The sequence below is a fragment of the Lonchura striata genome, chromosome Z (assembly GCF_050655825.1).
Source record: "Lonchura striata isolate lonStrDom1 chromosome Z, ASM5065582v1, whole genome shotgun sequence".
Classification (NCBI taxonomy): Eukaryota; Metazoa; Chordata; class Aves; order Passeriformes; family Estrildidae; genus Lonchura; species Lonchura striata.
Window position 1 is genome coordinate 49,565,278 of NC_140740.1, and position 495,938 is coordinate 50,061,215.

General features: G+C 36.9%; 6 protein-coding genes and 1 long non-coding RNA gene across 40 annotated transcripts; 3 read left to right on the forward strand and 4 right to left on the reverse strand.

The window, feature by feature from the left end:
- Positions 1–10,362: 10,362 nt before the first annotated feature.
- On the reverse strand, positions 10,363–39,014 carry LMBRD2 (LMBR1 domain containing 2). 3 transcript variants are annotated; one of them, XM_021551808.4, is made up of 18 exons: positions 38,848–39,014; positions 33,982–34,203; positions 33,678–33,757; positions 31,496–31,594; positions 30,460–30,627; positions 29,405–29,615; positions 27,877–27,951; positions 27,409–27,522; positions 26,653–26,836; positions 26,142–26,323; positions 25,232–25,365; positions 24,929–25,034; positions 24,120–24,217; positions 22,267–22,370; positions 20,141–20,187; positions 18,946–19,048; positions 17,547–17,676; positions 10,363–15,092 (listed from the first exon to the last, which is right to left on the reverse strand). In XM_021551808.4, the coding sequence occupies exons 2-18, from the start codon at positions 34,153–34,155 to the stop codon at positions 15,032–15,034; spliced, it is 2,070 nt and encodes a 689-aa protein (XP_021407483.1). In that variant the 5' UTR covers positions 34,156–34,203; positions 38,848–39,014; the 3' UTR covers positions 10,363–15,031. The 3 variants fall into 3 exon arrangements, with proteins under 3 accessions (XP_021407483.1, XP_021407495.1, XP_021407474.1); XM_021551820.3 differs by lacking the exon at positions 38,848–39,014 and adding an exon at positions 38,251–38,404 and having other exon boundaries at positions 31,496–31,591; XM_021551799.3 differs by lacking the exon at positions 38,848–39,014 and adding an exon at positions 38,251–38,404.
- Positions 38,515–50,620, forward strand: SKP2 (S-phase kinase associated protein 2). The gene is made up of 10 exons (XM_021551852.3): positions 38,515–38,570; positions 39,209–39,474; positions 40,985–41,096; positions 41,376–41,519; positions 41,990–42,124; positions 43,565–43,663; positions 45,056–45,183; positions 46,769–46,820; positions 47,463–47,570; positions 48,662–50,620. The coding sequence occupies exons 1-10, from the start codon at positions 38,563–38,565 to the stop codon at positions 48,873–48,875; spliced, it is 1,266 nt and encodes a 421-aa protein (XP_021407527.2). The 5' UTR covers positions 38,515–38,562; the 3' UTR covers positions 48,876–50,620.
- Positions 50,621–50,817: 197 nt separating this feature from the next.
- NADK2 (NAD kinase 2, mitochondrial) lies at positions 50,818–83,281 on the reverse strand. 4 transcript variants are annotated; one of them, XM_021551832.4, is made up of 12 exons: positions 82,884–83,278; positions 67,898–67,986; positions 67,493–67,581; positions 65,865–65,946; positions 64,469–64,552; positions 61,320–61,456; positions 60,460–60,538; positions 58,170–58,313; positions 56,029–56,084; positions 55,893–55,946; positions 55,331–55,454; positions 50,818–53,564 (listed from the first exon to the last, which is right to left on the reverse strand). In XM_021551832.4, exons 1-12 carry the CDS (start codon positions 83,232–83,234, stop codon positions 53,426–53,428), a joined length of 1,428 nt encoding a protein of 475 aa, XP_021407507.1. In that variant the 5' UTR covers positions 83,235–83,278; the 3' UTR covers positions 50,818–53,425. The 4 variants fall into 4 exon arrangements, with proteins under 4 accessions (XP_021407507.1, XP_021407516.3, XP_085424027.1 ...); XM_021551841.4 differs by having other exon boundaries at positions 58,170–58,265; positions 82,884–83,275; XM_085567901.1 differs by lacking the exon at positions 82,884–83,278 and adding an exon at positions 82,646–82,783.
- A 4,721-nt stretch (positions 83,282–88,002) lies between these two features.
- Positions 88,003–120,858, reverse strand: RANBP3L (RAN binding protein 3 like). 2 transcript variants are annotated; one of them, XM_021551780.4, is made up of 15 exons: positions 120,404–120,858; positions 111,275–111,333; positions 110,978–111,014; positions 110,332–110,409; positions 109,237–109,311; positions 107,336–107,410; positions 106,563–106,687; positions 105,913–106,013; positions 101,656–101,773; positions 100,123–100,222; positions 98,289–98,419; positions 97,157–97,277; positions 96,491–96,633; positions 94,950–95,142; positions 88,003–90,484 (listed from the first exon to the last, which is right to left on the reverse strand). In XM_021551780.4, the coding sequence occupies exons 1-15, from the start codon at positions 120,645–120,647 to the stop codon at positions 90,441–90,443; spliced, it is 1,644 nt and encodes a 547-aa protein (XP_021407455.2). In that variant the 5' UTR covers positions 120,648–120,858; the 3' UTR covers positions 88,003–90,440. The 2 variants fall into 2 exon arrangements, with proteins under 2 accessions (XP_021407455.2, XP_021407462.2); XM_021551787.3 differs by having other exon boundaries at positions 88,003–93,991; positions 120,404–120,857.
- An 89,745-nt stretch (positions 120,859–210,603) lies between these two features.
- Positions 210,604–274,878, forward strand: SLC1A3 (solute carrier family 1 member 3). Its single transcript, XM_021551769.4, has 10 exons — positions 210,604–210,754; positions 212,415–212,688; positions 229,498–229,635; positions 255,175–255,379; positions 257,070–257,112; positions 265,074–265,369; positions 267,391–267,624; positions 269,438–269,632; positions 270,951–271,085; positions 272,313–274,878. Exons 2-10 carry the CDS (start codon positions 212,508–212,510, stop codon positions 272,515–272,517), a joined length of 1,632 nt encoding a protein of 543 aa, XP_021407444.2. The 5' UTR covers positions 210,604–210,754; positions 212,415–212,507; the 3' UTR covers positions 272,518–274,878.
- Positions 272,804–338,980, reverse strand: LOC146763811 (uncharacterized). Of its 16 annotated transcripts, none has more exons than XR_014951226.1 (4): positions 326,755–338,980; positions 319,118–319,158; positions 306,740–306,870; positions 272,804–303,266 (listed from the first exon to the last, which is right to left on the reverse strand). It is a non-coding gene; the product is annotated as an uncharacterized LOC146763811 (long non-coding RNA). The 16 variants fall into 16 exon arrangements; XR_014951228.1 differs by lacking the exons at positions 272,804–303,266; positions 306,740–306,870 and having other exon boundaries at positions 310,881–319,158; positions 326,755–328,597; positions 331,396–331,457; positions 336,443–338,980; XR_014951227.1 differs by lacking the exons at positions 272,804–303,266; positions 306,740–306,870 and having other exon boundaries at positions 310,881–319,158; positions 326,755–328,609; positions 331,396–331,457; positions 336,443–338,980.
- On the forward strand, positions 328,701–486,250 carry NIPBL (NIPBL cohesin loading factor). Of its 13 annotated transcripts, none has more exons than XM_085566483.1 (48): positions 328,701–328,715; positions 338,169–338,276; positions 387,979–388,122; positions 390,489–390,654; positions 391,762–391,892; positions 401,126–401,225; positions 402,794–402,945; positions 403,982–404,142; positions 406,934–407,027; positions 416,592–417,224; positions 429,450–430,970; positions 444,138–444,320; positions 448,650–448,847; positions 449,032–449,103; positions 449,191–449,280; positions 450,430–450,533; positions 451,711–451,797; positions 453,722–453,953; positions 454,609–454,760; positions 455,466–455,546; positions 456,071–456,171; positions 457,182–457,320; positions 457,486–457,568; positions 458,603–458,735; positions 459,626–459,769; positions 463,306–463,395; positions 463,632–463,846; positions 463,947–464,049; positions 464,922–465,020; positions 465,112–465,258; positions 466,871–467,005; positions 468,376–468,474; positions 469,973–470,026; positions 471,164–471,272; positions 471,848–471,984; positions 473,550–473,690; positions 474,000–474,093; positions 474,204–474,358; positions 474,630–474,720; positions 477,858–478,031; positions 478,552–478,742; positions 479,495–479,602; positions 480,897–481,097; positions 481,490–481,636; positions 483,198–483,493; positions 483,771–483,945; positions 484,511–484,696; positions 485,262–486,250. In XM_085566483.1, exons 3-48 carry the CDS (start codon positions 388,059–388,061, stop codon positions 485,625–485,627), a joined length of 8,334 nt encoding a protein of 2,777 aa, XP_085422609.1. In that variant the 5' UTR covers positions 328,701–328,715; positions 338,169–338,276; positions 387,979–388,058; the 3' UTR covers positions 485,628–486,250. The 13 variants fall into 13 exon arrangements, with proteins under 13 accessions (XP_085422609.1, XP_085422612.1, XP_077646393.1 ...); XM_077790267.2 differs by lacking the exon at positions 328,701–328,715 and adding an exon at positions 328,784–328,929; XM_085566484.1 differs by lacking the exon at positions 328,701–328,715 and adding an exon at positions 328,795–328,831.
- The last annotated feature ends 9,688 nt before the right edge of the window (positions 486,251–495,938 follow it).

A 495,938-nucleotide genomic window follows, 5' to 3' on the forward strand; every position in this document is an offset into this window, starting at 1 on the left:
AGGGGAGCCCAGCTAGCTTATCAAGGGAAGCCAATTTGTATAACCTTTTTCAGATTTCAGCAAAGCTTTTGATACTGTCTCTCACAGGATCTGTCTGGACAAAATGTCCAGCCCACAGCTGGATAAACACATCCTGTGATGTGCAAGCAACTGGCTTGTGGGTGGGGCACAAAGGATTACAGTGACTGGGGTAACATCAGGCTGGTGACTTGTCACTAGTGGGGTTCCACAGGGCTCCATCCTCTGCCATGTGTTCTTCAACATCTTTATGATTTGGAAACAGGACTAGAACGGATGCTAAGCAAGTTCACAGAGACACAAGACTGGGAGGAGCTGTTGACTCCCTTCAGGGCAGAGAGGCCCTGGACAAATGAGAGCACTGGCCAGTCACCAACTGCATGAAGCTCAACAAGGGGAAGTGCTGGACTCTGCACCTGGGCCAGGACAGCCCTGGATGAAAACACAGACTGGGGAAGGTGATGCTGGAAAGCACTGCCGTGGAAAGGGCCCTGGGGCTCCTGGTCAATGGTGACCTGAGCACAAGCCAGCAGTGCCCTGGCAGCCAAGAGAGACAACCCTGCCCTGGGAGCATCAGGCACAGCATCAGCAGCCAGGAAGACAGGGGATTGTCCTGCTCTGCTCTGCACTGGGGCAGCCTCACCTCGAGTGCTGGGGGCAGTTTTGGGTGCCACAGTGTAAAACATTGAAGTGTTAGAGTGTCCAAAGGAGGGCAATGAGGATGGTGAAGGGTCTGGATGAGAAGCCATGCAAGGAGTGGCTGAGATCTTTTGGGCTGTTCAGTCTGGAGACTAAGAAGAGACCTCACTGTGGTTGCAACTCCCTCTTGAGGGGAAGAGGGGCAGGCACAGATCTCTGCTCTGTGGTGACAGTGACAGGATCCAAGGGAATGGCCTGAAGTTATGTCAGGGGAGGTTTAGGCTGGATATCAGGAAAAAATGTTTTTACCCAGAGGGTGGTTGGGCACTGGAACAGCTCTCCAGGGCATTGCTTACAGCACCAGCCTGACAGAGGTCAAGAAGTGTTTGGACAATTCTCTCAGGCCCATGGTGTGACTCTTGGGATGTCCTGTACAGGGCCAGGAGCTGGACTTGATGATCCTGATAGATCCCTTCCAACTCATTGTGTTCTGTTCTATGATTGGATGACTTTAAGACCTAGGTAAGCATAATCCTAAAAAAAAGGACAAAAGTAAGTGTGTTGTAATTGTATTATTAATATGACTATTGGCACTTTTAACCATATTGCAATTTTAACTGCCTTGTTATTCTTTATTTTTCTCTCTTTTTGCCCATAAACAAGACCTTGAACATGACACAACAGAGGAGAGAGGAATATGAGGGCCTCTTCCAACTCAGCTCCTAGCAGGGGGCCAAAAGGCACTCTGTAGCATTTCTCCTGCTCTTTCTGAGGTAGGTGACACATTTTGCCAGCTGTGAACTGCTTTAATGGGAAGTTAAACTGTTATTAGTGTGTCATTATTTTCACACCCACAGAGCTGAGGTCTGTCTCAGCAGTGAGATTGCTTTGCCCCTCCCTGTTATGGTTTCCCTTGAAATGGGATGGTGGTTTTCTTCTTAGCTGGGAAGTTAGGAGGTGATAACTCTCTCTATGGGCTGCAGGGCAGTGATGTCTTTATGTAGGCCCCTTGCTTAACCCTGTTTAGCAGATAAACAAGAATGATTTTAAATAGACATGATAATATGTCTTGGTGATGCCCAGAAGATTTTGACTGGTTATTTGGATCATCCACCACACACTCTCTTGTTCAGCCTGTGAGGGAACATGCCCTATCTGTGACTTACTCTTTCTTGCACACCAGCCAGAAAGCTTCTGTTTGACCTGTAGTTTAGCAAGTACTAGGAACAACAAAATACATGTTAAATTCCCCAAAAGCACCCAAGGCTTTCTTTTATAAACCCAGTGCTCTTGTCTAGTAGCAGGTTGGGTGGAAGCTACTAGGAGCAGGAGAGCATTGTTCCCAGGCTATCATTCATGGCCCCATCTTGTACAGTGCCATAGAAATCTGCATGGCTTGTGTGGGAAGGGACCAAGGAAAATCCAGCAGTGGCACAGCGGCACATTCTACAGGGACATGCTGCAGGGGGCATCAAACAGGGAAATGCAGAGAAGTAGGCACACTCCATGCTGCAGAAACGGTAGCAGTATTCCCCAAATATTTCAAACTCCATTTGTACAATTACAGCATGTTACAGATCCTGCTGTGGTTCAAGATCTTTTCCACTACTCAAGTCATAACTTTAGTCCCTAATAAAGTTCCTGGTGATTTTAGAAGTAGCATCTAACCTGTATGTTTAGGCCTGAGCCAAAGAAATTAAGTGCCTGATATCTGTATTGCTCCCTAAAGTTAGTCACCCAGTCCCTAGCCCTTCTTCCTGTGTCTTGTTGTGCATTTCCATTACAGACACTGATGTTGATTGGGATCCTGCCACAGTACAAATCACTAGCAGCTACCAGGACACAATTATTGTAGGATACTGCCACAAGTCAGCATTTAAGTGTTTGCAAACTACTTTCTCTGTCTGAAGGCTTATTTTTTAAAAAACAAATTAGTTCATATTGTCTCAAATGGATTCATGCTAATGAAAAACTTAATTCAGACATGTGAACAAGAAACCAGACTACAACTACTGCCATGTTTCTGATACACCATTCCTGCATTTGAGGCCAGCTAATGCTATCAAGAATTTGCTAACATTATCAACCCAGAAATTGCATAAGCTGGTATGTTTGTTATCTGCAGGGGCAAGTCACTATCTTCTGATGGATGAAACCTCACAGGTTTCTGTACAGTCATACTACCCAGATGCCACCAAAGATGGCTGTTTCGGTGATGCCAAGAACTAAAAAAAAAAATAAACTAAAACACCCACCGAAAACAAAAAAAAACCCAGCTTACAAAAAGTAGCAAAACATTTCTTAGGATAGAGTATTACAAGACAAATGTTCATTCTAATTATACTATAAATATTATGTAAGCTCTAAGAGTGGCACATTCAGTCCACCACCAGTTATCTCTGCCAAGGACAGAGGCAGCAGTGTTGTGCTCCAGTCCATGACATTCAGCTTCCCGGAGTGTAAAAGGATCTCCAAGCAGAAACTCCAATGTGGGAGTCCAGGTTTTCTGCTGACATGGCTCCCTGCTTGCAGTGACCTTTCACAGCCCTGTCCTGCAATCATCAAAAAGGCATTCAGAATCAAGAAAGAAGGTGGCTTTGGCTACTTTCAGCAGTGCTTTGGCACAATAGTCAAATAATACTCCTAACTTCACTGTCACACTAGTCCCTCGTTGCCCATAAAGAACCAGACCCCATCTAAAGAAAAACAGAGGGCTCTGGACGTTTGGAAAATTTGGAGCTCCAATCATATCTTGGAGGATTTGTCATTACATGACACAAAACTGCTTGTTTCTTAGTTAGGGACAAAGGGTAAAGTGGGAGGATGAGAACCCAGCAGCTTGCCCCCAGGCAGTGGGTCTTTCTGAGAGGTTTGGTGCCTGATCTCTTCTACAGATATTGTCCCAAATGTGATTCAAATCAGAACAAACTGTGGACTTTCTTCCTCCTTTTACCCCAAAGTGATGGGAAATATTGGAACTATCATGTGTGGCATTCACATTCTCAGGACAGAGAGACATAATTCGGTCTCTCAGGAGAAGCACAGAGAGAAGACAAAGCAATCTTTATCTCTGTCCCTTTGTTTTCTCCATGTGGAATTTGGTAGGGAGATTGTTTACGTGAAGTGGTTGCTTGATTAGATTCTGGTGAAGGTTGGGTTCAATGACCAGCTGGATCCTGCTGTGTCTCAGACTCTCAGCGGGCAGTCATGAGTTAGGTAGTTGTTAGGTAAGTAAGAAGTATGTTTGTAGAATAAGATAGGCTCTCTTTAAATAGGATATTAATGTAATATAGTATATTTGTAATAAAGCGATCCTTCAGCCTTCTGATCCAGAGCCAGACATCATTTCTTCCCTGAGTTGGGGTCTCCTTTTTTGCAATAATCATGGGAGTTAAAATGGGAGTAGCTGAGTCCCTGGCAAGGTACTAACTACTCTGATGGCCAGCACTGCACTACTCTATATAAAAAAGGGTTTGCCAGCAGCACTGACAACCTGACAGGTTTGCAGAGGGCAGGTACACTGTCTTTGTCATTACTGTGTCCAGTTCTTTAAGTAGCTTGGGTTACCTGCAAAGCCTATCTCCATTCCTTACAGTTCCAGACAGTGGCTTTTTAAATAACAGGCCTCAAATAATGAAGTAAGGCTGCACAAGTCATTAAGTGGAAGTTATCTCTTCCTTCCTCATGCACATCCAATTCTTTACCATGTTATTCCTAGTCAAAGCTAATGCAGCCAAATAAAACAGATTTTAGAGAAACACATTCAGGGACTTAAGTCTCACAGTTTCAAGTCCAGATATATCCCTGGTGGATCTTGTACTTTGAATAAAATACAAAATATTTCTAGGTATGAAATCCAGGTCAGTGTAGCTTTTTATCTATCATCAACATTTCAGTTTACACCTGCTACCCAAACTGAGGCATGTGGAAAGAAAAGGAAGCACAAAAAGCAATACATCTCTTCCTTAGGTAGTGTAACATTTTCTCTCAAGGTTTTTGATTTTTACTTGGCACATCCCTGGTCATCAGCATGAAAAATCTTCTGTAGGTTGAATGGATAAGGCATCAGGGAACACACTGGACCAACCCTTGGAGGGTACAGGGCTGTTGTCGCAAAGTTTACAAAGCACTTCATTCACTGAATGTCTAGCCTAGGGAATTTCCTAGAAAAGTTTCCTGGAAAGTGATAATGTGTTAAGGCTCCTGACATTTTGTGTGAAATTGTGAAGTGTCACAGCTCGAAACCAAACTCACTGAACTCCTTCTGCCCATGCCAAGAGTTCAGCCCTTCACTGTTGCAAGGGAGGGGAGGGAGGTCCTCTTGAACAATTCAGCTCTAGACTTGCCCCATTCTTGTGGAGACTGCTCCACAAGGGGTTCTTCAATTGATCAGGAAGATTAAAGGATCACTACACTGAGCTCAAGAGTCTAGTGACTCTTTTAGAATATTCAACAAGTTTCTCATTGAGCACCTGATGTGGACAGCTAGCTAGCTTTACACATAGACAGATATTTAAATAGATCTTAATGATTGGCACAATCTGTTGTGTAGAGTTTTTAAAGGCTGTCCATGGTTTTCTGGAAGGCAGGACTTTGCCTCATGTGAATACCAAGGTTATTTCAAATACAGTGATACTTACCTTTACTGGGGTCTGTTGGAAAGCAGCCCACATTTCCTATTGCAAGGAAAGCAGCAAGCAGTCCAGAAGAGTGTGTGGTGGTGTGGGATGGGAAGTGGCAGCACTTGGGTGGGACAATCACACATGCAGCTGACAAAGAAGCTGCTGATACAAGATATGTGCTCCTGCTCTAAGCAGACATGCTCTGAAAGACATTTAATCTTACAAGTATGCATTGAAGTGATAATAGGAATAAAGGATATTTTCTATTTTTCAAGGATATTTTTTATTCTTTTCAAAAGTAATGAGGAGTTAGCTAACTTCATTAACTTCTAAACTATTAAAATTTAAAGAATTCACAATTTATAGATCTGACAAGGAAGTAGCAATTAAATTGTACAAAAGCAATAGAACCCAAGTAAAGAGTCTTGCTCTTCTTCCATTACAGACAGAAGTTCAGCACTTACCTGAGTTTTATGAACCAACTGGCATACCACTATTATGCACAAAGACCTCAGTTTCTTGAAAGAGAATTTTGGCATAACATGGATGATGTTTTTAAATCCTTCCTGTTCGGCTGTAGCAAATTAAGGTGTGTACTATAGCAGAGTGCCCTACTGTAAGCAAGACACAAGCTGGGATCTACACTCCTGTGTCTTGTGTCTCACTAGTTCATCCCTACTTAGCTGGATACTTCTCAAGCCATGTTAAGAAAAGGTTTTTTGCATCTTTCTAGGATCACTTTCTGTCACCAGAAAATCAAGAACAGAGCAAATTGGAAAATGTTGCCAAAGAAATAAAAATCAAATCCAACAGAAACTTGACTCTGCATAGGTTAAGAGTTGCTATGGTGCTCTTCCTGATTTTGTGGCAGAAGCCAAGGTGGAAGATAGCATAGTAAGAGTTCTTGATTTTAAAGTAACAGAGAAATGAAAAGTATCTCAAGTGTAAGCATCCAAGGAAACAACTTTTGAATCTTGTACTATGCCATTGGAACGCAAGGACTGTGCAGACTGTGATATTTTATTGTTCTCTGCAAGTGCTAAAAGATTTCCAAGCAAAAAACAAAAGCTCAGATCTCTTCATTGTGACATTGGGCCTGCTATTCTCAGTCTTGTTCCTGAGCGTATTTCTCTAGAGGGATACTGGTTTAGTATTTATCAGCATATCTACTCCAAAGTAAATGAAGTGTCATCTTGTCTTGTGGTAGATAAAATTGCCTCACTTAACATTACAGCTTGGATCCCTCTGAAGGATCAACAAGCTATGGGTTCCAATGGATAGAATCTATAGCTAATCTAATGACTGGTTTAATATCTGTTCTTTGTTCAAATATATTAATGAGCTCAGTCAAGCCTATTAACAGTTCCCAGAGAAAGGACCACCTAAGACATAGTTTGCTACTGCTGCTAACAAAGGCCTTCATTTCAATAAGAGTAGAATCAAGCTTGTTAATTCTTAGAGCTCATTAGTAATTATGGCTCCTGGCAATTCCTAGAGCTCATTAGTGTTATTGTTCCCAGTAAATCTTGATTGAATATCTGATTATATTTCAACAGCCTTTCAACAGGAAAAAAGTTCATCCCATTTTCTGGAAGTGTTTTAAAGGTTTTTATTTACTTCTAGCTCTAAATAAATTTCAAATCATTCAGAACCAACAAAAGGGGCACACTTACCTTAACTCATGCTGTCATCCCCTCTAGTAGAGGGCTTCCACCTCTGTGGGTACCTGGGAGAGACTCTGCCATTTGCTGCCCTGAGCCTGCAGATGCCAGGCTAATTGCTTGGCTACTGCTTTACACTACATGAGTGTTCTTTCTTTAACTACAGTCTTTGCAATATTTATTGCTCAGAGAAAACAAGCTTCTGGTGATCTATGAAGCCCTTCTAGGCATTGCTTCAGAAGGCATGGCTCCCAGTGTCTATGTCTTCCCACCCCACCACTGAATTGTCTGAGAGGCAAACCCACAAGTATTTTATTTTGGTGCCCTCAATTGCATGATTGCTCATGCCCTCTACCAGATCACCTCATCAATTTCCCTGTCAGGAAATCCCTAACTTCAAGCCATGAACAGTGCTTGGGTTTAATACCAGAAATGAAGGGCAAAAGCTACAAGGCGGTGGCACAGTACTAAGCCCAACTCAGGCTTTTGTCACTCCTCTGCAGTCAAAGCTACATATTCTTAGGCCTTAGGGGCCAGCCATCATCACGTTGTTATCAGATTTCCTACTGAAAATACATGGTAAGGCTGTGAGCAGCAAAAGGTGATAAACTCACTCCAGGAGCCAGCAGAACTCATATGTCCCTTCCCACCACTGCTCAAACACACCCCACACTTCACTTTGCCTCTCAACACACTTCCTTTGTCCTGTCTCTCTCTGCCCTAGGTTGGCTTAGCCTCATTCCTTTCCACACACAAGCCGTTTCTGAAGGGAGTGTTGCTATGTCACACTGTTAAGCTATAAATTAAGATGTAAGGTAAGCTAAAGCACTGTTAGTGTTGTTAAACTTCAGGCCGCATTCCTTGTCATCCTTGTTTACACTGTTTTACACACACACACACAGACACACACGCAAACACCCACCCACCCCCCCCCCCCAAGGTAGTTTTCAATTCATTTCTGTTTTGATTGCCTGGATTTTGTTTGGTTTTGTTGTTGCTTTTTTTCCCTTGTGCCTCAGTTGTCCTTTGTAAGTAGAGTGACTCTTACCAATGCTTACTAAAAAACATTCATTGTGCTTTTTAGTTTATATTAAATCTGACTTTTGCTTATACCTTTGTTGGGAGAGTTTTTGGGCGATCTCAAGCACTCGTTCAGGACAGATTTGAAACCAGCAAAATCTTCTAAAATAAAAAACATAAGTACAAATGCTTGTGGAAGGAGCAGCCTCTGGGGAAAACTATGACCAGAGAATACACAAGGAAAATTCCCACCAGCATCTGGTCTTTGTGAAGTTTACTTAGAATAGATGACCTTTCCTAAACTCTGAAAATTATTTTTTTGATTGTTGATTATTTAACTATTATGCATTCACTTGGATTTCAAAGGCTTAGCAGGCTTCAACAGACATGCCTAAGCACTGGCTCAGTTACAGCACAACATCTTGCTGGGCAACTCAAAACACACACATTTCTGCAGGAGGATCCTGGGAGCTTTTCATGTGTTTGTGTGCAGCCCACATAAATCATTCCACAATAAATCACTACCTGACCTCTGCTCATGAGCTGAATCTGTCTTTTGCAGTCCAGGTCATGCTGCCCATGAAGGGAAATTGTCTTCTCCCTCAGCTGACCAACCTTGGGCCCTGAACAACTTTGGCTTTTGATAAAGCTCTCTAAAAATCCCAAAGGCAATAGCATGTAATGAACCAATGTAGAACAAGATTCGAAAGATGGGATTTTTATGGAGAGAAAGGGTAAAGATCTTTATCACAGCATACAGAGCAGAGACTAGAATGAACAAGCACCACGGCACTCTGCAGGTGGAGCTGCAGAGGGAAAGGTAGAGTTAATTCAGAAGCCTGGTAATTTCACAGTCAGGCACATGGTATTTCAGAAAATGTAAAATCCACTGAACACTCAATGTAGTTTCATTAGCAACTGCTAACAACTAAACACTAGATTTTATATTGGTCTCTGAGCAAATAAACGTCTAACAAGAAATAACTGAAAGTTAGTATTGAATAAGGACAATTCCCATCAACTGAATTGCACAGATAGTAGATTGGTAGATTTAAGAGTAGTAACTGTTCTGGTTTGAAAGCAAAGCCAGTGAGAGACTCCAAGTCAGAAATACAATTTATTGGGAAAAGGGGAAAAGGACAAAAATACATGCAATAATACAAAGGGAAAGGCTACTGACAAAGTCAGAATACAACCTGGCCAGCGCGCTGGTAGCAGTCCGAATTGGAGTAGCTGCAGTCCTCTTGGGATGGCAGATGTAGTTGCTGTGTCTTCTCGGAGAACTTGTGAAAAGGCTCTCCTCTGTCTAGAAATCCCCAGTTTTATCCAGGTGGGAATGCCTAGCTCCTCCCCTTGGGCAGAGCATCTCAGAATAGGTTATTAGGAGTCACAAGGTGTGTCCTTAATCACCTCCTCCTCCTGGACAGTGTTATCTCTGAGTCATGTGGCCAGGCATTGATGGGGCCATTAACAGCAGATAAGGAAAACTGCCCCAAGGCAACTCCTACTCAGATGGGAATTGGAAAACGGGTTTTTTTGGTTTTTTTTTTTTTTTTTTTTAAATCTTGGACAGTAACTTATCACACTAAATCTGGAGGAAGAGTATGGATGCTTAGTCATTGGAGAATGATTCACTTCCCTATTCAAACCACCTCTAATACAAAGATCACTCACAGAATCACAGAATAGTTTGGGTTGGAAGAATGTCAAGGTCATCTAGTTCCAACCTCACTGCAAAGAATGTGAACACCTTCAGCTAGATCAGGGTGCTCAGAGCACCCTCCAGCCTGATATTGAAAGCTACAAGAGATGAGACATACACCACCTCTCAGGGCAACTTGTGGCATTGTCTCACCACTCTCATGTAAAATACTTCCTTATATTTTACTTCAATCCACCCTCTTTCAGTTTAAAACCATTATCCCTTGTGGGCTCTATCTCAGCTGTAAACCCTCCAGCAGTATTGAAAGCTGCAGTGAGATCTCCCTGAAGCCTCCTCCTCTCCAGGCTGAACAAACTCAACACAGCCTTTCAAAACAGGGGACACACTCCAGATCCCTGACCATTTTTGCATCTCTCCTCTGGACTTGCTCCAACCGGTCCACAGCCTTCTTATACTGGAGACCACAGAGCTGGATTCAGCAGTGGTGGGTCTCACCAGAGCAGAGCACAAGGGCAGAATCACCTCCCTCAACTTACAGAGATAGGAAAATATTTAAATTAAAAAAAAAAAAAGCTCTTCTTCCTTTAATTTTTTTTTTTTCCTGTAGGGAAGATAAAAGCAATACACATGTAAGCAATAACTTCCACCTGGAAAAAAAGAAATAGGTCAAGTTTCTCTAAAAGACTACTTTCAAAAACACTTCAGAGAAGTATCAATATCTAAAATACACCAGGGTAAATGTATTGCAGAAATTATTTATTTCATGCCAATTTAAGTATTTGACTATATATATTATAACACACATTTCAAAAATATAATCCAGTACAACAGTAATTCAGAACACTACAGAAAAAATGTTTAACTCCATGAATTTCAAAACAAGGTATTTATGCATACATACTTGTATCATAAGGCAAAATAAGATAGTCTATCCATAAGCAGCACTCCTACAGCCTATCTTGATATACACTGGAGAATGGAGGTCAACTACTAAAACCATACTTACAAATGAATTCCCTTATCTTCCAGATAACTCAGAAGCACAATGTATTTCTATAGGAAATAATTAATTTCTACAGTGACAGCTAAGGTATCACTCTGAAACTACTAGTTCTCAGGAATATGTCATATATAACAACATTATCCTGAGGAAATAACTGAATCTGCATACTAAAACAACACACATACACACAAAAGCATGCTGAGAACTTTGTTCCAATGCATTCTAAGAGAAACAAAGAATAAACCCGATGTGGCTTACCATATGACCCAAACAGAGGGTACCAAATATAATGCAATAAAATCAACAACAGTAATTAATGTATTTAAAAGGGATCTATCTACGTGCCTTTTTTTCTTTTTGCTAGGAATGCTGAATTTCTGTTACTATAATCAAATGGTGTAGGAGTGTCTCAGCTTCAGATTAGACTACTTAATTAGAGGCACAGCTAGTATTAGGTGACTGCCATGAAGCAGTACATATTCCTGCAGAGCCCATCAGGGATAGGAAATGTAAAATTTTCAGAAAGTTTACAAGATTCACAACTAAGCTGCTCTGAAAAAAGTAACATTTTTTTTTTTTTAATTTCAAAGAAAAATTAAAAACTTAGGACATTATATATCCCCTTAGTAGTGTATTGTTAATAATGAAGATGCACCTAGTATGTCTGTAATGAACCAGTCAGATTTTTTAAAAGAAGCTTAATAAAGTTTTCCTTCATAAAGTGTTCTCTATTTGGTATTATGAATGCCCCTCAGATTTCAAGTAATTAAAGCAATAATAAAAACTGAAACTAAATGTAGTATTTTTCACATATTTACAGTAATCCAGAAAATTAGTAAAATACAAATTACCATAATTATAGAAAATCATAGTAATAATTTTTAATACTTCGTATGTAAAAATAATTTTCCATGTTATATTTTAAAACAGCATGAATAAATATTGAAAGGACAGTAGCTTTCCACCATCCCTGTTAATACTTTTAATGACTACTTTACAAATGCTTGATTGCAAAATAAAGTCAAGATTGCATACCATGATTTTTCAGTAGTGTAATTTATAGAAGCATAAAGTTTCTTTTTTTCTTAAGACTTCATTGTAGTTAAATAAAAAGCTACGTCTTCCTTTGCCCAAAGCAGACTATCACTATGAGCACAGATTAGAATTTACATACCTTTTACCTTCCCTCATAAAAACACTGCCTCACTTCACAGCTGAGATGCACCCCTCCTTAGATGAGTATGTATACTGGGAAGTATGTAGTAAGAAAAAGAGAACTATAAATCTAGTAGGAGTAATAAGTTTGAGTACAGAACTCCAACACTGATTAGGCACTGTTTTCACACTGCTTTTTGGAGCTCGTTGTGACTTGCACACATTATTTTTCACTCATTTAAATATTTGACAGGAAGACATTCAAACATTTGTACTTGGGTGGGATTTTTGGTGTTTTGGGGCTTTTTTCAGTGTTCACTGATGGAGAGAAAACTGCAGAAATGATGCCAAGATGTGTACACTAACTGCTCAGTAATTCAGGAAGTGAAATAATAAAGAAATATATAATTGACATTCTTTAGCAGCAAATAAATATGACTCTATATATACACTGACAGAAAAATACATTAACGCTCAGTTCCCAAAAGCATCATTTGCAAGGGAATTGTTTTTGAAATCACCTAATCTGGAGCATCAGAAGTGATGCAGGAATACTGTTGGTCTAGAGTACAGTCACTGCTTAAACATATCAAAGCTAGTTTTAACTTCATCTAGCTGTAGGGCTGTTGGGTTGGGAGCTGTAGCAGGAAAGAACCCCTCAAGAATTGTCACAATCTGGCTGAGAAGCACCATGGAATCCCAGAACAGTTTGGGTTGGAAGGGATCTGTAAAGGCCACCTAGTCTAAGCCTTCTTCAACCAGCCAGCACATCTTCAACTACATCTGGGAGCTCAGAGCCATGTCCAGCCTGGGCCTGAATGTTTCCAGGGACAGGGCATCCACAGCTCTCTGAAGTGGGGTAAATCCTTAGGGACACAGCCCCCAGCCAAGTTCTGCATTATTTGTACTAGCAGTAACCAAACTTGTTTGAAACTAGCTCAAGTGAACAGCAAATATTATTCTTCTATAGTTATACACCATATTTCTTTATTGAAAGTATTCCATATTCAGTCATATGAACCCATAATGAGTTTTCAAAACATACTTTAACTTAGCCAGTAAATTGCATGTAATTAGAGCCTGGATAACTCCTGGTCAGCAATACACACTACAGAGGAAACCTGACTTCACTTACCAACTCTTTGTTTATCCGAACAACATCCAGGGAGGATGTGACACCAGGCATTGCCAAGCGCAATACAGAGAATTCTTTAGAGCTTTTCAGAGCTCCAAAAGCAGCTACTGGTTCTCCCTTACTCCACTGCAACATCAAAAATGCTCAGCTCAGAATGTCTATGTTAAATCTGAAATTCCACTGCCATTAATTTATACAGTCAACTCTTCAAATTACTGTATTCCAGTGAAATCTGCACTAGGGACTAGTTCCCTGTTATATATAAAATCCTGACCACATTTCCCCTGAAAATTCTGTTTGCAGCCATTTCACTGAAAGGGGAAAAAACAGGTCCCAAGAAGGGTCAATCCCACTGGCTGGTCACAAGGGACTAGGTAAGGTTATTTCACAGATTTTCAGAAAACAGATGCTCCTTCTAATAGCTTTTCTACTGGCCCTGAATTAGATCCCTTTGAAGTGACATCTCAAAAGTTAAAGAGTTTGAATTTTATTTCTGCCAAAGATTTTTATAAACCACTGATACAAATTTTTAAAACAAAAATACGGAGTCTAAGAACATTTATGTGGTTAGGTGCCCAAGAACATATACACCTTTCATGTAAGGATGAATTTAAGATAGCAGTACTAAGTAGTTCAAACATAAATTAAATAGGTGCTACTGTAGAATTCCTGAAGAAATATCTGAATAAAGAGACTCATCTTCTCAACTTCCAGTACCTGATAAGATTCAAGCCTAAGACATGGAAAAAGCTTTTATGAACACAAATTACTCAAACTAAAAAGTGACCTCATATGAGTAGTCTGGAAATTGCATGAGCTTGAATGCCTGTGGGCATGGCTGACATTCACTGTATTCACCTAAGAATAAAACTGACAATTATTTGATGTCTGCCAATTTATTAATATAATTATTTCTATACAAATAAAGATTTTTTTTCTCCTTCATCATAACAATTCAGTGTTTCAAAACAGGCAGATCAATGTATTACAAATCCCACTACTATCACAACACGTGTACTAAAATCACAGGAGGTAGAGTTAGATCCCCATTAACAATTACTTGAAAAAACACAGACTATTCAAAAAATTACTAGAATGTCATTCCTGAAAATTTACTTTTCAGAATAACTCATTCCTAGCTGCTTTAAGGGATGTGTTTTTCAAGCATGATAAAGAATGTATACTAAAAACATGTTCTCTTTTAATTTTCAATGTAACTTTGCAATAAGCACATAAGAAAGCTCCCAAGTGGTAAAGATTTCAGACAAACTGGATAAAAGCAGCATTTTAAATTATTCAAATTATGAAAATTATAATTAATTTGACCACATATTTTACCTTATGATTATATTTGAAAATTCATACAACTAACTATGGTTTAAAAATATGCCTACACTAATGAAATTAAAGTGAAGCTTTTTTTACACTGTTAATAATTGGCATTTTTGAATGGCAAAGTATTACTCTTTTTGCAACAACCTACTGCAAAATACAGGCACCTTAAAAAACTGATACATAATGCAACCAGAGTATTTAGGATATTAAAAGTGTTTAGCATTACCTAGTCATGCTATGTATTTCCCTTCTTTTAAAGAAATACTCTACAGTTTGAAGCCGTGCCTGAGGTGCATGCAAATTACCATGTTTCAGTATATAACTCCATCTTCATAGTAAGTTTCTTTTACAGTTATAAAAACGCTAGAGTGCCATGATTTTGAATAATTAAATCTGTAAAGATCTTAAGCAGACATTGTATCTTCAACAATGTATTCTTGCTATTGCACATATGCTCATATGACAGTGACACTCAGGTCCATATTAAATTTCAACTATTTATATATGCTAAAATCATATGCCCACGTATAATGTTGGAAAACAAAAAATACAGCCTTTTTTGACGAACACACATCATTCCAAAATTTATACCAAAAGGTATAAAACTTCACCACCTCACAAGTGGTGAAGTTATCATAAATGTGCATGTCCAAAAGAGTTGTTCCTTCATGTTTTTTTTTAAAAGAGTCTTTGATGGTTCAGTGATCTATCGCAAATACAATTTTCCACGCAATGAGTAGAAGCTATATTTCCACTGAATTTTCTTTAGCTTTGATGAGCTTAGACATCATCAAATATTTTGCTTCGAGACATAGACAGGTATCTTCCACCAGGCTGGTACCTGCAGAATCAATTTTAAAAAAGTGTCACAGGAAAGAGAAAAATAAAAGACCCATTAAATCATCTAACTCTCATTGCAATCTTACTGCTTAACTCTGATGAATGATGAACTCTATGTTATACTGAATTAGTTTCCATGACAATTTGAAAAACAGTCATTAAATTAAACTTCATGTGACCAAGAAAAACAGTTATATGAATACTGGGAGTCTTAACTGTGTTTCCTAAAACAAAGGAAAAGAGTTGGATGTTTTGCTTGAACAGGACCTTTTTTAAAACTCCCAACCACACCAACAACTAAACAAACAAAAACCTGAAACACAATAAACCCAAACAAACAATGATACCCATAAAGTAGCTGCAGGTGCTTAACAGTACATTTCATGGGGTATTCTTAGAAGAAATACAGTATCAAAGACAATGCCTGCCTCAAACAAATGCCTGCATGCTTATTGGTAAAAGAGAAACTTCACAAATTGTTGATCAAATATATTTTAGAAACACTTTAAAAGCACAAGAGCCAACACAGGCCCAATGAAGCTCCTCGCTGTAGTATTTAGCAAAATCTGAATGAACACAAAGCCAGAACCTGGTGTCCTAACTGCCCTTATAGTCCAAAAATGTTCTATGTACTGCAGGAGCTCTAGTTTTGAAAACCAATGTTACATAATAGCTTATGTATTAATTTCCTCTAAATTAACAGAAATTCCACATGCAATTACTCTTGATTTATTACCTTCATAAAATGAAATGAAGGTTAACTAGGTGAAACTCAACTAAGCTTTGAAGCTCCTAATTTTCTTTTTAAAGACAAAGTTTAGAATGTTCTGCTTTGCAAAGCATGTACCGATTCCCAAAGACTTCTGACACCATGTTTGAAAAGTATTTGCTCCAGAATAATTACATTTGCATGTAATTGTCTACTGCTGTTTTTAGTAAACAATCCCTTTGACACTGCATGGAAGCTAACTGCTGACAGAAATTCTAGGGTAGTTCCTCTTTAAACTCTTGTGTTTAAAAACCCTCAAGTGCTCAAATGTGGTGACATGAGACTAAACTAGTTGTCTGTATCAACCTGTGAAACCCAGCAATGCCATTCCACAGCATTCTTTGCATGTTTCTGAGCTGGCATTTGTTTACTGATATTATAGATAGAAGTCCACTGAAACAATGACTATCTGTGACTCTTTTTGATTGGGTAAAATAGTTTTAGCTGAAAAACAACACATTTTAAATTATTTGTCATTTCTACAATATAAACACCCCCCCCAAAAAAATAGCACTCATACAATCTATTGCTTGTTTCTTAAATATAAGCAGAGCTTAGCAGTTACATAAGGTACTCCGTGAAGGAGGAAATTCAGTGTTCTAGTCACAACCACAGAGTAACAAAATTCTCTACTACAGACAGAGCTGCACAGTGCAGCCTGGTACTCTCTCTTCTATAGTAGTTTCAAGATCTGATACTCAGCTGTATTCCTGCAGCAGATCCTGTAACAATCGATTTTCTTTCCTGCAGCCTTTTCATAATGGATTTTATACTGGGAAATCCAAGTGAGCTTTCTCCAGCTGAGCTTTGTAGGAAATCAGGGAAGACCTTACACTGTACATCTGACTGTTGAGGCATACATCTAGACCTGGTAGCTCAGTATGCAGCTGCAGGCTGTACCCTGATGTCAGGAAATGGGAGGCCCTGGCAAAGTGACATGAACAACTAACAAAGGGCACAGGGACTTATGGCCCAGCCAGTGGACTGGACACTTGGAGACCATGCAGGAGCCAAGAGCTTAGCTGGAAGAGCCTGGATTACAGTGCACATGGGCTCTGAGGGTGTAAAAGCTCACGGATTCTTTTGTTTGGTGTTCCTCCCTAGAGGCACCAATTTGAGCTGTTATGCTGTCACTGCACCACAATTAAAGGAATCAGATACCTGGTACTCTTTTATGGAAATCTGCAGTCAAGCTGGAAAGGGAAAATTTTCTGTCTGTGACAGTGGGGTGAATAGGGAGGGAAAGGGGGACTTGGTCCCCCTGGTCCTTGGGTCACTGGAACTGCCTGTGGTGAAGGGGCTTCAGTCCCAGCAGTGAAAGTCTGGGGTGTCACAATTGTGATCACCAGACTTCACCACGAATGGTTACACTGGGATGTTCCCTTAATATGCACGTAATTTGCTAGTTTTATATGCAGCATTTTTCAAATTATTCCATATATAACGGTATATCCAGCTCAAATCTTACTCTGACATTTCTAAAAAACCTGGAATACCTTCTGGTTTTAATAAGTTTTTAAATTATTTCCTTATTATAGGGGAAAAGGAGGAAAGGAAAAAAATTGATGAAATTATAAACTTCATTTACAACACTCTTATTATGAAACATTTGATACAGCTGTTATAGGTAAGAAAACAGAAGACAGCAGAAACTTTTTACTGGAAATTACAGACATTATCCCTCACCTTCCCGAGTCCGATTCAAGGGGGTCATCATTAACAGAGTCTGCATTAAAATCCAAAGGTTCTGCATCCTGGAGGAGTTCTATTCTATCTCTTTCAGTCCTACCATTTGAACGAGTATACTTTGATAGTGCTGAAAAAGTAAAAGGAGTGAAAGACACTTATTTGCTTTGTGAACTTTCTGGAAGGTATGGAGACATCAAATTTAAAAAAAAACATTAAGAATAACAAAGCAGTCTCATCTAAAGCAAAAGTGCAATGATTTAGAGTAGATCTAATATTAAACCAAACTTACTGAAACTTGTAGTATTTTAATTTTGTATCTCCACAGAAATGAAACTACAACTTTTGCCCCTCCAATAGGTTGAGATCTACCTTGCAAAGAATCAAGGAAAATAAGAAACTACTGGCAAGCATTACTTTTAAATCATCCATTCATCCTCCCAGCTTCATGCTTTACCTAAGCTGTTCAGACTGGCTTTTTGCTCACTTTTGTTATTTTTTAAAAAATCAATGTCATGAGTTGTTCTGCAGTTCACTCTGTGACCTTCACTAGGTCAGTATCTATATCTTGTTTTAGAGCTGAAATGCTACACAATCACATGATGAATATTAGAATGCAATTTCAGTTAGTCTGGGTTATCAACTTTGTACAGAGGAGAAGGAAATCTACCAGCTGTAGGAATGTGCCCCGTGTTGACAGTAGCTGAACTATCAAGGGTATAATGCTTATCTCTAAGAGTTTATAAGACCTAGCTCACTTAGACAAAGCATTAACCAGTGTTTTCTTAAAAGCATATTCAAAGCTTCCCTCCTCCCCTTTTTCCTCCTTTTTCTTCAGTTTCATTTTACTTGTTGTTAGCTTACAAGAGCACAAAAAATACAGAAAAAAACACATTCTGACAAACTTTTTGGAAGTTTAAAGCATCCAAAAAAAAAGTATTTTGCTAATAGACATTATTAAATTAAGATATATACACTTATGAGATGTTATTTGTTGGTCATTTGAATTGCTCCATTATTCCAGTCTGAGATAGCGCACTTGCAAGCAGAAGAGGTAAATTTTAAGATTTACAACACCCAACTTTAAGATGTATCATGAAGTTTCTTTGTTGACAACTGCTACTCTAATGGCAATCCTTATATATCCCATAAAACCAAGTAATTGGTCTGAATAATAGTAAGAATCTCAGATCCCAACTAGTTGGAGATGGAAAGTAATACAATATTCTTTTGAGTGCCTTAAAAGGCAAGGCAACACCAAGCCACAGAAGGCAACATTATCAGCACAGTGTCTAAGACAAAAAGAAGAATATTTGAAACTACTTTCACAGCCAGTGTTGTGAAGAAAATGTACTGAAACGAAACAAAATGAACTTCCCCTCCAACCCACAAAGCTTACGTCTATTGGCGTTGGTCTCTGAGAAGCTGGATTCTTTCTGGTCTGTGTGGACAGCTCTGCTTCTGGTGGAATCATCTCTATTTCCATATCGCTCCTTCCATTCCTGGAAAAAAGACCACCAAGAAAAATGTAAGCTGGGAGGAAAAAGTAACACAGTAACTGTTCAGTATTTAAATACAGGAAGAACTTTTGATTAATTTTAAACGCAAAATGTGTTCCTTCGCTAAACCAGTTACCATAATTGTTCTTAAGAAAAATACTTTTATAAAAGAAATAGCATCTCAAATCTGCTCTTAAAGTTCAGCCAACTGCTCTAAGTTATGACAGGAACTGCTGCTTTTATTGATCACTACTTCCATCTAGTGGCAAAATGGAAAAATAACGAGATGCACATAGCACAGAAAAATTTGTAGCTTAGTGTCATACATTTGGTACTTTGCTTTCCGAAAAGTTCAAGTTTTAAAACTACAAGAGGGAAACAATCAAAAGAAAGGTCTATGCAGTACTGGCTGTCATCTAGGATTAAATGATACCTGATCTTGGAAAACCAAGAGGTTTTAGTCCCAGTACTGTCTTCCATGCATCCTTTCTCTCATCTATCTTTTATTGTGACTTTCCATACTAGATTTTGTTATAAACTAGTGAAAAACAAATCTTTCAATGCAATATGCACAGAACACATGACTTTGATCATACATTCTGTTTGTTATTCAGTGGAAATTATTAATTCTGTCTTAAATGTAACTCCCTCCTCTGGCAAAAAATAAAATAGAACCTGTGCCTATGACTTTCCAGTGAGCACACAAAACAATAAATTTGGGAGGAGTCCACGTTTCAGTAGGACAACTCTGAAACTGTAGTTATTTCAAGTAGAGCAGTATAAGAGACTGGTAATATGCCATTTAAGTTTATTTTGTATCCTAGCAATCAGGACCCTTTTCAATGCTTGTTGTACCTATTGGTATACACCACAGCATACTGAGTCACAACAGTGTCCAAGCAGGGTCATTAAAATTGTCCTCTACCCTCCTATAAATAACCCCCAATCAAGACTATTCAGCAAGATTAAACTGATTCCATCAATTATATGTGACTCTTTTTTTATGAAATAAATAATTCTGAATTAAATATCCATAATAAATCCTATTCAAGATTGCATTATAATGTTATTATTAGCCAAAAAAAAATCTCATACCCTCCTTCTGTTTTCACCTTCTTCCTGCCTCTGTCGTTTTCTTTTCTCTAAAAATAATAAAAACACTTTGTCTGAGCTCCATATAAGAAAATCATTAATATTTTTTAAAATAAGCAGTGAAAATCTATAATTAACTAACAAAGATTCTTATTGAAATACATGACTTTTAAAAGGAAAGAAAAACAAAACAAAAAGCTGCTTGTCTATCATTATGGAGTTTCCCATCAAAATTATTTTGTCATGATGGTATCTTGGATCACAGCATAACGTTTGGATACCAGCTGGCAAAGCAAAAAAAAAAAAAAAAAAAATCAAACACTTAGAAATAACTGGGAAAGTGTGATGTTCAGAAAAAGAAATTAAGAAAAAAACTTCAGCATTTTTGAATCAAGATCTTCATGAAGTTCGGCGACGTCCAAACTGTGACCCAATTACGTTGTGTCCTATCTGTTATAAAGCTGGAAGTGTAACATTACAGTATCAATGTCATCACAACCCCTTAATTAAGGGAATGAAACTTTGATCTTTCTCCAAAAGAAACCCAAATACTACTACTCTAAGTAAACACAGGTTTTGTTTTTCATCAACTATGGGAATAAAAGTATTCCATAATATAACACTATATCCAGAAATTTTAATTTCTATACATTTACTCAAAAATTACAATGGCTTTTCGCAACTTTTAAGAAATACTTTCAGTAAAAATTAATGTAAAATAAAAAGCAGATCATTCCAGTTCTACATAAAAAACATGCTTTCTCTAATTAAACACAGCTCTTATGCAGCTCAATCAACACACACAAAAAAGCTTAGTTTGTTGATGATAGAGACAATATAAATGTTAACAATCCTTTATGACAGATTACACAAGCACCTGCTAAGGTATTATATGTTCAGTAACACACTGTAAAATATTTAGAAATATCTAAAATTCAGATACTGGATGAATAAAACTGGTACTTCATTTAAGATATCAATGAAGTCCATCAGTGGAATTTAGATAGGGACCACAGCACTCTAAGTTTATTGCAGGTTGTGCTGTGGCATTCCTCAGTACAGCTTTCAAAATACTGACAGACAGTATGTTTTTTTTTTCTGCAACATTTCAGACAAATGCAATCCAAAAACATACTATATAATGAGGAAGATTGAGGTACTTAATGTGTTCTTTGCTTCAGTCTTTAAGACTAAGACCAGTTGTTGTCCGAGTACCAGGTTCCCTGAGCTGGAAGGCAGGGATGGGGAAAAGAATAAAGTCCCTAAAATCCAAGGGAATATGATCAGTGACCTGCCTCATGCCATGGACAGACACAGGTCTCTGGGCCAGATGGGGTTGACCCAAAAGGACAGAGGGAGCTGATCGAAACGTTCACCAAACCACTTTCCTTTAAATTTTCAACTGGGTCACAACAACTCCATGCAATGCTAAAGGCCTGGGGCAGAGCAGTTGGAAAGCAGCCTGTTGGAAAAGGACTTGGGAGTGAGAGCTGGCTGACAGTGGCTGAGCATAAGACAAGGTGTGGCCAAGAAAGCCAATGGCACCTGGTTTGTATCAGCAATTGTGTGGCCAGCAGGACCAGGGCAGTGACTGGCCCTCTGTGCTGGGTACTGGAAAGGCCACATCTCAAATCCTGTGTCCAGTTCTGGGCCCTTCAATTCAAGGAGTATATTGAGGTGCTGGAGTGAGTCCAGAGAAGGGTGTGGAGCACAAGTGTGATAAGGAACAGCTGAAGGAGGTGAGGGTGTTTAGCCTGGAAAAGAGCTAAACACTTAACAACTCCCTGACAAGAGGATGTAGTGAGGTAGGGGTTGGCCTCCCAAGTAACAAACAACAAGACAAGAGGAAATGGCCTGAAGTTGTGCTAGGGAAGTTTGGATATTAGGAAAAAAAATATTTACTGGAAGGGTTGTCAGACATTGAAATAAACTACTCAGGGAAGTCTGGAGTCACCATCCCTGGAGATATTTAAAAGATGTGTAGGTGTGGCATTTGCGGACATGGTTCAGTGGTGAATTTATCAGTACTGGATTAAGGCTTGCACTCTATCTTAGATGTCTTTTCCAGCCTTGATGATTCTATGGCAGTATGATTTTACAGGGAGACTATGACAGAAGACCTAATTTACCTCTTCTAATTAGCTCTTTTCCTTCATCAATCAAATCAGAGGTCATTTCGCTATCACCCATGAACTGCTGGAATCCCAAAAGATTCAAACAACGAGTTCCTAAACTGGTAAAAGAAGAAGCAATTTCCTTTGTTAATTTACAATTAGTAGTTTAGATACATTACACAGCAAAGTGCAAAACAAACTATTCAGAACTGTATGAACAATCCAAATAAAAAGGAAAAACAAATAAAAAAAGATTGACTATTACACCAGATGAGAAATCAGAAAATTCAGAACTCAGAACAATAACTGGTGACCCAAAACAGTAGGGCAACCCAGAGCAGTAACACAATAAATACAATTGGAAGTGATAGAATAACCCCATTCAAACAGAGATTAAAATGCATACATTCTGAGAGTAGTGCAAATGACACTTGCTTTAAATGCATCTAACATTGTTTGAAATGTTCTCAGATGTAATAGAATTTGTACCTATAATATGTCATTAACTCTTTGCCAGAAGACAATTACTATTTTCTCTGTTTTTGAAACACTAACAACATAGTTAAACCTCAGGATTTAACTCAGGAGAATGTGTACTGCATACTTTTAAGCTCTAGGAATGCTGGCTGCCCTTCTGGATAGCCACTGGCAGCAGTCAGACAGGAAGCTTGCTCCACCATTTTAAGCCAGTCTGGGAACTACATCATATGAAATCACTTTCATCTTTTCAGCTTTACATCAGAGAACACAACTGCTGTTTTTGTACTGCTTTCCTTCCTCCATACTGGAGTATTGATATATTTTTCCCTTATACTACCTTAAAACTCCTGGATTAAGCACAGGATTAAAACTGCTGAATTAAGCACAGCTTCCCTCAACAGATTTTAATTCAACCTTTGTTTTTGCATGTATCTTTCTTAGCACAGGTCATTAAAGCAACCCTCTCTCCTTTAATTTCTATTCTTCCTTTCCACTTTGGCATTCAAGGCCCAGCATGATCATCACGGACAAAAGGTCAAACTTCTCTTTTTTGTCATTTGTTTTCCTGTTGTTTGTTTAGTTTTGTTTGACTTGGTTTTTTGTGTGATTTTTAAGCTGCACCACCACTTTTGTCACTTAACTTTAAGGTAAGCAGGGAGAACTCACAGCTAGATACTTTTTACTTACTATCTATAGATCCGCATACAGTATTAATGAATATCCAAGGCATTTCACTATATTGTACTTGACTAAAAACAAGAGATTGCTTCAGACTGAATGGTAATGCAAAATTGAAGATATTAACATAAATGCATTTCAGCAACATCCAACTAAAAGTATTGCATCCCTTACGGTGTTCAAAAGCAGACATTTCAAAATGATAAAGCAAGAATGTAACAATGTTTTCTGCAATTACCCTTCTATGGCTTAGGGAAACAAGATCAAATTACTTAAACCACTATGCATTACCGGAAGTCTGGTAGTACATCAGAAATTCGATATGAGTTTGTTAGAAAGTTCAATACCTAAACTTGCTGATAGTGGTCCTTAATTTATTAAAAAACTTTGCTGAAAACAGCATTCTCATGATAATTTTAATCAAAAGCACAATCTAAATGCCCCTAGGCTCCAAAGTTTGAACAAATCATCCCTTAAAATCTAGGAATGAAGTTTAAATTAACTCAGTTAGGAGTCAATATAATCCGTATTTTTAAAATGTACACATTTCACTTATATAAATAGCAATCTATGGATTTAAGATCTGCATTTTTATTAGAATGACACAACTCAGCTCCTGGAAAAGCAGTACTGAATCTCTTCCTGAATTGGATGAAACTAGTTTTATTAATGTTAAGAAGCATAGAGGATCTATCTTGCAAATCACTCACCTGAAGTACGTAGCAATGCAAAGAATGACAACAAGCATTGGGTAGTATATGTAGAATCCATCTGCAATGAAGGACAGCACTCTCATGGATCCCATTATCTAGGAAAAAAAAATCCACAAGAACAAGCTCGAATTAGCTACATTCTACATAAATCCATGAAGATCGTGCTTTCTCACATAAATACACAATCCTTTACAGTAACTGAAACAATGGCAATATTATCAGAGACCTGTGAGAATTAGCAGATGTAAAGGACCCCTCCAGCACTCTGAGGTTTCTGAAATGCTTAATTTTGTAGTCTCACCCACTCTAGAACAAGGGAAAATCTGGTGGAATTTTTTCATCTGCTGTGAAAAGAGTCTCTAGACAACATAAGAATCTACTTACTAACAATAAAGACATGAGATATAACTTGCCACAGTAACCAGGTCTTCAATAAAATCACACTGGTTTTCAGTAGGAAGTGAGGATTGCTCCCAAGATATAGGGAGCATCATCTATAGGGATGCCCTACATGGTAAAGCCACTGAAAGCTAAAACTAACAGGAAATTATATTAAGAAATGAAAACACCCTGAACTCTAAAGCATAATACTTTACTTTCTTAAGATAAAGAAAGGGAAAAAAAAAAGCTGTTGATGACTTCTAGAAATCATTACCAAACTCCTTGACTATAACCAAATATTTTTCAACCTGTTGGAAGGATTGAAAAGATTTGAATATCTGAATCTTACTATAAGATGTATTTAAAAATACTTTGTCTATTGTCCAAACCATATTAAAAGCTCAAACCCATATTTTCTTACTTACGGATGTATAAGCAGTTGGCTGAGTATTTTTGTGAGAGATTGTTGCATCCATATGGGTCAAGCCCAGAAAGTTCAAACACAATGGTGGAGTTAGACGGCAGAATAGCCTGCACAAATGCAAGAGGCAACAGCATTTAAGAGAGTTTCTTACATAACCTACAAAGTCGTAACTGGATCTATCATAGAACAACAATGTACAGCTCATTAGGAATTATACAAAATAAAGAACATAAATCGAAGTTTCATGGACATTTTCAATTCAGTATTTGATAGAACACCTATAAAACATATACCAAATACTCACATGCCACTGAAAAGGAGACTGTATGCATCTGTCTGATGATGTGAAGCTAAGTAATAATAGTTAAATACACGGATCCTGAATACAGTAGAGTAAACACAGATACTTAAGAAAAAGATGGTAAGAAAACAGGCCATCTAGAGAAAAAAAAAAAATGTTGTTAAGTTGCTTAAATGTAGAACTCTATTAAAGGTTTTAATGTGTTCAGCAGATAGCCTGTTACATGCAGAGACCATCTCCAGCCTTTATTTTTCATTCTGAGATGTGAGAACACCACCAGGTCTAAGAAGAGTTTGGGAGTTTTTCAGAACAATTTAAAGTGGAAATTACAATATTGTGCATATAAGCTAACACAGTTGACCCTAGAAACATTCTACTACTTCTTGTTAATGCAAATAAAATTGCAGTAATTGCCTCAACAATTACCATGACTGATCTGGCATTTATTTCCACAAAAAAGCCATAAACCCAAGCATTTTCAAATCAACCTTTGCTAAGTATATAAGGGAATTCTTCAGCTCAGTATCTTTACTGATAAGTTTGTGCACACATATGCTAGCCACACCTTTTGACTGGATTCCTGTTCATTTGCAAATTCCTAAGTTTAGAAACTAAGGTCACGCACATGGCTGTTTAGGCAGAAAGTCTAATTAACACCTATGTTCCAACCTAGTGTTTCAGAAATTACTCTACACATGATATTCAGGCCAGCTGGGTCATGCCTTCACTGTATTTGAGAGTTTTAGCAAGGGGCAAAAGGCAGATTTCCTCCACACAAAGTTTGGTACCATATATTTAGAGACCTTCTGAAAGTTGACAGATTAGAGATTTCTTTTAAAATCTATTTTATCTACTGCTGTTATCATAACCATTGACCTGAAAATATTTTTTCAAGTGATTATCTCCAACTTACCTCTATGTATATATAATTATATGTCTTTTCTGCCAGCTGTATGAAAACAGCAAATAGTGACAGAACTGGTTTTGTGCTGAAGAATGTGCACTCTGACCACACAACAATTACAGAGAACATGGCCAACACAACTGCAAGCACTCTGTAAAACCATGGTCGGAGAAGGCATTCCCAGTACCACTCTGGAAAAAAAAAAACACACATAGACATATCCGGAACAGGTTAATGAAAATTACACAACCAGAAACAGAACTCCCTCACAAAAGGCTTCAAAGTTTGCTGTTGCTTTACTGCAACACGTAACTGCTACCGAATTTGTAAATAAAATTGAAACTTATGGCCAAGAGTATAAATTAGTATCTAATAGCTCTCCCATACATAAATACATTAATATTGTATTTATTGCTTCCCTTTGCTGCAGCTGAACTTTTCACATAAAACAATTGGTTCTTGTTACAGAATGGTATGAGTTATGCCTTAACATTCCTAAAACCTGCATCACAGCACTTACCAACCGTTGGCGTGTAGAAATACTGAACAATTTTATTTTCTGGTTCCTGGGAATGAAAAGTATGAACAAACTGTCGAGTTGCACTGCTTTCATTTTTTGCCACATCTTCCAGGTAAAATGCTTGCTCTAAAAGAATTTGCCACTGGACCTGTGTACGACGATGTCTCTGCACTGAATAGATTACCTACAATAAATTGCAAGAAATTAGAGTTACAAGGTACTTGTTTCAAAAAATGGCAGAAAATCCTTGAAAAATCCCCTGAAAACGTGTGCATTGCAGAACTGCAAAGACTGTATCTTCAAACAAGCAGGTACCTAAATTTCTAAAATACATAAATCATGGAAGTACTACATAAACAATTACTGAGTTTTGCAGGTCTTTCACCACAGTCCATCTGTAGCAATTAAATCCTACTTTTCCCAAACTACCACTTTATTTTTGCATCTCAGGAAATATCAAGCTTTTAGTAAAGTTCTTTTTCAGAATGCACTGTCAGTCAACCATTACAAGGCTCACTCACAGAGAGCTATAACACTATCAAGATACAACACAAGAAGAACACTTTTTACATATCCAAAACTCTGATCACTTGGGATATTAAACGTTTGTGCTTTTTCTCACCAAGAAAAATTTCTGCTAAGTAGCTTTAACCCACTGTACTAAACAGTCCAGATGAAGTGCATTCAAAATCTTTGAACAGCATTTACTCTCACTACAGTAGCATAAGTAAGGCATTCTCCCATCTATTAATATACCTGTTTGTGAAGTTTGGCCAAACTTTTTTCACTGGGATAACTGTTCTGTCTTTCATCAAAATCTTCATAATCATCCATGTTCCTACCCATTCTTTCCTGGTACTCAGTAGGGCACTGGAAGGAAAAGGGAAAATTAACTGAGAGACAAAAGAGTAGCAATCATCTTTTGCTAATTATTTGTAAAAGTTTGGGGCATTTCATGCAACTGAAAGCTCACTCTAAGCATACATTTTTCTCTCTTTCTACAAAGGCCATTTTGACTCTATATCAACATACATCTGATAATTATGTATGTCATAAGAACGCATTGCACAAAGAATTTGAACTCAGTCTCAACAGAAACTCAGAAGATGTCAACTAGAGATTTTATATTAATAGCAAAAGAAAGTAATGTGCAAGTATTCTGTATGTGCAGGAAGCACCTCCTCCCAACTGAATAATTATGGTTGAAGATGAGCAATTGGTTACCTTTTTCAGTATTGTATCAACACATTTCCGCAAGGGGTGGTTATATTTGATGCTCTCACTTACTTTGCGGACTTCCTGTTCAGAGAAAAAATAACAGAGCAGTTTAATTATGCTATATTAAAAATGTCAATTAAAAAAAATTTTCATTAACTATAAATTTTTACTGGTCAATTAGAATAGCAGCCCTCCCAACAGACAGCCATCAAAGCTTAAAAAAATACATCTTCCTAAAAGTTTGACTAAATATAGTTCCATATAAGGTACCTCATAAAAGGTAAGTGAAGTATTTGTAAAGAACACATATTTTTTTAAAAAATAACAGCAGTGTACAAATATACAACTACATAAATGCGTGGAGGATTGGTTTCTACACATGAAAGCTGAAGTTTAAGTTGCAGATAAAAATGAGATAAAGAGTAAGTCCCACTGACTGACTCAGGGCACTGACCACCACTTTTGGAAGCCTGTCAGTGTGAGACCACCCACCACCCCTGTGGTATGCAACTGCTTCCTAATGTCCAGTTTGGACCTCTCTGGACAGAGCTCTGAACCACCCCCATGCATCCTGTCACTGGCTAATAGGGAAAAGAGATCAGCATCTCCCTCTCCAGGCATCTGAACAATGCTCCTAGTAATTTGCTTCAACTTTGGTCAGCTCTGAAGTGTTCAGACAGCTGCATCAGATGACTGCTGTTGGTCCCCTTCACTGGAAATAATCTGTTTTAAGTGCTATCCTGGTAAAAAAGGGTTGTCATTGCTCATTATCTAGTAAGTTTTGAAGTTATGTCCCACTTAGATGTTTTTAACTGTTTTAGCAGCTGCTTCAAAATGCTGTTAGAGATGAATAAGGATTCTATTACTGTTATGTGATTAAGGGTCTATTTGTGTTATGAGTCAGTACAAATGATGCGTAACATAAATTTCCACCCTATGCTACAACGGTTCACACATATTATTACAAGCCACGGTATCCCAGTAGAAGAACCAGGAGTAGCTAATCTAAAGGGCTAGATTTCCATTCTTGATTACATTAGAGCCTATTGCTCACTGATATTTAACAATATAGTCTCAAAAGAAACAATTATCTTTATATTCTCTTCTCAAAAAGCATGTAATTGTGGCCCCACAATTTGGAAACTCTTCTCAAGATTCCAGAAATACACTGTGAGCAGAGCATAAAATAAGTACACAATTTTAACGCTAATGAAACATCTGTACACTGATTATTCAAGCTCACTCAGAATATTATTTGTTAGTGACCAGTACTACTCCAAAAGTGTCAATAAAAGAACAGACTCATCAAATAATGGTTATCAAGTTGCTATGATTTTTAAGTTTATCACAGCAAGGACTGTTTCTGTTTTGACTTTTGTATAGGATTGAGTGTTACCAAGTAGCACACTATGATGATTTTCTTAGTTTGAAGGTATTTTACAGTAAGCTCATTCTACAAGTGTCCAACACCAATGATTAAGACACAACTAACAGCAGCCTTCACTTTTTTACACAGGGAAAGCTAGTTCCTTACCTCCATAATATCCTCTAAATTCTCCTCTGCATCTGCTTTTTCAGTCATCAGTTTGGCAGCTTTGAAGTAAGTCTTCATGAGTAGATAACCCCTCTTGGCCCCATTCCAGTGAGAACGAGGAATTTCCACCAAACCATAACCCAAAAGCAACACAAGAAGGAACAGACCCCATGTGTTTGCAGCAGCTATTCCAATAGTCTGAAGCTGATTCCTAAGGAAACAAAACAGTATAAAAAAAACCCAAACAAACAACATCCTCCTATTCTGCCTGCAAGAAACCAGCCTTGAAGTACCAATATGTACCAATATGGCTTTCAAGTTTACAGGAACAAACTCTGGTATCACCTAGATTTTTGCCTGGAGCCAATCTGCTGCTTGGCTGTACTTAAAGCTGCCACAATTTTCCTGTATGTCCTGTTCTTCCCACTATAGGTGGCAGATAAGAATTTGTCTGTTTGTTCACAAAGAAACTGTTCTCCTAAAGGAATATGTTCCCTTAGGAAACAACATGAACTTATCAAACCTACTGACAGTGAGGTCAAAATAGCAGAATGACAGTCACTGTAAGAAACAGTCTTTTGTATTCAGAATATTGTGTTCAGAAATTTGTATTCAGATTTCTATTCCATCTGGTATGGAAGACTATAAGCAATTTATAGATGTCAATTATTTTAACTTTCCTTTTCACCTTTAAAGTCTACAGTATTTAGATGCACAACACAGGAAATACTGGTTTTTTTGAAATATGTTTTTCTGAAAACATTGGAAATTTCTGCACTAACTTTGCAAATGTGTTTGTATGGAGAAAAAAGCACCATTGTAAATACAAGAGGATTCCTCTGCTGTACATACCAAAATCAGAAAAATAACGCCCAAATTTCTATAAATATTCAAAAAGGCCCTTTCATAAATAAAGTTAACATAATTTTCCAACAGACTAGCAAAATATTTTAACTGAAACTATTTTTTCCAGAAAGTCACATTTCATCCACAGTAGAAATTATCCATGACAAGCGTGTAAGAACTCATGGAAATGTTTACAACATTATTCTCACCATTGTAAATTGAAGTTTGGGTTTACAGCTACATATATTAGAAATGCTCCAAAAATCAGCAAGTAAGTGCCATAATAGATGGCATTCTCAATCAAAGCAGTTTTGATCTTTCCAGTGATGGAGAACCCTCCTGATCTAGCATATGACTGCATGAAAGGTAGCAGAATCCTAGGAGAAAAGGAAATAAACCAAAATCACATCAGCCAATAAAAAAAAAAACCAAAACCAAAAACCACCAACAACAAACAAACAAACAAAATAACCCACCAACCCCCCCCCAAACAAATCTCACAAACACCCAAACCACCAACCTCCCCAAAAAAAGAACTTTAGCAGTGTCAGGTTACTGAGGCAGCAGTGTTAAAGTTTAAGACTCCCAAGCTTCTAAGAAATTAGCTACTTAGATGTTTTTATTCTAGATGTACCTGTCTGATGGCAAACCTTATACAAGCTGCAGATAAAAACAATACAGTTAGCTTTGCTATGAAAAATCTGTGATAAATAAGAATGAACTAACAACCCTGAAATCCTTGAAACTACAAAAATAATTATTTGATAACAGGTTGATCAGAAACCACACAAAGAACAGACAATCCAAAACCCTATAGACAGCTATAGCTGTAGCTATGTCTAAAGCTTAATGCAATATATCTGATCAAACCAACTAATTCACAATATTACTCAAAAATCACCCAAATTATTCATGGAATTATTTTGGTATGTGGTTGCCTAAAACCTATTTCTTTCAGACAATCTATCCATAAACCCCTACATGTGTAAATTGCTTAGTTTCAACTACAAAAGCGAACCAAGGATAAATGGCTGCCACCTGAAATTTGCTTCCACAGAAGCAAGAAAAAAAAGGATATGACTAAATTAGTAATTATTTATTCATACAGAAATTTCACTACTAGCAAATAATATACAATATAAAAGCTCTTTGCCATACTGTAGACATTTTTAAAGAATACTACAACTGTTAAGATAGTCCACTTAAAAACTCTATCATTGTCTTTGCCATATCCTTTTGCCTTACCATGTTAAAAACTGAGACGTCCAATATACAACACGCCAGAAAATTGGCATAATTCCATCAGGAATATAACTCCAGGGTTTGAAACATTTTTGTTTGCTGCTACAACGTAAAGAAGACTATTGTTAGTTGAAGAGCCCTGAGTATAAAAAGCAACTTCCATAAATTCCTATCTATAAAGGTCTTTGAAAAGAACACAGAAGTAGTACAATACTATTCAAGTACATAGTCAACAATCAATCGTCTCCCAAATAAATAAACTGAATAATCACTAGAAATATTTCTCATTTTCCTAACCACAAATAATGTATTTGGACAGGATATCTTTCTCAGAGAAAAAAACTCAGAAGCTCCAAGACTGAAGAGGACTAGTCAATAAAGCATTTTAAGGTTACAGGTTTTTGTTTTCAGTAGTAATAATTTCATGCACAGAAAGAACATTTGTTTAAACAGAGAAGCATTAAATTTTAGTTCGTGCAGGTTTTCAAAAAATATCTAGGCACATAATCATCTAGCGCACTTAGTCATACAAAGAACATATTAGTTGTTTCTTCTGCCACTCAGCTGGATTAAGTCAGTCACACATACATTTTGATTCAATAAGCCAATACTCTTCTGACAGGCAGTGTTCGCTACAGAAGACAGAAAAGTCATATGAGCCCTTTTAAGAAAAAAAAAAGGAAAGAACAAAGGAAAAGGTTTCCGTCTAAACTAAGGCAGTTTGTTTTTTTTCAACACACCTGTCTGGGTAATGAAGCAAGGGTGAGTCAAGGGACAATAAAGTCAACTTAGATGAGATTACCTAATGAGAAATAATTGATGTTTTCCAGGGTCGAACTAGTTAAGCCTGAGTTGTAAGTTTTGATATGGCCTAAATACTTTCAAAACTATCAGCTTAAGATAAAATGAAAGGCAGTATGACTAAATAACCTATGAGAGCTGCCAAAACCTTTAAAACAGGCTGAGAGAGCAGAGGTTGCTCAGTCTGGAGAAGGGAAGGTGCAAGGAGACCTTATAGCCCCTTCCAGTACCTAAAGGGGATTTATAAAAGGGAAAGAAATCGACTTTTTATATGTGACAGGACAAGGGGCAATGGTTTTCAACCAACAGAGGGCAGGTTTAAATAAGAGATTAGGAAGAAATTCTTTACTGTGATGGTGGTGAGGCACTGGCACAGGTTGCCCAGAAAAGCTGTGGATGCCTCAACCCTGACAGTGTTCCAGGCCAGGTTGGATGGAGCAACCTGGCCTAGCGGAAGATGTTCCTGGCTCTGGAAGCCGATTGGAACTGGATGATCTTTAAGGTCTCTTCCAACCCAAACCATTCTGTGAGTCTAAGGAAAAAAGTTTGTCTGAAGCTATAGATAAATTAAAAGGTTACTGAATAGTTTTCTAATTGTGTATATAATTAAATAGATTTAACATCCACTGGGTGGTCTTAAGTATAGGGCGCAATACTGTGTGACTACCACTTCACCATTCTTCTGGGCCCCTCTTTGGGGCAGCAAGACTGGCAAGACTGCACAGAAACTGGCTGATACATTAAAGGCTCTGATCATTTTACAGATAACTACACCGCACACATAAATAACACAGGGAAACAGCCAGTGTCGGCTAACGGATGAGAGCCATGGAATGAGCCCACGTTAGTCTACTTCTCCATGGTTAGGGATTACATTGTTCCTGCCAGCACACACCTAGCAGGCTACCGTGACTTTGGTGGAATACAGTACATTTCAGATAAATGTAACTACCATATGTAAATGTAATTTTAAGAAGCAATTAGATATGCCCCTGACATATAAGACAAGCAGCTGATTTCATTCATATGGTGTAAATTAAAGGTATAAAATTAGATTTTCAAGTTTAAAGTCTTTAAGATTGTAAAGGATAAGCATTCATCAAAGCCTCTCCTCATAACCAGGATTGCTCAAAAAGCTTAGTCCTATTGCTTTAAAAAAAAAAAAAAAAAAAAAAGGAAATCTAGTGACATAAAAAAAAATATCAGCAGATAAAGATCCACCTTTCATCACCTTTTCCCTCACTGTCCTGTGTATTTACAAACTTCAAATTTTGCATCACAGAGATAACACTTACTTATCAGTCTTAAAAACACAACAGGCTATAAATTAAAAAAAGAAAATTATAAAACACAGTCTAAAGATAAAAAAACATATAGTTCATACCTTGGAGCAAGAGTAATGTAAGAGCCATTACTTTCTGCAGGACTGGAGTTAACCGCAAGTTTGCATCGATTATAAATAGTCTAAAAGATAAATTTAAAATGTTTGGAATAGATTTGTTGTCTGATGAGACCAACAGAAAATAAAATTAATTATGAACACAAGGCATTGTCATGTTTAATTTATTAAGATACTACATGAAAGACTTCTTTGGTGTTTCTAAGAGATGGTTTCCTGCAATCACTAGTTTAGAGAAATACCATAAACATTTGATGCAATTAAGCAGGAAGTCCTGCATGTTTCTTACCGTACTGACATCAAGAGGCAGGATGAATACAATCAAGAAGCAGAGATACCAAGCCAATAATGTTGCTATAATCACCAGCCTGTGCTGTTTCTTGAAGTCTCCATACCGGTGAAGTAGGAATAAGGCCAGGAAAAAGACAAACACTATCTCGAGGCCCAGTGCTGCACCACTCATTGTTAAATACTGGCCCCAGCCACACCACTCTCACTTGGGAAAGCAGAGCTGCAAGACAAAATGATATTTAATACCATTAAAATCTCCAGAATATATTTACACAGAAGAGTTGCTCAATGGACACTTTAAAACATTAACTAACTTTTCATACTTCACATGACCAAGATTCTTATCAGAAAAAACCAAAGATTTTCAGCAAGATGCTCTGAAATCCTCTGAGGAAATCAAAACATATCATTCCAATGCTGTCATTTCCAGCAATGTATTAGGACAACTCTTGTTCATCATCTTGATATACAATAGATCCAGGAGGCAAATCTCTGTCCTTAAATAAACTACTAGCCCAACTTTAGGTCCAGGACAAATTTCAAGATTAAATTCTATTCTGCTCTTTTTTCCTCCTTTTAGAAGCAATCAACTAATTTTTACAAAGGGTTAAATGTTTACATTAAATGTTTCTGGATAGCTAATGAACAACTTTTTTAATGGAGTGTACCTTAAATACATATTTAAAGTCTGTACATAAGCTTTAATAGAGCATAAAAACACAGAAAAGAATGCGTTAGTCTACTTGTAATGCACCTCTTTTAGGTTTGAAATGTCAAGAATTTTGATTCACCTTCCTACTCCTCTCTTTATTCAGAGAAACAATGGTCTCAATTCATTTGGTATAGTTTACCATTATGTATTTTTGCTTTGCTTGTCCTTCTGTGTTTAATTACTCTCTTACCATCAGAACTAGTGTCAGAAAGTTCATACAGCTTTACACAGCAAAGCTATTACACAAAGGGACAGTGAGCTGCACAAATCCATTACAGAAAATGTCACTGACTTGTTACATTTTTATTTAAATTGCTTCAGACCTCTGTAATGAGCATCATTTTATCACAGCCATTTTATGCGTTATTTAAAAGGTTTATTACTGTGGCCAGTCTTTCTTGTCTCTCCAATGAGATTAACATTTCACTAATTTTATTTAAGTGAAATAGTTTTTGCTATGGCTTTGCTGTTAAGACTTCCAGTACTTCCACTTTTCTTGAGATTTAAAAGGAATGCTATTACTGAAATTCCTCTCTATTTACTTTTATATCTCTTTAGAACTTCGTAAAGTGAACAGTTTCTTTTACTGATTTCTCAGTGAATTGCTTAAGCAGATCTACAATGCTTGAGGGCACTACACAGTGAAAACTCTCTTATGTACACTAAAAAACCTCAGAAGTTTGTTAAGTCATTACTACCTTGATGGACACAGAGGAACAATTATTCTGTGACTTTTTTCTCCCCAGCGAGTTATCTTCCTGTTTCTAGTCAAAGATTCACACACTTTTACTTTCCTGCCTTTTGTCAAACATGTTTATAAAACTATCAACACTTCATTAAGACAAATCCCCTCCTTACTATCTGTCTGTACTCTACTTTAGTTAGATAATTTGTACATTAAAAACTCAGGATATCTCACCCATTTCTCAATCACTTATTCAAAGCAAGTCCTTGACTGTTCTTTTGCACCATTATTGCTTCCACATAGAAGTCTTTTCAATTTACAGTATAACAGCTAATTTCGCAGAAGCAAAAATAACAAAACAATTACAGCTTCTAAAAGTATCAGCTTCATTAAGACACTGCCATCTGGCATGCAGTTTTTCGTGCCCATTAGCACCACACCTTTTGCTACGTAAACAAAAAAAATTATACAGCATACACTTCATTAGTCACAAAGTTTTATTACAGTCACACCTAAAAAGCTTCTACCAAAACAAAAGGTAAAATGTTTTTGTGCAAGATGCGGCGCTCAGCTACTATCATGAGGGTACTTCCAGAAGTGTTATAAAAACGTACTGAATGTTCTAAAGTAAAGAGGGAATTGATTCCTACTGCAACTTAACTCACTTTCAAAGACAAAAGTGACTTTGCAGTTGTCAGTAAACTACATCTTTATGTTCTTCTCTGGTTCCCATTTTAATCTCAAAACACAAAAAAGAAAGGCTATTTTTTCAAAAGACCAAGACCAATAACAGAGTTGTTTTGAATTAATATATATACATTTTCAAAGTAACAGTTTAAAATTTTTAGATAGAAACAATTTAAAACCAGCTCTCCACACAGAACGATTAAATGGAAGAAAATCCACAAAGTGAGAAATGCAATACTTGAGAAGAGCTCTTCTGGTGAACTGAATGCAATCCAACAGTGCAGATGCAGATACGTCTAGGACCTGTGCTACTAGATCAGGCCTTAAAATACATTACTGCAGGCTATAAAGCCATGCCTTCCTGTGGAAAGCAGCATTTGCCACTGAACCTGGTTGCTAGCTCAAAGAAAGCTAAGCCTCTTACCTATCATCCTGTTTCATCACTTTATTTAGACAGCCATCTCACTATTGGCATACAGCTACGTAGTATCTGCTTGCTGGAATTCCAAAATTGCTAAAACAATGTTGTACTGAAACAACCACTTCAGAAGAGCTCTCTTGTACTGTGGAACCTTCAATGGCTTAGAGGATGCTTCTATTAAAGCAATGACAATGACAAAGTAACAAGAGCCCTCACCATGAATTGAGAAGTACTTATCAGCATACTCAGTTTCTGAAAAAGCAGGCAACTACAAATTAATACAAATAAAATTAAAAGCTGAAACACTGGCACAGGAAGTGTAACTTAAGCAATAAAACATAAGGACATGCTCCTGTGTTAGCTTAGGATTTTCCTGCTTCTTTTTAGACGGACAAAATCAGCAGTTTTTCATTCTACCCAACTACTAACACTGAATGCACCATAAAGGACTCAGTTCAGGCTTAATACACCCTAAATATGAGAGACTCCCTACTATCAACAGTATTAAATTACCCTGCCAACCTAAGAGCAACTGCATTCACGACATCTACATTACAAATGAACTCTGCCTGGTACAGAAAACTCAACCTACTAAATGAAACAGCAGAGAATGAAAACCCCCACACTTTTGAGCTTTAATATAGCACCAAATTTAACAAATCCACTCCAGTATTATATTCTTAAAGAAAGGCTAGAAAGAGTAAAGCATATCTGTTAAGGATTCTGCCAGTCTCCTAGCCTGATGGGAGACTGCGCTCACACAAAGCAGGTGTCAGTAAGGCAGTCAAATGACTACTGCCCCAACACTGCTTTCAGGCAGACTATTTCTTAATTTCCAGATTCTAAAAAACACTCGGGTTTTTTGTAAAACCCTCTTTCGATTTCCCATACATTAATAAAAGATTTACATGACTCACAAAGGAAAAAGGGGCTGCAAAAAAAGGTGAAATAAACTCAGCTTTTTTTTTTTTTACCCAAAAGTCCACCTCTTTTTCATCTGATTATCTGCTTAAACAATCTTTGAACAACTGTTCCGTGACTTAAGATAAAACCGGAAACGGTGAAAAAATACTTTTTGAAAGATTGTTTGGATCTTAATTTGAGTCACATCATTCTCTCTCTGTATGTGACTGAAAGCTGTGTGCTCTTTGCTACGGGCTCCATTACCACCCTCAATTTTATAGGCACGTCTCTCCATCGCTATGCAGCAAACAAAGGACAGCATCTGCAATCAAGTGGTTGACTAAGAGCAAGGCTGTAGGTGTGTTCAGAATTAGTTCTCCATCCCCAACAATTTCAAAACAAGGAGTTTAGCGTAAAAAACGCAGGAAGAGCTGTATTGCTGAAAGTCCCGCGGTGTGAAAAGACTGCGGGGTCTCTTCAAGGCATGGTGAGGCTCAGGACCAGGTGTTCCCAGAGAAAACCTCTCTCGCTGGAATGCGCCAGCGCTCCCCGGCGTCCCCGCCCGGCGGTGTGCGCACAGGCCTGTGCGGCACAGCACCGAGCTCCAGGGACACGGAACCAGCACAGCCCCGCCGTACGTGCCCGGGGGGCAACACCCGGCATGCGAGCCTGGAAACCAACGCACCGACCGCCCTCGCCCAGCCGTGCCCCGCGACCATCCTTCCCTCCGCGTCTTTGTCGCCGGGGACGTGCCCGGGGACTGCCGCTCCCCAACCCGGCTCCTGTCCCCGCTCCCGGCCGTGACTCGGCACTGCGGCCCCGCTCCGCCCGGCCCCGCATCCCGCCCGCTGCGTCTCACCACGGCCGAGCAGCCGCTCAGCGTCGCGTCCCCCGCGGGGCTCCACCGCCCACCATCCCGGCCGGCACCCGGCTCAGAGCGCGGCACACGGAGCGGCGGCCGCTCCCGGCTTCTTCCGCGTCGGAGCCGCCGCCATTCGCCGCCCGCTGCCGCCGGCCCGGCACGGCCCCGCCTCCGGGCGGGCACAGGGCTGCGAACTACAGCTCCCGGCAGCCTCTGCGCTCCTGCCCCCGCCGCGGCTTCCGGCCGGCGCCGGGATAGCGCGGTGCTGAAAGGCGCGGGGCGCGCGGCAGGCGCGGACCTCCGAGCGCCATGTACAGGTACGGGGGCGGCGGGACGCGCGCGTGCGAGTTCCGCTGCCGGGCTGCGTGGGAGCCCTCACGGACCCCTCGGGAGGCCTGGCTGCGCGGGGGTGCCTGGGGGGGCCGTGCGTGGGAGCGCCGGGAGCGGGTGCGGGACCCGGGGAGCGCGAAGGAGCTCCTGGGCATGGGAGCCGTGCCGGGATCGCTCGTACGCGTGCGGCCCCGCGGGCTGTCCCCGGCCAGCGGGGGGTCCTGCCCTCGGGATCCCGGCAGCCGCGGGGAGCGCTTCCCCCACCTGCTCGGGCATCCCGTCCCGGTGCCCGCGCTGCCGTCGCGGCTGCGGGAGGGTTTGGTGGCGCCGGGAGGCTGCCGCGTCCCGCCGCTCCATTGGCTCCGCTCCCCGGTGCCTCGCCCGCCCCATCCGGGAGCGAGGCGCGCTCAGTCCCAGGCGCGCTCTTCCTCAGTCTGCCAGATCGAGCGCACGCCTGCGCTGTGGCCTCCGCTCGTGCTTCCAGCGCCCGCAGATATCCCACACTTAATTGCCCTGCATATGGATGTGGAGTACGTGTGACTGAAATGCTTCAAGAATCCCCCTCCTGTGTTTAGTGTCAATCTGGCAGTACTCTCAGAGCCTCTGGGTTTTGCTGTGTCTGCAGAAAGCACCTCCAGGAGATCCCATCCTCTAGCACTAATGTTTCCACCACTTTGGAATGGGACCCCAGCAAGACCTCGGAGCTTCTCTCGGGTATGGGAGTGTCGGCCCTTAAGAAAGACAAGCTGGGCAATGAAAACACACCACAGGACCTGCTGGTGTCATCACCCTGTCTTCCTCCAAAAAGGCAGAAGGTGAAGGACAACGAAAAGGACTTTAAGGACTTTGTTATCGTGCGCCAGCCATGGCTGCTCCGACAGGCAGAGTCAGGTACTGTCACCCTAGTCCAGGTTTTGCTCACCCTTTGGTAGAGATAGAGAGTGAGCATCACAAGTCTGCCCTGCTTTATTGTTTAGTTCTTTTGCTCTTATCCAGCAGAATGTCACTTTCAGATATAGCGGCTTTCAGGCTTGGGGTGATAAATCCTCTTTTATGTGTGCCTTTAAATAGGGGTGGTGTGTCTGGCTCCAGAATTGTGGCCCATGAAAAACAGGGTTCTCTGCTGCCTAACCCCATGAGCACCTTTGTGTTTGTGCTGGGGGATGGTGTTGCATGTCCCTGTGCCTGTTTGCTCTTCTGTATGGGACATAGGTGGCACTTCAGCCCAGCAGGGCTGTGTTTGTGAAGCAGTGTTTTAAGGTCGCTCGAAAATCAGTAGCAAAAATAGGCTTAATATAAAAGCAGAAGTGTGACAAAGTTTGTTGGCAACATTCATTCTAGTTACCAGGTGCTTAAAGAGCACAGAGAAAAAGCAAGCTAAAATCAATCAGTCTAAAACCAAAGTCAATCCAAAAAATACCTGTTTGAAGGCAAGAGGAGAAGGGTAAAAAGAGTGCAGGCTGAGGTGTGCCAGCAGGGCTGTGTGCCAGCTCCTGATGGAAACAAGCAATATGAGGGACCATGCCAGAGGCATAGAACCATATGAGGGAAATCACATCAAAGGGTGGCAGCCTGCTGTGCTGGAAAGGGAAAGAGCAGGGCTCTTGGACTCTTGAAAGGGGTGTTAGAGAATACTAGGTTTCTTTCCTTGGTGTCTAAGTGCGGTTGTACTCTGGATGAGTATGGGATGCAAAATAAATAAGCAGCTCTCTCCAGGCATTATGCTGTCATACAGAAGGTGGAAATGCCTTCAGACAATCCTCTTTTTATATAAGACGCACTGCTGGGTTAAAGGCAGCTGTTACTGAGCTCCACCATTCTCAAATCTCCCATATGAATCATGACACATTCTGGAGCCCAGAGAGAAGCCCTGTGGTTTGAACCACATTGTTTTACATAATTCTTGGAGTGGTGATAGCATGTATGTTTTAGGAAGCAGTGTGTAGTACCTGATTTTGTCTGTGTATCATGCAGAAGCATAACTTACCTTCAGCTCCCTTCTGGGACCCTTGCATGCATAGGAAGAATGATCATTCACAGAGGGGAAAAAAACCCCAGAAAATCATACAAGCATTAGATTACAGAGGCAGTAACTAAGATGCTCTTGTTCCCAAAGTGAGTTATGTGAGTAGTGTCCATGGCTTTACTACGTATACAAAGTGAATATTACAGGAACCTTTCCATTTACCAGTCATGCCTAGGCAAAGATGGTAAAAATGTCATCCTACAATGATAAGCTGCAAGGGAGATGAATAGTGGGGCTGATGTCTGATGTAGGCTGATGTATGGCCTACAGAGAAACCGTAGAGGGGCTTTTAACAACCAAACCAAGCAAGGCATCTGACCAGAAGGTGAAAATGAACTAGCTTTAACTAGAATGTGTTTTGCTCTTTCCCTACAGGTATTTCTTTGGATGCACTTCCAGATGAATTGCTTCTGGCAATCTTTGCCTGTTTGCCCCTAAAGGATTTACTGAAAGTTTCTACTATTTGCAAGAGATGGCATCGACTTTCGTAAGTATTATTTCTCTTCGTTTAGCACTGAGGAAAATCTTTGTTTTCATATACCATTAAATGGTCTGGTTTTCATCTTATTTATACATATATAATTCAATTTAGGCCATATGTGGGTATGTATATCCAAAAGATGCCTCACATGTTTTAACATTATTGTAGTCTATTAAATAGCTTTCCCTTCTCTGTTTTTGACACCAAAAACTTTCTGTGGTTGTACTCATAGCTTTGACCTGTTACCCATTTGAATTCACTAATGAGTAAAATTCTATGCCCCAGATTTGATGAATCTCTCTGGCAGACTCTTGATTTGACTGGTGGGAATCTGCTGCCAGGACTGCTTGGTCACCTGTTGCCTGCAGGTGTTACTGCGTTCCGCTGCCCGAGATCTTGCATTGGGAATCCGTTGTTTAAAACAAGCAAGTAAGGCTTTTCCTGCATGTTCTGGATCCTGAAACTGTATCAAGTACTTAGTCTGTGTAGTTTTGGTTTTAAGGTATTAGCAACCATCAGCAGTGTTTGTGCTGTGTCTGGAATGTGGAAGAGTTGATCAGTGATTAGGCATGTGTTGAAACAGGAGGGTATGCATCCACCTGTCAGTTACTTAGAATCAAGGTGATGTGATTTTTTTTTTGAATATCAAGCATCATAATACCCTTTCAGTTAATATCTTGTAGAGCCCTGAATTCTCATAATCTCCAGCATTTTTACATGGTACACTCAAATCATTTAACTCCAGTAGGATAGACTTTAAGATGTTGCGAGGTATTACGTAGAAATATTTTCTGTAAGTTGTGTATGCTTTTAGTGTATGGGATATGTTTGTGATGTGGGGAATTTATGGAGCGGGTTTTAATGCAATTTTAGTAAGCTTTCTTCTTTTTTTTTGTTAGTCTTCTTAAAATTCAGCACCTGGATTTGTCAAACTGCACAGTGTCTGCTGCAGATCTCCACAGTATTCTTTGTCTATGTGAAAAGCTGCAGAACCTTAGCTTGGAGGGTCTAGTGCTTTCTGACAACATCATCAAGTAAGTGACCTGATTGGGAATACTCAGTGAAACCTTCTGTTTGGTGCCATCATTTTGTGCAGGCTAATGAAAGAATGCAGTGGAATGTTGTTCATTGTGGGTGTATTTGAAATGGCCAGTTTTAGGTGGCTATTTAGTTTGGCTTTTTTTCCTCTCAATTCCCCAGAGTAGTAGGAGGTTGGAGAAACTGCTCACCTCTCTATGGTTTATATATCCCTAAGTTAAACTTCATAGCAGAGCTACTTTAATTTTCGCATTTTTTTGCTCCCAAGAGAACTTCATATTTGGTGTGCAGGCTCTTTTCTATTCCAAGGGCTCTCAGTACCTCTCCCACCAGGTGCCCATTGTGCTTATGCACTGTTGCTCACTTTTTATGAAGCCCTGGAAGATTACAGATTGTGTCAAGAAGGTGAAATGTTTTTTTGGTTCAGCTGCAAAGACATTAATGGGTGTGTAGTCAACCTTCTGTTCGTCACACCAGGGGGTTGTGGAGGTGCCATGGACCAAAGGTCAGATGACAAAGACCCTGGCTTTCTGATTCCTTCCTCACTCCATAGAGGGGGAACTGGAGGAAAAATAGACCAATATAGTTTGGCTTTTTATACAATCAGTGGTAACAGTTAAAACTGTCAGTAAATTGGGTACTAATCAGGCAGTAATGATGGAATCCTATTGCCTTCTGAACAAATGTGCTATGCACATAAAGACAGTGTCTCCTTGTGGCAGTTCCAGTTGAAAGTAGTTTAGGAAGTCACTTGAACCCCTTTCCTAGACCAGGGTCTAAAATTAGCACTGTGCATGTGGATGAGGATGTTCTCCGGTTGGATCTTGAAAATCTCCAAAGATAAATTTGGCTGGATAACCTGCTAAATTCATTAGTGCTTAATTACTGGAATTTCTAGGTATGAATACAGTAAGTTGGGAGTAGGCATGTTACAGTGTTCCAGGTTTTGCTAACTGCATGCATGCTCTAGTCTTGCAAACAAATGCATTCAGGAGATGCTATTTGGACACGGATTTTGTGTTGGAATAACCTCCATTTTGCAGAGGGGTGACATGAGAAACAGGATCATTGTTTTGTCTTTTGTAGAGCTGTAACCATCTCTTGATAAGCTGTGTTGTATGTTTATTGTCATATTGCAGGAAAAGGTGAAAAGAAATAATTTCCTTGTAAACTTAGTTGTTGATAAATATGCAGACTTGTCAGCAGTGTTAAGTAAATAGACAAGTCTCCTTTTTAATTTTGTGCCTTGATGCTGCAAGTACATAGTTGAGAGCCTTAGTGACTAGGTAAGTCAGCTGATTAAAGATGCAGTACTTTATGTTTAATAAAAAATTCCCTGTCCAGGAAGTTAGATCTTAAAAACAGTCACATCCTAGCAAAGCAAGCAATGTTCCAACATTTAAATTTTATCAGCTTTCTCTTTCTTCTCTCTACAGAAGCATTGCTAGAAATCCCAATTTGATACGACTAAATCTTTGTGGGTGCTCAGGGTTTTCGGCAGAAGCCTTGGAGCTGATGTTGAGCAGCTGTTCTATGTAAGACAAAACCAGGTTTTGCTATTCCTGAAACAAATATTTTTTTCTTTGGGCATCCCAGTTATTCTTGTATCTAGTATTTTTTTAATGTGCCTGATTTTGGTTCTAAATGCCTAGCACTTGATTATTAACTGGATAGTTGGGTAATTTATTTCCATCAAGCTATTTGCTTCTTTAATAGCAAAGATGTACTGTAGTAGTTTTTCATGGGTTTTCTGAATCATCTTCTTGGGTGGGTAAACCCCATTTATATTCCTTTGATATCATGTAAATTTCATTTTCTTTATGAAAATAGTATGTGATTCTCACAAAGACAAAGAGTGTGTTTTGGAACTGCAAAGTGGAATTCCAGAGCTCCCTTTGGAATCAGAATGCAGCATGAGTAGCAGAGAACACTGTGCCTTTCCATGGTAGACTAATCCTTCAGTAACCTTCTAGTTTATGAAGGGCTGTGTTCAGATGGACAGCTCCAGTGATTAAACCATTTGCTGGCAGAACGTCACTGAACTTGGCCCCAGTGAACTCAGGATGTATATCCCAATCTTTCTGCTGACTTCCTGTGACCTGCAGGACAACTTGTGTAATCATTCCTTCTGCAAAAGCATGTTTTTTAATCAAATTGCAAGTTAAAGCCTTAATCTTTCTGTTGCTTGGTCTGATTACTCAGATCATAAGCTCTTTAGAGGATGGCAGTCTGTGCAGTGCACAGTGAATACCAGATGGCAAATCTGATCCTAGGAATGCTAGTGGCAATTTAACTGTTTTTTCATTTTATGTAGAGAGTGCCAGCTAAATGCTCTAATTGTACATTCACTCTGTCCCTTGGTTACAGCTACAACACCTGCACACAGAACAATACTTTGTCCCAGCCCCATGGTGACAGGCTATAAGTAGTCAAGCACGTAAAGAGAGTTGAACTCACAGTGTTTATATAAAGCTATTAATTATTTTATGCTAATTAGGATTAATTGGTCATCTGACCAGTGCTAATAATGGATGGTGGTTTTTCCTCTCAATATGGCCATCTGTTCAGTTGTAACAGATTCAGATCACAAACCCAATGAAAAGACAGTGTCTCCTTGTGGCAGTTCCAGCTGAAAGTAGTTTAGGAAGTCACTTGAACCCCTATCCTAGACCAGGGTCTAAAATTAGCACTGTGCATGTGGATGAGGATGTTCTCCGGTTGGATCTTGAAAATCTCCAAAGATAAATTTGGCTGGATAACCTGCTAAATTCATTAGTGCTTAATTACTGGAAGTTCTAGGTATGAATACAGTAAGTTGGGAGTAGGCATGTTACAAGTATTTGCTTTAAAAGTATCAACTGTAATGAAAAATACCAAACTTTAACTGTGTTTCAGCCATTCTTGTTAACAATTCTGTTTGTATGTAGGCTGGAGGAGCTGAACTTGTCCTGGTGTGAATTCACAGCCATTCATGTCAAAGCAGCAGTCAATCACATTACTTCTAAGATCACCCAGTTAAATTTAAGTGGCTACAGAGAGAATCTACAAATAGCAGGTAAACAGCAGCATGACAAATGTTTATCCCACTATGGGATGAAGCAGTAGACTTTACATTTTCTTCTGCTTGGCTTTCAGTCTTTGTATAGTAGAGTCATGTACTAACAGTAACTTTTGTGCTCTGTGTTGAAGTTCTTGCTGTCAGAGTCTCTTACTCATACTTTAGCTCAGGCATGAAGGGTGAGATGATTTTTCTTCTGCATTTAAAAACAGTCAAGTGAAAATTTATTTCTTCTTCAGCTGAAAGGAACAGCCTTTACTTGTGAAGTAAGTCCTGGAAGCAGTGATTTTGTGTGCTATTAATTATCTCTAGAACAGTATCTGGAGGCTTTTGTAAGGCTTTTGCTGTTGTGTCTGCTGAAAACGTCTTCTAAAAGAGAACAATCATAGTAAATCCTTGAGTTTCAGACTGACATCCAGATACAAGTTAATTTGGAAGGCGATCTTAGCCATCAACATTTAACCATTTACTTAATATTAGTTCTAGGAAGAAAAGTTTTATTAAATTGGAGGGTTACAGAAAATGCAGGTAAGTCGAGATTTGGGGGAGGATACATCAAAATGAAGAAGAGCATAGCTAAAGGATGAAAGTCCTTTTGTGGTAAAGAGAATTTAATTTTTGCAATGAGTGAATATGACAGTAGGGCATTGGATGACATGCAGGGGGTGACCTCTCATTTCTGTTTAGATATCACACAGACCCCTTCGTGCATTGCCTTTATGGGGAAATAGGCAAATCTTCTTACCTCAGCCCCAAACTTGTAAATAAACATGCTATATTGTCTTCTCCATGTCAGGAATTTGAACCTTGGGCCCTCTAATTGAACCATTAGAGACAATGTGCTGACCTCTCCTGTTTGTAAGACACTTTCACTGCATGACTTTACTCTGTTTCAGTGCAATTTAACAGGCATAAGACTTGAATAGTATATTAATCATCATAATTAAGGTATTGTTTTGTTTAGTTTCTGCACATGAATTCTGAAATACCAAAATTCTATTGCATGTTGTTGAGCACCTTGCAATGGCTTTTAGGTGATATCTGAACCAGTGGTGATTCAGTGCTACTTGCAGACAATGAAAAGAAAGTCAAAAATTTACAGTTTAAATCAGGAAAACCGTAACTTTTTGTCATAAGAACTTTTTATGGGCAAAAACGGAGATGCCTAAAGGATTTGGTGCTCTGAAAGGATATTTGATGCATGGAAAATTTTCATTACTTTTCCACTATATGTAAGTATTTCAAACAGCTCACCATTACTATATCTCCAGTAGACTTCACAAAAATATAATTTGAATTATTGTCTTCCTAAGTTGATGGTTGATGCAACTGACTTCTAGGGATAATTTGCTGAACTAAATGTATCGATTTTGCTGAGATTTAAAAATGTCCATGCAAGGTATCTTCATAGGCAGACTGTATGCTGTAAGTTTTAAGCATGTATCTTTTAATTTAAAAATTGTTCTTCAGTTGTGGGGTTCCAGTAGAAAACATAAAGGAACATGTGTGGACCTGAGCAGGCTGTGTAAAGCACATCCATCTTGTTCCTGAAAGAGGGACTGACTGTGTGGCCTCTTTTCAGATGTGAAAACACTGGTGGAGAGATGTCCTTTGCTTGTCCATTTAGATCTCAGGTAAGAAGACGTGTTCAGCCAGTCCTTAGATCCTTGTGGTTCAGGGGATTAGCACTGAGGCAAGATTGTGTAGGTAGCACTGCACATCCAGAAAATACTATTCAAGCTAAACCTACAAAAGATTTGCTATCTGGCATGACCTATTCTGGAGCAGATAAGTAACTGAAGAAGTCTTATTACCCCAGCATAAATGTCAGGTACCTACAGGATTTGTTAACTAACAAGAGATGGTAATTGATAGGTAGAATGGAAGGAAGTACTTAGAAGCCTACAGTTGATTAGCGTAGCATCAGAGAGAGGTTTAAGTAATCTCTAATAATAATTTGTTACTTGGCCATATAACTCTAAAAAAAAAAAAGGTATATTTTGGTTTTGACCTAGTCAGTTACAGTATTTTGAAACCTCTGGTGAACTTGCCTATTCATGGCATAAATTCTGCTGCAGAGTATATGTGTGAAGAGAAACTTCTGCTTCACTTGCCCCTTTACATGCACAGCACATACACAAGAGATGGGTTTCCTCCATATTCAGTGAAAACATACTTTGGTGGTAGAAAAAGTAGATATTCAGTTAATTCCTCTGGCTAAATTTTCAAAATTTACTGCTGCTGTATGCTTAAAACTTAATATGTTCTCTGTACAGTGACAGCATGATGTTAAAGCCCGAGTGCTTCCAGTATTTTAAACAACTTGTGTTCCTACAACACCTGTGCCTTAGCCGATGTTACCAGATATCATCTGCTGCTTTAGTGTAAGTAACCTCTAATTAGCTTTGGTTTGCTGTTCATGCAAAGGGTACATTAATTTCAATTTGCTTTACCTTACGTTTAGAATTGCATATACTGTTTAAAAAACCTTAATGGTATGAGGAATCGGGAATAAAACTAAGGTAACATAACCCAGCTGTTACAACCTGTACCCTTTGAGAATCTCGACTGCAACTGAAACTGAGATAATCTTTCAGTGATGTCAGTCGGTACTCATGCAACTGACTGCTCCATGCATGCCTCGTGTCTTCTATTAGTGGCATTATACCAGTGGTACACTGCTGGCATGGAAACCAGTGACCAGTATTGATGTCAGTACCAGACCTCTGAGTGTGCAGGAAGGTTTGGCAGAGTTGACAGTACTGGCTGGACTAATAAACTGTGTATTTTTGCTTTTGTGTGCATCTCTAACAGTTATTGCGATTCAAACTTGGCATAGAGTGACTTTTTCTTGAGGTCCCTCTGCCTTTTATTACTGTAGAAGATTTCAATCCAAATACTTTCGGAAAGATGTCAACACAAAGGAAATTGCCAACAAGAAGAGTTTGAGAGGAACAAGGCTATTGAAAATAAGAAGAACCTTTGCTGTGGCAGCACGTGCTTCAGCCTTTTGATTTTGTCCAGTACTTGCTTGTAAGATACAAAGTTCAGATGATGACTGGGAAAATGTAAAGCAATCAAGAAGCTGGGTCTGGCTATTCACCAAAATATTCTTACAACCTAGAAATTGATTGATGGTACTCAGGGGCTTGTATCCTCTGAGCCTGGAACTTCAGGATCCTTGTATCCTGGAACTTCATCTGGGCAGTTTACTTCACTTGTTCTAGATTTTTAAGTCCAAGGATATGAAAAGGGAAAGATCAGTTTGTTTTCAGCCTGTGAGAGAGACTAACAAAAAAGTAATTTACTCAGCCAGTTTCCTGAAGTATCAATGCTGAATACTTCTATTAAATATGTGCTCAAGTAAAATTCTAAAAATTTAGTAAAAATAGAGTTATGTAGCTTGGGTGCACGCTGAAAAACCCCCAAAAATGTTTTCAGTTTCATGGTTAATTTCCTATCTCTGTGTTTCTAGAGAGCTTGGTGAAATTCGAACACTGAAGACTCTTCAGGTATTTGGAATAGTGACTGATAGCTCCCTGCAGCTCCTCGAGGAAGCACTACCCGATATGAAGATCAATGGTTCACACTTTACCAGCATTGCAAGGCCAACTGTTGGCAATAAGAAGAGCCATGAGATCTGGGGCATCAAATGCAGATTGACACTGAGAAATCCTAGTTTCTTGTGATCTTGTAAAAGGTACTTCATGCCATGGACATACTGTGCGTTGAAGCTCCTTAGAAAAAAAACGTCCTGGAGCACCTTTTATCATAGTACTGTTACTATTTAACTTGGTCTTACATGCTAATGTTGTTTCATAATATTTTGAATTAGTTTTTTGTACTTAAAGCCTTTGGAAGTTTGATGACTTGTGAGCAATTACGGAATATTTCTTTCAGCCTTTCTTTTTTACAGGGGATCTTTGAAAAAAAATATTCTGAAACAAATCACCGTCAAGTGATTTGATAAGTACAGATGAGTTACTTACATTGATAAGTAATGTTAGCTTCTAGCAACTGTCTGCAGCTTCTGAACAGCTTGCAGAGGTGCCAGATAAGTTTGTAAGGTTTATTAAGGAGTTTGCAGCATTCAAAATGAATACATCTATATTAAATCCTGTCATCTATGTAACTGAAGAAAAGATACTGCAGGATGAATGAACCAAGCTTGAAAACAGTAAATTGGGGATATACTACATAGGAACAGCTCAATACTTTGCAAGTTAAGCAGCATAAAGGAGTTATAGTGAAGTTTTTATTTAGGAGGCCACACAGGAAATGTTTGTCTTTAGTAGCCTTCATTTTTGGCCAAATTCAGGTCTGAAAAGCCTGTTCAGAATTAGCATCTGTAAAAATAGATGCTGGTTGTCCATGATTTCATTTTGTGGTCCTAGGTTTTCTGAATACATATTACAGAAACTTTATGTAGATTCTGTGAGTCTGATCATAGATAAAACTTTCTCTGAGATCTTTCAACTGCAACTGATAAATTGGTGTAAGTTTTGCAGGAGGAGGGCTCAAGGAGTTCTAGATATGACCAAAAACCAGAACCTGGGACTACTGTGTAAGAATGCTAAAAGGGAGAGATGCTTTGGTGCTATCAAAAGACATAAATTTCTTTTTTATATTAGTTTGTTTGTAGTAGCACTTCACTTCTTGTATTTGTATCACTAACCACTATCATCTAGTGTTGATTTTTTTTTTTTTAAAGTCACAGGAGAAGCTGAGTAACTGTCCAAAAAGAAAAAAAAAATAAAAGGATAGGGACAGGTAATGACTTTAAATGAACCTTTCATTTTCATCTGTTACCAGGGTCCTTCCTTATGCATAAGCCGAGAATGTTCCAGCAGGTGTTTTAGCTGATAATTCCTAGGGCAAAACTTGGACCCTCTCTAGGATGTAAAAATGCTGCTGTTTTCCCATGAATGCAGTGAGCAGCTGAATTTATTAATGGATGTTTTTAAGAATAGACAACATACCACTGTAGGCCTTTGCATATATACAGCTTTTCCCATTGCAGTCTTGAGAAAAAGCATTCAGGAATGAATACCTGGCAGTGCAGGACAGATTACTTGCTGTGGAAAGATTGTATGAGCACTAGAATTTGATGTTTAACTTGACTTTCTAGAATATAGTAAATAAAGCATTATCTTTTTCATGTAAGTTGATTTGTTTTTTATTAAATTTTACCGTGTAAGTAACAGGTGTTAATAATGGGTTTGTATCCTTTACAAAGGAGCTAATGGGCAACACACCTTGTGAAAGTTGGATACAGAATGTTATACTGCCTCAGTTTGCTGCCTTAGAATTTTACCTTAAACTGCTTCAAGAAGAAGAAATAAATCTCTGCAGCACAGCTGTACATTCTTCTCCTTATGCACAATGTCAACTCCATGCAACTTCTTTTGCATTTAATAAAGATCTAAGAAACTGCTGCATTGTACAGAATGACTGATGAATAGGAGAGTGCTTTCCCTGGTTTGTCAGTAACTTTGTGTCATGGGTCAATACAAAATTTCTCCAAGCAGTGGTGCTTTAAAGGACAGAGTGTTACCAAAAATACTTTCAGCATTCATTAGACTATGCTTTAAAACACTTTTGAAGGTTGAAATCAGGCACAGGACAGCTTCATTTATCAATTAACCTTTTAATTTTTATTACATAATGTATAAACACCACTTGGAAAAAAGAAGTGAAGAATAACAGGTCTAGTTTAGCAGAACACATTGTAGACTAGCATTAAATGAAAATACCATGGACTTGACTCAGCAGGTGGAAGGGGTGCAAAAATCACTGCTAGTCCATGCAGATTAAATCAGTGTTAAACCAAGATTCAGTCCTGTTGTCTACCAAGTAAGTTGTCTGTACTGCAATCCTTTGTCATAAAGGATCCTTAAAAAGGGTCCTACAATTGTTTAATTAAAAAAAAAAAAAAAGTAGCTGCTTACTATCAATTACAGATTTCTGAATCATCCTAGTCAATTTTAAGCATTCACCAGTAAATGCTTCAACAGAACTTCAATTAAATACAGACAAAACCAGTAGAGGCCACTCACAAGTAGGTCAGGCTTCCATTTTGCAAAGTTAGGAATTTGAAAATTTACTAAAGTCTAATCTAGATTATACTTTGGGGCTGTAGGGCCTGAAAACATTAAGTCTTGACGTTCATAATAAGGAATGACAAGCATGTTTAAGAGGTGTACTTACTGATCTGACTAACCAGTCTCCATTAAACCTTTGCAGAACACAAATGTCTAAATAGGCAGTTGTTGGGATTTCTGCCATAGATTTGCTGTGCACATGTTCAATACCTAAATCTAGTCTAAAAGTGGTAAGAGTCCTAAGAAGGAATTAATTAGTGTTAACGGCATTGGTGAGCTTGGGGATTTTTTGAATCCTCACAGCATACTAACTAGTGTACATGGACAGAGGCACATTAATAAACAATCCCTAACTGGTTACAGATGGATTGAAAATAATCAAACATCATAGTCTGTGTGCACACAACTTTTAGAAAGATTAGTCTTTTGTGTCTTTAGCTTTAGACAAGCTTTGCACATTATTTTAGACAGTAAGTTATTCCAATAGTTCCTGAACTTACCACCTTTTGAAAGCTTATTTGGCTACTTTGCTTTTCCCCCCTGGGTCTACAGTCACAACAACCAGACAGTGTAAATAACTCTGCAGCACACTTAGAAGGTGAAATGTACACAGTGATAACTTATTCAGACATCTCCATTAATTTCACATTTTCCTAGAACTGAATGGTCTGGTCAAATCAATATCCTCTGGATTATGTTTTAAGTTGTATTCACTCTAAGTCTAGAAGGAAAAAACCCTTTCTCCATTTCCTCCGCCAATAAAGAGCAATTTACATTTTGCAAGTGGCAATAAATACCCTGATTGATTAGCCACACTAGAAAACACTTCCATTAGACCTGAGAACATCTGTTACAGAAGTCTCTTCATTCAAAAGTCATTAGAAAACTCACTCTCGGAAACCAATCTATAGTAAACAAAAGAAGAGTTCCTGCTGTAGGAATATTTGTTTTCCCAAATTCTGCCTCACCTATGCAGTTATAAGCATGGATTTTGAAAGGCAGTCACAGTTCACAGTTTCTCTAAAAGATTCAAAAGGTCACTTGCTCTCCTTTAATAAGAGCTTTTTTTTTTCTTTCTATTATCAACTTGATTACCTAACATGAGCAGAGACATGTGATATTAATTTCTTGTCATTTACATATCACTAGCATTCAGCATAGGATTGTAAATCTAAATTTTCTGGAGAAGGTAAAAACGTGCTGGGAAAACTGGAAGACATAGGTATTAGCTTGTGCTCCAACTCCTACTGCTCAGCATATCTCATTCTTCTTTAAATATAAGAAATTCAAAACCTGAAATTCCAAACATTCAACTTAATAAGGTGAAATATATGTCTTAATGATAACCACTTAACATACACTACTGCTCTGATCATCTGATTGCAAGTTAATCCATTCAGTGAAGGAATATATCCTATTAAAACATGATTTCTACAATTGGTATGTTCTTGATGAAGGGCTCAAGAAAACCTTTGGGTTTCAAGTCCCTATCTAGGTCAAACAGAAAAACTAAAAGCTACCTCATTCAAGATGTATTAAACCAGACTTAACACTCTTGATGTAAGTTTACAAAGTAGAAAAAATAATAGAAGAACAAAAAAAAATTGCCACAAGTTGTATGAAACTACAAAGTTGTACAATTTTTTAAAAGTATACAAAAGATTTGTATTTTCATTTCTTTTACATCAACATCATGGTTTACCAAAATCTATATATCCTTGCATCAAATTGCTAATTTGACAGTCAACTTTTCTACAAAAGTGTATGTATGAAGTACTTAGTTTTATCAGTCCCAGACTGTTACTAAAAAACTGTACATCTGAATATGTAATGCTACTCACTTAATACTTGAACCCATTTACCTCTGTTTACAAAGCTTTCATGTTTGCCTTACAGGTTAAAATGTCAATTTTCATTTAAGTTAGAGGTAACATTTCAGACATTTGCACTAGAAGCAAAAAAAGCTCAAATATCAGGCTAATGATTCCCCAACCCAAAGGAATGAAAAGCATTTCAAGCTTCCTCCAAATGCTCTTGCATCCAAAAAGGCCAACTTCCAATATAATGCAGCATTGTGATATCCCCATGGTTTCCCTCTATGGATTCATAAATGTTTCAGCAAAAGTCATCAAGGTCCTTCATTCTTCCAGAAGAACAGTGCACAGTGAATCCTCTGTGTCAATCAATATTGAAGCTATTGCCCCATCATTGAACTCAAAAGATGTTCCTCCATCTACAACCATACAAGCATCCCAACAACGGGAACGGACACAGACTCTGCAAAAACCAACAAGGACATTATCACAAAACAGCTTAAAAATTTAAGTATTTCACACAAGTACTTAACTGGTTCTGGGACATTCTTTTGCTTGGGTCAGTAAATACTTAACCTCCACTTAGCATGGTATTAAGCACTAGAACCCCACCAAGTTATCAGTGCTTTGTATGGACTTGGCAAAGAGTCCAAAGAGGACTGAAGGACTCAGTCAATGTTCCCAGAGTCTGAGCACAGCTTGTAATGTAACACTTGGTGTTGAAAGCTAAAGTTTAGCTGTAATTTTCAAAGAAAGCTACTGATGATCCCATTTACTTAAACTTCACAGAAAACTTCACAATTAATTTAAGATTCTAATATCTGGTCTTCATGTTATATGAAATACATATTTTCAAGTAGCAATGTTGAGGTTCAAATAATTCAATATTAATCTTTTGTTACATTCAGAGAGCAGAAAAGTAATTACAAACACAAAGCTGAAGGTCAGGATGCTTGCTAGACAACTTCAAGAACTGCAGCATATTACAATGTCAAGACATTATTATTACAGTCTGACATATTTAAGTTAATAAGTTTAAATCTAATCTTAGAAAATTTAATGCATCTCTTTTAGAACTGGACAAGACAGAATAAAGAATTTGGCTCAGAGCTCCTTTAGACATTTGTTTTGATATAAAAGGTTGAATTGAGAGTTAATTACAACTGAAATACTGTATTGCTTTCAGCAGTTTATATGTTATTGTTTGTATGTTCAGTTATTCTGATCATGAAACTAATGGCTCTATGTGTTTATATTTAATAGTGGCAAGCTCCACATATCATAAAATCATTTAGATTGGAAAAGACAAGTAAGATCATTGAGCTCAACCATTAAACAATCACTGCAAAGCCCACCACTATGTCCCTAAGTGCCATGCCTAAATGTCTTTTAAAACCTTCGGGGATGATGATTCCACCACTTCCACGGGCAGCGCATTCCACTGCTTTAAAATCCTTTCTATGATGATAATTTTCCTAATATTTAATCTAAACCCCCAGTGGCATAATTGCCCTAAGTTAAAATGATGAATTAGCAAATAATTCAGGTTGTAAATCCATTTAGTGCCACCTTCTGCTCAAAGCAAGGCCTTACTTTAAAGATGGGTTAGGTTGCTTAAGGCCTTTCCCAGGCAAGTTTTGAGTATCTCCAAGAACAGTGATAAGACAATCTACAGAGACAATCTGGTCAACTGCCTGACTACTCTCACTGATTTTTTTTTTTTAAATCAGAAATTTACACACTATAAAATCATGACTGTTGTATTATACTCTGCTCTGAAAAGAGTTTAGCTCAAGCCTCCTCTGTAACCATCCTTTGGTAGCTGAAGACAGCAACCAGATTCCCCCTTGGTCTTGTCTCCTCCAGGTTAAAGGAAAGTACTGTTCAGCCTTTCCTTTATAAATCACTTGTTCCAGCCCCCTTATCCTCCCAGTGGCCCTTTCCTGAATTCACTTCAGTCTGTCACTGTGTCTCATACTAAGGAAAATGGCACATATCCAAAGCTGGGCACAGTGAGATTCTTTTATTCTGTCAGATTGTGCAGGAATCAAACATTAAAAAGCCGTAACACAACTAGGAAACATTTTCATACTGCTGTTACAAGAACAATACTCAAGTCATTCAAAGCACAAACTGGATGTTGAAAGACTTCAAGGGAAAATCCTGGATTGCTGATACTTTGACAGATACAATGAACAAAGTAAGTCCACTACTGCAGCCAACACTTACTTTGACGAGAAGCCACGCTGACGGCTACTTGAAAAAACTCTGTTTACAATAGGCTCTCGAACACTGAAAAACATCTTTGGTTCCTCTGGACTGTAGAGCAGTGACTCATTGTAATCATTTGTTACTGTAAGCAGAGGAGTCAGCCATTAGTTTTTCCAGAGAATATGAGTTACTCTCAGAAACACACATTCCTCCAAGGATCATCAAGTCTTGACAGATGTTTAACCGTCTTTATATGCAAAAAAAAATTATTTTTAGGGAAGATTCCTTTCAGTTCTACTGCATGATGAACACTCAGTAGCTCTCTCCTGGTGATTAAATATTAACTGTTTCAAATTTAAGGAGAACTGAAATTTTCGTGAAGAAGATAATTTAGATATAAATCTAAATAAGTGCTTTCATTTCAAATAAGACATTGTTTGCCAACTGTGCCTAATTAATGTCTGTAAGAAAGATTACTACTGCAAGAATGCTAAAACACTGAAAGGCGAGTAGTACAGAATTACAAACAAAAGGAACTGGCCAAAGATACTTTAAAACAAATCTTGCCTTTTTCACTAACCTTTCTGTACCAGTTCCATATTCAATGGCATATTCAAACTTCCATGCTTTTTTGCTGTTGACCAGAGAGAAAGAGCCCCAGTTAGACATATGTATCTGTATAGAACTTGGCTAGTAATGCTGCATTGTCCACTCACCGATCTTAAGTATCTCTTCAATAGCTTGATGTGCAACCTTGTTAATATTATACGACCTAAACAGAGAAGAAGTCTTGTTTGCTAAGCAGTACAACTTAGGAAAAAAAACAAGCAAAACCAAAAAACCTTTCACACTGATGAAAAACTAAATTCAACATTTGAGAAGAAAAAAGAATGATACTAAGTGTGAGTTGATAATAGTTAATTTTTTTAAAAAAAGTCTTAAATCAACTCTTGATTTGGCATCTACCTTGTAAACCTTCAAAATTCAGTAAGTGAAGTCTTCAGGAAAGAAAAACTTGGGATGTAGTCTCCTTGTCAATAATCCCCCTGCCTTAAAACCCCAATAACTGCTGCATTAAGTCTGCATTAAAAAACTGAAGCCCTAGAGATTGTGTTCTTACCCTGTCTATCCAACCCTTGTTGATTTAGTCTCTTCGTTCTCATTTATGAACCCAAAACTTCTTTACAAATATTTTACTTCTTTATTTATACCCTAAGGTGTGGTCTGGAATTTCACAAGAACTGGTGTATACAGAAAATAAAGTCAGATCAGACACTTCTGCATTTGACGCATTTGGATGAACAAGTCAACATAGCCTCAGTCTGAACTAAGGCAAAACCCCCAAAAAAGTCTCCCTCCTCCACCCAGACTCCAAAGAGAGTAGGCGCTAACCATAGCCACTGTGCAGCAGTACCGTGAAGATTTCACATGCCCAGGTCTCAATACAGCTCAAAATCCTCAGTCCAGCACTTCTGTCATGGCAGTAAAACACCTCAGACTGCAGCACAGATCCACTATGCCCCTATCTGACCCCAGAGCTGCTGAGGGTGTGCCCAAGGCTCTCTCTCTCTTACTTACTGCCTACCTGCAAGCCTGAGCAGATGCTATCAAGATATCCTTTTAAACAAGTTTTGGCAGCTACAGAAAACACCTGGATATTTAAATGTCTCTCAGTCACAGGAAGTCTGAAATTCCAGGAAAGGCTCTAGAGAACAGGCTAAGGGGGATCACTCCACTGAGGCTTGGTCTCACCTTAGAGAAGTCCAGAAACACATACTGATTACCACAACAGAAAGGGGTAATCCTGGAACTTGGTCCCTGGTTCTGGGTTTTCTCAGCCCAGAGTGTGCAAGCAAAAGAAATGCATAAGAACAGCATTGAATTAAGACTGTACTTTCCCAAGGTACTGAACACTAGGAAAGTTCCCTAGCAGTCTGCCAATTTCATCCTTGGCAGCCTCCAGAACTAAGCTGTGCTGCCTCAATACAAAATTCTGAATTACAATGAAGCGTAAAACCCAGTAACCATGGTTACAGCATGAATACTTATTTTTGAATTTCATTAAAAGCCTCTGTTTTAGTTGATCTTAGCTATCCCATAAATCCAATGCCTATTATACAACTCCAAATTACGAGCACAAACACATCTCTCACATCTCAAAACTAAATTTATTAGACTTACATGCAATACCACAGCACATTTAAACTGAAGTTTAAATAATTTATCCCTCTGATTAAGCCAGCACAAGTTCTATGTAGGTATGGCCATCTTTTTTTAAGGGGAATATTTTGGCAAACAGATTGTCCCCGTCAATTAAATATGAAAGAAACAAGAGGCTTGAAAGAAGGATGGACAGTAGATGTGCCAGAGAACACTTAACACTGCTAAATACATGTTTTCCCATTCTTCTTAGAGCTTAGATTTTTTTGAGTTTACTGGGCTACATCACCTAAGCATTTTAATTTTAGGCAATAAGAGTAATTCATAGATCACCTCAGTATGCTCTCTGCAAGTCACAGGAGAATCTGTTTCCCTCACCACTCCTAACCACTCATCTTGACCTGTGGCAAGCCACATCTTTCACCAAAATTACATCTAAGCAAACTTCTGTCTCAGTGCCACAGCTCCTCATCCTTCTAAGGCTTCCCTCCATACCCACAAGTAACGAGTGCCTTGCTCATCTCATACACCTGGAACAGCTCTAAGCCATACTGACAGTGACCGTATTAGACTGACCTACCCATAGCCCAATAGAGCCTCAGTCTCATTTTCTCAAGGAGAAAATGCATAGGCCAAATAGGTTCATCTAATCTTATCTGAAATTGTATTTTCTGTCAAAGAAGCAACATGTACTCACCATGCTTTTGATCCTGTTCCAGTACACACATTAAGCCCTGAACTCTTCTGTTTCTCCCAAGGACCATCATCAACTGATATTTCATAATAGGAGGCCCTATGAAGCGAGAATTTAAAACTGGGTTTGCAGGACTTAAAGTTCTCCCTGAATAAGACAGAACACATAGCCTTATCAGGCACATAACAGTTTAGAGGAGCTACTTTCAAATCTGGATCACAATTTCACAGGCTTTGTACAATGTTTCCCATTTGACAGCTACTTCTGATTCAATATTTTATAGCAGTTTTTATAATAGACTAGAATTATTTGTAGCATGAACTTTAAGCACACTTTCTGCAGTCACTTCTCATGTTAAATTTATGTACAAAACAACTTCTGTGGTTCATATGCAGGGCTTGCTGGCATTACAAATAAAACTATAAACAATTACTTTCTTTGCATAACTGTTGCACAAAATTTGTGTTTATGCTATGATTGTGTCTCATTAAATTATGTCAAGTAACACTAACTATTTCAACATCAGTAAGTAATAGCATCATTGAACCTGAACTCTTGATCACTTCAGTAACTGAAAATCCAGTGATTCTTCATTAATAGCTTTACACAAGAACAGGCTTACATTTTATTCCAGCGCAAATTATTCCTAAAACTCAAAAGTACTAGGTCTTGATGTACAATCATCTTCTGCATGTTGCAGTTCATCTGTCAGGAGATTCCTAGGGTTAGGCCTAGAGACCAAAGTTTCTGTCTACAAGCTTCAGAATATCCAAGAGTATATTTATGAACTAAACTTGCTGATATTCATAGGGCCTAATTCAAACTGTGATACAGGCTTCAGATTAATAGATATCCTCTCAGAAATACCACATTTGCTGTTTTATGCATGACTGAGTTTCACTTTTCTTAGTAAACAGAATTTACTAAGCTATTATTTCAGTCTAGAAACACAGCTCTCAGTAACTAAGGGCACATTTTGAAAAGATGAGATTAGAGAACTGAAAGTAAATTAAGAACACAGGTGCACTGCTTGATTCAGTTTAATGTAATTTTTGCAAGCTGGGTATAATAGGTTTTCTGGGTTTTTTTTCTTCAATTTACTCGTTTTTACATCACTGACATGCAGAATAAGATGTGAAAAGAAGCTCCTAAAGTTATTTTGTCTAAATAAATAGCAGACTTGTGTATTTGAAACTAACAGAAGATTTGTCTTTATGACAATCAAGTCTTCAAGTCTAAAGTCCCAATAACACCATACGCATTTGTAGAGGTTGGTATCTAGAGGGACTGTGTTCCTCAGTGATTCTCAAATCCACTGGAACCAAGAGAATGTACTTTTGACGTGCATAGCATTAGAAAACAGCTTTGTGCTCCTCTATCACTGCACATTAAAGAAACTTTTTAGAATCTTAATATAATTAGGTTTGATTTAGTAGAAAGCAGGATTTGTATCTCTTTGAGATTAATTACTTCTGCCAGTCTCAGACTGAAGTCCAGTCAAAAAATAAAGCCCTCACAGAATATTTATACTATCTGCACCAACAATCAGTGTCTCAGGCATTGTACAAACACAAGCTGTTAACCTCTAAAGTGGCTTTCCTGTTATTTTTGTTTGGGTTATTTTAGTAAGATAAACAATGAAGTGAAACAGATAAAATACATGTAAAAGTTTAATGAAATCCTAACTAAGGGTCATGTCTTTTACCACAGCCCCAGTCATATTTCCCATGTCCTTCTTACTGTTTGGCTACCAAAAATGCATTGACCCTCAGGACAGAAAGGACAGTATCCTGAATAAGGCAGTACCATTGTTTGATACAAACACAGTTCTTAAACAAAGGAAATAACTATATTCTGTCAATAACAAGGCTTCTGCCAAAAGCAGGCTGATACCTTTTTTACATCTAATGACAGAAAGACAGAAAAGGGAGTTATGATAGAAGCTAATTCTGCTTGGTCATGCTAAAAGCTTATTAAAAAATATTTAAAAAGATATGCAGGAGAAGAGGCAGTTCAAGAACTGATATTTAAGTCATCAGTAAAAGGGAAAGAAAAAAGTCAGGAAAAATGAAAGAATAACCACAAAGAAGGCAGAAAACCAGAAATTAACATTACTGCCCTTACATCTCTGAAAATACACTTTGTAATCAGCAATAATACAATAAGTGTTAAATATTTTTAGAACAGAAGTGAAATTTGACAGTAAAATCTCATCACTGATTGTCCACTCCAATGGCATAAAATGAAATTAAGTCAATTGTGCCTTGCTGTAACAATAAACAATTAAACATACCTGGATGAAAGAGATTCCCCAATGAAGACTTCATTGAGTGCTCTCACTGGTAAAAGATGTGGGCCAGAAATATCAGACCCTGCAGATATCAAATATAAGTTTTGAGTCATGGATTTAAAACACAAGTTTTCAAAAACCATTCACAATTCACTGAAGACAGATTCTACTGCCTGGGCTTGTTTTCTAGACTGAATGCTCCATGTTCTTCAGACTCATTTTTTCACTGATTTACTCTGTGGCTAGTCACTGTCCTTCACTGGAGACAATGAATGTTTAAACCAAGGTCAGCAATGACGCTTATGTTCAGACACTTTTCCCTGAAAAGTTACAGGCAACTAGGCAGAATAAAATCTTCTGTCAGTCACTCTTCCAGCCAAGTTAAATTCACTGGCAGTGACTAAACAGACATTTCTGATGAAGTTCAGAGAATCAGACTTCATACCACAAGATAATTAAAGGGGATTAACAAATTGTTCATGTTGATAAGGACTTCTTAGTGAGCAAATGCAGTACTGGTCACAATTTAGGCACAGAACCATGCATCTTTCAACCCATCATAAAGAAAAGACTTAGAGGTGTTTTAAGAATTATCTACAGACAGACTTTCACATCTAATACCTTATTTTCTTGCTGGTAGTCCAAGACTAGCTTTTACAACTCTCAATTAACCTAATTTAAAAGTTAGCATGTGTACACAAACACATGCTCAAGTAGTCACAGTAACTCTAAGAGACAGCATTTTAAAGAAGATACAGTATTTTATAGCAGGTATTTCAAACACTAAAACTTTTACATATTTTTATCTTCTATTCCAAGTTATCATAGCAAAGTGATTATATTATTGTCAGATTTTAACCTACTTTGATCCTGGAATCTTTCATTTATGTGAGCCCGGCTGTGCTGCTCTTGGCTTAGCTGCTGTTCATGTAAATCCACTGGGGTTGTGTTAATCCCAGTTCCTTCAAGATACAGTCGGATTCTCTGCCGCCACTGCCACCTAAGAGAGGCAAAAAAAGTCAGTATGAAATATTCATTACAAAATTTTAGATAGGATCTGACAGCCTCCACTCTCAAAGCAGAACATCTTAAGATTAGGAACTAAATATATTCAAGTTTTATAGCTTCCACTATAACTGCTAAATTTAAGAAGATAGTAATACTTAATCATAGATCATTATATTTATCTACTTGCCACCTATTATTTTTTGCATTTGTAAAATAAGAAGACACTGGTCAAAAGTAGCCAACAAAGATTGTATGTAATAAACTCCTTTTGAGGCATGTAATTTTAATATGTGAATGAATGACTGACTGATACAATGCTTTTAAGAATAAAGAAGTCTCAAGAATTTCTACAGAAACACATGCTGTATTTTTGACATCTTTTGTTTGTATTTGATATGTCAAGAAAAGCAGCTCTATGCATCCCTTTATATGTAAGGCCCCAAGTATCCTCTCATTTTAACCTCTCCTGGCCTAGGAATTTGGGGTGCTTAAGAGGAATTCTTTTAAAACAAGAGAAGGCTATAAAAGCCATGTTACAACATTTTGATTTTTAAATTTTTCCTAGAGATATAAATTTGTTTTCCTCTTACAACCTAAGATATTTCATAAAACAAAATAGCAATAGTTTTGACTAAGAAAGCAAATCACAAGACAGTCTTACGAGCACATCTTTTCCCTGTTCATACTGTTGACACCCCAGTAACAGTAACCAATTTTTCCTAAAATTACAAGAGACTTATGCTTTATATGACTACTTTGCTAGTTTTTCCTCTAGTCATCTTTATGGAGACTTATTTACACATCCTATCTGCTGTATGATTTTAGGTAGTCATGCAGAAAGCATGCAGTGAGTATCACTATACTAGCCTCCTTACAATGCTCATGGCTAGAACATGTCACATCCCCCACAAAATTAAGAAAATGTACCCCTATTAATACCCCTATTCTGAGAACCTGCTACAGTACTGACCACCAAGATAAAAAAACGCACCTAGTCTGATATAGTTTGTCCTTTATAAATCAATAATGCTGGTTGTCTCATGGATTACAAGGTCCATGTTAATACAGATTGTTGCACTAACTGATAAGTCAGGAGTAAGGGGGAAAAGCTTATTGCCCTTGTCCAGTTTCTGGCAATGTACAATCCACTAGAACTCCAAAATACCAGATGTCCTTCCAGACAAGGATGCAGTTACCCAAAGACTCAGTAGGTTTGCTTAGGGCCAAACAAATCTAAGAACTTTCAAATGAATCATCTGATCATGTCCTTGCTTAAGAATAAAGATCCTGTTATTTCAGAAAAATAATTAAAGAAATCCTTTCTGTTTCGCTCTGGTGAGGTTTCAGCTCCATAATGGGCAGGAACAAACATATAGCTTTGTTTCCATCTAAACATCAAACTCGCCAAATGTCAAGGGAGGTTATCTGAATAAGCATGATGAGTTTTACTTTAGCAAGAATGATGGAGACTAAAAAGCTTCTGTTTTCTAAATCTTAGCATATGTGAATAGAAAATACCTATTCCTTTAGCAATAAATATTGAGACTCCTACAGTTATGATCCTGGCAACTGTATTAATTTAATTTCAGAACTATTCTATGGCACAAATACAGTTACACTTCCAAGTTAAAAATTTAATATGCTAGAAGTATAAACAAAACTCAATTGCTATATCTTTTCATGAGTGACTGGTTTCTGTTTGATAGTTTATCACAAAAATATTCTGTAAATTTATTATATTACAGAACAGTGTAGTTAAGTAGTTATTAAAAACTCTTCCATAGTCTGTCCTTTAAAATTCAGTTTGTTCCTTTTAAAATCAAGTGAGATTATTCTGTTTTAAGAATATCTAGTACTGAAAACATCAAGTTATATTCAGCATGAAGAAATGTTGGCCCTACACTAATTAGTCAGCAAAATTTAAGCCACTTTATCTCAACCACCAAAACCCCAGATGCAACACACTGACCATTTCCTAACTGTACATGTTTCATTAGCTTCTATTCTTATGGCCATCACTGTAAAACAGTGTTGAGTCCTTGTCCTAGGGTGACGTTATCCCCAGTTGTCTGTTCTGTTTACGGTGGATATTAAGTTCTGCACCTCTAAGACAGGTTCCAGGAGTGAAGGGGAGATAAGAAGTGTCCAGTTTGTCTGCACAGACTGCACTCGCTTCCCTGCATTCCTGCTCACAGACTGCAGTGTCTGCAGCACAGACAGACAGTGGGACAGAGCTCTCCTTTGCTTTTAGTTCATTTTTAGCTGGCTGAGGCAGAGAAGTTCCCCAGACTGTGACTCTCTTTTTTCTTGTAACTGCTCAGCCCTGCTCTGGACTGAAAACCCAGAAGAGCACCGGGAGCTCAGCCTGTGGCCCACCAGGGCCGGGACACGGCATTCCAGCCCAGGAGGGACGGGTGAGAGACTGAGCCAGCCCAGCTACAGCCCATGACAGGACTCCCTCTGAATCTGCCATCTCTTCAGAGCAGTGAGAGGTTCCATTGTTTAACAGTGTTCATTTTTTCATGTTTCTGAGTACTTTGCTTGTTAAATAAACAGTTTCTTCCACTTTTCTTGAAAGAGAATTTTCCTCCTGAACCAGCTGGGGGAGGGGCAGCTTGAGTTTGCTTTCTAGAGTGTTTTCACTTCAAAAGTTTCCTCCAAAATTTGCTCTAAACAAGGACAGTCCTAAAATACATAAACAAATATACCCCTTATAAGAATTCAGCTCCTCATTTATGAATTTACTAAGTCAGAAGGGAAAATCAATTAGTGCAGGTCATCCCACAAGTTTTCTTCTGGAACTGGCAGTCACTTTTGTCATTTACATTCCTGTCTCACTTTTCACCCAAAAATTCATTTTTCAGCATTATAAACATCTACACAGAATTCAAAATTTGAGCCATTAACATTTTACTAGGCTTCAGCTGCTTCTTAGGAATTGCACATGATTAGGGGTTTCCCAATCCCTCTATGTTTTTGAAAACCAAAGATCAGTGAATCCTACCTGAACTCACCACGATAAAGCTTCTGTAGTGCCTCAGGAAATGAGTGTGTGTACCTCACAGGCAAGCACAGGTGACCTTCTGATCTGGTAGCAAAAAAATGACAATGAAAATTACAGTATTACTGTTCCGATTTGGTACCTTTGGAAAACAAAACAAAACAAATCTCCCTATGTGTTACACCTAGCAAAGCTACACTTCTTAGACCTTTAGGAATCTCTACTATTCTTCCACAGTACCACATCAGTAACAACACACTGCTCTCAACTCCTGGAGTCTGTTTGTCTGAGACAGGCTATTTCTCCCACATTTTCCCTAAAAACTGTCTGTTCAGCTAATAATCCTGCAGGAGTGTGTAACCACTAATATAGCTCCTGTCAGCATTCTAGGCAAGCAATTTAAGGTTCATAAACCTGGCAGGTGAGGGGAAAAAACTTTCTCCACTTACACACAAGTTAGCAACAGCTAAGCAACATGCCTAAGATCAAAAGAATCTCTTCTCAAAACTTGAACACTAAACACTGCTCCCTTTCATGAGTAATATGTGAGAATTCAAAGGCACTTGTTATTCGAACCCTACTAGCCAGGCTTGACAATGTAGAATAGCTACTCAGATCATCTGAAAAGTTTTAGAAGAGAAGATATGAAAGGAATTAAACTTCTTGACCACTACTTTATGTACTAAGAATAAATTAACCGTCAATATGGAAAAAGCAGAAATATCACAAGCAGAAATCTAAATCTGGACTTCTCAGCAAGCAGAGCCTTGGTGAATTCTGTGTATCACTTGCCATCCATTTGAAGGTAATACCAACCAAGCAATCCTAACACATTGCATCTACTGACCTGTACGATTGATGTGGGCAGGTGGGTGCAGCTTGTGCAGAATTTATACTGGGACAGCTAAGTGCCAACAATTGGTTCAGGAGTTTTCTGAGTTATTTCATGGTTTACATTAAAAAACAACAGCAAACTTCTTCATCTGAGGCTCTACTGGATCCACCTTCTTCACAAAAAATTAAGGTTTAGTGTGTTCAGGCACTACACTTAGCTGCTTTTACCAAGTCCTTCTTCCTAAGTTCTGTACTGTTATCTCTAGCCTCGAACTTCTGGTTAGTAATACAAGTTAACTAGCTACAAGGGCTGCTACACTGGTGTGTGAGAACATCTGTGCCACTGTAACAAAGGCATGATCATCCAATACTACTCTCATATGAGACAGGATAACTCCTGTGCAAACTTCTCTAAAAGAACAAGAGATCCCCTTCGTACATTACAACCCACTAAAACAGACATTTATGCTGCCAAATGCTACAGGTATGCCTCATGTACCATGAAAACAGATGGATAGTGGGCCTAATATTAAATAGAGCACTGCTTTACCAAATACATTTTTACCTTTCAGGATCAGTATTTATTCCGATGACTGGTTTAAATTTATCAAAGACCTTACTGGCTGCTAACAACATTGTACCATCACCTACAAAGGAAACAGATCAAAAGTTAGTTTCACTTCACATTCTAGTACCCCAAACAGAATGTACTCCAGCATTAGTATTATGTGCATTTGTATCAACAACAAATAAGGCAAGCTGGAGAAAAATACAGTGGGACAAAACTACTGACACCTTATCCAATAAGAGTAGTGACAACTGAATTTGAGATGGCAAACACAAGTGGAAAAAGTACAACTTATCTGACAGCTATACATGCCCAGGCAATTGAACGTGGCAGAAGCAAGCTTTAAAAGAGATTTATGGGAATTTCTGTACATTTATCAGCAGGCAAGAGAAATTTTTTAGCAAAAGCAAATTTAGAAAGTATTGCTAAACAAAGCCACAAGAGACATGAAACAAAACCAAATGTTACTGTGAGTCACATAAAAACAATGACTTTAGCTTCACCCCAGTTGTCCTCCTAAAAGGCAATTTAAAGGTCTTATTTGGCCCCAAATAGGCACACTTGAAAAAGAAGTTCTGGGTAAGTAGAAAGCTCAGAAGTAGAAATCTTTAAATGTACTTGTTTCCCCAGATATTGGTATTTTTTCCTGTCTGATAGACAGAAAAAACCCTGTAGCCTCATTCAGTCTTTGCAAGAAGACATAAGCTCTGAACAGCACAAAAACATAAAGCTCTGAAGACCTCAGATGATGAATTACTTCCCAGCTGCTTGCCTCAACCATTTTCCCAAATTTTGCCAAAGACAAACTGGCACTTTGGGGAAATTCTTTGAAATCCACAAGAGTATGACAGGATGCTCCAGGAATAAACCTTTCTACCCATTCTTCATGGTGATCATGGTGATCTTCATGGTGATTGCCTAAGGGCAAACTGGACTAGCAAGAAGAGAGAAAGCTGTGGTCAAGCCTATTTGCCACAGATGAGTGAACACTATGTCAGAGCCCAGCCACACAATGCTGTATTTGCAGCATATCCCAAAAGTAACACTGAATGAACTGCTGCAATCCAATATTAAAGATAAACAATCAGGTTAATTGCTCTGTTGGTTCATCTGGAAAACACTGATCAGTGGCACAAGATGCTCAGAAGCTGCAGACTTTTTACCTGTACCATCCAACTTGATACGCCAGTCACTGGATTAAGTGTGAAAGCAAGAAAGACAGTTTGAGCAAGGGGACCATGAGGTAGTATGTTAATCTACACCTCACATCCCAAAAAAAACAATGACTAAGTTTTAGGGCTACATAAAATTACATTACATCAAGATTTTTATCCTCATTAGTTGAAAACTAGAGTAAACTCCACAGTTTATATTGTTTCACACATGAAAAACTTTTTGAGTGGCCATGCATTGGGATTCACTTCCATGGGCTACTATTTTACATAGTAGAGGTAGACAAGATGGTCATAACCATTGTTTTTTGTCAGATTTTCTGAAAATTAGATTAGAAATTTGTTTTCAGAATGTGCATTATTTCCAGCTGCTTCAAACACTGCCAAGTATTTCTGAGAAACAGACCCATTAAAACATACTGAAACAAATACTTTCCTTCCATAAAGTCATACCTCCTGCTGATATAACAGCATCTGCCCACCGAACTGTCTCTTCATTATACTCTCGACGCTTAACAAGACGAACTTCTATCCTTTCGTTCCTGTAAAGTTCAGAAGAAGTCTGAATGCCATTCTGTATTGTTCCTTGTCACAGCCTTCCAAAAAGCTGTCATGCAACTAAGGAATAATTACAGTCATATTTGGCTTAAAAGTATTTGACACATAAATCTTGTACTACTTTCTTGTTTATTTTCAATATGATAACAGAACATGTTTCAGGAATGACTGTTCATATGCACCCCTTTCTTTTCAGTACTCCCATTTATTAGCATTTGTAATATGAGGCTTCCTTTTGTTTCATACAATCCATGGATATTTGCAGTATGTCTGAAATCCTCAACATCCATACATTCTTACCGTAAGCTGTCCACAACATGCTCCACATTTTTTGTATGAATGCGATGCCGCTCCAGCAGACCAGCATAATTAGATCCCTTCAAGGCAAGCTGTAAGACACAAATGGTATTTGTAGAAGTCAAGTAAGAAGTAAGAAGTTAAATGCTCTTGAGCAACGCAAATAGAAGCTATGAAAAAGCATGTTATTTTCTCGCAGCAAAGATACTGTCTTATAAGCCTTCCATTAATTACATTTCTATATACACAGCAGTTGGGTTAGTTGGGTTATATCGACTAGTTCATTAAATGAGTCAAATGGCCACAGCAGTCAAGAATCACAGACTACACAAATACGCAAACAAGCATACTACATTGACTTCCATGCAACTTCAGACACTTTGCTCCTCCTGAATCTGCCAACTGATTTAAAGTCTACACGAATCCGTACAGTTACACTGTCATGTGCTGAAATACCCAGTTAGCTCAAAATTGTGCTGTAGAGAAGACAGACAACAAAAAAAGCAACAGGAATGACATTTAAAGCCTGAAACACCTCCAGCATTACCCTTGAAATTGTGTTTGAGCTAAAATGGAAGACTGCCAAGTGCTGACAAAGATGACATTTTCTCTGCACCAAAAAAAGCTTAAGGACAATCTACCTAATACGTTTGATACTGTTCCCTGGATTTTACACCACATTTGCCAAACAAGTTGATAACAATAACAAGACCAACTGTGTAAGTGCATTCTAGTCTCATCCTTCCCGGAAACTGGAAAATTTGAATACTTAATTAATCTCAACATACTCTTCAGACCAAAGAAACATTTTGCAGTTTATATAGATATAGTCATAAGCAGGCAGGTGAGATTACTGACTTGTTGCAGATTAGTTTTGCAACAAGTTTTTGTGCGAGTAATTCAGTCACCATTCGTTCTTTATCTTATTTAGCAAGGGGGGCCCTCATCTGGGGCCGGCACTGCCAAATATGCGTGCGCATGAAGATAAAGAAGGTGAAAGAAAATGGGTGCAAAGGATGTTAAGCAAAAGGAGTCTATAAATACATTAATGGCGAAAGTGATCCTGCTTTGAGCAGCAGACTCCTGATCCTACTTCTAGCCTGAATTAATCTATAATTATACTGTCACTGCTTCCTTTTCCCTAAACCGTTGAAACCAATTTATCAGCAGAGAAACAGAATTTCTCCTTGAGTTTGTCCAGAGGAATTAATCTGTGCCAGAAGCTCTAAACAGGCACTTCCAGCAATTTATTCAAGTGCCTTTATTCAAAGTTTTATACCATTCCAATAGAAAGTTGTGCCAGACAGCCTTGTCTAATCCCATTTTCATAGACTTCTCAACTCCAGAGAGAAGGGGAGAGGACTCTCAGAGTACGACAACTGAATTCAACCACAATCCAACACCCAGGAAATTAAATCTTTATTCATGTGACACCCATTCATGTCAAGAAATCCAACCATAAGCTAAGCATGTAAGACAGACTCAGCACCAAAGTAGTTACAGACAAGAATGTAATTGGCTGCTCTGGAATTGCATTGCTGTTCCACTCAGTGTATTTACAATTAACTTGCAGGAACAAAATCTTCAGGTGGTCATAGAGCTGGGATCAGGAAACCACTTCCAACAGAGACTCACAGGCTGCCTGGATGTATCAACAGCACTAAAGGAAGACAGTGGGAATGGATGCCTGACAGCCATGCATGATCACACCCAGACACAGGTACGTGGATGATCAGAAAACATCCAGAAAAATACTGTAGGTTTTTTCAAAGCTTGCTCACATTAGTTTACTGGGATACAGGGTGTTATGTCCCATTAATTGCCTCACACACTTAAATTCTTTGATTCTATTCCGGAGCTACAATGCCTGTGCACTCCAGATATCTCTTGGTCTTGCAGAATCCATAGTGTTCCACTGAGAACTTGATCAATACCCTGGTGGGTTCTGGGGAGCAAAAGATTACACAGGGCTATGCTAGTTACAGCACAGCCCATTGCCAGGTCTGCTGTCAGCCTCCCATCATCCACCTGGAGGGGAAAGAAAAAGGTAGAAAGGAAAAAAGGAGGTATTTGCCTCCCACAAATATCTGTAGCATAGGTCTAATTTGCTAGAAGAATTTTCAATTGCACATTTGAAGCACAAATTCATCTTACCTTACCACAAGAACAAATCCACAATCAAACAAGTTCCAAAAAACACCATTGCTAAAATCAAGGTTCCTCTAGAAGTATCTGCAGTGAATGAAACAGAATGAAACAAGCACCTGACAAGTAGACTGCTGTGGCAGCACACTTTTTTCAGGCTGCTGTTAGTTCCACACAAAACAGAAACCACAAACTCCTATCTTGCAATTTTACATACCTCATTTATTTGAATAATTTGTCAGCATGCTATCTTTCAACTTGATGGAAGAGAGCTTTAATCTCATAACAATAATGATATACTAATTCTCTGTGTGATCGTTTGCAGGTTTTTGAGCCATCAACATCAGGGGTAAGCCAACACCCAGCACTTCCCTGGCATCACCAGGAAAGAGAGGAATGGGAAGTGCCACTGCTATGGAACAGAGTCTGTTCTGTAATTTACATTTGCCATAACTGAGTTAAATTATTTCATCAACAACTTCAGAAAACAGAAGAGGTTGCTCAGCAAATAAACTATCAGTATTCTGACAATTGCACGAACCATTTCAGCAGCACTGTGGTATAGGCACTGAATATACAACTGTCTTATTTGAATTTACCTCTAGAAAAAGTAAGCACACATTATTAAGCAAGAAAAACTAAAAGTTAGGGCCTTTAGTTTAAATGGCTGTGCTACACTTATGGAGTTAATTGTCCTGATTTACAAAAGGCTCCAGAGATTACAACATTCTGTTCATCTCCAGCCTCATCTCTCTGTGTTCAGAGATAACTTGGAAGTTCATTAATCTAAAAGCTTACAAAGGGGAAGCCCAATTGAGCCTGACCACAGTCAAGTATATCCAACAGCAACACTAATCAGCAGGCTGCTCTCACTCAACTACTCTGAAGAACCAGAGAAGTGCTGACAGTCCTTGTAGTCAGAAGAACAGAGTCACACAGTGGCTGAGCTAGAATGGACCTCTGGTCCAATCTCAAGCCCAAGCAGGGCCACCTGAATCCACCTGTCCAGATCCAGGTGGCTTTAGAAGATCTTCACAGATGGAGCCTCTACCACTGGGCAAACTGTGCCAGTGTCCAGTCACCCCCACAGTGAAAAGCTCCCAGTGTTCAGATGTACCTGTATTTCACTGCCTCTGCTCCTGCCTCATATCCAGCACCCGAGTGCCACACTAAAACTACGACAAATGCTGCTGCTTGGAAAGAGGTTTGCACTTAGGGCAAAGTGTAAGACCGAACTGAGACCAGCACCTGCTTTTTACTTCAAAAGTGATGAAGACAAAGATCAGGCAGTCCAGTTGCTGTGTGCATGATCACCTCCCTAAAGAGCCTTGAAGACACTTGGGATGTACAGACAGCACAAGGACAGTCTGACTCCTGAGCCCAGTCATCAGACAGGCTCCAAAATCTATGCCAGGCTTGGGTTCTGTCAACTGACTCCTCAAAAAGGCACAGAGGTATTAAATTCTGCATGAAGACAACTTTCAAGCTTTTCTTCCTTTGGAGGAAGCTCTGATTTACAATTAGGCCTGTTAATCTGAACCTAATACTACACAAAATAAAATGCATTAATATATATACAAGAGCTATTCTAGCAAAAAAACTGCATTAGCATTTGAAAACAAAGACAAATTGGACAAAAATACATTCAGGCACAACTTCAGTAGTAGTTCTAAACCTCACAGCAGAAATGCAATGAGAAATAGGTTTCCAGAAGAGCTTGTAATGGAAAACATACTCAGGGGAACAGAACATTTCCTATGAATGGAGCTATTTTTCCTTAGACTGAAGGAGAAAAGGTCTAAATCAAATATCTAAGAATAGCTCTTCTTGAATATCCTGGCCTGATCCTTCCTTAAGGAAATTATGTTTTCTCACTAAGTTCCTCTAATAGTCACTTATTCAAGGGACTTTTGTTTGCCTTCCTTCTGTAGGCTCAGCCTGCAACCTCTGGCAAGTCCCAACTCATTTGGTTTAAACTGTACGTCTGCTGTCCTCTGCATATTTGCCCTGCAGGAAAAATGCTGCACAACAAAGACATGGCTTCTAGACACAAATACAGAAGCCAAAGCAAAGCCAAGTAATATCAGAATACTCATTGTTGTCTACATATGTGTATTATGACTCTTGATTTAGAAAATGGGAAAAGAAAAGCCATAGCTGAGTCCTACTGGCATTGCTCATTAAGCATTAAGATAAAAGAGTATGGTCTCTCAATACAGTAACATGGATATAGTCTGGAGTGAAATTGTCAACTAACCACCTTCTGCATCTCATCCTAGCAGAATCACAGAGTGATCTGAGTAGGAAGGGACCTTAAAGATCATCTTAAAGAGCTGAGTAGTTCCAGCCACCCTGTTCTAGACAGGGACACCTTTTACTAGACCAGGTTCCTTAGAGCTCCATCCAATCTGAACTTGGACATTTTGAGGGATTGTGCATTCACAAGTTCCCTGGGCAATCTGTGCCTAAGCCTCACCACCTCCACAATAAAGAAGGTCTTCCTAACAGCTAAGCTGTATCTTCCCTCTTTCAGGTTAAATTTATTTCCTTCATCTTATCAATACACTCACTGACAAAAGGTTTCTCTTCAGCTTTCCTGTGGAGTCCCTTCAGGTACTAGAAGGTGCTATAAGCACTCCTCGGAGCTTTCTCTTCTCAAGGCTGAACAGCTGAAACTGTCTTGTCCTCACAGGAGAGGTGCTCCAGCCCCATGATCATCTTTGTGGTCCTCCCCGGACTTGTCTAGTAAAATTAAATGGAACTTTTTCAGATTAACTTTGGCCTTATATGAATGCATATATATTCTCACTACTAGGCTTATGCCTAACCTTTATAGCACTAACCTTCATGCAGTCTTAAACTGCACGAGGGTGAAGCTAATACCAATCACTTCTTTTACAACTATTGGTCATTGAGGAGTTAAACTAAATGTCTGACTAGAAAGAAGGAAAAAAAAAAGGAAAAAAAAAAAGAAAAAAAAAAAAAAACTAACAACAACCACAAAAAGCATAGATCTAGAAACAATTACTCTTTCAAATTTCCACAATGAACTTGCCCACACATGCACCCCAGCTGGAAAACAAGAACAGATCACTGCTTTACAATATACCTAATTTCTACAGAAAGAACCACTAAACAATACAAATGGATTTAGAGGTCAACAGCTGAATAGAAAAAATTTGAATTTTAAAACTCAAGACAAAAATATGATGAGCACTAACATAACAGTCTGTTTCTAAGCAGAGTACGGCATTTTAAGTCCTGTATTTTCAGAAATTGTCTCTTGAGATTTAACCACGTCCCAAGTATAACCAAAGTTAGTGTTCAGTTTTGTTCTGCTTAAAAGAAACAAGATTTTGACAGACTTATAGAAAAAATATTTTTATCAATACATTAAGGTTAGAACTAGAACAGCTCTGAATATAGGATATGTATCAAGCCATACACTTCTCTTAGTGCTCCTGACTAAATGTGACCTCCATTAAAACTTCCTTAATTATCAACATCAAAGATTTTCAATCTACAGGCAAGTAATTATCCTATGTTATAGTGCTAACTAGTTAAAATAAAGCTTGGTTTGTCATGCTAAAACCAAATGCAGTTTTACTCACATGTCAGGCACACACTAAACTTCGGGATTTCTTAGGAGCTCTAATGAAATATTAAGCTTCTCTATTTCAAAATGTAAAAACAATCCACCTACAAGTACATGGGATTAAAGCATGGTTCAGCTTCCGAATCTTAAGATAATAAAATGCCAACAATAAAATACATAAACATTGAGCAGCAAGCCTTAGCAGAACTTGCCCAACAGGAATCTGTACCTTGGAGACACATTTCATGTGTCTTAGGAGAAATGGGTCTCCTAGGCAGGCACAGCAAGCTTGAACCACAACGCTGAATGGTTAGTGTTTTTTACCAGCCATCAGCTGGAACTGATGGGGGAGCTGAATTTGGTGATTGTACACAAATGATACCAAGGTTTGGACATAACACTAACTTTCACAAGTAAGCACAGGATAGCACACCTACCCTTGATTTATAGCAGAAAGTAAGTACCATTTCTGAACTTCAACTGCTGTGTTCACACCCATGACAGCACATTTGCTGACAACACCAAGACATGGTGCAGCTGATACTCTGGAGGGTGGAGGTGTCACCCATGGGACCCTGACAGGCTTGAGGGGTGGGTCTGTATAAACCTCATAAAATTCAACAAGGCCAAATGCAATTGCACTCAGGTGGGGGCAATACCAATACTGGCTGTGGGATGATGGAATTGAGACCAGCCATAGAGAAGGTCTAGAAGGTGTTGGTGAATGAACAGCTTGATATGGCTCAGCAATGTGAGCTCACAGCCCAGAAACACACCCCAGGCCCTGTGGGCAGCAGGGGAGGGAGAGGATTCTGTCCCTCTGCTCTGCTGAGACCCAGTTGGAGCCTTGCATCCAGCTCTGGGCTCCCAGCACAGGAAGGGCATGGACTTGTTGGAGTGAGTACAGAGGAGAGACACAAAAATGATCAGAGGGCTGGAGAACCTCTCCTGTGAAGACAGGCTGAGAGAGATCTTTAATATTCCTCCTTTCACGTAAGTTGCTTGACTTCTTAAAAGGGGAAATGTGGTCTAATTGTTCTTGCACTAGAAATAGTAAACACATGATCACATTTCATTGCTTGGCTATAGCTAAAGACTCAAGACAGTAAGACAACCATATTTAGGAAAAAAAACCTAGTAAAATTTAAGTATTTATTGAAAAATTCCAGACTTGCTGAATTTGAAAAGTCACTGACAATCTGGTATGTTGACCCTGACTGGCTGGATGCCAGATGCCCACCAAAGCTGCTCTTATCACACCCTTTCACAATGAGATAGGAAAGAGAAAATATAAGGAAAGGGTCACAAGCTGAGATAAAGACAGATTACTCAGCAGTTACCATCAAGACTAAACAGACTCAGCTTTTGGAAATGAACCAAATTTATTATGAATCAAAATCTCATCAGGATAATGAGAAGTAAAAGAAATCTTAATAACATCTTCCCTCCATTTATCCCTGCTCTCCCTCCTTTCCCCTCAGCGGAACAGGGACATGAGCATGGGGGATACAGTCAAGTTCATCTCAAGTTGTTTCAGACACTGTTCAACTAGAGGAGCTCTTTTCCCTGCTCCAGCCCGGGCGCTCTCCCATGGGAGATAATTTTTCAAAAACTTCTCCAGCGTAAGTCTTTTCCATGGGCTGCAGCTCTCCACAACTGCTCCAGTGGTCCCCTCCACAGGGTGCAGTCCTTCAGGCACAGGCTGCTCCACTGCTCCTTGTCCTGCCAAGGAACCTGCTCCAGTGTGGGCTCCTCTCCACAGGCTACAGGTCCTGCCTGGAGGGCTTCCCATGGGATCACAGCCCCCTCAGGCAACCACCTGCTCTGGTGTGGTTCCTCCAGGGCTGCAGGTGGATCTCTGCTCCCCCTGCACCTCCCTGTGCTGCAGGGGCACAGCTGCCTCAGCATGGGCTGCACCAGGGGCTGCAGGGGAATCTCTGCTCTGGCTCCTGGAGCAGCTGCTGCCCCTCCTCCTTCACTGACCCTGTGTCTGCAGGGCTGTTCCTCTCCTCTCTGAGAGCAATTACATTTGTACAGTATTTTTCCTCTCTTAAATATGCTACCAACTGAGATGACACTACCACCTCTAAATGGCTTGACCTGTGCCAGTGACTTTCCATCTTGGATCCAGCTGGCATCAGCTGTCATGCACAGAGGAAGCTTCTGGCAGCTTCTTACAGAAGCCACAGCTATAGTCCTCCCCACTACCAAAACCTGGCCACACAAACCCAATACACTCAACCTTTTGATAACAACAGGGCCAGTTTCAGTAGAATTACGCTTGCAGTAGAGTTTGTGATTAGAGTGTACAGTAATACAGTGGATTAACCCATTTTGGGATACCCAGCTCCTTTAAGGGCCTGAAGTCTAGCTCATTCAGACTTGCACAAGTGCTCTGAAACCCTATCTAAAGTAAACCTTACAACCAGTCTCAGTCAGCAGCTGCAGGTTCTGAGTGAACTTAAGTTGCACTGGCTTCTGATAATTAATTAGCTAAAAAGTCCAATCCATAAATGCATAGTTTACAGGAAGGCTTTAATAATGAATATTTACTTTAACTAAAGCATCAAAGAAACCAATTAGGTTCCTGAAACAAACTCCTACTGTGGATCAGAGGTACCAAGGCTCAGGTTTAAATCTCCCATAAGGTCTTAAACATTAATCAAGTTTTCCAATAAAACTATTGCTCAGCTACAAGTCATAGCATTAAATCCAATTCCTCCTCCTTCACAGCCTGGATTATTACATATTATACAGGCTCTAGCCACTTCTTTTAAAAAAATGTGCTAAGTTAACCAATGAAGTAAGTCACTACTTACCACATAAGAAAGACAAGAAGGCATTATCTGAGCAGCATACTGACTGATTTACTAACTTGCTGTCAATTGACAGCTCAGTAGTTTTCCCAATATTGTTCTTTGCTATGTTTCTACCAGTTTAGGCTACTTGCTATGCTTCTACCAGTTTGCTGCATCACCCCTTATACTGCAGAAGTCCAGAGGACTACTTCAGCTAGGAATATTTTTTCTTTATATTTTCCTCACTCTCTTCTTCAGTAATTTAGACCCCCCACTTTCATTACAACATCACAGCAAGCATTCAAATGCTGCTGTAGACTCATGTATCTTCTGTAGAATAATAACGACTGAGAAATGTATATATTGTAGCATTTTGTATACCATTACTTCTGTAATAGCTGACTTAACTGCAACATTATGTTCCTGAAGTTTTACAGAAATGCTGCTTTAGGGCAAGAGTTTGATGCATACATGAAAAAAAGTTAAAATGCTATGAACTGTTTTCTAATTGTTCATTCACCACATTGAAGCATTATTGCCATTTTAACCACATCTGAAGAATACACACAGTGGTTTGCAATTCAAAGGCTAAGGCACAGCAAATTGTTGTTTCAACTATAAACAGTGGTAATTGCTTTCTTCACTAACAGATTTCTAGAAAACCTGTGCAATCCAGGCAATTCAATTACTCTCATTAATTCAGCACGAAACCTACATGATGCTGTAAATTACAACTAATGAAGTACTTAAAACCAGCATTAAAGTCACTTCCAAGAAGCAGCCTTCTTCAGCTATATAAAGCATAGTATGATTGGTGATATAGTCCCAGAAGTTTAATTTAGGTGAATTACACTGGAATGCCCTACTTTTATATGTGCTATATGTGCCTGAGCATACTTGAATGGTGTAGTGGAAAAACAAATCTTATGGGAAAAGTAATTACTATATTGCATTTATTTCCATCATTTTCCCGACCCCTCTTAGAATAACAAAACAGGAGAAAAAATATAATAAAGCAGATGCCAGTACAGTGACTTAACACTAATCCAAATACATCAAATTTCAAAGGTAAAGATAAACAAATGCACACCATGTTTGTGTAACTTGAAAAGTGTTTATACCCATCTCAGTTTCCAGTGGATTAGCTCAAATTTTTTTTTTTTTTTTTTTTTTTTTTTTTAAAGTGTCTTTATATAAGCCTAGTGGACTATAACCTGTGTCTTGAATTCTCTATGCTTCAAGTCACTAAACTGAGTCAGTACTTCTCCCTCTTTTCAGGATAAGGTAGAAAATAGTAGGGTCCCAACAGCTTTAAAACACTTTACAAGCTCTGTAAAAGAACAGACACTGAAAAAATTCACATTACAAGGTGAGAAGAGATGGGTAGTCTGAATTCAACAGAACAATGAAAAACTTCAGAGTATCACCTCATTCATTAAGGAAGTTCTATTTAGAGATACTACCTTCAAATATACCCTGTACATCTGGATCCACAAGAGGACGCAGGGTTAAATGCCCTCATACTTACTGATTTTCAGAAAAGCAACTTTTTTTTAGTTATCTGCTAAATTAACATATTTTATTTTAAAATTAGAATTTAGTTGAACTTTGAAGTTTGCATATTGCTTTTTCATTCTGCTGCCTTCTTTGCATTTGCAGAAATCCCAGTATTCTGAAAATATTTGAGTAGCACTTTCTAGATAAGTGTTTGAGAGGATCATAGGCATCAGTACTGAAGCACAGTCCTCTAAACCAGAAATCTAAGAACAAAATACCTGGATATTTTCCAAAAATACCATCTTCAGGTGATGGTATAAGAGATACAAGCCTGTAACACTAGTACCTAGGAAAAGTAATTCAGAAGTGATACTAAACTACTAAATGCAAAAAATAGCAAAGAATTTTTCTGTAATTAGAACCAAAAATCCATCACCTATCAAGTTAAAGGTAAAACAGTACATTTACCACAAAAGGAATTTTCGAAGAGACATGAAAACTTTACTGCAGAGGCTAGCAACAACTGGTGCTGTACACATCCAAAACAGGAGCAGGAGGGTGGGAGAATGCACTACATACACCCCCCACACAGCTCTACGGGGCTGTTTCAGCACACAACACAGGAGCCCGAGCTGAAGCTCATGTACCTGCTGGGCAACACTCCTTCCTTCCTTCCTTCCTGGCCAGCCCTCCTCAGGACATTGCTGCTGCCCTATGCATCACCTGTGCAAGTTCACATTGGCCTCATTCAGGGGAGGCAATACCCTGACAACAGGTTACCTCTTCACTACCCAGACACTAGTTTTCTATAAAGCTGTACGAACTTCACATCACTGAGATTACCACCCCTAGCAATTAGTTGCAGTGGTCCAAAAGAGCCAAAACTCGTTCCAAACCTCCAACTTATTCTCCCTACCTTCCCCAAATAAAGACACATAAACCAGCCACAACAGAATATCAACTCTAGTCCACACTGAACAACTTCCTTCCAAGTAAGACCATGACAAACATACATTTCACAGTTCTAATTATCTCTGAAAATGTCATCTCATACGAAAAGTTATTTGGACAGGTAAATTGTTCATCTTCCCTAAAGACCTTAGAGCTGTGAGAAGTCAGCAATTTACCAAATCTGCACTATCAAACAAAACAAAAACCAGAAGTCAGGAAACAAGTTCTATCTATTACTGGGGCATTATATTCTCTTAGTTTACATAAGGACAACAGCAGTGGTTTCCTCTGCATGGATTTACGGAGAATGAAATAAACAGAACATGAAATAGCCCTCAATATTAGTTGACTTGATCATTCATTTTCGTAACTAGTCATATTTAGGTGCTAATCCCAGTAAAGTAAGTCACCAAAAATACAAATTGTGATTACTTCTGGTAAGCAAACTGTTTGTAGGGACTTGGGAGAAAGATTAGTATAACTTTAGGTTGGTAATTGCAAGTTTTAGAAATCCAACAGCCCCTTAAATTTCATAAAGCAAAGAGTGTTTAATAGATCTGTGAAAGTAGCCCTTGCCCTCCATGTCTCCACCATTAGTTTTGCCCTTCTGATGTCTGGACTGCTTCTTTACCTCTCCTATCTCTGTCTGCACAGAGAAAGAATTCTGGAATTGTGACCCTGCAGCTTTGACTTTGCAATATTTCATAGTGTTTGTATAATACAACTCATTTGGTGTCCCAAAGTAAGGCCACTGAAAGGTTTAAACTACAGGTGCCCAGGGCCTTTATGGCTTATTAAAAATGTCAGCCAGTTACCCCCATTACTAGTATTTGCTTACTGGAGGATATCACAGATAATAACTACGATATATAATATATCTATAATAACTATATATATAATAACAATATAATAAATATATACTAAGATCCATATCATATTTTAGTACACATTGGTGTATGCCAATGACTGATTTTCAGCCTCCTTAAACATGGGACAAATCTCACCTCATTAGAACGTGTGTGTGCCCAAAGGCACCACTATTTCTGCATTAAGTTACTTAACTGCATATTCAGCCTTAACACATAAGAGATACACCAATTGAAACACCTATATTCAGGACTGCTCTCCCGTCTTGGTGATCAGGCAGAACTGATTAAGCCCACAATTTTCATTAACTGTGCTATACTGATATCTGAGGTTTCCATGTACAGAAATCAGTTATCCTCTAGAAAAGTGCAAACGTCTCTTTTGCGCACAACAGGCAGGCAACAAGCCCAGGTATGGTTGCTCAAATAGAAACTTCCAACACTGCCTTAAACTGAATTTCTGCATTTCAGACAGCCAGTGTCCGGCCATCTGAAGGTCCATGACAGAAGATGACAGCATCATGCTCTTCCTTTGGTGCTGGCTTCCTTACACCACGAGCCTCCTCCAGGATCACTCAAGCCTGAGCCCCTACAATGCAACCCCCACCACCAACAGGTCTGGGTCAGCCAGCAGCTCTGAGCATCAAAGGAGCCAAACCTCTCCTATGTTCTTTTTGTTTACTCTTTTCCTGCATCCCAACCTGAGGCCTTCACATGAACTCAACTCCTACCCTGCCTTCTGTGTGGGCCTTTAACACAACTGAGCTGCAAACCCAAGGACAGTGTGCCTGGGCTCATTTCTGAGACCAGCTGCCTTGGAGCAGCTTCCGAAGCCTCCCCAGAAGAAACAGAGACACAGGGAGCATGGACTGCAGCTAACACCAGGGAGAAAAATGCATCATGTTCCCAAGCTGCCCACAATGGCACTGTGGGGGAAGGACATTTCACAGAAATCACTCTGCTACAAAGTGATCTCCCCAACAGTGAGGATAAGATTCTTCTGAATCTTCACATAATATATTCAGTGAGGCTGCCATTAGCTCAGTCTGAGGAAAAAAAATCTGACACCAGAGTCACAGCAGAATGCAAATACTGAAATTTTTACAGATTAGCTAAAAAATTTAAGAAATGGGCAGCAAAGAGAATTCCTTTACTCTCTTATTTCCTGTTTCAAAAACAAAATTCTGCAAGACCTTTTCAATATGTTCTTGCAAAATCTTTGTATTCCTGCCCATACAGCAAGAGCTTGACTCCATATTGCTACACACACAGGCAAGTTGGGCTTTGTCTACCTGGCGACACTAAGTTTTATCGCTGCAATTCCTCACAAGGCAGTATTTTAATGGGAAAGGTAGATGTTAAAAAAGCACCAGTCCTAGAAAAGTCCTAGAATTGTCACAAATACCAAGAATTATTGTCTACCTGTAAGTTTCTCCAAAAGGACAAACTCTAAGGTGTTTCTACAACAATTATAATCACCCACTGAGTTCATAGTTACTTCTCTAAAAAAGCACATTCACAGGTTACCAATCATTCAAAATATGCATTCTCATGAGAAAAGAAACTGCAGCTAACACTACATTCAGTCATGAGCACCTTAAAGGATGTGCAATGCTGCTCACTGATTCAGTGTCCCAGTCCTGCCTGTACAGAGGCAGCTAAGGAAAAATAACCTAACAAACCCAGTCTGCTTTTCCTGGGCTTAGCTGCACACTGAGGACAACCTCTATACTCAACAAGAAGAAATAACTTCTCAGAAATAGCTAAATGAAAAGAAAAAGTCTTACAGTTGAGCTGTGAGAGACCCTTTTTTTCCCTAACCACGGTATGAAAGGAAGTACTGGGACACCTCAGCAACGGGAAGCTACATGAGAATCAACACAGACTGACATTCAACTTGTTGAACTATGACTACACAGCTATACAAAACATGTAAAAAATATGTGGACAGGAATTCCATAGGAGGTAGATGACCAACTAAAGCACACAGACATTGCTGTAGATATTGTACATTTTACCCCAATTCTTTACAAAGCAAGGCTATGCAGTCATTCGTCCTTGCTACATAAGTTAAGCACATCTACCAATTTAATCCAAACACTGCAAACTAACAGAGCTCTAAAACAGTAAGTTTTAAGCGACCAAAGACTTGCCAGACACAAACGAATGTGTGGATAAATTAATAATATGAGCTCATGACATGGACTTCAGACTGCTGGCAGCCAAAGTAACTCCTGCAGGTACCACCTTTCAGCCCACCGGTGGCAGATGAACACTGGAAGGCAGCCACCAGGTAAAGGGAGTACTGGGTGAGGTCACTGAGCCTGATGGGGATGAAGACAAGACACTGGGTGCACGTATCAACTCTCAGAGACACTTGCTTTCCTTAGTATACCTTCAGTAATGGACCTTTACATTAAAGGTTCCTTAGAGACTAAAGAAAAAGGCTTTTCTAAAAACTGTAACAAGAAGGGTGGATCTGAGAGAGATCTGGCTGTGTGAATGGAGGAAAATACGTAAGGATGGAGTAAAGATGTGAGGCAAGAAAACGGAAGAAATGCGCATCAGTCCACGCTACGACACAGAGGGGATTTTTTGCAACACTGCCCTTTCCTCAGCATGCACTTCTCTAATCTTTATACTACATACAGTAAGAAAAGGACTGCAGTTTACTGAGGGCCGCTGGAATCCCTCCAAGGGTAAAACCCAAGCTCAGATCTCTCGGCAGCCTGCAAGCGATGAATGCCCAGCGGCGCCACTCGTGCCCCTCTCCAGGCCGCGCCACTCGGCGGCTGCATCGGGACCGGGGGCCGGGGAGAGGCGGCGGGAGGGCAGAGCCGCCGGCAGCGGGGGCAGCGCTCGGCCTGAGCCCAGGGACAGCGGCCGCGACCCCACTCACCTCCACGGCCGCCAGCTCCGCCCGACCAAGGCCCGGGGAAGCACCAGGGACACTCGGACACAGCGGCCCGGCGGCGCCCTCGGAGCCGGGTATCACCCCGGGAGCCGCTCCGATGTCGGGCATCCCCCCTGTCATCCCTCGCCGGAACCGGGCATCACCCTGGGTACCCCCCACCCCTGCTGCAGCCCCGCGGCAGCGCCCTCGGTGGCCGGGACCGCCGGCGCCTCCCGCCGCTCACCAGCTGCTTCAGGTCCTCCTCGGAGAGCCCGGCGTAGCGGTACCGCTGCTGCTCGAACTCGTACCGCGTCGTCTTCACCACCACCGCCACCCGCGACGGCCGGAACCCGCCCCCCGCCGCCCCCGAGGCGCACGGCGCGGCCCCCGCCGCCCCTCGCCCGGCCGCCGCCGCCGCCGCGAAGGGGCTCAGCCCGCCGAGCGCGAGTAGGCGCCGGTGGGCGCCGCCGAGCAGCGGCAGCCACGGCGTGGCGGAGGAAGCCGCCGTCCGCTGGTGGACCAGGGCGGAGCACCGAGCTGCCGTCCGGCCGGCGAGGCGGATGCGGCCGCAGGGGAAGCCCCAAGAGGAGAACATCTCCCGGGCTCTGCGCCGCTCCCCGGGGCGGGCGCGGCGCTGCCGGCGGCGGCGGCTGCGGCCGCTCTGCGGCGGCGCCCGGCACACATGGCCCGGCCGCGCCCGCCGCCCCGCCCTCCCCGCGCGCAGACGCCAGCCCCGCCAATCGCGAGCTGCGCCGCCGGGTACCCGCCCCTTCTGGAGGCGGGGCCTGAAGCTCTCTCCGGCGCGTGCGCCTTCCCCGGCCAACCGGGGCACAGCGCGCGGCGCGCGCGCCCCGCCCCACGTGCCGGCGAAAGCCTCCTGCGCATGCGCAGATGAGGCCGCGTCGCCACCACACATCCCCCCCACCTCCCGCTCCCCGCTCCCCGCCCGCCCCTTGCTTGGCCCCGCCCCGGTTCTGGCGGCGCGCGCGACGGGGCGCGAGGCACGTAGGTGGCGCGCGGCGGGGGCGGGAGAGCGACCCCGCCGTGAGGGGGCTGACCGAGTGGTGACAGTGTCCCCAGTGCTCCCCGCTGCTCCCGGGGCACAGCAGCCGCGCCCCGCTGCTTCCCCTGCCCCAGGATGTTCATGGCACCCGCCCCCGCAGTGCCACCAGTGCCCCACAGGTAGTCTTCAGTGCCCCGGGAGGCAGCGATAGTGTTAAAGAGATAAAGGGGGAGAAATTGGTCTTAGATTGCGTGTGGAAACCTCACGTGTTGCTGCTCCCTGACCTCGGTCTTTGTGATAGCTTTACAGCACCGCAGAAAGGCGAATACGACCTGCTAATAGTGCATTACCGAAACTCCAGGTAGCTTTCGGGAGCGGGCGGGAGTTCCCAGGCTAGGCAGCGTTCTGAGGCTAAGCAGTGTTCCCGAGCAGCGGGACGGCGCGCTCTCGACACTGAGACGCCGCCCCGCTGGAGCCGGGCGGGACGCGCTGCGCGGCCGGCCTGCTGCCCGGGGCGCTGGAAATAACCTCTCGGAAAACAATTCAGAAAGCTGGGAAAACACACCACATGCTGTTTTAGAAGGGCTAAATACTGCATCTGGTGTGGAGGACTGGTGAGATACACCAGTAAAAAAAGCTCTTTGTGTTATCCATGATTGTTCTGGTCCTTCTGACGTTTGCCAGTGTCAGGAAGGGCAGAAAGGACCTGGCCGCACCGTTACGAGACAGCGTCTGGCAGGTTAAAAAAAAAATTAAATTATTGATCCTGAGTTACTTTTTAATATTATAAGCAAGATGTCCAGAAATTCTGTGGCGGTTTTAATAATTATCAATAACTGCATACGCAGGCATCGACTGCCACAGACGGTCCTTCTGCACTGAAGGTTTCACTTAGACACGCATTTCTCATTACTCACCTTGTTCCTCATCCTCCCCTGGGGGAAGGGATTGAAGCAGCAACTCCTGCCTGTCAATGCAGCACTTCTCTACAGTGCTTTGCCAAGAATCTTAGGAAATAGCATAGCTGCAGCCATTCTGCTCTTCACACAAAACAAAGGCTCTCTCCAGTCTTTGCTGGTGGGTAGGAGGATTTTTTTTTGTCTACTGATCAGTTTAGCTTTGAAGGTAAATATCACAAAACAGATTACCAGGAAACCAATTAAACATAACTAATTCCCTTGCTAACCAGAAAATGCCTCCTTCTGTATAACCATTAACTTCTAGGTTGTACAAAGCAGTAGGTAATACAGCAACCTAGAGATCTAAAAGATTTAAGAGATTTCGAAAATTTATGACTCTGTTTTGAATGGTATCTATTTTATAACTTAATTGACCATTTGGTTGCTCCTCTAAGATTTTGTGCTTTGTGTATTGTCTATTGAATTGTTTTGATTTTTGAAAATCAAATCATCTTCAACCATTAAGTTTGAATATGGAAAAATATTTTATTCTGAAATCATAATTATCATGTTAGGGTCTTTTGAATTAATTCCCACAGCAAGCTTATAAGCATAAAATATTAAATATGTATTTAAAAATGTAAATTCAAATCAGTAGATTATTAAAGTTCTGGAAACAATGCTGAAGCATGGGCTATGAAATGATTAATCCATACCTCCCAGAATAAAGTCTCTGATAGGCAAGCTCTTTGTCAGATACACAGATTGTCTGATACCCCATTGTCTTTGTAGAAAAGGATTTAAACTTTCTATAACATAAAATACAGTTTGTTGAATATTTCTTACAGTTTGCATGTTACTTTATAAATGAACCTACTTAAAAATGTTCATTAAACACTAACCCCTCCCTCACTACAGCAAGAAGACACATTTATCTGTCAAATGACCCTTTACCTATTTTGAGATATATGTCAGTTTGTGATCTATGACATGACTTCATGCCCCATTTTCAATGACTTTAAAACAATATACCCAGTAGATTAAGGGACAGATTTGTTCATGCAAAATTAAACAAATAAATACAGGCATTTAAACCTGGTATCCTTGTAGAACACAACTATGGACTAGGAGTGAATTCCCACTGTAATAACTTTTTGAACAACTGGCTGACCAAAACCAACTTTGATTTGGGCATAAAGTACTTAAAAATTCTTCAGGGAAACAGATGCCTCAATACTGCCTGAAGTTAGAAAAATGCTTCAGAGAAATGCCCATTTTAGACACCAAGGAGTGTAAATGTAAATTTCAAGACACATCCATAGAAAACCAGGCATCCTTAGCTCTATATGCTTCAAATTATATTGTGAACTTTAAAAGTATCTATGTAATACACAAAATACTCTGTGAACAAAGTAACGGGAAAAATTTCTACATAAACAATAAATTGTTCCCTAAACTATTTCATTAGCTGCAAAACTGGCAATGCGCACCTGTGCCACCTGTTTTATGTAACATAATCTCCGTATGTAGCCTATTTCCACCCAAAAGAATGTATATGTTGCTTGTAGTGAAGTTACAATCTGGGACAACTGTTCATTTCTATTCCTTCATGGAGTCTCTGAATAATGCCTTCTTGTGATAGTTTAATTAATAACTGATATATCATTAACTTATCCCATTATTTGCACTGTGTAGATTTATTCTATGTGACCCTCAGTGCTACTGGTAACGGAAAATGATTGTGGTTTTTTTGTCTAAAATGGTGCTGCTATCAGTGTTAGGTGCATTCACAGGGGAGGAGGTAAACACACCATCACTATAATATTTCATAAATCCAAGTCCTGGGATTTTGAGACCAGCTGACTGCAGCTGTTAATTCTGATAATCCAGAGGAAAACTCCAGACTAACGCTTAGAGATCGTCACTCATGCAACACATCAGAGTCTTACCAAGCAAGTAGATGAACGTATAAGCAAGTGTAGTCTGATAGAATTTCTGATCCCACATCCTATCCATGTGATTGCACTGTGCTTGCAACATATATACCCTCATCACTAATTGCATAGTTGAGTCATGTAATTTTGTCTGGTAATTTGTTTCAGAAATACCAAATTACAATATCAAGGAAGAAGCTTAAGGAAAAGCATGTAAGTGACAGCTATTCTTATCAATACAAATTACTGATTTTTTTTTTTTACACAAAACCAATGAGAGGAGCAAGCTTGCTTGTCCACATTTCCATTAGAACATATTTTAATTATCAGAGATTTACTTTTCTACTTTTCTTCCCACTCTTTGCTTATGGAAAGCAAACTACACCATCCCTCAAGTGGTCTAATACAATTGACTTCAACATTTCAGAAGCAATTTGAATAAGCTCAAAAAGCTGCAGACATATTATTTTGTACTAATAACTTCAGTGTTTGTGAAACACAAACTGTTCTGATTTAAAGTTCACTTTTTACACAGAGAACTGCTGTAGAATGGGCTGTGCATGCTTTTTCTAAGTTTTCCTGCCAGTATGGCCATATGGTAAGGCCTCTAAAACCCATGTAAGGGAAATTAGGGTGCTCTTTCCCTCCCTGTCCATGTCATAATGGCTGTCACTAGCAGTGAAAGCAAATGTGCTAGAAGTTTTTCCTGTATTTATTTATTCAGTAGAGATATTACCTAACTCTTTAACTTTATACAGTCTGCCAAAACTATTTCAGAGGTTGCTAAAGAGCACGACATAAAAACCTGAGGGACAAGATTTTTGAAGAGATACAAATGCCTCCAGAATGTAAAGTAGGACATTCAGTCTGTCCCATCCAAGTAGATTCTACTAGAAGTTCCTAATCTTAGTAGAATATATTATTATTATTAGGAACTGTTAGTTTTCCCTCCTTGGGAAAATTACTACTGTATGAATATATAAGATCTTCCAGCTCTACATCCTTTATGTATATTAAAGTGTCACTGGGGTTTCTCAGAAAGATAGAAATTTATCTGGAAAAAAAAAAATCATGTTTAGTTTCATGTGGGTTTGGGTCATGTCTCTACACCTCTCTTCAGGCTAAAGGGACCCATCCTTCCATGCTCTGTTTCTCCTCCCTCCCAGAAAGTGCTGCAGCTTGTACAGAAGCAGAAAAACACCACTCAGGCCCACTAGCATCACAGAAAAATACCAAGCTTACCCTGAAACTTTTTCCTCAAAGGATGCCTTTCTCTGATTTCTGTCACTCAGCAACTGCCAATCTTCATGAAGAATTTAAATAGTCTTAGAGCATTCTAGCTCCTGTGCAATTCTTTGAAACTGAACAGTGGACTCAGTGTGGATCTGACAGGTGGATGGCATGCACAACTGCTTACATATTGTTTCCTTAGAAAAGCAGGCTTGAGATTCTGCAGCATGGAACTCTAACTCATGGAAACTATAACTGGGACACAAAATAAGACTCCTAGTTACACAGAAATTTAACTGGTAATAAAACTGTTTATTGCTGAGGCACAGAAATTGCTGTCCAGGTGTCATAAAATGACAAACTACATTTTTAAAACCAAGTTAATACATTATATAATGGTGTACTTTCAGGCTTGAGGAACAGTGAATTTTAGTGGAGTGAGACTGAAGAGAACACATAATTAGGTTCTTAAGAGCAAAAAATCTTTTCCTCTATTACCAAAGTATCCAATGTCTTTAAAATAAACATCTCTTTTCCTTCTCACCTTTTAGGAGATGAAGCTTGATGTTTTGAGTGTGTGTGTTTATATGTATACTTGTATACATGTAAGGATCTTGGGAGAGCTTTTATTTATCAACCTTGATAAACATCAACCTTGGTATCAACCAGATCAAAAGAGCTTTTATTTATAAACCTTGTTCTGTATGCTGTGGGAGCAAAATACAAAGTTTAAGTCCTGTCTCTGAAAAAGTTCTGTTGTCTCTGCCCTGTAAACCTCCCTCATTTACCAAGAATTTTACAGCTGTAGTAGAATTAAGAGGGGTGTTGTGTCACTAAGGTGCTTAAATCCTGTTTAAAGAAACAGAAAGCTTTGATTATCAGGACAGACTTTGAAATCAAACGCTGCATTCAGTGCATAGCCAGCTGAACTCCAGGACAAACATATCACCATGACCTGTTGCTAAATACATAGGGCTGCTGTGTTTTACAACTGCCCGAGTTTTTATAACATGGAGCTTTGTCCCTGAGGATGAGCTGCAGCAATGAAATATGAAGGTCAGTGATGTGATGTGGTCAGGAGTGAGGCTGGTAACAAAGGACACAATGTACAGCTCATTATGGAAACAATATTTTTGTTATTGGCAGACTGGAGTAAAAGAGAATCCCCATGCTTCACTGTTTGACACAGGTGCTCTGTTGGGAAGCACTCCCTTTTTTCTGAAGGCAAAAAATGATTTCCACTTAAATTTACTGTCATCCAGATGCTAAATCAATGTCAGTTCTAATTTTGGTGGGCCATTACATTCAGTGTAATCCAGACAACATTTCAGCTTCATCAGGATACTAATCTTGGCAGTGCACTGACAATTCAGGAAGAAACTAGTATTGTTGGAACTTCATACCATGTTCAGATGGGAAAACTAAATTGTAACTTGACTGATAAGGTGTGTTGCAGCTTTTTAAATTGAGAAATCATTACAATTACCTTAATTAAAAGGACTTGAGATATTTTAGAGCATTGTTTCAGCTCTGAAGATGACAAATATGCAGGATATCAGGGAAGTGGCAGTGGAGAGATTGCAGACAAATTCTATTTTTGACAGAATGAAAATATGAAACATAAGTGGCATGTGTTACTGTGCATGACCCTGCATGTCTCGATTCACAGGTGAATTGGAGTTTTTTTCTCACAAAAATGTTTAGGTAGAAGGCATTTGTTTGTGGAATGAATTTTCCAGTGCAACTGTGTCTTGGCCACTGTTGGGATTATTGTGCACATGAGCATGTGTAAGATACTCAAATGAATGATGCTGTTAGGGATAGCAACACCTATGGCAGAAGTAATCTCAGATAATCTCACACATTTAAAATGTAGATATCCTGTTGTACTGTGCATGCATTTACTTGTGTATATCAAATGAACAACTAATATACACAAGTGCAGGTGTTTGTTTTGTTCAGCTAGAAAGGTGTTAATGAGCAGGCAGATACACTGTAAATTTTAAAGCTCATATAGCCCTTAGAATGGGTTTTTACTTCTTCATGATGAATTCTTTTGGTGCATACAGCTGAAAGATGCAGATCATGGTTCTTCTCCCTTAAACAAAATTCTGCAGCAAGTATACCACTCCAGATATTTTCAAAATAAGCATTAAATAAAAGCCCTTGTATAAAAGCTAGTTTTCCATAGACCTTAGTCATGCTAAACTACTACGCCATGTTTTGCTTGCATGCATTTACAAATAGGATGCTGAAAGTTATCACACAATTTTAAATAAATGTTTTCAGTGAAGCAAAATTTAAAGCTTTCCAAATGTATCTTTTAAATAATAGATTAAAAGTAACAAATATCTGTTCACATATATTATTAGTTAATGCTTATGTGGTAGTATCCATCAATATGATGAATAAGTACTTATTCCCTATAAAATTCCTTACTCTGATAATGTATCTAAATATATTTAGTTCTAAAATTGAAAGTCTTTGTAACAGTTCTTGTCTATAGGAAGCCACGGTGTTATTCTTAGCTCAATAGCAGGCTGCCTGGAATCCTCAATAGCGCATCTGAAATTCTTTCTCAATGAATTAAATTTAAGCTGTCTCTAAAATTAATTTCTACTTAAAAGTAATAAAGTAATATTCATTTGATTTCCTCCCTCCAGGAGTTGAAGAGTCAGCTTAGACATTTTGGGAAGATGAGTTCCCAACTGAGCTGTTGTAATCTCTGGCAGATATCATGAGCAGACAACAGACCGCCTGCGATTCCATCTAGAATGATCTGAAAAAGAATTTATTGAAAAAATCTTGCTTATTTGAGCATATTCATGTTTTGAAACAATCCGGAATTTCATAATACCAAAGCAGTAGGTTAAAGTTTGGATATGATCAGTTCCTGATTTTGGTAAATAGGTAACTAGATAACAGAAGATTATTCACAAATATTTGAACATGTGAATTGTGAATGAAGTCTATGACCCTCCAAGTCAATAAAGACAAGCGCAAAAAACACTAAGGAATCTGATGTCTAGGTAGGCCAGTGTACCCAGGATACAAAGTATCTCACTCTATGGAGGGTACACTGCTTTAAGACTTCATTACAGATGCTCAGACAACTGTGAGAAATCCAACATATCTTCAAACAGCTCATTGGTTATGAGAAAGTTGTTTTGGTGCATAATCTCTGTGACTTTGACTCATCTGCAGAAAGTAGGTAGAACTGACTAATAATATCAGACACATAATACCACTACCACAGTATTTGCTTAAAAATTGCTGCTACGATCTGGCCATCCCTAAATACGTACCAAGAGTTTAAAATCTCTTACAAGTGAAATGAAAGCTTGTGTTTGTCAGAATATTAAGTGTGGTCTTCCCCCTTCTCTTTCCTGATACAGGAGCATTTAAAACCAATCATAGAGTGTCTTTTTTTTCTCTACTTTAGATATTACTGGTGGCTGCTGGAAAGAATACAGAAACTCCAACAAAGAAGTTAATTCTTAACTTTTCTTTCTTCCTCAGTTTTAATCACTATCAGGTATGTGTGTGTTAGCTTCATAGTTTGGAATCCTTAACAATTGATAAGAACTTAAAGTAAGTTGACAAGAAATTCCAAATAAAGCAATTTTTCAGAGTTACTGTGGTGTTGCTGAAGAGTAGGTCCTTTAAGAACTTTAAAAGTACTTTACTTCAAAATAGAAATAAAGCTCTTGTAACATTTTAAATCTTGGTAAACTCTAGCATAAGAGAGTCCTAATAAAACTGAGATGGGAAGTATATGTATAGTGGACCAGAAAATGTCCCTAAAATAAAACATTCTTCAGTTCTGCAAATGCATGTACTTTTGCATTTCTATATTATGATACTGTCTGGTTCTCAGACCAACACACTTCTAATGTTTGGAGACTACTGACTCTCAATACCAGTAGTCTTGAAAATCCACACAATGCTTTGTGGATCCATATGGGATACACTCTTATGTCTTTGCACACTGATTTTTCTCATAAGGTCTGTGGCTGGATATGGAGAGACTTCTTGGGACTTACCTAGTCCTAAACTGCAGAATCTTTGAATTCATTCTAATAGCTTCTAAGATTAAGAAAGATTAAGAGCTTCTAAAATTACAGAAGGACACCTCAATCCAAAAAGATGATCTTTCAGTCAGGATGAAGTTATAAGATTTCAGATTGGTGAGCTGGAGTATAAGAAGAAATGCATAAAACTTTTCTTTGCCTAGTGACAGTGCCATCTTTGTACCACACAGGTACTTTACTTGTTTGACTTGGTCAGACAAGAAGTTTGCTCTTTAGTCTAAATTCACTTCCTCAGCTACTTTGTAGTCAGAGGGAAATGCTAAATACTTTCCAAAGTCTTACTGATCCCATCCCATCTCAAAATCTATTTAAAGATTAATTGTTCTTTTTCTTTCCGCTTAGATTTACAGAGCATTTTGTTGGTAAAAATATTCAGGCTGTAACTGGTAAAATATAATCTGATAAAAATGTCAGGCATAGCTAATTTCTCTTTATGGACTTTATGAAATTAATATCTCTACTTGAAAGTAAAGCAATTCAACTGGGAAGTTTAAAAATATTGGAATAAATGTCTATACTGACTCATAAAATCACACAAAAATCTCTACTACTTTATACACTGTCTGTATATAGCATTAACATACTCTAGATCAAGAATTTTCTGTAAAGAATGCTTACAACAAAGTCTTGCAAATATACAGAATCACTTAAAAGTCCATAATTCACTTACTATGTATATCATATTTGCTTTCTTCTTCAGTCTTAAGCACTAAAAACAATTCTTGTAAAGATACTATAAAGATAATAAAGATCTAATTTTTTATGTCTTTTACAGTGTCATGAAATACATCATCTAGGCAACTGTGTGAGTTCATTTTAATAAGTAGGAAATTGCTATATTAAGAAAAGAAAACCACTGCAGGGGGGGGACGAGAAAAAAATAGAATGGAATGACATAAAATGGAGGCAGTTTTTGTAAATTCTTTATCTCTTGTAAAGAAACAGTCCCTGAGGACTTAGGCTTCTTAACATTTATATATTCTTAAGGAGCAGTAATCTTCAAAACTGAGTTACATAAATAAAAATAAGATGACTTATTCACATACACCCTTCAATAAAAATGAAAGAAGGAAATTTTAAAAATTAGAACTAATGCTCTTAAAAAACCAGGCTCTGTTCTCTTGTATCTAAATGGACATATCTATGCTGATATTTAAAACTGACCTCTTCCTGTTCAAAACCCATAAGGCCTATTATTCTTCCATTTTGGTAAAAGGGAGCTCCAGGGACAGTCATGAGTGAGATTGAATGTCTGAAAGTGGAGAGTGACTTGGATACCTGAAGGTGGAGAGTGACTTGGACTTCAGTAACTGAAATGCATGCAAATTAACACATTGTGGCTCTGAGAAGAGATTAAGATAAGCAGAAGAGCTAGAAGCCATTAAAAAAGGGCTTGAAAGGGATTGTTAAAACTCTTGTTACAAACTGGAATAAATGAGGCACAGATGGTTACCCTGAAAGGACAAGGGAAAACAACACCTCACACATTTCAGAGTCTGTTTGCTGGCTGCCATCTGAATATTTTTATCAGAAGTCTCTGCAAACCAAAATAAATATTTAACTTGTGTATCTGTGTTCCTACACTGCTTTGAAAACCCCTTTCCCCTCTTTTTTATTTTTTTCTTTTTTTTTTTTTTTTTTTTCTGAAAGAATAAAGAGTTCTTATTAGGAATTTTGGGAAGGAATCAAGCTCCATCCAAAATTTCCAAGTTATCAGAAACTCTGTTCAGTTTTGGGTCACCTCACTATAAGAAGGATGTAAAGATATTGCAGTCTATCAGGAGGATAACGAAGATGGTGAAGGGCGTTAAGGGGAAGCTGTATGAAATGCAGCTGAGGTCACTTGGCTTGTTGTCCCTGGAGAAGGAGGTCTTCAACTTCCTCATGAGGGGAAGAGGAGGAGCACAAACAGATCTCTTCTCTGTGGTGACCAGTGGCAACACCCAAGGGAATGGCCTGGAGCTGTGTCAGTGGAGGTTTAGGTTTGGTATCAGGAAAAGGTTCTTCCCCAGAGGGTGGCTGAGCACTGAACAGCTCCCCAGGGCAGTGATCACAGCACCACCCTGGCAGAGTTCAAGAAGCATTTGGAAAATGCTCTCAGGGACAGGGTGTGACTCTTGGGGTGTGCTGTCAGTGCCAGGAGTTGGATTCGATGATCCTTTAGGGTACCTTCCAATTCAGCATATTCTAAGATTCTATGATAAAAGGAAAGAAAAGATTGTTTCCTTAGGGAAACAGTACTTACAGCTGTTACTGATCATTTCTTGATTCTTGATGAATAGTTGTTGGAAGGAATGTTTATAAGGACAGTATGTTACCTAGTTGCAGAGGGAAACTAATCCTGTAAGCAACAACTCAAAGTTGCCTGATGTAGTCCCTCTGTTGAAAAACCACTCCTAATTGGAAGCTTCTGTATATGCTATAGCAGTTTGACACAAGCAGTGAATTTGCTCCACAAATATGATTTCTCTTTTGGTAGGTAAGTCTAACAGCTCTTTCTGCCTTGCTGTCTGCAAATGTGACTGCAGCCCTGTTGTGAGTTACATTAAAAGAAGCATTAAGGCATTAATGTCTTATTTTAGTGGCATTTTTCTCTCTGAGAAATCCACATTTTTGTTATGATGAAGAACGCTGGCAGAACTGGTGTGTAAATATTGTCCTGCAGATTTCCTAGTCGTTACAGCTGATCAAGGAACATGTTTTAAATTAAGTTAACCATGACACTATAAATATATTAGTAAACACATTGTGCTCCAGGCTTTTAGCAACAAGCTAGTCACTGATGTGAATGGACTCATACTTCATTTACTCAAGGTAAAAGCAGTATCTCAACATCTCCAGTCATTTCTACTGAAATATACTGATAAAGCATTTAGATTATTATTGATAATATAATTTTTTTTAAACTTCAAGCATTTTTCAAGTATATTCCATGCCTAGAAATATGTGTAGATACTTGAGCTGGCAAAATCTTACATTTTAACAGTAATAAGTCAGAATACTAACAGGAATTACCCTATTTCTACCTGAAAAAGGGATATCTGTATCAGATAAAAGTTATAGTCATCATTAAAAAAAAAAAAAGTCCCATTTTCATTACTTTAAGCAAATACCCTGAAAGGATTACACATTTCCAGCAAAACCTCCACTTACCAGATCCAGTGCTGCTCACTTGAGTTAGTTCTTCATCATCTTCATCATCACTATCACAGTTTAATGGCTGAAAAGCTGTTTCTGACTCTGTGTCTACTTGATGCGCATCTGGCTCTTGCTCAGCAAAGCTTCGCAAGGCCACAAGGCGATGATGTATTGCTGCATACAGGTGTTCAGTGTCTTTTGAGCTTGCCTGCAGAACATAAAATGTATAGTCAAAAACAACAGATAAAAATCCATTTAAAAAATAATGAAAGAGTTGTATTTTGTCTCTTCTAATCAAAACAGTCAACTTAAGATTCACAATTAATAATTAACATCCAAATACTAATGCCAATACAAATAATGTTAAGTTTATCTATGTGGTCTGAGCTTTATATGCAGCTGTTGATTGTTTTCTGTATAGTTACAAGATACATGAGCTATGGAATTACTTTCCCTGAAGAACAACTCAGTTTTTATAGATTATTTGATATTGCAGATGATTCCTGAGCTTGTTTCTAGAAGTAGGAAATCCCTGACATGTCAATATATACAGTCACCAGGTGGATACTGTAGGGATGGGTACTAGCCTCTTCAGTGACTGTAGAAGCAGCTTCCTACAACCCTTGCCACACCCATATAGCTCTCATATATTGTGACCTCATACATGTCTATTTTTACTGCTTAGTAGTGCCAAGACCATTTTACAGAATGCAAATTACATGCCCTATGAAAACAGTGCAGCACCTGGAAATCAGGACATTTCTAATTCTCACAAGCAGACCAGCAGTCCAGCACATCCATAGTTAAGCCATTCCCTGTTAGGAAGTGATAGATTTACAGTACTTGCATATACAGTGCATGGTGCTTTGCTTGTGTATGATATGTGACACTTCCTGGAACTATTTGTCTTTCCCAGCAAGCTGAATCCTTCCTAGAAAGATCTACTAGGGAAACTGTAAACATCCTTAAACTCATGTGGATGTTCTCACTTTCAAACTTAGGATGTAAGTGCTTTATATTTGAAAATAGGTCCAGCACATTTCCATCTCCAATTTAGCCCTTGCTGGAGAAAATCTCAGGGTTCTCAAGACTATTGTCTTACACAGGGCGATATTGAAACTCTGTATTTTTCTCAACTGAGAAATGGAGGTCCTACACTGGATGGATTTATTTCAGGTGCTGTGTTGAGAATCATGGCAGAAAGCTGCTGCCTTTTACCAGTGTAACTTACAAAATTTTAACTACCTGTGAAGAAATTGTCAGTGTATTCCTTCCATTAAAATAGAGACATTTCTGAATGTTACTGGAATGATACCCATTCCATTGGTGGTATGTGAACCAGAGTCTGAAAATGTCTGTCTTAAGGCTAGATCATATCATCACATCTGTTTTTTTGAAATATCATTCTAACACATTCCATAATAAAAGCCATGTAACATCCAAGCTGAGAATAGTCTGATAGAGCATGAAGGCCATTTGCTAAAACCAACCCTCATCAACCCTTCTGACTTCTAGATGAAGTGGGGTTTTGGGTGGAGCTGTCGTCTCCTACTCACCTGAGTTAAAAATACTTGAATAGAATGGTCCTCTTGATCTGTTGCAGTGAAGCACAGGCTCTTTCTGTTTGCTCTTTTTATAACCATTTGTTCCCAGAGTTGGGTGTTGAGAATCAGTCTCAAGCTACCTTGATTTCGCATAACTAAAATAAGACGGTTAATAAGATATGCTGCAGTTGTTTTCTCCAGCACTTGTATACAAGTAATATTTTCATCAATTATTCTTTCTAATTTGGTATAAAACCCTGATATAGTGAGATTTTTTTTTAAATATCCAAATATTTTCATTTCTTTCAGTATGTCTGGCACACAAAGGAAATAATCTGCTGAAACTGTGCAATACAGTACAAAAAAGTAACAGCACAGTAACAACATTCCAAAAGAGTCTTGAAACAGAGCTGCTGAAAAAGCAGAACCAATAAAGAGCAAACTCTTAGACTGGTGACTGAGCTAGTACAGCAGACACACTGCATTAGAGAAGTACACAGAATCTAACAATACATGTGAGCCTGGTTCCTCAGTCTGTAACACTGAGAACTTTAGCACAAAAAACGATTCTCAGCAATGTGACTTAAATATAACAATCTTTTCAGATTTAAATGTTCTGAAATAAACTCTGGCCATTTGGTGTTTTCTGTATGGTATATCTCATTATTTAACTCATACTTAGCCTTGATTGCAACATTCCATGCTTATTGCTAGAAGTGTCATTAAGCCTCAGGGATCCTCTGCCTCTTTCAGTCCAACTTAAAGAAAGCTTATTAAATACAAAGAGCTTGCAGTTAATCTGAAAGAGAAATACATGATGAAAAGTGCCAGCTAATGCTAGTTTTATTGGCTCTAAAATAACAACTTCATGGTTGTAAAACTTTTGATATGGCTTTTAATACATCCATGTATTACATTGCATGTGCACAAAGGTACACAGCTATTATCTATACATAAATATATAGATATATCACCTTTATTACTTAAAATGAAAGGGCTCTTAGATCTGTGAGCTCTTTTCTCATCATAGAAAACATTCAGCATGAGTCCCAGTTTAATTTTGCAAATATTTCATCTTCATTAACAGTTTGTCTGTTGAGGAAGTTGCTGAGGCCCTTCAGTTTTGCTGCTACTGTGTTTTTAGGTGTAGCAGCAGTCTGTGATATCCACCGCCATATCTAAATTTGTTCCAAAAGTTGTACAACCTTATTTTCTCACTCATTACAAATGTTATGCAGCAGAATACCAGTACTGCTACTAGAAGAGTACAGCTCTAAAAACAGTAAAACTTCTGTGGTCTGCCAAGACAGAAGAATTAATCAAAAATAAAATAATGGTAAGATTTTTTAAAATCACAATTGCTATTTTCTGAGAAAATAATATTTTGAAGACAAAGAATAAAAATATACACCCTGCCAGGTTGGAAAGATAATTGCTATTTTATCTGAACTATAAAATCACTTTAACAACACATTGCTTTTTTCCCCCAAAATTTTTTTTCACAAACCCCATCTTCACTCAAATCACTTCCAGTTCCAAGGTTGTGGTTACAGCTAGTATACTAGGCAGATGCTTATAAAATACCACTGAAATAGTCATTTACTAAAAAGGACTACAAAATGAGCAAATATAATATGAAAAAGAATGCTCCAGCTTAAAAAAAAATGGGTTAGCTGAGACATAGCTTTAAAAAAAGCAAAAATTTAAAATAGAAATTGAAGTTGTTTTTAGATTGCTGCATCTGCAATAGATCTAGATGTTCTTTTTAACAACTAAACTACTCACCATCAAGGTTTTATGAAATACACACCTGCAATACATTTTGTTCTGCTTCTTCTCCAGTTATAACTTCAACTTTATCTAACAGAATTTTCTCCACTGGCTTGGAAACACAAGCAGCTGCTGATTCAATTAGTGTTGCATTCCTCAACAAAGGTCTTTCTGTAGAGAAAAAAAAAAAAAAAAAGACATTCTATCTATACAGGGAATATTTTGTGAATATTTTTAGGATAACAAAACTAGTACAGGTCACACAGGATGTGACCTCAGTAATTGTTTAGTGTTATTAATAAGTTTTTGGCCAAAGCAACAAACATTAGAGGAAAAGACAGGAATACAAAACACCTCACCAAAAAGGCTCATACAGAATTGAACAGGGCTGTTTATAGTTGCAGAAGTTTGTCCCAAGGGACAAACAGAAACAATCAGAAACAAGGCCTAAATATTTAGAAACTAATTTTCAAATTGAACTCATCTGATATATTGTTATGCCAAGTATCCCAATATTCAGAATAATAATACATATACAATGAATATTTAACAGGAACACAGAGGAAAAGACTTGAAAGGAACAATGTTGTTACAAAGCTCTGTATCTTTGCATAATCTATACACATGTTCTGAGGGCTTTATATTTAGAATTTTTTACTTGTAAGAATGCTTACACAAATCATAGGATCTAATAAATCTTTTAGTAAAGAGGAGTGCAGAATTTGTCAAGAAGGATCACAACAGGGGCTGTTGGGGACTCCCTCACAGCCTAGGTTTACCTGGCTTGCTTAGTAGAAAATCTCACACCAGAGTCACAAACAAGCCCTGAAATCTGTCTGTATAGAACTTTCAGTCCCACAATTATGATCCAAAATAACAAAGATATGAGAATTTGAAAAATACAAGCAGCAGACAGCCTAAAATTTTAATTCAACAATGTGGTCCATAAGGCATTCATAAAGGTTCCTGCACTTTTTTCCAAACAATAAGTAATCACAGAATTACAAGGTTGGAAGAGACCTTCAAGATCATTGAGTTCAACCCCTTCACTAGCACCACAACTAAACCATCGCACCAAGTGACACATAAGTCTTTTTTTAAACACATCCAGGGATGGTGACTCCACCACCTCCCTGGGAAAACTGTTCCAGGACTTTATCACTCTTTCAGTAAAAAAGTTTTTTCCTAATATGCAACCTATCTCTCCCTTGATACAGCTTAAGACCGAGTCCTCTGGTTCTGTCAGTGGCTGCCTGGAGAAAGAGACCAACCCCCACCTGACTACAGCTACCCTTTAGGGAGTTGTAGTGTCACATCCGAGTCTCCTTTTCTCCAGGCTAAACACCCCCAGCTCCCTTGGCCCTCCCTCTCACGGCCTGTGTTCCCAGTCCCTCCCCAGCCTCGCTGCCTCCTCTGGATGCACTCAAGTATGTCAACGTCCTTCCCAAACTGAGGGGCCAGAACTGACACAGCACTCAAAGTGTGGCCTCACTAGTGCCAAGTACAGTACATTCTGTTCTGTGGCACCATCAACCAACCCAAGAGAACAGTTGTCCTGGAACAAGCCATCTTCCCACTTCAGCCTCTTCTGAGGCAAAGAGGGCATTAAGCATAATAATAATCTGTAATAATCTGTACTCTGTAATATTTCTTGAGTAATTCAGATCATGCTTTCTGAAGTTCCAGTTCACATGTCATAAAACAAACTCTACCTGCTTTCTGAATATAGATTTTGGCACATACTCTAAGCATACTCATGACTGGATATCTTGAGAACAGATGAAAATTACTGACCACCACTCATTTGACATCCTCTAAAATACAGTGAGATATAATAATAAAGCTAACAGTGCTTGTTTCCTGAGTATGCTTACTTGCTTGTGGCCTGACATGAGAAGATCCTGTGGACATGAATGTTATTTCTCCTTTGAGTAAATCAACTTCATTACACAGCTTGGGATGCCTCTCAGGACTCTGGAAAAACACCGGGGAAATAAGAATTCCTATTTTTAAAACTGGCTATGTTACTTTATATCAAACAGAACATTCAATCATTTAATGCATGCTAGGCTGAAGATTAGCAATTTTAATAGCTTCAGAGTAAAACTAGCCCAGATGATACAATTTCAGTCTGAAGAGGAAGTAATATTATTATCATAGAATCAGTATGTCTTTCTTCCTCTGAGAAGAATGACTTCTTTGTGTGGATCCTGGACTAGTATTTAAATCCACTGAAGAATTCAGATGTTAAGGTACTGGTTTATTTCCAATTCAAGCTTATAGTAGTTTTAAACTACTCAGAATAAGAAGAGTCTCAGAAGAGTAGTTTAAAACTCTCAGACACCACAAACTTAAGCCTCAGAGGGCTTAAAAATTTCTATCACCTTCAGTTTTGCAGATGAATTTTCTTAGGCATGTCTGAATAAATGCTTGTGGCTTCTGACAATGCTCAGTGCTGCAACTCCTACCTTATAAATAAATCTTGGCCAGAAGGCATAGCCCAAACCTATGGTTGCCAAGCTTTTTACCTAGCAGATAACCATACAGTTTTCATCCTACTTCAATTAAAATCTGAATTTCAATTCTATTTTCAATGGTGCAGATCTCAGCTCAGGAACCACTTTTTTGTCCTAGAGTCCTTCAGAACTTAAGCTGCCTCACAAGCATGCACAATATGCTTTAACATGGACACTCTCTAGGGTGTCCAATTTTTCCCTTGCAGTTATTTATCACAGAATTGCAGGATGGTTTGGGTTGAAGGAGACCTTAAAAATCATCTGGTTCCAACTTCTCTGCAATGCAATGGGACACCTTTAATTAGACTAGGTTGCTCAGAGCCCCATCCAGCTCGGCCTCGGATGGTCACCCTGGATGACCTCCAGGGATGGGGCATCCACAGTGCATTTCCAGCCAAATGTTTTACTGTAGTCTCACCACCCTCAACAAGAAGAATTTCTTCCTAATATTGAACCTATACCTACTGTCCATCAGTTTGAAGCCATTTTCCCTTGTCCTGTCACTCTGTGCTCCTGTGAACAGTCTCTCTTCAGCTTTCTTGTAGGCTTCCCTTCAGACAGACAACCTCTTTACCATTACAAGGGAAGTTAATTAGAGCAGTAGGAACCATATTCTTTTATCTTAGATTGTGGGTGTTCCACTTCACATGGAATAGAAAAAAAAAGCCTCTTTTTCAAGTCAAAAACCAGAAGTGCATATTGGCAAGCATTAGTAATTAAAGAATGTATATAGGGTGGTGAAGATAAGAATGCCTGTGCCTCCAGCAGCAAATCCTTACATATTTTATCCTCAAGAGACATTGGAATAATATTTACTGAGATCTTTAAAAGAAGAAGGACCTAAAAAGAACTAATATCTGAAAAAGTAATTGTACTCTTAAGTACACTGACCTTGATAAAAAGTCTCCCGGCATGTGCAGATCCAACCAAAACTCTTTCAACCATGTTTTCCCCGAACACAAAATCAGAATTGCTGTTTTGTAGACTTCTTTCTTTGAGCAACTGACTTCTGTGGGAACAAAATAACTTAAGAATGTGATTTAGAGCTATTTAAATCACTTTAAAGATTCACCAGACCTAACATTAAAGAAAAACAAAAAGGTAATCATGTAAGTAATCAGACAAATTCTTTAAGAGAATCTGAGAATATTCTCTATGGAACATTTCACAAAAGGAGCAGAGTATCACACTGCATTTCATTAAGATTACTGAGGATATTCCTTAGACCAAAGAAAAAGCAGTAAAACAGCATGCCATTTCTCCTCAGAGAAGTGTCTTACTCCAGAAATTTTAATGAGTTACTTTTGTTTCCCTGTTTCCTTTTGCTCCTCCAAAGGACTACCAACAATTAACAGCTATCCTTTCAAGTTCTCCAGTGCTCTGCTGAATAATGTACACCCTGGTGCCTTACAGGCATTCCTTCATCATCCTCCTAAAATCTTGAAATGCAGGAAGGCAGTGCATTCACATACACACATAGACACTAAAAAAAATGTATAGATGTGATAGCAGATGGCTTAAGATGAGTTAAAATAGGAGAGAAAAGTGTTTCCATTTTTCAATTACCTGTTCTATAGATATACTTAAAAAAAGAAGATAACTCAATACTTGCAATCCTTTGGTACTGGCCAACTAAATTTTAGAGATTTCATTGAAGAATATTCTATCCAAGTAGATTTGTGATTTGACCTGCTAATTACATAGCCACTTTAACAGGTTTCATTTTTTTTAGTAAAAGTCACTAGAAAAGTCCTTGTAAACTCCTTTATGTGGAAGTTGTTCCTGCTGCTGGTTTGGTTTTGGGGTTTTTTTGGGGGTTTGTTTTTCTGGGTTTTGGGCTTGTTTGTTTGTTTTATAAAGGGGTTACATGTTATTTATGCTTTCTTTAGAGCTTAATCCTGCACATCTTGCTGGCATAGGCAAAACTATGAAAGTTCTTTTCACTTTCTGTTCCAGAAGGGTGACTTAGAAGGAAGACAGCCTGACACTGTATCACAAACTGCATTTTTCAGCACCACTAACTTCCATTTCACAGTATTTATCACTCTTGGGAGGGCTTAACATAACATATGTCATGTACATGATATTCCTGTAAATTAGCTGAGTTTGTTGGCAGAACTTTGACAATTTCCTCTAAAATAGTTTCTCTGTTCAAAACTACAGTGTGCTTGAAATCTCTTCAAGGATGAAGGGCTAACTGAGTACTGCCTCTCTCAATCTTTCTTAATGACAAAAATATTCCTTAGCATTCGCATGCCTGATGTGTTGCTAAGATTAGAACCAAAACAGAAAATACTTATCTTTTCAGCCTTTAAAGCTTCTAAGCATGTTTTGGGCCATGAACAAGAAATCTGAAGTGTTTTAATGAGTTTTTTCATCCTTACACTCATTAATAAAATTCACTGGAATGTGACCAATACTGAAATTTCAACTGCTACTTCTAGACTGTTCCCTTAGCAGCTTAAGGACAGCACCCCAAAAAAGCTAAAAAAACAAGAATTAGAAACTTATTTCTAAGAAAAAATATGGGAAATTGTTTTGATTATATTCAGAATTTTTTTATTATATTCAGAAATTAAGAAAAATTAATCAGTGCAATCAGTTCTCTTTTTAAGAGAAAGTTAACTGGAAGTGCCAGCCTTAAAATGTTATTAAAACCTAAATAGTCTTATGTTGCTGTATGGCAAGAACAAAGTGTTCTTGTCAGGTATGCATTGTCAGGGATGCAAAGTGTTCTTGCCCCAGGGATGGCATTGTCATGGAGATACAAAACACAGTCACTGATATCAGGGAATGATCACTAACAAGGAACAATGGGAGTAGAAATATGGATAAAGGACTCAAATGGGATTATGAGAGGGGAATAGATTCAGGTACTGGACTTCTCAGAGTCTGAGTAGCCCCCAGTTCCAGGGCTGGCCTCAAACCCTTTCAGTTTTCTAAGCAAATCCTAGTACAATGTTGAGTTGATTGGAAGCCTTTGTATTCCCACTGTTAGATTTCTGTCACTTATGATACAAGCTCTGCAAGCTTTTAATCAGAATCAACAAACTGGATTTTTTTTCCTTTTTAGTTCATTATTATAATCAGCTGAGAAAATGAAAATTAGCGGTTGCATGAAACATGGACAGCTGCAGCAACTGCAGAGGTATTTTCACTCACCTCTCCACAGAATCATATAATGTATAGAGGAAGATGTGGAAGAGCAGCAAAAGTGAGAGAGATGTCTGCAGGCAAAACAATCTCTGCAGTTTATTTTACAGCTAAATGTCAACAGTTATGCCTGGAAATTAAAAGCAAACCTAAAAAGCTGTTTTCTTAGCAATGAGGAGGTCTGGCTGCAATGTTCACTTATTGTTCAGCATGTATACAGAGTTTAATAAAATAATTTGTTTATTATTGATGAGAAAACAGATATGCCAGAAAGATTTTACCTAAGTATTTTACAGCATCAGTCACTTAATATGGATCAGAAGAACAGTACTTATATCCTCCTGCAATCTCAGAAGAGCAGTAGGCACCTGGTAGTATTTAAATTAGTTTTCAACTGCCAAAGGAACCAACATTTACTATGATTATAATAGAACTAGTATTGTGATATACAGAATTCATGAGGCACAAACACCCCAAGCACAGTGTTTGTGGAAAAAAAAGACAAGGGAAAGTAATACCCTAAGTACCTTTAAGTAACTTGTTGGCACTGAATCCCTGTGTTGCATTTCTCTACTTCACAGGAGAAAGTCACTCACCAATCTTTTCCTAGATACTGTGCGGCTGACAGAAGCTAAATAAATTTAAAGTACCAACAGCAGCTGATTTAGCTTTTCTAATGCATGCATTACCATCAGATTCTCTAAAAACCCAGTATGCTCTGTGGCTACATGTTGTCCTCAGAGGGCATCACAACGGCATTAAATGAAATAGAAAAGATTGGTTCTTCCAAAATCACAGCAAGCATCTGCCCTGTAATGGTGTTATTTTTTGTTGATAAGGATTAAGAATCTAAGTTGTTTGTGCATCTAGAAATCCCCTGTCTCCTCAGAGCCCTGGCACTGTGCATCACAATCTTTATCTGTGGTCCATCTAGCTCTGTAGAATACTGGCATAGACTCCTTTGCAATTTACATATTCTGTGCCCTCCTTGTGTAGGAGGGGGAATTAAGCAACATTAGAAATCTATTATCTGTGGCCCTAGCAATTTTGAAAAGTCACTCTCTCATCAAAAGTGATACCAAGTCTATTCCTGATGCTCACAACTTCCAGGTAAATAACCCTCATCAACATCAGCAAGCAGTATTAATACCACAAGACAACCACAGACCTAGAGTTCTGATGAGTCAGTCCCCAGAGAGAGGTAATAGCCTACTTTTGCACCAGTATTACTTCTGCTCACTGCTGGCCTTGAACCCTTTCTGTTTCCCAAGCAAAACCTTCTGTGAAGTTGAACTAGAAGCCAGTCTTTTCCCAGCATTGTATTTCTGTCACTTATGACACAAGTTTTCCAAGCTTTTAGTTAGAATCTGATTAATCTCCAAGAACAGGGCTCTTTCCATCACATACTGTGTCAAAAGGATGGGGAAACATCTTAGTCCAAGGATGTCAGCTTCCTCACAGAAACTCTCAAGTCTGTGCTGCACAAAAACGCTAGCGTATCACAGTCACCACAGATAGCTGCTCATGCCAGAAATTCTACTTTGTGAATGAAAGTAGAGCATCAACTGCAGCATTCACCTGGTTTTCAAAATCAATCCTGTACTTTTTTCTTTATGCTTCTTGTGTCCAATATACTGAAATATATTGGTAATTCCTCAAAGGAATGAAATTTCCTGAGTTTCTATGCACTTTTTTATGAGCTGCAGCAGACATGGAATCAGAAGGGAGATGGCAAACCCCATATAGCTTCTGGCTTGGTTGCTAGTGAGAAACCACCTGTCCCACAGAGACTAATTGTAGTTAGGAGTCCATTTTTTTATGGCTTATGAAGTTCATGTCAGTATACACAAATTTTGGCACCACACACGAACAGCACTGAGCCCTGTTAGGGTGCAGATAGCATGGGCTTAGTACCATGTTAGACATAGCTGATGAAAGGGTATGCCATCAGCCAAGTGACAAGATGCTATAGAAATATAGTGAACAAAATCTTACTGTGTTTTTTGAGAGCTGGGAAGACTTATTGTAATAGATGATCCCACTGGTTTGGAATTTACTGAATTCTCAGTGGATGAATAAGAGCTGTCTTCAGATAGCTAAAAATAATAAAATCAAATGGATTAATTAATTAGATTAATTAATTAATATGCTATTAACAGATCTGCTAGAATCCAGAGTCACTAAGGTATAAAGATACACAGATAGAGATATGGATAATACATATGGTAGTTGGCAGAGCTTCTTCCAGCTGTCTACTAAAACAGTGCCCTCAATTAAAATACTAAAATCTCACTTCCTAAATAAACCAAATTCAAAACACCAAAAGCTGATTTCCCCACAGAACCCTGATATCAGAGAGGTAAGACAGCCTGCAGAGAAGAGATAATTTTTCAAATACAGTCAGCATGAGTTTAACATTTCACCTCATGTCAGTGATGCAGCAATTCCACTGAAACTTACATGGGAACTTTCTTAAAATAATGCATTTTAATACATGATTAAGTAATTGCATGATTAATTAATTAATTAATTGTTAAAAAAAAGCACCAGTTTGTTTGGTGCTTGGTTTTGATTGTTTTGGGTGTTTTTGTTTGGTATTTTTTTTTCCTTAATTTGAGCTCCAGTAAAATTATTTTTCTTTTTACCTGAACACATGCTTCTTTCTTAGTCATTAGTGATACTACAGGAATTTCAGGACAGGTCAGGGCTTGTGGGGGCTGTAAAGTGGCAGGTCTAATGACATTCCACAAATGACTTGGTGACAAGGATCCTTGCAAAATACAAAGACAAAATATTTAAACATATACTTTTTCTTCACATCTAATTCATAACCTATATGTATTGCCTCTTAACTGAAACTTTGAACACATGTAAAAATAATATTTATTGTTGTTTACTTGCTTCATATTCTGAAAAATTGTAATGGTTTCTAAAATACATAACTCTGCAGTGAAACCAATGTGTTATCCTATCAGGATAAAAAAAGCAATGTGTTATATGCATAAATATTCTATTTGTACTTACAAAATGTATTTGTATTTATATATTTAAGTATATCTTTATACTTATATTTATTACTTTGTTTTAGATATGTCTTATGGCATTTCAGATTTAATTCTGCATCCTCAGATGCCAAGAGTTCTTCATTGGTTTCTCCAGGAGCAGAGTATTCCATTAGAAATGTGAAATTTCACTACAGAAGATTATATTCATTTCACTCAGGAAATAAGTAGTCAGAGCAGATGGTCAGACCAGAGTTCATAGGACATTTACACTGTCAAACAAATAAGTTATGAACTGCATAAAGATACCAAGCCTATCATTCAGTATAGAGAAGAGCTGTTCTTTTTTTGTCTTCCATATTTCTAAAGGATGTCTTTGTAGGGCTACAGTGAATAAATATTACAATGATAGTTACCTTCTCTTGTACTTTTAATGATGTCAGGATTTCTTTGAAGAAGAGCTGTGGTCATGAATATGTTGTTCTTCTTTACTACAGAAAAGGAATTTAAAATTAAATAATAAGTAAACCCGAATTTTAACCATTAATTAGTATTTCTGTGTCCTCTCCCTCTTTTGGTAGAACCTGAGTGATATTGCAACATATCCATCTGAAAAAGATTGTCAAGATAACTGCAACTGTCTCAGTTTTTACAGGTGGACAGACTTTGGCACGAGAGAGCACCAGAGGTTTTCTGGCTGTGTCACAGTCTTTTGGATATTAATTAATGTTTTTAATGGAAAATCTTTCTTCATCTTTTAAAAATAGGTGTTCCTGTTTTGTAGAAACATTGAATGCTACCTGGTCAAATTTTAGGCATTTTTAAGATGATTAAGTGAGGCCCAAATAAATAGGAATAAATAAATAAATAAATAAACCCTGCCCTGCTCTGCTGAAAAGGCCTTCATAACCTACTAGAATGATGGCAATGCTCTATTGATGCTTTCACCGTTTTAATAAAGATATCAAACACCACTGAGATGATCATGGCAACCATGCTGTAAAAGCCTAGGAGGTAAGGGGGATAATTTTTATATTACTGATATCCAAAGCTGTGGAGCCAACCAAGGACTTCTGGTAGTAACTCACAGTTTGAAAGTGCAGGCTGTGGCTGCAGAAGGTGCCATACAGAGGTAGGGCAGTACTTTTCCAGGACAACCATAAGCACAGCACAGCAGGAATGAGGCCAAGAAGTGGACATGGACTGTAGGAGCATCAAGACCACCCAAGACTCCCAATGCCTCTGACTCATTTCCAGAAAGAATGAACTGCACATGGGAACTGATTTGCATAAAAAGAGAGAAACTAACCTCTAGGGTGGGGAAACCCTTCTATATAAAGGTACCCCTGTGAAGCCTGGGTGTGTGTCCCAGGATCCTATACCTGCCTTCAGCTGGACCGATGCTGATGCTGGAACCATCACCAGGGTGATCTCTTTTTCTCTCTTTCTTGCTTTTCCTCTTCTCCTCTTTAATCCTCTTTAATTCTCTCTCTTCCCTTTCACCTTAACCCTTTATCCAAAACCCACCTCCATGTGCTTAGAATAGGAGATCAGAACTTATACCAGTTATCATGTCAAGTGTGTAATCTACCAGTAAAACTTTTTCAGTTTTTGCGGAACCTCTGACTTACGTCATTCCTTTCCACCGTGACCACCCAAGATTTGTAAATCTTGGGTGCTGCCTTCCCCTTAACGGTGCAATTCCAAGCATGTACCACATCCTGTAGAATGGCACAACTGATACACTACATACAAGCACCACTTTTTCATTGCAAGAGTGTGTTTTGCTGCTATTAAAATGATGTGCACTCTTAACATTATTTAGAAATCCTCTACACCAGCGTCTGCCAAGCACCTGTCTTGGTAAGAGACGTAGACTAGGATTTGAGACCACTTCATCCTTCTTGTTAGTGCTAAGAGTAAGAATATTCCCTGGATCCTTGGTGAGGTGGAAAACATGCTCCTCGGACATAAAATTATATTCTTGTAGGAATAGTCACCATTATATTACAAGCAAAATATCATGTAATTACCATAATTTAATTTTTTTAAGTATAATTTGTATCACACTCCATAAATGCATGATTTTAAATTACTCAAAGATTCCACTCCTGCCTGAGAGGATTCCCCAACTACTAAAAAAACCCCTTATCTTCTGTTGAAATGCCAGTCCTCCTTCTAAAACAATCCTTTCTCCCATCTAAATACCAGACTAGTCCAACACACTTCAGCTTTGTCTTGCAGGAAAAGCATTTCTGCACACATCTTTATTTTAGTTAACACTTGCTTTTCTATGTAAATATTTATATTCATTTACCTGTCTGGGAGGGAGGAAAAGTAGGAAGGGTGTTGAATGAAGATGATCTCCCTCTTTGCTGTGTGAGAAATGTATCTAAAAGAATAAGAGATTAAATTATTACTTGTTTGGAGAATAAAAAAAGACCAGTTTTAGGGTTAGCCAGGCTGATGTCATGCTTTCACTGACAGTAGAATAAATCATTATCTGCTACCCGCCATCTTTCTGAAGCAGACTGTTAGGTTATGTCTATGCTGCTGACCCCAGGATGTCTCTCAGGCCAAGCAGCACAGCCTGGCTCAGGCACATGGCTAACCCTCTCTGTATCAGCTCTGTCCTGGAGACTGCCAGGTGGAAAGGTTCAAAACACAGCCAGACAGTGACCTATCACGTAAACAGTGCAGGCAATCAATACAGAAGACACTCCAGCTTCCTTCTGCACTCTGCTTTATTTTTTGGTATAGGCATACCCTAAAATTTCTCACATATCTATCCCAATTTAACTTTCAGAGTAAACCAAACTTAGCTGAAGTCCTCTTAGGTACATTCAGATGTGATTAAAAAAATAATACACCATACGTAATTAATGCCTCTCTGGTACCATCCATATGTTAAATGAAGATTGTAAAATACGGATCAGTCCTTCTGCACAGTAGCCTCAGTGATTTGTGTTCATTTCCACGGAGACAATACACAGACCTTTATGAGCCTTCCCCATCAGGTCATGGCTGGACTGTAGGAGGGGCCCTTCTGGAAACAGCTTTACATTTTAAAGGATTGCCCAGGGAACACTGATCTCTTCCAGAAGCCAGGGATATAATTTCTTTCCTGACTTCATCCCCCCTTGACTGTGTGAGCAATTCAGGAAAATTAGACGAAATTTATAGGTTTTTCACTACTTTATGTAATATTATCTAAGTATGGAAAAAATAATATATTTTTAATTAAAAACATGTTTATTAGAAACTACCATCAAGTATCAATGTTTAAGTTTACATGACTTGCAGCATGCCTACAATGTAGTAACATTTCTTAGATGGGGGAATTAATTCTTTTCTTTGCCAGATAAGAATATAGAACTCCTATCAAAACATGAATGGAGGCAAAATGTCATACCAGTGTTAGGCTGAGAGTCAGACTTCTGGAAAATCAAAGATGATGATCTTGCATGTTTTCTGGAACAGCTAATGAAATCTAGAGAAAAGAAAATATAATGTAATTACCAGGAGGCATCATCACCATGTTATGACACTGAATTAAAACTTGAACAAAATAAATTGCAGGAGGTACTTCAGCTTTAAGGCAGTACATAAGAGCAAGAGGGCTTTGGAATCTAAGTCAACACCTGTAACAACGCCCTGGGAAGTCTTCTTCTACTAAGTTCAGGGAACCTAAAGCCAGCACTTAGAATCATTTCACAGCCCATGGGCTCAGAAAACATTAAGTATGAGGAACTACATTATAACATAACCCGAGCAAAAAGAAAGAGGCAGTTAGTTCATACAGCTGATGAATACACTTGGTCAATTTTCAGGGTTTCTGGAGCTTGTCTTTCTGATAAATATGAGAGGTAAGATGGAAGAACTCTTGAGGGGAGACAGGGACATATATATTAGGACAGAACAGGTGGCTCTACAGCCCACAGAATCTTAGTCTGATAACTGGGATTTACCCCTGCTCACAGAAGAAGTCCAAACATTGTTTTTACAGGACCTAGGAATATGCCAGTTATATTATGCTGTTTCAGTGAGGTGGTCATTACCATTTTCAGCTTTGAAAACTGGGTCTTCTGCAGGCCGCTGGAAAAAAAAATAAGCATGGAAAGGTCAAGGAAATAGAACAATCATTTTCTAGACAGACACAAAGTACAACAGTCCAGCATATATGCATTAAGTCTTGTTTCTGTTTCCTATTCTTCCTTGTTCCATTTTCAGACTATTTATTACAAGTGCTAACCAGGGCTAAAATCTTATACTACTGCTAGGATAATTGTCTATAGAATCTCTATTTCTCAACAATTTTTATCAATAATGAAAAAGAGGAAAAAAAAGCTTTTTACCTTCAAAGAACGGTCCTTCTTTTCAAAAACAAATGTTGGCTGGGCAAGCACTGATTTCTCTGGAAAAGAGAAAAGATAGTTTTTAATAACAATTTCATAATAGAATTTATAAAGCAGAGTTTTGAAAATGCTGTGCAATAATAAATAGGAGTTTATCCCTTTGTTACAAAGTAAGAAACTAAAGAGATGTAGTAATGTATAGTACAGCACATTAGGAAAAAAAGCTATAATCCCTAAATTTGAGTGTGAGTTTTGCTTAACTAGATGTCATGGGATTTTGCCTTATATTTTTAATATTCCTCTTCTAAAAAAAATAAAAAGTGCTTTAACCTTTACAAGAAACATTTACCATCCTTTAAGAACAAGGGTGAACTGCATCTTTGCGTAGTAGAAAAGAGCAAGGATATGAAATGTAAAATATCCCAAAAGAAAGGAAAACAATAGATTGTGTTACATCTGGCCTTTCAGTTACATTCATACATTCTGCTCTTTAAGCTTCAGGTAGGTGGAAGTCTAGGGTCAGTTTTAATGTGTGTATGATAAATATGGAGCTCTAAGAAGCAAATTCTAGTCTCATCATACCTCTGCATCTCTTAGGCATAACTAGAAATATCTTGCATCTATGCTCTTTTTTCCTATGAAATATTTTTCTGCATACATTTGCCTCTCATCAGTTTTTATGTTGATTTAGGGTTCACTACTTCTACATCTCATACAACTTCTTCAGGCTGTTTACTTTATTAGGCTTGTGACCTTCACAGCCAGTGCAATTCTAATTGACTAAATTTGGTTGTCAGTGTAAAAGAAAAAGCTGTTTTCACCAGCACCACTGATTAATGACATATTTATTATATTAATTAAGGGCATGCTTAATGGGCAAAAAACCAGACACAAACTGATCTTTTTTTAAAGACCACCCCATACAGAATTCATCTCATTCTAGCCTGATACATCTGTCCTGTGCAATAAATAGAAACAATCAACTTCTGACTATGAGCATATTTTACCTGTGTACTTTAGACGACAAATGGAAAGCTAAATGCATATATTTGTCTCCATGGCTGATAAGTACAGAGTTCAGACTAGGGTGACTGCTGAGCTATTTGACTGGTCTCTGGCCAGAGAAATCTCACACTTGGCGACTTGTTAGCTGACATTTGACAGAATATTTATCACATACAGAACATTTTTGTAACTCTCTTTTACGCTGTTACTTCTTCAACAAAAACATCCAAGTGAAAATATGTGGATAGATTTTTTTATCTAGAACTGCACGCCCATCTGTGATCATACAACTAGAGCTGTGGTGTCAATTACTCAAAAGTTTAATAAAGAAAACATCAACCTATCGTGCAGGAGTTAAGATTACCGCACCAAAAATTTATTCAACTATCAAGGAAAAAGTAAACATTGTTAAAATAAATGCTTTATGTATGTAAGCAGGGGCAAGAGCATGAAACTTTACTCAAACCCAGTGATCTATAGACAGAAGAGTAATAAATAGCACAGTTTTGCTCTTGTTAAAGTTCATTTTATATTTACTTTGGCACTGTGTGTGTGTGCAAAGGACAGGATTTAACAAATTTAGTATGCTTTGCAATGAAAGCCTATTTCTTCCTTAATAGAAAAAGCAGAAAAAAGTTCACATTGTTCCACTGAAAGAAAGATAACTATCTGTTATCAAAAGTTGAAGAAAAATTCCATAATCTAGTTGCAGCTAGGGGGTCAATAGCATGACATGAAGCAATTCCACTTTTATTCACTAGAGGGGAGTGGCACACATGAACAATAGTATTCCATTTAAATATGATATTTTGAAGAGAATAGGCTTTTTTCTGTCCCCTTAAAACAAACAAAACTGGCATTTTTATTGAATGAAGGAAAAATGCAAAAAGGAAAGAGTAACTGTAGAAGTCTTCATATTCTTCTCAGTAATCCTCAAATTCAGAAACATGCACTATTTTTAAAGGTACATTTTCTCTTCCAAAGAATGGAATTAGCAAAGAGTGAACTGCTGGGAAGAAGGATTTGACTTTCTCTCATGGAGTTAACTTTTCCTGAATCTAAAAGTCTGTAGGGGATTTGAAGGAATTAAGAAAGCCCACTACATTTGAAACAACAAGAAGATTCCAATAATATTTTAAAATCCAAAAGTTCCTGACGAAAAAAAAAAAAAAAACGTGACTGCTTAATTACCAACAGGAACTTGTGAAGCTACAGCATAATGGTACCCTTAAAAGATAAATATCCGTATTTTAATATTGCAGTAAATATAAATATTATATCCCACCTATTGCTCTTGAGCCAAAGAGCTGCCTGTAGATTAAGTCAGAGGCTGCTGAGGCTGCCACAGTTATTTTTAGTTTTTACAGTTCTATAATGCTTCTACTGCAATCAAGAAAACCTCTTTGTAATTCCTGAAGCATACTCCACAAAGCTCATCAGGAAGATCTTCACTCCTCAATCAGGCTGTTCATAACAGGGCTTTAAAAATATATTTGTGTTAACTATATATGTATTCTAAGCATATATTTCCATTTACATTTTCAACTTTCCAGATATTCAGGCACAAAATATCTGTTGCTGATGTGCTGATCTGAAGCTGATCTCCACCGAAAAGACGCCCAGAACTTCTCTTGTGGATGTAACACAGAGCCATCAAGGAGTTACCACAGTCATGCTGATTTTAACACTGTAATTTTAACACTGGTCAGTACTTCTGCATTTCTCCCCTTCATTCCCTGCACGAAGTCTGCCTTTGGCAGGGTGGCTGTGCTGGCTGAAAGAGAAGGGCACCCAGCCATGCAATGCCACTCTCCCAGAACAGGCAGCAGCAGCCAACGCCAGGCACAGGCACATGCAGACAGGGGAATAGGAATGGCTGGGCTGAAGCCATTCTCCCTCATCACCACCAGAACTCAGACAGACGTGGGCTGGCTAGTGCCTGATTCAGACCGGGCCACTCCAGTCCTCAGCAGCTTGGCACTCGTGGATAAAAGAGGCTGTTGGAAAAGTTACCAGAAAATAATGCCAAATGAGCTGCCTCTGGCTGCAAGGACTGGAATAATCCATCAGACTCAGCCAAGAGTCCAGACACAGAACCTGTCTGCACATGAATAATCACTACAGATTGGACTCTCTTTCCCTTCCTGCAGTTCCCCTGAAGCTGTTGAATCAGAAATCTAATGTTTGCTGTATTCAAAGACCAAAATAGGCCCTTGCTGGAAGACGCATTAGAAATATTTCTTTGTCTGAGATCTCACCTGAATGTCCTGGCTCCAGCCTCCTGTCTGGCACAGAAGCAGTATCAAATGTGCTCATACCTGAGCTACCTGACGTGGAAGGTGCCCAGGTTACAGGATAGAGATTGCATTCCATTTGAAAGAGCATTTTGGGCAAAAGTACATGCTGGCTGATGCCTTAGGAGCACAAGCCAGAATAACATACAAGAAATAATATAAAATTGCTTTTATCGGATTTGCTTGTATCCTAAAAGCCAGCATTGTTCATGAGATGTAAGAGTCCCTCTGTCTTTGCTGTGACATTCCACTCTTCACTTCCATTGCTATTGCCTTTTCTAAAGCTATTGAGACTTCACAAAAGACATACATTAAAAAATAAGTAGGACCCTGATGATTTTGAAAATTTAACAGTTGTTATTACAATTGTTCCATCCCACCTTAAACATAGGTAAATTATCCTTAACCTTTGAGGGCTAAGGACACAGTGGAGAGAATACAATCACCTATCTGTTTCTAATTTTCAGGCAGTCCTATGCCTGAAATAATGCCAAAAGTGGTGACAGTACTGTTTTTCTATTCCTCTCAAAGAGATGCAAAAAAACCCTCAAATCTTTCAGAAGGTAAGATAGAACTTGTGATCTCAATAGAATTTTTTTTATTTCTGATGTTGAAACAATTAATTTTTACATTTTCAAGTTTCAAAAATTAATTCTGTTGCATCTTCATCATTAACAAACAGACCAGAAGTCTGAAAAGGCTTTAATTCATCTATCCATGGCAAAAACTTACACATATTTAAAGTAATGATGGACCAGTTGCTTGGCAAGGCAGAGCCCACCAGCAGCAGTGGCAGCACCTCTGGGATAATGAATTTAAGAAGGGCAGAAAAGTATTACACAAGGACAATTGCAGGTGTGAGAGGAGAGACAACAGGAGAGAGGAACAGCTCTGCAGATACCAAGGTCAGTGAAGGAGGAGAGAGAGAACATGAATGGTGAGGCAGCTGTGCCCCTGCAGCACAGGGAGGTGCAGGGGGAGCAGAGATCCACCTGCAGCTCCTGGAGGAACCACACCAGAGCAGGTGGATGTGCCTGAGGGGGCTGTGACCCCATGGGAAGCCCGTGCTGGAGCAGGGTCCTGGCAGGACCTGTGAGCTGTGCAGAGAGCAGCCCACACTGGAGCAGGTTCCTTGGCAGGACCTGTGACTCCACCAGAGCCCACACGGGATTAATTAATGTCATAGAAGTTCATGGACAATCTCCTATGGGAATGACCCTGTGCTAGAGCAAGGGAAGAGTGTGAGGAGTCCTCCCCATGAGGAGGAAGAAGTGGCAGAGACGTGATGGAGCAGACCATAAGTCATATTCCCCATGCACCTGCCCTGTGGGAGAAGGTAGAGAAAGAAGAGAGTGAAGTTAAGGCTCTGAAGGGTGGGAAGACTTTTTTTAAGACTTGGGTTTAGTTCTCACTACCATATCCTAATTCTAATTTGACTGGTATTAAACAAATGGATTTCCCCTCTTTTTCCTGTGATAGTAATTCCTGAGTGTTCTCTCCCTGCCTTTATCTCAACCCACGAGCCTTCCACAATTTTCTCTCCACAGCTGAGAAGGGAAGTGAAAGAGTGGTAGACAACTAGCATCAACATACTACAACAGTAAATAAATAAAACAAACAAAAAGGAAAAAAATGGCACAAACCAAAACCAAATAGAAACAGCCTTCTTAATCAGAAAAAAAAATTCTCAAATAGAATATGATATTTGAAAATTGTATAATGGCCAGATAATGTCACTGACTTACAAAATCTTTAACTGCATCCAACTTTTCCTTCACCATATCCTAGTAAGCACTGCACAATACACAAAGACTACATGAAAATTTATAATCAGCTTGTAATTTTAACCTATCAAATGATAAGGCTATGACATTGAATTATAAAGTTTATGTGCTCTGATATGCTATAGCATATTTTGGAAGCTTTGCATGTTATTGCTAAAATTTGCAAAAGCAGAAGCAGAGGCACGGTTTCAATGTCATAGCTTAGATTGCTGGTTCCCACAGAACTCTAACCAAACAAAGTTAATCAATAATAATAAATTCTTGCACATAAGACAGCCATTTTGATCGTGTCACATCTAAACTACCTCAATGAGAACATGTAAATTGGGAAGGTGTTGAAACGAAAAGTAGGTTTAATGTCAGTTCAGTTGCTACATCCTCAGAAGTAGTTTTATATCACTAAAATAGTAAGAAAAAACTTACACTGAAAAATTTGGACTCTGTCAGTAATGAATATGTGCTATGTACAGCTATTACTTAAAAAAACACTAAGACAAAATTTTGTGGCAATATACTTGAAGGAAAAGAAAGCAACAATGGAATAGCATTTAAGTGGGAGATACGGATTGAGAAATTTACATTGATAAAATTAATAAATTATTTTCACTATGCTAGATGATAGTCTGTACATTAATGACTTCAAGGAGCATCAGAGTTAAACTACATAATAATATGACCAATTTTTATTCAAAATGCTGCAAAAAACATAGAAAACTATCAATACTTTAGACAGCAAAAGTGCAACAGGCAGAAGAAAAATACATATTGTGAAAACAAGAAGCAAGGTAAATTAACAAAATATTTTGCTCTCTAAACTTGGGCTCATGTCTAAATATTGTTTCTGGCTTTTGATACAAAAGACATCTGTCAGTGATGGACCATTTTCATCTAATATTAGGTGGAAGTTAACAAAAGCCCTTTTGGCTTCTGTCAAGGAGAAATTAAGAACAGGATTTGCCAAACCTGCAACAGAACCATAGTTTCTGGTTTAAAAATACTTATGTAAGTTCAAAACATCAAACAGAGCCAGTTCACAGCCAAGAGAAAGCACCACAATGTTGCCAGCCAACATCTTATGTCCCTCAGTGGCCTCACTATATAAGCCAGGCTTTCCTCTGCCAAAACTTAAATAAAACAGATTACATGAGGCAAAATGGGGGTGTCCTAGAACAGCATTTCATGCAACCAACTCAATAAAAAGGATCAACTTAAAAGAAGTATGGGAAAGGACTTATGAAATTTCCCATTGCTGGCCCTGAGTAACAGGAGTGTTCCCAGAAGCCCTGGGCAGGTGAGTGTTCTGATGGAATTCACACACACACCTGCTCAGCACCTTTGACAAAACAAGTCACTGAGTAAAGCTCTATATTTGCACCTGGAAACCTACTTTCAACTTCTCATCTATTTGTCTTCATACTTTTGATTCTGCTTATAAAGTATATTTATTACTTTCTAAGTCAACTGTCTTAAAAAATAAGATCAGTTTTAATACCATGACTGGGGATTTTCCAAGCAAACTTACTTTTTTTTTTTTTTTGCTAGAGATATTTTAATACAATATTGATTACTTCAATGTGCATCTATATCTATTATATGTACATAATGGGTTTTATTTAAACTGAACACTCAAAACAAAATAAGAAAATAAAAGAATATCATAAATCATATGAAATTCTAATCAGAAGAGTTTCCCATACACACAGGTATCAGACATGCATGTTGCTATACAGCAACATGCAGCTTCAGTATCTTAGTCATAGTTCCAGACCTGTATTCTAATGGAATATTTTCTTTTAAAATAGTCTTCTGAATGTCAGTGAATCAATAAATTTGCAACAATTCTTCATGAATCCTAATTTTCCAAATATGTGAAATCTTTGACAAAGTTTTTTATTATTTGAAAAAAAAGGAACCACCCATTGTTGTGAATTTTATCTATAGAGAACTTAAGCATATATCACTGGTATTTGGCCACTGGCTGCACTTGGTGCAGGAGCAACTGTACTTCAGTGGCCCATGAAGAGACTGCTGGACACATCACTGTGCTCTGTTCAAACACCCTGTACTAAATGTAAGTGCACATTGCTTATCTTGGGTTCACAGCATCCTGTAAATATAATTTGGGGAACCAACAAATAACTTCATACTTGGATCAAGGAATGGAGTTTCTGTTTCATCGCACTAAAAAAGAATAAAGTTCATCTAATTGACAATTTGCAAAATAAAACTTCTGAAGGAATTTTTCCAAGGACAGCTTTACTACATTTTGGGGACTCCAATACTGTACACTCTTTGTTGTACAAATATGTTTATAACCCACAAAAATAATTTCCCTGTCAACAGTGGCACCAGTTACGTGAGCAAGGATTCTTCATGAGGGCACAGTCCTGCATAATCAGACTCTTAACATTTTAAGACATGTTCATCCTCTCCTAAGTCAGTCTTCCCAATGCTACAGATTCTAAGCACAGATAGGGATTAAGGTGGAAAGGGCTCTTCTATCAAAAAAGTTTCATCTAATACTTCTAGATCCCATTGTGGTTTATTGCATGCTATGTCAGAGATGAGATTTAAAATTTAAAATACTTCTCTTCAGACATGGAAACTCAGGTAACAGCCTGTGGAAGTATTTATAGATATAGCATCTGTTACACGCATCCACCTCTGTAGACTTCACTAGCAATTGTCTCTAGCAAAAAAAGAAATGTAAGTTTGCTTGGAAAATCCCTAGTCATAGTATTAAAAACTGATCTTATTTTTTAAGACAGTTGCCTTAGAAAGTGATAAATATGCTTCATAAGCAGAATCAAAATATGAAGACCTCACTTCTCATCTTATATGGGTATAACATAAACAGGCATTAAAATAGCAATAAAAATTACCCTATCTCAGCAAGACTGTAACATAATTTCTGAGAGAAATGTAACCCAGTTAGCTTTATTTCAAATATTAGAGTGAAGCAAGTATTTCTGAGAGTCTCATCACTGGAGTGTAATTTTAGCAGTGCTACTAGACTAGAAGTAACTGTGTCAGTAGACCAGCAGGACTGTGCCAAAAAGCGTACCCAAAAATTATTTTAGAAACACTGCAACATCCCACTGCTCAGAATTTTTAATCTATTATAAAAGCCAGTGAAATACCCAATGCAAGGACAATCAAGTGTTAGCCTTTTCAGGGCATTGTACAAAATTTAAATTTTATAAATCCCTATGAGATAACACAGAAGTAATCCTCGAGGGGTGTGTGCAGAAATAGAATTGTATGGGTAATAAGGTCATGATCCAACAACACTTACACATCCTTAAATTTCAGTGAGTAGATTGAACTCTGTGCTCAATACTAAGCACAAATTAAAAGGCTAGTCAACTGACAAATTAGCCCAGCCTCTCTAAAATGTATCATAGCATCAGGCTTAGCCCTTGAAAATCCTCTTGGTAACTTAGGTTCATTCATCAGCTGCTGCAGTAAAAAAAGTTTGATGGCATCATCTGCAAAAAGTCCTTAATATTAGCACTTATTTCTATTATGCATCCTCATCAGTTTTTAATGATATTGACAAATCAGTCTTAATTCATGACTCTCCTCACTACCTAAATAAGGAATTTTGCTCTCCACCTCCATCGTCAGGCATCAGTCTGAGGAGCTAGAGCAGGACAGTTTTGCTCTCACGTCATGGTATGAATGTCCAGGAAAACGAGTGCTGCTTCCAGGTACAGCCAGGAACGCAAGTGCTATTCCCACCCATTGTCAGGCCCGGCATTTAGGAAAGCTGCAGAAAGCTCAAATGGCGGGGGGAGTCAACACTGTCAGAAACATAGAGAGGCCAGCTGGTAGTGCCCTTTCCTCGAGTGAAATACGAACTGGAGATTACTGACAGATTACCAGTAAAAACAATGTAATAAAAAAGCACAGCCAGCCAAGCTCTTGTTTTGCATTACACACAGCACTGTTACCAACCAGGTACATCCTTTGTGTTTATCCCTTTCCCACAAAAGACCCGGGGGAACACAAGAGACATGCAAAAATCAATAGCTAACAAAACCCACCTGTAAAGCATTCCTCCTTGGGATCTGCCGCGCTGCCGCGGGAGCCTCGGCAGGGCCTGGGCATGGTCTGTGCTCGCAGGTGAGCGGCTTGGTGCAGAGCCCAGGGACCACCGCGCCAGCCTCTTCTTTTGGGGAGGTCGGGCGCCTTCGCACCCCGCCGGGCTCTGTCACAGCCAGCACAGCAGCATCGTGTGCCTGCACATAAAGCATTCCCTTTGCAAGCAGGAATTGGCTCGTTTCTCATTATGAGGTCAGCATAAGTAGCTTTTTATATACATCTCTCTACATATATGTAATCATATATGCTGTGTGCGCTGCAGCTGGCTCTGGAAACCTGCCACCCTCGGAAGAGGTCAGCGGGGCTCGGGACTGGCGGTCCGGGCGGGCGGCAAGGACCGAGCGGCGGCGGGGCCAGCCCGGGGCCGGCCCGGGGCTGGCTCCTGGCCGCGGGGCGGGCCAGGGGCGGGGACTCGCAAAGCCGGGCACGGGGGCGTGGGCAGGGAGAGAGGCGGGCCGGGGGCCGCGCCAGCGGCGCTTCGCTCGCGGCCGAGCTCCCGTGAGCGCTGTGCCTTTCTTGGCTTTTTTGTTTTCAAAGAGAAGATGAAATATCAAGCGACCTAGCCGGACACCGCGATTGTTCCCAGGCTGACGTGAACCAAGTGCAGCATCAGCACACAGAGGTGCTGCGGTCCCTCCTTCCAAACGCGCTGTGCTGTAAATTCTAAAGCCTCGCCTATGCGTGCTGCTGCTCTCTTAAATGGCAACAGCCCCAAATGTATTCAAGTGGGAGCGATTTCGGGCCATTATGTATTGCAAGCCTGGAGTCAAACTGCCTGTAATCATAACAGTTCAAGACAAAAAGGCAGCAATTCAATGTAAGTTCATCAGAATCACGTTTAATCTCGTGTCTTTACACAGCCAATATCAGATGTTCTACAGAAAAAAAATATTTAAGACGTCCAAGAGCACACCGATGCGCTGTGATTTTCCCTCATTAGAGTCTCAGTGTGTGTTGGCATAACTTCTAAAGTGTGTCAGTTAACCCCTCTGCAGTAGAATCAGAGAAACTTTTAGACTGGAAAAAATCTCTTAAGATAGAAGTCCAGCCTTAACCCAGCATTGCCAAGTACCTCATTAAACCATGTCCCGAAGTTTCACATCTAACATTTTTTTTAATAGCTCAGGGATGATGACTCTATCACTTCGTTTGGCAGCCTGTTCCAGTACCTGACCACCGTTTCGGTGAAGGAAGTTTTCCTAATACATGATCTAAATCTCTCCTGGAGCAACTTGAGGCCATTTCCTCTTGTCCCATTGCTTGTTGTCTGGAAGAAAAGGTCGAGCTCCACCTGGCTATAGCCTCCTTCTCTGAACATGCTCCAGCACCTCATTGTCCTGTAGTGAGAGTCCCAAAACTGAACATAGCACTTGGGGTGCAGAAACCTGAGCCTTAACTGTTAGAACTTGGTATTTTTGTGACTTCCAATTGTATGTGCAACCTCTGTATAAACCTTAGTAAGTCCATGACTTGTGGTGTGCACTTCATTGTCACGTTCCACAGCAGTCACAGTATTGCATGAAGTTTGTAATTTTTGTTTTGCCAGTTTTCAGTTTAAGTTGAATACTGCCTAGTTACTATTATGTCCAACAGTCCTTTTTTAGCTTCTGAATAACATTTCATTGTTTTATACTTTTGTCATGTATTCTAGTTATCTTCTGAGATGGACTGTTCAAAATTTTTCAGTCATTAATTATTTTGAATTCACAAACACCCTGCTCCAGATGCAGGTGGCCTATAGGCAGTTGCAGAAAAAAATAATGGCACAGAGCTATGTCTAGTTTGTCCAGTGAAACCAGCTGCACTGTCTGACAACAGATATAGATATTTGAAATTAATGCCTTTAACTCCCTGTAACTGTCTTTATAGAGTTAGGTTGGATCAACAGATATCCATAAGGACAACTGCTGGAGAAGGAGAAAGTATTCAGTGGAAACCACATTATCCTGCCCTGTTGTCAGCCTCAGCATCCATTGCTAGCCACTACTCAAGAAAGGATTCTGTGGTGCCACTCAGCATCACCATTCTTATATTATTTCTTAATACTATATTCATTTTCCTTGTCAAACTCCTTTAAATAGTAAAATCTTTAATACACTGGCAGCCAAGCAGGTGCAGTGTGAATCATCTGAAACTGGCAACTAAAAGTAAAAAGAAAGGTGAAATAATTCAGAAATTGTAAAGCACATGTATTTATTTTTTTGACATTTCAACTATGAATATGGAAATTAACTGGAGGTTAGCTTCTCCATAAGTAGTTTTTTCATCATATGAAATTAACTTTGTATTAAGAGAGAGAAAAGTAAAAAGCAGAGTAGTTATCTGGGTCTACTCTTGGCTAGGCCACAATATAAATTCCTTATTAGTTCAAGCTCAAAACGGTGCAATGTTCTTAGATAGGCAAAGTAACTATGAATCTTAGATCAAAGTAATTATAATTTAATTATTAGTCTAACACTTTTGTGAACACTCAATTAAAATAAACAAAACCAAGTGTTTGCAACTAGCATTCAGACAAAATCCTGAAACTGCCTGCATATATCCTGCTGTCATTGACATCTCTGGCACTCTTCTCTGCAGTCCTGTTTCTATCAACAGAACTTCCAAGGACAACACAGGTTCTGGGAATGCCAGCATGATGCAATCACATCACTCCTACTTATCCAAAGGTAACATTTGAGAATTCCTTATTTAACATGAATAAACTAAGCACAACACATTAATATTAATTTACAGATACATTAATCACTCAACCAAACCTTTATTCTCTACTTATTAAAATTTTAGGAGGGAGTATAATTCATATCAAACATGGTAACAGTGCTATTGAGGTTTAACCCCAGCAAGCAGTTCAAGCCCCAAGCAGCCACTCGTTCTGTCCTCCATTTCCCAGGATCAGGGAGAGAATTGGAAGGGTTGAAGCTAGAAAACCCATGGGTTCAGATAAACAGAATATAAGAGGGAAAGCAAAAGCAAAGGAAAACAAGGAATTAAATCACGGCTTCCCATGGGCAGGCAGGTATTTAGTCATCTCCAGAGGACCCAGGTCCTATCAAATGTAAAATGACTTGGGAAGACAAAAGCCATCAGTTCATATGTTCCCCTCTCCTTCTTCTTCCCTCCACTTTATATCCTGAGCATGATGTCAAATGGTCTGGAAATCCATTTCGTCTGTTTGGGTCACCTGTTCTGGCTTTTTCTCCTCCCAACCTCCCAGGCACTCCCAGCTTCCCTGACAGCATCACAGTTCAAAAGCAGAAAAGGCCTTGGCTCTGTGTAAGCTCTGCTCAACAATAACGAAAACATCTCTGTAGTATCAGCCCTGTGTTCAGAAGAAATTCAAAATATAGCCCTGTGTTCAGAAGAAATTCAAAATATAGCCCTGTACTAGCCACTGTGAAGAAAATTAGCTGCACCCCAGCTGAAACCAGGTGCATTCACCTCCTGCATCCAGAACATCGATAAGTACATGGAGCAGAACTGACCCTAGACTGGATCTCTGAGGAGCACACTCCTAAATGGTCACCAGTCAGTGTAGTCCCATTTGAGCCCTGCCATCCAATCTGTTCTTCACCCAGCACACTGTGAGCCTGCTCATTCCACTGCTAGACAACTTTCTCAGGAGCATGCTATGAAGGACAAAAATATCAAAAGCTGTACTAAAACCTAGGGAAACGTCCGCTCACTTCCCTTCACCCACTATTCCGGTGACCTTCTTGTAGAAAGATACTAGATTAGATGAACATAAATTTCCCTCCGTGAACTCATGTTGCCTGAGCCTGATGGTTATAAATGCCTTTCTTCACACTCTTTACGCCCTTTTTTTGATGGCATGGACGTCTAAGCAGACACAACATGTATTTGCCCCCAGCACATCCTCTGAATGTGCAGGGCAGGAGAGCAGGGCTGCTGTAACACATAGTCCTCCCAGAGTTGGGGCTGTTCCCAATGCATTTCTCCACTCTCCGCAGAACAACACACTCCCAAGTGCATGACTTTTAACATTGTATTTTTCCTTATTAAAACATTAATTATTTAAATAAGCCTGAGTCACAAAGCCAGCCACACAACCCACTCCTAAATCATTATGCCATACATAGACTGTTGATGTAAGTGTATAACAGCTGCAGGTTTCCATTCTCTATAAAACCCACACATATTCACTGGTGATTTCCCCAAAGACAGCTACTTTTTGAGCAACACCAGCCAATTTTTTACTCATTCTACATGAACTCTATATTGTAGAGTATACAAATTTTTAATCATGACTTGATGCAGTACTAAATCAAAAGACTAGTGAAACTTCATCTGAAAATAAGGGCAGTTTCATTAATCCAAACACACATGTAGAGAACAACTTTTACTACAGAGCCTAATTTTATTATTAAATTTGAAATATTTGGACTATTATTTTAAATTACTCATAGTATTTAGCAAGACAATAATACTTCATTTGATCCAATACTTTGGAGTTCATAATGACTGAGTATTCCACAGGTCATTCCGCAGTAAAAACCAAGCAAAATATTTCTAACATTTCTCAATTTCACACAGGAATCGAGAAAAGAATTGTCAACAAATGCTGTAAGAGATGTTAAAGCCTCCAGGAAAACACATTCCTGTTTTTTGTATCCAAATCCCTGTTTCCTTAAATTACACCTTTCTAATTTCAGGCAGTCAAGTAACACATCTAGATTAAGAGCCCCATTGCTCTGCTTCTACTCTGTACCTCAGAGAGGGCAGTTGCTGGGACCTGCCCCTGAGGCAGGGCAACCAGGTTCCTTGTTAACAGATACTTTTTTTTACTGGATGAAAGCAAAACAGTGCTAAATAACTTATATAACAATAAACAACTCCATTGAAACCATAACTGGAGAAAAAATGAAAAGGGGTATATAGCTGTTCTGGAGGATGTGATCACCCTAAGAGAGGAAAATTGGGTAGAGAAAACGAGGGAGAGGAGACGAGAGGGAGAGGGAGAGGGAGAGGGAGAGGGAGAGGGAGAGGGAGAGGGAGAGGGAGAGGGAGAGGGAGAGGGAGAAGGAGAGGGAGAGGGAGAGGGAGAGGGAGAGGGAGAGGGAGAGGGAGAGGGAGAGGGAGGTATAGAAAGGTTTCACCACACATGGTTCCAGCCATGTGTGGATGATTGTTGTCTGCAGTTGTGATATGGAGCCCTGGTCTGTTGCAGGTGAGGACCCACATATGTATCAGGAATTGGAGTTTTATAACCCTGGTTCTCCCTATAAATGCTCCAGAACCCCCACCAGGAGTCCTGGCCATGGACAGTCTGATTTCTGGAAGATCCTGGAAGTGTGGTGGCATTGAGAAGAGGCAGAGTGAGTATCTGTGTATCTGTCTGTGCCAGGACAAAGTTCCTGAATAAAATTCCAGAGTTGTGTGTTGGCACAGTGGTGGATTGCAGTATGAGAAGAAGACCAGCAGAGAAAAAACCTCTACCCTGCCTCTGCAGAATCTATTGCTTAACGATATATTGTCTCTTAATTCAAAACCAACTTTTTTAAGGCAAAACTCACCTGCAAGGTGCAACTGTTTTGCTAGAGTGATTTATTCCAGTGATCTGAGCTGCCTTTGGACAGACACTGTCTCTTTAGTGACTGCAGAAGGAGTGAGGAGTCTCAAGGATTCCCTTCAGATATCTTCCAAGTGAGAGAGATTAATAATTTCTTTATAGTCCACATGAGGCAACTGTCCTTCTGAACTCCATGGAATACCTTACAATAGCTTGTGCATAAAAATAAATACTTTAAAAGCCAAAAGTATTTATTAAGTATTTGTTAGAATCATACCTGCTTTTTGTATGCATTAAAATGCTTACAGCCACTTATTATAAAACAAAATAGACAGGCCTTCTTCTTACGCTTTTTAAAAAATTGGAATAATATCTTTGTGTTCAAATATAAGGTATAAAATATATTTTCTTGTTATTCTTTCTCTACCTTTCTCATCCATCTGATGTATTTCACAAGGTGTTATCAGCAACATGGCATTGCAAAATGTAAAACCTGACACCATGCTGCATTGTTGCTATGAAAATACTGCATGTTCTGCTGTGACTCAGTAAATTAACTCCATGCAACATCCTGACAACTTTCCAGTGATTCTGTAATAGATATGCCAGGACATCATTGATATCACTTAATGCCATGTACAAAAGTCTTGGTTTTAATTAATCTGCCTCCAGTAATTATTGAAAGAAAATTGAAGGAGGACTAGGACATAAAACCCCTGCTGTGCTCAGCCTGACAGGATCAGAGTATGCACTGTCTTGTTTGCTCTTCAAGAGGAGAGGACTGGAAAAGATTGTTTGTCTGCTCTATCAGCTGACCTCAAGTCATGTCAACAGCCACCTCAATGACTTCTCTAAGAGCTAGTCCAGAGATGGAACTGAAAGAATGAGAAGGAATGAAGAAGAGACATCTGAGAAAGCAAGATAATACTGATTAAAACAAAAGTTAAATGAATATGCCATTAGGTGTAGTGTGCACACACACCTTGAATGTTATAGTGAAAACCTGCTTTTACTTGGGAATAACTGGAGATTTTGCCTTGCTGTTAACAAGGACTGTATTCTCTTTTGGTGTCTGAGTTTTAATACACACTTTTTTCACTGAGTTTCCATTCTTTTCTCTGTTGGCATTGAACTCTCATTCCTCCTGGGATAGGAAATGGACTCATTTGCCGCGCTTCCTCGTCCCCAGGTGCCCGTGGATCTTCAACTCTAGCCCCGGCTAGCTCAATCCTGGGGCGAGTAACGGGCAGAGAGGCGCCTCCCGCTGCTCCCTTAACAGGGGTTTGGGAGGCGTCCTGTGGGTCCGGATTTAGTCGCTGGCGACCCTCGGCAATGATGGAAAAGCCAGAACCAGCTTGGGGCAAAAACCTTCTTTATTAATGGGCCAACGTGGCCAAACGTGGAGAAGTAACACCAACAAGCTGGAACCCCGAGTGGGGTTCGGAACAGACTTTTATAACATTTTGGAGGGGAATGGGAGTGGTGGATCGTGAGGGGGGAACCAATGGGAAGTGGGGAAGGGAGTGGCTCCAAGGTGGGGTGATTCTGCCCGGTCCAATGGGGAAGGGACATGGGAGTGGCCCCAGGCCCTCGTCCAATCACTCGGTGCCCTGAGGAGAAGTTTCTGGATAGAGGGGAAGCAACACCGAGTGACGGACAAGGCACCTGGGAGGGGACAGGGGAATACTGACAGGTGCTAGGAAGGCGGGAAGGGAGGACCAGGCGGGAAAACAGAACAAAAGGATGTACCAACTCAACAATAGGGGGGAAACAGGGACAAACCATTGGGGTAATACAGATATATAGAACCGTACATAAAATATGTAAAAACACACTACTACACTCATTACCATCAGACCTGTAATCAAATACAGAAGCACAATGAGCTACAAGACTTACATATAAATCTCATTTTTATGCTGTAATTTATACATGTATAATATTTCAAATATCTGTAAAGTTTTGATTGTACTGCAGAGCTGCATTTGAGTAGCAGAAAATTCACTGATTAACAGACTACTGATGTTTAATAATGCATATGATAAAGAATGTGTCTTAAATTGAAACCATTACACTCTGCAATAAGCTTGCATCTTCTTTAGCAGTGCAAAGTAACAAAGTTTAACATCTTTGTTAGCAGCATGAACATTGGTGTTGAGGGCACCCTCAGCAAGTTTTCTGAGGTCATCAAACTGTGTGTCACTGTCTTAGGATACAGTAACATTGAGTAAATGCTAAATGGCAAGAAAATTTAGTTTAGCATCACAAAAAATAATGCTAGTTAATAGATAGTGTTATAGATAAAGTTATGCTAATAACATAATTATGCCTTCAAAGTGCATATATTTTAAGGACAAGAATGAAGAGAAAAGAATTGCTATTGCTTCAGTCATCTGTCAGGACAAGATTAAATGGATGAATATGAGAGAAAAATTGTTTCCTATTTCACTATTTTGTAATGTCAGAGGAGCAATTTCCCCAAAAGATTCCCACCCATCAGATGGAAGACAATTACACTGTCCATATTTGTTGAATAAAAAATAGGCTCAATCCCTTTGTCCTGCTGCAAGGGTTTCCATTTGGCAACTCAGTTACCAAGAGACATCAGGAGATTGTTGTGCAGTAGACCAGGCACTTTTGATTATTACTTCAGACTTCAGACAAAACTAAATTTTTTATCCATTGGGTTATCTTTCAACCATTTGCAAATTAGATGATTGAATTGTAAGAATCAATTCAGTTCCTTGTGGTCCCATAGTACTATATTTTTATGTGTCTTTATTTGGTTCTTTGCAAGTACAAAGTGACTTCCTGGAGCACAGAGCAAGAATAAATGAAATTCTTTGCATGACAAGAGGTCATGAAATGTTCAGAATTACCCTTTTTAACAATAATCTTTATTAATCTGTAGATCAATGAGTAGCAGAAGCTGCTTCAGCTATTAGAACTCATTAGTGTTTTAGCACATGTAGAACAATCCCTCTCACTTCTTTTGCTTCTTGAGACATGCTGAGGAAATTCTTTAACTATTTTCTGAGTGCAAAAGTTGTATCACTATTTTTTCCCTGGTGGGGAAAGAAATTACAGTCTTCAACTCAATTTTCATTTACCTAAAAACTGGGAGATGAATAAAACCATAAAGCCCCTTTCTACTGCTGTGATTAATTCAAACTTGGATATGATCAAACCAAAAATATATAGTGCCCCTGGCCAAATCTGATGTTATATTACAAAACCTGGGTAAAAAACCCAAAGCCTTAATTATCCAATACAACTAAATGAAACAGTATTTCTCTAAGAGTGTTGGCAAAACAACATAAAATATCCCCACTTCAAAGGTGATAAAATAGTATTTTTTTAAAGCACAAGAATTGTCTGTCAGTAACACAGTACTTGAAATTAATTAGATAGCCATGGTCAACACGTTTCACAGAACTTTTTACTAGAACCTGAGACATCTAAAGGGCAGACTTCCACATGAAATTTGTGGAAGTCTGGGAAATACTTTTTATTTCAACAAGAGACTGTTCAAACCCTTAATATATCTTATTAAATTTACTAAGCTCTAATTCCTTTATGCAGGAAACCAGACAGATTTGTGTTAAGAAACATGAAATGTTATTTATGTCACTCTTTCACCTCACTTAAATAGAGATTAATTGTCCAGTCCTTTTTGTATAAAACACACACACACACAATGCAGTCACTGGTTTTATTTTTTATTACTTCCTATGTCATTAAATTACCTAGGCTTATCCTGTAGACTAGATGTCCTTATATAGAATTCATATTTTAATGGGTTTGGATTCTGAATCCTTTGAAGTTCATTTGACGCTGATACTTAAAGCAAACCTTGGGTTGTTAAAGCCTACATTAAGTGAAATTGTAAAAAAAGCCTGAACAAGCCTTGTGGAATTCAAGTATCATATTTCACACATCTCTGATAAACACTGAAATCGCCCTCATTTGCCTCCTGCTGAGGCTCAGTTCCAAGAGTTTGGTACTGCAGTTTGTACAGTAAGCAAATGGGCAGGCCCCAGTGGAAGAAAATGGAGTTTCAGCCACTGCCATACCACGCTGGCTGGCAGCAGGTACAAGAAGGCTGCCAGGGGGACTGCAGGACTGCCAGGCTTTAGCCCAGCTCCTCTACCTGTTTGTGAGTGATTTCTCAGTGTTTGGCACAAAGAAGAAAAAGGAGGTCAGTTCCCAGATCCTAAAGTGGCTGTTGGACCTTGCTGACACAGACATGGCAAGGCTGCATTTTGCCCTGAACTTCCTCTTAATAAACTAACTTGCTGGGCAGAGAAACTTCTTCAAGCTTCCTGAAAGCTACTGTGCTGATATAATCTCCTTATAAGTGAATAATTTGTTTTGGTTTTGTTTTCAGTGTCAATATCTTTATATTACATTGCTTTTGTGTGTGTGCGTACATTGTTGATCAAGTGACTAACTACTCACAGCTGCCAGATCATGGTATTTTAGAGTAAACAAGAACTAAAGGAGTAATTTCTGCATGAATAGGTTTTTATGTGATAACTGTGATACAGTATATTAAAATTACTATAATTAATATTGCTACTGTGGAAACTATTATCATACTATCAGTTGAGTTTTTCATCATTAGACAAACATATACAGGAAAAAAGATACACATGCTGTGTTTTTGTTATCCTTTATTCCAATAAAATCAGAGCGGCAAGCAGGCTAATATACAAAGTTAGCTGCAATCAAAAGCTGTTGCTCAACCTTAGAGTCAAAAGCCTGATTTGAGTCACTGGTACTATGGCAAATGTGGGGATTGACAGATTGGGCTTTTGTGTAAGAGCTCAGCAAGTGAAAAGAAAATCAAGGAGAAAGAGAATTACTTATGCTCTTTTAAGAGAAAACTAGACAAAGAAAATCAGGATGTAAACTCAGGTAGTTTTGTCTCTCCAAATCAAAGATGCTTTGTCAGTTACCTCTTTAATTACATGGAGATTATCATAACAAGAATAGTGGATATTGACAGATTTCAATATAATCCAGAAAAGCTTTCATTTTTTAATAGTGTTCACAGAGTTCCTTGCTATGACTGGATATAAATTGCCAGGGAATAAAAAGATAAAACCCACAGCTACTGAGGTTAAGTAAAAAAAAAGTTAAAATGCAACATTAAAAAATACATTATTGTGGGTTTTCCCTGAGGAAATATGGTGAGAGGTATCTCCCTTTGTGTTTTCCTATAAAATAAAATGTTTTTGTACTCTTAAAATAGAACTACTTACCTTTGTTTCTCCATAACTAGTTTTACATGCGTAAAACTAGTGAGAAATGAGAGCTAGCCAGTGTTATATACTACTGCACAACTCTATTAAACCATTCAACAAACCAATTTACTGCTCAACACATGTGCTGAGAATAACTACATCGGTGTGTAATAGCCGAGTGTTCCTGCACCAAGCCCCAGATCAGATAACAACTGCTTATCCTGAAACTGCCCAATAAAACTCCTAAAACTGAGCAAAAATGCTATTAACGGACAAAGAGAACTTGGAACACTGCTACAAGACAAATTTCAGTAAGACAGAAGTGTGTAAAAATAATATATATAGGAATAACAATTATATAGTCATAAATGAGTAAGGGATGAATTCTTAAGATCCAAGGCATAAACCACCAACGCATTTGCAAGAGGTAGGAAGAAATACCCAATTTAGGTATTACAGAATTGCACAATCCTCTGAAGTTCACTCAAGCTACTTTCATGGACAGAATGACAAACCATTTATCTCATATGTGGGCTAAAACAGCCTTAAAACAGGATCTGTCTTTTTTTAACGTCCTACATTAGATTTGTGTGAAACCTTTTGAGATGTGTTGGACTTTTTTTGATTTGGAAAGCTGTGTCACTTCCCTACATTATAAGAAATGTAATATATTAGTCACACAGTGTCTTTCTACAGGGAAACTGTTTCTGCTTCATATTGAAACATAAGTTTTCTGATTCTGTGACTTTGCTAATGCATATTTTGTGACTTCATTTATCAGGATACTTTTGCTAAGGACCTTAGCATATTCTGGTAAAAGAATAAAGCAACAAGGTAGATTGGGAAGAGATGGAGGAAGCCAAACAATGGAGGAAATCATCTGCATGAACTTTCCTCCTCAAATTGATTTGCACGTTAGGGTATGGGAAAAGGAAGAAGGTACTGAAATAAATAAAAAGATTTGGAGGAAAAGGAGAACCAACAATTCAAAACATAACAAGTTAATGAAAACTAGAGGCTTACAAGGAAGAGGATCCAGATCAAGGGCAAGGGATAGAAATCCTGTCACTAGGGACCACTTCTACTTTGTTTCACTGTAGAACAGCACCCCATAAGTAAAATCCCTGAATTAGTACTCAGTCAACTGGCAAAGCTTCCCCAGGAATAAAAGAAACTTTATGATTTCCAAAAGTTTATCTGGCAGTCTAGCCCTTTGAAAAGAGTATATAGAGAGCCCTAATAAGGACCCAGGCAGGTACTTTCTTCTCCTCCATAGTTCAAATAAATCATATTCTTTTACAATTTCTCTTCAGGTGTGTATCTTCTTCCCTTTTTGAGGCTACAACTCTGGTTCCTCTCTGGGACTAGGATATTAACTTGTTCTTGCCTGTGCCTTCTCTGACATTTTTCACCTCTCCTCTGAGGCAGAAGGAGACCTGTACTGTAGTCAGAACTCAAAGACTTACTGCTTCAAAGACAGTTAACTTGACCATCAATGTCACATTTGGACATGAGATTGCAAACTCAAGTTATATGAAGAGCTTGATCTATAGTGTTGCACCTGCTCTGAATATCTTTTCACAGATACATTATGGAAAAGCCACAGCTGTCAGTCTGAAAGACTGTTCATATCCGATGCCACACACACACTGCAGCAGTCAGGCATACAAGGCTGAGCCCATGAAAATATTAATTTGCAGCAGACTAAAGTTAGCAGTGTAATGAATTCTAAGAAAAACGGTGACTTGGTATGTTCCCAGCTGCCATGGTATTAGTCAAAAGCTGGCCAACCCCTGAAGGCAATCCAAGGGAATGCTGACCAAAGACAACTTGTGCAAAGTCACAGGTATTGAGGCAGAGCCAGCTCTGTGATGGACAGTACAGTGGCTCATAGTACTTACAGGCATGGAATCCTTCCAGCCACTTTCTTTAGGATATTAAGAACACTAATTATATTTACATTCCAATTAGTTGTAAGGCACTTGTGTTCCAGAAGTGTCTTTTTCACTCTTCTTTACGCATTGACTTTGTGTTTAGAATTAATGGAATAGGAAAAAGAAAAGGTAACTACTGTTGCTGTTTCAGGGATCTTCATTACCTTGTGACAGTCAGTGCAAAATTCAGCATCTTGGCTTTGTGAGGCTTTTGTGAGAGTCTCTACACGGAATGTTGGAGTATATTGCCAGTACATTTCAGTGAGATGGCAACAACAGCAAAGATCTACGATATAGGTGAAGTGGTCTTTTTACAAAAATGTGCTGGCTTAGATTTTGCCATCTATGGCATATCTATGTGGTGATCTATGGAACCTATACCTATAGCTATGTTTCTTTTTCATTATTGTTAATGTAAAAAAACCTTTCCATTGCTAGAGAAGCATTTAATTTCAAATGCACTTTCATTCAAAATTGTCTCCTTTCATGCTGTAATCTCATCAACCACTGTCTTCTTTCCATTGAAAATTAATTGCCTGTAAATAGAAGTTTTGTCCTAACACAAATAACTGAATAGTCAAGAACATAAGAAAATGTAAAAAGAAATTGCAACTTCCCAGACAATTAAGTAGCATAGCCTGTTTCTTTTTTCTGAATCATATGAGGCAGGGAATTGAAATTGCCAGTATTGTTAAATCTCACTGCCAAATAGAAAAGGGATTTTTCAAATACTCAGGTTTTTTTAAAGTGCATTCAGGATCCTTCTTCTTTTAGTTTTTTTTTTTTTCCTAGTCTCAGTTTTAAAGAAATTTGTATGCCTGTGTAGATCAAAAGGGGAAGAGTGATTGTGGAAAGGTAGTCTTGATTTATGGTGTAACGAGAGTGTATTGTAGCCTTCTAGAAGGCTTCATCCTTGTTTCTGAAAGGTCAGGAAAGATCTATTTTCATTTTGTGTAGTATTGTGCATTTTGTTTTATTTGTTTGTTGAATTAAAAATTTCAAACTGTATTCATATGGATGTTTTTAATGGTATACAGGAGCGCTCCATTTTGTCTGCAAAGAATTTCTTAGTTCCTCAGTAAAATATTTTAAAAATCAGAATTCAGTATTCTTGCAGTTTTAGTGAGAAAACTCACCATTGGTGACTAATAAATATTTCATGTTTGTAAATCTGCCTGGAAGAAGACTTTTCTTATTTCTATTGTATGAAAAAGACCTACTATTTCTCTTCTCCCTGCAGAAATCTTTAAGGGATTTAAACCCCTTTGACATGCATTAGGTGATGAGTACCAAACTTGGTTAGACTCCTCTGAAATCCTAGCCTTACATTCTGAAGATCTGACTGAAACTGCTCTTTGCAGAAATAATTAACCCTCTACTGCCCAGCCTTGGAATGTATACAGTGAGCTGATCAAAGGACATGATCTTCTGGCAAAAGTCCAGCAGATTTGTTTTGGGAATTTACCTCAGAGAAGACAAAAGATAAATTAAAACTGGGCAGAAACATCATAGATTTGCAAGGGATTTGTTTTCCTACACAACAGACTGTGAATGCAGTTAAAACAAAACAAAACAAACAGACAAAAAAAAAAAACAAACCCTAGAAAACCCAACAAAAACAACACAGAAAAGAAACAACAACAACAAAAAAAAACCAAAACCATACACAAACAAACAAAAAACCCCGACCCAAACAAACAAAAGAACCCAAGAAATATGAGGCTAAGTATTTAGAAATACACTTAAAAGTCTCAGAGATCCTGAGCTGAATGTGTTTTATATCTCTATCATATTTGTATAAGATCACTTCCAAGTATTGACTCAGATATTAGAATCTATTCAGATGATTTTCTGATTATTTATACAAATATATAAACATGAAATATTTATCTATATACATAAAGAAGCATGAAATATGAAAAGCTATACACATCCATGGTAAAGTAGGATTTATATTAATGACATTTATAATTTTGCATTATAATAAATGGCAATTACTTGTATTTGATAGACCAACCATATTTATGCCTACATTAGATAGCATGAAGGAATATTATTAGGAAGAGCAACTAAAAAGATAAAGAAGTAAGAAAAGCAAACATAAAGGGAATAAAAGTAATAAAGAGATGAGATAAGAAGCAGGCTGTGAGTAGAAGTGTAAAACCTCTTACATGTTTATTCAAACACCTCTAGGTGAAAGTATCCACTATCCTCCAGGCTAACCTGGGAATAGCCATGTCCATTGTGACAGTGGAGCTAGAGGAGGGATAATAAACTTGAGCAGGAGATGCTCTGTGAGAGCCCTTTGATGGTTCTGTTCATACTGCAAGCCAGGTCACTGGTGCTCTTTGGGGGCTTTCAGAGGTAACACTTCGCCTTGCATTCAGTAGTTTCACAGTCTGCGGTCTCATGACAGATGCCTCCCTTCACAGGTACTTACAAGATGGAGCAAAGCTCCATGGCAAGTCTTTCTTACCCATCTGTTTTCTTCTATTCATAAACAGTCACTTGCTATCTTGCATCTTCCCAAAGCACAACACAAAAGGATTGAGAATTATGTGCTCTGGGAGATGTTGGTGGTCCTGTGAGGAACTTGGTTGCTGTGTCTCTCCTAACCAAGTCAATTGAAATATGAAGACTTGAGAAAGACTGAAATGAATGACCAAAAACTTCTTTGTAGACCAAATTTGATGGCCCCATGGACCATGATTTCTGGGCAAGGGAGAAAGTCTAATGAAATCCCCCATCCAGTAGGATTTGGTTTTAAGTATGTATTTTTTCTTCTACAGAAACTGGTTACTGTTTTCCCCAAACTGGACTGCTTTCAGACACCCTTTTATCTTCTCTGGAGCCCAGCTTCAAGCAAAGCATTGGGAATATCCATCTTTGGTCCCCGTTTTACATGTTTTGGGAGTCTGCTTCTCAGTTTAGGCCCTGTTACAAGGAAAACAAAGATCTTTTGTCGTTTGTAACAGTAAGGCTTTTTGGGTCTCATCAATAAAGAGTGCAGCCTTACATACTAGAGATGTTTTCTCCTGAGTATGTCGGCTGTTGTGACAGACAGTATTGAGATAGGACAGAACATGGAAATCTGTTTTCTCAGAGAAGCCAGTCCTTCTGCTTCTTGCTGCATTGGTCTAGTGAATGGAGTGAAATTCTTTATATATGGTAAAGTAGATCACTTTTCAAGTGTACATATGAAGTCAGATCAAGATGGTTATTTAAGGGCCTTGATGAGATAGCGAAATGACTATTGAAATGAATGAAATTTATCACCCAAGAACATTGAAGGCCACGTGAACGTGTGTTGTGTGGATGACACTTAAGTAAATGGCAGAGCCTTATGCCTCTGGGACAGTCTATGGAAGTGATCTAATGCATTTGTTTCAATGTAGCCAAAGCCATCCAAATAATTTTGAAACACTTTAGAACAGCTTTAACCCTTGCTGGTTGATTTCTTGCCAGTATTTAACTTTTAAATGAAGATAAAAAATTCCAGTCATTCATGCTGTTTTGCTTGCCTGAAGTTAGTTAACATCTTCGGCTCCTCAACCAAGTGCTATTTCAAACCTACTGTAGTCAGAATGGTGCATTATTGCTGCAGAACCCCAGCAGGGCATATAGTGTATCTCTCAAACACCCATGGCTGTGGAGCCAACCAAAGTTGTGTGGTAACAGACAAGGATTGTTGGTAAAAACAAAGAATTGCTGGTAAGAGCATGCTGTGAGAAAGAGCAGGATGTGGTTGCAGAAGGGAACATGCATGGCAAGGACAGCACTTTTGGGGACAAATGTGCTTGATCTGGCTCTTGGAAATAAGCACAGCACAGCACAGCAGGATTGAGGCCGAGAAGTGGGCATGGGCTGTAGGGGGGATCAAGACCACCCAAGACCCCCAAAGCCTCCAACTAATTTCCAGAAAGGTCTGAAAGAATGAACGGCACCTGAGAACTGATTTGCATAGAAAGGGGCATCTCCAGGGCAGGGAAACTTTTCTATGTAAAGGTTTCCCTGTGAAGCCCAGGTGTGTGCCCCAGGATCCTGGACAATCCAGTAGCTCACCTGATGCTGGAACCAGGATCAGTGATCCTCTGGTGATCTCTCTTTCTCCCTTTTTCTTTCTTTCTACTCTGCTGTAGGAAAGACGCAAGGAGAGTAATATACTGCAGCTGCTTGAATCCCTGAAGTGCAGGTGAAGACAGCAGTTTAGTTGATCCTCTGCATGGACCAAGCCCCAAGTGGTGCCTCTGTCCCCTCATGTGTGCCTCTTCTGAGTGCTGCATCAGGGATACCCTGGCTGCTGAGGCAACAAAATTAAATTTACTCTTCACATTTCACCTGTGGTTTTGTGGTTGTTCCTGAGTCTTGCCTGTGCCAGCTCACACACTCAGGTTATAAATATTACCTATCCATTTAGGTTCTTCAGTAGCACCTATCACAGATATACCCAATCACCCTTCTCTTTCTCTCTCATGCTTCCTTTCTAAAGGAAGTCAATGTTATCTGTCAGTATTGCTCAAGATTAACTAAAAGGCTGAATATAAATTATCATTCTCAATCATAAATTCATCAAGAATATTGCACTTTTTTGACTAAAAAGATTTAAGTTCTGGAGTGCTTAATAATTGTGAATAATAATATATCTTAATCCTATCAGTGATTCCAGAGAACGCCAGTCATAAAGAAGGGCAAAGTTGTCCAATGTTTTTCTGTTTTATCCTGGGATACTGCTCATTTTTCAAACATGAATGTTTGAGTGACCAGAGACAAACTGATGTCAGATTACTTTCTTCTATTTCTTGCAAGTCTTGTTTGAATTCAGGATGATCCACTGTTTCACAATAAGATTATTGCATAACTCTAGTATATGATCTCCCCATGTATTTAAGTCAAAAGCATATATTTTGATAATGTTCTTTGACTACTGTTCTGTTGCAAATAATTGGGACTTGGCAGCCTCAGATGTCTTTTTAGCTTCTACTTGTTTAATGTACGGATTTGTGTCCTTCCACTGCCCAAAGTCCTGGCTATTTGTAACACCAGATTTTCCTTTAATAAATTATGTTCTCAAAGGAGCAAAGAAATAAGACACTTGATACACCTATATTGTGACACAATATACATTACTAGGAAAAATGGATTATTTATGCTGCCTCAGATACTGAAGAATCTACATTTCTGTGATAAAATAAAAGAAGGCACACATAAATTACGTTCAATGCTGACTCATTCAAAGTAAAAATTCCTTTGGCAGTTGTTCTTGTTTAAAAACATAAAAAAATCTAATCTGTTAACAAAAACTTCAAAATAAATATTGGTTTGTAATAGATAATGTGATTGTCTTATAGACAGTCTCTACTTAGAAGTGTGCAGGAAAACCTGACTGAGAATTGCTAAGCAGATCAAAGAAGCATTATGCAATTTATGTTAGTGGATGAGTGAATTACCTGTTTTCCTGACTATGGAGGTCAGAAGGAGCCAAGTATTACCTTATTCAAGCTTGTTGGTGAAGTGAGCATATATACATATATATCTATATATGTAAATCAATATAAATCTGGCAGATGTAACTGCAGCAACTTAATGAATTTGCAGTTGCAAATCAGGAATTTGATCTAGGTAATATTAGTCCTAAATAAATTATTACAATTTTGCTAACTCCACCTATTTTATCTGACCTGACCTATTTCATGCCTTTGTAATATAATTAGGGTTGTGTCACCTGCATGCCATGCTGAAGACTTCATGGTAGATTGTGTGGGTTTGGCAGTCCCATGGGAAATACTACCATCTTGAAACTATTCAATGTTGTGCTCTTTGTGGACTTCTTGTCATTTGGTTTCATTAAAAAAATTATATGTGCTTCAGCAAATGTTTAAGTGAAGTCTTCATCTCTCTTCAGACTAAGAGGCAGCACTGAGTGAAAATAGATTTTTATAATGCTATTTACAGTTACAAACAATGTTTCCATGGAATTTATTGCTAAGGAGAAATAAACTGAGAGGGAATGTATTATGCAAATGCAAAATAAATCACAACATACATTTGTGAAATACCAAAATGTGACTTAAAGTACCATCTTTGCTGATGTATCTCCTTTACATAATTTTACAGTAAAACTGCCATTTTAAGAAAGGGTAGAAAGTCTTTGTTAACTTCCTGGAATCAAAATGCTTACAGTATTATTAGAATAATATAGCCAGCCATGCTGTATAATGGCCATAAAAATTATTCTGGCACTTGCCAATATCTGCACCAAAATGTAAACATTTGCTTAAAATACAAAAGAGGCATAGAAATGTGTTCAGACTAAAAGCTGAAAGAAAATTTTTTAATCTATTATTAATTCTGTAACAATTTTATTATGTATACATGCTTCTCATGCGCAATGGTTCTTTTATTGTTCAACATGCCTTAAACATGCTTTCCATACCAACAGTGTTTATTAGTGAATAACAGGACTTCCAGGGGACATACACAGTTGAAATGCATGCCATTCCACTGTGAACGGCTAAACTGAGGAAACATTTCTAAAGCTTCTCTTTTTTCTGTATGACTTCTGTATGGCTTTTTTTTTTTTTTTATGTGGGCTCACTTTGTGGGTTTTGCCTGAGAAACATGGGAAATTTTTGCTTGATAGGCCTGCTGCATAATATGTAGCGGAAGAAAGTGAGAGGTGTGATGCTTCTCTTGTGCTCACCTGATTATACTATATAATTAACTAATTAAATGGCCCTAAATATCCATAAGGCTGTGTTGACTGGGAGGCTGGGAAGCTGGGAAGGAAATATTATATGATAAACCACTTACAAATGGTTTCTGTAAACGTTATCAGCAACAAAAGGGATACTGATAACTCTCTTTTGTTCTTTTTTTTTTTCCATAATGCACTTGTGTAACATGTAATGGGGACAGGTTCAGCTGAAAAGTTCAGTGCCAACTTAATGACTTTGATTTTCCAATAGCTTTATCATAACTACTCATGTGTATGCAAAACTTGAAATGCCACCAGGGGAAATCCAGTAGTTCTTTAGCTCTTCCATCATCTCGAGCATTGCAAACAGGTCCACAAATTTGTGCAGCTAAAAGGGGCCTTGGAAAGGTCAATCACAGACAATCACTATGTCTGTCTTTTTGAGGCGGATTAAAAGAGTGAGATCATCTTCTCATCTTAACTCATCTACCCTGGGTCCCAAATCAATGAAAAAAGACAGCTGACAGAGTTTATTTCCATCTTCACTTTGGCCCATTCCTCATACAGTGCTGGCTGAGCTGTTCATAGAACAGCTGTTTCAGGAACAGCCTGGCTTGATGTCAGTACAGTGCTCTACAACAAATTAAAATCAGTGGTGGGTTTACATCAGGTGTGCTGCAGACAGCAGCAGAGGGATTTGCCAGTTATGCTTAACAAACCCTTCCAGCAACCCAGTGTTTATCCAGGAAGCCCCCAGCTGGTATTTGAACATGGCAACTATGGTCTAGAGATCTCATATGAATGCAGAACTGAGTCAGTGATAGCTGGTTTTAATGCAGTGGGCCATGGACTGAGGCAGCTAAGAAACAAATAAAACAGTTTCATTCAGCAACAGACAAAATTCCTGCTACCAAGAAGGTGACTTCTGGTGGTTCAGCAGAGCAGTAGACTTGTAATTCCAGTCACTTGAGATCAGTTGCTGGATCTGAGTTTGGCTGTGACTGTGGTCAGAACCAGGGTTACCCTGTCTGTGTTGGTACTACCACGCTGTGTAGGAGTTACCCTCCTAGAAACTACCCCCCGAGCTTTTGGCACCATAAAATCACCCACCACAACTCTAACTAGAGAGCCATGGAGGATGTCTGGTGTCTTTATTGATGCAGACCTAGCAGTGCTCAGTGAAAAGAGTAACTCTTCCTCAGAAAAGCTGTATTAGCTGCTGGTGGGTTGTGCTGGTTTGAGCCATAGATCAGCTCACTGCAGCGTAAACAGCCAGCCTGAGTTGAAAGAAGAGCTGGGGCTTCTGAGTGAATAGATTTAAAGCAGGAAAAACACTCACATTATGAGTCAAATGAACTCTGTTATAAAAATAAACTGAGTGAGGCAAAATATCACTCAAGAGAAAACATATTGGAATTCTATACTGGAAGGAATGGAGACCTTAATATAAACATATTTTTCTGCAGGATCCCCTTTAGTTTGCTGTTACCATTATTTTAGTAGAACATAGACACTAACATACCATCAGCAGGAGGAAAGCAATACTTGGGAACAGGGCACAGGAAACTATATTCAAGAGCTATATTGATTATTCAAGTGTTTAGGCTACATTGTCACAGTAATGCACCTCAGATATCAGCCATGCCTTGACCTTACCCTGTGATGTTTGTCCAAAAATCTTTCTTTCTGCCTCAGATATTTCAAAGGGCCCAAATGCTCCATCAGAGAGGGGAATGAAAGGTGAACACACAATAACATCATCATTCTCCTGCTTGCACCAAACTTAAGAAACTTTGTTGAGGGTTACAGTGTAGTTGTGCTGTAGCAATGTGTTTTTAATGAGAAAAACAGCCTAATTTCTAATCTATTTAATGTATTTCTGATCCTTCTCCACACTTGAGCCCTGTAATTGGGGGTTGGAATACCTGGAAAACTGGTCCTGGTTACAGGCATGCATAATGACAAGTAAATGATTACATTTTCTCTATCCCCACCTCTGAGCTGGGGATTTTCCACTACAGTGTCTTTGCTAAGGGAAAGTTTTAGAATGGTAGCAGAGTCTCAAGCTGTCTGATTTTAGTGCTGATAGAATGGTACTTGATTTACTTAACTAAGGAAGCTGCTGGCAAAAAAAATTTTACAATTGGCAATTTACTTGTCTCCATGCATATTTTGCCTCCATATCAAGTTTCTAAATGTTTTCCAGACATGCGCAGAATAATCCACACATCTGCCATACAGGCAAATGTAAAGTTGATGAAAATATTTTATTTATAGAAGCTAATGCCAAAATGTAATTTGATATCTTACAAATATAAATTCTAATACTACTAATTAGAGCTATAGTCTCATTGGGGAATTAAAAGATTTTTCTCATTTACTGAGACTGTATTCGCTTCCTTAAAATTCAAGTTTAGAGCTTACAGCATCAGAAACCTTTCTCACACATAAATACTAAACAGTGGACATTGTATAGGTGTAAATATTTGAGATTTAATCCCCATCTCATGGTCAAATATGTAAGTTTACATAAAATGCCTTTCGAATGCAGATCACAAAATGAAAGATGGAAGCAGTCTGCATTACTAAGTTACTGAAGATGATTTGCCATATATTTACATTTTTACAAGCATTCCTATTTTTTTTTTCTAATGGACTATATATATTCTTATTCTGCATGCAACAGGTTTATACCACATGCCATTTTTCACAGGCTATACAGGGTTGTTTATTTTTTTTTTTTTTGAAAGTCAGTCATACAATTAATTTGGATGAATATATAGCAATATTAAATAATACCAAAATATTTCTATTCTAGCTTGACTTTTAATTTTTCATCTTAAATACATATAATAAATAACACTGGTAAGATATTATTCAGTGCAATAAAGATACCAGATTGTAATTGCCAGCAGACTGCCCATCCTAAAAATAATTTGTAAAATCCAAGTAAAAAAAAAGTAATTTAAATGAAGGCTTGGAAAACATAAGAAAAGAATGCTGATTTAGTTCTGGTTTAACAAATCACTCCTATGTAATAAAGCTTTTCAGTGCATATATATCTATATACATAGGATAAACTCAGGCTTAAGTCCCGTTTATTTCAACAGGACATAAGCATATGCTCAATCTCTTTGCTGAATTACAGCTCCAGTATAGCTGATGTGTAAAGCCAAAATATAGTATTATATACAGTAACTGACCTTATGATTTCAGTATTCCTCATCAGTTTAACTTCCAAAGGTCATCCTTAAAAGGGTTGAGGAGTCAATTTTCTGCTGACACTTGTGACTAAGTTGTAACAGGGTTGTTGTTAACAGCAATTTAAAGGATAATGAATTATGGAGAGAAGGTTAGTAATTCTAACTAATTAAGAAGCATAAAATGACAAACCATGAGATCACTCCTCCTGAGTGACTGGATAGAAATCTAATTTCTTTCTGTCAAATCCCCAATATTAATTGAGAATTTTCAATCAGAGTTTCTTTTGAATACTTCTTATATTCTGCCACAGTTACCAAGATAGACAGTTAATAGTTTGCAAGCTTTTTTGAGCCAGCTTTGTTTTTTAGTTTTCATACCTCACACATTCTGCATATTACTAGGAGAATTCTTCCACAAATTACTGAGGTCACATCTGTTTAACCATCTAAAAACTGAGCTTCTCATTTATTATAATAGCCAGCTAAATTCCCATATATAGAAAGTTCAAAAGTCATAATACACGTGCATACTTATTCTCTATATATTCTTTATGTGTAACTGTTAAGTGCATTTTTTTCCACTTTGATTCTTCAGAATTATGATTTTACTTCAAAACTTTTTAAAGGCTTTTTATTCCATTGCTTCAATTTACCTAAGTTCTTTCGGGGTGGGGGACATGAAAGTAAAAGATAAAGAAGCAAGGACACAGTATTACATACCCTTAAACAGGGAAGAATTTAAAATTGTGGAAAATTTAAAATAGAAATTTATGTAGGAAATTTAATTTTAAAAATTTTAAAAATTTTAAAAATTCAGCTTGCTCAAAATCTAATGCTACAATATGGTCAACTTGCTTATTTTGATCTTCTACAGCCTCTTCTATTTGACATTTAAAATACAGAAGTTGTATTTATTAGTTTGGCTATTTCCTTTCTGGTCTTTAATTAGATCCATTTTAAATGAAATTTTTTAAAAATTAATATGAATATTCTGGCTGCCACTGTGAAGTACTCACTCTTGAAGACAGTGTTTGCTGTGCAGGAGCATGCTGCCTGTTTGACTGTACCATTCCTTAAGATCACAAGTAATGGGTCAAAACCCATCTGAGAATCTCAGATCCTAGTGGATTCCAGTTTAAAGGGCTCTCTTCCACACTAGATGATGTTTCTGGAGCAACATGACTCCTGGTTCCTGTCCCTTATATGCATAACGTAGCCAATTGGACACATGTAATGCTTCTACAAGGCTTCAAATGCATTAACTGCATTCTACAACAGTTTTGAGAGATTCATTTTAATTCCATGCTATGTTTCATGCACATTTTTAGTATTTTGGTTTAGTATTCTTGACTCAGGTTGAAGTAATGCTATGTCTAATTGTTCAAGGCCAAAATGTACAAATCAAAACATAAAGAAAATCTATTATCAAAACCACTTTTCCAGTAATCAATATTAGTCCATATGAAAACACCTAACTGCCCAGACTTTGATTGTTAGTGAATTGTTTCCTTTATAAGCTCACTATCTTCAATCTTGCAATTGAAAGGTTGAATTGAATATAGGTTTGTCCACTTCCAATACACTGTTAGAACTTTCAACTTCAGCTCTGCCTGCTGTCAGAAATATGCACATTAGCTTTTCTTTTTGTACAGTGCGTTCTTTCCCCAAATTTCAAAACACCCTATCCAACGATAGCTGTGGAGTAATTTTGTCTACACAATTTAAAACAGCAGATCTATAGTCAGTTGTTATTGAAGATTTGACTAAAGGTCCCACTCTGACTGAAAGAACATTTAATCAGTTTGTTTGCTGCTTAGATTAAAGTCAGCTTCTTCATTCCCAGACCTGTGTGAGGAATACACAACTTAGCTGCTTGGAGAGATAACAGCTGTACTTAACATACACAAATGAGTAGAAGGTCAGCTTTGAGACTAAAACACAGCTTATTTCAGCTAAAGTTGGATGGAAAACAAACCATGCACCAACACCAGGAAAAGTGAAGGACTTAACACTCTAAATTGGAGGAAGAGTAGTTTTAGTAGACTGAAAGTGTGAAAAGGAGTGAAATAAGTGTAAATAAAATAAATGTAAATAAGTGAAACCCTCAGTCACTGAGGAGCAGGCAAGAGAGCAACAGTAGGGGCAACAAAAGATTTCAAGATGCAATTGTGGGCCCTAGAACTCCTGAACTATAGATGGAAGGAGCGAGAAGGTACAACTGAGCAGACACCCATGGGGAAATTAACCCAGAAGCAAAACAAACCTGGCAAACATCAATGACACATTTATTGAGATGGGGACATCCCTCAAGAGTGATAAACAGAGAAGCCTCAAAACAGCTTAGTATAAAAACCAATTCTTTGGTGCCTTTTTCCTTTAAAGCTCAGAAAAGAGAAAAGCAGGTAACATGTGGCCAATATTCACAAAACAAATTTTGCTTGTATCTAGTTTTAATAAACATGTTGAGAAGGGCCTTTTAAAATTCCTGTGCAAAAAGGAAGTTTTAGTTTATTGAACGTCATCATATCTATTTATAAATTATATTTATAATTCTGCCACTTTTGCAGCTTTTTGTCTAAGACTTTAAGTCTCTCAATATAAACATACCAATATGATACCATGAATTATATACAATTTTAATATATCCATTTAAATACAGTTACATCAATCTGTGGCATCTCACCTGTAAGAGGAAGGGGAGCATCAGTGCTAGTGGTAGAAAGGAAGAAAAGTCAGAGGTTCTACAAAAGCTTGCAAAGTTTTATTAGTAAATTACACACTGGGCATGGGCATTGGTATAAATCAGTCCCTGATCTTGTCCAAGCACACAGAGGTGGGTTTTGCCAAAAAGGGTGGGAAAGGGAAGAGAGAGAGAAAAATGGATTAAAGAGGGGACGAGAGACAGATGGGTTAAAGAGAGAAAGGACAGAATGGGAGAAGGAGAGACATTGTCAGTCCTGGCTCCAGAGCTGATCCAGCTGATGGGTGTCCTGTGACCCAGATTGGTGGGGTGCCATTTTACAGAGAAGTTTTTCCTATCCAAGTTTTTCCCACCCATTTTACATTTATCTCTTGGTTTTTCCCAAGAGATAAATTTGTCTCCTTCTATGCAAATCAGTTCTCAGGTGCTGTTCATTCTTTCAGACCTTTCTGGAAATGGGTCAGAGGCTTTGGGGAACTTGGGTGGTCTTGATCCCCTCTATGGTCCATATCCACTTCCTGCTGTGCTGGGTTGTGCTGCATATCTCCAGAAGCCAGGAAAGGACATTTGTCCCAAAAAAATGCTGCCCTTGGTGTGTATAGCCCCTTCTGCAGCCACATCCTCTTCTTTCTTACAGCTGCTTTTCAGTACACAGAGGGGGCCTATAGGAAAGATGGAGAGGGACTTTTTACATGGGCAAGCAGTGATACAAGAAGGGAGAATGGCCTTGAACGGAAATAGGACAAGTTTAACTTTGATATTAGGAAGAAGTTCTTGAGTGTGAGGATGGTGAGGCTCTGAATAGGGAAGTTGGGGAGGCCTCATCCCTGGGAGTGTTCAAGACCAGATGGATGGGGCTTTGAGCAATCTGGTATACTAGAAGGTGTTCCTGCCCATGGCATGGGCTTGGAAAAGGATAATCTTTAAAGTACCCTCCAAACCAAGCCATTCTATGATTCTATGACTATGCTCTCACTGAAACAAATTTTGTCTGTAACACCAGCTGGAGCTGGCAGAGTAGGTATTCTAGATTGTTTCTATTTCTGTCATTATAATGGTGATAATTATTATATTCGAGCATTCTGGACCACACAACTCTTTTAAGGTTCTGGTTTGCTAAGCCCTAAGAAGCCTGGCTCAATAAAATATGTTTTAGTATGTGTAGAAAGAAGCTGTATACAGTATGTGCCTCAACATTTCCACTTTATTCCATTTCTATCAGATGTAAATTTGTGTTTGAGAATGTAATAAAGCACATGACAAAGAGCCCTGTACTGCTCTAAGAACTGACAAAAAGCTTAAATTAATTTTGTTTGTGAGATTGCTGAATTTAGTGATCTTACAATGCTCCACACTCACTACAATGAATGAAACTCTGGACTGAAATCAGAAGATATAGTTCAATTTTACCTCTTCACCAGTTTAAAGCTCTTGTACTGAGTTAGAGGAAGCTGGTGTTCCTTTCTCTATCCCTTTTCAAAGTCAGATGAATGTACTTCTAGTGTGACTTAATGCTGTGATATTTTTCCCTACAGATCAAGCTAAGAGCTGATATGAGATGGAAGAATCTCCATAATTGTATTACAAGGGAATCACAGTTTTCAGAGGAAATCACAACAATATTTTCAGAACTGTGATTTTTCCTATATTAATATGATTCAGTAGGATTGATCTGTTTTTCATACAACTTGAATTTTGGCCTTACATCTGTGACAGGGAAAATGCAGCTCTAAGCTTTACAATAAACCCAGACCTAAGTATGAATAACTTTTGTACCATAATCAGATTTTTAGTGACAATCATCAGAAATATTTGCTTTTAGGTTTTTATCAAAACCATGATACTATTAGGTGAGTTTCCTCTTACATTTTTGTTTGAATTCTCAGTGTATGCAAACCTTATTCAAACTGCAGCCAGACCAAAATCAGAACCCTTGCCAGCAAAAACTGCTGAGTTTCACACAGCTTTAAATATTTTACAAGGTCTGAAGCTTTGTTTGCTGTCATTTGAAAGACCTGTTAAGATACTGCTCACAGTTTGCCTGACCTCAGCCAGTAATTTGGAAGATTTACTCTCAGGCATACCTGTAACTTTCCACTTCACACTTAGTCCAAACTACTTGGGAAGAACTGAGTGAGCAATATGTGAAAGGAGAGTCTCACTTTACACCAAAAATGACATTGCTTTTTCACAAGTCACTGGAAAATTAGAAATAGCGCTCTTGAATGCTCAAAAAATCAATGTCCTAAAAGAAAAAAAAAAAGTAACAAAATATGTGGGGCCGGGTGCCTATCACACTAGAGAGCATGAGATGAAGCTGTAAGAACCAGGTTATCATGTGCAGGCTAGAAAGCTGTGTTATCACAAGTCACTCAGTATGAGAAACAAACAAGTAAGGGTACAAAATGTAAATGCAAGTAATGGACTATTCCCACTCCTAGTGTGAACAGATTTCTAAGTATCACTAATGGAATAGCAGCAAGAGTAATTAGCAATTAAAGATTTGTAACTTCAAAGACAACTGCACCACTTAAGTGGCAAAGAGGTCTAATTTGAGCAGATTGTGAAGTCAAACAGAAGAAAACTGAAGTTACAAATATGCATATCTATAATTTTTTTGAAAATCTAATTTTATATTGCCAAAAATCAGCAAATCAGGTGCCCGGAACAAAAGTATAAATGGCAATAGAAAGCATTTTAAGGATAACATGAAAAATTTGGAAAAAAAATTCCTATTTTCTGATAAATGTGGCAGCAGCAATGATCTATACATCTGTATTTATATACAAAAAATATAAACTCAAATGGAAGGAGAAGGAAACTGTCAGCAAGAAAAATAAGCTACAATCTGGAAACTTTCGATAATTGATAAAGAAATCAACATTCCAACAGAGACATATATGGTCTGTAGGGATAGGAATAATAATGAGATTTTTCATACATTAGGAACATTTAATAGATTCTTAATATTATAAAAAGGCCACAGCTACACAGATACAGTAAAATGTTATTAAAAAGCAGTATTTGCTATGATTTCTGAACTGCATCTGCAGAAGAAAAAAACCACAGATTATTAATTTTTTACAGAGAGATAATTGCACAAATATCATGCAAAAACTAAGAAAGGATATCATACAAATGAAGCAGGGGAGAAATCTGCAGGTCAATGTAATTTGCATTTGAAGTTTTAACAAGCTTTAGAAAGTTCAGCATTATGTGAACCTTAACTGTTGATTTTCAGTAACTGTTGGAGCACTGTAAAAGTTCCAGGATACTGGAAAGAAAACTAATGCTTCGCATGCATTTAAAATGTGAAATGTAGACAGTTCAGCTAATTGCTAGTTTATCCACTTTAAACTGACTCTTATAAAATCTATCATAATATGTATTAATTAGTACAGACCTTTTAGATGGTACTGAAAGTGTTTGTCAATATAAACATCATGAAAATAAAGCCTGACAACACAAATTACTTTTTAATTACTTTTTTTTACTGTGATGCCAAGATCAGAGTATCCTTTCTCACCCTTGTGTATGAACCCTGAGAGTTATCTCAGCCAGTTAACTGGAAGACAGATAAAATTATCATTGCTAGAGCCTGTAGATGACACAATTTGGAAGACCAGTTACCAATGGGAGCAAGATTTGAGATTTAAATATTCAGTCGATTTCTTGTTCCTTTAAGTTGTTCTTGACATGGGAGAATAAGAAAATCCTTTCATGTTAGGAAAAAAAATAGGAAAGAAGAATTGTAAGGAATTGTGGGCAAGAAACTTTAATCTGATGAGATGGCAGGTGCAAAGTTTGCCCATATGGGAAGACCATGGTCAAATAGAGGGACTGGAACATGGCTTTCCTTGTCAGCATCATTAAGGGATCTTCAAGCAAATGATGTTGAAGTAGGTAATGAGGCTTGATATCAAGATACACAACCGAGGAAGTTAAGAAAAATGGGTGTTAAATAAGTAGAAGTAGCAACAAACAGCTTAAATACATGAGACAAGGCAGGAGAAATATAGATCTCCCAGTTTGCACAAAGATGAAAAAGCTGAAGTGAAGAAGGCTTACAAAGGGGTCACCTAAAACCGAGATCACATTTCAAGAAAAATCAGATCTTTTCAAGTGAAAAGCACTGGATTCATAACACTGGGCAGAGATATAATACTACCACAAGTGTTCAGATAAAATGAAGATGTCAGAGCAGTGGGCAGCTTTCAAATCTTTGCTAAGTTTTCAAACTTCAGATCTGAACAAAATTAACCCTGCTATCTAAGACTGCCAGGAAAAAGGGCTCATGTCTGGGGGCATTAAGGCCCTGCATAACCATCCTTGCCACTTTCTCCTTCCTCCCATACTGTTTTGTGTTTGTGCAGCACAGTGGAGGAAGGCAGCAAAAGAATCACAGCCAGAAGAAGATGCTATGAAAGCCTTTCAGGATGGTGTGGAGGTGTGTGTAGCTTGTCCAGGAATTGTCATAGAAGAATGGGGAAAAAACATAAAGGTGAAGGAATCTTGGAAAATGTTAACATGTCTCCATTGTATCTTGAAAACAAGCAGTCTTTCCTTTCTCCTTGTCTCATACACCCAAGCCATATATAATTTTTTCTTCATGCTCCAAGACATTGTTGTTTTTCTTACCATTTTCATTTCTAGATCTTTTGTTCTCTTATTTCACAAAATTTTGCCTTAGTAAACATTTTCCTGGAAATGCTTCCTACCCTTTTACTGGTTATTTCTCCTTGCCACTTCTTTGCCCCTCTCCTACATTCTTTTAATTCTATCTGCTTTAAATGCTAATCCTTTTAGAGTAAGAACATGTCCTTATTGAGTGGTTCACAAATGCAAATTTAGGCTTATGGTCATATATTTTGGGTGGCAATACTGAGTTGTACAGGTTAAAAACCTCAGCCCATCAAACAGCAAAGGAAATGTCTTCTGATCACAAAGCATCCTGCTAATCAGTATGCTCAGGATAAAATCAATTTGCTGTGAATAAAACAAAGAATTTGTTAGATATCAACAACTATGTACTATTAAAACAAAATTGCTGATATTTGACAAACACATAACTACCAATATAATCTGTTAGGCTTATCTATATGAAATTATTTCAATTTAAAACAAATATCTATGATTTTGGTAACATGTCTGCTTCTCATTCAAATTATTACATTCTCATATTTCTCACTAGAACTGTATAAATGCATTTTTTTTAATTAAACAAGAAATATTAGATTAGGTTAGGTTAGAAAAAAGGCAGATTGGTTATCTTTAGTGAAGTAAAGGTTATACATTTCAACTACCATAAAGAATTGCAAAACTTCAATGTGAGTAGGGTTAAAGGGTGGAAATGTGCTGTAACTTGCAGTGGAAATTTCCACTGCGTGCTTTATTGGCAGAGGTATGAGCCTTACCCATGGTAAGGGGGGCTGGGAGTGTGGTCTCTTCATAAACACTTTGGAATGCTGTGTCACGATATTTTCCCATCCAGTTTTCTGACCAGCTTTTGGTTTTGGCTCTCCTGAGTGTTTTGGGGTCACAATGCACACTGGTCCACTAAAATCTGTGGGACATTCTCCTGAGGAAAAACTGCAGGGTCATATCAGCCTCCTCTACTGTTTTCTCATACTGACACATTGCACTCACTGCAGTATTCTCCAATCTCTGTCACCCACTCAGTCAGTCACCATTTTTATTTTTGAATGTAACACTGTGTTTTCTAAAATTCTGTAAAGACAAGACATAATTATGGGTATGGGGGTAAGTGTAATGACAAAACCTGTTCTTCTGTCTGTAAAAGATCAGTTCCTGTGCTTCTAAACTAGTAGTTGGTTAGAGGATACAAGAGGGAAGTTAGGAATACTTGGAGAGAAGTTACCTGGAAAGTCCAAAGAAGCTCAGTACTGGAGCCCAAGGTGTTCAATTCATTGGTCAATGATTTGAAAAAGGCCTTGTATAGTGAAGTGGCAGAGTGTGGGGCATTGTTATTTTTAACAATTAAAGATTAAAGCTGGCTGCAAAGGAACTGCAAAAAAACCTCAGTATTTGTGCATTGAAAGGACAAACAAGATAGGAAAGGGTTAGCAGAATAAAAACAGTCACTATGTCAATGTACAAATATGTACTTCATTAAGTTTTTGACATAACTAATAAAACTTCAGTCTGGGTGAATAGTTATCTGTAAGTGGGAATCACAACCCTGTGAATTATGATGAAAGGAAAAAAGAAAAATAGATGGTTAAGCTTCCTTATAATCCATCTTGCTGATGAATCCTTATTTCTGATCACAGTTCTTTCTCAGTGCCAAATTGAATATGTTGGGAACTGAAAAGGTATAAATAAATTAATGACAAAGAGATATGGTTTTCACATGTAAAGAACCTGACCAAAGAGGGACTTTTCATCTTAAAAGAAAGAAATATATCAGAGGTGACTCAAAATCATTATTTGACTGAGAGTAAATAGAAAACAAAATCACAAAATCATAGAATGTTTTGTGTTGGAAAGGACCTTAGTGGATACCCTGGAAGTGTTCAAGGCCAGATTGGATGGAAATTTGAGCAATCTGATCTGGGGAAATATGACCCTGCCCATGTCAGTGTGGCTGGATCTAGATGATCTTCAAAGATCCCTTCCAGCCTAAACCATTCTATGATTCTATGATCTTGTGACTAGATGAAAATTTAGATCTCATGAGGAACCCCTATTACTTGGAATCATCCCCATCACTTGGAACAAATATTTAAGCATATACCTTTGAAAAACAAAACTACCTCCAAAAAATAATTAAAATATTTTGTCTATAGCAAGTGACAAGTAATCAGAAATATAGATTTCTTTGGGTTTGATCTGAAAATCTTGAGGATGGGTGTGTTTATGCCCAGCTAATGACTTGGTAGACAAAAGGGAGGAGTTTTCTGTAGGTCATACTGAGCTAATATATGACCTAATGAGCACAGACATCTTCAATTAGATCAGAGCCCTGTCCAACTTGGCTTGGAATGTTTCCAAGGATGCGGCATCCACCATGTTTTCAGGAAACCTATTCAGTGTCTCCCCACCCTCACTGTATAAAAATTCTTCCTTACATCTAGTCTCAATCTACTCTGTTTTAGGATAATGTCTTTACCCTAAAGATATTACCCTCTGTCCTATTGCAACAAACACTGCCAAGACATCTGTCCCCATCTTTCTCGTAGGCCCATTTAAAAACCTGAAAGGCCACAATAGGGTGAGTGTGCCTGTAGCCTTCTCCTGTTAAGGCTGCTCAACCGCAACTCTTTTAGCCTTTCCTCATAGGAGAGGTGCTCTGATAATCTTGTCTCTCTGCTCTGGGCTGACTCCATTGGGTCCCTGTCCCTCCCGTGCTGGGAGCCCAGGGCTGGATGCAGTTCTCCAGGTGGGTCTCAGCAGAGCAGAGCAGAGGGGCAGAATCCCCTCCCTCCCCTGCTGCCCACGGGGCTCTGGATGCAGCCCAGGACACGTTTGGCTCTCTGGGCTGTGAGTGCCATGGCCGGGCCATGTGCAGCCTCTCACCCACAGCACCCCCAAGCCCTTCTGGGCAGGGCTGCTCTGGGTCTGCTCATGCCCAGCCTGCGCTGGTGCCAGGGGTTGTCCCAGCCCGGGTGCAGCACCAGCACTTGGCCTTGTTAAATGTCGTGAGATTTCCATAGGCCCATTCCTCCAGCTTGTCCAGGTATCTCTGGATGGCATCCTGTCCTTCAGATGTATCAAACCACCTCAGCTTGGTGTCATCTGCAAACTTGCTGAGGGTGCACTCAATACTTCATCATTAAGGTAAATGTTAAATAACTCTGGCCCCAATACAGAGCGGGGCACTACTTGGCACAGATATCCTCTGAGCTATTCACCTCTGGATATGGCCATCCAACTAATTCCTTGTCCACTAAGAGTCCACCCATCAAATCCACATCTCTCCAATTCAGAGAGAAGGATGTTGTGGGCGATCATGTCAGAGGCTTTACAGAAGTCCAGACAAATGACATCCGTATCCTGCCCTTGCCTGCTGATGTGGTCATTCTATCACAGAAGGTCACTGAGCTGGTCAGGCAGGACTTATCCTTGGTGAAGCTCTGATGGTTGTCCCAAATCATCTCCTTGTCCTCCAAGTGCCTCAGCACAGTCTCCAGGAGAGTCTTGTTTGATGATCTTCCCAGGCACAAAGGTGAGGCTAGGTAATTTCCGGGGGCCCTCCTTTCTTCTCTTTTTAAAGATGGGTACACTTCCTCTTTCCCAGTCACCTGGAACTTTACCTGACTGCCATGACTTTTCAAAAACGGTGGAGAACACCATGGGAACTACATCAGTTGATACACTCAGGATTCTGGGATGTGTGTAGACTCAGGTCCTGTAGACTCACATGTGTTCAAATTCTTTAGGAGCCTTGAACCTGATCTTCTCTTATAGTGGGAGGGATTTTGCTCTCCCAGTTCCTGGATGGAGCTCCATCCAGCTGAGAGGTGTGGGAAGAGAGGTTGCCAGTGAAGACTTAGGAAGAATGTTGTTGATTGGCCTCAGCCTTCTCATCCACTGTTACCAATTTCCAGTTGTTTTCATCATTTTCTTTTACCTTTCCTTTGATTCTTTGTGTCTTTGGCAAAGTTCAGGTACAGTCAATTCCTGTCCATCCTGAGCCCATTCCTACACAACTGGGTAGTGTCCCCATACTCTTCCCAGGATACCCACCCCTGTTTCCACTGCCTGTGCATTTCCTTCTGGCCCTTTAGTTTAAATAGCCAATGAGCCTTTTCCTGATTTCTTACTCATAGGGAGCAAGAGCTCTGGTGCTCCATGGAACACATCCTCAAAGATCTGCCAGCTGTGTTCCACCTGCCTCATCTCTAAAGGCAATTTCCCGGGGGGCATCACTGGCAAAGTCCTTGAACAACTTGAAGTTTGCTTTCTTAAAATGTAGTGTCTTCACTTCAATCTTCTCCTGACTCTTGTCCTTCAGGACTGTGAACTTCACCAGTGCATGATTACTGCAGCCCACACCAACCCCAATCACTGCAGCCCACACCACCTCTGATCCCATCACTGATTAACTCCCAGGTGTTGGTGACTGGCAGGTCCAGTAAGACACCCTCTCTGGCAGGACTGTCTGTATTACCTATTTCATGAAAATGTTTATCATATATTTATCTCACTTTGAACACTGGAGGGCATCAATGAAATTACCCATCAGAAGAACTGATACTCTTTAGGTAAATAGTTTTTAAACATAACACAGGCATTTCTTGCCATTAAGTGTTGTGGTAGTCAGTATTTTAAGGAATTCAGGAGAAAAGAGACAAAATGCAGTTAATCCCATGAGCAGTGATGAAGCTCTGCAGCTACTCACTCAGGAAATACTTAGGCAAAGGATGCCCAAGCAGAGTGTTAGCTTTCTGCCATTGAGTCTTCCACAAGTACCCACAGTAGAACCATAGTAGAAGGAAAGCTCTGAGACGAGACAAAACGTAGGGATGTCCTAGCATGACAAATATGTGTTTCTGACATTAAACACACAGCACCACATTTAACAATAACCTGACACCAATATGTAAAATCTGTGAAACTAAGACATTTGTAATGAAAACGAATGGACAGCAGGGCTCCATGTGCTGTAGTGAATGGGGCTACATCTGGCTGGTGACTGCTCACCCTGCAGAGAGGGAGGTGGGGCTGGCTGGTGCTGTGCTCAGGGTGGGTCAGCAGTGCCCAGGCAGCCCCAAGGACAAACCCCATCCCAACAAACCCCATCCCAGAGCACTGAGCACGGCACAGCTGGCCCAGAGAGGGGATGGTCCCGCTGGGCTCAGCCTTGGGGCAGCCTCACCTGGGGCCCTGTGTGAAGTGCTGATGTGAAACTCCTTGAATGCATCCCAAGGAGGACAACTAAGCTGGAGAAAGAGACTGAAAGGAATGTCCTGTGAGGAGCAGGTGAGGACTTTGGCTTGCCAGGTTGAAGAAAAGGAGGCTGAGGAGTGACCTCATTGCTCTCTGCAGCTTCCAGAGGGAGGGGACAGGGACATGCTGAGCTTTTATTTATCAGTGACAGAATGCTTGGGAATGATTCAGAGCTGTACCAGGGGTGGTTCAGACAGGACTGTATTCCACACTGCAAATAATTAAATTATGAAACTTTCACAGGTTTCTCTAAATATAAATACTATAAATGTAAACTAAAAAGCAATTAGGCAAAATAATACAACAAAATACCTGCAAGTAAAAACTTCTATGCAAAATTCCCACATTTATAAATTCCATTCACAAGTCACATATTGCTTCAGGATAGAAGGGGCAGATCAAGGAAAACACCCATATATTCCTGTATTGCTTGCAAACTCTTCCCCTGAGCAGCTGGTTTTGGCCATTGGCAAGGACAGGATTCTGGGCTAGATGGACATTTGGACTAACCTAGGATAATATGAAGGTAACTATTTTAGTACACTTTACTATGCATTGTTTGAATTATTAATTCCTTTTTATTCTGATCAAGCATTTTTAGGTGAAGATGCAAAGAAAAATGTAAAGTTTCATTTTTGTTTCAGCCACTTCCTGACTTGATTTTTTTGCTGTTTTGTGACATTGTCATCTTTCTGGAATGTAGTGGTCATCCTTTTGAAGCCACACAGAGCTCAGAAACTGTTTCATAGGAACTTTTGGATCTGGCCCAAATGTATTGTAACTAATTTTACATCTACTAATATATTAATGTTTAAAAACATTAATAAGGAAAAAATATTCCAAATAGACATTTTGAAAATCAAAATTCAGCCTGTATCCTTATTACACAGATAAAATAAGCTGTCAAAGCTGTCAGATTAATTTTTCCAATTGTCAGAAGTCAAGTTAAGAATACCAGATCTTCCAGACACCTTTTTAATGGAAAAAGTAACGGCAGGTATAACTATACTTTACAACAGCTGGTAGACATAGAATATTGAATTGAGAGAGGATTCATAGGTTTCAAACCTACTTTGCCACAGAACTTTCATCTTCCAGCACAATCATTCCACCTGGGCTGGAGTGAGGTGGAGAATACAGGCCCAACCATGACACATGACTTCTGTTGCAAACTATAGAGAATCCATTATTCTGCAAAAATGCAGAAAAGCCAAGTCTACAGCTACATAATATCCTCTTGACAAAAATCAAGTTTGGTCATAGAAGATAGTGTGGCTGTGATAACTAAAGCAGTAATTCAGGATGTCAAGTAATACTGAGTGGATAATATCCTAAGCATGTGTTTGGGGGGGTGATGTCATCCCTCTGTGGAATATATTGTAGGCTGTAATGAGTCCCTGTGTTGCACAAAGGTGCCTAACACATTAAAAGGAGCTATACATTTCATTTGGAATCAAATCTAGTGGAATGGTGAGAAATATTTTAAACTAGATTTGTGCCAGTAGCAACAACTTACAAAGTTTTCATCGACACACCAGAATTACAAGCCAAGCTAAGAAGAAACACACAGTCTAGTGCTAAAAGACCTGGCTGCTTGGATCAAGGCAGGCCTAGAGTGGATTGAAAGACTGTTCAAAGTATTATGCACAGATTTTAAGCAAATAGCAGCAAAAGAAGACACATACTTTTGATAGATACCTTATACCCTGCATCTGACAAAGGTCCATGGGTATGAATTTAAACAACTTTTACTAAATTCAGTCCAAAAGACTTTCAGTTTCCTTGAAGTGGACATATTGAAGCCACTGATGGCTACTGAAAACAATGTTAAAAATTACAAATAAACTATTCACTGAGGATGAATGCCTGACCCTTATCTAATGTTAATACTGTTAAATCTGGGACAGCACTAAGGAAATCTCACAGTTTAAAGGAAGGATAAAAAGTAGAAAACTTACTACAATTGAGGTGGGGTTTAAAACAAAAAGTATAAAAAACACAATATGGAATTATGAAGCTGCCATGAACAAAGGATCATACATCTGGGGTTGAAATCAAAACAGTCACAATGATGCAGTCGTATTTCTTGTGTGGGATCATGTGTCCCTGATGTGACTTGTCTTTCCAGATGACTCCATTCATATGTGAAGAATTTAAGACATAAGATGCCTATAATTTAGCCTGTGAGAAATTGAAAATATGCAACAATCACACCCACAACACATAGTCAAACATATGGATAAAAAACATACCAAATGATCTCTCTGCTGCAAGCAAATCTCCAAGGATATTAGCCAGAATATCTAAATTGGATAGGAGGTCAATCTGCTTGGCTTGATTTCTTTTAATGGGATAAAATAGGGGATCATATTTCTCTAACAGAATTGGTAGCAATCTTTGTTAGCCATATGGCAAGGACTAAATTGTCACAGTGAGGACATGCAGCAGGAGTTAAAGGGACGCTCCCAGGTGCTGCTACTCTATGACTCATGCAAGTGGCTTCCCTTGGAATTGCTGCACCCTTAAAATTTTAAGCCTTCGACTTCTACTGAGATTTCAACCTCTCTTCTTGTCATTTATAATATTAATGACTATAATTCTAATCATATTAGATTAAGAAAATTATGGCAGAGATGCAGCAAAAAGTAAGAAATATATTTTAATGGTGAATACTAGTAAATTATAAAAACTTTTTTGAAATGATGACAGATCAGAGGACAACATTAGATTTCACATATTTCTGATGTCAGAAGAAAAGATGTGAAGTTATTTTGAAAAGCAACATTGTTGATATCAGTTACATTTAACAAAAATGACATTTCAGTGTTCTGGGAATTGAGACAAGTACAAAGAATTTGTTATGACTTGCTGGTGTCTGGAAACTTCAGACACATTGCTCTTTTCACCTTAATTGTGAGACACTAAATTCTTTACAGTGTCTTCTTCCAAACTGAGGTTTTTTAAAACCATCTCCTACTATAACAAATACAACTAAGATAATGGAAAATATTTGTAAGAAAATACGCAGTTAACAATCAGAAAAAAATATCTGCCTCTCCGAAGCAAAATTTTAAATTAATTTTTAAAATGCAGCTCTTAATAGATGTGTGGTTAAAGATTCTTGTTCATGCTGACCAGTTTATGAAAAGGTGAGATGGAACAGAATATCTGAAGCTAGGGCATATTATATGCACTACACTACTTGTGGTGTTGGGAAAGACTAATACCCAGTAGATATATTTGAAGATAACAAATACAACTACTTTGGATTAGATTTTAGATTACTTTAAATTACTAGATTACTTTTACATCTTTTAGATAATTAAAATCAGTTATTACAAAAATGCCTTTAAATCTTACACCTCAGACTCACCAGTTTTAAAAGGATGCAAGTACCTATCTGATTGATCAGAAACAATTACAAAAGGTGCTTAAATCCCTTAATCTGAGCATGTCTTCACCATGATGACTATTCAAGGTTTGTTTCAGTAGCACTGATGTTCTCAATTTCTGATATGATCACACATTCTCAAATTACGTGTTTTACACCTTTCTAGAAAAGAATGGCTGTCAAAGAGTAGAGTCTTTTAGTCAAATCAATGTATGCCGTGACTATGATCACCCCTCATAGGTTTGCATATTTTGCATGTTTCTCTGTTCACTAAACAGCTGGATGGCTTTGTAACAGCAAGAAAGTAGTGGATGGTGTTTATATCAATATCAGTTCTGCTTTTGACACAGCCTCTTGAGACACCCTTATAGACAAACAGGTGAAGTACAGACCAGGTAAGCAGACAGAGAGGTGGATGGAAAGCTGGCTGGACTTCAGCCTCAAAATAAATATCTCAAGTGGCACAAATCCAGCTGGAAGCCAGTCACTTGATCTCAGGGCTCAGCATTGGCATCAATACTGGAGTGAGTCCACTGAAAGGCCATGAGGACAGTTGGACTGAATTGCCTGAATACAAGGAGGAGCTGAAAGAGCTGGGACTGTCCAGAGTGAAGAAAACTCAGTGTTGTTATCAATGTGTATAAATATCAGGGGCATGGGGCTGGCAGACTAAAGAAGATTGAGTCAGGCTCTGCCCAGTGGTACCCAGTGACAGGACAATGGGCAATGGGAAGAAACCAAAATAGAAGAAACATTGTCTAAACAGCAGAAATTTTTTCTAAATGCGTAAGTGATTGAACACAAAACCAGGTTGCCTAGGAGAAGTTATATGGTCTCCATTCCTGGCAATATTCAAAACACAGAAGGACCCAGTCCTGGGCTGCCTGCCCTCGCTGACCCTGCTCTGAGCTGGCAGGTTGGACTGGGAATTCTCTGGAGGTTGCTTCCAACTGCCACTCTTCAACAATTCTACCATTGAATTCATCCCACAAATTCCTCTAAACTGGAACCCTCCTATCTTGTATGTTAATAAAGCATAACATGACAATCTACAGAGAATTCCAGTGACTGATTCAATTACACTCTGAATTGATCTAGAGGCTTCCTCCCATGTTTTCCTAGTGGGACACTTGGAAAAGGAGGGTTTTCTACTTTTTCTGATATGCTGGTTTTCAAAGTCTGAAGAAGCGTTACCACCTGCAAAATATCAACAGAATAAACAACACCAAATAATTTAAAACATCTGATTTTTCATGAGCAAGTTTAAAAAAACAAACGAAAGGCTTTGTAATAAAAATGCTGTCTAACAATATAATCTTGGAGCAGTCTGACAAGTTGCCCAATTCTTTCATGGCTGGTGCCTTTAAAAACTACTCCCTGTTGTGCAGCTCTTTGCTGAAGTTCCTGAAGTTTGTTTTGTCTTGCCAGTGTTTCTCTCCTTGCTCATAGTTCAAAGACACACCATGCAAACCACAGCACTTTTATGACATTAGTGATTAATATTGTTTATTATTTTATCTTGCCCAGAGTTAGACAGATACTTCTCAGGAAGTGTATCCCAGAAACACATGGGCCTGCCTTTATTGCACTGATAGTCTTCATGTCTAATATGGCCTGTTTCCTTTTTGCTCTGCTGGGTATTTGGCAGCACAGAAAGAGCATTAAAACACTTCCCTTCTCAACTAGAAAACTCAGGATCAGTGCAGCTTTCTGCCATAAGAAATTTCTATCTGCACACAGAGCTACAGAGGGAGCAATATAACAAGCACTTTCCCCCTTTCTTGCAATGGTACAACAAAAGGGGTTGAAAAGCCCATTCATTCCTTCCCCTCTACCCCTGGATGGTGGCAAGTTTAGAGCACCAGAATTATTATGTAACCTGGGCATTGCCCTGAAGTCACACTTTGTCCAAGGTTTCAAAGCGGATGTGCTTGACTGACACTGGTATATTTTTTTTCTGAGATGTCGAGATCACTTTTCAATTGCACAGGAAAACCCTCTGAGATTTATTTTTATATTTCTATTAGGGCTTTTCTGCCTTAGACAGATGGTATGTTCTTCTCACATTTATGCAGAAAACCTTTTCCAACTTGTTATTTTGTTCCTTGCACAATCTTCCAGGCAGTTTTTCACTGACACTACATTCTTATCATCCAGAAAATAAAAGCTACTGTCCTCTTTCCTAATTTCAAAGACTTTTGGACCCACAGCCCCATATACTATTTCTCATTTTTACTGAGATACCAAATTCTCAGTAGTTGGTTGATTTCCATCAACTACCGTCTCCTGAAATATCCTGATTGCTTATAAACAGCACTCTAAATGACTCTTCAGTAGACTGCCAATAAGAGGATAATAACTGAGTTTGTGGTTTGCTTATCATACAGACCAATGGTATCTTAACATCCCCTTGGGTTTAGCTGATGATAACTAATGTCACTTGTTTTCTACTATTAGATTATTGACCTAAAAAATCATTCTGGGAACTTCTGGCCTATGAATTAGATTTATTTGCATTAAAGTAATGCTATTATTATTCTATGAGGTAATGTAACTAACAATAGTAACAACAGTAACAATAATTATTGGGTAAGCATAGTAATTATGAAGATTATTATTAAAAATAGCAATAAATTTATTTAAATAAATACATTTATTTTTGTCTTGCTATAGTGCAAAACTTGACAATATCGCTGAGCAATAAAAGTTCATATACATCCTTTCAGTAGTAAAAAATGGGAACTGCTCTTTTCCTATAAACCATTGGGAAATACTGGCTTTCCCCAGAAGGTGGTGCTTATGTGCCACTAAATTAAAAACACAACACAGTCCTGTAATTTCAGGCAAGTTTCTCACATGATAGAATATAAAATAAACAATCGTTCCTGACTTCAGTGCTTCATTTTGAAAAGACTGACTGAATTGACAGGATAAAAAAACGGTATTTTCTTTCCACGGAAATTAATTTTCCAAGTTTTCTAAAATACTCTCTCATCTCATTTTACATGCACAGACAGTAACATAAGTTTTTGCTGGTAGTACTATTCCATGCCCAAAACAATGAGATATAATTTATAATTTTTTTGTTACAAGACAAAACATGTAAGTTGTTTTAAGTGTTAATTATTTAATTTTGTACTAACATATACCTGGCAAGAAGCTGCAGTTTTGATAGTTTTTACAGATTTTTACTCTCTTGCTGAAGTTTTAATGATTGATTTTTACTACTTCAAATTAAGAAAATGTTTTTTAAAGCCATAAAGTGAAGATAAAAATATATTCACAAAAATAAGCTCAAAAGGGTTTCTTTGAAATTAAAATTTGAAGTATCTGGATGTCAAAACAATCCATAAATCCCCTAATTTATTTTAAAAAACCAATATTTTCATTTATTCTCTATTTTTCACACAACAGGAACATAGAGATTCTTTTAGAGCCTTTGGTGCATAATATCTAGAATTTCAGAAGTTTTATTTAAAAAGTTAATTTGGAGAGGTGAGTATTGTATCTTCTACTTCAGTTATCAGCTGTTTGTAAGTACTTGAAATTTGTCTGTTCCAGTCTGAAACTCAGCTTAGACTAGACAGATAGCCTCATTCTCTGATTTCTAACAGAGACTGAAGGCACAGGAGACCAGGAGCTGCTCTTTCCTGGTGTTATGTCTGTTCCTCCATAGATTCAGTGCTAACCCAGAGCACTGCATCTCCCCAGAAACACAAACTATTCTGATATCTAAATTCTGAAGTGCTACAGTCACCACAGTTTTTCCTGGTTGTATGACCTGATTCTTGCTAATAAACATGCAGCCATCATTGCAGGCCTGTGTCTTGCCCATTTTCCTTACTGGATAAAGCCATTTAGATGAGTTTGTAGGTTGACTGGTAATTGTATTGAGCCAGGCAGATACCTGATTGGAGAATCTTGGCAGGGTTGTTTCCATCTATGTTTTTAGCTCCATAGTATGACAATTCTTCTGTGAACCTGAATTAATCTAATGGTTAAAAACAATAAAATACAACACCCAAAAACACAAAAACAAAACAAAACAAAAACTAAAAACCAGATCAGAATTGCAATCAAAGGGAAATAGTTGATCAATTTCAGTATGCAAATTTAGATGTTCATTACATATCTGCTTTCTTGACAGAGCCTACCAACTTCATACCACTATGTATTCACACTATGGAGTTAAAAATTAGCTAAAGTTTAGGGCCCTGATAGGTTATCTCCATTGGAATCAGGAATGGGGAATCTGAGTCAGACATCTCCAGACTTACTTCCAAGAAACACCAGACTGCATTTCTGTTTTCTTGAAGATACTTTAACCAGCTGTAGGTAGTTTCTTCATTTAAAAACTTCCCAATCCATTACCCTGCCAAGTATTGTCTTCAGAAACCTCTAGCCCTCTTCTCAGATTCACAGATCTAATTATTTTACCTCCCATTTAAGTACATTCTATGACTTTTTGGAAGTGTAACTATGGGAGGCTGCTTTGACTTGCTGCTGAAGGTGACAGGCAGACAGAAACACAAAACCCTGCCCTAGGCCAAGGAAAATCAGATGTTACCTCCATTTGGTCCTTTACCAGAAAAAATAAGAAAAGGAAAATGTCCTCAAACAACTCAAATGTCCTCTCATAATCTGTGACAGGAAAGCAGAAAGCAGCCAGCAGCTGCTGTTCTGCTTCTTACCTCCACTGCTTGGTGGCCAGCTGAGTAGGCATTGATCCCGACTTGTTGTACACATAAGAGCAATTAAAAACGTTATTTTCAAACCTGGCTTAATAGGAGGTTGAAGGACACAAGGAATATGCTGCTGAGGAAGGAAAATTGCATTTTCCAGAGCTGTCCTTATTTTGTTTGTTTATTGTAACTATCTCTTTTGGTGGAGTTTAAATGACTTAAAGCCTGAATTGCATCTATATGGACCTTACTCCTTCCTTTTTAACATGTTCTTTTCTCTCTCTTTCACCTCTTCCCTGTAGAGCTCAGAAACATGGTATCATGCACAGTTTAAACTGCAGTGTTTTGCCCTCCTCAGAAGAATGTGATGAAGCTTTCTATAGAAGGACCCAGGCTGGTTGCAGCTGCTCCAAACCTTTTTGCTCAATCTCATGAGCAAACAAGGCTCTGATGAGATCTCTTTTCACAAGTTTCTGTGACCCAAGGGTTTTCTTTTTCTTTGGTTCTCTAGAACCCCACACAATATGAATTTCAGTTGAGCCGTGTCCCACAGAACAGACATTCCTGGTATTTTTCTCTCATTTTTCAGAGCTTTGATAAGGGCTGGGCTGAAATCACCACCTCAGCATTTTTTGGTTAAACAGTTTTATTCAAGCAGTGCATACAGGAAACCAGGCTTCACTTAGCCCAGCACTCACTTGAACCACTTCCTATTCTGAGGAGTCAGTCCAGTATCTCTGACAGGGATGTAACTCTGCCTCTCCTCCCACCCTTCCCCCTGGTACCTGAAAATCCTTCAATAACTAGACAGTAGGTATTTTTTTCCCAGTTTCCCCTGAAGTGTGGCCTGCGTGGTTACTGCCCTCACAGCTGCTTGATTTATCAACAATGAGATTGAAGTATTTGTTCCTCATTTAAACCTTGAGCTGGCAGAAGTACAGTTTTTATCCCAAGTTTCCAAGTGGAACTTCTACTGAGCACACCTCAGCCAGCAGAGCCAAAACCTCTGTCCTGAAGGATGGTGTAAGACACTGCAGGAGAGTTTCTGCAGAATTGTTCCACACAAGAAGAGCACAGGCATGTCTACACTGGGTGTGGAGTTACTCAGCCCACACAGAGTGAGGGTTCCTGCCTCATATGAGGCAAACAAGGGTCTTTTCTAAAGAAAGGTCTGAACCACAGATCATGGTTTTCACAGGAGTACGCACAGGCTGTTCACCAAACCCAAAATCACAACCTTCCCCTTAAATAAAGTGCAGTATTTTACAAAGTAAAGAGTTTTCCATCCTAATGTACCCTCATCAGAAAAATTAGATTAAAACACTTTTTTTTTAACCCGTAAGGGTTTTTTAAGGATTATTTCACCAATAGTTACATGATGTTTGATAGTGCTATCCATGACGTTACAGGACTATCCTATGTTGGACAATCCCAGTTTATCAAATATCCACTTTGTATGTTTGCATGCTGTTTTATATATTTTTGACTTCTTCTAATATCTAGTAATATTATTTTTGCCCAGTACTATCAAATTTCCTTTTAATCTTTAGGCATTCTGCATACTTTAACATAGGTCTCTTGATTAATCACTTTACTACTTACTTTTGTTATAGAACAAGTTGAAGAGTTGCTGCTAAAATGCTAAGTTCATGTCTTAAAGAAATCTGCACCAACTTCCCTGACATGTGTGTGAAATGCTTGATTCTATTGCAGTGGAAATTTACAGTACACTGAAAAGAAATTTCATCAGGCTTTTTTTCTGCATGCAAACTAATAAAAGGGTTTTTGAGAAGAGATTGTCATTGCAAAGGGACTAGAAAATTTAGGAAATTAATCTCTAAGAAAAAGACTAAAACTTATGCAACTCTGGTGACATATGTCATGTATATTCAAAGGTTTATTTTAAAATATCACTGTTGTATGTGCATCCTCTTGTACAAAATACTTAGTATTTAAAAGCACTGCATATTGAAGAAATAGGTTAATTGTCTCACCTAATACATATGATGTTTTTTTCAGAGGAAAGAAAGATTAATGTGGCTAAAAGACATTATCCAAGTTAATCAGGATAGATACAATCAAAAGTATTTCTGAAATTATAACTTGAGCTCAGAAAAAATGGATTAACTTTTGAAAAACAGATGGCTTGATGCAAGACTTCTTTGAGGAGGGAACCATTTTCAGAGAATTCACATACTTGAGAAGAAAATGAAACAAAGCTAATTCAAAGAAAAGTTTGAAAGCTGAGAAAAAAACCCCTGCCTATTCTCATAACATTAAGTGCTCAGTGGGAATGTCAATTTTCTTTTGGCTATAAAACTTGGATTAGACTGGAAAATGAAGTGCTTGAATTTTAAGGACTGAGTCAATCTTTGAATACTCTCTGCAATTATGGTCTCCCTGTAATTCTTTCTTGAACTTTATCCTGAGTAATCTTCACATGCATGCTTTGCATTCTAAATCATTAAGGGTTTTTTTCTGTGTTGTTTTGCATGGACCTAGGACCTGCTCCAATAGAGCAACTCCTGCACTCTAAATCAGTAGTTTTTAAACTATTGTTTGCAGTCATCCACGGAGAGCTGGCTTGTCACACGGTGCTGGCTGTAACCTGGTAAACAGAAATAAAAGACACTACAAAGATGTATTAAAAACTTTCCCACTCCACAGTCTCAGCAGATAAAACTGAAGGGACTGTGTAGAGCTGTAAGAGCATGGGGAGGGTTCTTGGATAAATCTTGGATTCTGAATGTGATTTTTGTGTACTTCTAAAGCTTCAGAACCCTTCCACTGCTACCTTGGAGTATCAGGACTACTACCACAGAGAAATCTGTTATGAGAATAGCAGTGAAGAGTGGTGAAATCAAGGAGAGGAAGGCAAAATAAAAACAATAAAGTTCAGGAAGGTAGATTCCAGTAAACTTAGGGAGACATTAGTTAAGAATTTATGGCAGGCAAGTTCATGGGGGAAAGGATTTAAAGAGACCTGGCAATTCCTCAAAGAAATGGTATTGAGGCACAAGTACAAACTGGCCCAATGCAGAGGAAGGATGGAAGTGTAGAAAGAGACTGGCCTGGCTAAGTCATGAGCTTGTTATTAGCCCCAAACACAGGAAGAGAGCACAAAGTGGAAATTAGGTTAGACTGCTGGGGACAAGTATTTTTCAGAAGACACAAAACTCAGGCCGAGGCACAAAGAGCTGTAATTAGCAAGGAACACAAGGATGAACAAGAAAGAAATATATAAGTAATTATTACATTACTTGCAATAAGCAAAGCAAGAATAATACAACAAGAATAATACAACAAGAATAATAGGAGATAGGCAAAGCTCCAGGGCTTCAGAAACCATTAAAGAGATCACTTGAGAACACTAAGCTTACAAACTTCATTGAGTGCTAAAATATACAGCTTGAATTTATAAAGGAAGAACAAGCTAGGCATTTTAAAAATATGTTATATATGAAAACAACTCAAAGTAGCTTTCATATGTGTTTTACCCCCCATCAAAATTTTCTTAGCATAATGCCTGATACAACCTCAGGGCATAAGCAGTCCTCTGAGTACTTGTGGAAAAACACACACTTAAGAAGCCTATACAGAGGGAAAATAAAATGAATAACTTTATTTGGAGAGATGGAAAGAAGGAGGAAGTGTTCAATGACTGAGAAAATCCCACTAACAACAACCCTTATGGGTCCCCTCCAACTCAAGACATTCTATGATTCAGTTTGATCATGTCAAAGTTTTTCTATAAAGTAACAGGACTTGCAGCTGAAGATGCAGCAGGTAATTCAATGTTTTTGACAACTGTGCCATAAAACATCCTCATCAACAGCTTATAGAAGCTTTTTTTACTCTCTTAACATAGAAAGGGTGTAAAACTTGTTGGAAATCCATATCCATAGTGACCTTATTTATATTTAGCTGTCAAAAAGAAGGGCAGCACTGAGTGATGCCATGACCTGAATGAAGCTCAGCAGGCATGCATGAAAGTACTATAGAAAGCAGAGGTAATCTACCAACTATACAAATACCATAGACAGAAGATCTGGCTAAGGAGGAGCTGGGGGTAAATCACACACTGAATGTGAGCCAAGACAGGCTTGCCCTTACAAAGGAAGCAAAGATGCAGACTAGGTTATATAAACAGAATGTATACCGCAGAACAAGTGACGTAATCTGTCGAGTCGGGTCAGCACTGATAAAACTACAGGGTGTGCAGGATAAGGCAACCAGTGTGAGGCACTGCCCTTCAAGGAAGACTTAGATCTGCTCTAATGGAAAGTCTAATGGAACTACAGGATTTTCAGACATCTTGAAACCATAACCTAGATAGACTATTAACAAAAGAAATTCCTTAAAATAAACGTGATAATAGTCAAGAACATAGAGATTGTTTTTTTTCTGCATGGGACTGCTATCTGTTGATAGAATTATTTTTCTATATGCCTATTCACTAACATTCCCAAATCTTAGGCACATTTCTGTGGTACTAATTAGTTATTTTAGAAAAACATTGTAGAAGGTAAATTGTGTTTAAACTTCCATTGCTGTAATGAATATCTCATACTATATACCATTCATACCTTTGTAATCAGCTTTAACTCAGAACTGTCACATTCTTCAGCAAAAGAAAAATGCAGTATACATATACAAACAGTGTTCCCAAATTGTCTTTAATTAATACTTCTTCAGTATCCTTTAAAAAAAGTACAAGAACCAAAACAAAAAATGTTGATCTTTCTAGCTTCCTTTCCTTTATATTCCTCTCTCCTATGCAATAATGACCAAATATTCCAGCTTAAATAATGTCTCTCACACAAAAAGCACTCCTGAAATATCCCTGAAAAAATAAGAGTGCTGCTTTCCTGATGTCTGTACACCTTATTTCACAATTAAGTCTGAGCACCTAAAACAGAAGTGAAAAATGGGAAAAATTCACAGTATTAAAATAACCTCAACGAAACAGTTAGTCAAGTAGATCACCTGTGCAAAGCAGAACACATCTTAAGGTTGAAAACTCTATTGTATCTCAGAGTGCAAATCACACTGCATTTCTCTTTAGCAATAATTATTAGTGTTAGCTACTGTTTTTTCATGGGGAAGTGAGAGAGAAATCTTTATCATGAGAGCTGAATTACTTTGATTTACTAAATTGCTGGACTGACAGTAGGCATTGATTGATACATTACACATGGGATATATGGAAAGAATTAGTGAAAAGAAACAGATTAATTACTGCTTTGAAATACTGTAGTCAGAACTGGTTTATATTTCATAAAGTCAGCAAGGAAATTAGTACAGGATTTAAACTGGATTTTGTCCACTCAGACTAAATTCTTTCCTCCTTAAAATGCCAATCCTGGAAACTGAGATGGATTTGCAAACTCTTTTGATGGAGTTTTCTTTATTTTTAAACTGTTACTCATTTATTGTCCTGATAAGAAACCAAGGTTCTCTGATCTCCACTGCTACCACACTTTGAAAGTTGGTTAACAGACATCCAACCTAGTGCTATGGAAGAATTTGAGATGTCAAATGCTATATGAATTGCCACTGCAACTCTTTCTGCTGTCACCAGCAGAGAGTAAAAAATTACCCTCTCACATAATGAAAGTGCAAAAGTACATGTAAGGGCAGGTACATGAGTGCAATTCTGCAGGTACAAGACCATGAAAGAGCCCTGTTTATTACTTGAGAACATACTCTGTATTCTTGAGGACAAGAGGCTTTTAAATACTTAGAGAGAATACCTAAACAACAAACTAATTGGTCAGATAGTTTTGTATTTAGGAATAGCTATAAAAACTTCACTGATGTTGCAAAATTCAAGCCTTGAAAAATTAGGAAATCCCCTCTGCAACCTTGGCTTTCACAAGTTCAGTATTTTTCACACTGAATATTCTGCTCCAACAGGCATGTTCCTGACCCAAAAAGTTTTTGAGTTTTTGTAATGCAATGTAAGGAAAATAGAGCTGCTTCTAGTGTCATTTTAGCAACAGCCAAGCTGATACTCCTATAAAAAAATTCCAGCCCAAGACAATTAGAGTGGTGAAAAGGTCTAACCATTGAAAAACAAGATTTCATAAAGTTTTAATAGAAATGAGAAGTAAGTTTATCAATAACAAATATGTAACATACACACAGCTGCAGGCACAGATGTATACACACAACTGGTCAAGATTGGCAAAAATAGTACAGGAAGTTTCTGCCACTCTAGCAGTTACACTACTGTGAAAATATGCAAAGGTATAATATGCAATATAAAAAAAATATTATAAAGCATCCATAGCATAAACTGTAGGTAACATGCAGACAACTTGACTTTAGTGATGACACTTAAATTATTTTGGATAGAGTATAATGCTTTTTTTTCAATTCAGACCAGTGAGACTTTCATCATGCACCAATCTGCACAATGCAGTGTTCACATTTTTTTTGTGAGGGATTGTACTGTCTTTTCTTCTTCATTTCAAAGTGCTTCCTTTCTCAGGGTAGTGCTCTCTCTTTCATGGTGAGTCACTCGGAAGTACTCTAGCAATGCTGCATCTTGTAAATAACTGAAGACTTATGCTTTCTCCTTTATTTTGGTGGTCTCTAATTTGGGTGGTCTCTAATTTGCATTTGGTTTAAATGTGAAAGCAGTTACTGTATGCTCAACTGATTTTTTTAAAGACATATTTAGTGATTACCTAAGAAGGTAAAATCACGTGTCTGCTATCAAGCAGGTCCTGATAAAAAAGATCATGTTCTCCTTCAGACATGAGAACAAGCAGTAGTTATTTCTAGTCGACAGTAGTTAAAGAGAATAGCAGGGCTCAATTGAAGTTTAATTCAGGAGGATCACAGTAGCAGTACTAGTTCCAGAGCATTGGTCATGTTTCTCACCTCAGAGTGACCCTGCAGGGCTCCTGTTCCCCTTCTCAGCATAAATGCAGGCAGTCCCTGGAGGATGGACACTCCCTAATCCACCTTCAGGAGGCTAGAAGGATTAAATAATAGATGTAAGATTTATTTACAGGTAACTGGGATGCTGCAGTGTTACATTTCTATGCCACATGGTTCAAAAGGTCCTGCAAAACAGCAGATGATAAGGCTGGCAATGAAAGGAGGCAGTTTATGCAATTTATCTACAAAGGAAGGAAATAGCTTTTTTGAGGATGAATCACAGTTCCTGTGAAATCAATTGATCAGTGAGACCAGCTATTCACTCTGGTAAGGTAATTTTAATTGTTTGTAAATGTAGCTTTAGTGTACATTTACTGATTGAGTAAGTATAATTGAAGTTCCTATTTTATTATTTAGAATTTTTTCCCTCTTTTGGTGAATGAACAAACATGATATCCCTTTAGACCACAGGTCTTACTTTACACATTGGACACATTTCTGAGGAAAATCCCCACTTTGTTTATCAATAGAATGCATCAAGTCTCAGGTGAAAAGAACTGAGTGACAGAACAGGTGACCTTTGCCTGCTTTATCCATTCTCCTGGCTTTCATTTATGGCCCCTACTAAGGAAAGAGTTTCACAGACACTTTTGGTGTGGCATAGACTGGCAAAAGGAAAGAGAGAAAGAGAGGGATGAATTAGTCAGTGAGAGAGAGAAAAAGGAAGAGCGAAAAAGAGATCACAGTCCTAGTTCCAGCATCAATCCACCTGATGGGGGGTCTCCAGTGTCCATGTGCACCCAGATTGGTGGGGGTACCTTTTTACAGTTAAGTTTTTCCCACTTTGGAGATAAATTTCTCTCTTTCTATGCAAATCAGTTCTCAGGTGCTATTAATTCTTTCAGACCTTTCTGGAAATTAGTTGGAGGCTTTGGGGTTCTTGGGTGGTATTGATCCCCCTATAGCCCATGCCCACTTCTTGGCCTCAATCCTGCTGTGCTGTGCTGTGCTTATTCTCAGGAGCCAGAACAAAGACATTTGCTCCAGAGTGCTGTCCTTGCTGTGTATATCCCCTTCTGCAGCCACATCCTGTACTTTCTCACAGCATGTTCTTACCAAAAATCCTTGCCTGGAATTACCAACAAACCTTATCTGGCTCCACAGCTATGTGGCTACCAGTGTTCAATACCTGGATACCTTCACACTACCTCCCTTAACTTCTGGGTACTTACAAACTGAGCATAAAATAGAAGAACATCTCTAATTAAAGAGAAAGAATTTTAAGTTAAATTCTAAGTAGAAAGGTTTGAATAGCCCCCAAACTCATGGCTTACATTCTGACATTTTTCTGCAGGAACTTCTGAAATACTTGCTCTCTTCATCTACATAGTCATTGGAATAAAGCTGAGATGATAACGCAGTACACAATGTCCAAATCAGAGGTGTTTAATAAAAGTAAATTAAAGACCATAGTGGTTGGAAACAGATTATGGGAAGTTTTAGAAAGGTAAGTATTTTAAAAAATAATATAGCCACAAGGCCTGGTAGGTTCAGAAAAATATTTTCTATTGCAAGGGGATCATAGTGTTCCATGTCCTGACTAGCATCCCTAAAATTTCCAGGCCACATCCAACAAGAGGAAACATCTGAAGGATCCTACAGCAGCACAGACCCCCAGTCTTTGTCTTGCATCACTTAGTGTGAGACTTCTACCATTTGTTTGAATGATGTATTTGAATTGCTTCTACTGCAAACATTTGCTGCCCCCAAAGACTCCATAGCTCAGTTCCCATGGCTCTGTGTACTTTGAAAGATGTGTCATATCTACAGTATCATGTTTCTGTGGCTGCTATGGCAATGAAAGTACTTGTCTTTAACAACATTGCAAAGTGAAAAACAGGATATAAAACATGAAGATTAAACAGCAGAGTCTGAAGTGAATAACTGAGGGAGGTTTATCTAAATATGTAAATATGTAATACCAGTGAATTTACTTTCTTTCTGTGTAAGATTAATATGAAGCTGAACTAATCTAATCAAAATAACCCCTTTACCTAAACAGTTCCATGTATTTATTTGTGCATCAGTTGCACAAACATGTACATTTGTTAAGAAAGGGTCAATGACTGACTAGTATCTCATTATTTCTCCATTTTCCTCTGCAATATAATTGTTCCATTACTTTCTAAAGCATATGTTTATTTGTGTTTTTAATGAACAATGACAATTTGAGTTCAAAGCTAGAGTAGAAAGCAATCCTTGTGTTTATAAAATTAATATTTTGATGTTCCAATTCCCCATCCAGACTGTTAAGAGGGTAGCAAAGTGCCCCTCACCAAATTTTAGTACTTGCTACACAGAAAGTGAACCAACTGGGATACTGTATTTTGCAAGAAACTAAAATATGAAAGCTGTCAAGCAAAAAAAGAACAGGGACACTGAGAAAATGTAAGTATAAACCTGAAACAGTAAAACGGGATGTGCTTGTAGAAAGTAAAGTCTAATCCACTATGGAAGTGAATCAGCATCTCACACATATACATTGCTTCTATAGAACCACACAGAAGCACACATACCTTTTATAGAAACACATAGAAACATATGCAAACATAGTCCTATACATGAAAATGCAGTATAAACTTGAAGAGGAATTAGTGGAAACAGTGAAGAATTTGCCAATAACATTTTGGCATCACAGCCAGTAACACATAAGAAATAACTTGTAAGTGTGCAAAGAGCTATGGCTAAAACCCAATATATTTTTCATTGCATATACACAAACAAGTTGACATTAAGCAAAAAAGCCTGTCTGCATTTTGTACAGTTCTATTGTAGTCATGCCTGTAATTCTGAGCTCACCACATCTGTTAGAGTAGCACATCAAATTCTTTTTCATCTGCTGGAAACAGCTTTTCAAACTGTGAAGCTTCTAGGAATGTTTCCAATTACCTAGAAATACATTACCTTACACTTCATACTATCATTCTGTTACTCCAGTGTCAAGACCATTCAAATCTTTCTCTATGACCACAGGTGACTCCCAATTCTATGGCAGTGCATACAGGCATCATAGTAATTCTTGTCTTGAGTTTATGGTCTGAAATTATTATGTAAAAAAAAAAAAAATAGTTAGGAACTAAGGCCAACAAATCTATGCAAGTTAACTGTAGTCCCATTCAACACCTGTAACTTAAGCAAGACATGATCCCAAATCACCAGGATCTCAGCTAATGCCTGAACTGCAAAACAAAGCTTTTTGGATGGGAATAATGCTAAAGCAATGAGTCCTCAACACCATTACTCATAAAACAACCTTGGCATTTTTCCTTCCTCTTAATGATATTAATGGTAACAATTTTATTTGCCATAAATATTTGTCACATACAAACATGATATTGCGTTGTTTACATACCAAATAAATTTTTATGCTCATTCAAATTAAAATGGCAGTGTTGCTCCCCTAGAATTAGTTGTAGAAATTTACTACATACTGTTAAACTCCTGTCTGACAACAAGAATTGTTGCTTTCCTTGCTTTTCTCGAACATTTATTAGTACAATATCTGAGTTGTTAGTTCTTGTTAATTTATGTTTTATGACACTCATATGGAATGAAGGGGACATGCCACCTTACAGATACAATAGAGTTGTTGAGTACAACCCTACATATTCTAGGCAATTTCTCTGAAGTTTGCATTATTTTCTAGGCTTTCCCTGAAAAGCAAATGAGAAACAGCAACCAATGACCAAAAACAAAGCCCCTAGGTTTCACCTTGAGGTCTGCCCTTTTAATCCTCTCCATTCTTCCATTCTTCCATTTTTTCAATTTTTTCAATAAAGTTATGGGTTTTAATTTTTTTTTTTTTTAACCAAGATAAGAAGAATTTAAAGCTAACAGCACAGCAACTGTGCTTAAGGAATAAGCCACCAGTGACAGTCACTGTCCTTATTAAGGCCCTGAGAGGCACCAGGATAAATTCCTATTTGGCCAGATACAGAGATGCTAGCTCACAGAAATAAGTGGAATGCAGAGAACTGGGACAGAAGTGCCCTTTTATGTACTCTTTTTCACATCTCCTCCTCCTTTCTCTATACTTCGTTATGCTAAAGGGTGCAAACAGTGTTGTGCAGCATGTGCCATGTATTGACACTCACAGGTCTTCCAAACATCAATCTATATTGCATCCACCCTTCCTGGGGGGGCTACAGTTCTAAAGACCTATGTTATCTTAATTTCAGTCCCATTTTCCTTACCTACCCAGTCTACTATAGAATAAATGGGGTTATCTTTTTTTCTCCCCTTTCCATTTTATCGATGTTTAGACTTGTAGTCCCTAAGCATACAGAGATAAAAACTAAAAGGAAATAAATTCACCCTCCCTGTTTACCATTCACTTCACCATTACCATCAACATTCCTTTGTATAAGTCAAACCCATTTTCAGATCTTGTAACTGCTCTTTTGTTCCATTAAAATCCATCTTGCTTCTGTAATGAATCTTGTCAGATTTCCCTTCCTTGACTTTCACCCATGGCCCCATTATTACCTGCCATTTTTTACATCCATAGATTCCCTCTTGGAACTTGGTTCCACAAATCAAACTAAACAAAGTGCCTCAAAAAGGGAGACTTTCTCAGTGATGGCACAGCACTTTATCCTACTCTATTCTGTGCTATGGGCTGCATTATCCTCCAAAGTACTTTGAGATGGAATTGGCACCTGTTGGAGCCCTTGAATGGTCACTTTAGTCTCCTAATATTGCTTAAGACAAACTGAGTGTAAAAGGCTGGATAATTTCTTCTGGGTATGGTGCACAGAGGCTGCTAAGTGTCACTTATTAGCGTCACAGCAAGGAACAGAACAATGTACAGAATGCAAAAAGGGGAAGGGGGTGGGCAAGCATGAAGGGCATGGGGATTAGGGACATGGCACATCTTGGTTTCTTAACTTTCATAAGGAACTAAAGCCTAAATCTTCCCTTTATCTATCTTGCTATGCATTTTCCATCTACATTTCCCTGTCCATGATGATGTGCTATGTGTGCCTCTATCCCAAGCCCCACCCACAGCCCCACCCACAATTTACTGTTCCATTCCCCTGACCATCCACCCCTTCAAGTCAACATCCCAGTCCCCAGTACTTTCCCTGGATCAGTCCTTTTCTCCATGGCATTCCTACCAGGTTCCTCCTGCCCCAGCACTGTCTGCACAGCTGGGGTGCAGGACAGACCCTCTGCTCCCAGCAGCTGCTTGCCTGGAGCAGAGCTGGTCAGTGACTGTGCTGAGGGAGGTTTTGTGCCTTGGCTACTGCACAGCGTGCACAGCTGTGTTTTCAGAGTGATGTGTGCAGGCTGGCCAGCACGAAAGGCCATCTCCATCAGACTCGAAATTAAAGTGCTGAACTCTTCTGAAGTTGCAGCATATTCCAAGTGAAGTAATTCAAAGTGTAACTCGGTTATGTGTGGGTGGAGCTCCATGGGAATAGCAATAAATTCTCTGCCAAGCTGAAAATACCATAGTAAAGAGATGGCAGGGCTGCTCAAAGAAGAGCTGATGGATATCTTTCTTAATTTGAAAGTTTTCTTCTATCTGAATGGAAGAATAACATACAAAAACACAACTCCAAATGCTCAGTTAAGGCACACATTCAGTCTGAAATGTGAGTAAAAGCCTGAAAAAGTTATAAGCAAGCAATGTTAGATTCTTAACAAAAAATGCCAGTTAGCTTTCATAAAAGATTGCTACCAGCCCAACCTATAATTACTGTTGCATACATTACAGCTACAGATCTATGTGTTCTCCTCCTAGTTTATACAAGTTACAGCTTATTTCTTGCAAGTTCAAGGAAGTGGGTCTTGTGGAAATATCTGATAGGAGAAAATAATTTCACAAGAGTTAGTTTAGGCAGACTATTACTTATCTTATTCAGACAAATTAGAAAAAAGCAACAACAACAAAAACAATAAAGAAACAAACAAAAAACACTAAAAAATACCCAACAACATCTATATGTTTTTTTTAAATTGTCAAATTCACAGTGGAAGTCAAATTATCAGCACTTTTAATGGGACAATATGATGTAAGTGTGTGGACAAACAGGAAGTTTTTGATATTATGAAATTATCAAAGTCTTAAAATGCCAGGATAAGAACTGTAGATCAGGGACAGAAGTTAATTTATGACATTATTCCACAAGGTAATAATGCAATCAGATGGTAGAAATACTTGATTAATTGCTTTGGAAACTATAAGGCACTATAGTGTATTTACTCAAATCTCATTTTCTGTTAAATTAATCTAGCTTAAAGCAGTTTATAGTTTACATTGTAACATACATTAGAGCTAATGTATAGCATTCAGACTTCCTTAAAACCAGGTCTTCTTCCAATTTTTAATTTTTTTTTAATATAAGTATTGCCTCACTTTTGAAACTCTTATTAATATAAATTTGTTTATTCTTAAAGATTGAATTAACTGAAACTAAACACCAATGACAATATTTTTGTATAGATAAATAAAAGGAGACTCTTTTAGAGATAGATCTCTAAAGGCTTGGATGGCACAATTCAAAGAAAAATAAGGCAAGGCCGACATTAACTAACTTTGGAAATCTTTGCCAAATTGTTTTGATTTCTGATGGGTTTTTTCTTGCCATTGTGGCAGAGCTGTACACCAGCATGGTATGAAGTCAGTCTACGGGACTGAATGAACAACTCATCCTTCAGTTCACCTAATAAAGAGCTACATAATATTTTGCCTAAAATAAGATGCTATCACTTGCTTTCATGTGTTTTGCCTCTTTTCTGTTAAATGTAGTAATTTCAAAATAATAACAAAATATGAAATACTCTTACAAAAATCTCCAATTTGCTTTCAAAACCTCTGAAATTATTTGCTGAGTTGGACAAGTTTCCACTGAGCTTAATTTTTCACTTGACACTTCATTTTCTAATTTTTCCCACCTCTATCCATCTGTTTACATATTTTTCCAGTTTGATTAAATGATTGATTGTGGTTATTGGAAATTATTTAAATTAACTATATTTTGGAAAATGCTAAACTGTAACTTCTTTTGCAGTTTAATGAATTCTGTTCATGTGTGATAAAAGTAGCAGATGCAGTCCAAAACAGTCCAAAACAAGAAAATTCCCAAATATACCAAATTACCATAAAACTTTTATTATATTGATCACCAGAGTTCTGCATATCTCTCTCAAAAAACTATGAATTAAGAAAACTAGCAAAGATCAATAGTAATAGGCATTCATTCTGAAAAGTAGACAGCACTATATGGCTGAACTAAAATTTCTTATTATAAAACCAAAAGACATATTTTTGTAATACTATAATACTGTAATTCTGATCCAGAATTTGATCAGAAAAAAAGCATTTATGAGCTAGTCCAACCCTTTTCCTATGAAAATTATAGATGTATTCATGGACACTACACTTCATTAACAGAGAAAAATATTATTATCCATTGTGGCCACCAGAATATAAACACAGCCCAGATTCTCTTGAATTCCAGTTAAAAATAAAAATTAAAAAGATAGACTGTTGCTGGTTTGTTTGCTTTTTAAGTATTTTTAAAGAGAATCGATAAGAGCTCCCTTTTCATTGACTGCATTAAGATCAGAGTAGTTCAATGAATTCCCTTGCTCACAAGCCTTATCTTTCCAGACAGTACACAGAACGTGTCTCTTACCCTCTCTGTTTGCTTGTGTCACAGTATGTGAATGTTTCCACCATCCCTCTGCTCTTTAGATATTTTTAATACATACACACACACCTATGTTTGCATTTTCCATTTTATAGATATTCTACAAGAGACAGCAAGAACCCAAAATCTCAGACAGTGATCTACAAACAGCTGAGTCTTTAGATATGGAAAAGGTAGTCTGTCATTATCCTTCATGCTCATATTGCAAAGCTTGAGATCACTCAGAAATAGCAAGGGAAGCTGGAGTCAGTATCATATGTTAGCAGCATTTGTGCTTCAAAAATTTCTGGCAAACATTTCTTTCCTAAGTGGGGAAACCAGAGTGGCCTTGTTTACAGATGAATCCAAATCATTCTTCAGGTTTTGTGTTTGGATGCTGTGTCACTGTTTCAGCCATCAGCCAAAGGCCAATAAGTGCACTTGTTTCCACATTTTGACTGAGTGGGCAGCAGCTAACATACCTATCAGCTTGAGTGCAGTCTTAAGACTTCTTAGACCAAAAATGTATTCACTAGCAGTCATTCAGTATCTAGCATAACATGCCATATTTTGCCACTAATGAGCTACAAACAAAATCTCATCTATGTATTTGGCTGTACTGGAAAAGGTAAGAGACACAGGAAATACCTGACAGAAGTGTAGATTCAAGCTGATGTCAGTAATTAAAGTGCTGGCTAAAAGAACTTCTTGTGAGAGAGAGATTCAGAGGAGCCCAAAATACCTGGGAAGAAAATGAGTGACCATTTAAAAAGAAGCACCAGTCTGAGTCAGTCTGAGACCAAAATGACATTTGAGACTGAAGTGACTTGATGGAGACTATATGGTCTCAGAAACCACAGCACATTCAGCCATGCATGTATTGTTGAATGTTAACAAGTGTGCCATGCGCAGAAGCCATGGCAAAGTCCAGGAGAGAAGCTGGGCTGGCCAGCATGATTTCTCATGTTTTCTCATGTGACTTCTCTGTCCTTCATCACGACACTATTTGATGCAGAAGAAAAGTCACAGACCAGAAATCATAGAATGGTTTGTGTTGAAAGGCACCTTAAGGATTATCTATTTCCAACCCTCTGCTGTAAATGCCAGTCAGGTGAGCACAGAGACGCCAGGGGGGCAGTTTGGTGATCCTGGGGGCACTTATATTTGTGCTTCTGCTCACAGGCTTAATTTAATGTGGACCCTCTAAGATATGGATGACACCTTCATGTTTTTGGGTTATCTTAACAAATTCTTGCCTATTGTGTGACCCATGGTGACTGACTGCTGAACTTCCAGCAGGTTTATAACTGGCTTAGTAATATTTTTTAAAAATTTGAAAAGCAGAATTACTTCATTCAGGCATGAATATATTATGCATTATGAATGTAGTGGCTTAAGACTCACTTGAACATTTTTTTTCCACATTTGTCATAGTCAAGAGTGCTGTTACACTACATAGACAATATTCAGTTTCTAATACATACTATGAACAACCTTATTTATAGCTGTAAAAACACAGCATACAAACTATCTGAACTGTATTAATTGTTGTTAATTGCTAAATCACTGTATAACATATGGAAATTTTTCAAAGCAAGCTACGAAGTAGCAGGTAATAAATTGCAATTCCTGCCATAGGAAGATGAACAGAAATCTCTTGAACCAAGACTCAAAGCCAGACACTGTACTTCCTCTCTTTTAGATCTTCTAACATGTAAATTGACCGTTACAAAGAGGATTAACCACTAGAAGTGTTCGACTGAGCCCAACATTCAGCCCTGCTCTTTATTCACCGCCAGAGCAGACCAGGTGTCCAGAATCCTAATGCTGGCCTCTGCAGTTGGGGTTTGTATGATCTGCATACTAAACACAAGTCACCATTGTATTCTGGTTTTAATTTATTGGTGGCTTTAACAACTGGCTATTTTACTGCTAATTGTACTTTAAATTGCTTGTACAAAATCAAACAGTACTTGGGACTCTAAACACGCACTTTCATGAAGTACAGTTATTTTTTAAAACTGTTTATTTTATCAAAGAATTACATTTATGCTCAGAGATGTAAGGCTTTCTGACAGTAAAATGCCTTTTGGCATTTTAGTTATGTTAATAGCTTAAGCTATTTTTTTAAAGCTTTATAATATGTACTGTAAATGGATGATGGTGTAAGAAATAATTTTCAAAAGCTGCCAGAATCTAATCACAGGTATATCTCTGTCATTGCCTTCAGCATTTGAAAATCTCCCCTTTTAGCATTTCTTGCAAAAAAAAAAAAAAAAATTACTAGGTATTCTGAAAAATTTAATGTTGGAAAATCTGTCTTATTTACCAAAAGTCGGCATCTGGCTTCAGTTTCTATTTTGAAGTACATCTTGTCATGATGTTTGTGAAACAGAGCTAAGGGCTGGCAGGGAATATGGAGTTCACCTTGCCTGACTGCAGATGTAAATGTTCCTCCGGTACAGTGTAGCCTGTATCTTCTAAGTAATTTTCTCTTGGAGAAAACTAATTTAAATTACATGGCCTGCTAACTATTTTGAGCTCTGACTTGCTGAAATGCACTGTGAAATAATAATAGCTAGCTTCTTTTCCTGGATCTCAGAGCATTTTACAGATCTAGAAAAGCTAGAGCTTTCTGCTTAGACCATATTTGTAGATGAAGAGACAATTAGGTTGAAAGGATTTAGGTCACACTAAGCCCCCCTTGCAAAACTGGTAGCAGTCACTGTAGCTGTCACTTCCACTCCAGGGTTCAGTAACAAAATAATAATTTTTCAGTAAAAATTGAGGGTCATCCTGATCTACACAAAATACAGAAATTGTCACGTAACTCAGAAAGAAGATCCACTCTACAGACCACAGGACTGCATGCTTACTCTTCCAGAACCAGGCTTCATTTTTCCACTTCAAAATACTGTCCAGGCAGAGTTGATAGAATACTTCTATTTCAATATTTACCAGACGTGCAGTTGCCCATGATAAAAGTAAAATTTCTAATGGTATGAGACTGTGAGGTCAGAAAAATATAGTGATAACTATGGCAGCTATACAGTAAACTCGAGGTTATGTATGAGAAGTTATTTGGTCTGCTCTGTATTCAATATTACCAAGCAAGCTTAAGCTCTTCTGCTCTCAGAACATTAAACTATTGTGTTTCCATCCCATGGAGTACAGTCGTCATGTTGTCAGTCATGGAGTGCCCTGTGATACTTCCAACAGCAGTGAAGTAGTTTAAAGTGCTTGGAATGAATGAACAAAATAAAAACAAAGACATACAGTATAATGCTCAGGGAAAAGCCAAAACAAAAAATCCACAAAATCCCCAAACTGAAACCAGATTTTTTATCAAATTCAGATCATAAAAGTAAAATCTTGGTTGCAAGTGATGCTTTTGAATTTAAAAATTAATTACAAAATATTTTAGAAGTATATTTTAATGAAATTCTTAAAAACATGAAGCCATCTGCAAACATTTGGTGGGTTTTAATATAAGATAAGCAGTAGACTTAAAATTTCTGTGGAAGATGTAGAAAGCAGAAGTGCACTCTTTTTAACTCCCATAACACACTGAAATCTTTGTAGTTTTCTTGAATGATTGCTGCTACTACAGAAGTGTAGATCTGACCCTCAGCCCCATGGCCTGTGAAGAGGGCACAGTCACTTTATGATGTGCAGCAACTCGGTGAAGAGTGTAGAAATGGTAAACAGGCTGGATAGTCTTTTCATTCTTTTCCTTTTTAACCTTGTCAAAGACATAGAGGTAACAATCCTACTTTAAGAATAGTGCTGTAAATATTGTCACTATTCAGATGAGGGCAAGAGCTTGATGTCATATTTCGTTCAAGTAGAATCACTGAGATCGTGTGTGAGATTAGCTCAGAATAACTACTATGAGCGGAAATGTCAATGTGGCAGCAGCAAACAATTTTTCCACGCTATCACACACAATTGCTGAACCTATCAGAATAATTTGAGGGGACTGTTTAGATTGCAGACCAACATAGGATGTGGTTAGTCTGTCAACACCTACAGCATTTTCTCTGATTAGAAAGGTCTGAGCAGCTGCAAGATGACACTTCAACCTGTGTTACTGGAAAATTAGTGTCAGGCTTGAAAAACATTATTAATCCTGCTTTTTGCTACTCTGCTTTCAAAGCACAAACAATGAAACCATCATTATTTATAAACTAACCAATGTAAAAAGAGTACTGAAATTTACTGGACTTTTAAGATTCTTGATTATTTATCATTAGAAAAGTGATGCTGCCTTGTGACAGAGGCTTGGCAGAGCTCTACTTTGTGCACATATCTAGAGTTAAATTGAGTCATAAATAATGGCCTATTATTCTTTTCCTTATGTTTAATGTATATTGTCTGAAACTAAAACTTAGGAAAAAACCCTGGAGCAGGAATAGAGTTATTCAACTTGATTGAAACATAGTGAGCTGAAAGATTGAAAGACTGTGAGTGCTTAATTTTAAAGGTCATTTTTAGGTATCTTAATGTCAAGATTTTTGCCCATTGTGTGTGTGTGTTAGCCTGTTCAACAGAATTGAGAAAAAAAGGTTGGATTATGACTCTGTCAGATTTACATATAAGTATTTATGTTTTGATGGTGTTGTCAATTTTCCTGTTCAGTGCTCCTTAGCTTCAGTCTACAAACCTTTGAGGAAGCTCAGATGGTGTGTTTGGATTACTTGCTAATGGTTCAAGCATCTAAATCACGTGAAAGAGATTTCTGTCTTTTTATTCCAAAATGATAAACATTTATCTGTCACTTCTCAATGAGAACTAAGAGCTGTGCAAAGAATTGTGAGCAAAGGTGAAGAAGAAATTTCACTTCTATTTTGTTAAATAACAAGACACGGAAAGACTGTGTTGTTGAAACATTCTTAAATAGCTGTGAATAGTCCATTTTTAAAAAAAAAAAATCACCTTAAAAAAACCCATCACTATAAGTATACACACCCTCTTAATCTCTGTTTACTGAAGTCAGTATTAGAAGAGGAATGCCTTTATTCCATAATTCTTCCCTCTGTATAAATACTATTTTTGATATGTTACTTGATAACTTGAAACTTGCTCTTCTACCTACACAGCGAAAACAATATTTAACAATACTTACTTGTGACATAACTGATCTGTGGTAAAGAACATACAGAAATGTTAATATTAATCAACCCAAAGTCCTGTTTTTTCTTCTCACTATGGTTTCTCTATCTGTAAAATAAAGAAAAGATAATGAGTTACGCTATGAAACGTTTTCAGATCTGTAGATGGGAATACCTGTATGGGAACCAGGTATTTTTTATTATAACTAAAGTTAGCAATATTGGGTAAAATCAACATTTTAGGAAACCAGCTTACACACAGAACATTAGCTAATTTAGACATCCTTGTAGAGATGCAGATTAAACATAAATATACATTTGTTTTTCTTTTCATAGTCTGTCCAAGGAGCTGTACAGCATGTGAGCATTGACAAACTCATGTCACAGTACTTTCCTTTTAGACCCTAATAGGAGACAGGATTCTACATATGTGATGATCAGCATTAGACTGTCTGAAAAGACATGCCTGAAAATTTGAAACCTTAGGAAAATGTTCATGATAACCTGGGTAATGCATGCAACCAGTATATACTTTTTCACTCTATACATCCTCTGACATCACTCTTGGCCTTTAGAACTGAAAATGAAAGCCTAATAAAAGCTTCCAGGTTTCCATAGATAATGTTGCCTTCCAATAGACATGGGTTTAGCTGTACTTAAAACATTCCAGGAAAACTCTTTTTTTTGTGCATTGTTTTTGCATGGCCTGGCTTTGGCAGCAGGAAGGACCTGCAGGGGTGGCTTCCTAGTGAGAAGCTGCCAGAAGCTTCTTCCATGTCCAGCAGAGCCAGTCCCTGGTGGCTCCAAGGATGGAGGAGCTGCTGGCCAAGGCTGGGCCAATTTGAAATGGTTGGAAATATCTCTGGTAACATATTTAAGAAGAAATAAAACCAAAATTGTGGTGCAGTTGTAATACTGAGCAGAGAAGAGTGGAGTAAGAGCATGTGAGAGGAACAGCCCTGCAGACACAGGGTCAGTGAAGGAGGAGGGGCAGCAGCTGCTCCAGGAGCCAGAGCAGAGATTCCCCTGCAGCCCCTGGTGCAGCCCATGCTGAGGCAGCTGTGCCCCTGCAGCACAGGGAGGTGCAGGGGGAGCAGAGATCCACCTGCAGCCCCTGGAGGAACCACACCAGAGCAGGTGGGTGTGCCTGAGGGGGCTGTGAGCTTGTGGGAGACCTGTGGGAAGAGGGCCCTGCTCCCAGGCTGGAGCACCCTGAAGTCCCTGAAGGACTGCACCCCACAGAAGAGTGACCCACTGCTGCAGTGTTTGAGGGCTGCTGTTGCCCATGGGATGGATTCACACTGCAGTAATTTGCAGGGGGCTGCTGTCCATGAGATGGAGCCATGGAGAAGTTCATGGAGAACTGTCTCCAGTGGGAGGGACCCCCCGGTGCAGCAGGGGAATGACTTCTCCTCTCCCTCAGCAGCAAGAGAAGCCCAGGTGATGAACTGACCACAATCCCTATTCCCTGTCTCCTTGCACTGCTGGGGTAGGAAGTAGAGGGAAGGAGGGAATAGGGTGGGAAAGGTGTTTCTAAGGGTTTATTTGACTTCTCATTATCCTGCTCTGATTTTGTTAATAATAAATTCACTTAATATCTCTAAGTTGATCCTGTTTTGCCTGTGATGGTATTTGGTGAGTGATCTGTCCTGGTCCTAATCTCAACCTATGGACCCTTGCTTACATTTTCTTTCCCCTGTTCAGCTGTGGAGAGGAGTCAGTGAGCAGCTTAGATGGGGGCCTGGCATCTGGCCAGCATCAACCCGAAATATTATATCTTTTCCTTTGTTCAAATACCAAAATTCTTTATTTACTTCAGCCTAGCTTCTATTAGAAGTAATCTCTGTTTTCATGTCTGACCTACAACATGAAATAATGCTCTGTTATGGTAATGAAGTGAGTAATATTAATCTCTATAGAAGACTATAAAACAGTGCTTTAGTGTTTCTTTGTATGAATGCTAATTTATGAATATTTATTAATTTTAACATATCATCATTCTTCGGGTTGTGAACATTGTGAATAACAGATTTTTTTAAGGAGGTAGGTATTTTTCTTTGGTATCTTGATTTTACCTATTTGGACAAAAGAAATGAAGCATCAGTTGGGTTGTAGGTAATTTATAGTTCATTCTTTTGCCTTTCTTCCAGATTGACACTAATCCATGGATAGTGCTGCAAGAAAGTGGCCTACAAAAAAAGAAAGTGATTTACAAAATCAGTGAATAAACCAGAAAAATCCATACCTTTTACTGGGACTGGAAGCTATAAATGCCATGAAGACTCAGCTGCGGGTTTGTTGCAGGTTTCAAGTAGTTGGCTATTGTGCAGTCATGCTCCCTCAAGATCATATCTGAAGCAAAAATGTAAATCAAAACATTTAAATTCATTCCCAAGGTTTCATCCATTACATCTCTTTAAAGATGTCAAAACCTTGCCTTTTTTTTGCCATTCTATAAATTTACTGAGTATACTTTTGTCTGAATTTGCATAAACTATTTTCTCTAAATCAAATGAGAAACTATATGTAACTTTAAACCTCATCTGAGATCCAGATTCAATTGCAGATTCAGATTACAGTTAAATTTAGATTTATTTAATGAAATGCATTTGATTAACATGATTCATACTGTGTTATTTCTGAAAAATCACAACTTTTTTCCATTTGAGAAGGCAGTATTTCTGACTATATAGGTGAAGAACCAACAGCAAAAAATACAATGAAGCTCAAGAATTTCCTGCAAGAATTGCCTGTGAATGAGAAGACAGTTACAGACTTCTTTGTGGTTTCTGGTATTGACTGCTAAGTTGTTTACAAAATTACAGATTTTGCTGTTATTCTACATCTTTCTAACATTTCTTCACTAGAATAATTTCTATGACCAGTTGGTAGATAAAATACTGACTCATTTCTGGATAGGTATCTCTTCTACAAAAATGCTTTTAGGAAGATTCATGAATGTCCTGGGTCAAATATAATGGGGGGAAATTAGAGTGATGTTAATCTTCTTATTACTGCGATTTTTTTCAAATTTTTCTGATGAACAAAGTAAAAATATATTTCATTGTTCCTGTTCAAGCAAACAGTACTCCATGACAAATATAATAACTACCTTTTATGTATTATCTGCTGCATATTTGCTGGTATTCGTTTCATGCAAGCCTGGTTAGAAATACAACACTTCCCTTGCCATCTATTTTACTAGTGTATTGTTCTAGTAAGCTTGGGAACAAACATAAACGAAGAACAGCAACATGATGTCCAAAGCTGCCCTATGGCAGACCAACACCTATTATATAAAATTACTGCAGGAATGCAGCCAATGGAGCTAGATTGCCTGCAGCTTCTAAACATGACTGAAAAACCATAGAAGGCAGGTGGAACTAAAGAGGAAAATGAGATAGGTATGCATCTTCCTTTTATGCTCTGAAGTACAATAAATACCAACAGAAGGGTGGGAGTCTCCTCCAGTAAATTTTGCTGCACTGACATTTTAGTAAATGAACACAGTGACAAGAGTTAGCAAATTTGTGTCCTCCAGCAGTACAAAATAAATAATTTACACCTACTGCCTGTTAGTTGTCTAAGTAGTCAATGATTATATTAAGTGTAAGTCACACATGTCAGTTTTTGGCACCCCTCTGATGGAGAAGTTTTACAGAATTTTTAGTACTGTAGAAGGCCTTGATACCTTGGATACAAATGGATGAAGCAATGGGCAAGTAAGGTCTATAGAAAGGGGAAATTGCTCTTTATTAGACTAACTAATAAAGCTGGAAAAAACAGGTAAGTGTTGTCCTTGCATTAATTTGAATTTTTTTATAAAGCTGTATCTGTTTCAGCCTACTAAATTTTATTATTTTCTCCTTGTAGTTTTCCTTTTAAATATCTGGTCTTTTTGTGAGAGCTTAATTTCAAAATTAAATTCATTAAGGTTACAAAAGTCTTTCAGATAGAACTAGCTGTGGAAAGTTTTGCTTGTGTTCAAATTCTCCAAATTTCCCTTCATAAAAGTATTAGTATTGGCAAGTCAGAGCATGTCTCCCATTTATTACCTGACTTTTTTGACTGTAACTTCATTGCGGCATTCTTCAAATTTCCATGCAACATCAACTTTTTAACAGATTTCTTTAATAATTTCATATTTAGCATTTTAATTTCAATAGGAAGAGTAAAAACTGACACTGGAACAATCTCCATATGTAGCATATATATCTGAAATAATATTCAGGTCAGTGGAAAAGATAGGATCACTTTTCCTTTTATCAATGGTATTTACTTCTGAGAGCCATAGCTCTTGTTCCTGGCATACTACAATGATTTGTGGTTTCTTTTAAAATACGCTTCCATGCAGACATACTTTGCATTTTTGCTGGTAAAGCAAGCACAAGAATCCACAAAGAGGAATTAAGGTGCCTGGTTCACACATCTCTTCCATTCCACAGAGACCATCCAAGCAGTTTCACAGCTCCCTTCCAGCCCCAGCAAGTCAGAAGGCTGAGAGAGGATACATTGTCTGATTTTCTTTTAATTTTTCTTTCTTTTTTCTTTTTAAATTAATTCAGCTGAACACTTTTTGTTTTATACTGAGTGTTATCATACCATGTTACATCTTTAATGTTATAGAACCCTGGACATAAAGTCCAGCTAAATTACCCAGACCTTATAGATGCTTTTTGTATGGATAAAACTTGCAGTTTCTGAATGTGATGTTCAGAATTCTCAGGGAAAGGAAAAAAAAAATGGACAAATCATTCATGGTAGCATACAAATTTATGCTAACCTGTCACACAGCAGAAATGAAGAATAGGATATGAACCAGCTTTGAATAACTATTATTTTCTTCTGTGTACTGGTGCATTACAAACAGGGAAAGGCAACAGCAGAAAGTGAGGGGGGTTTGTAAAATTACTGCAGCTTTGACTGCAATAAAATGAGACCCATCACATGTAACTGAATCCTGGTCAATGGAAAGCTCTATTTATTTTTATGTGCCTTTTATGGATGGTGAGTACTCATGGTTTTTGTTTCTTTCTAAATGCTCACTTCACTCTCTGGTAGTTGACAGGAACTGCCCACCGGGCTGCTGTTTATGTGCTCTAGCTCTTCCAACTTTTGGTCATATAATTCACTTGTTTACAATTGCTATGGCAACACTGATTGCTATGGCAACACTTAGTAAACTGACACTAGAAAAGAAAAGTTAAAAGAAAAGAGACAAAGAATAAAAGAAAATAAATCTTTCACTAAATTGCAGGAAGATAAAACATTTTTACTTCAGCTCACTTGTTGCAGGACCAGATTCCATTCCCCTTTCTCACTCAGTGAGTTAAGGTTCAGGCCTGATTAAGGAGAAAAAAGCTAACAAAATGAATCAGATATCCTAATTTACCCTATGAACTTAAGTTTCCCACTTCTGCAGAGCTCTTTTTAATTTTCAGTATACTGCTGATCTAGTCATATAAATACATCTTAATTTAAATTCCATTACCATTGCTGTTTTTACAAGTTACATGGATCATTCAAGTCATAAGGACCAGATAATTCTTAGTGTATTTAGTTTCAAAAAACTTCTCTACAGACAGTCAAATGAGCTGAGCAAACATTTTGCAGAGGGAAGACTGAGATACAGGAGCCTCACTTAGAGATGCAGACACTTAGTACATATAGTGTCATGAATTGCAGATGACAGCACCACCTTATGCTTGGTCCTAGCCATGGCAAATGTGAAAAAAGAAATCACTGCCTTATAGTTCAGAAATGTTCTATGAGAGACATCAAGTTATCTTAAATCTTCAGTTAAAAGACTTGCAATCCAAATCTATTACAGGGATATTACATCACTACTGTGTTCAGTCTCAGAGGGCTCAAAATAACCTGAATATGTTGGGTTTGTACATATAATAAACACTTACCAGCATGGTCATATTTATAAATATTCTAAGTTTCAATTTAGGCTTTAAGTTTCAAATTAAATTCCAGGTTACAGGGTGGAATACAGTATTCTACTCATTTAAAAAATTGATAGCTCTTAGCAGGTTGTGTCTGTTTCTTGGACTGAAGGTTTTTCAACCCAGCCATTTCTGTCTTTATGTTTTTTATAAATTATGTAGAAGTGATAAGCCTTCTCCGAAAGTGTCAGCATCCTTATTAGGTTATGTTAACAGAAATCCTAACTTCAGAAGGAAGCCTACAGATTGACCCTGAGTTAGAAGACAGTCTGACGACAGAGCACCACACAAAAAATGAAAGGTGTGACCCTTCTGAGAGCCCACGTTATCTCTGTAAACATCTTAAGGCTGTCCATGAAGTAATGGGATACTTCAGCTACCAGCATGGGCAAGTCTTTTGTAATGCTTAAAAGATAGTCTGTAAGACATGAAAGGCAGATCTTTAGGCAAGTAGGGTAGAGGTTCATAGACATCAGTGTGACAGAAGGGAAAGTATACAAACTCTGAAACCTCCCATAGAGAGTTAGCAATACATGATCTCTCTTGGATACAAAAAGAATGGGGTTTTTAACCCGCCAAACCAACAACCAAGATCTGCCAAAACAAAAACCAATAAATGGCAACTTTTTTTCTTGTCATAACTTTTTTCTTAATTTTCAAGAACTCTCTATGTGGCCTGCAGAATAACCAGCCCAGGAGTATCACAGGTAATTTTTATATTAATATCTTCATAAACAGAAGTCTAAACTTGGAATTTATGTCTAACATGCAAGGAAGTAATTTATTCCATAGATTTATAATATACTCTTACCAGTCAAACAAATCCATGAAAATCTAGTTGAGAAAGAAATATATTCAGCAAGGAAATCAGATAATCTTTTTTATACATCATATATGAAGACTGTATTTTATGAGAACATGCCACATTCTGGTATGAGCTAGCATTGTTCATATGGGCTTATTTCAAAAACTATTCTCTGAAAAACATCTTTAGCTGATGTCAGGTCTGAGCTGAAAAATTATGTGAACTTCTTTACAGACAAAAGTAATCATATAGAAATATTTAATTCCTTTTCTCCAAACCATCACCATAATAAAACAAGAAACTACAGCATTTAAATACTTTCTACAATTTTTTCCAAGCTGTTTGCTAATCTCATTCATCAGGTGAGATCCAAAAAATTAGTTTGGTATTTTGGTGCTTAATACTTTAGTGCCTAAAAATAAGAATCCAAGATGCTGATAAATTCCCTATACCATGACTGAGAGGGAATTAGACAATTCTAAGTAGTAGTCAATCTAAGAAGGAGTAAATACATCCAGGGAGCAGAAATGCTAAGGAAAAAGAAATCCCAGAATTCTGTGCCCTGACTGCCTTAAAGATGCAGTTATGAAACTTCAGAACTCAGAGCCCTAGGATACATGTGGTGCTGACACATTTACCTGGGGAGACACTTCCTAGTCATGGAGGTGACTGATCTGAAAATTTACAGTTTTGTTATTGATGCTATAAGTTAATTCTCAGCCCTCAAACTGGCCAACTGTTTAGTTTCATTCTGGCAAAAAAAAAAGGCTTTGGACAGCAAGCTGAGCAAAGGCTTACAGGAATCAAGGCACTGCAGATTAAGGATATATAATGGTACAACTAAGGGCAGCTAAAGCTGAGTGCAGCTAACAGGCAGAACAGCTCTGCTCTTGGCCTATGGGTGTTTGCTCCTTCCCTTGCATTAGCAATGGTTCTTCCTTGGTACTACAGTCATCCCTATCAGGAAGCTGAACTGACTTAAAATCAGCATTATAGGGGGAGAAAAACTGCATTCCCATCAGATCATCCCACTGTCTCTGCATCCACCTAGATAATGTGCAAACCACCTAGGAGGGCTGGGGAGTCAGAGAAAGGACACAAGGGCAGGACAATACTGGGAGCAAAGAGGAGACTGGCTGGACTGCAATCTAGTGATTCAAACACTTTCCTTGTCATTGAAAAATGCTGGTTGCCTTCTATTTTCAGGGAGCGGGCTATTTCAGTGTTACATCACACAAGAAAGACAATTGTGAAACCTGTTTGGAGTACTTTGTTTTTTGTAGAGTTGATAAAGATGTCTATAGAAAGCATCCTGGTTTTCATCACAGGGTAAATGAGATAATTATAAAATCATGTGGGAAACAGAAATGAAATTTAAAAAAAATAAATATATACAGTTAATTTTGTAAATATAAGCCCTCTTTATATAAAATTATTTCACTTTGTATTGCTGTCTGTAACATTTTAATGTTTGTTCTGTCTAGAAGTACAACCTGTCCCAACACAAGAAGAGATACATTCAAACAGTTGGGGTTTTTTTACCCACTCCATAGAGTATAGCTATGACTTTATTTTCCTCTTCTTTGGACTCTTACTTTAGTCTGGATACACAAATCTCTGAATAGTGAGTACTAAATAGCATCTCTTTCTTTACTTTCCCTCAGTTTCAGAACTTAATATGCAACATTAGTTAGCCCTAAAAAGTTTCTTAAAACCTGAATGCCAGGTTTTAAGGCATTCAGTCCATTGCCTACTTATTGTTAAGAGTCTTTATAGACATCCAAGTGCTAACAAACGCAAAATAAAAGAACTTGCTTTTCATGTTACCAGAGGAAAATGTCAGACCAAAGGAAAAGTATGAAAAGAAATATTTGTCCAAGATTCTCTAAATGTCTCTGAGGATATGATTTCTAGTAATTGAGTTCTAGTAATGGCATTTCCTGCATTTTCATACACAACTCACAGCTGAAACAATTTGTGTGTAAATAAAATAACAGTGTGTAGTCATCGGTACTGCTTTAATCATGTTATGCAGATACTGAAGTCACATATTCTACAGTTCTACAATTTCTTATTTTACCCTTTTTCAGATGATGAAGCAGAAGAGAAATAAATTTCAAACATTAATTAAATAAGCCCTGTTTTCTTTTTTGCATCTCTCATGTCTCTAAGTGTGGTTGCAGAACAAGAATCATACCCTTTTTAATGTTTGGGAAACCTAAAAAAAACTTATTAAAACCTCTTTTGTTTTTATTCCCCATCTTTGGGAAAACCAAAAGAAGAATTTAGGCACTCAAAGTGTAATTTTTACAGAACTTGAATGTTTACATTTGTTTTAAGCCACATCTGCAATATCAAATGTTTTAAACCAAAATTATTTACCTGTCCAAACTTGCCATGCTCTGCATTCCAGATGCACTTTCAGCTTTGCAGCTCTCACCTGAGGGCACTTGGAGCCCACAGCAAGACACCCCTGTGCCTAAGTCCTTAGAAGAAAAGAAAGAAATAAAAAAGGGGAGAAAAGGTGGAGGGGGGGGGGGAAAGGGGGAGGAAGGTGTGCTCTGCAGTAGAGAAAGTGAAGCTAATATTTATTCAGAGATGGAAATTCTGAGTGAAGAAAAGAATTTGTCCTGAGGGTTTATGCAGCAAAGAAGTGGGTGTAAATGATCTCATTCTTATCTTCTTCAAATTTGCCCAGTAATTTGAATTCCTTCTAGACCACTGAATTAGGATATCTTAATACCAAATTATTCCTGTAGCTGGCATGACTAGTTTCCTAGCCATTTTTATTCACGAGATCAGACTTTTCCTAAATTGCTCCCTTATAAAGTATAAGTTTACACAGTTACAAAAACAGAACAAAACACTCTCTAATTCTGTCTCCTAAAGCTCAGTTATCTACAGGAACCATAAGGAAATAAAGTGGCAAAAGTCTTCTCATTAAATCCTGCTGAAATTGGTTGTGTTCAGAGCATCAATTTTGTATATACTAAATATCTGTCTCTATAAAAAGTTTTCATTATGCAAGCCCAATTCTGATATTTATTAATTGCTTGTAGTACTCCAAGTTTGTTCTTTTGTGACTTCAAATCCAAATGGACTCACTGTTTTCCTTCCTCAAATACTTGTATTGCTTTAAATTTACTAACAGGGTGAAGAGATGCTTTTAATAGTGATTGAATTATGAAAATATTGATATCTGGAGTGCATGAATTAATGCACCACTACCCTGCAAGGTCTGAGTATTTTTTTCTCCCTGTGTCAGCAAAATCTTTGCCTCGGTATTTATATGTCACACTTTACACTTTCCAAAATAAAAGCCACTGTGTGGCTGTGTGAGAAATTCACTTCCAGCACTTCCAGATGGTCTGCACCCTAATGCCCAAGTCTGCCCTGGTGGATTTCAAGACAGCTATTGACTCTATTCTGCAATGATGCACATCTCAGGCCATCTTTAAAGAACATTCCAATAACTTCAGCAAAATGTAAGTAAATCTGGTAGCTGAAGATAGTTTTGATCCCCCTTACTGTTAGCTGGCTTATGGTTTTTATCTGTAGTGTGCTGCTGCCCAAATTATGTTATGACTTTTGAGGTAATGCCCTCAACACAAATCAAGCGTATGTCAACACAAGGATTAATCAGCCTGATTTAAGGCCTTGCTGCACAAGACCTTATCCAGTGAAATTTTGAATATGTCACTGACAGGGACTCCACGACTTCTCTGGTCCCAATTTCAAAGTCTATTGCCATCTTATTAAAAAAATCTTATTAAGTCCCTTGTTCCAACTTGCGTCCATAGCCCTCTGTCCTTACACTGGGCACCTCTGGGAAGAGAATGCATCTACACTCCCCCCCCACCCACCTTGGAGAAATATTTCAAGATATCAGTAAGATCTGCCTCCTTGGTTTTTCTCTTTTGAAGACAGAATTACCACAGTACTCTCCTCATATGTCACATGTGTTGCATCCCCATGATCAGCTTCACAGCTCTCTGACTTCTCTAGCATGTTGATGTCTTAGTCACACTTGGGAGTGCAAGGCTTGACACTGTAGTCTGACTGAGGTATAACTAGTACCAAATAAAGGAGAATAATGGGCTCCTTTGACCTACTGGTTACACTCTAAAAGTCATCTTGTTAATGTGTTTGGCCTTCTGCAAGGGCACACTAACACAATCTTGTGAAAATATGCTGCTCCTAATAGAGATAAAGCTACCTATGATACTGACACTGAGTTACAAGACCAGCAACCGCAAAGCTTCTGTTTGGACTGTACACTTAAATTTTATCATCAGGCCTCTCTTACATTTTAAACAAAACAATTATGAATCTCTTACGCTTTACCATACACCCTTAGGAGACATTCTCCACTCAAGATAGCAACTTTGCTCTTACTCCCTAAGAGAAAAGTATTACAAATAGTATTTGATCCCAAAGACTAAAGAGTGTAATAGGAATTACTGGTTCAAGGGAAGACATGTAACGAGAAGGAGCAAGGAGAAGTAATGACATGGAAAGAAAGAAAGGGATTCATGAAAGGGCAAAATGGGAAATGGTAGGGGAAAGGGCAAGAGAATTATTGTAGAGGTGAACGCTGGGAAGAAATAGTCTTTAGTCTTTAAAAGCATCTGGAAAGTCTGGCAATACTAGCAAAGGCCGCTTCTCAAGCCCCAGAGCCTACTGCAAAAACAGACCCTGCTGACCTCCTCTGTCAAACCCTTTTAAAGTTCTGAACACTATAAAATCTATCCTAGTGTTTCAAATAAACTCAGTGACTGCTTGCAGTGCGTGAATCCTTGATCAGTCTTTTGGCTCTGCATAATCAACTTTCCACAGTACACTGAGACTTTGGCATTGCTTCTCAGTGGCCAGTGCCAGCAGCAACCTGAGTTTCAACCGTTTTAAATTTGGAAGGATTAAGAATTTAAATCTAAATTCAGTGACTTGTTTAGTCTAAAGAAATATTCTATGCTTCAAATTTATTTTTTAACAAAATCAATCCACAAGTCTAGTAGCTGTTCCTAAACCAGCTGAGTTTCTGCTAATTTTGCTTTTCAGCTTTTGAGCTTTATATTCAAACTATCTTCCTATTTTTTTAGCCATTTGCCCCAACAGGATCGAACAGGGAATTTTTGTGTAATGAACTCCTTTCTCCATGACCACAGCTTTCACTGTGGACAGCAAAAACGTTGCAAATTGGGCTTTATTTATTTATTGTATTTGTTATATAACACCCATCCCCATGTATCTGGCTGTCCTACAAAAGTTAAAGGCAAGAATAAATAAAATAAGGCCATACCCAGTGGCCAGAGAGAAGCAGCTGTACTGCCAAGAGAATAGCCAAGAAAAAACAACTCTGAGAAAAAGAGCTGTTGAGAAAATCATGATAAAATGATCAAAGATGCATCATTCAGAAAGGTCAGCAGAGTTTATTATTGAAGCTTTCACATGCCCAGTCTGCTTAATTGCCTTTTATAAGCATTTTACAGTGATCCCTGGAGGCTAATGCAGGTGGAGATGGTGTACAAACCTATCAGTGGAACCAAAAAATACTCAGCAGCTGTCCCGAAGTCACAGCAGTGTGAAAAAAAATGAATTATGACAGTCAACTATAACAGCTTAACAAAGATGACGACACAACGCATTCATTTGCTAGAGTCACCATCATAGAGTCATGTAAAAGTCACTGTCACATAGCAGCAACCAACCAAACCAAAACAAAATAAATTATCTTTACTACTAAAAAGGAAAGACAATATCACAAGTACTGAAGAAAAGTTCTTTTTTCCATGGTATAACAAAGACATCAAAATTACAAAAACAGGAAAAAAAATTAGCACTCCATCTCTACCTCCCACCCTGAGTATCTTATAGAAATATTAGTTAACTGCACTTGAAATATGTCTCTCCAAACAGTAGGGAAGTGTTCTCTCTTCTATTTGTTTAACACAGCAGAATACAGAAAACATATAAATTTTGAACCCTAGCAGTACAGCCATATGATATTAAATTCCTGCACAATACAAATGCCAGCCAGATCTCCCTAGCTTTTTACTCAGTGTGACTATATGAAAATTTTGAGTCCTATCTGGAAGACACACAGTTTACATCCGAGCCAAATTGTCATCTGTGCCACTGGGCACAGTGAGATTGTTCTGCTCCTCTGCTGTTGCTTTTTCCACGTTCCCTGCTAAGCTGGCATGCTCCACTAGAGATACCTGCTTGTACTAGAATATATTTAGGGCACACAGTGGCTGTGTGTTCTTTCTGGCCACAGCTGTGCCAGCTCACACTGCTACACCTCCTATTTGTCCTTGGCTTCTTGCTGGTGCACCCTTCGCAGTGTTTGCCACACTTTCTGTCTTGCCAGCAGAGCTTTCCTGCAAGCACCTTTTAAAACATTTCAGACAAATTGAGTCATATGCACAAGATTCAGTGGGAAACTTGCACATATGTCTAGTTCAAATAATAAATCCTAACAGTTCAAAGAAGAAGTCCAGGCTAATTTACAGGAATTGAAGTTGATAAAGTAATGATGCCATAAACAATACCTGTTGCTCTAAGAATCTTATATCTCTTCTTTTTTCCTTTTATCACCAAAATCCTAAACACAATTAAATTTCCTCTACCATGATAGTTGTGGTTTGAAAAGCCTGCCTCTTAAAATTGCAATAAATAACCAGACATATTTTTATTTTCTACAAACCATAAGGCCTCAGCCTCCTGGCAAATTTCCAGCTATAAAGATTTTGTTGCTGTTTCCCATCCCTTTATTCCTTTTAAAGGTACTTCCTCCCAGTCCCCAGACTCAGGAGAAGATACAGAGAGTGCATGCCATGCAAATGTTATAACAGAGCCAACAAATTGATTTGTTTGGTACAACCTACTCTATTCCACATCTTCAGACAGAAAGCCCTTCAGGTCACAGTCTGTCTCTTTTCTGTGGTTAAATGACACAAAAGGCCCAACCTACCCTGGGGACCTGGGTGCTATCTGGATTCTCTGAGATGCTTTATCTCCTTTCATTATCAGGCCATCCCAACAAATATCATGGGCTGGGCTTAGCCTGCTGAGGTTCTTTAACATTTGTCATCAGATGTTAAACACGTGTAAAAATGAAGCACATTCCTTCTATTTCTTCTAAAAGACCCCCTTGTCCTTAGTCTCCCAGTATGTCAGTCTCATCACAAGGAAGCCATCGCCAAATCTGGGTGCAATTTAGCACACACAGGATCCTGTAGTTGTCTGCAGCCCAATATAAGCTGGCCTCATAGAAAACAAACCTGCCGATATGTGGATTTTTTAACACACAGAATCTTTAGATGCCATGGTCGTGGCAGTAAGTACCTGGAACACAAATCCCTGTGAGCATTCTGGCTCCACTGCTCATACGGAGTTACGAAATCACCATGCAAATACAGAGTGTTTTCTAAACTGCTCATCACACCGGGACCAAACCAAACACACGCAGAGACTGAATTACCTCTTGTCCATGAAGAAAATATTGCTTTTGATTGCAGGATTGAAGTTTTTGGCAGGGTACCAGGGAGCTCCCAGTGTGGCTGCCTGTATGACCCAGGAGTGTATATGGCTAGAGGGCAAACATAAGATTCCTGCTGTGCCAACATATCAACCTTTGGAAACACAAATATGGAATGAAAAATAAGAAGCAGCATGACCATATCATGGTATATGATATATAGGTAAGTGCTGTATTTATTATTCTTATGCAAATGCTCTGAATAAAAATATCTTTGTGGAGGTTCTATTGCCTTTTCTCTCAAAAATAAAGCATTTCTAAACCCACAAGAGCTGATGGGAATATTTTTTCTGAACTTGATAAAAGATCCCAGAAGGAAAAATCTGATTTTAAAATGTCTATTTTTTTTCTTAACACCCTTTCAGTCTTTATTTTCATACATTATGGTATATGGCAGTTATCAAAGTGTATCTGAAGCATACCCTTGAAATGCAATGTTCAAGGAAAACAGCTCTCCCTGACACCTCAGTCATCAGCTCCCTGCCTATGAGCAGGCCACATTCTGTAGGAATAGTATTGTGTGGCAAATTAATTTCTAATAATTTGAATTTCCTATTTTACTGTTACAATTTAATTAGAACTTCAGTTTGAAACTGATCTGAGGAAAACAGTTATTTTTCTAAAGCAATTTTGATTGTCCTGTTTGTAAATTTTGAGAGAAAATATCATCATGATGAAAAATACCAGGATAGCTGTTTCAATCCATTTTCACTCTTTCAGCTAACTTAGACCCAAGTTTTATACAAAATTTATTCACAGTAGACCTGGGAAGAAATTTATAGCTCTTACTGCAAGCTGTGTGAAATGTAATGGTTTTTTCTCTGAGTTTGAGGGGATACACATTTTTCTGAAAACAAAACAGCAAATTTCTTTACTTCATCTGAATTGCAACTCTCACAGTTTCATGTGCTTAGAAACTCAACTTTTTACTCTTCATTCACAAAGAATCCACAGGCACCACCGCCATGAGAGCTGTGCCAGGGGTAAGGCAGCTTCAAGATCAAAGTGCAGATTTATCAAGAAAACAATGAAGAATAGGAAAACAAAACCACTTTAACTATGCAAAGTCATTGTAGATTCATACCAAGAAGATTTCACTCATTACCACATTTGTGAACAAAAGGGAGAGGCAAGCATAAAAAGGAAAGGCAGAATGACATTAATGAGGTTGCAAAAATGCAGCTGAAAGATTTCTCCCTCAAGTTTCACATGTGTGTAATATAATCAGTGATGGATTAACATGCTGGAAGTGAGAGGTTTGGAAGATTTTCTGAGCTCTGGAGAATGTCTAGTTTAAAAGTGTTGTTGTAGCTATTCTGAACAGTGTCTCCAAAAATGCTATATGGCAAAAGTATTGCAATATTAAACTTTTCTAATAACAATTTTGTTTCACTCCTCTTAGAATTTACAGTGTTAAAATGCGGGAGTACCTACAGGGAGGAGTTAATATTTTCCTGTCTGCAAGACTCTTATTCAAATATACTACAGAATGCTATACTGAGAGCCTCAAATACTGCAAAAAACATTTTCCAAATGTCATGGTGAAGTCAATTTAAGTAAATAAACCAGTGTCAGTAAAACCAGAGAAGTAGAATTTAAATGTGGTACTAGTGCATTTTTTCTTTCATGATCCCTTTTAAGATTTTTCTGCTGCAAAGCCATCAGTTCAGAACTTTTCTACTTGTCTAATCACTGACCAGTTTTGTGGTTTACACAGTGCTCCTATGATTCAGAAATGAGGGCAAGTACTGACTTCCACACACTTGAGTATAGGAAAAAAGTCATGAAATTATCTTACATATATTGTTAGGAAAGGAAAAAGTAGTGTCAGTAGGGACAATCTCTTTTGATTGTTTGTTTTGGAACAAATTCAGAAATAGAAAGATATTATTAGTATTGCACTGCTGGCAGGACAAAACCTCTTCAGGTCTGGCAACTCTCATTAATTCCAAGTAAAACTGTGTCTGCTTTCTCTGCCCTGTGTTAGAAAGAACATTCCTGTCCAGAGAGTGAAAGGCTTCAAAGATGTTAGCATGAGAAGAATGGTTTCAAGATTAGCACATATGAAGTTCTTTGAATATTGAAGTCAGGGTTTAGAATCACAGCATTGTGCTCATTCTATGGCACCATCCAAATTTCACTGATGTTTCATTCAAGATCTTTTTGATCTGTTGATAGCAGGAGGAAGGGGCAAGTAAACAGGCAGAGCCATCCTTTACTCTGGAAATATTTCTATATCCTGTGCAATTAAGTTGAGGTGCTAGTTGAGACAGGCAGAGACCACAGATCTTCTAAAGGGTCATCTTCTCTCAGCTCTGACCACATTTCTACCACCAGTTGCACTTTCCTGTCTTTTATTGTCACCTGTCTCTGATGCTTGTTGGATCCTTTTGCGATTTGGTCCAAGTTACAAAGCAACAAAGAGTTTTGAAACAGGAACGTTCCTAACAATTTGTAGATGACCTTGCAGCCCAGGTTATATTCCAAAAGTCTCACTATTTGGTCAAAGATTCATTCAAAAGCCACATAGCTCTTGAAACAAAATTGCAAATTTTTCAGGCTCATAAAAGGAAAATACAGATGTCAGGAAAATTCATTTTGTGGGCTTTTCCTGGCAAGTAATGTAATCAAATGACCACCTACATAATATTCATAATGGTAAAAGTTTTTGAACGATCTTTTCTTAAGAAATGCCCAAAGTAATCGGTGGATACCTTAATACCTTTTGTCAGATTGAAGAATATCTTGTGAACAAGACTGAAATCAACTGTTTGGCAGAATTTTCCCAGGATCCTCCACAGTGATAGCTTCTCAAAACATCTAGCTTTCAACACAGTCACAGATGCTGACTTATACTAATGCCAAGTAAAATCATAAACTTATCTACAAGTGATCTTAACATTAGAGTGTAGAAATATGTTGATTCATCTCTACTAGAAGAGTGGACAACTTTTATATTTTTTTATGATGATTCAAAATTACCTCAGGACCTTCTAACTCAGAGTTAATTTGGCAGCTGGTGGAATTAATAATTAAATACTTAAAAATAACTGAAATATTATGTTTATTTTGCTATTAAAAAGAGAGAGAAAGAGAAAAGCAAAAGAAAAAAGAGAGGCAGCAATTATCATGCTGCATGAAGATTGCTATTTATTCTGGGTGCTAAGACCTCATCTAGAAGTGATGTATGAGTACCCTATTACATTGTACTGTGTTAAAAGTACCAGAATGAACAGAGAAGTTCTGAAGTGGTGAGTCTGGGAGGTAGTATTATCATGACCTGATGTCCTTCAGCAGGAACTGAATATGTTCCTTTCTTCAGGACTCTTGTGTGAAGGTCTCCGAAAATTAATAGGACTGTAAATTCCTCTTAAAGTGCTTAGGAATCCAGAGCTGAAACCTACTTCTAAAAGGCAGTTTAGTAGTAAATTTTTTAAAACTTTAGAATTCAAAAGGAAGCTAGAAGATTTCTTGTGCTCCTCTTCAGACAGTTTTTTACTCTAATCTACATAATCACAGTAGTAAAAGAGAGTAATTTAAGAGCTGCAACACAAAGATAACTCATGAAAAAAGGTGGGATAGGTCCTTTTACATGTACCAATGTGGCTTCAGAGGAAAAGGTCCAGAAAACAGTCTGACGCAGTAGAAAAAATACCTGAGTTTATTATTACTTTTCAAACTTGTATGGAAATTTCTGAGTTTAGTTTGTGTTTTCTTGAAGAAATTTGAGGAAGTCCTTATTTGGGATGGGAAGAAAGCCTGTGATCATTAACTTACACCAGCTACAAGAGTCCAGTAGGGAAAGATTACATCTGATGTAAAAAAAAAAAAATCTCAAAAAGCTGTTAAAAGTAAGTAAAAACCCTTAAATGAAAAGAGTCATCAGCAGAGAACTAATGAAGCAGGATGAAGAGTTGAATTGTTCTATATGAATACTATGTCAAAAGTATTCTTACAGAAGAATCCAAATGAAAGCAAGACTATTGGTGATGGAAATCAGGTACCTAGATGGCATCCATCCTGGATTACTGGGCAAAATGGATTTCCAGGATTATCTAGATATTTCTATTTAATACAGTCTCTATTTCATCCATCTGAAACACAAAAAAAATGTGATTCATGACTCCTGCACTATGATGTAATTTTTGAGGCTTTGAGGGGCCTTTACTAAATATCTGCTAAATATTTTTAATGTGAATGAAGAAAAGTTCTCTGATAGGCAGAGAGATGCCTTTTCTGGATCACTGGCCCCACACCTTGCAGAGCAGGAACTTGTCTGTGGAAGATAGATAGAGTTCCTCGAGTTTCTGGTAATGAAAATGAAATATATTAATGCCACATATCTGTATTTCCCTTCTTAGTGGGAAGGGAAATCAGAAGTATTTTACATTTATTTTGCACCACATTAAGAAAGCCTTAGGTATTGGGAAAGAAAGGAATGAAGCTCCTAGCATCCCTGATAAAACAGGGGAAATAGAAAATTTAAAGTTTTAACCTGAGACAAAGCATATTTGATTTTCATGGTATTCACATAGATCTATCAAAGTAAAATGTTATTCCTAGAATCAAACAGGATTTCAGCTGTTTATATTTTTTGTGCAAAGAGGAGTTCTGAGTCTCATTTGTTAATGAACTACTGTAGACTTCAATAGCTTGTGATTTTAAAAAGTTCTCATAACTTGTTTTAAACTGACAAAAAGCATGACAAAAGCGACAGAATGTGATCATCTCATTTCACTCATCTCTCATTTTATTCTCCTGTTTTGTGTTATTGAATCACTGGGATTCACTCTTTAATAATTTATCAGGAACCTGATCAAAGAATTAAATGCTCTCATATTCCTTGGCCTAGAGGAAGTCAGGAGTAACAAATACTTTATAAGTATTCAGATTGCAGAAAAAGTACTGTTTTAATGATACTTCTCCCAAAATGCCCTCTTCTCATAGGTGATGTATTTTTAACATTTAGTCTAAACAAAAACTACTGGGTAACATTATACATTTATATGTACATTACATTATAAATGTCTAATATACATTAGACATTTATAATGATTTTATAGAATTAATGAATCATCAGGAAAATAATATCAAAGCACAGCTGACTGGGTTTCTATTCAGCACTTCTGAATCACTGCTCATTGAGCAAAGCAATCACTGGACAATAGGGGTTTTGCCTGAGCAAAATGTGAGTCAGGGGACCTGGACTCACATTGTCTTCACTGGGAGTTTTGCCTGCATATGGAGTGAGCTGAGACTTGTGGTGAATGGGAACCATTCATGGCGTGGCTAAGCAAAGCACCCAATACATCACCATTCTCAAGTTAGCACTAGGTGGTAGACATAACTGGAAGAAATACAGACATTTTTGGAGCCATGTAAAAGGCTTGTGTAAAGCAGCATTTTCAAACACATTGTCTCTTATTTCCCCTTATTTTGGCCTAAATGTTTTTGTTCTGAAAGGCATCTGGCTGTTCCCTCTGACATTCCCTTTGGTTTAACAAATTAATTAAAATAATTCCCTTTCTTTATGCAGTCTGTAGGCGGAAGAGACACCTCTGCTTGGAAGAGCTGACATCCTTGCTGTTTAAAAGGGAAATCTGTTCCACTGTCCATACCCTCTATCATTGTCTATTTGGAGGAGGAAGAGATTTCTAACTAGCCAGTTTTCAGCATGCAGCTATGCAAGTGCATATCCACTGTGTAGAGACAGTGCTACATGTTTATAGTACAAATTTCTCCATGAATCCAGTATGAATGATGCCTTCAAGATGCCTCCCAAACCACTGAGAGCTGGTGTAAATGGAACACAAGTAAAAGCTAAAGGTGAAAAAGATACAGTGAACTAAAGTAAAAGAACAAGATGGCAGGAGAAAAAGAAGGAAAAATAACATGAGTGAACAGAGGGAAAAGGACTATTACAAACTATCCAAATAAAGCTCATAAAATAAGGAATGGTTTGGAACAGGCATCTAAGAATCAAACAGGGCCAAGGTCTAACTTTTCCTCAAAACTTGGATTCATTGATTCAAATTAAAACAAGACCTGTTCAGAGTAATTTTACTCTGACTCAAAGGAAACTTATGGTGGGCTACGGACTAAAATGAATGAATGGAAGTAAAGAGAGAAAGAAAGCAGTGAACCTGCAAAAACATGGGGAGTAGTTGTTTTACCAAGGAAAAGAGGGCAAGGGGGGACAAGGACATTAAATTAACTTGTCTTGGGGTAGAAGTTCATAATGGAGCAGACTAGATGGAATAACTGACAACATGAAGAAAAATCTGATATGTAGTAATTACTGAATCCATAAATGAGGGACAGGATGCTATATTATGGGAGAGGTATTAGACTCACATCTTTCTTTTAATGATTTCTGGTCCAAATGAAAAGACTACTGTTTGTTTTCTTTCTATAGATGCATTTATAATGTATGTCATAAAAGCTTTCATTGTATGCCACAGAAATCTCAATAAAAACAATGTGCAGTGTATCAATCCTTTGTCTTGTTACAGAAAGATGGCATTAAAATGTAAATTCAATGTATCTTTTTTTGTGATTGTATTTAATATTTAATTACAATGATCTGAACCTATTTTTACAACAATAGTATTTATATCCTCCCAGAAGCTGAGTGAAGAAATGAGTGCTGACAGAAAAAAATTGAAGTAATATGCCATCTTTCCTTTGAAACACACTTGTTCACACTATAATCCTTAATTTTCCTATATATATGATGACAGGCATTTGACCAGATTTCAAGAAGAACAATGAGTAATAAATATTAAAGGACAGTTCCTGTTTTAAGCTAATTGCTGGTTACCAATGAATTCTGTGAACTCTGGATCCCAACAGAGAATGGAATTTCAGAATGAAAAACACAGCAAGAAAATAAGTGCTGATCACCACACAGCCTGAGTGTCTGGATGACAGGGATACTATGAAACAGATATTTTGAGATCTTCCACGATATATCAAACAGAGATTCTCTAAAAGAACCCAATTACTTTAAACCATCCTAGCCTATGTGAACTACAGACACAGAAGCAAAACAGAATTTCTGCCACTCTGTTTTGCAAACCTGATGCTGCTTTTTCCTTTGCAGAAAATTTGCATGTTTTCTTAGAGCCTGTTTCTTTCTCACAATAAACAATGCAAAGCTGTCCTGCCAAAAAAATGTCCAAATGCTAAACAGTTTCTATTATAGTCATTATTATAACAGCAACTTTGAGCTGTGTGCTTTTAAATTATAATTATTTTTACAAAAGATTTTTGTGTGTCTTGATTGCAGTAATTATGATTCCATAGTAGTAAATGTCTATTTAAAAAGTCACGTTAGCTTACTGCTCCAGCTAAATTAGTTTCCTTAAATGAACTTCATGCAAATGAGTGGGTTTTTTCTGTATTTATCTTACTTGCTATACTAACAAGAAATTAGGATGTATTAAGCAGCTGATAAATTATTGTTTCATTATAATAATAACTATGGACAAAGATGTCAAATGAAAAGCAATATTTTTTATGAAAAGTGCATCATGCAGATAATACCATATTCTAAATCAGGAATGCCCACTTCTCTTTAGTCTTGTTTCTCACCTATCTGCCTTTGCTTTGTAAGGAGGACATCTCAAAAAAAAAAAAAAAAAAGGCAGTGGAAAAGGAAAAAATAATTCAAGACCAATCTGTTGTACAAGCTAGCACATGCGCTAATGATAAGCCTTTACCTTGTTTAAAGAATACCCCCTATAAACAACACAAGATCCAAGAAATGGGCTTCTTCAACAGCAAGTCTGGGAATTTAGACAGAAAGCACTTCAGCTAGTGGGACGTCCAAAAATGATGCTATTATCCCAAATCAGGACCTATGTGGGACCAGCGCTCTGTTACCACTGTGACAGGCAGGGATTGAAGGTCACGATTTAAATTGGCAGACTACTCAGTGGCACTGAGTAAGTACTCTGCTGGAGCATCCCCGGGGCACTCTCAGGAGCTCTGCTGATTCACAACCTACTGAAATTTAGCAGCTGAACAGAGAAAAGGCTTTAAAAAAAGGAAATTGGGAAGAGGAAACCAAGAGGGACCTGAGTGACAGGGGGTAGCAAATTTCTGGCTCTAATGCCATGCTCTTTTGTAACTTGCCACAATGCTGTATTAACTTTTCAAATGAACCTGTCTCTCCCTCAGCATCCATTTAAGTGGCTGCCACTGGCTGTGGGAAAGCCAGCGAAGCCACAGTGTACAGCCGTCTGCATCTGAAATGCTATCGGCTACCCACGAGATCCCATTCGATTTCTTACAATGACATAGTCCCATCCTATCCCAAATCCTTCCTAGACAACCTTGCTTATTCTTCGGTGAGAATCACTCCATTGTACATACAGACATTCACATCCTTGATAAGACAGTTAGGGGAAAAGTTCACGAGCCACATCCTCTGCTGGTATAGCTTCATTTCCCTCCCCCCTTCTCCCAAGAGTGAGTGCTGATCTGACGCCCTGTGTTGAAAGGAAACAAGGTTGTCTATTCAGCTGCAGTCAGACATACAGTGTGTGTTAAGGCTCAGACAGCCTATGATACTGAGTGGAGATACTGAAGGTTCGTGTTTCTCTGCTGGGAATTTTCACACAGCAGAAAAGGAATGCTGCCTTTTTTGTGTGTGACTTCCGACTGACTACTGACACAGCTCAAATGCATAAAATCACATTTATTCTCACGGCACAAGACCTCAAAATGCAGGAGGATTTGTTGGCTGGCTTGAGTGAGCAATGTTAAGACTGTAATGGGACATTAAATAGAAACATAGAAACAGATCACTGAAAAATTGAAGTCCCGCTGCTTAGATTGGCCTGTACTACAAGTAGTTAATCCTAATCTTAGACAAAAAAACTTTACTTTTGAAATGGTTTTTTGACAGAACGGTAGCATTTTCTAAAATAATTTGGTCATTACCATCAAAAGAACATTTTAACCCTGACTTGGGGAGTTTTTTTGGTAAGTGAACTTGACCAATGGTTTACAACTTCTCAAATATAAACTGAAATAATCAGTAGAGGAAGTTTCCTTTAGAAGTCACCAAAACATGCTTGATTCATTTCATGGAGTGCTTTTAGAAGGTGGGAACTGGATTCCTTTAGGAGAAAAAAAACCAGACCATACAATCTAAGAACTAAAAGGTGATTGAGGCACAAAATGAGGTTAGAAGCAATTCAGTGTAATACTTCCAATCTGCAGATTCTGCAAACTTCATTCTCAGAACCAGCTGTGAAGCTGCAGAACTTTTCCTGCAGTACTTCATACTTGCTAACAGCCCATGGGTTTGTTTTTGGTTTGTTTTTTTTTTGTTGTTTGTTTGTTTTGGTTTGGTTTTTTGGTCTTTTTTTTATTATTGTAGTGCACATGCTGGCTAAATTTGGCTGCCTCACATTTGGCTAGCCAAAACAAAGGTATTCATCAAATTCCCCTTTGATATTTGGAAAGAAACAAACACTAAACCTCATTTTTTCCTACTCAGCATGCTCAAAAGAGCAAGAGCCAACCACGTATCTCAGAAAGAAAACTATGCCATAATCCTGTGGAAATATTCGGGAGCCTAAGGCTTAGCTTTGCCAAATATTTGCTAACTTGCATGGATTAAATTCGACCTCTTAGAGACTCAGCTTCTTCACTGATACAGCAGTGTATAATGATAATAAACAGTTCTAAGCTGGATTGCAGCTTAAAAGGGAGTAATATATTTTCTTATTTTGTCCAGATTAATTGAAGTCTGCAACATACTGGTATGCCATTTACCATTAATAAGTTTATTCATAAAAGTAATAATAATAATTTCACAATAATTTTACTCCCATTTTACCATTATGTTATCAACAGTATTTCACTGAGCTTCTAAGTAAAACTCCAACACTTCAGATATTCAGCCAGTATTAATTTATAGTGCTGACTTATTAATGCGAAACCCGTGTTACTTTGAATCTTGAAGTTTAATTCAGCTGGGATCCATGCAGTCTCATGCCACATTTATTGCTATCTGGGAAATTAAAGGATTGTACAATTGGTTGCTTCATTTCCACTTTTTGAATGTGTTACAACTAGCTTCCCTGGGTTTTTGTTTGATAACTTTTGTCAGCTGAAAATAACAATACTTTGTGTTGGAACAGCAGCTTCCACTCTAATACCTTTACTTATTTTACAAAGGCACTCAGATACTGTGTGAAGTGCATTTATTGACAGACTTTGTCAGCCACAACCACACAGTGCTTGGGTTTGCAACAACACATGATTTCAGCTGGCTGAATCCACACTACTTGGGAGTCAGAGACAGACCTTACCCTGTACTTGCACTTCACTGCCTTGCAGACTACCAGGGGCATTATCAAAGAATGGCTGAAACTGGAACCCAAAGCACAGAATAGAGTGCTGAGCTACTGTGTCAACACAGACAGGCTCACCCAGGCCTTAGGTCATTCCTTGTCAATTTTTATGAGTAAAACCTACCACCCTGAAGCATGTAGAGATTATTTCATCTATGTAAAATTGGTGGTTGCACTGATAGCTGCCCCTCTGTGTCACCCTACAAAGCATTACAAAGGTTTTGTGTAGTTTTAGCCTTGTCTGATCCAATCTAAAATCTGCAATGTGTCTAACTTCTAAATTGGTCTTCCTGGAAACTAATGCTGCTGAAAACACTACAGATAGAAGAACATAACCAATAACACTTTAAATTTGTCCTAGTCCTAGTATTAAATACTGCATACTAAATCTGTTAAATCTATCTATAAAGGGCAATTCCAGTGCATTTTAATTACATGTGTTTCAGATACCATGTTATGAACATATTTGACTTTTTTTTTTTGCTATCCAGGGATACCTAAAATACATGGGGTTTTACAATATAAAGCATAATACTCTTGGAAAATCAATACAAATTGAATGTAGAAGATGAAGCAGAAAGGAAAAAAAAAAAGAAAATTTTGAACATATTGCCATAAAAGCTCTTAATATTCTGTTTCTCTAAGAAGCATATAATAATGTCTGTTGTTCTCAGAGAGATAATGGAAGTATCACAGTTGAAGTTAGGCTTAGCTGTCCAACTGATTATTGTTTATTTTAATTTTGTCTCACTGGATAGTTAAATCTCTCACAGGATTATCTCATTTCTCATGGACTCCAGTATTAATGAAAGCATTAAATTATGACATACTTTTGGATCACCTCACTTGGGGCCTGACCCTGTCCCATTAAGTCAAGTGTATCATCACTATTCATATGAGCAGAGGGCAGAAATATATGGGAGGTTTTGCAGAAAGCAAGCTGTGCTCCAAAAAGAAAGATCAAACAATCAGATTGCTAGAGGGCAAAGGTTCATTTAAAGGTCAGTCCACATCTACAGAAAAAATAGTGAAAGTATTTAAAAACTGCACCATGAAAAATAAAAGTGAGATAGACATTTAGGATGCCAGGTGCAAGAAAATACAGCATGTGTTTCTATCTTTGCAACACAAGCTGTCAATATTTTTTCTTCATTTTTAAAGTCAACTAATAAGTTAACTTAGATGTTTTCTTTCTTAAGTTATACACTAAAGAACAAGATTCCATGGTACACAAATCAATCTCAAACACACATTAATCATAAGCAAATTTGAAATTATTGTTAGATTATTTTTCTCTATGTTATGCATCATTTTTTTAATTACATTCAAATTGGAAAACACTATAGCAAAACCATTACTCAGACTATGTGGAAGTAAATCTGCTCTTTATTTTGTACCTATCTATTATTGTTGTGTATTGCACATAACTTTTTTTCCTGTATACTTAAAATGACTTCTCAGGAAAATAATTGAAATATCAACATAATTTATAAGCAAACCTTCAAGGATGAATATATATAGATGAATTATATATGTTTATCATAAAATTATTGATTTAGAATATTTGTCTTATAAGAAAATACTTTAAATCCTGTGAAAGATGCACTGAAATACAATTATGGAATATTTTAACCTGAATTTACCACTGCTTGAAATGAAAGTGCTTTTCTAAAAAGGAAAGTTCTTTGGGAATTCCCCTGACTCCCATCAACAAATACCTTTTCAACAATGAAATGCTAGAAACTTTCAACTTTAAAACGCTAGGAAAACTGAATGCCACTTATTTCTCAAAAGTGGATACTTTATACTTTTCCTTTCATTCACTCATTCTCTGTTGTTGAAACAGACTGAATGGAGCTTGCTGTCAGTTGAGTTTAAATTGCCAACCAAGAGGCAAGTTTTGCTATGTATTGTGAATATCTACACGAAACACACAAAGGATTACAACTGATAATGTTTTTCTCTTTCCTTGATAATGCTCCAGTTGCTTCTGAAAGATATGTCTGGTTTCCCACTCTGGGAAGAGTAGATCTTGAATAGCTGTCTGTAAGAATTAGAAAGTATGTGATAGCTTTCACACCTTGCTTGTTTTTAGAACTAAATGGCATGCTCAGATATTTCATCATTCATTTTAAAAAGCACAGGGCTAGTGTTATATAATTATGTTTAGGATTTTCAGAAGTCCAGCCCGGAATGTCTAATGAAGAAGAGCTCAAGCCTCCCTTGCTCTCTGTGTGTGTGTGATCCTTCAATTCTTCCCGGATCTTGATTTTGCATTTCTAACGAAGCTGAACTGACAAAGCGTGAAAGTGGTCTAAAAGGAAAAACAAAGAAAGTGACCCTGCTTTCACTGTGCCAGACTAATCAATATTCCAGAAGCTTCGCTTTCCCCTCTTCGCTGATGCGTGATTCGTGGTGGGTTGGATTTTTTTTTTTTTTTTTTTTTTTTTTTTTTTTTTTTTTTTTTTTTTTTTTTTTTTTTTTCCCGCGCGGCGCTGGGCCGGCAGTCTCCTCCCCTTTCCTTAAGTTACCGGGATAGTAAATTGGCGCATTCCGGAGCAGATGCAGATGTCCGTGTGGCGCTGCCGCCCGCCCGGCCGCGCCGCTCCGCCGCCGCGCTCCTGAGGGCAGCAGCGCTGACCAGGTGAGCCCGCGGCGGGGTCCGCGCGGGAGGCAGTCCTCCCCCCGTGCCTTTCTATCTTCTGCCTGCGCTCACAGTCCGTCCTGGGCTTGATGTAAATCCTGCAGGACAGATTGCCTGTTAAACATCCTGGAAAGATTTTTTTTTTTTTCCCCCTTAAATACATGTATTAATCGGTCGGGGAAAAAAAAAAAAATCCTGCTTCCTACAGCAGTCTTGTCCACGGTGGAACTCTTATTAATGTAAATATTTACCTAGGGCTCAGAATTTCTGTTTCCACTCCTTAAAGCAGCAAAGTTTATAGCGTTCTGTTAAAATTCATGGAGGATATTGCGCTAAAGTGACAGTCTTGAAACATATGGTAAAAGCAGCGATCAAAATCCACCAAAATAAACTTGTTACAACATGCGATTTTGCTTAAAACGTGCTGGCTGAAACCCTTGTGTATTTATATTTTAAACGCTTTGGGGGAAAAAAAAAGTGTTTTGGCAGTAAATTTATTAAAAATTCGGTGTTAGAGTTAAGCTGTCTATAAACAGAGATAGATTTCGGCAAGCACCTAGGTTTGTCCATTTATTCATTACTAATTACTTTTTAAAAAAGTAATTAGTAATGCTTTTAAAAAGCATACCAGTGTATGTTGACTAAGACTTCAGAAAATTGTATTCTCAGTCTGGAAAATACCTTTGAAGAGGCTCCATTGCTAAACAAATTCATACCCAGCAGTCATCAAAACAAGCCCACACCATCTAAAATAAAAAGTAATACCTTAATGAAAAACATAATATTGAAACATTATAATGTTGATTCAGAGTGTGATTTCTTAAAGTCGGATGTGTTGTGGTTCTTGGGTTGTCCTGTACAGCTCCAGGATTTTGACTGCATGATCCTGATGTGTTGCTTCCAACTTAGGATAGTCTGTGAATCTGTGATACATGCTCATAATTGCTGTCAGGACAAGCTAAGCATTACTCTGCAATGTGAGCTGGTATTACAGTCTGAAGCAACAAGTTAAGTGGGATATTACTTCTGATGTTTTACAGATGTACTCGGAGTAGTTTATACAGCTAAAAGATTAATGTTATCAACATAGAGCTGTCAAAGGCATATCTTCTAACTAGTAGTGGAGGGATAAATAAACTATTGCTGCTTCCCGTTTCCATGTGAAAAGAAGGAATTCAGACAATGCATTCAATTATTTAAAAATATTTCAAATGTAGAACAATTTAAATGCACCAGTTAGAGCAAAATATTTCTCGTCAATGGTTAATGTGAAGGTGAGCTAGGTTTTTTTTTCCAAATAATAATGGCCTGATAAAATGTGCAAGAGCAAGCCTGACAGAATTTTAAACATTACAATACCTTAAGTTGCTATGATTTGTACTGATTTCACATTTATCTATCAATAGCAAATATTAAAAAAAAATTACTCCTGGGTTTTACAGCATGACAGCAGTTCATGTCTGAAGATATGGGACAGTTATCTGATGAGTCCATGTAATCCTTCTTTCAAAGTCATTGAGGTTCTGCATCAGAAACTCTTTAGATATTAAGAACAATTCAAGTTTTACTGAAATATGAAGAATATTTGCTTCTATGTAAATACATAGCTAATCATTCCCCTAAAATCTTACTGCAATGTTTGATATTTCTTGTCTTGCAGGTTTCTCCAGTAACTCCCACTGAAAAGACTCCTCCACTTTTCTGAAGGGATACTGACAGAAATTAATTATAAAGAAAGCTTTCAGCAAGATAAATGACTAAAGGTAACGGAGAAGATCCAAAACCTGGAAGCAGGATGGAACGAATTCAACAAGGAGTCCGGAAACGTACACTTTTGGCAAAAAAAAAAGTGCAGAGCATAACAAAGGATGATGTTAAAAGTTATTTAATGAGGAATGCCTTTGTGCTCTTCACCGTTGTTGCTGTGATTCTTGGTGAGTAATTTGTTCAATAGGAATATTCTGTTCCCCAGTGCATTTGACAATGATAATGTGACTGAGTGATTTGCATTACAAATGAGTTTCCAAATTCTTCTGCACTGATAAGAATGTTCTGGCTTGGAGAGTTTTGGCTTTGACAGCTGCATGAATTTTAAGGAAGAGCCATTAAATTTTTCTAGTAATTCCTAAGAAGAATTTTGGTGAGAAAAACCAACCAGAACAGCTGTTTTATGAATTCTTCCCTTAAAGAATCAGATACAATAACTAAATTGAATGTTTTCAGTTATATCTTTTCCTACCAAAGCCAGTTGCAGTAAAATGCTCAGGAAGTAACTTCTATTCACCTGAACTATCAAAAAATTAACACTTTGCAATGATGAACGGAAACTCTCAATGCATGAAATTAGGAGACAGTACTAAGCAAAGGCATGAAATAAATACAGCCTCAATCTTTTCAGTTTTCCCTTGATAAAGGCATACCTAAGTTTATTCTCCCTCAGCCACTCACAATCTTACACATGCATCTTTCAGATGCAATTTGGGCAACAATGGCAGTGTTACTTTCTCAAAGGACTGAAAGATAGCACCTGATTAAATGCCTTTAAAAAGTGTGCTGAGAGGAATCCAGTACATCAAACAACCCTTAGATTTGGAATGCACCAAAATACTGCTACATACTTTAAATTAGCATTAGAAAGAGTATCTGTTGAGAAAAGCATGCAATTTTTAAAGCTAATTTTTCTTAAAATTATTACATGATCGCTTAAGGTAATTTTTCTTTAACTAGAGATTTTCAAAGTGGCACCACATTTCATACATATGATCACTGTTTGCAGGGTGAGCAAGAACTTAATGGCTTTACTGTATGGCTTTCACTTTTCTCATTAGTTTAAAATATGAAATTGTGAATCTGATCACAATGATGATGAAAACCCTTATATAAGCACTTTAAGATGATGGTCTGTATCCTTTGCCTATGTAGGCCTGAATGTCTTTCATCGTGCTGTTCTGTATAGGTCTGCTTGCTGTGCTTCTACAACTCTTCCAGGGACTGAAATTGTAGGGGTTTACCATTATTGTTGCTTGATACCACATCAGCACTGTTATTTCAAATTAGTTTTAGGGTTGATGGTCTTTTTTTGGGAGACATTTATATTATTTTGCCTACTGGTAAAATAAAGTACTTCTTTGCTAAAGCAGTAACTTCAGTTTTTGATCTCTATAAACAGTATTTGATAGTAAATGTTTTTAATTCCTAACTAAGAGTTTATAGGTGTAAAACCCCCATTAATATCAGGGGTGAAAAAATTAGGTGTTTTATCTACAATGGTCAGAAAAGACAGAGCAAGTCAAGCAAGTTTTGCAATACTGTCCAACCACAAAGAACACAATTCTTTGATTGTTACTTTTCTATACAGGATGTGAAAAAATATTCTTTGTGCAATTTTTTTTTCTCTGTCATTTACATCCAGTAGGGCTCCCACAAATTTGTCAATGTGAAAATGAAATGTAGACTGCACAAGTGTTTTTGCTGTTCTTGCTGGTTCCAGTTAATTTTAGGTAACTACTGACACTTTGCCCACTACTCTACTACCACCTACAGCAGAGGATCAATAGGCATGGGGACACAAGTTGGAGAACTGATGAAAATATGCAGCCTAGGATGAGCTGGCTCCTTCAATTCTGCTCATGAACCTGTAGACCGGTTATCTAGTATAACATGTAGAAGAGAAAGTCTTCTTGTTATTATCACAAAATGCTCAAATTTTTGCTTATTTCTGTTATTTGTGGTGTAATTTTGCAGTACCTATATATTAATAGAACGTAATTTCATGGTTAATAGATTATAAAAAAGTAATATTTGAGGCTTTTGAGAGTTTTTTGCTGCTGTGGAAATCCTCAAAAGTAGGGAACAGATGGCTACAGTGGTTGGGAAACACCCAGTGGTTGAACTCCATCTGTCTAGTTTGACAAGGACTAAGTTGTTAACCATCATTCAGGTGTTTGGTGGTCTGTGGAAAATTAGATGGTGGTTTTGATCCCCTCCCTAGGAGACAGTAATCAATGTTGCAGAATTAGCCCACCAGTTAGCACTACTGGCTCTCCCATTTGAGATGCTTGGATGTGAGTCTAGGTGGAAACCAAACTATACTCAGGCCAGGGTTGAATTGTTTATGAGAAATAATGCTTAATGCTCTGTAATCTTACAGACACATGACACCTCTTAGAGCTGTTAGTCCAGAAGTTTTCCATACTCAGGAAAACATTTTATTCAGAGACAGCAACGTTTCTTTAGAAACATTTTTTTCACATCCCTTTAGTCAAGGGATAAACATGAAAAAGCCTTTTTTAATAGAGCATTTCCTATTTCTTAGCTGAGCAGGATTGATTTTAGTAGAGGTTAAGTGCATAGGATCTTATCTTAGTTCCAGTACTGTAGTTTATAGTGGGGGCTTGAGCTTGTGTTGAAGTGGGAACTTGCCCTTTGATATGAAGTGGGTAACTACAACATGTAATTCTCTCTGTTGTATATAGATATTTTGCAGATAGAGTGAGGTTTTTCTGGTATTCATATGGCAAGGAGAAATACAGACATTTATATTGCCATTCTGTTGTTACTTTGATTCTAAACTGAATTCTAAACTAAATTCAGTAGCTGCTACCATACTAAGCCAATTATTCATTTAAAATGTAGTGATGAAGATGCAAGAAGCTATAAGTCGTGTTAAAAAATACTTAGAACTATTCCCATAAAAATGCATGGAATGTCCTTCAGACTACATCTTCTGCATAGGTAGGGTCTGTCTTGCTCTTTGTCATAATAATAGATTTTTAGTGAAATTTAAACTTTTCGCAAGCCCTTTGAGAAACTTGGAGAAAAGCGTAGTCAGTAAGTCAATTTATGCAATTTTTCACATTCTTCTTGTTCACATAAAGATATTATGAATTAGTTTTCTGTAGTCGATCTTGCCAAGACCCAAGAGATGAGAGCAATCCTGTGAGAAAATTTTTGAGGCTGACCATTGGTAACTTGAGGATGCCACTATGACCAGGAGCACTTTAAGGTAGTGTAGGGAACATGGTAGCTCATGGAAAATCTGCAGGAAGTCTCACAAACTTTGAACTGCTAGCCAGATTATGGGCAAAACCTAAGGCTCTCCCACACTACTCAGAATCATCATCCTGTCCCCAAAAACTTTCTTCTTTCAGACACACTTCCTTTAGCAGCCTGTTTTCATTCTCACATCCCATTATCTGAAAAATAGTACAGGAACCCAGACTCTGACAGGACGCTAAATGCCAAAGAACCTCCTGTGAGTTCTGAACTTCCACTGGAGGAAAGACCGAGACACAGAGCACTGCTGAGCAGAGATCTGCAGAAGCTGTCTGCAGAGAAATGCTGTTTTAATTGTGGGGCTAAGTGAAACAGAGGCAGGCTGTGAAGCAAGTACTATGAAAAGAAGTTTCTGCATAATTATTAAGCTCTAATTTACTAGCTAAAATCCTTTTGCCAGAGGTATATGCTACAGTTGTCTGCTGGGACATTCAAGGGGAATGGATCCATTCCTGTTTTCAGACTGCGTTTCCCCAAGGAGAAGAGGGAATGCAGGTCTGACTGTGTCATTGAAGCCAGGCTTTTGTAATTCCCAGCAATCCCACAATAGGTGTGAAATATAGATAAACCCATACAACCTCTATTCTGCAGCAGCATGCACCATGTGGGAAATTCCAAAGCTTTCAGTGTATTTATAAAAAAAAAATAGCTAAAAGAACAGGTGAGATGAAGGCCTTGCCCCTTGTCCCTGAAGAAAAAAAGTGGAGATGAATAAAGCTTTGAAAGGATGCTTTGTGACACAAAAGGCAAAAAACCCACAGAGCCCTTACAATATCTGAACAATGAAAAGTTATGCAAAGGAGCAGATTCTCCTATCTCAGGAAGGGTCCCTGTCTGAACAACAGTTTAAAGGCTTAGGAGGTACAAGTATGCAGGTAGACAAAACTCAGGATAATGCCCACAAAAACAGCAGCCTTGTATATTGAAGCACTCTGTTTTCTGCTATTGGCAGATTTCTGTATCCACTTAAGAGTGAGGCTCACGTAACACAGACAAGAGTATTTGACTTCACTATATATTGACATTGAACACTGTGACAAATCCCAATGCAGCATTGTTAAAATTTGCATGACAACTAAGTGAAGATCCATTGCTGAAAGGGGAGCAGCTGTGGGACCTGTTAAAACATAAAGAGAGAAATTATACAAAAAAAAAGGTAAGATAGATGCAAGAAAATCAAGAGAGCTGGCTACAGTTAAAGAGAAATTAATTATTTTTATGCTGAACTCGGAGACAGACTGTCTCAGGGCTCTCCTAAAGAACCTGCCCAATGCAATTGATTTCTCACTAAGTGACAAAACCTTCCTAAGTAATAGTCTGAAAAATTTGCTAATCAAACCCTTTGTTTTTTAAAGTATAGAATAGTTATAATTTTGGAAGAAAAAAAGCATAAACACACACCACAAAACTCAGAGTGACACTTAAAGCTCCAAAAGAGATTATTCTTTTCAAAAGGAAGAAAAACTATAGAAATGCAAAGAACTTTAATTCTGCTATTAAGAAGACTGCAGTAAAAGTTAAACTGTGAAATACAAACATTACTTAACAGTTACTTGCAAAACAGAATTATGTTAATATATTATCACAATCCACATTTCTTACCACAGTTCATTTTGGTATTACTGAAATGAAACAACAATTTTTGAATTGCCATATATGGCACAGAGTAATAACAATAAACTTGGCTACCTTGTGAATACCAATTAAGCATTCTGGAAAGAGCAACTGTGCATAAATGCACATTAAAGATGCAAAGTCTGCCAAATATCAGCTCATTTTGATCCTAATACTCTAAACTGTCAAATCAGTGGACTTGTAAAGAGTTGCTCAAAATCAGTATGTCTCAATGGCCATAAAACAGTTCAGAGAAACATACATTCATTCCACTCTTCATACAGATTGAAAAAAGGCTGTTGAGATTCTCAAAATTCTCTCTAGAAGTTAAAAATAAATGTATATACGTAGTAATGCTTCTTAAAAATCAAAATTCAAAGCTATCCTAGGTGAAATGCATGGCAGTAACTGTGTAGGGCATTTAGGATTTGTTTTCTAAGAGATTTTACAAGAAAATTCTCTGAATGCCAGTAGAGTATGGTCAACTGAAACAGTAGTTATCTCAAGGATGCTCAAGAAAACTTTTGTGCTGATCCTGAAAGAGGTCAGAAGAGACATATAAACATGAAATAAACTTGTATTAGGGCTTGCCAATCCTTTCCATTTCTCAGTAGACAGGGACTATAATTGCTGTGCTGACTGTAAGGCAGCACAAAATCATAAGCAAGATGCCAGTGATTTGTATACTGAGTAAATATTCAACATTGTTAGATCCTTCCTGGGACTTGTAAAGCTGGAACAAGATGTCATTGGAGATGAAATGCTTTTGAGTTAGGCACAATCAAGGTGTGGCTGAAGATGGTATGTTCAGTTGCTCATGAATTCCTGAAAATATCATTAATTTAGCTTAAAATTCTGACAAAATTCTTTGAAACATCCAGGCATCTGAAAGTTTCAAGGTATTATATGTATCATAAAAAAATGTTTTTATAAAATTCTTATGTTTAAGTTCATTTGAAAAACTGTATTAATAAATCTAATATTAAGGAGAAATAAACAGAGGAGCTAAATATTCTAAATGTTGAAAAGGCTGCTAAAATAAATAAGATATAAATGAAGGCATTGGGATAATTTGTACTGTACTGTACTGACTTTTAGATCCATAGCTGAGACATACTAATTATTTTTATTTTTCATGCCTTGTTAAAGGAAAAATCAGGTGTTTTGCAACCAACCAGCTTCATAAAATAATCCTTGTCATCACATTACTTGTGTATATCCTCTGACAATCCTCCAAAGTCCTTCTGTCTGCTGTGCATTTCCTTAAGATTTTGTATTTCATTTCATTTTTAATTAAAACCCAGTGATCTTTTGATTAGTAGACTTACAACAAGGCACACATTGAGGTGCTGCAGCAGGTCCAGACACAGACAATAAAACTGGGGAAGGGTCTGGAGCACAAGTCCTCTGAGGAGCAGCTGAGGGAGCTACGAGGTTTTAGCAGCTTTTCTTCTGGAGAAAAGGAGTCTCAGGGGACTTTCTCACTCTACAATTTTCTGAGAGGAAGCCTTAGCCAGGTGGGGATTGGCCTCTTCTTACAGATAACATGGGACAGGACAAGAGGAAAAGGTCTGATGATCTGTCAGATGATGTTTAGTTTGGATATTAGGAAAAATTCCTTCACTGAAAGGGTTATCAAACACTGGAACAGTCTGCCCTGGGAAGCAGTGGAACCACCATCCCGGGAACTACTTAAAAGCTGTATGGATGTGGTGCTTCAGGTCATGGTTTAGTGGTGGACTTGGCAGTGCTGGGTTAAGATTTGAACTTGCTGATCTTAGAGGTCTTTCCAGCCTCAATGGTTTTATGATTCAATGGGATTTAGCATACATCATCATATATTTTTTTTCACAGCATATTACAATTCAGTTTAACTGGAGCTTTGGAGCAATAAGGCAATGCAACTGGTGTTAAAAAAGTACTTGGTAAGGAATAGTAAGAAATTTCTGTCTCCCATATAAATTTCTTCATTTCTGTTGTTCAAAGAATATTTTGCGGTGGCTACAACATATGTTAGAGAACAACTAGGCTCCTCACCAAGAAGTCTTAAATTATTCATGGATACAAAAAATATATATATATGGTATGGAGTAGGGAAGAAACTATGGATAGTGGAAGAATAAATGGAAATTATTTCAGAGGAATTTTAGTAAAAGCTGGATTATTGCATTTATTGTGTCAACCCATCAGACTTGAAGTGGTATAGCCAGTGTCTGCACTTTCAGTCAGCACAATGAAACCACAGAGTGTGTAACTGTTTAAAATCTATAAAAGAGAAACTTATTTTGGTACTAGGTTTCATGAGACTTTTTAAAATAAGAGTCGAATAATAGGTGTGGTGAAGTGTGTAACAGTGAAAAGCAAAATAATTAAATACTGGAAAAAAGGCAAAGAAGGCCAGAAGGATTACAGGAGAATCAGGACAGTAACAAAATGTCATTGCTACTCATATCTCCTGGTTATTCTCTCACATCCTTTCTTTTAGCATGAATTATATTCACTTTTTGAATTCTCTTTCTAATCTCTACATTAAAAAAATTCAATATCTTGCTTGAAATGTAGCATCTGTATATATATTCTATTGGCATGGATAGAAGACCATAAATAGAAATGAGCTCAAGAGTTACAAAGTGTGTGCTTGTTTCTCACATTTTACTGTAACTTGGTATAAATGTAAATTGATTTATTCAAAACAAAATCTGTAAAAGATAGGGCTTAAGTTTTAAGCATCATTTACACTGCAACATAATCTGGCTCCTCAAACTGGCTCTAGTAAATGCTTTGGTTTTACCATGCACAAGGGCTAAATGAAAGAAAAGTAGAATTGCCTTTGTATTACAAGACCAATAAGAAGGGAATTCCTGGGAGTACTAACTAAAAGTAGTTGACAAATAAGTCTACTACATATATTTTTTGGTGTCTTCTAAAAGAATTTTGGCTTGGGAATCCAAACATTAAACAGATACAGATGTGCAATCAAGTTCTTCAAAGTCTAAAATGCAAGCAAAGGAAGCTGTCCATGGAATCTAAATCTCAGAGCTGTGTGTCTTTTTAGTGCATGAGCTAGAGCAAAGAGACTCAACAGTATAGCTACTCAAGTCCACGACCTAAGAAACTATGGAAAGACTGAACTGCAACTGCGTAAAATTTCCAGGAGGAACACAGGCAGTCAAACAAACAAACAGGTTTGCATTCCTACTCCTTCTCCTTTCTGAGTCAGGACCATGCCAGACATTTTCACCCAGTGGAGATGCAGAAGCCCAAGCGTCGCTGTCACTAGTGTTTGAGGAGCTAGGTTCTTCTTTTCCTCTCAAAAGGCAAGTTACAGGAGGATGCAATTCCACCATTCCTTTCAAAGTTGTGTTATTAGGCAGAGGGAGATGTAAGACTTCTAAGGACAAATGCATATGCCAAGAAAGCAAAAGGCAGCAAATAGATGTTTAGATCATGGCAGTTATGGGAAAAAGACAAGCAGTGCCCATTAACTTTAGAGATTTCCAGAGTTAAGCTTTTTTTTATCTAGAGTGACTTAAAAGGTCACAGTGTGGACTCAGGTACTTGCTGTGTAATTATTATTCCAGGTGTAAGTTTCCCTATGCCATTTTTGTGACCTTTAAGATAGGAAAATTCTACCATTCAGAGTGACACCTAACAGTGAGAAGAGAGGTGTCATTACCTATATGGAGGCTACATCTAAATTAATCAAATATGCTACAAAGTATCTTTAAGATGAGTTAACTCACAAGAAGTAAGCCATCATACCTCATTTTAATCGAGTGAAATTGAACACTTCTGGAAATTGATGTGTTGGAAGAGGCTGTTGGCAAGTAAAAGAAATAGATGGAAGGTTCTATTTGCATTTGAATAGTTTCACAGTCATACTGAGGATTTCAGGGGTGAAGTGGCTCATAATCAAACAGTGAGGGACTGAAAGCATCCTAGCTATCTTTTTAAGAAAATGGTAACATGATTCCATGAACTTTAGCCATGAGCCTGATTTTCTAATGGAAAGAGTTCACGGAACAAATCAAACATTTAGAAAAGATGTTATGGTAAAGTTTACACCTGATTTGGCAAAAATCTTATGTTCTACAAGCGGAAATGCTCCCTCTCAGTCTATCTTGGTTGTTTGCGTGTCTCAGCAAAATACTGGACAAGAAAGAAATCTTCTAACAAAGTCTGTCATATGTTCCGTGATCCAAATAGTTCTGGCATGGGCATATCTTAATTCAACAAAATACTTAAACCTCAGTGTCAAACAAGTAATTTACAGATGTAGGCTATGAGCACGAAGCTAAATTAACAGGTGGTTTTGTAGGAGTTAAAAGCTGGACTAGCTCCATAGAGATATGTATGCATAGTTTGAATGTCCTGTTAATCATGGTGCTAAACTGCATATCAAGACAGTCCAGCCTAAAATGAACTCTTTGTAGTGTGTGTCTAAGCTGGAAAAAAAAACAAAGGCAGCTGTCCATATCCAACTTCAAGATCTCTGTCAAACTACACTAAAAGTCCCTCAGAGTAGAGTTATGTTTGCCATGACTGTTTGCACAAAGTTCAAATTGGAAGCTGGAGTTTGACTTGAGTGGTCTCAGTCTCACTGTCTGCAATTCCTTTGTTCAGCTACATTGTCAGAAAGACAAAATAATATGGATGGGCAGCTGAAACCACAGTAGGGAAAAGTAGAATTCAGTGCTGGTAAGGAATATGTCAGTGTACAGCACAAGCAAAAAGAGGAAAGAAAAGGTGCCCTATAAGCTTTGAGAGAGCAACTTTCTTACCTGTTTTGATCTATATTTTATGGGAGTAAATACATTAACTTTAGTCATGAACATGAAGCAGCAAAGCCAGGCATGAAAGGAACAACTATTACAGGAACTTTGTAAAGCAAAATTAATAATTTAATTATTTAATTATTTAATTCTAAATAATACTATATAAAATATAATCTGATATATATTGTGAATGTCTGAGCTTTGTATATGCATAGTAAGATATTATTCCTGTTCATGGAATTATTTGTTATCTTTGCATCAAAAGTATTTTTAAATATAGCTCAGGGACTAACAAGAGTACATAAACTAGGCATACTTTGTCTTTCAATGAAGTCTCTTGTCTGAGGATGAAATAATGAATAATGTCCCTATTCCATTAAGAACTGCCTGCTTCAGTGCCATCAGTGAAAATTCTTGATTCCAAATCTGCTACTAATGCCCTGCAATTGCTTGGGGTGGGGGGGAGGAGGCAGGGGTGTGGGGAGAAGTGAGAAATCAATTACAAGCAAGAGGTAAATACAGAAAAGTTCAAGAAAAACAAGCAAAAAAAAAAAAAAAATTAAAAACAGTCAAAGGCAAACAGAGAACTTGAACTTGGATAAAATGAGAACAGTTTTTTGGACATGTTCTCAAAGGAACAAAATTACTTCCTAATTGGGAAAGATAGGCAAATGAGCCAAACAACTAGAGACAAAAGGGAAAAAGTGCATGAGTCTAACACAAGAGCAAAGAAATAGCAAAGGAAAGATTTCAGTGGTTTATAAAAAGCCTTTTTAACAGTACTCAGAAGCTGTTAGGTCTTCAGATTTGGTGTCCAGTTTAGGCAGCATCTGGTCAAATGGTGCTCTTACTCATTGCTTAGTTACATCAGTTCTTAGAACTTCAGACTCCCCTTTCCACTTGGATGCTTTCTCACCACAAAATCCAAGAAGGAGATGCTGTGTCTGCAAGTAAAGGCAAAATGAAAGTACTTTATAGCTATAAAGGTGTTTCAGGAATTCAGGCTCCTCCAGAGCTGTGCAGAAGATGTGAGGTAGAGTGTTTGACTGTCTCTGAGCTGGGAATTAAGTGCCAGTATATCTCTGTTAATCTAGTTCTAAATGCCTGCAATACAAGTTTATGATAAAATGCCTCCGCATCTTTACAAATTTTAACTGAATATTGATGTTAGAAGCCTGGAGTGGGTTTTTTGGGGAAAATAATCTCTCTTACAGGACAAAGCAAACCTTCAGGGTCAGTTTCAGGGGCAGGTGTTCCTGAGGCACTGTGACTGTAGAATTGTGACTCCGTGTCCCCAGCGCAGCTGTGAGCTCCATGGCACTCTTGTGGCCACTGAGCAAAAGTAGCACACTGACTTCTTTTCTGATGCATTGGACAACGCTCTGACATCACCATGACTCTTACTTTACTATAAACTTGATTTTCTTGGGCATGTCCCTTTTTGCAGATCACAGATCTTTTCTGGATCCCAGTCATGTCTAGGATATCTAGCTCTTTCCATCATTTCTCCCATGACTACTTTCACAGTATGTCTCAGGCAAAGGAGAGGTAGCAGCTTGTGTCTAAATCAACACATATTCTACTTTAATACAGATTCTAATACAGAAACAAGAATTATAAAAATCAAAATCATGCTGAGCAAATTGGAAGATTCTTGTGGCAAGCAAGGAAAGAAATAAAGAAAGAGATTTTGCCGGCAACTTGAAATATTTCTTATCATTGGAGAAGTAATTTACCTGTTTGTTTCAAGTAAATACAGTTGTGGACTTATCTGAAACTGGCTGTTAGAAGAAAAGGTGTCAGAACAAAATGGTAAATTAAGCAATAACAAGTGACCCAAAGAACAAAAGCAGTCATTCCAGAGTTCTGCAGGAATGTAGGAATGAAATGGCTGTGGAGCTAACAAAAATATACAATGTCCCATTAAACTGGTAGAAGCCTGATTCCCTCCATGGCTCTTGCCCAATTGCTGTTATAGAACAAAATGTTATTTGCTTGCTGGTTACAAGGTTTTCTGGAACTGAGCTATTAACAGCTGTTAGTTTAGAACAACATTCTACTCAGTGTAAGGGTTTTTTTTTTTTAGTTATTTTTGAAGTTTTCTATTTCCTGCTGGAAAAGAAGTAGTTCTGTATCATATATATTAAGGGGAAGGATATTGATATGGACCTCATTTAACAGTGTTCTGAGATTTACAGTAAAAAGCAGAGGTGTATATAACTCTTAGTGGTATGTTCTGATTGAGCTGGCAGATACTGATAAAGACAAAGCCGTTCTTGCACCATCACTGATAGTAATTTCCTCTTGAAATATGTTTAAGTGATCTTTAGTCAATTGAGAAGTACAGTTGTCAGAATTCTGCACTTCTTGCTTGAAAATTTAGCAGACAGAATGGACAGACAGAATTATAAGTTTGAAATAAGTGTATGGTCTTAATTCCTGTGTGATTCTGAAATAAGATGGAGATCAGAAGCTCATAAGAATTAATTTAAATAACTTAGACTTAAAATAACTAATTATTTGAAGTAATGAAAAAAGCAATCTTCTCTTTTTATTAAATTTATATATATAAATTTTCTGAGTGGGACAGCAGGATAGTCTTTCTTAAGCTTCCCTAAAATTCTTGAATGGATATTTAGATGTGGGTAAAGCCTCATCTCCCATCTTCTAAGAGTTATGGTTTGGGATTTTTTAAAAACTGCTGTGTTTTAAACTAATGTGTAGGTATGACACCGATTTCATATATGCAACACAAAGATTCATGTGAAACAGCCCTCCAATACTGTGTGACCAAGGCATTTTGTAACACAATTAAGAATTTCATTTTATCCAATGAAGATTTTGAAGCTCATTTTCAAATTCAATCAAGGAAATAGTGTGAATTTATTTTTTAAAAAACAACCATCTCCATAATGTATCTCTTAAAAAATAATTTGTATTACAGAAGTATTTTTGTCTTGCTACTTTAGAGCCTGACTTTATTGCTTCATCACACTTTGATGTTAATCCATTTAAGACATTTTGTGTAGAAGGTTTTGTGGATTTTTAGTCATACAAGTATATCCATAGTTTTTAAAGCCTGACATGAAGATTTTACTGTTTTCTGCCTGGTACCCAACACCCAGAAGTGAAGACCATAGCCCATTCATCAATATGCTCCTACTTTTGGAATAAAGAATTCCAAATCATAACTCCCACTTTGCCATTTCCATCCTAACTGACAGAATTATTTTCACCTTCTGTTCCTTGCAAGTTTTAAATGCTTTCTTCACCGTATTCACACATACTGAGTTTAATTTTGGTTCAGAAAAACATTGGTATGAAATCAATACAATAAAATGGTTTAGCTTGTTAGATTGTTCTGATTATTATCAGGATTATCTACAAATAAATTTTTCTGTAAACTTAATTATATCACTGCCAAGAACACCTCAAAAATCCTTTTATAACTCTAAGCTGATTTGCTTTTCCATTGTAAACTGTATAAACTATTTAACAGTACAGTTCTGTTATATACAAAACACAGGTATAGAATTCAGCTTGTTAACTTAAACAGGCACTATTGATTTTTGTTCAGAAAAAGCCCAAATTCTGGAGATAAATCTACTCTTTCCTGCAGTGCAGAAATGGTACACTATTAACCATTTGAGAAGTCAGGCTCTGATAGTGTTGATTAGTTGATCTTTTCTGTTACAAAGGGTACACAGAAACCTGCATAACAGGTTGAGAGAGCTTGTTTTACACAAGGCTTTGTCTCATTACAATTTTCAGAATTAACCTGAAACTTGAAACTTTTAGTGAGAAAGGCCAGTTCCAGTATGTAATCTTCCCAGTCTTGGTCAAAAAGCGTACTAAACACTCAGACTGCCACACACAAAGTAGTGGATGGTTGTTAGACTACTGCAGCCCTTCCAGAGGTTTAGTACCTCCTACCATGTCTTGGTTCAGGACTTTATTTTGATGCCATTGTGCCTATTTTTGCATCATCATTGCATGTTGCTATCTCACAATTTCAAGCCTGTGAATATTGGTTCTAAGAAGCTAATTCAAACAAGATAAAGCTACTTTGCCAAATTTGAGTTTGCTCTTTCAAGAATTTTGTTAATTACACTTTTGTCAGATGGGATATTATATCCACAATCTAGTTATTCAAACTCAGAAGAGAAAATAAAGTTCAATCTTAATTTATTCTAAAATCAAGAGGGACTGATAAAATCATGCTGTCCTGCATTCATTATCAAATCCCACAATGAGGAAATAATTTATATAAATTTCTTGTTCTGCATTAATACAATCAGATTTCAGAAATATCTGTGAAACAACTAGTACTGTATCTATATTTCAAGCAGGGAAACTGAGTCAGAGAAAGGTTCTCATGTCTTAGGCATGACTGCATATAACTGATCAATAACAGTGTGAAAATTAAGGCTGAAAATTAGTAGCTGTTGTGTGTTGACACATTTCAACATAATACACTACCAGGGCACATTTTTTTTCACATTGCAGAAATTCTTTCTGCAAACTGCAGTGCTGGGAAACCCTGTAATTATGCACAGAGGACGTTAGGACAAAAAAAGCCAATAATTTTTGGCTCAACAAGTTTACATGGAACTTTAGAAACTCACTCTCACTACCAATAATATTAATTCAAAAAGCCATCTTAGGCCACTTTGTACTGCTTGGATGGTAGTGGAACAGATAATCAAGCCCTTACAGCATAGCATAAGGACTAGTTCTTATAGCAGCCTCAGAAACCCTTACCAACCTCAGTGAGGCTTTGTACTAGTGCAGGGATTAATTCATGTGGAACTAATTGCAGAACTGACCTAAGTAAGAAACTGGTCTAGCTCTATTTGCTTGTTACCCAGTTGTCAAAATGTAGTGCTCATTAACTGCAGAAACAAAAAGTCCAGATGGATTCTTTATATCTGAAAAATGTGTTTCTCTTATAAAAAGAAAATAATGAGTAACTCAGCAGCAGAATTTAAAACTTTATTGAAAAGAAGGGAAACTTAGGCAGGTCTTGTAAACAAGAATTATGCAGAGGCCCTTCTTCTATGCATTTTATTATGTAATTTTACCAAAAAAAAAAAAACAAAAAAAAAACAAAAAAAAACCATAAACAATTATGAATTATGTGAAATGCGCTTCAGCTACCTGAGACCACAGAACATGAATGAGACTAAACAAATGCCTTCTAGTCCTGCCACTCTTTTCCATAACACGAACTCCATACTTGGTGTCATTTGCACTCTAATTACTTTTCTCTCCATCCTGTAACACTATTCTCTAGAACACAGTTTTGTTTTCTGTTCTACACAAGACATTTCTGGTCTCCTCTAGCTTAACCAACCTGCTGAAGTCCCTAAATCATGATCAAAGAGAGGTCACTAAATTGAGAGCTACAGATGTTTCCTTTCACCAGCAGATGTCAACAATCTGGTGTAGGAGGCATGACAGTATATTTTAGCTAGCAAAATTTGGCATGAAGTTATTATCTGCTCTATGGAAGTACCAATAAAACTCAGTCTTTAAATAAAAGCAAAACCACGAAGTGACTAAGAATTGGAACTAGCAGTTGTCAATTGTTCAATTTTACAGCATTTTCAGGATATACTCAAGTTCTAACATGATCTAGAATGGTGCTGGAATGCTCTGCTGCCTAACATCACTGAGGAGCAGTCTCATAAAACATTTTATGAAACCTGAGTCTGCCTATCCTTCAAAAAGAACAATCCCATTCTTCTCTGAGGCACATATCTGCCAGGGAAAGCACCAATGCCTGTCTGGCCATACAAAATAATTGCATCAGGGAATTGACCTGGCCAAAAATTAACCCAGTAAAATAAATTTGTTTGCTGCAAACCCACTGTGGTTTTCAGTTGTCTGATCCAGATTTCTTCACACACTTTATCTAAATGCCAATACTAGACAGTGATGAAGAACATGGATTCTTGAATGGAAAGGAAAGATAGTTGAGTTTCACCATCTGTATGGTTAATGTGCTCCAGATAAAGTAATACGTTATTTGACTGGGTATGGAAGTCCTACATCAGATAGGCACCAAGCCATTTAACAATTGCAAATTGCAACTGGTCATGTCAACTAACCAAAGAACTAAATAAATATGCAAACAAAGCTGTTTGTGGCAAATACAGGACAAAATCTTCAAAGTTGTAGCTGGGAAGCTTAGGTTTCTATAAGTGAGTCCATCTATGGCTTCCATTTGTAAATGTATCTCAAGCATCATTTATCTGTTCCCAGCAAGATAAATGGATCCAGGCATTCACTTGCTCCTGTCCCTCAGGCATTGAAACCCATCACCTAATCACCCAGTAAAACCTTTCAATCCTGATTATCTGCTTCTTTGCAAGTGTAGAGATGTGTAAAGATGCTTAACCTCCTGCTTCTTTTTGACTGTGAAAAGACTAAACCACAAGGCAATTCTCAAATACATCTGTCCTGGTTATCTCCTTCAATATGAAGCAAATCTGTAGGATCAGGCCCCAAAGAGTAAACAGGCATGGACAAGACTTCTGAAGACTGGTAGCTAGTATGTATATGCATTGCATATAGGATTACACTCAAAATCTCAGAATTAAGTCACTTGGCTGCAGTAGCATGGATTGTTTCATTAGCACTCAAGATACACCCTTAACAATAATCCAGATTTTTAAAAACAGCAGTGCAAAAAATCCTTCTAAATAACTGTGCTGATTCTGGCCAGGAGAGGGTTAATTTTGGCAGAAGCCAGGAGGGAGCTTGGCCAGGACCCAGGAGTTATTCTATACAACCTGATGTCATTTTTGGGGTCAGGGGAAGGGGCCCCATCTTGTTCTTGGAGCATGTTGGGGATTTCTACATGGTGAGCACTTGTCTGTGAATCATTTGCCCCTTCTACATGTCATTATTAAAATAATTACTGTTCTTTCTTTTATTTCATTGCTGCCTTCAGTAAACTGTTTTTGTGTCAAGGCATGATGTCTGCATTTTGTGCTTCCAGTTCTCCTCTCTATCTCACCACAGGGGGAAAGAGAAGGGAGCAGGGGACTGAGGAAGCAGGGTGTGGTTTGCAGTGTTTTCACTGGGAACACTAAATTGGGAACACCATTCCTAAACCATGGCAATAACTTAATATTTTCAGGAGTAGTAGTAGATGATACCAGAGAAAGTAAATCAGTGTAGTAAAAACCACAGGTTACAGTTGGATATGTCCAGTAAGTACTTTATAGATGTTCATGTTAAGATGTTGCTGCTTCTTTAAAAGACTGAGTAATGATCTCTTTTCCCTCCCTTCAGGTGTGATCCTGGGATTTTCTCTTCGATCATATAAGATGAGCTATCGGGAAGTGAAGTACTTTTCGTTTCCAGGAGAGCTACTCATGCGAATGCTGCAGATGCTGGTCCTGCCACTAATTGTATCCAGTTTAGTCACAGGTAAACAAAGAAAAAACAAAACAAAATACACCCCCACACACCCTCTTTTGAATAATTTTATAAAGATGCACACATCAAAATCTAAAAAGGGAACATTCTATGTCCTAGAAGTTTTGTATAACCTGCAGAAAGACCTAGCATTGCTATTGCTGCTTCAGACATAATGTAATAAGAAGTTTGAATTAATATACAGAGAAACTGAAAGATGGTTTTCCAAATTAATAAACAGACTAACAGTACAAACTACTATATGCAGCTGCTATGAAGTTGACTCTGTTCTCCGCTGTCTTCTTTTACTTTCTGAACAGATACTTCCTCCACAGTGTCCTGTTGTTATCAAAGATAATGTATCTGAAAAACACAGTGCCAAAACCCAAGAAAATTAAAACTGTTGATTGCGGGCAATAACACACGCCTGTAACCACAGATATGCAAAACATCTGTCTGCCTCCTAGTTTTCCAGCAATAGATTAGGGAAAAACAGAATCCTATAATAGAATTGTTTATGTTGGAAAGGACCTTAAAAATCTTGCTCCAATCCTTTTGCCCTGGGCAGGGACACCTTACACTAGAGCAGATTGCTGAAAGCCCATCCAAACTGTTCTCTGACACTACCAGGGAAGGGTCATCATCCACAATGTGTCTGGACACCCTGTGCCAGTGCTCCATCACACTTTATAAAGATTTTATTCCTGGTATCTAATCTAAACCTACCTTCTTTTAGCTTAAACCATCTCCTCTCCTACCACTTTTAAGTCCTCTTACAGGCCCTTCAGGTACTGGGAGGTGTCCTAAGGTGTCCCTGGAACCTTTTCTCCAGGCTGAGCAACCCCAAATCTCTCAGCTTGTCCTCATGAGAGAGGTATTTCAACCCTCTGATCATTTTCATGACTTCACTCCAATGTGTCAATGTCCATAGGGGATAGCTGGGATTGAATGTAAAGTTTGGAAGAAAATTAATTCCATCAGTTCTGGTTTGTTGTTGTCTGTCAGAAGCTCTAACAAGCTTTGAATTCTCTTTACCAAGTTGTTCCTCGAATTAGTGATATAATATATAATTTCTTATGGTGATGTATGCCTTGGTATTCTACCAAGTTTTGTGGAAGACCTCTCAGATTTGTTAAGAATGTTTAGGATTTACCTGTGAGGGATTTATTCCTTCAATTATCTGAAGAAAAGAAGGTATGGATTTTAGTCTGTCAATAAGTCAGCTTGGAGAACTTAATTAAAATCACCCACTTTGTAGTCCTAATATCCAAAACACAAATTCACTGCTTTGATTGATGGAGAATCCAGATAATAAGTTGTTCTCTATTTAGTTGATTGTCAAATATGTTAATATTAAGAGCTCTTAAATATGCAAATGAACAGAGACTCACATGTTCACAGAAACCAAAGAAAGTGTGTACAAGTATAAGCTGTTAATTCAACAGCAGAAAACCAGGGTATTCACAAAATTATGAAATCATTTGCCTTCTCATATTTCAAGGAAAACAAAGTGAAGTTTGTTTCTATGCACACACATTATATGGATACTGAAAGTTAAATGAAAGTTTAAAAAGTTACTGAAACTAGGGAGTAGGAGAAATAATGGTAGGCTTTATTCACAACCACTATATAGTTTTTTTACATGTCATACATTCTCCCATCTTCTTGTACCTTTCACCTGCAGAACTCTGGGTTGGCAGGACACTGATACAAGAACCATTAAAAGTAGAAAAGGAGAGATATTTACCCTTTTTCAGTAACAACTGACACCCCTGCTGAATTTTGCAGGATGAATTATTTCAGGAGAATTTATCTGATGAATTCTCAATTACGTATAACTCTGCAATCATACTGGTTCTCTGAGAGAGCTCAAGGTAAATCAGGAAACTAAGTAGATAATCCTATACAAGGATTTGAATGATTTTCAATAACCTGAGTAGAAAAACTTAGCTCAGGCAAAGATCAGCAAATCCATCTTACAGAGTCACAAGCATCAACAAGGAGCTGGACTTCTGATAAAACAAGAAGCTCATTTGCTGTGTCACCAGCTCTCAGTAGAGATTATGTGAAATATCAGAAAAATGAGTTTCGAAGTAATCCTATTCTAAAAATAATCTTAATTCTCTGGATTCAAACAATACCCTTCTCTTTAAGTGTTTTTCTTTCCCTTTAAAACCCTTTATCCTTTTTTCATAACAACTATCTCCTTTATTATAGAAAAGCATTTGTCAAAGAGAAATCTTCTCTATCAGTAAGATTTGCCCTACTGTCATACATGTGCCTTGTAATATTAAGTAAATATTAATGTTAAGTGGATTATACTTAGAGATCCTTTTGAAGTAGAGATAGTAATTTTCAAGGTGAATAACAGCACTTTAAACTTCTTTAGCTGGGTAGGGAGCAATCAGAGAAAACTCAATGCATGTCACAAATGGTAGATTTAATTTCTTTTTAAGAATCATTTAGTACAGCAGGACTATACCCTTTCTCATCGGAATAAAATACTTTTCCAAATTATCCTAAAAATTGTTGGGAAAAGCTCTTTTCTACACTAAACAATACCTCAATTAGCATACTAATTGTTTTTGTAAGAAGGATGTTTCTACATATTTGCTGCAGAGCTGTCAAAATACAAAATACAAAAATGAACATATAGGCATTAGTAAATACCAAAATAATAATTAAATATAACCTTTGCAGATGTACTACTGTGCCATTTCATGCATGCTTCAATTCTTTTTTTACATGTTATAAGACAATTCAGTGGATAAAAGTTGCATTTCTCAAGTTGGTCTTCAGACCACTCAGTATATTGAAGGCAAATCTCTTATTTCCTGTCTTTTGTTTGGCAAACAAAGTGGATGCCTCTTAACTAATCTCAAACTGACTCCTCCAGGTCTTCATCCTGATAACATACTTGTTTCTTCCAGTTGTCAGTTGTTCGAATAAATATTTTGCTGTTTGCAGGAGCAAAAGTGTCTCATAGAAATTATGTCCTGGATTTCCTTCTGTATTTATGCAAGTGTGATGGATGTAACTGTGGCAAAACTATAAACTATGGTGTCTGTGGTATTAGAAATAGGCTGGGGATGATTACATTCCCTTGCCAACTTCATGAATGTCAAAGACGTTAGAACAATAAAATCCAACTTATAGTTAATGCACTGTTACAGAAATAAAAGATAAATTGAGAAACTGAAGACTTCTGCTATTCAGGTAAACAGTTCTGATGGTTATTCACAGACCTCAGGAAAATAAACTATGTAAGATTAAGTCAGTCCAGTCACTTTTCTTTACCCCTGGTTTCTGTATTTCATGAAAGAAGCAATGCAGGATCACATTCAGAGGTTTTTAGTCACATTTACCTTATGACTTACCCCCATTGCCTGGGGTTCAAGCAGGTGTGCAGCTTTCTCCATGAGATTCTATCTCCTGACATGTGTTTTATTAGGCATGTACTAACGTCTGCTTGGGAGAAAATGGAGGTTATTTGCATACCATTCATCAGCTTTTCATGTTTATAGGAAAATATGATTATATGCATGTCTGTATTATTTATTTTTGTGGTCTAGACACAGATTCATCTCTATACTCTATTGCCATACTGTTTATTGTCTACAGTCTTTAAAATGAGAGAGCTCTAAGTCAGTGTTCCCAATTGGGATCTCATATAAAGTCAAAGGCAAAATTAAAACATGTGTATGAGAGGAAATGTAAATAACCAAATAAATAAATTCCCATTTTGATTGTATTATGGCCAAATCTTTAATATTAACTTAAATACTAATTCCTATACAAACAGAAGACTGACAGTTTTGCTCTGTTTTTGTTCTGTGTTTGCCACAGTTATGAAAGAAACAACATTTTATGCTTTCTCATTTCATTACAGCTTGAAGCATATGACATGAAAATTGATTTACACAATTATTTTAAATAATACATTGTCCCTAAAAGGTATATAAAATGAATATATATGAATATGATAGCAATTCAACTCATGAAATAGCCAAAGCCAGAGAAAATTGTAGCAGCAATAAGAGCACTATGCATCAACATTTTTTGAGCTGTTAGCGCAAGATTATAAATGAAATTTAAAATCCAGTCCTTAAAACTGGCCCACAAGTTTTTTTCTGCATATTTCAATTATTCACTGAATATAATGCAGTCAGAATGATGTATTTTTCTTAATGAAAGGGATTTCCTGAAATCCCTTCCATGAAAATTATTCATGGCCAATCTTTACAAAGAGCATAGTTTTAACATAATATTAGTGAGAAATATTAAAGCTAGAGAAATTTTTTAAGTGTTATTTGAAATGTTTTGCACAGTTCTAGTCCTAGTTCAGTTTAATAGACTGCTTCTCTGTCCACAAAATTTTGAGAGCTTGGAATCTACTTTTACAGGGACAACTATTTTTAAATGCAAGCAAAGTGGTATTAAATTATGTGCAATTCTTTTAAATATCTTTGTGTGGTAAATCGTAGAAAAGCATAAAAAGCTCATTCTAGACCTGACACTAATGTTTGCTGCACATTGCAGAAACAGTAAGTCTACAGTTTGTTTACTAACATACATCAAGATGGGGAAGGAAATAGGAGTGCAGAAAGAGTAAAACTGAAGTCTGCTGGCTCACCAAGGATTATACAGCAATTATAGAATCAAGCAAAGACCCCATTTGTGAGTACCAGTACAACATACTGTACACTAGACAATGCTGATTGTCCATACTGTTTATGGGAGTAACACTAATACGGTGCAAATGAGTCTTAACCACTTACCAGGATTTTGTGTGCAAGATTCTGTACAAACACAGACCATGGGTCCTCTGCCAAAAAAAGAAGTCTGTGTGGAAAAACAGTTTAAAAGAATGAGCATGAAAAATTTACTTCAAAGAAGATAATTTCGTATGTAGTTTGTATAATATCTTTGTTTATATTCACTCCTGTTTCTAACTCAAATAATGTAGCTATTGTTAGTGGGTTCTGGAAGAAACAGAAATGTCCCTGCCTCTGCAGGATTTCAGTAACAGTCAACCACACTGAGTACTGCAGGAGACATGAGTGATTTTGTTTGGGGCAGACTCAGAAACACAAGGTTTTTTTCCTGAAACTTTATGAAAATGTTCTAGTAGTTACTGCTACACAAACTATAGAAAGTGTTGACAAAAAGAAAGCTGGGATTTCCATGGATGGAATCTTCTTAAGGAACCTCAGAAGTGCATACATGCTTTTGAGTTTAGCTGTGAAAAGAATGCAATGGATGGTGCCTGTTAAAAATATCCAGTAAGGAATAAGGTCTATCCTCTCAATTAAATAAAACTAAGACACACAAAATTAAGTAATAAAACAAAGCACTCTCAGGGTTGACAACTAACAGATAAGTGGTAGCTGCAGTTGCTTAAAATTGCCTACAATGGACAAGGGTAATGTTCTAGCAACTGAACCAAGTCACTCCCTTGCCTAAGCAAGGAAAAATGCAGCATGTGGACATGAGCATACTCTACTGCAGAAAAAGCAGGTTTTTCCCAATGCTACTTCTGGATGTAGTGCATCTCTGCTTTCTTTCTCCCTTCAGAGGAACTGCTGGTGAAGTGTTCTCAGGGTTTTTTATAGCTATTAGGCAGCAAAGAAGAGGACTGTATGTGATAGAAATTTTAGTTAAGGCATATAGGATGGCTCAGCAGATCCATATAGCTATTTTGGTTATAATGATGGATTAAATTAGGTTGTATGACAGGGAACTGTGATACAGTGACTCAGCCTCCCACCTCCAGAGAGCAGATATACAGACATAATTCTAGCAAGTAGTCTAATGTTATTAAATTTAGAGATTATGTTTTATATTTGCCTTTTTAACATTGTAAAGATAAAATAAATGATCCTTGAAGAGAACCAGATGCAAATGCTAGAAATAATATCAAACCCCCTCTGTTAAATCATTAATATTTTTTGACAATAGCACTCTCCTTTATTATCATAATAAATTAATAGCAGCAAACATAAAGGGCCAGAATTTTGAATTTGCTCATCTTTAGCTTTCACATCAGAGCACACAACAGGGAGGGATCTGTGCATCAGCTCTTCAAAAAAGAGGCTGTGAAAGTAGCTTGTGTCTAGGTTTGTTGAAGCAGGACCCATACTACTTGAAGTCTCTAAGCAGTTCCTGTGCTCTCCTGTCTGCTGGCAGACAAGTGTACTGTGGAAAAAAGGCTGTCACTTCTACAAGGCCCCAGGTGCTGTCTCATATCAGCTACAATATTTATGGTAATTTCAACAGATGGAAAGTCTCTCATTCAGGCCAGAACAGACCTGAGGAGCCAGTTAATTCTCTCCCAGGGGGAAAAAAAGAGGAGAGATCTAGCAATAATTCCCTTTAATTCATTCTGGCAGAACAGACACATAACCAAGTACCTGTGAAACATCTTAGTACTTACAGTTAAGCTGGAAGATAAAAATGTTAATGAAAGTCAGTCTTAACTTCTGTGTTCAAGAAAAGTTTAAGAAATACAGCATTCCTGGTTCAGTTCATATAGTTCATACACAAAAACCAAGAAGCAGTTAAGCAATGTTCAGTCAGTTTAGCTAGCCACCAGAGCAATGAATCCATTCCAAATTTCAACATTTGGCACATTTTCTGATTTTCCAGAAATTATAATTTTTTTGTGGTCTATATAAAGTATTTGAGAAGTCAGAATGTTTAATACCCACCAAAACAATAAAAAGTTCTACATTCATCTCAGGTGTCTCAGTGATAGAGAAAAGAATTAACAAATTCTCTCTGAGTAAAGTACTTCTTGAATTGTCAGTGAATTTGAGCTGCATATGTATTTGTATTAGGATACCTCTGCAGAGGAATTCTGTAGACCTCTCCTGTGGTAAGAAGCCTGCTATGAGTAACAAATTCATGGACATCCTAGGGGTGTATTATTTTTTCATTCAAGGCTTTCTTTTAATGCATAAAATATTACTTAAAAAGTAACTTGCCTTCCTTCTAGACAACTATTCCCTCTTTCTCTGCCACTCAAAGCTTTATAAGCACATCAATGTTGTAAAAGCTGAATTACATAGCAGTTTTAACTTTATGCACTTGTACATTTCATGCACAAACGAGTTCATTCATATGCATTCATATGGATATTTCCATATCCAATTTACATAACTGGGTGACACAGTTATTTAATTTGAACTTTCACATACTTAAAGGAAATAAAGGAAAGTCATGCTTTGATTTGTGTGTGCCCAAAATAGAGTCTGTCTTAAAGTGTGGGCACATAAATCACAAAGTTTACAATCTTGTAAACAGAATATCCTGTCAGGTTAAAAAAACAATTGAAGAAACATTACAGTTTCATCTCTTGAATCTTTATGGTAGATTCAGGCCAACAGCAGCTAAAAATATGCAAACATTGATGTATAATATGACTATTTTAAAGAACTTCTTTTCAGTAGCTGTATTTCTGTGTAAAACAAATGTCTATCAAGTCTGGCATATAGTCTTTAATAAACATTATTTATATAGCCACTCATAAATTACAAGATTTGAACCTTCTTATATTGTTACACCCCACTGTTTTAAGGAAATGTGAGCAATATATGTTTTATAATTATGTCATGTAAATCTTAAATAAATTGGAAAAATATTTTTGAAGTTAAAAAACTGAGCTTAAATAGCAGGCAGCTGCATTTAAAAAAAATTTTAAAAAAGGTAGCTTAGGAAGTATTCAGTACCTAGAAGCATCAGCTTTCATGTAAAAACACTAAAGAAATTATGTTCAGATTCTGAGTGTGCTGGCAGTCAGCTAGGGAATAAACTATACCTAGCATTTTACAAGACATGAAAGTTAGAAAATCATAATGAAATGTCCTAAGTATTTGTATTATAAATATACCTTTGGATGGAACATATTCCTCAAAAACTACTACATCTTAATCTATGCAAATACTAAAAGTACGGACTTTAGAAAAGTTCATAAAATTAAATTATAACTCATTATTTCTGAGCCATTTATGAAACTATTTGGCAATACAGAATACACAGAAATCTACCTTCCCAAGAAATCTACCTTCTTAGATTTGACTAAGAAGTAAAATGCAATAACAGCAGAGATTAAATTCCCACACAAAATAACAGTCTGTATAAGATAAAATTTGATTATATCATAAAAGAGAATACCTAAGCAGGACATAGAGCATTCAAAAGGAGAAAGTACAGAGCAGTGTGGTTTTTGAAGTCTTAGTCTCTGAGAGAAGCAGAAAACTGCAGGGGTGTTCAAGAACAAAGTCTACAATAACTGAAGATAGTAAAACTTAAAAAGTTCCTCTAAAGTAATTTAATTTTGCTACTAGTCGTTAATTGAAGGGTGATTTAAACCTAGTTGCAAAATATAAGTTTAGTTGCTGGCCAAAGTATTGAATAAGAGATTGTTATACTTTTATTGAGTTTGCATTCTTCATGAGATTCCAGCTGAATTAACAATAGGGGCAACCTCCCACCCACGAAGACTCAGTTTTGCTTTTATATCTTAGTTCAAATGCATAACATCAATACCTTGCTTGCTGACAAAGCAAAAACTGTTGGAAAGAATACATAAAAATCAAAGCATCTTGCCTGAGCACTGGTGGACTGTTGTAAAGCCACACTGTCTCTTTTCTAACATTTCAGTCATGGGCAGAAGGACTGAAAGTGCATTAGGGAAAACTCAAAACACTTTTTTGAGTTTAATACAAACATGTCTTGATTACAGTAAAACAGCAGACTTAAATTTTTTAAAAATTCAAAAATACTAAAAATCAGCTGTAAAGTTAGCAACATTAGTTTGTAAATTGAAAGTTTGTATAGTAAAATAAATGTCCAAAATGCAAAGCAAATTATCAGCATTTTGAGAATTAGGACACTGAGCATGCATTTTGTTCAGGATATTGAATACTGAAACTGTAAAGAATGATGTCTCCAATAATGAATGAGTCTGTGATAACTTGACAGGTGAGCTAGAATGGTGGCAAGTGCAAAGTAATACACCTGGGAAAGGGAAATGTGCTACGTCTAATCACGAGTTCTCAAATGGGCATTAGTACAGGCAAGAGTTCTCAAACTCAACTGTAAACAGTCCAGAGAGGGTGACAGGGCTGGAATGAAGTTCTAGTGAAAGACAAGGAGGAATTAAACAGACTTCATTTATTTTAGGTTGAAAAAATACAGCCACAGAAGTTGCTGCAAAAGTCCAGAAAAATTATTAATTCCTTGCAGAAGCTATAATGGAGTGGCTATTTATTACAATATCTCCTAACTGTATTTCACAACAAAGGAAAAATAAATTGTCATAAGAAACACCAAGAGCATGCATTTACGTGAAAGAAAAGAAAAGACTTTTTACATGACACAATTCACCTCAACTATGTTCATAGTTTCAACTTAAAATTGATTTGTTTAATTAAATAGTTTAAAATTTAATTTTATTTAAAAGAGAGTTCACAGATACAGTCATCACTGGCTAATAAATTTGGGAAACTAGCAATTAGCAAGGCCCTAGATCCCACTGCTCCCTTGTTGCAGGGAGGGCAAATAAGGGCAATTTAATCTATCTTTTCCTCATAGTCTCTCAGTAAGAACCTGTTTTCAGATAAATGTGAAGACAAGTGGGTTGGACAACCACTGGACTAATTTATATGCCATAGTTTTATGCTGGTTTTGCAGTCCTTAGAACTTCTTAACAGATTGAAAGTATCTCTCATTTGCTAAGATTTCACCTGCCACTTACTCTGAGGCATTGACTACTGTATACAGTTTCAGCTCTTCAAGAACTAGTTCAAAACCAAGGAAACACAATTCCTGGATTTAAGAATCATCTCAATATAACCAGGTATTAAATGACTCCATTGGCATGAAAGTGGACTTCAAAATAAAACAGTCAAAGCAAGCCACCATGCACATCAGAACTGGTAGCTCTTAATTTACAAATAGCAACAGTATAAGAGCAATTATCACAATATCAAAATATGTCAACAAACAACCAGAAAATGTGGGCATAGTTACCCACATGCAGGCTTCTTTCAGGCTTTATCAGCTTTCACTTTTCTACTCCTTTCACCTCCTTAACTCTCCCTTGAACACCGTGAGCCACATCCTCATTTCCCACATTTGAATGTAGCACAATTCCATCATATTTTCTTCCTTGCCGGTCTGTGTTTGCTGTAACTGCTTGTGAAAACTGGAAAAATCCAAGGAAGAAAATTCCTGAGGGTGAATTTTGGGAACACCAGGAATGTTACTGGAAGTGCTTGCTCACTGGGAGAAGTAACACATATCATTGTTTCATCAGCATTGTGAAATGTGATAAAATGCAAAGTACTTTCTGAAGAATTACATCAGCTACACAAGATCACTGTAGAACTTGTAGAACATTGTCACTTTCAGAAACGTGGTCCTGTGATACTATCATCAGTTCCTCTAGCCTTGTTTTCACACTTGGCTTTTTTTTTTTTTTTTGCCTTTTGCTAACAGACAGTTGTTGACCTATAATATATTGTTCCCATTTAATTCTCAAAGCTAATTGTTGGATCTGCTACATACAGTCCTTCAGACATGTATCTGGATTACAAACTTCTGTAAGGTAGATCCATCATTATCATCATCACTGGAGGTACTGAAAGCCGGGGTCTTGACAGCTTTGGTGGAAATTCCACCTGAACTCTGAGCAATGGAAAATGAGGAGAGACACTGTGGACTGCGAGACTTACAGGATGCAACTTTGGGTCTGGATTCCAGTAACATATTGGGTTGTCTGGGTGAGGAGGAAGGTTTCCTAGATAATTGTTCATTGTAGTATTCTAGCCACATCTCACATCTCTCACTGGTGAAGAATAAAAAGGAGAAAACAGAAACACTCAGAACAAAAATCTCTTAAAAATAGTTTATTAAGACTACATATATTCCTGAGGACCAGGAATACTTGGGATTTGGGTTATATGCCAGGGAGTGAAAAAGCACTTCTTGCATGTGCTAGAATTATTTTCATCCAGACACTCCTGGCAGTGCATAATTTTTTTCATTACTTAGAGATTGTTTCTGAATACATTCTATATCATCCTGTTCAGACAATGAGAAATGAATTTAACTTAATATAAATTATGCTGTTGTATATGGTATGGAGAATGTCTCAAAATATAATCATTGCAGTTCTATAAGAGCTGGCCTCATTGATTGAAATTGCTTCTGAGTTGTATCACAGTTCTTTTCCCTAGTTCTTAACTTTCTGCAGAGACATGGCTGACAGACAGGTAGCATACCTTCTCCTTTTTCCTGTTTTGAAATGTTATCTCTGGATGAATGCCTGAGACATTCATGAACATTGCAAAGTATTTGCTGTTTGAATCTTCTCACAGTGCTGCCAGTCTTCTTTAATTGGGTGGAAAGTCTCTTGGTGCAAACTTTTGCAGACTCACAGAGTCAGATCTGTTTCTCTTCACACAGGTGAGTCTAGGGTTCAGCTGTTACGCTGCTGAAGTTTGGTGAGAAACTCTTGTGACCCCAGAAATGACTGGGGTTTTGTGATGGTGGCTTACCCCAGAAAGCAGCAGTTTGGGCTAAGTCTGGGCATACTCTGTCACTTCCATGAACTGCATCAGATAGGTCACTTGGACCTCCCTAATGGCACATTTCTCCACTCCACATGGCCTTTTTCCTTTGATTCTCCCTAGGACTTGGTCTTCCCAGGTCTGACAAAATGATGCCACTGATATACACTGCAGCAAGGCTACATCCATTTAGCTAAAATCACATGTATTAGTCTCTGCAAGGCAGCAAGATCCATTTGAATTCCAGAAATGGGTAAAGAGAAATTTACAGACCTGTCCTCAAAGTAGCCTTTCTTGAGTTGTCTGTCTGACCGTTCCCTCAGGTCAACAGAGTTTGTATTTTTAATGGTTTTGATTTTGGACAGGTGCAAGTTCTTGCAAAGCATAGCATTTCCAAAGGAAAGAGGGACACATCTAATCAATACAAACAATAATTCCTCAGAGGTTTGCACGCTCCGTAAAAAAAGGCAGTTTAGTACTCCCCACACTTTCAATTCCTGCTATAAGTGGGCACACTTATGTCTAGCAAAATAGCAAGAAAGACATCTGGGATGACAAGCTCTGAAATTTTGGTTCATTGGGTTACCAGATACAGAAGTTCTGTGCATTCCTTCTACCAATAGCATCTTGAAAAGTCCCTTTTCTCTGCAGGATTCTATCAAAGGAAGATATACTAATGATGATCTACACAGACAAGTAAAAACTACTGGAATACAAAGAGACTTGTGCAAAAAAAAAAAAAAAAAGAAAAGTGCTGTCATGTAGAAAGGAACATATAAAGTTCTTTACAGCTTCACACAGCTGAAGAGCAATTCAGTTCTAAGACTGAGGAATTAACGTGCAAATAAAGAAAACTCAACATTTGTGCCTACAGGAGCTTTTAGATCTTAATGCTATTCTTAAAGAACCATCATCTCTGGAAGTAAAAATCAAAGCAAACTAAATTCTGGGCCTCTGGTTGTAAAATGAAACTCAAAAATAGATCCCAGCTGTATTCTGAAAACTCAAGAGTCAAAATACAGAGAGCACTTGTTTGAAAAAATTTTGGGGTTTACCCAAAACCATTATTCCAGTGTTTGGAGAATATGACTTAGAGTTCCTGATTTATCAGATGCGGTGTAAATCTTCCAGCAATATTCATGTTCTCCACTGAAGAGTTTGAAGGACTTCAAGTGTATCACAAATTGTGAACAGGTTTTGGACTAAGTATGCTAACACAAATGTTTTTTTATATGCCTTAATTCATCACATTTTCAGTTTGTTATAATTGTATACTTAAGCAGGATTAACTCTTTTTCAGATATAAATGCATTTTTTCATCCTCAGACAACAGTATGAGTAGCTCCTTACTGGTGGTAGATAAGAAAAAACAAAAGTACAGCATAACACTAGAAATACACTATTTGCACTGCAGCTAACATAATGATTCTGATTCTTCCCACCATAAACAGCTCTCTCATTTTCCCTTTACTCACATGCAAAGCTGAATACTTAATTCTGATGTTTCACCACCCACTTCTAACTTACTTCTGAATACTTAGATAATATCAGAGCTTCTCCTGTGAATATGGTTTCTTTTCTGAGCTAGAGAGAAAGTAAGTTTTGGTCAAGAGTTCACCTAATGAATGGCTATTTCATTAATGCAATAATTCATTCTTGGACTGAAAATCAGCTTTGTCCAGATTTTACAATTTCAGTATGTCTTAATTCCCCAACCTCTGAAAACCAAATTATAGAACATGTTCTTGTTAAGCCTGGTTAACATCTGCCTTATGGTGAATGAACCTGTGCAAAGGACCGTCATTCATTAAAAAAATAAACCTTTCAAATTCAATATAGGATGATTACTAGTTTATTAAAAAAATAGGCTAGTTTTCTGTTCTGCAGAACATCACAGGCCATTAATAAGTGTAACCTAAAAAACCTCTCTCTTCTCTTCCACGTGTTTAGTTTGAGATCAGGTGATATTTTCTTTGATACCGCTCACCTGTCATAGAGATTGATATTCTAAATCTTGCCAGCAAGCAGATAATGCCCAGACAGCAACTGTATAGCACTTGAATTGTGGATGCCAAATCCTCTTTTTCATCGGTACTTAGTGCTGTAACATCCTGAAAAGAGTGTAATAATATTATTAAAAAGTACTGATTGCTACTGTCAGGCATTCCAGGGTAGGTATTAACTTCTTTCCATTCCCTCCTACAAGTCTGTAAGATTAAAAAATACAAAGAAAAAAATGTACGTCTTTGATCTTGCAAGGCTGTAACTGAATCAGTGACCCAAAGTTCAAGAGGTCATTGAAACAAAAGAGAGAAAAGAAGGAAAACAAAAGCCTGTTCACATGAAACTTCAATTCCACACTTTCTTAATGAGTTCTCTGAAGCGCCTTAACATCATTACTGAATTGTGAAAAAAACCCTCCAAATTACAATGACAATTGAAAACATAATAGACTAATTGTAGCTAAAGTAATGACTGCTTAGTATTCATATGGTGTATTACCAGAGGACCATAAATTCACAAATAGAAATTGTTTTTTTTCTTAAACTTGATTTTATTTTAATTAATTAAATATTTGGGGTGAATTTAGAGTGTAATTAGGTTCCCCAATGAAAAAAAGGGAAAAATGCTATCATGTTATGCATTAGGATATTCTCATTTATTATGAACATACTAATTAATAGATTATAAGTGGAGTTTTAAAATGCTACAAGTTTATCAATTTAATCATGTCTATACAATTTTTTTGAAAAACTTTCTGTATGAGTTCCCATTCTCTTTAAATAGACTTAATTATATATGATAAAGGAAGTCTCAGATTGTTTCTACATTCTTTATCAACATAGGATTAATATTTTTATTTTAAAACTATGTGCATTGTTTCTTTTGTCAAATGCAAGTTCTTGTGATTCTTTTAAAAAAGGAATCGTAAGGTAGTCTGTATTGTCTAATTAGTTACTGTTCTGTAGTTTCTAATTCAAATAATGACTTAAGAGACACGAATGAGCTCTGTGTGTTTTATTTTGACATGGATAGATACTGTGTAGTGGTGCATCTTCATTGTGCCTGCACTCTCAGAGGAACTGAGGCATCACTACATTAGGTCCTGCACAAATGTCAGCACAGGCTTGGGTATAATGTCTTTCAGGACAAGCCTCCCCAGGCTGAGTAGCTGTGATACCAAGATCACTGTCATAGAGAGGTACTAAGGTACTGAGATGCCCTTATCACTGCGGGAGCAGAACAGCAGTGGTACCATGGAGTTTCACTGAAAGCCATTTATGTTGCTACAATGCAGATAGCAACTGAACTTGGAGGGAGTTAAAATTATACTTAAAGTGTGAAAGGAGAGAAGTCAGCAAAGAACACACCACAGAAGCATACAGAGTGCTGTAAAACGGTGTAGTCTGAAAAAATGTAGGGCACATGGGGACGAATGTGATAAACTAAAAGGATCATGAGGAGATGTAAACACCACAGAGTGTGTGCAACATACACAAAAAGAAAACACTAGCTCCATGAGTAGCTCATGGAAGATCAATGGGTAAAACAGCAGAAGATCAATGAACTGCTAGATTAAAGCAAAATGAACATTTAGAACTTTCAGGTCAGACACAGATGCACAAATACTGATTTTGTGCATCTTGTCTTTTGTATCACTGACAAGATTTATTAAAAAGAACAAAACAACAAACCATTTATTATTTATTTTTATTATTAATAAACTATTCCAAGACTAGATGGTAGCTACTGCAACAACAAAAAGCATGGAAGGTTCTTTAGTGACTGAGCTAGTGGAACTTCACTGGTGAAGTTACTTGTGGAACTTAAGATTACTCAAAATAGCCAAGTGTCATTATACATACCTAAAAGCAATGTCACACCATTTGTTTCCAGATAATCTTAGTACAGATGAATTAACAAATCATGCTCTCCATGTTTTAAAAATTGTGCTAAAATTAAAAATCCAAGCAGGAATCCAAAGGCTAGGTTGTTACCAGATGCATTAGTCACACACTACCATTGATTCAACTCTTTATTAAGTCACATCCAAGTGGGCAAAGCTTCCGTCCAAATGATGGTTGCTGCATGAACTCTATAAAATTAACAAGTGTCAGACCTTAGTGGACAAACATCCAGATAAGGTACTATCATTGCAAGACAGTCTGTTGTTGGAAGTTCCAGTGAAGAAGCCAAGAACAGGTTTGCTGACAATACTGAATCATAGTTTAAGTGAGAAGGTGATGTCTCCAGCATAGAGCTCTGACCAGTAATAATCAGAATAATCCCATGCCCCAAAACCCATGTAGTTTTTCACACAAATAGAGATGTCCATCTCTTTTTTCAGGGGAGAAGCTTAATTTCCCATTCTCTAAATCTTGCACCACTCTGACTAGAATTATATCCATTTTTCTAGCAATCCATATAAGTGTCTCTTCAATCACTTGTTTACATGCCCAAGATGTAAAAGCAAATTTTTTTTTACAGTAGACTGCACTACCAGCTACTTCTCCCTTATGGACACTTCTAATTTCTCACTGTTTTTTCTGCAACAACTAATGTACATCAGGAGTGGTTTAGTATAGTAAATAGTCTGCAGCTTTTTCACACTGTATAGAGCCAGTCAGATAAAAGAAGCACTGTACATTTGTGGAATGTTGATTAATAAGCACTGTACATACAAAAACATGTCTGTGAAGAGCTTCTGACAGTCTGCCAAAACTCAGACTAGCATTTTAGCAAAATAAAAGTTTGCACATGTACTTTATAGAAATCACATTATGGATGTTTATGGAGCACTGAGGAGTAACGTGCTCAACACCGTCCAGAAGACAAAGGTAATTGGATCACTTGTATCATGTCATAGGATGGAGTGCAGTTCATGCTTAAGGCAGGTATTTTTGGCAATACATTTAGAATAAATGAATACTAATATTTCATCCTGAGGGAATAGGATAAAAGTCTTATATCTACTACCATATTTATTTCAGTCTTGCAACAACATGCACTTTAGGATTTAAACCAATTGAATGTGCTTTGGCTTATCAGCTACCAAAATAAACTTGTTTCCTGATTAAACTGAACTAATTTACCATGTTACATTATTCCTTTTCATAAACAAATATGCTTATTTCTTTCACTTCATACACAGAAAATAATTAGTTTTATGTCCAACATACGAATCTCATTTCCAGGAAAGCTTAGTTCAAGTGTCTGGGCATAAAAGGATGTCTTTTTAGAACTGCTCTATGCAGGTAGCAATAGTGTTTTGTTACCAAAAAAATTTTGAGCTGCTATTTTCTCTGTTCCTGGGCCTCTGATTCTTGGCTTGAATACAGTCAGTTCTTTGTACTCTGTTATTACAATGAAGTAACCAAAGAAAGAGAGTCTTGGTTTGAGACTGTCAGCTGTTACTAATCACTGCTTCATGGCTTGCTGTGAATCCCTGCTTGCATCTCCCTCCTGCTCTGCTTAGCACACATAAAGAAGATAAATTACTCCCTAGTTTCCCTTCAAAAAGCATATTGTTTGTCACATTCCAATACTGTGAGCAAAAGACAGAATAATGCGAAGAGTTAAATGAGTATCTCAACAGCACCTCAGCAGGGTCCTTCTCAGGCAGATGTGTTTCAGGAAATATGCTTTCCTACTGGTTCTTCAGATCTATCCTGTTATATTGCAAACCTGAAAAGCAAGCCAACTACACTTTTCATAACAGAAGAGCATAATCCTGTAGGAGTTTTCATTTAGTAATGTAAGCATCATTGGCACTCAGTAGATGCATCAAGTGTTTCATATTGATATATTTAATTTTACCAGGTGTTATACTTCATTGTTTATAAATACTTCAGCAATAACAAGCAGAGTAAAGAATTATTACATTCTTCCCTGCCCTTTGTGACTCATGCTGACAGAGAGAACACATTTAAAGGAAGAAATGTAGAACAGCTTGCATTGTAAGGTCATGTAGTCCAACCCCATGCAGTCAGCTGGGGCAGCTTCAGCTAGATCAGGGTACTCAGAGCCTTCTCCAGCCTGACCTTGAGAGCTTCCATGGATGGGAGAGACACCATTTCTCTGGCTGAGAGCGTTTCAACTCCCTCATTGTAAAAAAGTTCTGTTTTATGTCCAATCTACCCTCTTTAAAACCATTACCTCTTTTCCTGTAATAGCAGACTTTACTAAAAAGTCTGTCCCCATCTTTCTTACAGGCCTTCTTTATGTACTAGAAGGTGCTAAAAGGTCTCCCCAGAGCATTCTGCTCTCCAGACTGATAGACCCCAACTCTCTCAGCTTGTCTTAAAATAAGACATGCCCCATCCTTCTGATACCTTTGTGGCCCCTGGACCTGCTCTAACAGGTCCATGCCTCTCTTGTGCTCAGGATCCAGTAGGTGGATGCAGTGCTCCACTCCCATGCAGGTGAAGTCTCATGAGGGCAGAGTAGAGATGGAAAATCACCTCTCTTGACCTGCTGGTTATGCTTCTTTTGCTGGCTCGTGTCCAGCCTCACACCCACCAAGTCCTTCTGGGCAGGGCTCTGGGTCTGTTCATGCCCAGCCTGTGCTGATACCAGGGGCTGCCCTGACCCAGAGGCAGCGCTTTGCACATGGACTTGGTTAAACATGATGGTTTAAACTTGGTTAAACCTTCACCTGGGCCCACTCCTTGAGCTTGTCCAGGTCCCTCTAGATGGTTTGATCTTGCTCCTCAGACATGTCAAACACCTCTCTTTGGTGTCATCTGCATACCTACTGAGGTTGCACTCAATCCCACTGTCTGTCGTTGATGAAAATACCAAACAGTGCTAATACCATCACAGACTCCTGAGGGACACATCATGGGTCTCCCTCTGGACATGGAGCCATTGACCAATCAAATTTTTTTGCACTGAAATAAGCAAACTAGAAAGAGAGTAAGGCTGTGGGATATCCAAAACATGGAATTTGTTGGGATAAAAACTGCTATTGGTTTGAACTTAAAACTCAATAAGATTTTAACCAATACTGTAGAATGTATTCCCCATGCTAAACTTTGATGGCCCAAGAAATACTTTCAAGCAAACACAAAAGAGTAAGTTTTATAAAATGAAGCTATTTTACTGAAAGAGCATTACTCAGTGATGAACCACAGCAAGAGAGTATTTTATTATTCTTGGTTAACTGAAAGGTAGAACTCACTGTAAAGCCACTAGAGATTATTTGGACCTCTTTCATTTACATCACTCAGTGATGTTCAGACATTGTTGTGCCATGGTTTCACAAACATTCTCCTTCAAAGGAATAAACTGTGGCTAAAAAAACAGGTGTTTGTTTGCTAGTGTTCTGCCCCAGACACTCTTTCTTTCTGCTTCCCTTGTAAAAGTTCTGGTGTTCACGTGACAAAATTCTGGGGCAATTCAAAATTACAAATGGTCAGAAACAACTAACCCTACAAAACTCAAAGCTGATCATTTTCTGGCAAGAATGGGACAGGCCTGCAGAGCTGTGGGGCAAGGCTAGTCATTAGGACCTGCTCTTAGTCATTTAATTGTCTCTTTGAATTGTATTACTATATCCCAACCATGGGTTTCATTAGTCAGCTTGGCTTAATCATGGTCACATAATTTTGGATCAAATACAACTGCTAATTTTCCTCTATTTTCCCACTGTTTTTAACACAACTGGAAAAAATAATGTAACATTTAATTTCATTATCTAAAAATTCATATCTAAACAAAGATAAGTTTAATTGAGATTTGGGAGCAACTTGTCTCATCAGTTCATGTAAAAAGGCTGTATTTCAGACATATATTTTAAGTGGCTTCAGGAAGTCATTAGCATATTGATTTAATATTACTTAATTTCACGTATTCATATAGATCTTTAAAAATGTTACTGTCTTTTTTCTTTGCAATTTTATTATTTTTCTGTTATTATTATTAAAAACTGTAATCTAGAGATTGGGTAAAAAAAAAACTGATCTTGTGAAGGGCACAAATGTCAAAGCCTAAATTTAACTTTTGTTTTCTGGGAATGCTCAGCACCACAGAGGACATATTCAGCTGCTATTAGAGTAAAGCTCTAGTGCTTAATCATGTTAATTAAACTTGGGCAATACCTCCACCATCTTTACCTAACTATTGCTTTTCCTTAGAAATTTTCTGTCAGCATATTTTACCATGACCTAGCACAGTGTTCTTAATTTCCACAAATCCTCATCAACATACACAAAAGAGTTGTTCTCATGGTCTCACACTGAGAGTTTACTCATCACACAGTGCTTAGTGGATGTAGGGGGTGGGAGTAGCCCATTTGAGACTGCTTCATTAGGAGAGTGAAAGACAACCTTAAAGAAACAAAATTAGGGCAACACTCCTGAGTCAACAGTTGCCATTATTGCTGCTCCACCATAGGAGTCCTTAACAAGCAACTGCAATTTCCTAATGAAGAGACCATAAATAGTGAACAGGAAAATAATTAGGAATAAAAAGATGCTCTGTTCGTAATTTTTTGTGTGTAAAAACTTAGTTCAAAACATCTAAGAGGAATTTATATAAAAATCTCCATTGGCAAGGAAGTAACGTCAATTCAGTTCTAATATGCTGAATAGGAAAAGAATTCATCATGGTCATAGGAATCCTCATTTTTTTTCAGAAAGTCATTATGTATAAGGACAGGAATGGACAGCTTTTTCTACATACTCATTCAGAACTGCTTCATTATGTTATGCATTTTCATCAACATGTTGCCATATCTTGGCAGAATCCTGACCTGGAGGTATTGGGTCCTGTGCCCATAGGTGGGAACCTCGTGGCAGTGGCAGCTCAGCCAAGACCCTGCACCTGGGCTCTGAGCTCACAGTCTCTCCCCTGCTGAGAAGAATTACCACTATCCTGTGATGAATGTCTGAGGACTTTGGGCTTGTCAAATTTGGAGAAAAGGAGGCTGAGGGGCTGACCTCCCAGTATGGGAGGTAGCACACTGGAACAAGCTTCCCAGAGAGGTGGCCAATAACCCCTACCTGTCAGTGTTGAAGAAGTCAGTGCTATTAATGATTTTAATTTTTGGTCAGTCCTGAAGTCTAGTTGGCCTAGATGGTTATTTCAGCTCTAACTGGAATGTTCTATATTTAAAATGCTTATCATTATGCTTCAAAAGGGATTTTAAAGAAACAAAAATCTAAAAGGAAGGGGGGGAAATGCTTAAAACCACAATAATTTTAGTGTAGAAAAGCAAACACATAAACAGCTTTGATTTGCCAGAAGTTTTTAAAGGATGCCAAAAACATTAAGAGACAGACACTTCTAATATGATGAGCAGTAGTTGAGCATTTTAACAGTGTTCAACTTGAAATTATAGGTATGCATAAATGTATATGCTCACATGCACACCCTCTATTCCCCTTGTTAGTCTTGCTTGCCCTGAGGAATGATAAAATCACCCATGGTACTAGAATCAATCCTACATAATGACTTTTTCCTCAGAGGGTTGCTATTTACTTTGGAGTGTAAGAAAATAGATCCTATTTAAAAGCTATTGTTTATGGACTCTCATTTGTTAGTGATTAATTACGGAGCCAAATATAAACCCAAGGATGTTTTGCTGACCAGGAGCTTACACACAGAAACAGGGCTTCAGGCATATCAGCTAGTGACCAGTTACTGTTGTGGGAGAAAAAGCATTTTGGATCTAATGGTGTAGTATGTATATTTCTTCTTTCAAAATAAATACTACAGGTAGAAACTTTCAAGTAGTGTAATAGGGAAAATTAAGCATAAACTCAAATCTCAGGCTGAAATAGTTCATTGAGGACATTGGACTCTTATGCACAAATCATTTTATTCCATTGATTCTATTGTGCTAATTAAAGGGAGAAAGTATTCTGAAGCTGTAGGACTTTTAGCATAGGTTCATATTTAATATTTCAGCTTTTAGAACAATTCCTTGGAATTTATTCTTGAACTAACAGTTTCAAAGCTGTTTGGTTTAAACACTAAAGAAGACATGCTCAGTGTATTTTATGCTTGATCTTCCAGGAGTACAGTACCATCCCTCTTCTATAATACAAGATTACATACAGAATTTTTATGTGCAGCATGCTTTCAGTTACTAGAAAATTTAAAATAGCAGTAACTCTGGATTTGGTAAGTTCTATAATTCTGTATAATATAAAATCGTAAGTAAAATATAAACAAATACCATTTACATAAAACTTGTCATAATATTGTAATTATTCATAATATAGTAGCTATTCATGACAATTCATAGAATCAATAGTTCATGCCAATTTACAGAACAGTGATCAAGTCAGGTGAGCAATAAGAACTACCAGATCAACAATTCAGAATTGTTAGTCATCCTGACTAGATCTTTTCCCTGCATCTTTTCTCTGTCTTCCTCCTCTTGTAATTATGTATTCACTTTCTCACTGCCTTTCCTATATTCTAAAATATTTTAATTTTTTCTCTAATATCTTTGTTAAAGAGCAAAATGGTGTTTTGCTTTGTGACACTCTGGAGTACTCCTTCTCATGTCTTTATTTCACACACGGTGTTACTTCCCAAAAGAGGGAAGGGGTAGGTGAAGGGAGAAAACAGTGGTAAAAGCTGAGGGATTTTTGCAGTTCTACCGATTTATGCCTACCCCATTCTTTCTTTTCTTCCCTCCCTTCTCCCCAGCCTCCCTCCCTCCCCATCAGTACTTAAAAAATCATTCCCATTCATGTTGTGTGAGTGCACAGGCTGGGAGAAATTACAGGGGATCTGCTCCAGATTGCCTTGACAACTTCAAGGCATCTCTGTGCGTGGGGACTGGTGGCACAGCAAAGTTTCCCAGGCCCCCTGGGGAAGGGGAGGGGAGAGGAAGAGAGGAGGCAGAGGTGCTGGAACCAGTAGCGTGGAGGAGGGAGCAGCGAGCAGGATGAAAGGGGCACATACATCTCCGCGGCACAATGGGGGTTTTGCTGGCTGACTGTGAAAAGACACACTGAGGATACAATGCTTTGTGACACATGAAAGCTCTGGGGACCTTTCCAGAGCCCCATTCAGTTCTAAGGGGTCTTGTCAACATCTTAAAATGCAAAGGAAACAACTCCTCTCATTTTCTCGTGTTTTAAAAACAGATTTTAGATATTATTTTAGGCAGTTGTTGTTGTTGGTATGCTGGCAGCTTTTGCAGTTTGCCGAGTTCCCGTTAATTGGGGCAGGAGGGGAGACTGCCCAGCAGGTCCCTAGGAAGGGCTCTTAGAGGTGAGAACTTGTTTCCTCCTCATACAGCTTTTGTTCATACTTAGGCCTGTCATCCCTCTGCTTTGAATGCTTTCTGCTATACATGCCACAAGCAGTTACAGCTCAAGAAGAGGGGAATTGCTGTTCCCTATGTCCTAGATGAGAAATAAATTATGATAGCAACAGCAGGAATGAGATTAAAACAGCCTAAAATAAGGAGCAATGTATTCCCAGCCAGAGGGCACCAGGGGAAGCCAGGCTGGAAAGCAGCTTACAAAGACAAGAGCATGACTCTTGCTCCCTCACATACCATTTTCACATGGTTCACCACTCAATCCCAGAATCAGCCCAAGAAAAAAATAGGATCAAAATAGCTAATCCTTCAAAACATCAATTTTTACTGGTAAGGTATGCCCTATACTGATTCCTAATGACTTTTGAAGTGTAGGAGGCTCAAGCTACTATAAGGGGCAAGGTACAGAAAAAAATCAGGCTTGGTTAAAGCACAGGTAGGTGTGCCTGCAAATCCTCTAAGAATGACAGTGCTCATTCTCTGGCCGTGAATATATTATCTGTAAAGGGCAAAACTGACTGATTCATAATCTCTGCATTTCTAAACATTTCTACTAAACTGTACAGATTAACTGTTTGTGCTCAAGTTGTAAAACAAGTTTAAATATGTTCTTATCCAAAATGAAAAAATAGATAACCATTGTTGCTACTTTAGAAAGAAAAAGTAAGAACAGAAAAAAAGCTATTAAAATATACAAAAATGATATTGACTGGACTAGTATGTAAACATTCAGTTTTCACTTTTGTAAGTTGTTTTATTTTAGGTTTCGTAGTAATACTTTAAAAATAAAATTTGTAACAATTGCTGTCTGAGATATGCACTGTGCAGTTCAATAGCAGACCTGAAATTTTCCAAAAGTTACTAACTTTTTTTTTATTGGCTAACAGTATTTGCATTATTTCATATTTACATTACTTGAGGACTCTAAAAAAAACCTACAATCTTCCTTCCACAAATAAGAGGGTTACAGGACTTCCTGTTTGTAAAATTTAAAAAGTTATTTGTAACTTGCTACTGTTTACCATTTTTCTCACAGCATTTCTAATCATAACTGTAAATATACAATGAACATAATAATCCAGTTCTGGAGATGGAAAAGCTGAGTAGAAAAATGAAGGATCAAATTCTTCAAATTTTGGATTTCTGTGCTCAATTTTTTTCTATACACTTTGCTCTTCCACTACAATGGCACACACATAAATCAAGCAATTTAGTGTGCGAATCTAGTGATGTCCATTCACAGCTCCTTTTGTAGGTACAATTCTTAGTGACTTTAATGGTTTCTGCTGAAAGGGCAGAAAATGAAAAAATCTGAACTGAAAGGGTAAGTGTGAAGCATGTGTTATGTTTTATACTTTGAAGATTTGATCAGAGCCTGGGACACATCCTTGGTCTCAGCCACATCAGGGTCTAGAGTGCTTTCACTGTAGCTCCAAGAGAATGTATCTCCTCCTTGAGAAGACAGACTGAAGTATTATATATCTACAATAATTTTAAAAACTTCTAATTTTGCCAGGCCATGATTTGAGTTTCAATATTATTTATATTCCTGCAGTCCTCTTGCCTTATTTTAAATGCTTTAAATGCTGTCCCCTGAGACAGACACCCAAAGCAGAAGTTGCTCAACTTTTTTAATATTTCATATGTTCAAAGGTGGCATCCATATAAATGGGTAGGCAGCCTTTGTAAGTATGGATTAGGCAATTCTATATAGGAGGAGACAATAAAGATAAAAGGTTCTTTCCTAACCCCTTTTTTCATTCTGCACTTTGAAAGCTTGATTGCAACAAGAAGCATGAGCACTGCTTTGAGGCAGATGGCACAGCCCTCCTGATGGAGAATGGGCAAATATCAAGGAGAAGGAGCAGTGGGGCATTTTAAGGGGAAGAACTGTCAGACTTAGCTGCATCTGCTGGAAAGAGAAAGAGCATTTCCATTTCTGACAGCCCTCATGAGACAATCCTTCTCAGAGACTCAGAACTCTTTCCCTGGCAGAACTGCACCTTCTATTAAAAAACACATTGCTGCCATTCATCAGTGCAATCTGATGAACAAACACTGTAGAAGATGCCCTAGGGAGCACCCTAATATACATAGTAGATCCAAATAGAGCCAAGAATTAGGACTAAGGTTGCAAGTTCTGCGAAGTTTATGAAAGACTATAACAGTTTTTTCATGCACTGGTAAGGATTTTCTGAAACAGGCTAGCAGCATTTAATCTAACTCCCATAGCTTGGGACAGAGGTAATCTGAGGTTTCCCACTGAGGATTAAAAAAAACTCTTCATACATATTAATTGTTGCAAACATTATCAATATTACTTAAGAATACTCACTTTTCTATCTTACAAATGATGTGTAGCACATTTTTCAGACTATGGTGACTATATTAAGAAAAGGTCATGAATTGTCTCACTGGAATATAGGGAGTGCCACACTGCATCAGACCAATAATCTTTACTTTTAATGAAGTGTTAAGAAAGCATGGAAAGTGGTAAGTCTTTTAATAGAAAATTATATAATGGGGGATAGGATGGGAAGACAGTGGCACTATGAGCTGCAAAAGAGTGACATCTTGCCTTGGGTAGCTTTCATTGTGGTCATCAAAACTCTTCCTGCTGAACTATTTTCATCGTGTGTAGTTCATACTCTACTCACAATTGTATCAGGTGAATGTCGTTGTGCTTAAATTCACTAGGAATTGCTGCCCTGGATAGTAAAGCCTCAGGGAAGATGGGAGTCCGAGCAGTAGTATACTACATGAGCACTACCATCATTGCTGTGCTGATTGGCATAATCATTGTGGTCATCATCCACCCTGGGAAAGGTACGAAGGAAAACATGCACAGAGAAGGCAAAATTGTGCAAGTGACAGCAGCAGATGCCTTTCTTGATTTAATCAGGTATGGCTATGATACTGCGTATTTTTGGTACCAACAGCTATGACAGTAATGTTGGTTTGACAGAGAACAAAAGTAGAGAATTTGCTAACTTTATGATTGCATAAAGTTAGCAAATTTCTTTCAACTGTGTGATATCAGTATCTCTAACCCTTACAACGCTAAAAAGGGATACGTGGATTTATCTCCAAATCAAGCTGTTGCAGTGGAAGAAATTGCTTTTAATACTAAAAAGAAGATTTCCTTCCTTCCTTCCTTCCTTCCTTCCTTCCTTCCTTCCTTCCTTCCTTCCTTCCTTCCTTCCTTCCTTCCTTCCTTCCTTCCTTCCTTCCTTCCTTCCTTCCTTCCTTCCTTCCTTCCTTCCTTCCTTCCTTCCTTCCTTCCTTCCTTCCTTCCTCCCCTCCCCTCCCCTCCCCTCCCCTCCCCTCCCCTCCCCTCCCCTCCCCTCCCGTCCCCTCCCCCCCCCTCTCACAAAAAATATTTCTGTTCTGCTATCTGCATGGGTCCTCCTTCCATTGCACAGAATTTTTAGAATTACTAAAAAGTCCATATTTATTTATACTAAATATTACTATTATTTAGTAGTAAGGTGCTATTACTTAGTAATAAAAGCACCTTATTACTAAATTCCTCTTTTTCTTCCAACTTGCAATAGTTTTCTCACTTCACTTGAACCCCTGATTTGCTTATTTATTTTACTTTTGAAGAGTAGCCACCAATCTGGGTGCCATCTACTCAATTTATTCAATTATATGAATGGGAAATAACTTCGAGGAACAGGCAAGTTAAATGCTTGAGATAGAGGGCACAGACATAAAATCTTGTTTTTTCTTTGCTCAGAGAATCTTCAGTACCTCTTTTACAGAGCTAATATGTTACAGATATAGTCCAGGGAGTAGGGAAGCTAAGGTTTTGAGCTCAGGAGCTTTGCCACAGGTAAAACCATCAAAATTTTGTGTTACACTAACCCATTTGGAGAATCCGGAGACACGGAGAAAGGCCTCCAGGGATCACACTGCCAGAAAGGGGGACTACAGAAACTTCCATAAAGAGGTTTGCACTGAGGTTCTTCAAGATCTGTTCAGTTAGGCTGCTTCTAAATCCCTCAGAAATGCACGAAATAAAGGAGAACAAACAAACCCCTATCTGTATAACACATGTTGCAGACATAAAACACACACATGTATGTATTATTATTACAGAATACTCAAACTTTAGAAAGATTAGTGGTGTAACCACAACAAGACTAAATCAAGTGATAAATACTAAGTACTAGACTACATAAATGAAAAAATTGTTTGAGAACTCAAAATATATTAAATATTATTAAATTATTTATTTATCTGGATTCATAATGCATTAGTAAGTACAAAATTAAAACTGAGCCCATAGATCTCTGTACATTTAGTAATTTAGCTATTATTACCATAACCAGTTAATATGACCATAACCAGACCTGCTATCCAATACTGAATACAGAGTCTAATTGCCAGGAACTATCCAATCCTACATTTCATCCTGGTAAAGCTTACCAGGCCAATGCTATATGCAAAGCTCTACTCACTGTTTATGTAATTAAATATTACTCTGAGGATTCTTCAAAAACTAGATGTCCAGTTCTTTTATTAGCTGTGTCCTTACTAAAGGAATTATTAGCATATTTTTCTCATGTTATTTTCTTTCTCTTTCACAGAAATATGTTCCCTCCAAATCTGGTGGAAGCTTGCTTTAAACAGGTAATTTTTTATTAATGGCAAATAAAACATGAAGAAGAAAGAAACTAAATGTAACCATATTTGCCTTAAGAATATTATGTTCTTGTACTTACAGCAGAAACATAACTTACATTTGCTGCTGTTGAAAAAAAATATCCCTGAATTAAACCAACCAAGTCTATGCTTTGTTTTCAATTATATTGAGACAACAGTATTTGCTATGAGAAGTGAAGAAAACACTGAGTTTGGCAAATAAAAAAATTTCTTTTTTCAAAATGTTAAATTCATAAGCTGACAGCAAGGTTCATTAAGGTGAACTCAGGATCTGGTTTTCTAAAACAGTGTTATGTTAAACTGGGAGATACTGAGATAAATATTCACCATCTGGCAAAGACTGGAAGATTTTCAGGGATGCCATATGACAAATATGCATAGTTCAGAAACAGAAGAAAAAAATTTGTAGACATCAACAGAAAAAGCAAATTAAAATCTTCCTGTCACCTAGAGTAGAAGTCCTTAGCAGCACTTTTTTTACATTGCTTCTCAAAATTCTCTATTATTAGCTTGGTTGTAATCTTAGCTGTACTGTGGAGAACATAATAGTTCCATTTGTTTTTTTTAAAAGGAGGACATTTGTGATTCAGTGAAACCTAAAATGTGTCTTTCCATAATCTTATTGCTTAATCTTGACCTCATAGGTAATCTTGATCTTATATTATTTACCAGATACTGCTCTAGCAAAAAAAAAAAGGCTGAAATGTGGAGGTCAGGAAGAGCATAAAGTATAAACTTTCCAAAATCCAGCTGAATTACATCTTGCAGAAGAATTAAAAAGAAATTGTAGCATTATCTTTAGCTGTAAAAACAGAAGCCAATAAATATGAATCACTTTCTGCTAAAGATTTCTAGATTAAAGAATAGAAAGTAAACTATACACCAGTCCAAATGCCATGCCTCTGTCTTCAGCAAGGATGTTGATGAACTCAGTACAGAAATGCAGAAGAGCAGTATAGAAATGCAAAAGTCTACATCTAAACTAGAAATAAATTCAAATAATGTAATGTAATAAAGTACAGGAATTATATGATCTTTATCTCAAAATAATGAAATAATTATGGCATAAAGTTACAAATGTAGCAGCAAGTATTTTTCAATGATCTCTCAAGTTCAGATGTAATTATCTAGAGCTCTTCAAAGCAATCAAAGTGTCTTCCAGATTGCAAAAATATTTGGGAAACTATTTAAGCAGATAACAGGCCATTAGTTCAATCTGTTATAATGAAAGATACAAATGCCTTAAAGGGAAAAGTAGAAACTTCATAATAAACAAAACAATAAAATGCATAAAACAAACCTACTACCAAAACCACAAAGGTTTCTGAAACATAAATTGTACTGTATTTCTTCTATAATATTGCTCATTTCTTCTTTTGTTGCTGTTGTTGTTGTTGTTTGTTTTGTTTGGGGTTTTTTATTTTCATTTTTTGGCGGGGGGGCTGACTTTGGAGAAAAACTTCAGAGTTTTTAAGATTACAAAAGTTGAGTAGGGGACTGTAATAATTTTAAAAATTATGGATATAGCAATGAAAGTTGCTGAAAGACTGGAGCTGATACTTTTATGAATGACATTGCCAAAAGATGCACACAGTTAAGTTTACAGAGGACAAGAAAGTCCAAGCAGTTTGTGTTGATATATCAAAAAAAAAAAGCCAAAGAAGGTGATAAGACCCTGGCACAACACAATACTGTAAAGAACTAAATATTTAGATGTTAACAGTAATTTCTGCTTTACATAGCAAATTATCATCAAAAATACCAAAAATGTTCAGTTCCTCTCTAGGATATACATTAAGTGACAGAACACTAAGACATGAAATAGGGTCAGAGGAATGTGACCATTTAGAAAACAGAGCATATTCAGTTTCATTCATTCATAGATTAGTGCAAAATGAACATAGTGAGGAGTTGTTGAAATTATCAAAAGAACACAACATATAAAGCGAAAAAAACCTGAGAAACTATTCAAGTACAAAAAAAAAGTGGGAACAGAGCTAAATAAGATAAAAACATACAAAAATAAATGGAAATCACTATTGCCAAATTTAAACTGGAAATGAATGATGGTTTTAACCCTACACAACTAAAGTTGAATTCCTGAAAACATCTTCATTTAGGAGTTACAGGAACACTTCAGCAGCTTTACAATACAGCTTAAAAACTATTTTGATAGTATTCTACCGTAACAGAAAACTTGGTTTGGTATCTAGCAGTTCTAAACCTGTGTTCTTAATTAAAGATGTCCTCTAGATTATGTTAACATTTAAGTATCTTGTATTTCTCACGTGCTTTAAAGTTTTAAGGAGGTTTCTAAAACACAATCTAGAAGAACAGGACATATTTAGCAAAAGTTTTTACTGACTTTCAGCAACAACTGAAAGTACCAGGATTTACTGAAGTACCAGGATTTTAAATTTGTTTTACCATTACTTTTTGAACTTGGTACCCAACCCTAGATTTTTACATAAAATTATTCTGTTGTAGCAGATTTATTAAAAAAGATCTTAGCTTACAAGTATGTGTAATTTTCTTAGGTATCCAGATGATTTTGTACATCTGACCCCACAATTTTCCTTCCAAAAGTTTCCATTATTTTGTATGTTTCTCAGAAGATATATGAAGAGGAATGAGCCATCTGGCACAAATCTGTTTGTATAACACCGTGTTTGATGATCAGAGCACAGTACTTCTCATAGCTGTCCACATTCAACAGTGTAACACTACCCCACAGCTTTTCACACCTGGAAATCATCACTGGAATATGTACTGCACATTTAAATCACATCTTTGGATAGATCAGATGTGCACATTATGTCTTAGAGCATTCTTAAGCAAGTTTCTTTCCTAGTTTGTATTTGAAGCCACTGGAAGGAGCTAAATGAAATGGAGAGCATAACCAAAATGGGAGAGATTTTAAGTGGAGTTGGCAATGTTTTTATATGATTGCTGCTGGGAGACAAAGAGTCCTGGAGGGAGACTGGAACCTTAGGACTTGTCTAGGACGTATCTGCCTAAATTTTCTACTGTTCTTCTTTCAGTTGTTTGGTCCTTTGAATTCCCTTTCCTGTTTCTTCCCAACAAAGTTGCCTCCCCACTCTTACTTCTCCTCATCCTTCTTCTTTTCACAGATACTTCCCTTTTCCACTTGACTGTCATGAATTTTCAAATATGATGGAAAGTGGTTTTGCCTCAGGATCCTGGGATGAATTTTTTCATGCCCCATACACCTCCACTCAGTTTCATTCGGCGATTCCAAACTTTTGCGTAATGTAGGAGGGACTTGGTTCATCCAAATTCCACCTGGAGATTCAGGGACTTGAGAGATATGGAGAGATATGCCAGATAATGAAGACTGAGACAAATAACTGATTGGGTACCTCAGCCTTCTCAGACTGATTCTTAAACAGCAGATTATTAATCTAAATAACATGTTTTCTAATGATGCTTGTTCTTATATGAGAACAACATTCACTATGCACAGTTCACATGAGGATTTTGTGATTTTTATAAGTAGCAAGAGAATCTGAATAGATTGACTGCAGGTGAATATTCCACACTTAAGTAAAATTAGATTACTTTTTTCAAATTTTTCTCTATACCCTTGTATTCACCCCAGTTTAGGGATATCTAAAGAAATCTCTGGGTTTATCTTTCAGTTCTGGCCACTCTCTCTTCATTTCTTCTTTGCTAAATTAAAAAATGCTGTCTAGCCTGGGGCTGAGCAGTAGTGAGCAGTCTGCTTGTTAAGCAGATACTTCTTTTTAGCTGCATGTTCTTTGTGCTGTGCTCTGGAGGTGTATCAGAGGGCAGAAGAAGCACAAGCAAACTTGTAAAATCAAGAGAAACTGAATCAATCTAAAAATTTGGCAAGAGTCATTCTGGTGTGAATAAGTAGAATTTTATGCCAGTTGAAGCTTTTAAAACTGCATCTGATAGCTGCCTTTCTTCTGAGATACTTTTAAGTACTTTCTCTTTCCTGAACTTGTCATTATCAAGGGGATTTTAAGTGTTACTCACACATCCAGAAATGAATACTAACTAATAAATGGTTTATATTCCTCAGGATAATTTGGAGTAGTTAAGATACAATATGGCTTGTGTCATCAGCTCTTACACAGAAAATTTAGAATGCTTTCACACATATACATATGGAAAGCAAAATAAAAAAAAAACAATTCAGAAGATAGAATATCTCTGTCTTTTTTAATTTTTAGGGTTTGCATTTAAGCAAATTTGTAATTTTTAAAATCATTATTCACAAAATGCTGCATCATCATACAGACTTATCACAGACAGTACTAATGACAGTATCTCAGAGTAAATTATGAAAGTGAATTATGAATTTTCAGAATAGCTACCATTGCGATTACCTTTTCTGCAAGTTAAACAAGTGGGATATGCTGATGCCAGGTTATAATATTGCTTCTTCAAAAGTCCTTCAATATGTCCATGTCAAATGATGGGATATCTTGTATCACTAATAAAACCAACATAAAAATCAAACTGTAAACAACTGATTCATTACATTATTCAATAGAAAACCTGTATTGTCTATTTCACAGTGAGCTAAATTAATTAAATTGAATTTTCCAATTGCTTGTTACCACCATGTCTTGTAAAAAAAGTCCAGAAATGCATTATTTTTGCATTTTACTCACAGATATGATTGTTCATAGAAAGCTGTTAAAATTAATACATTCAAATAACATTTATCTTGCTCCTCAGTTGCTCTCTGTGCATGAACTTAAGGAACAAATATGAGTATTTTGCATCTAATATCTTACCAGGCAAAAATAGGCCTCTTCCTGTAGGCCCAACAAAATTATATCCTCCCAAAATTATAGGACTTCAGTAATATTGCCTAGCCCATCACATATTATCAATGTATGGACCTCTGTTCTCTCTTCTGAGACACTTAAGCCTACAATGAGTGGTTTGTTTTGCCTAATTTCTTCTATTTCTAAAGTTGCAAAGGAACCAGAATCAGCAGAATCACAATGTGAAATTAAACTGTCAGTTTCAGTTTCAGCTACATTAAAAGCAGATTACTCCGATTGCCACTAAGATAGAGATCTGCTGAAAATGGGAATATCATAAAAGTTTAAAAAAATCAACTCTTACCACCAGTTACTCTGCAGAGCAGTAATAGTCAACACTGCTATTAATTAATCTATTTCAAAGCAGTTTCTAACATCTTGAAGGTGTTCCTTCATCCAGTCACTTCCTATTAGCCATTGGCTTTTTCACCATTTCACACACAGAAAATATGTTTTGTGGTGGCCAAGTAATTTTATGTTTTGCCTTTAATGTCATCTGAAAGAGCAATAGTAAGGGTAAAACTCAACCAACACCTTACATTTTTTCCTCAGTAGATACATCCCTTGTGTTCCCTGTATCTGGATTGCTTTGATTTCTTTTGCTTTACCACAGAACTTCTCATAGCTTTTGATAGACAACTTTGTGCATAGGACAGATCCACAGCAGGCATATCCACAGGCATCTCCTGGTGCTCAATCAGCCATAATGGAAGAAAGAGCAGCTCAAGTAAATATTCCAGTGGAACTAAAGTTGCTCTGGTTTCTGTTGCTTAGATTAACACTTTGAATCTCGCTCTAAAAAAGCTGTTTCTCCCTTGCTCTGGAAGGGGCTCCAGAAATACTATTCTCCATAGTAATATTTCTGAACACTTAAATCTGATTAATAAGGTGAGCTAACAGATAAGACCTACGTCTCTTTGGGCCAGTCTAGTAGCTGAAATGGAAAAGGACTTCACTGAGTGAGTTCTTAAAAATCCCTATTATACTCCAAAAGAGACTTAAGTAATGAATTAAAAGCATGTTCCTGCTGCAACAGAATTCCACAATGAGTATAAAATTAAGGCATATACTTATTACCACCTAAAATTCTTTCTAGCACAGGTTTTTGAAGGTAACATCTTCCCATACAGATCCCAACACCTCAGTCCCTCACCACAATTTTGTAGAGGTGTGGGCAGCTCTGACCTAATCTGATGTGAGGGGGGCAATTCTCAGATAAGTAAAGGTCATGGTGCCTCTGATGGAAAAGTGGTTTATGACTTAGCTCATGGCCTGTTCCAACAGGCAGGTGGCACACATCCAACTCTGTCCTACAGCTGTATCACACTTTTGACCTAGTCATGTAGAAATGAGAGAAGAACCTGAGGGTAATGGAGGAGATCAAGAACCAAGTAAATTATGATGTGCTAGGGAAAGTGGGAAATGAATAGGAAATTTCATAAGAAATTAGGCTTTAATTCCAGACCCTATTGTTGCAGAACTCATTAAACAGCTTGCTTTTCTATGTTCATCTAATCCGTGTGCCTGCAAATGCATCTTATTTACAGAATTGCATTAATGGGTTTGCACCTAAGGTTTTTTTCCTATTGAAAAACAGCAATAGAAATAGAAATGTAACACAATTACCACACTTGGAGACAAGGAAAGAGAATAAGATAGGGAACAGGAAATGGAAAGAGAAGAAAAGAAAAATAAAAGAAAAATAAAAAAGGAAAAAGAAAAAGAAAAATAGAAGGAAAAGAGTGATGTAAATTGTTAGGCAGTATTTTAACATTCCTGACAAGCCAGAATAAAACCACTTTAATGAGCAGTTATAATACTTATATGTTTACAATTTAATATCCTTATGTTACTTAAAGGGGCAACCCCATGCCTTCTTCCCTGGCTATGTAGTTCCAGTCTCTGTGTTCTTCCCTCTCTGATGTTCCAAAAGCCAGTGAGAGCTGATTCACTTCCCCAGGCTTTACCCAAATAATGGTGACATTCTTTGCTTGGTGAGATTTCTGCCACTTCAAAAAGTAGAATTGTCTCACTAAGAGATCAAACAAGAATTATCACAGGTTGGTTGTGAGTGGGTGAAGCAGTGGAACTAGGCTTTTCCATGTCAGCCAACTGCTCATAGAGCTCTTAGCTGACTTCTGTACAGCCCAAATCGTAAAAGATTTTAGAAAATTTTATTCAAAACTCGAGGGTATCTGGCCTACAGGTTTCCCATCTTGGAAATTGCTTCATTTCACTCAAGTACTTCTGAAGTGTTCAACAGATACCAGTAAGGATACTTGGAGCTTTCCTGGTAGCTCAAAAAAAATAAAAGAATAAAAATCCAAAGTTGTTGAATAGCCTCAACACCAGCATTCTGCTGCTTTAATGGACTAATTAGCATCTTGAGACACATGAGGAACATACTAGTGATATTTAGGATACTTCGTGTTCAACAGAATTTAACTGGACAAAGCTGCAGGACTTCTTGAACCCAGATAGAATTATTCAGGCTGTACATTTCTCTTTGGGAAAGCATTGGGGCGTAAAAGAAACACAATGAAAAACATTGTGTGGTTTTCAAAACAGACATTTAGGACCATCCTGAGATTTAGAAATTGAATTGTCTGTTCCATAAAGGAATCATTTAAAGTATAACACTTTAATTAAGAAATGTGACCTGTACTGCACAGTAAACTAATAGCTTTTTCACAGCAAAAGAAAAAAGAAGTATGTTATGTTTAAATTAGCTTCAGTCTTATTTCTTTCAGTACAAAAAGATGAAAAAATAAAGTCCAGAGTACAAGAAAATATTCTCACTAGCCAAAAAAGGGCTATAAACATTTGGAATTTTTTGTTAGGGAAAATAGCAATTTATGTAAAAGGCAAATTAAGAAACATAACAAATTTGCATTTTTTACTTCAGTCTATTTATGAGAAAATTATTTCTAGAAGCTAAAGCTGAAGATTCAGCTTTTGATATTAATAGGATTTTTGTTGCTTTCAGGAAAACCAAGTATTCATCACAGTACATTTTTCCTAGATAAATAATAATTTAATTTATGATTTTAGCCTTGGTTTGATATGATTCACCAAATTTCTATCTTTCTTTTGTTTTCATTTTAACAGTTCAAAACCAACTATGAAAAGAGAAAGTTTAAAGTAGCTATTCCATCCAATGATACATCCGCAATGACTTCCATAATAAGCAACGTGTCAGAAGCAATGGAAGCTCTCACCCGAATGAAAGAGGAAATAGTTCCTGTTCCAGGTTCTGTGAATGGAGTGAATGCCCTTGGTTTGGTGGTGTTCTCAATAAGCTTTGGCCTGGTGATTGGGAGCATGAGGGAGCAAGGTCAGGCATTGAAAGACTTCTTTGATAGCCTTAATGAGGCTATCATGAGATTGGTAGCTCTAATCATGTGGTAAGTGCCTCTTTGATAAATTCTTTTTTAAGGTACTAACAATATTTTTTCATCACAGTTAGGCACTGAATAGCAAGAATTTATTTGGCAGAAAGTCAGACGATAAGATTATATCTACCTTGGAACTTTTTTCATGTAAAAAAGAGAGCTGTAACTCTCTGTGATCATAATCTGCTCAAACATACCAACTTTTCAGTGGGTTTCACTTTTGACATGAGAAGAATCAGGGTCTATGGCCGAAGTTGCTACCCTTATCAGACCTATTCTATATCTTCATAAAGATAGCAATCACAGCAGTAAGCTGTTGAAGTTTCCTTACATCCTAATTGAATTCATTAAAGGAAACCAACAAACCTCTCGCATAATCTTATTTCTACACAGCAAGACCTTGTTATCGTAATTTTCCAACACAGCTGGTTCCTGTAGCTGTGGAGTTTACATGTACATCCTTGCATTGTAGCTGCACTGCTCACACATACACATAATTTTCCTGCTTTCATTACTGTGATTATTAGGTAAATAAAATAAATACCTTTTCCCTCTTCTTTTTTTCCAAAAACTAGGATTAATTATTTTCCAGGTAGAAGGTTAACTAAAGAATCTGTATGTTGTTGCCTTCTTTACTACAGGAAAAAGCCATTCCAGGAGTTTATTCAGGAGCACATATATTTACTGCCATACTAGATACGAAACCAAAATTAAGGATATTTCCTCCATTAACTAAAATCTTTTCTCATTCACAAGCACATTTAAAATGTTAAAGCAGTGGATTCAGATAAATTTCCACATAAACTCAATGATGTAAAGGGCAGTTGAGATATAGTGGATAGATTCTGCTCTGTGGTATCTTACTGTGAGAAGACAAGTGGACATTTATAGGAGTAGGACTGTACCTAAATTACTGCTGCAGCAGAATTCTGTTCAAGTTTTATGCTCAGCACCAACTGTTTCTTCACCTCCAGCTGTGCTTCCTGGTAGGCAAAAGCATGTCATCCCACCTGTGCTGCCAACATTTGACATACAGATTTTTTCATGTCTTCATGGTGATGAATATATTATCCAGTACCCAACTGATTGAAATGTAACATAACCAGAATTGATGCCTGGAAAATAAATAGACAGACTTTCCCAAAAACTTTAGAGTGAATATAAAAGCAAATATTTAGTTGAAACCTTTCAGGTACAAAATATGACAAAAGTCGCATGTGGTATATTAATTCTCCCATTTTTATATGGTTAGTTCATTATTATACTTATCATACACTGTCCAATTAAAAGGTTAGTTGGTTAGATAAGTAATCCTGGGGTCCTGCCCCGCTGGAAGCGGTCCAGAGATTACTTTTGCCCCACTTTTGATACATCTGGTCCAGATTCTGGTTAGAAAACAGAATGTCCTTGTACTCTTCTTGGAATAAAACTAAGCAATATTTAGAAATGCATTTATAAGGTTAGCTTTTTGTTCCTAAATGTAGGGAAGAAAGGTACGAAAAATACTAGAAGCTATAGCCAAAGTTACAAAGCTGCAAATACGTGAAAAATATAAAAAGCTAAAAATCTTAGGTATCAGAAGCAACTTGAAATCTTCAGAAGTTATCAGGCTTCTGTGTGGGTTCCTACCCCAACAGCACTGGAATAGAATTGGGTGCTTCGTATAGTTACACCCATATGTCAGTTTAGCCTTCATTCACATGGGCAGAATTATAACAGGATTGGCTTTTATATTACACTTGAATTCCAAGGGGAATTAATTTCCCTACCTGTCCAAAAGGCATGCTATGAATCTTGAAATGCTCACCAGATGTTGAATCCATTGAATCCCACCAAAAACATTCACTGCTGCGATTCATTCAATCCAGGTTGAATTGTTAAGAGTGGAAGAGTTAAATTTTTGAACTGCTCCTGAATAGGAGCCTCCTAACAGTGAAATTCTACATTTATGCATATAAAAACACAAACAGGATGGATGGGGGGGTCGAATCTCTACTTTGTTTTGTAATGCTATTTTGATTCCTTACTTGCAGGTATGCTCCACTTGGAATTCTCTTCTTGATTGCTGGGAAGATTGTGGAGATGGAAGATATGGGTGTGATCGGTGGTCAGCTTGCCATGTACACTGTAACAGTTATCATTGGTTTGCTAATTCATGCTGTCATTGTCCTACCTCTTCTCTACTTCGTAATCACTCGTAAGAATCCATGGGTATTTATTGGAGGCTTAATCCAGGCATTAGTCACAGCTCTGGGAACATCTTCCAGGTATAACAAAATACTTTAAAGCATTTTTATAGCATTACTAGTTTAAGAAACAATTTTGCTTAATGTTTGGTGTTTGATATTCTAAGTAGTTTGTAATGTCTTGATAATGAATGATAGAGCTGGCAAAGAATATGCATGGCAAAATGAAGTAGCAAACAGAAAAGTCCCGAGGGGATTCCTATTGCCAGCTGACATTTTGTGCCCAAAATCCTGATAGCCAATTATGGGTACAGAACCTACAACAAAAACGCCAGTTTTGCTCTTTGCAGACGGTCAGAGTTATGTCATGTGAATTTAAAAAACTGTTTGCATATATGACAAAAAGAAACATTACAATAAAGTGTATATTTCTATACTATTTGACCTTTCATAAAACAGTAGACATTTTAGTATATTTTAAAAATATGTCCTAAAGACACGGGCTTTCCATCAGATATCCTGTGATATTAATTTGAGTCCTTGGTGTTTGAGATTATTTTGAAGTAAAAACCTATGCTGATGCAAGACACCATACTGCAAGTGGATTTAAAAACCATTCAGAATTCAAATGTAAGATGACTGTCAGCAAAGATATTTTTCTAACACAACCCCTCTTTATTTTTGTTCAGTATTTTACCAATATTGTGATAGAGTTTTCAAAGACTTAAAGTCTGCTAAGTATTTAGCAATGAAGGTTTCACTGGAATCAAGTAACCTGAAATGCTTTGTCTCGGAAAACCTCTTTACTTTAGTCTGATCAGATGTAGAGATGCAGGCCTGGCTCAGACAGAGTTAACTTTCTTCATAGCTGCTCATATAGTACCATGTTTTATATTTTAGCCAAAACAACAATGATCACAAGCTGACATTTTAGCTATTGCAAAGTATTTGCACAGATCAAGACCTTCTCTGACTCTCATTCTGTCCCCACAGTGAGTTGAGGGGTTCACAGTGGGCTGGGAGGGCACATGGCCAGACAGATGAACCAAAGTAAGTAAATAGATATTCCATGCCACATACATAGTGCTCAGCAATGAAAGAGGAAAAAGGATTTTAGGAAGGTTGGCCACATAGTACTCCAGAACTTGCTGGCCACTGGTCCATCTGTGGGAGCAGTGCCTAAATATCACTTGTTTCATTCTTTCAGACTTCTTCCATACTTATTAAACTTTTTTATTCTCAACCCCTCCATTTTCTTGTTCTTCCTATTCCTTTTGGTTTTTCCTGTCCCATCAAGGTGTGGAGGTAAAAGAGTGGCTGTGTGGTGCTTAGCTGCTGACTGGTGTTAACCCATAGATCAGAAAATAATGCCGTTTGCAGGGGAGCCCACAAACAGGAAGAGAAAACAAGCTTTTTACTGAAGGTTTGAATAGTCCAATTGGTACACCTTCCATAAAATAATGCTTAAAGATTCAATCACAGCTCCATGACTTTAAAACTGAGAAGCAGGAATTTTAGATAGATTCCTGTGACAGGCAGAAGAACCTTGTGACAAAACACTAAACTTAAACACTTTCAGATTAGGGATTATATAGAGAATGGCAGTAATAACCAGCTGGGAAAAGTTTGCAATACTATTAGGAGAACCTTCACCATTAGAAATGCTTAAATTCAGTATTTGCATTAAAAAACCCAATTCTAGTAGATCACATAAAAACTATTAGGAGAACCTTCACCATTAGAAATGCTTAAATTCAGTATTTGCATTAAAAAACCCAATTCTAGTAGATCACATAAAAACTAAGAACTGTCTCATGATTATAAATGTGGCACTCATCTCTTTCCCTCTTTGCAGAAGTTATATAATAGATTATATTTTTTCTTTTTATTTCAGTTCTGCAACACTACCTGTCACATTTAAGTGTCTAGAAGAAATAAATGGAGTGGACAAACGAGTTACAAGATTTGTACTCCCAGTTGGTGCTACAATTAATATGGATGGAACTGCTTTATATGAGGCTTTGGCTGCAATTTTCATTGCACAAGTCAACAATTTTGAGCTGAACTTTGGACAGATTATCACAATCAGGTATGGAAACCACTGTTACCACATTTAATAAAAGCACCTTTGTGATGTCCCCTTCCTGGTTTAAGTGGGATTAAACAAAAGCATCCAGACCTAAAAACAAGAACTTCTACAGTATCAGGTTATCTGTAATTTACATTTTCTTCACAGAGAAGATGCATTCAGCACATATTCTCATTTAGATAAACTTTCAGCAAAACTGTAATGTAATACACCCATTTCTGCACTTAATAAAGACAAGTACAAAATTTAATTAATTTCAAATTTTTCTTTTTTAAGAACTCATGCAGGTGTTGGGACCTACAGACTTACAATGAGTACCAGGTAGTTTATAATGCATGTACAAAGCTGAAGCATAAAGTCAACACAGTGTTATTGCTAGAGGAGGAAGTACTTTCCTGGTTTCTGGAGACTATCAGGGCTAGCTGTGTAAGCAACAGTAATACAGTTTTATTACATCAGCTGACGGAAATGGTGAACACAGGTTAAGCACAGAACCCTTCTTGTTTGAAATATAATAGCAAACAACCCACTACTTATGGCATTCAGTGATAACTGATCTGCTTTAATTTCATTTTGTTTATCACAATTTAAGGAAAAAAGATGATGGGTACTTGTGCAGAAGAAAGGAATATCAGCAAGAGGACAAGTGGGCATTGTGGGACAAAGATGCATATCTATCACATAGGAACACTGAAAGTTCAGAAATAGTGCTCCATAAAACCCACCATTTTACTCTACCTTCATTCCCCAAGGAAATTTTTTCACTTTCATTAGTACTAGAGCTGCTTCCTGGCAAACTACCTGAGAAAACAAATTCTCCCTAAGCCAGGTGTGAACAAGCATATTTCTATAAAGTTGCTGGACGGTATAACTCAGGGTTTCTGTCAGCTTTCTTCACCTGGCATGAAGTTACAGTGAGATAGAGAGCAAAAGTTCTTGTGTTAGATCTGCCAGGACAGAACTACCTCCTCAGCTTTTCTTTAAACGTGTTTGAGCTTGTGGAGAGAGCTTTTTTAATGGGTGGGGACATGTAACTGTAATGGTTTTTTCTGGCCCTTGGCATCTGGTAGGGAATTTATCAGTAACAAAATCATGTTTCAAGGTTTCTGGATATAGATTTAGTGAAACACTTTGGATCAAGGGTCATAGTTCCCTGCAGCTATAGAGTGTTCAGATAAGGCTCATCTTTTTATTTACTACTGAGTAAATGCTTTCTTGCTTTATATCTGGTTTTAAAATTTGACTGATGATAAGGAGAGCTTTTATTACAGTTTAATTACAGAAAACGGTTAATTGTTCTTGCCATCTCTTTGCACAGCATCACTGCTACAGCTGCCAGTATTGGGGCTGCAGGCATTCCTCAAGCTGGACTGGTCACCATGGTCATTGTTCTCACATCAGTAGGTTTGCCCACAGATGATATCACTCTTATCATCGCAGTGGACTGGTTCTTGTAAGTATTTTTATGGAATTGTTAAATGCTTAGACTTTATTTAGAAGTGAAATAGCCCAGCTCAGTGTGGCTATACAAAAATATTTTGCTCTAGAAGGCAGTTGGAAACAAGTGTTGAAAAGAATGACTATTTCTTGCTAGTAAGGTATTTTCTTAGAGCAGATCACTATCTGTGAGGGGCGTTTCTTAAATATGGTTCCTTTTGCATGCAGAAGTTTACATAGAAACCTGTATTGTTCAGATACTAAGAAAACTTCAGATACACTATAATTAAATAAGCAAAGAATTGCTTTTTTCTTTTATTTTTTTGTAGGACGACAATAAAAACTTTTACATCAATCAGACTCAAAACTGGATCAGATCCAACCAATTTATTGCAGCCTTGCTGACTGTCTAATCTAGGAAAGATTCATATGTCTACCCCATGAATGCAGAAATTAAAAATAATTGTGTAATAGGCAGCACAAAGTATTGCCCCTCAGTTTTTCCATTCATCTATCTGTAGAAGATGACATGCACCTTTAAATACATATACCTAGGTCCAGGAAATAAATTAAAGGAAGACTTTTTCCAGCCTCTCTTTCATCTAGTATTATTTATCTTTTCTGGGGCTTTTACCCTTCAATTTTCTCTAGTGATCCCTGAAAGAAGTTGCCTGTGTTGTTATCAGAACATAACATCTGATTCATCTGATAATAAAACATAACATAATGATCTAACCACCTGATGTAGGTGGACGCTTACCTACTGACACTACCAGTCACTTCCTGCTGAGCAGAGCCCTCTGAGAGGGATGAATTTTTGTTGTGTAATTTGAGTCATTCCTGCACAATTCCACCCTAAATTACACACCGTATCTTATGGTCAGGAGACAAACAAACCTAACAAGGAGAATTCTTGCTGGCTTACATGTTGAGAGGATATAAGCCCAAACTCTTGATACCCAAGGGTATCAAAATGCCTTCAAGAAGCCATATTCTCCCTTTGCCATACTCATCACATGACCATTTCTTGCTGTGAATTTGCTGAGAGTATTAACACATTTTGTGATTCCATATCCCATTGTATTTGTTAATGTTTGTAGGAGAAGCCATGGCATTAACAGTTCAGGTAAGTGAATGTATATAAAACAGGTGACTCATCTGGCAGCTATTTATCTGGTGCCACTTTTGACAACTAGTCTGCTTGCTTCCCTGAGCAAGTAGAAGTAACTCACTTTTTCCCTAGGGATCGTCTTCGTACCACTACCAACGTCTTGGGAGACTCCATTGGAGCAGGAATTGTTGAACATTTATCACGGCATGAGCTGAAGAACAGGGATGCTGAGATGGGTAATTCTGTGATAGAGGAGAATGAAATGAAGAAACCATACCAACTGATCTCACAAGAAAATGAGAATGAGAAACCAATAGATAGTGAAACCAAGATGTAGACTAGAGAAAGCGTGAGTTCAGCACTGCAAGTGTGGGAAAACACACACTTTTTCCAGCGATTTATATCTTGAATTCACCAACTTCATCTATTCCTTGATTTCTCCCTTTATGCTCGCACTGGAAAGAATTAATGAAAATATATTCCAAACTAGCAGCGATCATGGTATATGTTGGCTTCCGACTTAAAAAAAAATTAACAGGCAACAAACAACACTGGTCCTGCTAGACATATGCTAACTGGGGATAAAAAAGAGATTGTGTATATGTTACTCAGTCCTGTGAATCTTCTTTTTTTTTTTTTTTTTTATGAACTGGAAAGTAAAAACAGATAACAGAGCCTGAAAATGGTTTTATTTTTTTAAATACCTGTTGCAAAATTCCTAACACACCATCAACACTTCTAACTTGATAACTGCATCCAGCTAAGTAAATTGACAGGACTTTCACTATTTTATCTGATTTTTTTCTCTCTAGTCTTGTATTATTGTTCAAATACTAGCAGGAAAATAAAAAGCAGGAGATTAATTGAGGGGATAAAAAGGGGGAAGATATATAAATAAGAAAAGGAAATACCCCCAAATCAGCACTTTTACCAGCTGAGATTAAATATTTCTGAGAAAGTTACTTTATCTAGACAGTTTTTTGAATTAGATTCAGCTGATCTTTATAAAAATTTAGCCTAGTTGGCTCCCACTGACTCGCAAACATTTACACATGCATGTATGTACTTCCAATCTGGATTTGCTCCCTTAATTTCAAGATCACAACCCAGTTAAACTGTCTGTATGTTTTTAGGAGCAAAGCCCTGGTCTGGGAGAGAAAATGTGTCTTCATCTCTGTTTGGATAAAAAAACTTGCACGCTCTGGATGCACTAATGAGCTACTTAATAAGCAATTATAAGAAGACAGTGCCAGCCTTCTACAGAAGGTGCAGAGGGTGAGATGTTCAGCTCCCAAATGGGCTGCATTCTGAATCTGAATCCCTGAGACCAGCAAAGATTTTCTGATTGGAAACCTCCCAAATTCTTGATCCACTAATAAATTATGGAGGTATGAACTGGATTGACATTTTGCCATCTGGAGAAGGCTCCCTATCTTCATGTGAAATTTTTAATTCCTAGAGTGTTTACCAGTAGCACCTGAATACGAAGATAAAAGCCTTTAGAAAATAAAAATAATGGATGCTTTTGTATTTTATTAGGAAAAGATATAAAAATTCAAAAATAGTAAATACTATAATATATGTTGAAGTTTTAATTAGAAAGGATTTTAAAAAATAAATATTATAGGCAATTTTCAGGGAATAAATAAGGAAAGAATGAAAAAAAAGAAAACAATGCACTTTTTACAGTGCACTTGATACAGTGGCTTTTTGGTTCAAGATTATTTCCTGAAAAAGCCCTTTTCTAGAACTATAAATTAGATACTTTTCCCTTTTTGCCTTACACTATTAGAGAGGTTAAACCAGAAAGTTTTATAATGCAGATGCAGTTGGGAGAAAGAAAAACTATAAATGGACAGGCACAATAATTTTCAATTACCTGTTTTATTGAAATATTCCATTTTCTTCTTTATTGGTCCTCATGCCACAATAATGCTAATGACAGAAATGAAGGCTCCCTTTGCATTGTTCCAGCTGCTATTCCAAAAACATTCAATGTGTTGCATCTGTCACTCAAAGTCCATCATTAAGTGTACAAGTAACTGTAGTGAAAATGTCAGCATGCTGGTCAAAGACAAACTTTTTCTCAGGCAAGATTGATTTTTTTGGGACTGAAAATTCCTGTCAATCTTCTCCAGTTGAGTAATTTACAAAATATGAGCAAGAACTCTCAAGTGAATGAAGTGAGCAGGGTTTAATATAGGTTACTGAGCATCAACCAAGAAAGCTCTAAATGAATCTCTAAATGAACAACTGAAAGAAAATATGGGTTGTTTTCTTTATTTTTGGTTTTATTTTGGGTTTTTTTGCTAACAGAATGCAAATCTAGGATACAGACAGGCATTTTCTGATACATAATTAGAGATATTTTTATATAGATACTGTATTCAGAATGTGTGTATAAACATTAACTGTAGAATTTATGGCATAACATTTAAAATTTTTGTTAAGATTTTCTTTGGAAATACATTGCAAAGACAATGTAAAAGGCTGTCTTTCTATGACATCAGCTGAGAAAATTTAATTGTGTCACAAAGAATGTGATCTTTTTTATACTAACTTTGTTTCTTATGGAAATCAGGTTTTATAGAAAGATTCCTTTCCGCATCTCTCATCGGTTCTGCATTGATATGCACCCAGAGTGGATTGAGAAACATTACTTTGTAGATGTATTTTCAATAAAAATAGTTTTACATTACTGCTCTTACTGTGATTTAGATTTCTTTCAAAGGCTTTGTAATAAAAGCTTCACACAAATTCAGAGATGAGGAACTCAGTATGGGATTCAGGGATTACAGGCCATTTTGTACAGCAGGGCTTTGAACAGGGCTTCCTCTCTACAAATGCTTACTTAGTTTCATGATCAAAAATAAAGAAGTAAAGGGTGGGAGGCAGAAACATCAAGAATTAAAAGAACCAGTGTTTACCCACCCAACTTTATTCACATTCAAGTATATAAATACATATTAACATCTGCAAAATTAAAAAAAAAAAAAAGCATAATTAGATGATCCAAACCCCAAATTCAGCTTTGTAACTATACAACCTTCTTAAACAATCCACCGTTATGTCCATGAAAGCAGTTTATGATGATGGGTTAATTTGGCAAAACCTTCAGCTGGCAGTTATCATCTAGTGGAAGTGAGTACCTCATCAGAGGCACTGGAAAGGTATAAAAGATACAAGCTGAATCACTTGCATCTGGGAAGTTGTGTTGTTTGGATCAAATGGATACAGCAGGGAGAGATCCTGCCTTCCTGAACATACATCAGCAAAACAGGCAACAATGACCTCTACAAATATGTCTGTTGTGTATTAAGTGTAAACAAATTTTGTGAAAGAAATCGGAGATGAAAAAAGTTCAGAGAAGGCATGGTGTTACAGGGCACATGGATGTAACTTTTAACTATTTTATTTCTAGTTACCTGCATTTTCATTCGACCAGTCAAGTATATTTGTGTCTTTGGAACTACTGTCATGATGGATTGAGTCTAACCTTTGACTGATCAACACTTCGTCAACTATACCATGGCACTGGGTGCCATGTCCATCCTTTTCCTGAACACCTCCAGGGATGATGACTCCAACATCTCCCTGGGCAGCCTGTTCCAATGCCTGACAACCCTTCCTGTGAAGAAATAAATTCTTCCTAATGTCCAGCCTAAACCTCCCCTGGCTCAGCTTGAAACTATTTCCTCTCATCCTGTCACTTATCATGAGAGGTGAAACCCTGTCTGGCTACTCTCAAATTTCAGGGAGTTGCAGAGTCACAAGATTCTGCTTGAGCCATCTCTTCTCTGAATAAACACCCTCAGCTCCCTCAGATGCTCTTCACATGACTTGCACTCCAGACCCTTCCCCAGCTCCACTGCCCTTCTCTGGACATGCTCCAGGATCTCACTTGGAGATACTTGTGGCACAGGGGCCTTGCTTACTCTTCCGTGCCCTCGTGCAGAAGTGATATCTCTGGTATTTCATAATTTTTCAGCAGTATTTTCATTTAGAAGTTGCGGAACAAAACGGCATTGCCATTATTATGCAAGAATTCATGTCTCTGTAATGGTGTGTGGCCAGTAAAAAGTAAAGTGATTATGCATGTGGAAAATCAACTACTGGCATGGGAGATTATTTCTTCTGAAGGACTGAATTTGCACAAGTGACATTTGTGTTCCAATGCAGGCACAACAGACAAGAAATTTGAGGCATTTTTTTTCAGCTAACCCTTGCTTGTTTTAATAAAGTTACAACAGAAATCGTGCTAAAGAGTATCTTGTTTCTCATGTGATCAGCAGTGTCCTAGTTGTGGTAACAGTGCACGATCAACTTGGTTCTGATGTGATCAGCCATTTCCCAGAACAAGACAAAAATTTTGAGATGAACCAAGATACCACTACATGCCTGGATTTCCCTCTCTCTAAAGGGATCAGCTTATTCTGGAAGCATGGATAAAGTAGAAGATTATACACATCCATGCAAAACTGAAATCTCAGACTTGCAGCATCAGTGAGGCAGCAAGATTTCTATAAGATTTCTATGGATAACAGAGAGCAATAGTCAGGTGGTATTATCCTTCATGAGCCCTTTCCTTTTCCCCTCCCCCCACCCAGCTCTTCAGATGTCTCTGAGATACACAGACATATCTAAAATTCCAAAATTTTAGGACAGGAGTAACAGCATCTCTTAACAAAAGTTTCTCTTGAACATGCCTCATTACACAACTAGGGCTGCACAAATAATCGATTTTTCACTTCAGTGATAGAACTGAAAAACTAGGGAGAATAATTCTTCCAAGGCATAATTGAAACAATTTTTTGTTGCTTAAAAAAAATCCAATCTCACTTTGAGATTGCATTAATTCCATTTTAAATTAAAACAAATTCAGCTGTAAAATGAACTGAACTTGGAAATAAAACATTGAATCATTCTGTTAGGAAAATACCAAAATTAAATGTTTCAACTTTCCTATAATATCTCCTCACTTTAATGCCAATTGTATTTATAGAAGTTGGCACAGCTTCACAAGTACTTGCCTCAAAACTGCATTTTTCAGCAGTATATTTTTATATTCATGCGTTTTCTTTGTTCTTTACAACTTCCTTTCGGCAGACATTGCACATTTTTCTGGTTTTCCCAGATTACTTAAGAGTTGTTCTTCATTATACTATTCACTCTTTTAGAACTTTGACACTTAATAAAAATGATTAAAAATGAACTCTCTTCTGATATTTGTCCACTATTGCTACTATTACTCTGGCTCCTAAACTTGTGTTCATTTTATGCATAATTTCTTTTTCAAAATCAAAAATTACCCATTTTTTTACATTGCCATATTCCTTTTTGCATCTGTCCCACTTGCTCTGATGGCTTTCCTCATTTTTACAGCTCTTCCATCAAGAAGTTCCCTACAATAGGTCTTCACATACCCAGATTCAGGTCTCAGGAGTATTCACAGTTTTCAACATGAAAACATTTTTCAACTCAGCCTGAGTTTTGATTTTTCCAGAAGAATTAAGATTGTGGGGAGCCTGGACGTGGGGCTGACACAGACACCTAGGCCGTATTTTGGGAACCATCCAGACCCGAAAGGTTTGTGTAGCGCCCTTGTATTTTTATCTCTTGTGCTCAAGATACTTGGGTGAATTTAAGAATTTACACTCTCTTCAAAACAGAAATTAGATTAATTTTTTCCTCATAATTATACCTAAAACCAGTCCAAATCATGCAATGCTCCCTGGCTCCTTCCATTGGCAAAAACACCATAAGTGGGAAAGAGAGAATGATAAAATAATGATCTGAGTTGTATTTCAAGCCCTACTTTGTAAATATATTTGTAATAGCATCAGTACTGACGGCAGATGGTGACTGTCATTCTTCTGAGCAGGTGCCACACAAACCTCCCTTCACAGATCTTCCAGTTCACCTTGCTCGTACCCCGCAGTCCCTCTCCTATTCCAGTCCTGCTCCTCTCCCAGGCAGCAGCTCCTGGCCATGCCAAATTGCCTGGTGGTTTTGTGATAGGCACAAAAGGGGACTGGATGAGACCACCCAACTTGCTTTCATTTACAGGCTCAGCCAGGATGTAAGCTCGAGTCTCCAGAAGAAAAAGCCGACAGTACTAACCCACTGTGCCACTTAGCCTGCACAGTGCAAAAGAGCTATTCAGGGGCTGCCAGCACTTCATTTTGAGATGTACTGTGGCTCTGTAATAATCAACTGCCTAAAAACTGGAGTTTCCCAGCAATGACAGCCAAATTTTTGGTCTCGATGGATTATGCTGCCATCGTGTGGCAAATGTTTCTTAAAAGGCACATTTTGCATCCAAGTAAAAAAAATTAAGCTAAACGCTCTTGTGAACACTTGAGCACAGCACTTTATGTATTGAGCCCCAGTTTTTACATTTGTTCAGCTGCAGAATTTTGTGGTCGTTGTTGTTATTATTATTACTATAATTATGCTTACTCACATAAAGGATTTACTCGTTCATTTTGTCCTCTGTTTGACATAGTCTTAAAGAGGTTAGTGTAACACTGTCATTCTTACATTGATTCTTTGGTGTTTGTGCTCATTGTCTCTGCTTTCTTTGAGCATCTCTCAGGCAAGATGAAGGTGTCTTGGGGAAAATGTGTGCCAAAGTTCTCAAAACATTCCCTTATGTGTATGGACTATTCTGCTAGCACTAACTGCTAACATAGCAGATTTCACACAGTACTAATCTGCCTTCCAGTCTCAGTTGTTTCTCTTTGAAGGGCTCTCTCTTGGTAATCTGACATGCCCCAAAGTTTTATGAAAATGGTAGATTTGCACACTTGGAATCTGTACCTGCCAAATTGTGTCCCTGTTGAAGCATGTAGAGTGTACCTAGGTACAATTCATGTTAAAATGGTGAGCAGTAGCTGAGGGAGCTGGGGGATGTTTAGCCTGGAGAAAAGGAAGCTCAGGGCAGGACTTATCATTCTTTAGAACTGAAAGGAGCTTCTGGAAGGAGTGGGGATTGGTCTCTTCTCCCAGGTAACAAGGGACAGAATGAGATTAAGTGACCTTGAGTTGCACAAGGGCAGGTTTAGATCAGATATTAGGGAAAAAATATTAATGGAAAGGGTCATAAAGCATTAGAATAGGCTGCCAGGGAAGTGGTGAAGTCACCATTTGTGGGTTTTTTTAGAGCTGTGTGGATGTGGCACTTGGGGACATGGTATAGCTATGGACTTGGCAGTGCTGGGTTAAGGGTCGGACTTGACCCTTAAGCATTTAGCTTGAGCTAAATTAAGCATTTAGCCTAATTTTTTTACGTGGATGCAAAATGTGCCTTATAAGAAACTTAGAGGTTTCTTCCAGCCTAAGCAGTTCTGTGATTCTATGAAGCAAATGCTCTCTTCATCTGGCTGGGGCCTAAGCTGTTGCAATACTTGCAGCTGCCAATACTTGCAGTAGTATTATTGTATTGCAAACCCCTGGAGACAGAATTGGGATAAATTTGCTTACTCTGTCTTCAAATTCATTTCCAACACATAGCACCATCTAAAAACCTCAAATGTCACAGAGGACCAGAACACAAAAAAAAGATTTCAAAATTACTATTTTTAAGTCAGACTCAAAAGGACTCAAGTAATTATTTTAAAAATTCGGTATCTAATACTGAATCCTACTAAAATTACATCCCTCAAAAGTTAGTCCATAAAATATTGATCTTCCTTGCTATTACTGTCTTTATTAAATGGCAACAGGTCTTTCACAATTCAGCCTTTATCAAACCACCATGAAACTCCACCATTATCAAAAGGTGCACAGTCTGCTAAAAATAAAAGTAAGTATTTTAAAATTGTAAATACAATTCCAAGACCATGGGCTGGACTTTGTTCACTGCCAGCACAAAGCAGCTCTTCTGTTTCAGAGTCATCCCAGATAAAATGCAGCCAAGCTTTGCTTGCTCCGTCTTTCCTTTCAATTCATTACTTTTCACAGTATACTTTAGTCTGATGGGTAAAGCATTCTCCAAATATAAGCTCAGCTGTGAACACAAGAGAGGGAGAATTGAAAGGGTAAAGGGGTGCAGGGAAAATATTGGGAACAGAGCAGCAACTCTGACTTCCTGCCATGGTAGGATAATAACACAAACCCACTCACCATGTGAGCAAACATAGGAAAATATTGCTAAGCAGCTGATAGGATTCCAGCAAAGAGAAAGTCTGTGTCAGGGAAATCTGTCTCATGGACCTCCTGGACTTCTTTGGGTGCACTAGGAAAGAAATTAGTTGTACTAGTGGCACAAGTATCTCAGTTTTCAGAAAGCCGTAGATAATGTCCTACACCAAAGGCTAATAGAGAAAATAAGTTGCTGTGAACTGAAAGATATGTCCTTTATCGATTTAAACATTGTTATAAGAGGAGAAACAAGTGGTAGCATGAGTCCACAGACAAAATGCTTTGGGGATTAATTTTATTGAACAGTTTTATCAATTCCTCTGACAAGACGTTTTGCAGTGCCAATCTCTGTAAATGATAAAATAACATCTTGCTCTCTAAAGTAGTTGTGTTCCTTAACAATGGCATCGAATTCAGAAGTGGCCCACAAATCTGAATGGGTGAAAGTTTTCCAGGTCATCTTCCCTTAAGAAAAAATACAAAATAGCGCCCTTACTGGAAAAAAAATTCTAAATGGCAACTACACTATGCTGAACTCCAAACTAGCAGTTATAAGGATCTTAGAGTTGCTGCTGTTTGCTGGAATCACTGGATCAATGCACTGGCCAAAAAAAAGGCAGCAAGATGCTGGGCGCCACCAGCCAAGGTGCTCAGAACAAGGAGAAAAGAGGACATACTTTTTCTTCTAGGTAGACTCCCTGGTGCAGACACACCTCAAATCCCCTAGGATGTGTCAAGGAGGATGTAGAGGAATTAAAAGAGGTGCACAGACATTAATACAGAGTAAAACATTCACAACAGGTGATAAAAAATTCTTGGAGATATAAAAAATATTCTTAACTGCAGAAGCTCTATGATGAAGTAAAAAAAAACAAGAAGGAAATGGATAAAGATATGTAGAACTGTTACTGTAAATGTAGAACACAGAGGGAACTGGGCAAGTACTTTAAAGTAGTGTTTAAATGCTGAAGGAGTACAGCTTTACAGAGTGGATAGTGAACACTGAGGCAACAGCATCAACAGGTTAAAAAAGAGATTACATACATTCAGAAACAAGAGATACCAGTGGAATAAGGAAGGACACAAGCCCCAGCACCTTTAATACAACAACTTTGAAAGTTACTGAGGCCACACAGAGAAGTGGCAGCTCACATGTTTTACGTAATAGTGTCTCCACTGCTGAGCAGTGAGAAAATACTGGTTTTAACAGAACAGTGGTCTGATCTTGGAGGAGATTTCTAATGTGCTTTTTTTTTTTCCATCTATCCAACAACAGCAAGAATTTAGGTAATGTATCATAGCTCATTCTGTTATCTACTAATTCCTTCTGTGACTTTCTACTTCACTGACACATTCCTGAAAGTTACACATCTTACATAAAATAGTCACTCTGGAGCTACAAATTGATGATTCATATATTTCAGGAAAAACTATTTTCTGCCTTCCCACTTGTGATATTGTGTGTGCTCATGTGTAAAATCTGCTATCCTCCTCTTTTGCAGCATGTTTCAAAATTTCTTGGTTAAACCTTTTACAAAACTGACATGACTTCCCAAGCACAGACTTCCTCTCTAGGCCTGGAGCAGCAAGACCCACTCCCAGGAGCTCCCAGTAAGCACCATTGTGCAAGAAACACTAGGTGAGATGCTAAATAAAATGTCACATCTTCTCATCTCTTGCTTTACTCTTCCTTAAAAAAATTCAGAAAATCCAGTGGAGCAGCCTAGAAAGTGCCAATACACAGCTGTAAATTTATGCTTTGCTTCTTTTCCAGATGTTCCATTTATGCAGACAAAGTTCAAAGTCTGGAACAGGGGGACTTCAGCTCATTTATATGTAGTTTCCCAAAACACTACTTTTGCTATTCTTATGCTTCCTCCACTACATACAATATTCTCTTAAAGAACTCATGAAATTATTGGACTGTGGGGAAAAAAAAAACAACTCTCCAGAAGCCATTTTTTTTCAGATTCATTCCACTCCTTTGGGAAAAGCAAATAGATAAAGAAAGACAGCAACCCAGTGAAGTAATTAATCTCTTAATGAAAGTACTGTTAGAACCAATTGCTGAAAAGCTTCATTTAAAATGTGATTAATACAAATTATTTTTAATAAATGAAATTATTATTTCCCAACACAAATTATCATTTAAATGTTCTTGTTCAAACATTTTATGGATTTTCATCTTTGGTTAGCAAATCTTTGAAAGCATTTGATTAAAAGCAGGTTACTTTGAAAACCTAGCATTAAAATATGAAGAAGTGGCATACAAAAAAAAAAAAAAAAAGTTATTTTCCTATTTTAACCAACATGCCAAGTGTATGGGAATGTGAGACTCATTATTTCCTCCCCTGAGCAGGTTAGGGCTGTAATTAGTTATACCCAGTCTTGCAGACATCATTCATTGGCCTGATTGGCCAAGATTAAACATACCTTCAGCTGACATCACGGAACAAAGCACTAATTTATAGCAGAGTACAAAGGATAGCAGCTCTGTTCATTTAACTTCTTTCCCTTTTTATCTTTCTCCTCTTTTACTCAGTTTTCTCTTCTGACTCTTATTTCTGGGGCTCAGACTGATGGTTTCGTACATTCAGGTACATTGCCTGTTATGCAAGAGAGCTCCTGGAAGTCCCTCTCAGAGACTGGGCAGTGGATATCTATCCTTGCCATGAAATTGTTTGAGGTAAGAAGCAGCTAGAACAAGAACTTGTTAGCTCCCACATGCTCAAGATTTTGTGGTTTTAAGCTGCACTAAACCAAAGTGCAAAGGAAGCCTGAGCAATAGATGCGAGACACAGCCCTGCAGATAAAGCCACTCCATATCCCTTCCTGAGGTGGATTTGTCGTCTTGCAGTAACCCGTTTCCAGGATGAAATCCACACTAGTTCAGGCAGGGTGAATTCTTCGTTCTTCCTGACACCTAGTGGTCCTAAACAGAAACATCTTCAGCAGCGCTGGACAGCTTTTCGTCGAGTTTCCTGTTTGGATAGTACACACTCAGCCAGTATGTCATGAGAAAAATTTACTGGCTTATGACCTTTTCTAGCATTTTCCTCTGAAGATTGTTTAAAACGGTCTTTTGATCTGAATTACGCTTACCTTTCGAGTGAAGAAAAAAATCAAGTATTTAGAGATGTTAATTGATTTTTAAAGATAATTATTTGCCATGGGTCTTCCTCATGTGTACAAGAATGTTGTGGGAGAAGAAGAGCTCTGATGCATGACCAGCAAAATAATGGTTCTATGCTACACGGTTGTCCTGCTTTTAAAAGTAGTAAAAGTACAGATTTTCCTGACTTTTTGTGTTACCTTTGGACATGACGCTCAGTACGAGAGATGTGTGATAATCCAGTTTAGAATTTATGAACCTAATTTTCACTTTTCATGATTTAGATTTAAGGAATTAATATCTTTTTCAATACAATTTTCTAAAACAAATGTAAGAACTACTAGTATGAAATGCAGTATCAAAAAAGTCCAAACTGTGTAATGGTAATGGATAAAAGTAGAAAATAATTGTGAAGATTTTTCCACTGGGTTAAATAAAAACTCCTCACTGTTCATCTTTGGCTATGTCAATTCAAAAAAACTATGCAAGAGTAAAAATGTATTTCAAGAAAGACAGAATTCTGGTAAATTAAAGAGATGGACAATCACCAACCATGTGTATTTTAGCAAGTGCAAGTTCTGGATTCTGCAGTTGGAGCAGGGCAGTCCATTAATTTACCAAGCTCCATTTTAAAAGCAGTTAGTTAGGATTTGGCATTTTGCCTGCACCTTTATAATTAGGAAGCTATTTATTAAAATATCCAATGGTTAGGAATTTCCTTTATATATCCTATTTTTTTGTAACTATTTGGTTCTGTTCTGCATGCTTCCTAGCATTTAAATACCTCTTCTCAATCCCCTTGTTTACTGACAGGTTTCCCCTTCAGCCTATCTTTTTCTGGACTAAGTAATTTTTTTACGTTTGTTCCCATATATCTCTGCTCCCCTGATTGTGCTTCTGACCTCTTACCCTTCTTGCATATAGGTGACCAAAATTGCAAATGGTATTTCAGATGAAGTTTTGGATGCACAAAAAAAAAAAAGTATTCTTCCTAATAGTTACCAAATACTCTACTGACACACCCCAAAATCTCATTTACTGCTTTACTAGCATCTCATTCTCTCTACATGTAGTCATGCTTTAAACATTTTCAACTAATTATCTCCAAGTATATAGCAGAAATCCTCATTTTTTCTCCCTAAGAGCAATGACTTCGCACTTCACTCAAATGAATTTCATTGCAGTGCATCAGTACTTGAATTCTTTTTATATCAAAGTCAGTAACAGAATTGTTAAGACTGGTCTCAAATGGGATGCTTTGCTAGTACCTCCCTCCCCTTCAATGTCATTCTTTTCCTCTTTAAAACTGTCTCAAACTCTTGCACAGTTCAAACAAATATTCTTCAGTGCAGTAAATTGTTTTCTTCAAGACCAGACACTATGTTGAATATTAAAAAAAAAAAAAAAAAAGAGAGAGATCCAGTAAATTATTCTTTTCAAGAAAATTACTTGTATTTAGAAAGAAAATGATGCATCAAATTTGGATTGGTCTGTACCTCATGAGTTTATACTGCCTTTTGTCCTGTTTAATTTAGCCCCCACACCTCATTTCATCTCCTCTCACTTCCTTCTGAAGTTTACCAAGTCTTACATTCTCCTAAACACAGCCTGGGCTTGGTGTCATAGCCATGGGGCTTCAGAGAAATCTGTGCATTCTAAACAACTATGTAGAGGCAAGACCAGGCACATCCAACACTATCTTTGACAGATTAACCTGTTTTCAAAAACTATCATGGCTGTAAAAATCTTCAATTAACCCAATTACTTCTAACTTCAGTTAGAAGTATCTCCTGCTATTCATTCCAAGACCTCTCTACAACAAAAAAGTGCTGGTTTATGTTGTTCTTCTCCTGCAGAAAAGAGAAAATTATTGATCAACATTTTATAATAGTTTTGCTACATGGATAGACTGTGGCTGTTTCACTGTCTTCTTCCTTGACTTTCAAACAACCCCACACTCTCAGCCTCTCTTAATAGCATGTTTTACAAATGTGCATTTTATTTCATATCTTTCTGGCATTTTCTCTAGGTTATTCAATGAAATGATTTTAAATTACTATCTCTTTATGTTTTACTATACAAGATACCTAAAATTAGGTAATTCTTGTTTCAAACATGAATGAAATATGATAACTAGTACAGTGAATATTTCTTGTACAAGTACACAGGGGCATGTATGCTTATACACACAAATATACAAAAAATTAGCCTTAGTGTGAAGCAAATATTTCACTGGGTATTGATCAAATAGATGGATGGGCTGTCCATTTGAAGTACTTGTTTTTTTCCATCTTCTCTACATATCTGAAGCCCTCATGCCACAGACTTGAGTCTATTCAACGACTATAAAGAGTTCATTTGTACTGTCTTTCATTACTACTTCAAAAGAATTATTATAAACAGATGCAAATTTACATTTTATAAGTAGCATGTAAGGCATCTAATACACTTGTTACATTTATGAATAGCACAAAGCATCCAACAGTTTCTACAAGAGCCAAAACTATTCAAAAAATATTCAGATAAGATTTTTAGCTGATACACAACTTTGTGCTTCCTGCATTCGTTCAAGAACCAATCACAGAGTTAACCAGCTGTGACTGCCTGCTTGGTCACAAAGTACCCTGTTTTTTTCTGGGAGAGAGAGAGAACTGTAAATTGCTGCTGAGTAGCTGTATAACATTGTCTGCCCACAAATTTTTCATAATTCCATGTAAAATAAGATAGATACTTTGATCATATGGTTCCATATGGAATTAATAAGAGATGTTCAGAAGATGGATCATAAAGAAATGCTTACATAAAAAAATTAGAATACAAGCACAGATTTTCTTGGGAAACCTGAGCCTTGTCATGCTCCAAGATTTCTCACCTTGTGCTGAAGGGATTCCTAATGTTTTTCCCATTAAACATTTCCCCAGGTAGAAACCTTAGTAAAATGCTAGCACTTTCTAGATTGTTGGGGTTTTTTTAACGGTCAATTCATAATTTTGACAGCAAATTTCATTTATCTCACACATTTTTCTGCAGCACTGATTTATTCCTAAGATCCTCATTGTATTCTAATTCGGATACTAAACTATCTGTTTTGGGGTTTTTCTTTCACTCCTTTCCATCAAAGAGGTAAATAATCCCTTGCTGTCAGCTTCAGAAGCATTGTTGCATCAGTTTACAGGCTTGAATTCCAGTCTTTTTGTCTGAACAGCCGTGCCTGAATAGCTGATGCAGGAGACGCTCCCCAGGTGGCAGCTGTACCTTATCAACCACATGTTAACATTAACCCCTCTGTTTACCTGCCTCTGCAAATGCTGCAAGCCCCAGCCCTAGTCTCCTCTTCTGCTCGATGACAGGAGAACTTTCAGTGACTTGCTCTCATCTCACCCTCTGTCTTTAACAGAAACAAGCTAGAAAGGTTGCTGTCCATTAACATCACAGGTTTTAGAATGAGGTTGTGTTCCAGCCCCAGGTAGCTTTTCAAGCTTCCCACTTTCTGATGCTCCATGCTAAACAGTGACAGGATATCTCAAGGGGTTCAGGAACCTGGGCTCACTTGCTAACACAGAAGGATAGCCATCTATTTTCTACGGCTTAAAAGGCTATAGAAATTCTCTCTGTAATTTGAGAATTCAGAATCTGTCCTATTTGAAAGCATCTTCTTGCAAAAAGATGAGACCTTTCAGCTTTTTTTCCACTCATTTTCTGAGTACAATTGCTGAGTTTGAGATTGCTGTGGGTCACACTCTGAACTACTTACAGAAGTACTCATTTCAGGTGTAATGAAAAGCTCACGTGGAACTCAATTAGATTTTCCTCCTCTTCCCCTTCCCTTTCTCCTCCCCTCCTGTACCCTACAGTCACACTATAGGAGCCAGGTCTAATTTATCCCTTACAGCAATGACCATAGGGACTGCAGTATATTTTACTCTTAAAGACTCATGCTCTGATTAACCAGTGATAGTGCTATAAACACCTCTCTCTCTGGAAAGGAAAGTGAGAAATTGGACCTGAAATGTCCTTTGAGTATACCTCCTCAGGGAAGGAGATTGTCCTGTCCCAGATAAAAAATATTAAATTAGTAGCCATCACTTGAGTTATGTAATTTTTGTTACCTAAATGTAAGGGGCATAAAACCTAGCATTAACACTTTACTGTCTGCCTTCCCTGAGAGGCCACCAATATGTATTCCATATTTACTCTTTTTTATGCTTCAGTCAGGCAGGAGCCTGATATCTTCTGTTCTAAAAAGCAAATAGTTAAAATTCTATCTGAAATAACAGTTCCCAGAAGTTTCACTTACCTCAGTAATTATTGCTCAGGGAAAGGAAAAAAAAATCCAAGTCTCTAAATCCCAATACATTTTTAATACTTCCTCTTTGCAGCTGACATTGTATTTACTGATATATTTTAATTCAAGGATGAAAAATTAGACAAATACCAATAAGTTTGTTATCCAGAGGATCACAAAGGAAATAATAGAACAGTTAAATAGTACACATTGGAACAGGCTCATGAAATAAATACACCCACCACCTACCTGGCAGCAATATCTTCATTAGAATTCATTTTAGTGTCAGGCAGAGGGAGAGGAAAAAAAGGGAGGGGGGATGGAAAACTGAAAAAAAGAATGTAGTCATATTTTGCAAGACATCTTCCAACACAGTAAAGAATATGGGATAAATCATCTTGGTTCAGCAACAGAGTAACTCCTGCAAAGTGCTGAGGAGACAATAGGATATTGTGCTCTGACCTGCACAGGATTAAAGGTGTTCCTGCAGGATCTACCTGTGAGCTTCTAAAGGCCACAGCAGCCAGTCAGCTGCTCACCACAGGGCACTTACCTAAAGACATCAGCAAACTCAGGTTCAGCCCTCATGCCAGATGTGCCAGCATCCTTTCTTAAGCCAGGACAGTGAGCTTCTTGTTCTGCATGGATCCTGATATTTTCCATGAAAATTTTATTGTCTTCTTGACCAATAAGTAACTAGCTATTTGAAGAGGTTGTTTGCACGTTTCACAGCTCTTCTGTTTTCCTGATTGAAGTAAGTGGTATTTATAACAGAGAGATCAGGCAGGGAAGATTTCTCTAGGCTAAGGATATGCTAAATTATGCTGTCTAAATCTACAAGCAGATGTCTTGAAATTACTAGATTCACCTGGGGAATCTGTTTCTGCCAGAAACAACAAATCTGTCTCAGTCTGATCCTTTCAAGCTGACTCAAGTAAATTCCTGTTGTCTTCATAGATTGCTGTGTCCAAATCATGCTTATAGCCACATTTCCCCATCAGAGAAGTTCTTCCACGGCACCTTTGGCTGTAATGTGAAAATCCAGCTTCTGGCACCAACTCCTTTATTAGCTTTGTATCATCAAATGTGGGAACTGAGTGCCATAAAGCAACCTCACCCCTCCCTTTCCAGTCTGTACAGGATGCATGCATCCAACATTTATTGTCAACCTGGAGTAAGAAATCTGCACCATGTATAGCTTGGAATATTTTAATCTCAAAGAGTAATTATTCAGCCAACATAAAAATGCATGTGTCAGATGTAGAACAGGGTAGCTCAGTGAGCAGGCCCAGCAGGGCAGCAGCTCTCTGCTCTGCCACCTAGGAGAGGCCAGGACTGGTGGGTGCTATTTATGCCATATTTGACAGAACTGGAAGGTGCATTTTTACAATAGCAACACCAGTCATGTGCTGGCATCTTTGAAATGCTTTCTGAACATTAGAGATTAATTTGAGCTCTTCTGTTTCTGAAAATGTGTGAAGCAAAATACAAACAAAGGCAAGAAAACTAAAACATACAGCAGAGACGGAGAGTTGCTGCAGTGCAACCCTCCTCATCACCACAAAAAATGCCTCTGGCATAACCTTGATACATTCAGGGTGGCAGGATATATAGGTCCCATGAGCTAAGAGAGCAGATATAACTTTGTATGTTCCTAAAGACCTCAGCAGGTCTGTGTTTCCAGCAGCATTTCCTCTCACCCTAAGGGGATAAAAAATTTTGTTACTGGCTTCAGAATTAAATGGTAAGAAACTACAGATTATGTATTCATGCTAATCAGCCTCACCCCAAGCATTCAACAATTTTGCATCCCACATATGATGGGAGATGCCATTAATCTCCTATAATCTAAATTATGCATAAAGCCTGATAAAAGTTTGCTGCACCTTTGAAATTAAGGTGCAGAGCAAAAGAGGGGTTTTAGGACAAACTGAAATTCAAAAAAACAGTGGGCTGAGGGATTTGGAGCCAAGAGAGTGTCTGGTGCGGCACTGAACAGAAGATGGTGATATTCAAATTCTGAGTATTGTTATCAGTTAGGTGGAACATCCCTTGTTCAGAACCAGAAACGACAAGTCTTGAAAGCAAAGCAGAAACAGCTCCTACCTGTATGGGCCAGTGAAATGTTAAACAGTAGAGAAGAGGTAATGCTAATGCCTGGCAATGTTCAGCTATATCTTGGAAATTAAGATAAAGAGGTTTGGGTGAGAGTATTTGATCAATGAATTTCATACGAGAGCAAGCAGAGAAATGAATGTATGCAAGGAGGGTGGATCAGAAGGACTCAGGTTGGTTTATGATCTATCTGTATAAAGATAGGACCTGGAGGCATGCAGATCACCAGAAGGTACCAGGATGAAGCTAAGACATCTCATGTAATTAAGAAATTAGAATGTTCCAAACATAAAGCACCAAGTTCACCTAAAGCTTAGCTAATTTTCAACTTCTGTTGATTTTCTTGGGATTTCAGTGTATATTCTGCCCTGAGATGTTTAATCAGCTGTCTGTTCAAATAATGGTTTAAGCATTATTCTGTCTCTATGTGTCAACCTCTGTACAGGATTTATCTTGTAGGCTACTTCACATCAGAAAGAATTGAAAGCTACACAAGTGGGACTGAAAGCTACACAGATAATCACCTTTGGGGATTGGTTTCCTTATTAGAAAACATGAACAGAGAAACAAAAATTCATGGTGGACCCAATGTGAATCTGTAGTTATTGCAGTGCAGCTCCATGCCTAGCTTTTCAATTCTATGTCTAACTGCCCTGAAAGGTCCTTTGCCAAGGTTTGTGCAGGGAAAAACAATTCACACTTTGCATCTAGATCAACATTTTAGTTATATGATTCTTGTGGCAAAGGCAAACAGATTTTTGTACACTACGTGAACTACAGGAAAGTTCTGTCTGATTGCTATGACTGCATAACACTTGTAAGGTAAAGCAGCTGAATCTGCCTTTTCTCATTACAGGCTGAGCTTTCACCAGAGTTATAAAGTTACTACATTGGAGAAACAAGGTTTATGAAATTCACAAATAACACAACCTGATTTAGCAAAAAAGAGCCCTGACAAATCCATGCTAGTACACCAACATACTCATAGAGCCAAAGAGCAGCTTTTAAAAACTAGTCTTATCACTTTATTCAACAGAGTAGTAGCTCTTTGAAGGGACTGAGAGAAAAAGACGCCTCTTGCAAAATTTGTTCAACACATCAGAGAATAAGATAGTAGGCAGCATCTAAAAATGAGGAATTTTACATAAATTGGCAACATTTAGAATAATTCAAATTTCTGTGTATGGGTTACTGTAAAATGTTTCTTTCAAAACAAAGACTTTTTAGGGCATCAAGGACTATACTGGTAATGATTTAAAGCTACATTATGGAGGTTCAGACTGGACATCAGGAGGCATTTTTCTAGTGGGGGTGTGGTCAAACACCAGCATCCTGGAGAGGTGCTCTGTCAATGTTCAAGAGCCACTTGTACAGTGCCCTTAATGACAGGCTTTAACTTTTGGTCATCCCTAAAGTGATCTGGCAGCTGGATTAGATCATCACTCTACGTCACTTACAAATTAATTATTCTAGTCTAGTCTGGTCTAGTCTAAAAAAAGAGTAGAATCCCTTTGATGTATAGCACATGCTTTCTCCACATTCCTTTCCAACACTTCATATCCTTCCCAGGAAAAATATACCACAGACAAGTCCATGGAAGTAAGCAGAATGCTACGGAGAGACTGTTTTCCAATGGAGAGGAACATTTATTTTTTAAACGTTAGAGCAGAATGTAGTCTAACACAATCCATTCCAGATTCCCAACTGTAAGTTTTAGCTTTTCCACTAGGGATAAGACCCATGCAAGACACCTAGAGAAAAGACGTGTGTATAGGTTATAGAAAAATCAAAAATCCAGATTCTTGCCTGCAACCTTCTGTACTATGCAGTCAGACTGAGCCTGCATGTCTGCTTCAGATCAAATGAAAGGATTCAAATGTGTCTTGTCTCATTCCTCCTGCTGTTGTGCCATTATCTTCTAACTCAGTTCTGGGATCTTTAGCCCCACAGAGTAATGGCTGGTAGCATTCTATAGGAAGTTGTCCACTGAAGTTAGGTTTCCACTTTATTTCTGTGAGGAACTTTTGGGCACTGCGTATGCATGGCTGTTGCAGCATAAAGAGGAGAAATGAGCAAGCATCACCCCCAATGCATGCAGCTCACTGCATCAAATATGTTTTTTGTAGATAAGCCCACAGGGTTCTTCCCTTACATGGCAGCTGACGAAAATAAAAGTATTTCCTAGTGTCAAAACATGGTAGTCAGACTGATTGTCCTTAAACACAATGCAAGTGCCACACAAAATCCCAGGAGTGTGTGCTGGTGCTCACGTCCTCCACCAGTGCATGCAAGTATTTCATTCCTTCACCTGCTATAAGGCTCCTCTGACAGTATCCCCACCATTAAGTTTGTGGTGACTGGATGAGTGAGAGACCCAAGAACAGACAAAACTCCAAAGTACAAAAGAGTCCACTCTGCTCCAAACTTCCAACCTGACTGCAGGCACAAGCACCACATGAGTTTCATCTCATTTTCTCTAATTTTAAAGTCAAATTGGAAATACATATTTATAAATAGCAGTGGGAAAGGGGGAAAAAACCCAACCTAACCCAGAAAACAAACAAGCAAGCAAACAAACAAACAAAAACCCCCAAACCACAACAAACCAACAAAAAAACACCAAAACCAACCAAACAAAAAAACCCACCAGAAAAGCCTCAAAAGTAAAGCTTTTGACACACAGCAGATTTTGCACTTTTGCTGTTTTGACAAACAGCATACTTTTCCACTTTAAAGATTTCATTTAGATGACACATTAATTTTCTTTTCCTATTTAGTCATACCAAACTGCTATTTATCTGAAGTTTATTTCCTGTCTGAACTATGTACAAAATGGAGGTGGCATCTTTTTGATCAGAGCCTTGCTTGGCTGTCTTGATGGTTTCTCTTTCAATCACAGGTGGACATTCAGGAGTGATTTTAGGAGCTAAATGTTTTGAAACTCTTCCATGTTCAGATGTGTTTAAACCATTGTCTGTGGTCCTTCTTTTCACAGAAAGAGAATTCCACTGCCTGGAGCAAATAAATATATAAAAATACACAACTGCAAGATAGAAAATTTACAGATTGACTAATAAGGAGAAAATTCTATTTTGTTTTATCCCAGAAAGTAATGTAGGTAATCTGCTTAAGTGAGAGATGCCTGCTCCCTAGTGTTGTGCAGAGCTGTTCCAGCAACTTCACAGCAGAGTAAAAATGCATAATGGTGTGAAATGTGGCACGTTATTGTTAGTTGTTCATCATCTACTTCTGTTTATGCATTCTAGGAAGGTACAAGTGAGTACATTTAAGATAATGACTTTCTAGTTGCAATCTGTAGTAAGCACATTTAAATTATTGACTTTCTAGTTGCAATCTGTAGTGAGTTCTGCTAGAGAATGGAAAACTATCTGCAAAAAAACAGATTACTACAGTTTATAGCCTTTTATACAAATAGCAGAAAACCGTTCTTATTATATCTGTTCATGTTTTATTGCAAACATGTCGTTTGTGCTCATCAGAAAGATGACTATATTGTTATCTTGTCTTTAAAATAAAACTCTCTCTTGTAAACTATTATACTGCAAGCCTATAAGAACAAATTATCATATTGGAAGTTTTTAAGATAGTAAAATGACTACAGTTTATCTCTAAATTATATTTGCAATTGTTCCAACCAAATCTTTATCAATTGAATGATGCTGTATTCAAAAAGAGCAGAAAATGCTGTTTATTACTGAACTGTAATATCATTGTTGCAATAACTGTGCTTTCTCTATTCAATTCCTCGACATGGTCTTTCCCTCGTGGTATTAAAGATATTTAAAACTTCATTTCATGGGAGGTTCACCACCAGAGGGCAGTATGATAAAGTAGGTTTTACAATTTATATTTATTTAATTAGGAAAAAACCGTGAGCTCTCAATCTGTCTTCTGTATTAAAACCATTTAACAAAATTTAAATGCATTACCTCATTTGCTAAACTTTTTCACGATTTAAATTTTCAAAAACATGAAGAAAACTGTATACAAAAGGAAAAAATACAAAGATGAAACCAGAATATGTGAAAGAAGGCATTCTTTTCAGAAGAAAATTACAGAAAAAGAGCACAGAGCATCAATAACATTCTTGTTATTTGAACTCACTGAATTTTTACTCCAAGGTAGGTGGAAAGTTGAGGATCTAGAAGGAGAAAGAACTATGGTCTTTTGGTATCTTTTCTGGCAGAGGATGGTGTTTAGTTGACAGTAACCAAGGGCAAACTTCAGTAGATTATGAGCATCTGTTGATATGTTACAATCAGGTACAGCAGCACAAAATCTCTTAACTATGCTGGCAAAAATTTATACACAGCATCTCTTTATATCGTGTATATAATCACTGCCTTACAGAAGAAACCTGAGGCTGTATTTATTGAAGAACTGATAATTCAGTTAAACTGAACAAGGCTGATGTGTAGCTGATATAAAGGAGGGAGAGAGAGCGCTACAGGGTACTTAATAGCTAAAAAAAGAGTAGACAATTTCAGAGATTATGTTTATTCTTACAAAATTAAGACTGGACTTTTCATTTCAAGTAATTTTCCTTCCAAGTAATTTGCTTTATTTTTAGGTTTTAAATAAAACTCAGAGGTAAGTTATAAAGAAATGACATTTGAAGGCTAATTTGTAACAGGATTCTTTTAAAGACAGGATTTCCTTAATCCAGAAAATAGGATTTTATGCAAAACCAGTATCTAGACAGTCTCGATAAACACTTAAAATCATCTAGGCCAAATGAGGAATGGAAGAGATTTACCCCAATATCCATGACAGTAGCAAGTTCTCAGCTTCTTACATTGAAACCACAGGGTTACCAAGGATTATGAACAAAAGCCCCCTCTGGAGTTCTTCAAAGTTTGAGACTAGTTCCAGCAGGAACTGACTGCTTTCCCACATACGAAAACAATTACAGAAATTACACTCTCCCTGGTTTCAGTATGGTAACATTTATACTCAACTAATTAGGAAGGCAGAAAGACCTGGCTGGCATCCCTACCTGAAACATAAGAAATCATTAGTTGCATGCATGCAGTATAAAATTAACAACACAATATACAGGAATAGTATGTTATCAGTAAGAATGGAAGGCACATCCCATCCACAGGTTTGCAAGGCTCCCAGATTCTGGTAAAATTAACTACATTTTATGAACATCAGATATAGTAAGTGCTTATTTTGTATAGATAGAAAGGACTTTCTAGAAAATGGCTTGTCAGTCAAAAGGAATACAGATAAGGAAAATGATTGCAAGCTTTGTGCAGTGGAAGTATGCTCACCAGAGAGAATCAGAAGAACAATAACTGGAAAGACAACAGAATTGCAACAGTGCTGATACTTTGCTTTTAAATTATATTTTCCATTTAAGAAGACTATTTCTCAAAAGGACGGAAAACACCTGAGAAAATAAAGGGATAGTATCTAATTTAGCCAAGACCACACTATGAATCAAAGACACAGGAACAAAAATTTACCTCTGCTACCACCTGCTCTGCTCCCCAAACAATGTTTACTACTTACCTTGCTAAAAGCACTGTTTTTACTTGGCACTGTCCTTTCACAAAGAATAATCTGAAACTCTTTTTTGCACAAGTTAAAATCACATCCTCAGGAGGTTCCGCTTTGTCTTTATTTGTAATATGTGTTCATTATTAGTTTTAATAAGTATAATACATACATTCCAGACAATTCTGGGGGTAGCACAGGTGCATTTGCCTTCTAGATTGGTCACTGTCTGAGCTCCAGCAGATTTGACAGAGCTTGCACACATTACCAGTTTCAACAAGCCTTGCAAGCAGTCTGTAGTCAGTAGTGCCATGTCTGGAGAACACTTCTGTATTTGAGAGGCCAAATCCAGCACCACAAACAACTGAAACATCACAAACTTTCTGAGACTCTAAGGTGAATCTGACCTATATTCTGGTCTCCGGGCTGCTTTTAGATTTCAGTTTCACTCAGGAAAATTCAGAGGCCATGAAAGAGTATGTGATGAGGAGGGGAATAAAGATGCAAGTTATTTACAAACACAAGTCTAGCTGGAATTCCACCACTGTTTGATGCTTAAGTACATGAGCTGGTGTCAAAACAGAGCTGAGATACATCTTCAGGACACACTTTGATGAGAAATTACTGACACATCTCACTTTTAACAATCTGGCACCAGTCAGAGTTTCAGCAACAATGCAATGTCACTTGCAGCAGCTAATTCCTTTGTCCCAAACAAAGCACACTACTTATTAATTCTCGAATGCAAATCAGGAATTTAATGGAAATACACAGAGTGGTTTTGAATGGTCAGAATTGTCTTCAGTGGTGCTTAGAGTAAGCAGTAGAGGCCAAAAGTGATGAGGCATTATGCTTTGGTTTCTTTCATGTTGGAATTTTGGCAATGCTCTTTCACCTCTGGGGTGCAGTATTGGACAGTTAAAAGAAAATGGGAAGTCTCTCACAGTTCAATAGAGCACAACTGCTGCATCTTTCACACATTGTTGATTTTATAAGATTTAGACAGCACCTGCTTTTTATTATTTTTAAGTCTGTTTGGAGGAAAAATTTGTTACACTGTTGAAGGTTTCCTAACCTGAAGCACTCAATGCTCCTGAAGGAGGAATGTGCATGTCTTAGGTCTCCCATAGCCTGGTCATCTAGGTCCAAATAAAGACACACATTGTAGACCATTAATTCATAAAAGGGGTCTAGACCTTGCATCATTGCCTGTTCTTTCCACATAAACAGCCTATCACCAGAATTGGAAAGGTTCAGGACTTGCTAGCTGTAAATGTGGCCATGATCCTGTCACACACAAGCACATTTCTTCCCAAAAGTGATCCTTGCAGCAGTCAGAGCTCAAGTCACAGCACGAGTATGAAGAGAGGACAGTGCCACCAAGACAGATTATATGTCAGTGACAGAAAGATTGTGGGGTTATCAGGAAAGCAACAACACTTACGGTCACATACAAACACACTGTATATTTATAGCTCCAAGTTCAGCAATCTCCCAGGCAGTGAATCAAGTATCATCTAAACTGTGCTGGCTTGAGGGAAGTTATGCATGTCCCACAACAGTTAATAAAACTGGTAGCTCAAGCTTGAGTTTATGTAACTCTCTGTCCTACACTTCAATAAAGTAAAACTACAAAAAATACACCAGGAGTACAAACAGTATGACCAGGGATACACATGATCTCAACTGCTTTTTCACTTAGGAACTTAATTCTTTCAAAGACTTACCTTTAGTTCTGAAATCCTGTTATTATAACAAATAATCAATCTTGAACCAGGAATACTTACCAGCTTCTTCTGTTCAAAACTAGTATTTTAAATCTACAAAAAAATTATACTTGCAGCTGTTAATGATGAGTTATCTCAGATTTTAACTCCTCTGCTCTAAGTAACAGCTGGTGTTTAAGTCCCTTGATGTTGTTTACTCTCTCAATATATTCTCACAGTCTTGACGGAATCACCATATCTCTAAAGGGACAGACTCTAAAGGATATTTGAGTAAGCATTTAAGAAATGTACTTCTAAGGCTGTCCCATGACATCACTTTAGCTTAATTAAACTTCCACAATCTGACATTACCTATTTCTTCTTAAATCACTCTTTCAGTCCCAACCTTAGAACTTCATGCTGCAGAGTTATGTTGTGGTATTTGTGACTGAAAAGGGAAAAACAATGACACTCGGTGACCTCTAAGCCAAGACATCTTCCTGTGGAATCTCTCACTTAGGCCTGCACTGTAGACTTCTCTGTTCAGAATTTTGCATAAACAAAAGAGTGGAAGAATGAAAAAATTATCCAGATCATTCTGTTCCATTAAAAACAAACATTTTCTGTCTTCATCTGTTTTACAAATAGCTTTGAGATTTGCAGAGCAAAAGCATATCTATTTGTTACTTTTCATACAACAGCAAGCCTCGACATCTGTTATCTCAGGTAGTATTGCTAAATGCCTGCAAGATCACAAGCTTTTCTTTTAAATATTTTCAGCACATTTACATGGCTATAATAATGTCCAAACAATCAGATTCCCCCTCTCCAACCAAATTTTGCAAACATTTCATTATTGAATGTTTTTAATGAGAAACTGCTAGGCTAAATGGAACCCCAGATTATGTGTTTTATAAAACCTAATAGCACAAGATCTACCAGTGTGTTTCAAAAATATTTTTAATTTCAAATGGAATAACAGTGTGCTAAAGAAGAAAAATAATCTCTCCAGGGTTTCCAACCCATGTACTGGATATTTCTTTCAGTACAGTTTCTGAGCAGTTATGCTATTTCCAAAGCAAGAGTAGCAAGACATTAAACCTTTCATTTTGGGGTTTGTTAAGTAACATAGTTAAAGGAATGGTTTGCACCTGCCAGTTTTAAAATTTCATCTGTGGCTAACATAAAGAGTTAGTGGCAATAAAGCTGAAAGCTACAAGAGTAGATGTGACCACTATAACAAGTCCTTTTGCTGGACTGGCATAAAGTGGACAGGAAATTTGGGGCTCCTACTTAGAGCACTTGCTTCATTCTCCCTGTAAGTTTAATGTTTTCTCAGCATAACCCTTAATTAGTCCTTAGACAAATTCACCTTGAACAAGGGTCTCAGACTGTGGCACAGATGTAAGCACAGTAATGAGCATTTTGGTTAACCTCTCTACAGTGGAAAAAGGCTTTCCAACTTTCTGTCATGGGCAGGTAACAGAAAATCTTTGCTGCCATAGCAAAAATTTCTGATTTGTCAATTGAATTCTGAATATCTGAATTCTGTCCATGAGCTATATGAGCTTCTAGACTACCTGAGCAGAAATCTGGATGACCACTTGGAGAACAGAAGAGGTGTTGCTACAAAACTGTTTTTACTGTTGGATATTGTGGAAGAGTCTGTTAGAATCAAGGAAATATTTAATTTATTTTACTTATCACTGAAAATATAGACTCTAATCCTCACTTTAAGGTTTAAATTCCAGATCCTAGGAATCATTGGGAAAACTTACTAGCAAGACCTCCTATCACCAAGGTAATGAGTTGAAAGAGCAAGAAATGAAGACCTTTCTCCATGTAACAGGACAATATTTTTTTTGTAGTTGCAAGGAATTTTCTTTTTATAGCATAAAAAAAAATGTAGCTCTAACTAGAAAAAAAGATTTTTATAAAATGTAATGGAAAGGGATACATATAATATATATGGGAATGAGGGACAAAGTATGGAAGTGATTTGCCTGATCTCCCAGAACATCTAAAGCCAGTACTGCTGGTATATTTGCGTGATGTGTGGTAGCCCATGGCTTTTTTTTAACAGATTTTGGATTTAGAACCCAGAAGAAAGAGATACTGGGCTTTAAATATGTTGAGCCACATGGCCAAGCCTGCTTACAGCATATGTTAATTTAAATGTTTGGATTTCACAGAGATAGTTTCTCATTCAGAGTAATGAGATTTTTAAGCTATTACAAATATATTGCAAATGCTCCAGCTGCCTAACCAGCATATATTTTCACAGTCCTTGTATTGTGCACTCAGGAACACTTTAATGGCTATTTTTCTCCAGTGTTAACAAGCGCCATACGCCTTTTCAGTTGTAAATGACAGACTTAATTTTCACCTGTGCTTGCTTAAACCTCACAGTGAGGAGGAAATTATGGAAGACAAATGGAAATACTTCTAGAGATGCTAAGTAAAATAAAATTGACAATTAGATGTAGAATACATCTTGACAACACTCAGACATCCTTACAATATTCACTGCACCAACAAAAGTATGTGCTGAATTCCACAGGTTAACAGAGATGAGAAGCAGCCTAAAAAACAAACAGCATTAATTTGTGTTTGGAGTTGAAAGTGTAGCCTTGCTGTGAATGTGTATTATGGAAAGATTCTTACTAGGCAGGGAAAGACTGATATATTCCACAAGTTTACTTTCTTCTTGCCATCAGATAAGTCTGAGAGATGTTGTATAGGAGAGGTCAGTCTTTCCTTGTTGGAAATGCACAGATGGATAATAGATACATCTATCTGTTATAAGCAGTAATATTTTACTAATATTTTTAAATGTTAAACACACCAAGTAGATATATATTTGCATTATCCCTCCCTGTCAATGTCATCCTGTTTTACCACAACTTGTTTATGTCACTGCTCAACCTTTACTAATGGAAATAATTCTGTAATCCTGATTTCTAGTACACTGGAGAGTAGCTAAGGTTTTATGAACATTTAAATAGGTTATTTTAGACAGTATGAGTGTCTAAGAAGATTATTTTAGATACTGCAAGTATCACCCTAGGGACAGTTTATCCATTACACTTCTGAGACAGTCTGCCTTCCACACTGAGTCAGCAGGATGGCTCTTTGACCAGCCAGTACCTCCAAAGAGCCAGTTCACTGAGTGGCAGCCCATGGATCATCCCTGCCTGCAAACAGATCTAAGTTCAGCAGCCATGCTGCAAGCCAACTAAAATACAGACCCTTTGCTTTGCTGAGAAAGTGTACAGACTGGCTGTAATGAGTCAGTCAAAACTTTTTGCTAAGGATGACTGAATGAAAAGGCACAACTGGGGTGAAGGACGGACAGACAGGTCTATAGCAATGACATAATTTTGCAGAATATTCTACATTTGACAGGCACCGCTTTGTGCTCCCATTAGTGATTGTTTTGAGCTACAATATGATTTTAGATGTAAGCTATTTCTCAAATAACAAGTGGCATAAATTATTTCCACATCTTGTCATGTCTTGTAGGCTTCCTCTCTCATTACAGAGCTCCCTTGGTTACCTGTACCTTTGGCATCTGGACTGACTCACTTCAAGTGATTCTGCATCAAATGCAATTTAAAACACTAAACCAAGAAGTCTACAAGGGGCATGATGGAATATTTACTAGGTGAGTTTTTATAATGAGTCTTTCAACAGTTTTTCAATTGCTGTCTTCTACAATTATTTGCTTTTTGACTCCACACTGAAGGTTTGGTCTATGCAACTTGAAAAACAGTCTAAAGGGATCATCTATCAGTTACCAACCTTAAATGACAATGAAGTCAGAGAGTTCTTTAAGATACTTAATTTTCTATTCAGACATAAAAGGTAGTCTTACTAATTTATTCATCATAAAAGATTTCCTCTTATAGTATAAGGTTCTGAATTGACTAACACATTTTGTTGATTTCTAAACTCAGTGAGAAACTTCTCTTTTGCTCCTCAGGGAATTATCTTTTGCAAATACTGGGACAGGATTTTTACCTCAGAAAATGGCAAACTATATGTGATTTATTTAAATTTCTGTACCCTTTAGTGAAAAAAAAAATTAAAACTTCATAAAATTACTGAGAAAGTTGTTTTCAATTTAGAATTTTACTACAGAGGAAATTATTCAACAAACTAAGCAATAAAGTTTCAGAGTGCAGTATTCCAGCAGACTTTTTGTTGCTTTTGTTACTTTGCACGGCAATTTTGTGCAGGTTGTTAGTACCTCTTTGCAGTAGTTCCTGCTTAATTAAAAGAACTATAATAATTAACTATAAAAAGAACTTCTGTGCATTTTCACTATGGTGCAGAAAGACAAAGAGGAACAGGAAAATGTCTTCATGCATAAACCCACCTCTAACAATGACTACTTCTGACAATTTGAATTTTGTACCTGGATGTTCTTACCAGGAGCACGTGGGAAACCTGAACTCCCCCTTTAGCCATAAAGCATCCTAAATCAGATTTTAGTGAAGCCTGTTAGCTGCCACATGGAGCAGCATGGATTTCCTCATCTAAAATGGGCAAAGCAGTGGAAGGACAGCTGTAGTGGAGAATAGTTGCATGCAAAGGGGTGTCTGGAGCACAGCGTAGCGCCAGGACTCATACACAATATTTAGTCCATAATATGCATGTAGATGTGGACAATAGCAAAATTAATATCTGGATGTCACTGACTGGATAGATTGTTAAGAGTTCAGTAACTATAAAGTCAGTGCTGCAATAACCTTTGGCACAACAGATTAAAACTTCTCCTATCAGTAAATCATATTCTGTTGATCCACTGACTGCAATGGCTTCTGAGTAGTCATGGTCTTCCAAGTTATGGTTCTGCAATGCAAATGTCACCAAGGGGCACTTGGGCACTGCAACAAGTGCTGCTTATGAGCCCCAGAGTTATTAATTCAGTAAGCTGAAGGACCTACTCTGATTTTGTCTATGACACTCAGAGACACTAGCTGTGCTGTTAACTTTTGTAAAACCTGACAATTTCTGTCAAAATTCTGCAAGTGGTTGAGGGTGTTCAATGCAGAAGAAAGAGATGTGTCATCTCTTCTCTGCTTTGCTCTGCATCTCTCTCAGCTAATTTCCATCCTCTGTACCTTCGTTTGTAAACTAACTAAAAATATACCAAGATTTTTAAGGCCAAAGGGACCATTACATTAAGCCCAGTGATTTGTGTTTGACCAAGCATGTCTTCCATGTAATTAATTACATAATCATTTAATGCATATAAATAATATTATTTTATTATATCCTCTAAGATCTATGGGTGAAAAAAATATGTGTAAAAGCTATTTTAATTATAGAAAAAATATATTAAATTAATAAAGGAAAATCTGAATAGAAATGTCTTGCTTGTGCCATCTCTCCTAACTCACTAAGATTTTATTTGCAGTCCTCTGAAGTTATATTTTTTTTTGAATATAGATGTATACAGGATTTGGTACTGAATGAAGTTTATGGCTAACAAATATTTTTAAAAATATAATAAATTGAGTTATTACAAACTGAATAGCAGATAGTAATTTTTAATACTTCTATCCCATTACATCAGGCTTTTCAATTAAATTGAATAATTTATTTTTGAAAATATTCAGTATATTGTTAATCTAGTATAAGTAAATTAAAAGTTTATTTTTATAACTTCATACAGTCATATCTTCAATGGAAAAAAGAGTCCCATTTTTCTTTCAGAAGTTCTACTGGTCAGTTGAACATTCAAATAAATCACCATGTATATGAAGATAGGGCTATTTCCAGGTTCTGCCCCTGGAACTCTCCTGTGTGGTTCATTTTACAGCAGTAAATGTTTCATCCAGTTATTATCTTAGTAAGTTAGTTGCTGCTTATTTTCTCCTTATTTATTTCACTTGAAACACCTTGATGTTGGAATAGAATTCTGCAATAGTCATGCTTTAATACATGGTTTAGGATCACTATAGTATCTTCAAGGTTAATAAATTCTGTTAAGTCTTTGGTTTGAAACTAGATAAGATCCAGATTCTTCCATCCTTCATCTTAATATATGCTAATAAAATTTTCTCTCTTTGGGAGAAAACTAGCAGAACAGGAAGTTCATTCAAAGTCTTTTCCTGATAATGCTGTAAGTTCAGATTGAGAAGTTTTTAACCAAGATGCTTGTATTTCTGTAGCAACTTTTTTCAGTCTTTTGTCTTCTGCAAGACAGAAACAGAAGGGAAGAAAGAGGAAAAAAATACTGAGTTTAATATTATGTGTATATCTTGTATCTATTTTTTACACCAGAGGTAATGGGCAAGCTAATAGTTCAAGAGGATAAAATGCATCAGTGTAAGCTTTCAATTTTTTGTTAGGTTATTTTAGTACCCTACTGTGGGTGACAATTTTATCTTGTGCTGTTTAAATTAGTAGTTTTATATCAAGTTACAGAATGATTTGGCAAACTCAGGCAGAATACAATAGCAGCTAACCATTTATTCTACTAAGAAAACTGATGTACATTTAGAGTATATTACTATTAATGTAACTTATTATATAGAAAAAAACCCTAACAACAAGAAAAACTTTTGAAATAAATTTAAAAAAAAATCTGATAAACTATTCCTAAAATGTTAGTTATATCAAATTAAGACTGATGAAAGAGGATCCAAGAAACTAGGAAAAAAAAAAAAAGCAATAAACAGTTTGGAACAATCTGCAAATGATTGAAACAATCACCTGATCAGGCTGGGAATCCCAGCCCTGATCTCTCACTGCCTCTGCCTTTAGAGGCTGTGTATGTTCATTGCTTACCACCAAGGGGGCAGGGGAAGAGAGTAAATTATGTGTGTCACTCATAAAAAAGCAAACAATATCCAACAACTATGCAACACAGCAGACTCTATCTGCAGAGGCCAAGGCTTTTGTGTAATGTCATTGATTTCAGTGGAACTAAACCAGACTGCACTAACTGAGCTTTTGGTCTGATATGGCTTTTATAAAGATATCAAAGGGAAAAAAAAAAAAAAAAAAAAAAAAAAAAAAAAAAAAAAGGTAAAGTTTCCACCAGCCAATTCTAGATTATCTTTCCTGCTCCCTGTGGAAGAAAGGAATACACATTTCTTTCCATGCTTGTAACTGCTTTGTCAAGCAATCTGTAGAAGATTGTAACAGTGACATAATCCTTGCATTTTGGAAAAGTAATTTCACTCTAGCTACAATGGAAGACAATTCCAGTAGGAAAACCGAACAATAAAATATTGTCTCCAGTCAAGCCTGAGAGTGTTTAGTTTGCACTGCAGAGTGCCAGGGGTATGTATTTTTAGAAACTGTTCACAGGGTCTGTGTTCCCACCTGTGAAAGCCTTGTAGGCACTCCTAAAGACTGCATTGTCTTCCTATAGAATGAAATCTTCAGCATGAACAATTCAGAGAATGGTTTTCAGTGAATAATTATCAGAACCTCAGCTGACTCCTATCCTTTGTATCTGTGTCAGTTTTCCCTGAGATTCAGATCCATTATGCACCAAACATCTCCGTTATGAGTACTAAAACAAACTTGTATATCTAACAGGCACAGCAGCTTCTGGAATCATCGCTGAGGAGGTTGTTATCTGAAGTCAATTACTTGGAATCAGTTATTTCACAATGAAATAAAATGTTTACATATCTCCTTAACCATAATGTTTTCAGTGATATTACATATGCCACTTCCTTTTGGTCCTCAAATCTCTACACTATAAAAGTAATAATCTCTGAAAAGACCCTCTCTTCAGACCCCAGTTCAGAAGTGAAAAATACATTGTAGAAGCAGCTGAATAATTTCATTTTGTACTACAGGTCAATGTAGCTTATTTGCATTCATTTTTCAATGTTCTTGAAGCTTTCTCACTCGAGTTTTCAATGCTTTCTTTGTCCTCTTTGAAATTCTGTGATTGCTCTCATATTGCCTGAAGTGCTTGGAAAAATCTCACTCTCCATGGAGAAGGCAGAGTAGAAGGAATAGAGCATTTTCTATTCTGGTTTGCAACTAGCTTTTAGGAGAGAAGAGACTGTCATTTCCATGTAAACCTCTATGCACAGGCCATGAAAACATAGGATAGCTGCAATCACAGAAAAGCACATGCTGTGGTGCCTCTTTGAAGCTCTGCAATTTTTTCGACTGTTCCCTTCATCCAGGTGTACCTCTCTGCTTCAAGTCTGCAGGAAACATGACACTTAACCTCATGAAAAGCATTCTGTATTGTCTCTCTTATTTTGAAGTGGAAGGCTATAGTAGCAGCTCTCTAGTTTCAGAATCCACAGCTTTTTTTCCTCTGGAAACCAGACATCCCCCAGCATACTGACAGCATTCTTTCCATCTAGTCTCTTCAAAGCTAGTAATTTCTGAATTTTACATTAATTTCCAAATGCCTATCCATTTCTCAATATATATTTTTTACTTCTTCTGTTCAAAAAGAAAATACTTATAAAGCTTCAGTAAGTGTAATTATTTATATATTACTAAGATAATACATGGAGCATGTCATGCCAAAATAATCACATATTAGAAAATAATATTTATGTTTTGTAGGAAGAAAATGAAGCAAAGCAGGAAGGAGCATAAGTGTAAAAGAAAAGAAGAGGAAGAGGAGGATAAATTATTTCTGTTATGAATGCAGTACAGAAGCTGTGTCTATAATAAAACTATCTTTCCATTGATTTATCATCTATACAGGTTTTTCTTTTATAAGGTAGTTTTACTTATTGTAATCTCTTGTTCCAAACTTTTTTCTGATTTTCAGTATCTTATAATTTTCTTCTGCAAATGCTTATATGCTTATACCTATGAATGCTGGTATTTATATGACAGCAATTGCACCTCTGTAAACTCAGAACAACCTTCCTCCTTTTTTCCACAGCTCTCACTTCATTCTTCACAATCTTGCTGCAGGAAACACCTGCATTCCTATATAAGAACCTGACTTTGCAGAAACTCTGACTGTTGTTTCTAGTACAGGCTTCAATCCAGCAAGGTAAAATAAATCCAGTCTATCATGAATAAGTTTTTTTGAGCTGATATAAAGTACATGGGCTCAAACATACACATCAGTTTCCACTGAACCAGACCTTGCAGTTTTGTGTTTAATACTCAAAACATTATGATATAGGTACTTTTTTCTTCTCCAAATTTCAAATGCCCAAATTGCACATGACTCTTCTTCTAAAAACCTGACCCAAATCTCAAGTGTATATTTCAAAGTTCCATTTATCAAATTTCCACAACAAAATATGAAACCTTCTATTGGTACTATCTTTCTTGCAGGTATTTTTGTTCTGATGATTTGCTAGTTTTCAATTTTGCACTAAGGTACTAAAAAGAGACACATTAAAATGTGAAAAGTACTTTTTTAATTAGGACTAACTGATTGAAACAGCTAGCAGATTTTTGCTGTTAATCCTAAAGAAGTTATTGTTAAATGTTCCTTTTATTACACACCCTATATCTGCTTCAAGTATTTAAAGTCCATATTCTCTTGTTCATATTTCATCTTAGTCATGAAATCTTTATTATTCCAGCAACTAATGCGGAAGTGTACTTAAAAATAATGTAATTTCTACATACTGACTAATTCTTTATTAGCATTGATCAAGTATTGATATAGTTCTAAGGTAACACTGAGAGTTAATCTGTAAAAACATCGTTTCTGTACCATTCTGAAAGATCAGGAATGGAAAGTAGGCTCTTCCAGCTCCAGCCACAAAAAGGCTGCAATTCTTCTTGGTATTTTCACAAGCTGCCAGAGGCAGGGGAAGTTCCTGAGCCACTCTTTCCTCTGCTCACCTGTAAAAAAAGAGGCTAGCTTCAGGCAAACACCTGAGGATTTGCTTCCCTAAGAAAGGTACTTTGCCTTCATTACAATTGGTAGAAAGAAAAAACTTCCAGTTATTTTTTGACTCTCAAGAAAGTCATAAATTAGGTTAAAAATTTAAAAAAGATCAACTATGTACTGGAAATTAAATAGCAAAAAGAATAAAATTGTTTCAAGTATTTCTCTTTAAAATCCTATTTTTCCCTAAAAGCATATCAGATTTTGCTTTGATAATAAAAAAGGAAAAAAAATTAATCCGAAAATAAAGACTCTGAGAAGCTTGTAAACCTACAGAGGAAATTTCTTTTTAAAGACAAAGATATTACATCATTATGTTATTTTCAGATTTTCAAATTTTGCTCTAAAAACTTGGGTGTCTTGAGTAGTATTACCTGCAGAATGCTGTTCAGTTTCTTGCTTTCTCTATTTGTCATTTGTCAAAAATATGCCTCACAAGTTTCTTTCTGTGCTCGCCTTTTCAGATTTAACAATAAATTCTGTAATAGTATTATCATTTTCTACCTGACTATACAGAACTCTCAATGACCTCAGATCCAAGCAGCCACTGCAGGGTTTTCCTGTTTCAGCCTTTTTTAAGCTTTTATTCAACATTTTTCAAACACAAGTAGACATTATTTAAAAAAGGAGCTCCAGATAGCATGTGATTAAGATAGTAGGATTCAGTTGCAAATTCAGAATAGACTCCTGTAGTCAATTTTCAAAACATTATTTCTTCAATCTTTTCTCTTCCTCACCAGTTTCATTTTACTTTGTAATGTCAATCCAAGGATTTTGAGGGAAACACTTAGTTCTAGCAGAATTTAAGGGAAACATTTCATTTTAGCAAACAAAGGATTAATTAACTGAAATATGTTATTAGGTATCATGAAGTTTTCACAACCTCTCAGTTTGCACATGTACAATACACTTGACCTTTCTCTTGTGCCTTCTTTAAATAATTGAGTCTCAAATTAATCTCATTCAGTTCTGTCTGGCATTTGCTTCTATTAATTGACAAGCTCTTTTCTTCCATACCTTCCACAGCATTATACAGCCCATCACTGTCACCAGGTTTATCACAAATGAAGAACACACTAATACTTTCTCTCTGGAAGACCCATATCAGTGTGCCTTAGTACTAAGGCCATACTGAAAGAAAGTCACAAAAATAGAAACACAGCAAAGAAAACTGCTGTATTCCTGTGATTTTAATTTTTTTTATATATAACCAATGCTATCAAAACTTTTTTTTGGCATACAGATTTTAATATCTCTTTGAACAATTTTCATCATGTAATGCTTAAATTTAAGGACCTTACTCAGGTCTATAATAATTCTCAACTTATCTGACTTTATCATAATTATTGTCCAGCAATCCAGCAGCATATTTTTAAAAACAATCTGACTACCATAACAAACACAACGGCATTTCCATTACTTCCTGCCACCTAGAATATAATAATGAAATAATATAATTATTTTCTTGGTGCTATGCAAAAGTCCAGTAATTCATAATTATTTTTATATTCTATTGCAATACATGGGGGTAGGAAACACCATCTGTAATTATCTTGATTTATACAAGTTATCCAGTCATTAAAGCTTTTTTTTTTTCGTACCATGTACAAGGTAATTAGGCAGCTTCTAGATGTGATGATAAATACTTTATGCTTCACCTTCCTGTCCCAGCCTTTCCACTCAAAAGTGAAGAATCTCTCCACTGAAGCCAAGCAAACTGAAACCATCTACTTCAGTTTCAGCTAGTTTATTTCTGGAATCACAATCTTCTCTTCAGTCAAACTTTTTATCTCTGTCAAGAAATCCAGCCAAGATTTCGTTGCTGTTGGATTAGTGGGACATTGTCCTTTTGCTTAGTAACAATTCTGAAGTTCTTGGAAAACTCTGAAGAAAATTGGTGGGTTTATGCACTCCTTTTATTTAAAACATGATAGAACAATGCTCTTGCCTCAATGTCTTGATATCTTTTAATGAAAGATCTTGTCCTTGTAGCCAATTGGTTTTCTCTCATATTCTACTTTAAATAGTAAATTCCTTCTTTTCTAAATGGCAAATTTTCAATGGCAAATTTTAATGGCAAATTCCTTCTTTTCTAAAACTCTCATAATTTTATTTGTGAAACAGAATTTTTACTATCATTGCATGTAGTTGCTATTTCAAAATTCATGTCCATCTTGCCTATGTATTATATTTTTACATTAATACCTAAGTGTCATGGGAAACCTCACTCAAAACTATTTGCCAGACTTCAGCATTTTAAAAAAGCAGTATTCAGCTAATTCTGGGAAGTAGATTTGATATATGGATTGTGTCAGGTGATCCAACATAATATTTCCTAGAAATTCATAGATTGGACTTGGAGTGGCAGGCTCCAATGTTCCTTAGGCTGTCATGATTAGCCTGCAGTTACCTGCTGCAGAAGTTCTCGTCAGGATCCACTCTCTTGAATAGGATTGTTCTTGGGATGCCATAATAGATCCTAAGAAAGTGCATTAAATCTAGACTCTTGTTAGAGCAGTGCCTTGGTCTAAACCAGCCAATTTCTCTGACAGTGGGAGTTGTGCCAGTTTGGCAATAAGGATCCCTCTGCCTACATCCTTGGAGTCCTTGGTGTCAGCTCCCTATGTTATAAATTCACATGGTTTTAAACAGTCAGAAGTTCAAGTTCAGCTCCTTGCTGAGTGTCTCATACAGCTTATAATTGGGAGGTAAGATTAATTCATATATTCTTTGCAAACACAATACTAGCCTTGAGTTTCCTGAACTTGGTATTTGTCAGTGTGTACGAACTTCAAGCTGGTATCTGCATACCATAGTCTGGGAATTTTCCCAGCAGTGGAGAGACCTCTACCTAGGCACAGTCCAAAAAACATTAATCACACATTATGTCAGTGAGGCTGTACTACTTTGTGCCAACATTGTAGCTCCTCAGAGATGCAGGTTAAAAGTATCTGCTTGGTGGATAGTTAGGCACATGCTTTTACACATCCCCCTGAAAAACATGGGCTGTGGATGTGAAGAAGTGGTAAGAACATGAGGATTTGGACCTCTAGTAGCCCACGTGACCCCCAGAATTACTCTTACAGAACTTTATTAGGCAAGGAGTCAAATTTTCTAAGGACCATATGAATCAGGAGAAGAGCAATAGAAGACAAACATGTACTAGATTCTTGTCTCCATCTAGCTTTCTCCAGCCAAGGACTCATTTAACTCCACTCAGAAGGGTAAATTAGGACCTTAATTAGCAACTCTCACAAGTATTACAAATGCCATCCTTGAGTGACAAGCTCATGTAGGAAATCCATCCAAATCCCTGAATACCCACTGATATTTCCTTTGTGATCTGCCTAGCTGTCAGGATGATGAGTGGGAACACTGGCATACCTCCTTCCTCTGCACTGCCAGCTCCTGCAGTGTTAGCACAGTGTCAACAAACATTGCATCAATTAAAATTTTGTAGATTGTCTCCACTTAGTAAATGAATCAGAAGCTTATCAATGTCTGGAAAGATTAGTCTACAATCCAAGTACATATATCTTTATTGGGATTTGAATAGGATAGTATCTTGTCTGAAATTAAACATAGTGCCTTACAGCAAAAAGGGAAGGGGAAGGGAGAAATTAAATATCTTGTATCTAGCACATGTAGAATGTCAAAAATATATAAATGTAGCAATAAGTGATAATGAGTAAATTATCACCTATTGAGTAATTATGAAAAATCATTACAGAAAAATTAGTTACTCGTGGGAAAACCCCTATCCACATAAAACAGCTGAGAATGCCAAGAAGTTCCCTACATTTTATCAGTAAGCTGTGTTTTCTGATACAGTAATAATAAAGTCTGTTTCTTGTGTGCCTTCCATAAGCTTTCAACCCACAGTATACTGTGGAGATGTGGACTGCCTTTTAACAGTGTGACTTCTTGTTCTGGTTTGAAAGTAAAACCAGTGAGAGACTCCAAGTCAGAAATACAATTTATTGGGAAGAGGGAAAATAAATAAAATACATGCAATAATACGAAAGGAACATCACCAACAAAGTCGGAATACAACCTAACACCCCTTGGGCCAACATGTTGGTAACAGTCCAAATTGGAGTGGCTGCAGTTCCTCTTGGAGTGGCAGATGTGGTTTTTGTTTGTGTAGTGGTCTAGTGGAAAAGGTGTAGTCGGTCTAATGGAAAACCCCAGCTGTGTCTTCTTGGAAACTTTTGGAAAGGCTGCCTCTCTGTCTAAAAATCCCAGAATATATCTAGGTGGGAATGTTTAGCCTCTCCCCCTTGGGGGGAGCATCTCACAATGGGCTGATGTCATTCTGAGTCATGGGGTGGGTCTTTGATTTCCTGTTAAACAGAACTGGCTCCTGGAGGGAGCTGTCTGGACTCGTGGCGAGACATTGATGGGCCCAATAACAGGAGATACGGAAAACTGCCCGGAGGACAACTGCTACACAGATGGCAATAGAAAATATCCTGCTTCTCAATCTTGGACACTTCAAAATAAAATTAATGGCCTTTTGATACCAAAGGAATTGATTAGAGGAATGATCCCATCAAAGTAGGTAGTCATTTTTTTATTAACTCCTACACCTAACATAAGAACATCACTCTTTAAATAAACAATGATATAATATAAAGTCATATTAATAAGTTAATATTATAATCACCACTTAATTAAAAGGAAGAGTAAGCTTAAAAACAAAAACTAAAGTGTCTTTGCTATCATGTAACAAAACAGTGTAATTAGCAATAAAACAGGATACTTTCATTTTGACAGACAAATGGAAAGCATGGGACTCCTAGAATGCTTCTCCCACAGTTAATGCATGACAAAGGCAGAATCTTTTAAAGTTGTTACACAGAAATTCAAAGATAATTTGGTTAATTTAAATTTTTCATATAACAAATATGAAATAGCTTTTGTCTTCAATTCAGATATATTCTTTGAAAGCAATTTCTTTTGTACTTGTAAAGTCTCAGAGATTCATATGTGCATGGGGTCTTTGAATTTCTATAAATTTATCTCAGGAAGTGTTCAAGAAGAAAAAAGGTTCAACTCTGAAAATGACTGGGTACATCTCAGGGACACCTACAGAAAAGTGACATGTTTACAGAGACCACAATACAGTCCAAGCATTAAAGAAATGCTGATGCCCTTTTAAAAGTCTGATTTCAATTCAGTGTTAACGTATATTGCATCTTCAATCCTCTGCTCAGAGTTTCCCACAGATTTTATCACAGAGGCACTATCTTTTTCAGGTGGGTAGTTAGGATGCCTCACATCACCCCAAGTAAGTGCACTATGCACTTAGCCACAATTTCTTTTGATCTTTACATTTAAGCATATTTTATGAAAGCTGTTAAATACTTCTATCCAAGGTTAGTATTTGGAGGTTCTGATTAGGTATTAGAATTATTTTTTTAACTGAAAGAGATGTAAGGCATTGGAATAAGTTGCCTGGGGAAGTGATGGAATCGCTGGTTTTGGAAGTGTTCAAAAGGCATCTGGATGTGGATTTTTGGGATATGGTTTAGGAGTGATAATGGTAGCGCAGTTGGACTTGATGGTCTTGAAGATCTCTTCCAACATGGATGATTCTGTGGTTCTGTGATGCTTGAAAAAGTTAATAATTTTTTAAAAAAATATTTATTTTCAAGCTCAATAAGGGAGTCAGTGAGAGGCTCCTATAAAGGATCCATTTATTCTTGTGCAAGTCAGTAACTTCCTTACAAACTGACTTAAAGACACTATCCAAGACCTTTTGTGGATGTAAAGAGATGTGTCAAACTCCAGCTCTAGTTCTCAGAAAACGGAACATGTCTACAATGCACGTTGAAAGTTATATGTGTGTATTTGTAGAATGAAGAGCAATAAGCAACCATTTGTGAGAGAAACTGAACTTGAATCTGCAAAGTAAATGGTGAAAGTCCAAGCTACAGAAGTTTGGCAGGCACTGTTCTCGTATGTAACCCTAGTTCATCACACCAGAATACATGTATCAGATTTTCAGTGCAAACCACAAGCTCTGATTTACCACTCTGAAAACACAAACACACACAATGACTTCAGAAAACCACATCCTGATTCCTGACCAGTTGTGTAAAAATCCTCAGCCCTGCTTAGCTGGGTCATAATAAGAAATCATGCACTGGTATGCAAACATGTAGCTGCAGGAGAGGGGAAAAACAAGGCAGAGAAAATGAAAAGGTAATGTAACGCCAAATAAGATCTGGGAACAGGATTATGCTTCCCGAAGGATTATGAACAGACAACCAATATAGTACAAATTTTTTAGTACAAAATACTACATATGCCATGAAGGCCTTCAGCAGCACTTTGTAGTCTGCTCAAACATTTTGCCTTGCTTGGAAATTCTCAGTAGCTGTGAAATAAAAGGCCTCTATTGAATTTTGTGCAACAACTGCTGCTCCAAATAGCTGTATTTGGAAAACAGCAAATACAAATGGTAAATATTTTTAAAATGGGAGGTGACCATCACATACATAATTTCAGTTTTCATTTTCTTTCTCCCACATGAAAGAATATTCACTATGATAGCTGTAAGCCATTTCAACATGTGCAATAATCAGATAGCTTCTGTAATTCTCAGGTGGACAAAGGCAAAAAGCAATCTTATTCTCACAGTTTATTGCTATAATCCTATATAGATCTCACATACAAAGGTAAACTGAGACAGCCTTTTGGGGTATATATCACTAACAACATTCTATGTGAATATCACAGTTTAGGATACACAACACAGTTAGCCGAATGTGATTAAAAGTAGCAAAACTAATCTCTCACAGGATCTTGAGCTTTACCAATCTGCCTCTGTTCAACTTGTCAAAAGATTTCACTCCTAAGTATATCCTATCTTGTAGCCCAGCAGAAACAAATAAGCAAAGCAAACGTATATACACAAGCAAAGTGTGGAAGTCTGTTATCACAGAAGCTTGTTACTTTTCCAGCTGTAGAACATCAAAACTATGCAGTGAAGCTCATGGTGGATTTTTTTTTCAGGATCAAGGAGAGGAAGATGAACATAATTTGCATTACAGCTAATCCTTGCATCCTCTTTCTTACTGCTGGTGTAGGCTTTCTGCTGTTTCTGAAAAGTCCAAAATCTGCATCTTTATGAACGAAGAAGGAAGATGTAACTGCAGTGAGGTCTCCCCCAAGTCTCCTCCAGGTTGAACAGACCAAGTGACCTCAGCCACTCATTACTCTGCTTCTCCTCCTGACCCTTCACCATCCTCGTTGCCCTCCTTTGGACTCTTATAAGTTAATGTGTTTTTTATGTTCTGGCACCCAAAACTGCCCCCAGCACTTGAAGTCGCCCCAGTGCAGAGCAGAGCAGGACAATCCCCTCTCTTCCTGGCTGCTGATGCTGTGCCTGATGCCCCCAGGGCAGGGTTGTCTCTCCTGGCTGCCAGGGCACTGCTGGCTTGTGCTCAGGTCACCACTGACCAGGAGCCCCAGGGCCCTTTCCATGGTGCTGTTCTTCAGCCTCGTCTTCCCCAGTCTATACACACAACCAGAGTCGCCAGACGCAAGAATCTTTCACTTGCCCTGGTTAAATTTCACATGGTTTGTGATCGCCCAGCTCCCTCATTTCCTGAGAATTTCACGTTTTTCCTTCCTTCGAGGAAGTCAGAAGCTCCTCCCATTTTTGTTTCTTTGGCAAACTTCCTCAGTATCCTTTGCAGTCCTGTGTCCAAATTTGCAAAGATGTTGAAGTGTAACTGAACTGTCACTGTACAGTAACTGTACAATCACTGTAACCCTTTGTGCCCCACCCATGAACCAGTTGCTTACTCATGGCAACATGGTTTTTTTTTTAGCTGTGAGCTGGAGGAGGAGAGAAAGTACAGAAAACTTCGCTGAAACCCAGGAAAATTCAACCAGCTGGCTTCCTGTGATCAGCTAGGTGAGTTATTTCAAAACACTAGGTATTTAGAAGATACTAGCTTGCTGGAAAAAATTTGAATAATGCCATTTTCTTAGCTTATAGAATGAAGAAGTTAATATTGCAAAATGTACTAGAATTCATATTAAAATTATATCAACTTAAGATTTCCCAATGTTCATGTTGTTAGAATAGCTGCCATTCAAAATATGATACAAAACATTCCACTCAAGAAAAATACACAAATCTTCAGCAGATTTATATACAAAGCCATAATCGTAATCAGCAAGTACATTTGTGTTCTAATGTATTTTTCAGGCCCTAACTTACATCACTGAAGTTCATGGAGTTTTTGTAATTCTGGTTATCATGACAAGGATCAGAAGCTGTCACAGATTTTTAGCTCAAATACATAGTTCTGTCATTAGATTTACCTGAAATTCACTAAATTTTTCATTTTTTTTGGCACAAGTGTCATACCAGTAGGAAAGTTGGGTTATCAGGAAGACATCTAAACTTCCAGAATGAAAGACTTAGCAGTTTTAGTGAGGCAAACTCAAATTTTTATAAGGATAAATATGGTTATTATTTTTCTTACTCAGGAATGATTTCTGATTTTCCCAGTCCTTAACTGAAAGTGCTTACAATGTACATGATGCTTAATTAGTTCAGTCTCCCTGGTAACTGCTGGGAGAATAGAAACTATTGTTCCCCTATAGTTATGTACAGTAGTTCCCATCGTGGGAGGATAGAAATAAATGGGACTGACCTTCAAGAAAAACAGTAAGCAATTACTCTAGAGGAAATTTCAAACTGTTATGTAGAGGTGAAGTGCTGCAGATGATGTTAGTCACCCTCACTTATGAGTTTTCCCTAAATAAGTGATTAACAGAAGAAAATGGTACCTTCAACTTATATTTCAGAGTTCCTGTTTTCTTGAATAAAATTTTATAATATTTAAAAACTAGAAGGTCATTTCCATTTTCAGAATATGGACCTTAGTACTCTAAAAAAATACAAGAAGATTAAATAAACCAACACTTTAGTGCATTTATTTATATTTGAGATGTCTTCAAATAGCTTGGTAGTTTGTTTCCCAAAATTTAGGAAGAGCTTATTAAAGGACTTTTAAATGTTGCAAGATTAACACTAAGAAGTAGTCATGGAACAACTGATGACTATAGCAGAAGTGCAGGCAACATGAATCCACAAATTTAAGTTGTAGGCCAGAGGAAGATGATAAACAAACAAATGGACACAAGGAAGATTCTGAATGACAGAACTTTTGGGGGACTTCTATGTTTCAAAAGCATTAATAATGCTCAGACATGAGTGATAATAGGAATGTGAGAGATCAGAACCTTAATTTCTGAGGTATTTATTCATAATATGTAATACCTTACATAATTTTGTAAGGTATTAAGTCCTCTTCTACAAGGTATCTCTTTTCCTGTTTACTATTATTAGCTTGGTTTTCTACCACCCAAAATCTTCACCGTCGCACTGAATAATGAGCAAAAATACATCAACTGTTTCAAAAAGAGTGAAGTACATCTTCCACTACAAGGAAATTAAATACATAAGATTAGTGCAAGGAAAGGGACCACAAATTAACAGTTAATTAAGATACACAGAATGATCTATAGAACTGATGATGAAAATCAGCAAAATATGGTTATTGTAAATGTCATGGTAAAAGATATGGAGAAGAATTGTGAAAAAAATGTTATTTAACTGCTTTGTCACAAGATTTTTTCCATACTCAGGGACAAGAGGAGACAAAGCAAATACCTGAAAGGCATAGATGCTTGTTGGGAAAAAAAGACTGTGAATGTTGCTGAAGTGAAGACAGAAATCTCCTTTCCTATACATCTGTAATCCAGTAAAGCAGGATAGGTGTTGGAACTCAAAATGTCTCTCAGACATTTTTAGAGGTTCCAGCCCTTGGTCAGAAGCATTTTAGACCCTGGCAGGCAGCTGGAAACAGCTGTGATTTTGAGTTTGAGCCATGGAATGAGTTACCAACTTTGGAGGTGAAACAAGCAGTCACAAAGGGTTAAATAGTATAGTAAAAGTAGTTACAAAACAGAGGGGAAATTTTTTTAGTATTGTACAGGGAGGTTTTAGCACATGTACAGGGGGGTTTTTACTTTGTACATGGGGGTCAGAAGTTCTAAGATGGAGGAAAGTGGGCTGATCCTGTTCTTCCTCCTTCTTCTTCCTTGCCTCCATGTTCTTGGTGATGTTGGCACTCACAGATTGGTTTAGAGTAGAAAAACACTTGGCAACGTAGGTAGTAGGTATTGGGGGAAAACTATAAACATGTAATACGTAATATAGCATATAAAAATAGCAGCAGCCCTGGGCGGGGAGAGAGAAGAAGAAGACACCAGACAGAGAGGATGTCAGAGTGTGTGTGTGCCTCAGCCCGGTCCGCTGACCAAACAGCCACAGTTAGTTATCTTTTAGATAACAAACAATAAACTGCCTTGAGACTGAACAACAAGAGCCTGTGGAGTTTTCCTTTGGAAGCACGGGCTGGAGGAGAGACTTTACCACCACATGAGACTCCAGACCAAGCCCAGGGTTCTCACAGATAGGGGCTAAGTAATAAAACTTCTAGATATGCAGCAGTTGGGTTAATTAAAGTTGGTTAATTAAAAATAGAATTAGTATTACATGAGAATTGTGTCTTTTTTTTTTCTTTTTTACTTTGGATAAAACAACAGCACTGAGAAACTACAAAATTCTATAGAAAATATTTTTCCTGAACATCTTCAAAGTATATCCTCTTAATTTGTGAAAAGTAAAATAAAAAATAAGTTAAATATTACTACTTAGATGACTGCTTCAAATGATTACCATAGGTAAAATGCCCAGTTTTACAAACAAATAAAATCCCATTAATCTCAATTTCCTTTTCTTGAAAAATGTTAAGTAGCAGAAATAAAAATCATGCACTTGAAAAATGTGAGTTTTTATTCTGGAGGTGATCCCTACCCTATGTTCTTTTTCTTCGCTAGTATCATGAACATATAAAGGTTCTGTTATACAATGTAAGAGCAAAATTGTAATGGCTTGTTGGAACAAAAGTTGCTCATGAAAGCCATGGTAGTCTCTTTAGTGCCTACCTCTATTTCCTTTCAAGTGCACAAGAGATTTTTATAACAGTACTGGATTTTTGGTCAGGCCCCTTATCATTCCTGAACAACTCATCAAGCAAATGCATTAAATATACAGACCAAAATGATACCATAATCATAATCCATACTTTAACTAACAGACAGAAGACACTGAAATGTGTTATGTGGAATTGAATACACCCAAAACACATAAGAAAAGAAAGCAGACAAACTGGGAGATGTTTCCAATTCCCACCTACCTGATATAGTCATCAGCACCACCATTGCAGTTAAAAATCTACAACCCTGACTTTCACATTTGTTTATGTCCGTAAACCATCACAACTATCCCACCACTACTATAGTGTTTGAAATGTAGCTTATAGCTTTCCGTTACAGAAAGTATCAAAAGCAACCAAATTAATAAAAAGCTACTTTTGATAACAAACTCCTTACAGTTCTCAACTTGAGAAAGACTTTTATCATCTATGAGTTGCTGTAGTCTGGAGGGAAAAAAAAACAAACAAACAACCAAAAAACCAAACCAAACCAAAATCAACCAAACAAAAAACTCCAGCCAACCAACCAACCAACCAACCATTGAAAGGCAATAAAATTTATTATTGACTAATGCACACAGTGTAATTGGCAAAAAAAAAATCTTCTTAGCTGTATCTCCATACTTTAAATTTCATTTAACATATGTTTGTATTTTAAATGTAGTCCAGAGTCAAGATGAGACTCAAGACAGTCACTGCAGTGTCTAGGGCTCACATCTATAAGTGGTGTTCTGCAGCTGATGCCTAATGCAGATTCATTAGAAATAAATAATTTCACAAGAAGTACAATCTGAAGGGTTTTAAATAAAATGACTACATCAAATCAGTCCTTCTTAAAAAGAGTTTAGGTTTTACCATCCTTATGTTACTGTGGAACAACATGAAATACATTCTAATAGGTCCAAAACCCATTAGCTCCAGAATACAATGACTTATTACAAAATTATTATCATCAATGTCTCATTAGAGAGATTAAATTTTGTCTTTCTTTGTTGCACATTTATATTCCAGATGGAGACTACAAATGCAGGTCTTCTGTTTTTAAAATAACCATGGAAATCTCTACCTTTATTAATAGAGGACAATAATTCAGACAAAAATTATGTTCATTTACCCTGTTACTTTCTGTGCCTCTTTCTCACAGCTGACTTCATTCTGTAAAGGAGATAAAAATATAAATCAGAAAGAATTGAAAGGAAACTGATTTAGTCCATTCTCTTGCCCAAGACAAGATCTAAACTGTTCACAGTACCTGTTCTTAAATCTTCCTACTACAGTCTGTCCAGGCCATCTACTTCAGTATTTAATTATCAAATTGTGAAAATACTGGCTTTGTTTTCCTTTTTTTTTTTTCCCTCTAATGCCTAACATATATCTTTTTTCCTGCAAACTGAGCTCTTATATTTGTCTCAGAAAAAATACTGGTGTTTGCTTTCCCATTTTGATATGCTTTACATATTTGAACGCATGCCATCCCACCTTTGGTTCTACAGCCAGATTTAACTTTATGTTATTTTGTTCATTCATATTTTTGCAATGTTAATTTTATTCAAGTTGTTAGGCATATTATGTTTTCCAGCAGCTTGTTCTTACTGTATCATGTTTTGCAGCTGCTGATTCTTGAGTTGTCCAAAACTTTAATGAAATACAGTTGTCAAACCTGAAAAAATCCCCACTCCATTTTAGTCTTTTTCAGTTTCAAGCACACTGGACATACCACTTCGTATACTTAATGAAGATACTTTTATTTAAACATCTAAATATTGTGCTTGATTATTGGATCGTAGTATGACAATTTTGATGAATATTCAGGACAGCTACTAATACTTCTTTGCAAATTTCTAATTTGCTATCCTATGTTTTTTGGTTTTATTATTCCAAGCTCCTTCACTTTGACATATTTCTGTCTTTAATGTTGTTAATGTTTTTTCTAAGCTATCCTGAGATCTTAATTCAGATCTTTTACAATGGGATTTTTTACTAATAGTATTTTTATTTTCATCCCAGAAATCATGAGTTCAATCATTTCGTTACCACAATCATCAGTGTTTCTTTTCATCTTCAAATTCTTCTAGAACTCTGTACTGAAAATTCACCTTGATTTCCTTCTTAAGGTTGAAATAACAAATGTTGTCAACACATTCCAAGACCTTGTTAATATTTTGCATCTTGCAATATGCTGGACTTCTAGCAAAGTTCAGCCTAGTCTGAAATTATTTAATCTGCCTTATCACCTTTGTATGATGTTTCATCTTGACTGTGAAAGCACCTTTGTTATTTTTCTCTTTTATCACCACTATGGACTTCATATATTCTGCCACTCAGCACAAGCTGGTGTACCTCAATATATGGAATAATATCTTACTCCTCTTCTTTGACTGTCATTCCTAATAAGGTTTCATATTCTATATTCATATGTGAATCATGAGACTTAAATGCTCTGGCACTGAACAGATGATTTTTATCCACATAATTTGGTTTTTTTCTCACTTTACAAGTGGATGTATTGCTAACTGGGTTTCCCAATAGTGCAGTATGACAGCATGGGTTAAAAACCTGGTGAATGCATAGCATTAAAACAAATCAACTATGCTAAAAAGTAATAATATTAAGGGTAATAGAACTTTTCTAAAAATAGAAGGTGTCTGATGCAAATTTTAGAAGCAAAAATTTTCATAGCTCAATAATGCTGAGAAGCTGTCCAGCTGTGCTAATAACATTAGCTACCCTATCACCAAATATTTATCCCAGTGTCAAAATTTATTGATATTATTATGTTGTTATTGCCTTAGGAAAAATTATTTTTAATTGGTTTTTAGATTTCTAAATCATACCAGAAAAAATTAATGGACTGTCTGGTACAATTATAAGGGTTTACTTACATTTTCATTAAATTTTCCTTAAGATCATCTACAGATGAAGAAGAAAACCTTTTAAGTCCATTGGGGTTTTTTTTGAGGACTCATTTAATTGTTGTCTTAGTAAGATATTTAACTAATATAACTAAAAATGTGTATTTTCTAGAAAGTTTACCTTGTTTTTGAATATTACTCTAATGTGTCTTGTGATTTATTGTATTTCTTTTTATGTCTTGTTCAATGAATCATTTGTGAACACTTTAGGAGATAAATAATATGATTTGGCAATAATAGCACAGAACACCTATTGTGTCTGATGCAATAGCTACTCAGAGTCAGAATAGGGAAACTTAGAAAAATTAAATGGTTGCAGAACTATAAGCAAGAATTTTGTCTGAAAATCAACATTTCAAGCCACAAAATTCCCTAGCAGGATACACACTTAGGTAGTGAAATAGAAAATAAAGCAGTGTGTTATTATTTATTAGGCTCTTTAGTTAATCAGATTGAGAGAAATCACACTGTCTGTAGTAGCTACTAAGATGTACAATTTTCAAATAAGGTTTTTCCTGAGAAAAAGACACAACACATAGTTCTTCCATATTCTGAGGGCTGTTCACCTCTGCAGACATGCAGCGTGCAAATTAATTTTTTTACTCCAGCTGAGGCTGTACTGCGCCCACTGAGTGATTTATATTTGCAAAAGAGAAAGCAGTATTTGCACTATTAACTTTCCCTGAGACTTTGCTGGGGGAAGCTTTCCTCATAATTTTTATATGATTACAGAAGACTCTAGGTATGAGAACCACCCTAGACAGAAATACATCTGGGTATGATCTGGCCATGGACCTTGTATCTGCAGTCTTATTCATCTAGGGCACAGCACAGGCCCTAAATAATGCTTTAAGACAGCTGTAAACTGTTTTCACACTTTGCTGTGAAACTTTCTATTATCAGAATGAATCTGTTCTGAATTGTATTTGCAGAAACTGACAAAATTTAGAAGTGTACATGAATCCTAAACCAGTTTATTTGGAAGAGTTTGTACCTTTGAAAAAAATCTTGTAGTGAACAGTAAAGCAACTGCTGGTACACTAGAACAATCTGTAGAAATTAGATTGGCCTACTAACATGTATAGATTTGTTCTCCAAAATCAAATAATAACTTGTTAAATGTATTTACTTGTTGGTTCTTTTTTTTTAATATATGTATGTGGGCCTTAAAGGCCCATAGAAATCAGATCTCCTTGTCAGTTAAAAAAAAATATGCTCTCCATTTTTAAGGAGAGGTCAGGTAAAAAAATTAAGAGACAACAGCATAACAAGATAAGCATTAACCTTAGCTGTTCAGTTGTTCTACTCTTCCAGTATTTCCCATTCAGTCCTTCTTCCCTTGGCTGTTTATTTAAACTGTAAGCTATTTAGAGTGAGGGTGTTGTTTTCTGTCTCATTGTCCATACAGATTGCTGGCATTCTGTATGAGCAAACAACTGTTATAAACATCAACATGCATATTCTCTTTCATTCAAACACAACAGATTTTTTAACCATCAAGAGTAAAGCTTAAAAAACAGACTCTACACCTCAGAGTAGAACACTGGAAATTTGCTGAGATTAAATAAATGAATGAGCCAGATCTCTGGAGTTAAAACACAGAATTTGGCAATGCCAACCCCAGCAAGAAGTGTTGAAGAGACAGAAGGGAAGCTTCTGTTAAAGTATTGGAAGGGATAGAAAATGAGATAGGGGTGAACCACTCTAGTGTGAATATCGTTCTCATTCAACAGAGCTGAAGGTTTCTAACTAGAAATTTCACATTATATAGCTTCCAGGTAGTTGAAATTGCCAAGTCAAAACACTGTTGGGGAAAAAAATCCAAGCTTTGTACAGACACTTCTCAGCATGTAACAGTGACTGGTTCTGAAAGAAGATATTTCCCTTTCTCAGTGCCCAGTTCAGTAATATTACAGTGACACTAAAACACAGCTATTTTACAGATGGCTCTATCTTTATTCTAATCAATTTCTTTTGTTTTTTTTAATGGAAAAATTTACTTTGTCAAGGCTAGCCAAAAGCACTAGCAAAAACTGCTTTGGTTTCAAAATGGAAATAGACAATATATGTGTTTATCACTGAAGACAGGACATAATCAGTAGATTATCAGATTCTCTTAATTGATTAAGAAAATTATTGTGTGTGCAATTGCATATACTGAGTCTTCTTAAGAGGGAAACATGATAGGGAGGTTTTTTAATTTGTCCAAATAGCTAGATGTAAAACAGAATAGACACTACATGAAGAGACGTCATTCATTGTTGTACTTATGGAATTTCTAAGAATACATTTAAAAAGTACAATTCACATTTGCCCATCTTAAAAATGGGGACTCAAATCACATTGCAGAAGAGCATAAACTAGATTTTAGTCCTGAGTGAAAGTATTCCTATTTATTATAATTACATAAAAACAATTCTGCATATCACAATGATTAGTAAGTTAGATTCTAAATGCCTTTGACTGTCTTGCTCCTCAGTGCATTTCTGTATAAATTTTGCAAAGTCATTATTTTTGTCACTTTAGTTGAATTGATTATTTCCTGCTTATTTCAAGATAAAACTCTAAATAATTTTTCATGAAATGCAATTACTATTATAACATTTTTCTCAGTGTACCTGGAACTACAGCCTAGAAAGCCTGATGTCCACAGCAGGAAAAATGGTAAAAAATTATACTTGAACCATGAAAATAATGGACACATGAATAAATACTAGTAAAGAGGAAAGAATGAACTTGGCTTTCTGGAGTCAAATAGTTTTTCACAAATCTCTTGGACCTCTCTAGATCAGCTCTTAATTTTTCTATTACATGTAATCTTCATAGATCTCTTAATACACAGAATGCTCTATATGATTTCTTACATTTCACTAAATACATTTTCAAATGTCAGTTAACTCATGGCACAAACAAATGTGGCAGAAAGTGACAATTAAAAGATGTAAAATTCAGTTATTTGCTCACAACTTTCTATACTAACTACTTTTTTAATGCTATTGCTTTACTATTTCTTTAACTTACTTGCTCTACAGTTCATGTTCCTTTTTTTTGTTTGGTTGGGGTTTTTTTCCTTTGCTTAATCTGTCTGTTTCATATTTAGAAATCTGGTGTCTAGGATTGTGGTTCCAAAAATCCTTTACTTCAGAAACAAAACTCTGAAACACTACTTTTTTTCTGGTCTGTATGTGTCTAGATGTCTTTTGATCTATTCTTTCTCAAGTGCAACACTACAGTAAGTAATAAAAATAAAGATAGAAACTGGATGAAAAGCAGAAATTATTGTGAGAACCAGATAGAACATTAGAAAAAATGTGGCACAGGCCAGTTTATGTTTTTCAGTGCGGGGAGTTTGCTAAACAAAGACTTTCAAGATTAACTTTATTATTCAATATTCCTATTTTCCATTTGCTATATTTTCATGGTTGCACTCAACATCTCAGATAACCCTCTCCTTTCTAGAGGAATCAGGCCTGGAGGTAAGCACTGAGATAACTTACAGGCAATCAGAGAAAGAAGCATGGAAACCACTGGGGAGGAAGAATTGTGAAGGAATTACTTTGCAACCAGTCCAAACTTATAAAATTGCTCATTTGAGGATAATTTTTATCTGTTTATTTTAAAAACTCAGTGTTTCCTAGGTGAGGAAGAATTGTGAGTCTTTTAATGGCTATCAGTTACATGACATATGCACCATTATTTTACTGCAGCATTTACCATCCAGTTACCTAAAGTTTATATATTTTTGATACAACTACCTACCTGTGTTTCCAAATATATTCACAGTTTCACGTTTTGCTGCTGTCTTTACAAATGAAAAACAGTTCCACAGATAACCTCCTCATATAACTAAGATCTTCCACAGAGTTATTCATACTGTATGGTTTGAGAGATTGCTATGTGCTGAATTAAACCATTCTTTTTGAGTTAGACAAAAAACTGTCTAACTCATGCCATTTAGAATGCCAAATTTCTGAAACAGATATTCCTCCAGTGTCTTAATAAATTGTGCACATTCATTGAGGAACTCAAATACTTTCTGTCTCTTTGTAAAACTCCACCTTCTTTAAAATCTTAACAGAGTCTTCACTTTTTACAAAACAAGGAAGAAGTTTGTTTAAAAGTACTTTCACGAGACTATTCACGAATGGGAATGTGAACCCGCACGAGGTGAACCTGCTGCTCTAGGAGCAGGGAAGCCAGAGCTGCTCCTGCATCACCATCTAGTGGAGAAGAGCCCTGCTGCCCATCACACAGCTCTCGAGCTCCATCCTGACTGAACTTCAATTGATAGATTGCGCATTACCTCCTTTAGCTAAATCTTTATGTCCAGACATCAACTAATTTCCAGACAGGAGGCTGGAACTTACATCCAAGTATGTTCAGTAACAACCTAAGACTTCTCAATACCTTACCTTTTTTAGTCTTTTGCCTCTCTCGACCAAAACATTCACTGTATTTTTTTTTAATGTAATAAATGTCATGTTTGGAGGTAAAAAAAACTATAATCTGTTACCTAACTGTCATTTGGAGTAAAAATTAATCACAAAGAATGGGTTTCTTGCAAATTAATGAGCCATTAAATTAGGCTAATTATTTTAGGGAAATAAAACAACTGGCACAATTTGCTCAATTCCTGAAACAAGGACAAGAAGGCACTACTGGAAAAATAATGTCTATGGGGTAAGCATTCAAAGAACAGAGAAAGATTTCTAACACTTATTATCCTTTCTTATGATATTAAAGCAGTAAATCTAATGCAATAATAAGGGAAATAGTAAGGGAAAAATTTGATTCCAAGACAAATTTTACATCCAGTAGGGCTAATATTTAAAAGCTATATTGATATTTTCAGTGACATTAGAGGGACATGGCAACTATTCTCAACATTTTACTGGGGCTGAGGTATCGTAGTGTATGTACTTCCAATAGATTTCAGCTATTAAATAGCGTGATGTATATCTTCACAGATCAGTGTAGCATTTAGGGTTTTTTTCCTGACCTAATTGTGTATTTTCATACCTAATTATATTCACAGAACTACAGAATGGGTCAGGTTGGAAGGGCCTAAGTGCATCATCTAGTCCAACATCCCTTCTCAAGCAGGCCACATGGCACAGGATTGTATCCAGTCTTAGATATCTCCAGTGAGAGAGACCACAATCTCTCTGGGCAATCTGTTCCAGTGCTTGGTCACTGCACAGTAAAAAAGTTCTTCCTCATGTTCAAGTATAATTTCCTGGGCACCACCACACTCAAAGATCCCCCCCCCCAATATAAAAACAACAAAACCCAAAACCAAAGAATTGTAGCCATCTTGCAGGACTGTAGTGTTACAGTAAAAAGCACATTTCTACCTAGAGAGTGGTCAGGAGGTCAACAGAATCAAACACCACTTCAAAAGTTCCCAGTGCTCACAACACTTTGTGGTACAAAAAGGAAGGCCCCTAGGTTTGATTGAAGACAAGCAAACAACAAAATTCACTAGGTGAGTACAATAGCCTATTTTACACATTCTTTTAAGTACTCATCCAGCTCTAAGCAGCCATTACTCATTTGCAATGTTTTAAACAAAATCTTGCACTTTATTGTTGTTATTTTGCAAAATGAGTTTTCCTTCTACTTTCACTTTTGAAGACTGTGTTTGCAGTTGGACACCATGTGTGCATTCTAGATTAGATAGCCAAGACTGATGTTGAAACATAAACAGAAAGTGCAAAACACTTTTCAGACAAGAAGTTATGCAGCGACAATAAATTTAAATATTCTAATGTCTAGTATGTTAAAGGAAAATATGATATCAATATACATGATTTGTCGAACAGCTGTACAAGTAACTCACCTTGCTTGGCCTTAAGCAGAAAAGGAACTCAGATTTGTAGATCCATTCATATCACTTGGGAGGTTTCTGGAAAAAGCTCTCCTGTACTCATGCAACTTCAGAAGTTTTTCTGCCAGAAGTCATTCCACATGTTCCTTGCTACCAGTGAAGGCCTAATAATTGATAACTTGGATTACCTTTAATATGGCGGAGTAATATTGCCAATTTCCTCCTGCATTTACTTTAAGCTATATTCCTTCCCTTCTTCCTAAAAAATGTAAGCGGCTCTTGCCATAAAGTTCAGTATGATTCAAGCCATTATCCTGTGAGAATCAGAGAATAAAAGAGAAAGGAAAGAAAAAGCATGGTTCTGAGAAGGAATATGGACCTGGAAAATTTGTCAAAGATGGAAGATACTGAAAAGAAAACATTTAATTTTAGGCGTTAACATTTGTGTAAACACCACAGGGACGCAGTAGTATGACCCTAGGAGATAAAGTGAGGAAGGGAAATGGAATTTCTGGTATTTAATATGGCAATAGACTGAAGAGGCTAAGAATTGAGAAGAAGGTTATAGGGGTTTTAGATGCTTTTATTTTGTTTAACAAACTTTTTGAGGGATTGAACTGCCACTTGAAGTTAAGGAGAAGCAGAAGCTGAGAAATAAGGAATAGTAAGGAAAAAAGACTAAGTCTAGAAATTTCAGCTAAATGACCCTTTGCATTATTTTTAAAAGTAAGTACAAAATTTACAATTTTCTTTAATCTCCCAGCAGCTGCATTTGGGAACCACCACTGGATGTCAAAATCCCATACCATCTTACCTTAGATACTTAAGTGCTTAAATTGGGAAAGACAGGTTGGGACCCAAGCTCTCAGAGTCAGGACACCTCCATTTCTCCACTTATTGCTGAAGAGAAGAGCTTCTGAGAGGTGACTGGTAGGAAAAATGCGTGCTAATGTCTTTACAAACAATTCTATGGGTGAAAGAATGGGTATTAACATCTTAGAAATGGGTCTTAATATCTCTACTGACTTCAGGCCATAGGCTTGTTACAGATCCCAGACAACTTTACTCCTGACACAGGCAAGGGTCTGCTCAAGCCTCAACTTCCGAACTTTGGGGTAAAATGTATAGGTTCAAGGGGGAATATGTGGTAGGTGGTTCGGGAAGGCTGTGCCTTCTTAAGACCTCAACCAGTGGGAGAAAGAAGAGGGCAACATGCGGCCGGGAGTTTAGGGTAAAAGAAGGCTGTATCCTCTAAATTCGAGAGAGAGAAACCTCGCGGCTGTGCCCGGGTGGACTCGCTCCCATTATGTGCATGAAGTTGCAGGACCCCTCTGTCTCTTTTATGGACACTGGCTTTTCATGGCGTGATTTTCCGTACATGCCTGAGCCCACCTGAGGAAAGCAGACGATGCTTGGTCTGCAGGGATGGGGAGATTGCTCACCTGGACAGGTAGGCGCCATCCATACAGGGTCTACAAAATTCTCTACCGGGAATCATAAAATAAAACAAACCAGCAAACAAACAAACAAACAAGACAACACCACCCCCCCACACACACACACCCCTTAGTTTACCTATTCACTATTTAAATATTGTCACACGTTTCCACAACACCTACGAAGAAGACATGTTGGAAGACTTTATCAGATGGCATTTAAGGCCATTTTGCAGGTGCGGGGTCGCTGCCCCCGCTTCACACTGCCTGTCTGAAGTGTGTTCACTACCCTGACCTGCCCGCGGTGCTCCAGCGCAGCAGATCCCGAGGCTGAACCCCACTCTGCCTCCGCCAGGCGGATTCTTTGGGATCGGCAGGAAAGGGTTAAAGCGGAGCGTCGGCGCCTGGAACGCGGCGGACTGTTCCATTACCTCGAGAGGGGAGACACACTTACACATTGCCACATATTCGCTATCAAATAATGTTAAGACTCGGAAAAGAAAGCTACAACAAGTCGTTATAAAGCATGAGAAACAGGTTTGTGAGTTAAAAGGGGTGAACCTGAGGTAAAATCCTGAGGGCACCTGTCTTTCCTCCTGCGTGGGCGGGTTGCGCTCAGCCCGGTCTGAGGGAGGAGGCGAGGCGGCACCCCGGTAGCGTGTCTGGGGCTCACAGGGCACTTTAGGAGTTTTAGATACACTTTAATTTCTCCTTTCAGCATCGCTAGAGTTTTCCTCTTCCCCGGCTGCTTGTAAGAGGCCTTGTTTGCCTAAGCGGGACTGGGAGGAGAGGGTGAAGGGCGGGCAGGGAAGCGGTGACGGCAGGAGGGCTCTGAGGTGACAAAGGCGCGGGTAGCGGCCGGAGCAGCCCGGCTGCTGCTCGGTCAGGGGGTCCGCGGCTTTCTTTAGCTCAAATAACGATAGAATCGGTCGCGCCGAGCCCCGTGGAAGAGGTGTGACAAACAGGTTTGGGAGTCCTGAGCACAAACGCCGTAACTCGGCCGGATTTCACCGGCGGTGCTGGAGAGCCGGGGCTGAGATCCGCCCCAGGCACTTCGGGAACGGGCGGACGGCGTCCGCACACATCCGCTCACACCAGTGTTTTGGGGTGTCTTAGAGACATTGTCTGTGTTCTTCAGGACCGACTTAATATGTCAGTGTATGGGGGAAAAAAGCGCCTTTTATTTTTTTTTTTTTTTTAACTATTAATGGTAAGAATTAAGAAAGAAAGGTTCTTACGTCTGCACCTTGGCAGAGGGAAACTGAGGGTGCTTCAAGTCTTATGAAGGAACTGGTTTAAAAGCAGCTATTAGTGATAGAAAGCTTTCCATCATATTAAAAATATTTCTGTGGAATCATAAGCATGGGCAGTGCTTCCCAGGAAACTATAAAATGCCAAGCCCACTCCCTTTGAGAAACTCTGAAACTTAAAAGCAGATCAAAACCACACAGCATCAACAAATTTAGTGCTTACAGTGAGGGAAAAGGGGGGATGTTGTCTTCAAGAAGCCAAATTCATTTTTGTAAAGTATTTTATTCTGTATTATTTGTTAAAAGATTTCTTGTCTGCCTAGTTATTCTCCAGTATACTGTGGTAATATAGTATAGATGGAGAATCTACATATTTCAGATAAATATATGAGACATTGAGCTACTTTATAACCTGGGTCCCTCTGGCGTGCAACAGTGAAACAGCACCGGGAAGTGTGCTTTAATCGTTATTCCTTCTCTGGGCTTTTTTTTTGTGGCTAAATAAGGATCTCAGTGCACCAGACTAGCAACTCAGAACCTTTCCTGAGCTCTACATTACCAAAAATAGCGTTTAATTAAAAAGTTGCTGTATGTTTTTGCAATCAAAAGCATATATGTGTTTTTGAAGTGTATATGCTGGAGAAAACCTACTGGATCAATAGTACTGTAAATTTTTTGCTTGGCACGTAAAGAGTTCTAAGAGCTTATCCTTAAAAATTCTGCAGGTGGAACCCCCCCATCCCCCACAAAATTCCTAGGGGCAATAGTTAAATATTATTCTACAGCTACCTAAGCATGTAGTTGTATTCCTATGGCCATGTTATTACAGGTCTATAACTTCCCAGAAATTACATAAGAAATTTTCTATTTCAGGCATTTTGACAGCAGTAAATAGCATTTTGAATGAAATTTTTGGTAACTGGACAGATTTTATCTATTACATGTGAAGAACACCAGCCATAAAGAAATCTCATATAGACATTTCTGAACTGCTTTTTGAAGAGTAAACTGGTAGAGGCCTGGTAATAAAATCTTCATTTAAATATACACAATTTTATTGTTGGGAGGGAAGATTATTAAAGGAGTGAGAAGGAGGAAGAAGGTGTAACTGCTAAAGTTAATCAGTTTGGTAGATCTTGAATGTTCAGCTGTTACACGGTTTTATACTAACTTCATAACACCATGACGACCACAGGAATGATATGTAACACAATGTCCATCGTAATGAAACAAAGCCTCACAGCCAGGCCATCAGACATGTATGTGACACTCCTTCCCCATAAGCCATGTTATATTTTTGAGTTAATCATCAACAGTAAAGAAATACCAAGGATTTTTCTCACTTTTGAAGTTCTAGATGGAATTTATGAAAATATATGAAAGCTAAGGAGACGATAAGGATATCATGACTAACTAAAATAAAACATACTTCCCAATAAAATTCAGATGGACTAGAAAAACTGCATTTACCTCTAAAAAACTAGTTTTTGAAACCAAAACAAACTCCCTAAACATGTCTATCACTAATTTTATATTATCAATTTTTCATTAAATTTAATTCTAAAGGAAAGCTCAGATATGGGTAACAAGTCTACTTGGCATGCCCCTAGGCTGGACAGTTAACTTCAGTACTTCCGAAGTTTATGAGGCAACATCCGAGTTTAGCAATCTGAAAAGTAATTTGCAGACAATAATAAACATAGCAGAACATTTACATTTTAAAATTAAAAAGAAAAATTGCACTAACTAGTCTAAATGAAGTTTGGTGTGAAAAAAAATTTTAAAAGGAAAGATCAATTTTTGTGACAGTTTTCATGTAAGTACTTTTTGTGCTATCCTATAATTTAAACAGAAATTTATAGCATGGCTTTTGCAAATAATCTCTTTGACAGCAGATTATCCCTTATTTGATTGAACATTCTTCAGTCACAAATTCCTTTTCTATAGTATTAAAATGGAATACCCACCAAAGTCAGTTTTTCATTCACTTTCAACTCATAGTGCATTCTTCTTTGGGCATTTGACTATTCTGTAAACACAATTTAGAAGAAAAAAAATAAACCCAGTAAAAAAAACCTAACGATTCTTTAAGTGAAGCAGATAGAGATTCACATCATGGATTATTTTGCCAATGAAGAAAAATCAAAATAGGAAAATAATATAAAGACATTTATATGCTGCCTCTAACCTTTGGGAGCGAATAAGAAGGAAACAATCCAAAACATTAGGGAAAATACAACCTAATGGCAGAGAAAATATAAACATTGCCCAAGGAAATACAGGAGGAAAAAAGCACTTTAACCAGAGGAGAGTAGTCACTAGTGTAGCCTGGGATAAACAAAATACTTTCTTAAGTCTGGAAAAGAGGGGAAATAGCAATGGAAGGTATGAAAGTAATGAGTAAGTTTAGGAAAAAGTCTAGCGAATGAAAGTATATAGAGTATTTTGTGGTGCACATATTTTCCTGACAGGGAAATTCATATTTTGAAAGTTGCCAGGTTATTGTAATTTAAGGATCTATTTAGAAGGCAACTGTCTTTAAAATTGGTAGCGTATTCTTACTTAATTTGACTTGGTTAGTGCAGTGTCTCTGGTCAGAAAAAATAGATGGCTTCAGATGTTTTGATGAACTCTATTTATAAAGACTGTGTGTTCATTATTTTCCTCGGAAACCATGTGAATGTTTCACTCAAGGTCTCAGCTCCTTTTTGGTTGATAGTCATCTTGAATCTCACTTGCTCTGCTTTTCTTACAGCTACATTCCCAGGGTTTGCTCAGGCCTGTATATGGGTATCTGTGGCTTCTCTGCATCTGTTTCTATGGCATTTTACATCTCTTTTTCTCACATATGCCTATCCCTCAAATATCCAACAAAACATGTGCCAGCCACTTGTGTCTTTGTTTTAGGTGGTGATGACATGCACCCATGTTCTTGTGGAATCTGGCTCTCTTTTTTTCAGAAAGTTAAACTACTTCTTACGGTGATTTTTGAAGAGCACTGCCTATGACAATTAGCTGTAATTCATTTTATCTAACAGCAATTTTATGGATAACAGACCACGTTAACAAATTGAACCCAGCATGGAAAACATACTAGCAATAGCACAGGTATACAGATCACAGCTTCCTCAGGAGAGTCACTATTATTTTTCATATGAGTACTTGCACTGGAATGCAATCAACAGTGGAAAAAGTTGGTAAACCTACAAAATGTACAATAATAATTCAAAACTACAAATTAACAATGCTGTGTACACTAGTGGTCTTTCATTATCATCACAATTTTAAAATTATTTCCACTTACCTATAAGCTTTAAGCAAACTGCTTATGCTTAGTGTGTTATTTTTTCAAGTGTATACCTTTGAGGCAAAAATTTTCAATGGTGAATTCATCTTTTAATATATGAATTATGTTTAAGAAACCTGATGAAGTTGAACATGTATTTTCAACTAGTGGGAGGATAAATACAGAAATGTAAACATCAAAACCAGGAATTTAAATACATCATGACTGAGAAAAGGACATTTTCCATAAATAGATAATTTTGACGTGATTTTTAAGCTGTGTCATCCAGCCAGAGACATATATTTGCATTTAATTTGAGCTTCTCCATGTCAGCATCTCAATTTTCTGGACCATTTATTGTCCCTGTCAAAAGTTTAAACAAAAATTTTAAAAAGGTTTTGTGCTTCAGAATGCACAGTATTGCAAGTATATGAGAAATTAAATAAGTGATAAATTTATACTGCTTTCTGGTTCGCTAATGGAGCACCCACACATCTTCTAAAGTCCTGACAAAGTAGATGCAGTGCTATTTGTCCCTGTGGCCATACTTAGAAGCAAATTTCCAGCACATGTCCAGCTACATTAAAAAAAAAAAAGATGAAAATAAAAGTTATAAATTGAATACTCAGCATTCAGAAAGTAACAGATTATGTTTTATTTATCCTTACTCATTTTCTTTTCTTATCTTAAAATCAATAAATTAGGCTTCAGAAGTCATTTTCATTACAAATTGATGCTGACAGCCTTAACTCAAAGGAGTGCAAAAGTTACTCATACTTATTTCATTTTATTGCACTATATTGCACAATCTCACTGTAACATCCTTTCATAAAGGCCACAGGATGTCTAAACTAAGAAGGACATCTGCTACAGGTTAGAAGTCTGGTTTAGACACTGTGTAGGACTTATTTTAAAATGTCTTCATATGAACAAATATCTCAACTGATAGCCAAATTTCAAACAACTTTCTTTTATCAGGTTACTGTATCAGATCATTAATTGCTTGACTAAATAAATAATTAGAAATGTGAATGTGATTTATCCCTAGATGGGGAGCTACAGTTTCTTCTTACCTTCCTTTTATCAAGTCACTTTGAAAATACTGCTTTAGGTGTGTCTATAAAATGCAACATAATTGGAACAGGCATGGACATTGGAAATAATCTGTCTAAAGATTGCACATTAAAGTATTTGAACAGACATTGGCACAGGCTCAAAGCATGCCAGCTTGCACTTTCCCAGAAAATTCCTGTGCACAATTTAGGCATTAGTATTAGTCACGAACCATTCTCAATGGGTAAAAAATACATGTGACTATCCTGGGTAAAACATGGAACATTATGTGGCTACAAGCTCCAATGCCAGAGAACAGTCCCAGGCATGTTTAACCTGATATTTATATGTAGCCATTTCATGCTTTGGCTGAGGATAATTAACACTTCTGAAAAATAGGAAAGTTCTCTCTTCCAAGGAAGCAGTTTTTAAAGGCCTGAGCCCAAGGCACTTCTTTTAACATACGCTATATAGATAAGCATATCTCTGTTTTAAATCTTCCTTTTCTGGCAGGTTCATTAAAAATGGAATGGCAAGGCATGTTGTGATATTCTCAATTTTTTTAATGCATACAAATATGACGTTTTGAATGCAGAGCTGAATATAACAGCCCTTAAGACCAATTTTAACTTCTGTCTTTTGCCAGAAGATGACTGTCCACATTTATTTGCTGGCCTGTGAAGTTCTGTATTTATTTAGTTTTACCTCTTAAAAAGTGTAGAAAGAAAAAAAAAAAGCCTGAATATTTTTGTATTTCTCTCTTAAATTTTTCCATAGTGGGCCTCAACAACACTCTTGTAGGAAATTGAACAGTATTTCTGATGTGGCTAACATGACAGTAAGTTGTCCTCCCAGTGCCTAGACAAACCAAGACAATTGAGAGAATAGAGTTATATAATGCTCAAATTATGAACAAAAAAAACAACCTCCCCTCCCAAAAAACCCCAAACAACAACAACAAAAAAAAACAAAACCAAAAACTAACCAAACAAATAACAAAAGAAAAAAAATCCCAACCAAACCAAAAAACCACCACAAAAATTATAGGAAATCACAGCATGTATCAGGAATGATACCTGCTTCCTTTCTGAAGTCCAGCAATGGTGAGAAAAGGACCTAAAGAATATCATTGGCAATGTGCAACTGATCATGTATCTTCTCTAAAAAATCAGCTTCTGTTAGATCTGTTTTTATAGCCCTGATATAACAATTCTGGGACAATCTTGTCCAGCAGTCTATCATTGGTCTTTTTTCAATTATATAATTGAATATTTGCCTTATTGAATATATGAATAATTGAATATGTGTCTTATTATTACACATATTTTGTAGTCTAAATTACATGTTTTAATTTTCTTTATTTTAACTATATTCAGAATCCCTAGTACTTTGCATAATTAAGAGTTTACTTTAACATTCAAATGAAACTACCAGAATTTTGTCTTGTCATTTTTTCTTCATAGAAACATTATTGTACAATTTAACATATATGCCTGCCATAGAATTCATATTAAGTACAAACAGAAGCTCATTCTTAACATGGTAGAGATAACACAAGTTTGCCACTTAAAATGAAAATGTACATTTAATTTCATAGTAAATTCTTCTTAGTCAATTAAGCTAAATAATTAGAAGAAGGAAAAAATATTGCATCCATCTGGTTTACCAGGAAAAAGAAATAAAATTCAGTAGTCTCCATGAAGCTGTAAACTTAAGGAAGTAACCATACAAACATTTGACTCCTCAGGCTTCTTTGACTTTTTATTTAGCCTGTGCCACTGTCAGTTTCATATTTAGGTTGCTTACTTTCCACAGCGAATATTCCCATGTCAATTAGTTACATGGTGCTATTATTTGTTCCTGTGAACTAAAGGCAATGCAAAGAATATACCTTTGTATTAGTTGTCATACAGCATGCATTATGAAATTCTTCGTAATCATTGTGTAGTACAGCCTTAACACCAGATTCTTATAGAATTCTTAATAGAGTACTTCTAATAGTACTTCTATTAGTACTTCTTATAAAGTACTTAAATTTAGGATGACAGATAACAATTGCATTACTGTATTCAGATAACCAGCTACCACTTTTTATAGGAAAATTCTTTCCAGTTATTGAGAGAGTATATAAAATATACAGTTGTAATTTTAAAAAATACTTTATTGTTATGTCCTAATTATTTTAAATATCTACTTAGAAATACATATACTGTAATAAGGGTAATATACATACCTATGAATTACTAAGAGGTAAACAGAAAGCAGTGTTTGTGCATCACAACTTAAAGTAACAGGTAAACAACTTAAAATTACATGTATTTGAATGTTATACTGGCCCTTAAAGAGACAAAAATGATAAAAACCAATGCATTTTTCATTAATTCTACAGAAAAAAAAAAAAAAAAAAAAAACGACAAAAAACCCCAACAAATTACAACAATAACATCTAAGGAAAATATTAGTTCCAGGTGTTTTTTTTACTCCAGTATTACATGCTGTACATAATTGATGAAGCTGAATAACAACATATAGCAGTCAGGGAAGTTAACATCAGAGTGAAGAGGGCAAAAGAGGTCCCTTCTTTATTATTTTCAGCAATACTATCTTTGCATTTATAAAGCTTATCTCAGTACACAGCAGCAGCAGTTGTAAACAGCAGCAAGAGACATACTTACAGCTTTCCATATATTTTGTGAAAATGTTATGAGTAGTCTCTCCATGAAGATTTTTTAAATTCCTGCCTTTTGAATTAAAATTTACTTTGAAGTACAAAAAACTAATCTAAGAGTAACAGACTGAATAAATAGCTTAAATTTAGGGGAACTCAGTCATTTGTTTTGGGCAGAAGATGCATTTGCCCTTAACATCAAAGGGAGCAGGATTAGGTTCTAAAGCTTTACCCTGAAACTTGCAGTTAATTTTCTGGACTACATAGGTGTGGATTTGTCAGGGTAATTCAGAGAGCTCTGCCCTTCTCCATACTGCCACCAGTTTTGTTCATGCAGTGTATGCTCCTTAGTGTGCTACAGTCATGGTTGCATGGCTGCATAGCTCCTCCCATACAGATTAGGGCTATCCCCACCCCATGACTCAGGCCTGGAACACAAATAAGGTTTAAAGGCTTTTTGCAGTAGTTATCAGGTAATCTGAAATACTTGATTTATCACTTCACTGGTCATTTCAGGCATAATGACACGAACCCTGTGCATACTAAGGTGCTTTAGGAATGTAGTGAACATCCATTCTGCAATAGATTGTTGTGAGTGAGCTTTTGAAGCAGAATACAAGCAACTGCTTGTCTGAATGAAGACAAAGTATTCGATCTTTCATTTTAAAAAGCATAATAAAAATATTTAATTTCCTTAAGGAAAATAAATTCCTGATTTGCCCATGTGTGTTACACACCACCTTCTAGAAGAACTAATGGCTTAAATTAGTTGTTCTCTTGTGCAGGTAATACAGCATAGTACTCAAGTAAAATAGCCACTTCTACAAGATCTTTTAATTGAATGGTATTTTAAAAGCATTAAATGATCTAGTGATATTCTCACTGAAACCATAATCAAATAGGACTTGTGCCAGACCATAAAATCCAAAACATATTTGGTATTTGAAAATTAAAATTTCAATGTTCTGTATTTTATTTACATATTAATTCACGAACTAAGAAAAAAATAATTATTTGAATGGATTGCTAAAATCATGGAAAGACTACATCAACATGAATCGGTAACAATCACTCAGAAGTAGATTGAAATAGTATTCCTGAGCTTTGTAATTTTAGAATTACATTTTCCTGGAAATTCATAGATGTATAAGTACACATACATATGCTAGGTGAATTCCAGATAGGTAGCTCCTTAAATTATATTTTATTTCCAAGAGAATGTAAATAGTTTTCCTCTTGAGTTGCAGAGTTGCAATGTATTAAATTAAATGCAAAGACATAAGGACACACTTTGTTTGCAAGACCAATTATTTACCTTTATTTCAAATTGCTAACTTCAAATTATAAATGCATAAACGATTTTAGGATCTTTTCTATTAACCTGGAACAAAGGTCTGTAATACATTTTTTTCAGAACCCAGTTTACTCTGTCTCTGTTAATAGGTGTCATTGGAACAATAGTATTTCCACTACTGAATTACCGTGTTTTCCAGTGCCCTCTTCATTTCTGTGCTTTTAAGCAAAAACATACTTTAAGACAAACTTTGATTCACCCAAAATTACGAATTTTGTAGTAGTTTAAGCATAAGAGAGGCATTTGAAATCTGTATTAAAGACAGCACTATTCAAAAAATCCTAAGCATTGGAGAGATCAGGTGCACTGGTGTAAGATTTTATCCCTTTGTGCAAATAACATTCATCCAGCGCTGAAAGGGTGTGTTTATATGTCACAGGGTATTTACAGCTGTGTCCAGCTGATTCCTGAAGTCGACAGTCAAGGAGTTCTTCCTCTAGAAATGAAAGGAATTTTGTCCAAGTACTGAGCAGCAAATCGACATTAAGTGAGTACCAAAAGACACAGTTAATTCATGGGATGTAAATGCTTCTTCATTATTACCCTGTGCTATAATTATTCAGTTTTACCTGTACAGCGGGACATCAAAAAGTCTTTCAGACCAGGACATGCTCTGTCTCCAAACACTCCTTCACAACACAAAAAATATTTCCAGTAAATCTGGTGGTGGTGGAGCCTGAGCCTCCAGCGAAGGACATTTCACCTGATCAGTATTTTCCCCAGTGCTGGTCCAAAAAGTCCGTTTTTGAAAGTCACTCTCGTTCCCTATGTCCATCTGGAAATCCCTCGCCCCGGCAATTCTTTGAGCAGCGGGTCTTTGGTTCCTGCGGGGCGGCCTCTCACGTCCACAGAGAACGGGCATGAGCGGCGACAGTCACTCCAGCGAGTGTCCCACCTGCAGGGGCTGCCGCCCTTGAGGGTTCAGTTTAAGGGCTGTTTCCAGGTCTGCCTCCTGCGAGGCAGCCTTCGGCAGTCCTCCTCCTCGTCCTCTCCACCATGCTTAGGCAGGACAAAAAAAAACAACCAACCAACCACCACCACCAACAAAAAAACCCGAACAAACAAACAAAAAACACCAAAACGTATATTCTTTTTCCAAGAGAATCCCTTCTTCACAGTTCCTCAGAGCAGGTTTAAACGTAAGCTTCGGTCTCGTTCCGCGCACCAAAAGGCAGGGAGGAAGGGGAAAATAAAAAAAGAAAAAAAATAGAGAAGGTCGTGCAGCAACCGGAGGGGTGTGGAAGGGAGAGGAGCTACGGAGGGGAGACTGCCGGGAGAGGCGAGGCAAGGGAGCCCCTCCAGCTGCAGCGGCGGAAGCGGCGCTGGTGGAGCGAGGGAGCGATCGGGTGAGGAGGAGGCAGCGGAGGGAAGGGGGAGGTTGCTGGTGTTTGGCGCCGGTGGAGGGAGTCATTCCTGCCGCTGCACTTCCGGTCGGCATTTTGTTCTGAGAGGGAGCGAGAGAGACACACAGGATCCTTCCCCCTCCTCCTCGCCCTTCTCTCCCTCTGCCCCCCCGCTCGGTACCGACTCACCGTGCCCAGGCCGCCCCTCCCCGCCCTCCTGCGCTCGCACTCTCGGAGGGAGCGGCGGCGGCGGCGGCCCCTTGGCAGCGCTGCCCCTCGGCCACCCTCCGCTCTCCCCGGCTCGGAACCGGTTCGGCGCGGCGCGGCCCGGCCCGGCCCGTGTTGATGTTGTGAAGCAGGCTCGGGGGGAAGGGATTTGCCTCGGCCGCACACCCCCCGGCTCTACATGTTCGCTGCACTGAGGAGGAGACGGAAGAGGAGCCAGCCCCCCTCCCGGCCCGGATTATTGTTGTTATATTATCTCCCCTCCTCCTCCTGCTCCGCGGCGGCGGCGGCGGCCCAGCGGCGGCGGCGGCTCCTCTGAGGAGGGAGGGGGGCGGATTTCTCTCCCCCCCTCTTGGATTCTCGTTGGATTCAGACGCCGATTTGCTCAGGTAATCCCCCCTCCTTGTCTCCCCTTCCCCTCCCTGCCCTCTCCAGCAGCGGGCTGGGCCTCTCAGCCCAGCGGCCCAGCACTGCCGGGAGCAGAGGGGATTAGCTGCTATCCAGGGTAGAGGGGAGTAAGTGGCAACCGGAGGTGTTTATTTCGCAGCCCCCCCTTCCTTCTCGGTCGGGTTTGGCGGAGGTGGATGGTTCGTGCCGGGCTGCCGGAAGGCCCAGGCCCGGCGGAGGGCGCAGGCCCGCCGGCCAGCGCCTTTACTCCAGCTCGGGGATTAGAAAGGCGAAGCGGCTGCTCAGTGACAGGCCTCAACCCGAAAAGAGCAGCAGGAGGAGGAGGAGGAGGAAACAATGCAATTAGTCGCAAATGTGCATTGATCCTTTCCCATATTTACAACTTCACCTAGGGCAAGGAAGGAGGGTCCCAGCGCAGACAGCCCTTTGAAGTGGGACAGGAGTAAGTGGAGGCGTAGGGAAGGAGACAATGTAAATACTCAGGAACAAAAATGCCACTTGTCTTTGCTATCACCTTATTCTTCTAATCAAGTGTGATCTGAACATTCAAAAGTTTAAATGCTTTGTTTTTATAATCTGCAGACGTCTCATTTCTAAATAACGTTATTGATTAGTATGTTAATGACTTAGTATATTTATAGCATAAAATAGTGCTTGAAGGATATTGACACAACATTGGACACCTGCAGACCCAGGAAATACAGGTAGCCAAGCATATTGTATCAGGTACTCCACACAATTTTTGTGTCTGTGTCCTGTATACACTACAGGAATATATGTTAAAGGAAGGAATGCCATTTTCTGCTTCTAGTAAACAGAAAACAAGCAAGGGATCGTGTGTAAAATGCTGTGTTTATGACATTTAAGGGACCAGGGTGAAGATAAGATCTTAACCAAAGTACTTCAGAATCACATGTAAATTTATTTAAGTGCAATGTGAGGAATGCTTAAAAAGTGTCATCTTTTCTTGTCAGGCTATATCACTTTGAGATCCTGAGGCTGTTATTGGCTGTTTGTGTCTATGATGTTTGAATATGTAATTAGGCATAATTTTTACAGGTCAACTGTGTTTTGAAAATGACTGTTATTAGTCTCATGTCTTTATAAATAAATAGTAGCTGACGTGCAATAAAGTAAATCTAAGACTTGTAAGTGGTAGAGTTGTAAGTGTTGCTAAAAACTTAGGCACATTTAAACAAACACCCTGTGAACTAATAAAAATACTTCTACAGAAATTACATTGCTGCAAGAAATTTTAAGATACAAAGTTTCCATCCTTGTAGCGAGGAGTTTTGTTAGTGGCAATCGTTTATTGATACTAGATAATTTGTTAAATTTTCAGCAGGCTTTTTGGTTATTCAGGTAGATTTGCTGTTATAATATATGGTTACTATATCTAATAAAGTAACTTTCTGGGGCGTTGTGTTCAGAGACTTGTAAACGAAACTGCTACCGTGCCTCCCGCGTGCCCTGATACATGTTTAAAAGGGTGAAGTTAATATAGCTGTCACGTAGAAGGCGTGTTTTTAATGCTGTAAATCCGTGTAGTAGTCAGTAGCGTGTCCGTGATTTGTATTGGTCAGGGAGCAGTTTGAATTTTAAAAAGCCAGAAGATCCTGCTGAGCCCCAATCGCGGCCTCCCTTCCTCCCACTAATCTCCCATTCCTGTCTTTGTGCTGCCTGGTCCTGTTAGACACTGTTTGCAACAGGGCCTCAGGCCTACGTGCGTGGAGAGGAACCATTTACAGTTCGAAAAAGCAGCTTTTTATTTTTAAACTTTGTAAAATGCAGAGGGAGCCACTAGTCGTCTCTAACTGTCCCCACCTCGGTGTCTAACAGCAGAATTGCTGTTTGCTTTTGCCGTGTAGTGTACAGTGGACACCGAGTGTAACTCTGCTTCACAGGAAAGAAAGGACTGTGCAGAAGTAGTTGTAGTTCTTGGGTAGTTTTCATCATCAGGAAGCGACATTACAGCCCTAGCGTTTCTTGCGTCTATGTTTCAGGCAGCTGCCGTTCTAAGAAGAATGTGTTTGTTGAGCTAACAGTAGTGAACTTTTCTGACTGATTTTTCATTTAAGGAGGGTTGCTTTAAATATTCTCGATATGAGCAGGAAATGAGCTACTGTAGTTACACAGTTCCTGTCAAGTTTATCTTGCCAGGGCTGTGTGGTTGTGTTTACAGCACCCTTTTTTTTTTTTTCCCTTTTTTTTTTTTTTTCCAGAACGGATGCACTTTTCTGGAATGAAAAACACTTGTATTTTTTTCCCATTATATAAAGGAAAATATAAGATGTTGTCAATTTTAATTGTAATTCGTTTTTTGGGTTTGTTCTTATGAGCCATATGTGGTTAATCTGGAATTAGTTGCTTGATCACAGTTTATATAGTTTAACAGAAATATTTAAAATTGAAATATTTATAAGAGGACTTATTTTCCTTTTGAATTGCATGTTTTATCATATTTGAGAGTGTGTGTGTGCATATGTGGAGCAGGCCTGTAGCACTTTCATACTACTTTTCTCCTGATGTTAGGAGCTTCTGCTGGCTCTGGTGTTTATCATAGCAGCTAGCTGCTTAAAGACAATGTATTTATTTTATTGATGTTGTAGAAATACAAAACTAATTATTCTCAAGAGGCTAGTTGTAACTATTACTTTATCAAAAAGAGGAAAATGCTTATTTCTACATTTTATTTTGCACTTTTGCCTGCTTTGTGCATTTTGAGTTTACTTACTCTGCACAGGTTAGTTTTTTTCCTCTCAAATTTTTGAACATTTTACCTGAAGTTAGTCCAACACAAATCTCTTCCTGAAGTCTTTTACTGTTGATTCAAGCTGAAGCTGGTTTTTTACTTGTAAAAAATCAAGACACAGAAGCAGGCATACCAGTAAAATAATATATTTTTTTAAAATTTGCAGTGTTTAAATTTTGACTTAGAAGCAAGACGCATCACAGAAGCAAAATTATATACCTAAGCCCTTTTGAACATCATTATTCTACATAAAAGCACAGGTACCCCATGAAACCTTATGCTTGGGACTCCATGTATATAAATGTTATTCTTGAAGAATCAAGGACATAGATAGTAATTTCCTTAGGACAGAAGAGTTTTGTTTGTGTTGTTGCATTAGTGTAATTATTAAGGTACTACAACTTTAATCCTAAGTGTTTCACATATATAGTCCTTTGCAATATAAATAAACTATATTTTGGAGCATACTAGGTGAAAAATATTACATTACAAAGTGTTGGACTAATTGTATTGCATTTATATTAATATTTCATAAAAATTGCACAAGGCATATGAAGTTTCTGGATAAATACTGTAACTAGAGAGAAAAAAAAAAAACTTTTATCCTGAATATCTAGGCCTAGGAAAGAAATCAAGTCTTCAAATTCACAACTTTATGATTTCTAGAAATTATGTTAAAGGAGTGTGTAATATTCATGAATGTGTGTAATTTGGATAACAACCATGGGAATACTGAATCAGAAAAATATGAGTAGCAATAGCTTGAGAATTTGTTGAGTGTAGGTGTGAGGTGGGTCAGCTGGCATTAGGGTGGCTATTTAGTATCACAAAACACTAAAAGTATTTAACATTTGAATGTTAAAATGGCCATTTCAGTATCATACCACTTATTTTTTATCTTGTTTTTGATTTGCCTTTATTAGAAGTAGTTTGGGTTAGGTTAGCATCTGATTTTGAAACATCAGCAGTAATGAACAATCAGTTGCAGAGAAACCTGCAAGGAAATGCTTGAAATTGGTTATACCTGTGTATTTTTGCTAATAACTCTGTACAATAATGATCCCTTTTAATAATAAAAAAGGAAGTATTCTTGAAATTAAGAAAACAAGTATTTAACAATTACAAAGTCCTTAATATAATTAATCTACATTTGTATTTTTATTTTCTTTCTATTATAAACATAATTCTTAGTTGCTGATCCTGACCCCCAAAAGGTGCAAAAGAAGTGCTTTATATTGACATGTATGACACCCCATGTGTAAGGAAATTGCGTTTGAGGAGATCGTGTAGCACCTGTCATTTGTGTTTCACTTCCTGTCCCTACTGCTAACCATGGAAAATCTCCCCATCAAAAGGGAGGGAAGAGAGCATTTTGGCCCAACTGTATGTGGAAACCAAAAAGGATTCCAGTTAGATTGAATATGATTGTTGATACGTCTTTTAAGGTGATTACTTGGTCTACACAAATAACTTCAAAATAATGTAAATATCCAAGACCAGTTTTCATGTTGAAGTGATAAAAAATTCTAGAAAAGGTAATTTTATGGCCTTTAGAATTTGTATTGGTTTTAAGTGTAAGTAATCAGAGATCTCAGATTCTTTTTGTATTAGTAGAGAACTAAATTTTTAATTTTATTGCTGTGGTTTGATTTGAAGTGCTCTGGTTTTTGTAGCAGTGTATATGTGTAGACATGCAATGCATTTTAGTGGAACAGTGTCAGAAAGCTCTAGGCTGCAAAATAAGGGAGTCCTATAAAGAAACAGCAGACTGAGGAGCTGGGCCTTTAACAGCACCACAGTATTCAACCCTACCCTTGCAGCCCAGCTCAGTGCCTCATCCAGTGAATGTGATATGCCAGCTAACCACGTTTATAACCTAGCTTATATACTTAACCATTCAGTGTGTAGCCTCTTGCCTTATTACCTGCTGTGTAAACCCCAGTCCTTCAGGAAGGCTGAAGTGTTTTCATATTTTAATTCAGTTATCTCAAAACAAGGCACTTTTCAGACTTCAGAGAGCTTTTTTTTGAACATCTGTCAAATATTTCTTCAGTTTTATAGATGCAAGACCGAAATGGAATCAAAACAGTGATTTTTGAAAGCTTATAAATCGTATCTACTGTGACATGCTTTACTCTTCAGATTTTTAAAGTTACTTTATAGCACTTAGGAAGTTCATAACAATTTTTTTGTTGGCCTTATTTGTGGTCATGTGTGCTCTTCACATCAACTTGTTAGTTTGTTTCTCCTCCTGAAGTAAGAATAAGTAAGAAGTATAGAATAGGTTTTCACTGAAGGCCTTAAATATCTATTAAATTTCAACTCTTCTGATTATGCCAACCATTGGAAAAAAACAAACTGCCTGTCCTGAGAAACTAGAAAATAATCACTATCTCTTGAGGTTTATCAGGGAGCAGAGAAAATGTGATGTATCATTTACTCAAATCGCCAGGTAATTAAATGTTACTGCTACAATATTGAATACAGAGATACAAAATGTTACTGTTACTCTCTAGGATTGCTAGTTCCTGTTGGAAAGTATCCTAAGCATTGGGTTGGGATTCTTGGGGTTAAGGCTCTTGGCTCTTGATCTGATATTTGTTGCACTTGATATAGAGTGCTTGAATGCCCAACTCTACACCAGTGGTCAGACCACTGCCATGTCAGACAGTTGGTCAGGCTCCCCTAAGACTGTTAGTGAAGCAAGGTTGTTCTGAGGTGTAGTAAGTACATTCCTAGCCAGAAAATTGCTTTGGGGATGTAGGGACAAATGTGTAATTGTATCAGGCACAAAAGTTCTTGAACTTTTTTCTTCCCCTATGTTTTTTTGTATCATGCTCATGTGGCTCAAGGGCTGTGAGTACATTATGGAACAGGCAGAATAAGTAGCACTTTAGTCTTATTAACTTATTTCCTTTCTGTCGTGTGCAGATTTTCTGCAAGAGTACATTTGTGGAAGTTTTTTGTTAGTTTGTTTTGGTTTTGATTATTTTTAAGAAGAGTTGTTTTTAATAAATGTCAGTTTTTGGCAAAAGATGTCTTCAATGAAACTTCTTAGTGAACTGGTTTTATTAACTGTTTAACTATTAATTTATTCAAATTCCTTAGTAGGAAAGTTTTATGTTCCACATAAAGCACCTCTTTTTACTTTGTAAGTTTGTGTTTCATGACGTGTATGTCATGCGCCATATATGGGGCAGTGATCCTGTGAATAACAAGAAATGTTATATGTTCATTTCGTCAATGACTATCACAATGCATAAGGAACTAAAATATAGGTATAAGCAACCATAATTCTAACATTTCTTAATTCTTCTATGTTTGTTTTTGTAGTACTAACCTTTTTGCTCCCTTTATCTTCCCTCAAGCTCACTGAAAAACAAGCATATGTCTGTGATAATACAATCTCTATCTCTCATGTTTGAACTTAGTCTCCTCTGTGTTGACCTCAGAAAGGATGAGAATTGCAAATACTCAGTCTCTGAAATTTTGTTTTCAAGTCTTATGACTTAATAAGACAGTCCACATTTCTTTCATGTTATTTTCCATTCAGATGTGTTGCTTTCTCTTTTTCTTCAGATAAACTTTCTGGATATGGGAATAGGAAGAAGAATTTGGAGGGCCTTCACCAGATGCTATGTACAGAAGCTGACTTTAAAAAATTGCTGTAGTCAAAATAATCTGGAACCTGCTTTTTGTAGTGTAAAAGCTGGACAGGTTTTGATGAGATTCTAATGAGACTGTGACGAGAATTTATGGGGAGTTCTTTGTGAAGTCCTAAAATCTTTGATTTTTTTAAACTTTGGTGTTACCTTTTTTTTTCTAAAGGGAAAATATAAAATCTGCTTGGTGACATGTTTGTTAAGGTTCTGGTTAAAACTAATGTGATGTAATTGCTTTTTATTGTGTGAATGCTCTATTTTCTTTTTCTTTCTTTCTTTTGAATTAATGGAAAATGGATTTTTTTTTTTTTTTTTTTTTTTTTTTTTTTTTTTTTTTTTTTCTGCTAGCATGGTCTGTAGTGGTTGACTGTTCCTGGCAGTTTCTTTTAAAAACTCATGTTGAGGCATAGCCTGTAACTTAGCACAACTTCATTTATCCAGTTAAAATTTGGCAGTTACAAGGATTTGAAGCATTGCTTAACAGAGTTACTAGTTGACTTGAGGAATGCATGTTTCTCCTTGCATATAGGTAGGATTGGTTCTCCTGTGTTTTCTGATTATTGATGTACTATTTAAAGACAATGATTTTACTTCTGACTTTGCTAAACTTCAGTCATTTGGGCCAAAATCTTCCATGTTGAGTGAATGCCCTTTATTGACTTATTATTTGAATAATGCTTAAAGTGATCGTAGCTCACTAGCTTCTAAGGGTTGTGATAGAGGAAAAAATATTTTTAAATTATTCCTGACTTTTTTTTCAAGCAATTGCAGCACTGCTGTTCTTTGGGAAAAGGAGTTTAGAATTTCAGTGTGAAATACTTTTTACATTAAGGATGTGCATTTAGTTGCTATTTGAAAAGCTTTCAGAAAATTGGGCAAATTATTAGTGTCTAAAAAATTAACTGTCTTCCCTGATTGTTGGCACTACTGCTGAAAAATTTTGTGTGCACAACAGAACTTTCCTAAAAAGTTCTAAGCAGTGAGATATATTTACAGACAAGAGTTTTATGGTTTCCATTCTCTGCTTATCCACAGCACAGATTAAACTGAGTGTGTAAAAGACAAGAAGTTAAATTGCAGACAGTTGGAAGGGTGAGCATATGGAGGAGAGCAGTGGACTGGAACTGGACTTAGACAGATGGGGAGGGAATGGAGTTTGAAGGGTAGGAATTGGGGGAAGTCAGGAGCTTTGAAGTTCTTAAGGAGCAGGCCCACTCCTTAAGATGATCAGCAAATCTCCTGTGAAGACAGAGAATTGAGAATGTCTGAAGACAAGAAGGCTCTGGAGAGAGACTTCATAGCACTTTTCAGTACCTAAGTGGGGCATTTTGAAAAGCTGGAGAGAGCTCTTTTACAAGGGCATGTAGTGCTGGGATAGCAAGGAATGGTTTTAAGATGACAGAGGGAAGGTTTAGATTAAGTTTTAGGAAGGCATTTCTTACTGTGAGAGTGGTGATGCAATGTGTTGCTCAGAGAAATTGTGGCTGCCCCATCCCTAGAAGTGTTCAAGGCCAGGTTGGATGGGATTTGTGGAAGGTGTATTTGCCCATGGCAGGGAGGATAACCTTTAAGGTTCCTTCCAACCCAGATTCATATTGTTCTATGAAATAATGACTGAAATGTAGCCACTGGATAAAGGAGCTGGCGGGGCATATAAAAATGCCCTTAAGAAAGATAAAGGAAGAGCTGTGAAACAGCTTTATCAAGAAACAAAAGCAAAAAGATACTGTGGATTTGCTTGTACAGTCAAGGAAAGCAGTTCAGGGATGAGAAAGGATGGGAAGTGTGTTCTGAGAGAGGCCAGAGAGGGGAAGAAGAAGTAATTGCCTGAGAAACCAGAAGTACAAAACAAGGATTGGCTGGGTGAAGAAGCATTACTTCACAATAAGGAATTCATTGTTTGAGTTATCGTTTTGTTTTTTTCTTTCCCTAATCTGAGAAAATTACTTAGGGGGACAAAAAAGCTCAGAAATTTGGACTACTTCTTTTAAGAGCAAATGATAGGAGATTCTGTAGTACATATTACCTGTGTAAATATGTGTCACTTTTGTGAATGCATTGTGATAGTCTTAGTCTGTAATCTCTTTTTTTACTGACAACAGGTTGTCTATTTCAGTGGTTGTGTAAAATAAGTTGAATTGTGTTTTTTAATTTTTTTTTTTTTTAATACAACAGGTTATATGAATGTCTCCAAGTATTTGTGTTAGATATTGTCGATTCTGTCTTGGAGAAAGGGATAAACTCTAAAGATTGCTTTCAGTCCTGTTTTTTATGATTAAACATTTTGATTCTCTTGGGTGTTCAGTGTGTAGCCTATTGGCTGAATTGTTCTGTGTCATGAAGCCCTGCTCCAGAGACAGAAGTCTTAATTCCTTATAGGCTTTTCTGTGATCTGTGTTGGAATATTGTGATTCCACAATTAAGCTCCAAAAATGCTTACTTTTAAAAAGTTTTTGAGAGTAGTATCTAATCACATAAGTTGAGTACTGAGATGAAGAAATTGATCTTTATTATCTTTGGAAGTCTCACTGGAACAAGTATATTACCTTAATTTTAAATTAACTGGCTTTTTTGTTTTTTTAATCATTATTTATATGGTGATAGTAGAACAGATTTTGTTCATTTTGGTTACAAATATGACTAATCAGTGCTTGTTCAAATTAGGCTTTGGGGCCTGCAGGATAAAAGGAACACAGAAATATTTGCCATTGGTGATGAAAATAGAATGAGATTCCCAAGAGTGACATTTTTCTGTTTCCTGCTATTTGATCTGAAGCATCTTTCCCTTTATATTTTCTTTGTTTTTACTTGGACTTGCAGTGTCACGTGAACAACAGACTTTACAGCCTTATGAATAGACTCTGATTCATTTTCAAAGCAGATCCCTCCTGTAAGCTGAAGGAAGATGGGGCCTAGGGATGGCAGAGAAGTGTTACATGGTTACATAATCCAAGGACCATGTCAGAATTCTTGGAGGCAAGGGACATTTATTAACTTTTGATTGACTTTGCAGAGACTTTCAGCCTGGGGGTGTGGGATTTCCTGTAAAAGACTAGAAACTTTTGGGTCAATACTCAGAAAATGTAATATTTCAGTATTTGTTGATATCAGCTTTTCAGTGCTGATTGCTCTGCTTTGGAGGATGCTTTTAAATCATGCTTCTAACATTTTGAATAGTAAGAGATTTAACATACATCTATGCATTTAGTGTGATGCATTGCTAAGCATTGTCTTGTAAAATAACTGTTAAAGTGCAATAAGTGAAATTTACAGTCTTGATTTCTACATCATAAAAAAGAATTGGAGTGAGATCAAAAAGGGACTTGATTGTGATACTGCTATTGAAAAGGTCACCCTTTAAATATCAGTCAAAAGTTTGAGAGGTGAGAGATGCAAAATGGAACTTAGCTCCTTTGGTGCTAAGTAAGGGATCCATACTGGCTAGTCGATAGAAAACACTGGAGAGATTTTTTCATCCTGAAGTTCAGTTTGAATCACTTTATTTGAAAATCATATTCTCTCCTTCAGGTTTTTTTCCTGTTCTAATTCATTTTCTTTGCACTGTGATGTAGTACTCCTTCAGCAGGAGGATAAAGGAATGATCACCTCCCCATAAAATATAAAGCCAGTCAAAGGCACTAAGAGATAGTGCAAAAGCATGTTTGAATGTTCTGCAGCTGAGGAGGATTTCAGAATCTGTCTGATACCTCAAGCAAGTGTTCAGTCTCTGTTCTCCTGAGGTCTTAAATGAAGTGTTGGAGGCAAGGACTAGTATACAGTGCCGAGTAATCCATTTTTGATGGATTAGGAATGTTCAAAGCATGTTTATGACTGGACTTTCTTACTCTGAAGGTTTTGCCCAGACTTATGGGTAAAACAGGTGTTGAGCTGCTTGGTTCTGACATACACTGAAGCAAGGTTGTAGGTGAGCTTTTCTGGTGACAAGTTAGGTGACTAATGTCTTAGAGAGTTGTAGGAACAGACTGTGCACTCCAGAGTCACTATTATAAAAGATTACTTAGAGTTATGACTCTGCATATTTACTCACTGGAGTAATTCTCTCTGGCATTCTATCTAGCATGATGGAAAATTTTGTCATGTTTTTTACAAAAATAGGTAATTTATTTTTACCATGGAAAATATAATGAAAATATTTGAGGAATTGAAATAAAAATGGAATGGTTTAAAGACTGTTTTGTCTGTAATTCACTAAATATCATTACATGAACAAGCCATCATACTACTGGAAAGTAAACATTCTCAGTTTTCACATCATACTATAATTTTAGCCTGCAACCTGGAGAAAGAATAATGAGAACCATTTATTTCATTTTATGGTATATTAAATGCTTGTCTTGAACTAGTAGACTTCAGAATAGGAATTCCCGCTTTTTTTTGTAAATGTTTGTGTTTTTTCATGACAAATCTTTTTCCTAGACTCAAAGTAGACATATGATTTAATGGAATTAAGCAAATTCCTAATCATGTCTTGATAAACAATTAGTCAGTGAAGCCTTATAAAAAGCTCTGTAGGTGGACTTCTGAGAATTCAACATAGTCCTGATAATGTGAAGTTATTACATTCTCAGTTACAGTGAATGTTCAATTGTGTATATGTAGCATGTGGCAATTGCAAATAACTTGGGTTAATTTAAACATGTTTCATTGCTGGCTAAGGAAGATTGTATTAATTTGCATTCTTCATGGACATTATGTACAGTTATTGAAAGTCAGCTGATGCATGGTTAACTAGACAGTGTAATCTACTTGGACTAATCAGCTTGCCCATGTGTGGCTGTCACTCCAGGTAGCCCTGTGTAAAATTTAGGAGACAACAATATTTGTCTGAAACAAAAATCTTTAAGGTCTACTACCTGCCCCTACTTATTGATACAGGTGTAAATTGGAGCAACTGTTTTGGGAAGGACAAATCAAATTGATGTAATCCTCATTGTGAAATATGCAAATTATGTAATTGTGTTAGAAGATATCATAAAGCTTGTTATAGATATAGCAGATAATTATTTTAAACAAGAACAGAAACATTGGTTTTATGATGATGCTTAAATACTTATGCTATTTTGTAAGGAATCAAACAAAAATTAGAAAATTTACATACTTTCATTTTAAAGGTGATCCTATAGAAACAGCATCAGTTACTAAAGACATTGAACTTCCTGTACAAAACTTGTAAATTTTATTTGCAAAATGACAGTTGCCTTGATAGGAAGAATTTAGTTTAGTTTCATGTGCATGGTTATGATTTATGAACATTCTGTAAATCAAGTTACATGCAGATTCATTCATAATGCTTTAAAATTATATTTTTGCAAATGGATTACTTTTAGTAATCCAGGGTTTACACAGATATGATTGCTAAAAATTGATATTTTTCCTTAAATAAGAAATAACAAGGACCTTAATGTTAAGGTAATGACATATAATAGAATATTTATTTTATGAACTGAGTTGTTGTGGTAGTAAGTAGTGAGTGCACACAAGACAAAATAGCTCCTTTTTCCTTTAGATAATACATGATAATTTTTAGGCTAGATTTACCCATTAAGGGTAATAATAGCTTTGTGATCCTGTTGTAGTTACTTATTATTGTTCTGTGGTTAGTTCAGTTTTTTCACAATTATTGTTATGGGTTTTATGGATCTTTGTAAGTTAAAGATGTTTGTATTTTGAGGCAATGGGGGGGAGTCGGTTGTGGTCTGGAGTGCTAATTGATGAAATGTGGTGGGCTCCCAGTTGTGATTGCTTTGCAGTAACTCTCTGAACATAGTTTAATAAATTCAGCACTCATTTAGCTTACTAACACACTTATCAGTGGTGTGTTAATTAGCGTCAGTTAACTTGAAAGATTTTTTTAATATAAACACCAGCGTAAAATGTTTATGTATTTGTTTGGGTAATAACTCAGATACTTGTCCACTGAAAAAGTGGAGAGTTGTCTTTGAGAATCTTTTAGAAATAAGAAGTACTTACTTGACAGTTAGTGTCTTAGAAAATGTAGTAAAGGATGTTTGTTGTGAGTAAACAGTAGGAATAATTAGCAGTGGGGGGAGCTCAAGTTCCTTGTAATATGGACCTGGAAGACACAAATATAAGTGAATGTTGGATTATGTGAGGTAGGAGTTCAGTACTATACAGAATACTACTGTCAGTGTAAATTGGTGTCTCAGACACTAGTATTATCATGTGTGCCAAAGCATGCAGACAATAATGTCAAACATTTGGCCTGGGAGGGCCAATTGTGATTCTGCAGGCTCTAATTTATGGTCTCCATGGCAACTGTTACAGAGAAAAAATATTATGAATTAAGATGTGTCCCACAGTCATATCTTAGGAGTTAAATGTAAAGACTTTATTTTTTTATGGATATAAACAACCTATTCACACAGGAGCAGATCTTTACCTTGCTTCTAAGGAGTCCTACTCTTTGTTGTATGTTTAATCACAGAGATTAGTAAATTAGCAAGTATTCTGTTGGAAAAAGGACAAAAACTCAGCAGTTTCATGGTCTGGAAAAGTGGCTACCAATAGTTAGTGTGCCTGCCTGTATAGGTACCTTGGCATCCAAAATAAGAATGACATATACACATACTGAAGTAAGAATAAGGACTAGCTAATTGTCTTTCAGTCTTGATGCAAACCTAAGCTATTTGAAGCCTGATTTGTTTGAGATGCTTCTGGTTTCTCTTCAGATGACATGTGAGTGAAATTAGAAGGGTGCCATCCTTAATTTTTGCTGCTTCTGAGTTGTTAGAATAGTCCCAAAAAGATGTGTAGTTTCTATGTCTCCTTTGTGCTAAAATAACTTTCAGTTTGGAAAAAAAGTAAATGGATTCTAGCAAAACTGCAGAGAATTGAGAAAAAACTCCAAAATGAGCTTGTGACTTGAGAATGTTTCACAGCAGAAAGATAGTGCTGTCATTCTAAAAGGTGCATGTTATCAGCTGTATCTCAGGAAAGACTGCAAAGATCGGCTTTAGTCTTCCCTCAAAGGTACTGCCCTAAAAAGATAGATTTCTAGCAGTGCTGTGGTTTACATCTTACTCTGTACATTACTTGTTACCATTCATCAGTGATTTATGATCAGCAAACAGCTGTAACTGTACTTGTCTTACAAGATAGTGAGCTGAAAATCATAGAACACTTATTTTAGGATATTTTAAAATGTTTAATTTTAAAGTAATTGGAAGATACAAAGATAATAATTCAATTTTATGAAGAGTTAATATTTTTTATCAAGATAGGTAAAATTTAGCTCAGGTGGTTAGAGGATGCTGCTAATCACCAAGGTTAGGGATTTGATCCCTACATGGACCATTAAATTATGAGATGAATTATGATCCTTATGGGTCTTCCAACTCAGAATATTCTGTGATCCTTTGTGATACTTCAGATATAACTTACCTCTATTTTAAAATCCACCCCCTTCCTAGAAAAAAGCAACATGTAATTGCAAATTATTCTAGTTCAACAGGTTATGAAAATAAAGCATTCAGCATCCAATTGTGTGACTTCTATTAAAAAGTTAAGCATGACTCACTAATCTAGTCTTCACTTTATTCATTAATTTGATTATCAGCATGGTCAGTTATGATTATCCTTGTATTTGTAGTGTATGGGCCACAGTTCACCTTTATCTTAGCAACAGCTGGGACAATAGTGGTGTTCTGAATTCTAGTCAAAAGTTTGGTATAAAAGCCTCAGTGAAACTGAGAGCTGTAATTAGGCTTCTCTGGCACAGTATAGAGGTTCAAGCCTTTAAGAAGAGATGGTTGTCGTTTAAAATGAAGTACCTGGAGAGTAAAGTACATAAAATATGAAGAACATCTGTACGTTGTCAGGGGTGGAAAGATTCAGTGTGGTTTTTTGTAGTGTGACCCTGTGGGGTATAATTGAACCTTCATGGAGGAGTTCTTGGGCCTTCCCCATATGCCCACAATACAGTTAACTATGCAGCCTGGAACTTGGAACTGTTTTCCTGGCCTTCTTTAATGTTAGCTCATCAGTTTAGAATTTAGAGATTTAGCTATAGGATGCACATGGATTTTCATTTAGTCAAATAATATCTGCAACTCATATAAATAAAGTTCAAAAAGGGGAAAAATTGCAAATTTTTCAGTTTTGGTCATTAACTGATGACCAACTTTCTAATTTTGGAAGGTGTGACTTATATAAATATGGAGAAAACAGTTGCTGTATATGAATGAATAGAGAAGCATTTGCAGTGCATTTATCCTCTCTCAGGTGTTACTAGTAATTTCTTTGAACAATCATTGCTAAGAGCACTATTTTCTTTCACATATTAATGGTTTTTTGGCATGTTTTTTATTTGTCAGCTTCATTGACTCCTTGCTTCTGTAAGTGAGAGCTTGTCTGTGTGACATAATTAGAATATACTTTTTGGAAAGGCAATGTAAATACTTTAGTACGTGAAGTTGAAAACAGGCTTAGCTAAACATAAACCAAGCTGCTTTTACACTGAGACTTAGATTTCTGCATTTCTCTGATATCTCTGATTAGTTTAAATATCTACTTTTTAGAAAAGTGTAGTAATTTTTCATTAGTTAGGGCTTGCTCATCTCTCTCTTTTCCCTCACTTCCCCACAAATAAAAATCTTTCTTGTCCTGTTTCTTTGGAGCATTGACAGAAGATACTGGTTGAGTGAATTATGAATGAGGCTGGAGCTTTGCAAGAATGTGACATGAGCTAGATGGTCCCTTTCTCGCCTTGCAAAATACAGAGAGATGTATTTTGATGTCAGTGAGTTGGGTAGGTTTGTGGCAGAAAACTTGATTTCTGAGGGAGCATTTGTTGTTGATTTGCAATGAATTTCATTGTTTTGTGATATTGTAGTGCTTGATTAAAAGTATTTATAAACAATTTGGGAATACTTACTTTCAAAATACATTGCTAAACTAGAACCTAATAAGTATTTTGGCTGATTGGAAGATATTAACAACTTACACATTTCAATAGAATAGATAATTCTGCAGAATATTTTGGTTTTTTTGACTTTTGAGGTAAGATGGATTAACATGTATGAATGTGTTGTCTTGTTTTCTTACATAGCTTACATATTAAGTTTTAGCAGTTATCTGATCTAGTGAGGACTTTCTCTGTATGGAATGTACAGTTTTTGATGATACTCTGCTCCAAAGCAAAACAGAAACAGTGTATGGCATCTCTGGTTTTTGGAAATCTTACATCACTAAAAATCCTTAATTTGACTTTTGAAAACAACATAGTGATATTTGTGAGGAAAATTCAAATCAAAGTGTACTAGAGCTGCAATTGTAGAATGTAATTAAAGTGTTCTACTTCAGAAATAATGTAATTCTATAAACCTGAAACAACTATGTTCTGTTATTTTAAAGTTGATTAAAATGGAAATATTTTATAAGATGTGTCCACTTTGATATATGACAGTGTTCAGTGAAGCATTCTAATTTTAAAAAATCTCATTGAGTTAAATGGATAAATATTTGGGAAGAGCATAAGTATTTTCTCTCTAGCCACTGCAGGAGAGACAAATAGGATTTTTACCAGTGTGTCCCCCTGGTACTGTATTTATAGGGGTCTCATATGCTGTAATATTATCTGAATAATGTTGTAAAACTTCTGGCCATTAAATTATTTCTGTTTCTGTACATGTATAAGTTAGTAGCTGTAAGATATCTTGCAGTCTTGTATGCTTTTTGCTTTTCCAGTTATTTTCTAGATCCTATTATGGCTCATTTCAGGGAGCCTTAGACACTTTGATCTCATGCATTATTTAAAATTTTGCCAAATAGGCAAGTTTATTAAGATATTGCAGGAGATGCCAAGGACTTTAGGAGAAAGTTCAGTTGCCTTGTCATGAGCGTGATTTTTTTTTTTTTTAATTTGCTAGATGTGTTTTTGGAAAATACAAGACAGGGAATTAAGTTCAGTTTGTTATCTCTTGACCATAACACTGCCTACTGTATGTTTTTTGGTCAGGTTCATATGACAGGGTAGTTGTAATACGAATATCTGTTTTTCAGCTCCTCAATTTTGAATGTGTTACATTAAAGTTTCCCTAAGCTAAAAAAAAAAGTACTCTGGGTGCAATGATTACATTAAGACCAGCTAGGTAAACTATGGTAATCAATGAAGTTTATCTGAATTTACTAATTTCCTGTACTATAAAATTGGTGGTTTAATTATATGAGTTTGACAGTATAGTACTAGGGACTATAAATCCAAACCTTTATGGATGATGTGTAATAAAATTTCTTTTCAAATCAACGAAGTTTATTAGGAGTGACCACACTTAGTCAGTGCACATCTTCTAAATTATAGGATATGTACTTTGTTTATCTGAAGAGCAATATTTTTCCAAATAGGTAGTGCAGAAGCTTTGCAGTTACTGACATTAAATGAGTCTATTAAATTAGTTGATTCAGAGTTATTGAGTTGTAGTGAGAAATAGCTGATGTATCCAGCTATGATTTTCTGACTCTCTAAAACTGGAAAAATAAGGAAAAATGCTTTTACTCAAAATTAGTGAATGAAACCTCTTGATCAAGTTTTATTTACGTTTTGTGGTAAGAGCCTCCTTAACACTGCAATTTACTTTGAATCTGTGAAAAGGACAGTTTTTTAAAGAGATTAAATATCTGTGTTAATACTGTTGCATGCAGTCATTACATATTGACTGAAGAGTTCTTTCTGGGTTATGTATCTTTTGCTTCCCATGTTTTGTGCTTGAGGTGGGAAAAAAAGTTTTGCATTAGATTTAAATCATATTACCAAATAGATTGTCATATGCTGGAGTTTAACTGAAAAACACTAATGAAATCTGAAATCCTCTAATAATTTTCTAGTTTTACAGTGGTTCTTCTATTAGACCTCATTTTGATATTGCTTGTCCAGCTAACCCTTGTAACTACAACTTTAATCTACTGAAACTAAAAAAGTTTTTAATTTAAGTACTGTTACTGGGAAGTGTTAGTGGCTAGAAATTTTTATGATTGGCTTGATATCATTAACCTTGCTTGCATTATCTATCAAGTGTGCATCTGTATATAATACAAAGAGAACTAACAAATGTATAGTTTGAAAACTGGTTTGAGTACCAGGCAGAAAAAAACCCAGGCAGTCAAACTGTGACTCTTAACAAAAAATGTATTGATTCCTAAAAACAGCTCTTCAGAATAATTGATTATTTCACTATGATGATGTCAGTTGCCTTTCAGTCTGTTTTCTGAAACAATGGGGGACATGTATTATTGTGATGGAAATCACTTTATTATTTTTCATAAGGACTTGTCTATCCAACTGAATTTATTAAACCAGTGGGAGGCATACTATGAGACCATATGTCAGTATTAATGGTAAACACTCTTCTCTGTACTTGAAGTTGTCTCTGAGTATAATTTCTTAGCTTTTCAAGTTCTTAGCTGGAGGAATGTGCAAAACATATTACAATTATGTGGAAGGTGGTATGTCTAAAAAAGGGGTAAAAAACTCTATTTTTAAAAGCTTTGCAACTTTTTAATTTTTCAGTACCTTCAGCAGAGAGTCTTTCTGGCTAGTCAGGTGTCATACTCAGCTTTAAATCACAGAACTTTTTTGGTTGGAAAGACCTTCTAGATGAGCCCAACTGTAGATCATCAAGTGCAGCCATTCCGCAGCTTACACAGCTTGTGCCTTTTGACTCTTGAAATTGTGTGAATGATTTTTAATTAAATTATTAAGAAACAGGTTGTTAAGAAACACTTTGTGACTGCTGCTTGAGAGGTCTTGGTTGCATTGTAGCAGAAATGTTGTCAGTAAGAAAATTTTTTGAAGTTAACCCCCAGAATAGCAATATACTGTGTTGACATGCAAACTCGTATTTTAGAGAATGTGTTATTATATTCTGTTAGTTAGGCCTTGCCTTAATCATATATTTTGCATTTGACTTTGGATTTTCTGTGTGCTAAATATGTCTCACTGAATTCCTGTATAAGTTTATATCTTCTAAAAAGCCTTATATTAAGGGCTGAAGATAACTACATGCAGTAGTACATGCCTCTCCCTGTTCACCACATCTTCTATTAATCAGGCATGTCTGCCTACCACACTTTAAAACTCAAGATAACTTTCTGCTCCTTTACAGGTCAGTGAATACATCTGCAGGATCCATAAATATTCCTGAGATATATTTACATTGAAGCCCAGGCTATACTTGCCCCTTCATGGAAGTACTACTTAATTTTCAATATTTACTAGTACTGTTGTTTGTGAGTCATGAATCATCTTGGGTCCTTAAGCTTTTCAAGAGGATTTTACTTGACAGTGTTGGAGTTGGTGCCAAAATATTCCTGAGGTTTTACACTGAAGACATTATGCCTTAGAAGGCCTGTATGCTTAATTTGGAGTTTTGAGGTCAGTTTGTCCACAGAATATAATTCAAGTTAGAGAAGAGCTTGCCCTTAATATCTGAAATAAGAACCTGTATAAAATCAGCCATTTTCAGTGAAAAGTGAGGATTAAATTTGAAGTATGCCATATATTCTCCTTCACAACGTTGCAGGATGGGTTAAATATCTACATATATACACAGAAATCTCAGACCTCCACTGTGAGTTGTTTTCAGTCAGTTTATTCAGTAGACCAAAACTACCTTCAAATGAACAATGTTAGGGTTTACTTGAAAAGTGAAATATCAAGTGGAGTTTGACTTTGGGTCTTCAGAGAGCAGCAGGGGTAATCTTTCTACAGTATAAAAATAGAAATAATTTTGCTGACTTTCCGGTCTGCAGTAGTAGTAACTTGGTGAAGTTTTAGGTGTTTGTCTGTAAAGTAGTACCAGTGAGAACAGCCAGAGGCTGCCATGGTTGTTATGCTGCTATGCTGCAGTGTAAGGTAAAGTTTCATGGATTCTGCCAAATAATATGATAGAAATTCCTCAATTACCTAGGTGTATTTTAGTGATTTTATGTTTTCATTTTATAGTGGTTATAGTATATGGTTTTATTATATGTATATAAATTTATGTATTGTCAGGTATGTGGGAACAGTCAGGGTGTTTGACAGTCGCTGAATGTTGAGATATGAGTATTTCAAGTGACCAACTTCCCCATATGGGCCAACTTTCAATAAGATGGTAGGAACAGGTGAGACAGAAATTACCTGCCTTGTATCACTGGATGGTCTCTGGAGTAGCTGGAGGTGAGAGGCCTTTCATCAGAGTACTTTTCAACATTGATTATAAAGTTGCCATGGCCTTTATTTGTGTAGATTTCATTTCTTTACCTGAGGGAGTTGTTTGGTTTAGTTTTTATTTGTAATTTTTCCCCCTGTATATCTGGCTTCAGGTGTACATCTGAGGTTTAAATTATTACTCTAATATTTAAGAATTTGGGAATACAGATAAATAGGACAGAATTCCCTCTATCTGTGCTCTCAAACATTACGTCCTTTTCTCACCACTGCTTCCATTGACACTGACATTGATGTGCTATATTGCTGGTGTTCTGTGTTGAGAGGGAGCAAAAGGAGCAGGATTAGTCCTAGTATTTCTTGGTGTTTATGCAGCAAATATTTATCTTTGCATGAAGCAGTGGGACAGCATGGAAGGAAATCTGGCTAGTGAATAGAACTGAGAGAAAAGAAAGCAGTAAGAAGTAAAACAGTTGAATTTGAGAAAATGTTTTTGTAAAACAACATTTTGAAGAGTTGGTGGTTACAACAGTAGTAGGAAAGGAGGTATATTTGGTTTTTTTCTTCAGAGGTTGGGAATATACAGAAGAATGCAAAGGGAGATAAATGGTTAGCGCCTTTCTACTGTTTCTCAATCCAGATCCTAATTGCATTAGAAAATTAATTAGAAAATCAGAAATTTCTTAAGAAAATTAGAAATTTTTTTTCCCCTTTCAGGATAAGATTAGGTTATCTCATTCTTACCCTCCAGTTTGTGTACTTTTTTGTGCTTTCTCATTGAAATGAATAATGAATCAGAGACAGTGCTGTGCAAGCAGTAGCTTTCAGTGGCAGTCAGTTCAACTGTTACATAGAAATTTATCCTGTGCTTTGTGTCAGCACCTTTAGTGCTACTACTCTCACTCAGCATCTTCTATTCTCAGGTTGTCCTGCACTTAATTCTTTCGTATGTTACTTTCTATTTACTTTTCCTATTTCTTGATACATTAATTTGTAGGAGGCTATGGGACTAACTTTTATCAACTGATAATGTTATTTCGTTCTCCATTTTTTTGTTTATGTACACAATGCAGTAAATTGTTAAAATTATTTTAGACTGTGAACAGTCTAAATTTTAAATGTATTAATAATTCCGAAGTAATTTAGATTGCAGCATCTGCATCTTTAATGTAGCCTACAATACAAAATATTTCTAATATTGCTGCACTAATGCAAAAGTAAACGAAACAGAAATATTCCTAATGTATAAAACACTTTTTCTAGGCCTAAACTCCCATTGTCAAAGTATGATAACAATGTTTTTATATATTGACAGAAAGAGGCTTGTTTGCACTTCTATTATATTTGAGTTGCGAAGCTGCAGGAAGTCAGCAATGACCATATCTTAGCTGGTTTACAGCAGACTGAAGAAGAGACCTAAGCCAGAATATTGGCAATTTATCAGGAAAGCAATCAAATCCAGACCTGAAACAAATAGTTTTTCGGAAGTTGTGAAAAAATAACTCATTTCCTCAGCTGTGTGGCTGTCTTCTAAACCAGAAGTTCCAGTAAGTCTCAGGAAAGATGGGGTAATTTGTGGGTTAATCAAATAGGTAAATACAGTTATATTTACAAGTTTATATAAATGGTTATCATGGTTAACTTTATCCCAGCTGAACCCACCACCTTCATGTATACAAGCTGTACCTTGCTCAGGATAATCAGCAAGTGCTATATGCATTAAGGAGAGTATTGTTCAAAAAAGATACCAGGATGGAGAACACAAAGGACTTGTGATGTATCTAGGAAATTTACTTTGTATACAGAAGACAGAACAAAGCATTCAAAGCGCTTAACTGTTAGTATGAGAGGAGCAAATGATAGAGGAGGCTAGCCTTATTGACAGTGTGGAGGAGATGGAATGAAGTGTGATGTGAGACAAAGCATATAAGTGTTATGGAAAAAAACACAAAATTGTGCAGCTGTAACATTGTCGGGTAGATATGGAAGCTGGTTTAAATTAGAAGATAAAAAGGTGGACTCAAAATGCCATAATGACAGTAATAAATTACTTTGTAAGACATGAAGACAAAACCAGTCTGAAAACAGAATGTAAATGACACAATCAGCTAAAATAAAAGATGGCTGAGAGGAGCAAGTGTGACAGAGGGCTACTGAGATGGTTAGAGGGGTAAAGCATGAAATTTAGAAGTAGAGTCTGAGGTTTGGTTGTCGTGGTGAAAAGAAAGCTAAGAGAGGGATTGAAATGCTGTCTTTAACCTGGCTAATAATGACCATTTGTGTAGAAGGCAAAGCAGACTCCTCTGAGGGGCAAAACAAAAGAAGCAACAGCTGCTGTTGCAATAAGGGAAATAAGGGAAATGCTGACTGGATTTAGCTGGAAAAAATTCACAGTGAATCCCCATTCTTGAAAGCAGATTTTGAAAGTATGGCCCTTAATAACCTGACATAACTTTGAGATTGCTCTTACTTTGAGCAAAAGGTTGGTCCAGATGTTCCTCTGATAGTAAATGGGCTGATTTTTATTGCCACTTCTGTGTAGAATCATTGTCTATACTTGGTAGCAACAGGAGTTACCGAGAGAAAGCTTTAAATACTGGTCCTGTTCAGTGTTACTTGATTTATGTATCCAAGATAATCCAAGTGTGAATACAAAGTTTTGTTTAACCACAACATTTGGTAGTTACCCACCTGTCTGAGTTGAGTTATATGGTACCTCTCATGGATTTGATGGAATTCAATATTTCAGTTAGATAAATTCAAATTTCTAGATCTGATTTACTGTAATTGCATATTCAGTGTTTGAAATTCTATGTTTAAATTATGAAAGAGAGAGGGGGAATTGTAGTAATTTACCTAGTGGTGTTTCCCTCCTGGGTGTTACTCAAAGCAATCATAATTAGAAACTCAATTTCTTCCTAATATTTTTATTCTTTATTTCCAATTCTTATGGATGTGCCTTTTTTGTAGATGGAAACTACTGTTGTCTCTTAAACTAAATATTCTTTCACAGTAGTGATATTTAAAGAATATAATTAAATCTTTTCTAAAGGACATACTTTATTTTAGCTAGTGAAAAATTATATGCCAGTTAAGAATCTAATTTTGTATGTTAGTGCAAGAAGGAATGCACTGAAATGTAAAGCAGTGTTAGACATTAAAAGATAGTTATAATGAAATAAGACTTCTGAAAGATGAATCCACAAACTTTTCAAAATAGAGACTTGTTTAAAAAAACATACTAAAAAGTTGTTACTTGTGGATATAAAGTTGCTATCTATTGTCAGCATATGGAAGATTTGGAATAGCTGTCAGGAAACATTTGATAACCTTGAGTGCTGCAGAAATAGAGGTGGGATAAAATTCAAGTGCGAAATGTTGGTACATTTAAAGATTTGTTACTAGAATTTATGTTGTAAACAGCTTTTCTGCTTGGTATGTCAGAGGAAGCATAAGATCTGTGTATATTAATGTTTTTACAAAATACTTAATCATCAGCAAAAAGAGACTATTAAAAAACATGCACAGTTTTTTAATCTACCAGAAGATTATATCAGAGGTATATCTTCTGATAGAAATAGAAATATTCAATATAGAAATATTGCAGTATAGAATAATAGAAATATTAAAGTGTCAGAGTATAAGCATTGACATGCAATGTATTGGTGTATGACCCTTTTGGGCTCAGGAAAATAATGAAATGGTATCAAGTGTGGAAGATAAAAAAATCTTAACAAAACTTACAAGAACCTGAATATCATATTATGTGACTAGTATATTTAGCCATATTCAGACAAACAGAATTACTGGTAGGTTTAGACTGTAGCTGTCTTTGAATGGGAACTTAATATCTAAATTATTCAGGTGGTCTTCTATATGTGTTCTGAATCTTTACATTGATACCTGAAATTTCTGTTCTTTTCTTTTGTAAGGGTGTTTGTTTTTTTGTTTTTTGTTTTTTCTTGTTGGGAATGTAGAGTCATTGGTATGACTAGTAGGTGAGATTAATTTGTCCTCCTCACTTTGATCAGCTGGAATTTACTATTCACATGTAAATCCGCTGGTGCTAATAGGATTAAGATTTCTGAGTATCTTAGGGTGGAAATGAAACAAACATTTGTAGTGTTGAGCTGTTTTCATTTAAGAATTTGTGCTACTGTAATGCAGGACCAGTGAAGTAGTGTTGTTTGAAAGGAAGAATCTGATTTCATGCTGCATTTGAAGGTGCATTTGATGCTGCACTTAAAAAACAAATGCACTTGCTCTGCACGTTCCTTTTCTTTGAAATTAGTACATTTCAAAGAAATGGTTTTGATTTGTAATCAATGCTGCTATAGGAGCTATTTTTTGAGATACAAGAATGGAATTGGACTATGGGATTCACAAAAAAATCCCATAGTTGAGACCCTGTTTTGGAAAGCTTGCTTTCTAAATGCATATTGTATCACTTAGTCTCTTTACAAAAACTGTTTCTGTTGCTGAAGTGCATTTCTTTGTTTCAAAGTAATTAACTTGACTGTTTCATTTCTACTCTAAAATAGTTTTGCTCTGTTTTCATGTATACTCAGATAGGACTTTAATTTGTGAATACTTTTGTGAATGCCTGTGTTTGATAAATCTTAGAAAAGAGTGTAGAAAGAATGAAGGGAGTTATTTTTGTGTTCTGTTTCTGTATATCTTAGATATGCCATCCCATTTCTTTACAAATTTAAAGAAAAACTGAGGCATCAAGAGGTGAGTTTACCTGGACCAAAAATCATGTAGCAAATTATTTGATTGTTAAGAAAAAAAGGAACCAAATTCTTTCTAGCCTAGTTTGGAGTCCCATGCTCTTGTCGTGGTTTCTATCCGTATTCTTGAAGCCAAAGAATGCATTGATTATGATAGAGAAACCTGCATTATATGACAATCAGGGACCATGGAGTTTAAACTACACCTTGAGCTGCAGCCTTATAAACAAGAGTAATGGACATGGTGATAAATCTTTACCTAACAAGCTCAGCAATCCTTAGCTGAGGAGAAAATACTTTGTGAATTCCCCTGTCCCAGGAACACAGTAAACGGAGTGAATAGCATTGTGATACTTGGCTGTATCATTCTTTACTAAGTGTTAATAGAATGAAAAGTTTAGAAGCACTTGTAGTCACCAGTATGCTATTTCAGTCCCTCACAGTCAAAACATAATGAAAATTTGCTACTAACTGATTCTGTTGTGTTCTCTTCCCCAGAGTTTTTTGATTAATTTGGAATAATTTGAAAATGCTTTGAAAGAAAAGCTTTAAGTTTGGCAGTAACAGAAAGTTAAATATTTACAGTTCCTGAAGTTTGCAAAATTTATGTGAAACCAGACAGAAGATCTACATTTGTAAAATTTGTATTTGAACAAGCAGTTGTAGCAGTGAAGTAAAGCTGCAAACAAATATATGTAGGTGAGACTTTGATGATATTACTTTAGTATTCTAAGTTGCTGCTGGTTATGCCACCTTCATTTAATGACTTACTAAAGTAAAACATCATTTCATGATCCCTGTTCTCTTGAATCAGGGATTTGATAAGAACACCTCTGAGTTAAGTTGCTAGTCTGTTCAACTTGCTGACTATAATATGTCATTTTCTGTAGTATTTCCCTGTCTATCAAGATACGTTTCTTAAGATTGTGAGTGCTGTGCAATTCCTTAGCTTAATTTCTTACAAGAAAGAAACATGGTTGTACCAAGTTCTTAAACTTGTCGGCCAGTCAGCTGCATCTGAAAGAGAAGCAGTTTGCCATGGCAGGCTTCATGAAGGTTGTCTTGGCCAAATGTGTCAAAAGCTTTAATTAGTTCTTCCCAGACATGTTGTCTCAGAATAAAATCACTTGTAACTTCACTTTATAGCACTGGTCAGCATCTGTGTAGCTCTGAATTAGGAATGTGATGTTGTGTGTTTTATGTAGTGTATCTATAACGTGATAAAAATGGTTATCTATAAACTGTTAGTTAAGGCCTAAAGGCTGAAGTTCAAGTTGTAATGAATACGAAGTTGCATGAAACAAGTTCTCCTTGGTTCTCCTGTACATGAAACAGTTTGTTTTACTCTATCTCTGTGTACAGAGAGTGGAAAGAAGCAGAGAAAGTGTTTATGGTTCAAATCTAGAGCTTCTGATGATAATGCCTGAATTCTTTCCATCCCTGGCAAAATATTTGGACTCTATGGAGTGTGCCAGAATTCTCAGGGTTTTAAACAGTGGTTGGTGTAAACTCTCCTGGCAATTCTGAGACACCAGTGTGAGAAGGAGAACCTACTTTTGTTATTGAGAGGCGCATTAAAAAAAAAACTGCAGAGGAATTCTCTTTCCTAACCTGAAGGCAGTTTTGCAGAGCTGAAATACATTTTTAAAATTATCACATATTTACTTTCTAAAACCTAAAAATAATTTTTAGTCTATGATAAAAGCGAGTTTATATAAGCCTTTCTGACCCAAAGTATGTAACGATAATTTTCATTTTTCTGGGTAGTCTTTTATATACAGTGATATAAATTGGTACATTTTTGTTTGTTTGGCTTTTTTGCATTAAATTTTTCAGCAGTTGTTAGAATGGCAAAAATTCCATTCTCCTCTACAACTGTGGAAGTAACTATTATTAGTTTTCATTGATAGCAAAGGATAGTTTATAAGGTAAACTGCCTTGACTTGCCTGCCTTTCTCTCCTGTGTACTGTTTGTTGCAAAAATCAAGTGCTTCAGGTTCTGATAGTGTTGAAAATAGTTCCCAGCATATAGATTAATGAGTTTTTGGGGATTTGTAAGGTGAAGATTGAGAGATGTGTTGACTGTTGCAGTGTGGAAGTACCACAGCTGACTTTCAGGAGGAGCAGATGATTTAAAACTATAGATTCTCCAACAGTGACTTTTCTCATGTCCAAAAGCTTCAAGAATCATTGATGGATCCTCTTCATTGTCATTATTGTCAGTGTGGTTCATGGTTCAAATATGGTTTATTTGCCATGCAAAGTAGAATTTGAAATCATTGAAACATAGAATATACTGAGTTGAAAGGGAGTCGATTGTGCAGCTCCTGGCCCTGCACAGTCATCCCAAAAACTCACACCATGTGTCTGAGAGCATTGTCCAAACACCTCTTGAGCTCTGTGGCCTTGAGGATGTGACCATTGCCCTGGGGGGTTCTGGCAGTACCCAGCTTTCCTCTGAGAAAGACCCTTTTCCTGATACCCAACCTAAACCTCCCCTGACACAGCTCCAAGCTATTTCCATGGTTCCACTTGTCACTAGAGAGATCAGTGCCTGCCTCTCCACTTCCCCTTGTGGGGAATTTGTAGACTGCCATGAGGTCTCCTCTAGGCTGAACAAACAAAATGAGTAATTCTTTGAGAAACATTCTACATGGAATCAGTTGGTCCACACAGACTGAGATGAAGGACATACCTCTGTAGAAATTGCTGCAGTGACTAGGAACTTACAGGGACAAAGGAGAAAACCAGTATTATGGAGTCTAAAAGTTCAGCTGTTATTTGTTTAGGCTTTAATAATCTGAAGCGGAATGCAAAATTAGCATTCTGTGCTGCTTACTGGTCAGTAACCATCTGACCAGCTGGTTACTACTCTACAGTTTCTTACAAATTGTGCAGTGTTGCTGAGCAATGTTAAAAATTTGTAAAATATTCTATTGTGTCCAGAGTTAAAAGAACAATGAAATGTATTTCAGTAACTGTACTGGTAATGCAAAGCAGTAGTCCACTAGTTGACAGTGCAATTCTTTGTGTCCAGAAACCCTGCAGCCAATATTTAAACTGAATCTTGAATTACTGAGTACTTACATTTAAAAAACCCAAAAATCCCCAACAAAACTACAGCCAAAACCACCCCCAAACCTAAAACAAATGGGCAAAGCCAAAGCAAACTGTACAACCACATAACTGTCATATGCTTTAGTTTTGTGAGGGTCAGTATTTGTTTAGCTTTCTGAGGTAGAACTCCAACTGAAAGCAGCAGGAGGTGTGTAAAATAAGTGTCAGGGGATAATGCGTAGTTCCTGCCTTGACTACTTGATAGATACAGGATTTTTTTTTATAATGTTGTCATAAAGAATTATCTGAATTTACCCATTTGAACTTTATCTGATGGCTTTACCAATAACGAGAGAAGGATCCAATGCTGTGATTTATAGGATAGGCTTTTAATAAAACATATTTCCTGGTGAACATCTCTCCAGAAGATGGAAGAATTTAATATTTTGTTAATCTCTAGATAATTGACATGTGAAGGATGTAGAATGAGGCTTTACTATTTGTTGATCAGTGTTAAATCAGAGGAGACAATTTCCCTCTTAAAAGACATTCTTCATTAAATGAAATGCTAAATCAATTGGTGTTTTGGTAGGAAATTTATGCCATTTAGATGAGGAAAATTGAAAGGATTTATAATCTGTTTCATACAGGTTTTAAAAGACAAGATTTTAGTTACACAGAAATGCGATGATAAACCATTTGTCATCTCAGAAATAGTCTTACACTGAGATCCTGGCTGTTCATGAATTTTAGAAATTCTGTTGCAGTGTTCAGAGGAGGAGGATGATTGTCATGATTCAGTAATATTACCCAGAAACTTAAAAATGCTTGGTATGTCCAGCCAGAGCTACTGGAGTAGTTTCATTATGTGCAGTTATAAATTGTACAGCTGATACAAATCATGGGACAATGTAATTTTTAATTCGTAACTTAATTTGTAATTCATAAAATTAAATGCATTCTGAGGAATGCTTCTTTTTGAAAGGCACTTTGTTATACCTGAGTCAATATCATTAGGCAAACACTTTGATGAGTTTCTTTATCCTTACCAGTGTTTATGGTATTCAGTTTTTGCATTTGTTTCAAGTGCTTTCTGTATTCTCACTAGCTCCCAAGATCTCATGCATGTTGCAGAAGTCTTTGCCTTTTTCTGCAATGTTTTTGATATTTGATTTTGTTATTTTCCAGTATAACCAATGTGCTGGTAAAGTGAGCAATTTTATTTTCTAGACCATTGATGATAAATTTTCATCAATTTATAGTTTACTGTGGGAAAGCATGCTAGTGGATTTTTTTCCCAATTTATATTTTACAGTTACTTGTTTTGGGGTTGTTTTGTTTTGTTGTTGTTTTTTGTGTGTGTGTGTGTGTCAAATACTGATACAATTTTGTAAAATATCTGAGAAACTGAGATAGTTCACCAACCAAATATATACTCAGATTAATCAAAGTCCTGATTTTAGATGGGATAAATAGGGACATTGCAAACTAATGTAGTAGTTTAGCTTTCCTTCTAGCTTTGGACAGTTATTCTCTCATCTTTATGTTAAGCTCTTGTAGAGAGTTCTGCTTGCTTTGTGGTTTTCTATATATAGCTTCACTGTCTTGATCAAGTTTACATTGTTGCTTCCCTGTGTAGAGCAAAGGAAGCATACTGAACCTGCTTGTCCCTGTATTATGGATAGAAATTGTGATATTTTAGTTTGATAAACAAGGGAATTGTGAGAAAATCCCACATGGATTTAGACTCTTTTTTAGAGAGTAGTTTTTTTCCCGGATAGTATGTATTGCAAGTTTTTTGCTTGTTGTCTTGCATTGAATCTTACTTTAAAAATCATTTGACATTTGCAAGCTTTCTGAATCAGCACTGTAGAAGGTGTATGAGAATACTTCCACTCAGTCTTGTGTAGATGTTTTGAAGAGCTGTAGTGTACTCTTCAGGCATGAGGAAGGAAAGATAGCTGCTGGAGGGTATTATGCTGTACATGTGTAGATTCTCTCTTAATTGGGTCACATGGACCTATGCATGTGTTTGTGCTGTCATGGCAGGGACTTTGAGAAAGAAGTTCCTTGGTTTCCCGTGGTACTTGATCAGAGAAAAGTTTAGTTGAAAATAGTTTTGGCCATACATGATTTGTCGTGGTCCACATTTGGAGTTGATTCTCATGCTGTTTTAACTGACAAGGGATTTCAACATTTTTGTGAGAACACCACCGAAATCATTTTATTTCCCTCCTATTATTAATTTTGGAAGCTAAATAAATCTTCTATCACTATCTCCTTGTACCTTTTTCATTTCTTAAATCAATGCTGAAAACCCCCAACCTGTCATCTATGGGTAGTGAATATGAGGCACTTTAAGGCTCTTCATTAGGTGGAGGTTCAGAAGGTGTAGAAGTTTATCTAGCAGTATTTGGTACTGTGTCTTTCCCCGCTTTCCTAAGAAACAGTCTTTTAGTTGTAGAGAGGTTCTTTATTCCAGATGCTGTTCACACTCTGTGCTGTGGTGCTATTTTGACTGCTTAAAATATTACCTACTCTAACAGTTTAGACTTCTAGTTTTAGCTTAGGTTTTTTTTTTTTCCCACCCTTAAATTTTCAGAAGATACAAGACGTCATTTGCAATTTGAATCAAGTACCTCACCTTTTTTAGGCTAAGACATATAAACTGCTATTAAGGAAATGCTGAGTGAATTGCTTAGTGGGAAGAGTCATAGCACTTTTCGATCACTAAAAAGGAAATGAGACTATGTTATTTAAAGTTCTTCTTCCTGCAAATTTACCTTTCAGTTCTGAGTAATGTATAAAACCCAAGGTAGTAGTATGAGCTTGAATTCTCCAGGCCTGAACTGACTCTTAGTCAGTGCACAGATACAATGGGCCACGTATTCCAGTTAAAATGCTGCTTTGAAATGTTACTGTATGGGTAAAGCCTTTTACCTCTTCATCAAAAATTGTTCTGTACTGGAAGGAACAGGAACATCCACACTTGTAAGTACATCATAGTGATTTAATTTATTCCAGCTATATTTGTTTAGTTTAGTGGGACAAGAAGAAGACTTCATGTTTCCTGACAGTAAAATAGAGCTGAAAGGTAAGTTACTGAAGCCAGGAATTAATGCTGTAAAGACTCTTTTAGTAGGTACCTGGCACTTACGAGATGTGCTGATTACAAAACACAAAGACAGTTTTCTGTCTTAACAGAGTGATGTATTTTTTAAAAAAAACATGTAATCATATAATGTTTAAGGTTAGAAGGAACTTCTAGAGGCCATCTAGTCAAATGCCTCTGCTTAGAGCTGTGTCAACTACAGCAGATTGCTCAGGGCTCTGTCCTGCCAGATTTTGAATAATTCCAATGAGAGAGTTTTCACAAACCATCAAATGCCAGTGTTTGATTACCCTTAAATCAAACAGGTTTTCACCTAAATGAATTTGCTTCTGCTTCCCTATGACATTTCAAGGTTTGCTGAGGATGGTCTCACACTGACATTGCCCAGCTCACTCAACACTCATGGATGCACCTGATCAAGTTCCATGGATTTATTTGTACATATCCAATTTGCCTAAATGTTCCCTAGCATGATCCTCCTTTACCCAAGATAATCCTCATTGCTTTCAGACTTCTCAGCTGGCATCAGTGCCTGTGTTTCCTATAGCACAGTCTTACCAGTTAAAACCAAGGTAAATAAACTCAGATTTTTACATAGTAGCACCACTGCTAACTTCCAGAATATCATGATATAAAAAACATCTCCAGGTAAAGAATTGACTGTCATATGGCAATTGACCAAATTTCACACTAACGTGAGTCTTGACAAGAACTGTAAGACTATTTCCCACTTCATAACACATTTTGTTGACAAATTTAGGAGTAACAAAAATGCAGGAACTGCTCTGAGCAGTGTCATTAATGACAAGGATTTGATGGCCTTCATCTGATAGTTTCAAAAGGACTGAACATCAAAGAACAAACTGGAATATAAAAACTATTAAGAACAGTCTCTCAAGAGATACATAGTAGTCAAAACCGCATACCTCTTCCAATAGGCAGTGAATGACCTTGTAGTTGTACCAGCTCCTACTTTCAGCATCTGAAAAACTTATTTAAATGTCCATTAAACATAAAAACTAATGAACATGTAATTACAATACTCAGAAAGCAAAGTTTAAAATAACTTACAAGGATTCCACATTATAGCAGTTTAACTGCAGTTATTTAAGTATGGTAAGTATAACTCTAGACTGTTATTCTTAAAACAGACACTGAGTTCAAGTGGTTTCTAGGACGACTTTCTGAGATCTGTACAAAAGAATAATAAAATTAAAATAACCCTAAATTATTTCTGTGAACTAATGTTATGGGGGTAAAAGTGAAAGAGAAATAACCTATCCTTCCCTGCTATAATCTGATAAAGCTTCGCTCTTTTGTTCTAACTGCTGAAGAGTGCAGAACTTCACAGTCTAACTAATTCAAATGAACTAGGGAAGAAAGATACTTTATTGCAAAGTGTTTTAAAAAAACTAACCAAAAAGGACTGGGCAGTCAGAAAGTAATCACTTTTCCTCTGCTTTCTGCTTCAGTCTGCATTTAAAATTTCACCTCTAAAAAAAGCACAATTCCCTAGGTCAACATGTTCAATTAGGAGCAAGTCTTTTATGTGTGCTGTTTATATTCATTGGCAGAAATTACCCACCAGCAAAAGCACCTTTAGTAGGTCTACCAAGACAACATCAAAAACTTATAAATTCATAACAAGTGACCCCACAAAACTGCCTAGTAAATTATGTGGTGCATTAATATAATCTCTGTATTTGAAATGCTGCTTTCCATTAGGAAATTTAATTTTACAAACCGAAAAAGGCCAAAACTAAGTTATAATCATGAGGGGAAATAAAGTATATACAGAGTGTCTACTTAGACAAAAAGTGAAATGTAGCTGTGAATTGCAAAATACTTGTTCTATAACAAATAAGGTAATAAATGGAAAAAATACAGCACAGTCACCACATGAAAAACAGTGCTTCCTTCAATTAATAATGCATATTACCAGTCTTAGAGTCAAAAGTTTAGCAAGAGAAAAAGCAGAAGTCAGTTTGTTTCTTCTTAAGTTTTTGCTGACATCACAGAGAGGCATTGTGCCGTCTCTTGTTTAATATTACAACATACAATCCTCTAAAGTTTCTTAAAGTATTAAATATTTTAAAAATGCAAAATTTGTTCATTGCTGCTCTCTAGAAAGTACTTTAAAAGAGTACTTTAAAACTGCTTTAAAAGCAGCAGTCCTTGCTAATTCACCACTGATGTTTTAGAAGATGTCTCCAAGAGGCATAAAAGGATGCATGTACACAGCATACATTCAAACAAGTTCAAAAATTTCTTTATCTTCCAGTCAAAGTATCTTACTCTAAAAGCATTCACTACTAAAAGTCATCCCTTTTTGTCACCAAAATAAGGTGAATTTTTGTTGTGGTTTGAGGGTGGGCCTAGTTGTTTGTTTTGGTTTTTTTTTTGGCTGATTGGGGTTTTTGTTGTTTCTTTTCTTTTAATTAAGCTCTCTCTGGTGTCCTCCTTGCAAGGCAGGAACAAGCTACATTTTTTTTCTTTTAAAACTTCAAATTGAAGTAGAATTTGTTTGAGGAATCCCTCTGAAAGAAAAATTTAATCACTTCCAGCAGCAAGAAATTCCGTATACTCAGTCCCACTGAAAATATCATATGGTACATGTATTGCACAAGGCACTGTTTCACACTAGATTGTAAGAAAGGGGTAAAGGACAGACTCATCAGAAGAAGGTGAAGTAAAATGAAATCCTACAGGACTCAGACTCCTTCAGTAACAGAGACTACGACTCCATATTGTCTAATCCTCTCTTGCAAGTGTGAGATGTCTTCCTGATAAATTCATATGACTGGTATCCCCTCTTCCCTAGAGAGAGAAAAAAGGTGGGGGTAGAAGGAAAAATTAAAAAGATACTACTTATTATACAGCACAAAAATGTGATAATGCTATCAGCTGAAATTATGTTATAAATTGAAATGGTACATGGACTGAGTCTTATATGGCTTCTTCTGGAGCAGACATCCATTTTATCATTTTGGCCATTGCAGGAGCTAAACCTGATGACCTCTGTAGTCCCCTCCAATCTCAGGTCACCCTAGTTTCTTGGACAAATTGTGACTGAAAGATATTTTTCCTTGACTGTCAAACCAAAATACACTGTCACTGTAAAACTGAACATTTTAAAAGTAACTTTAAGAATGTCTCTTTGTCCTTTACCTTGTCTATCTCACCTTCATTGAGACATCATAAAATTCAAGCTGAAATTGATTTTTGTGCTGTATAATAAGGATTTTGCAAATATCCAGGAGGGGGTAGGGAGAGGATTGTGCATTATGTGATAGCAGTCTGGCAGGACTATGTCATCCAAAAAACTATGGGGAACACTGCTTACCATAGATTAGGATATGCTGGGAAAAGACATGATGCTGTGGGGCTGTGGTGCACACTACAGGATATAAACAATAAATTCAGCATTTCTATGACACATATTAAAAATGATGAAAATTATTTTCATACTTCTGAAAACAAAAGTTTTTCAACCTTGCATTTAAATAGACTGAATTACAAAACTAAATAAATTAAATCATTATAATGTATTTACAAGCATAGATGTTCAGAGTTTTAGACATTCTCTTCCTTCTAGCCTAGAACAATTTTTGATGAAGAAGAAAAGCTTACCCTGTACAGTAATATTCTAAAGCAGCATTTAAACTGGAATGTGTTTTCCCACATTTATTTCAGAAGCAGCAGTTTTTTGTCTAGATACTTTATCACCTTTTTGCTTTCAAGGCTTTTGCAATACATCTATAGGAAACTTTATGTGATGTGGTGATTTGTAAAATATGTGTCCTTTCATGTGTCTTAATTTTACTAATTAAAATATCCTTTTGATTCCTCTTGTTTTTCCTTGGGAAGTCATTAAGTATTCACCAAGCTTCAGAGAGGTGTATTGGTAGAAGTTGTGATGACAGCTTTATGCCATAGAGGATAGTCTTTGAGTCCAAAAAAAATAGATTTTACAGGTCTTATGTATGCAGTGTACATTGTTATTTTCTTCTACAGAATAAATTTGATGATTAGAAATTGGATTTAGATTTATGACTGTTTTCATTGTAATAAGAGATGCATTAATTCTAATAGAAAACATGCAGTTGTAAAATGGTACTGATAACTCAAAAGAAAGTTGCTGAATGTCATGAACAGTGCTGAAAAAAACAGCATTGCTACCTTTGGGTTTATCACTGTAGAATGGTTTGGGTTGGAAGGGACCTTAGGAATCATCTTGTTCAAACACCTGCACTATGGACCGGGACACTTTCCACTAGACCATCCAACCTAATCTTGAACGCTTCCAGGGCAGGGACAACCCCAGCTTCTCTGGGCAACCTGTTCCAGTTCCTTACCACCCTCACTTCAAGGAGTTTCTTCCTGGCATCAATTTAAGGCTATTCCCTCTTGTCCTAGCACTGTATGTCCTTGTAACAGAGTCCCTCTCCAGCTTTCTTGTAGGCTCCCTTAGGGTACTAGAAAGTGCCATGGTTTTCCCAGAGGCTTCTCTTCTCCAGGCTGGACAGCATGTTTTCATAGCAGAGGTGCTCCAGCACTTTGAGCCTCTCGGTGGCCTCCTCTGGCCTTGCTCTGTAAGGTCCATGTCCTTCATATACTGGGGACTCTAGAGCTGGATGCAGTGCTCCAGGTGGATCTTGACAGTGGGCTTCCTCCCCTGCGGCCCACAGCGCTCTGGATGCAGCCCAGCAAAACAAGTGTGGGTTTCTGGGCTCAGAGCTCACATTGACAGCTCATGTCCTCCTTTCCATCCCCCAGCACCCAAAAGTCCTTCCTGTGTGTGTTCTTGGGATTACCCTGACATGTGAGGATCTTGCATTTCGCCTTGTTGGACCACATGAGATCTGCATGGGCTCTCCTCTCAAGTTATGCTTCATTGGAGTTTAACAGTTGATAAAAACTCTGCTTCATAAGTGGCTAGGTATACTCTTTAATTTTTGTACTTACTGATTAAGCAGGCATTGTCATTCATGATTAGAAAAAAAAAATGTAGTCTGGGTCCCCTAAATAATTTCCAAAAAGAGCTATGCTTTAAATTACTAAAGAGATAATTACCACTTTAAAGACATGTAGTGTGAATCTTTCCAGTTTCTTCAAATTATCTCAAATTTTTTCCAGGTAGGATTTATTTTTGTATATCATAGATTATATTCACCCTTCATTATACATGTTACTCAACTTTTCTTTAATATTCCTTTTTTTTCCATTAATAAACAATGAGATCTTTCTAAGTAAATTTACTTCAAAAGATGAAAACAAACTTACTGGAAATTTTATGGGCGTGACTGACTGCTTATGTCTTTCCAAGATTGTTCATCTCACATAATATTCTGGACATTGAAACAGCATTTTTATTTGAGGTTTTGCTTGGTTTATGAAGGCCAGATAACAAAATTGCCTTCTGAGCTTAGAACTTGGAATCACCTTGAGAGCTATGACATTTCCACTTATTTTTGCATCTAATGAAATTTCTGCTGAGGAGTGATTTTGAAGGTCTTCCATTTTTCCAAGACAAACTGAAGTCTAGTAAAGACATTTCTAAGAACCAGTACCTTAAAGGTGGGTCGGTTGATTTGTCTGGGGCTTTATTGTCTTTTTTTTTTTTATTAACTTGGAATGTGATTTTCAGCATCATTCATTCAAACTCTGAATAACGTACTGTCAAATTTGGTGTGCTAATTAGCAATAATTCCCTTGGGAGATGGTTCTGGCTTGCAAAGTCATGCTGAAAGATTGCATTAAACTGAGGGAAATCAGAAAGTCATTGTGTCAGCCACGTATTTTCTGTCACAGTTACAAGGGCTATGACTGTTGCCTTGAAACCTACAAAAAAGTTTCAGGTGGGTCAGATCAGATGTAAAAGTTACTTAGGAAGAATTGAGCAGTTTGCTAAAATATTTTGTTCCTTCAAGGCTTGCAAAGCAAACATTTTGTTTGTGAATCTGTGTGCTGAGTGTGAATAATGGTTAATTCAGCAGTTGAAAGGCATTGTTGTTAGTAATTTAAGAGAAGGATTGCTGCAAAAGGAGAAATCTACAGCTACAGTCTGATTAGAGAAATAGAAAAGTTAGATACTTGGATGTGTTTCTCTTTCAACTTCTTAATCTGGTTGCAGAAAGCTTGTTTAACCAAAGTTCTTCATATTTGTCAAAGCAAGACTAGGAAGCATATGGCTCATATTGAAAAGCACTTAAAGCTGAAAGTTGAATCTTCTACAGTTCCATGGATCCATTAATTGAGAAGAATAGAAAAAACTTCATTGCATCTACTAATCACGTGGGAAAAAATGTCTCTGTCATTATAGATATTTCTAATTTTGTTTAAAAAGGCACTTCCAAATGGAGATGTTGAGATACTAATTTCTTTTTGCAAGTTGCTTTTAAAAAAACTCTGGTGGTTTTTGTTTGGTTTGGGTTTTTATTTGTTATTTACTGTAAAAGGGATCTTTTAAAAAATATAACTATTTACTGTACATGCTAGCTGTCTTCAATCAAGTAACTTACTTTCTGCATTCCATCAAAATAATGCATTAATAGAATTAAAAGCCAAAAGTAAAAACTATAATATGGAATAGCTTTGGAAGTCTTTAGTGTAGACTTAATTATTTGCATAATTTTTTACAATTTCTCAATTACTGATGATCTTTAACTTGGGGTGACCTTTTCTAGCTGTATGTACTCTTGGTGTATGGTTATGTCGTTAATTGTAACTTACTTGGTCTTAATATTGAAGCTAATCTGGACTTGAGGAGAAGTTTTTGCTTTGTTGCTGTCACTGTCAAGATTAGAGATGTTACTTTCCTTGGGGCCTTTGTAATCTAAAACTCACTGCTTGCTCTTAAAATGAAAATGGAGAAAGTGCCTACTAGAGTAGAAATTAAAATAGAGTATTCTGCAGTCACTGAAGATATTAACTTTGCTTATATAATGTTGCTCTATGGATTGTTTACACTTTGTAATAGGGAGCCTTAGATTTTGGGATTTTTTTTTCCTAAGGCTACTAAAGTATGTTGTCTCAATGGTTGAAATTTTTTAAAATTTATTTTGTTATTGAGCAAATCGGGTGCTTCTGTGTCAGCTTTAATAAATAAAACAGCCAAATAAAATAGAGTGCATAGTCAATTTGAGTCCATAGATTTTATTTTTTTTAATTGGGAGGGTTTATCTCCTCCCTCCCCCACTGTAATTTTCTGGACATTGTGGTGTCTCTGCTTGAGTGGGAGATTGGATAAGACATCCTCCAGAGGTCACTTCCTTCAGCATCTGTGTGTTTTTGAGGAAAAATGTGGTGAGATACAATGTGTAACTCCTGGACGCATAAACACAGTAGTAGTTCTCTATTCCTTCCTTCTCCTTCAAAGGGTAAGGAGTTGGAGGGAACAAAGATGTGAAAACAAATGTATGTTCAATGTCTTTGGTATTTATTGTCATTAACTGTTTATTTCTTTGGTACTCAAAGGCATTGTTCAGCTGCAGAGGTGATGGCAGTTTGCAGTCCTGTCAAATTTAAAGTAATTTGTTCTCTGCTGTTCTTTGGGTTGCATACTGAAAAGGAGAGCTTTTGAGAAATATCTGCATGGGCAGACCATTTTTTTATGCAGTAATGGGATTAATCATGGACAGAGATAAATGATAAGCATTTGGAGCAGGAGAAAAACAGGTCACGGAACAGTAAGTTTGTGTATTGTACCTTCAGTCAGCTAGATGCTATTTTCAAGTGTTCATAAACATTTTGGGAAGTTTATCTGTCTTCCTTTTAAATTATTTGTCCTTGTTCTGTTCTCCACATCAGCAAAGCCAAATTCCATAACAGGATGGGAACCCCAGTTGGAGTTACTGCTTGGATTTATCTCATTTTTCCATCTACCGCCCTGGTCTGTACAAGTGCACAGCTGTGTCTGCACATCCACCTGTCTGAGCAACTAAGCTGCAGCTTTCTAACTCTGTGACTCAGCCTCATCCTTAGGAATTGTGTAAAACTGATGAAACAGATCTAAAGGAGCAGAACAAAATCACAGTAGAGTACTGTGCTGGTTTTGCATTGGAGTCACCCTTGGAAGTGATTTTTTCTGAGAGGAGCTGCTGAGGGCTTCCTCTGTGCCTAGCAAAGCCAACTGCTGGCTAGCTTTGAGAATAAGCTTGTTAATAAGCCAGTTAAAAGCTAGTTCTGCCTTTTAAAGTTTTGAACCGGTTTTGCCTTCCTTCTAATCTTATCTCACAGCAAGAAAGGAGTAAATACATTCTAGTGGATCTACTGGTAAGTTTGGCCAGTGCTAGACCCACCACATATACCAAGACATTAGATTTTAAAACATCCCACATTTTGGATGTGGGAAAAAGGTCAGTAAAAGATAACTTGTTTGGCTGCTGGTCACATTAATTTCATAGACTGTTCAGAAAGCTCTTTGGCCTAGTCTCTTCCAGCCTTGTACTTTGTGGAATTGTTGTGAAATGAGGAGGTAGCCATAACAGTCGGGCCATGTGCTGTGATTTTCAAATGAAGTGAAATATTTTTCACCATTCCTCAATTTTCAGCTCTCTGTGTCACAGTTTATGATCTGCTCTGCTTTTTAAGGTGAAAGCAAACTACTAGATTGACTAGTTCAATATTGAAATGTTGTAGCTAATCTTCAGTTTTCTATGTTCTACACACTTTTATTGTGATTGATAAGTTTGTATCAGTAGTTCTGATAGGAAATGTACAATGTGTAACTTAAAATTGTTCTTGTTTCTTGGAAAAACAAATGTGAAGCTAGTTCATATGTGTATTATTTGTGTTCGGGTGAACTACTTAAAAAGGTATGACTTTTTTCAAATAATTAGAAATAAAGGCATTGCTCAATTCTTATCTACATGACAATACTTTAGATTTTTTAATGCAAATTAATAGGAGTAATTAATTTAAATTGGTTTCGTTGAGCTATATTAAGCATTTGAGTTTATATTCTCTTTTAGAATTAGTATCAAAATTAGTAGCTTAAATTCAGTTGGACTTGTTTAAGATGGACAAGGCCACACATTAAAAATCCCCAAGTTTTTTTTGTACATAATCAACATAATTTCATCTAGTTGTTCTTGATTGAATGTTTGTTTATACTCTGACAGTGGTAAGTTTAAAAACTTTGGAAGTTGTAGAGCTTAACCTTGATGGAAGCTGTGAGCTTGCCTTTAGGCTATGAGCAACTTTGCTAAGTACTTGGTGCATTTTCTGTGTAGTTTGGTTTACATTTGTAGCAGCTGCAGGCTATCAAGAGTAAAATGTCTAAGATGGTCACTAAGGTGAGAGAGACACCACTTCAGAGAATTTTGTTTTGGAAATACATCCCTTCTTTCAGTACAATACAATAGGTGAGCTTAAGAAACTTCTGTTGTGTTTTTGCTGCAGCTGTAGAAGAACCAGCAGCAACAACAGAAGTTCAGAATTCATAGGACATTTTCGTTGGTAGCACTGTGAACCCATCCCCAGACCTACAAGAACTAAACACCAAAATAATATTTTTCATAGCTGTTGAGAGATTCTAGATTGTTACTGTCTAGCCCAAATTGCTCATGGTAAGCCAGTCTTCATTTGAGTTTAGCAGTTATTCCAACACAGTACATCTAGATGTTGCATGCATTGTGCTTCAGGGTTTATTAATAATTTTCTAAATGTGTTTGATTTTTTTCCCCCCAGCTATTCTTCATTTGTTTTCTGTGCTGTCTTTGAGCTCACTGTGCTTCATAAATTTAGCTGACCATAGTGTGTGTGTGGAATTGGGAATAAGGACTATATACTGACTAGTGATACTGTGATATATACTGACTGTGATACTGTTTCATAGGCTTATTTGTAACTTCTTTGTTTATAATGTTAATAGGGATTGTAACTAAATAGGATAGGAAGATACTTTTTTAAATACCATAAAGGAAAATGTCAGGGAATCCTGACACTAACTGTAGTTACAAAGTCATGGAGCTTTACAGTTTTAGCATTTCTAGGTTGAATGGTGTGTGTTCAAAAAGCTTATGTAATTCTCAATTTTTGAACACAAACATTAACTAAAATCAGCTATCAAACATATGAAAAATTTAATCTCTTTAAGTCTCTATGCAGTTACTATATTTATTAGACACTAATCCTGCAGTTGGGTTTTTTTTGCAAGTTACCTTTGCTCTTTTGTTGAACCTTTTGAAACAATATGTTTTTGCAAGATTAGTAATTTTAATTAAACTGTTAAATTCCATTGATTATTTAGGGGATTTTGTCTCTTAAATGTTAGCATACTTTCCTTTAGAGAGTGTATATGCCTGTATGCTGCATAAACAATATATAATACCTGATGTAAAATGAACCAAACAAAACAGTAGGGAATGCTATAAAATTACAAAAATAATTACATTGCCAGAATTGCCACACTTCACAAAGTTTGCACAGTTCCACTTCTCAAGCCTGTCCAGGTCCTTCTGGATGACCCCTTCCCTCCAGTGTGGGACTGCATCACAAATATGTACAGTAGGACATTATAACCGAAGCTCTTTGTGTTTCTGCACACATTGACTAAAATTACAGGTTAATTTAATAATTTTCTACCTATTGATCATTGGTAACCTCTTTATCTTTAAGTCCCTCAGTCTAATAATTTTGGAAAGCATCAGCTTCAGCAAATTTCAGTTATCATTAGAAGGGCTGGAAGCCGCAAGACAGTTTATTTTGTGAAAATTGGTTGTTGAATAGAGGAGATTCTTGTGTTTCCATTGAGAAAGAGACAGTGGCATGTGCTGTCTCTCTTCATCCAGCAGCTGAGACATGTGGGAGTGGATTTGATATGAGAGAGAGAAACTGGATATGTTACAGAGAGAGTCTTTGCATGGAGGAGTCGCTTCATTGTGTTGAGAGCATGAGGGGAAGTAATACAGCAATTCAGAAGAGAAGCATCTTAACTCCCTGCAGTGCTGTATAGCATCTCTCTTGTATGTGGGAGAAGTTAAAGTTGAAAAACAGGCAACAAGATTAATATTAAGACAAATGAAATAATGTATCACTGGTCAATATTAATTACAATATGAAGAGGCACTGATGTGTTTCTGAAATGCAGCTTACTAAATCTGTTTATATAGAATTTTATGGTTTTGTTTATTGTGGATTACTAAAGAAATGGTATACTGGTGAATCTGTTTTCTTAGTGTATATGGAAGAAGTCTGGAGGAATTTTATTTTCAAAGTCAAAAAAGAGGCAAAAATTGTGTGTCATGAAGACTTGTGTAAAATCAGTTGCTACCTCAAGAGGTTAATTTCATACCAGTTTTGTTTTGTAAAGGTTGTGAAGCATCTGAGGGAGTTCAAGAGCAGAAATGCAAAATTAAAAGTTGGAAGAGACTGTTGTATTAAGTAGGTTTTTAATCACTAGCCTTTTAGTCTGGTCAAGTTCCAGCTGAATAAAAGATCAGAAAGTCTTTAAAATACAAGTAAAATCAGTAAACAATTGTGTTTAGGAAAGGGCAGCACCATTAACAGCTAACATGAGACATTCCAGAAAGTTGAAAAAAAACCAAGCTGCTATGTCTTCCCTAATACCTGTCACAACTATTTTATTATTGAAGATGGGTATTGCAACCTAAAGTATTCTCCATTTGGCAGAGCTGACTTAAATGAACTCTTTGATTTGCTTTTGCTCTTCTATACATCCCTTAGCGATTTCCTTCTAATAAAATGAACTATATCTAATATCAGCCACTGATGCATGCCTGATGCACAGGGCTATGCTTACTTAAAAGAGCTTTATATTCTTCATTGGTGTAGAAATTGCGTGTGGAAAATGTAGTGCAGATGAGAAATAAATGTATGAGCTAGTGAAGTAGGTTGGTGTTTTCCCTTCATGTTTGTTTCTCGGTGATGGTTAGTGTCATGACTGCCCCACTTCACAGGGTTTGCACAGTTCCACTTCTCAAGTCTGTCCAGGTCCTTCTGGATGACCCCTTCCCTCCAGTGTGGCACTGCATCACACAGCTCAGAGTTGTCAGCAAACTTGCCATGGCTGCATTCAGTCCCACTGTCCCACAGATCAGGGAAGCTGCATATTACTTACAGGCATCTCTTCTCTGTCCTGGTCTGAATTTGGGCATGGTCCAGTTGTGTCAACTCCCTTTATTTCTTTCCCCAGGAAGAGTTTTTACAAGTGCAGAGCACAACTGATACTTACCTGATAGAAATACATGCGCTCCTGCATTAACGTGTGTCTTTCGCTGAATCCACAGACCAATCTTACTCTGTTTGTACTTTCACTGCTTGTGCTGGGATTTCTCTTCTCATGTTTTGGGATGTCACTGACACTGGTATTGCACGGGCAGGGGAGCCATCAAACTTGTTGTTTATCAAATTAGAGCAGCAGAGCCCAAAGGATTGTGGTAGTAGTTACAGATTAAGAAGTTGGCTGCTTTAATTTTTTCTCCATAAAATTGCTTTATACTGCAATTTACAATTGTACAGTAAAGTACTTTTCACTAAGGTTTTTTCCCATAAAATGGTTGTAGATTGTTGATTTGAGCACCTACTATAGGAAGACACATTATGCTAATACTGGTTTGGAAGTTTTACTAGGTAATCCTTATCTCAAACCCTCTCATTTTTCACTTGTTTTGTCAGCATCGCTGTTCCTGCTGCCTGATAATTTTATGAATGAAACATACAGATTTCACTAGTACACACTCTTCCCTTCTTGCACCCCCTCTTTTCCTTCACCTCCACCCACATGCTGCAACCACCTCTTTGGCTGTCGAATAAATATACAGTAGCTTCATGTTTTCTTGTGTTACTATTTTAACCTTAAGACAGCTGCATCAGGCAGCTGATTAATAAATGTTCACTCTTCATTTTCAATACTGACTTTTTCTGAGATTGAATTAGCTTTAAATGCTTTATATTTTAAAAGTGTATGTTTACCCCTCCCCAGATACTTACTAGATTATGTTTTGTCAACTACATCACCTTCCTTAGTATGTTTTTTGAAGTATTTTTGAAAGCATTTAGTTCTGAAAACTTACTGTCATTGTATAAAACTGTAGTTCTGGAATAGAAACCAGAAATCTGCCCTCTTGTGGATAAATCTGTCTGATGTACCTCAGTCACAGTATCTTACCTGAATGAGAACTAAAGGATGTTAATTGATTCTCTCTGTGAGTCTCAATCTTTAAGCAATTTTTAAAGGATAGTTTATGGACTGATAGATAGCAGAGATTTATGTAGTAACAAACAAGAAAAGTAGTTTATTGCAAAATGTAGAAGTTTAAAATTGACTGTGAGATAAAGATTTGTAAATTTGTGATTCAGGATTGCCGATTTAAATTAATAGAAAATGTCCACTGTTCGTCTAAATTATGAATTAGCTAATATGTAGTTGTATTTATTTAATTAGCTTATGCATCTGAAGAAAAATCAAGATCATGATACTGTGGTTATATCTATATGATGTTACTCAACATATAGGAAACCAAAACTGCTTTTTAAAGTAATTTCATGCTAAATAACAATTTCATAATCTAAGCAAAATAAAACAAGACTATTTAAAGTACTCTACTTAATAGAATGTATTTTAAAAAGAAAAGCATACATATCTAATATAGGTTTATTTAAAATTTAATTTTAATCCACCTTTTTACTTCTTGGAAAATACCAGGTCACTTACATACAATACATTGATTTAAATCTGAATATATAATTAATTAAACAATATCCTGGAGAATGAGAAATTAAACATTTAAATGTACAATAGGAAACTGCCCAGTACTGAGATTGGTTACTTATCTGTGCTTTGCTGCTGAGCCTTTTTGTATCACTGCATAAACAGATTTTTCCTTTTGTTTTGTTTTTTATTCTTCTTATGCATGCACATGGCAAAGCTGCAGAAAACCTGGTATTTTTGTTAGAGATATGACAGTTTCTCAACCAAGAGGAATGTCTCATTAATACAGAGCCTGTACCATTATATGAGAAACAATGGTCAGAGTCCTCTCATAATTTAATTGATAGTTAAGTGCTGCAATATCTGAAAAAATACAACTGCAATTTGTTTCTATTTCTTATTTTATTTTTACAGGGTATTTTTTGTTTTGTTTGCTTGGGTTGTTATTTTTTTTTCCTTTAATGCTTGTAGTTTCTCTTTGCTGGATGTCAATGTCTGTACTTAAATTGCTCCCAATTTACTTTCATCCTCTCTTCCTCCCTTAATTTTGTCTTTGCAGTACAGGGCAATAACGATAATTAAAAAAAAAAAAAGGGAAAAGGATAACTTACAAAAATAACACTTTAAATTTGTATTTATTAACCACAGCCTAAACTTTTTTAAAATATTTTTTTCTTGCTGTGTTGGCTTGGCTTTTCTGTATTAGTGTATATTATGATGATAACTTTTTTATGTGTTATTCTTTAGATATGCTGCCATTTCACTGTTTTCCTTTCACTGAGGGGTTCTTTATGTTGCTTCCTTTGTACACTGCATGAAAATGTCTTCCATGATATCCATTCTTTCTTCAAAGAAACAAGAGCATAAATACCTATATACATTTATATAGACTGGATTTCTTGTACTCTTTCTGAACTGCTACACTCCAGTGTAATGCATTGGTTAAAAGCTTTCCAGTGGAGATTGATTTCTTTAATTCAGCTAATATAACTAACAGTTTCATTTTTTTCAGTTAACGGGTAAAAATATTACACTCCTGTTAACAATTACTGAACCTGCCTGGCAATGGGAAATTTTTAGATATTGAAAATTATTGTTCTTCTTGACTAGTAATGAGCAGCTACATTAGTACTTTTAACTCTTCTTATATTTGAGGAATAGAGGTAGGGGAGTAAAACCCCAACAAAATCTATCTTATAGTCAAGCTATTGTTACGTGCTGTACTGATGTTTTGCATGGAACAATCTATACCATCTTGAGCTGTCAATCTTTATTCCCCTCACTGCTTGAGATTTTAAAATCTTTAAATGAATGGGTTTTCTGATGTTCTCAGTAGCATCAAATTTGAGTTATAGTTTCACTGGATCTTAGTCTTTGCTTCTGTATTTGAATCACACCTTGTTTGCCAGTTTTATAACAGATGCAATTTTATCCTCAACACAACAGATGTAGTATTTGGACCCAGATATTACTATGTGGTTTCTTTATATTGTGTTTGTTTTGTAAACTAATCCCATCACTTAATCCCATCAGTTTCTTTTTTTCTCTTGTTTACTTTCATCTGTTTATTAATTTCATCATGCTTAAAGAAACTTCTTAATGTCAGAGATGGAGTTCTTGAATTGCCATGCTTAGCCCCCAGCTGGTGTAGACAACCACATCCCGTCCCTTTTGTAACATCTGTACATTCCATTTTTGGAGTAATAGTGTTGCTTATCTCTACTAATGTAAGGCTGTTGGAGAAATCGGCAGCTCTGATGGTGGATAACTCTCTTCTGGTTTTCTTCTTGCTTGCATTTATGTGCCCATGTATTGTTGTGTTAGCATTGCTCTGTGGCTTTCTTTCTTTATAACCTTCTTTGACTGCCTTAGAGAGAGCGACCACATCCCCTCTTGACCTTTGTTTTGTTAGTTAAACAAACCAACCCCTTTTATTCTTCTCTTACAAAGAAAGTTTACTTTTCCCCTGCCCACTGCACTTGCTCCACTCTGAGGTGTGGACCTTGCCATGTTCAGGTCCTTATCATGTATTTGTGGAGAAGATTTCTAATTTTAAATGTACGATTTGGGAGGAATTATTCCTGTATAACGTCTCTATAATTTTCTTTATTATGTCAGTAATACTTGAATTAGGAATGAACTTGAATTAGGATTGATCATTTCTGTGTTAACAGCTTTCTCATGTGTTGAGGAAGTGAAAGTGAATAGACTTTTTTTTTCTTAAATTTCATTGTTTCTGTGCTGCATAAAAATTTCCAGTAATACTGGCTAGTGGCATGGCCTTTCATTTGATGCAGTTTCAGTTGGGAGAAGTCATCAGACATGATATTTTTATAGTAAATACAATTTATGTGTGAAAGGTGTTCTTTAGTTCTAGGCTTTCAGTGAAATCTTGAATTTTAAAAGTGTTATCTCCTGTCAGTTTATTGCTACAGACTCCTTATGGGACTCTTTTAGAATATTTTCTTTGATTCTTAAAATTTCTTTTTAATAATTGCTTATTTGTGGAACTAGGCAATCACTGAAATTCTGCATATATTTGTATTCATTCAGAGTAAAAACCCCTTGGGTATTGAGTAGTACTTGAAACTGTTCTGATGGAAGTTTTCTCCTGCATTAAAAAAAGACCTAAACGCAGCATTCACACAGGGTATCTACTGACTAGATTTCTGTATTGGCAATGTACTATATTTTTAATTAGAAAAAAGTAATTTAGGTGAAAATGAGACTGTGGCAAAGGAAGTCAGCTCACTGTCAGTTCTGTTTAACCTCAGTTTTTCAAAGAATGTGCAGATAGGGAAACTTTGAAAAGGTAATTTCACTGCCTTATGAAAACTTTGAGCACAAAAAGCCTCATAACATTTCTTTTCCTTGTCCTGTAGTCTGTATGTATTTATAAACAGTGGTGCTTTATATATTGCCATATGTTGCCATGTTGGTGCAGCATAAGAAAGAATGTTACTAAGAAACATTACTTAAGAAATAATAAGGATCTCTTGACTTGTATGTATTTTGTATGCAATTCTCAAAAACTACAAGGAGCTAGTGGTTTGTATGTATTTTATATGTAATTCTCAAAAATGTAGGCTTGTAAAATATAATGATTTCAGCATTTCAGTAGATAAGAGAAATGCTTATGTAAGGACTCTACTATTTCTCAAACTGTCAACACAAGTGCCTGTCTACAACAGGTAACCTCATATCAAATTCCTTTAATATCTTCAGAAAAACCATGTCAATTTCACATTATACTAGGGGATTGCAGTGTGTCATGTTTGTTGGTTTGGAACTGCAGTTTCTGGGTTTCTTTTAGCAGTGTGGACTTCCTTATATTTGGGATCTTTATAATTAGTGAAATCCAAGTGAACTAATTCCTTTTTCTGTTGTTGAATATAAAATGTGCTGTTTTACAGGAAAGAAATGAGCTTGTTCAGTGGTGGCAAAACTTTGTTTTTTCCCCAAAAGGAGTAATTAGAATTTCTGGTAGTAGTTTGACCAGGCAGAATTATGTATTAAAGATATATTGTCAAATCAATTTTGAAATAGCTACTACTTCTGTAATGTACTTAGATTTTGTATTTGTCAGTATATTTGTTCCTTTATTTTTGAATCTGTAAATTACTCCTTTTAGTTTTGCTAGTCTCTTTATGAAAATGCCTCCTTCTGCAATACTGGGAAGTGAATGTAACTGCTAATTACTTAGACTAGTTATGTATTAAGTGTGATTAAACTTCAGTATGAACTAACAGAAGTTTTGTTACCAGTTTTTGAGTTGGTATTGCATAACTGGACCAACTTTTTTTTAAGATTGCCTTATCTTACATCTTTTTTTTGATGAAGGGGTTGTTTCTGGGACCAGAAGGAAGCTAATGCCTCCTGTTACTTAAAATCTACACTGTTCTACTGACTCTTGAAAAAGTTTAGTTAGTATGCAGCTCAAGGTAGTATGGTCTGTTTAAATTATGTTGATGAATGTAAACTTTGTAAAAAGTAAACTGAGAGATTTTATTTGTTTTTTTTCTTTATGTTTTGTGTTTAGTGCTTGGGAGATGGGAAGTAATGATAGCTGGCACCTGAACTGAAGTATCTGTGTAGGCACTACTCTCCCAGAACTTCAGGATGAATGGGGATATGCCTCATGTTCCCATCACTACTCTTGCAGGGATTGCTAGTCTTACAGACCGTAAGTACTCTTCTTTTTCTCATCTTTACTATGCTTTTTTCTACCTCCTTGAAAAATACCTGCATTTTCAAAATTCTAAAAAGGTTTTATTTAAAAAGTTCTTACAGTTAAATCTGTTTAAAATCAGACTTGTCATTAAATATGTTAGCCTTGTTATTGATTTAATTGTAAAAGTCTATCCAAAAAACCATGCATATTTAAGCATAAACTGAAATGCAGGTTAAAACCCTTAAGGAAACCTGAAATAAAATACAGAAATTCATTATTTGTTTGCAATATCATTTAGTAGCATACTGGGTATCATACAAATAAAGAAAAATATATTAATGATAAAGTACATCTAAAACATGCATCATCTTCACTAAAAAGACAGAGACGCAAGATTAGATTGACGTGTAACTAATCAAAAGAGTTGTAGAATATATTAAATATACTTTAAAACTAGTTTATTAATTTGGAACTAGTTAATAGGGGCACAAAATGACTGCTAGAACAGAAATAAGCAGCTGAACCTGTCTTTTTTCTTTGCTGTTCAGCCTGCAAAGGGAGCATGTGAAGTGTGTGTGCTGACTTTAAGTACATCAGGAAGACAAAATCCTATGAAAGAAAAATAACTATTTACATTACAAGCTGATACTGATGCAAAACCAAATCATTATAATATGAACAAAAAATAATTTCTAATGTAAACTAGGAGGAGATTTATTACTATATAGTGAGGACATAGAACAACCATTGCAGTAAGAGCAGCTGGGGCAGAAAGGCGTCTTGCTTATATAGTGTATGAAAGATTTTCTTGGTCAGTTGTCTGTCCGAGGATAATTGGACTCAGCGACCTTAGGTGCTTCTTCAAAGCACTTCTGTTGTTACACTGTTGAAATTTGGAGGCTTTCCGAGAAACACTGGAAGTATATATCCAGCAATTGAATTTAATTGCTCACAGTAAAAAAGGCAGATGTTTTGGAGGAAAAACACACTTCATGTACTTCTGGTATATTCTGAAGTGTTTAAGTGAAAGATGCAGGTCATGTATTTAAATGTGTGTCTATGTATGAGCATGTCTGTCTAATATCAGACCACCAGGATACAAATAGTAGGTTTCTGGCTATTGACAGTTTTCCAGAATTAAGCATTTGCAGATAAGGTTGTTTAACTGGTGGAAGTCACTGATCAGACTCTGGTTCAAGAGTTCCTTTAAACACCGGACTGTAATGGAAAAGGCCAGTTGCCCTGAAATCATGGATGATATGATGTCTGAAGGCAGTAGAGTAGGCTAGTTAAATTTACCCTACGGTAATCAATATGTTTTGCTGATTTTGCTAATTTTTCCAAGTTTCAAGCATATTCAAGATAATCTGTTGCAAGTAATGAAAGCTAGTGATATTAATGTATTACAAACTTTTATATGAATTGCAATTTATTCCTAAGTACGGCATTATAAGGGGTGAAAATGTTGGAATACCTTACTTTTTAAATTTCAAAATACAAAAGAACCAAAAATCACTTAGATTGGCTTTCTTCTTTTCCTGAAACTGTTTCTAATGGTTCAGTTAAAACCTTGATATCAGAGATATGATCAGCCTGGTAACTTGCACTTAGAGTCAGCTTGTTTTCCTGAACCAACTGAGGTGACGGTACTCTTTATATAGCCTTTTGGCCTCTCCTGGCTTAAACTCCTTTTGTCTGTGTGGCTGTATAATCATCTATCTGGTCAAACCTTCTTATATGTACCCTTCCTTGTAATGTCTGAAGAAAATAGTGTTTTCACTAAATCTTTTCATAAGATTTGTGAGTAAGTTTTTCTAACTGAATTGACATTTCAATGAACACACCAACCAACAATACTAGGGCTGTTTTGAGAAGATAGTTTACATAAGAAGAAATGCAAAAAGAAAAGAATAAAATGAGAGTTTAATTAGTGCATTTAATTGATTGTTGAGTTGCTTGGTCTTTTTGCTGGGCTGTTATTTTTGGTTTTTCTTTAAAGACTTTATTATAAAGTGGTAAGACTGATTAAATATTGAGATCAAAGTAGAAAACTGAAATCCTCAATACCCTTACAGTACTGCATGTAACTACAAAAATTTTGCATTTCCTTTTTTTTTTAATCCATGCTTTTGGCTCCAGAAGAAAGGTGCCATAATAAAGAGCTTAATATTCTGGAATGTTTAGAGAGTCGTGTGTGGGGGTGTGCATTTCTCTGTGTGAATTTAAGAATTTTTAAAAAATTCAGAAGTGTTTCCTGTGTTTTAAATCTAGTTACCAGGTTTTCTTTCTTAATCTCATGAGAGAGCAAGGGAGTGTCCACATTTGTATGTTGTGTCTTGTGAAATTATTCTGAAGTTCTTCCTGTTTTCTAATAACAGTTTTGAACCAGCTGCCTCTTCCATCACCTTTACCTGCTACCACAACAAAAAGCCTGCTTTTCAATGGACGGATAGCTGAAGAGGTGAACTGCCTTTTGGCTTGCAGGGATGAAAATCTGGTTTCACAGCTTGTCCACAGTCTCAATCAGGTGTCAACAGATCACATGTATGTATTTTGAACTTTTACATCAGATCACCATCCTTGAAATCAAAATTTACTGGATTGAGAAGGCTGTTTGTGAGAATATGAAAATTAGAATATGTAGGTTTTTCCTTAGACTTGCTTAGTTAGTGGCTACAATATAAGAGTCAAATGTTTCATTCAGACAACATTAATAATTGTCCATCAGCCCTTACACCTACCTGTGGAGTTATTTTACAGATCTAATGTTATTCCCTTCTTTATAGGTTACAGTGCAGACTTTGTGGTTTTGATTGTGCAATACTAATTTGTGTTCAATATCAGTCACTAATGCACACAGACAAATTACATACCCAAAAGAAGATTTTTTGACACCTGTGTCAATTCTGATTAGGTATTGTTAAGTAGTTTAACAATTGAGCCATCAAGTATGCTAATGTATTCTTTTTGTTATTTTTTTTAATTTCTCCCTGGTGTCCCTTGGATTGTTTTATGTTGACAACCCTGTTGTTTCCTTATGTGTTTTGTTCAAATGGATGTAGCTTTTTAAAGTCCTCAAAGCATACAAGAAGTGAGTGCACAGATGTATTTATAGAAAATCCATTGCATTTCCTTATGGTTCAGAGGGAATCCTGTGATCTCAAAGATATACCATTTTCCCCTTTTCAAAATAAAAAGGTTTTCAAAGCATTGGGTTGAGACCTGAATGTTATACATTCATACATATGTTATTTTCACTCCTACAGTAGTATGTTCTTGATATTATGCCAAAGTGTTCTTTTATAGAGAAGACCATGATATAAAAATGGGTCTAAGAAACTTCTTATGAGAATCTTAAACTGACAGCCACGTATATGTAAGAGCATAGTAACAGAAAATGACTGTGAGGACTCGCAGGAATATTTCTTCTACCATTCCTTAAGGAAGAGGGTGAAAAAAACTAGAGGCAGGAAGCAGTGCTTTGCAGACTTGATTTTTTCTATATTTTAACAGTAAATTGTCTTCTTTCATTTTGGTTTTGGTTTTTTTGTTTGTTTGTTTTTTTGGTTTTGGTTTTTTTTACTTGACTCATAGTTTCTTATAATTTGAAAATGCATTTGCCTCTTTATTTGCTTACTTCCACAATTCCAGAGAGTTGAAAGATAACCTTGGCAGTGATGATCCAGAAGGAGATATACCAGTCTTGCTGCAGGCTATTCTGGCAAGGAATCCTAATGTTTTCAGGGAGAAAAGCATGCAAAACAGATACGGGGTACAAAGCGGTAAGGATTTTTGATTATCTATTGATTAATTTTATGTTGTTCTGTAAATCTAGGGGACTGATACTTACCACAAATATATATGGAGCACAGTGGTTGTATTTATGCTTTGCCCTTGTGTCTGATAGTAATTTAAAGCTATGTACTTTATTTAACATCTTCTAAGAGCAACTATATAGTAAAAAGATGGAAAATAAAGATGGAAAATACCTACCAGGTATTATTCTAAAAAATGTTTCATTTCACCTCAAAGTTTAATCTCTAGGATAAGCAATTGGATTTTATTTTGAAATAATTTTATTTTGAATTTTTTATGCCTAGGTTCATATGTTTGTCTTGGTAAATAATTGAAGTTGAAAACATATGCTTTAATCTTACTGAAAATCTATATGGTTATAGTGTATCATTGCAGTGAGAGTACTTAACTCTTCTGGAGTAAGGAATAAGGTTGAATGAGGCATCCTTAACAGCTCCGCCCTGCCATTCCTCATCTTAGTAACTTGTGGTGCCCTACAGCTCTAACCTATTTATGAATTTTGGGAGACTAAAACCTTATGCATCTTTCCATGAGTGTCATTTACTTCAATAACATTTTTATATTTATGCAAGAACTCAAGTGCACTTTTGCATGTAAAAGGAGAAAATGTCACACATGCACTTTTAATAAGAATATATACCTAACTGAAAAATCACCTGTTGTTCAGCCATCCTAGCTAAAGCATGTATGCTGCTGTAATACAGTTTATCTGTACAAGATTTTTTATGTAACTTTGAGTTATGATTTTAAGAAGTGCATTCTTTGCCATTTGGTAGGAATGCTAAAATGGGTTTATGCATAATGCTTTTTTACAAGAAGAAGTGTAGTAAAACTGGGAGTATATGTAAGGAATCTCATTCTAGTAATGTTTCCACTAGGATGGTGTTACCTGTGCTATGTAGTAATATGACAACAATATGAAAAAATAAAAGGTACTGTAGTGCTAATGGCCACAGACTGATTTCAAATTCACTTTAGACCCAGTGTTTGGGGCTTGTTTTTACTTCTTTCTCATTACATAATTATTACATATACAGTTATCTGTCTGGAAACTTTGGAAAACGTGAGTTTTTTTGTTGTTGCGGGTGTTTAGTTTTGGTTTTTTCTATCTTTTTTTCTCTTACATTACCTGGACTGGGTCTTCCATATCTTGCCCCTGCCCCTGACTTTCATAAGAGAGGTATAGAAAGGAGAGAGAGGAGCTTTCCATCATGAATTAAGTTAATTAGGGGATTTTTTTCAATGGCATTAGAAAATTAATTTTATGTTTTCTGTCATTGTTTTAACCCAGAAACTACCACATTGGTGATTCAAAGCATGTTTCAAATTAGAGAAGGGAAAATAAATAGATGTATTTTTTAAGTCCTTAAAAAGAGCACTCTGTACTTAAAGCACAAAATTGGAACTTTATATAGTTGCCTTTGTTTAGGGCAGATTTGGAAGAAAACTTCTAAAGGGGTTCCTTTAGAAAGCAGATTTAAGCGGCCTGTCTTCTAACTGGTTTGCTAAAAGATTTCTTTAGAGAAGAGTGGGGAAAAAACTGTTTATGTAACAGGTAAAGTATTCACTAGCATAAAAAATGAACAATATTAAACAATAACATTTCTTTTCACTTTGAAGAGATGACAAACTCAGAAAGTCCCCTTCGTGAGCTGTGGCTTGGCTTGCTTTGTTTTTTATTAGTCTTTCTATCACTGGAATGCAGTGTCTTAGGCCCCAGTGGGCTACAGGTGTGAGTTCCTGGTGCTCTTTTGGGATTTTAGTGTAGAATAGGTTTGAGCAGTTCTAAAACAAAAACCATAGTCTAGGGAGCTTTTATGCCTCAGCTAGCTAAAAACTAACAAAAGGCAAAGGACAGCTCTGTCCCACTGTCTGTGTTGCAGATAATATAGTCTAGGATAGAAGGATGCAGGGGAACAAGTGCAGTTTCTGATAACTAATTATGTGCTTCTTTTCTCTCCTCTTTTTCTCTCAGTACCAGTCTTAATAGTGCAAAACTTATTTCTGGGCAAAACAGATGAATGGGAATATAAGTATTATAAAGTCACCCTAGGACTCCTTATCTCTATATTGTTAGCTTACTGCTAAAACTAACATATATTCTAGCTTTATAAACACATCTTGATATATATATATATATAGTGTATAGCTATATTATAGACAATAGCAGTACCACTTAGTGAACAGTGATATTTACACACAGTTTTTACTTAATGATCAGATCTCCCTGAGGTACATATTGCTGTTTAATCTTTCTGAATTATCTAATATGTGTAAGTTGGTTTTTGAGCAAAGATAACTCTATGGATGGGTTTGTTTGTACTTGAGGCAGGATTGATCTTAATTGTCTTTTCTAACAAATCTCTAATACGCATCACTGGGACTTTGTTTCTGTATATTGTATGCAGGGGCTCAGATTGGGCAGGGCCTGCTCAGTTGGTGGAACTTTGGCTTTTAACTAATTAGGTGGCCTTTGCTAGATGCTGCTTTTAATTTTTCACAGATCTCTTACTCAGTGTTTTTAAGGTGGCTTTTAACAGTCTATTGGACTTGTTTATTTTGCTTGCAGCTGGTACGTGGTAGGGGATATGGTATATTCAATGCCTTGTTTTTAGCCTAGGTGTTGCTAAGGCTGTGAAATGAGTCCTGTTGTCTGATTTAATTTTTTAGGGGTACTATGCCTTTAAAAGATTTGTTTCTTAAGGCTTAGAATGGTGTTATGGGCAGTAGTATGAGGCACAGGGTAGGTCTCCAGCCATCCTGTGCTGGCTTTTATTATTGTGAGCACGTAGGGCTTACCTTGGCATGTCTGGGCAGTGTGATGCAGTTAATTTGCCAGGCCTCCCCATACTTATATTTGGACTACTGCCTACCATATTATAGGGGTTTTAACTGCTTGGTTTAATCACAGCACACGTCTTATAGTCATGATTAACTTGAGAATACTCTTTATGGTTAAATTTGCTCCTTGGTCTTGTGCATACTTATAGGTGACATCTTTCCTCTGATGGCTTGGGGCATTATGAGCCTATTTAGCTAGGAACAACTCTCTCTTGTGTTGCTAATTTAAGTCTATATTTAACACTTATATTTTTGCAGCCTGATTTACCTGTTTATTGTTTTGGTGCTCCTAATTAACTTTACTCTTGGGTACGTGGGCATTTACATGGTGGATTTTTATAGGTACTTTCTCTATTTTGGTTGTAATGTCTTTCTACTCTTTAGTAGCCTAAATTGGTTTTCTTTTACACTGTTAATTGCTTTTTTTAAAATTCTCTAACTATTCCCACAGAGCATTGGCTATTATCTATGAATTAGTGTAGATGTAGAGTTTTGGCTACTCCCTTTTAGCAGTGTTTAGGTCTAGTTGAATGGCTTTGAGTTTAGTGAGTTGGCTTGATCTACCTTTTCCTTTAGTAGATTTTGTGACTTCTTGTGTTCAATCCTCTACAGCTGCTTTTTAATATTGTTTCATCCCTACAATGCAACAAGTACTGTTAGTAAAAAGAGTGTAACATATTTCTTCTGCTGGCAGCTGGTTGTATAGTGGAGCTTCCTTAGCTTATGTCATTTCTTGTTTCTCTTCATTAAAGTTTTCACTTTTAGGCCGACTTGTAATTATCTCTAAAATCCCAGGGTGATTTAGATTTCTAATATGGGCGCGCTGTACAATGAGAATAATCTACTTGTTTGGTGTGGCATTGGCAGCATGGTGGGTAGAGGAAACTTGTGTTTTGAACATCTACTTTAGCACTGGTAGTCAGGGAGCCAGGAGTTGTGCTTTAGTGCCGATGACTTTTGAGGTGGCTTGGACTCTTCTGTAGGCTGCTAAAATGTTTTGCTTTGTTGGAGTGCTGGCTTTAGACCCTCTGTAGCTTCTACTTTAAAATCTTAGTGGTTGACTTTGAATCTCACTAAGCACTTTCTGCTATAGGCTCTAGGGCAGACCATGGCTTCTGGCTGTAGCATAGAGCATGTTCTTTATATCTGGTCTTGTCTTGACTTGGACTAAGGGCTATTGCATGAGTGATTTTTTGCTTGATCTGGGTGAAGGCTTGTTGTTTAGGGCTCCACTGGAAAACTGAAGTTCTTCTTGCAGGTGACCAGGTAGAGAGGGCTTACAATCTGGTTGTACTTAGGAATATGCATTCTCAAAAAACTTAAGGCACTTAAGAAAGCTTGTGCTTCTTTTTTGTTCTTTGGTGGAGATATTGCTGTGATCTTGTTGATGACAGTAGTGGGAACTTGGCACCATCTATCATCTGTCTTGCTACTTTACTCTCAGGAATTGGATCTCTTGAGCAGGTCCCCTAACTTTGCTTTTTTTGATGGCAAAACTGGCTTTTAGGAGAATTTGAATGTTTTTTTTCTCATTTTTCAAACATTTCTGCTGCTATGTTCTCCTACACAATGATGTCATCAAAGTATAACAGGTGTTCTGGAGCTTTACCCTTTTGTAGTGTAGCTTGGATTAGTCCATGGCAGGGGTAGGTAGGACTGTGTTTTCAACCCTGGGGCAGTCAGTTCTAGGTATACTGCATTCCCTTTTATATGAAGGAAGACTGAGGCCTGCATTCTGTTGTTGAATGAAGGGAGAAAATCATGTTAGCAATGTTAATAGTGGCGTACCACTTCGCTGCCTTGTTCTTTAGCTTGTACTGGAGCTCTAACGTCTCTGCCATAGTAATACCCACTGGTGGAGTCAATTTAAGGCACAATAGTCCGCAGTCAGTCTCCGTTCTCCTTCAGATTTGTGTATAGGTCAAATGGGCTGTTGAAAGGTGAGTGAGTTTTGCTGATCACTCTTTGGCTCTTTAGCTTATGGATTATTTTATGGATGGGAATCACAAAGTTGTTCTAGACTGTTGGTGGTGCACTGTCAAAGTGGCAGTTGGTACTCATTACTCTTCCCCTTCAGAAGTCTTACTGCAGATGGGTTTTCTGATAGTCTAGGTAGGGTGTTCAATTGTTTGATGCTCTCTGTCTTTATAGCTGCTGTCTTAAATGGCCACCTAAGTCCCCTTGGTTTTTTGAAACACTCACTTTGGAAGAAATCTATGTCTAAAATGCATGGGGCTTTTGGGCTAGTCACAATAGGGTGTTTCTTCCACTCATTTCTAGTCAGACTTACATGAGCTTCTACTAAAGTCTTGCGATGCCCCCTGTCAGCAATAGAAATAGATTTTGCCCTCACCTGTCTCGATAGGATTCATGTGCACTGTGCACCAGTATTGACAAAGGCTTCATATTTTTGTGGTTTTCATGTGGTAGGCCAACAAATTCACAGCCTAAAAAATAAGGTTTTCCCTAGCCTCTACCTGGCAAGAGGCAGGGCCCCTCTAAGCTTGGTTATCCTTTTTTCCTTGGGTGAATGTCTTGGAGGTTTTTTTAAGGGGATTGGAAATGTCATTATCATAATATCTGGTAGTTTGTCTACAGGCTACTGCAGCTGTTTCTTTCTTGGTGGAACTTCTCTGAGTCTTGCTGGCTTTTAATTTAAGTGCCCATTCTGCCAGAGCAGTAGTAGATTTTCCATCCCATCTCCTCATGTTTTCTCCATAATCACTCAGGAAAAACCACAGCTCATCTGGTGGGGTGTACCTACCTTCTTCCTGATCTGGTGAATGTCTGTGTTTGATATTAGAACTTCTGATCTATATTGCCATTTTTTGGAGAAAGCCCTTTCATTTCTTCTCTAATCTCTTCTCTGAGTTTGTTAAGATTCTCCTCTATCTTACCTTCTAATTTCTGCAGACATGTTTCCACCGCTGCAATTCTGGCATGTGATGGGACATGCACAGCATCTGCATATGCTCAGAGTTTCTTTGCCATATCAAATACGATCTCGCCCCTGTCATCCTACTTCATTATTGCTAAAGCAGGAGTGTATTTTTGTAGCCTAAGTTGTGTAAATTTTTGCCACATCACGGATGTACATGGTACCAAGTCTGGATTTATAGTGTTTAGGTCACCTGAGAAGACCATTTCTGTCACTGCCATTTCTCTCAAGCATTGAAGCATTGTACCTTGGTCTTCCACTGGGTTTGCTGCATATAGGGATCGTTTGCACACTGATATCTTTGTGCCAGACTTCCCAGGACCTTTGCCCAGAGTATGTGAGGGTTAGCCCTCCTCATCGTTCCTTGGTTGATCATGGGACTGTATGACAGGGATCCCAAATGCCTCACTTCAGTGCCGTCCAGAATTGCAATCTTGCCTGCAGCATCCCAAAGACTGACTAACCGACTAATTATAGAATTTTCATCTGGTGGTTGATTGTAATCTTTTCTTAGGCTGTGAAGATACTTCAGGAAAAAGGACTTAATAGTGACTTTTGATTTTGTGTCAGTTGCTTTGACTCTGACTTCTGTGTCAGTAATTGGCATTGAGGGTCCTTCTCCCAGATCATAATCATCGATCACTGGCCGATTGGTTTTGCTTGTTTGCTTCTTTCCCGCAGCGACTGCCAGTGGCTTAGGCTCATTGTCTGGTTTAGCTGCAGGCTTAGTCTCACTGGTTTAGGTACAACCTGAGTAACTGGGGTGTTGGCTGCAGCCTGAGTGACTGGGGTAGCTGCTGATTTATCATCCTGCCACCCTGCCTCTGTCTGCTGCCCTGCACTATCTAGTACCATGCGATAAGCATATGGCAGGACCCAGCTTACTGCAATGTAATTTTTTTCCTTAGAGTCATCATGGCAGTTCTCTTCCCCACCTTGTCTGGGTTCTGAATCTGTTAATGTGAAAATTCTTTGGCTAGGGGACCAGAAAAGACCTTCAGGATTGGACCTATTCTATTTGCTACACCACTCAGAATTTTCTATACCTGGGTCTGCTTCCGGGTTAGGGGGTCTCATTAACTCCTCTGCACACCTCAGCCCCCATTCTAGAGAAGGTATAGACTATATACAGAGGAAGCTTACTAGATTAGATACCAGGAAGTTGGTCCCTTTAACATTCTGGGGAAACATTCTGAAACACTCTGAAAAAAGTGAGTTAATAGATTCAAAGAAGAAAGAAAGGGAAGGCTGAAAAGCCTCATCCCCTGCTCTTCTTCTAAGAAATTGAGTGCAATTACCAATGAACTCCCAAAACATGCTTCTGGAACTAGAACACAGGGTAGGACAAAGAAACCATAAACCATACTTACATTAAATAGTCTCTAGTACCTTATTAAACTCCCTATAAATTATTATTATTGAGCCCAGCACAATACCTATTCTAATCTGTGCCCCTCAACTGTAAAAACTAAGTGTTGGGGACAATACTGGAGCTATTTCCAGATAGGAAAATAAGCCTAGGGACTAGAAAGACATTTAAACATTAAAAAGCCTGGGGGCCAGAAACATGTAAAGGCCTCCACCCAGAGAGACATCATGAATTCAAGAAACATGGCTACTGATTGCTTTATCCTGATATGGTGTATGTACAACAAAAATGCAGTCAGTACAGAGTTTCTCACATTGGGCACCAAAAAATGTATTTGTCCTGGTTTAGGGCAAATGTGGGAGAAAACCTCTAAAGGGGTTCCTTTAAAAAGCAGGTTCAAGGGTACTCCTGCCCAACTAGTTTGGGAAAATATTTCTTTGGAGAAAAATGGAAAAAACCTGTTTATTTAACATGCAAGGCATTCACCAGCACAAAAAAGGAACAATATTAAACAATAAAACCTCTCACTGCTCTGAAGAGATGACAAACTCAGGAAGTCTCCTTCATGGGCTATAGCTTGGCTTACTCAGTCTCTTACCAGTCCCAGTGGTGCTGGAATGTTGTGTTGTAGGCCCTAGTGGGCCACAGATGTGAGTTCATGGTGCCGTTCTGGGTTTTCCATCTAGAGTAGGTTCAAACAGTTCCAAGAAAAAGAAAAGCCATAGTCTAGGGAACTTCTCTGCATCAGCTAGCTAAAAACTAACTAAAGGCAAAGGAGAGCTCTGTCCCACCATCTGTCTGTGCTGCAGGCAATGCAGTCCAGGAGAAGGATGCAGGGGAGCAAGTGCAGTTTCTGTGCTTCTTCTCTCCCCCTCTTTGCTCTCAAAACCCCTCTTAATGGTGCAAAACATATTTCTGGGCTAAACAGATGAATGGGGATACAAGCATCATGAAGTCACCCCATCATATGTATTATCATATGGTAAATGTATATCATGCTGATATGGTTACATTATGTCAGCTTTCTGTACAGGAATGTTATTTGTTTGGCTGAAATATTGTACCTAGCTATGTTGAGAGTGGCAGTGAGAGGTGAGGGGGCAGTGGGCATGCTGGGAGCTCCTTCCAGCATAAAAAATCCCTGGGATTTTGTGTTCACTTGCCTCATGTGAGGCAACCAGCATCCATTTAAACAAATTTTATAGAAGTTGAGGAGTCCCTGTCTGTTACTCCAGACACTGAAATGTACTCTACATTGAGGTATCAAAATACCTAACTTTTTTTAGCTCAGCATAGGACTTTAATTCCTGTTCAGGGCCAGTATTAGTGTGCTATAGTATTAGTACATGGAATGCAGCATTTGCCACCTACTAGGGAGGTAGTAATGGCTTAATTCCTGCGGGTTTATCACTGTCTCTGCTGGAGAAAATAGACGAGAAAAGAGGGTGACAGGGAAGGTTTCTGAAACTAGTTTTGCATGTGTGATTATTGCAGTAATTGAAATTGATGGATAGCAACTGTAGGATTAACAAAAATCTTCCAACAATTTAATATTGGGGACTTTAGTCTGTCTAAAATATTTGTACTATTAATGAGCTTCTACATAGATCACTTGCTGTGGTTTCCCTAGACTTCGTGTGTTCATGAGTTATGGCACTTTTTCAGCTGTAAGTTATTAAATTCTGTCACTAAAATAACTGCAAATTCATTTACATTTTTGTGTTTCTGTGTCACTTTGTCATGTAGTTGTTAGGATATTCTTTATTCCTGTATCGAAGAGAGGCAAAAAAAAGATTCCTTTAAATTCCTGTTTCTAACAATGTGACTCAGAGAACACATTTTTATGTCATGATGTAAAATGGACATTACACATGGATTCGGTAATTTCTAATTTTTTTAACAGTTGTGGGTAGATGATCTTAATGTCAATAACTTTTATAATGTCATTAAAGTTCATCATCTCATTGTATGTAATAAATTCTCAAATGAGATACTTCATTGATTGAAAAGTAAAGTGTGTAAAGTAATGCTGCTATCTTTTTTTTTAATAGGGATGATGATGTCACAGTTTAATATTTCTCAGAATTCCATGCGTGGTAGTCCTGCATCTTCCAATTATCAACAAACCACTATCTCACATAGCCCTTCCAGGTAATCCTTTCTTTTAAGTGGGGTGGGAGTTGTCCTACACTGACAGCCAATTCTTGTTGCAAATATGTAAGTGGAAGATAGTCAGTGTCATGACAAATTTGGCATTTGTCTGATAGCAGGGTAAGTTTCTTCATATGCAAAGAAACATCTTTCTGTCAGTGAACTAATCCCTGTACTTTAAGGATTCATCTTGAATTTTCCTCTCTCTCACTCCATCCCATGATTTGGTCAAACTTTCTTTCCTGCCTAAGGACTCCCTCTGCCGCCTGTCTTCTACCCATGTCAGAGGCTGAGACTGGTGGAAAGAAGAATAGAACAGAATAGGCTGGTGTGTTCCAGCTTGTCCCAGTATGGTTTAGCAGAACGGTGGGAAAGAAGATTTGTAAAAGCATGAAGTACTACTGTAACAGTTCTGCAAAAAGCTTCTTGCAGAAAGATAGGCCTGGTAGTTTGGCCAATCTTCCAGCAGAATCCTCATCAGATTTCTGGGTTTTTAAGTTTTTGAGTGTTTGCAAGTAGCATTTGCCTATAATTTATGCTTTTATTAATATACTAAAATACTCTGGTTGAGAGGAGAGAGTTCTGCCTGCAGTTTCAACCCAGGTACTGTGCTTTAACAGGTCCTATCTTCAGTTATTAGATATCATTATTAAAATAAACTGATTTCAGGTTTCACTTCAAGTTACTGTAACTGGCAAATGAAATGTTCTATATCTCACAACAAACAACACACTTTAAAACTTGTAAATCTAAAAGGGATATCTAAAAAGGTTGTTTGCATTGTGAATATTACAATTAATAGTACAAAATTCTCTCGAAATCCTTGCAAAATCCTTATGTTAAGTACTTTGCTGTTTCTGTGGAGGCTTACCTTCATGGAGTTCCTGTTTAGAACTTGGGATTGTGATAGCTTGTAATGTAGTTACTGATGTATTTATTTGGTTATTTTAATTTTGAGAAACTCATATAAGAATGTAAGTAATAATGTGCATGTATTGTCACAAGTCAATGCTATTTTTATGGCGGCTTATCTCTAGAACAAGTCTAAGATAAAGCCAGTGAAATAGGAATTTGTATTCATTGGGCTTGTGTCACGTCATACCTAGCTGCCTATAACATTCCTCTATCTCGACAGTGTAGTTCTGTTAGAATGAGTTATTTGGAACCTTGCTGAAAAGTAAAGAAAGAGTAAATGGCTCCTTGTTAATCCTAGTGACCAAGTTGATTAAAACTTTTGCTGTCACTTTGATTCAAACTTCTGAGATTAACTTTAGGAAATTGCAGATCTAATTTCCATACATATTTGTGTCATTGTTTCCCTTCCCTAGGTGGAGGTCTTATGAATGCTTTTTATTATCTTCTGACTCTTCAGTAACATGTGCAGTTAGGAACGTATAGACAGCTTAAAATACTGCTTTTGAAGGAAGTTCTCAATTGTGTTGGGGGCTTTTTTTATCTTAAATGGATTTTCATGTTTTGAAAGTATGATTTTCAAAGAAATAATGAATTTGTCTATATTTGTTATTCCCAATTTTAATAACTTTTTTGCAATTTTGTTTTCTTTTTAGCCGGTTTGTGCCACCACAGACAAGTTCTGGTAACAGATTTTTGGCACAACAGAACAGTCCAGTGCCTAGTCCATATGCTCCTCAAAGCCCTGCAGGATACATGCCATATTCACATCCTCCAAGTTATACAGCTCATCCTCAAATGCAGCAAGGTAAGTCTGTGATGTTTGTTTCATTTTCCTATTTCATGTCAACTTTACTTCCATGTGCACATTTCATGGGTTTCTAATTTATTTGAAGGAGTTGCATACTTAATGCAAATCTTTGAGGCAGGTATATTTAAGCTTTGCTTTTTTTGTCTGGAAAATGTGGTGGTATCTACTTTGTTTAAAAAAAAATTAAACAGAAGAAGAAAAGGTAAAACACATTAATGTTGCAATGTTCCCATTTGTGTCCAATTTGCATTGTTGCCCTGTATATATGACAGTGAAAATAATCTAAGCAACCCAAAAGTTGTATTTGTTGTCTGTGAGCATCACTTACATGTATGACAGAAAGCCCTCATTCCTGCCAATGAAAAGTTAAGTTTTATTAACTTCAGAGATTCTTTAGTTAACTTTAGAGATTCTTTAGCCTTACTGGCCCCTTTTAGTGTCAGATTAATTCTACATTAGCTAGAATTATGCTCAAGGTATGCAGTAACTGTCAAAGACAAGCTTCAGAACAAATGGATTTTTGTTCTTCCCTTGTCTGAAAACAATCCTGAACACGTGATCAGTATTAAGGTATCTAGGGCGCTTTTTTTTTTTTTTTGGAAGTAGAATTCTACTGTATTCTTTCAAATAATTTTTTCTTAAAGTTTAACATTGTGCTTAGAATATATGTACAGTTGTTTTATATGTAATATGTCCCACAAACACCTTGAAAGTAACTAAGGTAGTGAGTTCAAGTTATACAGAAGTAAACAAAGTTTTCTGGGATCAGTAGGAAAGATACTGAGTATAATTAGAATACATATGGAGAGAAAATTGGCTAATTTGTACATGGAATTAATATTTTAAATCCTTTTGAAAAATCTTAGCTAATGTGTTTTCAATCAAGGTATCTGTAGCAAGTTGGATCCTTGTTCAGATTCCAGACCTCTTGTATCCAATATTTTGATATCCACCATTAGGGTGTTTTCTCTGAATCTTTTCAAGTTTATGGCTGCATGGCTGTATCAATATAGTTAATTTTTTTGTATTCCAGCTTCCGTATCCAGTCCCATTGTCACAGCTGGGATGAGGAATCTCCATGAAAATAAAGTTTCAAGTCAGTTGTCTGGAAATTCAGCTAATCATCATGCTGATAATTCTAGACACAGCTCAAATGAAGACTACCTACAGATGGTGCACAGACTCAGTAGTGATGTATGTTATCTAATCAATTTATTATGATAAAACAGATATTTATTGTGATAAAGGAAGTATGTGTTTTACTGCCTTAGAAGTCAGATACTTTATGATGCTGTTGAGGAATAAAACTACTGAAGATAGATTTCAATTTCAGATGTGTAGATTCATTTGAAAATGGCAGACTATCAAAACATAATACCTCCTCTTTGGCTCTAATTGGAGAAATGCTAGACATAGAAAGTAGTAAATGTTGTAAACTTGCATTTTTATCCATTTGTGCACTTCCTTAATGGTGCATATGTGTTGCCTGTGTTTTATTTGTAATTATAAATTTAAAGCCGATTTTAGAAGCTATGATGCAGAAAACAATATGAAGAATATTGAATAAAGTTTTGCAGCTCTGTATGAATAATAATTATAATGTTGCAGCCTTTTCTGCTTTGGAGAAGACTTTTATGAATGAGTATTTTAAGAATCAAAAAAGTCAAGAACTTAAATTATTTTATTCATTTTAGGATTTTATTGCTTTAAAAAAGTTAATACATTATGTTTCTCTGAAATGCAAAATCAGTAAGTATACCCTCAAAGGCTCACAACACATTAACTCAATTTAAGGACAATTTTTGGTAAACTTGAGAGCATTCCTAGAATATAATTCATCATTTGGTGAAGCTGCAAACTAAGGAAGTGTAAATGCATGTTTCTAAAAATTTGTCAGCTGTGTTAGGTATAACATCTCTACCCAAAATATTGTATGCCTAGTTTGTATGTTTAGTTAATTTAGTAGAAGTTGTCTTTGCCTGTGTGTTTGACAATCATGGTTAAAGATCTTCTCCTGACTTAAAACATATTTGAGAAGAAGGTAAGCTTACTTTTCAATGAGTGTGTTTCTGAGATTTATTACAAGTCAAAGAAAAGTCAGTTTGGGAAAAAAAAATCAGTTCTATAATTTCCATGCAGTAGTGAAATGCGTAACTCAATAGGATATCAGTTCCCTTGCACTTAAAATAGCATCATATACTTTTGATACAGTGCTCATTTTATTGTGCTGGTCTGAATATTAATACAATTGAACTCCTTTGCCCATGAGAATTTCCTCAGAAGGTAACAACTCTTTTTGCAAGCAATATTGAAAAACTAAACAAAACAAAAAAAAAAACCCATCATTAAGACCACAGTGTAAGTGTAGGTTTATTGTGCTGTGAATGGAAAGAAAAAAATCTAATGTAATTGTGTGATAAGTGCCCATAGGTGGTAAAACTGATGAAATCTGATTTCTTATGGATTTGTGTTCTTGGAGTTGTAATCACCTTAGGCCAATAGACTTCAAACTCTTTCCCCTTTAGCAGTGTCATCTACCCTTTCATATGGCACAGTCTAGTCTATGGCTACATGTGTGGAATTTGGCTGTTTGGCCACATCAGAGTGTGATTGTCCATCTACCAAGGAGGCTGCTATCTCCTTGAAATACCAATTTTGTTTTCTATTTCACTACTGAATGCTGTTTTCTTTCATGCAGACATGTAAAAACATAATTAGAATTAAACCTTTTAACATTCTGTTTATTTAGTTTATATTGGTCAAAAGGTTAAAAAGTATTTATCACACAGATAATTCAGATTAAAAAAATAAAGGAAAGAAAAGGCTATATGAAAAAGTTGCTTTTATACAGATACCTCAAGAAGAGCCACATTAGAATGTTATCTACTGAAATAACCAATTTAATTAGGGAACATGAAATAACTTCTTTGGAGACTTCATTCATTTGTATCTCTGTACCTTTTGGAATAATGACATTTTTAGAATTTGTAATTACAGAAATTTACTCCTCATAGATACAGATTTTGATAGCTTCTTTTTTTTTCCATTTCCCAAACATTCTTATAAATGCTGTACAAAAAGCAGTAGTTGAGGTGGGAAATACCATTCTATAATTGAAGTTTAGTTAGGGCACTGCATGAATGAGTAGTTGTGACCAGCAGAGGGCTCCACAAAAGCATTGGAAAAAACCAAAACCCATGTAAAACTCTGGAGATTGGAATAGTGTGTTTCACGTTTTTTGTAAGGATAGTGTGGGGGTAAAAAATGCACATTTACATTGCTAAAAATAGAGTATGGATATAATTACATTGCAATTATATTATTATATTATGAAAAGGTTTGTCAGAAATTATTAATTGCTTTGGAGCAGGTTGGGGAAGTGCTTTATATTGCTATTGAGTTGTTTCCTGTTTAACTCTTACAGCTAAAATCACTCTAGCTGTGTTTTACATGAGACTAACCCAGCTGCTGTAATGGGACTGCTAGAAATTCTGTTCAGTCCTGGCTTCTATATGCTGAGGATACAAATACAATGTGTTACTTTGTTGACCTATAAAAGTGAGGTAGCATTCTAGATAGTCTTTTAAGAGTACATTATGGAAAAAACAGTTTTAAAAACCATTTTGTTTCAAATGGTGATGTATAAAAGTCATGCATCTTTACTATGAGTACTCTTTACTATGAGTACTTGCAACAAAAATGGAATCTTAGTGTAAAGTCAAAAGTGCTTGTCTAGCTAGAAAACATACACAAAGATTTATTTATATGTGCCTTTTTTGTGATTATAGATTCTTCTTAAGTCTCGTTGGAGCATTGCTTATAGTTTAATAGTCTAGATTACAGAGATTTTAATGTGACTCTTTTTCTAGTATTTCTTGTGTGCTTTTTGCCCAATCCATTTTGTCAATTTATGTACTAATTTCAGTTTTTATTTTAACAGATATTTATGTTCATATGTTAACTTTTTTTATTATTTTTACTTTAGGATGGTGATCCTTCAATAAGGAATGCTGCGTCTTTTTCCTTGAGGTCACCACAGTCAGTCTGCTCTCCAGCTGGAAGCGATGGAGCCCTTAAAGGTAGTCTAGCAGTCATGTATATGTCAATTTATTTTTCCCAGTTTGAAAGAACAGAGAATTTAAAGGGGTATTTTGTTTTCCCTCCTGAGTTTTGTATTTAAATAGTACTACAAACTATGCCATTATGTTTTGGATGCAAAATTATTTTGAGCCCTGATCCAGAAGAAATTTCTGATGGTGTGACAATTAATCTATCATCCTTCAAAATAAAGCTTAAATTTGTGGAGGACAGAAGGATTTAAAATCCTTTCTAATATGAGAATTAAATTCTTTATAAGAATTCAGTTGCTCTAAATAAGAAAAATTTTAAAGGCAGCATTACGAGTATTGAACCCTTAACCAGTTCAGAAGTATTTTAATATGCAGCACTTTCCTTAATTACAATAATGAAATTTTAAAAATATTAAAATAAATTAGCTCAATACACATAGCATAAATGAAGCCTGAAAACCTTAGCTGTGGAGAGGTATAGAGTGAACTGTCTGTCAGTTGAGAAAAAAGCAGAAAAAAATTGCTCAAAATAATTCGTTATATTAAAATCCACTTGGTAAGGTAGGGGCTGGGACATATTCTTGTTAGTTTTCTTTTCCAGTGATTGTACATTACAGGGCAATAATTGATAAATGAAACAGTGCTTTCTTCTCTATAGACCTGAAACAAAAAAATAAGTCTTACTGGGTGATCATTTTATGCAGTGAAGAGGACAGAAGAAGGTGGAGATTACAGTAAAGGTTAAGGCATTAAATTGCAGCCTGGATAAAAGACATGTTTGTCAGGGGTGGACCTCAGGGTAGCCTTTCTATGCCTATTGAAGAGATTATCAGGAAGACCTGAGTTAGTCTTTTCATTGTTAGGGAAAAAAGGATGAAATACAATGGACTTAAATTTAAATAGGAGGTTCTAACTAGATCTAAGAAAAAACTTTTTCACTATTAGGACAGTCAAGCAGTAGAAAAGGATCCCCATAGAATCTGTGAGTTTTCTGTCCTTGGAGATTTTCAGGATCAGATTGGATAAAACCTGATATAATGTGTCCTTGCCTTACCCTGCTTTGAGCATGAGGATGAGCTAAATGTCTTCTGAGGTCCCTTCCTAAATGAATTATCCTATGGTTCAGGTGGCAGTGAGAAGTATGTGTATAGGATGCCAGGAGCTTCAGTATTTCAGGATGTCTTGTTCTAAAGGGCTTCCTGTAAGCCTTGTGGAAATGTGGTTACTTTTCACTCTTTGTAAAACTTATAGGTTTAACAAGGTTTTGGATCTAAGTTAGCCCACTCATATATGTGATTACTACTCAGTCAGGCAATACTTGAATTTTTTTTTTTTTGTTGTTAAAATTGCTGCTGTTTCCATTGGCTGTCTCAGAACCCAGTTTTGAAGGGATGCCTTTTCAGATTATTTCTGAAAACGGACTGATTGTATAGTTCAGATTGTAATGCTTCAGTGGTAGCACTAAAGTGCTGAAAGAACTTTCTGATTTATCTCTATGTTAACTTTACTTTTCCATTTGATAAATTACACGGCTGAAATACTGCTGCTAATTGTGTTAATATTTTGCCCTCCTTAAGACATTAGTGCACCCTGATCAAGAGGACCAGTTCTTGATGCTCCATCTAGGATTTTAGAAATGCATAGAAGAGTTGTAAATAATTTCAGTATTATTAAGAACATGGGATCCCCTACAGGGAATTTTTGGGCTATGATTTGTAGTGAAAGTTGGGATGAATACAACAAGTATTTGTGCTGAGCTCTTTGTTGTTCTTTTATTAGCCCCTGAAAGTTCTGTTAGCAGGCGACAAACCTTGATAAAGAAAAATGCGCAAAATACTTACCATTTGTCTGGAAGGACAAAAAGAACAGCAAAAGGTTTAACTAATCATAATCAGAGGGAGATTTCAGGAAGGTTGTTATAATGTTGGAACTTTCTTATATAACATAGAGGTTTGAGGCATTTACCGAAGGTTACAAGACTTTTGGAGAAATGGAGACCATGATTGCACAATCTTGAATTACCTTCACACTGAATGTAGCTGTCTGTTTTACAGAATCTAAATGAGGGAGAAGTTTTGTTTGCGACACAGGCAAATATTTGAGATATGACAGGACTCACATGGTTTGGGTGGTTATTAATTTAATCAGTAGGGTAAAATTTCACTGTCTTTGCTTCACTTCTGCTTCACTAAAGGTACAAGAGCAGCTGAAGTTTTTTTTTATTTTGTTTTAGCTATCTGTTTTCATGCTGTCATCTGTTGATAGTGGATGACTTTTTTAAAAAACTCTTTCTGTGAATAGAGTATGGAGCAATATGGAGTGTTTTCCTCTTGTTGATGTCATAAAATATCCCCTGGATTCCATTACTGAAGATCAGTTAGTCATCAGAATGTTTTATCCATTTGTTCTACTTTCCTACTGCTATGGAACCTTACATTTTATTTTAATTATTTTTTTTTTTCTTGAGGAAACTTCTGAAGGATTGGCTAAAGGAAAGGCTTCCACAATGTTTTTAGTCCACTGCTTTTCATAACATTTTCAGGCCTGTTTACATACAGTTGCCTAAATAATTAGGAAAACATCTGTAAGGACTAGCAACAACTCTTACAAAATTATGTAATTTTGCACTTTTTTTCCCAAATAGGTTGTATTCCCTCCATAAATTGTGAATGAATATTTGATTATTTTCTGAATAATTTGGAACAATCATATCTATTTTCTTAGGGCTTTACAGAGCTTCTCCAGTCAGGTTGCATGCACTTGGTCTCTGAATATAGAATAGATAACAAGAAGAATTAGGAATCTTCTCGGATCTATAGTGTATACTTCAGTACTCTCTCTTCAGTGCTAGTCTTGAAGAAAAAATACCATCTTCCCTTCTCTCCTTCAAAAGAATGGCAGAAAACATTTATTCAAGTTTTTTTTTTTTTCTGATAGCACCAAAATAAACATTCATTCTTATTTTTCCTTCAAGATTTAACTTCGCATGCAAGGAGGCTCTAAATACAACCATTCTGAGGTAGAACAGCAAAAGCTGAGTTTTTCATGAGGTATTTCAAACTCTGGGTGGGACTCTTCTCTGAAAACTATTGGAAAAGGAAATGGAAAGTGAATACAACCTTTCCCTAAAAACTTCTCAAATCTATGTTCTTTATCTCTCTCATATGCTATCTCTTCAAGCTTGAATTTTAAATTAAGTTATACACTTTGAAAATAAGAATCAGTGTTGTTTCCTAATCAAAATAAGTAGCATTTTCTTCATGTCTAATGCAAATTTTGGGAAGCTTTCCAGAAGAAGATTCTAGGATTTTAGAAAAAGCTGCAGGAAAGGACTTGACGTCTTGCCATCTTTCCACAGTACCATGTCTAAGCTGTAGCAGTACTACTCTCAGTAACTTCCATGTATTTTAAAATGTCAGCAACAGTGTTTCCTTGGTTTTGCCATAGATCTTATTCCAATTCTTAGTGCTAGAAAGCTCCTAAGGCTTAACCTGAATCATTTTTGTTGCAGTTAGTCATGATGCTTCATGATTTCTTTCCAATGGGCAAAGAAAAACAGACCACATCCTTTGTTTTTAATATGAGACATTTACATATCAAAGAACATTATAATGTCTTGCACTAATCTAATCTACAAAGTGAACATCACAGTTTCTATTACCTTTACTTAAGTCATCGTTTCTGAGCTTCCAATTGTCTTTGATATTTTTATCTGACTTTTAATTTGTCTGCATATGTTTTGATGTTCTTATGGCCTAAGTCATAGATATATCTCTATTTGAAGATTTAGGATGAGTAGTCAGGAAAGTACTAAAGACTACTTTGAGTGATACTACTGTTGTATATACAAGTATAGCTGCTGTTTGCTGATAACTTAAGATTTATACTGCAAGTTGTTTTAAGCATTCTACTGTCTTTTTATAGAGCTTGTCTATCTTCCTCTTATGGTTTGCAATTAAAAGATAAATAAGAAGTTTGTGCTTCTTGTCACTGAATTTGTTTTGTTTCAGAAAATTACTCAAATTACTCAAGAAAACTTTTGATTCTATTTTTTAAAGCAGGGTTGGACTCTTAAAGACTTATGATCAAAACCATTAATGATATTTACATTAATAAAATTGCCTCTAATTCTGTTACATTAGAAGATATTAATGACAAATATTTTAAACTGCAATTCTTATGACAGTGCTCTGGAAAGCTGCACTTGTTCGCATATACTCATTTCATTTTTATTAAGAAAAATTGAATTTGTATCAATATAGCTTCACAGTAGGGTTTACAGTAATCAATGTATTTTTGTCTAGATGACACTAGAATAACACTCTTGATCTTGTTAGTGAAAGTACTGTGAGAAGCTATATGGAAAGCCGTGCTAGCATCCAGATATGGCACTCAACTCTCTTCACGATTTGATGATAGTTATTTTTAACAAATTCCTTTTGGAATATCATTTCTTCATTATCTCTGTTTATACAGAAGAATTGTTCTACTGTGTACTTCAATCATACAGGCTATGTGTTATACTCTGGGTAGGCCTTTTATCATCCTTTTGAATGGGCTGTTCTTCCCTTTTTGAGTCTTCCGGAGGCACGAATTCTCAAAGTGATTATTACCAATTTTGAGATTGGTTTAGCCAGAGTTCCATGGTGAATTTGTCTGATCACATTTTTATGAAAATCTTCTGTTTATGTGAAGGTGATAAAGAAAAAAAAAGATACGCTTCATTTACATATTTTAGCTACAGTCTCTTAAAATCTGCTGGCAATGGTGTGTTCCTCAGGTTCTGTAATCACAAAGTTCCTAGCTTTTCCAACAGACAAATTTCATTGTGATTACAGTATGAATGCTCTGGTTCTTTTCTCCCACCTCTGCACTTAGGAACTTGTTTACAGTGTAATTACTCATATGTGAATCTTAATAATTCACATGTGGCACATATACATTTCTTAAAGCCTCTCTTTTCAAATGCTTTTCCAGTACAATGTCTGGAGTGTTGTGTCCGGGTTTATACACCAATTTGATACAGGTTTAAATCACGTTCTAGGAGTATGGATGATCACTTTCCTATGGATTTAAAAAAGCACTTGAACATTCTTGAAGTTTCTCTCCAATGTGAATGTATGAACCAAGTATTAAACACCAGTCTTCATTTGTTCTCTAGAAGTTTTTCCAGCTTTCATGCTTAGAGAATGATGCTTCTGGCAAAACAGGGTGTAGGATGGTTGAAAGGCTTTTATCAATATCTGAGAACCTTTGCCTACAAGGGAGTTAAAAGTGTGTGAAGATACTGCTTCATGTGACCCTTTGGAAGTTGTTACTGTGCAAGTGGAAAAATAATAATTTTTTAAATACTGAAAAATATGTGAGTTCTAACTTCCTGAGAACCTTAGTAAATGCTTTTAAATCATGTGGACCACAACAGTGTTGGATCAGTGGTGTGACTTTGCTGCATCATCTTTGGAAGGCAAGTGACATGAAGAGACTTAGAGATGATCAGAGGAGATATCATGAATAATTAAAGAAGGTGTGAGTATTGTGGTGTGATTAGCAAGTACAGACAAAACCATAAAATGGAGATGTCGGTGATATGTGCAGTCTCCTGGACAGAAGCTTCTTTGTTTGCTATCCAGGCTAGTGATACACATTGAGCAAGTAGAGCCAGGGTAAACAAACCAGAAGTGGATTCAAAACCTTACATTTTAAAGAAGGCTAAGACTCTGTCAATGCAATTAAATTCTTTTTATAGCTGATTGCAAAATACAGGATTTGGTAAGATACAATTCAAGAATCACAGAAAAAAAGGTGTTTGCAGATTGGTACAGCAGTTAATAAAATTTCTTCCATACTTAGCGCCATCTACGACCAGGAAGCAATAGAAGAACTAAGAAATTTAGAGAACCAAACCTAGGATTATCATGGGTGGTCAGAATAATTGTTGCTGAAAAACTAGAGAGTTATTGTTGATGGTTGTGTTTGTTCTCTGTAGAGATCTCATTTTCTATGATGGTACCTACTTCTCAGCTATGTTTGGTGTTATCTGGTTGGCTGTCAATATTTGCTGTTCAGTAAAGATACAGTGACCTTCCTGAAGCCTGCTATATAAAGAGAGCATGCACAAAGTTCTTTTAATTATACTATCTATGGAAAATCAACTATAAAAAGTCATGTTTATTTATTTTTCTCCTGAATTACTGCCCAGCCTTAGATTTAGATTTAAAAATTGTCTAAATTTTCTCTGTTTTAAAATAAGAAACATGGTAATTTCATAAATATTATTTCTGAAGATTTGTATATTTACTGCATTGACAGCATTTTGTAGAACAAGCATTATCAGTCTTGGTTCAACTGGTTCAGCAAGCTCATCATAACTGTCTGTGTTTCCTTTAAGTTTTGTTTTTTCTTTTTCTGTCATCCAGTCTTGGTAAAGATACTTCTCTCATAGGAAATACTCCAGACTGATTCCACCATTAATAGACAAAACTCTGTCTGTATAATGGGCATAGTTTTCATAGAATTATTAAGGTTGAAAAGATCATCTGTTGCAACCTTCAAAAAAAAAAAACAAAACAAAACATCATGTCAGCTAAACCCTAGCACCAAGTGCCATGTCCAGTTGTTTCTTGAACGCCTCCAGAAATGGTGACTGCCCACCTCCCTGCCCAGCCCATTCCAATGCCTACCTATCCTTTTAGTGAAGAAATTCCTAAGATCCAACCTGAACCTCTTCTAGTGCAGTTTGAGGCTGTTTCTTCCAGTTGCCTGGGAGAATAGGCTGATCCTCACCTGGCCACAACATCCTTTCAGGTGGCTGTAGACAGTGATGAGGTTTCCCTGAACCTCCTTCCTAGGATAAACACCCCCAGCTCCATCAGCCACTCCTCGCTGGGCTTATACTCCATCTCTCTTCCCCTTTTCTAGTCATGCTCCAGCACCTCAGTGTCTTCCTTGTAGTGAGGGGTCCAGAACTGAACAAAGCATTCAAGATATGTCTTCACCAGTGCTAAGTACAGGAGAACAATCACTGCCCTAGTCCCACCGGCCACGCTATTGCTGATACAAGCCAGGTGCCTTTGGTCTTCTTGGCCACCTGGGTACTTTACTGGCTTTTGTTTGAAGTCTCAGAATGTGCTATGTGTTTGTTGTGTAATAACTTTTCAAAACTGCTAAGGTTTGTGGTAGGGTGAATCTGTTCAAGAATGCATCATATTTTTCAGTTTCTTTTCACCTCCATACACAGCCATTTTAGCTTCTTAGCCTCCTTGTTCTCAGAGGCTTAACCATCATTATACATCTCAGAAATATGTGAAGTTATTGCTGGAACATGGTATTTTAAAATGCAGCTTATTGGTCTTACTATCAAAATGTTTCTAGAATCTCCTTTAAGAGGAAGATATTTTCTAATACTTATTCGTAGTGCTGCCTAGGAGAGGCAAAACTTTACTTTTGTGTCTTCATTTACTGGATTCTAAGACTGTTCAATGGAATGCAGTGAAATCCTTCTGGCCTCCTCAAGTCTATTCAAAGATAAAAAGAACCACTTTATCTTTTGCTGCAGTCTTACTTTTCAACATGAGAAATGCCAAATTAATGCCAAATCAGATCTTGTCATATTTATCTATAAAGCTAGGACAAGGGCGAATAAAGTCTGTCCTCTGTGTTTAGAAGCATAAATCTGAAAAATAGTAAGTGTTCCATTGTTGCAACTTTAAAAGTACATATATAAGAGATAAATCAAGATTAAGATATCTATAATATCTCTTTGAAAAGTTCTGAGTTGCCTCTACTATTTTAGAAATATCCTGCAGGTTGTACTTCCTGAGTGGTAGTCATTACCATAAAATAAATTAGTAGCTAAGAATTCCTGCTACACATTATATTTAATATTTCAAATTAACCAAAGAAATGGCAGGGGAGGAGCTTAACAAGAATAGGAATCTTTTGAAATGCAAGGGAAAATCTTCTGAAGGTGTAATGAGAACTTTGGTACTGGTGGGTGAGTGTGCTATCTGATTTGAGGAAAGGAAGAAGAGTAGTAGAACTGTTTTGAAAATTAGGATAAGTCAAAACAGGGCTTCCCAACTTTTTGGGTGTTATTGACAGAATACGGATTTGTTGCTGAGGGCCAAGAAGACTTAAGATGTGATGTGACATCACATAAAGGGCATGTAATACCCTGCTCGTTACATACAGAAATTATGGCATTTTTACAGAATGGTCTAGGGCGACAAAAGCATAGCAGTCTATGCAGAGAGGCCATAAGTAAAAGCCCTTTTCATGTAAATTGAAGCTTCGCCAGAGATAACCATTCTGTTTTTTCATCTATGGTTTGGTACATTGCTTAATGATTTTTAACACTTCCAAAAATGTTGGGTAGAAATTTAAGCTGCAAAATAAGCTGCTTTCTTGTTTAGTGGTGCTTCTCGAATGAAGCATACAGGACTTGCGTTCCACTTAATTTTTACTTGCTGTTAGAAATCCTGACCTATGATGACCTGACCAGAATGAGTAATAATAATCTCAGTCACTGCTTTATGAAGATCAGTATTTCTCTAATGGGTGAATGGAATCTGAATGGTTGCTTTAGGAAGAGGAGTCTGTGTGTATTCCCCACCTTGCACAGTATTCCCTTCTAAGCCAGAACTATAGCTCAAAATTATAACTGGGACAGGTTAAAAAGCATCTCTGTTTTTCAGATTTCTTTTCTAGGCTAACAGTTACAGGAAGGTGATTAGTTAGAGGACTTCAAATGTAATTAGTTGGAGAAATTATTTAATTAGAAGTGTCCTCTCTTTAAAATTTCTGTAGATACCCTCAAGTCCTGGAAAGAGTGCACATACAAGCAAAAAGTCATACATTAAACAAAAAAGGAGGGGAGATAAGGCAGGGAATGGTAAAAGGATGCCTTTAGATGATTAGTTTTTCCTAGATAGTAATAAATGGGGGAGGTTGGAATAAATTTGTCCAAAATAAAATTTAAAAAAATAAAGAAAAGAAAAATAATTTTAAATAACTGTCAGAATCCAAGTTAACGAGGTTTTGTATGTTTTGGTTCTGTTGGTTTTTGTTTTGTTTTTTTGTTTTTGGGGGTTTTTTTGTGTGTTTTTTTTTTGTTTTGTTTTGTTTTAATTAAAAATGCGTGGCTGAAATGGCTAGTGCCTATATACTGATCATTAAGTCTTCATCACTGGACCTTAATAAGAATCTTTTTGATCTTTACTTTTTTCTGCCGTCAACTTGCTTTTGTTGATCATTTTCTAATAGCTGATATTCTGAACCTTAAGCACTACTTTTATTTATTCTTATTTGGTGGTGGGGTTTTTTTGTTCCGTCTTCTCTGAAATGATCCCTTCTCTACTTGCAGTGGATAGCTAAAATTCCTAGGAAATACACTGCAACTATCTAGATTGCATCTTGATCTAGAGATGATGTGCTTCCTACCAGTCTTATTTAGACCTTTTGTGAACCCAGTTATATGTAGAGATACACATTAAAAGTATGCAGGTTATATTTAGTGTGTTTTTATATAAACATGAAACAACATAACTGTTCAGTTTTTCTGAATTATTATTCTAGGATCAAGACAACCTTTAATCCAACAATCTCAGCCTCCACCTTATTCATCACCTAGAGATGTTCCCCCAGACATATTGTTAGATTCTCCAGAAAGAAAGCAAAAGAAACAAAAGAAAATGAAGTTAGGCAAGGATGAAAAAGACCAGACTGAAAAAGCTGCAATGTATGATATCATTAGCTCTCCTTCCAAGGACTCCACTAAGCTTACATTAAGACTGTCTCGTGTAAGATCTTCGGATATGGACCAGCAGGATGATATGCTTTCTGGTTTGGAAAACAGCAGTGTGTCAGAGGGTGATATTCCTTTTAATGTGCAGTACCCAGGACAGACTTCTAAAACACCCGTTACTCCACAGGATGTTAACCGCCCACTAAACGCTGCTCAGTGTTTGCCGCAGCATGAACAGACAGCTTTCCTTCAGGCACAACAAGTGCCTGTTTTACAACAGAACACTTCAGTTGCTGCAAAACAACCTCAAACTCCTGTGGTACAGACACAGCAACAGGTTTCGCAACAAGGAGCTATAACGTCATATGATGAAGTAGAATTGGATGCATTGGCTGAAATTGAGCGGATAGAACGTGAATCAGCTATTGAAAGGGAGCGATTTTCAAAAGAAGTGCAAGATAAAGGTAAAAGGATTGTGTGTGTGTATATACACTATATATTATATAAATATATATATATGCATATAAACCCCATATATATATATATATAAAAAAAGGCTTCCTGTCATTGTCACATAGTTCAATTCTGTTTACAACAGTGTAGGTTCTTTGGCAACATTCATCTCCATTCCCTTCCAACAATGAAATGTAATCTTTCATATATGCATATTTTGAATATCTGATATTCTTTATTTGGGGTCTTAATGGATGGAAAGTGAAATTCTTATGTTTCAAAATTCTTTTCAAATACTCTTACTTCTAACCATGAGACTGAATGAAGTACAGTTAATGTTGTTTATAGTTCCTAAAATCCCAGCAGTACCATAAATCAAAATTTGCAGCAAGTTTTGACAGTTGTATTATTAATCCATGTTGCCATTTAAGAAAATGCAGGAAAACTGTTTTATCCCATTTCTATTAATATCCCCGTTTGGATTTAATGTGAAGGAGATGTTAGACTAAAATCACATCTGTTATGTTCTTTTGAAGGCAGTATAATGATTGGGTAATATATGCAATTATGTTGTCACTAATGTTTGTTCAACTGGATATTAATTATTATGTAGGCATTAGAAACTTTAGAGAGCTACCGTATATCTCTGTGGTCTGTAGCACAGAACCAGGTGGGCTTCTGAAATGTTTTATCTTCACTTTGATAGGTTAATGGATTTAATTTAATCTATCAGTAGTTTTTTTTTTAATTTCTGTTTCTTTTTCTGTTGTAAACTGGTTTGAACATCTTCGGTTTCAGATGTATTTAATGAATTAGATAGTAATAATTTACCATAAGTATTTTTCGGAATCTTCCTCTGCACCATGTTTAACTTCTGAGAAAAAAAAAGTTTTGTACCATAATCCTAACTTATTAGATACTCTCACGAAACGTCTTGCAGAATGGAAAATGGTGAAAGTTCTGATTTTGGAAGTTCATACGTGAAAATGGCCCATGTTGACATACTTGCATGGAATGAATTTACACACAGTTTGGGTCTTTAACCAGCAGGAAGGGTGCCAATTTTCTTCCTATTTAAAGTGGTTTTTCACTATTTTTAGTGATGCCTGAAAGGTGAAGGGAGGAGAGCGTTTGTGTGTGTGTGTATGTGTGTGTGTGTTTCTACACATGGTTGCAATACTAAAAGGTTTAACTTCTAAGATATTTCTTATTTGGTAACTAAATCAAATCTTTTTAGGAAAAACTACTTATGAATATACAGAGAAAATGTGTGCTCACCTCAAAAGAGATCTCTACTGATCTCTACTGTCTTTAATTTTAATTTAATGAGGTGGAGAATTTGTTTATCTGCTTAAATCCCTTCCATTAATTTTAAATTTATTGTTGGAGAGCTTGTGGTTTCTGGCCTGTTATTTCAAAAGCTGTGTTTATGTCCACACACTTGAAATAGCATCTCTACCATGTTTTGCCTGAGGAGCAGCTGAAAAAATGCACAACAGGTTTCAAACACTTTGATCAAGAATGAAAACACATTTTCTGTTTTGTTTTGGCTTTCAGGAAATGTTGACCATTAGTTGTAAAGTTTGTTTATGATAATCATCATAATCAGATCAGAGCCTTGATTTGTTTCTTTTGGGGAAAGGAGTGATCTCTATAGAGACTGTGACCTTTCCTGTTCATCACTGGTCAATGTCCATCTTCCCAAATACAGATTCTGACCTTACGGTTCCCCTTACCTTCATGCTCTGGTAGGTCTCAGATCTCCCTGAGTTCCTATAATTGCTGTAAATCAGGTTCAAGAGTTGCTGCCCTATACTGGGACAATGACCACTGTTGATTCACTTGTGCTAAGTTGCTTCTATGATAGACAGCAGCGCTTTTCACTTTTTCATGCTGGCTCTTGAGGTTTCAGCCATAAGTGCATAGTATTTAGTAGAAAGATTTTTAGCAGTCTTAGAACAGATTTCCTGAAGATGTTACCTTGGAGAAATATAGTTCCTACTTTTTTGGTAATACTTTTGCCATTGCTTCTAAATTTATGCTATGTCTAGAATCCGATACACTCTGGGATTGTTCTAGTTAGAGCTGTTTGATTTCGTGGGGCTGTAAGAGAAAGTATCCTCTATTGTTCCTATAGGAATATGTCTGTTAGACATACATTAAATAAATTCTAAATATGTAATGTGTTTCTGCAAAGCTACATAGTGTATTTACACAAAATTCTGTCATTTGTGCCTTTTTGTAAATGTTCACATTATGTCAGGAATCACATTATGTCAGGAAAAGAGTGTGGGTGTAGTAAGTGCTCGGTCTAATTAGAGTGGGAGTACATAAAGCCAGCTGATGCTTTAGAATAGCAAGCATACCTTTAGAGAACTTACTCAAAATGTTAACACATGCTAAAATGTGCATGAAAGTGTCTTAGCTGCTTTTGTAACAGAGGCATGGGAATGCATATATACAGCCATACTGTGTTTTCTGTGTATATTTACACTGGTTTCCATAAAGTACTTTCAGTAAAGTGGTACTCAAAAGTTCTCATAGTAGATTAGTGGTCTTTTCTGTCCTTTATTTTATATATGAAATTTCCATAGTTCTATACTCCAACACAAATTTTCAAATGCTTTCTTTTTAATAGTAGGGGTTTGGTTGGGAGGACAAGTTCTTCTGAGGCTAATAACCAGTAGTGTGAAGGAGTTTATTTCAGAGAAGCAGCAGAGATTTTGGGGGACATTCTTACTAAAAATTAGACACCTTGACTAAGGCAGTGGTGAGGTCTGGGTATTTTTTGTTGTTGTTGTGGTGTTTTCTGGGTTTTTTTTTTTGGTTTGTTCTTTTTTTTTTAATGCTGAGGTCCTTTTATTATATTTGGTACTGGTGGTAAATGGGGATTGGAGCCTTGTGGTAATTATATTACTTTCTGTAACAAATCTATGTTCCTAATATACTGTTAAAATATTTAGCTTCCACCAAACAAAGTGTCTTAAAATGGGAAGCAGTCTGTATTTCAGAAGAGGAACACAGGATTTTGCAGAGTGTCTTCTTCTTTGTAAAGCAGCTTCTCTTTCTGAAATCTGATTTTCATGCTTTTGCTTTATTTGCTTTATGAAAAAGGAATCTTTAGTGCAAAAATCACTAATTCAAAATCTGACAAATTTGAGCTACTGTGTGTCAGATATGCATAAGGAGTTATTTTATAATATATATTTCCTTCATCATATCCAAGTACTTTTTATAGCTATGTTTTTATAATTCTATCTTTTTGGGCTTCTTGGTTCTTGGATTAAGTGGAGTATATCCTCTTCACAGATCATGATAGAGAGGTGCAAAGTTTAACAAGTTGGTTTCATCTTGTCCTCTGTGTGGAAGGGCAGGAGTTCATCTCCTCTTTCTACTTTATCCTCAAGAAAGGAATTAATCTCTCCTTTCTACTTTATCCTCTCTATTGATTAATTTAATAAGTAATTTTTCTGTATTTGTTAGTGAAAGGAGATTTTGAAGATCTAGGCATTTGGCACCAAAAGTTACATTCTAATACATCTCTTACATTTAATAGCTTCAGTACTGCTAAATAGTCCATGGAACATGACATAACTCAGGTCCCTTCACAATTGCCTCTCTACCCTCATCAAATAAAAGATGTTGATCAAAACTAGATCATATCTTCTCTTTTGAAAGAATATGTAGTATTACAGATAGATCTAGCTATTATTTATTATCAAGACAGATTATCTGAGTTGGAAAAAAGTGATTCAAAAGGAATTTTAAAAGTGGATTGACTTTTTCCGCAATGATTGACAGGTAAACCATCCACCTAACTGATTACATTGTGATATTTTGATGATATAATTTCTTCAGAAAGATAGTGAAATTCAATTCACACTTTCTTCTCTTCTAACTACTGCCAGTAGACACACTTCCTTTACTACTTGGTGCAGTTGAAGGCTTTTGAAACAAGTAGAGGTCTATATTCTGAACCAGTTTTGTTCCCTTAACTGAAACTGTGCTTTGTTCACATTCTGAAGTTGACAACTCCAAGAAACTACAGGAAATCCTATTAAGCTTTAGAAATTATCCTAGGAATTTCTGTTGTTCTCAGGCATCTTTTTTTCCTTTTGGGAGATGGTAATGTTGAGGGAGAAATTTCATTTTTGTAACCTCAGTTCTTTGCATTAACTTGTGCTTTGCTGCTGTTCAAGTGCAAGTTACGTATTTTTGTATGTAATTAAGAAGTTCAAAGTTAGTCCATCACTTATAGACTAAACCTTTCCTAGAACATTACATTAAGTTCTTCTTTTTCAAGATTTAGACCTTTAGATACAGAATGAATTTGTAGATACAAAGTTTATACATCAAGATCTTTCATGCTTTTCTAAAGCCTCCAAATACTGTGAAACAAAAATGTTTAACATTCTAATGCTAAAAGGAGCTCAGAGTCTTTTAGCGACACAAAAAAAGGAAGATAACCTTGAAAATTACATGAAATCCCAGAAAGTAACCCATCTCTTTCAGATACTCTTTTGCAAATTGATATTTTATTCCAATTTGCTACTTTTTGATCTGAGCTCTTCCATACACAGAACTGTGTACTTAGGTTTTAGGCTTCTTCAAAGATACTTTTGTATAATACAGCTCTCTTAACAGATTGAGGAGTTCTGCTTGTAAAAGGCTCTGTTTTCTGGCATTTGTGAGAAGAGTAATTAAATCATTAACCATTTCATTAGGAGGCTAATATTTTTTCAAACTTAAAAGAATTAGAAAAAAATTTTTAATGAGACAAATCAACTTGTATATGTGTGTTTTTTCCTATATATTTTACCCATGAGGATCCATTTTACCCACTTCTTTGGAATCTTACTGTGGATTCTTTGAAATAGGAAGAAGTGAAGCTGTAATAATTTTATTTCCAATAATTGGATCAGTTAGGGGGCATGTGGATGCCTGCTGTGGGCCTTTCTTTTTTTGGTTTGTTCCAAGCCCTTAGCAGCAGAGATACACATCCCAAGAGTGTGAATCTGCCGGAGCAAAACTCTCAAAACTACAGTCATAGGTAAGTAACCTTTTTATCTTACCTTTTAAGTTCTTACCCAGCTCCTCTCCCTTTCTCCCCATTACCCATCTCCCCCAAAAAATTCCCTAAAGAGGAAACTAATAGAAGAATACTATTAAGAATGGATAGTTTATGTCTAATTTTATGTAGTGACAGAATGTATGATTATAATCAGTATATTAGCATTCATTGCCAAAAATATATTGTAGTTATTTCTGTAAAAATGGAGCTACAAGTAGTAATTTGTATAGTAATCCTGCAGATTGCAGTTATTAATACTAGAAGGTGAAGAAATAGAGTGTGAAAGATACATGAGTGTCTGTACAGTAGAATGTGAGAGTTAGGTATTATGTGTTTTGTGTATATAAGTTTTCATTAGGTCTGCATTTTGTAGTGTGATGTAATGGATGAAACTGGGACCTTATATAGATCTTCCAAGAAAACACAGCTTTGCAGCCTCTGGGTCCTATAAAAGACCAATTTTGTGTTTGTGTGTGTTCAGACATGTTCTAAGAAAGGTAAGGGGAAGAAATTCCTGTTCTATTTAGAGGCATTGCAATGAAATGCTGCAATGTTTACACCTATCTGTGAAAAGTTACTTCCTTTTACAGTTTTTATAAAAAATTAAAATACTTTACAACTGATTTTTTTTAAAAAAGGTAGGATCGTATAATTCAACAGCATTTTTATTTGTGCTTATATGTAAAATGAAATCAAAATTCCCCTATTTATACCAGGTTGTGCTTTACATAGCTAATAACTAAACTATAGCAGTTTAGCAAGAAACCTTCTTTGTTCAGCCTACACTTTAAACTAAGACTAGAAAATGCAGTATAAATTGCATGTGATGTATACCCTAGATTGTACCTGTTGGATGAGAGGATTTATGATACCATTAACCTGATAATGACTTACATTCTGGGACGGATATTTCTCTATAATGGATTTAAATCTTGATAAAGAAATGTCACGAATAGTTAATAAACCCTAGTAAGAGCTTAAGCTCAGCATTTCTGTAGTTCACAGTCACTAAGTTCATGCTGACGTCAACCTAAGAAGACACAATTTTCTTTTTCATTGTCATGGAATATAAATGTTAGTCTTGTTAATTGATGATATTTTTGGGTACAAGGCAGAACAAAATCAACAGTTGGAAGGGAGAAAGGAAACTCATTGCTTATTTCTAGAGTTTTCTGTCCATACAAATGAATTAAAATCCAATTGGATGTGTTAGCTGTGATACTTAAAGTTTTCATTCTGATGTTAGTGTGTTGCATTTTTCTTATGGAATTAGATACTGCACTGGGTATGTCTAACTAAGTGCACTTGAGGTTTTGCTAAGATATTTTGGGTTTACAAAATTGTAATTTTGTACAAAATTACATAGATAAAAGCTAGTGTTTATGCTGAAAAATCTATCTCATAGAAAAACTAAAGTCATATGGTTTGTGAAAGCAATATTAAATTCAAGGAGCTTAAGTTAAGAGTTTCCAATCTCTAAACAAACGTAGATACTTGATTATATTTTTCTGCAGTTCAATTTTTTTTTGTTATTTCCTGGTGTAGCATTTCCTTTGTATTACTATAATTGACAGAGAATAGTGAGCAACCAGACATCCTTAAGTAGAAAAATTCTTAAGACACCATTATAATTGTGTTATTGTTATATTTAAGAAAACAATGAAAACTTCAGAATCTCAATTTTGATAAAGTCTGCTACACCTTACTGCCTTAAGGTATGTCAGGTATCACTGTATCCTTCTTATGTTTTAAATTGAGTCAGTTTAGACATCCTTCTGATGGGGCTTCCTTTTTGGACAATGAAGAGAAATTTGATTAAGTCTTTCAACAGGTCACTCAAGAGTAGCAGGTGTTTCTGTTCTGAGTCTTGCAAGTCCATTTCTTTGAACTACAGCAGCTGAAAGTCTTCTGGTCTCTTCAGAGATTTTTGGAATTATGTGCCATTCTATAAAGCTTCCTCTATGAGGTTCACGACTGTTCATTCTTGATTTCTTCTGTAAGGGAGGAAGTAGTGAGAATAAAATCTTTGCCCTGTGTTGGCTGAATATCTCCTTCAAGGGGAAGAGCTTGTAGTGTGGAAATCTCTTCTGCTGAAGGGAAGGGTTCTGTTTGGTTGTTCAGTTCTTTTTTTCAGTTGGCATAAGACTTTGAGGGGAAATCAGATGGGAGAAAACTCTTATAGGTTGTCGATACATGAAGGAGCTGAAAAGAATGGATATTTGTCCTAACCCCACTGATAGGTTGTCCATTGGTACCATTGAAGTAATTTTAAAGATTCCTTGTATACAGATTAGATTGTGGTGGTCTACAGAGCACTGTTAACTGGGGGGACAGGACACTTAGCTTCAAAGAGATCTGTGAAAAATAACTAAGAAAAGGAAACACTTGACAGTAGACATATGTTTGTTATTTGAATATTTAGCTCTGTGTCATTTGTTGAAAATTTCTAATCTTGATTGTTAATTTGTGATATAATTAAATATGTGCTATTTCAAATGAGTAAAAGCATATTCCAATAATTTCTTATATGAGAGATTAGAAGAATTAGAGGTTTAAAGGTGCAAAACTCTTCAAGGTTATCCTTTACATAAAGAAAATTTATACTTTCAATTATCATTTGAATGGTTCATCTAGAATTCAACATGAGAGGATCAATCTATTTTGTGTCTTTGAAGAGAAACATTTACATTTAACCATTTTGAATATGAAGTCTTCCACTGAGTCTTGCAGGGTGTAAAATGGGGAAGCAAAAATTTATCTGTTATGTCTATTTTTAAGTATACCAAACAGTATTGATGGAGGGAAGTGTTACCATTCTGCTAAAAGGAAGCTTAGCAATCATGTTTATGGTTATTATTTAGACTTGTTACCTTTTCATAAATGCTTATGAAAGGCCCATTTTCAATTTGATAGATCAAGCAGTTCTAGAACTGAGTATCATCCAATTGTACTCAGTTGTTTAAATAGTTAATTCTAGGATTTAAGGCGTTCATCAGGCTCACAAGGAGGTAGTAACATGGAGGGTTTCAGTACTAATGATATCTTGACTGTTGCTTTGGAAAGATTCCAGGGTGAGTAAAATAATAGAGATACATTTATAATATAGCTCTTCTCATCCACCTGCTTGGTTTCCAAGCATATCTGTTTTCAGAATGAATGGTCTTCAAATCATGATTGCTTAATATTTGCAGCAGAAATATATCTCATTATGTGTGTGGTTATTTCAGTGCAATGTGGTTCTTTGCACAAAGGTTCCACAGTAATGTATTAATTAAATTCTAAATCTTAAAGTCCTCATAACTTTGATATGCAGATATTTCCAAAAGTGAAGGCCATAACCTCCTCTACAGGAATACTGTTCATAAGAGGATTGGTGGGAGATTACCACTTGGAAATCTAGCTAATTTTTTTCCCATGTCAAGCTTGTGCTTCCAGTAATATTTTGTTTCTTGTGCCATGGTGAATAATTTCTTTTGATAGAACAGCTCTACTGTTTTTTTAGTATAGTGTAGTTTATGATCTTGCTCTGAGTTCCAAGGTACTGCCTTTTAGTGAGCATGTTGCAAGGTAAAGAGAACATTTTTATGAATTTGCTAAGTCAAAAGGAGTCATATATAGAGTAACTGTTCTCTGAACAACCATAAATTTCTTAAAGGAAGTAGAAAAAATGTAGGCATGTTTTGAATATATCTACAACCTCACAGAAGGGTGGAGGAGTGAATAATTGTTTTGAAAATAATCTGAAAACAACAAACTAGTATGTCCAAGCATTAATATAGTCAGAAAGTTCTTCTGTAATTTAGTACATACTCCTTTTACTATGAAAACTGTTACAAAGATGGAAGCAAAAACATCCTGATCACACTTTATCGGACTAAAGAGATTGTGAGCCAATATATTTGGAACTGCAACAAGCTTCAGATCTAGGTCTGTAAGATTTCAAAGACATTAGTCTGATATTTTGGGGAAGTCCCAGATCCCAGTATTTCCCCCTGCAAAAAACTACTACTGTCTATGGAATGAAGTTTGAATACTGATGCCTTGAAGGATATGAAGTATATTTCAATGGATTTTGTAAAAATTCATCTCTTCATTTTGGGACTCATGACTTAACAAAGCAGCTATATGCAAACTTAAGTATATTCAACTGTAAAAGAGAAGATCTGAAGACATCTGTTTTTAGAGGTTTATTACTCTCTTCTCATCTCACTGAATCTAATTCTTGTATAGCTGAAAGTGAGTTCCAGATTTTATGAAGCCCTCAGAACCCAGTGTTATGTTTCAGCTTTGAAATTTTCGTAGCTGTCATGTCAACTTTAGAAGTTTTTGTACTTATTCAATGGAGTTTTTTTTCATTATACTTTATGAAGGCAGTGGTACTATGTATCCATCCTACCTTTTTTGCCCTAGTTCAACTGGATATTTTCTTATACTCAGGACAGCTTTTTTTGTCCTAAATCCAGAATTCTCATAGAGGCAAAGTGGTAATGATTGAGTCTCATTTTGAGGCTCACTTTCAAGATGTACTGGAAATAAGAAGAAATCTGTGAATGATCTGTAACTCTGTCTGCAATCACCTTGCCATCTAAGAAAATAAAATTATGAAGGTGTCCCTTTCTTCTCAGGCAAGATGTCAAGTTACTAAAACATCAGTATTCTAATGTCAAGAGAAATGAAGAATGTGCATCAGAAGAGCTATGTATTTAGTGGGAATATATGTAACAAGTTCTGATGTGATCATCTACTTGTGTTCTCAACTTATAATTTGACATTTTGGATGATGAAGAGCAGCGCCATGTTGAGCCTGGTGACTTACAGAAGTCCAAGCAAGAAAATTGGCCCAACTTGAATTGTTTTGGTTGTTTGTTCTTGGTGCCTTCACCATGAGGGCTCTGAAAGGTGAGTTTTGGTTGATCCAGCTACAGCTGTCTAAGGCATCATAGCTCTTGGCCATCTGCTTCTATAATAGGCATAAGAGAGGAAAGCATTTTCTTGCTTAAAACTGAATCATTCAGCCTGGTAGGTTAATGCTAACCACCTTCACTGTTGCCTTATGGTGATGCATTAGACTAGTTGTAGAAACATGAATGTGTGTTCCCTTCTGCTAGAGATGATAACTTCAGTTAAAGAAATGGGGCAGATAATGAGTAACAGTAACGTCTTAAAGACTACTGTGACATCCACCATCAGAGCTTTTTAGGATTTTTTCAGTATGCATGGCATTTCTGGACTAATATGACAAGGCTGACCAACTTTTTCATAAGAGTACAACTTTCTGAACTTAGATTTCAAGATGTAAAGGCTTTTAATTGAGAAGTAAGGTAACGATGTATGCAGATGTATGTATAGTTGTTCTAATCCATAGTGAAAAAAATTCATCTATGTAAGTCCTCATACGAATCCAGAAGTTGCTGTAGCACAGAAAAAGTAAAAGTCTCCATGCTGAAAAGCTGCATCTTTGATTTGGAAAATCTATTTTGCCTCACGTATCTATCATAAAGTTGACATTCATTCCTACAGGCTTCTATTGAGCTTTGCAAAATTCTTTATTTGCAGTTGATCCGTTTCTGCATGGAGTTTATTGATCTGCCTTTACTGTCTTCCAGCCATTAAATCTCGTACAAAATTTTTGAGTTTTAGATAGTTAGAGATATCCAAATAGATTTGATTATGAAAATGGTAGGGAAAAATGCCTGTTCACAGGAATTGACCATGTTACTGCTTGTTTTTGTGATCTAATTTTAATTTTGGAGGTGATCTTTCAAAGTATTTCGAAATAAGAATCTTATAAAAATTTACAAGATATTAGAATTCATATATTGTAATTCTGGTTTACAGTTCCAGAGGGGCTGTGTGAGTTTTTTCATTGATATTTATTTCCCTATTTCTTGATTGCATCCTCCTTACTGTTCATTTGCCTGCTCTGAGTACAAGAGCTGGTTCATTGCATCTGGTGATAATGCACCACAAACCTAAGCACAAAGAATGGTATTTTTCTTGCTTTGCATTTGTGGTCTAGGCATTTCAGCAATAGATCTATGTTTAGTTATTCCTTCGACTTGAAATCATATTCCCTGATTACAGAGAAAGTAATTTTTTTTTTTACAAATTATGCAGTGGTAGTTGAGAAATGAGAACATAAGCCTTCATGCAGGTAGAGCATCTAGTTTGCATGGCAGAAATTCTTTTTAGTTCAGAGTTCTGTAATGGGAATATAAATGGGTTGTAGTTTTATATAGGTAGAATATACTCTTTTGGATACTTCAATATGCTTCTCATTTCTATGAATTCTACCAAATTATAGGTGATTGACTTAATTTTTCTGTATTCTTTTCCTAATGATTTTTTAGTGTAAACTGAAAGGCTTATTGCAGAGTCAGGTTCTTGACAGAAAATTATCTCTATACTTCGTGTTTCATCTATAAAAAGCATTATGATTGCAAAGGGAAAATTACTCAAGTTTTTAAATGTGTAGTGGTCCCCCACCTAATATGCATATGTTAAGGTAGACTCCAACCCTTGGTTTACTGCTTTGTTTCAAAGGAAAGCATGGAGGGGCGGAATAGCTACTTCATCAGTTTTGTTCATTGTTTGTGTGTTCTCTGAATAAAATACATGTGAAGTCCAGCTAATCCACTGAACCAAGTAGGGAAAATTTGTCATAATGATTGCAGATCCTTGCTTCATACTTGTGTAATAAAATGGGTTGGATCTGCATAAGGTGTCGTCTATAGTAGTATTCCTCAAAAACTAGTTGTGGAGCTGTACCTTAACTTTGACTTTTCAGACTTCTGCTTCAAATGTAATTGAGTAGTTTGAAGGTTTTTTTAAATGAGGTGGGGTTTTTTGTCCTTATAGATTGCAGCTGCCTTATTAGGTGGTTCTTTTGAGAATTACACAGGGCCTTTGATTTCATGTTTTGAGGGAGGGCTTTTTAATTATTAGCTGGCATTTGTGGGAGACAGATAATGAATGATAGTATGAATACATGAAAAAGTGTTAGAGAAGTCCTATTCTTGCTTTTAAATTTGGTGGGTTTTGTTTTATCTGCACATCCATGCTGAGGAGGATTCATTGTGGGAGTGGAAGGGAATGAACATTCTTTGTTGAACACTTATCAGTTTTTATATATAATTTGTGATTTTTTTTCTCTTTTAACTTGCAGATAAGCCTTTAAAGAAGCGGAAACAAGAAAATAAACCACCAGAGGCTGGAGGTGCTACTGGAGGGAATAGAGCAGCTTCTCAGGAGACAGGTTCTGCAGGAAATGGGGCACGGCCAGCGCTGATGGTTAGTATTGATCTGCAGCAAGCAGGAAGAGCAGACTCTCAGGCAACAGTAACTCAGGATTTGGACACCATCAAAAAACCTGAAGAAATTAAGCAGTATAATGACGGGTTTATGTGTGTTCCCCAAGAAGACACTGTTGGAGTTCTTAAATTTAAACCTGAAAATCATCCAGAAATTTTTAGGAAAAAGTCAGACTTTGAAAGTCAAAAGACAGATATCCAGGAAAATGAAAACAGACAAATGGAATTCCAGCAAAATGAGACCAGACAGTTAGAAAGTAAATACAATCAAAGCAAGCAGTTAGAAGTGAAACATGAAAGCAGACAAATGGAGATGAAACAGAATGAGAACAGACAGACAGAACTGAAACAAAACGAGAGCAGGCAAATGGAGATGAAACAAAATGAGGGAAAACAAAATAATGGCAAACAAGAAATACGGCAAAGGCCAGAAACGCCAAAACAGAAGAGTGAAGGTAGACCTGAAACACCAAAACAGAAGAGTGAAGGAAGACCTGAAACACCTAAACACAAACATGATAATAGGAGAGATTCCAGTAAACCTTTGTCAGACAAGAAAATTGAAATATCTAGGCACAAACTAGATGTGAAATCTGATCCTTCAAGGATGAAACCTGAAAGTCGACCTGATCCAACAAAACCGAGGCCTGATGGACACTCAGTTTCTGATGCACCAAGGCGTGACCATGATAGCCTTAAACAAAGATCTGAGGACAGGGGAGAGTCGGAGAGATACAGAGGAGATCCATCCAAGATTAGAAGGCCTGAATATTTGAGATCCTCAAACAAAAATGAGCATGATTCTAAGCATGGTATTAAATCTGATGGTTCAAAACCTGAGAAATTTGAAAGGAAATATAGGCATGAGTCTGGTGATTCAAGGTTTTCTTCTGGGGATCAGAAATCAAGACCTGACAGCCCTCGTATTAAACAGGAAGGTAAAGGGGATTCTAGCAAATCAAGACCTGATAAACCTGGTTTTAAGTCACCAAACAGCAAAGATGAACGAAGGACAGATGGTAATAAGAGTAAAATAGATAGTAATAAAGCACATGGTGACAATAAAGCAGAGTTTCCCAGTTATTTGTTGGGGGGAAGATCTGGCGCATTGAAACATTTTGTCATTCCAAAAATCAAGCGTGATAAAGATGGCAATGTTACTCAGGAGTCAAGGAAAACTGAATTTAGAGGTGAACATAAGGACAAAGTAGAGAAGATTGGGCTAGTTGAAGATCTAAATAAAGGAGCTAAGCCTGTAGTTGTCCTTCAAAAGCTTTCTCTGGATGATGTGCAGAAATTTATTAAGGACAGAGAAGATAAATCAAGGGGCTCTTGTTTTAAACCTAACAAGAACAAGTCATCCAAACCTAATAAAGGTAAGATTGTTTTAATATTAATTGCATTTTTTCTTTTACACATGAGTTATTGTAAATTTTCTACTTCTGCTGTTAGAAATTAAATGCAAACATTTGATAGTTTATATGCTTGCTTATATAGTGAGAAATAAAGTGAAACTAGTCTAAGGACTTGTCATTATGTAAATCTTGCTACAAATGTATCTGAAGTTATTTATTTACTTCAGTACAAGTACTTAATCTGGCAACATTTAAGTAGTCTTAGGGTGTGCTTCAGCTATATTAGTTTTATATGGTAATTTATCTGGTGAAATATAACTGTTGTGTGTATAATTTTACCTGGTTTAGATGTGCCTGTATAAAGGACTGCCAGGACTGTAAATATTGTAGCTGGAATTATGGGAAATACTAAGTGTGCAAGCCCTAAGATTGTTTTTTTATTTAATTTGAGGTGAAATGGGTTTTTCCAAAGCATGTTTTGACATGGTGATAGTAAGAACATGGTTGCCAAGTCTCAGCTACCTCTTTTAACACTGTAGATACAAATCAGTTGAGGAGGTTCCATACTTGAGGCTTTGTGACAGTGACTTAGAAAAACGTTTGGTCTGTAGGAGAATTCATCTGTCATTGTCTCTAGTGTCCATTGTATGCAGAAAGAAGAAAGCTGAACAATTAGCTGGCATTTTGAAATTAGTAATATGGACAGGAAATAATTTAGAATAGCTTGTAGGTTTGATATTTAGCTGATGGTCTCTTTTGCAGATTTAACACTTTTTAAAAATAAGATAGTTTTTCTTCTTGGTGCTTTCATTTTGGCTTCTTTGGTTTCAGACTGAAGTAGAACATTTCACACTGTGAAATCAATATTACTAACTGATTTGGTTTCCTTTTTTTAACATTTAAAGAATTGAAATTTCTTATATAATGATGTTTATAGAGTTGTCATGTCTTAAAATAGACAAATAAAAGCCAGAGGAGAGGTTTTACAACTGTATGCAGTTGGATGGATGATGTATAAATCCATTTCCAGGTGTATAATGAATTCAAGATTAAAACATTTTCTTATATAGCTGATCTGGTAAGGAATGATATAGAAATTATCTTCATGAATGTATAACTATTTTATGTGCACCTATAAAGAGGTGTTTTCTGTATAATTAATTTCTTGTGCTATGTCTGTTTTCTAACTACTAACCAGTTTATATTAACTCTAAACAGCATTGTGATGTACTTTGCATCTTTGTAAAATATTAGCCTCCTTGTTAGGGGTTTATCTTTGTCCTGGAAATAAGAACATTGTTCCTGTCCTTTTTTGAGATTCAAAAGAGGCAAAATTTCAATTTCTAGTAATAGGTATCTAGAGTTAGCCATAAAATTATGATATCTGCAGTTTAATCTGAAGCTTTCAAATGAAGCAGTTATGTTCTTGATAGGAAATGCTAAAAACTTTCTGATAGAACTCAGATCTAGTCTCAGTAGGATAGATTTTTAATTCACACATTTTTATGTGCAGAAGATCAGTTACAAGTCTTCTGAACAATAGGCAGCGCATATATGCTTTCCAAAATGTTTCTGAATTACTTTTTTATTGTAGTTTGTATTATATGTGGTTATGTATGTAACATGCTTGTAATGTGTAAAGGTTTTGATGACTTTTGGTGTGATTTTAGTACCTGTCACACAAGAGCAATGCATTGATTTTAAAGTTAGGTTTATAATAGTTTTTCCTGAATTTTTTTTTCTTTCTGAAGTTATCATTTTCTTGAATTTCTTGCACTTTGAAGTAACTTGGGACATGTTTTATAGGGAAAAAATTGTTTGACTCTGATACAAGTCTTTTTGCAATTGTATTCACAATAAGGTTCTTACAATGATACTAGAAATAGGTTTCATGAAAAGAATAATGTAACTATTTTTATCTTACAAATCATGTTTTGAGTGTTCAACATGCAGGTTTTGGAGGAAGTGTCTTTGAACTGAAGATTTTTGATGTGTATATTTAGTTCTGTTTTTTTTTTTCTGGTAACTTACTTCCTAGAACACATTATGCTAATTAACCAAGTAAATTCCAGTGTTTGAAAATATACATATTTTATAAAATTATTTATCTTCATAAGGCAAAGTCTATTTGTCAACAACTAACTGACGTAGATGTATTCATGCCGTTGACTTGGTGTCCTCAATCCAGTTGAAATAGTGTTCACAGTTTTACTTGGTGCCATTATTACTTATAAGCTTTTTAATACACTAGGAACTGTAATTTTCATAAATCTTCTTTTAGTTCATCCTATACTACTTAGTAGATTGTAGCAATTCTTTTTTAGTGTTACCTTTTAGCATCATTATTCAACATCTCACATGCCTCTTATGCCATGTAGCTTAGTATATTTTACTTTCTCTTATTTCATTACCCTTGTATCTTTTGTCCTTTCTTTTTTGCTTTCTCATCCATCCCTCCCTCAAGATGTCTTCTCCTGGCTTTGTCATGTACAACATCATTGCTATAATTTATCTGAAATGCAGTTTAAAATAGGGTTGTTCAGCTAGTTCAAAACACCATTTAGATAGTCATTCTTTCTTAAGGGGCTAATTCCCATTCATTACAAAACTCAATAAAATTGATTCACATTAAGTTACAATTAATTCTATGCAAACTGAAAGTCCATACAATTTTTTGCCTTGTTTTAGTAAATTTTAAATTTTAAAATCGTGCCTTTATTTGCATTGAACTTCCCAAATTTTATAGACATGTTTGAAATTTTATCGAGTTATGAATGGGAAAGATAGCCACAGTATGTGACTATTAATATTTAATCAATCCAAGAGTCCCTTTTGGCATTTGCAAGGAAGAAGTATTTTTTCTCTCTCTCCTTCTCTCTCTCTCTCCCCTGATTTTTGAGCATTTTTCTGAAAGATTCAGTGTATCTCAGAGGGAAGTTACAGATTATTTTTCCTAGTGTTTTTGTTACAGGGTCTTGTGGCCAATTTTGTCCAGGTCAGAATGAACTGTGACATTTTCTTTGTCAGACTTTAACATCTGTTAACGTCTTTTGTCTTGGTTTTAATGCAATTGTATGTTGTTGTGGGAACCATGAAACTTTTTCCTTTAAGCCTGTGCCTGCAATGAGGTCATGTTAGCTGTCCTTTCTTTTCAGAGTGTCAGCGAACACTTCAGCTTCAGTGCTGCTTTTTTAGAGCTTTGCTGATCAGCTGTGTTGGGATGGGAGCTGTTAGCAGCTTCACAGTTACTGCATGCTGAACAAGTCAAATTTTTCTTTGTTAAATATATAAGTAATGAGAGAAACTTTTAACTATCTGTGCAAGATGTCCGAGTAGGTTTATAGTATGTTTGAAGGATTGTCTTTACAAAATAAGCATCTTTTGTATCTTCCTATATCACCTAAAGGAGTTGGTTGTTTTAAGGGAAAAAAATAAATTCTGGTCTGAAGGCCATTCCTCCATTGTGTAGATTGTTATGGGATTTCATTATCTTCATAACGCAGAGCTGAAGACGTAAGGTTTCATTGCTCACTACAAGTCTTCCTAAATATACTGTGTTCCCTGCTGCTCTGATCTGAAATTTGAGTAAAGACTTGATGTTATTTTGAAGGTTTCCTCATACATACTCTTTACAGGATCAGCTAAAAATCTTATGGCTTGATCATCTTCATGTCATTAAAACAACACTTCTGTATTCTTCTGTGCTCTGTGCTTACATGGTTTGGGGATTTTGATTTGGTTTTTTTAATTACAGGTAACTTTTTCAGAGCCTGTGGTAACTCTGAGTCAGTATTTGTGTAACATGACAGTCTGTCTTTGGGTTCTAGCACTGCTGGAAATAGTTTCACTTGGGAAACAGCAATCAGTTATCTTCTTGTAGTGACAAGAAAGGGAATATTTCAGGATGAAAAGCTGTATCCAGATTGTGTGGGCTCAGTTGAGTGAACTTGTTATGCCTCTCACTGATTTCTGGTTAAACTACTTAAAGGTGCTGAATGTAACAGATGAAAACTGTGAGCAGAAAGGAGGTATCAGTTCTAAACCTTGTTTAAATCCTACATGTACAGGAATTCTATAAGGGTAAAATTGGGTTAAGGATGTTAGCACATCAAATTTTAGAGTTCACACAAATTTTTTTCCAAAATAACAATTTTTTAATGCTGAGACAGACACCCCCCAAAATCAGAGGAGCCACGAGGAAATAACTGGAATAAAAACTTACTACCTTGGGAAAGGAAAAGTTTGAAACTCAGCTTGCTTCCCATAAAATTGTGATTTTAGCATTGTGAAAATCCTCAGTTCCCTGTAGCTTGAATTTGAAAACACTGAAGTTCCAGGTAGCAAATGCATTTGCATGTGTCAAGGACAGTATAATAGCCTGCTGACCATCTTGCAGCACTAGGTGGATCTGTAGAAAATTATGCCACATTTCAGAGGAAAGAAATACTGTATTTTAGCCTTTACAGCAGAAAAATTATGATGATTCTTCTTGGCTCAAATCTTTAAACCTTCTTCAAACTAAAATTTATTTGTAGTTATAGAAAAACAGCTATGACTTTCATAAGAGTTCTACAGTCTTCTCATTTTTTTTCTTTTTGGATATACTAATGACTACTTCCTCTCATCTTAACTAGACTAGAAGAGAGGCTGGCTCACCCTTGTGCCATTAGAAGTATTTCAAGATATGTTGGGTTTGCAGAGGATCCACTTTAATATGCACTTTGTTCATTGAGCTCTGATTATTTGGGGTTTTTTCCTGGATTAAAAGGTGCATGCTTTGAAAAACATTCCAAGCATTATTTAGTTAAAAGTCTAAACTATATATAACTTGTTAAAGTCTAGGATGTTCTGATTTCTCCAACATGCTTTGCACTGGAATGGTTTTGCTCCTACTTGCAGGGAATTTTAAGGTACAGTGTGTCTGTCCCATTCCAGAAGGTAGCTGGGATTTGTGTGGGCATTGTACATACTCTCTAGGGCCTTCATTTTTGGTGCTAGTCTTTCAGAAATAGATGTTGGATAAACTGGTATTACTACATAGCAGGAATCAGCCACTGGAGTAATTCCTTATGTTACTCTATTGCTGGTAATAGGGGTGACATTTTCAGCACAGAGCCTTACCTGGTGGCTGCTTTCCTGCTATTTGTTTCCTATTTTAGTCTTTGCTACTAAGGTAAATACTTTGATTCTTACTTCTACAGTATTTTTCTGGATAGGAAGAGTGAACTTAGCATGTGTCACATTGAATTCTGAACAGCAACAATGATTTTGATCCAGCCCACTAATTTCATTATCCTTTGATTATCTGAAAAATGATGCTTTGTGTGTGTGTAAATTTAGGAGAGCATTGTTTAATTAGTTGATTTTTGAAAAATTACTTTGACATATGTAATACACATTTATTACCTAATTTGTCAGAACAACTGCTCTTGGTTCATGGACGTGGATGCTTGATTGAGTTCCGCTTACTTTTGGGAATAACTAAGGCTATTTTGAGTAAATAATTTTTTCAGCAATGCATTGTGTAAATGTGGCCCAGCAATTTGTCTAATGTCAGTTACAGTATGCAGTGCAGACTTGTTGATGTGTCTAAGAATCTAAAGGTGATATTGATCTTGACTTATGTGCAGGGATATGTACTTGAAATGTTTGGCTTGAATTTTCTTCTAGTCAAAGGATAAATTTGACTAAATACAAATACAAAAGAGCTTCATATTTGCTTCTGGAGAGTTAGCTTTTCTGTTGGTCAGCATTGTCAGCTCTTCTAGGTGACTCTTTTCACGTAAGAAAATTTAAGCTGTTTACTTAAAAATTGAGGTTTATTCTTTGCTCTGTGGGAATACTACCAGCAAATAGAAAAAAAGTATGAAACCTTTTTTGTCTTTTAAATTATTGAACTGCTGTTTTCATTGAATAACTTTTCTTTAAAATACATTCTGTTTAATTATCTTCTGAGCTACTTTCCTGTACTATTTTATATTTAAAGCTAAAACATTGGCAATCTTTTGTTGTTGTTCCTTATGTAATTGTTATCTTGAAGAAGCAAAACTAGTAGCTTCATGCAATATTTTCAGTGATAAGAACTGAGAATGTTTCTATGCAATAGTAAGAAAAATAAGCAAGTGATGTGCCTTGATGTCACGGATAAGATGTAAAATAATGATTTTTGTTTGCTTATTCTCTACAGAGGTTTTGGTTGTATTATATTCCTTATATAGAAGTTTTTATTTTATAAGAAGAGAAATTTTGAGGAACAATCTCATTTTATTTAATTAAGGTATTTTGTCTCAGGCTCAGTAAGCAACTAGAATACATGGCTGGAAAAATACATTAGTCATAAATTTCAGATACCGAACATTGATCATTATAGGGTCAACAAATGGTTTGGGTTAGAAATTATCTTAAAGTTCATCTCATTTGAACACCCTGCTATGGGCAGGGACACCTTACAGTGGATCAGGTTGCTCAGAGCCCCATTCAGCCTGGCCTTGAACACTGCCAGGGATGGGGCACCCACACCCTTTCTGGGCAGTTTGTTCCAGTATCCCACCACCCTCTCAGTTAAAGAACTTATTTCCAACATCTAAATGAAGTCTCTTCTGTTTTGTTTTAAAACTGTTTCCCCTTGTCTTATTGCTATCTGCCAGTGTAAAAAGCCACCCTCCCTCTTTTTTTTGTAAGCCCCTTTTGAGTACTGAAAGGAGTTTTAATAGAAGCATATTAACAGATAATTACATGCTGGATTTTGCAACTGTACAAAATATCTTAACTTCCTAAAACAATAAACTGAGTTGGCCTAAATTTCAGGGCAGGTGACAATTTTGCAATGACAGCAAAATTCAAAAGCACCCCCCAACACTGATTCATTAAAGCAAAGCAGTTTGTGCAGTATTAAAAGCCAACCTTGCTTCTTTTTATTCTTAGTACTGCTTTATTTTTTGTACAGCGTTTTGGAAAGCTAGACTGCTCTATCCTCCTTTTATCAATATCTGTACAGACAAAAATTCAGCAATAAGACCGACAGAAAGTTCCCACAGCAATCATATACTTGAGAATATCATTGATGCCAATGTGAGTTCTCTTGGTATCTTGGGAGAGTATGCGTTGGTTGTATTCCCTGCTCTCTGCCTGGGTATTTCAGAGTTCTCTTTTGAAATATCTTCCCTCATTCTAAAAATGTTTATTTCTTCTCAGAGTATTTTTTACTATTGTAAAATTCTTTTGGAATCTATGTTTCTTAGCTGTGGTTAATGATGACCTGTGTTGTATCATGGAATTATTCTGTTGCTATGTCCAATCCTTCTCTGACCAGCCTATCTGGGTCTATCTTTCATGGCCAGAGCTAAGAACCGGAGTAAAAGCAGGGAGTCTGAATTTTTTTTTTTTTTCCTTCTAGGCTGGGAGCCTTTCCTTTGTGCTAGTGTTGGGGCAGATGAGGAAGAATTGTTTTAAAAAATATGTTAGAGTAGGTTCCATGAAATGTAGGAGATACTTCTCCCTAACATTGCCTTTTTCCATTCTGCTAAATTGACTGCAGCAGAGAATTCCTGTGTGTGCAGCCCCTTAGATGGTGGTGAGGGCATCTCAGTCTCCATCCTTTTTCTGGCATGAGTGTACGTGAGGTGAGCTCTGGAGTCATCCCTTCATATGTGTAGTTAAAAGATGTGGGTAAAGCACTCAATAGAAGGTTATATCCTTTTGGATACATCCTGTAGGATGCAGCTGTATACCCTTCTGTAAGCTTTGCAGCAGTGAAGGGGAGAGGGCAGAGGAAAGAGTGTAAATGTCCAGTTTGTTTTCACCAGTATTCATTTGATTATGTGTTTTTCAGCTGATGATAGGGCATTGAGATAAAAGTAGAATTTCCATCATATGAGCAGATATGTCCTCCTCAAAACTTAAATTCACCTATAAAAATTACTGGGATCTTCTTGTGTTTCCCCTTCTGTTCCTGAAACTGTTCAGGGCACAAAATTATTTTGACAAGTGTGAAGCTGGTGAGCAGCAGACTGCTTGATCACCAGGGGCTCACTGCCCCATATACAGAACACACTGGAGCATTCTAAGGGAGAACCTGGTGGAAATTATATCATTAAATTTGCACACCTGAGAAAGAATCAAAGATATTTCAGCTTTAACTAGCAACATCTTCATGAGTTGTGGCCCTTTGCATTCCAGTGCCTGAATGCTATGCTGTAACAATAGTTAGCTATTTTAGAATATGTTATAAGCTATTTATTTTCTAAACAACTTATAACATATGGAAATACATCTGTTCTTTCTTTCTTTTTTTTTTTATTTTAGTTCCTTATCTGAAACATAACTTTATCTTCATGAGAGTATGCTGTAGATTTAACCTTCTAGTCTCTGCTTTTGTGGCTACAGTGACATGGCTATTCAACAAGATAGCAGCACTCTTCTTATAGAAGAAGGATATTTTATTTCATTTAGCACAGGTTTCAAAGCTGGTTGAGATAATCCAGAAAGAAACTGCTTTCCTTCTTGCATGTATAAGATGACATAAGACAGAGGATGAAAGTTAGACTGCAAGCTTTTATTGGAAAAAGGAGGAATATTCTGTATCAAATGCTCAGAGAGGATATTTAAGGAAGGTGGGCTTAGTATCTGTGGAATAATAACAAGACTGGATAGATTAGTCATTGGCAAAATAAGAGAAGTCCAGCAGCAGGTAAAGTCTTTTGTAACAAAAAAGGAACAAGAAAAGGACAAAATTGAGCTGCAGTCAGTAGGGATTTTTTTTTTTTACATCCAAATGAAGATGAGTGACATTTCTCTACTGTAGAAATACAGTTGTCAGACTTCGGTTTCTAAACTATGAGAAATGGGAAGATTCGTATCCTCACCCCAAACAGGTGGCATTATTCCCTTCTCAGACCCTTGTGTGTTCTTTCATATAATGTCTTCATAATTGGAAAAGGTGCATTTTAAAATCAAGATATATAGAGAGATTACAAATATGAATTTGCATTAACTGCAGTTTTGCTTATTGCAGACAATTAGGCAACAAAAATGGAAATATATGGAATATTTTTGAAAAAATATGTAATATTTATGTTTCCACTGTATTAACTGTCTCATAGTTATGAAAGTAGCGATTCAGAGTTTAGTTTTTTAAGTGTAGTTTAATCTTGGTGGCTCGTAGTTCACAGGAAATTGTACTAAGATCTGATCTAAACCATGCAGTTGTCTTCCATAGTTTAGAAAGCAAAGATAAAGCATTTAGTAGAAAAAAATAGTTTATTAATGTTGGTTTTGATTTCATGACAGGAACAGTCTCTCTGATCCTGGAAAGCTCACCTAACCATCTTTAAGAATCATTCTGTTTTCCATAGGTGCTTGTTTGAGGTTGTTACATCAAGCCAGGTGAAACTAATATGAACACAAGTTGCTAAGTCAAAAATAATTGTGCTGTCTATATTGAATGGACCCAGCAAAAGTCCATAATGATCTTACCCTTTTTAATGTTTAACCTCTCCTAAAGGATGATCTGCCTGGATCAGGAAGATCTACTTGACTTGCAAAGTCAACACAAAGTGATACTGGATCCTCTAAAAGATAACATATGCATAAAGATACTAGCTAAACTGTTCCACAAAGTTGAAGCTGCAAAACACAGTACAGAATCGTGAATCAGATCTGTTCTTTTCCATTAGTTTTTTAAGCCATATATGGAGAAGGGAAATACTACATCCTCTAGATATTTATACAGATTTTTCTCCTATACACAGCAAAACCCTCTGGAAAGCTTTCCAGACTATAAGATATGAGACCAGGCTTACAGATCAGTTAATTTCTCACTGAGATTCTCTGATTGATTTTTAACTTTATTATATTTTGTAAATAAATGCTTGGTGAGAAAATGTGTTATCTTGAGGGTCAGTGGACATTGAGTAGTAGATGGAGATTCATTAACATCTTTCCCTAGAAACTTTTTGATGATAGCAATTAAGCAAACCCAAGAATTTGTTCTTCTCTGGGAAGTAACTTGCATGTAGATTGTGGACAGCATTGCATGTGTTTGGAGGAGCACTGTAGAACTGACTGTTCATGTATGCAGTTCTTTGAAATGAATTGTTCTTCTGTGTCTTCCCTTTAGTCTCACCAGTGTGGAATTTGTTAGAATGCTCTGCCTGGCAGTAAGAAAAAGATTGTGTTATGATCATACTTTTCTTCTGGGTTTTGTTTGTTTGTGTTTTTCCTTTGTTTTTGTTTGTTTGTTTGTTATTTTTGTTTGTTTTGGTTTTTTCCAGTTGTTACTTCAAGAGTTTCAGAAGTTTTGAAATAATGTGTAAATGACATCTGAAGCATACACATGCCTATAATCTCATTTGAGACATATGGTGTACATTGAGCACACATATTGCAGAAAATTGAGTTTTTCCATTGGTGCTGACTGTCCTTCCACAATATATTTGGGCATTCTATTAGATTATCAAGTAACTTTTCGGTAAAGTCACTTCCTTTTTACTATTTAAAAAGCCATGCAGTCTAGAGACAAATGTAACTGCATAAATTGAAGACATGAAAGTAGGTACTAGGTCTTAGCAAACTTAGCAAACAAATTTGAAAATTGAAAATAATTTTACATGGATTTGTCAGTTTTAAAGGTGTTTGTGTTACATGTCCTATTAATTGTTTTATAAAGTTTCCCATAAACTGAAAAGGCATTAGTATGTGTTTTATAACCTAATTCTTATTGCCACGTGACTGGATTCTTAGGTAAGCTGGATTCTTGTAAGTATTTCTTCACCACTCTGAACAAAAAAAAATAGTGCCTACATTATAAAATATGAGATATTAAAGAAGGAATTTAGTAAGATATTTCTAGTGTCTTTTGAGTTGCCCTGACTCAAGATAGCATAATTAATAGAGTAAAATAAATATTAACAAGCTTCTGCCTTGACCAAAAGTACAGAATATCCCTGATTTTCTTCAGAAAGGTTGATAAGTCCTTTTCCATATATATAAGAATTGTACATATGTGTGCAGTCATGCTTAACTTCTTTGTACAGCAAAAGTAAAACTCCTCATATTTGATTGTTTACAATCCTCAGCAGCTAAGAAAATTGGGTATGTGGCACACTTATTTCAGGGAACATTGTGACAGGAAGAAAAACATCAATGATATCTTATAGAGAGCTTTATAATAATTCCACCTGTTCTCTCTTCCGGTGTTCTGCACTTGAATAAAGGAAAGTTTACCTATTTCCTAATAAAATAAAAATGGTTACGTTTATATAGTAATCTGAAATATCTGTAACAGAAGAGAGTGCAAATCAAGCAGTAGTTGAATTTAGCACTGGAGAAATAGAAACTTGAAAATTTTGAGACAGAAATAAAATTAGTTTTACAAATATTTAAAGTAGTCCATTTTTTCACTTATGTCTAATGAATATTGTAACTTCTGATTTTAAAAATGAGTACAAAATAAAAAGTCAGTGAGAAAAGAAAGCAAGAACAGATACTCCTAGCAGACAATAGAATAGCCTGTGAGTTTTGTTTGTTATTTAAGGATTTAATGCAACTTTCATTCATTTACTTGTAGCTGTCTCTTGCAATGTTTTTGTTTGGCCAGATTTATTGTAGACTTCATGCTACATGTGTAGGCCTGCTGATTTTAATGAAATGTACTGTATAGGCATACAAAGTATGGGGACGCAGAGCTCAGATGCGCAGCTCTGCAGCATCCAGCCTGGACCTGGCTGTCATCCAGTCAGGTGCTGGTACACTCAGAGGAAATGGTCTGCCCATGCTGCCATACTTCAGTCTGAAGTCAAGTGCATAGTGCACAAAATCAATCATTAACTGAGAAACATGGCCAACCACACCATGAAATGTTTTTCACCATTTTCAAAAGCAATATTGATAATTTAAGTAGCATTGTGTAAGCATGGCAACCTAACACGAATAAGTTAACAGTGAACACAATGTGAAGGAAGCAGGAACTACTTTAATTATCACTTTACTTTGTATATGTTTCACTATGTCACTTCAAAAACCCCAATATTTGAAGTTAAATTATTTTTTAATGGACTTAAATGACTTGCAGAATATATTTTGATGATGGAATCTCATGGTAATACTAGTCTAATTCAAATTAAAGATGTTTAAAGAATTTATTATCATCCAGAAGATAGGCTTTTTTGGATTAATGTGTGTTATAGCAATTTGGAGGTGATTTCCTCTCTTAATAATATAGTATGCATTGGGAAGGAGAGAGTGGCACTTATGACAAAAATGTTTCTTCTGTTGCTGGAAAAAGATTGACAGTTTAGTCTAACAACCTCCAGATCTGTGTAATAGGTTCTTCAATAAATAAAAAGAAGACTTCAAATAAACAAACTCCAGAGAAATACTTTTGAATTGATTTGGTTTCCTTGTGTCAGTTGGAAAAATTTTGCCTGCAAATTTCTTTCATTCTGACTGCACATGGGTTTAATCTTGGTTTCAAAATTATGAGAATGGTGTGATATTGTCTACCTATTTATCACTGTGGAAAAGAAACAGAATCTGTGCTTCAGCTAGCTGTCTGTATTCAATAAAAATGTTTCAATTTTGTTTTGTAAAAAAATCGAGTAACAATTTGCATTGCATCATCATCATCAGTAGGAGGTAAGAAAAAATCAGAAGCAAAAGCTGAGTTGTCAATGATTTGGCCTGTATTTAGGGATATGACTTCCACAAGTTTTGCCACACGTCTCTTCTTCCTGGAAAAGGGAATATTACTGTCTTGGGTACACTAATTACAATTAATGATAGTAAACAGAAATAATGATTAGGCACTAAGCATCCATAGTTTACTTACAACTGATAAACAACTTAGAAAACCTGATAAATTCAGAGGATGAACTGAAATAAGACTAAACTTTCTGGAATAGACCAAGGATATTATTCACCAAAGGTAATTGAAAAGGTGATTCAAAGGTAATTCATTTTTATGACTGAAAGTATTTTATTGAGGGGAAATGTGTATACAATTTATTGTGCTATTTCTAATTGTAGTGTGGACTTTAAAAAAAGGCTCTCAAATACTTTCAGGTCTATCCAACTGTGATTTAACTGATTGCCAGTGGTTATCCTGTGATTGGTTCCTGAGAAAGGATTGTAGTACTGGGCCCTCTTTTTTACTTCACGTTCACATTTGCTCTTCTTACTCTCCACTAATAGGTAGCATAGATCAGTCAGTGTTAAAAGAGTTGCCTCCTGAGCTCCTGGCAGAAATTGAATCCACCATGCCACTTTGTGAACGTGTGAAAATGAACAAGCGCAAACGTAGCACAGTTAATGAGAAACCAAAATATGCTGAAATCAGTTCTGACGAAGATAATGACAGTGAAGAAGCTTTTGAATGTAAGTAGTACATAATTCTGTTTGTTAAGGTGAAAAAAGCTAATATTTTATTTTTACAAAAAGATACACTTTTTTGAAGCTGACTACCCTAAAATATACAGCCCCAAATTTGCTGTCCTGACAACTGCCTGGCCAAGAACCCTTGTCACTTTAAAAAGAAAAACTACTTGATTGCAATTTTTCATCCTGGATGAAAAACAATGAGTTGTTAAATTTATTTTCCTGATTACTGGAAACTGCTCCCTAGATTTTTTTTTTTTTTTTTTTTTTTTTTTTTCGCTTTCAGTTGTACCATAAAACATTTCTAAGTACTCAGATTAATGAAAATATCCTCTAAAGAAGCACAGAATTTGCATACAAGTGTACACAGAGAGAAATTTCACTAAATAACTTCTTGAATTATTCTTAGTTTAATTGATAAGAAAAGTAGAAGATCTCCTCTTGAACTTTTTCTGACATAATAAATTGAGAATCTTACTGCACAGAAGTTTCTTAAAATATTTCTCGTCATAGCTCTTGAAAAATATAAGTTACTCTTGATGAATTCTCAAAATACCATTTGCTGCTTCTACTATTCTTGAATTAACTGTTTTCAAAGGAAGAGAGGAAGCTTCTCTTTAGAGTTTTGCTGTGCAATTGAATAAAGTTCTTAGGAGAAAAAAAAAAGTTATTTGCCTCAAAGTTAAGAAGGCATTTCTTACTTGTTCATAGAAGTATGATTGGCTAGTTTCTATGGTTGTACAGTTAACCAGCACTGGAAATAAACTGTTAGAACAAAGTGAATCAGTTCAGTCTGAGTGGTGTAGCCATGCAGGGCTGCAGGAGAAGCCTGTTAGCCTGAGAAGCAATCTTGCTTATAGTGATGTTTTCCCCAAGTTTTGCACCTTTGTTTATAGAAACACCTTAATGAACTTTCATAAAATATAGTATTTTGGGGTTTAGTATTTCTTAAGGTCCAAAAGGGAAAGATTTGCTTGCTCTGCTAATTAGTATTTTTCAAATTTTCACACTGTGTTTTTGCCCATGAAAATTATAACACAGTTACCTTTGATCTTTATCAAAGAAGCTTAAAATAATGTCCTTGTGTTTGTTTGTTTTTCCTTTTAATTATAACTGAATAATGCTTCTCTGTGCATGAATGTGATGTCTTGAGATAAATTGTAATCAGACTAAATTTTGGGAAAGGATTAATGATGACTTGCTTCATTCAGGAATTCTATATTCTCTGTTTACCATATCATATCACCCTTATATAATGTTAATAATTTGGAACAGTGAATTAAAAAAATAAATTTACTAAGCAAAATTATTTAAGTTGGATGGGAATGGAGAGAATTGTAAACAATTTCAAATGCTTTAATCTATATATTAGCCATAGTGGCTGCTGAAGTTCTCAAATACAAAGTAGAACAAGTTAAGGAAAACTTTCACAATAATTATTTGCCTTGAGGATTTCTAATTTCACTATATCTGCTCAAGAGATCTGGCCATCATTCTAATCAATTCAGTGAGTTCATGTGGTTTAAAAATAAATTACAGTATTTCTTAAAGAATACTGTGGAACTGAATCAAGACAAAACTATCAAAAGTGAAGCATCTTTGGCAAATACACTTAATAGATTTGTATTGTTACAAATATATGTTTCTTAATTATTTTGTTTGCCATAAACTGAACTTTAAAAATATGAAATAGTGATTGGTATAGAAAAGGATAAGTTTCTTTGAATTTGATTAAGAAGGAACATGCCATTAAACTAAATAATGAGAAATTAAAGATTGATGAAGTCATTCTCTTACAGTAATTACTAAATTTGATATTGCATACATGTTTAGCAGAATTCAGTAGGAAATTGGGTGTTTGTATTCCAAATAGTATTTATTTATGTATAAAATCAATCCTAACTCTTGGAAAGTTATTAATGCTTACTTTTTTTGTCAATTTTATTGACTTCAAAATAAATATTGTAAACCAGTGATTGTGAATAGCTGCTCCAATATTCACATTATTTGTCCTGTAAAGCTAACAGAACTGTAACCCATTCTGTTTTGTCATACAGCATTGGTAAACTAGTCAATTTAAAATTCTGCCAGAAAGCAATATTGGAAGTTACTTTTCTTGTGGAGATGTAACTGGGGTCAGAATTCATCCTACAGAGCTTAGTGTTACAGATTATTTATAAACTGGGAAAAGGGCCATCTGCCTTCACCAAACACTGTCTCATAGGGCAAAGGAGTCACTTAAGATGTGTAAAGCCTTTCCCATAGAACTCTTACTCTCTTTTCCAGTACATTTACTCCAGGTATCATAGAATGGTTTGAGTTAGGTTTAGGAAGCAACCTTAAACATCATCTAATCCCAGCCTCCATGACATGGGCAGGAATGCCCCACTAGTCCAGGTTGCTCAGGGCCCTGTCCAGCCTGGTCTTGAACATTTCCAGGCATATTGCATCCATAGCTGCACTGGGCAACATGCTCACTGCCTCACCACCCTCACATAAAGATTTTCTTTCTGATCTCTAATCTAAACCTGTTCTCTTGCAGTTTAAACTCATTACTCCTTGTCCTAGGACTCCATGTTCTTGTGAAAGAGTTCACACAGGCTAACCTTTAGAGCCTGTCACAATCCCTCCCTTCTGAAAGCATTCATTTCCTCCAGTGCACCAGCTCTGTGTCACCTGCAGCTTACTGAGGGTGCTTTCAGTCTCACTGTCAGTGTCACCAAGATGTTAGAGTGCTGGTCTCAGCACCCACCCCTGAGGGACACCACTTGTCATTGGTCTCCATCTGGCCATCAAGCCATTCACCACACGCTTTGAGTGTGGCCATCCAGCCAATTTCCTACCCACTGAGTGGTCCCAGATGGCTCACCAATTCTTCAGTCACAGTTAACTCTCTCAACCGTTTTAGACAGTGCTAGTACCTCTGCCATCTTGAACATGACTATTGCTTTTCCAGAAGGAAGTCTGTTCCAGATGCATTAAATCTTGAAACTGGAACTGAGTTATTATATTTAAGACTTGGACCACCTCTATTACATTTTTGGAATTTGAAACCTCTAGGGTTCATTGCAAAACCGAAGTGTTCCCTTAGGGGTTATTTTTATTAGTTCTGATCGTAGGCTGACTACTGATTATAACCTAGTATGTTTCCTACATTTCTTAATAAATGGTTTGTGGTAAGACTTCAGTTCCAGTTCTGTATAAATACTTTGAGCCATTTTGCTCAGAAAGAGTCTTATATACAGTCACACCAAGGAGACTTTGGTAGAGACACCCAATATCAGGACTGTTATATGTAGGTCCAGAAGCAGCCAACTGGCAATAAACACTGCCAGTCTGGAATGTGATATTTGGAAGTGTTGTGATCTTTGCAGTACAGTCTGTGTAAGATATCTCTTTGGCAGCTCAGTTAGCTGATTATGTTAAAAATTTGAAAGTTGGCTGATTTCATGGAGAAAGCTACCTCCTCATCCAATTCCTTTCATTTAAAACTGAGCACTGTCAACTTCAAAACATGCAAGACTTTCTCTCAAAGTAACAGAAAACTGTCATTCTGCTCCCCCATTTTATTTCCACCAAATCCTTATACAATATTTACTCCAGCTTCTTCAACATTCACTTTTGCTAGGCTTTTTGGTCCTGCATGAAAATTATTGAGAATAATTATCTGTGATAAAGGCTTACTTTGTGACCCAGAATTGTGACTCCAGCTTTCTCCTTTACACAAATTTCCTGCAGTATATATCAAGAAAAAATTTTAGTTGTCTTGGCAAAACAGAATATCTTTTAGAAAATAGATTACCAAGTCTCACTGGAACTCACTGGTGTGTTAGATGCATAAGGCAGTCACTGAACTGGAATATGGACACCCAGTAACAATTACAGTTTAGATAACTGAGGAAATTATCTATGTATTCTCTTATAAAAAGTTGAAACTTATTTTAATTTCTTCAACTTTGTTTAATCTGCTTTTAAAAATGCAAATGTCCTGTAAATTCATATTTTTAAATGCTTTCTGGTATCTGTGCCAATTTAGCACAGTTTTTCTGTAATTCAAAAGAAAACATTAAAATAAGTAATCCATAACAGTTGTATCTGATAACTTAGTTGTCCATTTGATTTAGAGAACAGCTATACAAGACTGTTGGACTTGAAATCATAGAATTATTTAGGACCTTTATGATCATCAAGTCCAATCTACAACTAATGCAAACTCCACTACTAGACCATGTCCCTAAGCCCTACATAAACACATCTTTGAAATATTTTAAAATGTTTGATTTTGAACTATTAACGGTGTAAATTTTGTGAAAATGCATTTATTTCTAGCTTCTCGTAAGAGACACAAAAAGGATAGAGATGAAGCTTGGGAGTATGAAGAACATGACAGGAGAAGTTCCGGTGACCATAGGAAAAGTGGTCATTACCATGAAGGAAGGAGGATTTCTGGTAGTGGCCGTTACCGTAATCGCAGTCCCGATGACTCTGATATGGATGATTATTCTCCTCCTCCTAGCCTCAGCGAGGGTAACTGATCACTATAAGGATTTAATTTTATTCCATACTACTAGTGATTTTTTAAATGGATATGTTAAATATTTTAAAGTGGACATCATTGCATGCAATATTGAGTACGAGTTTAAGAAATGTAAATAATCCTTTCTTGAATTTTTAAGAAAGTGTTTGTTTTACTCCTTATTCTCTTAATTAGTGGCTAGAAAAATGAAGAAGAAAGAAAAACAAAAGAAGAGGAAAGCTTATGAACCTAAACTAACACCTGAAGGTAATTTTAGAAGATTTATTTCCTACAGTTTGTATTTTCTGCTTTGTATTTAAGATAATTGTTTATTAATTTACCTTTATTCCCCAGAAATGATGGATTCTTCAACCTTCAAAAGATTTACTGCTTCAATAGAGAATATTTTGGAAAATCTGGAAGACATGGATTTCACAGCTTTTGGTAATATATCATAAATTTTAAAAATGCTTACCCCAGTTAGAAACCTGAGAAAAAAACTGTGTTGGTAGTTTTGAACTTCCTTCATGGTGACTTAATTTCATGTGGGAAATTGGTAGAGCCCACTAGATTTATACGGTTTCCACCTTCAGTGGTGGCCTTTATGTTTCCAGTTTCACTTGCTGCTGCCTGAAGAAGATCCTTCTTCTGCCTCTCTGCAGAATCCAAAAGGGGGATAAATCATAATCAATTGTAGAAAGGATACTTCTTTGGAATGTCATTAGGGTGTTATCTTCTGTCAAGCATGTAAACACGATGGTTCTCCTGCTAGCAATGTCTCATGCACATAACTACACATCGGCTACTTGCAGATACAATTATTCAATTCAGACAACAGAATCCTTGTGTATTTATGGCTAAGACACTGAATCACCTATTTCAGTGGAAAAACAGCCTCCTTAACTAAGTGTCTAAAGAAGTAGTTCATGTTGCCAAAGGTAACTTTCTTTTGAAATGGATAATGGAGTAGTCATTAATTTTTTTCCCTTTCATCTTTGTCACAAGACTAAAACAAGGGGAGGGGCATAGTGAACAAGTTTATATAGTTTTTAAAGCCACAGTGTATGCAACCTTGAACTTAGGAGTGAAGTAATTGGATCTTTCTGTGTCTAGTAACATGGTTTTTGTTATATATATATATTTAAATACAATTAAGACTCAGATCATCTCAAGTTGCTTAATTTCATATGTGTTTTTCATCTATTGCTCTTGCCTAGATTTAGACTTCAGGGGTACAATAGTTTAAGATTTGTTCTACTGAACTGAAAATTATGGCAGAAGTACTGCAATAAATGGGGTTTGGTATTTTAAAAATCTTTAGTTTGTGACTTTCAGAAGTCTTAAGAGCCTAAAATGCCTCATTTTAGATTCCTAAATGGTATTTCAGAACCAGTCATACTTAACCAGTATTCATTGTTTCAAGCAAAAGGTGTCATTATCAGTCCTTATTGGATTCTAATTATTTGGAACCATTAGATTATTTGGACAGTCAGCTGTTTTTTTTAGTTAGCATTTTCATATGGAATAAAAAATACTAATTTCCTAGAAGTCTTATTACAAATAGAATTGTTAATTTTTCTATTTTTTTTTAAGGTGATGATGATGAGATTCCGCAGGAATTGCTACTGGGCAAACATCAGCTTAGTGAGTTGGGTAGTGAATCTGCAAAAATCAAGGCAATGGGCATTATGGACAAGGTACTTCTTCATAATCTAGCTATTTTTTGAACATAAAATATTCACTAACATAGAAAAACTTAATTTTCTGTAATGCCATTCTACCCTCTTCAAGGGCGCAGAGAGCAGAAGAGCAGCTGGGCTTCTGTTCACTTACCTGAAGTGCTTAGGAAGTTACAGTATCCTGACTGTTACTCTTTCTAAAGCTGAGACATTTTTGTTGAAAGGTCCTCCTCTGTGTCCTGCTCTTCCCCAGTCAGTTCAAGGAACTTTTGTTGGTGCAAATTTGTTAATGTCTCACCTCTAGAAACAGTGTTCTTGATTTCCTTTTATCTTCCTGGAGCTCTTGGCTTCGGGCAGTCTTATGTTAAACTCTTTTCCTGCTCTTGATCACTTATATTTGTGGAGTGTCTGTGAAACCACATACTATTATAATTACTCTGGACTATTTCAAATTTACGTAACCCAAACTTTACCTAGTCCTCCTGGATTTTCCTTTCATTTCCCTACCTACCTTTGTAGTTTGTGGGTGGCATGATCATTTCTCTTTCCTGATCATTCTCATCCTTAACCTCTGTTCCACATTTTTCATACATACATACATGTCTATATAAAATCAATTTTGTTGCTTCCAATGGTGAATAGTATCCAGATGAGAGGAAACTGGCTCTCCTTAAGGTCAACATATTCCACAAATTATTTAATCAGACTTATACAGAAGATCAGTGAGTTCAGTTTACTTTTTTCAACATGCTACTTCTTTGAAGTTAACACTAGTATTAAGAATACATTTCCCTTTTAGTATCTTTCAAATATCAGGGAATTAATTTCTGCTTGTTCATGCAGTATGGATTTTCTCATAAGAAAGCTCTATATGGTCAGTTAGAATTTGTAGATCATACATGAATTTGGTAAATTTATATTTTTAGAAGGAAATAACTACACAACATTAGTGACAGGCAATTTTAAAATTTATTTCTGTGGATTTTGCTCATTGAAAATGAAGTTTAATTGCAATCCAAGAATATGTTTTGCCTGTTTCCATTATAGTATCTGCATTCTCTTTATGCCAAATTGCTTACAGTTGAAATAATTCAGATTGTACAAGTTCTGTCATTCATTCCTCAATGTTCTTTTCAGCAATTTGGAATAATTTCTATTCCTGCAGTTATTTGACATGTTTCTTTATTTGTTTTAGCTCTCAACAGAAAAAACAGTAAAAGTTCTGAATATTTTGGAGAAGAATATTCAAGATGGATCAAAGCTTTCAACTTTACTTAACCATGTAAGTTTGAAATTTCATAATTTCACATCATTGTGCAGAATAGTTTTCTTCACTTGAGTCCTATTTAGTGATAGATTCAAATACTCTATATGTGTGTGAAAGGGATTTCTGATACGTCTGTGATTGAGTTTGCCAAATTTTAATACTTGAGGCAAAATTCGATTGTATTTTTTCAATACTAATCATGTTTTACTATAGTAGTGACAACTAACAGATGTATTGGGAGCAACTATATTTTCTTTTGTTTCATTTTAGATATTATAGTAATCCTGAAATATTCATGGTAATTCTGGTGTAATTTGCATTGTTGGACATTTCTTTGCTATGTGTCCATAAAACCTCCTTACAAAATGGAAGAGATACTGCAGTTTTCATGTAGAGTCTTATCTTTCTCCTGAGCATTAAGGAGGAAGTTTAAGGTTTAGAGTGTTCTTACACTATGAAGTGACATTGTCAATGTAAATAAAATTAACAGGAAGTTTAATATTTTAGGATGGGATTTTATTCCTAGTATACCTAAAACTGCTCAAAGATTTTGAGGTTTTATGAGATTGGTGTTCCATATTTCACATTTAATGTATTTATTTATACGCTCTCTATTCAAAGCAATATTGCAGCAAGATTAGAATTGAGTTTTACAGAAAAAAAACTCTTAATCTGTATAAATAAGAGAGTAGTGATTTATATCAGAAAGGAAGAATTTGAACTTGCACATGAAAACCAGACATTAGATAGTTTGTAGGGGTTTCAGAGTTTCAGTATATGGTTCTCAATGTCTTAGGCAATACAAAAAATGCATAAAAAGGAAGTACTGGTTTACTTGGTCTACTTCATTGTGATGAAGTCTTTATGCTGATGATTTTAAAGTGATATTTTTCTTTTAGTTTTTTGAAATAGAACTCAAAATTATTAAGTTAATTAAATTGTCCAATGCTTGCAATTCAGAAACAAACTTGGATTCAAAAAAAGAACCTTAAAAAAAAACCAAACAACTTTTAGATTTTCTTAAAATGATTAAAATTTATTTGAATAATTGTGGCAAAGAAGGTCTCTTCTAAGAGGTAAGGTTGCTACTTTTACGGTGCAGGGAAGATATCTTACCTCCATGTCAGTATACTTTTCAGAGGCAGAGGGTGCTTTAATATTTTCACCAACCTCTGATCTTTACAAGGAAAGCCAACAGTATTGAAGTGTGGTGTCATATAGGTGGTAAAGACCCTTTTTCTCTGGAGGCTCTGTCTGTACCAGAGAAACTATGAGAAATTCTCCCTAGCTTTGGTGTAATAATGCTATTACAATATTTAAGTAGTGCTGGATGTCAGCACTCATGTATTTTACCTCATGTATTGGTTACCTCATATAAACACAGTAATACAGAGTCTCAGTATCGTATGGTGAACTAAATGGACATATTTGATAAAGAGGTTGATAGTAGGCAGGTTGGTCTATGAAGCAAAAAAAAATTTGTGTACTTACATTCCACTTTCATGGGCTTGGAACAATCTTTTTGTATAAGAATTCCCTCTAGTGGCAGAAATCAAATGGATCAAAGCAGCAACTAGTACCACTGAAGAAAACGCTGGATTAAGGAATTAGATTTTGCTTAATGTACATGGCTCTTAAATAGGGCATGCAGCAGTCTTCCCTCATAGTGCTTCCCAATGAGACACAGAAACCTTCTTTGTGTTCCAACAGAATACAGAATACAGGACTTTGAAGACCAGTAGCTTAGAGAGACATTACAAACTTGTTGCTAGTAAAACAAATATTACATTCTTTTTAAAAGAAATTATTGTAAAGGAAATACAGTATTTTACACATGAATGTATGTAAGCATATTTAAGTAATGTTATTTTATTTTACTTGGTGAGAATAAAAATTTGATTTCTTGTTCATACTCTGCTGTTTCTCTTGCCTGTTGCAGAATAATGACACTGAAGATGAGGAGAGATTATGGCGAGATCTTATTATGGAAAGAGTGACAAAATCTGCTGATGCTTGTCTTACTGCTATCAATATTATGACATCACCAAATATGCCTAAAGCTGTATATATTGAGGACGTAATAGAAAGAGTTATTCAGTACACAAAATTTCATTTGCAGAACACTCTCTATCCTCAATATGATCCTGTGTATAGAGTGGATCCTCATGGTGGTTAGTATACTAAGAAATCTTTCCTTATTAAAAGCTATAAAAAGTTAATCTACTGTATGTTGGTGTAAATGACTTTTTGGAATAAGATTTTTGTATGCAGCTTTTATACTGATAGAACTTTCTTATCACATACAGTATCCTGAATTAATGCACTGTTAGTGTGAGGATGATGGAAATAGAGTGAAAAAACAATTAAATGTGTCATCTGAAGAACTTAGTCATATAGCACCTTGGTTTACTGTAATAATGTCAGTGTAACCAATGTATTTAGACTGAGGTATTTAGAAGTTTGAACTTTTATGTATAGTTATTATGTCTTGAAATAAGTGATTTCATACTAATATGAAATACAACTAGCCATGTATATAATTTGTTTCAAGGAAAATTGTTTCACTTCTAGCCTTTTGTTTTCATGTACATACCTACAGACACATGGCTCAAAATTCAAGATCTTTTCTAAAAATCTCAGGTCCAGTATTTAGAGTAATTATGAAAAATATTTATCATGTGAAATTGTTGCTTTCAAACTGGTGCTACTGAGTAGTTTTTCTAAATTGCTTTTGCAAATCTGTAGTCATGCAGTTGTTTCACGGGCTCTTTGTGAGAAAGATCATCTTTCTAATATTTGAAACACTGAAATTATTTTATTTTCTAGGTGGTGTTTTAAGTTCGAAAGCAAAACGTGCCAAGTGTTCCACCCACAAGCAAAGAGTTATAGTTATGTTGTATAACAAAGTTTGTGACATTGTCAGCAGCCTGTCAGAGTTGCTGGAGATACAGCTTCTCACTGATACAACTATTCTTCAGGTAGGTTTTTTTAGAATTCCTGTCCAAAAATATTAGCTTTGCTTTTCTAGAGTAAATGTGAAGTATAATTGTCTCAGTGACATGAAGTTTGAAAGTACAAGCTTTTGAATTCTTAATATCGGTGTGACTAGTTTGTTGTGCAGTATGTCATTTGCGTCTTCTCTTCTACACTTCAGAAAAGTTTAACCTGATTGTATTGAGGTATAGAGTAGTAGAACCATTTACACTGGAAAAGACCCTTAAGAACATGAAGTCTAAACTGCAAAGTGCACCACTAAACCATGTCCTTAAGCATCCTATCTACATGTCTTTCAAATATCTATGGGCATGTTGGCTGAACTGCTTCCATGAGCACTTTAAATCCAATCTAAACCATCCCTGGCACAACTCACGGCCCATTTCCTTTGTCTTGTCACTTGTTAGTTGGGAGAAGAGACCAGTCTCACTTGGCTACACACTCCTTTCAGGGTGTTGTAGAGGACTGTAAGGCCTGCCTCGGAGCCTCCTCTCCTCCACACTAAAAAGTCTGATACTCCTCAGCCACTCCTCATAAGAGCAGTGTCTTAATTTAATAACTTTATTTGCAAATAACATTAAGTAATTGTTGAATGCCTTACCTGCTGAATGAATAACCAACTTGAGAAACTGTGTTAAGTACCAGTATGTTAGTCCTATATACTTAAAATAACTTCTGTCCATTGATAGGTATCATCGATGGGAATAACACCTTTCTTTGTAGAAAATGTCAGTGAGCTACAGTTATGTGCCATCAAATTAGTGACTGCAGTAAGTACTTTCCAATTTGTGGGTTCTTGTGCCTGTCCTGCTGAGATTTCTTAGAGCATTTACATAGGCTGTGTTTCCTCTCTATTAGAGAATTGGAGTGTAGAATTAGTGCTATTCTTGCATATTTTTACAGTTTGATATAATATGGAAATAGTGTTGTATCTGCCTGAGCTGCCCCTATTTGCTGAGTACTATATAGAAGGAAATATTATACTGTTTGACTTTCCAATATAATGTGTTATACCATTGACAAAATTATTTTAAATGGAAGACATTTTCAAGACCTATTACACATTTATGTTATATAAAGATTTTTTTAAAATTTCTATTTGGAAAAGTTTTAATGTATAATTTACAGAAATGCTCGCATTGAGAAAGCAACTCATTAACAATAAGGTGAATTGTAATTTATTGAAGTGTCATGTGAAGTGTATGCTGTCGTATAATTATTTACAATATATTTTAAAAGCTATGTTTTGTGTAACAATAAATCATTGTCTAATAATCCTGTAAATATTAAATAGGTGTTCTCCCGGTATGAAAAACACAGACAGTTAATATTAGAAGAAATTTTCACTTCCCTTGCACGACTGCCAACTAGCAAGAGGAGTTTGAGAAACTTCAGGTAACTTCTGATGTAAATTAATAACTTGTAGACTATAGTTTTTTGCAGGTTGAGATTTCAAAACAAATTGTTTGACAAAAGTTTGTAATAATTGCTCAATTTTATGCTATCACTTTAGTGCCTACTTGCAAAAATAATTGAAACATTATTTTTCTCACTAAGAATGTGAATGAGTTTAATGTTAATGTGTGTTGAGGATTACTTTTTGTGGGTCAGTTCTTTAATTCTGTTTGTATGGAATTACATAATTTCTTCATTGCTAAATCTGGCTGAATTGCTTTAAGGATACACTCAGAGCACTCTTTTCAGGAAGGGAATCAGTTTCATATCTATATCCACTAATATGTCAGAGTTTACCACCTTTAGATGTTGTTAAGTGTAGCAATAAGGTGGTGTTAGTGTGTGTATGCACAGTAAACTCATACTATTTCTGAGGTTACATCAGGGAGAAACATAGTCTTCTTATCAACTTAAGACAGTTGCCTGATTAAGTTCATAGTATGCAATGCTTCTGCAGATTATTGTAGGTGTAGCCCTTGTCAAAGTTACTGTAGGTCATGGTCATTATTTTCGCTTTTCTGAAGGTCCTATACATTTCACATACATTAAACACTACATAAAAAATATTACAGCAATAGTTTGGTGTATTTTGTTGCATTGTATTGGAGAGAACATGATATTATACATAATAACTTTATTATTAAGTATTTTAACAGGTAGATGTTTGTTTTATTAAATATTCCTGTAGCTGCTTCAGCCAGTGAACTGTGTGTTGTTTCAGTTCATCTCTTCTGTGCAAGAAACAATACTTACTGGTTTTGTTAGTCAAATGTTACACTGCATAAAAAGAAGCAAATTAATAGATTAATGTCTGGAATGTGGATTTCTAGCTGTGAAATATCCACCTTTCAATTAATTTTTGAAAGATACTATTTAGGAGCAAAAATTTTTCTTGTATTTTGTCCTTTTTGTTTACTTCTAGTGTAAAAACTGTCTTTTGTTTTTAACAGGTTAAACAGCAGTGACACTGATGGAGAGCCTATGTACATTCAGATGGTAACAGCACTAGTTCTGCAACTTATTCAGTGTGTGGTGCACTTACCAACAGCAGAAAAGGATTCTAATTCAGAGGAGGAATCAAACAAGAAAGTAAGATATTTTTAAAAGCCTTTTTTTATGTATATGTGCAGAAATGTGTGATTGTAAGCATTGCAATTTTAGGTATGCTGTAATTTTTTGATGCATAAGAAATGCTGATCTGGAAATCATAGATCTATTTTGAGATAATAGACAAATGTATCTTGTTATTTTTAGGTGGATCAAGATGTGCTTATTACTAACTCATATGAAACAGCCATGAGGACGGCACAGAATTTCCTTTCTATTTTTCTTAAGAAGTAAGTACTGTTGCATTCTTTAGTCTATTGATAAACCCGACTCCAAATGAATACTTTAAAACCTGACCATTGAACAGTAATAAATGCCTATTCATAAAGTTATTTATAATAATATACTGTATAAATGCCTAAGAGAGCTTCTTGCCTAGACAAAAATTTTTATAGAAGAGAAATTCTGCAGAGTATTGTTCATACATTTAAGAATCTGTTTCACAGTTCATGTAGGATTCCTTTATTATGGGCCTCTAAATTACCTGAAGCTTGGAAGAGAAGGCTGAGCAAATATTTAAGTGGTGTAATCATACTAATTTGGTCATCAGATATAAAAATCCTAGGAATTACTTTCACTGAGCTAAGAGTCTCACTATCTCAAAAAAGAATAAAAAAGGTACCTAAATTAACTATAAGATTTCAAAGAGCAGGTCTTTAGGTTTCTATTGTATTAATTTCTACTGATAAGCTATTTAATAAGCCATCTAGCAATTGGATGCTTCTGATGTTAAAAGTAGGGATGATACATAGAAGTCAAAAAGTATCAGGTATGTTAACCTTTGGTGGCTTTTTGTTGTTGATTTGGTCTGTTGGTTGGTTGGCTGGTGTTCTTTTAGCATTCTGATTGTAACCTTTGTGAAGCATAATACTGAGATGTAATATCACTATCAGACAAACAAAATCAAGCTTAAATCAACTCTTAAATATCCTACTCTAGCTTCATTTTAATAACTCTACCTACTTCGTCTATCCAAGTTAATACAGACTTTAAAGCAAACCTATAAATAAAAACCTTAGCAACAAAATTCTGCTGTCATGGATTAGTTGCTTTATTTCCAGCGCAACTTGGAGGGATAACTGTTTAAGCTATTTCTCTACAAACAAATAAAACAAATTTTCTGCTAGTATTTCAGATTTGTTTTCTTGTAATTGCATAAAACTGTTTTTTTCTGATTAAACATTGAATTACTTCTGTTTATATCAGAATAAAAACTTTATATGACTGTTAAATTTGCTTACAAAAAGCATTTGCTTGTTAACAGGTGTGGCAGTAAACAAGGAGAGGAAGATTACAGGCCACTATTTGAGAACTTTATTCAAGATCTTCTTTCAACAGTCAATAAACCAGAATGGCCAGCTGCAGAGTTGCTACTTAGCTTACTAGGAAGGCTATTGGTAAGGGATTCTTATTTTTAACTATTTCTTATTACAATGAAAACTTGTTTATTTCTGCTAAATAAACACTACTACTTTAGGAATGCTTTCTGATTGTTGACATGCAGCATATTAAGGTTTTCCTTGCATGTAGTATTACTATGCAATACATAAATAATAGAATTTTGGTTAGAGAATCAATTATATGGAACTTGTTAAAAAGTGTATGTATAGTTTCTCATGTAAGTCCAGTTTCATTATTTTATTACATTTTCAACATTAAAAAGTGTTATTTCATAGCATCTTATAAGTCCATGTATTTATTTGGAGTAAAGTCAGACTAAGCTGTAATTATACATATTACATCTCTTCTCTGGACTGTTCCCTTACCACAGAACCAGAAAACAACTCACTGGTTTGGTTTTTTACAACTACAGCAAATGCTTATGACATTTTACAGAATGGGAATGCTTGTGTTAGTGTGTTTTTTAAGTGTTGCTCTTCAGTATTGTAATGTAATTAATTCAGTAACTTGAGCTGCTTCTTGAAAAAGTACTGTAAGATCTTGTTCTTGGTAAAATGTAGCTTTATATTTGTGTGAATAATGAGGAGGTAGCATTATGGTGTTTAAAATCTCTGCTGTTGAAGACCCACTGTGCTAGTTGTCCAATTTATGTAATAAAAATGCATTTTAAAAACTCTGACAGACATATCTGTAGAGCGAGACTCAATAAGAAAGAAATATTTATATAAAGTAAGTAATATATGTTTGATGTACTAGTAAGTTATGTAATTTTATGCAATATGGAAGTTAGATGGAAATTTTAATAAGAGAAAGTAATCTTTTGTGAGAAGAATCTCTGTGGCATAAATAAATATTTATTTTTAAATGTCTATTCTGCTTTTTTTAGGTTCACCAGTTCAGTAACAAATCCACAGAAATGGCATTAAGAGTTGCATCTCTTGACTATCTTGGAACTGTAGCGGCAAGACTGAGGAAAGATGCAGTCACTAGCAAAATGGATCAAGGATCTTTAGCCAGAATCCTGAAACAGGTGTGTGAGACATCCATGACAGCCAGATAGAGATCTATCCATTCAAATGCTTGAAATTTTTAAACATACTTTAAAAATCGACATTATGGAGAATCAGTCTTAATTCACTGTTTAGGTTTCTGAATCAAATATACACAATTTATAAGTATCAGATGTGTTCACTCATGTCTTAACTCATGTGCAAAAGGATTGCACCATTTCTGTAGAGATCCTATACATTAATTAAGTACAGTGGTTAGTCAGTTTTCATGTGACAATACTGAGGAAATAATGGAGTAACAGTTGGATTCTATCTTAAGAGGCCTTAAAAATACATATGAACCTGCATTTGCTATCGCAAAGTGGAACCTGAGCTTCTGGAGCTCAAATACATACTTCAGAGAGTTAATCTATTAGTCTTGCAGGTCTAGTTTTTATGTGGTGTAATTTGATGTTTTGGGCGTGGTTTGATGTTTTTCCCTGAACTTGCATATGTGTCTGTAGTGGGTTGATGCTGGCCAGATGCCAGGCCCTCACCCAAGCTGCTGTGACTCCTCTCTGCAGCTGCATAGAGGAGAGAAAATGTAAGAAAGTGTCCAGGACAGATCACTCACCAAATACCATCAAAGGCAAAACAGGCTCAACTTAGAGCCTGAAATGAATTTGAATTTATTGTTAACAAAATCAGAGCAGGATAATGAGAAGTCAAATAAACCCTTAGAAACACCTTTCCCACCCTGTTCCCTCCTTCCCTCTACTTCCTACCCCAGCAGTGCAAGGAGACAGGGAATAGGGATTGTGGTCAGTTCATCACCTGGGCTTCTCTTGCTGCTGAGGGAGAGGAGAAGTCATTCCCCTGCTGCATCGTGGGATCCCTCCCACTGGAGACAGTTCTCCATGAACTTCTCCAGCATGGCTCCATCTCATGGACAGCAGCCCCCTGCAAATTACTGCAGTGTGAGTCCATCCCATGGGCAACAGCAGCCCTCAAACTCTGCAGCAGTGGGTCACTCTTCTGTGGGGTGCAGTCCTTCAGGGACTTCAGGGTGCTCCAGCCTGGGAGCAGGGCCCTCTTCCCACAGGTCTCCCACAGGCTCACAGGCTCCCTCAGGCACCCACCTGCTCTGGTGTGGTTCCTCCAGGGGCTGCAGAGGAATCTTAGTTCCAGTGTCTGGAGCATTTCCTCCCCCTCCTCCTTCACTCACCTTGTGTCTGCAGGACTGTTCCTCTAAACATGCCTGGTCACAATTACATTTGAACAATAACTTTTTTGTTCTTTCTTCTAAAATATGTTATCTCAGAGACATTATCACCATCTCTAATAAGCCTAGCCTTGGCTAGCAGGACCTCCATCTTTGGAGTCACCAAGGACTGGCTCTGCTGACATGGAAGAAGCTTCTGGCAGCTTCTCACAGAAGCCACCCCTGTAGCCCCTCTCACTACCAAAACCAGGCATGCAAAGTCTTTAATTAGAGAGTCTGTATTTGGATTTCTGCTAATGCTGCTCAAAATCTGCAGGAGTGGCAACATATGCTAAAGCAGAGTATACATTTGGGCTCTATATAGTACATAATATGAGAAAATCTCATGTCCCGTGTGCCCTTTTACAAAATGAGGACTTATATTTTTCTTATGGACACTATGAGTTTCTTTCTGAACTGTTGTCAGGATTTCCCTTCCACATCCCTGAAAGACTACAGACCTACTACACATATTTTATAATGACCATTGGATTTATACTGAAGGAAAAACTCCTATACTTTTCAGGCATTCAATTAAAGAGTAAAAGTCATCTACTCTTTTATGAGGCTGATTCTTCCCATCATTTCTTTCTGTTAGAATATTCTGCAACATACAGTGTCAAATATTTATGTCCATGGCATAATACAATTTATACTTCTGTATGATAAGGGAATACAGTTCTCCTCTGTTGACAGTGATTCTGACAATTTTACATTATACTTAGTGAGTAAGTATTTCAGAAGAATCCTTTTCTCTTTTTTTTTATCCTCAGAAATTGTAATAGTATTGAAAAATATTTTAGAAATATATATACCTGAGCAGTGACCTGAATTTTTCTGTTTGGTTTCAGGTTTTTACAGGATCAGGTAGCTGCTAGGCATTGGCATCTAGAGAAAATAAAATTGTTGTGGGCAATTAATTGTTAAAACTTTTTTTTTTCAATTTCTCAGGAAATTTAACATCAGTAATGGTAGACAGTGCAATCCATGCATCATGGAAAGCGTGTTCTATACAGTACCATCAGGGTAGATTCAAGTCAGGGTAGATTGTTGTGTTACTTGTAAATTTGTAAGAGAACAGCTATGTATACAGCACAGCTAACCTTCACTTTCCTGGTCAAATGGCAAGAAAATAAGAAAACCTATTAGCTGTTGTCACTAGAAACTTAAATTATAAGCTAATTATTCAGAAATTAGCTCACAACTCTACAGATTTTTCTTCCCTGCTAAATTGAATACTTCTGTTGGATATTTTCTACTGCACTCTGATATCATTACCACAATATTAGTCAATGGTTGATAAATACATATAGTGCTCCCTGCTGTGGTTTGGACCCATGGTTCATAGAATACATTTTAGAGAAAAATCTATTCTGTTTTGACATTTTCAAGCAGTATTTTCTTTTTAGAAATAGGTTGTCTAGTTTATTTGAACACTTGAGCATGCCTTTCATTAGTTTAGCTCCTGATACACAGATGTTTTGGACTTGTTAATGTTACCTTTCTCTGCTTGCTGATGCTTGCAAGCTGTGTTACATGCTGCATACATGTCAAGTACAGAACTGAAGATAGTTTTAAGTTAGAACTTTCATTGCTGAGAAGAAAATTTTTTTTCTGGATGGAGAATTTAAAACCAGAAATTATTCTTCTACTTTCATTTTGATTATTGAATATTATTTTTTAAAGGATTCATGGTTTCTCTTTGTTTTTTTCTGGGATTTTTATTTGTTTGATAATAGTTAGGCAGTTAAGCATCAAGCACCCCTTGTATTAAGCCAGTTATCTACAGAATTTCAGGTTTGTCACAGGCCAGAATTTCTACTCACAATTTGCACATCAAAGTATTTATATATATATGTATAGGTAAAGCTAATCAGTATTATATACTTAATCAGTATTATGTGTCTTGTGGGCATGCTTTCAACTCTTGAACTCATTCATTTTGGAGTAAAAGAATAATACCTTTTTCCTGCTGTAACATCAGCAACTGCAAGGACATGGGTGTTTCAGTGTAATATTGAGGAAATAAAGGTGTTTTCTGGGTTTCACCCTTTTTTATTTTTCTGTGACAGAAGGTCCTCATGCAAGATCATAGAAAGAAAATGGACCAAATCAGTCAGTCTGTTTTAAAACCAGTCTTATTCTACTCGTAATGTTTTTTTTACTTTGTAATGAATTGGTTAAAAAATTAGTAATGTTGTACAATTGTGCAAACAACTGACTTCAATGTATTTCATATGTGGACATGCAGATTTTCAGATGGTAATTACGACTGTGCAATATTCTTGTTTATAACTATCATTCTACTTCTAACAGGTTTCAGGAGGGGATGATGAAATTCAACAGCTGCAAAAGGCTTTACTAGATTATCTGGATGAGAACACAGAAATTGATGCTTCATTAGTGGTAAATTTCAGCTTTCTTTCATCAAGAATGTTTATAAATAATTTCAGTAATATGTGCTGAAGAAAATTTTTCTTTATTATATATATTAGTGCTTCATTAAATTATCACCCTAACATATACTGTTGATTGTGTTTTCCAAAATCTTGATGCATTAGATTCCCTAAATCTCATTATAAATATGTTAATTTTCTTTTTCTTAATTTTCTTTTTCTGTTCATCCTGCCATATTTCTCCAGTTTTCTCGGAAGTTTTATGTAGCTCAGTGGTTCCGTGATACAACTATGGAAACAGAAAAAGCAATTAAATCTCAGAAGGATGAGGATTCATCTGAAGGAACTCATCATGCAAAAGATGTTGAGACCACAGGACAAATCATGCATAGAGCGGAAAGTCGCAAAAAGTTTCTACGAAGCATCATCAAAACTGCTCCATCTCAGTTCAGTACATTAAAGTATGTTTCAGTACCACTTTCTTCTTTATTAGCTATGCATTTGATGTTTTAAATAATTTTTTGTAAACATGTCCTGATTAACACATGGAATTTATTTCAGGATGAATTCTGATACTGTGGACTATGAAGATGCATGTTTGATTGTTCGCTACTTGGCCTCTATGAGGCCGTTTGCCCAGAGCTTCGATATTTATTTGACACAGGTAAACTGTGGCTGGAAGTGTTGGTACAGTGAGACACAGTTGGATTCTTGCTTCCAAACACTTTCACAGCCATATACTATTATCTGTCCATTGCTGAGCAGGGGTGTTTACAGGCCATGAAAACACCATGTGCTTTCATATTCTGTGTTGATGGCAAAAGCGATTATGTTTCTTTTTCTTGCATGTGTTTTGTATGTTATAATGTGCACGCATTATTTGATTTATTCATTTATGGTTATGGCCAAATCACTGTATGCACACAGTAGGAGGATCATCACAAAATGTTGAAATAATTTTCACAACTTCTGTAAGATGCTTATTCCTCTGGTAAGATTAACTTATGAAATTGAGCTTAATTTGATTTGAAAGTAAAAGCTAGATTGGCCAGTTGTTTGCAGTGCACATTGCTGTCACTTTGGAACCTGCTGTTTGACCAGTGTAGTTTCTTGCTTTTTCTGGGAGAAGGGCACTAACATTGGCACAGTGCCATCTTTGAAATTCAGTACTAGTTTAGGTTGCACTACTTAAATTGATCTGCATACAGAGCCATTCTTAGAATGCTCTTGTCCAACTTTGCTGTTAAAGAACCATGATGAAAGCCACAACTGAATGACAAAAGTAGAATTTAAATTTAAGAACCTTCTAAGCAATTTTAGAGAAGTAGTAAATCATGGTAAATATCCACGTTCTGTTTTCAGTGCCATGAAACATCACTTACATGAACGTTTTAGTTCTGTGAGAAGATAAACTCAGCTTTTAGTTATTATTATTTTAATAATATTATTTTCATATTATTATGCTACATTTTTGCTCTTAAGTATCACTTGGTACCTTCCCAAAACAATTGAATCTGTGTTTTTGTTCTCTTCTAGATTCTGCGTGTACTTGGTGAAAATGCAATTGCTGTTCGAACAAAAGCCATGAAGTGTTTGTCTGAGGTTGTTGCTGTAGACCCCAGCATTCTAGCCAGGGTAAAAAAGAAAATATCTACCATGCACGTATCACCCTTAAAATAAATCTTTATTTCTTATTCTGAATCTTTGTTTCATCTGTTCTTTTTAGCTGGATATGCAACGAGGAGTTCATGGGCGGCTAATGGATAACTCCACTAGTGTAAGAGAAGCAGCTGTGGAGCTGCTTGGACGATTTGTGCTCTGTCGTCCTCAGCTTGCTGAGCAGTATTATGACATGCTGATTGAAAGAATATTGGTACGATGACTTGGTGGTATTTATGGTAAAATAAGTGGCATTGGAAAATTTGCTTTTAACTGAGCCTGTTTAATAAATCGAATTGTTTGAATGGTGAGCCATCATGCTTTTAGGGACTACCTTGTAAAATACATCACTTACTTCTAGGGACGCTTTATTATGTTGAAAGGTGAACTTCTACAGAAAGTCACACAGCATCAAGACCAGGCTATATTGCTTTTGATTCCATTATTAGTGCTCAAATTAGCTGTGTCATTCTTTAAGCCCAAATAGAAGTTTTGCACACACCATGCAGCTGCTCACTTCAACCCCTGCATCTCTTATCCCTACCCTGGTGGAATAAGCCAGGATTGCAGTAACTTTTACATGTTGAGATAAGAATATTTAATAATTAAAAAGAAAGTAAAACACAATAAAAATTATAAATAATGATAATAGAAAGGAAACAAACCATTCATGCACAAAGCAGTTGCTCACCATCTGCTGACCAATGCCAGAGCACTGTTCCCAAACCTAGATTGGCTGTGCTTTCTAATAACTCCCCCTGGTTTATATACCAGGCATGACATTCTATGGTGTGGAGTATCCCTTTAGCCAGTCCAGGTCATGTCTTGGTATGCTCCCTCCCAGTTTATTTTGCCTACCTACTCATTGACAGAACATGAGACAAGGAGGGAAAGAAAAAGTCCTTGACTTGGACAAACACAGCTTAGCCAAAACTGAAACATCAGTGTGTTATCAACACCACTGTTATTCTGAATCCAAAGCACAGCACTGTAACAGCTACTGAGAAGAAATTAGCTTATCCTAGCTTTAACCAGGACAAAGTGAAATAAGGAATTTTGCTGCGTATTTGAAGTCTGAAATACGGATAATTGAGGGCAGATTTTCTATGCTATTTTTAATGTTTTGAAAGGTTTTTTTTTTTTTACAGAAAAGTGGGGTTTTTTGTCCAGGTGTTCATTGTTAATTTAACTGTTGGATAACATTAGCTTATGGTATCCATGTCAGGATTTTAGTCAAGTACTACACATTTGCTATACTTACATGATAAAACAAGTTTGTGGAGGCTTTTGGAGATAAGTAGGTCATGTGCATATAATACTACATAAAGCAGTTAAACCTGACATTCAGATTCAACAGATTTTGAGTAAGGTGATTTGAAGTGAAGCTCTTCATCTGTCTCCTTAGATGAAGCCTAGTAAAAGGGAAATTACTGCCTGCATTTATCTTATCCATAAGCTTTATCCAAAGGCTTAAAGTATTACTGTCCAAATCTATAGGGGATCTTGTGTGTTTCAGTAAAGTAGCTAAAGCGTCACCACATCTGGCTTTTAAGTTCTTGAGTAAAGAAGTGGATTATACAATCGCAACATCATGAGCTCTTAGATGGGAGTGTATAGATGGAGAAGATGTGTCAGCACTCTGGGAACTCAGCCAGAGCCTTTAGAACAAGCTGAGTTTTTGTATAAATGCATTCCAGAAGGTTTTAGTTGCTTTTTCTAAATAAATTTTGCAAGTCAAATTGGTTGATCTTCAAATATTAATTAATATAGAACATAAATTAATGTTTCTGATTTGTTTTCAAGAGTGTAATTCTTTTCCTTCACAGGATACTGGTATCAGTGTCAGAAAAAGAGTCATAAAAATACTTAGGGATATCTGCATTGAACAACCAACCTTTCCCAAAATTACAGAAATGTGTGTGAAAATGATTCGGAGAGTCAATGATGAAGAAGGCATTAAGGTAGAATGAAACATATCTTTCAGAATTTTAATTATTGTTACTTTAGTGTTTCCCTATTTTGACAAAATTTTAAAAGTATTTAATTTGTCCTTTGTAATATTTATGACTTATGATTTTTTAAGAGCTGATATTTTAGCTTTCTGTAATTCTCTCTGACTTCTCTCTTTTCTATCCTCTGTTTTCTGTAACTTCTTGCTAATAATCAAAATATTTTCAATATTTTCCAAAGATTTTTTTCTTCTTACAAGTATTTTCTCTGGTGCTTCTCTTTTCTAACAATTAAAATTGGCATATAAAACTTTGATTTCTGCAAATCAATAAATTTTAAGTAAAAATTAACTACTTGACATTAATATATGCCACATGTAATTATTAAAGTATTAATCTAATTATAAAGTATTAATTATAAAGTGCTAATCTGTGCTAATGTTCAGTGAGGCAGTTTTTCCCCTGAAATGTTGCTTATATACTCATACTCTACCCTTTGTGCAGTGTGTATTTACAGAAGGGCACAAACCTAAATATAATGTGTTAAATCGTAAAGCTGACAATGATTATTTCATTTAATTTGACAAATTATTTTTAAATTGTTGAGTAATTAGGGACATGGCTGTAGTAGTTTTGTATCACACTTTCAGTGAAATTTAAAAATTTTAAAGATGCAGCAGATATTTTTACCTCTTGAGGTATGTTAATGTAAAGTGGCTTTCTGAGAAGACTCTTAATCGACAAGCAGATGAACAGCTAGAGCCAAGGTGCTGTTGGAAAGGGAAGATGACCATGTTCTCTCCCCTCCTTTGTCTCACCTTTTTAACAATAACAAAAAATGAGGCATAAACTTCAATACATTTTTAAAAATTCCATGAAAGAGAAGTAATTTTGGAATAATTTTTATTCACTTGTATTCTATTTCATATTGTCCTCCATTCAAAAACATTGGAAGGTAACATACTTCCTATATTTGAGTGTAGAGACTTGGCTTCTCTCTTTTTCCTACCTTGTCACAGCTGTTTTGTAAAGTAGAGGAACCTACCACTGCTGCTGCAGTTCTCCTGTTTGTTCAGTTGTCATCTTCTCAGCTGTGTTTTTCTGAGGAATACCAATTAATGCAGAAAGATGGTAACTTTATTTATGCAGCATCAGTTCCTATTGTTTCATTTTGCTGAAGTTTGACATGAGATGAGTGTAAGTCCTGTAATAGTAATCTGGGTCTGTCTCAGATAACATTTCCTACTACAGTCTCATTTAAGATGTGTAATTCCTTATGAATAGGCACAGATCATCAGCATATCTGCTCTAGAGATGTATTATATAATACTTATGTGACAATGTAAGTTTATTATTTCTGGTAATATTTTATTTTCCTTTAGAAATTAGTAAATGAGACATTCCAGAAGCTCTGGTTTACTCCAACTCCACACCATGACAAAGAAGCAATGACAAGGAAAATACTGAACATCACTGATGTGGTATGTTAAACAAATTTTTGAGTTGTGTGCAAAATTCAATTTTGTTTTTAGTATCTTAGAAACATTATCTGTTTTGAACACAGTATGTTAGACAGTTCCCCTTTTTATATTTCCTGACATGAAATGTATGCCAAAAATATTCATGTGATGGAAATTTTAAATGCTCACTAATCTGCTGGCTATAATAACTGTGACCACACTATGTTCAGCTTCTGTCGAGTACTTGTTCAGTTAAAACACAACCATTTTCTATTATATGTGACATTCTACAGGAATTGCTACTAGCAGTGTATAGTTAAGCCTACCTAAGAACTTGTCTCCTAAAAGAAAATTTTCCTCAAACAATTGATAAATAACCTTTATTTGGCACAGTTAATGAGCTGTTTAATAAATATAAGGTCATGTTTTTACTCAGAGTAAACTGATGTCTGTCATAATTGTATCTTACTATTTAGGAGCAGCAAATTAAATAGCATATATCCAAAATACCAAAACCTATTTCAGATAAAAATGTTTTAATTTGTAGTGAAAATACATTGTATAAAACCACTGTGCTGAAAAGATGTTTTAATATAAATTATTCAAAGATCTAAATTTCACATTAAAAACCTGACTTCATTGCTTACAATTATAGGTTTAAACCTTATTTTTCTTTTCAGTGTTTTTAAAACTTACAGTCTAGTTTGTATTTTTTCTGTCTGAGAAGTCAGTCAATTTGACTTCTGTTTAATTCTCAGTTCTCCTGCAAGTTCTAATTTGAGCCACCTGTGTGCTGTTCCTGATATATGATAGCAGTGAAGGCTTGTTCTGTTTATATAAAAACATGTATATATGTGGGTGTGGGTGTGTGTGTATATATATATATATACATATACACCTAAATAAATGTGTGTGGGTGTTTGCATGTGTGTGTACTTTTCCCTGGTGCCCAGTGACAGGACACAAAGGAATGACCTGAAGTGGTTTCGGTTGGGTAAAAGCAAAAGGCTGTTCACCCAGAGGGTGACTGGGCACTGGAACAGACTCCACAGGGAAGTGGTCACAGCACCAAGCTTGACAGAGTTTAAGGTTTGGACAATGCTCTGTGAGTCTTGGGGTGTCTTGTGCAGGGCCCAGGTTGGGGCTTGATAAACGCTGTGGATCCCTTCCGAATTCAAGATCTGTGATACACATGCTTGTCTGTTTTCAGTAGCAGGATTATATTTATACATAAATTTGTGCAAAATTTCCTACTAAACGGAAGCTTATTTTGCACTAGGAACAGCAATCTCCAGTAAAAGCATGTAGGCTTTGTGTTGTATGAAATACAAATTCTGGAGTCACTAAAATGGTGGGAACTATTTTTCAAATACAGAAGACCGTTTCTGGTCTCTATTGTTCTTATTGCATATAGAAATGTATACATGTTTGATGGTCTTTTGAGATTACATGTGTATTTAAACAATTTTTGTTCAGATGTCTTATTTATTAACCAGTTTATTCTCCAAAATACTTACAGGTTGCAGCTTGTAGAGATACAGGGTATGATTGGTTTGAACAGCTGCTTCAAAATGTAAGTAATGAATGTTGAATGTGTGGTACAAACATTGTTAGAATTTTAGTGTTCCTTTTGCTTCTAAAATACATAGAATGGGAACTCCAAGAGCAGTCCTACAACAAACAAATTGAATTCCTGCTCTTTAACATCTGAGCTTTTTCCTATCTTTCTCAGTGCAGTTTTCTATGGCATTAGTTTCTGTCTTTGCAAGTGATCTCTTAAAAATACTCCACTTCTTGGTTTTGGGAGAAGTATAATTTGTTTCTTTAATTTCATTAGTTCTTCAGTAATGACTCACATAATACAAAGTTCACAGCTAAGATACTTAATTCTGAAATAAGGTATCTAGTGATGTCAGGATTTTTTTAACAGTAAATAAGTGTATTTTCACATGCAGTGTATTATCTACACAATTTATGGAAGCAGTGAATCTTCAGAGTATAAGTTAATTCTGCATTATATTCTACTTATATCTAATACAATTCTAAGAATTGAGCTTGGTTTGGTATATCTCTTAACCTGTGTTATCATTCTCCACATCTTGCTTATACTGGTTAATTTTCAAGCAAGAAAATCCTTTGATTCCACTCTTGCCTGGAGTGTCATGAAAATAAATTATCAAGTAAATCAAAACCTCTTCATTAAGAGCCTCTTCTCTGAAGAAGAGGTTGTAATACCATCTCAGTCCTTATTAGATACTAGAAGAATCTTCATGGACACAATTTTACTACCCAAACTCATATGTAAAAAGTTTAAATAAAGTGTTGACATACAGCTATGTTAGAACCTCATTTGTTATTTTAGCTTAGTGTCAAAAACATTTGTTTTGAATTTGCACTTTATTTCTCTAAGCATTTAAAAAATCTTCTAACTCCTGCTACTTTCTGCATTATTTCATTAAGCATAAAGCAGCTGTCATCCTGATGCAAAAAATAAGAACTACTATGGATTTTTATGAGTTACTTTTTCTTTTTATGTTGCTTTTTTACTTCTTGTAATTTTTTCTTCACTATGTAAGCTTCATGGAGAATTAAATACTTTTGTAGTCTAAAATCTTTGTGTATCTGTAGTAGTTGTTACAACACCAGCATATATTCTATGCAAATGAATGCAGCTTTAACACTAAACCATTTTTTGTTTCATCTGCTACAGCTGTTGAAGTCAGAAGAGGATGCCTCATATAAACCTGTGAAGAAAGCCTGTACCCAGCTTGTTGACAATTTGGTCGAGCACATTCTTAAATATGAAGAATCTTTATCAGGTAATATTTTTTAAAATTCAGTTAAAATCCTTTGAATTTTTTAAATGCTATGACAACAGTTGTTAAAATCACTTCATTGCAAAAAGTTACTGTGCTGGAATTCCTGTGAAAAGCTGATTGTATTAAATCATTGTTCTTAAGTGATGAAATTTAAAGTACTGTGTAATAATAAAACTTCCCTAATCTTCATTAGCTAACCACAATAGTAGAATTACTTCTAAAATAGCTGGTTCAAGCTTTCAGATCACTAAAACCAAAACTAACATGGCAAATTGAATTTGCATTAATATGGTCTACATTTGTAATAGGAATAATACGCTGGGCTAGTCTAACATTTACAGTAAGGAGTTTATAAACTGGTCTTTGATACATCTTTGCTTCTTTTTTCAAGTCTTTTGTAGTCACATAAAAATGTTAATACAGTATGTTCCCATTTCTAATAAAAGCATTCTGTTTTGATCTTTAAAGAGATGCAATGAAAGAGATACTCTAGACAGTGTTTAGGCCATATGTTTTTCATTGCTTAAACAGTACTTGGTCTTACTATCCTTTTTGTATTTTCTAATCTTTTGCAGATTCTGACAATAAAGGTGTGAATTCCGGTCGCTTGGTTGCTTGCATAACCACTTTGTTCTTATTCAGCAAAATAAGACCCCAACTAATGGTCAAACATGCCATGACCATGCAGCCATACCTGACCACTAAATGTAGTGTAAGTAGAGACGATCAGTATTTTCCCTAGATAATTGAGCATGAAAATTAACATCTGTCTTGTATACTTGATAAAATTTAAGGTAGGAAAAGGAAAATTTTAAATGTGGAGTTTTTTCATGAGCATCATAGCTTTGGAAGTTACTAGATCTTTTTGACGATCTCTGTAGCTTTTATGATGTTCTCCTTCATGCTCTACCTCCATATTTTGCAGCCAAATGAAACTGAATCCTGTGCTGCCTCTTTCAGTTTTTCTCCTTTCAAGAAATAGTTTCTTAGAATTGCTTTAGTTTGCAGTCACAGTCTAAAAGTACTTAATGTTTAATATTTGAACCTTAAGACTAAAGATAAAGTTCCATAAGATAGAGTGATCTGATATATAGCAAATGTATGAGAAGAAAAACATCTTCATCCTTTTCTAGACTTCATTTCTCATTTCTCTAGCTCTAGTGCTCTTGTGTTCCCCTGTAAGACATCATAGAGACCTCTTACACTGAAACCCTCCCCCAGTCAGGTCTCTGAATCTTTGCAGTGGTTTCTGCCATTTTGATCTGTCCCCCTGACTGGGTAAAAAGAGCAGGGCAGGATCATGCACCCATTGCTCAAGGATGATGAGCATCACTGGGTGGCAGCAGTGCTTTTCAATAGGTGAGCTGCCCCAGGGCAGGCTTAAGGGGTAATCTAAGGTAATTTAGATTGTAGATACAGCCTGACATTTTGCAGGCATTTTCCACATTCTCCAGGCACATTTCCAACAGGTTCCTAGAGCTGCTTGAACAAACAGTATAAGAAAGACTTACTTAAATATTTACTTGCTGCAGCTCACTTAGTGGGTTGCAAATGGTTTGTTTTGTATTTACACATGGTTGAGATGAATCACAGAATTACTACTGACAGCTTGAATATGTCAAATAGCTTGATACTAGCATTCAGGATTTATACTATCCTGATTAGCAAGCTGGATTTGTCAAAAGTCAGTTTCTGACAGTGTGTCTCTTTAGCAGATGTTTTCCATAGATTGCATACAGTCATGATAATGCAAACTACTAGTAATTTAATTGTGTTTTCTACATTTGTGCACATTATTACCTTCTGTTTAAGGTGCATTAAGTCATAGCACAACTTCATTTTGTTGCTGATACCTTGTTTTCAGGTGTTGGGTCTTCTCTGTGTGCATATCTCAGGAAGAGTTCCTAGATATCTTGTAAGACTCCAGAAAATTATCAGACCCGAAGGTTTTCAGGTCTGACACAGCCTTGATAAGAGGTGTAATTCTGTTTATACAGACTTTTTTCCCCGAAAATGCCTGCAGTAAACAGAACTACATTTCATAATAATATGTAATTTAATAGCAGATGTAAAATATATATTCTTTCATATGTTTACCAAATATCTTAATTAAGTTGGAGTTCTTAACTGTCAGTGCATATTAATAGTACTTAGGTTATCCATGACCAGAAGTATTAAATACTATAAATTGAATTATTAATATTTATATTCAATATTAATGTTATATTAAATAATATATTAAAATTATATTAAACACTATAAATGCTGTTGTTTCAGACTCAGAATGATTTCATGGTGATCTGCAATGTTGCAAAAATCTTAGAGCTTGTAGTGCCACTAATGGAACACCCAAGTGAGACCTTTCTTGCCACTATTGAGGAAGACCTCATGAAACTCATCATCAAATACGGCATGACAGTAAGTTTTTAATTGCTACTATTCTATTGATTCCATTTCACATGACTTGGGTTTAAAGACGGTCTTGTCTTCATTATGAAGATAACTACTGAGTCATAAAAAAATCAGTGTTTTGGGTTTACTAGGGTTTCCACATGGTTTTGCTCTATTATAATGAGTTTGAGTAGATTTTCAGAGCAATCTAGGTAGGGATATTATATCTGTTAGATTGTTAATTTTAGTTCAGCATAGCTTTTCCCTGCATAACTTCACAATAATCTGAATTTAAACTTCTAAGTAGATAATTTATTTGTTCTTTCTTGCTCCTAGGTTGTTCAGCACTGTGTGAGTTGTCTTGGGGCTGTTGTGAACAAGGTCACCCAGAACTATAAATTTGTGTGGGCCTGTTTTAATAGATACTATGGTAAGTAAAATCATAACAAGTATCTGTCACTTTTTAGTTTTGAGTACAAGTCTTTTCTGAGTGATACACCACAATTAAACTCTGTGATAAAAACTTTTGTTTTACTGCAGGTGCACTTTCTAAATTAAAAAATCAACACCAAGAAGACCCCAACAGTACAATACTTACTGCCAATAAACCAGCACTCCTTAGATCACTTTTCACTGTTGGAGCACTGTGCCGGCATTTTGATTTTGATCAGGAAGATTTTAAGGGCAACAGTAAGGTAAAATAACTTCCATTTATTCTCCATGTCTTAGGTATACTGAATGTTCCACTTCAGTTTGAAAGCACATTATTCCTAGTCTCCCAAAGATATATATTTTTTCATAATACATATGGTATGGCTTTCTGATTTTTAAATCCATGATTTTGCAAGGGCTATGCAGTAAAGTTGTGTTTCTCCTTTCCTTTTTTATATATATGCTTTCTATAAGAGTTTTAGAAACATGTCTTTCATCTTGAAATAGCTATTATTTTTGTTTTAATTTGCCCAGGTTAACATTAAGGATAAAGTACTTGAACTGCTGATGTATTTTACAAAGCATTCAGATGAAGAAGTACAGACAAAAGCTATTATTGGTCTTGGTAAGAAATATTAATGTTTTTTTTATTATTCTGCTCCAGTAGAAATTCATGTGTATCAGTACAAATTTATGTATTTGTGTAGTCACAGTAGTATTTGCTTAAAATCAAAACTTATGGCATAATTTGTTTGAGAACTGGTCATAGCAAAGTTGTCAAAGGGTTGCTAGTTGTATAAGCCTGTAGCAGCCTGGCTGCTTTTGACAGTCAATGTCTTTTGATGTGTAACCAGGTTGTATAGGGCAGCAAATTTCCAAGGTAATGAAGATGCTATTTTTTTACTCCACGTGCAAGTATGTTGTAACTCCAAACCTTATTTTTCAGTTTACAAGGTAAAAAAGAATGGAAAAACTTGAAGCATTTTAGGGGGTAGAAACAGGAATTCCGCAGGAGTCAAGGGAACTGCTGTTTATAGTAGCTGGATACTTTTGTGAGATTAGTATGGCATTTCAATTACTTGCAGCAGAAAATGAACTGCGACTGACTTTGGGACAGAAAATCTGAGAAAATCTTGTTTGGCCAGAAGGGTCTTGGTGTCTGGAAGAGCTCAATTATGGTTATTGCATGGTCTAAAATGAATGGTCTCTAAGGCCTCCAAGGCCTGAGAGCGTCCATTGTATAATTTAACTGTGGACAAGAAATTGCCTCTTGTTTTTGCTTTTTAGGTGACTTTTCAGATATCCTACTCTAATACAGGCTAGATAGGGTTCTGAGGATAAGGATCAAGACTGAATCTTCATTTCATATTCTATGATTTAAACAATTTAAAGACAGTTGAGCAGGATAAATGGCATTGGAGTTGCCTCTGTTGTATAGCAATGCAGTGGTTCTCTGGATGACTTGCAGTTTTGCTAGGCATTATGTCAATGTGGATGATACTTACCTGTAATCCAGTCCAATTAAATTGCATTCTGCAGAATATCATATGTGGGGTAGGGTCTGTATTCCTAACCATAGACATGATCATTCTGCTCATGGGTATGGAGTATGTCACATTTGCCAAAAATGATGTTTCTAAATTATAGACTGAACTGTGATCTGTTTTATCAGAAGTCATTCTTCAGATTTTTTTTTTCTGCCTGTAAGAATATCAATCTTTAATTAAACCTCACTGTTTTAGTGATATATTGATTTAATCCAAGTACTGATTCTGAAGATAGCTTTTGGATTTATGGAGATGTGGTAGACAATGGAAATTTCCACCTCGGGCTGGTCACTGAGCAAAGTTGTTGAACTCATTCAATGTTTATGAGCATTACAGTGAAAAGGACTAGCAAGTTAACTTAACAGTTATATATGGTGAAAAAGGTCATGTGAAGAATGTACTGTCCTGTCAGCCTTTCACTTCAGTAGGGACACTCAGCAGTTGTAGCCTTCGCCTCAGGATGTGCCAGTGCTGTTGAGGGATTAAGCCTAATCCTAATGTTAATTATTATGGTTGTGCTTCTCCTACAGATGTGTACTTGAAAAACAAGTTGAGGATATAAACTTGTTAGTAAATTTAGCTAAACTTTTAAGTACCTAATAGTTAATGTTTTTCTCAACCAAGTTCAGTGCTTACGCTAAAGAGTCTTAACAGAGTGAAAACAAAGGTGTGAAGAGAAATGGTGTGACAGCATCTGTGAGATGTTAATTCAGTCCTTAAAAAAACATACAGCAGGTGTCTTTCTTCATCTCCTATGACAGCCTCTTATACCAAGTAGGATTTCTTCCCCAGTTAACTGGGGATGGAAAAGTAAGAATTTCCCTGAGAATACTGGTGATTTAGATTTCTTAAAGTGAATGAAGAAAAAGTTCTGTGAGTTGTTACAGATACTTCCATATGCTTTTCATTTTTAAAATTAACCATAAAAAATGGGTTGGACTTCGTACAGAGGTAGTCAAGTTACAAGCATCAATATACACTTGTATGGACCACACAGTCGTACTACATATTCCAAAGACCACCCTAATTTCTTTTTCTTCTCCTTTCCCTTTCTCTCACCTGCTTATCTGCTTCTTGTTTTGGGACTGAAATGAGATCTGAAACACACTGAGGGCTTGCCTTGGACTTAGCCTTTACCTATACTGTCTTTTTGTGTATGAAGCCTGTTTTAAAAACTTGACTAAATCTTCCCTCTGTTACAGATACTCATATATATTGTTCTTGTATCATTTTATTTGCTTTCATTTTCCCCCCATTTATCTCTCATGTTCCTATTTTTTCTGTGTGTGCCCATTTAAAATCTGAATTTTTTTGTGATCATAGAAAATGCATGTAATGTCTGCTTTTCCTAAACAGTCTTAAAAACAATTAATTAGTTAAATGTAGATTAAATTAGAATGTTATATTCTCATTACAGTTTTTTTAAGATACTCCATAAGAATTTGTCCGCAGCACTTCTAAATCTACATACATTATCTAAAATGGTATACTGCCAGTAATTTAGAAAAGGTTTTATTAAATACAGACTTAAGAATAGCCAGTTCGTTGGCAAGGGAAAGACAACAGCTCAGAACTGTTCTGTAGTGTGTCTTCCAAAACATGTGGTCTTGGGAACACTTCAGATGATCTTCAAGAGAAGACTACAATAGGTGTATGAGAATGATGGCAAGAAGTACAAATTGTACTGTGTTCCCTGATTACTGTTTTTTCTGTTATGATGTTAAATATTCATGGTATTTATCAATTTTCCCACATTTTCTCTGCATCTGTATGAGTCACATTTCACAATTGCAGCAAAATGTTTGTCTCTAGATGTATTAGAATGTCTAATACATTAGAATGTATTAGAAAAATAGTAGATAATTTTTGGTAAAATTTCTTTCTCATTCTTATGATAGCTCTTAGTCATTGAGATGCAGGCTACTACACTGGACCTGGTTCCAGACGTGTATAATTTTCCGTGCAGCTGCCCTGGGTCAATACTCCATTTTGTCCATCAAATAGAGTAGTGGTAAATAGAACTGCCATGGCTATCAGAATTTCTTGTTACCAATGGATGATGTCCATATGGAAGTGTGATACTGTTTGGACTAGAAAAAGCTGTGCTACTGGGAGGAGATATATTTCATACCTTTCTTCTGAAGAACTTAAAAATCAGAAATACAAATTCTAGATCATAATAACGAGAATCATTTCCTCTTTTCTCCACTCCTAGGATTTGCATTTATACAGCACCCAAGTTTAATGTTTGAACAAGAAGTGAAGACTCTGTACAACAGCATTCTTTCAGATAAGAACTGCTCAGTAAACTTAAAAATCCAGGTGTTAAAAAACCTCCAGACCTACTTGCAGGAGGAAGATACACGTATGCAGCAGGCAGACAGAGACTGTAAGTGCTCAATTCTTCTGTGCTCATGAGCCTTGCAAAACCTGACTTTGTTGCATACAGTTACTATATATCTGTGCTGAGTCACTTAAAGTTGTAAACAAATCAGTAGTATTGTACCCAAAGTATTTTACAATTATTTAAAAAGGGGTATATGCATAGATGTATTATTTACTTCCAATATGTACAAATATTTGAACCAATCCAGAATTCATTATTATTGTAATTATGGTAATAATATTTTTTATCTAAATTCCTTGGAGTTTAATTTGCAGATAAAAAATAATTACAACATTTAAAAAAATACTTTATTAAGGAATTAAGAGTTGAATTAAAATTTTATGTATTTTTTGATATGTGTTAATACATTCGATTGTTCTGTGTTTCATGAGATCATAAAGCCATTCTAAGACAGCTGAAATATGTATTTATTGTGAAACTCAAAAATCAGCATATATCAAGTGATGGCAAAATAAGTAGTTATACTATGATGAGTATGCTATTGCTTTTGTCCTTTTTACAGGGAAAAAAGTAGCAAAACAGGAAGACCTGAAAGAAATGGGTGATATTTCCTCAGGGATGAGTAGTTCCATCATGCAGCTATATCTCAAACAGGTCCTTGAGGCTTTCTTTCATAACCAGTCCAGTGTACGCCACTTTGCTCTAAATGTCATTGCACTGACATTAAACCAAGGTCTCATCCATCCTGTTCAGGTATGATAGACTTTTGTGGTTGGACTTTCTTTTATTCATGTTTTTAGAGGCTTTCACACTTGCTACATAGATTTCCAGGTCTTCTATTCTACTTACATTACAGCAGCTTCTTACTGTAGTCAGAGGCCTTTACAGAAGACATATTTTGAAATCTGCTTTATGTTGTTAGCCCACAAGACTCCAAATGCTTCATTATCTAATTTTTTGATTAAGAGGTAAAACCCAAGGCAATACCTAAAGAGCATGTAGATATGCACACTGTAGCATAATTCTGTCACAACTTTGAGTTATATGCCAAAATATTTTCTTTATTTAGTTCTTTATCCTGTGTCAGCTTGTTTCCACCTCAATCCCTATATCCTCCAAGCACTGTGGAATTCCACAGTCAGTGTCAGAGCTTCAGATGTCATCTCCATCACTCTTTGCTTATATAATGTTTTGTAATTATTTTTTGGTGCTGTAAACATTGCACATGTTCAGTCATAAGTGGTTTTTTGTTTTTTTTTTTTTTTAATGTAATTTTCTGTATTTTAAATTCACTTTAAAGTTTGAGAAAAAGGGAAGTACTACCTGAAACCTCACAACTTCTTTAGAATGCTGGTGTCTCATAGTATTTTGTTCTTTTTACTTGAAAAAAGAGTAGTAAGTTGCATAGACCTTCCTATTCTAATTTCTGCAGTAGAAACAAAGAAAATAGACTGAGAAAGAGGAGGTACAATGCCTCTGAATAACCATTTCATTTGTTTTTCAAGTGTGTGCCGTACTTAATTGCTATGGGCACAGATCCAGAGCCCTCTATGCGAAATAAAGCTGACCAACAGTTGGTGGAAATAGACAAAAAATATGCTGGGTTCATTCACGTAAGTAAATCTAATTTAACATTTTACAAAATACTGTTATGTTCTCTAGAGCTTTAACACTTCAATATGCTTCAGCTCCAGAAAAAAGAGTATAAACTAAAAAAATAAACAATAACTCTAAGCAGTTGTAAGATTACTCCCCTGAGAAACAGGAAGGATAATATAATTTGAAGTGTCTCTTCTAGTCCAAAATCTCCTTTAATTTATGATTCAGATTAATATCTTCCACACTAAATAGTATTTAAAAGCCTTTATTTTATAAGAGGTAAGGACAAGTGTTTCGTAATGTTTAGTGGTGATTTTCCTGTATCAGTGGACTAGAATAGAAAACACCATGTAATAGTCAATTGTTAGAATATATATTATATTAGAGTGTGCAAGGCACCAAGGCTTTATAAATTATAATCTAAGCAGAAGCACCATAGGAAGCTGTTTACCTCTGATGAATCTTGCTGAAGGGAAAAACTAAGGGCTATTGTAAGGATGTGGAGTTGTGGCATACTGCCAGTTGTGCTTAAGATCTGAAATTAAGCTGCAGCATTCTCCTTACTTTGGAAGATCCCAGTCTACATTCTGTAGGACTTCTCACATGTCCTTCTTTGTATTTCAGTGCATTTGGACTGTTGCACTGTTGATGGCATCCAAACAGATAACTTATCCATTAAGTGAAGGCCAGTAGTTGAAATTTGTTGTGTTAGGCAGCTGGCTACAATGTATAGACACATAGTCAACTTTGCTGAACAACAGCACAGGTAGTAGGAAGGCAGTTGGCTGTGCAGCCTAACTAGAGAATCAGTTTGTTCTGAAACTAGAGCAAGACCATTGAAATGAGTAAAATCAACTGGAAATTATTGGATATATGAAAAAAAAAAAAACAACAACAACAAAACCCAAACATTTTCTGTTTGGTAGTCCTATTGTACTCATATAGATTCAGTTATTGGTTTCACTACAGGGGATACTGAACATATACATGTGGTAGAATATTCTGTTCATGTATGAAAACATGTCAATGTTCTTGAAAAATGTTTAAATTTAAATACCTGGCTATAATGGATAAACAGATTAGCTGTATGTTTGTAGCAGAATTTACAGTCAAAGCAGTTCAGAAGACATTCTAATCTCTGCCACAGGTTCTGTTTGACAGCTCAAATCTCTTTACCATCTCAAAAGGTAGTATTGCCTCAGTGCGTGTTTTTAATTTAAATTTTAGATGAGCATCCCTTTAAAAGGACTCAGTTGTACTGCTTTGGAAGCAATGTTTTGTATAAAAATAAATATATTTCTATTTCAGATGAAAGCAGTGGCTGGTATGAAGATGTCTTACCAAGTACAGCAGGCAATTAATACCTGCCCAAAAGATCCTGTGAGAGGTTTTAGACACGATGAATCATCCAGTGCACTGTGTTCACACCTCTACTCCATGATTCGAGGGAACCGTCAACACAGACGAGCCTTTCTAATTTCTTTACTCAACCTCTTTGATGATACTGCAGTAAGCACCACATTTCCTTCACTTGAAAAGAAGTTAAAATGCAGCATTAGAAGCTCCTTTTATAATGTATTTTAATGACATAATTATTGATAGCTTTGTCCCCAGTGTATATTTTTTACTTTCTAATATAAGGTATTTATCTGTGCAATAGAATGCATGTTGCATCACTCTGTACCTTTTTATATTCAGTTTGAACTGATCAGAAATAATATATATTCAGGTATGACTAAATTTTGCATGTATAGATATTATTTACAGTGTTTTTAGGGGGTTATATAGCATAAAAGTTGTGGTCACATTTTTTGCTCTAGATTCTTGGGAGCACTGCAGAAGTATATGAATCCAGGATATTTCTACACGTATTTATGTGTAATTTTTTCTTTAACTTCCAGAAAACAGAGGTGAATATGCTTTTGTACATAGCAGACAATCTAGCCTGTTTTCCTTACCAAACACAGGAAGAGCCATTGTTTATAATGCATCATATAGACATCACACTATCAGTTTCTGGTAGCAACCTACTACAGTCATTTAAAGAGGTATGTGCATTTTTATTTTAATATATTTATGGTGGTGGAAAAATAAGCTTCTCTATAATGTGGTCCATTTTTCAGTGAATGCAGTAACATTATTGTTGTGTTCACCAGTTGCATTACTTGGCATGTAAAGAATAGTCAAAAACCAAGCAATACTGTCTGTTCTGACCTTTATTTGCTAGACACTAGTCAAAAACTCTACTTACATTGCTGCTTATGTTATTAAAAAAGAACGATGAATTTTGAGATCAAATCTGTATAATTTCCCAATATGTCTGAATAACAGTTAATTGTATGCATCTAAAAACACATGAACCCAGAATCATTGTGGAATACTAGTTTGTTGTGGTTGTTTGTAAAATTGTAATAATAAAATCCAGTTGGCAGTTTATTTTGTTGTCAAGTAGCTGATGGCAGTTGCATTTGTTGCCTGAGTGATTTAAAATGCATTGTTCATTGCGAGACAGGAGTGGGCAGTATTCCTTAAGTCAATGGTAAGAACCTGAATCATGATAAAATACCTGTTGTTATGGCAACACACAAGCCTTTGAGAGGCCTCTGCTTCTTGAAGATTTCAGTGTCTTCCTTTCCTGAACAGCTGTTACAGAAGAAGGTGCAAATTGTCAAGAAGCAGTTTCTAGTTTGACAAATAAACATGAGTCAGAGTTGATGCCTGAAAGTTCACAGCTTGAAATGTACTGTGCTTTAAATTCTCACCCTACCAAAGTTGATTTGCTAGAAAGAGACAATAAGTTCTTCAGGTTGAGAAGCAGTGTGTAGCACATAGCTCCAAAAGGTCCAAAAGCTGTTTAGGTCTGTGTCCTGAAAAGTCATACTATGTGCAGTAGTAATGCATATGTGAAATTCTGTAGATCTATAAGTAATCATAGAACTAATTATAGAATCATAAGAGGGCTAGGGTAGGAAGGGACTTTAAAGATGCCTTGTTCCAACCCTCCATTATGGGCAGGGACACCTTCCAATCTGGTCCGCTAGACCAGATTGCTCAGAGCCCTACCCAGCCTGGCCTTGAACACTGTCAGGCATAAGGCAGCTGATTATTATTATTAATCATTATTAATTCATTATTAATATGATTACTTTGGTCAGCAGTGTAATTAGTGTCATAGAATGTTAAGAGACAAGGATTTAAAACCACCTTGGACACCAAAGTACATTATGGAAATCTCCATGAGACACAGAAATTATTCAGGTGAAAAAAAACCAGAATTTTCATCCTGACTTATTGTGTTTGGTCTTCTACTGTATTTTGCTGTCACTGCTAATAAACTTCAGGCGTCATTTAATGAAAACATAGCAGGGAAGTGCTTGTTGCTTCAGTTCCTTCTGTATGCACCTTGCAAGAAAATCTGGGTGTTGGATAAATTTTTCAGTATATATTTGCCATAAATAATTTTAAGACTATCAAGTTATAAATTATAACATTGTTCAACGAATTATCTTTATTTTAAGGTAGTAATGATTTTGGACAGATTATTTTAGGAGCATACATGATGTTACTTATCTTAATTTTGGAATGTGTCTTAACTTCTCTGTCTTGCAGTCTATGGTGAAAGACAAAAAAAAGGAAAGAAAGCCTTCATCAGGTGAGGAGACCGAGAGTGACAGTAACAGTGGTAGTGGGAGTGAAAGCGAGGAGGAAGCTTCTAAGCCTCGGAAGTTACGGAAACGAGTGGACTCTGATTCAGATTCTGATGAAGAAAATGATATAAATGCAGTGATGAAGTGTTTACCTGAAAATTCAGCTCCTTTAATTGAATTTGCTAATGTCTCCCAAGGCATATTATTACTTCTGATGCTGAAACAGCATCTAAAGAACCTCTGTGGATTCTCTGATAGGTAAGGCTATTTTGATAATAGGATACTTGTTATGCAGTGACATTCTTCCATTTGTTTAAGTTAATTGTAACTACCTGTTAAGCAATACATTTATGTAGCAGGGAAAAAAAATGTATTAAGTTGAATTTAAACCAAATTATTTGATTTCTTGCCAGGCTATCTATTGTATATGGAATGATTCAGAGAGAAATACTTATGTTAGAGGTTTTAAAAGCTTTTTGGTCAAATTGCTCTGGATTTTCCTTTAAAGGTCTTCTCTCTTGTTTTCTTTAAACAGTAAAATTCAAAAATATTCTCCATCTGAATCTGCAAAAGTTTATGATAAAGCTATAAACAGGAAGACAGGAGTGCATTTTCATCCAAAACAAACTTTGGATTTTCTGCGAAGTGATATGGCTAATTCCAAGATCACAGAAGATGTGAAGAGGAGTATAGTAAAGCAGTACTTAGATGTAAGTAAAGTTGCTTTGCAGAAAGTCTGTAATTTTTTAACACAGTATAAACTTGAAAGTACATTTAAAAATGTTAAATTCCTGGTTATCTTATATGATGTGTGGATCTTCTTTTCAGGATGTTTAGCAGGACTGTATTTCAAAGATTTCCAATGAGTTTAAACTCAGTGATAATTAATTTCAGTTTAAGGACATTCATCTTTATGGAGTATTTTCCAGTTTCTGATATCCATGGTGTATACCTCTCCCATATTACTTGTTCACTTTATTCCTGACACTTTCTTAACTCATCGTGAGAGCAGAGACTTGATGTGGTTTATTACCCTGCAGTAACAGTTAGAGAAAATTTGCCATTTGGGAAACACAGGAAGAAAGCTTTTGTATATCTACCAAAAAAAAATCAGAAAGTTAAATTTGTAGAACACAACATGAACTGTTCAACTTGTCTGCTGTTTGTTTTACCCTGTTGGGTTTTTTTTTGCTACTTGTTTCTAACATAATGTAACACATTATAAATGTCCATGTTTAAAGTTACAAAGTGAACTGATCTTCTTTGTTTTAATAGTTCAAGCTCCTTATGGAACATTTGGATCCTGATGAAGAGGAAGAAGATGGAGAGGTGTCAGCTAGCACAAATGCTCGGAACAAAGCAATTACCTCGCTGCTTGGAGGAGGCAGCCCTAAAAACAATGCAGCTGAGACAGAGGACGATGAAAGTGATGGGGAGGATAGAGGAGGAGGCACTTCAGGGGTGAGGCGGAGGAGGAGTCAACGTATTTCGCAGCGTATTACGTAAAATGATTTTTATGTGCTTATAAATGTCAGTTTATTATATTAAATGTACACCAAGTAATGTAATCCACATGAAAGAAATAAGCATTTTGTAGATAGAGATTCTCTACTTAACCGTTTATACAACTTTTGTAGAAAGTTTAACAGAAAAGACAATAAAAAAAAACCAAACTAGAAAATGAGATTTATCCCGTATAAAAAGTTATTAATTTTCCTTTGGAATGTACTGTGTGTTATCCTTTTTATTGTTGCCAAGTTTTTATGTAGCTTTATGATTCATGTGTATATATAATTTTATATATCAATAAGAGATAAAGACACGGGTACAAATTAAGAGTATGTGGTTTTACAAGGATATGTTAACCCCTTGGCGCTGGCGGTCGCGGTGCGTCTCATTGCCGGCAATGGAATGTGTGCCGGGGAATCCCAACTCCCGGCGTCAAGGGATTAAAAGCAATAAAAGCAATAATTTCACTAAAGTTCTTTTGTGTAACACTTGGTCTTTTTTCCCCCCAATGTTTTAGTCATTGAGAAGGTCAAAACGAAATTCAGACTCTACGGAGTTGGCAGCACAGATGAATGAAAGTGTTGATGTCATGGATGTCATCGCTATTTGCTGTCCAAAGTACAAAGACCGACCACAAATTGCAAGAGTAGTACAGAAAACCAGCAATGGCTTCAGTGTTCAGTGGATGGCAGGCTCCTACAGTGGCTCCTGGACTGAGGCTAAGCGCCGTGATGGCCGCAAACTGGTGCCTTGGGTAGACACTATTAAAGAGTCAGACATTATTTACAAAAAAATTGCTCTAACGAGTGCTAATAAGCTGACTAATAAAGTTGTGCAGACTTTACGATCGCTGTATGCCGCCAAGGATGGAACTTCCAGCTAATGAATTTGTACATGCAGCCAAATTTACAGGAATTGAAATAACAGAAAAACTTGAAGTATCAACTTTCTGGCAAAAAAAAATCAGTTAAATGAAGAGTAAGAATGGAACCTGGGACGCGGGGAAAAAAGAAGGAAATGTTTGGTAAACATTTTTGTGGGAGCTTCCTTCGCTGTTGTGCAGCAGAAACTTCTCAGTTCATTTTTACTCCCACTGTATTATAGTTTAACAAAAAAATTGTTTATATCTTGAAAAAAAAAAACCTTTCTGTTTAAAAAAAATAAACAAGTGAATGTTGGAAATTAGTCTGTTAATGTTCTTAATAAAGTGTTCTTGGAGTTTAACCTAGCAGCGGATGGCTTTCTTTAGCTTAGCCCAGTTTCCAGGAAAGCATTGTTTTTCCAGGCTGTAAAGTGGCAGAATCTCCTGGATATATAATTTATTCTGTTGAAGAAAAAAAAAAAAGAAAAAAAAAAAGCATGCAGTATCTATGACCTATCTGCAGGAGGAGTTTTTGTAAATGTAGATTTTGATGTATTAGGTCACCCTGAAATAATACAAGAAAAGGGATCCCCAGCAAATCTGGTGGAACGAATACTGCAATAAATTTTTTTACTTCTCTTTGTTACTTGTCTGTTTCCATTTGAATTTCTTATTGTAAAGATCTGTTTAAATCCATTTATATTATTTTGCAGTCTTTTATGTAAAATTTACTATATCAGTGGTTTTCAAAACAAGACATAAAATATTGTTTATACAGTTTGTATAGACTGACTTCTGAATAATTGGTATCTTTTCATTTTTGTCCCTAGAAGGGTGTTAACACAAGTTAACTCCAGGGTTTTATTGTATCCTGCAATATTTAGTATTAACTTTATGATTTAGCACTGTGCCAAACACATTTTCAAGAGTACATTTTGATATAAAAAGAAACTATAGTTTATTCCTTGTATGCTTCAATTTCTTTCTAATGCTGTCCAAGTGGTAATTTATGATAGTTCAGATTTGGGGAAGGCTGAATGACTCTTCTGCTTGGGCCAACTGGCCATGTACTCATTTCTCTGGGTTAATGTAGAGAGGCTTGTGTCAAGAGGAGCTAGCTACCAGTGTCAGAGGAGTGAATGGGTATGAGTCTGGGCAATTACACTACATTCCTTCACAGATGAATTTTTAAAGAAAATGTTTGTATATTAGACTAATTTTTTTACTAATTGAAAGATGTTTTCACTTTTGTAAATTGAAAAAATGCTATTGAATTCTTCAGAAGTATTTGCTTCAACTGCCTTGCCACAACCTTTCATAAGCAGTTTGTATTCCTAGAGAGCAAGAAAAGCAGAATATTTGCAAATAGGAAAAAAATCTAAAAACAGCTAAACTTTTAGGAGTATATTAAACCCTGGTGTCTTTTCAAATGTATTTATTGAAAGCAGGTGTTCCTCAACATAGTTATTTTTCTATTATGTTTTGTTTCTTTTAAAAATTTAATCTATTATAGGGGGCTGTTTTTATGAAACTAACTTGCGGAATTCTAATACATTATTCAATTTGTGAGGAATAATAACAGTATTTCAAAATATTGATATGTCAAAAACTCAACCCATTAAACAAATTATTAATAACTCCTTAGAATCCAGTTAGTAAATTGTTGGGGAATGCCTTTTTGTTGTTTCACCACTGGAATTTTTCTGAACAGAAATTATTTAGTACCTCTTTGTTTGATAGTGTTGATAGTGGTCTCTTCACCATACAAAAAGCCACCTCTTGGGCTAAGATCAGTATTGTAAAGGAGGGAGAAGTAGAAGAAACAGGAGTCAGTACTCTGCAGCTCTGGAAATGGGACATTTTTGTAGCAAACAATGAAAGACTGTATTTTGCAGGGCCAAGTGCAGCCTTTATACTGGCAAACTCATACTTGGAGACTAGAGGGGTTATATGACATATGAGATATTACTGATAAGCAGAGTTGAAAATACTTCACCAAGAAACTCCCAAGTGATAAACCCAAGGATTTCATACAGTTGCAGTTTAAAATTAAGTTGGCTGTTAGGAATTTCTGATGCAATTATATTAAAGCATCTTATTTTTAATAGGTAATACAAATATTTCCTTGTTCATTTCATGTGGCTTTTTCCAGTAGTAAAGATGGGGGGTAATTTTGGTTTGCTTGGTATTTATTGGAATAAAATTATCAGAAAGAAGTTATAATTAAACAATATAAACTTGAAGTCTAAAGTTGTCTTAGTTGAGAGGATTTAGACCATTACTCTATTGTATGTTATGCCAGTGGCATACATGGTCCTTGATGGGATGTGATGGTTGTTACATAATTTGCAGTTACAAAGCTGATTATAGGTGATTAAATAAATTGAATATGATTCTTACTAGTTAAAGAGTTGAATTTTACCCTCCCGAAGTACACAGAGTAATAAATACCTAGTCTGGTTTTCCCCATCACAAGGACCCTGGTTACCGGCTGTGGAGAAGGTAGCAGGGCCCCGTTTTGGGAAACAAACTCCTGTTTGCTGTGTGAGACTTGGGCTGACAGTGCCAGTCTCAACTCCAGTGCCATCAGTGCAGGGCTCAGCCTCTGAGCAACATTGCTCTTGTACCAGCATGACCACGGCAGCAGCCACAGCACACACCAAGATAAGAATTTCTCTACATGAGAAAGTGTTTGGTTTTGTTTTGGTTGTTCTTTAAGTGCTGCAGTGCAGTAATTGACTCCAGTGACACAATTTTACTCCTTGGTATTGACATAGCTTTGTAGTATTTTTTCACTGTATGGCTATAGATTTTTACATATATAACTGTAAGATTATTGAATTCTTCCTGCTTTCTCCCTTTGAGTACAGGATCCGTACATGGAACTTACTCAGTAGCTTACCTAACAAAGGGGTATTACCAGGCTTTTAGAATTAACATTAGCCATGTTGTACTTTTTAAGAAAACACAGACACTTCCACAATCTAAATAAGAATGAAATTATTATTTTTGATCTTCCACTTCATACTGTAATATTGCAGAATAATCCTTGAATATTTTCAACATCACAATAGTTTTTGACAGAACTGTAATTATAAGTATTTTTTTAAATTATTCAGTAACACTCTTTTGTAATTTTGATGTTCTTTATTGCTTATATTAACAACTCTAACATGTACAAAAGTAGGCATGGGAAATATTCAGCATAAGTATGTTAGTGCGGTGTGGCCATTATAAAAAAGCTATTTAAATTTTTTAAATTTCAGTCAAACTTTAGCTTTTGTTTTGCTGTTGTGGTGTCACTAGTAAGAATATTGTTGCTGTGGAATAATTAAGTTGTGCTAAACAGTAGCTCTAACATGCAATACCTTGCAGCCCTAAAATAGTTCTTAAATGTGATCGTGGCTCATGTAAAAAAAGAGGTTTTAATCAGGTCTGGCTCATCTGGTGCTAGTTAACAGCAGGACATTCTGCCAAATGCATGTGTTAATGATATTACAGGGAAACGAACAGATGAGTTCAGCCCCAGGCAGATCTTAGTGACACTGAATTCAGACAAACACCCTTTCTGTGCTTTCCTATGTCCCAGCACTCCTGAGCTCTCATGCCCTTCACGTAACAGGAGTGCAAGCCGCAATTCCTATATCCTAGAGTTCCTCCACTCACCAAAGAGCCACACCATGATCGTATGCCCATTTCCATATCCTTCAGAGAATTTGTCATCTTATCATTGAAGTTCTGAGTTGTAATGGGTGAGTTCTTAATGTAAGTAGCAAGATTTTAGATCTCATGGTTCCTTGACAAAATATTAAAGTGCTATTGTTATATACAAATAAGTTCATAGTATTTTAATATTTCATTTATTTAAAATAAATGTTTTAAGAGTACAGTCTGGACCTTTCCAAAATCCTAGAATGTTCACACACTTTGTTATCTCTTTTTCACTGCTCACAGTTCCCCATCTATGTCTGGGCACCTGTAAATCATCGAGGGAATGCATTTTTTGATTATTCTGGGAGACTTCTTGCCAGTCTGTGTTCTCCCCCATCAGATATAACTACGTCATTTGTAATTTCCGCATTATTTAGGGGCAGTGCAGCTGCATGCGCGGCTCACTGCTACCCAGACTGTGAGGTCAGGTATCCTCCAGACACACCTTGCCCTGCGGGCCGGTTCGGGGGCACGGGCGGGGCAGGGGAGGGTTTATCATCCTGCGAGAACTGAGCCGGCTCAGGCCAACAGCACCAGCAGGGTGGCGGTCCAAGTGTGCCAAGGGGATGGCCCCTTGGCAGTCATCCCAGGGGGAGGGACTCCTTGCACCGCAGGTGCAGCAGAACGTCACCAATGGATGTCCCACCTACAGAGTCTGGCACGGGCTGACCCATGTCACTCGTTACTTCAGCAGCTTCTTCTTTAAAGCAATCTGGTTTGGCTTCAAAGGAGCTTTTCTCCATCACTGTTCTTTGTGCGGCTGTGTTGTAAGGCTCATATTTCTATTTTAAAACAAGATCCTGCTTCCTAAAATCTGGAAAGGTGATTTATCTGATTTCACCCCGACTTTGCTGGGGATTGGTCATTAGCAGGGTGCTGCAGCTGTGCCTCTCAGCAGCTGCAGCCACCAGCACCAAGCTGTGTTGGGTGGGTCATTGCTGAGGCTGCACCTCACTCCCCACACTGTCCATCAGCTCACTTTCAATGCACTTCCTCCTTTCTCTTATCTCAAGAGGGCTTCTGAATTTGTTTTACCTATCCCTTATTTGTATTTCTCTTCCTAACTATAAAGGGCTACAAAATGTGCTGGAAACAGCCCCATTTTCCCACTAGATGTAATTTATTTAGAGAAACCATACAGGGGCCCATCTGTTTTTCATTTTGACTTCACAAGCACAGACTGAAGACATGTTTTCTTTGAGCAAGTCTTCTTTTGGTCTCTTATTTTGCATGCTTTATTCTCTTGTTAGCATTCATGATTGTACAGAAATACTCCTTCACTACACTTAAATCCTGAAAGCCAGAAATATGTGTGTGGAGGGAGAGATTTAGTGGGTTTCCTGCTTAGACTGAATATATTCTCTGAGCACAAGCAAAGTGTGATGAATCCTTGTGTGATGAATCGGTTTCTTATTTTGAGAGCTTTTTTAGTTTGAATAGTCTCACTTGGAGGTGGATGTTCAGATTCAAGGTCAGTGTTGAACATCACCTCTGCGATGAGTCCCTGCAGTTCCATCTCCACTGACAAATCTGCAGGACAGATTCATATAATACCAGGTTCTGGGTGATTTGGACCACTCCTCATCAAGGCTTTTTATTTGCTGTCCAAAAATACTGCTGTTGCTCCACTCAAGAGCAACACTCCACTCAAGAGAGAGAGGTTCCCTTTCCTTCCCTTCGTGTTGAAATCAACATGAAATAATTGCAGAAGTTGTTATTAACTCTGTGCTCAGCCTTCGAGCCATCCAGACCAAACTTTCCAGACCAGTTTAGGCTTGTATACACTGAGTTTTTTCCTTTGGACAACTGATCCAAATTGCAGGATCCTCCATGATTAGTGTAAATTTTTCCTACCTTTGATTTTCAAGTCTTGGCTGGGAAACCCACTCTGGCCACTTCTTCAAATGTCATACTAGATATTTGTAGGAGGGTGCACATAATTACAAGGCATGTATTACTCCCAGCAAGCCCTTTTCAAATTTAAGTACTTTTTGAACCTTCCTTCCATATATTAGTTGTGTCTTTCTATATCAGAGAAAGAAAAAAGTCCTTTCCTTATTTTAATGTATTTGAAAAATTCTCAAGTGAGGCTCAGGGTTGTCTTCTGGTGCTTTATCTCCTGTGTGTTATCTCAAACTGACAAAATTATTTCAAAAGCAAGTTTTAGGGTTGTATTTCTTATTCAGATAGTAGTGAAATTTTGTTCTTTTTCCTACAAAATTTTACAAATTGTAGTGCAGATTTATTTTATGTACACATTCCAGTGCTGCACGTAATTTCTTGAAGCCTGTATAGGTTGAAGACACTTGCTTCCATCTTCAGAAGGTGTAAGTGTGGTTTTGAGGACACACGGAGCCCAAAAGGAAACTTCCCTTGTCTTCCCTTGCATGTTCCTTTTGGAACCTAACTATTTCTCTTTCTTCACTGGCCAGGGGTTTTGAAGAGAAAACACAAATACCAGTCCTGTGTATCTTAATCTGTGTTTTCACAGAATTTGACATCTATTTAGTAGTCTGTAAATTTAAATATCTCAGCCAGAGCTCTAGATTAGAGATGCTTCTGCTGGAGGTGCTTTACATCAGCCAGTGGGTAAGTACCATTGACTTTATTACTCCCTGAGTCCCTTAATAATCAAGACTCATATTAAAGAACGAAAATAGTTGAAGTAGTATGCTCTTACTTTTGTAGCTTTGTCTTTTTCATCTTATTTTAATTCTTGTAGTTTTTTGTGCTGTTTAAGTTGGTGTTGGGTGTTGTTTCCAATGTCTCTTTTTGGGGTTTGGTTGGTAGAATTTTTTTTAGTTTTGCTTTTGGTTTTACTTCTACATTTGCTTTGTTGTTGTTGTTTTTTTTAAGCTTCCTGCAAGGAAGTCTTTTTCCTGAAATGAGTTGCTTTTGACATTTAAAATCAGACAAAAAACACCACATTAAACAAAGATCAAAACATATTAAAATGTAAAATTCATGGCATACAGAACACAGCCTCTATATATTATTTAATCCAAAGAAAATGATCATGTGCTTAACCTGTGAGGCTTCCCTGTCTTTTGTTCAGATGGAAAAGTCATTCTACTGGAGTGCTAAAGGAAGTTCAGGTCTCTTTGGATGAGATTCCTAAGCTGTGGCAGTGGATGGTTGCCTCAGCACCCAGCCCCAGCAACATCTTCATGCGAGTGCCCATGGCTACAGCCTTGGGCAATGGCTTTGAGTGGCGGCTGCCATTCAAAGGATTTTTCACAATGTGTCACGGTCCGCTAGTGCAAGCGGGAGTCGTGATGGTTCGTTTTGCCAATCTCAGAGTGCAAAAGCAACACAGAGGGTATTTTAGATCCGTCCTATCACGTCAAAGAGAATCTCAAAGTCTCTGGTTAACTCGGGGGTCTTTTTTAGTCTCCACCGGGGGGGAACAGGACGATATGTTGAGGGAACGGGTACAGAACAGTGGAGAATAAGTCTGTTGAGAACAAGCACAGTTCTGAACAGGACAACCAGTCCCAGTAGTGAGCAGGACTCATTGTTTCGGGACTGGTTTCCATGGGAAACAAGTCTTGGTCCAACAAACACACCTGCAGGTAATACTTGGCAGACATCCCACTTCAGTCAGGCCAGCACCCCTGGGTTAGAATATTAAGGGTCTCAGTCTCAGTCCCTGTTCTTGATGATGGTCATGAGGCAGATGAGGGATCTTCTATGGGGAATCACCAGAGTTCTCTAAAGCGAGTGGTATCTGACCAAGAGGTGGGAAATTCATGGGCTGCTCTGTATGAAGCAGGTGTACAGAGCAAGCTGCTCCTTGCCAGTCCCTCCTCGAAGCAGTGCAGCGTGGCAACACAGCAACAACACCTGCAATCCATCACTTGGTGAGCGTCCACCTCAACCAGGCCAGAACTCCAATTGGGGTCTTCAGGGTCTTCTGCCATTGCAACGATCATGGGGCAAAAATGAGGGGAACTTTGGACTGTCTCTTACACCGTGGTACCATCCTGGCTGTGTCAGATGCAGTGAAGCAGGTGTTGCCATGGTCCTGCTGCACTGCCAGCCCTGAGGAGCATCTGCCAAGGTTCCCTGCAGGGAACAACAAAAGACATCCTGCTGTCACCCTGTTTGAGCAGTACTGCTGCACCAGCTACAGACTGAGAGTCACCAACTCAAACACAGCTGAGAAACCGCTGGGTCATCCTGTATCTAGTGGGTAATATGTACATGCAGATGTGCAGATGTGCAAGTTTAAGAATCAAAAGAGAATTTGTATATTTACATGTTTCTGTCTAAGGAAGAAAACAGAATTTTACTGTTTAAAATTATGTTTCTTACACAGTGACTGTGGAAAAAAATGCCAAGGAACTGCTGGGGTTAATGACCCTCAGTGTAAAGTTCATCATTTTCCCAGTATCTTGCCATTAATTGGCAGGTGCTGCACTGTTCTTTCACTGCTTGGTTAACAAAATTAACCTCGCATTTCAGTATAACAGTACAGAAATTGGAATAGCATAGCATAGCATAGCATAGCATAGCATAGCATAGCATAGCATAGCATAGCATAGAATAGAATAGAATAGAATAGAATAGAATAGAATAGAATAGAATAGAATAGTTATGGTTGGAAGCAATAATCTAATCCAACTGCCACTTCCAAAGACCTTTTTGCTAATTCAAATAACATTTTGGGACTGAGCAAAGGTTAAAGCCTATTGCTAATGGCACTTCCCAAATGCCTCTTGAACACTGACAGAATTGGGGCATCAACCACCTCTTCAAGATGCCTGTTCTTCTCTGTGACCACCCACAACCCTCGTGGTAAGGAAATAATGCTTCTTTGTATCTCCTGTTTCAGCTCTGAACCATTCCCATGCATCCTGTCCCTGGATGCCAGGGAGAAGAGGTCAGCACCTCCCTGTGCCCTTCACCTCCTCATGAAGCTGTGGAGAGCATTGGGTGTTGGGGTGTGTTTTAAGTTTCCCCCCAGTTATGGTTGCTCCCTCTCCCCCTCTTTTTGTAAAATGGTCCAGCTTCCCTTCTCCTCCACACTCCGTCTGCCTGTCATTCCTCCCGACACCCAGTTCATTGTATTCCTGCTGAGTTATCCCGCCCAGCCTCACCCGGAGCCTGTCTGTCTGTCAGAGACCTCTCCCTTCCACCTAGACAGTTCCATCCAGGGCTTCGAGTGATAGGCTGGTCTCCGGGGTCCCCTCCCTCCCTCCTACCTAATGGGCAGTTTCCCCTGCGTGTCACCCCTGTTACCACCCCAGGTGTTATCCCATTGTCTGGCTGCTGTTTCCTCCCCTTGGTACCACCCGCCTTTAACCAGCAGGGCATTCGGTGCCCATCGCCTTTTGGTGCTTATCTTCGAGCAAGTAAACTCGGAACACAGATACCCCCAGAAGGACGGCTCCTTGCTTTTGTCCGAGTCGCTCTGCGTGTCTTTGAGTCTGGTGGCGTCTTCCCACCGGCCGTACCTCGTGCCCCCAGCAGCACATGAGAGTGGCCTTTGCTGCCAGCGCTACAGGCACTGGGCTGGCCGAGACTTGGGACACTAGCAACAGCGCTGGTGGCTCCATGGTAGAATTCCTGTCTGTCACGCCAGCAGCCTGGGTTTGATTCCTGGCAGGGGCACTAGTGCTGGCTGAGACTTGGGAAGGCACAGTGACAACTGAGGTCACTTTCTCCAAAGGGAACAAGCCCAAATACTTCAGGTGCTCCTCACAGAAGGTTCCAGCTCTGTTTCCCTCCCCAGGATGCACAGAAGGACCTTCCCATCCTTCTCCACCCGCAGGGCCCAGCAGACCCCAGGTGAGGCCACCCCAAGGCTGAGCCCAGGAGGACCATCCCCTCTCCGGGCTGTGCTCGGTGCTCTGGGATGGGGTTTGTTGGGATGGGGTTTGTCCTCGGGACTGCCTGGGCACTGCTGACCCACCCTGAGCCACTCCTCTCCCACTTCATCCCTGCACCTGGTGTTACTCCTTCCCAGGTGCAGAATCCACCTGGGACTTGACAAATTTCACCCCATTTATGATTGCTCAGTGCTCCAATCTATTTAGATCCCTCTGCAAAGGTTTCTTGTCCCTCAAAAGATTCTACAGCACCTCCCAGTCTGGATCATCAGCAGACCTGCTACTGGTGCACTCACCCCCAGCATCCAGCATTGACAAACACACTGAGCAGAACACACTGTAATTAAACAATAAGGATTTTGTTTGTATCCATTATTCTTCACCTTTCATTTCATTTCATTTCCCAAAGAGACTACTTTGAAGATTTCCCATGCCAGCCACTAACCCAAAACTAAAATAAATGAAGTTATGTTTCTAAACATTTATTCTGTGAATAGAGTAGACAGACATTTGCTTGGGAATATTAAGTATTTTTAGGAATCCAGGAAAAATTTTTAGGAATCCTGGAAAAGCAAGCCAAACGTGTCCTGGGCTGCATCCAGAGCCCCGTGGGCAGCAGGGGAGGGAGGGGATTCTGCCCCTCTGCTCTGTTCTGCTGAGACCCACCTGGAGCACTGCATCCAGCCTGGGCTCCCAGCACGGGAGGGACAGGGACCTGCTGCCCAGAGGAGGCTGTAAAGATGACTAGAGGGATGGAGAACCTCTGCTCCAAAAATAGTCTGAGAGAATT

Coding starts and splice junctions, on each gene's coding strand:
- LMBRD2 (XM_021551808.4), bottom strand. CDS start 34,155: ATGAGTGGTGCAGCACTGGGCCTCGAGATAGTGTTTGTCTTTTTCCTG. Junction 29,616..30,459: donor CCAAACTTCAATTTACAATG/GTGAGAATAATG, acceptor TTGTTTCCTTAG/GAATCAGCTTCAGACTATTG. Junction 25,366..26,141: donor ATAATTATATATACATAGAG/GTAAGTTGGAGA, acceptor TTTTTTCTCTAG/ATGGCCTGTTTTCTTACCAT.
- SKP2 (XM_021551852.3), top strand. Junction 39,475..40,984: donor GCTCCGACAGGCAGAGTCAG/GTACTGTCACCC, acceptor CTTTCCCTACAG/GTATTTCTTTGGATGCACTT. Junction 43,664..45,055: donor ATGTTGAGCAGCTGTTCTAT/GTAAGACAAAAC, acceptor GTTTGTATGTAG/GCTGGAGGAGCTGAACTTGT.
- NADK2 (XM_021551832.4), bottom strand. CDS start 83,234: ATGTTCTCCTCTTGGGGCTTCCCCTGCGGCCGCATCCGCCTCGCCGGC. Junction 67,582..67,897: donor CATGTTGTGGACAGCTTACG/GTAAGAATGTAT, acceptor TGAACTTTACAG/GAACGAAAGGATAGAAGTTC. Junction 58,314..60,459: donor GGGGAATCTCTTTCATCCAG/GTATGTTTAATT, acceptor TGTCTTATTCAG/GGAGAACTTTAAGTCCTGCA.
- RANBP3L (XM_021551780.4), bottom strand. CDS start 120,647: ATGAGAAACGAGCCAATTCCTGCTTGCAAAGGGAATGCTTTATGTGCA. Junction 111,334..120,403: donor CAAGGAGGAATGCTTTACAG/GTGGGTTTTGTT, acceptor TCTCTTTTCCAG/AGAAATCAGTGCTTGCCCAG. Junction 106,014..106,562: donor AGAAAGAAGCATGTGTTCAG/GTAAAAAGAAAA, acceptor TATTATTTTTAG/CTATCTGAAGACAGCTCTTA.
- SLC1A3 (XM_021551769.4), top strand. CDS start 212,508: ATGACTAAAGGTAACGGAGAAGATCCAAAACCTGGAAGCAGGATGGAA. Junction 265,370..267,390: donor TTGGTAGCTCTAATCATGTG/GTAAGTGCCTCT, acceptor CCTTACTTGCAG/GTATGCTCCACTTGGAATTC. Junction 267,625..269,437: donor GCTCTGGGAACATCTTCCAG/GTATAACAAAAT, acceptor TTTTTATTTCAG/TTCTGCAACACTACCTGTCA.
- NIPBL (XM_085566483.1), top strand. CDS start 388,059: ATGAATGGGGATATGCCTCATGTTCCCATCACTACTCTTGCAGGGATT. Junction 463,396..463,631: donor AAATTGATGCTTCATTAGTG/GTAAATTTCAGC, acceptor ATATTTCTCCAG/TTTTCTCGGAAGTTTTATGT. Junction 481,098..481,489: donor ACCTCTTTGATGATACTGCA/GTAAGCACCACA, acceptor TTTAACTTCCAG/AAAACAGAGGTGAATATGCT.